This window comes from Haliotis asinina, chromosome 10 (genome assembly GCF_037392515.1).
Source record: "Haliotis asinina isolate JCU_RB_2024 chromosome 10, JCU_Hal_asi_v2, whole genome shotgun sequence".
Classification (NCBI taxonomy): domain Eukaryota; kingdom Metazoa; phylum Mollusca; class Gastropoda; order Lepetellida; family Haliotidae; genus Haliotis; species Haliotis asinina.
Window position 1 is genome coordinate 55,981,354 of NC_090289.1, and position 486,147 is coordinate 56,467,500.

At 41.2% G+C, this 486,147-nt stretch overlaps 7 protein-coding genes, 452 non-coding genes and 2 pseudogenes across 459 annotated transcripts; 4 read left to right on the forward strand and 457 right to left on the reverse strand.

Moving 5' to 3' along the window:
* Window positions 1–46,391: 46,391 nt before the first annotated feature.
* On the forward strand, window positions 46,392–47,548 carry LOC137299072 (uncharacterized). Its single transcript, XM_067831561.1, has 2 exons — window positions 46,392–47,148; window positions 47,409–47,548. Exons 1-2 carry the CDS (start codon window positions 46,392–46,394, stop codon window positions 47,546–47,548), a joined length of 897 nt encoding a protein of 298 aa, XP_067687662.1.
* Window positions 47,549–60,593: 13,045 nt separating this feature from the next.
* On the forward strand, window positions 60,594–61,750 carry LOC137299071 (uncharacterized). The gene is made up of 2 exons (XM_067831560.1): window positions 60,594–61,350; window positions 61,611–61,750. Exons 1-2 carry the CDS (start codon window positions 60,594–60,596, stop codon window positions 61,748–61,750), a joined length of 897 nt encoding a protein of 298 aa, XP_067687661.1.
* A 15,293-nt stretch (window positions 61,751–77,043) lies between these two features.
* LOC137299064 (uncharacterized) lies at window positions 77,044–78,964 on the forward strand. The gene is made up of 2 exons (XM_067831549.1): window positions 77,044–77,833; window positions 78,831–78,964. The coding sequence occupies exons 1-2, from the start codon at window positions 77,044–77,046 to the stop codon at window positions 78,962–78,964; spliced, it is 924 nt and encodes a 307-aa protein (XP_067687650.1).
* A 6,668-nt stretch (window positions 78,965–85,632) lies between these two features.
* LOC137298794 (uncharacterized) lies at window positions 85,633–88,109 on the forward strand. Its single transcript, XM_067831069.1, has 2 exons — window positions 85,633–86,568; window positions 86,931–88,109. The coding sequence occupies exons 1-2, from the start codon at window positions 85,633–85,635 to the stop codon at window positions 88,107–88,109; spliced, it is 2,115 nt and encodes a 704-aa protein (XP_067687170.1).
* Window positions 88,110–97,895: 9,786 nt separating this feature from the next.
* On the reverse strand, window positions 97,896–102,266 carry LOC137299063 (uncharacterized). Its single transcript, XM_067831548.1, has 2 exons — window positions 101,477–102,266; window positions 97,896–98,029 (listed from the first exon to the last, which is right to left on the reverse strand). Exons 1-2 carry the CDS (start codon window positions 102,264–102,266, stop codon window positions 97,896–97,898), a joined length of 924 nt encoding a protein of 307 aa, XP_067687649.1.
* A 7,923-nt stretch (window positions 102,267–110,189) lies between these two features.
* Window positions 110,190–110,979, reverse strand: LOC137298795 (mucin-2-like; annotated as a pseudogene).
* Window positions 110,980–119,437: 8,458 nt separating this feature from the next.
* LOC137298976 (uncharacterized) lies at window positions 119,438–121,808 on the reverse strand. The gene is made up of 3 exons (XM_067831406.1): window positions 121,052–121,808; window positions 120,645–120,786; window positions 119,438–119,709 (listed from the first exon to the last, which is right to left on the reverse strand). The coding sequence occupies exons 1-2, from the start codon at window positions 121,806–121,808 to the stop codon at window positions 120,650–120,652; spliced, it is 894 nt and encodes a 297-aa protein (XP_067687507.1). The 3' UTR covers window positions 119,438–119,709; window positions 120,645–120,649.
* Window positions 121,809–147,712: 25,904 nt separating this feature from the next.
* On the reverse strand, window positions 147,713–147,832 carry LOC137255160 (U5 spliceosomal RNA). The gene has a single exon (XR_010954506.1). It is a non-coding gene; the product is annotated as a U5 spliceosomal RNA (small nuclear RNA).
* A 510-nt stretch (window positions 147,833–148,342) lies between these two features.
* On the reverse strand, window positions 148,343–148,463 carry LOC137255091 (U5 spliceosomal RNA). Its single transcript, XR_010954441.1, has one exon. It is a non-coding gene; the product is annotated as a U5 spliceosomal RNA (small nuclear RNA).
* Window positions 148,464–148,973: 510 nt separating this feature from the next.
* Window positions 148,974–149,094, reverse strand: LOC137255032 (U5 spliceosomal RNA). Its single transcript, XR_010954384.1, has one exon. It is a non-coding gene; the product is annotated as a U5 spliceosomal RNA (small nuclear RNA).
* Window positions 149,095–149,604: 510 nt separating this feature from the next.
* Window positions 149,605–149,725, reverse strand: LOC137255044 (U5 spliceosomal RNA). Its single transcript, XR_010954396.1, has one exon. It is a non-coding gene; the product is annotated as a U5 spliceosomal RNA (small nuclear RNA).
* Window positions 149,726–150,235: 510 nt separating this feature from the next.
* On the reverse strand, window positions 150,236–150,356 carry LOC137255055 (U5 spliceosomal RNA). The gene has a single exon (XR_010954407.1). It is a non-coding gene; the product is annotated as a U5 spliceosomal RNA (small nuclear RNA).
* A 510-nt stretch (window positions 150,357–150,866) lies between these two features.
* On the reverse strand, window positions 150,867–150,987 carry LOC137255066 (U5 spliceosomal RNA). The gene has a single exon (XR_010954418.1). It is a non-coding gene; the product is annotated as a U5 spliceosomal RNA (small nuclear RNA).
* Window positions 150,988–151,497: 510 nt separating this feature from the next.
* On the reverse strand, window positions 151,498–151,618 carry LOC137255092 (U5 spliceosomal RNA). Its single transcript, XR_010954442.1, has one exon. It is a non-coding gene; the product is annotated as a U5 spliceosomal RNA (small nuclear RNA).
* A 510-nt stretch (window positions 151,619–152,128) lies between these two features.
* LOC137255078 (U5 spliceosomal RNA) lies at window positions 152,129–152,249 on the reverse strand. The gene has a single exon (XR_010954429.1). It is a non-coding gene; the product is annotated as a U5 spliceosomal RNA (small nuclear RNA).
* A 510-nt stretch (window positions 152,250–152,759) lies between these two features.
* Window positions 152,760–152,880, reverse strand: LOC137255090 (U5 spliceosomal RNA). Its single transcript, XR_010954440.1, has one exon. It is a non-coding gene; the product is annotated as a U5 spliceosomal RNA (small nuclear RNA).
* Window positions 152,881–153,390: 510 nt separating this feature from the next.
* On the reverse strand, window positions 153,391–153,511 carry LOC137255136 (U5 spliceosomal RNA). The gene has a single exon (XR_010954483.1). It is a non-coding gene; the product is annotated as a U5 spliceosomal RNA (small nuclear RNA).
* Window positions 153,512–154,021: 510 nt separating this feature from the next.
* Window positions 154,022–154,142, reverse strand: LOC137255102 (U5 spliceosomal RNA). Its single transcript, XR_010954451.1, has one exon. It is a non-coding gene; the product is annotated as a U5 spliceosomal RNA (small nuclear RNA).
* Window positions 154,143–154,652: 510 nt separating this feature from the next.
* LOC137255113 (U5 spliceosomal RNA) lies at window positions 154,653–154,773 on the reverse strand. The gene has a single exon (XR_010954462.1). It is a non-coding gene; the product is annotated as a U5 spliceosomal RNA (small nuclear RNA).
* Window positions 154,774–155,283: 510 nt separating this feature from the next.
* Window positions 155,284–155,404, reverse strand: LOC137255125 (U5 spliceosomal RNA). The gene has a single exon (XR_010954473.1). It is a non-coding gene; the product is annotated as a U5 spliceosomal RNA (small nuclear RNA).
* Window positions 155,405–155,914: 510 nt separating this feature from the next.
* LOC137255137 (U5 spliceosomal RNA) lies at window positions 155,915–156,035 on the reverse strand. The gene has a single exon (XR_010954484.1). It is a non-coding gene; the product is annotated as a U5 spliceosomal RNA (small nuclear RNA).
* A 510-nt stretch (window positions 156,036–156,545) lies between these two features.
* Window positions 156,546–156,666, reverse strand: LOC137255149 (U5 spliceosomal RNA). The gene has a single exon (XR_010954495.1). It is a non-coding gene; the product is annotated as a U5 spliceosomal RNA (small nuclear RNA).
* Window positions 156,667–157,176: 510 nt separating this feature from the next.
* On the reverse strand, window positions 157,177–157,297 carry LOC137255161 (U5 spliceosomal RNA). The gene has a single exon (XR_010954507.1). It is a non-coding gene; the product is annotated as a U5 spliceosomal RNA (small nuclear RNA).
* Window positions 157,298–157,807: 510 nt separating this feature from the next.
* On the reverse strand, window positions 157,808–157,928 carry LOC137255170 (U5 spliceosomal RNA). Its single transcript, XR_010954513.1, has one exon. It is a non-coding gene; the product is annotated as a U5 spliceosomal RNA (small nuclear RNA).
* Window positions 157,929–158,438: 510 nt separating this feature from the next.
* Window positions 158,439–158,559, reverse strand: LOC137255171 (U5 spliceosomal RNA). The gene has a single exon (XR_010954514.1). It is a non-coding gene; the product is annotated as a U5 spliceosomal RNA (small nuclear RNA).
* A 510-nt stretch (window positions 158,560–159,069) lies between these two features.
* LOC137255172 (U5 spliceosomal RNA) lies at window positions 159,070–159,190 on the reverse strand. The gene has a single exon (XR_010954515.1). It is a non-coding gene; the product is annotated as a U5 spliceosomal RNA (small nuclear RNA).
* A 510-nt stretch (window positions 159,191–159,700) lies between these two features.
* LOC137255173 (U5 spliceosomal RNA) lies at window positions 159,701–159,821 on the reverse strand. Its single transcript, XR_010954516.1, has one exon. It is a non-coding gene; the product is annotated as a U5 spliceosomal RNA (small nuclear RNA).
* A 510-nt stretch (window positions 159,822–160,331) lies between these two features.
* Window positions 160,332–160,452, reverse strand: LOC137254688 (U5 spliceosomal RNA). Its single transcript, XR_010954058.1, has one exon. It is a non-coding gene; the product is annotated as a U5 spliceosomal RNA (small nuclear RNA).
* A 512-nt stretch (window positions 160,453–160,964) lies between these two features.
* LOC137255151 (U5 spliceosomal RNA) lies at window positions 160,965–161,085 on the reverse strand. The gene has a single exon (XR_010954497.1). It is a non-coding gene; the product is annotated as a U5 spliceosomal RNA (small nuclear RNA).
* Window positions 161,086–161,595: 510 nt separating this feature from the next.
* LOC137254689 (U5 spliceosomal RNA) lies at window positions 161,596–161,716 on the reverse strand. Its single transcript, XR_010954059.1, has one exon. It is a non-coding gene; the product is annotated as a U5 spliceosomal RNA (small nuclear RNA).
* A 510-nt stretch (window positions 161,717–162,226) lies between these two features.
* On the reverse strand, window positions 162,227–162,347 carry LOC137255093 (U5 spliceosomal RNA). Its single transcript, XR_010954443.1, has one exon. It is a non-coding gene; the product is annotated as a U5 spliceosomal RNA (small nuclear RNA).
* A 510-nt stretch (window positions 162,348–162,857) lies between these two features.
* On the reverse strand, window positions 162,858–162,978 carry LOC137255007 (U5 spliceosomal RNA). Its single transcript, XR_010954362.1, has one exon. It is a non-coding gene; the product is annotated as a U5 spliceosomal RNA (small nuclear RNA).
* Window positions 162,979–163,488: 510 nt separating this feature from the next.
* On the reverse strand, window positions 163,489–163,609 carry LOC137254690 (U5 spliceosomal RNA). Its single transcript, XR_010954060.1, has one exon. It is a non-coding gene; the product is annotated as a U5 spliceosomal RNA (small nuclear RNA).
* Window positions 163,610–164,124: 515 nt separating this feature from the next.
* Window positions 164,125–164,245, reverse strand: LOC137254691 (U5 spliceosomal RNA). The gene has a single exon (XR_010954061.1). It is a non-coding gene; the product is annotated as a U5 spliceosomal RNA (small nuclear RNA).
* Window positions 164,246–164,758: 513 nt separating this feature from the next.
* LOC137254692 (U5 spliceosomal RNA) lies at window positions 164,759–164,879 on the reverse strand. The gene has a single exon (XR_010954062.1). It is a non-coding gene; the product is annotated as a U5 spliceosomal RNA (small nuclear RNA).
* Window positions 164,880–165,389: 510 nt separating this feature from the next.
* Window positions 165,390–165,510, reverse strand: LOC137254695 (U5 spliceosomal RNA). Its single transcript, XR_010954064.1, has one exon. It is a non-coding gene; the product is annotated as a U5 spliceosomal RNA (small nuclear RNA).
* A 513-nt stretch (window positions 165,511–166,023) lies between these two features.
* LOC137254696 (U5 spliceosomal RNA) lies at window positions 166,024–166,144 on the reverse strand. The gene has a single exon (XR_010954065.1). It is a non-coding gene; the product is annotated as a U5 spliceosomal RNA (small nuclear RNA).
* A 510-nt stretch (window positions 166,145–166,654) lies between these two features.
* Window positions 166,655–166,775, reverse strand: LOC137254697 (U5 spliceosomal RNA). The gene has a single exon (XR_010954066.1). It is a non-coding gene; the product is annotated as a U5 spliceosomal RNA (small nuclear RNA).
* Window positions 166,776–167,288: 513 nt separating this feature from the next.
* Window positions 167,289–167,409, reverse strand: LOC137254698 (U5 spliceosomal RNA). Its single transcript, XR_010954067.1, has one exon. It is a non-coding gene; the product is annotated as a U5 spliceosomal RNA (small nuclear RNA).
* Window positions 167,410–167,919: 510 nt separating this feature from the next.
* Window positions 167,920–168,040, reverse strand: LOC137254699 (U5 spliceosomal RNA). The gene has a single exon (XR_010954068.1). It is a non-coding gene; the product is annotated as a U5 spliceosomal RNA (small nuclear RNA).
* A 513-nt stretch (window positions 168,041–168,553) lies between these two features.
* On the reverse strand, window positions 168,554–168,674 carry LOC137254700 (U5 spliceosomal RNA). The gene has a single exon (XR_010954069.1). It is a non-coding gene; the product is annotated as a U5 spliceosomal RNA (small nuclear RNA).
* A 513-nt stretch (window positions 168,675–169,187) lies between these two features.
* On the reverse strand, window positions 169,188–169,308 carry LOC137254701 (U5 spliceosomal RNA). The gene has a single exon (XR_010954070.1). It is a non-coding gene; the product is annotated as a U5 spliceosomal RNA (small nuclear RNA).
* A 513-nt stretch (window positions 169,309–169,821) lies between these two features.
* On the reverse strand, window positions 169,822–169,942 carry LOC137254702 (U5 spliceosomal RNA). The gene has a single exon (XR_010954071.1). It is a non-coding gene; the product is annotated as a U5 spliceosomal RNA (small nuclear RNA).
* Window positions 169,943–170,455: 513 nt separating this feature from the next.
* Window positions 170,456–170,576, reverse strand: LOC137255094 (U5 spliceosomal RNA). The gene has a single exon (XR_010954444.1). It is a non-coding gene; the product is annotated as a U5 spliceosomal RNA (small nuclear RNA).
* A 513-nt stretch (window positions 170,577–171,089) lies between these two features.
* Window positions 171,090–171,210, reverse strand: LOC137254703 (U5 spliceosomal RNA). The gene has a single exon (XR_010954072.1). It is a non-coding gene; the product is annotated as a U5 spliceosomal RNA (small nuclear RNA).
* A 513-nt stretch (window positions 171,211–171,723) lies between these two features.
* LOC137254704 (U5 spliceosomal RNA) lies at window positions 171,724–171,844 on the reverse strand. Its single transcript, XR_010954073.1, has one exon. It is a non-coding gene; the product is annotated as a U5 spliceosomal RNA (small nuclear RNA).
* Window positions 171,845–172,354: 510 nt separating this feature from the next.
* LOC137254706 (U5 spliceosomal RNA) lies at window positions 172,355–172,475 on the reverse strand. The gene has a single exon (XR_010954075.1). It is a non-coding gene; the product is annotated as a U5 spliceosomal RNA (small nuclear RNA).
* A 513-nt stretch (window positions 172,476–172,988) lies between these two features.
* On the reverse strand, window positions 172,989–173,109 carry LOC137254707 (U5 spliceosomal RNA). The gene has a single exon (XR_010954076.1). It is a non-coding gene; the product is annotated as a U5 spliceosomal RNA (small nuclear RNA).
* A 513-nt stretch (window positions 173,110–173,622) lies between these two features.
* Window positions 173,623–173,743, reverse strand: LOC137254708 (U5 spliceosomal RNA). Its single transcript, XR_010954077.1, has one exon. It is a non-coding gene; the product is annotated as a U5 spliceosomal RNA (small nuclear RNA).
* Window positions 173,744–174,256: 513 nt separating this feature from the next.
* On the reverse strand, window positions 174,257–174,377 carry LOC137255095 (U5 spliceosomal RNA). Its single transcript, XR_010954445.1, has one exon. It is a non-coding gene; the product is annotated as a U5 spliceosomal RNA (small nuclear RNA).
* A 513-nt stretch (window positions 174,378–174,890) lies between these two features.
* On the reverse strand, window positions 174,891–175,011 carry LOC137254709 (U5 spliceosomal RNA). The gene has a single exon (XR_010954078.1). It is a non-coding gene; the product is annotated as a U5 spliceosomal RNA (small nuclear RNA).
* Window positions 175,012–175,521: 510 nt separating this feature from the next.
* Window positions 175,522–175,642, reverse strand: LOC137254710 (U5 spliceosomal RNA). Its single transcript, XR_010954079.1, has one exon. It is a non-coding gene; the product is annotated as a U5 spliceosomal RNA (small nuclear RNA).
* A 513-nt stretch (window positions 175,643–176,155) lies between these two features.
* Window positions 176,156–176,276, reverse strand: LOC137254711 (U5 spliceosomal RNA). Its single transcript, XR_010954080.1, has one exon. It is a non-coding gene; the product is annotated as a U5 spliceosomal RNA (small nuclear RNA).
* A 510-nt stretch (window positions 176,277–176,786) lies between these two features.
* Window positions 176,787–176,907, reverse strand: LOC137255117 (U5 spliceosomal RNA). The gene has a single exon (XR_010954465.1). It is a non-coding gene; the product is annotated as a U5 spliceosomal RNA (small nuclear RNA).
* A 513-nt stretch (window positions 176,908–177,420) lies between these two features.
* LOC137254712 (U5 spliceosomal RNA) lies at window positions 177,421–177,541 on the reverse strand. The gene has a single exon (XR_010954081.1). It is a non-coding gene; the product is annotated as a U5 spliceosomal RNA (small nuclear RNA).
* A 510-nt stretch (window positions 177,542–178,051) lies between these two features.
* Window positions 178,052–178,172, reverse strand: LOC137254713 (U5 spliceosomal RNA). Its single transcript, XR_010954082.1, has one exon. It is a non-coding gene; the product is annotated as a U5 spliceosomal RNA (small nuclear RNA).
* A 513-nt stretch (window positions 178,173–178,685) lies between these two features.
* On the reverse strand, window positions 178,686–178,806 carry LOC137254714 (U5 spliceosomal RNA). The gene has a single exon (XR_010954083.1). It is a non-coding gene; the product is annotated as a U5 spliceosomal RNA (small nuclear RNA).
* Window positions 178,807–179,319: 513 nt separating this feature from the next.
* On the reverse strand, window positions 179,320–179,440 carry LOC137254715 (U5 spliceosomal RNA). Its single transcript, XR_010954084.1, has one exon. It is a non-coding gene; the product is annotated as a U5 spliceosomal RNA (small nuclear RNA).
* Window positions 179,441–179,953: 513 nt separating this feature from the next.
* LOC137254717 (U5 spliceosomal RNA) lies at window positions 179,954–180,074 on the reverse strand. Its single transcript, XR_010954086.1, has one exon. It is a non-coding gene; the product is annotated as a U5 spliceosomal RNA (small nuclear RNA).
* A 510-nt stretch (window positions 180,075–180,584) lies between these two features.
* LOC137255118 (U5 spliceosomal RNA) lies at window positions 180,585–180,705 on the reverse strand. Its single transcript, XR_010954466.1, has one exon. It is a non-coding gene; the product is annotated as a U5 spliceosomal RNA (small nuclear RNA).
* A 513-nt stretch (window positions 180,706–181,218) lies between these two features.
* On the reverse strand, window positions 181,219–181,339 carry LOC137254718 (U5 spliceosomal RNA). The gene has a single exon (XR_010954087.1). It is a non-coding gene; the product is annotated as a U5 spliceosomal RNA (small nuclear RNA).
* Window positions 181,340–181,852: 513 nt separating this feature from the next.
* On the reverse strand, window positions 181,853–181,973 carry LOC137254719 (U5 spliceosomal RNA). Its single transcript, XR_010954088.1, has one exon. It is a non-coding gene; the product is annotated as a U5 spliceosomal RNA (small nuclear RNA).
* Window positions 181,974–182,483: 510 nt separating this feature from the next.
* Window positions 182,484–182,604, reverse strand: LOC137255119 (U5 spliceosomal RNA). Its single transcript, XR_010954467.1, has one exon. It is a non-coding gene; the product is annotated as a U5 spliceosomal RNA (small nuclear RNA).
* Window positions 182,605–183,117: 513 nt separating this feature from the next.
* On the reverse strand, window positions 183,118–183,238 carry LOC137254720 (U5 spliceosomal RNA). The gene has a single exon (XR_010954089.1). It is a non-coding gene; the product is annotated as a U5 spliceosomal RNA (small nuclear RNA).
* Window positions 183,239–183,748: 510 nt separating this feature from the next.
* Window positions 183,749–183,869, reverse strand: LOC137255120 (U5 spliceosomal RNA). The gene has a single exon (XR_010954468.1). It is a non-coding gene; the product is annotated as a U5 spliceosomal RNA (small nuclear RNA).
* Window positions 183,870–184,382: 513 nt separating this feature from the next.
* On the reverse strand, window positions 184,383–184,503 carry LOC137254721 (U5 spliceosomal RNA). The gene has a single exon (XR_010954090.1). It is a non-coding gene; the product is annotated as a U5 spliceosomal RNA (small nuclear RNA).
* A 513-nt stretch (window positions 184,504–185,016) lies between these two features.
* On the reverse strand, window positions 185,017–185,137 carry LOC137254722 (U5 spliceosomal RNA). Its single transcript, XR_010954091.1, has one exon. It is a non-coding gene; the product is annotated as a U5 spliceosomal RNA (small nuclear RNA).
* A 510-nt stretch (window positions 185,138–185,647) lies between these two features.
* On the reverse strand, window positions 185,648–185,768 carry LOC137255121 (U5 spliceosomal RNA). The gene has a single exon (XR_010954469.1). It is a non-coding gene; the product is annotated as a U5 spliceosomal RNA (small nuclear RNA).
* Window positions 185,769–186,281: 513 nt separating this feature from the next.
* On the reverse strand, window positions 186,282–186,402 carry LOC137254723 (U5 spliceosomal RNA). The gene has a single exon (XR_010954092.1). It is a non-coding gene; the product is annotated as a U5 spliceosomal RNA (small nuclear RNA).
* A 513-nt stretch (window positions 186,403–186,915) lies between these two features.
* Window positions 186,916–187,036, reverse strand: LOC137254724 (U5 spliceosomal RNA). Its single transcript, XR_010954093.1, has one exon. It is a non-coding gene; the product is annotated as a U5 spliceosomal RNA (small nuclear RNA).
* A 510-nt stretch (window positions 187,037–187,546) lies between these two features.
* On the reverse strand, window positions 187,547–187,667 carry LOC137254725 (U5 spliceosomal RNA). Its single transcript, XR_010954094.1, has one exon. It is a non-coding gene; the product is annotated as a U5 spliceosomal RNA (small nuclear RNA).
* Window positions 187,668–188,177: 510 nt separating this feature from the next.
* On the reverse strand, window positions 188,178–188,298 carry LOC137254726 (U5 spliceosomal RNA). Its single transcript, XR_010954095.1, has one exon. It is a non-coding gene; the product is annotated as a U5 spliceosomal RNA (small nuclear RNA).
* Window positions 188,299–188,808: 510 nt separating this feature from the next.
* LOC137254728 (U5 spliceosomal RNA) lies at window positions 188,809–188,929 on the reverse strand. The gene has a single exon (XR_010954097.1). It is a non-coding gene; the product is annotated as a U5 spliceosomal RNA (small nuclear RNA).
* Window positions 188,930–189,439: 510 nt separating this feature from the next.
* Window positions 189,440–189,560, reverse strand: LOC137255122 (U5 spliceosomal RNA). Its single transcript, XR_010954470.1, has one exon. It is a non-coding gene; the product is annotated as a U5 spliceosomal RNA (small nuclear RNA).
* A 513-nt stretch (window positions 189,561–190,073) lies between these two features.
* Window positions 190,074–190,194, reverse strand: LOC137254729 (U5 spliceosomal RNA). Its single transcript, XR_010954098.1, has one exon. It is a non-coding gene; the product is annotated as a U5 spliceosomal RNA (small nuclear RNA).
* A 513-nt stretch (window positions 190,195–190,707) lies between these two features.
* Window positions 190,708–190,828, reverse strand: LOC137254730 (U5 spliceosomal RNA). The gene has a single exon (XR_010954099.1). It is a non-coding gene; the product is annotated as a U5 spliceosomal RNA (small nuclear RNA).
* A 510-nt stretch (window positions 190,829–191,338) lies between these two features.
* Window positions 191,339–191,459, reverse strand: LOC137254802 (U5 spliceosomal RNA). The gene has a single exon (XR_010954168.1). It is a non-coding gene; the product is annotated as a U5 spliceosomal RNA (small nuclear RNA).
* Window positions 191,460–191,972: 513 nt separating this feature from the next.
* On the reverse strand, window positions 191,973–192,093 carry LOC137254919 (U5 spliceosomal RNA). The gene has a single exon (XR_010954279.1). It is a non-coding gene; the product is annotated as a U5 spliceosomal RNA (small nuclear RNA).
* A 510-nt stretch (window positions 192,094–192,603) lies between these two features.
* Window positions 192,604–192,724, reverse strand: LOC137255038 (U5 spliceosomal RNA). Its single transcript, XR_010954390.1, has one exon. It is a non-coding gene; the product is annotated as a U5 spliceosomal RNA (small nuclear RNA).
* A 510-nt stretch (window positions 192,725–193,234) lies between these two features.
* LOC137254731 (U5 spliceosomal RNA) lies at window positions 193,235–193,355 on the reverse strand. Its single transcript, XR_010954100.1, has one exon. It is a non-coding gene; the product is annotated as a U5 spliceosomal RNA (small nuclear RNA).
* Window positions 193,356–193,868: 513 nt separating this feature from the next.
* On the reverse strand, window positions 193,869–193,989 carry LOC137254732 (U5 spliceosomal RNA). Its single transcript, XR_010954101.1, has one exon. It is a non-coding gene; the product is annotated as a U5 spliceosomal RNA (small nuclear RNA).
* A 510-nt stretch (window positions 193,990–194,499) lies between these two features.
* On the reverse strand, window positions 194,500–194,620 carry LOC137255140 (U5 spliceosomal RNA). Its single transcript, XR_010954487.1, has one exon. It is a non-coding gene; the product is annotated as a U5 spliceosomal RNA (small nuclear RNA).
* Window positions 194,621–195,130: 510 nt separating this feature from the next.
* On the reverse strand, window positions 195,131–195,251 carry LOC137255155 (U5 spliceosomal RNA). Its single transcript, XR_010954501.1, has one exon. It is a non-coding gene; the product is annotated as a U5 spliceosomal RNA (small nuclear RNA).
* Window positions 195,252–195,761: 510 nt separating this feature from the next.
* LOC137254733 (U5 spliceosomal RNA) lies at window positions 195,762–195,882 on the reverse strand. The gene has a single exon (XR_010954102.1). It is a non-coding gene; the product is annotated as a U5 spliceosomal RNA (small nuclear RNA).
* A 510-nt stretch (window positions 195,883–196,392) lies between these two features.
* LOC137255141 (U5 spliceosomal RNA) lies at window positions 196,393–196,513 on the reverse strand. The gene has a single exon (XR_010954488.1). It is a non-coding gene; the product is annotated as a U5 spliceosomal RNA (small nuclear RNA).
* Window positions 196,514–197,026: 513 nt separating this feature from the next.
* On the reverse strand, window positions 197,027–197,147 carry LOC137255142 (U5 spliceosomal RNA). Its single transcript, XR_010954489.1, has one exon. It is a non-coding gene; the product is annotated as a U5 spliceosomal RNA (small nuclear RNA).
* Window positions 197,148–197,657: 510 nt separating this feature from the next.
* LOC137255143 (U5 spliceosomal RNA) lies at window positions 197,658–197,778 on the reverse strand. The gene has a single exon (XR_010954490.1). It is a non-coding gene; the product is annotated as a U5 spliceosomal RNA (small nuclear RNA).
* Window positions 197,779–198,291: 513 nt separating this feature from the next.
* On the reverse strand, window positions 198,292–198,412 carry LOC137255144 (U5 spliceosomal RNA). The gene has a single exon (XR_010954491.1). It is a non-coding gene; the product is annotated as a U5 spliceosomal RNA (small nuclear RNA).
* Window positions 198,413–198,922: 510 nt separating this feature from the next.
* Window positions 198,923–199,043, reverse strand: LOC137254693 (U5 spliceosomal RNA). Its single transcript, XR_010954063.1, has one exon. It is a non-coding gene; the product is annotated as a U5 spliceosomal RNA (small nuclear RNA).
* Window positions 199,044–199,553: 510 nt separating this feature from the next.
* LOC137255124 (U5 spliceosomal RNA) lies at window positions 199,554–199,674 on the reverse strand. The gene has a single exon (XR_010954472.1). It is a non-coding gene; the product is annotated as a U5 spliceosomal RNA (small nuclear RNA).
* Window positions 199,675–200,184: 510 nt separating this feature from the next.
* LOC137254705 (U5 spliceosomal RNA) lies at window positions 200,185–200,305 on the reverse strand. The gene has a single exon (XR_010954074.1). It is a non-coding gene; the product is annotated as a U5 spliceosomal RNA (small nuclear RNA).
* A 513-nt stretch (window positions 200,306–200,818) lies between these two features.
* Window positions 200,819–200,939, reverse strand: LOC137254734 (U5 spliceosomal RNA). The gene has a single exon (XR_010954103.1). It is a non-coding gene; the product is annotated as a U5 spliceosomal RNA (small nuclear RNA).
* Window positions 200,940–201,452: 513 nt separating this feature from the next.
* Window positions 201,453–201,573, reverse strand: LOC137254735 (U5 spliceosomal RNA). The gene has a single exon (XR_010954104.1). It is a non-coding gene; the product is annotated as a U5 spliceosomal RNA (small nuclear RNA).
* Window positions 201,574–202,083: 510 nt separating this feature from the next.
* LOC137254736 (U5 spliceosomal RNA) lies at window positions 202,084–202,204 on the reverse strand. Its single transcript, XR_010954105.1, has one exon. It is a non-coding gene; the product is annotated as a U5 spliceosomal RNA (small nuclear RNA).
* A 510-nt stretch (window positions 202,205–202,714) lies between these two features.
* Window positions 202,715–202,835, reverse strand: LOC137254737 (U5 spliceosomal RNA). The gene has a single exon (XR_010954106.1). It is a non-coding gene; the product is annotated as a U5 spliceosomal RNA (small nuclear RNA).
* A 510-nt stretch (window positions 202,836–203,345) lies between these two features.
* On the reverse strand, window positions 203,346–203,466 carry LOC137254716 (U5 spliceosomal RNA). The gene has a single exon (XR_010954085.1). It is a non-coding gene; the product is annotated as a U5 spliceosomal RNA (small nuclear RNA).
* A 510-nt stretch (window positions 203,467–203,976) lies between these two features.
* On the reverse strand, window positions 203,977–204,097 carry LOC137255126 (U5 spliceosomal RNA). Its single transcript, XR_010954474.1, has one exon. It is a non-coding gene; the product is annotated as a U5 spliceosomal RNA (small nuclear RNA).
* Window positions 204,098–204,607: 510 nt separating this feature from the next.
* Window positions 204,608–204,728, reverse strand: LOC137254739 (U5 spliceosomal RNA). The gene has a single exon (XR_010954108.1). It is a non-coding gene; the product is annotated as a U5 spliceosomal RNA (small nuclear RNA).
* A 513-nt stretch (window positions 204,729–205,241) lies between these two features.
* Window positions 205,242–205,362, reverse strand: LOC137254740 (U5 spliceosomal RNA). The gene has a single exon (XR_010954109.1). It is a non-coding gene; the product is annotated as a U5 spliceosomal RNA (small nuclear RNA).
* Window positions 205,363–205,875: 513 nt separating this feature from the next.
* Window positions 205,876–205,996, reverse strand: LOC137254741 (U5 spliceosomal RNA). Its single transcript, XR_010954110.1, has one exon. It is a non-coding gene; the product is annotated as a U5 spliceosomal RNA (small nuclear RNA).
* A 510-nt stretch (window positions 205,997–206,506) lies between these two features.
* On the reverse strand, window positions 206,507–206,627 carry LOC137254742 (U5 spliceosomal RNA). The gene has a single exon (XR_010954111.1). It is a non-coding gene; the product is annotated as a U5 spliceosomal RNA (small nuclear RNA).
* Window positions 206,628–207,137: 510 nt separating this feature from the next.
* Window positions 207,138–207,258, reverse strand: LOC137254743 (U5 spliceosomal RNA). The gene has a single exon (XR_010954112.1). It is a non-coding gene; the product is annotated as a U5 spliceosomal RNA (small nuclear RNA).
* Window positions 207,259–207,768: 510 nt separating this feature from the next.
* LOC137254744 (U5 spliceosomal RNA) lies at window positions 207,769–207,889 on the reverse strand. Its single transcript, XR_010954113.1, has one exon. It is a non-coding gene; the product is annotated as a U5 spliceosomal RNA (small nuclear RNA).
* Window positions 207,890–208,399: 510 nt separating this feature from the next.
* LOC137254746 (U5 spliceosomal RNA) lies at window positions 208,400–208,520 on the reverse strand. Its single transcript, XR_010954114.1, has one exon. It is a non-coding gene; the product is annotated as a U5 spliceosomal RNA (small nuclear RNA).
* Window positions 208,521–209,030: 510 nt separating this feature from the next.
* LOC137254747 (U5 spliceosomal RNA) lies at window positions 209,031–209,151 on the reverse strand. Its single transcript, XR_010954115.1, has one exon. It is a non-coding gene; the product is annotated as a U5 spliceosomal RNA (small nuclear RNA).
* A 510-nt stretch (window positions 209,152–209,661) lies between these two features.
* LOC137255135 (U5 spliceosomal RNA) lies at window positions 209,662–209,782 on the reverse strand. Its single transcript, XR_010954482.1, has one exon. It is a non-coding gene; the product is annotated as a U5 spliceosomal RNA (small nuclear RNA).
* Window positions 209,783–210,292: 510 nt separating this feature from the next.
* LOC137254748 (U5 spliceosomal RNA) lies at window positions 210,293–210,413 on the reverse strand. Its single transcript, XR_010954116.1, has one exon. It is a non-coding gene; the product is annotated as a U5 spliceosomal RNA (small nuclear RNA).
* A 510-nt stretch (window positions 210,414–210,923) lies between these two features.
* Window positions 210,924–211,044, reverse strand: LOC137254749 (U5 spliceosomal RNA). Its single transcript, XR_010954117.1, has one exon. It is a non-coding gene; the product is annotated as a U5 spliceosomal RNA (small nuclear RNA).
* A 510-nt stretch (window positions 211,045–211,554) lies between these two features.
* Window positions 211,555–211,675, reverse strand: LOC137254751 (U5 spliceosomal RNA). Its single transcript, XR_010954119.1, has one exon. It is a non-coding gene; the product is annotated as a U5 spliceosomal RNA (small nuclear RNA).
* A 510-nt stretch (window positions 211,676–212,185) lies between these two features.
* On the reverse strand, window positions 212,186–212,306 carry LOC137255116 (U5 spliceosomal RNA). Its single transcript, XR_010954464.1, has one exon. It is a non-coding gene; the product is annotated as a U5 spliceosomal RNA (small nuclear RNA).
* Window positions 212,307–212,819: 513 nt separating this feature from the next.
* On the reverse strand, window positions 212,820–212,940 carry LOC137254727 (U5 spliceosomal RNA). The gene has a single exon (XR_010954096.1). It is a non-coding gene; the product is annotated as a U5 spliceosomal RNA (small nuclear RNA).
* A 510-nt stretch (window positions 212,941–213,450) lies between these two features.
* Window positions 213,451–213,571, reverse strand: LOC137254752 (U5 spliceosomal RNA). Its single transcript, XR_010954120.1, has one exon. It is a non-coding gene; the product is annotated as a U5 spliceosomal RNA (small nuclear RNA).
* A 510-nt stretch (window positions 213,572–214,081) lies between these two features.
* On the reverse strand, window positions 214,082–214,202 carry LOC137254753 (U5 spliceosomal RNA). The gene has a single exon (XR_010954121.1). It is a non-coding gene; the product is annotated as a U5 spliceosomal RNA (small nuclear RNA).
* Window positions 214,203–214,712: 510 nt separating this feature from the next.
* LOC137254754 (U5 spliceosomal RNA) lies at window positions 214,713–214,833 on the reverse strand. The gene has a single exon (XR_010954122.1). It is a non-coding gene; the product is annotated as a U5 spliceosomal RNA (small nuclear RNA).
* A 510-nt stretch (window positions 214,834–215,343) lies between these two features.
* Window positions 215,344–215,464, reverse strand: LOC137255138 (U5 spliceosomal RNA). Its single transcript, XR_010954485.1, has one exon. It is a non-coding gene; the product is annotated as a U5 spliceosomal RNA (small nuclear RNA).
* Window positions 215,465–215,974: 510 nt separating this feature from the next.
* LOC137255158 (U5 spliceosomal RNA) lies at window positions 215,975–216,095 on the reverse strand. The gene has a single exon (XR_010954504.1). It is a non-coding gene; the product is annotated as a U5 spliceosomal RNA (small nuclear RNA).
* Window positions 216,096–216,605: 510 nt separating this feature from the next.
* LOC137254755 (U5 spliceosomal RNA) lies at window positions 216,606–216,726 on the reverse strand. Its single transcript, XR_010954123.1, has one exon. It is a non-coding gene; the product is annotated as a U5 spliceosomal RNA (small nuclear RNA).
* Window positions 216,727–217,236: 510 nt separating this feature from the next.
* On the reverse strand, window positions 217,237–217,357 carry LOC137255159 (U5 spliceosomal RNA). Its single transcript, XR_010954505.1, has one exon. It is a non-coding gene; the product is annotated as a U5 spliceosomal RNA (small nuclear RNA).
* A 510-nt stretch (window positions 217,358–217,867) lies between these two features.
* On the reverse strand, window positions 217,868–217,988 carry LOC137254756 (U5 spliceosomal RNA). The gene has a single exon (XR_010954124.1). It is a non-coding gene; the product is annotated as a U5 spliceosomal RNA (small nuclear RNA).
* A 510-nt stretch (window positions 217,989–218,498) lies between these two features.
* On the reverse strand, window positions 218,499–218,619 carry LOC137254757 (U5 spliceosomal RNA). The gene has a single exon (XR_010954125.1). It is a non-coding gene; the product is annotated as a U5 spliceosomal RNA (small nuclear RNA).
* A 510-nt stretch (window positions 218,620–219,129) lies between these two features.
* Window positions 219,130–219,250, reverse strand: LOC137254758 (U5 spliceosomal RNA). Its single transcript, XR_010954126.1, has one exon. It is a non-coding gene; the product is annotated as a U5 spliceosomal RNA (small nuclear RNA).
* Window positions 219,251–219,760: 510 nt separating this feature from the next.
* On the reverse strand, window positions 219,761–219,881 carry LOC137254759 (U5 spliceosomal RNA). Its single transcript, XR_010954127.1, has one exon. It is a non-coding gene; the product is annotated as a U5 spliceosomal RNA (small nuclear RNA).
* A 510-nt stretch (window positions 219,882–220,391) lies between these two features.
* LOC137254760 (U5 spliceosomal RNA) lies at window positions 220,392–220,512 on the reverse strand. Its single transcript, XR_010954128.1, has one exon. It is a non-coding gene; the product is annotated as a U5 spliceosomal RNA (small nuclear RNA).
* Window positions 220,513–221,025: 513 nt separating this feature from the next.
* LOC137254738 (U5 spliceosomal RNA) lies at window positions 221,026–221,146 on the reverse strand. Its single transcript, XR_010954107.1, has one exon. It is a non-coding gene; the product is annotated as a U5 spliceosomal RNA (small nuclear RNA).
* A 510-nt stretch (window positions 221,147–221,656) lies between these two features.
* On the reverse strand, window positions 221,657–221,777 carry LOC137254763 (U5 spliceosomal RNA). Its single transcript, XR_010954130.1, has one exon. It is a non-coding gene; the product is annotated as a U5 spliceosomal RNA (small nuclear RNA).
* A 510-nt stretch (window positions 221,778–222,287) lies between these two features.
* On the reverse strand, window positions 222,288–222,408 carry LOC137254764 (U5 spliceosomal RNA). The gene has a single exon (XR_010954131.1). It is a non-coding gene; the product is annotated as a U5 spliceosomal RNA (small nuclear RNA).
* A 510-nt stretch (window positions 222,409–222,918) lies between these two features.
* Window positions 222,919–223,039, reverse strand: LOC137254750 (U5 spliceosomal RNA). The gene has a single exon (XR_010954118.1). It is a non-coding gene; the product is annotated as a U5 spliceosomal RNA (small nuclear RNA).
* Window positions 223,040–223,549: 510 nt separating this feature from the next.
* Window positions 223,550–223,670, reverse strand: LOC137254765 (U5 spliceosomal RNA). The gene has a single exon (XR_010954132.1). It is a non-coding gene; the product is annotated as a U5 spliceosomal RNA (small nuclear RNA).
* Window positions 223,671–224,180: 510 nt separating this feature from the next.
* On the reverse strand, window positions 224,181–224,301 carry LOC137254766 (U5 spliceosomal RNA). Its single transcript, XR_010954133.1, has one exon. It is a non-coding gene; the product is annotated as a U5 spliceosomal RNA (small nuclear RNA).
* Window positions 224,302–224,814: 513 nt separating this feature from the next.
* Window positions 224,815–224,935, reverse strand: LOC137254762 (U5 spliceosomal RNA). Its single transcript, XR_010954129.1, has one exon. It is a non-coding gene; the product is annotated as a U5 spliceosomal RNA (small nuclear RNA).
* A 510-nt stretch (window positions 224,936–225,445) lies between these two features.
* Window positions 225,446–225,566, reverse strand: LOC137254767 (U5 spliceosomal RNA). The gene has a single exon (XR_010954134.1). It is a non-coding gene; the product is annotated as a U5 spliceosomal RNA (small nuclear RNA).
* A 510-nt stretch (window positions 225,567–226,076) lies between these two features.
* Window positions 226,077–226,197, reverse strand: LOC137254768 (U5 spliceosomal RNA). Its single transcript, XR_010954135.1, has one exon. It is a non-coding gene; the product is annotated as a U5 spliceosomal RNA (small nuclear RNA).
* Window positions 226,198–226,710: 513 nt separating this feature from the next.
* On the reverse strand, window positions 226,711–226,831 carry LOC137254769 (U5 spliceosomal RNA). Its single transcript, XR_010954136.1, has one exon. It is a non-coding gene; the product is annotated as a U5 spliceosomal RNA (small nuclear RNA).
* A 510-nt stretch (window positions 226,832–227,341) lies between these two features.
* On the reverse strand, window positions 227,342–227,462 carry LOC137254770 (U5 spliceosomal RNA). Its single transcript, XR_010954137.1, has one exon. It is a non-coding gene; the product is annotated as a U5 spliceosomal RNA (small nuclear RNA).
* Window positions 227,463–227,975: 513 nt separating this feature from the next.
* Window positions 227,976–228,096, reverse strand: LOC137254771 (U5 spliceosomal RNA). Its single transcript, XR_010954138.1, has one exon. It is a non-coding gene; the product is annotated as a U5 spliceosomal RNA (small nuclear RNA).
* Window positions 228,097–228,606: 510 nt separating this feature from the next.
* Window positions 228,607–228,727, reverse strand: LOC137254772 (U5 spliceosomal RNA). The gene has a single exon (XR_010954139.1). It is a non-coding gene; the product is annotated as a U5 spliceosomal RNA (small nuclear RNA).
* A 513-nt stretch (window positions 228,728–229,240) lies between these two features.
* Window positions 229,241–229,361, reverse strand: LOC137254774 (U5 spliceosomal RNA). The gene has a single exon (XR_010954141.1). It is a non-coding gene; the product is annotated as a U5 spliceosomal RNA (small nuclear RNA).
* A 513-nt stretch (window positions 229,362–229,874) lies between these two features.
* On the reverse strand, window positions 229,875–229,995 carry LOC137254775 (U5 spliceosomal RNA). Its single transcript, XR_010954142.1, has one exon. It is a non-coding gene; the product is annotated as a U5 spliceosomal RNA (small nuclear RNA).
* Window positions 229,996–230,505: 510 nt separating this feature from the next.
* Window positions 230,506–230,626, reverse strand: LOC137254776 (U5 spliceosomal RNA). The gene has a single exon (XR_010954143.1). It is a non-coding gene; the product is annotated as a U5 spliceosomal RNA (small nuclear RNA).
* Window positions 230,627–231,136: 510 nt separating this feature from the next.
* Window positions 231,137–231,257, reverse strand: LOC137254778 (U5 spliceosomal RNA). The gene has a single exon (XR_010954144.1). It is a non-coding gene; the product is annotated as a U5 spliceosomal RNA (small nuclear RNA).
* A 510-nt stretch (window positions 231,258–231,767) lies between these two features.
* Window positions 231,768–231,888, reverse strand: LOC137254779 (U5 spliceosomal RNA). The gene has a single exon (XR_010954145.1). It is a non-coding gene; the product is annotated as a U5 spliceosomal RNA (small nuclear RNA).
* Window positions 231,889–232,398: 510 nt separating this feature from the next.
* LOC137254780 (U5 spliceosomal RNA) lies at window positions 232,399–232,519 on the reverse strand. Its single transcript, XR_010954146.1, has one exon. It is a non-coding gene; the product is annotated as a U5 spliceosomal RNA (small nuclear RNA).
* Window positions 232,520–233,029: 510 nt separating this feature from the next.
* On the reverse strand, window positions 233,030–233,150 carry LOC137254781 (U5 spliceosomal RNA). Its single transcript, XR_010954147.1, has one exon. It is a non-coding gene; the product is annotated as a U5 spliceosomal RNA (small nuclear RNA).
* Window positions 233,151–233,663: 513 nt separating this feature from the next.
* Window positions 233,664–233,784, reverse strand: LOC137255130 (U5 spliceosomal RNA). The gene has a single exon (XR_010954478.1). It is a non-coding gene; the product is annotated as a U5 spliceosomal RNA (small nuclear RNA).
* Window positions 233,785–234,294: 510 nt separating this feature from the next.
* Window positions 234,295–234,415, reverse strand: LOC137254782 (U5 spliceosomal RNA). The gene has a single exon (XR_010954148.1). It is a non-coding gene; the product is annotated as a U5 spliceosomal RNA (small nuclear RNA).
* Window positions 234,416–234,928: 513 nt separating this feature from the next.
* LOC137254783 (U5 spliceosomal RNA) lies at window positions 234,929–235,049 on the reverse strand. The gene has a single exon (XR_010954149.1). It is a non-coding gene; the product is annotated as a U5 spliceosomal RNA (small nuclear RNA).
* Window positions 235,050–235,562: 513 nt separating this feature from the next.
* Window positions 235,563–235,683, reverse strand: LOC137254773 (U5 spliceosomal RNA). Its single transcript, XR_010954140.1, has one exon. It is a non-coding gene; the product is annotated as a U5 spliceosomal RNA (small nuclear RNA).
* A 510-nt stretch (window positions 235,684–236,193) lies between these two features.
* LOC137254784 (U5 spliceosomal RNA) lies at window positions 236,194–236,314 on the reverse strand. Its single transcript, XR_010954150.1, has one exon. It is a non-coding gene; the product is annotated as a U5 spliceosomal RNA (small nuclear RNA).
* A 510-nt stretch (window positions 236,315–236,824) lies between these two features.
* LOC137254786 (U5 spliceosomal RNA) lies at window positions 236,825–236,945 on the reverse strand. The gene has a single exon (XR_010954152.1). It is a non-coding gene; the product is annotated as a U5 spliceosomal RNA (small nuclear RNA).
* A 510-nt stretch (window positions 236,946–237,455) lies between these two features.
* Window positions 237,456–237,576, reverse strand: LOC137254787 (U5 spliceosomal RNA). The gene has a single exon (XR_010954153.1). It is a non-coding gene; the product is annotated as a U5 spliceosomal RNA (small nuclear RNA).
* Window positions 237,577–238,086: 510 nt separating this feature from the next.
* LOC137254788 (U5 spliceosomal RNA) lies at window positions 238,087–238,207 on the reverse strand. The gene has a single exon (XR_010954154.1). It is a non-coding gene; the product is annotated as a U5 spliceosomal RNA (small nuclear RNA).
* Window positions 238,208–238,717: 510 nt separating this feature from the next.
* LOC137254789 (U5 spliceosomal RNA) lies at window positions 238,718–238,838 on the reverse strand. Its single transcript, XR_010954155.1, has one exon. It is a non-coding gene; the product is annotated as a U5 spliceosomal RNA (small nuclear RNA).
* Window positions 238,839–239,351: 513 nt separating this feature from the next.
* LOC137254790 (U5 spliceosomal RNA) lies at window positions 239,352–239,472 on the reverse strand. The gene has a single exon (XR_010954156.1). It is a non-coding gene; the product is annotated as a U5 spliceosomal RNA (small nuclear RNA).
* Window positions 239,473–239,982: 510 nt separating this feature from the next.
* On the reverse strand, window positions 239,983–240,103 carry LOC137254791 (U5 spliceosomal RNA). The gene has a single exon (XR_010954157.1). It is a non-coding gene; the product is annotated as a U5 spliceosomal RNA (small nuclear RNA).
* Window positions 240,104–240,613: 510 nt separating this feature from the next.
* On the reverse strand, window positions 240,614–240,734 carry LOC137254792 (U5 spliceosomal RNA). The gene has a single exon (XR_010954158.1). It is a non-coding gene; the product is annotated as a U5 spliceosomal RNA (small nuclear RNA).
* A 510-nt stretch (window positions 240,735–241,244) lies between these two features.
* Window positions 241,245–241,365, reverse strand: LOC137254793 (U5 spliceosomal RNA). Its single transcript, XR_010954159.1, has one exon. It is a non-coding gene; the product is annotated as a U5 spliceosomal RNA (small nuclear RNA).
* A 513-nt stretch (window positions 241,366–241,878) lies between these two features.
* Window positions 241,879–241,999, reverse strand: LOC137254794 (U5 spliceosomal RNA). Its single transcript, XR_010954160.1, has one exon. It is a non-coding gene; the product is annotated as a U5 spliceosomal RNA (small nuclear RNA).
* Window positions 242,000–242,509: 510 nt separating this feature from the next.
* On the reverse strand, window positions 242,510–242,630 carry LOC137254795 (U5 spliceosomal RNA). The gene has a single exon (XR_010954161.1). It is a non-coding gene; the product is annotated as a U5 spliceosomal RNA (small nuclear RNA).
* Window positions 242,631–243,143: 513 nt separating this feature from the next.
* Window positions 243,144–243,264, reverse strand: LOC137254785 (U5 spliceosomal RNA). Its single transcript, XR_010954151.1, has one exon. It is a non-coding gene; the product is annotated as a U5 spliceosomal RNA (small nuclear RNA).
* A 510-nt stretch (window positions 243,265–243,774) lies between these two features.
* On the reverse strand, window positions 243,775–243,895 carry LOC137254797 (U5 spliceosomal RNA). The gene has a single exon (XR_010954163.1). It is a non-coding gene; the product is annotated as a U5 spliceosomal RNA (small nuclear RNA).
* Window positions 243,896–244,408: 513 nt separating this feature from the next.
* Window positions 244,409–244,529, reverse strand: LOC137254796 (U5 spliceosomal RNA). Its single transcript, XR_010954162.1, has one exon. It is a non-coding gene; the product is annotated as a U5 spliceosomal RNA (small nuclear RNA).
* Window positions 244,530–245,039: 510 nt separating this feature from the next.
* On the reverse strand, window positions 245,040–245,160 carry LOC137254798 (U5 spliceosomal RNA). The gene has a single exon (XR_010954164.1). It is a non-coding gene; the product is annotated as a U5 spliceosomal RNA (small nuclear RNA).
* A 510-nt stretch (window positions 245,161–245,670) lies between these two features.
* LOC137255153 (U5 spliceosomal RNA) lies at window positions 245,671–245,791 on the reverse strand. Its single transcript, XR_010954499.1, has one exon. It is a non-coding gene; the product is annotated as a U5 spliceosomal RNA (small nuclear RNA).
* A 510-nt stretch (window positions 245,792–246,301) lies between these two features.
* Window positions 246,302–246,422, reverse strand: LOC137254799 (U5 spliceosomal RNA). Its single transcript, XR_010954165.1, has one exon. It is a non-coding gene; the product is annotated as a U5 spliceosomal RNA (small nuclear RNA).
* Window positions 246,423–246,932: 510 nt separating this feature from the next.
* Window positions 246,933–247,053, reverse strand: LOC137254800 (U5 spliceosomal RNA). Its single transcript, XR_010954166.1, has one exon. It is a non-coding gene; the product is annotated as a U5 spliceosomal RNA (small nuclear RNA).
* Window positions 247,054–247,562: 509 nt separating this feature from the next.
* Window positions 247,563–247,683, reverse strand: LOC137255156 (U5 spliceosomal RNA). The gene has a single exon (XR_010954502.1). It is a non-coding gene; the product is annotated as a U5 spliceosomal RNA (small nuclear RNA).
* Window positions 247,684–248,193: 510 nt separating this feature from the next.
* On the reverse strand, window positions 248,194–248,314 carry LOC137254801 (U5 spliceosomal RNA). Its single transcript, XR_010954167.1, has one exon. It is a non-coding gene; the product is annotated as a U5 spliceosomal RNA (small nuclear RNA).
* A 511-nt stretch (window positions 248,315–248,825) lies between these two features.
* Window positions 248,826–248,946, reverse strand: LOC137254803 (U5 spliceosomal RNA). Its single transcript, XR_010954169.1, has one exon. It is a non-coding gene; the product is annotated as a U5 spliceosomal RNA (small nuclear RNA).
* A 510-nt stretch (window positions 248,947–249,456) lies between these two features.
* Window positions 249,457–249,577, reverse strand: LOC137254804 (U5 spliceosomal RNA). Its single transcript, XR_010954170.1, has one exon. It is a non-coding gene; the product is annotated as a U5 spliceosomal RNA (small nuclear RNA).
* Window positions 249,578–250,088: 511 nt separating this feature from the next.
* On the reverse strand, window positions 250,089–250,209 carry LOC137254805 (U5 spliceosomal RNA). Its single transcript, XR_010954171.1, has one exon. It is a non-coding gene; the product is annotated as a U5 spliceosomal RNA (small nuclear RNA).
* Window positions 250,210–250,719: 510 nt separating this feature from the next.
* LOC137254806 (U5 spliceosomal RNA) lies at window positions 250,720–250,840 on the reverse strand. The gene has a single exon (XR_010954172.1). It is a non-coding gene; the product is annotated as a U5 spliceosomal RNA (small nuclear RNA).
* A 510-nt stretch (window positions 250,841–251,350) lies between these two features.
* On the reverse strand, window positions 251,351–251,471 carry LOC137255096 (U5 spliceosomal RNA). The gene has a single exon (XR_010954446.1). It is a non-coding gene; the product is annotated as a U5 spliceosomal RNA (small nuclear RNA).
* A 513-nt stretch (window positions 251,472–251,984) lies between these two features.
* LOC137254807 (U5 spliceosomal RNA) lies at window positions 251,985–252,105 on the reverse strand. The gene has a single exon (XR_010954173.1). It is a non-coding gene; the product is annotated as a U5 spliceosomal RNA (small nuclear RNA).
* A 512-nt stretch (window positions 252,106–252,617) lies between these two features.
* On the reverse strand, window positions 252,618–252,738 carry LOC137254809 (U5 spliceosomal RNA). Its single transcript, XR_010954175.1, has one exon. It is a non-coding gene; the product is annotated as a U5 spliceosomal RNA (small nuclear RNA).
* Window positions 252,739–253,249: 511 nt separating this feature from the next.
* Window positions 253,250–253,370, reverse strand: LOC137254810 (U5 spliceosomal RNA). The gene has a single exon (XR_010954176.1). It is a non-coding gene; the product is annotated as a U5 spliceosomal RNA (small nuclear RNA).
* Window positions 253,371–253,882: 512 nt separating this feature from the next.
* LOC137254811 (U5 spliceosomal RNA) lies at window positions 253,883–254,003 on the reverse strand. The gene has a single exon (XR_010954177.1). It is a non-coding gene; the product is annotated as a U5 spliceosomal RNA (small nuclear RNA).
* Window positions 254,004–254,513: 510 nt separating this feature from the next.
* Window positions 254,514–254,634, reverse strand: LOC137254812 (U5 spliceosomal RNA). Its single transcript, XR_010954178.1, has one exon. It is a non-coding gene; the product is annotated as a U5 spliceosomal RNA (small nuclear RNA).
* Window positions 254,635–255,147: 513 nt separating this feature from the next.
* LOC137255129 (U5 spliceosomal RNA) lies at window positions 255,148–255,268 on the reverse strand. The gene has a single exon (XR_010954477.1). It is a non-coding gene; the product is annotated as a U5 spliceosomal RNA (small nuclear RNA).
* A 511-nt stretch (window positions 255,269–255,779) lies between these two features.
* LOC137254814 (U5 spliceosomal RNA) lies at window positions 255,780–255,900 on the reverse strand. Its single transcript, XR_010954179.1, has one exon. It is a non-coding gene; the product is annotated as a U5 spliceosomal RNA (small nuclear RNA).
* Window positions 255,901–256,410: 510 nt separating this feature from the next.
* On the reverse strand, window positions 256,411–256,531 carry LOC137255127 (U5 spliceosomal RNA). The gene has a single exon (XR_010954475.1). It is a non-coding gene; the product is annotated as a U5 spliceosomal RNA (small nuclear RNA).
* Window positions 256,532–257,041: 510 nt separating this feature from the next.
* Window positions 257,042–257,162, reverse strand: LOC137254815 (U5 spliceosomal RNA). The gene has a single exon (XR_010954180.1). It is a non-coding gene; the product is annotated as a U5 spliceosomal RNA (small nuclear RNA).
* Window positions 257,163–257,672: 510 nt separating this feature from the next.
* LOC137254808 (U5 spliceosomal RNA) lies at window positions 257,673–257,793 on the reverse strand. The gene has a single exon (XR_010954174.1). It is a non-coding gene; the product is annotated as a U5 spliceosomal RNA (small nuclear RNA).
* A 510-nt stretch (window positions 257,794–258,303) lies between these two features.
* Window positions 258,304–258,424, reverse strand: LOC137255128 (U5 spliceosomal RNA). Its single transcript, XR_010954476.1, has one exon. It is a non-coding gene; the product is annotated as a U5 spliceosomal RNA (small nuclear RNA).
* A 510-nt stretch (window positions 258,425–258,934) lies between these two features.
* On the reverse strand, window positions 258,935–259,055 carry LOC137254816 (U5 spliceosomal RNA). The gene has a single exon (XR_010954181.1). It is a non-coding gene; the product is annotated as a U5 spliceosomal RNA (small nuclear RNA).
* Window positions 259,056–259,565: 510 nt separating this feature from the next.
* On the reverse strand, window positions 259,566–259,686 carry LOC137254820 (U5 spliceosomal RNA). The gene has a single exon (XR_010954185.1). It is a non-coding gene; the product is annotated as a U5 spliceosomal RNA (small nuclear RNA).
* A 510-nt stretch (window positions 259,687–260,196) lies between these two features.
* On the reverse strand, window positions 260,197–260,317 carry LOC137254832 (U5 spliceosomal RNA). Its single transcript, XR_010954196.1, has one exon. It is a non-coding gene; the product is annotated as a U5 spliceosomal RNA (small nuclear RNA).
* Window positions 260,318–260,827: 510 nt separating this feature from the next.
* LOC137254817 (U5 spliceosomal RNA) lies at window positions 260,828–260,948 on the reverse strand. The gene has a single exon (XR_010954182.1). It is a non-coding gene; the product is annotated as a U5 spliceosomal RNA (small nuclear RNA).
* A 512-nt stretch (window positions 260,949–261,460) lies between these two features.
* Window positions 261,461–261,581, reverse strand: LOC137254818 (U5 spliceosomal RNA). The gene has a single exon (XR_010954183.1). It is a non-coding gene; the product is annotated as a U5 spliceosomal RNA (small nuclear RNA).
* A 510-nt stretch (window positions 261,582–262,091) lies between these two features.
* On the reverse strand, window positions 262,092–262,212 carry LOC137254819 (U5 spliceosomal RNA). Its single transcript, XR_010954184.1, has one exon. It is a non-coding gene; the product is annotated as a U5 spliceosomal RNA (small nuclear RNA).
* A 510-nt stretch (window positions 262,213–262,722) lies between these two features.
* LOC137254821 (U5 spliceosomal RNA) lies at window positions 262,723–262,843 on the reverse strand. Its single transcript, XR_010954186.1, has one exon. It is a non-coding gene; the product is annotated as a U5 spliceosomal RNA (small nuclear RNA).
* A 510-nt stretch (window positions 262,844–263,353) lies between these two features.
* Window positions 263,354–263,474, reverse strand: LOC137254822 (U5 spliceosomal RNA). Its single transcript, XR_010954187.1, has one exon. It is a non-coding gene; the product is annotated as a U5 spliceosomal RNA (small nuclear RNA).
* A 510-nt stretch (window positions 263,475–263,984) lies between these two features.
* On the reverse strand, window positions 263,985–264,105 carry LOC137254823 (U5 spliceosomal RNA). The gene has a single exon (XR_010954188.1). It is a non-coding gene; the product is annotated as a U5 spliceosomal RNA (small nuclear RNA).
* A 510-nt stretch (window positions 264,106–264,615) lies between these two features.
* On the reverse strand, window positions 264,616–264,736 carry LOC137254824 (U5 spliceosomal RNA). The gene has a single exon (XR_010954189.1). It is a non-coding gene; the product is annotated as a U5 spliceosomal RNA (small nuclear RNA).
* A 510-nt stretch (window positions 264,737–265,246) lies between these two features.
* Window positions 265,247–265,367, reverse strand: LOC137254843 (U5 spliceosomal RNA). The gene has a single exon (XR_010954207.1). It is a non-coding gene; the product is annotated as a U5 spliceosomal RNA (small nuclear RNA).
* A 510-nt stretch (window positions 265,368–265,877) lies between these two features.
* On the reverse strand, window positions 265,878–265,998 carry LOC137254825 (U5 spliceosomal RNA). The gene has a single exon (XR_010954190.1). It is a non-coding gene; the product is annotated as a U5 spliceosomal RNA (small nuclear RNA).
* A 512-nt stretch (window positions 265,999–266,510) lies between these two features.
* Window positions 266,511–266,631, reverse strand: LOC137254826 (U5 spliceosomal RNA). The gene has a single exon (XR_010954191.1). It is a non-coding gene; the product is annotated as a U5 spliceosomal RNA (small nuclear RNA).
* Window positions 266,632–267,141: 510 nt separating this feature from the next.
* LOC137254827 (U5 spliceosomal RNA) lies at window positions 267,142–267,262 on the reverse strand. The gene has a single exon (XR_010954192.1). It is a non-coding gene; the product is annotated as a U5 spliceosomal RNA (small nuclear RNA).
* A 510-nt stretch (window positions 267,263–267,772) lies between these two features.
* On the reverse strand, window positions 267,773–267,893 carry LOC137254828 (U5 spliceosomal RNA). The gene has a single exon (XR_010954193.1). It is a non-coding gene; the product is annotated as a U5 spliceosomal RNA (small nuclear RNA).
* Window positions 267,894–268,403: 510 nt separating this feature from the next.
* Window positions 268,404–268,524, reverse strand: LOC137254830 (U5 spliceosomal RNA). Its single transcript, XR_010954194.1, has one exon. It is a non-coding gene; the product is annotated as a U5 spliceosomal RNA (small nuclear RNA).
* A 510-nt stretch (window positions 268,525–269,034) lies between these two features.
* Window positions 269,035–269,155, reverse strand: LOC137254831 (U5 spliceosomal RNA). The gene has a single exon (XR_010954195.1). It is a non-coding gene; the product is annotated as a U5 spliceosomal RNA (small nuclear RNA).
* Window positions 269,156–269,665: 510 nt separating this feature from the next.
* Window positions 269,666–269,786, reverse strand: LOC137254833 (U5 spliceosomal RNA). Its single transcript, XR_010954197.1, has one exon. It is a non-coding gene; the product is annotated as a U5 spliceosomal RNA (small nuclear RNA).
* Window positions 269,787–270,296: 510 nt separating this feature from the next.
* Window positions 270,297–270,417, reverse strand: LOC137254834 (U5 spliceosomal RNA). Its single transcript, XR_010954198.1, has one exon. It is a non-coding gene; the product is annotated as a U5 spliceosomal RNA (small nuclear RNA).
* A 510-nt stretch (window positions 270,418–270,927) lies between these two features.
* Window positions 270,928–271,048, reverse strand: LOC137254835 (U5 spliceosomal RNA). The gene has a single exon (XR_010954199.1). It is a non-coding gene; the product is annotated as a U5 spliceosomal RNA (small nuclear RNA).
* Window positions 271,049–271,558: 510 nt separating this feature from the next.
* Window positions 271,559–271,679, reverse strand: LOC137254836 (U5 spliceosomal RNA). Its single transcript, XR_010954200.1, has one exon. It is a non-coding gene; the product is annotated as a U5 spliceosomal RNA (small nuclear RNA).
* Window positions 271,680–272,189: 510 nt separating this feature from the next.
* Window positions 272,190–272,310, reverse strand: LOC137254837 (U5 spliceosomal RNA). The gene has a single exon (XR_010954201.1). It is a non-coding gene; the product is annotated as a U5 spliceosomal RNA (small nuclear RNA).
* A 510-nt stretch (window positions 272,311–272,820) lies between these two features.
* Window positions 272,821–272,941, reverse strand: LOC137254838 (U5 spliceosomal RNA). Its single transcript, XR_010954202.1, has one exon. It is a non-coding gene; the product is annotated as a U5 spliceosomal RNA (small nuclear RNA).
* A 510-nt stretch (window positions 272,942–273,451) lies between these two features.
* Window positions 273,452–273,572, reverse strand: LOC137254839 (U5 spliceosomal RNA). Its single transcript, XR_010954203.1, has one exon. It is a non-coding gene; the product is annotated as a U5 spliceosomal RNA (small nuclear RNA).
* Window positions 273,573–274,082: 510 nt separating this feature from the next.
* LOC137254840 (U5 spliceosomal RNA) lies at window positions 274,083–274,203 on the reverse strand. The gene has a single exon (XR_010954204.1). It is a non-coding gene; the product is annotated as a U5 spliceosomal RNA (small nuclear RNA).
* Window positions 274,204–274,713: 510 nt separating this feature from the next.
* LOC137255097 (U5 spliceosomal RNA) lies at window positions 274,714–274,834 on the reverse strand. The gene has a single exon (XR_010954447.1). It is a non-coding gene; the product is annotated as a U5 spliceosomal RNA (small nuclear RNA).
* A 510-nt stretch (window positions 274,835–275,344) lies between these two features.
* On the reverse strand, window positions 275,345–275,465 carry LOC137254841 (U5 spliceosomal RNA). The gene has a single exon (XR_010954205.1). It is a non-coding gene; the product is annotated as a U5 spliceosomal RNA (small nuclear RNA).
* Window positions 275,466–275,975: 510 nt separating this feature from the next.
* On the reverse strand, window positions 275,976–276,096 carry LOC137254842 (U5 spliceosomal RNA). Its single transcript, XR_010954206.1, has one exon. It is a non-coding gene; the product is annotated as a U5 spliceosomal RNA (small nuclear RNA).
* A 510-nt stretch (window positions 276,097–276,606) lies between these two features.
* Window positions 276,607–276,727, reverse strand: LOC137254844 (U5 spliceosomal RNA). Its single transcript, XR_010954208.1, has one exon. It is a non-coding gene; the product is annotated as a U5 spliceosomal RNA (small nuclear RNA).
* Window positions 276,728–277,237: 510 nt separating this feature from the next.
* On the reverse strand, window positions 277,238–277,358 carry LOC137254846 (U5 spliceosomal RNA). The gene has a single exon (XR_010954209.1). It is a non-coding gene; the product is annotated as a U5 spliceosomal RNA (small nuclear RNA).
* Window positions 277,359–277,871: 513 nt separating this feature from the next.
* LOC137254847 (U5 spliceosomal RNA) lies at window positions 277,872–277,992 on the reverse strand. Its single transcript, XR_010954210.1, has one exon. It is a non-coding gene; the product is annotated as a U5 spliceosomal RNA (small nuclear RNA).
* Window positions 277,993–278,505: 513 nt separating this feature from the next.
* On the reverse strand, window positions 278,506–278,626 carry LOC137254848 (U5 spliceosomal RNA). The gene has a single exon (XR_010954211.1). It is a non-coding gene; the product is annotated as a U5 spliceosomal RNA (small nuclear RNA).
* A 512-nt stretch (window positions 278,627–279,138) lies between these two features.
* Window positions 279,139–279,259, reverse strand: LOC137254849 (U5 spliceosomal RNA). Its single transcript, XR_010954212.1, has one exon. It is a non-coding gene; the product is annotated as a U5 spliceosomal RNA (small nuclear RNA).
* Window positions 279,260–279,769: 510 nt separating this feature from the next.
* On the reverse strand, window positions 279,770–279,890 carry LOC137254850 (U5 spliceosomal RNA). The gene has a single exon (XR_010954213.1). It is a non-coding gene; the product is annotated as a U5 spliceosomal RNA (small nuclear RNA).
* A 513-nt stretch (window positions 279,891–280,403) lies between these two features.
* On the reverse strand, window positions 280,404–280,524 carry LOC137254852 (U5 spliceosomal RNA). The gene has a single exon (XR_010954214.1). It is a non-coding gene; the product is annotated as a U5 spliceosomal RNA (small nuclear RNA).
* Window positions 280,525–281,037: 513 nt separating this feature from the next.
* On the reverse strand, window positions 281,038–281,158 carry LOC137254853 (U5 spliceosomal RNA). Its single transcript, XR_010954215.1, has one exon. It is a non-coding gene; the product is annotated as a U5 spliceosomal RNA (small nuclear RNA).
* Window positions 281,159–281,670: 512 nt separating this feature from the next.
* On the reverse strand, window positions 281,671–281,791 carry LOC137254854 (U5 spliceosomal RNA). Its single transcript, XR_010954216.1, has one exon. It is a non-coding gene; the product is annotated as a U5 spliceosomal RNA (small nuclear RNA).
* Window positions 281,792–282,301: 510 nt separating this feature from the next.
* Window positions 282,302–282,422, reverse strand: LOC137254855 (U5 spliceosomal RNA). Its single transcript, XR_010954217.1, has one exon. It is a non-coding gene; the product is annotated as a U5 spliceosomal RNA (small nuclear RNA).
* A 510-nt stretch (window positions 282,423–282,932) lies between these two features.
* Window positions 282,933–283,053, reverse strand: LOC137254857 (U5 spliceosomal RNA). Its single transcript, XR_010954219.1, has one exon. It is a non-coding gene; the product is annotated as a U5 spliceosomal RNA (small nuclear RNA).
* A 510-nt stretch (window positions 283,054–283,563) lies between these two features.
* LOC137254858 (U5 spliceosomal RNA) lies at window positions 283,564–283,684 on the reverse strand. Its single transcript, XR_010954220.1, has one exon. It is a non-coding gene; the product is annotated as a U5 spliceosomal RNA (small nuclear RNA).
* A 510-nt stretch (window positions 283,685–284,194) lies between these two features.
* LOC137254859 (U5 spliceosomal RNA) lies at window positions 284,195–284,315 on the reverse strand. Its single transcript, XR_010954221.1, has one exon. It is a non-coding gene; the product is annotated as a U5 spliceosomal RNA (small nuclear RNA).
* Window positions 284,316–284,825: 510 nt separating this feature from the next.
* LOC137254860 (U5 spliceosomal RNA) lies at window positions 284,826–284,946 on the reverse strand. The gene has a single exon (XR_010954222.1). It is a non-coding gene; the product is annotated as a U5 spliceosomal RNA (small nuclear RNA).
* A 510-nt stretch (window positions 284,947–285,456) lies between these two features.
* LOC137254861 (U5 spliceosomal RNA) lies at window positions 285,457–285,577 on the reverse strand. The gene has a single exon (XR_010954223.1). It is a non-coding gene; the product is annotated as a U5 spliceosomal RNA (small nuclear RNA).
* A 510-nt stretch (window positions 285,578–286,087) lies between these two features.
* LOC137254863 (U5 spliceosomal RNA) lies at window positions 286,088–286,208 on the reverse strand. The gene has a single exon (XR_010954224.1). It is a non-coding gene; the product is annotated as a U5 spliceosomal RNA (small nuclear RNA).
* A 510-nt stretch (window positions 286,209–286,718) lies between these two features.
* Window positions 286,719–286,839, reverse strand: LOC137254864 (U5 spliceosomal RNA). The gene has a single exon (XR_010954225.1). It is a non-coding gene; the product is annotated as a U5 spliceosomal RNA (small nuclear RNA).
* A 510-nt stretch (window positions 286,840–287,349) lies between these two features.
* LOC137254865 (U5 spliceosomal RNA) lies at window positions 287,350–287,470 on the reverse strand. Its single transcript, XR_010954226.1, has one exon. It is a non-coding gene; the product is annotated as a U5 spliceosomal RNA (small nuclear RNA).
* Window positions 287,471–287,980: 510 nt separating this feature from the next.
* LOC137254866 (U5 spliceosomal RNA) lies at window positions 287,981–288,101 on the reverse strand. Its single transcript, XR_010954227.1, has one exon. It is a non-coding gene; the product is annotated as a U5 spliceosomal RNA (small nuclear RNA).
* A 510-nt stretch (window positions 288,102–288,611) lies between these two features.
* LOC137254867 (U5 spliceosomal RNA) lies at window positions 288,612–288,732 on the reverse strand. The gene has a single exon (XR_010954228.1). It is a non-coding gene; the product is annotated as a U5 spliceosomal RNA (small nuclear RNA).
* A 510-nt stretch (window positions 288,733–289,242) lies between these two features.
* LOC137254869 (U5 spliceosomal RNA) lies at window positions 289,243–289,363 on the reverse strand. The gene has a single exon (XR_010954230.1). It is a non-coding gene; the product is annotated as a U5 spliceosomal RNA (small nuclear RNA).
* A 510-nt stretch (window positions 289,364–289,873) lies between these two features.
* Window positions 289,874–289,994, reverse strand: LOC137254870 (U5 spliceosomal RNA). Its single transcript, XR_010954231.1, has one exon. It is a non-coding gene; the product is annotated as a U5 spliceosomal RNA (small nuclear RNA).
* Window positions 289,995–290,504: 510 nt separating this feature from the next.
* On the reverse strand, window positions 290,505–290,625 carry LOC137255098 (U5 spliceosomal RNA). The gene has a single exon (XR_010954448.1). It is a non-coding gene; the product is annotated as a U5 spliceosomal RNA (small nuclear RNA).
* Window positions 290,626–291,135: 510 nt separating this feature from the next.
* On the reverse strand, window positions 291,136–291,256 carry LOC137254871 (U5 spliceosomal RNA). The gene has a single exon (XR_010954232.1). It is a non-coding gene; the product is annotated as a U5 spliceosomal RNA (small nuclear RNA).
* A 513-nt stretch (window positions 291,257–291,769) lies between these two features.
* On the reverse strand, window positions 291,770–291,890 carry LOC137254872 (U5 spliceosomal RNA). The gene has a single exon (XR_010954233.1). It is a non-coding gene; the product is annotated as a U5 spliceosomal RNA (small nuclear RNA).
* Window positions 291,891–292,403: 513 nt separating this feature from the next.
* On the reverse strand, window positions 292,404–292,524 carry LOC137254873 (U5 spliceosomal RNA). The gene has a single exon (XR_010954234.1). It is a non-coding gene; the product is annotated as a U5 spliceosomal RNA (small nuclear RNA).
* A 510-nt stretch (window positions 292,525–293,034) lies between these two features.
* Window positions 293,035–293,155, reverse strand: LOC137254874 (U5 spliceosomal RNA). The gene has a single exon (XR_010954235.1). It is a non-coding gene; the product is annotated as a U5 spliceosomal RNA (small nuclear RNA).
* A 510-nt stretch (window positions 293,156–293,665) lies between these two features.
* Window positions 293,666–293,786, reverse strand: LOC137254875 (U5 spliceosomal RNA). The gene has a single exon (XR_010954236.1). It is a non-coding gene; the product is annotated as a U5 spliceosomal RNA (small nuclear RNA).
* A 510-nt stretch (window positions 293,787–294,296) lies between these two features.
* On the reverse strand, window positions 294,297–294,417 carry LOC137254876 (U5 spliceosomal RNA). The gene has a single exon (XR_010954237.1). It is a non-coding gene; the product is annotated as a U5 spliceosomal RNA (small nuclear RNA).
* A 510-nt stretch (window positions 294,418–294,927) lies between these two features.
* LOC137254856 (U5 spliceosomal RNA) lies at window positions 294,928–295,048 on the reverse strand. The gene has a single exon (XR_010954218.1). It is a non-coding gene; the product is annotated as a U5 spliceosomal RNA (small nuclear RNA).
* Window positions 295,049–295,558: 510 nt separating this feature from the next.
* Window positions 295,559–295,679, reverse strand: LOC137254877 (U5 spliceosomal RNA). The gene has a single exon (XR_010954238.1). It is a non-coding gene; the product is annotated as a U5 spliceosomal RNA (small nuclear RNA).
* A 510-nt stretch (window positions 295,680–296,189) lies between these two features.
* Window positions 296,190–296,310, reverse strand: LOC137254878 (U5 spliceosomal RNA). The gene has a single exon (XR_010954239.1). It is a non-coding gene; the product is annotated as a U5 spliceosomal RNA (small nuclear RNA).
* A 510-nt stretch (window positions 296,311–296,820) lies between these two features.
* On the reverse strand, window positions 296,821–296,941 carry LOC137254880 (U5 spliceosomal RNA). The gene has a single exon (XR_010954241.1). It is a non-coding gene; the product is annotated as a U5 spliceosomal RNA (small nuclear RNA).
* A 513-nt stretch (window positions 296,942–297,454) lies between these two features.
* On the reverse strand, window positions 297,455–297,575 carry LOC137254881 (U5 spliceosomal RNA). Its single transcript, XR_010954242.1, has one exon. It is a non-coding gene; the product is annotated as a U5 spliceosomal RNA (small nuclear RNA).
* Window positions 297,576–298,085: 510 nt separating this feature from the next.
* Window positions 298,086–298,206, reverse strand: LOC137254882 (U5 spliceosomal RNA). The gene has a single exon (XR_010954243.1). It is a non-coding gene; the product is annotated as a U5 spliceosomal RNA (small nuclear RNA).
* A 510-nt stretch (window positions 298,207–298,716) lies between these two features.
* On the reverse strand, window positions 298,717–298,837 carry LOC137254883 (U5 spliceosomal RNA). Its single transcript, XR_010954244.1, has one exon. It is a non-coding gene; the product is annotated as a U5 spliceosomal RNA (small nuclear RNA).
* Window positions 298,838–299,347: 510 nt separating this feature from the next.
* Window positions 299,348–299,468, reverse strand: LOC137254884 (U5 spliceosomal RNA). Its single transcript, XR_010954245.1, has one exon. It is a non-coding gene; the product is annotated as a U5 spliceosomal RNA (small nuclear RNA).
* Window positions 299,469–299,978: 510 nt separating this feature from the next.
* On the reverse strand, window positions 299,979–300,099 carry LOC137254868 (U5 spliceosomal RNA). The gene has a single exon (XR_010954229.1). It is a non-coding gene; the product is annotated as a U5 spliceosomal RNA (small nuclear RNA).
* A 510-nt stretch (window positions 300,100–300,609) lies between these two features.
* LOC137254885 (U5 spliceosomal RNA) lies at window positions 300,610–300,730 on the reverse strand. Its single transcript, XR_010954246.1, has one exon. It is a non-coding gene; the product is annotated as a U5 spliceosomal RNA (small nuclear RNA).
* A 510-nt stretch (window positions 300,731–301,240) lies between these two features.
* On the reverse strand, window positions 301,241–301,361 carry LOC137254886 (U5 spliceosomal RNA). The gene has a single exon (XR_010954247.1). It is a non-coding gene; the product is annotated as a U5 spliceosomal RNA (small nuclear RNA).
* A 510-nt stretch (window positions 301,362–301,871) lies between these two features.
* On the reverse strand, window positions 301,872–301,992 carry LOC137254887 (U5 spliceosomal RNA). The gene has a single exon (XR_010954248.1). It is a non-coding gene; the product is annotated as a U5 spliceosomal RNA (small nuclear RNA).
* A 510-nt stretch (window positions 301,993–302,502) lies between these two features.
* Window positions 302,503–302,623, reverse strand: LOC137254888 (U5 spliceosomal RNA). Its single transcript, XR_010954249.1, has one exon. It is a non-coding gene; the product is annotated as a U5 spliceosomal RNA (small nuclear RNA).
* Window positions 302,624–303,133: 510 nt separating this feature from the next.
* On the reverse strand, window positions 303,134–303,254 carry LOC137254879 (U5 spliceosomal RNA). The gene has a single exon (XR_010954240.1). It is a non-coding gene; the product is annotated as a U5 spliceosomal RNA (small nuclear RNA).
* A 510-nt stretch (window positions 303,255–303,764) lies between these two features.
* LOC137254890 (U5 spliceosomal RNA) lies at window positions 303,765–303,885 on the reverse strand. The gene has a single exon (XR_010954251.1). It is a non-coding gene; the product is annotated as a U5 spliceosomal RNA (small nuclear RNA).
* Window positions 303,886–304,395: 510 nt separating this feature from the next.
* On the reverse strand, window positions 304,396–304,516 carry LOC137254889 (U5 spliceosomal RNA). Its single transcript, XR_010954250.1, has one exon. It is a non-coding gene; the product is annotated as a U5 spliceosomal RNA (small nuclear RNA).
* Window positions 304,517–305,029: 513 nt separating this feature from the next.
* LOC137254891 (U5 spliceosomal RNA) lies at window positions 305,030–305,150 on the reverse strand. The gene has a single exon (XR_010954252.1). It is a non-coding gene; the product is annotated as a U5 spliceosomal RNA (small nuclear RNA).
* Window positions 305,151–305,660: 510 nt separating this feature from the next.
* Window positions 305,661–305,781, reverse strand: LOC137254901 (U5 spliceosomal RNA). The gene has a single exon (XR_010954262.1). It is a non-coding gene; the product is annotated as a U5 spliceosomal RNA (small nuclear RNA).
* A 510-nt stretch (window positions 305,782–306,291) lies between these two features.
* Window positions 306,292–306,412, reverse strand: LOC137254892 (U5 spliceosomal RNA). Its single transcript, XR_010954253.1, has one exon. It is a non-coding gene; the product is annotated as a U5 spliceosomal RNA (small nuclear RNA).
* Window positions 306,413–306,922: 510 nt separating this feature from the next.
* Window positions 306,923–307,043, reverse strand: LOC137254913 (U5 spliceosomal RNA). Its single transcript, XR_010954273.1, has one exon. It is a non-coding gene; the product is annotated as a U5 spliceosomal RNA (small nuclear RNA).
* A 510-nt stretch (window positions 307,044–307,553) lies between these two features.
* LOC137254893 (U5 spliceosomal RNA) lies at window positions 307,554–307,674 on the reverse strand. Its single transcript, XR_010954254.1, has one exon. It is a non-coding gene; the product is annotated as a U5 spliceosomal RNA (small nuclear RNA).
* Window positions 307,675–308,187: 513 nt separating this feature from the next.
* On the reverse strand, window positions 308,188–308,308 carry LOC137254894 (U5 spliceosomal RNA). Its single transcript, XR_010954255.1, has one exon. It is a non-coding gene; the product is annotated as a U5 spliceosomal RNA (small nuclear RNA).
* A 510-nt stretch (window positions 308,309–308,818) lies between these two features.
* LOC137254925 (U5 spliceosomal RNA) lies at window positions 308,819–308,939 on the reverse strand. The gene has a single exon (XR_010954285.1). It is a non-coding gene; the product is annotated as a U5 spliceosomal RNA (small nuclear RNA).
* Window positions 308,940–309,449: 510 nt separating this feature from the next.
* LOC137254895 (U5 spliceosomal RNA) lies at window positions 309,450–309,570 on the reverse strand. Its single transcript, XR_010954256.1, has one exon. It is a non-coding gene; the product is annotated as a U5 spliceosomal RNA (small nuclear RNA).
* A 510-nt stretch (window positions 309,571–310,080) lies between these two features.
* Window positions 310,081–310,201, reverse strand: LOC137254896 (U5 spliceosomal RNA). The gene has a single exon (XR_010954257.1). It is a non-coding gene; the product is annotated as a U5 spliceosomal RNA (small nuclear RNA).
* Window positions 310,202–310,711: 510 nt separating this feature from the next.
* Window positions 310,712–310,832, reverse strand: LOC137254937 (U5 spliceosomal RNA). Its single transcript, XR_010954296.1, has one exon. It is a non-coding gene; the product is annotated as a U5 spliceosomal RNA (small nuclear RNA).
* Window positions 310,833–311,345: 513 nt separating this feature from the next.
* On the reverse strand, window positions 311,346–311,466 carry LOC137254897 (U5 spliceosomal RNA). The gene has a single exon (XR_010954258.1). It is a non-coding gene; the product is annotated as a U5 spliceosomal RNA (small nuclear RNA).
* A 510-nt stretch (window positions 311,467–311,976) lies between these two features.
* Window positions 311,977–312,097, reverse strand: LOC137254898 (U5 spliceosomal RNA). Its single transcript, XR_010954259.1, has one exon. It is a non-coding gene; the product is annotated as a U5 spliceosomal RNA (small nuclear RNA).
* Window positions 312,098–312,607: 510 nt separating this feature from the next.
* On the reverse strand, window positions 312,608–312,728 carry LOC137254899 (U5 spliceosomal RNA). Its single transcript, XR_010954260.1, has one exon. It is a non-coding gene; the product is annotated as a U5 spliceosomal RNA (small nuclear RNA).
* Window positions 312,729–313,238: 510 nt separating this feature from the next.
* On the reverse strand, window positions 313,239–313,359 carry LOC137254900 (U5 spliceosomal RNA). The gene has a single exon (XR_010954261.1). It is a non-coding gene; the product is annotated as a U5 spliceosomal RNA (small nuclear RNA).
* A 510-nt stretch (window positions 313,360–313,869) lies between these two features.
* On the reverse strand, window positions 313,870–313,990 carry LOC137255123 (U5 spliceosomal RNA). The gene has a single exon (XR_010954471.1). It is a non-coding gene; the product is annotated as a U5 spliceosomal RNA (small nuclear RNA).
* A 513-nt stretch (window positions 313,991–314,503) lies between these two features.
* Window positions 314,504–314,624, reverse strand: LOC137254902 (U5 spliceosomal RNA). The gene has a single exon (XR_010954263.1). It is a non-coding gene; the product is annotated as a U5 spliceosomal RNA (small nuclear RNA).
* Window positions 314,625–315,134: 510 nt separating this feature from the next.
* LOC137254903 (U5 spliceosomal RNA) lies at window positions 315,135–315,255 on the reverse strand. Its single transcript, XR_010954264.1, has one exon. It is a non-coding gene; the product is annotated as a U5 spliceosomal RNA (small nuclear RNA).
* A 510-nt stretch (window positions 315,256–315,765) lies between these two features.
* Window positions 315,766–315,886, reverse strand: LOC137254904 (U5 spliceosomal RNA). Its single transcript, XR_010954265.1, has one exon. It is a non-coding gene; the product is annotated as a U5 spliceosomal RNA (small nuclear RNA).
* Window positions 315,887–316,396: 510 nt separating this feature from the next.
* LOC137254905 (U5 spliceosomal RNA) lies at window positions 316,397–316,517 on the reverse strand. Its single transcript, XR_010954266.1, has one exon. It is a non-coding gene; the product is annotated as a U5 spliceosomal RNA (small nuclear RNA).
* A 510-nt stretch (window positions 316,518–317,027) lies between these two features.
* On the reverse strand, window positions 317,028–317,148 carry LOC137254906 (U5 spliceosomal RNA). The gene has a single exon (XR_010954267.1). It is a non-coding gene; the product is annotated as a U5 spliceosomal RNA (small nuclear RNA).
* A 510-nt stretch (window positions 317,149–317,658) lies between these two features.
* LOC137254907 (U5 spliceosomal RNA) lies at window positions 317,659–317,779 on the reverse strand. Its single transcript, XR_010954268.1, has one exon. It is a non-coding gene; the product is annotated as a U5 spliceosomal RNA (small nuclear RNA).
* Window positions 317,780–318,289: 510 nt separating this feature from the next.
* On the reverse strand, window positions 318,290–318,410 carry LOC137254909 (U5 spliceosomal RNA). The gene has a single exon (XR_010954269.1). It is a non-coding gene; the product is annotated as a U5 spliceosomal RNA (small nuclear RNA).
* Window positions 318,411–318,920: 510 nt separating this feature from the next.
* LOC137254910 (U5 spliceosomal RNA) lies at window positions 318,921–319,041 on the reverse strand. The gene has a single exon (XR_010954270.1). It is a non-coding gene; the product is annotated as a U5 spliceosomal RNA (small nuclear RNA).
* Window positions 319,042–319,551: 510 nt separating this feature from the next.
* Window positions 319,552–319,672, reverse strand: LOC137254911 (U5 spliceosomal RNA). Its single transcript, XR_010954271.1, has one exon. It is a non-coding gene; the product is annotated as a U5 spliceosomal RNA (small nuclear RNA).
* A 510-nt stretch (window positions 319,673–320,182) lies between these two features.
* LOC137254912 (U5 spliceosomal RNA) lies at window positions 320,183–320,303 on the reverse strand. The gene has a single exon (XR_010954272.1). It is a non-coding gene; the product is annotated as a U5 spliceosomal RNA (small nuclear RNA).
* Window positions 320,304–320,813: 510 nt separating this feature from the next.
* On the reverse strand, window positions 320,814–320,934 carry LOC137254914 (U5 spliceosomal RNA). Its single transcript, XR_010954274.1, has one exon. It is a non-coding gene; the product is annotated as a U5 spliceosomal RNA (small nuclear RNA).
* A 510-nt stretch (window positions 320,935–321,444) lies between these two features.
* On the reverse strand, window positions 321,445–321,565 carry LOC137254915 (U5 spliceosomal RNA). The gene has a single exon (XR_010954275.1). It is a non-coding gene; the product is annotated as a U5 spliceosomal RNA (small nuclear RNA).
* A 510-nt stretch (window positions 321,566–322,075) lies between these two features.
* LOC137254916 (U5 spliceosomal RNA) lies at window positions 322,076–322,196 on the reverse strand. The gene has a single exon (XR_010954276.1). It is a non-coding gene; the product is annotated as a U5 spliceosomal RNA (small nuclear RNA).
* Window positions 322,197–322,706: 510 nt separating this feature from the next.
* Window positions 322,707–322,827, reverse strand: LOC137254917 (U5 spliceosomal RNA). Its single transcript, XR_010954277.1, has one exon. It is a non-coding gene; the product is annotated as a U5 spliceosomal RNA (small nuclear RNA).
* Window positions 322,828–323,337: 510 nt separating this feature from the next.
* LOC137254918 (U5 spliceosomal RNA) lies at window positions 323,338–323,458 on the reverse strand. The gene has a single exon (XR_010954278.1). It is a non-coding gene; the product is annotated as a U5 spliceosomal RNA (small nuclear RNA).
* Window positions 323,459–323,968: 510 nt separating this feature from the next.
* Window positions 323,969–324,089, reverse strand: LOC137254920 (U5 spliceosomal RNA). Its single transcript, XR_010954280.1, has one exon. It is a non-coding gene; the product is annotated as a U5 spliceosomal RNA (small nuclear RNA).
* Window positions 324,090–324,599: 510 nt separating this feature from the next.
* LOC137254921 (U5 spliceosomal RNA) lies at window positions 324,600–324,720 on the reverse strand. The gene has a single exon (XR_010954281.1). It is a non-coding gene; the product is annotated as a U5 spliceosomal RNA (small nuclear RNA).
* Window positions 324,721–325,230: 510 nt separating this feature from the next.
* Window positions 325,231–325,351, reverse strand: LOC137254922 (U5 spliceosomal RNA). Its single transcript, XR_010954282.1, has one exon. It is a non-coding gene; the product is annotated as a U5 spliceosomal RNA (small nuclear RNA).
* Window positions 325,352–325,861: 510 nt separating this feature from the next.
* LOC137254923 (U5 spliceosomal RNA) lies at window positions 325,862–325,982 on the reverse strand. Its single transcript, XR_010954283.1, has one exon. It is a non-coding gene; the product is annotated as a U5 spliceosomal RNA (small nuclear RNA).
* Window positions 325,983–326,492: 510 nt separating this feature from the next.
* On the reverse strand, window positions 326,493–326,613 carry LOC137254924 (U5 spliceosomal RNA). The gene has a single exon (XR_010954284.1). It is a non-coding gene; the product is annotated as a U5 spliceosomal RNA (small nuclear RNA).
* Window positions 326,614–327,123: 510 nt separating this feature from the next.
* LOC137254926 (U5 spliceosomal RNA) lies at window positions 327,124–327,244 on the reverse strand. Its single transcript, XR_010954286.1, has one exon. It is a non-coding gene; the product is annotated as a U5 spliceosomal RNA (small nuclear RNA).
* Window positions 327,245–327,754: 510 nt separating this feature from the next.
* Window positions 327,755–327,875, reverse strand: LOC137254927 (U5 spliceosomal RNA). The gene has a single exon (XR_010954287.1). It is a non-coding gene; the product is annotated as a U5 spliceosomal RNA (small nuclear RNA).
* A 510-nt stretch (window positions 327,876–328,385) lies between these two features.
* On the reverse strand, window positions 328,386–328,506 carry LOC137254928 (U5 spliceosomal RNA). The gene has a single exon (XR_010954288.1). It is a non-coding gene; the product is annotated as a U5 spliceosomal RNA (small nuclear RNA).
* Window positions 328,507–329,016: 510 nt separating this feature from the next.
* Window positions 329,017–329,137, reverse strand: LOC137254929 (U5 spliceosomal RNA). The gene has a single exon (XR_010954289.1). It is a non-coding gene; the product is annotated as a U5 spliceosomal RNA (small nuclear RNA).
* Window positions 329,138–329,647: 510 nt separating this feature from the next.
* LOC137254930 (U5 spliceosomal RNA) lies at window positions 329,648–329,768 on the reverse strand. Its single transcript, XR_010954290.1, has one exon. It is a non-coding gene; the product is annotated as a U5 spliceosomal RNA (small nuclear RNA).
* A 510-nt stretch (window positions 329,769–330,278) lies between these two features.
* Window positions 330,279–330,399, reverse strand: LOC137254931 (U5 spliceosomal RNA). The gene has a single exon (XR_010954291.1). It is a non-coding gene; the product is annotated as a U5 spliceosomal RNA (small nuclear RNA).
* Window positions 330,400–330,909: 510 nt separating this feature from the next.
* LOC137254932 (U5 spliceosomal RNA) lies at window positions 330,910–331,030 on the reverse strand. The gene has a single exon (XR_010954292.1). It is a non-coding gene; the product is annotated as a U5 spliceosomal RNA (small nuclear RNA).
* Window positions 331,031–331,540: 510 nt separating this feature from the next.
* On the reverse strand, window positions 331,541–331,661 carry LOC137254933 (U5 spliceosomal RNA). Its single transcript, XR_010954293.1, has one exon. It is a non-coding gene; the product is annotated as a U5 spliceosomal RNA (small nuclear RNA).
* A 510-nt stretch (window positions 331,662–332,171) lies between these two features.
* LOC137254935 (U5 spliceosomal RNA) lies at window positions 332,172–332,292 on the reverse strand. The gene has a single exon (XR_010954294.1). It is a non-coding gene; the product is annotated as a U5 spliceosomal RNA (small nuclear RNA).
* Window positions 332,293–332,802: 510 nt separating this feature from the next.
* On the reverse strand, window positions 332,803–332,923 carry LOC137254936 (U5 spliceosomal RNA). Its single transcript, XR_010954295.1, has one exon. It is a non-coding gene; the product is annotated as a U5 spliceosomal RNA (small nuclear RNA).
* Window positions 332,924–333,433: 510 nt separating this feature from the next.
* On the reverse strand, window positions 333,434–333,554 carry LOC137254938 (U5 spliceosomal RNA). Its single transcript, XR_010954297.1, has one exon. It is a non-coding gene; the product is annotated as a U5 spliceosomal RNA (small nuclear RNA).
* Window positions 333,555–334,067: 513 nt separating this feature from the next.
* Window positions 334,068–334,188, reverse strand: LOC137254939 (U5 spliceosomal RNA). Its single transcript, XR_010954298.1, has one exon. It is a non-coding gene; the product is annotated as a U5 spliceosomal RNA (small nuclear RNA).
* A 510-nt stretch (window positions 334,189–334,698) lies between these two features.
* LOC137254940 (U5 spliceosomal RNA) lies at window positions 334,699–334,819 on the reverse strand. Its single transcript, XR_010954299.1, has one exon. It is a non-coding gene; the product is annotated as a U5 spliceosomal RNA (small nuclear RNA).
* A 510-nt stretch (window positions 334,820–335,329) lies between these two features.
* Window positions 335,330–335,450, reverse strand: LOC137254941 (U5 spliceosomal RNA). Its single transcript, XR_010954300.1, has one exon. It is a non-coding gene; the product is annotated as a U5 spliceosomal RNA (small nuclear RNA).
* Window positions 335,451–335,963: 513 nt separating this feature from the next.
* On the reverse strand, window positions 335,964–336,084 carry LOC137254942 (U5 spliceosomal RNA). Its single transcript, XR_010954301.1, has one exon. It is a non-coding gene; the product is annotated as a U5 spliceosomal RNA (small nuclear RNA).
* Window positions 336,085–336,597: 513 nt separating this feature from the next.
* LOC137254943 (U5 spliceosomal RNA) lies at window positions 336,598–336,718 on the reverse strand. Its single transcript, XR_010954302.1, has one exon. It is a non-coding gene; the product is annotated as a U5 spliceosomal RNA (small nuclear RNA).
* A 510-nt stretch (window positions 336,719–337,228) lies between these two features.
* Window positions 337,229–337,349, reverse strand: LOC137254944 (U5 spliceosomal RNA). The gene has a single exon (XR_010954303.1). It is a non-coding gene; the product is annotated as a U5 spliceosomal RNA (small nuclear RNA).
* A 510-nt stretch (window positions 337,350–337,859) lies between these two features.
* Window positions 337,860–337,980, reverse strand: LOC137254945 (U5 spliceosomal RNA). Its single transcript, XR_010954304.1, has one exon. It is a non-coding gene; the product is annotated as a U5 spliceosomal RNA (small nuclear RNA).
* A 510-nt stretch (window positions 337,981–338,490) lies between these two features.
* Window positions 338,491–338,611, reverse strand: LOC137254946 (U5 spliceosomal RNA). Its single transcript, XR_010954305.1, has one exon. It is a non-coding gene; the product is annotated as a U5 spliceosomal RNA (small nuclear RNA).
* Window positions 338,612–339,121: 510 nt separating this feature from the next.
* On the reverse strand, window positions 339,122–339,242 carry LOC137254947 (U5 spliceosomal RNA). The gene has a single exon (XR_010954306.1). It is a non-coding gene; the product is annotated as a U5 spliceosomal RNA (small nuclear RNA).
* A 513-nt stretch (window positions 339,243–339,755) lies between these two features.
* Window positions 339,756–339,876, reverse strand: LOC137254949 (U5 spliceosomal RNA). Its single transcript, XR_010954308.1, has one exon. It is a non-coding gene; the product is annotated as a U5 spliceosomal RNA (small nuclear RNA).
* A 513-nt stretch (window positions 339,877–340,389) lies between these two features.
* Window positions 340,390–340,510, reverse strand: LOC137254951 (U5 spliceosomal RNA). The gene has a single exon (XR_010954309.1). It is a non-coding gene; the product is annotated as a U5 spliceosomal RNA (small nuclear RNA).
* A 513-nt stretch (window positions 340,511–341,023) lies between these two features.
* On the reverse strand, window positions 341,024–341,144 carry LOC137254952 (U5 spliceosomal RNA). The gene has a single exon (XR_010954310.1). It is a non-coding gene; the product is annotated as a U5 spliceosomal RNA (small nuclear RNA).
* Window positions 341,145–341,657: 513 nt separating this feature from the next.
* On the reverse strand, window positions 341,658–341,778 carry LOC137254953 (U5 spliceosomal RNA). The gene has a single exon (XR_010954311.1). It is a non-coding gene; the product is annotated as a U5 spliceosomal RNA (small nuclear RNA).
* Window positions 341,779–342,291: 513 nt separating this feature from the next.
* LOC137254954 (U5 spliceosomal RNA) lies at window positions 342,292–342,412 on the reverse strand. The gene has a single exon (XR_010954312.1). It is a non-coding gene; the product is annotated as a U5 spliceosomal RNA (small nuclear RNA).
* Window positions 342,413–342,925: 513 nt separating this feature from the next.
* LOC137254955 (U5 spliceosomal RNA) lies at window positions 342,926–343,046 on the reverse strand. Its single transcript, XR_010954313.1, has one exon. It is a non-coding gene; the product is annotated as a U5 spliceosomal RNA (small nuclear RNA).
* A 516-nt stretch (window positions 343,047–343,562) lies between these two features.
* Window positions 343,563–343,683, reverse strand: LOC137254956 (U5 spliceosomal RNA). The gene has a single exon (XR_010954314.1). It is a non-coding gene; the product is annotated as a U5 spliceosomal RNA (small nuclear RNA).
* A 513-nt stretch (window positions 343,684–344,196) lies between these two features.
* On the reverse strand, window positions 344,197–344,317 carry LOC137254957 (U5 spliceosomal RNA). The gene has a single exon (XR_010954315.1). It is a non-coding gene; the product is annotated as a U5 spliceosomal RNA (small nuclear RNA).
* A 513-nt stretch (window positions 344,318–344,830) lies between these two features.
* LOC137254958 (U5 spliceosomal RNA) lies at window positions 344,831–344,951 on the reverse strand. The gene has a single exon (XR_010954316.1). It is a non-coding gene; the product is annotated as a U5 spliceosomal RNA (small nuclear RNA).
* A 510-nt stretch (window positions 344,952–345,461) lies between these two features.
* Window positions 345,462–345,582, reverse strand: LOC137254959 (U5 spliceosomal RNA). Its single transcript, XR_010954317.1, has one exon. It is a non-coding gene; the product is annotated as a U5 spliceosomal RNA (small nuclear RNA).
* A 509-nt stretch (window positions 345,583–346,091) lies between these two features.
* Window positions 346,092–346,212, reverse strand: LOC137254961 (U5 spliceosomal RNA). The gene has a single exon (XR_010954319.1). It is a non-coding gene; the product is annotated as a U5 spliceosomal RNA (small nuclear RNA).
* Window positions 346,213–346,722: 510 nt separating this feature from the next.
* On the reverse strand, window positions 346,723–346,843 carry LOC137255114 (U5 spliceosomal RNA). Its single transcript, XR_010954463.1, has one exon. It is a non-coding gene; the product is annotated as a U5 spliceosomal RNA (small nuclear RNA).
* Window positions 346,844–347,353: 510 nt separating this feature from the next.
* LOC137254962 (U5 spliceosomal RNA) lies at window positions 347,354–347,474 on the reverse strand. Its single transcript, XR_010954320.1, has one exon. It is a non-coding gene; the product is annotated as a U5 spliceosomal RNA (small nuclear RNA).
* A 510-nt stretch (window positions 347,475–347,984) lies between these two features.
* Window positions 347,985–348,105, reverse strand: LOC137254963 (U5 spliceosomal RNA). The gene has a single exon (XR_010954321.1). It is a non-coding gene; the product is annotated as a U5 spliceosomal RNA (small nuclear RNA).
* Window positions 348,106–348,617: 512 nt separating this feature from the next.
* LOC137254964 (U5 spliceosomal RNA) lies at window positions 348,618–348,738 on the reverse strand. Its single transcript, XR_010954322.1, has one exon. It is a non-coding gene; the product is annotated as a U5 spliceosomal RNA (small nuclear RNA).
* A 510-nt stretch (window positions 348,739–349,248) lies between these two features.
* On the reverse strand, window positions 349,249–349,369 carry LOC137254965 (U5 spliceosomal RNA). The gene has a single exon (XR_010954323.1). It is a non-coding gene; the product is annotated as a U5 spliceosomal RNA (small nuclear RNA).
* A 512-nt stretch (window positions 349,370–349,881) lies between these two features.
* On the reverse strand, window positions 349,882–350,002 carry LOC137254967 (U5 spliceosomal RNA). The gene has a single exon (XR_010954324.1). It is a non-coding gene; the product is annotated as a U5 spliceosomal RNA (small nuclear RNA).
* A 509-nt stretch (window positions 350,003–350,511) lies between these two features.
* On the reverse strand, window positions 350,512–350,632 carry LOC137254968 (U5 spliceosomal RNA). The gene has a single exon (XR_010954325.1). It is a non-coding gene; the product is annotated as a U5 spliceosomal RNA (small nuclear RNA).
* A 513-nt stretch (window positions 350,633–351,145) lies between these two features.
* On the reverse strand, window positions 351,146–351,266 carry LOC137255101 (U5 spliceosomal RNA). The gene has a single exon (XR_010954450.1). It is a non-coding gene; the product is annotated as a U5 spliceosomal RNA (small nuclear RNA).
* A 510-nt stretch (window positions 351,267–351,776) lies between these two features.
* LOC137254969 (U5 spliceosomal RNA) lies at window positions 351,777–351,897 on the reverse strand. The gene has a single exon (XR_010954326.1). It is a non-coding gene; the product is annotated as a U5 spliceosomal RNA (small nuclear RNA).
* A 513-nt stretch (window positions 351,898–352,410) lies between these two features.
* Window positions 352,411–352,531, reverse strand: LOC137254970 (U5 spliceosomal RNA). Its single transcript, XR_010954327.1, has one exon. It is a non-coding gene; the product is annotated as a U5 spliceosomal RNA (small nuclear RNA).
* A 510-nt stretch (window positions 352,532–353,041) lies between these two features.
* On the reverse strand, window positions 353,042–353,162 carry LOC137254971 (U5 spliceosomal RNA). Its single transcript, XR_010954328.1, has one exon. It is a non-coding gene; the product is annotated as a U5 spliceosomal RNA (small nuclear RNA).
* A 513-nt stretch (window positions 353,163–353,675) lies between these two features.
* LOC137255103 (U5 spliceosomal RNA) lies at window positions 353,676–353,796 on the reverse strand. Its single transcript, XR_010954452.1, has one exon. It is a non-coding gene; the product is annotated as a U5 spliceosomal RNA (small nuclear RNA).
* Window positions 353,797–354,306: 510 nt separating this feature from the next.
* LOC137254973 (U5 spliceosomal RNA) lies at window positions 354,307–354,427 on the reverse strand. The gene has a single exon (XR_010954330.1). It is a non-coding gene; the product is annotated as a U5 spliceosomal RNA (small nuclear RNA).
* Window positions 354,428–354,940: 513 nt separating this feature from the next.
* LOC137254974 (U5 spliceosomal RNA) lies at window positions 354,941–355,061 on the reverse strand. The gene has a single exon (XR_010954331.1). It is a non-coding gene; the product is annotated as a U5 spliceosomal RNA (small nuclear RNA).
* A 510-nt stretch (window positions 355,062–355,571) lies between these two features.
* On the reverse strand, window positions 355,572–355,692 carry LOC137254975 (U5 spliceosomal RNA). The gene has a single exon (XR_010954332.1). It is a non-coding gene; the product is annotated as a U5 spliceosomal RNA (small nuclear RNA).
* Window positions 355,693–356,202: 510 nt separating this feature from the next.
* Window positions 356,203–356,323, reverse strand: LOC137255104 (U5 spliceosomal RNA). Its single transcript, XR_010954453.1, has one exon. It is a non-coding gene; the product is annotated as a U5 spliceosomal RNA (small nuclear RNA).
* A 510-nt stretch (window positions 356,324–356,833) lies between these two features.
* LOC137254976 (U5 spliceosomal RNA) lies at window positions 356,834–356,954 on the reverse strand. The gene has a single exon (XR_010954333.1). It is a non-coding gene; the product is annotated as a U5 spliceosomal RNA (small nuclear RNA).
* A 510-nt stretch (window positions 356,955–357,464) lies between these two features.
* Window positions 357,465–357,585, reverse strand: LOC137254977 (U5 spliceosomal RNA). Its single transcript, XR_010954334.1, has one exon. It is a non-coding gene; the product is annotated as a U5 spliceosomal RNA (small nuclear RNA).
* A 510-nt stretch (window positions 357,586–358,095) lies between these two features.
* LOC137255105 (U5 spliceosomal RNA) lies at window positions 358,096–358,216 on the reverse strand. The gene has a single exon (XR_010954454.1). It is a non-coding gene; the product is annotated as a U5 spliceosomal RNA (small nuclear RNA).
* A 510-nt stretch (window positions 358,217–358,726) lies between these two features.
* Window positions 358,727–358,847, reverse strand: LOC137254978 (U5 spliceosomal RNA). The gene has a single exon (XR_010954335.1). It is a non-coding gene; the product is annotated as a U5 spliceosomal RNA (small nuclear RNA).
* Window positions 358,848–359,357: 510 nt separating this feature from the next.
* Window positions 359,358–359,478, reverse strand: LOC137254979 (U5 spliceosomal RNA). Its single transcript, XR_010954336.1, has one exon. It is a non-coding gene; the product is annotated as a U5 spliceosomal RNA (small nuclear RNA).
* Window positions 359,479–359,988: 510 nt separating this feature from the next.
* On the reverse strand, window positions 359,989–360,109 carry LOC137254980 (U5 spliceosomal RNA). Its single transcript, XR_010954337.1, has one exon. It is a non-coding gene; the product is annotated as a U5 spliceosomal RNA (small nuclear RNA).
* Window positions 360,110–360,619: 510 nt separating this feature from the next.
* On the reverse strand, window positions 360,620–360,740 carry LOC137254981 (U5 spliceosomal RNA). The gene has a single exon (XR_010954338.1). It is a non-coding gene; the product is annotated as a U5 spliceosomal RNA (small nuclear RNA).
* Window positions 360,741–361,253: 513 nt separating this feature from the next.
* On the reverse strand, window positions 361,254–361,374 carry LOC137254983 (U5 spliceosomal RNA). Its single transcript, XR_010954339.1, has one exon. It is a non-coding gene; the product is annotated as a U5 spliceosomal RNA (small nuclear RNA).
* Window positions 361,375–361,884: 510 nt separating this feature from the next.
* Window positions 361,885–362,005, reverse strand: LOC137254985 (U5 spliceosomal RNA). The gene has a single exon (XR_010954341.1). It is a non-coding gene; the product is annotated as a U5 spliceosomal RNA (small nuclear RNA).
* Window positions 362,006–362,515: 510 nt separating this feature from the next.
* Window positions 362,516–362,636, reverse strand: LOC137255106 (U5 spliceosomal RNA). Its single transcript, XR_010954455.1, has one exon. It is a non-coding gene; the product is annotated as a U5 spliceosomal RNA (small nuclear RNA).
* Window positions 362,637–363,146: 510 nt separating this feature from the next.
* LOC137254986 (U5 spliceosomal RNA) lies at window positions 363,147–363,267 on the reverse strand. Its single transcript, XR_010954342.1, has one exon. It is a non-coding gene; the product is annotated as a U5 spliceosomal RNA (small nuclear RNA).
* Window positions 363,268–363,777: 510 nt separating this feature from the next.
* On the reverse strand, window positions 363,778–363,898 carry LOC137255107 (U5 spliceosomal RNA). Its single transcript, XR_010954456.1, has one exon. It is a non-coding gene; the product is annotated as a U5 spliceosomal RNA (small nuclear RNA).
* A 510-nt stretch (window positions 363,899–364,408) lies between these two features.
* Window positions 364,409–364,529, reverse strand: LOC137254987 (U5 spliceosomal RNA). The gene has a single exon (XR_010954343.1). It is a non-coding gene; the product is annotated as a U5 spliceosomal RNA (small nuclear RNA).
* Window positions 364,530–365,039: 510 nt separating this feature from the next.
* On the reverse strand, window positions 365,040–365,160 carry LOC137254988 (U5 spliceosomal RNA). The gene has a single exon (XR_010954344.1). It is a non-coding gene; the product is annotated as a U5 spliceosomal RNA (small nuclear RNA).
* A 510-nt stretch (window positions 365,161–365,670) lies between these two features.
* LOC137254989 (U5 spliceosomal RNA) lies at window positions 365,671–365,791 on the reverse strand. Its single transcript, XR_010954345.1, has one exon. It is a non-coding gene; the product is annotated as a U5 spliceosomal RNA (small nuclear RNA).
* A 510-nt stretch (window positions 365,792–366,301) lies between these two features.
* Window positions 366,302–366,422, reverse strand: LOC137254990 (U5 spliceosomal RNA). The gene has a single exon (XR_010954346.1). It is a non-coding gene; the product is annotated as a U5 spliceosomal RNA (small nuclear RNA).
* Window positions 366,423–366,932: 510 nt separating this feature from the next.
* LOC137254991 (U5 spliceosomal RNA) lies at window positions 366,933–367,053 on the reverse strand. The gene has a single exon (XR_010954347.1). It is a non-coding gene; the product is annotated as a U5 spliceosomal RNA (small nuclear RNA).
* A 513-nt stretch (window positions 367,054–367,566) lies between these two features.
* Window positions 367,567–367,687, reverse strand: LOC137254992 (U5 spliceosomal RNA). The gene has a single exon (XR_010954348.1). It is a non-coding gene; the product is annotated as a U5 spliceosomal RNA (small nuclear RNA).
* A 510-nt stretch (window positions 367,688–368,197) lies between these two features.
* On the reverse strand, window positions 368,198–368,318 carry LOC137254993 (U5 spliceosomal RNA). Its single transcript, XR_010954349.1, has one exon. It is a non-coding gene; the product is annotated as a U5 spliceosomal RNA (small nuclear RNA).
* A 510-nt stretch (window positions 368,319–368,828) lies between these two features.
* Window positions 368,829–368,949, reverse strand: LOC137254994 (U5 spliceosomal RNA). Its single transcript, XR_010954350.1, has one exon. It is a non-coding gene; the product is annotated as a U5 spliceosomal RNA (small nuclear RNA).
* A 510-nt stretch (window positions 368,950–369,459) lies between these two features.
* LOC137254996 (U5 spliceosomal RNA) lies at window positions 369,460–369,580 on the reverse strand. The gene has a single exon (XR_010954352.1). It is a non-coding gene; the product is annotated as a U5 spliceosomal RNA (small nuclear RNA).
* Window positions 369,581–370,090: 510 nt separating this feature from the next.
* Window positions 370,091–370,211, reverse strand: LOC137254997 (U5 spliceosomal RNA). Its single transcript, XR_010954353.1, has one exon. It is a non-coding gene; the product is annotated as a U5 spliceosomal RNA (small nuclear RNA).
* Window positions 370,212–370,721: 510 nt separating this feature from the next.
* On the reverse strand, window positions 370,722–370,842 carry LOC137254999 (U5 spliceosomal RNA). The gene has a single exon (XR_010954354.1). It is a non-coding gene; the product is annotated as a U5 spliceosomal RNA (small nuclear RNA).
* Window positions 370,843–371,352: 510 nt separating this feature from the next.
* LOC137255000 (U5 spliceosomal RNA) lies at window positions 371,353–371,473 on the reverse strand. The gene has a single exon (XR_010954355.1). It is a non-coding gene; the product is annotated as a U5 spliceosomal RNA (small nuclear RNA).
* Window positions 371,474–371,983: 510 nt separating this feature from the next.
* On the reverse strand, window positions 371,984–372,104 carry LOC137255001 (U5 spliceosomal RNA). The gene has a single exon (XR_010954356.1). It is a non-coding gene; the product is annotated as a U5 spliceosomal RNA (small nuclear RNA).
* Window positions 372,105–372,614: 510 nt separating this feature from the next.
* Window positions 372,615–372,735, reverse strand: LOC137255100 (U5 spliceosomal RNA). Its single transcript, XR_010954449.1, has one exon. It is a non-coding gene; the product is annotated as a U5 spliceosomal RNA (small nuclear RNA).
* Window positions 372,736–373,245: 510 nt separating this feature from the next.
* On the reverse strand, window positions 373,246–373,366 carry LOC137255020 (U5 spliceosomal RNA). The gene has a single exon (XR_010954373.1). It is a non-coding gene; the product is annotated as a U5 spliceosomal RNA (small nuclear RNA).
* A 510-nt stretch (window positions 373,367–373,876) lies between these two features.
* LOC137255002 (U5 spliceosomal RNA) lies at window positions 373,877–373,997 on the reverse strand. Its single transcript, XR_010954357.1, has one exon. It is a non-coding gene; the product is annotated as a U5 spliceosomal RNA (small nuclear RNA).
* A 510-nt stretch (window positions 373,998–374,507) lies between these two features.
* On the reverse strand, window positions 374,508–374,628 carry LOC137255003 (U5 spliceosomal RNA). Its single transcript, XR_010954358.1, has one exon. It is a non-coding gene; the product is annotated as a U5 spliceosomal RNA (small nuclear RNA).
* Window positions 374,629–375,138: 510 nt separating this feature from the next.
* On the reverse strand, window positions 375,139–375,259 carry LOC137255004 (U5 spliceosomal RNA). Its single transcript, XR_010954359.1, has one exon. It is a non-coding gene; the product is annotated as a U5 spliceosomal RNA (small nuclear RNA).
* Window positions 375,260–375,769: 510 nt separating this feature from the next.
* On the reverse strand, window positions 375,770–375,890 carry LOC137255005 (U5 spliceosomal RNA). Its single transcript, XR_010954360.1, has one exon. It is a non-coding gene; the product is annotated as a U5 spliceosomal RNA (small nuclear RNA).
* A 510-nt stretch (window positions 375,891–376,400) lies between these two features.
* On the reverse strand, window positions 376,401–376,521 carry LOC137255006 (U5 spliceosomal RNA). The gene has a single exon (XR_010954361.1). It is a non-coding gene; the product is annotated as a U5 spliceosomal RNA (small nuclear RNA).
* Window positions 376,522–377,034: 513 nt separating this feature from the next.
* On the reverse strand, window positions 377,035–377,155 carry LOC137255008 (U5 spliceosomal RNA). Its single transcript, XR_010954363.1, has one exon. It is a non-coding gene; the product is annotated as a U5 spliceosomal RNA (small nuclear RNA).
* Window positions 377,156–377,666: 511 nt separating this feature from the next.
* On the reverse strand, window positions 377,667–377,787 carry LOC137255010 (U5 spliceosomal RNA). The gene has a single exon (XR_010954364.1). It is a non-coding gene; the product is annotated as a U5 spliceosomal RNA (small nuclear RNA).
* A 513-nt stretch (window positions 377,788–378,300) lies between these two features.
* On the reverse strand, window positions 378,301–378,421 carry LOC137255011 (U5 spliceosomal RNA). The gene has a single exon (XR_010954365.1). It is a non-coding gene; the product is annotated as a U5 spliceosomal RNA (small nuclear RNA).
* A 513-nt stretch (window positions 378,422–378,934) lies between these two features.
* Window positions 378,935–379,055, reverse strand: LOC137255108 (U5 spliceosomal RNA). Its single transcript, XR_010954457.1, has one exon. It is a non-coding gene; the product is annotated as a U5 spliceosomal RNA (small nuclear RNA).
* A 510-nt stretch (window positions 379,056–379,565) lies between these two features.
* On the reverse strand, window positions 379,566–379,686 carry LOC137255109 (U5 spliceosomal RNA). Its single transcript, XR_010954458.1, has one exon. It is a non-coding gene; the product is annotated as a U5 spliceosomal RNA (small nuclear RNA).
* Window positions 379,687–380,196: 510 nt separating this feature from the next.
* On the reverse strand, window positions 380,197–380,317 carry LOC137255012 (U5 spliceosomal RNA). The gene has a single exon (XR_010954366.1). It is a non-coding gene; the product is annotated as a U5 spliceosomal RNA (small nuclear RNA).
* A 511-nt stretch (window positions 380,318–380,828) lies between these two features.
* On the reverse strand, window positions 380,829–380,949 carry LOC137255013 (U5 spliceosomal RNA). Its single transcript, XR_010954367.1, has one exon. It is a non-coding gene; the product is annotated as a U5 spliceosomal RNA (small nuclear RNA).
* Window positions 380,950–381,460: 511 nt separating this feature from the next.
* Window positions 381,461–381,580, reverse strand: LOC137255145 (U5 spliceosomal RNA). The gene has a single exon (XR_010954492.1). It is a non-coding gene; the product is annotated as a U5 spliceosomal RNA (small nuclear RNA).
* A 511-nt stretch (window positions 381,581–382,091) lies between these two features.
* On the reverse strand, window positions 382,092–382,212 carry LOC137255014 (U5 spliceosomal RNA). The gene has a single exon (XR_010954368.1). It is a non-coding gene; the product is annotated as a U5 spliceosomal RNA (small nuclear RNA).
* A 511-nt stretch (window positions 382,213–382,723) lies between these two features.
* On the reverse strand, window positions 382,724–382,844 carry LOC137255016 (U5 spliceosomal RNA). Its single transcript, XR_010954369.1, has one exon. It is a non-coding gene; the product is annotated as a U5 spliceosomal RNA (small nuclear RNA).
* A 511-nt stretch (window positions 382,845–383,355) lies between these two features.
* LOC137255017 (U5 spliceosomal RNA) lies at window positions 383,356–383,476 on the reverse strand. Its single transcript, XR_010954370.1, has one exon. It is a non-coding gene; the product is annotated as a U5 spliceosomal RNA (small nuclear RNA).
* Window positions 383,477–383,987: 511 nt separating this feature from the next.
* On the reverse strand, window positions 383,988–384,108 carry LOC137255018 (U5 spliceosomal RNA). The gene has a single exon (XR_010954371.1). It is a non-coding gene; the product is annotated as a U5 spliceosomal RNA (small nuclear RNA).
* A 510-nt stretch (window positions 384,109–384,618) lies between these two features.
* Window positions 384,619–384,739, reverse strand: LOC137255148 (U5 spliceosomal RNA). Its single transcript, XR_010954494.1, has one exon. It is a non-coding gene; the product is annotated as a U5 spliceosomal RNA (small nuclear RNA).
* Window positions 384,740–385,249: 510 nt separating this feature from the next.
* Window positions 385,250–385,370, reverse strand: LOC137255019 (U5 spliceosomal RNA). The gene has a single exon (XR_010954372.1). It is a non-coding gene; the product is annotated as a U5 spliceosomal RNA (small nuclear RNA).
* A 510-nt stretch (window positions 385,371–385,880) lies between these two features.
* LOC137255021 (U5 spliceosomal RNA) lies at window positions 385,881–386,001 on the reverse strand. The gene has a single exon (XR_010954374.1). It is a non-coding gene; the product is annotated as a U5 spliceosomal RNA (small nuclear RNA).
* A 510-nt stretch (window positions 386,002–386,511) lies between these two features.
* On the reverse strand, window positions 386,512–386,632 carry LOC137255022 (U5 spliceosomal RNA). Its single transcript, XR_010954375.1, has one exon. It is a non-coding gene; the product is annotated as a U5 spliceosomal RNA (small nuclear RNA).
* Window positions 386,633–387,142: 510 nt separating this feature from the next.
* Window positions 387,143–387,263, reverse strand: LOC137255023 (U5 spliceosomal RNA). The gene has a single exon (XR_010954376.1). It is a non-coding gene; the product is annotated as a U5 spliceosomal RNA (small nuclear RNA).
* A 510-nt stretch (window positions 387,264–387,773) lies between these two features.
* LOC137255024 (U5 spliceosomal RNA) lies at window positions 387,774–387,894 on the reverse strand. The gene has a single exon (XR_010954377.1). It is a non-coding gene; the product is annotated as a U5 spliceosomal RNA (small nuclear RNA).
* Window positions 387,895–388,404: 510 nt separating this feature from the next.
* On the reverse strand, window positions 388,405–388,525 carry LOC137255025 (U5 spliceosomal RNA). The gene has a single exon (XR_010954378.1). It is a non-coding gene; the product is annotated as a U5 spliceosomal RNA (small nuclear RNA).
* A 513-nt stretch (window positions 388,526–389,038) lies between these two features.
* On the reverse strand, window positions 389,039–389,159 carry LOC137255110 (U5 spliceosomal RNA). Its single transcript, XR_010954459.1, has one exon. It is a non-coding gene; the product is annotated as a U5 spliceosomal RNA (small nuclear RNA).
* Window positions 389,160–389,669: 510 nt separating this feature from the next.
* On the reverse strand, window positions 389,670–389,790 carry LOC137255026 (U5 spliceosomal RNA). The gene has a single exon (XR_010954379.1). It is a non-coding gene; the product is annotated as a U5 spliceosomal RNA (small nuclear RNA).
* A 510-nt stretch (window positions 389,791–390,300) lies between these two features.
* LOC137255154 (U5 spliceosomal RNA) lies at window positions 390,301–390,421 on the reverse strand. Its single transcript, XR_010954500.1, has one exon. It is a non-coding gene; the product is annotated as a U5 spliceosomal RNA (small nuclear RNA).
* A 510-nt stretch (window positions 390,422–390,931) lies between these two features.
* Window positions 390,932–391,052, reverse strand: LOC137255027 (U5 spliceosomal RNA). Its single transcript, XR_010954380.1, has one exon. It is a non-coding gene; the product is annotated as a U5 spliceosomal RNA (small nuclear RNA).
* A 510-nt stretch (window positions 391,053–391,562) lies between these two features.
* On the reverse strand, window positions 391,563–391,683 carry LOC137255028 (U5 spliceosomal RNA). The gene has a single exon (XR_010954381.1). It is a non-coding gene; the product is annotated as a U5 spliceosomal RNA (small nuclear RNA).
* Window positions 391,684–392,193: 510 nt separating this feature from the next.
* LOC137255029 (U5 spliceosomal RNA) lies at window positions 392,194–392,314 on the reverse strand. The gene has a single exon (XR_010954382.1). It is a non-coding gene; the product is annotated as a U5 spliceosomal RNA (small nuclear RNA).
* A 510-nt stretch (window positions 392,315–392,824) lies between these two features.
* Window positions 392,825–392,945, reverse strand: LOC137255030 (U5 spliceosomal RNA). The gene has a single exon (XR_010954383.1). It is a non-coding gene; the product is annotated as a U5 spliceosomal RNA (small nuclear RNA).
* Window positions 392,946–393,455: 510 nt separating this feature from the next.
* LOC137255033 (U5 spliceosomal RNA) lies at window positions 393,456–393,576 on the reverse strand. Its single transcript, XR_010954385.1, has one exon. It is a non-coding gene; the product is annotated as a U5 spliceosomal RNA (small nuclear RNA).
* A 510-nt stretch (window positions 393,577–394,086) lies between these two features.
* Window positions 394,087–394,207, reverse strand: LOC137255034 (U5 spliceosomal RNA). Its single transcript, XR_010954386.1, has one exon. It is a non-coding gene; the product is annotated as a U5 spliceosomal RNA (small nuclear RNA).
* Window positions 394,208–394,717: 510 nt separating this feature from the next.
* LOC137255035 (U5 spliceosomal RNA) lies at window positions 394,718–394,838 on the reverse strand. Its single transcript, XR_010954387.1, has one exon. It is a non-coding gene; the product is annotated as a U5 spliceosomal RNA (small nuclear RNA).
* A 510-nt stretch (window positions 394,839–395,348) lies between these two features.
* On the reverse strand, window positions 395,349–395,469 carry LOC137255036 (U5 spliceosomal RNA). Its single transcript, XR_010954388.1, has one exon. It is a non-coding gene; the product is annotated as a U5 spliceosomal RNA (small nuclear RNA).
* A 513-nt stretch (window positions 395,470–395,982) lies between these two features.
* On the reverse strand, window positions 395,983–396,103 carry LOC137255111 (U5 spliceosomal RNA). Its single transcript, XR_010954460.1, has one exon. It is a non-coding gene; the product is annotated as a U5 spliceosomal RNA (small nuclear RNA).
* Window positions 396,104–396,613: 510 nt separating this feature from the next.
* On the reverse strand, window positions 396,614–396,734 carry LOC137255112 (U5 spliceosomal RNA). Its single transcript, XR_010954461.1, has one exon. It is a non-coding gene; the product is annotated as a U5 spliceosomal RNA (small nuclear RNA).
* A 511-nt stretch (window positions 396,735–397,245) lies between these two features.
* On the reverse strand, window positions 397,246–397,366 carry LOC137254972 (U5 spliceosomal RNA). Its single transcript, XR_010954329.1, has one exon. It is a non-coding gene; the product is annotated as a U5 spliceosomal RNA (small nuclear RNA).
* Window positions 397,367–397,877: 511 nt separating this feature from the next.
* LOC137254984 (U5 spliceosomal RNA) lies at window positions 397,878–397,998 on the reverse strand. Its single transcript, XR_010954340.1, has one exon. It is a non-coding gene; the product is annotated as a U5 spliceosomal RNA (small nuclear RNA).
* A 511-nt stretch (window positions 397,999–398,509) lies between these two features.
* Window positions 398,510–398,630, reverse strand: LOC137254995 (U5 spliceosomal RNA). Its single transcript, XR_010954351.1, has one exon. It is a non-coding gene; the product is annotated as a U5 spliceosomal RNA (small nuclear RNA).
* A 511-nt stretch (window positions 398,631–399,141) lies between these two features.
* Window positions 399,142–399,262, reverse strand: LOC137255037 (U5 spliceosomal RNA). The gene has a single exon (XR_010954389.1). It is a non-coding gene; the product is annotated as a U5 spliceosomal RNA (small nuclear RNA).
* Window positions 399,263–399,773: 511 nt separating this feature from the next.
* LOC137255039 (U5 spliceosomal RNA) lies at window positions 399,774–399,894 on the reverse strand. The gene has a single exon (XR_010954391.1). It is a non-coding gene; the product is annotated as a U5 spliceosomal RNA (small nuclear RNA).
* A 511-nt stretch (window positions 399,895–400,405) lies between these two features.
* Window positions 400,406–400,526, reverse strand: LOC137255040 (U5 spliceosomal RNA). Its single transcript, XR_010954392.1, has one exon. It is a non-coding gene; the product is annotated as a U5 spliceosomal RNA (small nuclear RNA).
* Window positions 400,527–401,036: 510 nt separating this feature from the next.
* On the reverse strand, window positions 401,037–401,157 carry LOC137255041 (U5 spliceosomal RNA). The gene has a single exon (XR_010954393.1). It is a non-coding gene; the product is annotated as a U5 spliceosomal RNA (small nuclear RNA).
* A 511-nt stretch (window positions 401,158–401,668) lies between these two features.
* Window positions 401,669–401,789, reverse strand: LOC137255042 (U5 spliceosomal RNA). Its single transcript, XR_010954394.1, has one exon. It is a non-coding gene; the product is annotated as a U5 spliceosomal RNA (small nuclear RNA).
* Window positions 401,790–402,300: 511 nt separating this feature from the next.
* LOC137255043 (U5 spliceosomal RNA) lies at window positions 402,301–402,421 on the reverse strand. Its single transcript, XR_010954395.1, has one exon. It is a non-coding gene; the product is annotated as a U5 spliceosomal RNA (small nuclear RNA).
* Window positions 402,422–402,932: 511 nt separating this feature from the next.
* LOC137255139 (U5 spliceosomal RNA) lies at window positions 402,933–403,050 on the reverse strand. Its single transcript, XR_010954486.1, has one exon. It is a non-coding gene; the product is annotated as a U5 spliceosomal RNA (small nuclear RNA).
* A 511-nt stretch (window positions 403,051–403,561) lies between these two features.
* Window positions 403,562–403,682, reverse strand: LOC137255045 (U5 spliceosomal RNA). Its single transcript, XR_010954397.1, has one exon. It is a non-coding gene; the product is annotated as a U5 spliceosomal RNA (small nuclear RNA).
* A 511-nt stretch (window positions 403,683–404,193) lies between these two features.
* Window positions 404,194–404,314, reverse strand: LOC137255046 (U5 spliceosomal RNA). Its single transcript, XR_010954398.1, has one exon. It is a non-coding gene; the product is annotated as a U5 spliceosomal RNA (small nuclear RNA).
* Window positions 404,315–404,825: 511 nt separating this feature from the next.
* On the reverse strand, window positions 404,826–404,946 carry LOC137255047 (U5 spliceosomal RNA). Its single transcript, XR_010954399.1, has one exon. It is a non-coding gene; the product is annotated as a U5 spliceosomal RNA (small nuclear RNA).
* Window positions 404,947–405,457: 511 nt separating this feature from the next.
* Window positions 405,458–405,578, reverse strand: LOC137255048 (U5 spliceosomal RNA). The gene has a single exon (XR_010954400.1). It is a non-coding gene; the product is annotated as a U5 spliceosomal RNA (small nuclear RNA).
* Window positions 405,579–406,088: 510 nt separating this feature from the next.
* On the reverse strand, window positions 406,089–406,209 carry LOC137255049 (U5 spliceosomal RNA). Its single transcript, XR_010954401.1, has one exon. It is a non-coding gene; the product is annotated as a U5 spliceosomal RNA (small nuclear RNA).
* A 511-nt stretch (window positions 406,210–406,720) lies between these two features.
* Window positions 406,721–406,841, reverse strand: LOC137255152 (U5 spliceosomal RNA). The gene has a single exon (XR_010954498.1). It is a non-coding gene; the product is annotated as a U5 spliceosomal RNA (small nuclear RNA).
* A 510-nt stretch (window positions 406,842–407,351) lies between these two features.
* LOC137255050 (U5 spliceosomal RNA) lies at window positions 407,352–407,472 on the reverse strand. The gene has a single exon (XR_010954402.1). It is a non-coding gene; the product is annotated as a U5 spliceosomal RNA (small nuclear RNA).
* Window positions 407,473–407,983: 511 nt separating this feature from the next.
* LOC137255051 (U5 spliceosomal RNA) lies at window positions 407,984–408,104 on the reverse strand. The gene has a single exon (XR_010954403.1). It is a non-coding gene; the product is annotated as a U5 spliceosomal RNA (small nuclear RNA).
* Window positions 408,105–408,614: 510 nt separating this feature from the next.
* On the reverse strand, window positions 408,615–408,735 carry LOC137255052 (U5 spliceosomal RNA). Its single transcript, XR_010954404.1, has one exon. It is a non-coding gene; the product is annotated as a U5 spliceosomal RNA (small nuclear RNA).
* A 511-nt stretch (window positions 408,736–409,246) lies between these two features.
* Window positions 409,247–409,367, reverse strand: LOC137255053 (U5 spliceosomal RNA). The gene has a single exon (XR_010954405.1). It is a non-coding gene; the product is annotated as a U5 spliceosomal RNA (small nuclear RNA).
* A 511-nt stretch (window positions 409,368–409,878) lies between these two features.
* LOC137255133 (U5 spliceosomal RNA) lies at window positions 409,879–409,999 on the reverse strand. Its single transcript, XR_010954480.1, has one exon. It is a non-coding gene; the product is annotated as a U5 spliceosomal RNA (small nuclear RNA).
* Window positions 410,000–410,509: 510 nt separating this feature from the next.
* Window positions 410,510–410,630, reverse strand: LOC137255054 (U5 spliceosomal RNA). Its single transcript, XR_010954406.1, has one exon. It is a non-coding gene; the product is annotated as a U5 spliceosomal RNA (small nuclear RNA).
* Window positions 410,631–411,141: 511 nt separating this feature from the next.
* Window positions 411,142–411,262, reverse strand: LOC137255056 (U5 spliceosomal RNA). Its single transcript, XR_010954408.1, has one exon. It is a non-coding gene; the product is annotated as a U5 spliceosomal RNA (small nuclear RNA).
* Window positions 411,263–411,773: 511 nt separating this feature from the next.
* On the reverse strand, window positions 411,774–411,894 carry LOC137255134 (U5 spliceosomal RNA). The gene has a single exon (XR_010954481.1). It is a non-coding gene; the product is annotated as a U5 spliceosomal RNA (small nuclear RNA).
* A 510-nt stretch (window positions 411,895–412,404) lies between these two features.
* On the reverse strand, window positions 412,405–412,525 carry LOC137255057 (U5 spliceosomal RNA). Its single transcript, XR_010954409.1, has one exon. It is a non-coding gene; the product is annotated as a U5 spliceosomal RNA (small nuclear RNA).
* Window positions 412,526–413,036: 511 nt separating this feature from the next.
* LOC137255058 (U5 spliceosomal RNA) lies at window positions 413,037–413,157 on the reverse strand. The gene has a single exon (XR_010954410.1). It is a non-coding gene; the product is annotated as a U5 spliceosomal RNA (small nuclear RNA).
* Window positions 413,158–413,667: 510 nt separating this feature from the next.
* Window positions 413,668–413,788, reverse strand: LOC137255059 (U5 spliceosomal RNA). Its single transcript, XR_010954411.1, has one exon. It is a non-coding gene; the product is annotated as a U5 spliceosomal RNA (small nuclear RNA).
* A 511-nt stretch (window positions 413,789–414,299) lies between these two features.
* LOC137255060 (U5 spliceosomal RNA) lies at window positions 414,300–414,420 on the reverse strand. Its single transcript, XR_010954412.1, has one exon. It is a non-coding gene; the product is annotated as a U5 spliceosomal RNA (small nuclear RNA).
* Window positions 414,421–414,932: 512 nt separating this feature from the next.
* Window positions 414,933–415,053, reverse strand: LOC137255061 (U5 spliceosomal RNA). The gene has a single exon (XR_010954413.1). It is a non-coding gene; the product is annotated as a U5 spliceosomal RNA (small nuclear RNA).
* A 511-nt stretch (window positions 415,054–415,564) lies between these two features.
* Window positions 415,565–415,685, reverse strand: LOC137255062 (U5 spliceosomal RNA). Its single transcript, XR_010954414.1, has one exon. It is a non-coding gene; the product is annotated as a U5 spliceosomal RNA (small nuclear RNA).
* Window positions 415,686–416,195: 510 nt separating this feature from the next.
* On the reverse strand, window positions 416,196–416,316 carry LOC137255063 (U5 spliceosomal RNA). The gene has a single exon (XR_010954415.1). It is a non-coding gene; the product is annotated as a U5 spliceosomal RNA (small nuclear RNA).
* A 510-nt stretch (window positions 416,317–416,826) lies between these two features.
* On the reverse strand, window positions 416,827–416,947 carry LOC137255064 (U5 spliceosomal RNA). Its single transcript, XR_010954416.1, has one exon. It is a non-coding gene; the product is annotated as a U5 spliceosomal RNA (small nuclear RNA).
* Window positions 416,948–417,458: 511 nt separating this feature from the next.
* LOC137255065 (U5 spliceosomal RNA) lies at window positions 417,459–417,579 on the reverse strand. Its single transcript, XR_010954417.1, has one exon. It is a non-coding gene; the product is annotated as a U5 spliceosomal RNA (small nuclear RNA).
* Window positions 417,580–418,089: 510 nt separating this feature from the next.
* Window positions 418,090–418,210, reverse strand: LOC137255068 (U5 spliceosomal RNA). The gene has a single exon (XR_010954419.1). It is a non-coding gene; the product is annotated as a U5 spliceosomal RNA (small nuclear RNA).
* A 510-nt stretch (window positions 418,211–418,720) lies between these two features.
* Window positions 418,721–418,841, reverse strand: LOC137255069 (U5 spliceosomal RNA). Its single transcript, XR_010954420.1, has one exon. It is a non-coding gene; the product is annotated as a U5 spliceosomal RNA (small nuclear RNA).
* A 510-nt stretch (window positions 418,842–419,351) lies between these two features.
* LOC137255070 (U5 spliceosomal RNA) lies at window positions 419,352–419,472 on the reverse strand. The gene has a single exon (XR_010954421.1). It is a non-coding gene; the product is annotated as a U5 spliceosomal RNA (small nuclear RNA).
* Window positions 419,473–419,982: 510 nt separating this feature from the next.
* Window positions 419,983–420,103, reverse strand: LOC137255071 (U5 spliceosomal RNA). Its single transcript, XR_010954422.1, has one exon. It is a non-coding gene; the product is annotated as a U5 spliceosomal RNA (small nuclear RNA).
* Window positions 420,104–420,614: 511 nt separating this feature from the next.
* LOC137255072 (U5 spliceosomal RNA) lies at window positions 420,615–420,735 on the reverse strand. The gene has a single exon (XR_010954423.1). It is a non-coding gene; the product is annotated as a U5 spliceosomal RNA (small nuclear RNA).
* A 510-nt stretch (window positions 420,736–421,245) lies between these two features.
* LOC137255073 (U5 spliceosomal RNA) lies at window positions 421,246–421,366 on the reverse strand. The gene has a single exon (XR_010954424.1). It is a non-coding gene; the product is annotated as a U5 spliceosomal RNA (small nuclear RNA).
* Window positions 421,367–421,877: 511 nt separating this feature from the next.
* LOC137255074 (U5 spliceosomal RNA) lies at window positions 421,878–421,998 on the reverse strand. The gene has a single exon (XR_010954425.1). It is a non-coding gene; the product is annotated as a U5 spliceosomal RNA (small nuclear RNA).
* Window positions 421,999–422,509: 511 nt separating this feature from the next.
* LOC137255075 (U5 spliceosomal RNA) lies at window positions 422,510–422,630 on the reverse strand. Its single transcript, XR_010954426.1, has one exon. It is a non-coding gene; the product is annotated as a U5 spliceosomal RNA (small nuclear RNA).
* Window positions 422,631–423,140: 510 nt separating this feature from the next.
* LOC137255076 (U5 spliceosomal RNA) lies at window positions 423,141–423,261 on the reverse strand. The gene has a single exon (XR_010954427.1). It is a non-coding gene; the product is annotated as a U5 spliceosomal RNA (small nuclear RNA).
* A 510-nt stretch (window positions 423,262–423,771) lies between these two features.
* LOC137255146 (U5 spliceosomal RNA) lies at window positions 423,772–423,892 on the reverse strand. Its single transcript, XR_010954493.1, has one exon. It is a non-coding gene; the product is annotated as a U5 spliceosomal RNA (small nuclear RNA).
* A 510-nt stretch (window positions 423,893–424,402) lies between these two features.
* Window positions 424,403–424,523, reverse strand: LOC137255077 (U5 spliceosomal RNA). The gene has a single exon (XR_010954428.1). It is a non-coding gene; the product is annotated as a U5 spliceosomal RNA (small nuclear RNA).
* Window positions 424,524–425,033: 510 nt separating this feature from the next.
* Window positions 425,034–425,154, reverse strand: LOC137255079 (U5 spliceosomal RNA). The gene has a single exon (XR_010954430.1). It is a non-coding gene; the product is annotated as a U5 spliceosomal RNA (small nuclear RNA).
* A 510-nt stretch (window positions 425,155–425,664) lies between these two features.
* On the reverse strand, window positions 425,665–425,785 carry LOC137255080 (U5 spliceosomal RNA). Its single transcript, XR_010954431.1, has one exon. It is a non-coding gene; the product is annotated as a U5 spliceosomal RNA (small nuclear RNA).
* Window positions 425,786–426,295: 510 nt separating this feature from the next.
* LOC137255081 (U5 spliceosomal RNA) lies at window positions 426,296–426,416 on the reverse strand. The gene has a single exon (XR_010954432.1). It is a non-coding gene; the product is annotated as a U5 spliceosomal RNA (small nuclear RNA).
* A 510-nt stretch (window positions 426,417–426,926) lies between these two features.
* LOC137255082 (U5 spliceosomal RNA) lies at window positions 426,927–427,047 on the reverse strand. Its single transcript, XR_010954433.1, has one exon. It is a non-coding gene; the product is annotated as a U5 spliceosomal RNA (small nuclear RNA).
* A 510-nt stretch (window positions 427,048–427,557) lies between these two features.
* Window positions 427,558–427,678, reverse strand: LOC137255157 (U5 spliceosomal RNA). Its single transcript, XR_010954503.1, has one exon. It is a non-coding gene; the product is annotated as a U5 spliceosomal RNA (small nuclear RNA).
* A 510-nt stretch (window positions 427,679–428,188) lies between these two features.
* LOC137255089 (U5 spliceosomal RNA) lies at window positions 428,189–428,309 on the reverse strand. Its single transcript, XR_010954439.1, has one exon. It is a non-coding gene; the product is annotated as a U5 spliceosomal RNA (small nuclear RNA).
* Window positions 428,310–443,268: 14,959 nt separating this feature from the next.
* Window positions 443,269–443,391, reverse strand: LOC137255162 (U5 spliceosomal RNA; annotated as a pseudogene).
* A 511-nt stretch (window positions 443,392–443,902) lies between these two features.
* Window positions 443,903–444,023, reverse strand: LOC137255084 (U5 spliceosomal RNA). Its single transcript, XR_010954434.1, has one exon. It is a non-coding gene; the product is annotated as a U5 spliceosomal RNA (small nuclear RNA).
* Window positions 444,024–444,533: 510 nt separating this feature from the next.
* LOC137255085 (U5 spliceosomal RNA) lies at window positions 444,534–444,654 on the reverse strand. Its single transcript, XR_010954435.1, has one exon. It is a non-coding gene; the product is annotated as a U5 spliceosomal RNA (small nuclear RNA).
* Window positions 444,655–445,164: 510 nt separating this feature from the next.
* LOC137255086 (U5 spliceosomal RNA) lies at window positions 445,165–445,285 on the reverse strand. Its single transcript, XR_010954436.1, has one exon. It is a non-coding gene; the product is annotated as a U5 spliceosomal RNA (small nuclear RNA).
* Window positions 445,286–445,795: 510 nt separating this feature from the next.
* On the reverse strand, window positions 445,796–445,916 carry LOC137255087 (U5 spliceosomal RNA). Its single transcript, XR_010954437.1, has one exon. It is a non-coding gene; the product is annotated as a U5 spliceosomal RNA (small nuclear RNA).
* A 512-nt stretch (window positions 445,917–446,428) lies between these two features.
* On the reverse strand, window positions 446,429–446,549 carry LOC137255088 (U5 spliceosomal RNA). Its single transcript, XR_010954438.1, has one exon. It is a non-coding gene; the product is annotated as a U5 spliceosomal RNA (small nuclear RNA).
* Window positions 446,550–447,062: 513 nt separating this feature from the next.
* Window positions 447,063–447,183, reverse strand: LOC137255150 (U5 spliceosomal RNA). The gene has a single exon (XR_010954496.1). It is a non-coding gene; the product is annotated as a U5 spliceosomal RNA (small nuclear RNA).
* Window positions 447,184–447,695: 512 nt separating this feature from the next.
* LOC137255132 (U5 spliceosomal RNA) lies at window positions 447,696–447,816 on the reverse strand. The gene has a single exon (XR_010954479.1). It is a non-coding gene; the product is annotated as a U5 spliceosomal RNA (small nuclear RNA).
* An 8,067-nt stretch (window positions 447,817–455,883) lies between these two features.
* Window positions 455,884–460,681, reverse strand: LOC137298371 (toll-like receptor 4). The gene is made up of 2 exons (XM_067830593.1): window positions 460,593–460,681; window positions 455,884–459,267 (listed from the first exon to the last, which is right to left on the reverse strand). Exon 2 carries the CDS (start codon window positions 459,252–459,254, stop codon window positions 456,990–456,992), a length of 2,265 nt encoding a protein of 754 aa, XP_067686694.1. The 5' UTR covers window positions 459,255–459,267; window positions 460,593–460,681; the 3' UTR covers window positions 455,884–456,989.
* Between the last annotated feature and the right edge of the window lie 25,466 nt (window positions 460,682–486,147).

Below are 486,147 nucleotides of genomic sequence, written 5' to 3' on the forward strand. Positions count from 1 at the left end.
TTTGTGGGCAATTAGATCACGAGGGACGGGAAAGTGTCATCATGCGTGTCAACTGTTAAGCGTGGTACTCAGCAATATTCCAGCTGTGTCACAGAAATCTGTTAATAGTCCAGTCTGGACCAAACAATCCAATGAGTCATATGAAGAGCATCGATCGCCATCATTGACACGATGACATTTCAGATACTGACACAAACATCTGTCTCTGTAAGACTTTTGTAACTGAATGTGAATGTTTTGGGTTTTTAAACGTGTGAATTATGTATCTAATGAGTGCGGTCAGGTCAATCGTCATCTCACAACACCATGCAATAAAGGGGTTATGATGGCACACTTCTCACAACCGATTTGAACAGTTATAAATCCTAAAGCCCCTTGTCGTGAACGTAGCAAAGACACAACAGTTGAGCACATAGAGGAGATTAGAATGGTCTTACACATGACAAACGTTACACAGTGATCGGTTGTTATGTACGGGTTTCATCTGGAGCAACACTCAACAAGAACGTCGCAAGCGCCACTGGAACAAACGAGTTCAAGACACGTTGAGGTGTTTGAACTTAAAACACTTTATCTTACTGTACGTCATTTTTTGGGTGATTTTGCTTAAAAGGCTGGACAAACCTTCGATACTATATTGAGATAAAGCTTTTCAACCTCTCGGCCTAACTCGAAAATATTGGCGTCTGCGCTCCTGACTAGTCTGTCATAATGACCCTGAGCCAAATGTGTCCAAGAAAGCAATTTTGAAGCCTGCGATATCTAGCAAGTCCAGATTTCACCGGTTTTGAAAATACGTCCCTGGGTTCTTTTTCATTATATTTTATGACCGAGTTTTTGTGCGTGTATGAAGTATTTTGAAATTCATTTTGGAGACTAGATGTTAGTTTAAGTGGAAATCACCCCCCAATGGTTGTCATAGGAACTGTAAGCGGTCATAATGTTGACCAATCGAGGCGACTGAGCCACAGTACATAAAGCAAGCAATACGATACTTGGTTGAGTTTAATTCACAGTAATGATCACAGCAAAATGCCGTGACTAGCAACATTTGGAGTAGGGACCCGTGCCTTAAACAGCACATGCGAAATCACGACCAGTATGGTGTAGAGAAGGTCAGCTAGAACTAAAGGTCAACAGCATTGCATATCTTTGTTCCTCCAATGTCAAACGGAGACGTTTAGGTCAAAAAGCGAAACAACAATCTATATCGTAAATCAACTATCCATAAGGGACATGTATATGCATCACGACAAATACTTTCAGTATACTTTCGATATACTTTCGGTATATTTTCTGTATACTCTCGGTATATTTTCTGTATACTTTCGGTATATTGTCTGTATACTTTCGGCATTTTTCGGTATACTTTCGGTATACCTTCAGTATACTTTCGACAAAAAAAATGCATAAACATGTGTCACATTTGTTCATTATGACATTACTCTCTCGTGGAACGGTAGGTCTCTATCTAATCGAGCACTCCCGCAAATATATCGCTCTACTCAACGGTATCAAGTCCGTTTTCTGTGACAATTGACTCGCCTGAAAACCCTTAGCTTTGTGTCTACTTGTTGGGTAACACAATGTGCCCGCTGATTATACGACACTTTAATTTTTTGTTTCTTTTCATTTGACAGGGTAATGCTTATATTTAAAAATGCAGTTCATTTTTCATATATATAAGAATAACTGCCACAAGTCATGTTGAATATCAGTGAAATAACTATCACACAACTTGGTGAATATAAGTAAATTAACTGATTTTCAGGAAAATAGCCCAGGACCAGGAAAATTATTATCCCACTCTGTGTCTTTCTTCTGGGCCAGTGCACAGTTATCCCATCTCATCTGAATATCAGCATGTATAATGACTGAATAAACATCCGATTATGTTAAACTGTTGTCTAACTGGTCCAAATACGGAAATCTTTCTCATATAAAGGTATAGTTACAGAAACAGATAGATGACTGAATAAACATCAGATTATGTTAAACTGTTACCTAACTGATCCAAATACGGAAATCTTTCTCAGATAAAGGTATAATTACAGAAACAGATAGATGACGGGTCTTACTCATACATGAACTCGAAATATTTTACGAAAAAATAAACGGTAAAGTTTCTAGTACTAATAGTCAAAGGGAAGCCACTCTCATTCGAAACAAATATGCTTGACAAGCAAATGTCATTACTATTTCAACGGCGTGTACATATGTCTTAGTTTCTCACCACGAGTCCAAGCACCAGTCCTACTACGGGTGGGAGTAGCACCAGTCCCACCACAGGGCAGGTGAGAGTGCCACCAGTCCCACCACATCCTAGGCGAGAGTGGCTCTGGCCCCACCACATCCTAGGCGAGAGTGGCTCTGGTCCCACCACAGGCCAGGCGAGAGTGACTCTGGCCCCACCACAGGCCAGGCGAGAGTGGCTCTGGTCCCACCACAGGCCAGGCGAGAGTGGCTCTGGTCCCACCACATCCCAGGCGAGAGTGACTCTGGCCCCACCACAGGCCAGGCGAGAGTGGCACTGGTCCCACCACAGCCTCACGAGTGATTCGCACCACACCCAAGGCCGCAGTCGCACCACTCCACAGGCCAAGGTGACAGTCGCTCCACGGGCCAAGGAATGTCACAGATCCACACTGGCGCCAAAATAAAGACTCCTTCAAACAATATCTCTACGAGAATATCACTCTTCCAGTTTGATTCCTAATTATGCACAAGTGTTAATATTTCCATGCTATGTTTGCAACATGCCAGACAATGGATGTAAAACGTATTCACCTTCACTGTATGGCACTGAACCATTCAATGAACATACTGCATAATAGCCACTATAATGGATGATTGTTGTGCCATCGACTGGATTCGATTTGTTGTTAGGTGTGTTAAAATCAGTGTGATATGTGGAGACCATTCGATGTTGAAGTCTGAAATACCACAGCAGACTTGTACTGTCCAGGAGCTGCAAAGCTCCCGAGACAGGAGCAAAAATATTTCAAAACACGGTATCATTTCTTATTAGAGGTCTATGCAGTAAATCTATACTCATTACTCAGTGACTTGTTTGGTTGCTGCACTAGCAGAATTACTATTGGCTGCAGTTGAGTGGAGTTTTCTGTAGTTTCTGGACCCGATGGTGCTCGCTGTAGTTTCTGGACCGGGTGGTGCTGACTGTAGTTTCTGGACCGGGTGGTGCTGACTGTAGTTTGTGGACCGGGTGGTGCTGACTGTAGTTTGTGGACTGGGTGGTGCTGGCTGCAGTTTCTGGACAACGTTTGTGAGCTAGATGTACTGGGGACTAGGTGCCTCACTCTATGAGTAAGAGTTCTTATCCCACATTAAAGATATACGGCAAAAACAAGTACCAGAATCTGGCTCCTTTCTGACAGATATCTTGTATAAAAACCACTCTGTACCTGGAATATTTACACGAGTGCAATCAAAGCTGCCTAATCCTAGTGAACTCATGGGGGGTATTACTGCGTTGTGTGTAATAGTTTGTGAATGTGGAACTGTATAGAAAATGCATGCATTTCAAAAGGTGTCAACAGTTGACTGTCACACTTCAGCTCTGGAATATGTGTTTTACCCATATCCTTATGTTGTTTGTAGTTCAGTAGTGTGTTTTGTACAATATGTCAGCATGGTGAAAGTACGATCCTGCGCAATATTCCACAGCTTTCCTACAACGTGTGAAACTCATTTCAGGTGTTCCCCGCTGGGATATTACTGGAATACGGCTTTCCTAAAGTTAAGTGAACTCATAAGGGAAGGTAACCCAAAACAACAGTGAAGCATGTTTAGATGTAAACTATTGTTTAGAGCTGAAAATTTGTTTCAGTGTAGATTTTATTCACAAATTATGTTACTTTATAACATTCAGTTTTATTAAAAGTTTCTTTAATTATGACATGAGAAGTTATTATGCACACATACTGAAGAGCCACATTACCACCAGGTCGGAGATACATGTATGCAGTTTAGAGTACATTTTGTCAACGTATATTGTAAACCCATGACCGTTAGGTATGCTTCACAGGACGTATGCCCTCTTGACAGCGTGATTACTCTTGATAGCGAATGAATCATGTGATGTCCGTCAGTGGACAGCTTTGGTATGGCCACCATCCATCAGCCCCCATCACATTGATGTCAGATTTGTCATCCAATTGATGTCAAAAAGGGGAGGTATGTTTAAGGACCATGCCCCCAGCAATGTTCTGTGCAATGCAGCACCGGGAACACAGGCGTTATGTCACAGGACGACCTTTGTTCTTTTTGTGGTCTTTTATCAATAATTGCACAACTGTCACGGAGACAACGATTCACATGCCGACATAGACCGATATCCTCCACATGACCCTGACCGTGTATCACCGCACAGTGTTACCCTGACCGTCTATCACCGCATAGTGTTACCTTGACCCTGTATCACCACACAGTGTTACCCTGACCGTGTATCACCGCACAGTGTTACCCTGACCGTCTATCACCGCATAGTGTTACCTTGACCCTGTATCACCACACAGTGTTACCCTGACCGTGTATCACCGCACAGTGTTACCCTGACCGTCTATCACCGCATAGTGTTACCTTGACCCTGTATCACCACACAGTGTTACCCTGACCGTGTATCACCGCACAGTGTTACCCTGACCGTCTATCGTCGCACAGTGTTACCCTGACCGTGTATCACCGCACAGTGCTACCCTGACCGTGTATCGCCGCACAGTGTTACCCTGACCGTGTATCACCGCACAGTGTTACCCTGACCGTGTATCACCACACAGTGTTACCCTGGCCTTGTATCACCACACAGTGTTACCCTGGCCGTCTATCGCCGCACAGTGTTACCCTGGCCTTGTATCACCACACAGTGTTACCCTGACCGTGTATCACCACACAGTGTTACCCTGGCCTTGTATCACCACACAGTGTTACCCTGACCGTGTATCACCACACAGTGTTACCCTGACCGTGTATCACCACACAGTGTTACCCTGGCCTTGTATCACCACACAGTGTTACCCTGGCCGTGTATCACCACACAGTGTTACCCTGGCCTTGTATCACCACACAGTGTTACCCTGACCCTGTATCACCCCACAGTGTTACCCTGGCCGTCTATCGCCGCACAGTGTTACCCTGACCGTGTATCACCACACAGTGTTACCCTGGCCGTCTATCGCCGCACAGTGTTACCTTGACCCTGTATCACCACACAGTGTTACCTTGGCACTGCCTCACTACACAGTGTTACCTTGGGCCTGTATCACCACACGTTGTTACCCTGGCCTTGTATCACCACACAGTGTTACCCTGGCCTTGTATCACCACACAGTGTTACCCTGGCCGTCTATCGCCGCACAGTGTTACCTTGACCCTGTTTCACCACACAGTGTTACCTTGGCACTGCCTCACTACACAGTGTTACCTTGGGCCTGTATCACCACACGTTGTTACCCTGGCCTTGTATCACCACACAGTGTTACCCTGGCCTTGTATCACCACACAGTGTTACCCTGGCCTTGTATCACCCCACAGTGTTACCCTGACCCTGTATCACCCCACAGTGTTACCCTGGCCGTCTATCACCGCACAGTGTTACCTTGACCCTGTATTACCACGCAGTGTTACCTTGGCCCTGCCTCACTACACAGAGTTACGTTGGGCCTGTATCACCACACAGTATTACCCTGGCCGTCTATCAACACACAGTGTTACCTTGACCCTGTATCACCACACTGTGTTACCTTGGCCCTGCCTCACTACACAGGGTTGAACTTGGGCCTGTATCACCACACATTGTTACCCTGGCCGTCTATCACCACATAGTGTTACCTTGGTCCTGCCTCACTACACAGTGTTACCCTGGTCTTGTATCACCACACAGTCTTACCCTGACCCTGCTTCATCACACATTGCTACCGTAGTCCTGTATCACCACACGGTGTTACCTTGGCCCTTCCTCACTGCACAGTGTTACCCGGGTCTTGTATCACCACACATCGTTACCTTGGTCTTGTATCACCACACGGTGTTACCTTGGCCCTGCCTCACTACACCGTGGTACCCTGGTCTTGTATCACCACACATTGTTACCTTGGTCCTGTATCACCACACGGTGTTACCTTGACCCTGCCTCACTACACAGTGTTACCCTGGTCTTGTATCACCACACGGTGTTACCTTGGCCCTGCCTCACGACACAGTGTTACCCTGGTCTTGTATCACCACACATTGTTACCTTGGTCCTGTATCACCACACATTTTTACCTTGGTCCTGTATCACCACACAGTGTTACCCTGGTCGTCTATTAGCACACAGTTGCATTCGTGCGGGGGACTGTTGTGGATGTACAATACTGTCTCCTGATCTGGCCGGCCGACCCTTTCTCACTGACTCCAAGGTTCGGATCTCTCTAAATTAACAACCTAAAATACCAGAGTTCCATTGCAGCTTCATCCAAACACAGTGTGTTTCAACTTTTGAAGAATGAGTGAGTGGGTGAGTTTAGTTTTACGCCGCTTTTAACACCATTCTAGTGATATCAAGGCGAGGGACACCACAGATGGGCTTCACACATTGTACCCATGTGGGGAGTCGAACCCATGTTTTCGGCGTGACGAGCGAGCGCTTTGACCACTAGGCTACCCGACCGCCTCCTGATGAATGAAGAATGAACGAAGCACATCTATGGAGGATATTGATGACATCACTATGACTGTAAACGACATGACGCAGATGACTACACAACACATTATTAGACAGGACTTCCCGGGTTCAAAATCGCAGGTTTTTTTCGTATAATCGGATAATTGAAAGCGCTTACCTTTCACATTTCATTCAGTGATATGACATTCATATATTTATACAGTATCGTGTGACTATAAATTTTAACTCACTAATTCACTGTAAAGAACTGAACGAAGGATAAACCAAAATAATTAGTTGTCTGTCTGAGCTTTCTGCTTCCGGCAGTTTAATGGGCGCGGGACGACACACACCCACCCACACATGGTCCTATCAACCTCAGCTGATATAGATCATTTAGTATCTGCCAGCACGTGAGTGGACCATATATTCATTGCCCGACTCCGTGAATTAAAAGAATGGTAGAACATAGGGACATTAAATACCTGGCTGTTACACCAGCTCATTGTTATGCTGCTGTTTGCTGTTGCAGTGTTATCTTATCAGAGTGATATGTAACATATTCGGTTGAGGGGAAGGTTTATGGGATTAACATGCACGATAGCTCGTTATTAGTCAAAGGATTACGTAGCGTCACAGGTCAGAAAGGTGAGGGTGTAGGTGTACAGTGTGACTAATGTGTTGGTGCCATCTTTAATGAAACCCTTCATTAAATGTGCACAAAAAACCCCCAAAAACATTGTTTATGAAATTCTGTGAGGCGAGAGTTCAGGTCTGTTGTATGATACACATCGCGATAAATCTTGACGTTATTGCACGCTTCTACATGTTTGAAGAACTTCCTACTTGGCAGAAACTTCACATGCCGTCTGTAATAGGATGAGTCATTAGTATATAGTGTAGGTTGTGTCATAAATCACATGTGTGACATCCGTGACATTCCCCCAGGCAAACGCCCGTCCAGTTGGCAACAAAAGACATTGTCACGTTCATCAGGCAGTAGCCTTGACAAGCGGACGTTGTATGTTCGAGACGATGTAGCGAAAGACAAGCAACTTGTTGTCGTCTGAAGGGATATGGCGTATAAGGTTTAGCCCTATCCTTTTTTATGATGGGGCATGTGGGGGGACAGCGGCCCTTTGAACTCAAGTGAAAAGGTTTACGTTGTTTTTGTATTATTATGAATGGCCACACTGAATGCTAATTACTACGTTTCTAAACTGTAAACGCTTTTTTGGCAGTTGAACCCACGTACCTCCGTAGTTACACGGAATCTGACAAATAAAGTAATTGTTGTTTAATGTTAATTGCCACGTTTCTGAATTGTAGACTTTTTTAGATCGATCGATCCTATATGCTTCCACAGTTATACGGAATCCGACATATAATATTTTGTCATAATCTAATTCACTGTAATAATATTTTTATATCTTTTCATAACTGCAGTTAATCGGTTCTGACGAAGAGTTAAACGCTGGGGTGCTTTCATACTTACACCAGTGCTATGGTTGACACAGGAATGCACATTGCATCACATGAATGAATTATTACTGAGCCGATAGTAGGACTAACCAGTGTGCACTGAAGGTCTTCGCCTCTTTCTTGGAATCATGAATGCTTGTAAATTTTAACAGTTCACCCCTGCGACCAGGATGGTACATCACACAAATATGGAATGCAGCGAGGGAGAAAGACGAGCACGCTAAGACGTTAAACATAAGTTACAGAAATGTGTACAAAACACAAAGTGTGTGAAGGAGATATTAATAGCGAAAGAAGGGTTGAATATGCGCACCTAGTGGAATGGTAATTCCGAATACCAAACTGCTGATTCCCCAAGCACCCGAATCCGGGCGACTGCAAAAGCACTCGGACAAACAACTGACACTGTAAAAGTTACATCAAACATAAATCGAAAAATGAAATCGTACTTACCAGTAGATGTCAACGTATAGTTTTTTCTGACGGCGTAAACAAACAATAACATCAAAACCGCCGACACCGCCAGGAGGTACCGAGCCGAAAGCATTAGTCGAGACATGACAGGCTGAAAGTTAGTCCAAAATTGAATGATGGACAATATCTGACCTCTTACTTAGCCAGCCAGTGCACTCACGTGACTCTCATGTGACACATGGCGCCTGCAGCCTCCTTGAGAAAGAATTAATCCATCATTCTGTCATTTGCCGGGCCAGTTTGTTGTTACATGCACATTACTATCATTAACAAGTAAAACTACTCTCATTAACAAGTAAAATTATTGACACTGAGGGGCGGTGGGGTAGCCTAGTGGTTAAAGCGTTCGCTCGTCTCGCAGAAGACCTGCGTTCGATTCCCCACATGTGTACAATCTGTGAAGCCTATTTTCTGGTGTCCCCCGCAGTGATATTGCTGGAATATTGCTAAAAGCAGCGTAAAACTAAACTCACTCACTCACTCACTATTGACATTGAAATAAAATGCAGCTGTCAAACGTTGTAATGCTATAGGTGTTTATGTAAATACAGTCCTTGATATCCATCGAACAGTTTTCAAGGATTATCTGGCGATAACCTTCATACAATGCGTTGTACAAGCTGCATTTAGCGAATCTGAGCTTCGATCTTTTGAAATAGTTCAGCGTTTAGTGCATACTAAAACGCAAGTATGAGGGAATTAGCTTGCGCTGTAAGAGCTACCACTGTGCACAACCAGTTTACGCCACACAATGTCTGAGTAAAGAACCGGTGTATTTTGTGTACAATCATTCAGATAAGGACAAAACTTTATAAACGAGCAACTTCTTTAATCAGTTGGAGCGACGTTTCGATATAGCTTCTTGTATCGTAGTCAAGCAAGTCAGAGGCCTTATCTGATTCACCAACTTCTAAACATGCCTCTTCAAAGAAGTTGCAATCATTCAGTACGGACAATGTTTACAGTGAATGCCTCGCGTATGTTCTGAATCAATCCTACATATACAAATGCATATATGTGAAGAACATGATATAGATACTTTACCTAAGATGCATAATATTTTCAGGTTGGTGAGAATCGAATCGATTTAGCCTATAATACCCGTAAACACGGGAGGAGCACAAAGAAGGTGAAGGCCAGTTATCTGAGCAAGGCGTTTTTGCTCGGTAACGAAAACAGTATATGAAATCTACATCACTGAAACACCCGTTGGGTATATGAATCTTACGTCTATGTGCATTTATTCACGCGAAAGACTTTGGAATGAACCTTTTTATTCAATATCTGTGAAAATCGAATTGATTAACCTGCCATCATCCCAAGCCTATTTCAACACCATTATGGCGGTGATCGGAAAGACAATAACAGACAAAAAGGAAAAAGTCATGATTTGGGCCAGGAAAAAAGTCATAGGAAATAAGTCACAATAACTGTTTATTTCCAGTTTAATATGTTTAATCATGATGATAAATCGCAGGATCAATCAGAGAATCAGTCATATATGATTGTTCTCACAAAGGATCAGTAACAAATGTCTGTTGCAAATGTGAAAGGTCACATATATGCATGCATATACCACGAGCCTTTCGTTTCATGTACAGTATACAGGTAGTTGGAGAAGGAAACAAAATTATCTACCCTTCTTATAGATAGTCTTGCAGAAAAGAAAGATCTAATCTTTAACAAAAAGACAGACAGGAATATTTAGTTAAAAGTGTCACATGATTTATTACAGGTAAACTTAACTAAAACTCATGGGCGCATACAGCTTGTTGAGAACGGGGTGCACTCTTTGGGGAAAAGGTAGGGCATAAACAATGAACTTCATCACCAATATAATCTAAATTGTACAAAGTACACTTTCTATCATTTACTATGATTCGTTGCCCTCTTCCAGGGAAATGACTGGAAGTTCGAAATTCTAACAAGGCATTATAATACAGAAAACTGAGGTATGGTTCAAATTTGAGAGTTGGATTATGAAACTGCTATATATGAAATAGGTCCATGTGAACTGACAATATCAACAATAGTGTCCGCCTGCTTAAATCTCAGATCCAGCAATATGCACAATACTATGTAAAATATGTGAACTAAATTACTGGCGTCAGCCGCAGTGTTATTGCTGGTATATTGCTAAAAGAGACGTAAAATGAAATGCACTCACTCACATAAATATATGCTTACCAGTAAGCAGTTTTCCAGTAAGCAGCGTAGGTAAGCTTACCTGCTTATCAGTTATGATAACTCACGCCGTGAGTTATCATGAAAGTATTAGTTTGCATAATCTCGCAAGCGTTACTACATTTTGCGTGATGTACTCCTTGTCATGTATTCACATATCCGTAACGGGTCCATTTTATTAAAATGCCTTCTGATTTGCCGATGTCGTAATTCTTTATAAAAAATAACATGACCCTCTCACTCCGTTTCAATGGTATTACTTACAGCACTCGACTAGCAAACAAGAAAATTGCTTCATAATCATAGTCCCAGTATTTTAGAAGAAATACAATAACTAGTGTTTTTCGGTTACTGTGCACAATGCATGCTCTACTTCCGAGTGTCAGCGATGTGACAGTAAAGCAACTATTTTATGTTTGTTCATCTGTTGTTCATATAGTTTATGTTTATCTGTTATGTATCTTGTGGGTACAGGTAGATGACATCTTCTTTTGGGATTCCAAATATACAATCGCTTTTAGTGACTAAAGATTTCGTAGAAAACTAAAACATTTGAAACGGACATAAAACATGCAGCATAGTTGTAGTTTCGTTTCACACGAAGGCGTGATAAATGGCTGGTAACACAGCGCCGAAGATTTCATGACTCGTAGGAGCACAATTTTTCGAATCTGTTTGGAATTTATTTTTTAGATAGACTTCTGTAAACGTATATTTCTTTTATATGTTATAATTAAGATATATTTCGAATTTGAACGAAATCGGCGAAGAAATACATATTTCAGAAAATCCTACCGCTACACGCATTACAGAAATGCACAAGGGGTGACATTACCGATCCTAGAAACCTCATCGAAAACCGGTCAGTCCGAATATTTCAACATGCGGTTCAATGAAACCACATATTTTTCAGAAAACATTGTGTTATAAGGTGAAAATTGCAATCGTATACAAGAAACGATTTATACATCTTTCATAGAGATTTGCGGTTAGTTCGACATAGCACCAATGCTATTACTATTGGGTAATATATTAAGGGATGGAAAAGGGAAATAAATGTCGAACAACTGAACAGAACAGATTCGTCAAGTAGCAATTAAATCTGAGTCACTGATTAGAATTAAGGGAGATTTCCAATCACGAGGTACGACATGAGACCAGGGAATGATGTAACTTCTAACGAATCAGAGAGATTGTAGAGGGTCATGTGACAAGGGTGGAGCAGGCTCGAACACCTTAAAAAGATACCGTCAGCACTAAAAAGGTGCGAGGTGCGGTGCGGGTTGAAGAGACAGCAGAACGTTCACATCCCGAGAGCTTGCCCTACCCTGTTCCAGGCCAAGATCAATTGTTATGAAGAGAGGGATCGAGTAAACCGATGTGAGTATAGAAACTTGTGTTGAGTTATTCATTGTATGCCTCAGTGCCAGTACACGAATGATATGCGCTAGTTAGGAATCCCGGTCGTCAGACCACTTAATCCTAGATGTAGCCCCCCGGACAGACCAAGCGAGTATGCCACCAGAGCTGGCAGCACCCCCAATAAGGCAGAACGGTCGTCGTAACAGGTAACTGGTAAGAGGGTTTACTAACACCCAAAACCCAGTTACGACAATTGTATTGAGTATGTAGGTCTGTATTTTACCTTTCTGCTCATCAATTTCAATTTGTCTGCCTGCTTTTCATCGTTGATCATTGACGCTCGCATTAGCACTACCCTCAACACGTCTGGCCGCTCTTCGGTAAACATCGACAGTTTCCGTAGATGTTTTAGTGATTTAGCAACAGAGAATGGCTCATTCTGGTTCCCGGGATCTGTTTCGCTAACGCTTCGACACTGAAAAGGCCATTTATTATCTATATTTGTCTAATGCATGATAAAGAAATAATCTATAAAGCTCAGTCCATTGTTTTCTTAACTGTGATGTGCTTGTAGTATTATCAACCCTCAGTAACATAGCCCAGAAAAATACATTCTTTATAGTGAGTTACTTTGGTATTAAACTTAGGTCCATCCATACACATACTTCTCTCGGAGAATGTTGCCTTGACCGCATGAAAAAGGTCTTCCAAATATTTTTCAGAAATATTAATGATTACAATAAACAGGGTGAATCATAATAATAAGTACACGAAAATACACACAAATATACTGTTCAATAAAACGAATTTGACACACTGTTTTACAAAACTGATACGAGCCACATAAAGAAACTGTGCATTGTCAAAATATTATCCCAGTTGATAAGTACGATAACAATGTCAAAGGTGAATATACATTTTAATGGAGGGATCATGAAGTCGGGAGAATTGACGTTACAATGACAATTCACAATGACGTCAACAAGCGGACGGGAGTCAAACGACCATGTCACAAGCTCAGTGTGAAATGGTCCACCATCGGCGTTGAGAACAGCAGTGCATCGACGACGCACAGAGCCTATCAAACGTGCGAAGAAGGTTTGTGGGATATCACGCCAGGTTCTCTGTTGCAAGGGCAAGGATGTTATCTGGCGATTGAGGATGACGGCGTAAAAGTCCCGTCCAGCTCTGTCGGGGAGAGATCCGGCGAATGTGCAGGCCAAGGCAGTAAGTCAATGTGTGGTGTTGCAAGAAATCCATAGCAACCCTTGCCGTGTGATGGCGGGCATTGTCCTGTTGGAGTGTTAACCCAGGGCCATAACGTTGCAGAAATGGAATTGCCGCACGTCGAAGAATCTGACCCATGTAGCCCACACCAGTTAAGTTGCTCTGGACAATCACCAAAGAAGTTTTTTGGCGTGCTGTTATTCCATCCCAAATCATTACGGAACCATCATCAAAGCGATTCCTCTCCAAGAAACAGACCGGTGCATAACTTTCTCCAACGTTGACGTCCATCACTTTGGGAAAAGTTAAACCTGTAAAAACTGACTCATCTGTATAAACATTGTTTCTCCACCAAAACAAGGGTCTGCGGACATGATCTCGATATCGCATTTGGCGAGCCTGTCGATGACGTTGTGTCAGGATAGGTCGTATGGCCGGACGTCGTGGTCTGATCCCGCAATGACGTAAACGTTGTCGAACTGTGTTGGGGACAATACGGCGAGGTCCTGGGACGGTCCGGGCAGTAATCACTGCAGCCTGAAATCTGTGGCGAAGATGGGTCACCCTTATCCATCTGTCCTGTCATGGCTTTGTTACATATGGACGTCCAGAACAAGGCCGATTGATTACGTCATATGTGTTTTGGTAGCGTCATACCAGTGCAAAATGGAGTTGGAAATGTGCATCCACTTATCTTTGACGCATTCCTCCACGGACCATCCACACAGCGTCATGACGACCGCAAGGTCAAAGGTTGATCTCTCCAAAGTTACAGTACTGTGTGGCATTCAATTGCTCTGTTTCTCTTTCCCAGAATGCACGTGCAACAACGTATCGCACGTCTCAAGGACGAAACTACTGACGTTATGCATGTTGGATACATGTCACTAATCTCTGAGTTTCAGTTCTTACGTGTCTACACAGGTTTGATAAGGTTAGATTTTAAATTTCTGTATGCACAATTTCTTTATGTGCCCAGTAATACAGAACCATAAAACACATACATTACCCATTACATATAAATGGGGGCCACATGTACATTCCACTGTGATTTCTACCAATGAAACCTGTCCCGAGTATTGTAGTTTGTATAACTTAAGTCCAGTATGAAAGTATAGGTTTGCTATACATTGATCATTTTGAGCATGATAAGCCTGGTGATATTTGAATGATGGAGAGATCAACAATTATACAGCCTCATAGCAGCCTGACAGTTTGAATAAATGCTGACTATAGAGTCATTTTGCTTTACTTTATCATACTTTACACCTGCGGATACAAACATAGTTCAACTCAAAATCAGTGATTTTTGCTTTGAAGTTTGGAGGGAAGGCTCTGAATTTGTTGACTAGTTCAGTACCGTGATTATTTTCAATTTAAATTAAATGGTGTGGCTTGACACTATGGCTTTTAAAGGTCACATGCAACGTAAAATTCAACTTGGCAGATTCTGCTACCTTTCGTTTGGCACTTACCGAAACAAATCATTAAAAATGTCAACTCAAACTATAAAGTTGAAAAAGACGCGTGGTGGGAGTTATACCCACAACCTACTTCTGCAGCTGAGGCCTATATCAGGGGGCAAGAGACGTAGGGTGCCGTCACTTAACGGCCGCCTGGGCGCTGACCATGCACGCCCCATTCCTATGTTGCACATCGACGTAAAGCTGGTTTCCAGGGCTATCTGGCGGTGTCATCAGAAATGACCTGTCGTCGACAGGTTCGACGTCGGGACGCTTTTAAGTCCGATGTAACTCAGCTTATTTGATATCAGCTTTTCACGCTGCGGGTACTTGTCATGTTTCGTACATCGACCCCAGGGTTTTGATTTGACTCTGGATCGGAAGCCCTGTGTCTTGGCTTTCACGTCATGTGCGACACATGCGGGTGCAGTCATGTTTTCCCACCCTTAAAGCCACCCAAAGCTAAGCCCCGTGCGCGTAACGGGGGCCAAAACAGCTCAGATTTGATATCACCAGGGTTTGATCTATGCATCCTGCGTTCACTAATTGTCCCATCCCGGGAGAAAGAGACATACTGCACACATATCATACATGAAAATTCGGCCACGTGCATGAAGCACCTGGGGTTATCACGGGGTCGACATGGGGTGCCTGGTTGGGCGTCCACGCCCATTTTCCCATCTGTTATAGACCTGTAATTTTACCAAGACAAAAACCTTACTCGGAGAGCATCTTTTAAACGTCACTCGAACGTTGAATATTCACATCCTATTGACAGGTTTCACATCGACGTGAAGCTGGTCCCCAGGGCTATCTGGTGGTAACATCAGAAGTGACAAATCTTTACCGGGTTCGACGCCGGGGCGCTTTTAAGCCCGATTTATCCCGATTTATGGCAATTTTTTCACGCTGTAGGTACTTATCATGTTTCGTACATCGACCCCAGGGTTTTGTCTTCGACATGGGTCGGAAGCCCTGTGTCTTGACTTTCGCGTCATGTGCGACACGTGTGGCTGCCGTTATGTTTTCCCACCCTTAAAGCCACCCAAAGCCAAAGCCTGTGCGTGCGGCGGGATGCAAAACAGCTTATTTGATATCACGCGAGTGAGTGAGTGAGTGAGTGAGTGAGTGAGTGAGTGAGTGATTAAACATACCTACACATACACTTACGAATTGAAAGCCAGAACTGCCCATTAGCTTTTGGTGTCAGGTGTACGCCATCCTTGGCTAGCAGCGCAGGTCCCATCCTCATGTGCTGGCTGTGTTCCCAAAGGGTGGCATCCAGACGGCGTCGCAACATCTTCTTCAAGCGCCGGTTCGCCTCCTCCACCTTCCGCTTGTAGACAGAGACCGTCATGTTCCTTGGTTTTACCCTCGGAAACAGACTCCCTATCACCGCCCTGGAGCCTGGCCGTTTCCACCGAAGGTAGTCCAGAAGATCCAGCAGGTCTTCGACCAGGTCCCGAGGATCAGTAGAGGCCGACACGTCGTTCTCTCCCACTTGAAAGAACACAATGCCCTGAAAAGCTGCATCAAGGGCATCCACCTCAGCTTTCATCCGAGCGACGGTCGCCCCTCCGATCCCACGCACGGTAGTGAGGATGCCATGTGGAGGGGGACAGACTTGAACAAGTCGCCGCACGAAACTATGTCCCAGGATGGCAAAGTGCAGTGGCTTTGAAACAGGAGCTTCAAAAAGTGCGCAGGCCATGACTTGAATGAAGTTAGTCTTCAAGAACGATTTCTGACAATGAGTTGTGTCAAATAATATCAGCACAAGTGCCGTGATGCTCGTATCTGACTGCTAAGTATATATAGCCTGGGTCATTGATAAGTGTTTGTACTGAGCTCTGCATTGAACTCACGGGATCAATCGTTCATGGATTAAGACCTGTTGTTAGCTTAAGCCTGACACGACTCACTCATCTCGTTCAGTTATGGGATAAAACAACGAGTCAATGATTGGTGTTTTCAGTCGTAATTGCCGCCACTTTGGTTGGCTTCTCACTCAGAAACTCACGGATTAGGCATTACCATCAAAGCATCAGAGCCAAGCTTGTGTGTCCCACCCCGACAAGTGCTTCTGCAAACATGACACCAGTCACGGCACAATTCCAGACAATGTAGTGATGTGATGTGATTGTGTTTGTCTTGTGTGAGGGTGACCTGTAGTAACACTAAGAATCACAAAGGCAGTGTCTTCGCTTTCTCTCCAGCTGGAATTAAAGACAATACCAAGGCTACATTTCCATACAACATCAAACAACTTCCATACAACATCAAACTATCGGGAGTACGGATCACACCAGCTGGAACTAAAGACAATACCAAGGCTACATTTCCATGCAACATCAAACTATCGGCAAACATGGAAACCCGGTATTAAGCATCACACCAGCTGGAATTAAAGACAATGCCAAGGCTACATTTCCATACAACATCAAACAACTTCCATGCAACATCAAACTATCGGCAAACATGGAAACCCGGTATTAAGCATCACACCAGCTGGAATTAAAGACAATTTTTCCGGGCCAGTTTGTAGGCATTGAAAATATGGCAGCTTCACCCGGTAACATATTATCAATGCCTCGGCCGAACGACTGACTTTGTAGACCTTGATGCAAGTATACCATTTCACTTGGGTCAAGGGTTACATCATCTACCGTTTTCCACCTATTTTGTTTATTTCGAGCTTTTAGTTTTTATTAGTGGTGTTAGGTATTTTTGTTTTGAGTTGGTAATGTTTGAGTTTCGTAGTCACCTTCTCTCTCTCTTAGTAATTTTTTCACGTTAATTTAATGTTTTTGTTTTGGGGTTAAGTGGTTTAGGCGGTGTTACTTTTGTCCTTTTAGTTTGGCATTTATCTCCAGTTTTACGTTCTGTCATTGTCAGTGTTTATTATTCAGTTATACGCACCGCGGTATGCATGGTTTTAGCTTTAAATTTATGTCATTTAGGTTTGGGTTAGCGGTTTAGATTTAACATTGGCGGTATTGATGATTTTAGCTTTAAGGTTATGTCATTTAGGTTAATTCGGAATGGGTTAGTGATTTAGTGTAGAGAGAAGGACGTGGACTCTCCGTTTCAATTTTATGTTACTTTGATTGGAGGTTAATGGTTTGGATTAGAAGGGAACAGCGTTAGGTTGTTCTTTTAATTTAGCATGCACCATGATAACCATAGCTCACGAATTATTGAATACCCATACAATTGCCGTACATAATGGACAGATACCTCAAATATGTTAACACAAATGTATCATACAAATCATGAAACGTGGAAGGATACAACTTTCATTCCAAAGTCTGATTGCTGTGAAGGCACACTTGAGTCGACGTAGGAAGGAGGTCGTGGTTCTTCAAGTACTGTTGGCAGTTGAGCTGCTACACGTGAACAACACACACTACGCTTTACATCAACATGCATAACAAAACGTCAATGTCCGTCTGGCATGTCATGCCGTCGCATCTACCCATCAAGTAGATGTCTCACGTAGCTGTAGACACTACAGCAACAGACCGCTCATTTCCCATATGCCACACCTTAGGGAATCGCAAAGATTTGACACGGCAAATCATGAACAACTACCACCAAATCGACCTAGAGTCTCCTGTCAAGACTCGAACGGGTGTGCCTGCGCCAGCTACCGTTTTACCATCATCGGCACTCATCTCGGGATCGTCCCCTCGCCTGCTATGCAACACCAGCATGTCGATCTGCTTCCGACACTATCACCCATCTCTAGGCAAAAGTCAGCAGAGTCTACACTTGCTCACGGGCAAATCAAGACTCGAACGGGTTTGCCTGCGCCAGCTACCGTTTCACCATCATCGCCTCTCGTCTCGAGGTCGCCCCCTCAACCTCTGTGCAACACCAGTGTTTTGCCTGCTTCGTGGCTGAGACATCGCCTGCTTCTAGGTAAAATCACCGGCGTATGCACTTGCTCGCGGGCGAATCAAGACTCGAACCGGTTCGCTGCGCCAGCTACCCTGTCACCATCATCGCCTCTCCTCTCGGGATCGTCCCCTCGCCTGCTATGCAACACCAGCATGTCGATCTGCTTCCGACACTATCACCCATCTCTAGGCAAAAGTCAGCAGAGTCTACACTTGCTCACGGGCAAATCAAGACTCGAACGGGTTTGCCTGCGCCAGCTACCCTGTCACCATCATCGCCTCTCGTCTCGAGGTCGCCCCCTCAACCTCTGTGCAACACCAGTGTTTTGCCTGCTTCGTGGCTGAGACATCGCCTGCTTCTAGGTAAAATCACCGGCGTATGCACTTGCTCACGGGCGAATCAAGACTCGAACCGGTTCGCTGCGCCAGCTACCCTGTCACCATCATCGCTTCTCCTCTCGGGATCGTCCCCTCGCCTGCTATGCAACACCAGCATATCGCTCTGCCTCCGACACTATCACCCATCTCTAGGCAAAAGTCAGCAGAGTCTACACTTGCTCACGGGCAAATCAAGACTCGAACGGGTTTGCCTGCGCCAGCTACCCTGTCACCATCATCGACTCTCCTCTCGGGATCGTCCCCTCGCCTGCTATGCAACACCAGCATGTCGATCTGCTTCCGACACTATCACCCATCTCTAGGCAAAAGTCAGCAGAGTCTACACTTGCTCACGGGCAAATCAAGACTCGAACGGGTTTGCCTGCGCCAGCTACCGTTTCACCATCATCGCCTCTCGTCTCGAGGTCGCCCCCTCAACCTCTGTGCAACACCAGTGTTTTGCCTGCTTCGTGGCTGAGACATCGCCTGCTTCTAGGTAAAATCACCGGCGTATGCACTTGCTCGCGGGCGAATCAAGACTCGAACCGGTTCGCTGCGCCATCTACCCTGTCACCATCATCGCTTCTCCTCTCGGGATCGTCCCCTCGCCTGCTATGCAACACCAGCATATCGCTCTGCCTCCGACACTATCACCCATCTCTAGGCAAAAGTCAGCAGAGTCTACACTTGCTCACGGGCAAATCAAGACTCGAACGGGTTTGCCTGCGCCAGCTACCGTTTTACCATCATCGCCTCTCCTCTCGGGATCGTCCCCTCGCCTGCTATGCAACACCAGCCTTTCGCTCTGCCTCCGACACTATCACCCATCTCTAGGCAAAAGTCAGCAGAGTCTACACTTGCTCACGGGCAAATCAAGACTCGAACGGGTTTGCCTGCGCCAGCTACCCTGTCACCATCATCGCCTCTCGTCTCGAGGTCGCCCCCTCAACCTCTGTGCAACACCAGTGTTTTGCCTGCTTCGTGGCTGAGACATCGCCTGCTTCTAGGTAAAATCACCGGCGTATGCACTTGCTCACGGGCGAATCAAGACTCGAACCGGTTCGCTGCGCCAGCTACCCTGTCACCATCATCGCTTCTCCTCTCGGGATCGTCCCCTCGCCTGCTATGCAACACCAGCATATCGCTCTGCCTCCGACACTATCACCCATCTCTAGGCAAAAGTCAGCAGAGTCTACACTTGCTCACGGGCAAATCAAGACTCGAACGGGTTTGCCTGCGCCAGCTACCGTTTTACCATCATCGCCTCTCCTCTCGGGATCGTCCCCTCGCCTGCTATGCAACACCAGCATATCGTTCTGCTTCTCGCAAACTCGCCATTGAGCCCCCTGTCAAGACTCGATAGTTTTCGGTTTTGCTACACCATGGCCGCTTATAGATCGAGCGTCTTCGGCAGAACGAATGATGAATAGTATGAACAACGTCGCGCGCCGTTACTCACGCTAACCACCAAGTCAACCAAGTGCTTGATCATGGTGGAGGTCGGAATTATCCCCCTATGCACAACCTTGATACTTTCCAACCTCCGTGGGCAGACGTAGAGGGCACCGTCGCAATTTCCGCATCGCCGTTCCGTTCCCGTCCCGTCTACGTTCGTGCCCGGGGAACCTAGGCATTTTCCGAGCAGTGGCCAAGCTGGCTCGGGTACCCCTTGTGTAGAAAAGTACGTAAATACGTTGGATAGTTAAACTTTCACCTGACGATAGTACACATTTTAAAAAGTTTAGATTTACTTTATTTGAAAAGATAGAGCAACGAAATTTTGCATGTACCTCCGCCATTGACATGTGACTTTTAGAAAAGAAGTTACATAGTATTTTTTAAAAAAGTACAGTAAAAAACGACTATTTTTTCGAACAAATTGTGCAATATACTTCAGAATAGATGAAATCTGTTTACACCATTGTTGCCGTCACCAGAAGAGCTTTCTAATGATACCAAAAAATGTATGCTACAGACTAGAGTGCTGCAGTTAGAAGCAAAAAAGACGCAATAAGGCAACACGAGAGCAAATGCGCCATTGAAAGGCCGTAGACGCGAAAGGCGGTGGTATATACGGACGTGTGTAGCCTCTCCAAAAACCATTGTATATGTACATGTGATACGTCGTTAGAAGCAGATTTGAAAGGGCATTCATACGCATTATGGACATTTAGGAACGAGAAAACGATATAAAAATTAGCAACGAAATTAACTTCCGATTACCGATCCGTTGAAACGGAAATAGCATGCGGCATTACATGCGGACAGCTATACACAACATTGCAGACGTGCATGTTATACATCGCTAGAAACCCCATGGAAAGACCTTTCAAATGAATCTAAGATATTAGAAATCCAATGAGGGAAAACGAAATTAGAACGAAAGTCTACTTCCGCTAACGGCGCCGTTGCGACGGAACTAACATGCGGCATTAAATATGGACAGCTATACACAACATTGCAAACGTGCATGTTATACATCGCTAGAAACCCCATGGAAAGACCTTTCAAATGAATCATAGATATAAGAAATCCAATGAGGGATAACGAAATTAGGACGAAAGTCTACTTCCGCTAACGGCGCCGTTGCGACGGAACTAACATGCGGCATTACATACGGACAGCTATACACAACATTGCAGATGTGCATGTTATACATCGCTAGAAACCCCATGGAAAGACCTTTCAAATGAATCATAGATATAAGAAATCCCATGAGGGATAACGAAATTAGAACGAAAGTCTACTTCCGCTACCGGCGCCTTTGCGACGGAACTAACATGCGGCATCAAATCTGGACAGCTATACACAACATTGCAGACGTGCATGTCATACATCGCCAGAAACCCCATGAAGAGACCTTTCAAAGGAATCATAGATATTAGAAATCCAATGAGGGATAACGAAATTGGAACGAAAGTCTACTTCCGCTACCGGCGCCGCTGCGACGGAACGGACAAGCGGCATTACCTACGGACATGCCTAGCATCTTTGCTCAACGTCGCACATGCACATGCCATACACCACCAGAAGCGAATTGAAATGCTCTTTCTAATGAATATAAGATACTGAAAGTCGCATCAGACATGTACACATGATTAACCAAGAAATAACGCACTGATGGTGTTGGCGACGCACGGGACACGCGGCATGACACGCAGACGTATGTAGCTTGCCATGCCAGTGCACATGGGCTTGTCGTACATCGTCTTGAAGCCCATTTGCATGGGCTTTCACATGCACTATAGATGTTAGGGATCTTCGAAAGGAGAGAGATACCATAAGGGGTTATTGGCGGGGTCGACATGAGTCGGCGGCGGAAGTCAAGCCGGATAGAAAAGCGGCACTATATGCAGACGGTTGCAGCTGTGCACAGCATTGCAGACGTGCATGTTATGCATCGCCAGAAACCCCATGAAAAGACCTTTCAAATGAATCATAGATATTAGAAATCCAATGAGGGATAACGAAATTAGAACGAAAGTCTACTTCCGCTACCGGCGCCGTTGCGACGGAACGGACAAGCGGCATTACCTACGGACATGCCTAGCATCTTTGCTCAACGTCGCACATGCACATGCCATACACCACCAGAAGCGAATTGAAATGCTCTTTCTAATGAATATAAGATACTGAAAGTTGCATCAGACATGTACACATGATTAACCAAGAAATCATGCACTGATGGTGTTGGCGACGCACGGGACACGCGGCATGACACGCAGACGTATGTAGCTTGCCATGCCAGTGCACATGGGCTTGTCGTACATCGTCTTGAAGCCCATTTGCATGGGCTTTCACATGCACTATAGATGTTAGGGATCTTCGAAAGGAGAGAGATACCATAAGGGGTTATTGGCGGGGTCGACATGAGTCGGTGGCGGAAGTCAAGCCGGATAGAAAAGCGGCACTATATGCAGACGGTTGCAGCTGTGCACAGCATTGCAGACGTGCATGTTATGCATCGCCAGAAACCCCATGAAAAGACCTTTCAAATGAATCATAGATATTAGAAATCCAATGAGGGATAACGAAATTAGAACGAAAGTCTACTTCCGCTACCGGCGCCGTTGCGACGGAACGGACAAGCGGCATTACCTACGGACATGCCTAGCATCTTTGCTCAACGTCGCACATGCACATGCCATACACCACCAGAAGCGAATTGAAATGCTCTTTCTAATGAATATAAGATACTGAAACTCGCATCAGACATGTACACATGATTAACCATGAAATAACGCACTGATGGTGTTGGCGACGCACGGGACACGCGGCATGACATGCAGACGTATGTAGCTTGCCATGCCAGTGCACATGGGCTTGTCGTACATCGTCTTGAAGCCCATTTGCATGGGCTTTCACATGCACTATAGATGTTAGGGATCTTCGAAAGGAGAGAGATACCATAAGGGGTTATTGGCGGGGTCGACATGAGTCGGTGGCGGAAGTGAAGCCGGATAGAAAAGCGGCACTATATGCAGACGGTTGCAGCTGTGCACAGCATTGCAGACGTGCATGTTATGCATCGCCAGAAACCCCATGAAAAGACCTTTCAAATGAATCATAGATATTAGAAATCCAATGAGGGATAACGAAATTAGAACGAAAGTCTACTTCTGCTACCGGCGCCGTTGCGACGGAACGGACAAGCGGCATTACCTACGGACATGCCTAGCATCTTTGCTAGAAAGAAAATATAGCTGAAAAAGATATACTATGTTAGATATATAAAGAATGGTATGTTTGAACCAAATATATCATGAAATAGACTTTTGCGAAACCACATGAACGAAACATTGCATTGCATTTGAAATGACTTATATAGCGCAGAACGGATATAGAAAAATATATCTGAAAAAGACATAACACATTAGATACATAAAGAATTGTATAACTGAACCAAATACATTATGAGCTATTTGTGTTAACCAGCACTCACCACGTGGAGGTTGCTCATTTAAGAGTGCCATTTTTCTTCTCCTGCACCATTCCCACAACAGCAAGTTCGAACAGCGAACCCCTTTACTACTGCTGTATAAACCTAATGGGTCGAAACTGACATTAGGTTATGGAATTACAGGCTATAACCTACTACTTCTATCCTACGGTTTTGGTTTGATCTACTCTCTGGTCTAGTGTCATGTGGCTTTTCCTGCACCATTCCCACAACAGCAAGTTCGTACAGCGAACCCCTTTACTACTGCTGTATAAACCTAATGGGTTGAAACTGACATAAGGTTATGGAATTACAGGCTATAACCTACTACTTCTATCCTACGGTTTTGGCTTTATCACCTTTCAGGTCTACTTGTTTCTCACCTTTTGGGCTTTATGAGCTTGCCTTTTCCTTTGCTTTTCCCTTTTCCCTTCCCCCTACCTTCAAGGTGTTGGAGCTGGGGCTGGAGCTGGCTGGAGGAATCTGTTGGAACTGACGCCGATGCAGATTCCTCAGCGTTTGATGTACCCGCTGCTTGTTGGATAACATCTTGCACAAAAGCACACTCACTAGCAGCCTGTAAGGGAGTCTTCTTAGCGTAGTACCTACTGACAGTCTTTTGGCCATGTGCAAGATAGTCACTGGCCATCTTACGTTTTGCAGCATCATCGGGATGCTGCCTTGCCGCTTCAGTCTCCAAAGCTTTCCGAACATCCGTGGCCGTAAATGTCCTCCGTTCGTTTTCGAAGTTGGGTTTAAGGAAACCTCTTGTCCTCTGATAGCGGGCCAACTCGAGACACATATTCCCCACTTCAGTGCCGTCCACTCTCCTGAAGAAAGGCGATTTGTCCGGTAGAGCATCTTCAGGCATGTCACCACGTACATATTGACGGTAATCCCTGAACATGTCGTAATCCTCTTTGAACAAGCTTAGGGTGACCAGGAAGCTCATGGACGTCTTGTGGTCCATGAAAGAAAGTTGGTACCTCCCGGCAACACACCGTGCCTTATTGAAATCTGCCAACTTCATACACGACGGCACTGAAGGTCTTTGGGCATGTCCAAGTTGAATTATCCCACAAGACAAGTACCGCATCACCAGGCGCTGATCGTCCTCAGATGGAAGTTGATCTGCCTTGGCCCGGTCCAGGATGTCCCTCACCTCTTGTCTGGTTGCAGGATCGGTGTACCCCTTTTGAACAACGGAAATGGGCGGCGGTTGTTTGGTTTCATCTCTGAATTCTGTAACAGATTTACGGACCTCTTCGCGTTTATACTGGCTAGAGACACCTGTATATGAACAATGCGTAGCACTTGTAAACCTACGCAAATTATCGAAAACCCTTGGGGACATTTGAACGTACGTTTGGCAGTAGCTGAGAAAGGATTTGACAGCTGACATGTAATTTTTAATGCCACCTGCAGATACCCCATTTTGTGAAAGGACCGTGTTAAAATAATGAATTTCATCTACATGCTCAAATATATCAAAGTTGATACAAGCCATATTACTATTTGGGAAAACATGTTTTTGGATATAATAGAAAAACTTAGAAACGCGGCGACACGTGTCACCAGCATTACGCCCTGCTTTTTAAAGAATATTGGTTAAATATTGATAAAACCCTGAAAGTGTCGGCTCACTTTCAGGGAACCTATCGTATAAGCCAGTGTTTGTAAGATTAGCCCTGACTGTGTTTTGTTTGTAATTATACCGAGTACCACTTCTGGTAGACCCAGTTAAACCAGCACTGGTACTCGGCATTGGATTACTAGTTGAAGGAGAGGCTGCAGATGCGTCCTCTCCTTGAATTGTGTGGCCAAAGTGTTTAAGTACCCTGATGTAATCAGGGATTTGATTTTTGTTGACACTGTATGTGCCACAAAATGCCAATAGAGCCGACATTGACACCAGCTGTGTAGCAGTATAGGACTCGCTACGGCGGCGATTTTGGGCGTGTATGGCGTGTAGACCAGGAGTAGAACTACCAGGATAACATTGCTTTGAATGCGCGATGCCTTTGTAATATGTTTTACACTTTTGACAAACGACCGAAATGTTTGTGGAAGGCATACTTGATGATAGTGCTGGGACACTTACTTTCTGGGAATGATTGGTCTGGATGTCACAGTCTTGGACAAATTAAGAAATAAACTGCTTATACGATATGTCTATTTAGGGAATAAACCTAGTAATGTTGAGTATCAGTTTGATAAAGTGAGCAACGTAAATGACTGAAAAATGCAGAAATTAAGAACAAACGAGAAGAAATAAAAATAAAGTTCACTTGCCAATGGTGATTGCCAGCGCTGACTGGTAGTGATCCACTAAGACACTTGGTCTGTGATGATGAAATTGCAGTGAAATGCATTCCCTTATATTACCATGTCGCGGTCAGACAACCAATGGGATGGTTTAGATGAAGTTCACGTGGCCAAGCCGGATGTTTCTACGGGGGAGGAGGAAACTGGAAATTGTCCATCTCCATTCCATGCGTGATGTCCATTTGGAGGGGCAAGAGCATGCCAAAAGGTGTGAATTGCACATGCCAAAGGAATTTTATACGCAAAGTTGAAGTCAGTGGGGCGACGAGGTTTAAAATCACAAAGTAGCGGCATGTCAAAAGGAAGTGACCCAAGCTGAGTGATTATAACCATAAGAGAGCAAGGCAGGTGACGAAATTACAATTGCTGATAAATAGCATCTCCAGGGTACGAAGATGTGAACACAGACGAGTGATATGCAGCTAATCACGTAGTAATTAAGTTTACAGGAAGGTAGAGAAGAACGTGTACTCGTAGTATATACAATCAGTCCATGCGGACAGATCTGAAAGAAGTTATGAAAATAATGATGATAAGGAGTTGCGAACGCAACTCAGTAACTAAGTGGCCAGACAGAGGCGGCCTTTGTGATAAGTTACAGTTGTCAGAGCATGGCGCCATCTTGTCTGTTTGATGCGCGTCGTTACATAAGGGAACGTTTATTCGAATGCACAGTATACCTTGGCACATCCACATTGTCAAGGTATTACCGACCCCTTTTACACCATTGGTTTCTGGTGCTGAAGTAACAGCTGAGGAAAGATGCGCGCCAGATCCCCAATTCTACCAGCCACACGCACAAGTACAGTTACATAATGCCGCGCATTCCTTGATTAAAAGACGTTCCTTGAATGCATATCATAACCTGGCATAGACGCACTTTCAAGGGCTTTCAGGTGCGTTTGAAACATTAAATGTTGGATGATTGATCGTGAAAGTATAGGTGCCGTAACACTGACGGGAGACGTGCGCCAGACCCCCGACTTTACCCGCCATCAGCAGTTGCATAATGACGCGCATGGCTTGACTGTCTGAGGTGACACGAATATACGTCACACCTTGGCACAACCGCACTTTCAAGGGCTTTCCGATGCATTTTAAATCTTTCATTTTGGATGAAGGATAATGAAATAATAGCTGGCGGAAGGTACGCGCCAGATCTCCGTTTTTACCTACCAGTCGCACAAGAACAGTTACGTAATGACGCGCATTGCCTGATTATCTCATGTTCCTCGAACGCCCGTTATAATTTGGCAGAGCCGCACTTTCAAGGGCTTTCAGATGCATGTTAAACATTAAATTTTGGATGGTGGATCGTGAAATTATAGCTGCCGTAACACTGACGGGAGACGAGCGCCGGATCCCCGACTACTTTACCCGCCATTGGCGCAAATGCATTTACATAATGGCGCGCATTGCTTGACTCTCAGACGCGACTCGAATGCACATTACACCTTGGCAGAACCGCACTTTCAAGGGCTTTCCACCACCGTAAAAGTTTATATATTAAGACCACAGGCGTTGCTTCTATGGCTTTATTCCAGTTCGTTGCAACTTTAGCTCTGTCACGTATATTGATTCCTGTGTAGAGCGAATGTCTAATGTTGCACACCAGCATGTTGCACATTTCCAGAATCCCACATGAATCCCCTTGCAAATGCTTTGTAGTTGTAAATATTAACGACGCCGGTATAGCCGGTGAACAGATTCATGTAAATTCCGCCAATCTATATCACCTGCGGTATTTGTTGCATTTCGCACATTAATACCCATGTAGCTCCACCACTAAATGCGCAACGTGTGCGTTTTATACACTGTCTGACACACGCTTTAACTGGCTTTCAAACGCAGTATAGAAATGCATTTGTCTAAGATTAATCGTAAGAGTGGTTGCCATTACATCATGACCGGACTATGGTGGCATGATGACTACTGTGATATAGAAGAATTGAAGTTCAACAAAATTACACAAACCATCATGTCGGAGATTCAATCTGGACTGGTTACCAGGGGCACCATTAGAATCACGTTTGCATTTTTGGAGAGAGCGTTGGATCGGGTTTCCAACCATGTATAACATGCATAGATATCACAAAGTAAAAGGCTTCCAAAATACAATGGCGCGAGCGACTTCCACCGGAGGCTGGGTGGAAGAAAAGTCTTCCACCGAGACTCCTGTGGAAGAAATTCAGAAGGCCTAAAATCACGGAAACCTTAATTGCTGGGCTATAAATTTGCCAAAAAAGAAACGGAAAAATTCTACGTGACGCGCAAGGGTCCCGCTATCCAATGACGTGCAGGATGCGCGTGTAAGGCGGCGAATGCAGCTCCCAAGGGAGCCGTGCTGCAATAGGTGATACAATCTGGGTGGATTCTATGTCGCTTCTCTCGTCTCCACGATACCGCCTCCCGGATACTCAGATACCTGGATTTATTCAATTGTTAAGGAATATAATATGTGATTCCATTGAGGGGGGATTCTTTTTCATTGCTCGATTCAGACATCAACAGTGCAGTTCGACTGCTAACGTCTGTGTTAACAACCACCTTGGTTTGATCATGACTGTGAAATACAAAAACTTAAACTTAAATCACTATAGGAGATATAAATGTGAGGAAAATTTACATGAGTATCTGAGTGTCAAGTTTGACTTTAGGAAGTGTTGCCAAGTTACGAAACAGAAATATAACGAGAAGTTAACGAGATACATTGAAGAAACTTTGAGAATCAAGGATTGCAAACAATTCTGGAAAACAATTGGAATTTCTTGAAGGGTTATACGGGTGTTAGAAATGTAACACCGGGAGCTTGGTTTGAATATTTTAATACATTGCTGAATCCGAAGACAACTGATAATAACAATACTGAATTTGACCATTTTGTACATGATTTTGTAGATAATCATACTTGTGAAACGTGTGATGAAACCCCTTTCCATACAGACTTTCTGTCTGAGGAGATCACAGACGCTGAAGTCATGGACTCTACTAAATATTTGAAAAATGGAAAGGCCCCAGGAGAGGATGGCATTCTTACGGAATTCCTGCAAAGTTGATATTGCATTATTGACAGCGTTTCTCCTACCACTATTTAATAAAGTAATGGATACTGGTAATTTCCCTGAATCATGGGCAGTCGGATTGATAATGCCACTGCATAAATGTGGAAGCAAGGCAGACCCCAGTGTATTTCGTGGTATTTCGCTTTTAAACGTTTTTGGAAAAATATTCACAACAATTTTAGAAAAACGACTACGGACATGGATTGAACCTAATGATCTGCTATTGGAAGCTCAAGCAGGATTCAGAGAAAATTATTCAACAATGGACAATATGTTCGTCCTTCAAGCGTTGTGTACAAAATATCTATCGAGACCAAAGGGGCGATTTTACGCCGCTTTTATTGATTATAAAAAGCATTCGACTTCATTCCAAGAAAGAAATTGCTCTATCTGTTGCTGAAACGTGGCTGTCATGGGAAACTGTACACCATCATCAAGAATATGTATAATCATGTTATATCTTGCATTCAGAATGATGGACAGAAAACTCCTCTTTTCCAAACATCCTCTGGAGTAAGACAGGGGTGTATACTGAGCCCATTGCTATTTATATTTTTATCAACGAATTGGTAAGTGACATGTATTCTTCGATTGGAAAAGGAGCTTTTGTTTCAGCATCAATAGAGGATATTATGTTGACGTTATTTGCCGACGATATTGTTACATTCTCATATATCGTGGTTGGACTACAGAGACAGCTTTGAAATTAACATGGACAAAACTAACATTATCGTTTTTCGGATTGGTGGAATCCTTTCAAGACGCGAATCCTGGACATTATGCGGAAAACCTGTTAAGATTGTGTCTTACTATAAATATCTCGGGTTAGTGTTCTCCTGTGTTTTAAAGTGGACAAAAGCATGTCAAACATTGGCCTCACAAGCGGGAAAGGCTGTTACACCTCTGTATTCAATAAGTGCAAAGACTTATCTTTCTCAACTGCATGTAAACTGTTTGATTCTTAAGTGTCTCCAATACTGCTATACTCGTCGGAGATATGGGGCTCTGTTTACCAGGATTCTATAGAGAAATTACATGCAGCATATTTCAAGCGTTTTATAGGAGTTGGGAAGTTTGCAGCTAATAAAGCCATTCTAGGAGAAACAGGGCGATATCCCATGCATATCGATAGTCAACTAAGAGTGATCAAATATTGGATTCGACTTCTGCGACAAGAACCACAAAGATATCCATATAACTGTTATATGATGTTAAAACAGCTGGATGAGAATGGCAAGTCTACCTGGGTGTCAAATGTACGACATGTGTTGTTTGTAATTGGATTCTCATATGTTTGGATGATACAAGATGTCGGGGACCATAAACCGTTTCTATACACGTTTAAACAACGTTTAATTGATATTTATTTACAAGATTGGCATGACTCCATCAACAACTCAAGTTATCTCGATCATTACAAGCAGGTGAAATTGTCTCTTCTGCAACCTGAGAGATATTTTATATTGCCACTGGATAAAACGTTGAGACGAGCATAATGTAAACTCCGAATATTCCTGCACAATTTTTCTATTAACAAGAAGGGACGAGAAAATGCCCAACTTGACACTGACGCACTATGCCCTCATTGCAGCCTGGGTACGGAAGATGAATTTCACGTATTATTTATTTGTAGTAAATATGAATCTCTCAGGAACAAATTTCTGCTAATTCACCACAATATCAATAACCAATGTGTGATAAATTTGTTAAATAGTGAAAATGTTTCAGTTATTACATCGGTTGCTCTATATCTGAAAAATGTTTCCAATGTAAGGTCAAGCACGTGACCAAAGTTTGTATATTTTCTTGTAATTGTTCAATGGGCCATGTGGGCAAAGTACTGAATAAACCATTTTCCATTTCCATAAATTACGTGATAGATACTTGCATCCTTATTTTTCCATTGTTTCGGAGTAGGACAGTCAGCTTGCATATAAAGTGACACAGTAGGGCAGTCAACTTACATATAAGCTGATACAGTAGGACAGACACCTTACACATGACCTGATATAGGACAGTCACCTCACACATGGCCTGATAAAGTAGGACAGTCACCTTTCATATGAATGATGCAGTTGCACAATCACCTTTCACATGACTATATCACAGTCACCTTACCTGTTTTTTTTGCAGTTGGACATTCGTCATGCCTAACCTCTTTGAGTGGTATTTTTAGGTGGAGAGTCAGATGAGGAACTTCATCCTTGCACGTCCTTCTCCTCCACCAATGCGTTGGGCCGCACAAACTCACCAATATATCACTCACGTTCGTTCTCAAAGCAGGTAGCACAGTGGTCTTCTGCAGATGTGCCCATGGATGAAGCACAGATGACATCATGGCAAGTTGGATTACATCGGCCACTAACAATACACATATCTGCATTCATAAGAGAATCAACAAAATATATAGAGAGACCATGATTATTTACACAAAGATCAGAGACATCACAGGTGGGTATGTACACCTTCGATCCATCATTTCTCCTCACCCGCTGTTGAAGTCAAAACAGATATAACAATATTAATTTTGATACCTATAAATCGGCGCTAAAAGATCATTAAGAAAGGTGAGCAGCATGAACAAGCCGGGTCGAGGTCTCCACAGGTAGGTAGCACAAACACACAGAAAGTCATACGTCTCCTGACCCGCGTCTTGCTTCACGGTGAAAATCCGTTCTGGTTTCACCAAACCACACGCGGTAATCTTCATTGAATGTAATGTTTCAGCAACCCCTATAATGTCTAGATACAATGTGATTATCTTATCAGATGTGTGAAGACCTGCCAACAGCACTACAAAACCCACATCTGACCTATCGAGAATGTTGATGCCTATCGACAATGCTGATGCTGCTGCGATCTCCATCTATTGTCTTGGCTTCTTAATCCCTTATTTTCAGTGGTTTCATCGGACGCCGGTTGGGAGTTTCGCGGGAAGTGAAACAAAAAAGTTTTATTGCGCAAACGCTCCAAACTGTAGACACAAAGACAATATTCTACAAACGACAAAAATGAGATGAGATGAGATGAGATGAGATGAGATGTTTATAGCATAGCATTCCATCAAGAAACAGTAGCAATATTCTATAAACTACAAATATGAACACAATAGTTACATACATATAGAAATATAGGTACCAGTACAGCACATTACAACAGATTATCATATGTAGTATAATCCTATGGAAGCAATATGAAGCAATACACAGGATTCATTTAAACTGTAAATGTCATGACATATTATAGAAATAGTTTTGGGATTTCTGTTTGAAAAAAATGTTAAAACATCAACACGTGGTCCCATGCTCCCGTCACTTCCGGTGTGCGACGCCCAGCTCCATTCTCTGTGTTGTTGTCTGTCGTCTCCGCACTGACCCTGCCGATCTTGTCTCCGGTATTGGGGCCTGTCGCTATCAACATGCTGGATCCAGGCCCAAGAGTCCCCCTACCGGGTTTACCACCATCTTCTTGTTTGACTCTAAAATTCTCTGCTGTTGGGGTTTGATATTGTTAAAAGAACTTCGAAGATATTTTAAGTTTTGTAAATTCTTCTGACTTGCTTTCTAGGGAAAGACTTCCTATGTCATTTGATGCACCGCATTTTGCAATATGGGCCCTGTGTCTGGAACCATAAAAGTCCTTTCTCTTATCACTATCAACTTTACATTCAGTTTGAAGCCATCTTTAATACGACCTTTCATTTTACTGTTTAATTTCATTTGTTGATGGTTGGAGATTGCGAATCACTATGTCGAGATGAATGGAATGAGTACTGTTCGTGTTGGCTGTACTTGCTTGTGAACTGCATGCCTCAGCCTGTCGATCGGGTTATGTGGTGAACCGGCTATTCCTTGGTGTTCCCTCTGACAAGTACGATCCCTTAACATACAGAGGTATTTCACTAACGCATTCGAGTTATAAGTTGTACTGCTCTGTATTTAATTCCAGGTTGTACAAGTTTACAGAAAACAGAGACCTGATAGAAGACGATCAGAACGGGTTTAGAAAAGGAAGGTCGACGGTGCAACACATATCATCTCTCACCTCTATAGTGGAGTCGAGGAAAGCACACAAGAAATCAACTTTTCTAGCCTTTATAGATTTTAAGAAGACCTATGACACCATCGACAGAGCTACTTTATAGAGGAGATTATCACAAGCGGGTGTATATGGACGAATATATGTTGCTGTTCAGTCTCTATACAGAAATGTGAAGTCGTGTATCAGGATAAATGGTAATCTATCACAGTGGTTTCATGTACAGAGTGGTGTGAAGCAGGGATGCCTATTATCTCCTCTACTATTTAACATGTATATAAATGACTTGATAGTGACACTGAAAGCGTTGGATGTTGGTGTACCTATAAATGGGGAGAAAGTATGTGTACTAGCCTATGCAGACGACATAGTGCTCCTTGGAGAGAATGAAGCGGACATAAATATCCTGTTAGACTGTTCAGGTAGCTAGTGTTGTATCAACAAAATGTCTGTAAATCAGGAGAAGTCGAAAGTCATTCACCTTCGAAATATATCGACGCCTAGAACAGATAAGGATTTTTACTGTGGAAAGATGAAGCTTGATATGTCGGACTGCTACAGTTACCTGGGACTCCTTATAACTGAGTTTTTAGACTATTCACGCATGGAGAAAGCTGTCTCAAACTGTGCTACTCGTGCACTTGGTCTACTCATCTCGAAGTTCGAGACGATTGGAGGTATGCATATAAGTACTTATGCAAAGCTGTGTGACACGATGGTTTGGTCGACAATAGAGTATGGATCAGCAATATGGGGAACGAAGAACCCAACTTCAATAAGGGCCGTACAAAACAGGGCGATGAAATATTTTATGGGTTTGAGGAAATCTGCTCCTACCGCCGCAGTTGCTGGACACCACTGTCTGTCAAGCTGTGGGGGAGTGCCATGCGAGTCCACACCAGAGTCAACAGTCTTAGCAGAGATCGCCTAACACACAAGATTTTCCAGTGGACAAAAATATAGCAAGAAGAAATAAAAACAACTGGATTAAAAGTCTTCTAAATAAATTAAATTCTCCCTACCTTTCGGAATTAGGAATTAGAAGTGTCGAACGGGTCCCACATAAAGCAGACTGCCAGTAAAGTGAAACAAGCGGAGTACGACGAGCATGTGCAGGCCTGGAAGCAGACGATAACCTGCACTCGCAGCAAGACAGGCAGGGGAGGCACTAAGTTGCGACACTACGGCACTTTCAAGACAGAGTTCGCCACGGAGCCCTACACCACAGAGGCAATACCCCGACGTCATAGACGTGCACTCTCCATGTTCAGGTGTGGAGTCGCCCCGTTACATTTGGAAACATGCCGTTATAACCACACACCCCTGGAAGAAAGAGTCTGTTTAGCATGTATCGTTATTGAAGATGAGGCACACGTACTTTTACACTGCCCCCTATACAAAAATGCTACAACAATATGCTATATTCCTGTTATAGTTTTAATGTTAGTTTTTACGAAATGTCAACTGCTGGTCAGTTAGCTTTTATTATGTCAAATCCATCTATTTTTAAAATTGTTGCCCAAACCTGCAATGATATCTTAGATGTCAGAAAATCAATTTTATACAAGAATTAATTTGTTTCTATTATTTTTATCTTTCACAAATGTCTTATCTGTGCCATGTATAGTTTATGGAAAAACTTATTTGTCTTTGAGTGTGCAATTTTACAGTCTCTCATAATTCCTTACGGGATGGCTCATCACAAGTTTTTTTAATTCTTAGTTGTATATATTATTTTTTATGTGTATGAAGTGAGACTTGAATACAGTATCTATCTATCTATCTATCTATCTATCTATCTATCTATCTATCTATCTATCTATCTATCTATCTATCTATCTATCTATCTATCTATCTATCTATCTATCTATCTATCTATCTATCATAGGGGGGTTGAGGTCGGCGCATGACCGCCACCGTGACGCTATGGTATTGGGCCGGCGCTTTTCTAAGGTCATATTGTGGAAGTATGAGATCCAGCTGATGCCAAAGTTGGAAAATCTTCGGTATTTACGTGCTTCTTTTGTTCACAATATGGTCCTCTGGGGAGAGCATCAGCATTCTGATTTGACGTACCTGCACGATGAAAACCTTCAGGAGAGTTAGTGTCAAGCATGCGTGACGACCAGTGCCATTGTGATTGCACGTCTGAATGTAAGCCAGGACTTTGTAGTCTGTGTAAATTTTAAATTTACTGTGAGCTAGGTAAGGCCTGAAGGTCCTGATGCCTTGAAGCATTGCAAGACATTCTTGCTCAGTAACTGACCATTTCCTTCCACATGGATGAGACGACCTACCTCCATATGCTATGACATGCTCTTTACCAGCATTAGTCAGCTGACCCAGAACGTAACCAAGAGCTTAACCACTTGCGTCAATGGTTGGTATAGAGAGCTTTGTAAAGTTAGGGTAGGCAAAGTATTGGAGCACTAGTTTAGATGGTCGAATGCTTTCTGTCGTACTTGTGGCTATTCAAATTTTGATTCTTTTTGTAACAGCCGTGTGGGTGGAACAGCAAATATAGAATAATTTTGAACAAACACTTGGCTAATCCAAGAATTGGCGGACTTTTTGCTTGTAATTTGGGCCGGGGAATGATTTGACCTGCTTCAATTCCGTCTCCACCGACATATTCCTTCATCATTTCGTACAAATATTGTATGTATAATTCCCCAGTCGACGCACACCATATACCACGAATTGATAACTGCTGTTAGAATCCGGCTGGAGTTACCTTTTAGCTTACTCACGATATTTAAACCTGGATCCTCAATGGCGCCATCTTGAATGGACAACCTACACATTAAGGAAGAAACAGCGAGATACCACAGACCTAGCAAGTAGATGCGTCCTTTCTACAGAGATCTTTTCTACATAGAATGAAGTCAGAATAGGGATTACGATGAGCTACAGGCTTACGATGAGTACATTCATTCGCCCACTTATTCATTTATTTCGTTCATTCAAATTCGCTCTTTCATCTCTTCTCATTATTGTGCATTTTGTAGGGTGTAACGTTCACGATGAAGTATACCGTTTGGACATTGTCACATGTCATCACGTCATGCTTCATTAGACCCTTGTCCTTAACACCCCATCAGGACTTTCACAAGAGCATCCAGTGCAGGACACCCATTGCCTTTACACTCCACTGGGACTGCCACAAAACACCCATTGCAGGACATCCAACTCTTTCATATCAAACCTGGACTGTCACACACCCCCAATGCAGGACACACGTTTCTTTTAAATTCCACCATAACGTTCAAACAAGCCCACTTGAAATACATCCACCTCCTTCACACCCTAAAAGAACTGTTACACAACCTCCACTGCAAGGCACCCATCACCCATCACACTCCACCAGACCTGTCACACAACACCGAGTGCAGGACTCTCATCTCTTTCACACCCAATCAGGACTGTCACACATCCCCCACTGCAAGACACACACCGTCTTAAAACGGACGTGCGGGCGTGCGAGAGCGAAACAGACGACGTTTTGGCAACATTGAATAGCCCGGTATTATTCAGCCACGTGTTTGTAAAGAATGAGTGTGGTGTTTCGCTTAAGACTAACCACAGGTCTTTCATATGTAATGATTAAAAGAGTAAAAAAATATGAGTTTATTCGTTCTTTAAGGACTAGACTCTGTAGTCTAAGCATCTGTTGATGGTGGTGTATTCTCACGTCATGTATGTGGTATTGCAGTAATTGATCCTTTGTGTCAGTGTGCCAGCTGAATCGCTGGAACAGAAGTTGTTAAAGCACGCATTGTATCAACGTTTGCTGGCAGATTGGCCAGCACTAATTGGGAAGTATATCCCATGGGCACCCGTGACAAAAATCATGGAAAAATCACGGACCTCGTGCAGACGCGAAAGCAGTATGAGGACAAAGTATCATAATTGTTAACTGTCCCTCGCGAGCAGAATGTTCGTGCCCTTGGTATTCCTGGCAATGGGCATTTACTAGCCTAAAATATACTCGAATCATCACATTTATTTGTTTACAGAAGTTTTTTTATTTGAGTGAGTGAGTGAGTGAGTTTAGTTTTACGCCGCACTCAGCAATATTCCAGCTATATGGCGGCGGTCTGTAAATAATCGAGTCTGGACCAGACAATCCAGTTATCAACAACATGAGCATCGATCTGCGCAATTGGGAACCGATGACATGCGTCAACCAAGTCAGCGAGCCTGACCACCCGATCCCGTTAGTCGCCTCTTACGACAAGCTGAGTCGCCTTTTATGGCAAGCATTTTTTTTAATTGATGTACATGTATTTAAGTTCAATCATTCGTTCGTTCATTCATTCGCCCACTTATTCATTTAGTTCATTCATTCAAATTCGTTCGCTCGTTCATCTCTTCTCATTATTTTGCATTTTGTAGGGTGTAACGTTCAGGATGAAGTAGACCCTTTGGACATTGTCACATGTCATCAGGTCATGTTTCATTAGACGTCTTTGTAAATGTCATTGTGTGAGGTTTGACCAGGAAAGCCGAGCTACCTCACATTTGTCACCGGTACACAAAGTAAGCGAGCTCCCGTTGCCTACTCGGGTACTTCGCCTTGTGATCCCTATTTGATTCGTCGCAGTGTGGGTTCGAATCCAAGATGGGACCTAATAAGGACATTTGAGTTTAAATCATTTTTAATCTTGATGTCATTTGAGTTTAAATCATTTTTAGTCTTGATGTCCAATGATGCTGCTACATGTGATTTGTTTCACTTCAGAAAACAAATTCACGCTATCAACAGACTGGCGGTAACTGAATGTTGCTTATCACCCCCTGAATTCAACGTACAGTCGAGCACATTTGAAATATTCTATATCTAATCAATGGTGTGGTTTAATCGCATATTAAAGTCTTAGGTTGGTTCCAGATTTTAGAGTGGAGGTATTTTCGCTCCTCTGTTCAAACTGAACAATATAATGCCTCTTTCTCTTTAAATGTTATGAGTTAAATGTGTGAAAGCACAGAGGTACTCTACAACAAGCAGAATATTTGTTCAACAGTCATTAATGCAGAAGTATATTGCACGACAGCGAAGGTACTTTTATTGTGTCTCAATAAGCGTTGTGAAAAGCTTTGGATATGCTGGCTATAAATAAGTTTGTTTGAGTGAAGAATGGTGTGCACTGGGAATTATACAATGTAATAAAAACTATGTATGATGTTTGATAAAGTTTATAAGGCATAAAAGTGACAAAACCTAATTAGATAGATACTTTTGACGATGAATGCAATGGTATGATGCACCATTACACATTCTTAGTAAAGTCCAATGTCTGGTACACTTTTGCTTGTGTCTCATCAGGGATTCGAACCCGCACCCTAATCGTCAGCACACAAAGTCAGGCGCCTACATAACTCGCTCAGCCACCTGGATGGGCCCCTACCTAAAATGTACTAGAAAGTGTAATCCCAAATATGGCAAAGTGTAATCGTAGCTTTAGGCCGTGGGAGTCGTACCAGTTTACACTTATCAGAAGGGTAGACAAAGTACACGTATCTTTGATGGGCATTCTAGAAGTTGAGTGGATGAAGAATGAGGACTATGATTTACATATATATACAACCAGCAGGTGTATTGTACCACACTGAATGTGACTGCGGCGACACCTATGTTGGTGAAACCCCCAGACCCCGGAAGCACAGACTCAAGGAACACCACACCTCACTTAGAAAACAGGACTCAAATCAGCCATTGCCGACCACATCAGAGACCACCCAGACCACTCCATCAACCGGAACAACATCAAAATCTTAGAAAAGAACCAATCAGGCTACAAAGTCCGCACACTACAAGAGGCACTCCACATCAAGAAGATTGAACCGGCGATCAACAGAGATGGGGGCTACCAAATTCCACTCACATATCATCACTTGTTAAAATAATTCTGTACATCAACCCACTTTGTTGTAACAACATCCTACTGGCTTCCCATCAGTTTGTATACATCAACCCTATCATTGTATAAACAACTCATTTTCTTCTCATTTATTGTAACAACAATTCATGTATATATTCACTCCATAAATATAATACCCTGTACAATTTGCTTGACAAAGTCATTAGTATCTATGTGGAAACGTCGCACTCACTGAATACAAGTTGTATATCCATAAATCATAGTCCTCATTCGACAAAGTACGCAGTCTAGACTACCAGGTGTCCGACGTCCATTTATTGAGGAAGTCGCCGTGGCTGAGCGGGTTAGTCGTCTGACTTTGAGTGCTGGCGGTTTGGTCCCTGACTTTGATGGGGCAGGTACGATTCCCGGATGGGCCTCAACCAAAAAAGGTACTAGCATTTGTACTTTACTATGACAGTGTAATCCCAAATATGACATATATTACATTTCACCACTTTCGAAATAGCATTGTGGTATCATAATATTCTGTACTTGGGTTTAATTCTCGCGAAATAAAGCACCCGGGAGAAAGAACCCAGTCAGAACTGTTGGTTGTGCACGAAGACGATTCATTGGATGGTTCATTTGTCGATACGCTAAGGGATTTTTATGTGTATATAGTGATGATTTGTTTAACTGGCATTTTAGAAGTATGGTGAGTAATAAAAAAGTGAGATGTTTTTTTATTGACAACAACTTCTTTTATTGTATATGATGCGACGTTTTGGTATGGATTCATCTACTGTTGTCAAGCACATCCTTCCAGAACTCTTACACAACCCTCACTGCAGAACACCCAACTCCTTCACACTCCTCCTGGATTGTCACGACACCCATGACGTTTACACTCCACCACGACTGTCACAGCAGGTCAAGGTCAGAGAATAGTGTGGTGGTCTTTCTCATGAGAGCCAATTTTTTTCTGTGAATTTGTGACTTTTAATGCAGTGTAATTGCTCTAAGAAGTGACAGAAGACGGGTGAAACCCCGGAGAAAAGGATCTGCGGAAGATTCTACCCGATAGACTCTTATCTTGAGTGAAAAGTGAGTTTTTATGGATCTACCCGCCTCCCAAGATTTTGTAAACACAGTAATGGCGTCGCCGGTAGCCACCTCGGTCGCTCAGACAAGACTCCGCACTGCTTGTCTCTCAGTCCTAGATGATAAAAAACGTCCCCTGGATGAAGACACGATTCTCATCTCCACCAAGAAACAGAAGGGTGCAACTGATTCTGATGAGAATATTATACATGTGAAGGGTGATAGGTGTGAGCAGGGTGAGTGCACGAAAACTGTGTCAGATGTATTAGATGCCATAAAGGACATGAAAATATACTTCAATGAAAGGTTTGCCTCCATGGAAAAGCGAGTTGAGAACAGGTTTTTCGATATGGAAAAAAAAATGTTTGACAAATTTCAGTCGGTCCTAAAGGAAGAAATAAATTCAGTTAAAGAAGATATAGACTCACGATTCACTGATGTAAACAGTGAAGTAAACCGCTTGAAAGAAAATCATAATGAGCTTGAGCAGAAGGTTGAACGAGAAGTCAGGAATTGTAAGTCCTATGCTGAAGTAGCAGGCTCGCAGTCGATGTGCTATCGTAACATTGTCTTTAGGAATGTGCCTGAATCCAGAAATGAGAATGTGATCAACAAAGTGAACGGTGTGATCAAAGATGGTCTCCGGTTAGGGGAAATTAACATTGAGACAGCTGAAAGGAGGGAATCTCAGGGGTCAAGATATCCAGGGGTTATCGTTGCTACATGCAGGACAGCTGATGACAAAAGGTGTATACTCAGTCATAAGAAGAGACTACGTGACAGTGCCATGTATCACTCTGTTTATATTATGAGCGACAAGCCACTGCAACAGAGGATCATGGAGTCTAATATGAAGGTGATTGCCGAGACGGTTGGAAGAGGCTGCCTTAGGATGAATGGCAGTCGAGTGGAGAGGGTGGAGTTTCAACGCAACGACAGGCGCGGGGATCGTCACAGTCAACGTGACAACGGTCCACTTCGCAGGCAGGACGATCGTGGCTCGCGAACACGAGGAGATCAGCATGCACGTGGCAATGTTGATACACAGATATCACGTGATCACCACCGGGCCAATCAGGACACTGGACATCACTCGGATGAAGGTCATAGGTGGGAGCATGCACGCGGGAGAGCTAGGAGAGCCAATCAACGCCACTCTGACTAGGCCCGTTGCGGGTTCTGGAATGTGACGGGCTGGAGTGTGGACACTACTTCTGAAAACCATACGCTTCGTGAAACATTTGTACAACATCTTGATGTGGACATCCTAGGTTTAGCAGAAACGCACTTAATAAATGATAATAAAATAAAAGTTGATGGCTATACGTATTTTGGACAGAACAGAACACACATGCATCGTAAAGCCCGACGGGGGTCGGGTGGTGTTGGTTTCCTTATTAAGGACTCTTTCATAGATAAATATACAGTGAGTATTTTAGACAGTTCAGTGGAAGGTATTTTGTGGATACAGCTTACGCATAAGACGTTTTCTAACTGTATATCTACGTACTGCGTATGTTATCTTCCTCCTGAAAACTCAACGAGAAATGTGGACTCCTCGACATTTTTTGACTCACTATTAACCCAAGTTTTTAAATATCAAACTCAAAATATTAAATATATATGTGGTGATTTTAATAGCAGGTGTGGTGAAATGTGTGATTTTATAGAAGGGGTGGACATTCTACCCAATAGGCATGTTATAGACACTGTGGTGAATGGTAATGGTCGTTTGTTTATAGACTTTCTCATTAATGCCAATGTTTGTATTGTTAATGGGCGCAACGATTCTGCTACCTCTGATTTTACGTATATCTCCTCTAGTGGTTCGTCTGTGGTCGATTACTGTTTAACTTGTTATGAACAGTTAGATAACATTTCCGATTTTCAAGTAATCAGACCCACGGAGCTGATTGATTGGGCTAAACTGGCCAGTGTTGTGGACACTCAATGTGTGTTGAAATTAGACCACTCAGTATTAGTATGGAAGTCATCGTTACAGGCCTGTTGTGATTACCCCGATACATTCGATCACCTGACGACTGGGGTTGGAACTCTGAAATGTGACACAACGTGTGTGCCTGATAATTTCCTAGCCGGAACCGAGGTGCGACATGCTATCAAAGTTATCGTGGACAAGCTCGAAATGTCAGCCTCTAACCAATGCGACGTGGATGAAGCGTGTACTTCTTTTACAAACTCTGTAATGCAGGAAATGTTTGACAAACTACCTACAAAACGTGTCTGTTTCGACTCTAGGAATGGTAACAAGAAAAGAAGAACTAAAAAGCCTTGGTGGAATGAGGAACTTTCTCAAAAGTGGAATGAGATGTGTGCTGCGGAAAGAGAATGGTGTAAAAATCATGGGTCCAGTAGAAGGAATCTTAAGTGTAATTATGTGATGAAACGTAAAGTGTTTGACGCTGGTGTGAAGAAAGCCAAACGGGCATATACTCGGGAGTCTTTGGCGGAGCTAGAGACAATGTGTGATGCTAACAGTAAAGATTTCTGGAAGAAGATCGGGAAGGTGGGAGTTGGTTTTAATAGGAACAAAACCATTCCAATGGAAGTTAGACTTGACGATGGTTCTGTTTCGAAGGATAGAGCGGTTGTCATGGAAACGTGGAGGAAATCCTACTCAACTCTGTTAAACGTCAATGCAAGTGCCACGCCCACAGAGACACAGCCCGAGAGTGATGACTCCCAAGCTAACGCAATACTTAACACGGATATCACTCTGGAGGAAGTCTACTCTGCTCTCTTACATGCAAAGACTGGGAAGGCTGTTGGCTATGATGGAATACCGGTTGAAGTACTGCGGAACGAGCAAAGTCTATTGTTTTTATATAACCTATTTTATACGTGTTTTAAAACGGCACAGATTCCGAGTGACTGGGGTAAAGGAATTATTAATCCGATACCAAAATCAAGTTCTAATGACCCCCGTGACCCACTATCTTATCGAGGAATAACTATCACTAGCTCCCTTTACAAGCTCTATTGTTATATCTTAAATAATAGACTAAGTTCGTTTGTTGAATCCAGTGACCTGTTGATGGATGAGCAGAACGGGTTCAGGAGGAAGAGGTCTACCACTGAGCACATATATACTCTTACCTCTCTGATAGAAACAAGGAAATCACTTGGGAAACAAACTTTTGTTGCTTTTATTGATTTCAGCAAAGATTATGACAGCATTGACAGAGGTCTACTGTGGAATAGGTTGAAAGACTACAATATCAGCGGTAAAATGTATAATGCTTTAGTCTCACTGTACGAAAATGTGCAATCGTGTGTGCGGATAAATGGTTGTAGCACTGACTGGTTCAATGTCACCTGTGGACTGAGACAGGGCTGTCTTCTTTCTCCCCTACTATTCAACCTCTTTGTGAACAATCTTATCAGTGTTATGAAGGAACTTGGAATCGGCGTTTCCATTGATGGTCAGCAACTTTCTGTTTTAGCCTACGCCGATGACATTGTTCTTTTAGCGGAGACTGAAAGTGATCTCAATGTACTTCTGGATGTACTTGATAAATGGTGTGTGAGGAATAGACTGTCAGTCAATCCAGCTAAATCAAAAGTTGTGCATTTTAGAAGTCAATCTATGGAAAGAAGTGATGTTGTCTTTAGATGTGGTGCCACTGATCTGGAAATTGTAGATTGTTACACTTACCTGGGATTGCTGTTAACGGAGTTTTTAGACTACAATAGGATGGGAAGGGCAGTTACAAGTTCAGCTAGCAGAGCACTCGGACTGTTAATCTCTAAATCTAAAATCTTAGGGGGTATGCTGTATGACACATACACCAAACTGTATGATGCTATGGTCTGGTCAACTATTGACTACGGTTCGGCAATCTGGGGTCCGTATACAATCCCAGGAGTGAATGCTGTTCACAACAGAGCCATGCGGTTTTTCCTTGGAGTGCCTAAGTTCACACCTAACAGTGCGGTAATTGGGGAAATGGGCTGGACCCCTCCGTGTGTTCGCCAATGGTCAAGTGCTACCCGTTTTTATAAACATCTGTGCAATACTTCCCCGGATAGGCTGACACATAGAGTTTTCGAGTGGGCCAATGACAACGCGGGGAAGAAGAAAACGAACTGGAACCTGCGAGTTCAGAAACATTTTAAGAAGTTTGACCTGGAACATTTTATTCCGCCCGACAATAGCTTCCACACAAATTTTATCGTCTCTGAAGTTTCAAAGTGCAACATGAATGTTTTTATAGAGCAATGGAAAGCTGATTTACAACGGCCTACAAGTAAGAGTGGATCAGGGGGTAACAAGCTCAGACTATATCACTCCTTTAAAACAGAGTTCCGAACAGAGTCCTATGTTAAAAGTTCGATGGCTAAGCACCAGAGGAGCGCCCTGGCTAGAATGAGATGTGGTGTAGCCCCTTTAAAGCTAGAGACAGGAAGATACGAAAACCGTCCTCTTGAGATGAGAACATGCTTCCACTGCAACGACACCGTGAAAGATGAGAAGCACGTACTACTTCATTGTCCACTCTATAGTCATCTACAACAAAACCTTTTAACAAAATCTATAGAAACGCATCCTAGTTTTAGTTCTTTAAGCGATAAAGATAAAGATCTTTCATCCTCTCCTGCCCTGATATCATGTTTGTAACTGCCAGAACCTGCTCTATTTTACTCGAAGAGAGAAGAAATTTTATTTATAATAATTAGTCGTTTATGCTTGATGTAATGACGCATGTTATGCTTCTATTCTATGTGTGTTTTGCTTTGTATATTGATATTTTAGTAAGTCTCTCATAACCCTTTTGGGTGGCTCGTATATTTTAATCCTTTTTTTTTAACATTGTAAAATTTATTGTAATATATGAGGTGAGACTGGAATAAACTATCTGTCTGTCTGTCTGTCTGTCTGTCTCAGTGAAGGAGACGCGTGTCCTTAACACCCCATCAGGACTGTCACAAGAGCATCCAGTGCAGGACAGCTCGTTCGCCAGCTCCTCCTTTCATACCAAATGGCAAATCCCCTGCCCCATTACGATCGGTCTCCGTCACCTCACGACTGTTATGATTCAATGAGAGAGACAGCGTATGTTCTAACACAATGCAGCTCCTAATCTACTGTAACTGCAAATCCTTTAACAGATATGCACACTTTTGCTTTATTTGGGACATAGTTGTGGAGGAAGATTGCGTCTGTAGAAAAGTTGTTATGTTGTACATAAGAAAGAGAGGTCATTTTACCCTTGAATTAGTGCCATATAACCAGGCTTGTGTCACATACATTTGGCAAGACTACACACAACGTTTGCAGAGACATTGGCCCCGAATAAGGTATTGCTGAAATATCAATCACTGCCTGTACGTTCCCATGATATCCGTGCCTGAGAGCATGCACATGTAACAAATCACAAATAATGTCCACAATGCACAACAGAGAATAAGGATATAAACTGGACTCACATTTGGTTCTGCATCATGACGTTACATCTTCTGCACAAAGCGATCCATTGTTTCTCTTCTCGTTCATGACGTCAGCAAAGGTATGAACGTGTAATTAACACATAAAGTGGTTCAATTAGCGTCTCCTACTCCCCCTCCCCACCAAATAAAAATAAAAACAAAACTCTTACTCTAGCCTGGCAATGAAAAGCAACATAAATTTAATCTTCTTACGAACGTAACACATTTCATCCTGGCAATTCATGTTGACGTCAATTTTAAAACGAGCTCATGCTGTTTTATATCGTATGACCATCCAGAATTAACATATAATTGTGTAAAATAATCTGAGTTTGTGCCCAGTTACTGCCTACTTCTATGAAGTTATTGTTCACCTTCACTTGTACCAGTGGTGGCCATAAAACAGATTTATTGCAGCAGTGGAGTATATAAGAGATCGTCGACTGAGGCACATCACCACTAGTACTTGTTCCTGACATCCAACATGGCAGCTCTTGCGGTACTTCTCCTGCTATTGGCGTGCTCAGTCCAACTGTCCTCCACCATACAGGTCCCTCGGGAGACGGTCCAACAGCTATACGGGGTAGCCAGCAGGTATCCAGAGTGCACCAGCATCTACTGGAGAAGACCGCGATATGCCAGAGGCATCGTTTTTGTTTTGAGAAGCGCATGCAGAAAGGATGAATACACTTTCCGGTCGGCCATGAACAACCTCCAATGTTCTGACATAACGACTGCCGTTTCTCGGTCCTGTAGTCGAAAGTACAGCAGGTTTTGGGCCACCAATTTGGTATGTCGGTTTGCCAGGAAGGTCAACGAGCGCTGTGAAGACAGAAGCCCTTTCTGTAAACTCGCTATCTCTCGACTATCTCAAACAGGGGCTGGCATAACGTGTGAAGGGTACGAACGCTATTGCAAAAGCTCCAGTTCCCAGATCCGATATTTCTTTAGAAGTGTATGTCGACTGATTGACCAATTCTATTCTCAATGCTGTGGAGACAATCCAATGACCGAACAAACACCTACACCTGCACCAGTGACAACGACATTAGAGGTCTCTACAACTGAGTCGCCGACAACTACTCCAACCACAACCGAAGTTCCAATGACAGACCCAACAACAACTACACCGGAACCGACGACAACGACAACAGAGGTCACTACAACTGAGCAGCCTACAACCCAACCCGCCTCCACTACGCCAGGATCAACCCTGCCAGAAGTGGCGGATAAAACATTCTGTAAGTACTTTGTCAGTTTGCTCTACTTAGAGATTATGTGCGATTCGTCCGATGGATATATGTGTACTCGGTCGTCTATTCATTTTCTAGAATACTCGCATATCAGCTGATTTGCGTGAATTTATTGTACGATAATGTAATTCTGATTTCTGGTAGTATCCAAATTATGTAGCATTGGAGACTGGTCTGTGTTGCATCTGTGAAAGGTAAAACGATGTATAGTCAACACGTAATGTACTTTTTCCCATATGAATCCACAGTAACCGCTTGCCAACAACAATGTGTTCGCAACGATCTGGTTGGTTCCCCGTCCCTGTGTACACAAGGAACTCTCCCCGAGTCCTGTAACAACCTTGAAGCTCCGGCGACTGATGGCTCGTACACCTGCTGCCAAGGTTAACAACGGTGAGCCTTAGAATCAAATGTTATAGGGTTTACATCGCCATCAAACAAAGTTCTTCATGAATCGATTGGAACACGGCCATGCTTCAAGACATTACATAGAAATGTGTATCAGTTCAAACAATCAGAGGACCGGAAAGGTTTCGTTTTTAATCACCAGTTGTGAAGTAGATATATCTTTGTCAATCTACTTAACTCTTGATCCCCGCATATAGTAGGTTTTTCAGTAGAACATGGATATAGCGAAATTTAGATCCCTATTCGCTATACACATTTGTCCTCCATCTTGTAGTGTAGAGATTTAGAGCCATATATACTGAGGACACAAAACGTTTTACTTGTACATTGATATAACATTAAAATTCTGAATTTATCATTCACAGACATTAGCTAGAACATCTTTAACAATCACAACAATCTCAACAATATGTAACTTAAGCACTATTACAATTAAAATCTAAATGACCTACCTTAAATGTCAATTAATTTGCCTTAGTCTGCAAGATGGGACCATTTAAGGGAATGTTCTCACTTGACCATTTGACCATTGGTTGGGATCATCTACATCTTTGTGATTGGCAGCTCTTAACTCTTTTCCGGGCGGGGCCAAAATCAGTAGACACAGATTTTGCAAGAATAGATTCGCGATTCTTAATAATGGAACTGAGAGTGAATAATGGAATGCCAAACTCGAAAGCGATGGTTGTGTCACATTTTACACCTGAATCTATAGCCTGAATTATCTGAAGCTTGGTGTCAAAGATGATAGCTTTACGTTTGCCTGCCATAGTGACGAGAGTGAACCAGTAAAAGTTTTCATCGCGATGTGTTTCGTATGCTGATTAATAAATGACCACCAAACAATCTTGATTCGCCGCCAACAAGGTTGATGTATACTGTAAAGCTTAGGGCAGAGTTGACACTGAGTGAGTCCGCCAATGACGTCGTTAATTGGGTCTTTGGGCAGTAAATCAGTTCGCAACAGCGGTTAATTCGCTACTCACAAGATTGTTTTTCGCGTATAATTTTAATGATGACTGTTGACCGAATAATGTGTTCGCTATATCCGTTTGTACGCTCTATCCTTGTTCTCTATATCCATATTTTACTCTATTTTGTATCTGTTCCAGGGGTTCATGTTGATGCCAAAGCAATATATGCTTCAAATATTTAGTTAGAGAAAGCTGCTATGATACCCGTTAACTAGTCTCATATTTAATACGGATATTGAATATTGTTGATGGCTATAAGCTAGTCAGTTTTCGAGTAAGGTAAGTTTGGGTCAACTTGGAATAATATTTATTCTCTTAGAGCTCTACTCGCTGATTTTCTTGATTTACTGTTGTATATACGTTTGGTAACCATTGGCGCGGATAAATTTACAAATTAGCAGCGGCCGATACAAAACACATTTATTTGACCATTCACTGTCAGCATCGTCACATTGTAAAGATTGTAATGCATATTGTGTCCAGTTTGTGGACTTAGTCCGAGTTCTTTTGTGCGTATGAAAATATATGTACTGTTATTTGTGTCTCTTAGGTTTAAAGATTCACTTTTAGCGAGTGGGTGGGTGTGTTTTTACGCCGTTTTAGCAATAGCCCAGCAATAAAAGAGTAGGGGACACCAGAAATTGGATACACACATTGTACTCATGTGGGAAATTGAATCCCAGTCTTCAAGGCGTGACGAGTGAATGTTTAACCAATAAGCTATTCAACTTCCCCAGATTTACTAAGACGTCCAAGTTATTTTGAAGATAATGAATGCGTTTGTAGCTAGCAAAACCTGGAAGTGAGTTTGTAGTTTAACTGGGTGTCTATATTTCAGTGAAAGTCTTCCCAACTGAACCGAACGATGAACTCTATCCGAATTTCATTTTCAACATTCGGAAAAGTTTTTGAAAAGTAAACCAGCATCCTCTTACGAAGGAGAGTTTCGTCCGTATGCAGACTGATTGTGGACATCAGCACTGTCAGCATTGGCAGAAGCCATGGTCATTACCACAGCACCGTTGCAGGCAAATATCAATGTACATGTACATTTCGACAAGAACTCTTCTCCTTCGCGAAACTTCCAAAATAAATCTTGTAATGCAGCAATTTGTTTTCTGTCTTCACTTCACGTTACATGTCCAGTTACGAACCTGCAAACCAAGTTGGCTTCATACGAGGTCGTAGTGTATATCTGTGATTCCAACTTGTTAATTTGCATATCATTGTGTTCGTATAGTCGTAGGAAACCAGACACTACATTGTGATTAATCAGAAATAATGATCTTAATAGTTATTTAATGTCATCAGTCCCCATGGTCCTTAGCATGGTGATCTACCTTCAGTTGTTGGTGATATGTAGCCCGTATTTTATATTGCTTTGTCCACATAGTGATATTGGTTTTAACTTTCCACCCTAGTTTTAAATTGTAACTGTCATATTCTAGTTCTTTTACTATCCTTTCACGACAGGTCAGGTTTTCATGAAAGACATATATTCCATTTCAGTATTAAATGCTCTCGTCACGATATGGTTGGTATAGAGAGCTTTGTAAAGTTAGGGTAGGCAAAGTATTGGAGCACTAGTTTAGATGGTCGAATGCTTTCTGTCGTACTTGTGGCTATTCAAATTTTGATTCTTTTTGTAACAGCCGTGTGGGTGGAACAGCAAATATAGAATAATTTTGAACAAACACTTGGCTAATCCAAGAATTGGCGGACTTTTTGCTTGTAATTTGGGCCGGGGAATGATTTGACCTGCTTCAATTCCGTCTCCACCGACATATTCCTTCATCATTTCGTACAAATATTGTATGTATAATTCCCCAGTCGACGCACACCATATACCACGAATTGATAACTGCTGTTAGAATCCGGCTGGAGTTACCTTTTAGCTTACTCACGATATTTAAACCTGGATCCTCAATGGCGCCATCTTGAATGGACAACCTACACATTAAGGAAGAAACAGCGAGATACCACAGACCTAGCAAGTAGATGCGTCCTTTCTACAGAGATCTTTTCTACATAGAATGAAGTCAGAATAGGGATTACGATGAGCTACAGGCTTACGATGAGTACATTCATTCGCCCACTTATTCATTTATTTCGTTCATTCAAATTCGCTCTTTCATCTCTTCTCATTATTGTGCATTTTGTAGGGTGTAACGTTCACGATGAAGTATACCGTTTGGACATTGTCACATGTCATCACGTCATGCTTCATTAGACCCTTGTCCTTAACACCCCATCAGGACTTTCACAAGAGCATCCAGTGCAGGACACCCATTGCCTTTACACTCCACTGGGACTGCCACAAAACACCCATTGCAGGACATCCAACTCTTTCATATCAAACCTGGACTGTCACACACCCCCAATGCAGGACACACGTTTCTTTTAAATTCCACCATAACGTTCAAACAAGCCCACTTGAAATACATCCACCTCCTTCACACCCTAAAAGAACTGTTACACAACCTCCACTGCAAGGCACCCATCACCCATCACACTCCACCAGACCTGTCACACAACACCGAGTGCAGGACTCTCATCTCTTTCACACCCAATCAGGACTGTCACACATCCCCCACTGCAAGACACACACCGTCTTAAAACGGACGTGCGGGCGTGCGAGAGCGAAACAGACGACGTTTTGGCAACATTGAATAGCCCGGTATTATTCAGCCACGTGTTTGTAAAGAATGAGTGTGGTGTTTCGCTTAAGACTAACCACAGGTCTTTCATATGTAATGATTAAAAGAGTAAAAAAATATGAGTTTATTCGTTCTTTAAGGACTAGACTCTGTAGTCTAAGCATCTGTTGATGGTGGTGTATTCTCACGTCATGTATGTGGTATTGCAGTAATTGATCCTTTGTGTCAGTGTGCCAGCTGAATCGCTGGAACAGAAGTTGTTAAAGCACGCATTGTATCAACGTTTGCTGGCAGATTGGCCAGCACTAATTGGGAAGTATATCCCATGGGCACCCGTGACAAAAATCATGGAAAAATCACGGACCTCGTGCAGACGCGAAAGCAGTATGAGGACAAAGTATCATAATTGTTAACTGTCCCTCGCGAGCAGAATGTTCGTGCCCTTGGTATTCCTGGCAATGGGCATTTACCAGCCTAAAATATACTCGAATCATCACATTTATTTGTTTACAGAAGTTTTTTTATTTGAGTGAGTGAGTGAGTGAGTTTAGTTTTACGCCGCACTCAGCAATATTCCAGCTATATGGCGGCGGTCTGTAAATAATCGAGTCTGGACCAGACAATCCAGTTATCAACAACATGAGCATCGATCTGCGCAATTGGGAACCGATGACATGCGTCAACCAAGTCAGCGAGCCTGACCACCCGATCCCGTTAGTCGCCTCTTACGACAAGCTGAGTCGCCTTTTATGGCAAGCATTTTTTTTAATTGATGTACATGTATTTAAGTTCAATCATTCGTTCGTTCATTCATTCGCCCACTTATTCATTTAGTTCATTCATTCAAATTCGTTCGCTCGTTCATCTCTTCTCATTATTTTGCATTTTGTAGGGTGTAACGTTCAGGATGAAGTAGACCCTTTGGACATTGTCACATGTCATCAGGTCATGTTTCATTAGACGTCTTTGTAAATGTCATTGTGTGAGGTTTGACCAGGAAAGCCGAGCTACCTCACATTTGTCACCGGTACACAAAGTAAGCGAGCTCCCGTTGCCTACTCGGGTACTTCGCCTTGTGATCCCTATTTGATTCGTCGCAGTGTGGGTTCGAATCCAAGATGGGACCTAATAAGGACATTTGAGTTTAAATCATTTTTAATCTTGATGTCATTTGAGTTTAAATCATTTTTAGTCTTGATGTCCAATGATGCTGCTACATGTGATTTGTTTCACTTCAGAAAACAAATTCACGCTATCAACAGACTGGCGGTAACTGAATGTTGCTTATCACCCCCTGAATTCAACGTACAGTCGAGCACATTTGAAATATTCTATATCTAATCAATGGTGTGGTTTAATCGCATATTAAAGTCTTAGGTTGGTTCCAGATTTTAGAGTGGAGGTATTTTCGCTCCTCTGTTCAAACTGAACAATATAATGCCTCTTTCTCTTTAAATGTTATGAGTTAAATGTGTGAAAGCACAGAGGTACTCTACAACAAGCAGAATATTTGTTCAACAGTCATTAATGCAGAAGTATATTGCACGACAGCGAAGGTACTTTTATTGTGTCTCAATAAGCGTTGTGAAAAGCTTTGGATATGCTGGCTATAAATAAGTTTGTTTGAGTGAAGAATGGTGTGCACTGGGAATTATACAATGTAATAAAAACTATGTATGATGTTTGATAAAGTTTATAAGGCATAAAAGTGACAAAACCTAATTAGATAGATACTTTTGACGATGAATGCAATGGTATGATGCACCATTACACATTCTTAGTAAAGTCCAATGTCTGGTACACTTTTGCTTGTGTCTCATCAGGGATTCGAACCCGCACCCTAATCGTCAGCACACAAAGTCAGGCGCCTACATAACTCGCTCAGCCACCTGGATGGGCCCCTACCTAAAATGTACTAGAAAGTGTAATCCCAAATATGGCAAAGTGTAATCGTAGCTTTAGGCCGTGGGAGTCGTACCAGTTTACACTTATCAGAAGGGTAGACAAAGTACACGTATCTTTGATGGGCATTCTAGAAGTTGAGTGGATGAAGAATGAGGACTATGATTTACATATATATACAACCAGCAGGTGTATTGTACCACACTGAATGTGACTGCGGCGACACCTATGTTGGTGAAACCCCCAGACCCCGGAAGCACAGACTCAAGGAACACCACACCTCACTTAGAAAACAGGACTCAAATCAGCCATTGCCGACCACATCAGAGACCACCCAGACCACTCCATCAACCGGAACAACATCAAAATCTTAGAAAAGAACCAATCAGGCTACAAAGTCCGCACACTACAAGAGGCACTCCACATCAAGAAGATTGAACCGGCGATCAACAGAGATGGGGGCTACCAAATTCCACTCACATATCATCACTTGTTAAAATAATTCTGTACATCAACCCACTTTGTTGTAACAACATCCTACTGGCTTCCCATCAGTTTGTATACATCAACCCTATCATTGTATAAACAACTCATTTTCTTCTCATTTATTGTAACAACAATTCATGTATATATTCACTCCATAAATATAATACCCTGTACAATTTGCTTGACAAAGTCATTAGTATCTATGTGGAAACGTCGCACTCACTGAATACAAGTTGTATATCCATAAATCATAGTCCTCATTCGACAAAGTACGCAGTCTAGACTACCAGGTGTCCGACGTCCATTTATTGAGGAAGTCGCCGTGGCTGAGCGGGTTAGTCGTCTGACTTTGAGTGCTGGCGGTTTGGTCCCTGACTTTGATGGGGCAGGTACGATTCCCGGATGGGCCTCAACCAAAAAAGGTACTAGCATTTGTACTTTACTAAGACAGTGTAATCCCAAATATGACATATATTACATTTCACCACTTTCGAAATAGCATTGTGGTATCATAATATTCTGTACTTGGGTTTAATTCTCGCGAAATAAAGCACCCGGGAGAAAGAACCCAGTCAGAACTGTTGGTTGTGCACGAAGACGATTCATTGGATGGTTCATTTGTCGATACGCTAAGGGATTTTTATGTGTATATAGTGATGATTTGTTTAACTGGCATTTTAGAAGTATGGTGAGTAATAAAAAAGTGAGATGTTTTTTTATTGACAACAACTTCTTTTATTGTATATGATGCGACGTTTTGGTATGGATTCATCTACTGTTGTCAAGCACATCCTTCCAGAACTCTTACACAACCCTCACTGCAGAACACCCAACTCCTTCACACTCCTCCTGGATTGTCACGACACCCATGACGTTTACACTCCACCACGACTGTCACAGCAGGTCAAGGTCAGAGAATAGTGTGGTGGTCTTTCTCATGAGAGCCAATTTTTTTCTGTGAATTTGTGACTTTTAATGCAGTGTAATTGCTCTAAGAAGTGACAGAAGACGGGTGAAACCCCGGAGAAAAGGATCTGCGGAAGATTCTACCCGATAGACTCTTATCTTGAGTGAAAAGTGAGTTTTTATGGATCTACCCGCCTCCCAAGATTTTGTAAACACAGTAATGGCGTCGCCGGTAGCCACCTCGGTCGCTCAGACAAGACTCCGCACTGCTTGTCTCTCAGTCCTAGATGATAAAAAACGTCCCCTGGATGAAGACACGATTCTCATCTCCACCAAGAAACAGAAGGGTGCAACTGATTCTGATGAGAATATTATACATGTGAAGGGTGATAGGTGTGAGCAGGGTGAGTGCACGAAAACTGTGTCAGATGTATTAGATGCCATAAAGGACATGAAAATATACTTCAATGAAAGGTTTGCCTCCATGGAAAAGCGAGTTGAGAACAGGTTTTTCGATATGGAAAAAAAAATGTTTGACAAATTTCAGTCGGTCCTAAAGGAAGAAATAAATTCAGTTAAAGAAGATATAGACTCACGATTCACTGATGTAAACAGTGAAGTAAACCGCTTGAAAGAAAATCATAATGAGCTTGAGCAGAAGGTTGAACGAGAAGTCAGGAATTGTAAGTCCTATGCTGAAGTAGCAGGCTCGCAGTCGATGTGCTATCGTAACATTGTCTTTAGGAATGTGCCTGAATCCAGAAATGAGAATGTGATCAACAAAGTGAACGGTGTGATCAAAGATGGTCTCCGGTTAGGGGAAATTAACATTGAGACAGCTGAAAGGAGGGAATCTCAGGGGTCAAGATATCCAGGGGTTATCGTTGCTACATGCAGGACAGCTGATGACAAAAGGTGTATACTCAGTCATAAGAAGAGACTACGTGACAGTGCCATGTATCACTCTGTTTATATTATGAGCGACAAGCCACTGCAACAGAGGATCATGGAGTCTAATATGAAGGTGATTGCCGAGACGGTTGGAAGAGGCTGCCTTAGGATGAATGGCAGTCGAGTGGAGAGGGTGGAGTTTCAACGCAACGACAGGCGCGGGGATCGTCACAGTCAACGTGACAACGGTCCACTTCGCAGGCAGGACGATCGTGGCTCGCGAACACGAGGAGATCAGCATGCACGTGGCAATGTTGATACACAGATATCACGTGATCACCACCGGGCCAATCAGGACACTGGACATCACTCGGATGAAGGTCATAGGTGGGAGCATGCACGCGGGAGAGCTAGGAGAGCCAATCAACGCCACTCTGACTAGGCCCGTTGCGGGTTCTGGAATGTGACGGGCTGGAGTGTGGACACTACTTCTGAAAACCATACGCTTCGTGAAACATTTGTACAACATCTTGATGTGGACATCCTAGGTTTAGCAGAAACGCACTTAATAAATGATAATAAAATAAAAGTTGATGGCTATACGTATTTTGGACAGAACAGAACACACATGCATCGTAAAGCCCGACGGGGGTCGGGTGGTGTTGGTTTCCTTATTAAGGACTCTTTCATAGATAAATATACAGTGAGTATTTTAGACAGTTCAGTGGAAGGTATTTTGTGGATACAGCTTACGCATAAGACGTTTTCTAACTGTATATCTACGTACTGCGTATGTTATCTTCCTCCTGAAAACTCAACGAGAAATGTGGACTCCTCGACATTTTTTGACTCACTATTAACCCAAGTTTTTAAATATCAAACTCAAAATATTAAATATATATGTGGTGATTTTAATAGCAGGTGTGGTGAAATGTGTGATTTTATAGAACGGGTGGACATTCTACCCAATAGGCATGTTATAGACACTGTGGTGAATGGTAATGGTCGTTTGTTTATAGACTTTCTCATTAATGCCAATGTTTGTATTGTTAATGGGCGCAACGATTCTGCTACCTCTGATTTTACGTATATCTCCTCTAGTGGTTCGTCTGTGGTCGATTACTGTTTAACTTGTTATGAACAGTTAGATAACATTTCCGATTTTCAAGTAATCAGACCCACGGAGCTGATTGATTGGGCTAAACTGGCCAGTGTTGTGGACACTCAATGTGTGTTGAAATTAGACCACTCAGTATTAGTATGGAAGTCATCGTTACAGGCCTGTTGTGATTACCCCGATACATTCGATCACCTGACGACTGGGGTTGGAACTCTGAAATGTGACACAACGTGTGTGCCTGATAATTTCCTAGCCGGAACCGAGGTGCGACATGCTATCAAAGTTATCGTGGACAAGCTCGAAATGTCAGCCTCTAACCAATGCGACGTGGATGAAGCGTGTACTTCTTTTACAAACTCTGTAATGCAGGAAATGTTTGACAAACTACCTACAAAACGTGTCTGTTTCGACTCTAGGAATGGTAACAAGAAAAGAAGAACTAAAAAGCCTTGGTGGAATGAGGAACTTTCTCAAAAGTGGAATGAGATGTGTGCTGCGGAAAGAGAATGGTGTAAAAATCATGGGTCCAGTAGAAGGAATCTTAAGTGTAATTATGTGATGAAACGTAAAGTGTTTGACGCTGGTGTGAAGAAAGCCAAACGGGCATATACTCGGGAGTCTTTGGCGGAGCTAGAGACAATGTGTGATGCTAACAGTAAAGATTTCTGGAAGAAGATCGGGAAGGTGGGAGTTGGTTTTAATAGGAACAAAACCATTCCAATGGAAGTTAGACTTGACGATGGTTCTGTTTCGAAGGATAGAGCGGTTGTCATGGAAACGTGGAGGAAATCCTACTCAACTCTGTTAAACGTCAATGCAAGTGCCACGCCCACAGAGACACAGCCCGAGAGTGATGACTCCCAAGCTAACGCAATACTTAACACGGATATCACTCTGGAGGAAGTCTACTCTGCTCTCTTACATGCAAAGACTGGGAAGGCTGTTGGCTATGATGGAATACCGGTTAAAGTACTGCGGAACGAGCAAAGTCTATTGTTTTTATATAACCTATTTTATACGTGTTTTAAAACGGCACAGATTCCGAGTGACTGGGGTAAAGGAATTATTAATCCGATACCAAAATCAAGTTCTAATGACCCCCGTGACCCACTATCTTATCGAGGAATAACTATCACTAGCTCCCTTTACAAGCTCTATTGTTATATCTTAAATAATAGACTAAGTTCGTTTGTTGAATCCAGTGACCTGTTGATGGATGAGCAGAACGGGTTCAGGAGGAAGAGGTCTACCACTGAGCACATATATACTCTTACCTCTCTGATAGAAACAAGGAAATCACTTGGGAAACAAACTTTTGTTGCTTTTATTGATTTCAGCAAAGATTATGACAGCATTGACAGAGGTCTACTGTGGAATAGGTTGAAAGACTACAATATCAGCGGTAAAATGTATAATGCTTTAGTCTCACTGTACGAAAATGTGCAATCGTGTGTGCGGATAAATGGTTGTAGCACTGACTGGTTCAATGTCACCTGTGGACTGAGACAGGGCTGTCTTCTTTCTCCCCTACTATTCAACCTCTTTGTGAACAATCTTATCAGTGTTATGAAGGAACTTGGAATCGGCGTTTCCATTGATGGTCAGCAACTTTCTGTTTTAGCCTACGCCGATGACATTGTTCTTTTAGCGGAGACTGAAAGTGATCTCAATGTACTTCTGGATGTACTTGATAAATGGTGTGTGAGGAATAGACTGTCAGTCAATCCAGCTAAATCAAAAGTTGTGCATTTTAGAAGTCAATCTATGGAAAGAAGTGATGTTGTCTTTAGATGTGGTGCCACTGATCTGGAAATTGTAGATTGTTACACTTACCTGGGATTGCTGTTAACGGAGTTTTTAGACTACAATAGGATGGGAAGGGCAGTTACAAGTTCAGCTAGCAGAGCACTCGGACTGTTAATCTCTAAATCTAAAATCTTAGGGGGTATGCTGTATGACACATACACCAAACTGTATGATGCTATGGTCTGGTCAACTATTGACTACGGTTCGGCAATCTGGGGTCCGTATACAATCCCAGGAGTGAATGCTGTTCACAACAGAGCCATGCGGTTTTTCCTTGGAGTGCCTAAGTTCACACCTAACAGTGCGGTAATTGGGGAAATGGGCTGGACCCCTCCGTGTGTTCGCCAATGGTCAAGTGCTACCCGTTTTTATAAACATCTGTGCAATACTTCCCCGGATAGGCTGACACATAGAGTTTTCGAGTGGGCCAATGACAACGCGGGGAAGAAGAAAACGAACTGGAACCTGCGAGTTCAGAAACATTTTAAGAAGTTTGACCTGGAACATTTTATTCCGCCCGACAATAGCTTCCACACAAATTTTATCGTCTCTGAAGTTTCAAAGTGCAACATGAATGTTTTTATAGAGCAATGGAAAGCTGATTTACAACGGCCTACAAGTAAGAGTGGATCAGGGGGTAACAAGCTCAGACTATATCACTCCTTTAAAACAGAGTTCCGAACAGAGTCCTATGTTAAAAGTTCGATGGCTAAGCACCAGAGGAGCGCCCTGGCTAGAATGAGATGTGGTGTAGCCCCTTTAAAGCTAGAGACAGGAAGATACGAAAACCGTCCTCTTGAGATGAGAACATGCTTCCACTGCAACGACACCGTGAAAGATGAGAAGCACGTACTACTTCATTGTCCACTCTATAGTCATCTACAACAAAACCTTTTAACAAAATCTATAGAAACGCATCCTAGTTTTAGTTCTTTAAGCGATAAAGATAAAGATCTTTCATCCTCTCCTGCCCTGATATCATGTTTGTAACTGCCAGAACCTGCTCTATTTTACTCGAAGAGAGAAGAAATTTTATTTATAATAATTAGTCGTTTATGCTTGATGTAATGACGCATGTTATGCTTCTATTCTATGTGTGTTTTGCTTTGTATATTGATATTTTAGTAAGTCTCTCATAACCCTTTTGGGTGGCTCGTATATTTTAATCCTTTTTTTTTAACATTGTAAAATTTATTGTAATATATGAGGTGAGACTGGAATAAACTATCTGTCTGTCTGTCTGTCTGTCTGTCTCAGTGAAGGAGACGCGTGTCCTTAACACCCCATCAGGACTGTCACAAGAGCATCCAGTGCAGGACAGCTCGTTCGCCAGCTCCTCCTTTCATACCAAATGGCAAATCCCCTGCCCCATTACGATCGGTCTCCGTCACCTCACGACTGTTATGATTCAATGAGAGAGACAGCGTATGTTCTAACACAATGCAGCTCCTAATCTACTGTAACTGCAAATCCTTTAACAGATATGCACACTTTTGCTTTATTTGGGACATAGTTGTGGAGGAAGATTGCGTCTGTAGAAAAGTTGTTATGTTGTACATAAGAAAGAGAGGTCATTTTACCCTTGAATTAGTGCCATATAACCAGGCTTGTGTCACATACATTTGGCAAGACTACACACAACGTTTGAAGAGACATTGGCCCCGAATAAGGTATTGCTGAAATATCAATCACTGCCTGTACGTTCCCATGATATCCGTGCCTGAGAGCATGCACATGTAACAAATCACAAATAATGTCCACAATGCACAACAGAGAATAAGGATATAAACTGGACTCACATTTGGTTCTGCATCATGACGTTACATCTTCTGCACAAAGCGATCCATTGTTTCTCTTCTCGTTCATGACGTCAGCAAAGGTATGAACGTGTAATTAACACATAAAGTGGTTCAATTAGCGTCTCCTACTCCCCCTCCCCACCAAATAAAAATAAAAACAAAACTCTTACTCTAGCCTGGCAATGAAAAGCAACATAAATTTAATCTTCTTACGAACGTAACACATTTCATCCTGGCAATTCATGTTGACGTCAATTTTAAAACGAGCTCATGCTGTTTTATATCGTATGACCATCCAGAATTAACATATAATTGTGTAAAATAATCTGAGTTTGTGCCCAGTTACTGCCTACTTCTATGAAGTTATTGTTCACCTTCACTTGTACCAGTGGTGGCCATAAAACAGATTTATTGCAGCAGTGGAGTATATAAGAGATCGTCGACTGAGGCACATCACCACTAGTACTTGTTCCTGACATCCAACATGGCAGCTCTTGCGGTACTTCTCCTGCTATTGGCGTGCTCAGTCCAACTGTCCTCCACCATACAGGTCCCTCGGGAGACGGTCCAACAGCTATACGGGGTAGCCAGCAGGTATCCAGAGTGCACCAGCATCTACTGGAGAAGACCGCGATATGCCAGAGGCATCGTTTTTGTTTTGAGAAGCGCATGCAGAAAGGATGAATACACTTTCCGGTCGGCCATGAACAACCTCCAATGTTCTGACATAACGACTGCCGTTTCTCGGTCCTGTAGTCGAAAGTACAGCAGGTTTTGGGCCACCAATTTGGTATGTCGGTTTGCCAGGAAGGTCAACGAGCGCTGTGAAGACAGAAGCCCTTTCTGTAAACTCGCTATCTCTCGACTATCTCAAACAGGGGCTGGCATAACGTGTGAAGGGTACGAACGCTATTGCAAAAGCTCCAGTTCCCAGATCCGATATTTCTTTAGAAGTGTATGTCGACTGATTGACCAATTCTATTCTCAATGCTGTGGAGACAATCCAATGACCGAACAAACACCTACACCTGCACCAGTGACAACGACATTAGAGGTCTCTACAACTGAGTCGCCGACAACTACTCCAACCACAACCGAAGTTCCAATGACAGACCCAACAACAACTACACCGGAACCGACGACAACGACAACAGAGGTCACTACAACTGAGCAGCCTACAACCCAACCCGCCTCCACTACGCCAGGATCAACCCTGCCAGAAGTGGCGGATAAAACATTCTGTAAGTACTTTGTCAGTTTGCTCTACTTAGAGATTATGTGCGATTCGTCCGATGGATATATGTGTACTCGGTCGTCTATTCATTTTCTAGAATACTCGCATATCAGCTGATTTGCGTGAATTTATTGTACGATAATGTAATTCTGATTTCTGGTAGTATCCAAATTATGTAGCATTGGAGACTGGTCTGTGTTGCATCTGTGAAAGGTAAAACGATGTATAGTCAACACGTAATGTACTTTTTCCCATATGAATCCACAGTAACCGCTTGCCAACAACAATGTGTTCGCAACGATCTGGTTGGTTCCCCGTCCCTGTGTACACAAGGAACTCTCCCCGAGTCCTGTAACAACCTTGAAGCTCCGGCGACTGATGGCTCGTACACCTGCTGCCAAGGTTAACAACGGTGAGCCTTAGAATCAAATGTTATAGGGTTTACATCGCCATCAAACAAAGTTCTTCATGAATCGATTGGAACACGGCCATGCTTCAAGACATTACATAGAAATGTGTATCAGTTCAAACAATCAGAGGACCGGAAAGGTTTCGTTTTTAATCACCAGTTGTGAAGTAGATATATCTTTGTCAATCTACTTAACTCTTGATCCCCGCATATAGAAGGTTTTTCAGTAGAACATGGATATAGCGAAATTTAGATCCCTATTCGCTATACACATTTGTCCTCCATCTTGTAGTGTAGAGATTTAGAGCCATATATACTGAGGACACAAAACGTTTTACTTGTACATTGATATAACATTAAAATTCTGAATTTATCATTCACAGACATTAGCTAGAACATCTTTAACAATCACAACAATCTCAACAATATGTAACTTAAGCACTATTACAATTAAAATCTAAATGACCTACCTTAAATGTCAATTAATTTGCCTTAGTCTGCAAGATGGGACCATTTAAGGGAATGTTCTCACTTGACCATTTGACCATTGGTTGGGATCATCTACATCTTTGTGATTGGCAGCTCTTAACTCTTTTCCGGGCGGGGCCAAAATCAGTAGACACAGATTTTGCAAGAATAGATTCGCGATTCTTGATAATGGAACTGAGAGTGAATAATGGAATGCCAAACTCGAAAGCGATGGTTGTGTCACATTTTACACCTGAATCTATAGCCTGAATTATCTGAAGCTTGGTGTCAAAGATGATAGCTTTACGTTTGCCTGCCATAGTGACGAGAGTGAACCAGTAAAAGTTTTCATCGCGATGTGTTTCGTATGCTGATTAATAAATGACCACCAAACAATCTTGATTCGCCGCCAACAAGGTTGATGTATACTGTAAAGCTTAGGGCAGAGTTGACACTGAGTGAGTCCGCCAATGACGTCGTTAATTGGGTCTTTGGGCAGTAAATCAGTTCGCAACAGCGGTTAATTCGCTACTCACAAGATTGTTTTTCGCGTATAATTTTAATGATGACTGTTGACCGAATAATGTGTTCGCTATATCCGTTTGTACGCTCTATCCTTGTTCTCTATATCCATATTTTACTCTATTTTGTATCTGTTCCAGGGGTTCATGTTGATGCCAAAGCAATATATGCTTCAAATATTTAGTTAGAGAAAGCTGCTATGATACCCGTTAACTAGTCTCATATTTAATACGGATATTGAATATTGTTGATGGCTATAAGCTAGTCAGTTTTCGAGTAAGGTAAGTTTGGGTCAACTTGGAATAATATTTATTCTCTTAGAGCTCTACTCGCTGATTTTCTTGATTTACTGTTGTATATACGTTTGGTAACCATTGGCGCGGATAAATTTACAAATTAGCAGCGGCCGATACAAAACACATTTATTTGACCATTCACTGTCAGCATCGTCACATTGTAAAGATTGTAATGCATATTGTGTCCAGTTTGTGGACTTAGTCCGAGTTCTTTTGTGCGTATGAAAATATATGTACTGTTATTTGTGTCTCTTAGGTTTAAAGATTCACTTTTAGCGAGTGGGTGGGTGTGTTTTTACGCCGTTTTAGCAATAGCCCAGCAATAAAAGAGTAGGGGACACCAGAAATTGGATACACACATTGTACTCATGTGGGAAATTGAATCCCAGTCTTCAAGGCGTGACGAGTGAATGTTTAACCAATAAGCTATTCAACTTCCCCAGATTTACTAAGACGTCCAAGTTATTTTGAAGATAATGAATGCGTTTGTAGCTAGCAAAACCTTGAAGTGAGTTTGTAGTTTAACTGGGTGTCTATATTTCAGTGAAAGTCTTCCCAACTGAACCGAACGATGAACTCTATCCGAATTTCATTTTCAACATTCGGAAAAGTTTTTGAAAAGTAAACCAGCATCCTCTTACGAAGGAGAGTTTCGTCCGTATGCAGACTGATTGTGGACATCAGCACTGTCAGCATTGGCAGAAGCCATGGTCATTACCACAGCACCGTTGCAGGCAAATATCAATGTACATGTACATTTCGACAAGAACTCTTCTCCTTCGCGAAACTTCCAAAATAAATCTTGTAATGCAGCAATTTGTTTTCTGTCTTCACTTCACGTTACATGTCCAGTTACGAACCTGCAAACCAAGTTGGCTTCATACGAGGTCGTAGTGTATATCTGTGATTCCAACTTGTTAATTTGCATATCATTGTGTTCGTATAGTCGTAGGAAACCAGACACTACATTGTGATTAATCAGAAATAATGATCTTAATAGTTATTTAATGTCATCAGTCCCCATGGTCCTTAGCATGGTGATCTACCTTCAGTTGTTGGTGATATGTAGCCCGTATTTTATATTGCTTTGTCCACATAGTGATATTGGTTTTAACTTTCCACCCTAGTTTTAAATTGTAACTGTCATATTCTAGTTCTTTTACTATCCTTTCACGACAGGTCAGGTTTTCATGAAAGACATATATTCCATTTCAGTATTAAATGCTCTCGTCACGATATGGCTGAACTATTGCCGATGTGACGTTAAATCTTGACTCACTCACTCACTTTAATGTCATCATCACGTTCAAGATCTACATATTTCAGAATGTGGAATAAAGAACAGAAAGGAATATCTCCACTACTATGGAAATAAGGCTGTCATAATAGCTATCCTTGTTTGATAGATATTGCAGTGTTTTCCTTCCGATCACAAGAGTCAGTTAAGGAGCTGTTACTAATGGGATCAATGGAATCTTCGCGGTTTCAAATGATACCAAAGACCTTTTGATGATATACCTGGGCCCATTTTTAATTTTTCAAGGCATGTGGAATTTTTTATTTGAACGAGAACAGATAACATCTTCTTGTGATTTGTCCTGTGTCGGTATTGTTCCACGAGAGGGTGTCTGACCAGTACCATATATTACATTTCGCGCCGCATATGTATGACAAAATATACTAATATGATTTCTCACGTGAAACCTACGTCACAGATGAAAGGCTGTGACACATGATTGTCATGTCAGTGCATTTTGCTGGTGCACACCTAACACACTGACTGAAATTGCTGATTCACGCAGAGGTGGATCGATCCCGGGCCACTTAAGGATATTATTATTTGGTACATTTTCATAACTTCGCGGGTAATTATGAGGAGGACAAGCCAGAATAAAGAGGCAAGGTGTTGGCCATGTTTAACGACGGCATGTGCTGTCCACCCGGACTGTCGAAAATTGAAATTATATAAATTCGACGTTTCGGGTAATTAGGCGTTAACGTTATGGCGTTCGGCGCTCAGTGAAAATTGATAAAACGTTACAGCAAAACGCAGTTGTTCACAGGGACCATATTTCCACAGGTTTTTCAGCAACTGGATGCATGATCCTCGTGCAATTACTCTGCATAAACTTTGCAGGTGGTGCTCAAGTTAGTGGAGAACTTCATCTTCGACGTAACCATATATATCTACACAGTCAACATATTGTAAGTTCTTAAACTGAGTCTAACTTTTGATGTTGTTGTATGCTTGATACAGTACATTCTTTATTGTGGCTACTTTTTGTTACAATATGCAGGTCACCTGAATCTGCGCACTTCCCATACTGACCTCGTTTGTGTTACTTACCTCCCCCCGCCTAGTTAACGTTTCTCATTTCAACAACAAAAACAGCAACAACAACAACATCATTGAGAAGGAAATGTGACTAATCTAGTTAACTCAATCTCAAACATTGTTCTCATTTCGACAAATATAGTACTCTACGAGGGAGGTAATTAGTGTAGAGTGGATTAGTGCAATCTATAGGTTTATTTCAAAGAGTAGGCAAACTGGGAGTAATCAGCTATACAGGTGCAGTATTTTATGAGTAAAGAGGTGCTGCATTATATGTTTATGGTCAAGAGTATTCAAACTGGGAGTAGTCATACCGCTAAAATATCTGTCAAAGGCAGTGAACACTTCGGGTGTTATTAAATTATTACAGCAGTAACACTGTCACACTCCACTGCTTTTCGACGGTACGTTTGTGTGTATTCGATGAAACTTTCGACAGTACGGTAGTGAACCCGCCTTGTAGTATTCGTAGCGTAGCAATGCAACATAGGTTGTAACCCGGAGTTAGATATTGCAAAATGCAGACACATAGAAACGACTTCAGAGACACAGACAGACAGACAGACAGACAGACAGACAGACAGACAGACAGACCTACGGAGAAGAGAGGGAGAGAGAGGGGGAGGAGCGGCAGTCACCTTACGTCGGTTGTTTCACCTACCCACAGTGAGATACAGTAGTAAGGATGGTCAGGCGGGTTTCCAGAACAATGTCATTTAAAGTTGATATCGAAGTTGAATGAAGACGTGTAGATCCGTGGTGGTGTTTAGCATTTCGTGTCCTAGTTTATGTCAGTTTCAGGTGTTTCTGTTTTTATTGCTTGGTCACCGTGGAGTGTGCGAGAATAAAATGTTATTGTGTTGTTTAGAGTCATAGAGTGCTCTTCTTATGCCGTGAAAATTTATTGGTTGTCCGGGAATCTGTGTTATTTAGCTGTTTAGAGGGCTGGGCGTGTGGGTAAGTGCCCCGAGTTAAAGGATCCGTCTGTGTAAATGCGTCACCAGTTTGGCCAGTATTTGTAACCTAACGTTTTGTTTGTTTATGTGTTTTGGAAGGGAGTCATGTAAATCTACGAAACAAGTAGCTTTGGAAGTACATGAGAAATAACAAAAAGAGTTATAAATGACAGCAATGGAAGCCATTACTTGATCAGCGCTCAGTTGGTAAGGGTGTTGAGAAACGGAAGTCAGGGATTATTAACCAAGGCATCAGTGACGATGCACTTATAATAAAAATGGCATTGTGTAATCATAGCTTTCGTCCTTGGGAGCCTTCCCAATTTACGCTTATCTGATGGGTAGACAAAGTACGCAGTATAGACTTCCAGTTGTCCGACTTTCATTTTCGGTGGCTGCGCTGACTAGGCGGCTGACTTTGTGTGCTGGGGATTAGGTGCCTGAATCTGAGAGTGCAGGTTCGAATCCCGAATGAGACTCAACCACAAAAGTAGTAGAATTTGTGCTTTACTAACAAAGTGTAATCCCAAATGACATATGGCACATCTGACCACTTTCTAAATGGCACTGTGTAATCACATCAGTGACGAGATAACAAGGGTGGCATTCAACAAGGAAGCCTGTAGTTAATGGAGCTGATGGGAAGTGCCATAGATTAGTTGATGACATTGTATCGAAGCAACAAAACACCGACGTGATGTGATACGAAAAGACATTCGTTCAACATTTGTCAAATTACTACGGGACATTCCTCAATGTCCAGGTACAGTAAGACATCCACCAAACATATGTGCTGATACAGTGGTAATAACCAGAGACTGTAGGACAGTCACCTGAGATGTGACCTGAGACAGTATTACAGTCACCTTACAGATGAGTCGAAACAGTATTACAGTCACTTTACATATGACCTGATGCAGTGACATAGTCACCTGACATGTGACCTGATACAGAATTACAGTCACTTTACATATAACCTGATGCAGTGGCATAGTCACTTGACATGTGACCTGATACAGTAGTATAGTCACCTAATAAATAACCTGAGACAGAAAGAGTTTCACCGAACACATGACCGGACGCAAAATTGCAGTCATCCAACAAATGACCTGATACAGCAGGACAGCAAGAACTTTTTTCACCATCATCATTAAAAAGCTATATGCAACATATTTCATACAAACAAACAGCCACTGTTGATTGTGAAAGGGAACAAGTTGGAAACGGAGTCATAACGAACTAATTTCATGGACTCATTTAACCATTACCATGTGAGTGAATTTAGCAGATAATCCTGGAACATATTTGATTCAATCTTTTATCCTTACAACCGTGCCTTGTATCTCAGACGGTCCTTCGTTCGGTCATTGCTTATTCGTTAATTGAGTTCAAATGTCTTAACTGAATATGATGTGACAGCATCTTTTGGTGTTCGGTGCCATGTTAACATGATAGGTGCATATCAGTGTTGAATCTGAAATTTGAGTTTGACTTTGTTGGTGGCAATGTGCTACAGGACGGTACAGTGATGGTAGTATACCAGGTGAAGTTCTTCACCAAGTCTGCCCATAGTGGGTCCTTTTTGAAGGAGCCTCGTGAGACGCTGTTGCATCATGCGTACATGCAGTTCGTGGAACAGAATAGCAATCCTACGGACTCCCTTGCCTGGATGAAGTCGACTGGTCTTAAATGTGAAATTGGCTTTTTGCTGCGCAGGACCAGTCACTTCCCAATCGCAACAGCCTAAATGTGAATTTAAAAGAAAACATTCCCATAAAATGTCGATAATGCAATGAATTCAGAGAGACTGTCCAACACCATGTCAGTGGACGCCCTTCCTTGACACAAACAGCATATCTTAAACGACATGACGAGTCTGATTTTACTACCATATACAGCATGACTGCGGCTTCGACTCCGAGGTCCATGCATGGTACGACCCTGAACATGTGCAGGACATGATCCCGAACATGGAAAATGATGCTTTCAAACTCATAGTCAGCCTTAGAAGAATTCCAACCAACAAACCTCAACTTGCCCTTTTTGATAAAGCCAGTGAATTTATTTATATTGTTGAATTTTCTGTTCCTTTTGACAGCAACGTGATTGGAAACATTCAGGAAAAGCATGCCAAATACAAGTACACTGTCGTCAGGCTTCCCACTGGTTTTGGTGCCCCTGGTTTGGTACCTCCTGATTTCTTAGCGCGGATCCGGAGAGTGTCTTCCTGAGCATACTTTATCAAAATATTCATCAAGGCTTTCAAAATCAGAAAATGGGTACATGTGACAGTGAAACATAAAGAAGTTATTAAACTGCCATTCCTATATTTGTTGAAGATAAACAGGGATATCAGAAAATATTATAGGCACATAAAAACGACTCCACTGTTTACCGACAGCAAACTGATAATCAGTTTGTGAGTGACACATACTGGATATCAAACTGAATAAGGTAAATATCCTGTTTTATCACTACATAGTGCAGAAACGAGGGATCAGGTACTAATGCGGGTAGGCTGCACTGACTTTCTTTCAAGACCTTTTCATGTATCTGCTAGCAGGTTGCTATAAACTTGTGTCTGCTAGCATAATGCTATAAACGTCTAAGAACTGACTTCAACAAGGTCCAAAGTCGTGATGGAAATGAAATAACATTCTAAGCGGCGTTAAGTGAAGGTAGTTGAGTGCAGTCCTGAGTATGCAAAGAACACGTTTTATATGAACATTTATAGACTGAAGGTGTATTTGCTGACGTTGTTCAGCTGCAGAAATCTGTGACTCATATCAGCGAATTTCAATGCAGGGAACAAAATCACTGTAGTGTCCTTTTATTGATAACTATGAGATTTCCTGATGAGTGTATGTCAGAATCTTGAAACATGGCCTGACTTGTTCACACCGTGCAAGCATAGTTCTTAGAACTACAAAATGACACAGATCATTGCCATGTCTCTAATTTGAATAGGCTACACTTTAACGTTCAATTTACATTATTAAAGTGTTAATAATATGGGATGTAGCTGTACTTCGTGCCATGTCTATGTCCATTGCATTTATGAGTCAGATCGTATGTAACTATCTTGATGGTCTGTGTGTGACAAACATCAGATGAAAATATGTAGATATATGTATCTGGACAGTATATATGTCCATATTGTCAAGATCACAATTATTATAATGTATGTTCAGTGTTAACTTTGAAGGGTGACAGGTTTGGAGTAAGGACTTGTGACCGAGGGCAATGATGTGCATTAAGTGGATGAGGCGGTTGATGAAGGTCACAGGAACTCACGCCCAGACTCGGTTATACGTCTCAGAGAGTTCAACTGCAGTTGTTGGGCTTGGTCGCTCTTCATTGAGCCTCCTCTGAATCTCCTCCCACAAGTGTTCTACCGCGTTTAAGTCTGGACTGAGGGCAGACCATAGACGGATTGATGTCGGATTGATGGAGAAAGCCTCTAGCTGCTCTGGCAGTATGGGCACGTGCGTTGTCCTGCTGGAAGACGTGGTTTCCATGACGACCAAAATGTGGCACGACCAAAGGTCTCAGTGCTTGATCAATGTAGCCGGCAGATTCTCTATCAGGACCAATATCATGGAATACCACAAGGACTAGTTTGTAACTGAGAGCAATAACACCCCACACCCTTATGCTCGGATCTTCCAACGACACAACGATCTGCAAAACGCTTCCGTCGATACCCTTGTACAATGCCACCAGCCGTCGACACGCAATGCCTGTTTTCGCTGGACAAGACTACAGATCCACGCTTCAGGTGACGTCAATTCCGATGATGCGTGGCCCACTGGAGACAAGCACGCCGATGTCAAACAGTGAGGATTGGACCCCGGTAAGGCCTGCGACCTCTGGCATCTGCTTCAGTGACTGGTCTCTGGTGATTGTGATTGCCAATGGTTGAACGTGCAGTTTGCAGTAAGGCAGCCCCAGCAAAACGATTTTGCAGGTGATGACGGACAATCTGCCGATGTTGATAATCTGGGTATGTTGCTACTGTGGAAAATCGGATTGTACGGTGCTAATCGCGATGCACGTGCATTGTCAGTTTGCTGAAACACGCACAAACACCTCCTCCCATCATTACTTTAATAACTGCGATTTTCGACAGTAAGACAGATCTATTGCAGACCACGACTATATAGGAGATCGTCGACTGAAGCACATCACCACGTGTTCCAGACATCCAACATGACATCTCTAGTGATTGTTCTCCTTCTATTGGCGTGCTCAGTCCAACTGTCCTCCTCCATAAGGAGTCTGAGGAGTCGGTCCAAGAGCTGTACGGGGTAGCCAGCAGTTATTCAGAGTGCACCATCATCTACTGGAGAAAACTGCGATATGCCATAGGCATCGTTTTGGTTGTGAGAAGATGATGCAGAAAGGATGAGGACACTTATCGGTCGGCCATGAACAACCTCCAATGTTCTGACATAACGACTGCCGTCTCTCGGTACTGTAATCGAAGATATATCAGGTTTTGGGCCACCAATCTGGCGTGTCGGTTTGCCAGGAAAGTCAGTGAGCGCTGTGAAGAAAGCGATGACAGACTACCAAAGGATGAAGATGTAGGGCTATTTACCTATACTTCAAATTATTGAAATGCACGATGCGGGGATGTTAAGCAGGGCTACTTGGCCACAGGCTGACATTCACTAAACCGTCATAAGTCGACTTGTTCAAAACCACCTTCAAACCAATAAGGTTAAGGGCTGACCAAGGCCAGGTCAATCACGAACAGCGTCTCAAGTTGAGGTTCAGAATTTAGCAAGCCTTGTAAGACGGTAGTCGTTCGCTACAAATAGCGTCCTGAAGCACCCATATCTCCCCAACAGATGTCGTCTGTGCAACAAGTTTGTAAAACCCATAAAAAGGCGTCAAGCGTCCAGCCTTGACAATCTTCACAAGAGAGTGCATTTGTTTAACCCGACGTCATTAGACGTTGACATCATGGGGCAATACGCCATGGTCGGATGAGAGTCAGCAATAAATGGAACTGATGGAAACTGGCAATAAACAAATGTTAGCTAGGGATTAAACCAGGCTTAATTAGTGTATTGATGCAATAAAAAACCAAAAATGACAAGTTCCAATAACACCTTCCCTCAGCTTTTCGCAAATTAAATAGGACAGTCACCTTTATTGACATGATATAGTAGCACTGTTACGTAACGGAGACCTGATATAGTAGGATAGTTATTTAGGAAATGACCTGATAAAAAAGGACAGTCACCTTACATGTGATTTGATAAAGTAGGACAGTTACCTAACATGACCTGATAAAGTAGGATAGTCACCTAACTTGATAAGTAGCACAGACACTTAACAAATGACTTGATTTAGTAAGATAGTCACCTTACCTATCACCTGATAATGTAGGACAGTTACCTAACACCTACGATTATCTAGTGGACTGCGTCCAGTGGGAGTTAGCTATGCCCAAACCATGACTGACACCCAACCAAATGGGTTATGTGTGGCCACAGTTACATCTGTGGGTTGCTCTCCATTGAGACGATAAATCACGGACAAATTGAACATTCAATTCAAGCAAAACGAAGATTTTTCAACTTTTAAGAAACATCGTTACCAATTGATTGACCCTCCATTAATTATACTAACGGTGAAAAGTAAATGTGCATATGTTTGTATCAGGAAGGTGTATATGTATGAATGCACCAAATAATTGTGTGCATGACTAAGTGTAAGGCGGTACGCAATAATGTAAAAAGATTTTCTCATAAGATGGTGTTTTTATTATAATTGTAACTTTTTCTTAACACCGTGACGTTTTCCAGTCTAAATTCACTGTTATTCCCAAACTTTTCTGATGACAAACATATCGATCAGACGCACCTAAATAGGGAGACCTGGTAACACGTTCCGTGCGACATCGTGAAAATGAAACTACACTTGCATATCGTGACATCCCGGTAAATGAAAGCTCTAAATGTGATTCCACAAAATGCGTTAGACATAATTGTTTACTGAGTCCTCCTGATTTCATTTTTAATTATTAAAGTGAACTAAAGTGTTTGCTGTATGGAAGCTCTGTGGGTGTGCCGTTTCTCTTGTGGCTAAGTATACATGCATGTGTGCTTGTAAAATTATAGATTAAAACTCCACACCTGTTTCTATGTATGCTGTCAGAACCGTACACACGTGCGCGTGTTTGTATCGATACGTTATCTGTGGAGACTTGTATGTACAAGGGATATGTTTACGGTCTGTTCTAAGACCAATCTGAGCTACTTACGACTACATGACAAATGCCGTAAGAGCTGTTTCATGAGACGGGGAACTTAAATGTTGTCAGCGATTATTCAAAGAGTTGTTATGAGGAACTGATTAATTGTCAATAATACCACAAACCTTTTCGCTGTACATTATAAGTGAGTGTGTGAGTTTAGTTTTACACCGCACTCAGCAATATTCCAGGTATAAGGCGGCGGTCTGTAAATAATCGAATCTAGACCAGACAACCCAGTGATCAACAGCATGAGCATCGATCTGCGCGATTGGGACCCTATGACATGTTGCCAACCAAGTCAGCGAGTCTGACTACCCGACCCCATTAGTCGCCTTTTATGGCAAGCATGGGTTGCTGAAGGCCTATGCTACCCCGGGACCTTCACGGGTCCGGTAGTAATGACAGCTACACACATTGCGATAAGCCTTCAGTGAGGGTTGTGATGGAACGTTTACCTTCCTTTTGTGGAACGTGAATGGAATAAAAAAAAATCGATTACCTTTATTTTATCAGTTATTTACTTGACTTTCAAGTTAAATGTCTGGTAGAAACATTTGTTGACAATACTTCTAATCTTTACTGGCTACGATAGATTTTACACCCCTGCTATCAAGTTATCAGAGTATAGACGACTTTCTGTTGGCGTCTTTGTCAACTAGTCACTGAGTAAAGCTTGTCAGTTGATAAAAACAGACATCGATAATTTTGTGTGTGTCAATTTTACAAAAGATATATTCTCCATTAAAAGAAATAATAATATAAGGGTAACGCTATTTTTAAGGGCATTATCATTTGCAGAAGCCCTCGGTCTTTTCAAGTGCCCGACGAAGGAGGGCAGTTGAAAAGACCGAGGGCTTCTGCAAATAATAATGCCCTGAAAAATAGCGTTACCGTTATTATAGCTAAAATGAATCGAATTTTTAATACAATACAAGAATAAAAACAGCGGCATCGGTTTAGAAGCATTTACTGCCAACAACAAAGCGACGAAGGTCACTAACACACATTTTGCAAATATAGAAACGTCATAGAACAACACAGACGATGTCACTATTGAGAGTGACGACATTCGACCTTGACCTTTGCTCATACTACCAGCCGCCATTGTTTTCAGTCATCAACAACGTTAGACTTCAAGTTGATATTTTCATTGCTGTATGTTGTCATTTGTGATATAATTGTTATGGTTGACACAGGCAGGAAAGTGCATAATGGTACAGGCACATGTGACGAATGTGAGCCAGATATATGGTCAATAATGAACCCAAGTTCAGTCGAGCCGTAGGTGATTGAACTTCAACAGATGAGCTACTCATGACGTCACCTAACATCGGACTTGATAATGACCCATCGTCAAGCATTTTGCGTCCGTTATCAAGTTACAGTGGATCGCTCATTTCTGATAACGTGCGGTCGCTTTCATAATAATTCTATCCATTTTAGCTATAATTTAATTTAATGTTCATACGTACCATCAGCAGGTTCGTCCTATTATAATCATACTAAGTCAAAATGTAACCTTGATCAAGTTCATAACGTTTTAGTGTCTAATCTGGCGCAATTCGCATACATTATTGTGCGGGAAGTTGTACCAAGCCTGACAATTTACAGAGGTGTTTCCTTCATGAGTACTCTTGACACAGTATTTAATACTGTTCTAAATAATCGACTATCAAAATGGGCAAATATGAAAGGTGTTATTCCTGAAACGCAAGCAGTTTTTAGGAATGCTCAACGTCAGATCATATATTTACACTACTTGCCCTATAAGAAGAAACGTTATCTCACCGAAAGCGGAAGTTATATGTTGCCTTTGTCGATTTTCACAAAGCTTTCGATTCTGTTGATCGCTCAAAACTTTGGTACTGATTTAAGTAATACCAGGCTTAAAGGGAAAATATACTTAGTTCTGGAAGCAATGTATGATAATGTGAAAGCATTCGTACGCTGCAGTGATGATTTAAGTACATCTTTTGACTGTCCGATCGGCTTGAAACAAGGTTTTGTTCTCAGTCCCATCCTCTTTTCTCTATTTTTATTAATGAAATATACGAGGAAATCACGGTAAACGGAAAACATTGTGTCCAAATGTTTCCAGATGTTATAGAAATCTTATTACTATTACTTGCCGATGACGTTATTCTTCTATCAGAATCAGTTGTTGGGTGTCAGACACAAATAAATATTTTAGAAAGTTACACAAACACACGACACCTATCCGCTAACCTTGATACAACACATAAACACCCAAATTCAAACGAGCCATAACTGATCGAACATCAACGGCTTAGCTACTTATGACGTCACCAAACAACGGACTTGATAATGGCCCGGCGTCAAGCATTCTGTGGGCATTATCAAGTGACAGTGGCCGCTCTCATTTATGATAACAAACGGGCGTTTTAATGATAACTCTATCCATTTTAGATATACTTAGGAGATAATCATCATGTGTATAGGTATTTACAGAACAGGTAGCCAAGCTGCGGTAAGAGAAAGATGGAGTTTCGATAATGTAACTGTAAGAAATTATAACTGTCAGAAATCAGCACACATATCTTGGTTTTATGTTTAATACAACCATTAATTTGAAAAAAAAATCGGTTGCTGAACTGGCTTTGGGAGCAAAGAAAGGATTAATTAGTTTATTGTCAATCATGTCACTTTGGCGTGTTGACACCCAAAATATTTTTAAGCTATTATGATTCCCAAATACAGCCTATCTTACCCTACGGATCCGACATATGGGGATTCCGATTTTTGAAAGTATTAAAAAATACATCTATTAGTGTGTAAAGTTTCTTGTGTGCAGGGCAGTCAACACCAACATGTATGGTATATGGCGAATGTGGGAGATATCCTTTGGATATCAATTCCTATAGTGGGTTCACAAAATACTGGCTGAAAAGTGTATGTATACACGAAAATAGACTAACTATAAAGGCTTACAATATGCTTGTTTATCTGGATGAGTTGGTTAAAGTACCATGGGCATCTCACATCAGAATTGTCCCTTTTACTCATGCTTATGGTTTCGTGTGGCTAAATCAGTACGTTGATGATTAATGAAGGAATGTGTGCAACGACACATATAAAGGATTTGCCCCTTGTGTAAATTTTCTCATTAAAAAGAAATCCATTTTTTATTTGTCTGTCCATCTTACACAGCAATATATTCCTGAATGTTACCTCCTTAAGTCACTTACTGAAGAATTTAAACAAACCCTGTCTACTTATGACAACTGTATCACCTTAAACCTATCACACTACATCTACCATGCAGCGTGTAAGCGTGATATTCTGTTACAAGCATCTCTGTATTCAAACAGTATGTGAATGTATAATGTATTCTGATGTATTAGTGTATATGGGCCAAGACCTAAAATATAATAAACATCTTTGACTACTGACGGTTTAAAGGTGATTCACAAACAAAAGAGTTCGCATCCAAGACCAAATCTGAAACACACCTGCTAGTCATTGACTGAAATGTTCAAGCAAGTCAATACACATGAAAAAGTTAATTAGGTTAGTTCACGTCAAAACGTTGGGATGAAATATTCTATCCAAAAGCAAATAGTCCACATTTGCCTTCAATGTGAAGCAATAGTTGAGACCAATTTGGCAAGTATATAAAAAGCCATATCAACAGTTCATTCAGCACTTCGTAATCGACAAAAAACTCACTTCAGTGGACATTTCACTATATTCCACGTCTTTTTCGAATGTCCAAAGGGAATCAACGTTCAACATTGTGCACGACAAGTGAGAAGTACAAATCATAATCAAGACGAATCAAGACGATATCATGCACACACATTGTGTTTATCGTATCTATGTCCTGATTTCTGGCCTCATTATAAAGTATGTTTTTCTCAACTCATTCATGTTCACTTAACTTCTGAACATATCTGCATTATGGAAAGGTCATAGGTCCTGTTCGAAACGCCTGTCACAGAAATAGATTCTCGGTAACTCAAACTTGGTCATAACAATCAATTGTTACACATCTATTGAATCCCTGGTCGTGCGTGACCGGAGCAATGGTCGAAACAGATGTTTTCAAAGTGTTTTAATTATTGCCTGTAGTACATACATGATATGGTTCAGGAAACCGTTTAGGCAAAGTCAGTTTGCTACTTTTCCCACACATCTGTACAAAATCATGGAAACACAAACACTTACGTCCAAACAAGGTATTACCCAGTGATTTCAATTTAAGACTGCACACGTTTAAACACCTTTACTACCCATGATAACTAAGAGAAAATGACCACATGTTTCAGTAAGGTGACCGAAGTTCGTGCCCAATTACTGCCCACGTCTGGCATGTTATTGTTCTCCTTCACGTGTAACGTGGCAACAGCAAGACAGATCTATTGCAGACCACGACTATATAAGAGATCGTCGACTAAAGCACATCACCACTTGTTCCAGACAACCAACATGGCATCTCTCGTGTTTGCTCTCCTGCTCTTGGTGTTTTCAATCCAACTGTCCTCCTCCATACAGGTCCCTGAGGAGTCGGTCCAAGAGCTATACGGGGTAGCCAGCAGTTATTCAGAGTGCACCAATATCTACTGGAAAAAACTGCGATATGCCAGAGGCATCGTTTTGGTTGTGAGAAGCGCATGCAGAAAGGATGAGGACACTTATCGGTCAACCATGAACAACCTCCAATGTTCTGACATAACGACTGCCGTCTCTCGGTACTGTAGTCGGAGATATATCAGGTTTTGGGCCACCAATTTGGTGTGTCGGTTTGCCAGGAAAGTCAACGAGCGCTGTGAAGAAAGCGATGACAGAAGCCCTTTGTGTAAACTCGCAATCTCTCGAATGCCTCGACGATGGGCTAGTATAACGTGTGAACGGTACGAAGGCTATTGCAAAAGCTCTAGTTCCCGGCTCCGATATTTTTTTAGATTTATGTGCCGTCTGACTGAACAATTCTTTTCTCAATGCTGTGGAGACGATCCAATGACCGAACCAACAACTACACCTGAACCAGCGACAGCGACAACGACAACAGAGGTCCCAACCACCGAGCCGCCAGCGACTGCATCACCCACTACAGAAGTTCCCCTGACAGAGACAACAGAATTCCCTACAACTCAGCCAACAACTACACCTGAACAGACGACAACGACGACAGAGGTCCCTACAACTGAGCTTACGACCCAACCCGCCACCACTACGCCAGGATCAACCCTGCCAGAAGTGGCGGGTACAACATTCTGTAAGTAATTAACTTTGTGTGTTCGCTCTACTTAGAGATTAGGTTTTATACATTCTGCCAGTCATTCATTGAAATATTCAAGCAAGTCAATACACATGAAAAAGTTAATTTGGTTAGTTCACGTCAAAACGTTGGGATGAAATGTTCTATCCAAAAGCAAGTAGTCCACAATCACTACAGAAGCCTTGATTTGTCAACCCGACATTTGCCTTCAATGTGAAGCAATAGTTGAGACCAATTTGGCAAGTATATAAAAAGCCATATCAACAGTTCATTCAGCACTTCGTAATCGACAAAAAACTCACTTCAGTGGACATTTCACTATATTCCACGTCTTTTTCGAATGTCCAAAGGGAATCAACGTTCAACATTGTGCACGACAAGTGAGAAGTACAAATCATAATCAAGACGAATCAAGACGATATCATGCACACACATTGTGTTTATCGTATCTATGTCCTGATTTCTGGCCTCATTATAAAGTATGTTTTTCTCAACTCAATCATGTTCCCTTAACTTCTGAACATATCTGCATTATGGAAAGGTCATAGGTATTTGATCTAACATCAATGATAAACATCATGTGTCTGCACTCGTTTACATCAAGTACGGGTACAGCAGTGAAGTGTCATCAGCTGGCCGTTTCAGCTGGTTCCCATGGTAGCATCTTGAGCTGCTCTTTTGTGACTTCATTCTAACTTTACGTCACAATGTGATTTGAATGACGTCAGCACTGAGGATGACGCATCAAAACAATTGTTTGCGATACGCAGAGAATGGTCTTACAATGTCCGGGAATCAAATCCCATTTGATCGTGTTTTCAACCAGTCAGATTACAGAACACAGTGACATTTGGTTTAGAATGTACGATAACATCAGATCATTCTGACTTTGGACAATATGCAACTTGTGTATCATTGGAGACTGTTGCTTCTGTGAAAGGAATAAAGCTGTATTGTCAACTGGTGATGTACTATTTTCCATATGTTTTCACAGTAACCGCTTGCCAGCAACAGTGCGTTCGCAACGATCTGGTCGGTTCCCTGTGTACACAAGGAACTCTCCCCGAGTCCTGTAACAACCTTGAACCTCCGGCGACTGATGGCTCGTACACCTGCTGCCAAGGTTAAAAACGGTGAGCCTTAGAATCAAATGTGTAGGGTTTACATAGTCATCAAACAAAGTTCTTCATGAATCAACTGGAACACGGTCATGCTTCTCCAAATGAGTTCAAACAATCAGGCGACTGAAATGGTGTCATGTATCACAATCTATAATGAAGACTAGTGTTCATGTATATCGCTTTGTCGCTCTACTCAACCGTCGATCCCCACATAGAGTAGTTTTTATTTTGTGTTTCGTCCACAAGTGTATCAGCCCTGGTTCAACTACCATAGATTACGTTCAAATTGGAAACAGGTAGTGAGTGAATATTGTTGTTATATAATTCAGCCATATTTCACACAGTCTACGTTGGTTCAGTTTGGAAAACCATTCTTAACCTTATTCTGTTCTGAAGTCTTTGGATCACATGATTAACAGTTACATCCGTAATTAAAAAAAAACCTTACACGTCCTACAAACTGAAAGGTGCAGGTTTCAACTAACCATCTACACTGAGGTTTGGATCTCACTTGTTCTTTCATATTTGGCGAATGAGTATTTAACATCATTAAGGTTTCTATATTGCAGAGGGTGTCTCCACAGTTCCCACGGACACAGAGCAGCCTTCCATCTTTTAAAATTCGAAGTAAAGTGAAATAATTTCCTGGCATGGGGATGAACCAAATACATACGAAAACTGATTGAGGACATCAACTACCGTTGCTGATAGCTAGATAGAGGCTGTGTTGCAACAGTACAGCCACTAGTGGCAGTAAACAAGATAACTGCACGGCCAGGTGGTTGCACAGAATATTCAGCTATAATTTGGATTTGATTTCTCTTCCGTAGCCAGTCTTCCAAACTGAGGAATAAACTAGTAATGCAGCAATTGTTTTATGTCTTATTTCATAGTATATAGTGTCCTGTTTCTGAAGCTGCCAACCAAGAGGACCTTACCCATGTATGTCCAGCATGTTCTCAGTTTGTTTTCGCATATTCAGACGATTGTCATGGGAGACACTAGACACTACATTTAGCGTTTAAAGAATCAATTCAAGTACAATACAAATGTATGGACAATGGGTATATACTATATATTTATAAATATATAAATCTGTATAACTCCATTTACGACTTTCTCCTACAAGAAAATTGTGACCCTACGTCCATGGACTGACAGAACACTTTCACTTCGGCCCTGTTGTCTTTCCATTTCATTTATGTTTTTTCCAACGTTCTTCTACATTAAACACATGTGAATCAAGCACTTGAAAACAGATACATGCGCCATACACCTCATAACCTCATTACAATACTGTGGATCTTGAGATTGTAGTCGTCATCAACGGGAGGCATGTCACAATGAGAATTCATTATACTATATACTGTAACAGTAAGGTCCACAACAGAATATATGTGGCTATCTGAAAGCCTACCAGAATTGAAAAAGATCACTCGTAAAATATATTTACGTTTAAGGGGTAACCCACTTCTAGCATGCAAGAAACGCGTTGATTGAGAAGGCAAATTATGTGTTTTGGTTACGTTACAAAGTCTTCTGACGTCGTAGCCAGCACAAGCTCAATTGCAATTGCTGGAAGTAATTTTTCCTAAAATAATGTATGGTTGTGTAACCGTCAGTACATCGGTCAACGTCCCAACTAGATCCCAAGTTTCCGCAACAGTCTCCGTTCCAGCATGCTGGTGTACAAAGATACGTCTCATTGTAGAATTTCCAGCTTAAAGTCGCCATTATGAAATAAAAGATTCAAAGGCTGAGTTACTGTGATTCGTAGTCTTTGTTTTTGTTTATTAGTGTGTTGCCTATTGGCGCTGATCCCTGTACTGTGAAGGTGTGTCACACAACATGTGTTTGTTTGTTTCTTTCTTTCTTTCCTTGCTTGCTTGCTTGTTTGTTCGTGGTGAACAATTATTTCAAAGAAGAATCCGCCTCGACAGAATACTTTCAGCTTCATAATGAACCACTATATTTGTATCGCTCTCATCTGACAGGAATGCCCTTCAGTCAGGCCACATTCACCTTCACAAATAACCATTATATCACTCTCGTCAGGCAAGAATCCACTTCAACAGGCTAATACATCTCTCGTCTGACAAGAATCCGCTTCAACAGGCCAATAATACATATCTCGTCAGACAAGAATTCGCTTCAAAAGGCTAATACATCTCTCGTGAGACAAGAATCCGCTTCAAAAGGCTAATGCATCTCTCGTCGCACAAGAATCCTCTTTTAGCAGGCTAATGCATCTCTCATCAGACAAGAATCCCCTTTTAGCAGGTTAATGCATCTCTCATCAGACAAGAATCCGGCTCAACAGGTCAACAATACATCTCTCGTCAGACAAGAATCCATTTTGAAAGTGAGTGAGTGAGTGAGTTAATATTTAACGTCACATCGGCAGTATTTCAGCCATATCATGACGAGAACATTTTGATACTAAAATGAAACATGCATACATTATAAACAGCTGTCGTCAAAGGACAGAAAAACAACTAGAATATCACAGTTAAACTAGTGTGGAGAGTTAAAACAAATACCACTATTTGGACAATACAATATAAAATACGGGCTATAGATCGCCAGCAACTGAAGGTAGATCACCATACTAGGGACCATGGGGACTTACAGTACCTTTGCTACCTGCATGGACCCTAGCTGGATTTACACCATCCCTTCAGCTGCTGGCAAGTGTAAGAAATTTTAGCCAAAATTAAAAGAACACAAATACTATGCTTAAAAATCCTGGAAAGTATAAATTTACTTTGAAAATTTTTGGACTTACGTACCCTCTCAGGAGGACAATAATTTTACAATACTCCCTTTGAGGGTACAGCCACCAATGATCAATGTTCCTAATCTATACTACCATCCCTTAAAATACAACTATCTGCAAAACATATCAATTATAATTCAACAAGGAAATCAATTTCTTTCAGAAATCCAATAATTAAATGAGCATTTACTGTGTTAAATAAATGCGTAAGTGTTTTTACATTAAGATATTTATCCCTTATGAAGGAGAATTCAACACAGTCAAGCAGGATATGCTTGACCGTGGTTCTCTCATCACAAGGGATGCAAAATGGAGGTTCTTCACCTTTCAACAGGTATGCATGTGTATACCTTGTGTGACCAATACGACATCGTCGTAATATGACCTCTTCAAATCTGGACTGACAACCCAAGTGGGTATAACCAATGTAGGGTTTTATCTCATGTAATTGATACCAACCTGGGTGTCCCACTTCTTTTGCATCAGATCACGGATATAAGATCTAATGGTGGGTTTGTAATCACTGTAAGGAATAAGAAGTGGTGTCACAGATTTGTTAAGTGCTGCTTTAGCAGCAAGGTCAGCCAATGTGTTACCAGAGATTCCTACATGGCTTGGTAACCAACAGAAGACGACGTCGTATTGTCCAGTAGCAAGATTATTATACAATTCAATAATTTCAATTAAAAGTGGATGTTTACAAGAAATATTTTTAATAGCCTGAAGGCAAAAAAGAGAGTCGGAATAGATTATATACTCTTTATGTTGAGGGTGTCTTTGAATATATTTAAGAGCAGTTAGTATTGCGTTAGCTTCAGCTGTTAAAATAGAACTGTTGTCTGGTAATCTAGAAGATATTGTTCTGGATCCAATGACAGTGGCACAAGCTACAACGCCACCGTCCTTGGACCCATCTGTAAATAAGGATTTATAATTGCTATATTTATGTTTTAATTGATGATATTCTTGTTTGTATTGTAATCCATTTGTTGCTGATTTTTTATATGTGGTCAATGTTAGGTCCACTTGGGGCCTGACCAACTGCCAAGGAGGAGAAGAAAGAAGACGGGAGGGAGCTATGTTTTCCAGCTCAATGCCGGCCGAAGAAAGAAACGGTTTAATTCTGTGTCCTAGAGGCGGGACAAGCGAGGATTTCTTGGTGTATAAATCCTCATGAAGGGGATTGAAAACGCAGTTATAGTCAGGGTTAGATTCATTAGAGTATAACTTAGTAATGTACTGTAAAGCTAACTTTATACGGCGGTGCTCAAGAGATGGTTCATCAGCCTCAACATAGAGACTGTCAATAGGTGAAGTTCTGAAGGACCCAAGACAAAGTCTTAGGCCTTGGTGGTGGACAGTATCAAGAAGTTTAAGATTGCTTTTGCAGGCTCCGCCATATACGCCATTTTGAACGGACCAGTGATCGATATAGGTGTAAGAGGGTCGCTTGATCCCCTCCCCACTTTGAGTTGGAAACAACTTTCAACAAGTCAAGAGCCTTCAGGCATTTAGTTTTAAGGAACTTAATATGAAGCAGAAATGTTAAGTGGGAGTCAAAGATTAGGCCCAAGAACTTGGCCTCCTTAACAACTCTGATGGGAGTGCCATCTAGAGATAGTTCTAGGTACTTATGTGGCTTATATTTTCTACAAAAATGGATACAATTAGTTTTGGATTTAGAAAACTTAAAGCCATTTTCAAGACACCATTTATTTATTTTGTTTAAACACAGCTGCAGTTGCCGTTCAATAGTATGCATAGTTTTCCCACGACAAGAAATATTAAAATCATCCACAAATAACGATCCATCAATTGAATCATTTAAAACTTTTGCTAAACTATTTATCTTTATACTAAAAAGAGTAACAGACAAAATACTGCCTTGTGGAACACCCTGATCCTGATTGTAATGATCAGACAGGGTAGAACCCACTCGGACCTGGAATTATATCTCAACCAATCACGACGTAGATCGTGATCACGTGAGATAGCGATAGCGAATCAGGAGTCAGTGCGATGCGTATCCTCCTGGAGGAAGACACGGGTGATTAAGCTCTGACTATTCAGTGATTTGATCTAAGCCCATTTCACTCAAAGTGCGTATAATTACCGTTTGAGTTTGATCATCCACTCCAAGTGCGTATAATTACCGTTGGAGTGGTCAACAATACGGATACTGGAAGAGCAGCGATTGCAGCGATTCTCAACCATTACCCCTAGGGTGTCAGCCAAGATGGCGGACGACATGGCTTCTGCAGAGTACACGCCCAAAGGCTGTGGGTTGACCGCACCGGACCGACTCCACATAGACCGTACTGACCCTACACCAAACAGTGTCACGGAAGGTGGTAGACAACATCAGGACCCGAATCCTATGGGAGCACCGGCAGATCCTGGACATTATTCTTCACTTTGTGCCATCCTCGCTGAGAACCCTGCGGGGTCCAGCATTGCCGCCATGGGCAGTCCTCTCGAGGCAGGTCCGGACTCGGCCTTGGTACAATTGATGCAGCAGAACTCTGACACTCATCAACTCATGTCGGAAATGAGTCAGTCTATTTCCTCCCTTGGAGCTACTTTGACAGCTCTGTTGTCACCAAAGCGCTTATCTAGCCGGGCTAGTGCTACCATTACCCGCACTCAGCAAGAGGCGGAGAGGGAGGAGGGGGCCAGGGGGCCGAGAGCCGAGCGGTCTGGCGACAATGTCAGCGCGGCCATGGAAGAACTCTTTGATGATGCCGCCTCTAGGGCAGCAGCCACTGACTTGGATCAGGTCGATGAGCCATGTGATTTTTTGGATACCCTTCTGCAGGACTATGGCAACACAGATATCCCAGGACCATCAACACAACCAAGGCTAGCAGAGGCGATGAACAATATGATGTTCAGGAGAATGCCTGAGGAAAAGTTGAGGGAAAAACTTTCCGATTACAAGTCCCCTCAAAATTGTGAACTGCTCAAAGTCAGCAAAGTCAATCCAGAAATCTGGGATAAACTGAAATCACAGGAACGGTCCAATGACCTCAGAATCCAGAAGCTTCAGAACCCTATCATCAGAGCAACAGTGCCCATGCTAAACATAGCCAGTGACATTCTCAAGGTTAAGAACAAGGAGATGTCGGTTCAACAGTTAGACATCAAGGCATTGGCGAAACAGGCGACAGATGCCATCAGTTTGTTAGCTCATGTGAACACTGAGTTAAACTACCGCCGTCGGGACATGCTCCGACCACATCTCAACAAACAGTTCCAGCAACTGTGTTCTCCTCAGACTCCAATGTCTACCATGTTGTTTGGCGATAACTTGTCAGAGACCATTAAGTCGATGAGCATGACCAACCGACTAGCACAACAGGTGACCTACAATCGCCAGCGCCCAGCGCCTTATCACAAGCCACACAGTTCCAACAAAACACCGGCCTACACTAGCGGCCGTCACCAAGGCAACCAGACACGAGGCAAGGGTTTTTTAGACAGAGGTCGACCCTACCACAAGCGGAGGCCCGAGGGGTGGCGACACTAGCAAGTACTGCTGCTCGTTATGCATCCCTAACAATGTGTTTATTGCTGGTAGACTACGTTACCATGTCCGTCACTGGCAACGCCTGTCATCTGATCCCTTCATATTGCAAACCGTTACGGGTTGTTACATCGACTTCGCTTCGCTGCCTGTCCAGTCCAACTTTCCTAAAGAAATAAAATTCTCGGAACAGGAACATTCAATCATTGATGCGGAAATAGTTAAACTCTTAGCAAAAGGTGTGATTATACCTTCCCGTCATGAACAAGATGAATATATATCTAATATCTTCATCAGACTCAAGAAAAATGGATGCTACAGAGTCATTCTAAATTTAAAGCATCTCAACGAAAGTGTCGACTATGTACATTTCAAAATGGAAAGTCTCACATCCGCCCTGTCGCTTGTGCGGAAAGATTGCTTTATGGCCTCGAGAGATCTCAAAGATGCGTATTACACCGTCCCCGTTCACCGAGATCATCAGAAGTACTTGAAATTCTTTTGGATAGGTCAGTTATATCAGTTTACAGTCATGCCCAATGGACTTAGCTGTGCGCCAAGATACTTTACTAAACTCTTACGGGTGCCGTTCTCATATCTCAGATCACGTGGACATACTAACGTTGGATACATCGACGACTCATTTATTGTCGGTGACAGTCAGCGTGAATGTGCGGAGTTTGTGTCGGAAACTGCAGAGTTATTCACCAATCTTGGTTTTGTTCTACACTCCGGAAAATCGGTCCTCATACCGACCCAGGAACTGACATTCCTTGGATTCGTGATAAACTCATCATCGATGACCGTTTCCCCTGCACCATCTAAAGCCCACTCAGTGAAACAGGCCTGCGCGACTTTGCTCAATAAAGATACGTGCTCAATCAGAGACCTAGCGGAGGTTATTGGATATATAGTGGCATGTTTCCCTGGAGTTCAGTACGGTCCCCTGCACTTTCGTCGCCTTGACAAAGGCAAGTCACGATCTCTGCGAATAGCAAACGGTAACTTTGACAGCGTAGTAGTACTCAATGCAGACCAAAGAGCCGACCTTCAGTGGTGGGTTACAAACGTGTGTATTGCCAGTAAACCCATCAGTGTGCAGCCCCCGTCAATCGCCCTCACCTCAGACGCGTCCGAAATTGGCTGGGGTGCTACCCGCGGAACTCAGTCTACCGGCGGCCGATGGTCACGTGACGAAACTGTTCAACACATAAATTACCTTGAACTACTTGCCGCGTTCTTGGCACTGCGCACTTTCTGCTCTACTGAACGCAAATGTCACATTAGAGTTAGGATGGACAATACCACGGCTGTCAGTTACATCTGCAATATGGGTGGTAAGAAACCACAGCTTGACAGGCTTGCTAAAGATATATGGATATGGTGTATACAGCGGGATGTTTGGCTGAGTGCGTGTCACATTCCCGGTAAAGACAATGTGATTGCCGACAGAGAATCAAGACTGGTCAGGGACAATACTGAGTGGTATTTGGTTGAACATGTGTTCCATGACATATGTAGATTGTTGGGTACACCTGAAATTGATCTGTTTGCATCAAGACTGAAAAACAGACTGGCCAGATACGTTTCGTGGAAGCCAGACCCAGATGCATGTGGCATTGATGCATTCACAATTACTTGGAATACTTATTTCTATGCTTTCCCGCCTTTCAGCATACTGAAGACAGTCGTCCAGAAAGTGGAGGAGGACCAGGCCAAAGGACTGCTAGTAGCTCCATTGTGGCCGACTCAGCCATGGTTTCCCCGACTCCTCAGACTACTCACCCAAGTACCAGTCGTCCTTCCGCCAGTATCCCAGATACTCCGCCTTCCTCAAAACGCGTCTACGAGACATCCACTCAACAGAATGAAACTTGCAGTGTTTCCTGTATCAGGCAATCTCTCACACGGAGAGGAGTTTCGGACAGAGCTGCCTGTGTTATCCTACAATCCTGGCGCAAATCCACCACTAACCAGTACTCAACATATATTCGGAGATGGATTGAGTTTTCTAATAAAAGGGAAATTGATACGCTGTGTCCATCTGTGAGTGAGGTGTTGGACTTCCTTGCCGAGCTGTACGAGTTGCATAACCTGGGATACAGTGCTCTAAACACAGCCAGGTCTGCTCTCTCAAGTTTCATTACAATAGACAGTGCAACCCTCGGTTCACATCCACTGATAAACCGATTCATGAAAGGAGTTTTCCAGGCTCGTCCATCACTCCCCAGGAACACTGTGACTTGGGATACAAGCGTGGTTCTCAATTATCTTAAAACACTTGTGCCCCTGAAAGACCTGTCCTTAAAACTTCTCACCCTCAAGGCAGTTGCCCTGGTAGCCCTCTTAACGGGACAAAGACTGCAGACTGTTCATTTGCTAGACATTAGAGATATTAGTTTGTCAGATAGTTGTTGTAGAATTAGAGTTGGCAGTCTTCTGAAGCAATCAAAACCTGGCGTTCACCAGGCAGAGTTAACATTGCCAGCGTATTCGCAGGACAGTAGTTTGTGTATTGTGACTGTGCTACGGGAATACCTCGTTAAGACCGCTCCGCTGCGCGACGGTGCCAATCAGTTGTTTATTAGCTATGCTCGGCCATTCAAGGCTGTGAGTAAAGATACAGTGTCTCGCTGGATTAGGCAGGTGTTGCAGTCGAGTGGTGTGGACATGACTATCTTTACCCCGCACAGTACCAGAATGGCGTCCACAAGTGCAGCCTTGAGAAACTTTGTACCGCTCCATACCATACTGAACACAGCAGGCTGGAGCAGTTCCGCAACTTTTTCCAAGTTCTATGACAAACCTGTGACTGACAGTAGTTTTTCATTAGCCTTACTTAACAACAGCTGAGTTGGTTTCCTGCCTCTCATCACGTGATGCCTTTGATATCCTTGTTTACCACTGCTTTATGTGCTACCTCGAAAAAGTTTATTGATTAAAGACTCTATTCGTTTCTACTTGAGTTCTCTGCCTTACGTTTGAAACCATGTGCTTTGAACATCTCACGTGATCACGATCTACGTCGTGATTGGTTGAGATATAATCGAAGATTAAACGAGACTTACCTGTAAGTTGAAGGTTGATCTAGATTATATGAAACTAATCACAAGTAGGAGGGATCACGTGCCCTCCCGAACTTGACAGTTTCACCCACCCTTCTTGTGGACACGGTTTCAAACTCTTTAAAGTCTGACTCCTGATTCGCTATCGCTATCTCACGTGATCCCTCCTACTTGTGATTAGTTTCATATAATCTAGATCAACCTTCAACTTACAGGTAAGTCTCGTTTAATCTTCGATTGTCTGTCATTTAAAAAGTTGGCTATAAATTGAGGTAAACGACCTCGCAAGCCGAAGTCATGTAAATCTCGTAAAATGCCATGTTTCCAGGTAGTGTCATACGTCTTCTCAAGGTCAAAAAAGATAGAGACAGCGTGTTGTTTTTTGATTAGTGCGTTTTTCACAAATGATTCTAAACGCACTAAGTGATCGACAGTACTTCTATTTTTACGGAAACCACATTGTATATCTGTGATAAGGTTATTTGTTTCCAAGTACCAAACAAGTCGATTATTTATCATGCGTTCCATGGTCTTGCAAACACAGCTAGTTAGTGAAATTGGTCGATAATTGGACGGATCAGTATGATCACGTCAAGGTTTAGGTATTGGTATTACTATGGCGTCACGCCATGAGTGAGGAAAGTTACCCAATGTCCAAATATCATCAAAAATATTTAGAAGAGTTTCTAGGCAGGATTCTGGTAAATGCTTTAGGAGTTGATAATGGATGTTATCGGCTTCTGTAGCAGTATCATGGGCTTGATCAAGAGCAGTATGGAGCTCATGAAGAGAAAAAGCTTCATTATAATCTTCCCCATTATCTGACTGGAAGTTAATAGTTTTCTTTTCTTGTTGTTTTTTATACTGCTGGAATTTAGGTACATAATTAGAAGAGGAAGAGTGTTTAGCAAGGGTTTCGCCCAGTTTATTTGCAATATCTGATTTATCCGTTAGTAATTGATCTCCATGTGTAAGATGATGGACTGTAGATTTAGTACCTTTACCTTTAATTTTCTGGACCATGTTCCATACCTTGGACATGGGTGTCCGAGAATTTATTTTGGATACATAATTGTGCTAAGATTGGCGTTTGTTCTGTTTAAAAGTACCTCGCGCTTTAGCATTTAAAATTTTCAATTTATTTAAGTTATGCACCATAGGATGGCGACGGAAATAATGTTCTGCTTTTTTCCTTGTCTTCCTAGCTTGTTTGCAGTCATCGTTGAACCATGGTTTTCGGATATGTGGAACTGCAGAGGACTTTGGAATACACTCATCAGCAATGTTATTTAGTTCATCAGAAAAGCACTTGATAGCATCAGGAACGTCAATAAAATGTTCAGGTTTAAGTTTGTCAGCACATTGTATAGTATATAAAGGCCAGTTAGCCTTTCTAAAATTCCATCTGGATAATGGAGGAGTATCAGATGGGGTCACACCTTTAAGTATAGTAGGAAAATGGTCACTTCCACAAAGGTCATCGTGGACTGACCATTCAAATTCATTAAGTAAGCTGGAGTCAGTTATTGACAGGTCAAGGGCTGAATATGTTCCTGTTCCAGGATGTAAATATGTATCTGCACCATCATTGTATATACATAAATTATTATTTGAAATAAAATCTTCAATAATTTTACCTTTAGTGTTTGTGGTCGCACTCCCCCAGAGCGGGTTGTGGCCATTCAGATCGCCCATGAGTACACATGGTTTGGGAAGTTCATCATAGAGAGATTGAAGATCAGCCAGAATAAGAGTTGATGATGGCGGAATGTACAATGAACACAGAGTAAGTGTAATGTTCAACGTAAGTCGTACTGCAACTGCCTGAAGGTTTGTTGAACTGAGTAAATCTGTTAAGTGTTTTAAGGGCGGAAAGCAAACTTGTTGATGGCCAATCCTGGCAAAGTCACACCTATGAGAGTGAGCTCTTGCGTTAAACTGGAATGTTTCAAACAGGAACGGTACAAGTTGTTGCAAGGCATTCCGGTGCTCACTGGAACAGCAAGCAATCTCTCACGGAAAGAGTGCAAACAGGCTGGCAACGTCAGTGAACACCCACTCTCTGGATTTCTACAAGTAACTTCACGCTGGGAAGCTAATATCTGTGTGGTTCTTCTACAAATCGTACAAGACAAAACATGGACAGCTCGCAGCGTCCGATGGTTTAGGCCCTATTACTGCAAGAACTGTGAGATTGCGTATCACGTACAATTTCAATGTATGTCCGATTCCGATGACATGTTTGACATGATCAAGACAACATGTTAGATTCAGGGCCTAGTTTTTCGAAGCTCTCTTAACGCTACGCTACGATTGCCGTACAGACTATCTTAGCGCTAAGAAAGCTTTGAAAGTCTAGGCCCAGGCCGCTGAAGCGGAGGTTAGACTTCTCCGCGCAATACTATGATAACGTTAACGTGTAATGGAAGAATGGATGTACATCACTGTTAACTCTTTTGGTCGTTGGAGGTAGCTATAGGTGTGCCACTTTGAGGCGTTACCTGTCCGTGTCTAGAGAGCAAGACAACGTACTCGCATCGGCAGCTTGATAATTCTTGAGTCTGTGACCCATCACACTGCCTGGACCAGGGACCCCTCACACTGCCTGGACCTGTGATCCATCACACTAGTACTGCCTGGACCAGGGACCCCTCACACTGCCTGGACCTGTGATCCATCACACTGCCTGGACCAGGGACCCCTCACACTGCCTGGACCAGGGACCCCTCACACTTGCTGGGCCTGTGATCCATCACACTAGTACTGCCTGGACCAGGGACCCCTCACACTGCCTGGGCCTGTGATCCATCACACTAGTACTGCCTGGACCACGGACCCCTCACACTGCCTGGGCCTGTGATCCATCACACTGCCTGGGCCTGTGATCCATCACACTAGTACTGCCTGGACCACGGACCCCTCACAGTCCATAGGCCTCCTTATAAAACCTAGACCTGGGAATCCTCACAGAATGGCGTTATTTCACATGACTGTGGATAACGCCATTTCTGACAAGAATGGATGATCCTCCAGTGGCCCTATTATCAGCAGGAGAATAATAATGATATGCGCTGAACTCACGAACGTTTAAAGAATCTGTCTGCTTCAGATGCGTTTCTTGTAAGCAAATTGCTGACGGTTGAAGGTCTTGGTCTAATAGATGTAGCTCATGCTAATTGTTTTTAAGGCCTCTGCAGTTCCACTGTAAAATGTTCGAAGAAACTATTTATTTGGGGGGTTTATTGGGGATCTACCCCTTGACTTTCGAGAGGGTGACAGACTATGTGCCCTGTGCTGGAGGTTTTCGGACACGTCCATGGCTTCAAGGGATCCAAACCTATTGTATATCTGGATCTTATCTTCTGCACCTTTAGAGGCTCTGCCACTCTGAGTTTTCTTACAAGTATCATTGTTTGGTTTCACTTTGGTTTTTGAAACCTGTTTCTCATAATTTCCAATAGAGAGTGTTGGGGTAGACTGCGATGATGATTTATCCTTTGACACTGACCGAGATTGAACTTCAATTGTGACTGGTGTTTTTGATTGTGATTCGATGGTTTGTGTTGACTGGTGAGGTGAGTATACCTCAGGTGTATCAGTGTCAACCCATGTCAAATCGGTTTGGCATGATGTGGAAAAGGTGGACATAGGTACAGGTGCTTTTTGACTCGTTCCAGCGGATACTCGAGTAACTGAGGCATATGACTGATTTGGTTCTGGGGTCTGAACAGCAAGCTTTTTGGCATCAGCAAAACTAATATTTCTGGTGAATTTAATTTTGTTTATTTCCATCTGTTGTTTCCATAATGGACAGTCTTTAGAAAAAGCGGAATGAGTGCCAGAGCAGTTTGTACATTTTTTAAAGTTACTATCACAATCTTCAGTCACGTGAGTTTTTTCACCGCAGTGAGCACATGTTATGGAATTTGTGCAGCTATTGACACCATGGCCATACTTTTGACATTTAAAACACCTCAGAGGGTTTGGAATATAAATGTCAACGTTGATATTGCAATATCCTGCTGTAATTGATGCTGGAGCAGTTGGCGAAGAAAAATGGAATAAATAGGTATTTGTTGGTCTATTTTCAGAATTTTTCCGGGTCATGAATCGTTTCACAAAAGTTACTCCTTCGTCCTTCATTTCCGAGGCAATGTCCAGTTCATTCATATCGGCAAACAGTTGGTCCCGGTCTCGCACGATGCCTTTACTTGAGTTCAAAGTTCTATGCGGAGTAACTGATACCGGTATTCCAACGAATAACTCAGTGGACATCAAATTTGTTGCCTGCTGTTTTCTACTACATTCTATGAGCAGAGAGCCTGTGCGTAACCTTTTTATGTTAGAAACTTCACCAGCAATCCCATGCACACCTTTTGATACCGCAAAAGGATTGAGTTTTAGAGGTGATTTGTCAAGTGTCTCGATCACGAGAAATCGTGGCCAATATTCATTTGAGTTTGAAGGTCGTCGATCATCATCATCACTGTCCAATTGACGCTTGTTTCGTTTTAGGGGGGTTTTGTATTCCATAGTAAGTGTATAAGTTTCATCATCCGAGCTCCCCACCCACCACGGAGTATCACAAGGACAATGCTAAAAACAAGCGGGTCTCCAGCTTGCAGCACCAAGAATACCCGGATGATATACTCCAGTAGAAAAATTAAAAGATTAATTATTCCACCAGATTGGCCCATGAGCCACCGCCTTCTGGCGAAAACAGACATTAACTTAGGCATTGAAAAAGTCCAAAAGTTCGCCAAGACTTTAAAACATATCAAAGGATAATTTTCAAACTTTGGTGCAACAGTACAATATGTAGCACAGGGCTTGGCGTGACCAGCCGATTGATTGAATTGAGCCTATTCAACCACCCGTCTAGGTGAAGTTAGGGCCGAAGTGGTGTGTTGGGCAACAGGATCACCTAGTCTTTGTTCCAGTGCCCTCAACCACCAGGATCCCCTCCTCCACCGACACAGGGGCGCAACCCACGGCCAACAGGTTGCCCAATTTGGTCGCCTCTTACGACCAGCAATGGGGTGCTGTGGACACATTCTGTCCCGGGTCCACACGGGAGAAGAGCACTTAGCGTTACCCAGCACCCACCACGAGGAGGTGGCTCTTCATGGGTGCCCCATTTTGAAAGGCTAATCCATATCTCGTCAGACAAGAATCCGCTTCAAAACCTTAGATATGGCCTGATACAGTCAGGTGGAAAGCCACCTTACACATAAACTGACACAGGAGGATAAGCTGACAGAGTAGAAGAGTCACCTTGTATATAAACTGACACAGAAGGACGGCCAATTTATTGAAACAGTAGGACAATCATCTGACATATGATCTGATATAACTGGACAGTCACCTTACGTAGGATCTGATAAAACATGACAGTCACCTTACATATGAGATGATGCAGTAGGACAGTCATCTTACATATGAGATGATGCAGTAGGACAGCATTACCCTGGCCTAACCCCTTTTTGAGTGGCATTTTTTAGTTGGAGGGTCAGATGAGGAACTTCATACTTGAAGTACGCTTCGCTTTCTCGGCCCCAACCATCTTCGTTCACTGCCCCACATGACAAATCAAACACATCCTTTTAGCTGGGAGGTCTCAATACATTTTCTACAAAATTATTAAAAGCATCAGCAATGTAACTTTGCTTTAACTCGGATTGTTCACTAGTAGATGTAAAATTCTCAACTTGGCCAGCACAGTTTACCATGAGAGGAAGTCGATTTTAGCATCTCCTGCATCACACCTATATGTATATGTATCTGTCCGTCTGACTTGGGTTGGGTATCACTAGATGCAGTGTGTAGATTCATTTCCCAGATAAGGAGAGAGTGATCTAACTTGACTGCTACCTCGGCGTGAAACAAGATAACAAGTCCATCTGCCTCCAACAATGAGTGGGGCCGCACAACCCGAATCGCACCACTATATCACCCATGTTTGTCATAGCATGTAGTACAAGACGGGGGACGTCACAAAATGTTTATATTATTTAAACAAAATCTTTAACCCACAAGCAGTACACACACACATATACTTGGTTACTTTATCAGTTAGTCAGTTCTGTCAGTTACGAGTCCTTGAAGCGGGCGTATAATCTTAGTTTGTTACTTCGCCGACCTGCCGCACTCAGGGGCTGTGTTATTGCCACTTTCAAGTTAGAAACTCCGCAATTTCAAATTGTCAAACTCAGTTTGAAATGCGGGTAAAACCTATTTTTCATTTTCGAGAAATCGAGCCAGTATATATGTGTGTGTACTGCTTGTGGGTGCTACCTACCTGTGGATACCTCGACCCGGCTTGGTCATGCTGCTCACCTTTCTTAATGATCTTTTAGCGCCGATTTATAGGTATCAAAATTAATATTGTTATATCTGTTGTGACTTCAACAGCGGGTGGGGAGAAATGATGGACTCTATCGAAGGTGTACATACCCACCTGTGATGTCTCTGAACTTTTTGTAAATAATCATGGTCTCTTTTTATATTTTGTTAATTCTCGTATGAATGCAAATATGTGTATTGTTAGTGGCCGATGTAATTCAACTTGCCGTGATGTCATCTGTGCTTCATCCATGGGCACATCTGCAGTAAACTACTGTGCTACCACAGACCCTCGTGTCATTGCGAGGATTAAAGATTATGTTTAAATAATATAAACATTTTGAGACATCTCCCGACTTGAAACGATCTATTGCATAATATATCTAGATAACAAGCCGAATATATCTAGATATATTGTACTGTGAAGCGTTTCATGTCGGGATCTCATCTCAAAGCTTTCATATATTTTAAACAAAATCTTTAATCCTCGCAATGACACGAGGGCCTGTGGGTACTACACGTTATGACAAACGTCGGTGATAAATTGGTGCGATTCGGGTTGTGTTGCCTCACTCATTGGTGGAGGTAGATGGACTTGTGATCTTGTTTGACGCCAAGGAAGGCGTCAAGTTAGACTGCTCTCTCCTTATCTGGGAGATGAATTTACACACTGCATCTAGTGATACCCAACCCAAGTCAGACGGACAGGTACATATACTTAGCTGTGATGCAGGAGATGCTAACATCGACTTCCTCTCATGGTAAACTGTGCTGGCCAAGTTGAGAATTTTACATCTATTAGTGAACAATCCGAGTGAAAGCAAAGTTACATTGCTGATGCTTTTAATAATTTTGTAGAAAATGTATTGAGACCTCCCAGCTAAAAGGATGTGCGTGAAGATGGTTGGGGTCGAGAAAGCGAAGCGTACTTAAAGTATGAAGTTCCTCATCTGACTCTCCAACTAAAAAAATAAAAAATACCACTCAAAAAGGGGTTAGGCCTGAATAATGCCAAAAAGGTGGCTTTCCGACGGTATCAGGCCATATCTAAGGTTTTGAAGCGGATTCTTGTCTGACGAGATATGGATTAGCCTATTGAAGCGGGTTCTTGTCAGACGAGAGATGTATTAGCCTTTCGAACCGATTTCTTGTCAGACAAGGGATGTATTAGCCATTTGAAGCGGATTCTTGTCTGACGAGGGATGTATTATTGGAATGTTGAAGCGGATTCTTGTCTGACGAGACAAGTATTAGCCTGTTGAAGCAGATTCTTGTCAAACGAGAGATGTATTAGCCTGTTGAAGCGGATTCTTGTCAGACGAGAGATGCATTAGACGTTTGAAGCGGATTCTTGTCTGACAAGAGATGTGTTAGCCCGTCGAAGCTGATTCTTGTCAGACGAGAGTGATATAATAGTTCTTCGTGAAGGTGAATGTGGTCTGACTGAAGCGGATTCTTGTCAGATGAGAGCGGTACGAATATAGTGGTTCATCATGAAGCTGAAAGTATTCTGTCGAGCAAACAAGCTAGCAAGGAAAGAAAGAAAGAAACAAACACCTTCACAGTACAGGGAACATAGATCAGCGTCAATAGGCAGCAAACTAATAAACAAAAACAAAGACTACGAACCACAGTAACTCAGCCTTTGAATCTGTTTTTCTTAATTACTTCCAGTATTGCTATTGAGCTTGTGTTGGCTACGACGTCAGAAGACTTTGTAACGTAACCAAAACACATAATTTGCCTTCTCAATCAACGCTTTTCTTGCATGCTAGAAGTGGGTTACTCCTTAAACGTAAATATATTTTACGAGTGATGTTTTTCAATTCTGGTAGGCTTTCAGATAGCCACATATATTCTGTTGTGGACCTTACTGTTACAGTATATATTATAATGAATTCTCATTGTGACATGCCTCCCGTTGATGACGACTATAATCTCAAGGCCCACCGTATTGTAGTGAGGTTATGAGGTGTATGGCACATGTATCTGTTTTCAAGTGCTTGATTCACATGTGTTTAATATAGAAGAACGTTGGAAAAAACATAAATGAAATGGAAAGACAACAGGGCCGAAGTGAAAGTGTTCTGTCAGTCCATGGACGTAGGGCCACAATTTGCTTCTAGGAGAAAGTCGTAAATGGAGTTATACAGATTTATCCATTTATAAATATATAGTATATACCCATTGTCCATACATTTATATTGTACTTGAACTGATTCTTTAAACGCCAAATGTAGTGTCTAGTGTCTCCCATGACAACCGTCTGAATATGTGAACACAAACTGACAAAATGCTGGACATATACATATACCCTGTAAGGTCCTCTTGGTTGGCAGCTTCAGAAACTGGACACTATGTAATATGAAATAAGACATAAAACAATTGCTGCATTACAAGTTTATTCCTCAGTTTGGAAGACGGGCTACGGAGGAGAAATCAAATCCAAATTATAGCTGAATATTCTGTGCAACCACCTGGCCGTGCAGTTATCTTGTTTACTGCCACTAGTGGCCGTACTGTTGCAACACAGCCTCTATCTAGCTGTCAGCAACGGTAGTTGATGTCCTCAATCAGTTTTCGTATGTATTTGGTTCATCCCCATGCCAGGAAATTATTTCACTTTACTTCGAATTTTAAAGGATGAAGGCTGATCTGTGTCCGTGGGAACTGTGGAGACACCCTCTGCAATATAGAAACCTTAATGATGTTAAATACTCATTCGCCAAATATGAAAGAACAAGTGAGATCCAAACCTCAGTGTAGATGGTTAGTTGAAACCTGCACCTTTCAGTTTGTAGGACGTGTAAGTTTTTTTAATTACGGATGTAACTGTTAATCGTGTAATCCAAAGACTTCAGAACAGAATAAGGTTACGAATGGTTTTCCAAACTGAACCAACGTAGACTGTGTGAAATATGGCTGAATTATATAACAACAATATTCACTCACTACCTGTTTCCAATATGAACGTAATCTATGGTATTTGAACCTGGGCTGATACACTTGTGGACGAAACTACTCTATGTGGGGATCGACGGTTGAGTAGAGCGACAAAGCGATATACATGTACACTAGTCTTCATTATAGATTGTGATACATGACACCATTTCAGTCGCCTGATTGTTTGAACTCATTTGGAGAAGCATGACCGTGTTCCAGTTGATTCATGAAGAACTTTGTTTGATGACTATGTAAACCCTACAACATTTGATTCTAAGGCTCACCGTTTTTAACCTTGGCAGCAGGTGTACGAGCCATCAGTCGCCGGAGGTTCAAGGTTGTTACAGGACTCGGGGAGAGTTCCTTGTGTACACAGGGAACCGACCAGATCGTTGCGAACACACTGTTGCTGGCAAGCGGTTACTGTGAATTCATATGGAAAATAGTACATCACCTGTTGACAATACAGCTTTAGTCTCCAGTGATACACAAGTTGCATTTTGCCCAAAGTCAGAATGACCTGATGTTATCGTACATTGTAAACCAAATGTCACTGTGTTCTGTAATCTGACATTGCAAGACTATTCTCTGCGTATCGACACGTAGAAACATTGCAAACAATTGTTTTGATGCGTCATCCTCAGTGCTGACGTCATTCAAATCATATTGTGACGTAAAGTTAGAATGACGTCACAAAAGAGCAGCTCCAGATGCTACCATGGGAACCAGCTGAAACGGCCAGCTGATGCCACTTCACTTGATGTAAACGAGTGCAGACACATGATGTTTATCATTGATACTCGATCAATTACCTATGACCTTTCCATAATGCAGATATGTTCAGAAGTTAAGGGAACATGAATGAGTTGAGAAAAACATACTTTATAATGAGACCAGAAATCAGGACATAGATACGATAAACACAATGTGTGTGCATGATATCGTCTTGATTCGTCTTGACTATGATTTGTACTTCTCAGTTGTCGTGCACAATGTTGAACGTTGATTCCCTTTGGACATTCGATAAAGACGTGGAATATAGTGAAATGTCCACTGAAGTGAGTTTTTTGTCGATTACGAAGTGCTGAATGAACTGTTGATATGGCTTTTTATATGCTATATCTCAACTATTGCTTCAGAATGAAGGCAAATGTCGGGTTGACAAATCAAGGCTTCTGTAGTGATTGTGGTCTATTTGCCTTTGGATAGAACATTCCGTTCCAACGTTTTGACGTGAACTAACCTAATTAACTTTTTCATGTGTACTGACTTGCTTGAACATTTCAATCAATGACTGGCACATGTGTTTCAGATTTGGTCTTGGATGCGAACTCTTTTGTTTGTGAATCACCTTTAAGGTGATAGATTTAAGTTAATACAGTTGTCATAAATAGACGGGATTTGTTTAAATTCTTCAATATGTGACTTGAGGAGGTAACATTCAGGAATATATTGCTGTGTAAGATGGACAGACAAATGAAAAATGGATTTCTTTTTAATGAGAAAATTTACACAAGGGGCAAATCCGTATACATATGTCGTTGCATATATTCCTTCATTAATCGTCAGCTTACTGATTTAGCCACACGAAACCATAACCATGAATAGAAGGGACATTTCTGATGTGAGATGTCCATGGTACTTTAACCAACTCATCCAGATAAACAAGCATATTGTAAGCCTTTATAGTTAGTCTATTTTCGTGCATACATATCGTTTTCAGGAACTATTTTGTGAACCCACTATAGGAATTGATATCCAAAGGATATCTCCCACATTCGCCATATACCATGCATGTTGGTGTTGACTTCCTGCACACAAGAAACTTTACACACTAATAGATGTATTTTTTAATACTTTCAAAACGCTGACATCCTCATATGTCGTATCCGCAGGGAAGAAAGGCTGTATTTGTGAATCAAAATAGCTTAAAATATTTTGGGTGTCAACACAGCAAAGTGACATGATTGACAATAAACTAATTAATCCTTTCTTTGCTCCCAAAGCCAGTTCAGCAACCGATTTTTCTTTCAAATTAATGGTTGTATTAAACATAAAACCAAGATATGTGTGCTGATTTCTTACAGTTACATTATCGAAACTCCATCTTTCTCTTACCGCAGCTTGGCTACCATTTCTGTAAATACCTATACACATGATGTTTATCTCCTAAGTATATCTAAAATGGTTATCATTAACACGCCCGTTTGTTATCATAAATGAGAGCGGCCACTGTCACTTGATAATGCCCGCAAAATGCTTGTCGATGGGCCATTATCAAGTCCGTTGTTTGGTGACGTCATAAGTTGTTAAGCTGTTGATGTTCGATCAGTTATGGCTCGTTTGAATTCGGGTGTTTATGTGTTTTATGAAGCTTTGCGGATAGGTGTCATGTGTTTGTGTAACTTTCTAAAATTTTTAATTGTGTCTGACACTCAACAACTGATTCTGATAGAAGAATAACATCATCGGCAAATAATAGTAATAAGTTTTCTATAACATCTGGAAACATTTGGACACCATGTTTTACGTTTACCATGATTTCGTCGTATATTTCATTAATAAAAATAGAGAAAAGAGGATGGGACTGAGAACGAAACCTTGTCTCAAGCCGATCGGACAGTCAAAAGAGGATGGGACTGAGAACGAAACCTTGTCTCAAGCCGATCGGTCAGTCAAGAGAGGATGGGACTGAGAACGAAACCTTGTCTCAAGCCGATCGGTCAGTCAAGAGAGGATGGGACTGAGAACGAAACCTTGTCTCAAGCCGATCGGACAGTCAAGAGAGGATGGGACTGAGAACGAAACCTTGTCTCAAGCCGATCGGACAGTCAAGAGAGGATGGGACTGAGAACGAAACCTTGTCTCAAGCCGATCGGTCAGTCAAGAGAGGATGGGACTGAGAACGAAACCTTGTCTCAAGCCGATCGGTCAGTCAAGAGAGGATGGGACTGAGAACGAAACCTTGTCTCAAGCCGATCGGTCAGTCAAGAGAGGATGGGACTGAGAACGAAACCTTGTCTCAAGCCGATCGGTCAGTCAAAAGAGGCAGGGAACTTGGGTTCATTATTGACGATATCTGAATCACATTCGTCAAATGTAAATGTACCGTAATGCACTGCACTTTCTTGCTCGTCCTAACCACAACAAATGTAGTAGAAATTTTAACATACAGCAATGAAAACATCGACTGGAACTCTAACGTTGTTGAGCACTGAAAACAATGGCAGACAGTAGCATTTAATTTGGCAAAAGTCAGAGTCGAATGTCGTCACTCTCAATAGTGACGTCCTACGTGTGCTATGACGTTTTCATATTAAGAAAACGTGTGTCAGTGACCTCCGTCGACGTCGTTGTTGTTGTTATTAATTTCAGCAAATGCTTCAAAGCTGACGTCGTTGTTTTCATTCTTCTTTCATCTAAAATTCTATCCAGGTTAGCTATAATAACGGTAACGCTATTTTTCAAGGCACTATCTTTAGCAGAAGCCCTCCGTCTTTCCAACTGCCCTCCTTCGTCGGACAGTTAATGAAAGACCTCGGACTTCTGCAAATAACAATGCCCCGAAAACTAGCGTTACCCTTATAATAAATTCATGCAAATCAGCTGATATGTGTCAAGAAATGGGCCTGGACCCTTATTCCCGAAACGTTCGTGGCCCTAAGAATTCTTAACTTTGATCGTAGCCAATGTGTTAAGTATGGGTTCAAGAAGTTTCGAACGTTTCGAGAACAGTTAGCCTGTCCTTTGCAGATTCATATATGTTACTAAACAATGAATTGACGACCGACTACACATACACCCACAGAACGTGTTCACGAATGTATAAAACATAAACTCTAAGTACAGCACACAGACAAAGTTACTTACAGAATGTTGTACCCGCCACTTCTGGCAGGGTTGATCCTGGCGTAGTGGTGGCGGGTTCGGTTGTAAGCTCTGTTGTAGGGACCTCTGTAGTCGTTGTCGTCGGTTCAGGTGTAGTTGTTGGCTGAGTTGTAGGGACTTCTGTTGTCTCTGTCAGGGGAACTTCCGTAGTGGGTGATGTAGTCGTTGGCGGCTCGGTGGTTGGGACCTCTGTTGTCGTTGTCGCTGTCGCTGGTTTAGGTGTAGTTGTTGGTTCGGTCATTGGATCGTCTCCACAGCATTGAGAATAGAATTGTTCAGTCAGACGGCACATAAATCTAAAAAAATATCGAAGCCGGGAACTAGAGCTTTTGCAATAGCTGTCGTATCGTTCACACGTTATACTAGCCCACCGTCGAGGCATTCGAGAGATTGCGAGTTTACACAAAGGGCTTCTGTCATCGCTTTCTTCACAGCGCTCATTGACTTTCCTGGCAAACCGACACACCAAATTGGTGGCCCAAAACCTGATATATCTTCCACTACAGTACCGAGAGACGGCAGTCGTTATGTCAGAACATTGGAGGTTGTTGATGGCCGACCGATAAGTGTCCTCATCCTTTCTGCATGCGCTTCTCACAACCAAAACGATGCCTCTGGCATATCGCAGTTTTTTCCAGTAGATGTTGGCGCACTCTGAATAACTGCTGGCTACCCTGTATAGCTCTTGGACCGACTCCTCAGGGACCTGTATGGAGGAGGACAGTTGGACTGAGCACACCAATAGCAGGAGAACAAACACGGGAGATGCCATGTTGGTTGTCTGGAACAAGTGGTGATGTGCTTCAGTCGACGATCTCTTATATAGTCGTGGTCTGCAATAGATCTGTCTTGTTGTCGCCACGTTACACGTGAAGGAGAACAATAACATGCCAGACGTGGGCAGTAATTGGGCACGAACTTCGGTCACCTTACTGAAACATGTGGTCATTTTCTCTTAGTTATCATGGGTAGAAAAGGTGTTTAAACGTGTGCAGTCTTGAATTGAAATCACTGGGTAATACCTTGTTTGGACGTAAGTGTTTGTGCTTCCATGATTTTTACAGATGTGTGGGAAAAGTAGCAAACTGACTTTGCCTAAACGGTTTCCTGAACCATACCATGTATGCACTACAGGCAATAATTAAAAAACACTTTGAAAACATCTGTTCCGACCATTGCTCCGGTCACGCACGGCCAGGGATTCAATAGATGTGTTACAATTGATTGTTATGATCAAGTTTGAGTTACCGAAAATTTATTTCTGTGACAGGCGTTGCGAACAGGACCTATGACCTTTCCATAATGCAGATATGTTCAGAAGTTAAGGGAACATGAATGAGTTGAGAAAAACATACTTTATAATGAGGCCAGAAATCAGGACATAGATACGATAAACACAATGTGTGTGCACGATATCGTCTTGATTCGTCTTGACTATGATTTGTACTTCTTACTTGTCGTGCACAATGTTGAACGTTGATTCCCTTTGGACATTCGATAAAGACATGGAATATAGTGAAATGTCCACTGAAGTGAGTTTTTTGTCGATTACGAAGTGCTGAATGAACTGTTGATATGGCTTTTATATGCTTGCCAAAATGGTCTCAACTATTGCTTCACACTGAAGGCAAATGTCGGGTTGACAAATCAAGGCTTCTGTAGAGATTGTGGCCTATTTGCCTTTGGATAGAACATTTCATTCCAACGTTTTGACGTGAACTAACCTGATTAACTTTTTCATGTGTATTGCCTTGCTTGAACATTTCAATCAATGACTGGCAGATGTGCTTCAGATTTGATCTTCGATGCGAACTCTTTTGTTTGTGAATCACCTTTAAGCCGTCAGTAGTCAAAGATGTGTATTATATTTTAGGCCCTGGCCCAAATACACTAATACATCAGAATACATTATACATTCACATACTGTTTGAATACGGAGATGCTTGTAACAGAATATCACGCTTACACGCTGCATGGTAGATGTAGTGTGATAGGTTTAAGGTAATACAGTTGTCATAAGTAGACAGGATTTGTTTAAATTCTTCAGTAAGTGACTTGAGGAGGTAACATTCAGGAATATAATGCTGTGTAAGATGGACGGAGAAATGAAAAATGGATTTCCTTTTAATGAGAAAATTTACACAAGGGGCAAATCCTTTTATATGTGTCGTTGCACATATTCCTTCATTATCAACATTATCAACATTATCATCAACTTACTGATTTAGCCACACGAAAAGTAACAGTAAAAGGGGCATTTCTGATGTGAGATGTCCATGGTACTTTATCCAACTCATCCAGATAAACAAGCATATTGTCAGCCTTTATAGTTAGTCTATTTTCGTGCACACATATAATTTTCAGCCAGTATTTTGTGAACCCACTATAGGAATTGATATCCATAGGTCATCTTCCACATTCGCCATATATCATACATGTAGGTGTTGACTGCTCTGCACACAAGAAACTTTACACACTAATAGATGTATGTTTTAATACTTTCAAAACGCTGACATCCCCATATGTCGGATCCGTAGGGTAAGATAGGCTGTATTTGTGAATCAAAATAGCTTAAAAATATTTTGGGTGTCAACACAGCAAAGTGACATGATTGACAATAAACTAATTAATCCTTTCTTTGCTCCCAAAGCCAGTTCAGCAACCGATTCTTTTCAATTAATGGTTGTATTAAACATAAAACCAAGATATATGTGCTGATTTCTGACAGTTATAATTTATTACAGTTACATTATCGAAACTCCATCTTTCTCTTACCGCAGCTTGGCTGCCATTTCTGTAAATACCTATGGACATTATGTTTATCTCCTAAGTATATCTAAAATGGATAGAGTTATCATTAAAACGCCCGTTTGTTATCATAAATGAGAGCGGCCACTGTCACTTGATAATGCCCGCAGAATGCTTGACGCCGGGCCATTATCAAGTCCGTTGTTTGGTGACGTCATAAGTAGCTAAGCCGTTGATGTTCGATCAGTTATGGCTCGTTTGAATTCGGGTGTTTATGTGTTTTATGAAGCTTTGCGGATAGGTGTCATGTGTTTGTGTAACTTTCTAAAATTTTTAATTGTGTCTGACACTCAACAACTGATTCTGATAGAAGAATAACATCATCGGCAAATAATAGTAATAAGATTTCTATAACATCTGGAAACATTTGGACACCATGTTTTCCGTTTACCGTGATTTCCTCGTATATTTCATTAATAAAAATAGAGAAAAGAGGATGGGACTGAGAACAAAACCTTGTTTCAAGCCGATCGGACAGTCAAAAGATGTACTTAAATCATCACTGCAGCGTACGAATGCTTTCACATTATCATACATTGCTTCCAGAACTAAGTATATTTTCCCTTTAAGCCTGGTATTACTTAAATCAGTACCAAAGTTTTGAACGATCAACAGAATCGAAAGCTTTGTGAAAATCGACAAAGGCAACATATAACTTCCGCTTTCGGTGAGATAACTTTTCTTCTTATAGGGCAAGTAGTGTAAATATATGATCTGACGTTGAGCATTCCTAAAAACTGCTTTCGATTCAGGAATACTACCTTTCATATTTGCCCATTTTGATAGTCGATTATTTAGAACAGTATTAAATACTTTGTCAAGAGTACTCATGAAGGAAACACCTCTGTAAATTGTCAGGCTTGGTACAACTTCCCGCACAATAATGTATGCGAATCCTTAATTGCGCCAGATTAGACACTAAAACGTTATGAACTTGATCAAGGTTACATTTTGACTTAGTGTGATTATAATAGGACGAACCTGCTGATGGTACGTATGACCATTAAATTAAATTATTATTTCTTTTAGTGGAGAATATATCTTTTGTGAAATTGAGACACACAAAATTATCAATGTCTGTTTTTTATCAACCGATAAGCTTTACTCAGTGACTAGTTGACAAAGACGCCAATAGAAAGTCGTCTATACTCTGATAACTTGATAGCAGGGGTGTAAAATCTATCGTAGCTAGTAAAGATTAGAAGTATTGTCAACAAATCTTTCTACCAGACATTTAAATTGAAAGTCAAGTAAATAACTGATAAAATAAGGGTAACGCTCAAAAAAAAGAGGTAAACGTTCCATCACAACCCTCACTGAAGGCTTATCGCAATGTGTGTAGCTGTCATTACTACCGGACCCGTGAAGGTCCCCAGGGTAGCATGGCCTTCAGCATCCCATGCTTGCCATAAAAGGCGACTGTGCTTGTCGTAAGAGGCGACTAAAGGGGTCGGGTAGTCAGGCTCGCTGACTTGGTTGGCAACATGTCATAGGGTCCCAATCGCGCAGATTGATGCTCATGCTGTCGATCACTGGGTTGTCTGGTCTCGATTCAATTATTTACAGACCGCCACCTTATACTTGGAATACTGCTGAGTGCGGTGTAAAACTACACGCACTCACTCACTATAATGTACAGCGAAAAGGTTTGTGGTATTCTTGACAATTAATCAGTTCCTCACATCACAACAACACTTTGAATTATCGCTGACAACATTTAAGTTCCCCGTCTCATGAAACAGCTCTTACGGCATTTGTCATGTAGTCGTAAGTAGCTCAGATTGGTCTTAGAACAGACCGTAAACATATCCCTTGTACATACAAGTCTCCACAGATAACGTATCGATACAAACAGGCGCACGTGTGTACGGTTCTGACAGCATACATAGAAACAGGTGTGGAGTTTTAATCTATATACAAGCACACATGCATGTATATTTAGCCACAAGAGAAACGGCACACCCACAGAGCTTCCATACAGCAAACACTTTAGTTCACTTTAATAATTAAAAATGAAATCAGAGGACTGAGTTAACAATTATGTCTAACGCATTTTGTGGAATCACATTTAGAGCTTTCATTTACCGGGATGTCACGATATGCAAGTGTAGTTTCATTTTCACGATGTCGCACGGAACGTGTTACCAGGTCTCCCTATTCAGGTGCGTCTGATCGATATGTTTTTTATCAGACAAAAAACCTCTGGTGATTGAGTTTGATAATAACAGTGAATTAAGACCGAAAAACATGTTAAGAAAAATATACAATCATAATAAAAACACCATCTTATGAGAAAATCTTTTTACATTATTGCGTACCGCCTTACACTTAGTCATGCACACAATTATTTGTTGCATTCATACATATACACCTTCCTGATACAAACATATGCACATTTACTTTTCACCGTAAGTATAATTAATGGAGGTCAATCAATTGATAACGCTGTGTCTTAAAATTTGAAAAATCTTCGTTTTGCTTGAATTGAATGTTCAATTTGTCCGTGATTTATCGTCTCAATGGAGAGCAATCCACAGATGTAACTGTGGCCACACATAACCCATTTGGTTGGGTGTCGGTCATGGTTTGGCATGGCTAACTCCCACTGGACGCAGTCCACTAGATAATCGTAGGTGTTGGGTAACTGTCCTACATTATCAGGTGATAGGTAAGGTGACTATCTTACTAAATCAAGTCATTTGTTAAGTGTCTGTGCTACTTATCAAGTTAGGTGACTGTCCTACTTTATCAGGTCATGTTAGGTAACTGTCCTACTTTATCAAATCTCATGTAAGGTGACTGTCCTTTTTTATCAGGTCATTTCCTAAGTAACTATCCTACTGTATCAGGTCTCTGTTAGGTAACTGTGCTACTATATCATGTCAATAAAGGTGACTGTCCTATTTTAATTTGCCAAAAGCTGAGGGAAGGTGTTATCGGAACTTGTCATTTTTGGTTTTTTATTGTATCAATACGCCATTTAAGCCTGGTTTAATCCCTAGATACCATTTGTTTATTGCCATTTTCCATCAGTTCCATTTATTGCTGACTCTCATCCGACCATGCCGTATTGCCCCATGATGTCAACGTCTAATGACATGGGGTAAACACCATTCCAAATGCACTCTCTTGTGAAGATTGTCAAGGTTGAACGCTTGACGCCTTTTTATGGGTTTTTACAGACTTGTTGCACAGACCACGTCTGTTGGGGAGCCATGAGTGCTTCAGGAGGCTACTTGTAGCGAACGACTACCGTCTTACAAGGCTTGCTAAATTCTGAACCTCAACTTGAGACGCCGATCGGGATTGACCTGGCTTGGTCAGTCCTTAACCTTATTGGTTTGAAGGTGGTTTTGAAGAAGTCGACTTATGACGGTTTAGTGAATGTCAGGCTGTGGCCAAGTAGCCCTGCTTAACATCCCCGCATCGTGCATTTCAATAATTTGATGTATAGGTAATTAGCCCTACATCTTCATCCTTTGGTAGTCCCCTTCGAACCATTGTAATAAATACTAATAAAATATAAAACCATTATAAAGTCTTGGCGTTGTATTTATTTATATATTTAGTTAGTTAGCCGCATTTAATTAATAGGGAGAAGTGATAACAACTCATTGTGTTCGACACAAGAGATGCGCAGTACCGTAACAGTATTTATCACAACACGAACATTTTTCTGCTCTTGTTTAAATTGCAAATTTTACATGCCTTGAAAATTTACAAAGGATTCCAGGCGTATCATCAAACGGTCTTTGGCATCATTTGAAACCACCAGGATGTTATTGATCCTGTCGCTAACAGCTTGTTAACTGAAATATGACTGTTGGAAATCACTGCAATGGCTTTAAAACAACAATAGCTACCATGGCAGTCTTATTTCGTTAGTAGCGGAGGTATTCCAAAGTTTATACAGATTCTGAAATGGGCCTGGAACGTGATGATGACATTGAATCACTATTAGAACAGTTATTGCGGATTAATCACAATGTAATGTCTAGTTTACCTTTACTAGATCTAGTCTAGACGGCCTCAGTGACATGTGAGAGTTAACCTGATGCAATCACATATATACACTATAAGGCTACCTTGTTTGCTGCTTTGTCATATGAAATGATGACAAAAAACAAAATTGCGCACTACACGTTTTATTTTCATTATGGAGAGTAAACGAAGGGTTCGTGTCTATAATTACCATGGCTTCTGTCAATGCTGATAGTGCTGCCGAAACTAAACCTGACCTTAACTGTTGGCAACTGATGTCCACAATCACTTTACATACGGCCAAGACTCTGTTCTATAGGAAGATGCTGATTTCGGATGGAGTTTGACATCTGGTTTAGATGTGGACATGTTCACTGAAACAAAGAAACCTAGATGAGGTGTTTTTCTAATCACAAAATCTTCAATGTAGATTGAACCTGGTGTCCCTTACTGTGATATTCCTGGAGTAAAACCCAACCCACTCACTCGCTTAGAATAATTCTACTGAAAATCGTTTCCCTTAAGAGACACAAATCAGCGCGCGTGCAATCCAGTAGGCTCAAAAGTACCGGAGGTATTCCACAAACTGAATCGTTTGAGAATGCTTCACACTGAAGTATACATAATCTCACTGGTCACCCAGGACAGCACACCTGGCAACTAACTGTATGATGTCCGTCATTAGTTAGGCAATAATGAACAACAATCAATCAGTCAAGGCAGTGGCGGTTAATTCTTTGTAGGAAGGATGTTGTTTTTTTACAGGGTGTATTCAGTATAGATTACGTAAATCTACACTCATAAACACCGCCTTTTTGACAAATCCGCTATGGAAGTAATTAATCAATCACTGTGTTATCGGTTAATCCTTTGATCGATGTTTCTTTTTGTAACTCAGTTGATAAACCCTCTTGCATCACTTACATGCACATATTACATAACATGCAATACATTTGCCACTACAGACCTTAATTTATAATGTTGAGTATTTACTCCAGACAGGAGAAATGCCAAATGGGAACCTATGTCGAGTAATTTTAGTGGTGTTACCACTATTTATACCCGTTATAAATTTATTAACTGACCATCAATTGAATGATGACAAATAACACGTGTAGGTTTATACAATCAAACGCGAGTTACAGCAAGGAAGATGTAATCTCTGTGTGGCATTCAGCCTGAAAACACTTATGGGCTGAAACCGATTTGCGGATACCAACGGAACTTCGTTGTTACATAAGAAATAGGTATTTGCTGTGTACTTGGGTAAATGGGTATAATCAGTTTTTTTACGTAAGAAGATTTCCACATTTCTCTACAAATGGCAAAGTCGTTGTTAATAGTTTACGAATTTAGATAAATCAACTGTATGTTTTTATTATCATAGATAATAAACCAGTGTCGTAGCTACTAAAATTTAGTTTGCTATGACAGCTGGGCCAACCCTCAAAACTATCTAAATATAAAGCTTTTCAATCTTTCGGACTTATATGAAACAAATGGCTTGCTAGGTGTATGTAGACATCATATTTTCACATGACATGATTAAATATCCAGGTAAAAACACAGAATTAGGATTGAATCAGTCACTATACCATCCAGGCATCAGAAGAAAATACACTGCTGGGATATTTTGTTACAATCGGATAAGTTATACCATAGATATTTTGAAAAAACGGCATATGATGGGCATCCGGCCTCCTCACATTTTAGGGTGAAGAAATTCAGCTAATGTGGACTGGATCCCTGTCCTTTTGTCTGTCACGGTTGAGGGAGCGGGTGCTGATTAATTTGCTGCTTGATTTCGTAATTAGACCATTGGTGAGAAACATTATTCGCTCCGCGTCAGAGCCCCTTTAAACAATATATAGACGGTCGCCCAGTACACACATGCCCATCTCAAGTGTTAGAGAATGTTGAAAACATAATCTCTAAGTATTGCAAACAGACAGATATACGTACAGAATGTTGTAACCGCCACTTCTGGCAGGGTTGATCCTGGCATTGTGGTGACGGGCTACGTGCTAAGCTCAGTTGTAGTGGACTTTGTTGTCGCTTTCGTCGGTTCAGGTGTAGTTGTTGTCTCTGCCAATGGAACTTCGGTAGTGGGTGGTGTAGTGGTTGGCGGCTCGGTGGTTGGGACCTCTGTTGTCGTTGTCACTGGTTCAGGTGTAGTTGTTGGTTCGGTTATTGGATCGTCTCCACAGCATTGAGAATAGAATTGGCCAGTCACTCGGCACTCAAATCTAAGATGATATGGGATCCGGGAACTAGACCTTTTGCAATAGCTTTCGTACCGTTCACACGTTATACTAGCCCACCGTCGAGGCATTCGAGAGATTGCGAGTTTACACAAAGGGCTTCTGTCACCGCTTTCTTCACAGCGCTCATTGACTTTCCTGGCAAACCGACACACCAGATTGGTGGCCCAAAACCTGATATATCTCCGACTACAGTACCGAGAGACGACAGTCGTTATGTCAGAACATTGGAGGTTGTTCATGGCATGACCTCATTATTTCTGCATGCGCTTCTCACAATCAAACCGATGCCTCTGGCATATCGATGTCTTTTCCAATAGATGTAGCTTCTGGCTACCCCGTATAGCCCTTGGACCGACTCCTCAGGGGTCTTATGGAGGAGGACAGTTGGACTGAGCACGCCAATAGCAGGAGAACAATCACGAGAGATGTCATGTTGGATGTCTGGAACAAGTGGTGATGTGCTTCAGTCGACGATCTCCTATATAGTCGTGGTCTGCGATAGATCTGTCTTGCTGTCGTTAAATCGCAGTTATTAAAATAATGATGGGAGGAGGTTTTAGTGCGTGTTTCAGCAAACTGACAGTGCACGTGCATCGCGAGGTGTCATCCGTATCAGAAGAGCTGATAGAATTAGCACCGAACCATTCGCTGTTCCACAGTGACAACATACCCAGATTATCAACATCGGCAGATTGTCCGTCATCACCTGCAAAATCGTTTCGCTGGGGCTGCCTTACTGCAAACTGCACTTTCAACCATTGGCAATCACAATCACCAGAGACCAGTCACTGAGGCAGATGTCAGAGGTCGCAGGTCTTACCGGGGTCCAATCCTCACTGTTTGACATCGGCGTGCTTGTCTCCAGTGGGCCACGCATCATCGGAAATGACGTCACCTGAAGCGTGGATCTGTAGTCTTGTCTATCGAAAACAGGCATTGCGTGTCGACGGCTGGTGGCATTGTACAAGGGTATCGACGACGCGGGGAGCGTTTTGCAGATCGTTGTGTCGTTGGAAGATCGAGCATAAGGGTGTGGGGTGCTATTGCTCTCAGTTACAAACTAGTCCTTGTGGTATTCCATGATATTGGTCCTGATAGAGAATCTGCCGGCTACATTGATCAAGCACTGAGACCTTTGGTCGTGCCACATTTTGGTCGTCATGGAAACAACGTCTTCCAGCAAGACAATGCACGTGCCCATACTGCCAGAGCAGCTAGAGGCTTTCTCCATCAATCCGACATCAATCCTTCTATGGTCTGCCCTCAGTCCAGACTTAAACGCGGTAGAACACTTGTGGGAGGAGATTCAGAGGAGGCTCAATGAAGAGCGACCAAGCCCAACAACTGCAGTTGAACTCTCTGAGACGTATAACCGAGTCTGGGCGTGGGTTCCTGTGACCTTCTTCAACCACCTCATCCACTTAATGCAGATCATTGCCCTCGGTCACAAGTCCTCACTCCGAACCTGTCACCCTTCAAAGTTAACACTAAACATACATTATAATAATTGTGATCTTGACAATATGGACATATATACTGTCCAGATACATATATCTACACATTTTTATCACTTTTGTCACTCGCAGACCATCAAGATAGTTACATACGATCTGACTCATAAATGCAATGGACATAGACATGGCACGAAGTACAGCTACATCCCATCTTATTAACACATTAATAACGCAAATTGAACGTTAAAGTGTAGCCTATTCAAATTAGAGACATAGCAATCATCTGAGTCATTTTGTACTTGTAAGAAGTATGCTTGCACGCTGTGAACAAGTCAGGCCATGTTTCAATATTCTGCCATACACTCATCAGGAAATCTCATAGTTATCAATAACAGGACACAGCAAATACACCTTCAGTCTATAAATGTTCATATAAAACGTGTTCTTTGCATACTCAGGACTGCACTCAACTGCCTTCACTTAACGCCCCTTAGAATGTTACTTCATTTCCATCACGACTTTGGACCTTGTTTTATAAACCTAATTCTGATCACTGCCTTTAATGGTCATTATCCTTTCTACTTGCACCAATACCCGGTAAGAGGTTTTACTCCCAATGTAAAACCTGGGAATAGGTTTAACTAGATTTAAGTAAAACCTATTCCCAGGTTTTACTAGGAGTAAACCCTCGTCCCGAAAGTACCGGTTTGGAGCGATCAGCCACCGAAATCTGCATTCACAGGAAAGGAAAAACAAAAACTCTGACAACAGTGTTTTAATTGAAATTGAACGTCATTGTAACACTTCCGTGAGCGACAGTTTGTGTTGTACCGGAATCTCCCTCTGAAGTAGGAACCGACACTGTCGCAGACGTCTGAGTTTTCTTTGGAGCTGAACATGAGAGAACATCTGACGCCATTGCTTGTTGTTGATCACTGGTTCTCTTGTAAACCCTCACTGCCTCGCTTTTGTGACCTACAATAAAAGAATTCATCTTGATAAGTCATTGCAAATTGTACATAACCGTTTGAAAAGCAATTTATATGATATTGTAATCGCTTTGCTTGGGGCCATCATTGGGATTCGAACCCGGATCTTGGCATGTTAACCATAACACATGTTGACATCACAAGTTCTAGCATTTAAAATCGCCAAATTGCAATTTGGCCCAGTCACTTCAAGTTTCATTCGTGTTTTGCAGATATTCATTGAGTTACATACCAGTTTGTTCACAAATCTGTTGCTCGCTTATGTTTGCCTCGTAGAGACGGGTAGCAGCAGTGCATCTGAGCGAGTGGTTCGTTTTCCTTCCTTCAATTCCGGCTTCAGCACATATTCTCTTCACCGTTGTCTGGATTGTGTTGTGGCCCATGGGCGACTCTAGGTACCATTTTCCATCCTTAGGTTTCTTCATCGGGGTGAAGTAAAACGCATTTGCTCGAGTTGAAGATGGTAGGCTGGAAAGTTAAATTGTGTTGACATAGAATCAATTAAGTATGAAATGTTTGCATTTGTCATTTATATGCCCCTAAACCAATGCGTGCAATCATCATCAGGGAGTAAAATTATAAGACAATTTACATGCAGTATGGGTCAAGTCACCCGCATGATGTGATTAAATGAGTGGTATATCTAAAGAATGTATAACATGTATCAGAAATGTATCAGAAAACATCTAATACATACCAAAGTGACTTGTACTTCATGAAAAGGCGCACATAACATCGTTCCGGGTTCTTGGTATTTTCATACGCTCGCACCTTTTTCTTCTGCAGTTTCCTGTCTTTCACTCCCCGGGCATTTGTCTTAGAGACGTCTTCCACATACTGCAGGTACCTGCGGCCGTTCTGGTCTGTATGTGGGCCTGTAATCTGAGGTTGTTGGTGTAGTCTTAAACTCCGATGTTCCTTTCCACCTCTCAAGGCGAAGTTAAGTCCTGGAAAATAATATTCCGTACACAATTATATAATGTTTATCTATTTTGGTCTTAACACGGGATTCAAAATATCCATCCAAACTTTGTTTGGTTTGGTTTGCCTCAAAGTGAAGTCGGGCATTTTGTTCCAGTTAATCACATTTATTTTCGATGTGAAGGTTTGATTGTAAATGCCAAAATTGCTAATATCCGACTTTTCGACAGGGAAATCAAATGCAAAATGCAACTCACCAGTTAAGTAGAGGACTGTGTCCAGGAGTTTTTGCGGCGTGCCTTCTCCAAGAGCCCCCTTCTCCCACAGAGTGTTCTCCTCGTCTCGAGTTATCACCTCTGTAGGTTTTCTCACGTCTGCTCCAAGACCAGCTGTGGACCTCTCACGCATGCATGCGTCCAGTGCCTGTCTGCTGTCCTGGAACTCTTCGCCTTCCATCAGATTGTAAGGAGATTTGTTAGCTTTCAAGTGTGACGCTATTGCCGTGAATAGCCCATACACAGTAACAGCTGGGTAGCAAGTCCCGTCCACTTTCCTCGCCTCGAATAGGAAATACTTTAGGGCTGTATTTATATCTTTAGCAGTCATATCCAGCAAGTCTTCAGTCAAGACGGACGACGACAGCGCGATGTTTGCATCCATTGACCTCGTCCGACGCTCTTCTTGCCATCGCCTGAATACTCCTTTCGCCCAATCATTTTTGTACCTTGTCGTTCTTGGAACACATCGAGATAATTTCCTTTCAATATCTTCCTCAGTCAAAGGTGCCGCGAAACGGAACAGAAAATCATCATCATCATCATCATCATCATCATCATCATCATCATCAGCAGCAGCAGCAGCAGCAGCATTGTCATCATCTTTCTTAAACTGCGACTGTGTTAAAAACATTTCGTCTTCGCTCTGGTTTGACATGGTTAGCAATGAGCGGATTCAAGTAACCACGTGGTATATAACTGACTCACTCACAAAAAACACGTGCACTGCGTGAAAATCCCGTGCGTTTTCTAACTTGTGCATTAGAGTTGCGACATTGCTGTCATTCCGAATGTTCGCGGTATAGTGAGGTCCTAATTCCTTATAACGCAATATTTAAAATGACGGTTTATAAGCAAGAGAAAAAACTTCGGAGGCGTTTTTTCTCCTATACGAAACCAGTTCTTAGACGTTCATAGCATTAGGGAAAAACCTGCTAGCAGATACATAAACAGATCTTGAAAGAAAGTCAGTGCAGCCTACCCGCGTTAGTACCTGATCCCTCGTTTCTGCACTACGTAGTGATAAAACAGGATATTTACCTTATTCAGTTTGATATCCAGTATGTGTCACTCACAAACTGATTGTCAGTTTGCTGTCGGTAAACAGTGGAGTCGTTTTTATGTGCCTATAATATTTTCTGATATCCCTTTTTATCTTCAACAAATATTGGAATGGCAGTTTAATAACTTCTTTATGTTTCACTGTCACATGTACCCATTTTCTGATTTTGAAAGCCTTGATGAATATTTTGATAAAGTATATATGCTCAGGAAGACACTCTCCGGATCCGCACTAAGAAATCAGGAGGTACCAAACCAGGGGCACCAAAACCAGTGGGAAGCCTGACGACAGTGTACTTGTATTTGGCATGCTTTTCCTGAATGTTTCCAATCACGTTGCTGTCAAAAGGAACAGAAAATTCAACAATATAAATAAATTCACTGGCTTTATCAAAAAGGGCAAGTTGAGGTTTGTTGGTTGGAATTCTTCTAAGGCTGACTATGAGTTTGAAAGCATCATTGTCCATGTTCAGGATCATGTCCTGCACATGTTCAGGGTCGTACCATGCATGGACCTCTGAGTCGAAGCCGCAATCATGCTGTATATGGTAGTAAAATCAGACTCGTCATGTCGTTTAAGATATGCTGTTTGTGTCAAGGAAGGGCGTCCACTGACAAGGTGTTGGACAGTCTCTGTAAATTCATTGCATTATCGACATTTCATGGGAATGTTTTCTTTTAAATTCACATTTAGGCTGTTGCGATTGGGAAGTGACTGGTCCTGCGCAGCAAAAAGCCAATTTCACATTTAAGACCAGCCGACTTCATCCAGGCAAAGGATTCCGTAGGATTGCTATTCTGTTCCACGCACTGCAAGTACGCATGATGAAAACGCGTCTCACGAGGCTTCTTCAAGAAGGACGGACTCTGGGCAGACTTGGTGTAGAATTTCGCCTGGTATACTACCATCACTGTACCTGCAGCACATTGCCGCCAACAAAGTCAAACTCAAATTTCTGATTCAACACTGACATGCACCTATCATGTTAACATGACACCAAAAGATGATGTCACAATATAACGAACGAAGGATCGTCTGAGATACAAGGCACGGTTGTAAGGATAAAATATTGAATCAAATATGTTCCAGGACTATCTCTAAATTCACTCACGTGGTAACGGTTAATTGAGTTCATGAAATAATTTCGTTATGACTCCGTTTCCAACTTGTTCCCTTGTACAATCAACAGTGGCTGTTATTTGACCTTGATGTTTTTGTATGTTTGTATGAAATATGTTGCATATAGATTTGTAACAATGATGGTGAAAAAAACTTCTTGTTGTCCTGCTGTATCAGGTCATTTGTCGGGTGACTGCAATATTGCGTCCGGTCATGTGTCTTCTGTGAAACTCTTTCTGTCTCAGGTTATTTATTAGCTGACTATGCCACTGCATCAGGTTATATGTAAAGTGACTGCAATTCTGGATCAGGTCATGTGTAAAGTGACTGCAATTCTGGATCAGGTCATATGTAAGGTGACTGAAATACTGTCTCAGGTCACATCTCAGGTGATTGTCCTGCAGTCTCTGGTTATTACGACCGTATCAGCCCATATGTTTGGTGGATGTCTTACTGTACCTGGACTTTGAGGACTGTCCCGTAGTAATTTGACAAATGTTGATCGAATGTCTTTTCGTATCACATCACGTCGGAGAATCGTTGCTTCGATACAATGTCATCAACTAATCTCTGGCACTTCCCATCAGCTCCATTAACTACAGGCTTCCTTGTTGAATGCCATCCTTGTTATCTCGTCACTGATGTGATTACACAGTGCCATTTAGAAAGTGGTCAGACGTGCCATATGTCATTTGGGATTACACTTTCTTAGTAAAGTACAATTTCTACTACTTTTGTGGTTGAGTCCCATCCGGGATTCGAACCCACACTCTCAGATTCAGGCACCTAATCGCTAGCACATAAAGTCAGCCTGTTTCGTAGATTTCCATGACTCCCTTCCAAAACACATAAACAAACAAAACGTTAGGTTACAAATACTGGCCAAACTGGTGACGCATTTACACAGACGGATCCTTTAACTCGGGGCACTTACCCACACGTCCAGCCCTCTAAACAGCTAAATAATACAGATTCCCGAACAACCAATAAATTTTCACGGCATAAGAAGAGCACTCTATGACTCTAAACAACACAATGACATTTTATTTTTGTACACTCCACGGTGACCAAGCAATAAAAACAGAAACACCTAAAACTGACATAAACTAGGACTGGAAATGCCTTCATTCAACTCGATATCAACTTTAAATGACATTGTTCTGGAAACCCACATGACCATCCTTACTACTGTATCTCACTGTGGGTAGGTGAAACGACTGACGTAAGGTGACTGTCCCTCCTCCCCCCTCTCTCTCCCTCTCTTCTCCGTGGGAGTCTGTCTGTCTGTCTGTCTGTCTGTCTGTCTTCTGTCTGTGTCTCTGTAGCCGATTCTATGTCTCTGCATTTTGCAATATTTAACTCCGAGTTAAAACATTGTTACGCTACTAATACTACAAGGCGAGTTCACTACCGTACTGTCGAAAGTTTTATCGAATACACACACCCGTACCGTCGAAAAGCAGTGGACTGTGACAATGCTCAACACTGTTGTAATAATCTAATAACACCCGGAGTGTTGACTGCCTTGGAGAGATATCTTAGCAGTATGACTGCTCCCAGTTTGAATACTCTTGACCATGAACATATAATGCAGCACCTCTTCACTCATAAAATACTGTACCTGTATAGCTGATTTCTCCCAGTTTGCCTACTCTTTGAATTAAACCTAGATTGCACTAATCCGCTCTACTCTAATTACCGAGGGAGGAGACATGAGTACTATATTTGTTGAAATGAGAAAAATGTTTGAGATTGAGTTAAGTAGATTTGTCACATTTCCTTCTCAATGATGTTGTTGTTGCTGTTTTTGTTGTTGTTGAAATGAGAAACGTTAACTAGACGGAGGGAGGTAAGTAACCAAACGAGGTTAGTATGGGAAGTGCGCAGATTCAGATGACCTTCTGCATATTGTAACAAAAAATGGCCACAATAAAGAATGTAATGTATCACGCATACAACATCAAAAGTTAGACTCAGTTAAAGAACTCACAATATGTTGTGTAGATATATATGGTTACATCGAAGATGAAGTTCTCCACTAACTCCACTTATCCAGTTGCTGAAAAACCTGTGGAAATATGGTGCCTGTGAACAACTGCGTTTTGCTGTAACGTTTTATCAATTTTCACTGAGCGCCGAACGCCATAACGTTAACGCCTAATTACCCGAAACGTCGAATTTTATAATTTCAATTTTCGACAGTCCGGGTGGACAGCACATGCTGTCAGTTAAACATGGTCAGTTGACAGTTAAACATGGTCAACACCTTGCCTCTTTATTCTGGTTTGTCCTCCTCATAATTACTCGCGAAGGTATGAAAATGTACCAAATATTAACATCCTTGAGTGGTCCGGGATCGATCCTCCTCTGCGTGGATCACCAGTTTCAGTCAGTGTGTTAGGTGTGCACCAGCGAAATACACTGACATGACAATCATGTGTCACAGCCTTTCATCTGTGACGTAGGTTTCACGTGAGAAATCGTATTAGTATATTTTGTCATACACATGCGGCGTGAAATGTAATATATGGTACTGGTGAGACACCCTCTCGTGGAACAATACCGAAACAGGATAAATCACAAGAAGATGTTTTCTGTTCTCGCTCAAAAGAAAAAAATTCCACATGCCTTGAAAAATTAAAAATGGGCCCAGGTAAGTCATCAAAAGGTCTTTGGTATCATTTGAAACCGCAAAGATTGCATTGATCCCATCAGTAACAGCTCCTTAACTAACTCTTGTGATCGGAAGGAAAACACTGCAATATCTATCAAACAAGGATAGCTGTTATGACAGCCTTATTTCGATAGTAGCGGAGATATTCCTTTCTGTTCTTCATTCCACATTCTGAAATATATAGGCCTTGAACGTGATGATGATGAAATAACTCTTAAGATAATTATTGCTGATTAATCACAATCTAGTGTCTAGTTTCCTATGACTATACGAACACAATGATATGCAAATTAACAAGTTGGAATCACAGATATACACTACGACCTCGTATGAAGCCAACTTGGTTTGCAGGTTCGTAACTGGACATGTAACGTGAAGTGAAGACAGAAAACAAATTGCTGCATTACAAGATTTATTTTGGAAGTTTCGCGAAGGAGAAGAGTTCTTGTCGAAATGTACATGTACATTGATATTTGCCTGCAAAGGTGCTGTGGTAATGACCATGGCTTCTGCCAATGCTGACAGTGCTGATGTCCACAATCAGTCTGCATACGGACGAAACTCTCCTTCGTAAGAGGATGCTGGTTTACTTTTCAAAAACTTTTCCGAATGTTGAAAATGAAATTCGGATAGAGTTCATCGTTCGGTTCAGTTGGGAAGACGTTCACTGAAATATAGACACCCAGTTAAACTGTATACTCACTTCAAGGTTTTGCTAGCTACAAACGCATTCATTACCTTCAAAATAACTTTGACAGTAAATCTGGGGAAGTTGAATAGCGTATTGGTGAACCCTTGTAACAGATACAAAATACAGTAAAATATGGATATAACGAACAAGGATAGAGCGTACAGACGGATATAACGAACAAATTAAAAGTCCGGTCAATAGTCATCTTAAAATTATACGCGAAAAACAATCTTGTGAGTAGCGAATTAACCGCGATTGCGAACTGATTTACTACCCAAAGACCCAATTAACGACGTCAGTGGCGAACTCACTCAGCGAACTCACTCTGCCCTAAGCTTATCCGTATACATCCACCTTGTTGGCGGCGAAGGGACTAGAAGTGAGAACATTCCCTTAAATGGTCCCATGTTGCAGACTAAGGCAAATTAATTGGCATTTAAGGTAGGTCATTTAGATTTTAATTGCAATAGTGCTTAAGTTGCATATTGTTGAGATTGTTGTGATTGTTAAACATGTTCTAGCTAATGTCTGTACATGTGATTGATAAATTCAGAATTTTAATGTTATGTCAATGTACAAGAAAAAGATTTGTGTCCTCAGTATATATGGCTCTACATCTCTACACTACAAGATGGAGGACAAATGTGAATAGCGAATAGTGATCTAAATTTCGCTATATCCATGTTCTATGAAAGCTTACTCTGTGCGGGGATCAAGAGTTAAGTAGATTGACAAAGATATATCTACTTCATAACTGGTTATTAAAACGAACCCTTTTCAGTCGTTTGATTGTTTGAACTAATACATATTTTCTATGCAAAGTCTTGAAGCATGACCGTGTTCCAATCGATTCATGAAGACCTTTGTTTGATGACGATGTAAACCCTAAAACATTTGATTCTAAGGCTCACCGTTGTTAACCTTGGCAGCAGGTGTACGAGCCATCAGTCGCCGGAGGTTCAAGGTTGTTACAGGACACCTGGGGGAGAGTTTCTTGTGTACACAGGGAACCGACCAGATCGTTGCGAACGCACTGTTGCTGGCAAGCGGTTACTGTGAAAACATATGGAAAATAGTACATCACCAGTTGACGATACATCTTTTTACCTTTCACAGATGCAACACAGACCAGCCTCCAATGCTACATAATTTGGATACTACCAGAAATCAGAATTACATCATCGTACAATAAATTCACGCAAATCAGCTGATACGCGAGTATTCTAGAAAATGAATAGACGACCGAGTACACATATATCCATCGCACGAATGCATACAACATAATCTCTAAGTAGAGCAAAACTGACAAAGTACTTACAGAATGTTTTATCCGCCACTTCTGGCAGGGTTGATCCTGGCGTAGTGGAGGCGGGTTGAGTTGTAGGCTGCTCAGTTGTAGTGACCTCTGGTGTCGTTGTCGTCGGTTCCGGTGTAGTTGTTGTTGGGTCTGTCATTGGAACTTCGGTTGTGGTTGGAGTAGTTGTCGGCGGCTCAGTTGTAGAGACCCCTAATGTCGTTGTCACTGGTGCAGGTGTAGTTGTTGGTTCGGTCATTGGATTGTCTCCACAGCATTGAGAATAGAATTGTTCAGTCAGTCGACATACACTTCTGAAGAAATATCGGCTCCGGTAACTGGAGCTTTTGCAATAGCGTTCGTACCCTTCACACGTTATGCCAGCCCCTGTTTGAGATAGTCGAGAGATAGCGAGTTTACAGAAAGGGCTTCTGTCTTCACAGCGCTCGTTGACCTTCCTGGCAAACTGACATACCAAATTGGTGGCCCAAAACCTGCTGTATTTTCGACTACAGTACCGAGAAACGGCAGTCGTTATGTCAGAACATTGGAGGTTGTTCATGGCCGACCGGAAAGTCCCCTCATCCTTTCTGCATGCGCTTCTCAAAACCAAAACGATGCCTCTGGCATATCGCAGTTTTCTCCAGTAGATGTTGGTGCACTCTGGATAGCTGCTGGCTACCCCGTATAGCTCTTGGACCGTCTCCCGAGGGACCTGTGTGGAGGAGGACAGTTGGACTGAGCACGCCAATAGCAGGAGAACAACCGCAAGAGCTGCCATGTTGGATGTCAGGAAGAAGTGGTGATGTGCCTCAGTCGACGATCTCTTATATACTCCACTGCTGCAATAAATCTGTTTTATGGCCACCACTGGTACAAGTGAAGGTGAACAATAACTTCATAGAAGTAGGCAGTAACTGGGCACAAACTCAGATTATTTTACACAATTATATGTTAATTCTGGATGGTCATACGATATAAAACAGCATGAGCTCGTTTTAAAAAATTGACGTCAACATGAATTGCCAGAATGAAATGTGCTAGGTTCGTAAGAAGATTAAATTTATGTTGCTTTTTATTGCCATGCTAGAGTAAGAGTTTTTTTTTGGTTTTTTTTATTTGGTTGGGAGGGGGAGGAGGAGACGCTAACTGAACCACGTTATGTGTTAATTACACTTTCATACCTTTGCTGACATCACGAACGAGAAGAGAAACAATGGATCGCTTTGTGCAGAAGATGTAACGTCATGATGTAGCACCAAATATGAGCCCAGCTTATATCCTTATTCTCTGTTCTGCATTGTGGACATTAGCTGTGATTTGTTACATGTGCACGCTCTCAGGCACGTACATCATGGGAACGTACAGACAGTGATTGATTCGGAGCCAATGTCTCTGCAAACGTTGTATGTAGTCTTGCCAAATGTATGTGACACAATCCTGGTTATACGGCACTAATTCAAGGGTAAAATGACACCTGTTTCTTATGTACAACACTGCTGTAACATAAACAACTTTTCTACAGGCGCACTCTCCCCCAACTATAGCCCAACTAAAGCAAAAGTGTGCATATCTGTTAAAGGATTTGCAGTTACAGTAGATTAGGAGCTGCATTATGTTAGAACGTAACTGAATCATTACAGCCGTGAGGTGACGGAGACCGATCGTAATGGGGCAGAGGGTTTGCCAGTCGTTAATGGAAGGAGGAGGTGGCGAACGAGTTGTGTGAATTTGTAACAGTGTTGGACGTCGAAGGTGAATTTGCACTCGCGGTAGAAGCGCATGTCCTTCTGGGGGATTCATTCGCTGTCCTCGTGGAGTTTAGTTTATATCCTACAGTAGGGGTTGAATCTTTGTCCTGGTGAAGAAGATAGGTGTCCTGCACCGGCTGTTGTGTGACAATAATCGTGGAGTGTGAAAGAGATAGGTGCCCTGCACTGGGAGTGTAACAGTCCTGATTAGATGGTGTGAATTAGATGGATGTATTATAATGGCGTTGTGTACGTGTCCTGGGAGATTATTGCCCTGCATTGGGGGTTGTGTAACAGTCCTTGCAGGTGTGAAGAAGGTGGGTTTCTTGTATTGGATGGTATGTGACAGTCCTGGTGGAATTTGAAGGAAATGGGTGTCCTGCACTTTGGATAGTGTGACAGTCCTGATAGGATGGGAAGAAGTTGAGTTTATTTCAATGGGGTTATGTGACAGTCTTGGGGCAATGTGAAAGAAATGGATGTGCGTTGTGTGACAGTCCTGGTTTCATATAAAAGAGATTAATGTGCTGCAGTGGTGTGACAGTCCTGATGGGGTGTTAAGGAGATATGTGTCTTGCACTGGTTATTGTGTGACGGTCCTGGTGGGGTGTGAAGGAGATGGGTGTCCAGCACTGGATGTTGTGTGACAGGCGAGCTTGAGTTTGAAGGCGATGTGTGTCTTGCAGTGGGGGATGTGTGACAGTCCTGATTGGGTGTGCAAGAGATGAGTGTCCTGCACTCGCGGTGTGGTTCGACAGGTCTGGTGGGGTGTGAAGGCGATGAATGTCTTGCAGTAGGGGTTGTGTAACAGTTCTGGTAGGGTGCGAAGGAGGTGGATGTATTTCAGGTGGAGTTGTTTGAAAGTTTTGGTGGAAACGTGTGTCCTGCATTGGGGGTTGTGTGACAGTCCAGGTGTGATATGAAAGAGTTGGATGTCCTGCACTGGATGCTCTTGTGACAGTCCTGATAGGGTGTTAAGGACACGCGTCTCCTGCACTGCTGACACGTGATGGGTGTCGTGCACTGGGTGTTTTGTGACAATCCAGGAGGAGTGTGAAGGAGTTGGGTGTTCTGCAGTGAGAGTTGTGTAAGGGTTCTGGAAGGATGTGCTTGACAACAGTAGACGAATCCATATCAGAACGTCGCATCATATACAATAAAAGAAGTTGGTGACAAAAAACCATCTCACTTTCTTATTACTCACCATACTAAAATGCCAGTTAAACAAATCATCACTATATACACATAAACATCCCTTAGCGTATCGGCAAATGAACCATCCAATGAAAAGTCTTCGTTACATCTGAGTGCACACCCAACAGTTCTGACTGGGTTCTGTCTCCCGGGTGCTTTATTTCGCGAGAATTAACCCAAGTTCAAAATATGATGATAGCACAATGCTATTTCGAAAGTGGTGAAATGTAACATATGTCATATTTGGGATTACACTGTCTTAATAAAGTATAAATACTAGCACTTTTTTTGGGTGAGGCCCATACGGGAATCGTACCTGCCCCCTCAAAGTCAGGGAACTAATCGCCAGCACTCAAAGTCAGACGCCTAACCCGCTCATCCACGGCGACTTCCTCAATAAATGGAAGTCGGACACCTGGTAGTCTAGACTGCGTACTTTGTCGAATGAGGACTATGATTTATGGATATACAACTTTTATTCAGTGAGTGCGACGTTTCGACATAGATACTAATGACTTTGTCAAGCAAATTGTACAGGGTAATAAATTAATAGAGTGAATATATACATGAATTTGTTACGGCTGCGTGAATTCCACCTCCCGCCCTTAATCACGTGACAGCCTAGTGGCTATCTTCAGTATAGTTAGGGCCGTGTTTGGTGTATGTAAAATTGCTGTCGCTACGGTTAAAATTATATTTCAATATTATGTTATTTTACATCATTCTAGTCCTTATTATGTGTACTTTTTATTGATGTGCGGTTGATACACTTAGCTATTACTATTATGAAAATGTTGGAATTTAAAGTGTACCAACCCAGTATTGTTAGGCAGTTTGAAGTCAGTTAACTGCACTTTACGCTTGATATGTTTTCTTATGTCTATTTTTATGTGCATCATTGTAAAGAGGATGTTGTCAGCTTTATGCACATGTGTACTTTATATATATATTTGTTATCCCATGGCACCCTATTCGGTAATTATCTTAATTTCAAAAGCACACTTCTCGCTTGTAAAGGGTCAATACCAAAAGACCGAAGTCTCGCTAAGGCAGTTCCCCTCCGAGGTCCGCCAGCGGGCTATAAGTAGGGTTAGCCAGAGGTCAGTAACGGGGATCGAGCCCGAGAGCCCGACCAGCTCTCGGGGCCAACATACACACATAGGGGTAGCCGTGACTACCCCACCAAATGTAGAAATGGACTCTGATTCCGAAAATGAGGGAATGCCCAACCCCATCAGAGACAGCTCAGTTCTGAAAAACGAACTTGACCAGGTCCGTCCCGGGAAGACAAAGCTGCACTTCAGCCCAGAAGCTGAGAACCCCAAAAAGAGAAAGTTTGCCACGGCAAACTTCTCATACGCGCAAGCCGCGATGAAATTGCCTCAAGGGGGAATCAGCTTTAGCGGGCTCAGCCTGTCGGAAAGGGAGCAGATAAACGAGCTTTGGATCAGGAACTCTAAGAGATCCAAGGACACTACTAAGCAAACCAAAGCTCCGGCTAAGGTTAACCTTCCAAAACAGCTGGCGTGGGAGAGGCTAGTCTACTGTAAAGACTACAACCTCACCCTCACCAGCAGGGTCTCTGCCCAAGCCCTTAAGGAGGAGCTTAGTAAGTCCATCGCCATCCACAAAATAAACAAAGCAAACAAGGGATACGTTGTTAGCGGCAACAACGTAAATGAATCCTTACGCCTCCCCAAAAAAATCCTTGGCGAAACTGTAATATGGACAGTGCCAGGGTGGGTCTCTCACACCAGATGCGCGGTGCATCTAGATAAAAAGCTTAGCGACCAACAGCTAATCGACCCAACCCAGCGCGATCCTATTATCAGCGACATGTATAGGATTAAAAGCCAAGGGAAAAACACTAGAGTAGTAATACTCACCGTACTAGGCACACAGGTGCCAGAGACGATCAGAGTGGCAGGTAGGGTAGTGGCAACACTACCCTACCTCAAGCGACCCAAGCAGTGCGTGAAGTGCCTCTGCTATGGACATGTGAAGGCAAATTGCCACAATGAGGCAAAATGCAGGACATGCTCCAAGCCCGAGAGTGTCTGCAAGGTCAACTGCTCACCCTATTGCAGGAACTGCAAAGTTCAAGGGCACTCAGCCCTCTCGAACTTCTGCAGGAGCAGGCAGACAAAAAGAAAAAGTCTAAACACGGAGACTTTACAAAAAAAGCACACACAAGCTGCTAAGGAAGCGGTAAGGCGGGAAATGTGGATAAGCCAACCGCCAAGCCACAGAATCGTAACGACACTGCGGCAACCAGTGTCAAGTGTGAGGGTAAAACCAAACCCAAGCTGAGAAGGCCAAGAGGCAAAACGGGCAAAAAAGGCCAAACAAAAGTGGCTCCCAACACTGTTGAGACCACACAAACCGGCGTGAGGCATGCTGTACCAGGTACAGACAGCACCCAAGCAGCCCACAACCAGACAATCCCAGACACACTGGTTGAGTTCGTTTGTGCCGCCTTACTCAAACTAGGCACACGACAGGGCAGCAATGCGGGGTCAAATCTCATTATTCTGTGGGAACTGGCCACCAAATTGCTGTCCTGTGGGCAATCTACAACCTATCTCAAACAGCAGATTAACAAGCTCAATTAAACAGCTTGGGTAAATACTGTCATCATGTACTTGGAAATCCTGCAATGGAATGCCAACGGCCTGAGGTCATACGGCCACGAACTCAAAGCCCTAGTTCAGCAAAAGGCACTGACACCCCATGTTATACTAATTCAAGAAGCGAAACTGGGGAAGAGAACAAACATTAACATGCCTGGCTTCATACAATACCGCAAAGATAGAACGGGGCGGACAGGTGGTGTACATGTTACTTTTGTCGCCGACAATTGTACAACCAGTGTGGTCGTATCAAGGGTGGGAAGCCTTGAAACCCAAGTCATCTCGGTCACGTTTGCAAATAGCAAAGAAATTAAAATCGCAAATGTCTATCACAGGACTGCCGAACCCACCAACATCCATGAGCTTAACAAATTCATCGACCTGGTCGGGCATTCAGGCCTAATCCTCGGCGACTTCAACGCCCACAGCCCGCTGTGGGACGAGGGAGCCAAACACTCAGACTGCTTCGGCAGGATGGTGGAGGACTGGGTAGAGTCACGAGGACTCGTAATTCTGAATGACGGCTCTCCAACCAGACATTGTCCTATCAGGGGCGGATGGACAGACCTAGAACTTGCTATTGTCACAAACGATCTAGCCCACGATTGCCAATGGCAGGTCCATGATGACAGTATGGGAAGTGATCACTATCCGTGCATCACACACCTTGGCACACCTCCTCTATGCGACCACCACGTAAATCCTAGAGAGCGGTGGAACTTCTCCAAAGCAGATTGGTCCCTATTCAGTACGGAATGCAATAAAATCGACCCGTCTGAAATCATCTCTGATGATATTGAAACCTTCTGCCTCAACCTAACGTCAGCTATATAGAAAGCGGCCCGGGCTTCAATACCTCTCACCCAGCCAAAATACGGCTCCCGTGCCGTTCCATGGTGGAAAGAGGAAATAGCCAAAGCTAGACGCATTAGGAAAAAGGCTCTAAACAGGTTACAAACGGACAAATCTGTCGTAGGACAAGTCCGACAAGCCAGGAAAAAAGTTAAAGATCTCATTGATCAGGCCATAGCTGACTCATGGCAAAAGTTCTGTGGATCGCTTAACCACAAAACAAACAGTAAACAAGTCTGGCAAAAGATACATGCTATCAGAGGGAAACGCAAGTCCGCTTGCAATCCCAAGATAACAGGGGCTACATCCATACCGGAAAAAGCCAGTATCTTAGCCACCCACTTTGCCTCTGTCAGTAGCAGCAACAACTTCTCTGAAGAGTTTACAAAGTCAGAGAAGCCACCGCCACGGTCCAAACAGCCCCCAGGCGAACAGCACGCCTATAATCACTGCTTCAGTGTGGAGGAGTTCAGAACTGCCATACACCACAAAAAAGGTACTAGTCCCGGAGAGGACATGGTCAGCTATGAGATGCTAAAAAGGTTGCCTGACAGCGTAGCCAAAGTCGTCGTACAATTGTACAGTCTGATATGGGATAAGGGGGAGGTACCTGCAGCATGGAAACATGCGGCAGTCATACCTCTGCTCAAACCAGGAAAGGAGAAGGCGTCCGCCAACTAATATCGCCCAATATCCCTAACATCAAATCTGTGCAAGAGTATGGAGGCAATGGTGAACATACGCCTAAAGCATCACCTTGAAACAAACGGACACTTATCTCATGACCAAAGCGAGTATAGATCACACCGCTCATGTCTTGACCACATTTTCCGGTTGGAAAATGATATAAGTTTAGCCCAAGTCAAGAAAGAGTACCTAGCTGCTGTCTTCCTAGACTTCAGCAAAGCGTTTGACATGGTATGGCACGATGGACTCCTCATTAAACTAGAGAATGTTGGTGTACGAGGGAAAATGGCAAATTATGTTCAAAGTTTCTTGCAAGAAAGGTCGATATCAATCCTCCTCGGGTACCACCTGTCTGAGCGACACAGGTTAGATAATGGCACGCCGCAAGGAAGCATTATCAGTCCCACGCTATTCAATATCATGATTGATGACCTATTTGAACATGTCCCACGGGACAGCTACACCAACACCTCTAAGTTCGCCGATGACGGGGCTGTATGGGTCAGACATCGAGAGCTATCCAAGATCCAGGCTCAACTCAGGGAAGCTCTCGATGGGGTGGAACAATGGTGCGACAAATGGGGTTTCACTATCTCACCTGAGAAGACAGTAGGAGTGGTTTTCAAGCGTAAGGGTTGCCGTGTAAGCCACACACACTGTCTAAAACTCAAGGGCAAAGAGGTCAAATTTGAGAAATCAGCCAAGTTTCTCGGGGTAACCTTCGATCAACATCTCACCTGGGCCAAACACATAGACAATATCACCCAGAGTTGTCAGAAGGACCTCACGCAATGAGAGCTGTATCCGGCAGCTCATGGGGAGCGAATAGCGAAACACTCTTGACCCTCTATAAGTCCCTAATCAGGAGTAAAATAGACTATGGGTGCGAAGCCTACCACAGCGCTTCCCAATCGGCCCTGAGCCGGCTTGGAAACATTCAATACCAAGCTCTTAAACTGTTCACAGGTGCGGCGACCTGTACCTCCCACCAAGCCCTATTAGTGGAAACTGGGGAGCTACCACTCCATCTCAGGCGAGAGAAACTCACATTGAACTATTGGAGTCGCTGCTCCAATCCACTCGTCACTAGGTTGTGGGAGGAGAAACTCTACTCTGGTAGAACCAAAGCGTGGCTTAAAAAGAGACCCAACACAACGCCAGGGCTCAGGGTCATTCAGCTAAGGCGAGAGCATGGATGCGACCAGGCAGAACCTACAACCCAACCAATGACAGTGCAATGTCCCCCATGGAGACTCCGGTCCCCAAATGTCGACACCACTCTCACAAATGAACCGCCTAAAAGTGAGAATCCAACGCTACTACGTGTCAGAGCGCTCAGTAGGATTGACACGGTTTACAAGGACTCGGCGCACATATATACTGACGGATCAAAAGATCTCGTGAGAAATAGAACCGCCTACGGTATCCTCATCCATACAGCCACCTCCAACCACACAATCTCGGCACGCCTGCCGGACGGTCAATCGGTCTACACTGCAGAGCTGGAAGCCATACACCATGCACTTAGGTATTGTCGCAACCTACATGAGAAAAGAGTGGTTATCCTCTCAGACTCTCTCAGTGCAATCCAGTCACTGGCAACTAAGCACTCCAGTAGTAGACCCGACACCATCCATGAGATCCTGGCTCTCATTCAGAAACTAAGACAGGAAAATGAGAAGGAGGTCACGCTGTGCTGGATACCATCTCACGTTGGTATACCCGGCAGTGAGAGAGCAGACAAACTAGCCAGACAGGCGCTAGAATTGAATGTGTCACTGGAACATCCCTATTCAAAGAGCGAAATCCGAAGTATGATCCAGAATTCAATCACAAGCAAGTGGCAGAGGCTATGGGACACCTCAGACAAAGGCAGATGGTTACATCAACTCCGCCCCAGTGTGAAAGGGAAGCTACTAGGCCCCTCACAAAACAGGCGAGATGATATCATGATCACACGCCTGAGGCTAGGTACCACCAAAACCTCTTATAAAAACTGTCCAACATGCCACACCAAGGCCACTGTCTCTCATATTATGCTGGACTGCCAACGATTTGACACAATCAGGCAGACACTCAAAGAAGAAACCAAGCTAGATACATTGACAGCAAAGCAGTTGCTGGCTCACACGGAGCACCATTCAATGTATAAGCCAATAGCAAACTTTCTTCTGGACAGTGAACTATGTCAGTATATATAAAGAAATTATATCAATCAGCCATTCCTCCGGTTTGTTACATACACAGGGATATTATTGCACCCAAGCTCCCATCCCCAAGGTCTCAACCCAACCGCACCATGGCTGGAAATCTCCCCACCCACACTCTGGGACCATTGCACGTGTGCAACACAACCGTCGGCAGTTAACAACCACATGAGTCCCAAGGAGGGACAAAAACAGCACAAGGTAAGCATAGGTAACTACAATGGAGAGACCATATCCTCCCCAGAAACGGGTATGGGAGGGAGTGGCCGTGTCTACGCCCCGGCAGAAAGCGAGGGGAAGGGCCGTACCCACCCCCAGGGTGAAGTTGGGGAGCAGCCGTGTCTACTCCCCTGCACAGGGGAAGGGAGTGGCCGTGCCCACTCCCGGGGGTGAAGTTGGGGAGTAGCCTTGTCTACTAACCAGCAGATAGCGAGGGGAGCTTCTGTGCCCACTCCCGGGGTGAAGTTGGGGAGTAGCCGGGTCTACTCCCCTGCACAGAGAAGGGAGTGGCCGTGCCCACTCCCAGGGTGAAGTTGGGGGAGTAGCCGTGTCTACTCCCCTTCGGGAAAAAAAAAACAAAAACAAAAAACTATTACACATGCCACTGTGTACCCCACTCCCCCATCAATCCCAAGGCGGGACACGTCCACCTACACCGGCCCATGCGTCCCAAGGCGGGACACCAACAGCCACTGGCAGCCACAACCACGTCCACAACCACGCGTCCCAAAGAGGGACACCCCACGCATCCCAAGGAGGGATAGGTCTGCCGACATGCCAACCGGCGAAGGCGACCTCAAAAGCACCAAACTGAACGAACGAAACGGTCAGTAACAAGAGGGGGGAAAACCGACCGGAACCGGCAATGGATGACTGAGGTGGCTAGCGAAGGATGGACTCTCCGGGTGATATTTGCTAAGTCGGAGTTGGGGTTAGGATTTAGGATAATCCGGTGTAGTTGAGCTTAAGATAGCTTTTTGTGAGTACTGTTTGGTTGAAAACTCGCGCAAAAATCTCCGCTGCATTAATATTTTTGTTACTGTGGTATTCCTTGACACTTTAAGGTATATCCTATAGTCCAGTCCACAAACACACAAACTGATGTACACAAACTGATGGGAAGCCAGTTACAACAAAGTAGGTTGATGTACAGAACTATTTTAACAAGTGATGATATGTTCGTGGAATTTAGTAGCCCTTATCTCTGTTGATCGCTGGTTCAATCTTCTTGATGTGGAATGCCTCTAGTAGTTTGCGGACTTTCTTTTCTAAGATTTTGATGTTGTTCCGGTTGATGGTGTGGTCTGGGTGGTCTCGGCAATAGCTGATTTGAGTCCTGTTTTCTAAGTGAGGTTTGGTGTTCCTTGAGTCTGGGGATGTGGGGTCTGGGGGTTTCGCCAACATAAGTGTCGCCGCAGTCACATTCAGTGTGGTACACTACACCTGCTGGTTGTATATGTATATATATGTAAATCATAGTACTCATTCTTCACCCACTCAACTTCTAGAATGCCCATCAAAGATATGCGCACTTTACTTACCCTTCTGATAAGTGTAAATTGGCACGACTCCCACGGCCAAAAGCTACGATTACACTTTGCCATTTGGAAAGTGGTTAGATGTAACATATGTCATATATGGGATTACACTTTCTAGTACATTTTAGGTAGAGGCCCATCCAGGTGGCTGAGCGATTTATGTAGGCGGCTGACTTTGTGTGCTGGCGATTAGGGTGCGGGTTCGAATCCCAGATGAGACTCAACCAAACGTGTACCAGAAGTTTTACTTTACTAAGAAAGTGTAAAGGTGCATCATACTATTGCATTCATCGTCAAAAGTATCTATCATTTTCTAATTAGGTTTTTGTCACTTTTATGAACTTTATAAATCATCATACATAGTTTGGATTACATTGTATAATTCCCAATGCACACCATTCTTCACTCAAACAAACTTATTTATAGCCAGCATATCCAAAGCTTTTCACAAAGCTTATTGAGACACAATAAAAGTACCTTCGCTGTCGGGCAATATACTTCTGCATTAATGACTGTTGAACAAATATTCTGCGTGTTGTAGAGTACCTCGGTGCTTTTACACATTGAACTTATAACATTTAAAGAGAAAGGGGTATTATATTGTTCAGTTTGAACAGAGGAGCGATAACACCACCACTCTAAAATCTGGGACAACCTAAGACTTTAATATGCGATTAAACCATACCACTGATTACGGAGATATAGAATATTTCAAATGTGCTCGACTGTACGTTGAATTCAGGGGGTGATAAACAAAATTCAGCAACTGCCAGTCTTTGGAAAGCGTGAAATTATTTTATGAAGTGAAACAAATCACATGTAGCAGCCTCATTGGACATCAAGATTAAAAATGATTTAAACTCAAATGTCCTTATTAGGTCCTACCTGGGATTCGACCCCACACTGCGACGAATCAAATAGGAATCACAAAGCGAAGTACCCGAGTAGGCAACGGATCTCGCTTACTTTGTGTACCGGTGACAAATGTGAGGTAGCTCGGCTTTCCTGGTCAAACCTCACACAATGACATTTACAAAGACGTCTAATGAAACATGACGTGATGACATGTGACAATGTCCAAGGGGTCTACTTCATCGCGAACGTTACACCCTACAGAAAGCACAATACTGAGAAGAGATGAAAGAGCGAATTTGAATGAATGAACTAAATGCATAAGTGGGCGAATGAATGAACGAACGAATGATTGAACTTAAATACATCAATTAAAATAACTTCTGTAAAGAAATAAATGTGATGAGTCCAGTATATTTTAGGCTGGTAAATACCCGTTACCAGGAATACCAAGGGCACGAACATTATGCGCGCGAGGGACAGTTAACAACTATGATACTTTGTCCTCATGCTGCTTTCGCGTCTGCACGAGGTCCGTGATTTCTCCATGTTTTTGTCACGGGTGTCCATGGGATATACTTCCCAATTAGTGCTGGCCAATCTGCCAGCAAACGTTGATACAATGCGTGCTTTAACAACTTCTGTTTCAGCGATTCAGCTAGCACACTGACACAAAGGATCAATTACAGCAATACAACATACATGACGTGAGAATACACCACCATCAACAGGTGCTTAGACTACAGAGTCTAGTCCTTAAAGAACGAATAAACTCATATATTTGTACTCTTTTAATCATTACATATGAAAGACCTGTGATTAGTCTTAAGCGAAACACCAAACTCATTCTTTACAAACGCGTGGTTAAATAATGCCGGGCGATTTAATGTTGCCAGAAAGTCGTCTGTTTCGCTCTCGCCCGCCAACACAACCACAGTCGGGTTACGTCACTCTGTCGCCAAAGCCCTGCAGCGACGTCATATGATGAAGGATTTTCAGTAAGTTGTATATAAAGTAAGTAACAAGTTCGTCAATTTGCTGGTTTCTCGACGTCAACAAAGACATGCCGAATAGTTAGATTCCGTGAAATGCTCGTGGGTGTCGGGTGATGGTGTCACCATGCACAGATTTCCACGGGACCCCTCAGTACGTGTTTGTGAGTGCGGAGCGAGCATTGTGGAAGCCTGTACATATTAAATTTGGTGGTTCGACACCTACCTCGCTTCGAAGATAGAAGATGCTATGTAGATTTGTTTTCCTTGAGTGGAAAAAGATCAATACTATTGACTATTTGTAGTAAATGATTGATAACCAAAATGATTTTGCATAACACAACTTGTAACATAACGATTTTGTCTTCGGAAGTGATCGAGCTTGTGGTCGAGGTGACAATAATACTGTAAAGAGTATTATATTGACACCCACCTCACTGTCAAGTCTGAAACTGTATACATAGAATAAATATAGAGGGAATATATATAGAGGGAGAAGAAACTCCTCGAAAAGCCCCTGAACGTATGCCGCGGGTCGTTAGGTAACCAGTGTAGCCAATATGGCGGAAGCGTAGTATTCAAGATTGAGCCCGGTTTATTTTCAGCAGCTGATTAAATTCGCTGAGTGTTGTGACAACTGAAATCCTACATGAAGAAGATAACTTAAGTATTTTGTCACTTCATTTTAAGTCAAATAATTGGTATTGGTTTCAGTATTGGAACAGTAGATTTGTAGTTAAGTTTCAAGTCGGATTGTTATAGCTCACTGGCTTCCATTCTCGATTCACCGCCGAGACAGACTAAGCTTCTTTCACACATTCGTTTAATTTTTAGAAGGGAAACATGCCTTTAGTTGAAAGGTATTTGCAAGTAATAGTGATAGTTTTGTGACTTAAAAATTATTACGGTGTATTTGAGGTGTGTGAAAATAATGACATATCGCCGATCTGTTCGATCCGCGACTGAAATGCTACACGACCTTGTTTAAGTGTTTCTAGTTATTACTTCAAAAACACCTTTCACATACACCTTTAATTCTTATGAGGGGAATATACTATGAGGTGAAGTGTGTTTGCAGGTAATAGTGACAGTTTCATAATGTAAAACAACATGTTATTGTGTATTTGAGGTATGTGAAAAATATGACATACCGCCGATCTGATCTGATCCGCCATTGGTGCTTGTGATGCTTGAGGGTTATAGTTCTGTAACTTCTTTCTTTCTTGTTGATCTTATTATTATAACGCTCTGTGACAGTTTTTTACACTTTCTTTTTTGGAGGGGTGTGTGACAGTGTCAGTTAACATTTTGTTAATGTCCATTCCATTTCCCACATGGAATAAGATATCTGAATTAATTATCAAAGTAAACAAAAAAGTTTCACAGTAGATTTTTTTTTTATAAAGGACAGCTGACGATAACACATGTGTTCTCGCGATACGTAAAATTCCGACTGATACAATTAACGGTTTATACCCGGACTGTCGACAAGAACGAACAGACAGTCCAAATTACTTGACGACGGTCCGGGGAAAGGGAGTTGATGTTCCACATGAGTGGCTTGACGCCCAATGTGCTCGCAATTAACAAACCAATTAAACACACACCGTGATCTAGAGTTACCTGCCCTTGAATACGACGGACGTGTTTCTTGTTCGCTCACAACTGAAGAAAGAAATCTACTAAAATACAAGTCATCCGGCACCCAAGGTACTCAAAAATTGAACTAAGATATGATATAAACTGTGTACTATCCTCCACCTGTCATATGTTAAAGTTAAAAGTGACTTTTAAGTGTGAAATCAGTGTTTCATCTTGAACACTGTAAGTGTGACTGAAAACATGGATCAGCTGAATGACTCCTCACGATAGGTCGAGGTAGTTATGTCTCAACAAAGCCGACACACCCCAGAGCGTTACGATATTCTAGCACAAGAACAGAACGGAGTCCGAAGTAAACACAGCACTCAAGAACATATTTACAGCCTTCACCCAGTTATCGAAAATAGGTAAATATCAAGGAAATCAACATTTGTCTGTTTTATTGATATTTCAAAGGCCTTCGATTCTGTACTTGTGGTACAAACTTACGAAAAATGGAATTAAAGGACATTTTCTTAGAGCTGTGAAGTCTGTGCACGACTCTACGTGTTCCAGGGTCAGTGTTAATAACAGTTTCACAAATGTATTCCCAGTCTATTCTGGTGTACGACAGGGATGTGTGCTCTCATCCACGCTCTTTTCTGTTTATATAAACGACCTTGTAGATGATATTAACCGTCTGAACTGTGGGATTAACATAGGTAACTCTTTACTAAGTGTTTTTTTTTGTATGCAGGCGATATTGCCTTAACTGCACCTGATGAAAGTTGTCTACAAAAATGCTGAATTGTGTTTATACCCGGTGTGCTAAATGGCGTTTATCTGTTAATCTGAAGAAAACACAAGTTGTCCATTTCCGATCAAGTGGTTCCAACCGTTCTGGTGTTAATCTCACTGTCGGTGAAAATGAAGTGTGTTACACTCATGCATACAAATATCTTGGCGTCTGGTTCCATGAACACCTTGATCTCAACTTCACGGCCAAGGAAATTGCTAAGTCAGCACACCGTGCCCTTGGTATAATAGCATGTAAATTTAAAGCCTGTGGGGGTATGGCTTACGAGGTGTTCAACAAGCTGTATGAAAACCTTGTACAGCCGATTCTCTCATATGGCGCTGCGGTGTGGGGCATACGTCAGTTTGGCGGCATAAATGCGGTACAAAACCGCATGCATGTAGGTTCTTTCTCGGGGTGGGCAGTAAGTCACCTAACTTATCAGTTCGAGGAGATATAGGGGTGGACTTCACCTTTTACGAAGCAAAAATTTGAAATGTTACGACTCTGGTATTTCCTACGAAACTGTGACATTAAGCGAGTGAGTTGTAAAGTCAATATGTGGTCGCGACATCTTCGTAAATCATGGGTTAACAAGGTTTTCACACTTATCAGTTCGTGACAGTTGCCTATTTCAGACTTGTTCAAATTAAGACCTTCAGACATAAACTATATTAAGGCCTAGCTTATAATCGACAGCTCACCACGACTGGTTATGCCAGCTGTGGAATGATAGAGGACTCCCCAAAGGCAACAAACTTAGAACATACAGACTTTTTAAGAACTCACTTAACACGAATCATATGTTCAATTCACCATAGACCGATCTTATCGAAGTTCACTCGCCAAACTGCGTACAGGTACTTTATCCCTTGAAGTAGCGACTGGGTGATTCTCACGACAAATTGTCCCTTTGGACGAACGGATTTGTAAAATGTGTGACTCTAAAGTAGTCGAAGATGAAGTTCACTTCCTAACTGTATACAAGTTTTATTCTGATTTAGGATATGATGTGTGGAAACACGTTACCTCCATAGAGCCCTACTTCCCGAATCTTTCTCCACTGCAACAAACTACCTAATGAACACTCCCTGTGTAAATAAATTCCTAACCGCCCTTGTTTACAAAATGTACAGGCGCCGTAAACTTTATGTCAATCGTTAGCTGGCTTCCATCAATGCTATATATTGCTTAACAAGTACGTGGGTGTGTATCGCCCGACATGTCAGCTTATTTTAATATTTACTTTTATTACCTGTACTCAATATTATGCCTAAGCTGTATTTACCATGACTGCAGTATGTAAGTGCGTATGGGTTCGGTGGGTGGCTGGTCCGTGTTGGGTACTTTATACTCTACACTATTGCATGTATGCACGATTGTACGTGTGCGTGTGCTTTGCGCGTTTGTGTGTTGCAAGTCGGGTTGTATGTATGTATGCATGTATGTATGTATGTATGTATGCATGCATGCATGCATGCATGTATGTATGTATGTATGTATGTATGTATGTATGTATGTATGTATGTATGTATGTATGTATGTATGTATGTATGTATGTATGTATGTATGTTATACATGTATGGTATGTAATGTATGTCATACAGGTATAGTATGTACTGCATGTAATGTATACGTGATCCAGTGTCTCATAGGTCAACTGGCCAGGTGCTGTTCTTAATATATATATATATATATGGTAATACGTATATATACTTTGTACCACAGCACGTGACACGTAAATAAGATAATTTTCTTCTTCTTCCTCTGTGATATCAACAGTGCACTATATGTTTATTATACCCCACTAAGTAACGGGGGTATGAAGCGTTCATTCAGACCTTATATATTCGCACAATATGTTTTAATATAGATATTTATTGTATAAGTCAAAACGGTATTAACACTTGATAATTGTGATGATAAAGTCCATTTCAGTAATGTGAATGTTCAGCCAAGATGAAGCTGAAGTCAGTAAGACTGTCGGCAAGAAGGTCGGCCTTCAAGTAAATACGATGGACAGGTGGCATCTGTACATCCCCAGTATGTTTTCTGAGCTCTGTGTCTGTTGACTCTGTACTTGAATCCATTGTGGTAAAGATTCTCACATCCATTAATGATTATCTCACAAATTGTTAAAAAGATTGACTTAATTCAATTACTGACACATTAAAAAGACAAAGTTAATTCATTTCCTTAATACATACCTTAAACACTATCAGTATTATTATGTTTTACAGATGAAGATATATTATTATGTTATTATTGTATGTCATATGCCCTATTAGTACATTATATTGTGCTAAATATAGAAACAAAACCTGTTGTAATCTGTATAACATTATGAGGAAGCTTGTCTTGTTTTTCAAATATTTTGTACGGTAGGGAGTTTGAATCGCAAAGCATCTTTTAACAGCGTGGCCTGGACGACTACATTCCATGTTCACGCAGCCGTAACTATTGCCGGGAGCGCCACATTTCATGTTCACGCAGCCGTAACTATTGCCAGGGGAACCATATTCCATGTTCACGCAACCGTAACTATTGCCCGGGGAACCACATTCCATGTTCACGCAACCGTAACTATTGGCAGGGGAACCACATTCCATGTTCACGTAACCGTAACTATTGCCAGGAGAGCCACATTCCATGTTCACGCAACCGTAACTATTACCAGGGGAACCACATTCCATGTTCACGTAACCGGAACTATTGGCAGGGGAACCAGATTCCATGTTCACGCAACCGTAACTATTGGCAGGGGAACCACATTCCATGTTCACACAGCCGTAACTATTGCCAGGAGAGCCACATTCCATGTTCACGCAACCGTAACTATTGCCAGGGGAACCACATTCCATGTTCACGCAGCCATAACTATTGCCAGGAGAGCCACATTCCATGTTCATTCAGTCGTAACTATTGCCAGGGGAACCACATTCCATGTTCACACAGCCGTAACTATTGCCGGGAGAGACACATTCCATGTTCACGCAACCGTAACTATTGCCGGGAGAACCATATTCCATTTTCACGCAGTCGTAACTATTGCCAGGGGAACCAGATTCCATGTTCACGCAACCGTAACTATTGCCAGGGGAACCACATTCCATGTTCACGCAGCCATAACTATTGCCGGGAGAGCCACATTCCATGTTCATTCAGCCGTAACTATTGCCAGGGTAACCACATTCCATTTTCACGCAGCCGTAACTATTGCCGGGAGAGACACATTCCATGTTCACGCAACCGTAACTATAGCTGGGAGAACCATATTCCATTTTCACGCAGTCGTAACTATTGCCAGGGGAACCAGATTCCATGTTCACGCAACCGTAACTATTGCCAGGGGAACCACATTCCATGTTCACGCAGCCGTAACTATTGCCGGGAGAGCCACGTCAGATGAAATGTCGGAAATGTCGTCTTTCCCGGCCCGTAACCGAAATTTCGTTCGCGGGAGAGAACTGTGTACTGTTGTTGAAAAGGTCGATTTAAGGCAAAGGCTCTAAATGTTTAGTTTCATTTATAAATAAAAGATTTATTTATTTGTATCCCCCTAGAGTATATGTGATCTTGTGCTAAAAGTCACGATTGCTGTGGGAATTCATTCGAATTCACTTTTCATTCTTTGACTTTTTGCCTGATCTGTTTACAATGATCATTTTATTAATCATGATGGCACAACGGCCCTGCTGTTTGGTGATGTGCATGAGCAGCGAACATTGTTTATCAGGCTGTCTTGCCAGATACACTAGAAATAGATAAAGTATTCACTGTGATGGTGGTTGGCAACAGAATCGCACGGTAAATTCTGCATTCAGTGGAGATTTCTGTCTGTTGTAAAAATGTGATAATATAGGATCGTTCCACACGGTGTGAACATTGTGTTGTGATTGTGCTGAACGCCACACTCTAAATATCTTAGTGTTTTGACGGAATCTCTCCTCCTACCTTTTATTCATGTGGTCATGCATCAAAACAATTCAGCAATCCTGACCACCCATTACCTCTCGGGTCCACGTGCAGGAATTACTTCAATGCAACTCGCCCACCTGGCCTGGACTGATGAGAGAAGGAAAGTTTTGAGTGGAATTTTTGTATTTTATGTCCGTTTCAAATGCTTTAGTCTTCTACGAAAACTTTCTTCGCTAATAGGGGTCGTATATTTGGAATCCCAAAAGGAAGGTGTGAAGTATCGCCTACCTGTACCCACAAGGCTGTACGTAACAGATAAACATAAACTATATAGACAACAGAAGGACTAAACATGAAGTCGCTGCTTTACTGTCACATCGCTGACGCTCGGACGTAGAACAGCCCACGTTTCTTCAAAATGTTGGTAACAATATGAAATTCTTGTTTCTTCATTTTATTCCTCAAACATCAAACATTGCCCTTAAATTTACACATCTAGAACATAGTGGCATGTATATTGGACAATGTAAATGCAGGCCCTTAAGTAATTCAAGGAATTACAGCAAATCTGAAAGAATTGCCTCTCCAATGTAAACAAACGCACCCCTCTCGCGGAACTATTTAAGCGATATCGGTAGTTTAGCGGTAACAACATTAACACAACACCCTATCGGAAGCTATGTCGGTAATACTTGAAACACGCTCGGCCATCTTCGGAGATTTCTTTGCACCGTTCCGTGATTTCACGGTCGCGTCCGGAAACTCACACATCAAAACACGGTATCATTGGAAGGTGCACCCATCTCGGTGAGTTTTGCTTTCAGTTCCAACTATTTCATTTTCATAATTACCCATCTTTTACCACCCCTGTTGAATGCTTTTGTGTATGCGGTGTTGTCTTTTTTTAGAACAAGATCGTCACTGCAGTGTCATAAGTCATACCAATAGGAGGCTGCCGATGTTCAGATGAATACAACCAGGGACATTACTTATTACTTTGAAGGAACTTCATCTCAAATGAAAACAAACGCAGGCCCCCCTAAGTAATTGAAGGAATTACAGCAAATTTGAAGGAATTGCATCTCAAATGTAAACAAACGCAGCCCACTCGCGAAACAGTTGCAGCGATATCGGTAGTTTAGCGGTAATAACAGAAATACATCGGCCCTATCGGAAGCAATGTCGGTAATACTGGAAACACGATCGGCCATCTTCGGAGATTTTTCGGCACGACTTCGATGTTCAGATGTAAACAAACTACAGGGGCATGACTTGTGACACTCTCCTAGAGTGACTATCTTTTCCTAAAGACATAAGCTTTTGCCCCGACAACACCTCATACCTAAACGCATTCAACACGAGTGGTCAAAGATGGATAAGTATAAAAATGTAATAGTAGAAACTAAAAACAAATCTCACCGAGACGGGCGCTTCTTCCAACGACGCCATGTTTTGCTGCGTGAGTTTCCGCTCGCGACCGAAAAATCTCCGAAGATGGCCGATCGTGTTTCCAGTATTACCGACATTGCTTCCGATAGGGCCGATGCATTTCTGTTATTACCGCTAAATTACCGATATCGCTGCAATTGTTTCGCGAGTGGGCTGCGTTTGTTTACATTTGAGATGCAATTCCTTCAAATTTGCTGTAATTCCTTCAATTTCTTTGGGGGGCCTGAAACGCGACCCACTCGCGTTTTGCAAGTATTATTATAATGACGTTTTACAGATTAAGATAGATATGCAGCAGAGACGGTTTGGGTGATCCTGGCACAGTCAGGCCGGTAAGGCTCATCATCAGCTCAGGGCCCTCGCCCCCCTCTACACGCAGCCCAGACAGCGAATTGGACTTCTCCCAGGAAACCCACTGGTCGAACTGCTTAGTCCAACCCACCAAGAACATTCAGGAGAATATGGAGGTTCCCCAACACTGCAGCCCAATGCATTACCCAGATTGTCAGAAGGGCTACGCTCCCGGTGGAGAACCCTCCTGATCTGCACCAACAGATCAGGAGGTACCAAACCATGGGCACCGAGAACAATGGGGAGCCTGATGACAGTGTACTTGACGTACAAGCGAGACATTTCAAAAGCGAGCATATTTATCATGCTTTTCCTGAATCTTGCCAATCGCATTGCTGTCAAAGAGGGACAGAAAATTCAATGATATGAATAATTTCATTGGTTTAATCAAAAGGATAAGATCAGGTTTGTTGGCTGGAATTCGTCTCAGGCTGTATATTGGCCTATTCCAGAGAAGTTTAAAAGCATCATTTTCCAGGACGCCCTGGACACGTTCGGGGTCGTAGCATAGATGGTCTTCAAAGCCACAGGCATGACGGAGACGATAGTAAAAGCAGCGAGCCATGTCATCATGTCTTTTAAGATATGCTGTTTGTCCCAAGGAGAGGCATCCATTGACAAGGTGTTATTATGATTATATTTTACAGATTAAGATTGAAATGCAGCAAAGAGGGTTTGGGTGATCCTGGTCCTCTACACGCAGCTCAGACAGCGAATGCGACTTCTCCCAGGAAACACTGCCTAGTCGAACCCACCAAGAACTTTCAGGAGCATATGGAGGCTCTCCAACACTGCACCCTTCTGCATTACCCAGATTGTCAGAAGGGCTGTGGTCCCGGTGCACTCTCCTGATCTGCGCCAACAGATCAGGAGGTACCAAACCATGGGCACCGAGAACAATGGGGAGCCTGATGACAGTGTACTTGGAATGCAAGCGAGACATTTCAAAGGCGAGGTCCGCATATTTATCATGCTTTAAATGGTAGCACAAGCTTGAAAACGTTCACAAATACTATGTGCAAAACCAGTATCTTCAATACATTGAATAAACAACATGCTTAATATCCATATTTCGGTTTAGTCTTATTCGCCTACATCTCAATTCGCCTTCAACCCATATCTCATACAGAAACAATGTAGGCTAACTGGGATTAGAAAATGCACCCCGTACTCTTTATAATGTGCCTGGCTAACTGATCGGGGACATACTAATCATAATCGACTGTTGTTATAAGCATATGCAGTTGAATAGAGATGATTAGATGATTAGGTAAGAAGTTACGACTGACATCCCCACAAGTGAACTTTCTCAATACTAATGTGATATAATGTGATACATTTGCATATGGCAAACAAACGTTTCATTGTGATCAGAAAATGATACGTGATGGTATGTAGTGATATATGATAAACAAATAATCATTTCACTGTGATAAGAAAATGATTTGGGATGGTATGACGTGATATATGATAAACACAAAAATTCAACTACTCTAAGTAGACGAATCCACTCTCAGATCATAGGGGTAACACTAGTTACACATTCAACAGTCAACAGACCATGACATGCCAGGGCCGTGGTTAACTTTTCCTAATACGTAATTGACATGTTATGTCAATACTTATACGAAGCAGAAAAAGGAATCGTAAACAAATGCTCAGGGGGCAGTTGAGTCAACATGTGCAGCAAAAACAACATGGCCATTCTGAACACATCAATTAGAAGTTATCTCCCTTCTTCTTAAGATTGACGTAAAATGAACACCTCTTCAAAAATGAAATGTAGCAGTCAAAACTATGAAACAGACATAAACGTTTTAACCATTACTACCAATTAATATCACAGTATGAAACGTTACAGTTGTGGAAATATTATTAAGTAAATTCTTCACTTCTTTAACCAACTGAGCTATTACACGTGAAATAAATAGAAATCAATATACATGTATTGACCTTTACAGAAGGTGTATGGTACACAGTAAACCACGACTAGTCATTGTAATTGTGCTAAAATATCAAGAAATGTGACGCAGATATTTGTTTGCCAGTCCAGTGCTGTAGGTAAAAGCAGTTGTCTCCGAGTGAGAGGGTCAAGTCATTTTATGAAAAGAATAACGACATCTGTAAATCAGGCTCTGAAGAAGGCGTTCCAGGATAATGGACCTTTTACGCCTATGTCAATTCATGACCTAGTATCACATCAAACTAAGTGTAGTTATACTTGTCAGATAATGCCAAAATAGTTATATCATAACTCATTTGCGTCTGTAAAGCCCTGGTAAAAAGATATGTACATGTACGTAGGTGAGTGAATTCAATTTTGCACCTCTGTTAGCAATATGCTAGCAATAACACATGATGCTATCACCTTTGTAGAGCCATTAAGCAAACCCTTGTTATTATTTTCAGCTGATATAACTTACGATTGTGGAAGGTTTGCATAATGAAGAAATTATCCAAGTAGGTGGAGAACAATCTCAGTACATGTACATACTTCATTTCAAATGCTATTTTAGCAGTTAGGATAAAAGTTTGCGCCCGATCGTAAAACACACGTATTGAACAACTGGTCATGTTTCGTCAACCATTAACAAGATGCTTTCATACAACCATAGCTCTGGTGATTGGACTTGGCGTGACTCATAGCATATGAACAACGTCAAACCATTTCAGTAATTGTAGTTTTGTTCAACCTCAATACTCCATAACAAAATTACTAAAATTATTATAGATGTTCTTGAGTCGATAGAGGGCTATTGCTTAAAAAGAGGCATGTGTGTGGACATATTTGCAGTTAACAGAAAACTTTTTAAATAATCTTTTCTCCCCCATGTGGTGGTTTCAATTAATCAAAACTTACTTCTTTCAGCAACCACTGGGATAAACTTGGAGATGACGGTTAAAGAACTCCCATTTGTACATTATAATACTAGGAAATTAACTAGCAACACATAAAAGGCTTAGCAATGTTTGAAGACTAATCATTAACTGGATTATGTTAGATGTGTTACTGCGCATGCATGCTAGTATGTGACAAAACATACATAAACACTTTCTCTTTAATATCACCTTAGTGAGACGCCTTCTGTCACAGACTCCGCCACTGATCATGAATCATTGCAAGTTCATCATTGTCAAGTCAAAAAGAAGATGTATAAAGAAAGGTCTCCCCTTGTCTGAGTGTATAGAGTGCAATTCCCTTGCAGGTACCATGCCACACATCTTAATACAGAACAAAAGATTATTGCCAAATACAGTCGCTATAACATTTTCATCACAGAACTTGTGGTACCCATGTTTCTAAAAGAGTTGTTAATAGCCAGACATTCATCGAGACTTGATGGGAACATTGATCTCAGAACGGAGAGAATTGTAACACTGGGCCTGGGTTAGTGAAACCAGTCCTGTCTCCCCTGTCTCTTGACGCAAAGGCACGAACAGCAGTTGTGAGTGCCGTAGTGGTGCTGGTTGTCGATGTAGCTGCAGCACGAACAGAGAGCAGTTGTGAGTGCCGTAGTGGTGCTGGTTGTCGATGAAGCTGCAGCACGAACAGAGAGGAGTTGTGAGTGCCCTAGTGACGCCAGTTGTCGACGAAACAGCAACAGCAGCCTCAGCGGAGGATGCAGAGAAACTGGCAGGTGTTTGCAACACGACTGCAGCAGCCATTTGGAGACTGAAAGATTTGGTCACAGTACTTCCACGTAGGACATCCAAGGCAGCAGAGCAAATTGGATTTCTGTTCCATGGTTTTGATCGATTGAGCATAATGATACTGACAATGTTTTAAATAGTGTAGTTCCATGGATACTTTGACAAACTGGGGATATCGCTTACCGGGATCTGATCTGTTGTATATAAATATCTATGACTCATAAATTCCTATGTCCCGGCTCTGGGGGTGGGGGGAAGGTGGGGTCGTTAAAGCACCACATATGCTACCTTCTTACTGATACAACAGAAAAACTATCTTTAACTGAAAGTTTTGGTATTGTTGTTAATGCCACACTCCTGCTTCTTGGTGGCATTCTCTAACCAGGCAATCCTGTTACCGAAGTAAAGTATGTTCTTCATGTCACGCTATAGGTTAAGATCAAGGTTAATTTTTTTTCTGCAGTAACCTATGCTTATCGTAAGAGGCGAGTGGTGAAGCTCTCTCCCTTGGTTGACACACGTCATCGTATTCCAGTTGCGTAGACCAATGCTCATGCTGTTGAACACTGGATTGTCTGGTTCAGACTGGGTTATTTACAGACCGCCATATAGCAGGAATATTGCTCAGTGCCGCATTAAAGAACAACCACACCAAACCAATCCAGTCGTGTCACGCCACCAATAATACATGTCAGAAATAGAAAGAAAATGTTTGTTACGGAAAGACGTGTTTGGATAATGAACTTAGCTCAGACATGATTATTGATGACTTGGTCCTGCATACCATTTTAATTACACACGTTGGTACATCACCGTAAACGCCATGAGACTGCCACTTGTAAGATTCATCGCACACCATCATTCTTTGTGCTGACGGTGTACCGGAAGTGTCTGTGTATCCCTCGCCGCAGTAGTAGCTGATGACGTCAGCGTATCTCATTCCGCTTCCTCGGACGATGCTGTCATCAATGTTGGACCGTGATGTTGGTGTTGGACAGGTGCAGCCTTCAGTAGTTGTGGTGAAATTGATACACGTGCGTATTAAAATTTGAAACGTTACGAGACCACATAAAATATTGCAGTAAGTCCATTATGTGACATTAATTATGAGGATAATCTTTCGATTACTTTGAGCATGTGGCCGTCAAGATAAAAAGGTTGATAGTACGGAACGTTCATGTCACACACACAATTAATCTTTAGCCTTATATAAAGTGACAGGCTATTCAAATCGAGTTGCATCACTACATATGTACGTCTCAGAAAATTTCGAAATGCTTTAACATAGTGTGTCAAATACAGTACTTACGTTCCCAGATGTTGTATGAGTTGTGACAATGCTCTGTCATATACTTTTAGTCGCATTCACACTTGCCACGTTAAACACTCGCAGTACAGCTCCCCCGGAGCGCCTGTTACACCGCTAACACAAGACAAGCGTGTTAACATATAACACTCAGTGAACATATGTGTCAACTTTTGATCATGTGCTAACTGTACTGTGTCAAATCATGATTTCAGAGATTATGTGTAATGAATCTGTGTAGATTGGAGTAAATATGTATATGCCATATATACTTATATGTCATATATATGTATATGTCGTTTTAAAAGTTTCAGTATATTTAATGCGTCAATTCGGAAATATTCGTCAATGTAAAAAACTGTTACGGATCCTTTTGCATGTGTTAATTTTCATGTAATTATTGTATTTTTTTAAGGAAATTGATTTAATTGATTCATTTGATTTATATATTTTGTAGATAGGTGTCTTTTATAATCGGCGCAGTTAGCAACTGACACGTGGTATAGATATGAGGGCCGATGTAGAATTCATCTAAATCTTTAAAGGTCATTTAGAAGTGGAACGCATAAGAAAAGCCAGATTTATGGATGTCAGCTTCTTTATTGTGGAAAACAAAACGTTTCGGAGCGTGTGCTTTCTCCTTCATCAGCTAATGCTTGCTCTATCACCTGATGATTGCTAATTCATCAAGTGATGCTTGCTTCTTCATCACCTGATGAAGAAGCAAGTGTACGCTCCGAAACGTTGTGTTATCCACAATGAAGAACTCTACATTTAAGGTGTAAAATAGTTCGTTTACAACTTTGTATAAACCTGACATCTCACGACAGATACTGGGGGAAAAGAAAGATATATGTTCTCACAATCTACTATCAATTACATGTAGCCACTAAACATTGTCCAAGACCAACCTTTCATATAAAAAATATTGACTCCGTCAATTCAGAGTGTAAAAAAGTAGTCGCTAGTCAACTATGATGTTCCTCTCCACGGAAATCTTTAGTAAAAGGCGAAAGATTTATCCGAATGGATGAAGAGAAACCAGAGTTAACGTTACAGGCTCTTGTCTTCCCCTACTGAAAATATTTCATCACAACATGTAGGTGTCAGGACATGACTTGTAGCATTTAAATCAACTATTTGGCATTATTGTTTCTTTGATATAGAAAGGGTATCGACACAACCCTTCAATTGATATGATAAGGAGATTGAAGTTGAAAAGGGCTACATGCCGCTGTAGCTTGTCAAATAAATACGGACTTTGCGACTCCCGTGCCCGAGGCAGCCATTTTGAACGTTGGTTCCTCGTCATGTATAGTTCGTTATTGTGGTCGACCTCAACATAATATTCAAACCTCCCATTTTCATGCACACGCATTGCAAAGACATCGCTGACGTGGATGACGGCGTCAGCTTGGAAACACTGCTAAACACTTACACTATACTTTTGATCTTGAAAATCACACAAACAACAACAACAGGGTAATGGACGACCGCAGAGAGTAATTAGCTGCCTTCTCTACACATTGTGCAAGTTCTATTTTGTGTATTGGAAATATTAACCCTGTCAATTCAGGGCGTAAGAAATTAGTCATTAGACTCATTGTTATGTTCCTCTCCACGGAAATCTTTAGTAAAAGGCGAAAGATTTATCCGAATGGATGAAGAGAAACCAGAGTTAACGTTACAGGCTCCTGTCTTCCCCTACTGAAAATATTTCATCACAACATGTAGGTGTCAGGACATGACTTGTAGCATTTAAATCAACTATTTGGCATTATTGTTTCTTTGATATAGAAAGGGTATCGACACAACCCTTCAATTGATATGATAAGGAGATTGAAGTTGAAAAGGGCTACATGCCGCTGTAGCTTGTCAAATAAATACGGACTTTGCGACTCCCGTGCCCGAGGCAGCCATTTTGAACGTTGGTTCGTCGTCATGTATAGTTCGTTATTGTGGTCTACCTCAACATAATATTCAAACCTCCCATTTTCATGCACACGCATTGCAAAGACATCGCTGACGTGGATGACGGCGTCAGCTTGGAAACACTGCTAAACACTTACACTATACTTTTGATCTTGAAAATCACACAAACAACAACAACAGGGTAATGGACGACCGCAGAGAGTAATTACCTCCCTTCTCTACACATTGTGCAAGTTCTATTTTGTGTATTGGAAATATTAACCCTGTCAATTCAGGGCGTAAGAAATTAGTCATTAGACTCATTGTGATGTTCCTCTCCACGGAAATCTTTAGTAAAAGGCGAAAGATTTATCCGAATGGATGAAGAGAAACCAGAGTTAACGTTACAGGCTCCTGTCTTCCCCTACTGAAAATATTTCATCACAACATGTAGGTGTCAGGACATGACTTGTAGCATTTAAATCAACTATTTGGCATTATTGTTTCTTTGATGTAGAAAGGGTATCGACACAACCCTTCAATTGATATGATAAGGAGACTGAAGTTGAAAAGGGCTACATGCCGCTGTAGCTTGTCAAATAAATACGGACTTTGCGACTCCCGTGCCCGAGGCAGCCATTTTGAACGTTGGTTCGTCGTCATGTATAGTTTGTTATTGTGGTCGACCTCAACATAATATTCAAACCTCCCATTTTCATGCACACGCATTGCAAAGACATCGCTGACGTGGATGACGGCGTCAGCTTGGAAACACTGCTAAACACTTACACTATACTTTTGATCTTGAAAATCACACCACCAACAACAACAGGGTAATGGACGACCGCAGAGAGTAATTACCTCCCTTCTCTACACATTGTGCAAGTTCTATTTTGTGTATTGGAAATATTAACCCTGTCAATTCAGGGCGTAAGAAATTAGTCATTAGACTCATTGTGATGTTCCTCTCCACGGAAATCTTTAGTAAAAGGCGAAAGATTTATCCGAATGGATGAAGAGAAACCAGAGTTAACGTTACAGGCTCCTGTCTTCCCCTACTGAAAATATTTCATCACAACATGTAGGTGTCAGGACATGACTTGTAGCATTTAAATCAACTATTTGGCATTATTGTTTCTTTGATATAGAAAGGGTATCGACACAACCCTTCAATTGATATGATAAGGAGATTGAAGTTGAAAAGGGCTACATGCCGCTGTAGCTTGTCAAATAAATACGGACTTTGCGACTCCCGTGCCCGAGGCAGCCATTTTGAACGTTGGTTCGTCGTCATGTATAGTTCGTTATTGTGGTCGACCTCAACATAATATTCAAACCTCCCATTTTCATGCACACGCATTGCAAAGACATCGCTGACGTGGATGACGGCGTCAGCTTGGAAACACTGCTAAACACTTACACTATACTTTTGATCTTGAAAATCACACCAACAACAACAACAGGGTAATGGACGACCGCAGAGAGTAATTACCTCCCTTCTCTACACATTGTGCAAGTTCTATTTTGTGTATTGGAAATATTAACCCTGTCAATTCAGGGCGTAAGAAATTAGTCATTAGACTCATTGTGATGTTCCTCTCCACGGAAATCTTTAGTAAAAGGCGAAAGATTTATCCGAATGGATGAAGAGAAACCAGAGTTAACGTTACAGGCTCCTGTCTTCCCCTACTGAAAATATTTCATCACAACATGTAGGTGTCAGGACATGACTTGTAGCATTTAAATCAACTATTTGGCATTATTGTTTCTTTGATATAGAAAGGGTATCGACACAACCCTTCAATTGATATGATAAGGAGATTGAAGTTGAAAAGGGCTACATGCCGCTGTAGCTTGTCAAATAAATACGGACTTTGCGACTCCCGTGCCCGAGGCAGCCATTTTGAACGTTGGTTCGTCGTCATGTATAGTTCGTTATTGTGGTCGACCTCAACATAATATTCAAACCTCCCATTTTCATGCACACGCATTGCAAAGACATCGCTGACGTGGATGACGGCGTCAGCTTGGAAACACTGCTAAACACTTACACTATACTTTTGATCTTGAAAATCACACCAACAACAACAACAGGGTAATGGACGACCGCAGAGAGTAATTACCTCCCTTCTCTACACATTGTGCAAGTTCTATTTTGTGTATTGGAAATATTAACCCTGTCAATTCAGGGCGTAAGAAATTAGTCATTAGACTCATTGTGATGTTCCTCTCCACGGAAATCTTTAGTAAAAGGCGAAAGATTTATCCGAATGGATGAAGAGAAACCAGAGTTAACGTTACAGGCTCCTGTCTTCCCCTACTGAAAATATTTCATCACAACATGTAGGTGTCAGGACATGACTTGTAGCATTTAAATCAACTATTTGGCATTATTGTTTCTTTGATATAGAAAGGGTATCGACACAACCCTTCAATTGATATGATAAGGAGATTGAAGTTGAAAAGGGCTACATGCCGCTGTAGCTTGTCAAATAAATACGGACTTTGCGACTCCCGTGCCCGAGGCAGCCATTTTGAACGTTGGTTCGTCGTCATGTATAGTTCGTTATTGTGGTCGACCTCAACATAATATTCAAACCTCCCATTTTCATGCACACGCATTGCAAAGACATCGCTGACGTGGATGACGGCGTCAGCTTGGAAACACTGCTAAACACTTACACTATACTTTTGATCTTGAAAATCACACAAACAACAACAACAGGGTAATGGACGACCGCAGAGAGTAATTACCTCCCTTCTCTACACATTGTGCAAGTTCTATTTTGTGTATTGGAAATATTAACCCTGTCAATTCAGGGCGTAAGAAATTGGTCATTAGACTCATTGTGATGTTCCTCTCCACGGAAATCTTTAGTAAAAGGCGAAAGATTTATCCGAATGGATGAAGAGAAACCAGAGTTAACGTTACAGGCTCCTGTCTTCCCCTACTGAAAATATTTCATCACAACATGTAGGTGTCAGGACATGACTTGTAGCATTTAAATCAACTATTTGGCATTATTGTTTCTTTGATATAGAAAGGGTATCGACACAACCCTTCAATTGATATGATAAGGAGACTGAAGTTGAAAAGGGCTACATGCCGCTGTAGCTTGTCAAATAAATACGGACTTTGCGACTCCCGTGCCCGAGGCAGCCATTTTGAACGTTGGTTCGTCGTCATGTATAGTTCGTTATTGTGGTCGACCTCAACATAATATTCAAACCTCCCATTTTCATGCACACGCATTGCAAAGACATCGCTGACGTGGATGACGGCGTCAGCTTGGAAACACTGCTAAACACTTACACTATACTTTTGATCTTGAAAATCACACCAACAACAACAACAGGGTAATGGACGACCGCAGAGAGTAATTACCTCCCTTCTCTACACATTGTGCAAGTTCTATTTTGTGTATTGGAAATATTAACCCTGTCAATTCAGGGCGTAAGAAATTAGTCATTAGACTCATTGTGATGTTCCTCTCCACGGAAATCTTTAGTAAAAGGCGAAAGATTTATCCGAATGGATGAAGAGAAACCAGAGTTAACGTTACAGGCTCCTGTCTTCCCCTACTGAAAATATTTCATCACAACATGTAGGTGTCAGGACATGACTTGTAGCATTTAAATCAACTATTTGGCATTATTGTTTCTTTGATATAGAAAGGGTATCGACACAACCCTTCAATTGATATGATAAGGAGATTGAAGTTGAAAAGGGCTACATGCCGCTGTAGCTTGTCAAATAAATACGGACTTTGCGACTCCCGTGCCCGAGGCAGCCATTTTGAACGTTGGTTCGTCGTCATGTATAGTTCGTTATTGTGGTCGACCTCAACATAATATTCAAACCTCCCATTTTCATGCACACGCATTGCAAAGACATCGCTGACGTGGATGACGGCGTCAGCTTGGAAACACTGCTAAACACTTACACTATACATTTGATCTTGAAAATCACACCAACAACAACAACAGGGTAATGGACGACCGCAGAGAGTAATTACCTCCCTTCTCTACACATTGTGCAAGTTCTATTTTGTGTATTGGAAATATTAACCCTGTCAATTCAGGGCGTAAGAAATTAGTCATTAGACTCATTGTGATGTTCCTCTCCACGGAAATCTTTAGTAAAAGGCGAAAGATTTATCCGAATGGATGAAGAGAAACCAGAGTTAACGTTACAGGCTCCTGTCTTCCCCTACTGAAAATATTTCATCACAACATGTAGGTGTCAGGACATGACTTGTAGCATTTAAATCAACTATTTGGCATTATTGTTTCTTTGATATAGAAAGGGTATCGACACAACCCTTCAATTGATATGATAAGGAGATTGAAGTTGAAAAGGGCTACATGCCGCTGTAGCTTGTCAAATAAATACGGACTTTGCGACTCCCGTGCCCGAGGCAGCCATTTTGAACGTTGGTTCGTCGTCATGTATAGTTCGTTATTGTGGTCGACCTCAACATAATATTCAAACCTCCCATTTTCATGCACACGCATTGCAAAGACATCGCTGACGTGGATGACGGCGTCAGCTTGGAAACACTGCTAAACACTTACACTATACTTTTGATCTTGAAAATCACACCAACAACAACAACAGGGTAATGGACGACCGCAGAGAGTAATTACCTCCCTTCTCTACACATTGTGCAAGTTCTATTTTGTGTATTGGAAATATTAACCCTGTCAATTCAGGGCGTAAGGAATTAGTCATTAGACTCATTGTGATGTTCCTCTCCACGGAAATCTTTAGTAAAAGGCGAAAGATTTATCCGAATGGATGAAGAGAAACCAGAGTTAACGTTACAGGCTCCTGTCTTCCCCTACTGAAAATATTTCATCACAACATGTAGGTGTCAGGACATGACTTGTAGCATTTAAATCAACTATTTGGCATTATTGTTTCTTTGATATAGAAAGGGTATCGACACAACCCTTCAATTGATATGATAAGGAGATTGAAGTTGAAAAGGGCTACATGCCGCTGTAGCTTGTCAAATAAATACGGACTTTGCGACTCCCGTGCCCGAGGCAGCCATTTTGAACGTTGGTTCGTCGTCATGTATAGTTCGTTATTGTGGTCGACCTCAACATAATATTCAAACCTCCCATTTTCATGCACACGCATTGCAAAGACATCGCTGACGTGGATGACGGCGTCAGCTTGGAAACACTGCTAAACACTTACACTATACTTTTGATCTTGAAAATCACACCAACAACAACAACAGGGTAATGGACGACCGCAGAGAGTAATTACCTCCCTTCTCTACACATTGTGCAAGTTCTATTTTGTGTATTGGAAATATTAACCCTGTCAATTCAGGGCGTAAGAAATTAGTCATTAGACTCATTGTGATGTTCCTCTCCACGGAAATCTTTAGTAAAAGGCGAAAGATTTATCCGAATGGATGAAGAGAAACCAGAGTTAACGTTACAGGCTCCTGTCTTCCCCTACTGAAAATATTTCATCACAACATGTAGGTGTCAGGACATGACTTGTAGCATTTAAATCAACTATTTGGCATTATTGTTTCTTTGATATAGAAAGGGTATCGACACAACCCTTCAATTGATATGATAAGGAGATTGAAGTTGAAAAGGGCTACATGCCGCTGTAGCTTGTCAAATAAATACGGACTTTGCGACTCCCGTGCCCGAGGCAGCCATTTTGAACGTTGGTTCGTCGTCATGTATAGTTCGTTATTGTGGTCGACCTCAACATAATATTCAAACCTCCCATTTTCATGCACACGCATTGCAAAGACATCGCTGACGTGGATGACGGCGTCAGCTTGGAAACACTGCTAAACACTTACACTATACTTTTGATCTTGAAAATCACACAAACAACAACAACAGGGTAATGGACGACCGCAGAGAGTAATTACCTCCCTTCTCTACACATTGTGCAAGTTCTATTTTGTGTATTGGAAATATTAACCCTGTCAATTCAGGGCGTAAGAAATTAGTCATTAGACTCATTGTGATGTTCCTCTCCACGGAAATCTTTAGTAAAAGGCGAAAGATTTATCCGAATGGATGAAGAGAAACCAGAGTTAACGTTACAGGCTCCTGTCTTCCCCTACTGAAAATATTTCATCACAACATGTAGGTGTCAGGACATGACTTGTAGCATTTAAATCAACTATTTGGCATTATTGTTTCTTTGATATAGAAAGGGTATCGACACAACCCTTCAATTGATATGATAAGGAGATTGAAGTTGAAAAGGGCTACATGCCGCTGTAGCTTGTCAAATAAATACGGACTTTGCGACTCCCGTGCCCGAGGCAGCCATTTTGAACGTTGGTTCGTCGTCATGTATAGTTCGTTATTGTGGTCGACCTCAACATAATATTCAAACCTCCCATTTTCATGCACACGCATTGCAAAGACATCGCTGACGTGGATGACGGCGTCAGCTTGGAAACACTGCTAAACACTTACACTATACTTTTGATCTTGAAAATCACACAAACAACAACAACAGGGTAATGGACGACCGCAGAGAGTAATTACCTCCCTTCTCTACACATTGTGCAAGTTCTATTTTGTGTATTGGAAATATTAACCCTGTCAATTCAGGGCGTAAGAAATTAGTCATTAGACTCATTGTGATGTTCCTCTCCACGGAAATCTTTAGTAAAAGGCGAAAGATTTATCCGAATGGATGAAGAGAAACCAGAGTTAACGTTACAGGCTCCTGTCTTCCCCTACTGAAAATATTTCATCACAACATGTAGGTGTCAGGACATGACTTGTAGCATTTAAATCAACTATTTGGCATTATTGTTTCTTTGATATAGAAAGGGTATCGACACAACCCTTCAATTGATATGATAAGGAGATTGAAGTTGAAAAGGGCTACATGCCGCTGTAGCTTGTCAAATAAATACGGACTTTGCGACTCCCGTGCCCGAGGCAGCCATTTTGAACGTTGGTTCGTCGTCATGTATAGTTCGTTATTGTGGTCGACCTCAACATAATATTCAAACCTCCCATTTTCATGCACACGCATTGCAAAGACATCGCTGACGTGGATGACGGCGTCAGCTTGGAAACACTGCTAAACACTTACACTATACTTTTGATCTTGAAAATCACACAAACAACAACAACAGGGTAATGGACGACCGCAGAGAGTAATTACCTCCCTTCTCTACACATTGTGCAAGTTCTATTTTGTGTATTGGAAATATTAACCCTGTCAATTCAGGGCGTAAGAAATTAGTCATTAGACTCATTGTGATGTTCCTCTCCACGGAAATCTTTAGTAAAAGGCGAAAGATTTATCCGAATGGATGAAGAGAAACCAGAGTTAACGTTACAGGCTCCTGTCTTCCCCTACTGAAAATATTTCATCACAACATGTAGGTGTCAGGACATGACTTGTAGCATTTAAATCAACTATTTGGCATTATTGTTTCTTTGATATAGAAAGGGTATCGACACAACCCTTCAATTGATATGATAAGGAGATTGAAGTTGAAAAGGGCTACATGCCGCTGTAGCTTGTCAAATAAATACGGACTTTGCGACTCCCGTGCCCGAGGCAGCCATTTTGAACGTTGGTTCGTCGTCATGTATAGTTCGTTATTGTGGTCGACCTCAACATAATATTCAAACCTCCCATTTTCATGCACACGCATTGCAAAGACATCGCTGACGTGGATGACGGTGTCAGCTTGGAAACGCTGCTAAACACTTACACTATACTTTTGATCTTGAAAATCACACAAACAACAACAACAGGGTAATGGACGACCGCAGAGAGTAATTACCTCCCTTCTCTACACATTGTGCAAGTTCTATTTTGTGTATTGGAAATATTAACCCTGTCAATTCAGGGCGTAAGAAATTAGTCATTAGACTCATTGTGATGTTCCTCTCCACGGAAATCTTTAGTAAAAGGCGAAAGATTTATCCGAATGGATGAAGAGAAACCAGAGTTAACGTTACAGGCTCCTGTCTTCCCCTACTGAGAATATTTCATCACAACATGTAGGTGTCAGGACATGACTTGTAGCATTTAAATCAACTATTTGGCATTATTGTTTCTTTGATATAGAAAGGGTATCGACACAACCCTTCAATTGATATGATAAGGAGATTGAAGTTGAAAAGGGCTACATGCCGCTGTAGCTTGTCAAATAAATACGGACTTTGCGACTCCCGTGCCCGAGGCAGCCATTTTGAACGTTGGTTCGTCGTCATGTATAGTTCGTTATTGTGGTCGACCTCAACATAATATTCAAACCTCCCATTTTCATGCACACGCATTGCAAAGACATCGCTGACGTGGATGACGGCGTCAGCTTGGAAACACTGCTAAACACTTACACTATACTTTTGATCTTGAAAATCACACAAACAACAACAACAGGGTAATGGACGACCGCAGAGAGTAATTACCTCCCTTCTCTACACATTGTGCAAGTTCTATTTTGTGTATTGGAAATATTAACCCTGTCAATTCAGGGCGTAAGAAATTAGTCATTAGACTCATTGTGATGTTCCTCTCCACGGAAATCTTTAGTAAAAGGCGAAAGATTTATCCGAATGGATGAAGAGAAACCAGAGTTAACGTTACAGGCTCCTGTCTTCCCCTACTGAAAATATTTCATCACAACATGTAGGTGTCAGGACATGACTTGTAGCATTTAAATCAACTATTTGGCATTATTGTTTCTTTGATATAGAAAGGGTATCGACACAACCCTTCAATTGATATGATAAGGAGATTGAAGTTGAAAAGGGCTACATGCCGCTGTAGCTTGTCAAATAAATACGGACTTTGCGACTCCCGTGCCCGAGGCAGCCATTTTGAACGTTGGTTCGTCGTCATGTATAGTTCGTTATTGTGGTCGACCTCAACATAATATTCAAACCTCCCATTTTCATGCACACGCATTGCAAAGACATCGCTGACGTGGATGACGGCGTCAGCTTGGAAACACTGCTAAACACTTACACTATACTTTTGATCTTGAAAATCACACAAACAACAACAACAGGGTAATGGACGACCGCAGAGAGTAATTACCTCCCTTCTCTACACATTGTGCAAGTTCTATTTTGTGTATTGGAAATATTAACCCTGTCAATTCAGGGCGTAAGAAATTAGTCATTAGACTCATTGTGATGTTCCTCTCCACGGAAATCTTTAGTAAAAGGCGAAAGATTTATCCGAATGGATGAAGAGAAACCAGAGTTAACGTTACAGGCTCCTGTCTTCCCCTACTGAAAATATTTCATCACAACATGTAGGTGTCAGGACATGACTTGTAGCATTTAAATCAACTATTTGGCATTATTGTTTCTTTGATATAGAAAGGGTATCGACACAACCCTTCAATTGATATGATAAGGAGATTGAAGTTGAAAAGGGCTACATGCCGCTGTAGCTTGTCAAATAAATACGGACTTTGCGACTCCCGTGCCCGAGGCAGCCATTTTGAACGTTGGTTCGTCGTCATGTATAGTTCGTTATTGTGGTCGACCTCAACATAATATTCAAACCTCCCATTTTCATGCACACGCATTGCAAAGACATCGCTGACGTGGATGACGGCGTCAGCTTGGAAACACTGCTAAACACTTACACTATACTTTTGATCTTGAAAATCACACAAACAACAACAACAGGGTAATGGACGACCGCAGAGAGTAATTACCTCCCTTCTCTACACATTGTGCAAGTTCTATTTTGTGTATTGGAAATATTAACCCTGTCAATTCAGGGCGTAAGAAATTAGTCATTAGACTCATTGTGATGTTCCTCTCCACGGAAATCTTTAGTAAAAGGCGAAAGATTTATCCGAATGGATGAAGAGAAACCAGAGTTAACGTTACAGGCTCCTGTCTTCCCCTACTGAAAATATTTCATCACAACATGTAGGTGTCAGGACATGACTTGTAGCATTTAAATCAACTATTTGGCATTATTGTTTCTTTGATATAGAAAGGGTATCGACACAACCCTTCAATTGATATGATAAGGAGATTGAAGTTGAAAAGGGCTACATGCCGCTGTAGCTTGTCAAATAAATACGGACTTTGCGACTCCCGTGCCCGAGGCAGCCATTTTGAACGTTGGTTCGTCGTCATGTATAGTTCGTTATTGTGGTCGACCTCAACATAATATTCAAACCTCCCATTTTCATGCACACGCATTGCAAAGACATCGCTGACGTGGATGACGGCGTCAGCTTGGAAACACTGCTAAACACTTACACTATACTTTTGATCTTGAAAATCACACAAACAACAACAACAGGGTAATGGACGACCGCAGAGAGTAATTACCTCCCTTCTCTACACATTGTGCAAGTTCTATTTTGTGTATTGGAAATATTAACCCTGTCAATTCAGGGCGTAAGAAATTAGTCATTAGACTCATTGTGATGTTCCTCTCCACGGAAATCTTTAGTAAAAGGCGAAAGATTTATCCGAATGGATGAAGAGAAACCAGAGTTAACGTTACAGGCTCCTGTCTTCCCCTACTGAAAATGTTTCATCACAACATGTAGGTGTCAGGACATGACTTGTAGCATTTAAATCAACTATTTGGCATTATTGTTTCTTTGATATAGAAAGGGTATCGACACAACCCTTCAATTGATATGATAAGGAGATTGAAGTTGAAAAGGGCTACATGCCGCTGTAGCTTGTCAAATAAATACGGACTTTGCGACTCCCGTGCCCGAGGCAGCCATTTTGAACGTTGGTTCGTCGTCATGTATAGTTCGTTATTGTGGTCGACCTCAACATAATATTCAAACCTCCCATTTTCATGCACACGCATTGCAAAGACATCGCTGACGTGGATGACGGCGTCAGCTTGGAAACACTGCTAAACACTTACACTATACTTTTGATCTTGAAAATCACACAAACAACAACAACAGGGTAATGAACGACCGCAGAGAGTAATTACCTCCCTTCTCTACACATTGTGCAAGTTCTATTTTGTGTATTGGAAATATTAACCCTGTCAATTCAGGGCGTAAGAAATTAGTCATTAGACTCATTGTGATGTTCCTCTCCACGGAAATCTTTAGTAAAAGGCGAAAGATTTATCCGAATGGATGAAGAGAAACCAGAGTTAACGTTACAGGCTCCTGTCTTCCCCTACTGAAAATATTTCATCACAACATGTAGGTGTCAGGACATGACTTGTAGCATTTAAATCAACTATTTGGCATTATTGTTTCTTTGATATAGAAAGGGTATCGACACAACCCTTCAATTGATATGATAAGGAGATTGAAGTTGAAAAGGGCTACATGCCGCTGTAGCTTGTCAAATAAATACGGACTTTGCGACTCCCGTGCCCGAGGCAGCCATTTTGAACGTTGGTTCGTCGTCATGTATAGTTCGTTATTGTGGTCGACCTCAACATAATATTCAAACCTCCCATTTTCATGCACACGCATTGCAAAGACATCGCTGACGTGGATGACGGCGTCAGCTTGGAAACACTGCTAAACACTTACACTATACTTTTGATCTTGAAAATCACACAAACAACAACAACAGGGTAATGGACGACCGCAGAGAGTAATTACCTCCCTTCTCTACACATTGTGCAAGTTCTATTTTGTGTATTGGAAATATTAACCCTGTCAATTCAGGGCGTAAGAAATTAGTCATTAGACTCATTGTGATGTTCCTCTCCACGGAAATCTTTAGTAAAAGGCGAAAGATTTATCCGAATGGATGAAGAGAAACCAGAGTTAACGTTACAGGCTCCTGTCTTCCCCTACTGAAAATATTTCATCACAACATGTAGGTGTCAGGACATGACTTGTAGCATTTAAATCAACTATTTGGCATTATTGTTTCTTTGATATAGAAAGGGTATCGACACAACCCTTCAATTGATATGATAAGGAGACTGAAGTTGAAAAGTGCTACATGCCGATGTAGCTTGTCAAATAAATACGGACTTTGCGACTCCCGTGCCCGAGGCAGCCATTTTGAACGTTGGTTCGTCGTCATGTATAGTTCGTTATTGTGGTCGACCTCAACATAATATTCAAACCTCCCATTTTCATGCACACGCATTGCAAAGACATCGCTGACACGTGGATGACGGCGTCAGCTTGGAAACACTGCTAAACACTTACACTATACTTTTGATCTTGAAAATCACACAAACAACAACAACAGGGTAATGGACGACCGCAGAGAGTAATTACCTCCCTTCTCTACACATTGTGCAAGTTCTATTTTGTGTATTGGAAATATTAACCCTTTCAATTCAGGGCGTAAGAAATTAGTCATTAGACTCATCGTGATGTTCCTCTCCACGGAAATCTTTAGTAAAAGGCGAAAGATTTATCCGAATGGATGAAGAGGAACCAGAGTTAACGTTACAGGCTCCTGTCTTCCCCTACTGAAAATATTTCATCACAACATGTAGGTGTCAGGACATGACTTGTAGCATTTAAATCAACTATTTGGCATTATTGTTTCTTTGATATAGAAAGGGTATCGACACAACCCTTCAATTGATATGATAAGGAGATTGAAGTTGAAAAGGGCTACATGCCGCTGTAGCTTGTCAAATAAATACGGACTTTGCGACTCCCGTGCCCGAGGCAGCCATTTTGAACGTTGGTTCGTCGTCATGTATAGTTCGTTATTGTGGTCGACCTCAACATAATATTCAAACCTCCCATTTTCATGCACACGCATTGCAAAGACATCGCTGACGTGGATGACGGCGTCAGCTTGGAAACACTGCTAAACACTTACACTATACTTTTGATCTTGAAAATCACACCAACAACAACAACAGGGTAATGGACGACCGCAGAGAGTAATTACCTCCCTTCTCTACACATTGTGCAAGTTCTATTTTGTGTATTGGAAATATTAACCCTGTCAATTCAGGGCGTAAGAAATTAGTCATTAGACTCATTGTGATGTTCCTCTCCACGGAAATCTTTAGTAAAAGGCGAAAGATTTATCCGAATGGATGAAGAGAAACCAGAGTTAACGTTACAGGCTCCTGTCTTCCCCTACTGAAAATATTTCATCACAACATGTAGGTGTCAGGACATGACTTGTAGCATTTAAATCAACTATTTGGCATTATTGTTTCTTTGATATAGAAAGGGTATCGACACAACCCTTCAATTGATATGATAAGGAGATTGAAGTTGAAAAGGGCTACATGCCGCTGTAGCTTGTCAAATAAATACGGACTTTGCGACTCCCGTGCCCGAGGCAGCCATTTTGAACGTTGGTTCGTCGTCATGTATAGTTCGTTATTGTGGTCGACCTCAACATAATATTCAAACCTCCCATTTTCATGCACACGCATTGCAAAGACATCGCTGACGTGGATGACGGCGTCAGCTTGGAAACACTGCTAAACACTTACACTATACTTTTGATCTTGAAAATCACACAAACAACAACAACAGGGTAATGGACGACCGCAGAGAGTAATTACCTCCCTTCTCTACACATTGTGCAAGTTCTATTTTGTGTATTGGAAATATTAACCCTGTCAATTCAGGGCGTAAGAAATTGGTCATTAGACTCATTGTGATGTTCCTCTCCACGGAAATCTTTAGTAAAAGGCGAAAGATTTATCCGAATGGATGAAGAGAAACCAGAGTTAACGTTACAGGCTCCTGTCTTCCCCTACTGAAAATATTTCATCACAACATGTAGGTGTCAGGACATGACTTGTAGCATTTAAATCAACTATTTGGCATTATTGTTTCTTTGATATAGAAAGGGTATCGACACAACCCTTCAATTGATATGATAAGGAGACTGAAGTTGAAAAGGGCTACATGCCGCTGTAGCTTGTCAAATAAATACGGACTTTGCGACTCCCGTGCCCGAGGCAGCCATTTTGAACGTTGGTTCGTCGTCATGTATAGTTCGTTATTGTGGTCGACCTCAACATAATATTCAAACCTCCCATTTTCATGCACACGCATTGCAAAGACATCGCTGACGTGGATGACGGCGTCAGCTTGGAAACACTGCTAAACACTTACACTATACTTTTGATCTTGAAAATCACACAAACAACAACAACAGGGTAATGGACGACCGCAGAGAGTAATTACCTCCCTTCTCTACACATTGTGCAAGTTCTATTTTGTGTATTGGAAATATTAACCCTGTCAATTCAGGGCGTAAGAAATTAGTCATTAGACTCATTGTGATGTTCCTCTCCACGGAAATCTTTAGTAAAAGGCGAAAGATTTATCCGAATGGATGAAGAGGAACCAGAGTTAACGTTACAGGCTCCTGTCTTCCCCTACTGAAAATATTTCATCACAACATGTAGGTGTCAGGACATGACTTGTAGCATTTAAATCAACTATTTGGCATTATTGTTTCTTTGATATAGAAAGGGTATCGACACAACCCTTCAATTGATATGATAAGGAGATTGAAGTTGAAAAGGGCTACATGCCGCTGTAGCTTGTCAAATAAATACGGACTTTGCGACTCCCGTGCCCGAGGCAGCCATTTTGAACGTTGGTTCGTCGTCATGTATAGTTCGTTATTGTGGTCGACCTCAACATAATATTCAAACCTCCCATTTTCATGCACACGCATTGCAAAGACATCGCTGACGTGGATGACGGCGTCAGCTTGGAAACACTGCTAAACACTTACACTATACTTTTGATCTTGAAAATCACACCAACAACAACAACAGGGTAATGGACGACCGCAGAGAGTAATTACCTCCCTTCTCTACACATTGTGCAAGTTCTATTTTGTGTATTGGAAATATTAACCCTGTCAATTCAGGGCGTAAGAAATTAGTCATTAGACTCATTGTGATGTTCCTCTCCACGGAAATCTTTAGTAAAAGGCGAAAGATTTATCCGAATGGATGAAGAGAAACCAGAGTTAACGTTACAGGCTCCTGTCTTCCCCTACTGAAAATATTTCATCACAACATGTAGGTGTCAGGACATGACTTGTAGCATTTAAATCAACTATTTGGCATTATTGTTTCTTTGATATAGAAAGGGTATCGACACAACCCTTCAATTGATATGATAAGGAGATTGAAGTTGAAAAGGGCTACATGCCGCTGTAGCTTGTCAAATAAATACGGACTTTGCGACTCCCGTGCCCGAGGCAGCCATTTTGAACGTTGGTTCGTCGTCATGTATAGTTCGTTATTGTGGTCGACCTCAACATAATATTCAAACCTCCCATTTTCATGCACACGCATTGCAAAGACATCGCTGACACGTGGATGACGGCGTCAGCTTGGAAACACTGCTAAACACTTACACTATACTTTTGATCTTGAAAATCACACAAACAACAACAACAACAGGGTAATGGACGACCGCAGAGAGTAATTACCTCCCTTCTCTACACATTGTGCAAGTTCTATTTTGTGTATTGGAAATATTAACCCTGTCAATTCAGGGCGTAAGAAATTAGTCATTAGACTCATTGTGATGTTCCTCTCCACGGAAATCTTTAGTAAAAGGCGAAAGATTTATCCGAATGGATGAAGAGAAACCAGAGTTAACGTTACAGGCTCCTGTCTTCCCCTACTGAAAATATTTCATCACAACATGTAGGTGTCAGGACATGACTTGTAGCATTTAAATCAACTATTTGGCATTATTGTTTCTTTGATATAGAAAGGGTATCGACACAACCCTTCAATTGATATGATAAGGAGATTGAAGTTGAAAAGGGCTACATGCCGCTGTAGCTTGTCAAATAAATACGGACTTTGCGACTCCCGTGCCCGAGGCAGCCATTTTGAACGTTGGTTCGTCGTCATGTATAGTTCGTTATTGTGGTCGACCTCAACATAATATTCAAACCTCCCATTTTCATGCACACGCATTGCAAAGACATCGCTGACGTGGATGACGGCGTCAGCTTGGAAACACTGCTAAACACTTACACTATACTTTTGATCTTGAAAATCACACAAAGAACGACAACAACAGGGTAATGGACGACCGCAGAGAGTAATTACCTCCCTTCTCTACACATTGTGCAAGTTCTATTTTGTGTATTGGAAATATTAACCCTGTCAATTCAGGGCGTAAGAAATTAGTCATTAGACTCATTGTGATGTTCCTCTCCACGGAAATCTTTAGTAAAAGGCGAAAGATTTATCCGAATGGATGAAGAGAAACCAGAGTTAACGTTACAGGCTCCTGTCTTCCCCTACTGAAAATATTTCATCACAACATGTAGGTGTCAGGACATGACTTGTAGCATTTAAATCAACTATTTGGCATTATTGTTTCTTTGATATAGAAAGGGTATCGACACAACCCTTCAATTGATATGATAAGGAGATTGAAGTTGAAAAGGGCTACATGCCGCTGTAGCTTGTCAAATAAATACGGACTTTGCGACTCCCGTGCCCGAGGCAGCCATTTTGAACGTTGGTTCGTCGTCATGTATAGTTCGTTATTGTGGTCGACCTCAACATAATATTCAAACCTCCCATTTTCATGCACACGCATTGCAAAGACATCGCTGACGTGGATGACGGCGTCAGCTTGGAAACACTGCTAAACACTTACACTATACTTTTGATCTTGAAAATCACACCAACAACAACAACAGGGTAATGGACGACCGCAGAGAGTAATTACCTCCCTTCTCTACACATTGTGCAAGTTCTATTTTGTGTATTGGAAATATTAACCCTGTCAATTCAGGGCGTAAGAAATTAGTCATTAGACTCATTGTGATGTTCCTCTCCACGGAAATCTTTAGTAAAAGGCGAAAGATTTATCCGAATGGATGAAGAGAAACCAGAGTTAACGTTACAGGCTCCTGTCTTCCCCTACTGAAAATATTTCATCACAACATGTAGGTGTCAGGACATGACTTGTAGCATTTAAATCAACTATTTGGCATTATTGTTTCTTTGATATAGAAAGGGTATCGACACAACCCTTCAATTGATATGATAAGGAGATTGAAGTTGAAAAGGGCTACATGCCGCTGTAGCTTGTCAAATAAATACGGACTTTGCGACTCCCGTGCCCGAGGCAGCCATTTTGAACGTTGGTTCGTCGTCATGTATAGTTCGTTATTGTGGTCGACCTCAACATAATATTCAAACCTCCCATTTTCATGCACACGCATTGCAAAGACATCGCTGACGTGGATGACGGCGTCAGCTTGGAAACACTGCTAAACACTTACACTATACTTTTGATCTTGAAAATCACACAAAGAACAACAACAACAGGGTAATGGACGACCGCAGAGAGTAATTACCTCCCTTCTCTACACATTGTGCAAGTTCTATTTTGTGTATTGGAAATATTAACCCTGTCAATTCAGGGCGTAAGAAATTAGTCATTAGACTCATTGTGATGTTCCTCTCCACGGAAATCTTTAGTAAAAGGCGAAAGATTTATCCGAATGGATGAAGAGAAACCAGAGTTAACGTTACAGGCTCCTGTCTTCCCCTACTGAAAATATTTCATCACAACATGTAGGTGTCAGGACATGACTTGTAGCATTTAAATCAACTATTTGGCATTATTGTTTCTTTGATATAGAAAGGGTATCGACACAACCCTTCAATTGATATGATAAGGAGATTGAAGTTGAAAAGGGCTACATGCCGCTGTAGCTTGTCAAATAAATACGGACTTTGCGACTCCCGTGCCCGAGGCAGCCATTTTGAACGTTGGTTCGTCGTCATGTATAGTTCGTTATTGTGGTCGACCTCAACATAATATTCAAACCTCCCATTTTCATGCACACGCATTGCAAAGACATCGCTGACGTGGATGACGGCGTCAGCTTGGAAACACTGCTAAACACTTACACTATACTTTTGATCTTGAAAATCACACCAACAACAACAACAGGGTAATGGACGACCGCAGAGAGTAATTACCTCCCTTCTCTACACATTGTGCAAGTTCTATTTTGTGTATTGGAAATATTAACCCTGTCAATTCAGGGCGTAAGAAATTAGTCATTAGACTCATTGTGATGTTCCTCTCCACGGAAATCTTTAGTAAAAGGCGAAAGATTTATCCGAATGGATGAAGAGAAACCAGAGTTAACGTTACAGGCTCCTGTCTTCCCCTACTGAAAATATTTCATCACAACATGTAGGTGTCAGGACATGACTTGTAGCATTTAAATCAACTATTTGGCATTATTGTTTCTTTGATATAGAAAGGGTATCGACACAACCCTTCAATTGATATGATAAGGAGATTGAAGTTGAAAAGGGCTACATGCCGCTGTAGCTTGTCAAATAAATACGGACTTTGCGACTCCCGTGCCCGAGGCAGCCATTTTGAACGTTGGTTCGTCGTCATGTATAGTTCGTTATTGTGGTCGACCTCAACATAATATTCAAACCTCCCATTTTCATGCACACGCATTGCAAAGACATCGCTGACGTGGATGACGGCGTCAGCTTGGAAACACTGCTAAACACTTACACTATACTTTTGATCTTGAAAATCACACAAAGAACAACAACAACAGGGTAATGGACGACCGCAGAGAGTAATTACCTCCCTTCTCTACACATTGTGCAAGTTCTATTTTGTGTATTGGAAATATTAACCCTGTCAATTCAGGGCGTAAGAAATTAGTCATTAGACTCATTGTGATGTTCCTCTCCACGGAAATCTTTAGTAAAAGGCGAAAGATTTATCCGAATGGATGAAGAGAAACCAGAGTTAACGTTACAGGCTCCTGTCTTCCCCTACTGAAAATATTTCATCACAACATGTAGGTGTCAGGACATGACTTGTAGCATTTAAATCAACTATTTGGCATTATTGTTTCTTTGATATAGAAAGGGTATCGACACAACCCTTCAATTGATATGATAAGGAGATTGAAGTTGAAAAGGGCTACATGCCGCTGTAGCTTGTCAAATAAATACGGACTTTGCGACTCCCGTGCCCGAGGCAGCCATTTTGAACGTTGGTTCGTCGTCATGTATAGTTCGTTATTGTGGTCGACCTCAACATAATATTCAAACCTCCCATTTTCATGCACACGCATTGCAAAGACATCGCTGACGTGGATGACGGCGTCAGCTTGGAAACACTGCTAAACACTTACACTATACTTTTGATCTTGAAAATCACACCAACAACAACAACAGGGTAATGGACGACCGCAGAGAGTAATTACCTCCCTTCTCTACACATTGTGCAAGTTCTATTTTGTGTATTGGAAATATTAACCCTGTCAATTCAGGGCGTAAGAAATTAGTCATTAGACTCATTGTGATGTTCCTCTCCACGGAAATCTTTAGTAAAAGGCGAAAGATTTATCCGAATGGATGAAGAGAAACCAGAGTTAACGTTACAGGCTCCTGTCTTCCCCTACTGAAAATATTTCATCACAACATGTAGGTGTCAGGACATGACTTGTAGCATTTAAATCAACTATTTGGCATTATTGTTTCTTTGATATAGAAAGGGTATCGACACAACCCTTCAATTGATATGATAAGGAGATTGAAGTTGAAAAGGGCTACATGCCGCTGTAGCTTGTCAAATAAATACGGACTTTGCGACTCCCGTGCCCGAGGCAGCCATTTTGAACGTTGGTTCGTCGTCATGTATAGTTCGTTATTGTGGTCGACCTCAACATAATATTCAAACCTCCCATTTTCATGCACACGCATTGCAAAGACATCGCTGACGTGGATGACGGCGTCAGCTTGGAAACACTGCTAAACACTTACACTATACTTTTGATCTTGAAAATCACACAAAGAACAACAACAACAGGGTAATGGACGACCGCAGAGAGTAATTACCTCCCTTCTCTACACATTGTGCAAGTTCTATTTTGTGTATTGGAAATATTAACCCTGTCAATTCAGGGCGTAAGAAATTAGTCATTAGACTCATTGTGATGTTCCTCTCCACGGAAATCTTTAGTAAAAGGCGAAAGATTTATCCGAATGGATGAAGAGAAACCAGAGTTAACGTTACAGGCTCCTGTCTTCCCCTACTGAAAATATTTCATCACAACATGTAGGTGTCAGGACATGACTTGTAGCATTTAAATCAACTATTTGGCATTATTGTTTCTTTGATATAGAAAGGGTATCGACACAACCCTTCAATTGATATGATAAGGAGATTGAAGTTGAAAAGGGCTACATGCCGCTGTAGCTTGTCAAATAAATACGGACTTTGCGACTCCCGTGCCCGAGGCAGCCATTTTGAACGTTGGTTCGTCGTCATGTATAGTTCGTTATTGTGGTCGACCTCAACATAATATTCAAACCTCCCATTTTCATGCACACGCATTGCAAAGACATCGCTGACGTGGATGACGGCGTCAGCTTGGAAACACTGCTAAACACTTACACTATACTTTTGATCTTGAAAATCACACAAAGAACGACAACAACAGGGTAATGGACGACCGCAGAGAGTAATTACCTCCCTTCTCTACACATTGTGCAAGTTCTATTTTGTGTATTGGAAATATTAACCCTGTCAATTCAGGGCGTAAGAAATTAGTCATTAGACTCATTGTGATGTTCCTCTCCACGGAAATCTTTAGTAAAAGGCGAAAGATTTATCCGAATGGATGAAGAGAAACCAGAGTTAACGTTACAGGCTCCTGTCTTCCCCTACTGAAAATATTTCATCACAACATGTAGGTGTCAGGACATGACTTGTAGCATTTAAATCAACTATTTGGCATTATTGTTTCTTTGATATAGAAAGGGTATCGACACAACCCTTCAATTGATATGATAAGGAGATTGAAGTTGAAAAGGGCTACATGCCGCTGTAGCTTGTCAAATAAATACGGACTTTGCGACTCCCGTGCCCGAGGCAGCCATTTTGAACGTTGGTTCGTCGTCATGTATAGTTCGTTATTGTGGTCGACCTCAACATAATATTCAAACCTCCCATTTTCATGCACACGCATTGCAAAGACATCGCTGACGTGGATGACGGCGTCAGCTTGGAAACACTGCTAAACACTTACACTATACTTTTGATCTTGAAAATCACACAAAGAACGACAACAACAGGGTAATGGACGACCGCAGAGAGTAATTACCTCCCTTCTCTACACATTGTGCAAGTTCTATTTTGTGTATTGGAAATATTAACCCTGTCAATTCAGGGCGTAAGAAATTAGTCATTAGACTCATTGTGATGTTCCTCTCCACGGAAATCTTTAGTAAAAGGCGAAAGATTTATCCGAATGGATGAAGAGAAACCAGAGTTAACGTTACAGGCTCCTGTCTTCCCCTACTGAAAATATTTCATCACAACATGTAGGTGTCAGGACATGACTTGTAGCATTTAAATCAACTATTTGGCATTATTGTTTCTTTGATATAGAAAGGGTATCGACACAACCCTTCAATTGATATGATAAGGAGATTGAAGTTGAAAAGGGCTACATGCCGCTGTAGCTTGTCAAATAAATACGGACTTTGCGACTCCCGTGCCCGAGGCAGCCATTTTGAACGTTGGTTCGTCGTCATGTATAGTTCGTTATTGTGGTCGACCTCAACATAATATTCAAACCTCCCATTTTCATGCACACGCATTGCAAAGACATCGCTGACGTGGATGACGGCGTCAGCTTGGAAACACTGCTAAACACTTACACTATACTTTTGATCTTGAAAATCACACAAAGAACGACAACAACAGGGTAATGGACGACCGCAGAGAGTAATTACCTCCCTTCTCTACACATTGTGCAAGTTCTATTTTGTGTATTGGAAATATTAACCCTGTCAATTCAGGGCGTAAGAAATTAGTCATTAGACTCATTGTGGTGTTCCTCTCCACGGAAATCTTTAGTAAAAGGCGAAAGATTTATCCGAATGGATGAAGAGAAACCAGAGTTAACGTTACAGGCTCCTGTCTTCCCCTACTGAAAATATTTCATCACAACATGTAGGTGTCAGGACATGACTTGTAGCATTTAAATCAACTATTTGGCATTATTGTTTCTTTGATATAGAAAGGGTATCGACACAACCCTTCAATTGATATGATAAGGAGATTGAAGTTGAAAAGGGCTACATGCCGCTGTAGCTTGTCAAATAAATACGGACTTTGCGACTCCCGTGCCCGAGGCAGCCATTTTGAACGTTGGTTCGTCGTCATGTATAGTTCGTTATTGTGGTCGACCTCAACATAATATTCAAACCTCCCATTTTCATGCACACGCATTGCAAAGACATCGCTGACGTGGATGACGGCGTCAGCTTGGAAACACTGCTAAACACTTACACTATACTTTTGATCTTGAAAATCACACAAAGAACGACAACAACAGGGTAATGGACGACCGCAGAGAGTAATTACCTCCCTTCTCTACACATTGTGCAAGTTCTATTTTGTGTATTGGAAATATTAACCCTGTCAATTCAGGGCGTAAGAAATTAGTCATTAGACTCATTGTGATGTTCCTCTCCACGGAAATCTTTAGTAAAAGGCGAAAGATTTATCCGAATGGATGAAGAGAAACCAGAGTTAACGTTACAGGCTCCTGTCTTCCCCTACTGAAAATATTTCATCACAACATGTAGGTGTCAGGACATGACTTGTAGCATTTAAATCAACTATTTGGCATTATTGTTTCTTTGATATAGAAAGGGTATCGACACAACCCTTCAATTGATATGATAAGGAGATTGAAGTTGAAAAGGGCTACATGCCGCTGTAGCTTGTCAAATAAATACGGACTTTGCGACTCCCGTGCCCGAGGCAGCCATTTTGAACGTTGGTTCGTCGTCATGTATAGTTCGTTATTGTGGTCGACCTCAACATAATATTCAAACCTCCCATTTTCATGCACACGCATTGCAAAGACATCGCTGACGTGGATGACGGCGTCAGCTTGGAAACACTGCTAAACACTTACACTATACTTTTGATCTTGAAAATCACACAAAGAACAACAACAACAGGGTAATGGACGACCGCAGAGAGTAATTACCTCCCTTCTCTACACATTGTGCAAGTTCTATTTTGTGTATTGGAAATATTAACCCTGTCAATTCAGGGCGTAAGAAATTAGTCATTAGACTCATTGTGATGTTCCTCTCCACGGAAATCTTTAGTAAAAGGCGAAAGATTTATCCGAATGGATGAAGAGAAACCAGAGTTAACGTTACAGGCTCCTGTCTTCCCCTACTGAAAATATTTCATCACAACATGTAGGTGTCAGGACATGACTTGTAGCATTTAAATCAACTATTTGGCATTATTGTTTCTTTGATATAGAAAGGGTATCGACACAACCCTTCAATTGATATGATAAGGAGATTGAAGTTGAAAAGGGCTACATGCCGCTGTAGCTTGTCAAATAAATACGGACTTTGCGACTCCCGTGCCCGAGGCAGCCATTTTGAACGTTGGTTCGTCGTCATGTATAGTTCGTTATTGTGGTCGACCTCAACATAATATTCAAACCTCCCATTTTCATGCACACGCATTGCAAAGACATCGCTGACGTGGATGACGGCGTCAGCTTGGAAACACTGCTAAACACTTACACTATACTTTTGATCTTGAAAATCACACCAACAACAACAACAGGGTAATGGACGACCGCAGAGAGTAATTACCTCCCTTCTCTACACATTGTGCAAGTTCTATTTTGTGTATTGGAAATATTAACCCTGTCAATTCAGGGCGTAAGAAATTAGTCATTAGACTCATTGTGATGTTCCTCTCCACGGAAATCTTTAGTAAAAGGCGAAAGATTTATCCGAATGGATGAAGAGAAACCAGAGTTAACGTTACAGGCTCCTGTCTTCCCCTACTGAAAATATTTCATCACAACATGTAGGTGTCAGGACATGACTTGTAGCATTTAAATCAACTATTTGGCATTATTGTTTCTTTGATATAGAAAGGGTATCGACACAACCCTTCAATTGATATGATAAGGAGATTGAAGTTGAAAAGGGCTACATGCCGCTGTAGCTTGTCAAATAAATACGGACTTTGCGACTCCCGTGCCCGAGGCAGCCATTTTGAACGTTGGTTCGTCGTCATGTATAGTTCGTTATTGTGGTCGACCTCAACATAATATTCAAACCTCCCATTTTCATGCACACGCATTGCAAAGACATCGCTGACGTGGATGACGGCGTCAGCTTGGAAACACTGCTAAACACTTACACTATACTTTTGATCTTGAAAATCACACAAAGAACAACAACAACAGGGTAATGGACGACCGCAGAGAGTAATTACCTCCCTTCTCTACACATTGTGCAAGTTCTATTTTGTGTATTGGAAATATTAACCCTGTCAATTCAGGGCGTAAGAAATTAGTCATTAGACTCATTGTGATGTTCCTCTCCACGGAAATCTTTAGTAAAAGGCGAAAGATTTATCCGAATGGATGAAGAGAAACCAGAGTTAACGTTACAGGCTCCTGTCTTCCCCTACTGAAAATATTTCATCACAACATGTAGGTGTCAGGACATGACTTGTAGCATTTAAATCAACTATTTGGCATTATTGTTTCTTTGATATAGAAAGGGTATCGACACAACCCTTCAATTGATATGATAAGGAGATTGAAGTTGAAAAGGGCTACATGCCGCTGTAGCTTGTCAAATAAATACGGACTTTGCGACTCCCGTGCCCGAGGCAGCCATTTTGAACGTTGGTTCGTCGTCATGTATAGTTCGTTATTGTGGTCGACCTCAACATAATATTCAAACCTCCCATTTTCATGCACACGCATTGCAAAGACATCGCTGACGTGGATGACGGCGTCAGCTTGGAAACACTGCTAAACACTTACACTATACTTTTGATCTTGAAAATCACACAAAGAACGACAACAACAGGGTAATGGACGACCGCAGAGAGTAATTACCTCCCTTCTCTACACATTGTGCAAGTTCTATTTTGTGTATTGGAAATATTAACCCTGTCAATTCAGGGCGTAAGAAATTAGTCATTAGACTCATTGTGATGTTCCTCTCCACGGAAATCTTTAGTAAAAGGCGAAAGATTTATCCGAATGGATGAAGAGAAACCAGAGTTAACGTTACAGGCTCCTGTCTTCCCCTACTGAAAATATTTCATCACAACATGTAGGTGTCAGGACATGACTTGTAGCATTTAAATCAACTATTTGGCATTATTGTTTCTTTGATATAGAAAGGGTATCGACACAACCCTTCAATTGATATGATAAGGAGATTGAAGTTGAAAAGGGCTACATGCCGCTGTAGCTTGTCAAATAAATACGGACTTTGCGACTCCCGTGCCCGAGGCAGCCATTTTGAACGTTGGTTCGTCGTCATGTATAGTTCGTTATTGTGGTCGACCTCAACATAATATTCAAACCTCCCATTTTCATGCACACGCATTGCAAAGACATCGCTGACGTGGATGACGGCGTCAGCTTGGAAACACTGCTAAACACTTACACTATACTTTTGATCTTGAAAATCACACAAAGAACGACAACAACAGGGTAATGGACGACCGCAGAGAGTAATTACCTCCCTTCTCTACACATTGTGCAAGTTCTATTTTGTGTATTGGAAATATTAACCCTGTCAATTCAGGGCGTAAGAAATTAGTCATTAGACTCATTGTGGTGTTCCTCTCCACGGAAATCTTTAGTAAAAGGCGAAAGATTTATCCGAATGGATGAAGAGAAACCAGAGTTAACGTTACAGGCTCCTGTCTTCCCCTACTGAAAATATTTCATCACAACATGTAGGTGTCAGGACATGACTTGTAGCATTTAAATCAACTATTTGGCATTATTGTTTCTTTGATATAGAAAGGGTATCGACACAACCCTTCAATTGATATGATAAGGAGATTGAAGTTGAAAAGGGCTACATGCCGCTGTAGCTTGTCAAATAAATACGGACTTTGCGACTCCCGTGCCCGAGGCAGCCATTTTGAACGTTGGTTCGTCGTCATGTATAGTTCGTTATTGTGGTCGACCTCAACATAATATTCAAACCTCCCATTTTCATGCACACGCATTGCAAAGACATCGCTGACGTGGATGACGGCGTCAGCTTGGAAACACTGCTAAACACTTACACTATACTTTTGATCTTGAAAATCACACAAAGAACGACAACAACAGGGTAATGGACGACCGCAGAGAGTAATTACCTCCCTTCTCTACACATTGTGCAAGTTCTATTTTGTGTATTGGAAATATTAACCCTGTCAATTCAGGGCGTAAGAAATTAGTCATTAGACTCATTGTGATGTTCCTCTCCACGGAAATCTTTAGTAAAAGGCGAAAGATTTATCCGAATGGATGAAGAGAAACCAGAGTTAACGTTACAGGCTCCTGTCTTCCCCTACTGAAAATATTTCATCACAACATGTAGGTGTCAGGACATGACTTGTAGCATTTAAATCAACTATTTGGCATTATTGTTTCTTTGATATAGAAAGGGTATCGACACAACCCTTCAATTGATATGATAAGGAGATTGAAGTTGAAAAGGGCTACATGCCGCTGTAGCTTGTCAAATAAATACGGACTTTGCGACTCCCGTGCCCGAGGCAGCCATTTTGAACGTTGGTTCGTCGTCATGTATAGTTCGTTATTGTGGTCGACCTCAACATAATATTCAAACCTCCCATTTTCATGCACACGCATTGCAAAGACATCGCTGACGTGGATGACGGCGTCAGCTTGGAAACACTGCTAAACACTTACACTATACTTTTGATCTTGAAAATCACACAAACAACAACAACAGGGTAATGGACGACCGCAGAGAGTAATTACCTCCCTTCTCTACACATTGTGCAAGTTCTATTTTGTGTATTGGAAATATTAACCCTGTCAATTCAGGGCGTAAGAAATTAGTCATTAGACTCATTGTGATGTTCCTCTCCACGGAAATCTTTAGTAAAAGGCGAAAGATTTATCCGAATGGATGAAGAGAAACCAGAGTTAACGTTACAGGCTCCTGTCTTCCCCTACTGAAAATATTTCATCACAACATGTAGGTGTCAGGACATGACTTGTAGCATTTAAATCAACTATTTGGCATTATTGTTTCTTTGATATAGAAAGGGTATCGACACAACCCTTCAATTGATATGATAAGGAGATTGAAGTTGAAAAGGGCTACATGCCGCTGTAGCTTGTCAAATAAATACGGACTTTGCGACTCCCGTGCCCGAGGCAGCCATTTTGAACGTTGGTTCGTCGTCATGTATAGTTCGTTATTGTGGTCGACCTCAACATAATATTCAAACCTCCCATTTTCATGCACACGCATTGCAAAGACATCGCTGACGTGGATGACGGCGTCAGCTTGGAAACACTGCTAAACACTTACACTATACTTTTGATCTTGAAAATCACACAAAGAACGACAACAACAGGGTAATGGACGACCGCAGAGAGTAATTACCTCCCTTCTCTACACATTGTGCAAGTTCTATTTTGTGTATTGGAAATATTAACCCTGTCAATTCAGGGCGTAAGAAATTAGTCATTAGACTCATTGTGATGTTCCTCTCCACGGAAATCTTTAGTAAAAGGCGAAAGATTTATCCGAATGGATGAAGAGAAACCAGAGTTAACGTTACAGGCTCCTGTCTTCCCCTACTGAAAATATTTCATCACAACATGTAGGTGTCAGGACATGACTTGTAGCATTTAAATCAACTATTTGGCATTATTGTTTCTTTGATATAGAAAGGGTATCGACACAACCCTTCAATTGATATGATAAGGAGATTGAAGTTGAAAAGGGCTACATGCCGCTGTAGCTTGTCAAATAAATACGGACTTTGCGACTCCCGTGCCCGAGGCAGCCATTTTGAACGTTGGTTCGTCGTCATGTATAGTTCGTTATTGTGGTCGACCTCAACATAATATTCAAACCTCCCATTTTCATGCACACGCATTGCAAAGACATCGCTGACGTGGATGACGGCGTCAGCTTGGAAACACTGCTAAACACTTACACTATACTTTTGATCTTGAAAATCACACAAACAACAACAACAGGGTAATGGACGACCGCAGAGAGTAATTACCTCCCTTCTCTACACATTGTGCAAGTTCTATTTTGTGTATTGGAAATATTAACCCTGTCAATTCAGGGCGTAAGAAATTAGTCATTAGACTCATTGTGATGTTCCTCTCCACGGAAATCTTTAGTAAAAGGCGAAAGATTTATCCGAATGGATGAAAAGAAACCAGAGTTAACGTTACAGGCTCCTGTCTTCCCCTACTGAAAATATTTCATCACAACATGTAGGTGTCAGGACATGACTTGTAGCATTTAAATCAACTATTTGGCATTATTGTTTCTTTGATATAGAAAGGGTATCGACACAACCCTTCAATTGATATGATAAGGAGATTGAAGTTGAAAAGGGCTACATGCCGCTGTAGCTTGTCAAATAAATACGGACTTTGCGACTCCCGTGCCCGAGGCAGCCATTTTGAACGTTGGTTCGTCGTCATGTATAGTTCGTTATTGTGGTCGACCTCAACATAATATTCAAACCTCCCATTTTCATGCACACGCATTGCAAAGACATCGCTGACGTGGATGACGGCGTCAGCTTGGAAACACTGCTAAACACTTACACTATACTTTTGATCTTGAAAATCACACAAAGAACGACAACAACAGGGTAATGGACGACCGCAGAGAGTAATTACCTCCCTTCACTACACATTGTGCAAGTTCTATTTTGTGTATTGGAAATATTAACCCTGTCAATTCAGGGCGTAAGAAATTAGTCATTAGACTCATTGTGATGTTCCTCTCCACGGAAATCTTTAGTAAAAGGCGAAAGATTTATCCGAATGGATGAAGAGAAACCAGAGTTAACGTTACAGGCTCCTGTCTTCCCCTTCTGAAAATATTTCATCACAACATGTAGGTGTCAGGACATGACTTGTAGCATTTAAATCAACTATTTGGCATTATTGTTTCTTTGATATAGAAAGGGTATCGACACAACCCTTCAATTGATATGATAAGGAGATTGAAGTTGAAAAGGGCTACATGCCGCTGTAGCTTGTCAAATAAATACGGACTTTGCGACTCCCGTGCCCGAGGCAGCCATTTTGAACGTTGGTTCGTCGTCATGTATAGTTCGTTATTGTGGTCGACCTCAACATAATATTCAAACCTCCCATTTTCATGCACACGCATTGCAAAGACATCGCTGACGTGGATGACGGCGTCAGCTTGGAAACACTGCTAAACACTTACACTATACTTTTGATCTTGAAAATCACACAAACAACAACAACAGGGTAATGGACGACCGCAGAGAGTAATTACCTCCCTTCTCTACACATTGTGCAAGTTCTATTTTGTGTATTGGAAATATTAACCCTGTCAATTCAGGGCGTAAGAAATTAGTCATTAGACTCATTGTGATGTTCCTCTCCACGGAAATCTTTAGTAAAAGGCGAAAGATTTATCCGAATGGATGAAGAGAAACCAGAGTTAACGTTACAGGCTCCTGTCTTCCCCTACTGAAAATATTTCATCACAACATGTAGGTGTCAGGACATGACTTGTAGCATTTAAATCAACTATTTGGCATTATTGTTTCTTTGATATAGAAAGGGTATCGACACAACCCTTCAATTGATATGATAAGGAGATTGAAGTTGAAAAGGGCTACATGCCGCTGTAGCTTGTCAAATAAATACGGACTTTGCGACTCCCGTGCCCGAGGCAGCCATTTTGAACGTTGGTTCGTCGTCATGTATAGTTCGTTATTGTGGTCGACCTCAACATAATATTCAAACCTCCCATTTTCATGCACACGCATTGCAAAGACATCGCTGACGTGGATGACGGCGTCAGCTTGGAAACACTGCTAAACACTTACACTATACTTTTGATCTTGAAAATCACACAAAGAACGACAACAACAGGGTAATGGACGACCGCAGAGAGTAATTACCTCCCTTCACTACACATTGTGCAAGTTCTATTTTGTGTATTGGAAATATTAACCCTGTCAATTCAGGGCGTAAGAAATTAGTCATTAGACTCATTGTGATGTTCCTCTCCACGGAAATCTTTAGTAAAAGGCGAAAGATTTATCCGAATGGATGAAGAGAAACCAGAGTTAACGTTACAGGCTCCTGTCTTCCCCTTCTGAAAATATTTCATCACAACATGTAGGTGTCAGGACATGACTTGTAGCATTTAAATCAACTATTTGGCATTATTGTTTCTTTGATATAGAAAGGGTATCGACACAACCCTTCAATTGATATGATAAGGAGATTGAAGTTGAAAAGGGCTACATGCCGCTGTAGCTTGTCAAATAAATACGGACTTTGCGACTCCCGTGCCCGAGGCAGCCATTTTGAACGTTGGTTCGTCGTCATGTATAGTTCGTTATTGTGGTCGACCTCAACATAATATTCAAACCTCCCATTTTCATGCACACGCATTGCAAAGACATCGCTGACGTGGATGACGGCGTCAGCTTGGAAACACTGCTAAACACTTACACTATACTTTTGATCTTGAAAATCACACAAAGAACAACAACAACAGGGTAATGGACGACCGCAGAGAGTAATTACCTCCCTTCTCTACACATTGTGCAAGTTCTATTTTGTGTATTGGAAATATTAACCCTGTCAATTCAGGGCGTAAGAAATTAGTCATTAGACTCATTGTGATGTTCCTCTCCACGGAAATCTTTAGTAAAAGGCGAAAGATTTATCCGAATGGATGAAGAGAAACCAGAGTTAACGTTACAGGCTCCTGTCTTCCCCTACTGAAAATATTTCATCACAACATGTAGGTGTCAGGACATGACTTGTAGCATTTAAATCAACTATTTGGCATTATTGTTTCTTTGATATAGAAAGGGTATCGACACAACCCTTCAATTGATATGATAAGGAGATTGAAGTTGAAAAGGGCTACATGCCGCTGTAGCTTGTCAAATAAATACGGACTTTGCGACTCCCGTGCCCGAGGCAGCCATTTTGAACGTTGGTTCGTCGTCATGTATAGTTCGTTATTGTGGTCGACCTCAACATAATATTCAAACCTCCCATTTTCATGCACACGCATTGCAAAGACATCGCTGACGTGGATGACGGCGTCAGCTTGGAAACACTGCTAAACACTTACACTATACTTTTGATCTTGAAAATCACACAAAGAACGACAACAACAGGGTAATGGACGACCGCAGAGAGTAATTACCTCCCTTCTCTACACATTGTGCAAGTTCTATTTTGTGTATTGGAAATATTAACCCTGTCAATTCAGGGCGTAAGAAATTAGTCATTAGACTCATTGTGATGTTCCTCTCCACGGAAATCTTTAGTAAAAGGCGAAAGATTTATCCGAATGGATGAAGAGAAACCAGAGTTAACGTTACAGGCTCCTGTCTTCCCCTACTGAAAATATTTCATCACAACATGTAGGTGTCAGGACATGACTTGTAGCATTTAAATCAACTATTTGGCATTATTGTTTCTTTGATATAGAAAGGGTATCGACACAACCCTTCAATTGATATGATAAGGAGATTGAAGTTGAAAAGGGCTACATGCCGCTGTAGCTTGTCAAATAAATACGGACTTTGCGACTCCCGTGCCCGAGGCAGCCATTTTGAACGTTGGTTCGTCGTCATGTATAGTTCGTTATTGTGGTCGACCTCAACATAATATTCAAACCTCCCATTTTCATGCACACGCATTGCAAAGACATCGCTGACGTGGATGACGGCGTCAGCTTGGAAACACTGCTAAACACTTACACTATACTTTTGATCTTGAAAATCACACAAACAACAACAACAGGGTAATGGACGACCGCAGAGAGTAATTACCTCCCTTCTCTACACATTGTGCAAGTTCTATTTTGTGTATTGGAAATATTAACCCTGTCAATTCAGGGCGTAAGAAATTAGTCATTAGACTCATTGTGATGTTCCTCTCCACGGAAATCTTTAGTAAAAGGCGAAAGATTTATCCGAATGGATGAAAAGAAACCAGAGTTAACGTTACAGGCTCCTGTCTTCCCCTACTGAAAATATTTCATCACAACATGTAGGTGTCAGGACATGACTTGTAGCATTTAAATCAACTATTTGGCATTATTGTTTCTTTGATATAGAAAGGGTATCGACACAACCCTTCAATTGATATGATAAGGAGATTGAAGTTGAAAAGGGCTACATGCCGCTGTAGCTTGTCAAATAAATACGGACTTTGCGACTCCCGTGCCCGAGGCAGCCATTTTGAACGTTGGTTCGTCGTCATGTATAGTTCGTTATTGTGGTCGACCTCAACATAATATTCAAACCTCCCATTTTCATGCACACGCATTGCAAAGACATCGCTGACGTGGATGACGGCGTCAGCTTGGAAACACTGCTAAACACTTACACTATACTTTTGATCTTGAAAATCACACAAACAACAACAACAACAGGGTAATGGACGACCGCAGAGAGTAATTACCTCCCTTCTCTACACATTGTGCAAGTTCTATTTTGTGTATTGGAAATATTAACCCTGTCAATTCAGGGCGTAAGAAATTAGTCATTAGACTCATTGTGATGTTCCTCTCCACGGAAATCTTTAGTAAAAGGCGAAAGATTTATCCGAATGGATGAAGAGAAACCAGAGTTAACGTTACAGGCTCCTGTCTTCCCCTACTGAAAATATTTCATCACAACATGTAGGTGTCAGGACATGACTTGTAGCATTTAAATCAACTATTTGGCATTATTGTTTCTTTGATATAGAAAGGGTATCGACACAACCCTTCAATTGATATGATAAGGAGATTGAAGTTGAAAAGGGCTACATGCCGCTGTAGCTTGTCAAATAAATACGGACTTTGCGACTCCCGTGCCCGAGGCAGCCATTTTGAACGTTGGTTCGTCGTCATGTATAGTTCGTTATTGTGGTCGACCTCAACATAATATTCAAACCTCCCATTTTCATGCACACGCATTGCAAAGACATCGCTGACGTGGATGACGGCGTCAGCTTGGAAACACTGCTAAACACTTACACTATACTTTTGATCTTGAAAATCACACAAAGAACGACAACAACAGGGTAATGGACGACCGCAGAGAGTAATTACCTCCCTTCTCTACACATTGTGCAAGTTCTATTTTGTGTATTGGAAATATTAACCCTGTCAATTCAGGGCGTAAGAAATTAGTCATTAGACTCATTGTGATGTTCCTCTCCACGGAAATCTTTAGTAAAAGGCGAAAGATTTATCCGAATGGATGAAGAGAAACCAGAGTTAACGTTACAGGCTCCTGTCTTCCCCTACTGAAAATATTTCATCACAACATGTAGGTGTCAGGACATGACTTGTAGCATTTAAATCAACTATTTGGCATTATTGTTTCTTTGATATAGAAAGGGTATCGACACAACCCTTCAATTGATATGATAAGGAGATTGAAGTTGAAAAGGGCTACATGCCGCTGTAGCTTGTCAAATAAATACGGACTTTGCGACTCCCGTGCCCGAGGCAGCCATTTTGAACGTTGGTTCGTCGTCATGTATAGTTCGTTATTGTGGTCGACCTCAACATAATATTCAAACCTCCCATTTTCATGCACACGCATTGCAAAGACATCGCTGACGTGGATGACGGCGTCAGCTTGGAAACACTGCTAAACACTTACACTATACTTTTGATCTTGAAAATCACACAAACAACAACAACAGGGTAATGGACGACCGCAGAGAGTAATTACCTCCCTTCTCTACACATTGTGCAAGTTCTATTTTGTGTATTGGAAATATTAACCCTGTCAATTCAGGGCGTAAGAAATTAGTCATTAGACTCATTGTGATGTTCCTCTCCACGGAAATCTTTAGTAAAAGGCGAAAGATTTATCCGAATGGATGAAAAGAAACCAGAGTTAACGTTACAGGCTCCTGTCTTCCCCTACTGAAAATATTTCATCACAACATGTAGGTGTCAGGACATGACTTGTAGCATTTAAATCAACTATTTGGCATTATTGTTTCTTTGATATAGAAAGGGTATCGACACAACCCTTCAATTGATATGATAAGGAGATTGAAGTTGAAAAGGGCTACATGCCGCTGTAGCTTGTCAAATAAATACGGACTTTGCGACTCCCGTGCCCGAGGCAGCCATTTTGAACGTTGGTTCGTCGTCATGTATAGTTCGTTATTGTGGTCGACCTCAACATAATATTCAAACCTCCCATTTTCATGCACACGCATTGCAAAGACATCGCTGACGTGGATGACGGCGTCAGCTTGGAAACACTGCTAAACACTTACACTATACTTTTGATCTTGAAAATCACACAAAGAACGACAACAACAGGGTAATGGACGACCGCAGAGAGTAATTACCTCCCTTCTCTACACATTGTGCAAGTTCTATTTTGTGTATTGGAAATATTAACCCTGTCAATTCAGGGCGTAAGAAATTAGTCATTAGACTCATTGTGATGTTCCTCTCCACGGAAATCTTTAGTAAAAGGCGAAAGATTTATCCGAATGGATGAAGAGAAACCAGAGTTAACGTTACAGGCTCCTGTCTTCCCCTACTGAAAATATTTCATCACAACATGTAGGTGTCAGGACATGACTTGTAGCATTTAAATCAACTATTTGGCATTATTGTTTCTTTGATATAGAAAGGGTATCGACACAACCCTTCAATTGATATGATAAGGAGATTGAAGTTGAAAAGGGCTACATGCCGCTGTAGCTTGTCAAATAAATACGGACTTTGCGACTCCCGTGCCCGAGGCAGCCATTTTGAACGTTGGTTCGTCGTCATGTATAGTTCGTTATTGTGGTCGACCTCAACATAATATTCAAACCTCCCATTTTCATGCACACGCATTGCAAAGACATCGCTGACGTGGATGACGGCGTCAGCTTGGAAACACTGCTAAACACTTACACTATACTTTTGATCTTGAAAATCACACAAACAACAACAACAGGGTAATGGACGACCGCAGAGAGTAATTACCTCCCTTCTCTACACATTGTGCAAGTTCTATTTTGTGTATTGGAAATATTAACCCTGTCAATTCAGGGCGTAAGAAATTAGTCATTAGACTCATTGTGATGTTCCTCTCCACGGAAATCTTTAGTAAAAGGCGAAAGATTTATCCGAATGGATGAAAAGAAACCAGAGTTAACGTTACAGGCTCCTGTCTTCCCCTACTGAAAATATTTCATCACAACATGTAGGTGTCAGGACATGACTTGTAGCATTTAAATCAACTATTTGGCATTATTGTTTCTTTGATATAGAAAGGGTATCGACACAACCCTTCAATTGATATGATAAGGAGATTGAAGTTGAAAAGGGCTACATGCCGCTGTAGCTTGTCAAATAAATACGGACTTTGCGACTCCCGTGCCCGAGGCAGCCATTTTGAACGTTGGTTCGTCGTCATGTATAGTTCGTTATTGTGGTCGACCTCAACATAATATTCAAACCTCCCATTTTCATGCACACGCATTGCAAAGACATCGCTGACGTGGATGACGGCGTCAGCTTGGAAACACTGCTAAACACTTACACTATACTTTTGATCTTGAAAATCACACAAAGAACGACAACAACAGGGTAATGGACGACCGCAGAGAGTAATTACCTCCCTTCTCTACACATTGTGCAAGTTCTATTTTGTGTATTGGAAATATTAACCCTGTCAATTCAGGGCGTAAGAAATTAGTCATTAGACTCATTGTGATGTTCCTCTCCACGGAAATCTTTAGTAAAAGGCGAAAGATTTATCCGAATGGATGAAGAGAAACCAGAGTTAACGTTACAGGCTCCTGTCTTCCCCTTCTGAAAATATTTCATCACAACATGTAGGTGTCAGGACATGACTTGTAGCATTTAAATCAACTATTTGGCATTATTGTTTCTTTGATATAGAAAGGGTATCGACACAACCCTTCAATTGATATGATAAGGAGATTGAAGTTGAAAAGGGCTACATGCCGCTGTAGCTTGTCAAATAAATACGGACTTTGCGACTCCCGTGCCCGAGGCAGCCATTTTGAACGTTGGTTCGTCGTCATGTATAGTTTGTTATTGTGGTCGACCTCAACATAATATTCAAACCTCCCATTTTCATGCACACGCATTGCAAAGACATCGCTGACGTGGATGACGGCGTCAGCTTGGAAACACTGCTAAACACTTACACTATACTTTTGATCTTGAAAATCACACAAAGAACAACAACAACAGGGTAATGGACGACCGCAGAGAGTAATTACCTCCCTTCTCTACACATTGTGCAAGTTCTATTTTGTGTATTGGAAATATTAACCCTGTCAATTCAGGGCGTAAGAAATTAGTCATTAGACTCATTGTGATGTTCCTCTCCACGGAAATCTTTAGTAAAAGGCGAAAGATTTATCCGAATGGATGAAGAGAAACCAGAGTTAACGTTACAGGCTCCTGTCTTCCCCTACTGAAAATATTTCATCACAACATGTAGGTGTCAGGACATGACTTGTAGCATTTAAATCAACTATTTGGCATTATTGTTTCTTTGATATAGAAAGGGTATCGACACAACCCTTCAATTGATATGATAAGGAGATTGAAGTTGAAAAGGGCTACATGCCGCTGTAGCTTGTCAAATAAATACGGACTTTGCGACTCCCGTGCCCGAGGCAGCCATTTTGAACGTTGGTTCGTCGTCATGTATAGTTCGTTATTGTGGTCGACCTCAACATAATATTCAAACCTCCCATTTTCATGCACACGCATTGCAAAGACATCGCTGACGTGGATGACGGCGTCAGCTTGGAAACACTGCTAAACACTTACACTATACTTTTGATCTTGAAAATCACACAAACAACAACAACAGGGTAATGGACGACCGCAGAGAGTAATTACCTCCCTTCTCTACACATTGTGCAAGTTCTATTTTGTGTATTGGAAATATTAACCCTGTCAATTCAGGGCGTAAGAAATTAGTCATTAGACTCATTGTGATGTTCCTCTCCACGGAAATCTTTAGTAAAAGGCGAAAGATTTATCCGAATGGATGAAAAGAAACCAGAGTTAACGTTACAGGCTCCTGTCTTCCCCTACTGAAAATATTTCATCACAACATGTAGGTGTCAGGACATGACTTGTAGCATTTAAATCAACTATTTGGCATTATTGTTTCTTTGATATAGAAAGGGTATCGACACAACCCTTCAATTGATATGATAAGGAGATTGAAGTTGAAAAGGGCTACATGCCGCTGTAGCTTGTCAAATAAATACGGACTTTGCGACTCCCGTGCCCGAGGCAGCCATTTTGAACGTTGGTTCGTCGTCATGTATAGTTCGTTATTGTGGTCGACCTCAACATAATATTCAAACCTCCCATTTTCATGCACACGCATTGCAAAGACATCGCTGACGTGGATGACGGCGTCAGCTTGGAAACACTGCTAAACACTTACACTATACTTTTGATCTTGAAAATCACACAAAGAACGACAACAACAGGGTAATGGACGACCGCAGAGAGTAATTACCTCCCTTCTCTACACATTGTGCAAGTTCTATTTTGTGTATTGGAAATATTAACCCTGTCAATTCAGGGCGTAAGAAATTAGTCATTAGACTCATTGTGATGTTCCTCTCCACGGAAATCTTTAGTAAAAGGCGAAAGATTTATCCGAATGGATGAAGAGAAACCAGAGTTAACGTTACAGGCTCCTGTCTTCCCCTTCTGAAAATATTTCATCACAACATGTAGGTGTCAGGACATGACTTGTAGCATTTAAATCAACTATTTGGCATTATTGTTTCTTTGATATAGAAAGGGTATCGACACAACCCTTCAATTGATATGATAAGGAGATTGAAGTTGAAAAGGGCTACATGCCGCTGTAGCTTGTCAAATAAATACGGACTTTGCGACTCCCGTGCCCGAGGCAGCCATTTTGAACGTTGGTTCGTCGTCATGTATAGTTTGTTATTGTGGTCGACCTCAACATAATATTCAAACCTCCCATTTTCATGCACACGCATTGCAAAGACATCGCTGACGTGGATGACGGCGTCAGCTTGGAAACACTGCTAAACACTTACACTATACTTTTGATCTTGAAAATCACACAAAGAACAACAACAACAGGGTAATGGACGACCGCAGAGAGTAATTACCTCCCTTCTCTACACATTGTGCAAGTTCTATTTTGTGTATTGGAAATATTAACCCTGTCAATTCAGGGCGTAAGAAATTAGTCATTAGACTCATTGTGATGTTCCTCTCCACGGAAATCTTTAGTAAAAGGCGAAAGATTTATCCGAATGGATGAAGAGAAACCAGAGTTAACGTTACAGGCTCCTGTCTTCCCCTACTGAAAATATTTCATCACAACATGTAGGTGTCAGGACATGACTTGTAGCATTTAAATCAACTATTTGGCATTATTGTTTCTTTGATATAGAAAGGGTATCGACACAACCCTTCAATTGATATGATAAGGAGATTGAAGTTGAAAAGGGCTACATGCCGCTGTAGCTTGTCAAATAAATACGGACTTTGCGACTCCCGTGCCCGAGGCAGCCATTTTGAACGTTGGTTCGTCGTCATGTATAGTTCGTTATTGTGGTCGACCTCAACATAATATTCAAACCTCCCATTTTCATGCACACGCATTGCAAAGACATCGCTGACGTGGATGACGGCGTCAGCTTGGAAACACTGCTAAACACTTACACTATACTTTTGATCTTGAAAATCACACAAACAACAACAACAGGGTAATGGACGACCGCAGAGAGTAATTACCTCCCTTCTCTACACATTGTGCAAGTTCTATTTTGTGTATTGGAAATATTAACCCTGTCAATTCAGGGCGTAAGAAATTAGTCATTAGACTCATTGTGATGTTCCTCTCCACGGAAATCTTTAGTAAAAGGCGAAAGATTTATCCGAATGGATGAAGAGAAACCAGAGTTAACGTTACAGGCTCCTGTCTTCCCCTACTGAAAATATTTCATCACAACATGTAGGTGTCAGGACATGACTTGTAGCATTTAAATCAACTATTTGGCATTATTGTTTCTTTGATATAGAAAGGGTATCGACACAACCCTTCAATTGATATGATAAGGAGATTGAAGTTGAAAAGGGCTACATGCCGCTGTAGCTTGTCAAATAAATACGGACTTTGCGACTCCCGTGCCCGAGGCAGCCATTTTGAACGTTGGTTCGTCGTCATGTATAGTTCGTTATTGTGGTCGACCTCAACATAATATTCAAACCTCCCATTTTCATGCACACGCATTGCAAAGACATCGCTGACGTGGATGACGGCGTCAGCTTGGAAACACTGCTAAACACTTACACTATACTTTTGATCTTGAAAATCACACAAACAACAACAACAGGGTAATGGACGACCGCAGAGAGTAATTACCTCCCTTCTCTACACATTGTGCAAGTTCTATTTTGTGTATTGGAAATATTAACCCTGTCAATTCAGGGCGTAAGAAATTAGTCATTAGACTCATTGTGATGTTCCTCTCCACGGAAATCTTTAGTAAAAGGCGAAAGATTTATCCGAATGGATGAAGAGAAACCAGAGTTAACGTTACAGGCTCCTGTCTTCCCCTACTGAAAATATTTCATCACAACATGTAGGTGTCAGGACATGACTTGTAGCATTTAAATCAACTATTTGGCATTATTGTTTCTTTGATATAGAAAGGGTATCGACACAACCCTTCAATTGATATGATAAGGAGATTGAAGTTGAAAAGGGCTACATGCCGCTGTAGCTTGTCAAATAAATACGGACTTTGCGACTCCCGTGCCCGAGGCAGCCATTTTGAACGTTGGTTCGTCGTCATGTATAGTTCGTTATTGTGGTCGACCTCAACATAATATTCAAACCTCCCATTTTCATGCACACGCATTGCAAAGACATCGCTGACGTGGATGACGGCGTCAGCTTGGAAACACTGCTAAACACTTACACTATACTTTTGATCTTGAAAATCACACAAACAACAACAACAGGGTAATGGACGACCGCAGAGAGTAATTACCTCCCTTCTCTACACATTGTGCAAGTTCTATTTTGTGTATTGGAAATATTAACCCTGTCAATTCAGGGCGTAAGAAATTAGTCATTAGACTCATTGTGATGTTCCTCTCCACGGAAATCTTTAGTAAAAGGCGAAAGATTTATCCGAATGGATGAAGAGAAACCAGAGTTAACGTTACAGGCTCCTGTCTTCCCCTACTGAAAATATTTCATCACAACATGTAGGTGTCAGGACATGACTTGTAGCATTTAAATCAACTATTTGGCATTATTGTTTCTTTGATATAGAAAGGGTATCGACACAACCCTTCAATTGATATGATAAGGAGATTGAAGTTGAAAAGGGCTACATGCCGCTGTAGCTTGTCAAATAAATACGGACTTTGCGACTCCCGTGCCCGAGGCAGCCATTTTGAACGTTGGTTCGTCGTCATGTATAGTTCGTTATTGTGGTCGACCTCAACATAATATTCAAACCTCCCATTTTCATGCACACGCATTGCAAAGACATCGCTGACGTGGATGACGGCGTCAGCTTGGAAACACTGCTAAACACTTACACTATACTTTTGATCTTGAAAATCACACAAACAACAACAACAGGGTAATGGACGACCGCAGAGAGTAATTACCTCCCTTCTCTACACATTGTGCAAGTTCTATTTTGTGTATTGGAAATATTAACCCTGTCAATTCAGGGCGTAAGAAATTAGTCATTAGACTCATTGTGATGTTCCTCTCCACGGAAATCTTTAGTAAAAGGCGAAAGATTTATCCGAATGGATGAAAAGAAACCAGAGTTAACGTTACAGGCTCCTGTCTTCCCCTACTGAAAATATTTCATCACAACATGTAGGTGTCAGGACATGACTTGTAGCATTTAAATCAACTATTTGGCATTATTGTTTCTTTGATATAGAAAGGGTATCGACACAACCCTTCAATTGATATGATAAGGAGATTGAAGTTGAAAAGGGCTACATGCCGCTGTAGCTTGTCAAATAAATACGGACTTTGCGACTCCCGTGCCCGAGGCAGCCATTTTGAACGTTGGTTCGTCGTCATGTATAGTTCGTTATTGTGGTCGACCTCAACATAATATTCAAACCTCCCATTTTCATGCACACGCATTGCAAAGACATCGCTGACGTGGATGACGGCGTCAGCTTGGAAACACTGCTAAACACTTACACTATACTTTTGATCTTGAAAATCACACAAACAACAACAACAACAGGGTAATGGACGACCGCAGAGAGTAATTACCTCCCTTCTCTACACATTGTGCAAGTTCTATTTTGTGTATTGGAAATATTAACCCTGTCAATTCAGGGCGTAAGAAATTAGTCATTAGACTCATTGTGATGTTCCTCTCCACGGAAATCTTTAGTAAAAGGCGAAAGATTTATCCGAATGGATGAAGAGAAACCAGAGTTAACGTTACAGGCTCCTGTCTTCCCCTACTGAAAATATTTCATCACAACATGTAGGTGTCAGGACATGACTTGTAGCATTTAAATCAACTATTTGGCATTATTGTTTCTTTGATATAGAAAGGGTATCGACACAACCCTTCAATTGATATGATAAGGAGATTGAAGTTGAAAAGGGCTACATGCCGCTGTAGCTTGTCAAATAAATACGGACTTTGCGACTCCCGTGCCCGAGGCAGCCATTTTGAACGTTGGTTCGTCGTCATGTATAGTTCGTTATTGTGGTCGACCTCAACATAATATTCAAACCTCCCATTTTCATGCACACGCATTGCAAAGACATCGCTGACGTGGATGACGGCGTCAGCTTGGAAACACTGCTAAACACTTACACTATACTTTTGATCTTGAAAATCACACAAACAACAACAACAACAGGGTAATGGACGACCGCAGAGAGTAATTACCTCCCTTCTCTACACATTGTGCAAGTTCTATTTTGTGTATTGGAAATATTAACCCTGTCAATTCAGGGCGTAAGAAATTAGTCATTAGACTCATTGTGATGTTCCTCTCCACGGAAATCTTTAGTAAAAGGCGAAAGATTTATCCGAATGGATGAAGAGAAACCAGAGTTAACGTTACAGGCTCCTGTCTTCCCCTACTGAAAATATTTCATCACAACATGTAGGTGTCAGGACATGACTTGTAGCATTTAAATCAACTATTTGGCATTATTGTTTCTTTGATATAGAAAGGGTATCGACACAACCCTTCAATTGATATGATAAGGAGATTGAAGTTGAAAAGGGCTACATGCCGCTGTAGCTTGTCAAATAAATACGGACTTTGCGACTCCCGTGCCCGAGGCAGCCATTTTGAACGTTGGTTCGTCGTCATGTATAGTTCGTTATTGTGGTCGACCTCAACATAATATTCAAACCTCCCATTTTCATGCACACGCATTGCAAAGACATCGCTGACGTGGATGACGGCGTCAGCTTGGAAACACTGCTAAACACTTACACTATACTTTTGATCTTGAAAATCACACAAACAACAACAACAGGGTAATGGACGACCGCAGAGAGTAATTACCTCCCTTCTCTACACATTGTGCAAGTTCTATTTTGTGTATTGGAAATATTAGCCCTGTCAATTCAGGGCGTAAGAAATTAGTCATTAGACTCATTGTGATGTTCCTCTCCACGGAAATCTTTAGTAAAAGGCGAAAGATTTATCCGAATGGATGAAGAGAAACCAGAGTTAACGTTACAGGCTCCTGTCTTCCCCTACTGAAAATATTTCATCACAACATGTAGGTGTCAGGACATGACTTGTAGCATTTAAATCAACTATTTGGCATTATTGTTTCTTTGATATAGAAAGGGTATCGACACAACCCTTCAATTGATATGATAAGGAGATTGAAGTTGAAAAGGGCTACATGCCGCTGTAGCTTGTCAAATAAATACGGACTTTGCGACTCCCGTGCCCGAGGCAGCCATTTTGAACGTTGGTTCGTCGTCATGTATAGTTCGTTATTGTGGTCGACCTCAACATAATATTCAAACCTCCCATTTTCATGCACACGCATTGCAAAGACATCGCTGACGTGGATGACGGCGTCAGCTTGGAAACACTGCTAAACACTTACACTATACTTTTGATCTTGAAAATCACACAAAGAACGACAACAACAGGGTAATGGACGACCGCAGAGAGTAATTACCTCCCTTCTCTACACATTGTGCAAGTTCTATTTTGTGTATTGGAAATATTAGCCCTGTCAATTCAGGGCGTAAGAAATTAGTCATTAGACTCATTGTGATGTTCCTCTCCACGGAAATCTTTAGTAAAAGGCGAAAGATTTATCCGAATGGATGAAGAGAAACCAGAGTTAACGTTACAGGCTCCTGTCTTCCCCTACTGAAAATATTTCATCACAACATGTAGGTGTCAGGACATGACTTGTAGCATTTAAATCAACTATTTGGCATTATTGTTTCTTTGATATAGAAAGGGTATCGACACAACCCTTCAATTGATATGATAAGGAGATTGAAGTTGAAAAGGGCTACATGCCGCTGTAGCTTGTCAAATAAATACGGACTTTGCGACTCCCGTGCCCGAGGCAGCCATTTTGAACGTTGGTTCGTCGTCATGTATAGTTCGTTATTGTGGTCGACCTCAACATAATATTCAAACCTCCCATTTTCATGCACACGCATTGCAAAGACATCGCTGACGTGGATGACGGCGTCAGCTTGGAAACACTGCTAAACACTTACACTATACTTTTGATCTTGAAAATCACACAAACAACAACAACAGGGTAATGGACGACCGCAGAGAGTAATTACCTCCCTTCTCTACACATTGTGCAAGTTCTATTTTGTGTATTGGAAATATTAGCCCTGTCAATTCAGGGCGTAAGAAATTAGTCATTAGACTCATTGTGATGTTCCTCTCCACGGAAATCTTTAGTAAAAGGCGAAAGATTTATCCGAATGGATGAAGAGAAACCAGAGTTAACGTTACAGGCTCCTGTCTTCCCCTACTGAAAATATTTCATCACAACATGTAGGTGTCAGGACATGACTTGTAGCATTTAAATCAACTATTTGGCATTATTGTTTCTTTGATATAGAAAGGGTATCGACACAACCCTTCAATTGATATGATAAGGAGATTGAAGTTGAAAAGGGCTACATGCCGCTGTAGCTTGTCAAATAAATACGGACTTTGCGACTCCCGTGCCCGAGGCAGCCATTTTGAACGTTGGTTCGTCGTCATGTATAGTTCGTTATTGTGGTCGACCTCAACATAATATTCAAACCTCCCATTTTCATGCACACGCATTGCAAAGACATCGCTGACGTGGATGACGGCGTCAGCTTGGAAACACTGCTAAACACTTACACTATACTTTTGATCTTGAAAATCACACCAACAACAACAACAGGGTAATGGACGACCGCAGAGAGTAATTACCTCCCTTCTCTACACATTGTGCAAGTTCTATTTTGTGTATTGGAAATATTAACCCTGTCAATTCAGGGCGTAAGAAATTAGTCATTAGACTCATTGTGATGTTCCTCTCCACGGAAATCTTTAGTAAAAGGCGAAAGATTTATCCGAATGGATGAAGAGAAACCAGAGTTAACGTTACAGGCTCCTGTCTTCCCCTACTGAAAATATTTCATCACAACATGTAGGTGTCAGGACATGACTTGTAGCATTTAAATCAACTATTTGGCATTATTGTTTCTTTGATATAGAAAGGGTATCGACACAACCCTTCAATTGATATGATAAGGAGATTGAAGTTGAAAAGGGCTACATGCCGCTGTAGCTTGTCAAATAAATACGGACTTTGCGACTCCCGTGCCCGAGGCAGCCATTTTGAACGTTGGTTCGTCGTCATGTATAGTTCGTTATTGTGGTCGACCTCAACATAATATTCAAACCTCCCATTTTCATGCACACGCATTGCAAAGACATCGCTGACGTGGATGACGGCGTCAGCTTGGAAACACTGCTAAACACTTACACTATACTTTTGATCTTGAAAATCACACAAACAACAACAACAACAGGGTAATGGACGACCGCAGAGAGTAATTACCTCCCTTCTCTACACATTGTGCAAGTTCTATTTTGTGTATTGGAAATATTAACCCTGTCAATTCAGGGCGTAAGAAATTAGTCATTAGACTCATTGTGATGTTCCTCTCCACGGAAATCTTTAGTAAAAGGCGAAAGATTTATCCGAATGGATGAAGAGAAACCAGAGTTAACGTTACAGGCTCCTGTCTTCCCCTACTGAAAATATTTCATCACAACATGTAGGTGTCAGGACATGACTTGTAGCATTTAAATCAACTATTTGGCATTATTGTTTCTTTGATATAGAAAGGGTATCGACACAACCCTTCAATTGATATGATAAGGAGATTGAAGTTGAAAAGGGCTACATGCCGCTGTAGCTTGTCAAATAAATACGGACTTTGCGACTCCCGTGCCCGAGGCAGCCATTTTGAACGTTGGTTCGTCGTCATGTATAGTTCGTTATTGTGGTCGACCTCAACATAATATTCAAACCTCCCATTTTCATGCACACGCATTGCAAAGACATCGCTGACGTGGATGACGGCGTCAGCTTGGAAACACTGCTAAACACTTACACTATACTTTTGATCTTGAAAATCACACAAACAACAACAACAGGGTAATGGACGACCGCAGAGAGTAATTACCTCCCTTCTCTACACATTGTGCAAGTTCTATTTTGTGTATTGGAAATATTAACCCTGTCAATTCAGGGCGTAAGAAATTAGTCATTAGACTCATTGTGATGTTCCTCTCCACGGAAATCTCTAGTAAAAGGCGAAAGATTTATCCGAATGGATGAAGAGAAACCAGAGTTAACGTTACAGGCTCCTGTCTTCCCCTACTGAAAATATTTCATCACAACATGTAGGTGTCAGGACATGACTTGTAGCATTTAAATCAACTATTTGGCATTATTGTTTCTTTGATATAGAAAGGGTATCGACACAACCCTTCAATTGATATGATAAGGAGATTGAAGTTGAAAAGGGCTACATGCCGCTGTAGCTTGTCAAATAAATACGGACTTTGCGACTCCCGTGCCCGAGGCAGCCATTTTGAACGTTGGTTCGTCGTCATGTATAGTTCGTTATTGTGGTCGACCTCAACATAATATTCAAACCTCCCATTTTCATGCACACGCATTGCAAAGACATCGCTGACGTGGATGACGGCGTCAGCTTGGAAACACTGCTAAACACTTACACTATACTTTTGATCTTGAAAATCACACAAACAACAACAACAGGGTAATGGACGACCGCAGAGAGTAATTACCTCCCTTCTCTACACATTGTGCAAGTTCTATTTTGTGTATTGGAAATATTAGCCCTGTCAATTCAGGGCGTAAGAAATTAGTCATTAGACTCATTGTGATGTTCCTCTCCACGGAAATCTTTAGTAAAAGGCGAAAGATTTATCCGAATGGATGAAGAGAAACCAGAGTTAACGTTACAGGCTCCTGTCTTCCCCTACTGAAAATATTTCATCACAACATGTAGGTGTCAGGACATGACTTGTAGCATTTAAATCAACTATTTGGCATTATTGTTTCTTTGATATAGAAAGGGTATCGACACAACCCTTCAATTGATATGATAAGGAGATTGAAGTTGAAAAGGGCTACATGCCGCTGTAGCTTGTCAAATAAATACGGACTTTGCGACTCCCGTGCCCGAGGCAGCCATTTTGAACGTTGGTTCGTCGTCATGTATAGTTCGTTATTGTGGTCGACCTCAACATAATATTCAAACCTCCCATTTTCATGCACACGCATTGCAAAGACATCGCTGACGTGGATGACGGCGTCAGCTTGGAAACACTGCTAAACACTTACACTATACTTTTGATCTTGAAAATCACACAAACAACAACAACAGGGTAATGGACGACCGCAGAGAGTAATTACCTCCCTTCTCTACACATTGTGCAAGTTCTATTTTGTGTATTGGAAATATTAACCCTGTCAATTCAGGGCGTAAGAAATTAGTCATTAGACTCATTGTGATGTTCCTCTCCACGGAAATCTTTAGTAAAAGGCGAAAGATTTATCCGAATGGATGAAGAGAAACCAGAGTTAACGTTACAGGCTCCTGTCTTCCCCTACTGAAAATATTTCATCACAACATGTAGGTGTCAGGACATGACTTGTAGCATTTAAATCAACTATTTGGCATTATTGTTTCTTTGATATAGAAAGGGTATCGACACAACCCTTCAATTGATATGATAAGGAGATTGAAGTTGAAAAGGGCTACATGCCGCTGTAGCTTGTCAAATAAATACGGACTTTGCGACTCCCGTGCCCGAGGCAGCCATTTTGAACGTTGGTTCGTCGTCATGTATAGTTCGTTATTGTGGTCGACCTCAACATAATATTCAAACCTCCCATTTTCATGCACACGCATTGCAAAGACATCGCTGACGTGGATGACGGCGTCAGCTTGGAAACACTGCTAAACACTTACACTATACTTTTGATCTTGAAAATCACACAAACAACAACAACAGGGTAATGGACGACCGCAGAGAGTAATTACCTCCCTTCTCTACACATTGTGCAAGTTCTATTTTGTGTATTGGAAATATTAACCCTGTCAATTCAGGGCGTAAGAAATTAGTCATTAGACTCATTGTGATGTTCCTCTCCACGGAAATCTCTAGTAAAAGGCGAAAGATTTATCCGAATGGATGAAGAGAAACCAGAGTTAACGTTACAGGCTCCTGTCTTCCCCTACTGAAAATATTTCATCACAACATGTAGGTGTCAGGACATGACTTGTAGCATTTAAATCAACTATTTGGCATTATTGTTTCTTTGATATAGAAAGGGTATCGACACAACCCTTCAATTGATATGATAAGGAGATTGAAGTTGAAAAGGGCTACATGCCGCTGTAGCTTGTCAAATAAATACGGACTTTGCGACTCCCGTGCCCGAGGCAGCCATTTTGAACGTTGGTTCGTCGTCATGTATAGTTCGTTATTGTGGTCGACCTCAACATAATATTCAAACCTCCCATTTTCATGCACACGCATTGCAAAGACATCGCTGACGTGGATGACGGCGTCAGCTTGGAAACACTGCTAAACACTTACACTATACTTTTGATCTTGAAAATCACACAAACAACAACAACAACAGGGTAATGGACGACCGCAGAGAGTAATTACCTCCCTTCTCTACACATTGTGCAAGTTCTATTTTGTGTATTGGAAATATTAACCCTGTCAATTCAGGGCGTAAGAAATTAGTCATTAGACTCATTGTGATGTTCCTCTCCACGGAAATCTCTAGTAAAAGGCGAAAGATTTATCCGAATGGATGAAGAGAAACCAGAGTTAACGTTACAGGCTCCTGTCTTCCCCTACTGAAAATATTTCATCACAACATGTAGGTGTCAGGACATGACTTGTAGCATTTAAATCAACTATTTGGCATTATTGTTTCTTTGATATAGAAAGGGTATCGACACAACCCTTCAATTGATATGATAAGGAGATTGAAGTTGAAAAGGGCTACATGCCGCTGTAGCTTGTCAAATAAATACGGACTTTGCGACTCCCGTGCCCGAGGCAGCCATTTTGAACGTTGGTTCGTCGTCATGTATAGTTCGTTATTGTGGTCGACCTCAACATAATATTCAAACCTCCCATTTTCATGCACACGCATTGCAAAGACATCGCTGACGTGGATGACGGCGTCAGCTTGGAAACACTGCTAAACACTTACACTATACTTTTGATCTTGAAAATCACACAAACAACAACAACAGGGTAATGGACGACCGCAGAGAGTAATTACCTCCCTTCTCTACACATTGTGCAAGTTCTATTTTGTGTATTGGAAATATTAACCCTGTCAATTCAGGGCGTAAGAAATTAGTCATTAGACTCATTGTGATGTTCCTCTCCACGGAAATCTCTAGTAAAAGGCGAAAGATTTATCCGAATGGATGAAGAGAAACCAGAGTTAACGTTACAGGCTCCTGTCTTCCCCTACTGAAAATATTTCATCACAACATGTAGGTGTCAGGACATGACTTGTAGCATTTAAATCAACTATTTGGCATTATTGTTTCTTTGATATAGAAAGGGTATCGACACAACCCTTCAATTGATATGATAAGGAGATTGAAGTTGAAAAGGGCTACATGCCGCTGTAGCTTGTCAAATAAATACGGACTTTGCGACTCCCGTGCCCGAGGCAGCCATTTTGAACGTTGGTTCGTCGTCATGTATAGTTCGTTATTGTGGTCGACCTCAACATAATATTCAAACCTCCCATTTTCATGCACACGCATTGCAAAGACATCGCTGACGTGGATGACGGCGTCAGCTTGGAAACACTGCTAAACACTTACACTATACTTTTGATCTTGAAAATCACACAAACAACAACAACAACAGGGTAATGGACGACCGCAGAGAGTAATTACCTCCCTTCTCTACACATTGTGCAAGTTCTATTTTGTGTATTGGAAATATTAACCCTGTCAATTCAGGGCGTAAGAAATTAGTCATTAGACTCATTGTGATGTTCCTCTCCACGGAAATCTCTAGTAAAAGGCGAAAGATTTATCCGAATGGATGAAGAGAAACCAGAGTTAACGTTACAGGCTCCTGTCTTCCCCTACTGAAAATATTTCATCACAACATGTAGGTGTCAGGACATGACTTGTAGCATTTAAATCAACTATTTGGCATTATTGTTTCTTTGATACAGAAAGGGTATCGACACAACCCTTCAATTGATATGATAAGGAGATTGAAGTTGAAAAGGGCTACATGCCGCTGTAGCTTGTCAAATAAATACGGACTTTGCGACTCCCGTGCCCGAGGCAGCCATTTTGAACGTTGGTTCGTCGTCATGTATAGTTCGTTATTGTGGTCGACCTCAACATAATATTCAAACCTCCCATTTTCATGCACACGCATTGCAAAGACATCGCTGACGTGGATGACGGCGTCAGCTTGGAAACACTGCTAAACACTTACACTATACTTTTGATCTTGAAAATCACACAAACAACAACAACAGGGTAATGGACGACCGCAGAGAGTAATTACCTCCCTTCTCTACACATTGTGCAAGTTCTATTTTGTGTATTGGAAATATTAGCCCTGTCAATTCAGGGCGTAAGAAATTAGTCATTAGACTCATTGTGATGTTCCTCTCCACGGAAATCTTTAGTAAAAGGCGAAAGATTTATCCGAATGGATGAAGAGAAACCAGAGTTAACGTTACAGGCTCCTGTCTTCCCCTACTGAAAATATTTCATCACAACATGTAGGTGTCAGGACATGACTTGTAGCATTTAAATCAACTATTTGGCATTATTGTTTCTTTGATATAGAAAGGGTATCGACACAACCCTTCAATTGATATGATAAGGAGATTGAAGTTGAAAAGGGCTACATGCCGCTGTAGCTTGTCAAATAAATACGGACTTTGCGACTCCCGTGCCCGAGGCAGCCATTTTGAACGTTGGTTCGTCGTCATGTATAGTTCGTTATTGTGGTCGACCTCAACATAATATTCAAACCTCCCATTTTCATGCACACGCATTGCAAAGACATCGCTGACGTGGATGACGGCGTCAGCTTGGAAACACTGCTAAACACTTACACTATACTTTTGATCTTGAAAATCACACAAACAACAACAACAGGGTAATGGACGACCGCAGAGAGTAATTACCTCCCTTCTCTACACATTGTGCAAGTTCTATTTTGTGTATTGGAAATATTAGCCCTGTCAATTCAGGGCGTAAGAAATTAGTCATTAGACTCATTGTGATGTTCCTCTCCACGGAAATCTCTAGTAAAAGGCGAAAGATTTATCCGAATGGATGAAGAGAAACCAGAGTTAACGTTACAGGCTCCTGTCTTCCCCTACTGAAAATATTTCATCACAACATGTAGGTGTCAGGACATGACTTGTAGCATTTAAATCAACTATTTGGCATTATTGTTTCTTTGATATAGAAAGGGTATCGACACAACCCTTCAATTGATATGATAAGGAGATTGAAGTTGAAAAGGGCTACATGCCGCTGTAGCTTGTCAAATAAATACGGACTTTGCGACTCCCGTGCCCGAGGCAGCCATTTTGAACGTTGGTTCGTCGTCATGTATAGTTCGTTATTGTGGTCGACCTCAACATAATATTCAAACCTCCCATTTTCATGCACACGCATTGCAAAGACATCGCTGACGTGGATGACGGCGTCAGCTTGGAAACACTGCTAAACACTTACACTATACTTTTGATCTTGAAAATCACACAAACAACAACAACAGGGTAATGGACGACCGCAGAGAGTAATTACCTCCCTTCTCTACACATTGTGCAAGTTCTATTTTGTGTATTGGAAATATTAGCCCTGTCAATTCAGGGCGTAAGAAATTAGTCATTAGACTCATTGTGATGTTCCTCTCCACGGAAATCTTTAGTAAAAGGCGAAAGATTTATCCGAATGGATGAAGAGAAACCAGAGTTAACGTTACAGGCTCCTGTCTTCCCCTACTGAAAATATTTCATCACAACATGTAGGTGTCAGGACATGACTTGTAGCATTTAAATCAACTATTTGGCATTATTGTTTCTTTGATATAGAAAGGGTATCGACACAACCCTTCAATTGATATGATAAGGAGATTGAAGTTGAAAAGGGCTACATGCCGCTGTAGCTTGTCAAATAAATACGGACTTTGCGACTCCCGTGCCCGAGGCAGCCATTTTGAACGTTGGTTCGTCGTCATGTATAGTTCGTTATTGTGGTCGACCTCAACATAATATTCAAACCTCCCATTTTCATGCACACGCATTGCAAAGACATCGCTGACGTGGATGACGGCGTCAGCTTGGAAACACTGCTAAACACTTACACTATACTTTTGATCTTGAAAATCACACAAACAACAACAACAACAGGGTAATGGACGACCGCAGAGAGTAATTACCTCCCTTCTCTACACATTGTGCAAGTTCTATTTTGTGTATTGGAAATATTAACCCTGTCAATTCAGGGCGTAAGAAATTAGTCATTAGACTCATTGTGATGTTCCTCTCCACGGAAATCTTTAGTAAAAGGCGAAAGATTTATCCGAATGGATGAAGAGAAACCAGAGTTAACGTTACAGGCTCCTGTCTTCCCCTACTGAAAATATTTCATCACAACATGTAGGTGTCAGGACATGACTTGTAGCATTTAAATCAACTATTTGGCATTATTGTTTCTTTGATATAGAAAGGGTATCGACACAACCCTTCAATTGATATGATAAGGAGATTGAAGTTGAAAAGGGCTACATGCCGCTGTAGCTTGTCAAATAAATACGGACTTTGCGACTCCCGTGCCCGAGGCAGCCATTTTGAACGTTGGTTCGTCGTCATGTATAGTTCGTTATTGTGGTCGACCTCAACATAATATTCAAACCTCCCATTTTCATGCACACGCATTGCAAAGACATCGCTGACGTGGATGACGGCGTCAGCTTGGAAACACTGCTAAACACTTACACTATACTTTTGATCTTGAAAATCACACAAACAACAACAACAACAGGGTAATGGACGACCGCAGAGAGTAATTACCTCCCTTCTCTACACATTGTGCAAGTTCTATTTTGTGTATTGGAAATATTAACCCTGTCAATTCAGGGCGTAAGAAATTAGTCATTAGACTCATTGTGATGTTCCTCTCCACGGAAATCTTTAGTAAAAGGCGAAAGATTTATCCGAATGGATGAAGAGAAACCAGAGTTAACGTTACAGGCTCCTGTCTTCCCCTACTGAAAATATTTCATCACAACATGTAGGTGTCAGGACATGACTTGTAGCATTTAAATCAACTATTTGGCATTATTGTTTCTTTGATATAGAAAGGGTATCGACACAACCCTTCAATTGATATGATAAGGAGATTGAAGTTGAAAAGGGCTACATGCCGCTGTAGCTTGTCAAATAAATACGGACTTTGCGACTCCCGTGCCCGAGGCAGCCATTTTGAACGTTGGTTCGTCGTCATGTATAGTTCGTTATTGTGGTCGACCTCAACATAATATTCAAACCTCCCATTTTCATGCACACGCATTGCAAAGACATCGCTGACGTGGATGACGGCGTCAGCTTGGAAACACTGCTAAACACTTACACTATACTTCTGATCTTGAAAATCACACAAACAACAACAACAGGGTAATGGACGACCGCAGAGAGTAATTACCTCCCTTCTCTACACATTGTGCAAGTTCTATTTTGTGTATTGGAAATATTAACCCTGTCAATTCAGGGCGTAAGAAATTAGTCATTAGACTCATTGTGATGTTCCTCTCCACGGAAATCTTTAGTAAAAGGCGAAAGATTTATCCGAATGGATGAAGAGAAACCAGAGTTAACGTTACAGGCTCCTGTCTTCCCCTACTGAAAATATTTCATCACAACATGTAGGTGTCAGGACATGACTTGTAGCATTTAAATCAACTATTTGGCATTATTGTTTCTTTGATATAGAAAGGGTATCGACACAACCCTTCAATTGATATGATAAGGAGATTGAAGTTGAAAAGGGCTACATGCCGCTGTAGCTTGTCAAATAAATACGGACTTTGCGACTCCCGTGCCCGAGGCAGCCATTTTGAACGTTGGTTCGTCGTCATGTATAGTTCGTTATTGTGGTCGACCTCAACATAATATTCAAACCTCCCATTTTCATGCACACGCATTGCAAAGACATCGCTGACGTGGATGACGGCGTCAGCTTGGAAACACTGCTAAACACTTACACTATACTTCTGATCTTGAAAATCACACAAACAACAACAACAGGGTAATGGACGACCGCAGAGAGTAATTACCTCCCTTCTCTACACATTGTGCAAGTTCTATTTTGTGTATTGGAAATATTAACCCTGTCAATTCAGGGCGTAAGAAATTAGTCATTAGACTCATTGTGATGTTCCTCTCCACGGAAATCTTTAGTAAAAGGCGAAAGATTTATCCGAATGGATGAAGAGAAACCAGAGTTAACGTTACAGGCTCCTGTCTTCCCCTACTGAAAATATTTCATCACAACATGTAGGTGTCAGGACATGACTTGTAGCATTTAAATCAACTATTTGGCATTATTGTTTCTTTGATATAGAAAGGGTATCGACACAACCCTTCAATTGATATGATAAGGAGATTGAAGTTGAAAAGGGCTACATGCCGCTGTAGCTTGTCAAATAAATACGGACTTTGCGACTCCCGTGCCCGAGGCAGCCATTTTGAACGTTGGTTCGTCGTCATGTATAGTTCGTTATTGTGGTCGACCTCAACATAATATTCAAACCTCCCATTTTCATGCACACGCATTGCAAAGACATCGCTGACGTGGATGACGGCGTCAGCTTGGAAACACTGCTAAACACTTACACTATACTTTTGATCTTGAAAATCACACAAACAACAACAACAGGGTAATGGACGACCGCAGAGAGTAATTACCTCCCTTCTCTACACATTGTGCAAGTTCTATTTTGTGTATTGGAAATATTAGCCCTGTCAATTCAGGGCGTAAGAAATTAGTCATTAGACTCATTGTGATGTTCCTCTCCACGGAAATCTTTAGTAAAAGGCGAAAGATTTATCCGAATGGATGAAGAGAAACCAGAGTTAACGTTACAGGCTCCTGTCTTCCCCTACTGAAAATATTTCATCACAACATGTAGGTGTCAGGACATGACTTGTAGCATTTAAATCAACTATTTGGCATTATTGTTTCTTTGATATAGAAAGGGTATCGACACAACCCTTCAATTGATATGATAAGGAGATTGAAGTTGAAAAGGGCTACATGCCGCTGTAGCTTGTCAAATAAATACGGACTTTGCGACTCCCGTGCCCGAGGCAGCCATTTTGAACGTTGGTTCGTCGTCATGTATAGTTCGTTATTGTGGTCGACCTCAACATAATATTCAAACCTCCCATTTTCATGCACACGCATTGCAAAGACATCGCTGACGTGGATGACGGCGTCAGCTTGGAAACACTGCTAAACACTTACACTATACTTTTGATCTTGAAAATCACACAAACAACAACAACAGGGTAATGGACGACCGCAGAGAGTAATTACCTCCCTTCTCTACACATTGTGCAAGTTCTATTTTGTGTATTGGAAATATTAGCCCTGTCAATTCAGGGCGTAAGAAATTAGTCATTAGACTCATTGTGATGTTCCTCTCCACGGAAATCTCTAGTAAAAGGCGAAAGATTTATCCGAATGGATGAAGAGAAACCAGAGTTAACGTTACAGGCTCCTGTCTTCCCCTACTGAAAATATTTCATCACAACATGTAGGTGTCAGGACATGACTTGTAGCATTTAAATCAACTATTTGGCATTATTGTTTCTTTGATATAGAAAGGGTATCGACACAACCCTTCAATTGATATGATAAGGAGATTGAAGTTGAAAAGGGCTACATGCCGCTGTAGCTTGTCAAATAAATACGGACTTTGCGACTCCCGTGCCCGAGGCAGCCATTTTGAACGTTGGTTCGTCGTCATGTATAGTTCGTTATTGTGGTCGACCTCAACATAATATTCAAACCTCCCATTTTCATGCACACGCATTGCAAAGACATCGCTGACGTGGATGACGGCGTCAGCTTGGAAACACTGCTAAACACTTACACTATACTTTTGATCTTGAAAATCACACAAACAACAACAACAGGGTAATGGACGACCGCAGAGAGTAATTACCTCCCTTCTCTACACATTGTGCAAGTTCTATTTTGTGTATTGGAAATATTAACCCTGTCAATTCAGGGCGTAAGAAATTAGTCATTAGACTCATTGTGATGTTCCTCTCCACGGAAATCTTTAGTAAAAGGCGAAAGATTTATCCGAATGGATGAAGAGAAACCAGAGTTAACGTTACAGGCTCCTGTCTTCCCCTACTGAAAATATTTCATCACAACATGTAGGTGTCAGGACATGACTTGTAGCATTTAAATCAACTATTTGGCATTATTGTTTCTTTGATATAGAAAGGGTATCGACACAACCCTTCAATTGATATGATAAGGAGATTGAAGTTGAAAAGGGCTACATGCCGCTGTAGCTTGTCAAATAAATACGGACTTTGCGACTCCCGTGCCCGAGGCAGCCATTTTGAACGTTGGTTCGTCGTCATGTATAGTTCGTTATTGTGGTCGACCTCAACATAATATTCAAACCTCCCATTTTCATGCACACGCATTGCAAAGACATCGCTGACGTGGATGACGGCGTCAGCTTGGAAACACTGCTAAACACTTACACTATACTTTTGATCTTGAAAATCACACAAACAACAACAACAACAGGGTAATGGACGACCGCAGAGAGTAATTACCTCCCTTCTCTACACATTGTGCAAGTTCTATTTTGTGTATTGGAAATATTAACCCTGTCAATTCAGGGCGTAAGAAATTAGTCATTAGACTCATTGTGATGTTCCTCTCCACGGAAATCTTTAGTAAAAGGCGAAAGATTTATCCGAATGGATGAAGAGAAACCAGAGTTAACGTTACAGGCTCCTGTCTTCCCCTACTGAAAATATTTCATCACAACATGTAGGTGTCAGGACATGACTTGTAGCATTTAAATCAACTATTTGGCATTATTGTTTCTTTGATATAGAAAGGGTATCGACACAACCCTTCAATTGATATGATAAGGAGATTGAAGTTGAAAAGGGCTACATGCCGCTGTAGCTTGTCAAATAAATACGGACTTTGCGACTCCCGTGCCCGAGGCAGCCATTTTGAACGTTGGTTCGTCGTCATGTATAGTTCGTTATTGTGGTCGACCTCAACATAATATTCAAACCTCCCATTTTCATGCACACGCATTGCAAAGACATCGCTGACGTGGATGACGGCGTCAGCTTGGAAACACTGCTAAACACTTACACTATACTTTTGATCTTGAAAATCACACAAACAACAACAACAACAGGGTAATGGACGACCGCAGAGAGTAATTACCTCCCTTCTCTACACATTGTGCAAGTTCTATTTTGTGTATTGGAAATATTAACCCTGTCAATTCAGGGCGTAAGAAATTAGTCATTAGACTCATTGTGATGTTCCTCTCCACGGAAATCTTTAGTAAAAGGCGAAAGATTTATCCGAATGGATGAAGAGAAACCAGAGTTAACGTTACAGGCTCCTGTCTTCCCCTACTGAAAATATTTCATCACAACATGTAGGTGTCAGGACATGACTTGTAGCATTTAAATCAACTATTTGGCATTATTGTTTCTTTGATATAGAAAGGGTATCGACACAACCCTTCAATTGATATGATAAGGAGATTGAAGTTGAAAAGGGCTACATGCCGCTGTAGCTTGTCAAATAAATACGGACTTTGCGACTCCCGTGCCCGAGGCAGCCATTTTGAACGTTGGTTCGTCGTCATGTATAGTTCGTTATTGTGGTCGACCTCAACATAATATTCAAACCTCCCATTTTCATGCACACGCATTGCAAAGACATCGCTGACGTGGATGACGGCGTCAGCTTGGAAACACTGCTAAACACTTACACTATACTTCTGATCTTGAAAATCACACAAACAACAACAACAGGGTAATGGACGACCGCAGAGAGTAATTACCTCCCTTCTCTACACATTGTGCAAGTTCTATTTTGTGTATTGGAAATATTAACCCTGTCAATTCAGGGCGTAAGAAATTAGTCATTAGACTCATTGTGATGTTCCTCTCCACGGAAATCTTTAGTAAAAGGCGAAAGATTTATCCGAATGGATGAAGAGAAACCAGAGTTAACGTTACAGGCTCCTGTCTTCCCCTACTGAAAATATTTCATCACAACATGTAGGTGTCAGGACATGACTTGTAGCATTTAAATCAACTATTTGGCATTATTGTTTCTTTGATATAGAAAGGGTATCGACACAACCCTTCAATTGATATGATAAGGAGATTGAAGTTGAAAAGGGCTACATGCCGCTGTAGCTTGTCAAATAAATACGGACTTTGCGACTCCCGTGCCCGAGGCAGCCATTTTGAACGTTGGTTCGTCGTCATGTATAGTTCGTTATTGTGGTCGACCTCAACATAATATTCAAACCTCCCATTTTCATGCACACGCATTGCAAAGACATCGCTGACGTGGATGACGGCGTCAGCTTGGAAACACTGCTAAACACTTACACTATACTTCTGATCTTGAAAATCACACAAACAACAACAACAGGGTAATGGACGACCGCAGAGAGTAATTACCTCCCTTCTCTACACATTGTGCAAGTTCTATTTTGTGTATTGGAAATATTAACCCTGTCAATTCAGGGCGTAAGAAATTAGTCATTAGACTCATTGTGATGTTCCTCTCCACGGAAATCTTTAGTAAAAGGCGAAAGATTTATCCGAATGGATGAAGAGAAACCAGAGTTAACGTTACAGGCTCCTGTCTTCCCCTACTGAAAATATTTCATCACAACATGTAGGTGTCAGGACATGACTTGTAGCATTTAAATCAACTATTTGGCATTATTGTTTCTTTGATATAGAAAGGGTATCGACACAACCCTTCAATTGATATGATAAGGAGATTGAAGTTGAAAAGGGCTACATGCCGCTGTAGCTTGTCAAATAAATACGGACTTTGCGACTCCCGTGCCCGAGGCAGCCATTTTGAACGTTGGTTCGTCGTCATGTATAGTTCGTTATTGTGGTCGACCTCAACATAATATTCAAACCTCCCATTTTCATGCACACGCATTGCAAAGACATCGCTGACGTGGATGACGGCGTCAGCTTGGAAACACTGCTAAACACTTACACTATACTTTTGATCTTGAAAATCACACAAACAACAACAACAGGGTAATGGACGACCGCAGAGAGTAATTACCTCCCTTCTCTACACATTGTGCAAGTTCTATTTTGTGTATTGGAAATATTAACCCTGTCAATTCAGGGCGTAAGAAATTAGTCATTAGACTCATTGTGATGTTCCTCTCCACGGAAATCTTTAGTAAAAGGCGAAAGATTTATCCGAATGGATGAAGAGAAACCAGAGTTAACGTTACAGGCTCCTGTCTTCCCCTACTGAAAATATTTCATCACAACATGTAGGTGTCAGGACATGACTTGTAGCATTTAAATCAACTATTTGGCATTATTGTTTCTTTGATATAGAAAGGGTATCGACACAACCCTTCAATTGATATGATAAGGAGATTGAAGTTGAAAAGGGCTACATGCCGCTGTAGCTTGTCAAATAAATACGGACTTTGCGACTCCCGTGCCCGAGGCAGCCATTTTGAACGTTGGTTCGTCGTCATGTATAGTTCGTTATTGTGGTCGACCTCAACATAATATTCAAACCTCCCATTTTCATGCACACGCATTGCAAAGACATCGCTGACGTGGATGACGGCGTCAGCTTGGAAACACTGCTAAACACTTACACTATACTTTTGATCTTGAAAATCACACAAACAACAACAACAGGGTAATGGACGACCGCAGAGAGTAATTACCTCCCTTCTCTACACATTGTGCAAGTTCTATTTTGTGTATTGGAAATATTAACCCTGTCAATTCAGGGCGTAAGAAATTAGTCATTAGACTCATTGTGATGTTCCTCTCCACGGAAATCTTTAGTAAAAGGCGAAAGATTTATCCGAATGGATGAAGAGAAACCAGAGTTAACGTTACAGGCTCCTGTCTTCCCCTACTGAAAATATTTCATCACAACATGTAGGTGTCAGGACATGACTTGTAGCATTTAAATCAACTATTTGGCATTATTGTTTCTTTGATATAGAAAGGGTATCGACACAACCCTTCAATTGATATGATAAGGAGATTGAAGTTGAAAAGGGCTACATGCCGCTGTAGCTTGTCAAATAAATACGGACTTTGCGACTCCCGTGCCCGAGGCAGCCATTTTGAACGTTGGTTCGTCGTCATGTATAGTTCGTTATTGTGGTCGACCTCAACATAATATTCAAACCTCCCATTTTCATGCACACGCATTGCAAAGACATCGCTGACGTGGATGACGGCGTCAGCTTGGAAACACTGCTAAACACTTACACTATACTTTTGATCTTGAAAATCACACAAACAACAACAACAGGGTAATGGACGACCGCAGAGAGTAATTACCTCCCTTCTCTACACATTGTGCAAGTTCTATTTTGTGTATTGGAAATATTAACCCTGTCAATTCAGGGCGTAAGAAATTAGTCATTAGACTCATTGTGATGTTCCTCTCCACGGAAATCTTTAGTAAAAGGCGAAAGATTTATCCGAATGGATGAAGAGAAACCAGAGTTAACGTTACAGGCTCCTGTCTTCCCCTACTGAAAATATTTCATCACAACATGTAGGTGTCAGGACATGACTTGTAGCATTTAAATCAACTATTTGGCATTATTGTTTCTTTGATATAGAAAGGGTATCGACACAACCCTTCAATTGATATGATAAGGAGATTGAAGTTGAAAAGGGCTACATGCCGCTGTAGCTTGTCAAATAAATACGGACTTTGCGACTCCCGTGCCCGAGGCAGCCATTTTGAACGTTGGTTCGTCGTCATGTATAGTTCGTTATTGTGGTCGACCTCAACATAATATTCAAACCTCCCATTTTCATGCACACGCATTGCAAAGACATCGCTGACGTGGATGACGGCGTCAGCTTGGAAACACTGCTAAACACTTACACTATACTTTTGATCTTGAAAATCACACAAACAACAACAACAGGGTAATGGACGACCGCAGAGAGTAATTACCTCCCTTCTCTACACATTGTGCAAGTTCTATTTTGTGTATTGGAAATATTAACCCTGTCAATTCAGGGCGTAAGAAATTAGTCATTAGACTCATTGTGATGTTCCTCTCCACGGAAATCTTTAGTAAAAGGCGAAAGATTTATCTGAATGGATGAAGAGAAACCAGAGTTAACGTTACAGGCTCCTGTCTTCCCCTACTGAAAATATTTCATCACAACATGTAGGTGTCAGGACATGACTTGTAGCATTTAAATCAACTATTTGGCATTATTGTTTCTTTGATATAGAAAGGGTATCGACACAACCCTTCAATTGATATGATAAGGAGATTGAAGTTGAAAAGGGCTACATGCCGCTGTAGCTTGTCAAATAAATACGGACTTTGCGACTCCCGTGCCCGAGGCAGCCATTTTGAACGTTGGTTCGTCGTCATGTATAGTTCGTTATTGTGGTCGACCTCAACATAATATTCAAACCTCCCATTTTCATGCACACGCATTGCAAAGACATCGCTGACGTGGATGACGGCGTCAGCTTGGAAACACTGCTAAACACTTACACTATACTTTTGATCTTGAAAATCACACAAACAACAACAACAGGGTAATGGACGACCGCAGAGAGTAATTACCTCCCTTCTCTACACATTGTGCAAGTTCTATTTTGTGTATTGGAAATATTAACCCTGTCAATTCAGGGCGTAAGAAATTAGTCATTAGACTCATTGTGATGTTCCTCTCCACGGAAATCTTTAGTAAAAGGCGAAAGATTTATCCGAATGGATGAAGAGAAACCAGAGTTAACGTTACAGGCTCCTGTCTTCCCCTACTGAAAATATTTCATCACAACATGTAGGTGTCAGGACATGACTTGTAGCATTTAAATCAACTATTTGGCATTATTGTTTCTTTGATATAGAAAGGGTATCGACACAACCCTTCAATTGATATGATAAGGAGATTGAAGTTGAAAAGGGCTACATGCCGCTGTAGCTTGTCAAATAAATACGGACTTTGCGACTCCCGTGCCCGAGGCAGCCATTTTGAACGTTGGTTCGTCGTCATGTATAGTTCGTTATTGTGGTCGACCTCAACATAATATTCAAACCTCCCATTTTCATGCACACGCATTGCAAAGACATCGCTGACGTGGATGACGGCGTCAGCTTGGAAACACTGCTAAACACTTACACTATACTTTTGATCTTGAAAATCACACAAACAACAACAACAGGGTAATGGACGACCGCAGAGAGTAATTACCTCCCTTCTCTACACATTGTGCAAGTTCTATTTTGTGTATTGGAAATATTAACCCTGTCAATTCAGGGCGTAAGAAATTAGTCATTAGACTCATTGTGATGTTCCTCTCCACGGAAATCTTTAGTAAAAGGCGAAAGATTTATCCGAATGGATGAAGAGAAACCAGAGTTAACGTTACAGGCTCCTGTCTTCCCCTACTGAAAATATTTCATCACAACATGTAGGTGTCAGGACATGACTTGTAGCATTTAAATCAACTATTTGGCATTATTGTTTCTTTGATATAGAAAGGGTATCGACACAACCCTTCAATTGATATGATAAGGAGATTGAAGTTGAAAAGGGCTACATGCCGCTGTAGCTTGTCAAATAAATACGGACTTTGCGACTCCCGTGCCCGAGGCAGCCATTTTGAACGTTGGTTCGTCGTCATGTATAGTTCGTTATTGTGGTCGACCTCAACATAATATTCAAACCTCCCATTTTCATGCACACGCATTGCAAAGACATCGCTGACGTGGATGACGGCGTCAGCTTGGAAACACTGCTAAACACTTACACTATACTTTTGATCTTGAAAATCACACAAACAACAACAACAGGGTAATGGACGACCGCAGAGAGTAATTACCTCCCTTCTCTACACATTGTGCAAGTTCTATTTTGTGTATTGGAAATATTAACCCTGTCAATTCAGGGCGTAAGAAATTAGTCATTAGACTCATTGTGATGTTCCTCTCCACGGAAATCTTTAGTAAAAGGCGAAAGATTTATCCGAATGGATGAAGAGAAACCAGAGTTAACGTTACAGGCTCCTGTCTTCCCCTACTGAAAATATTTCATCACAACATGTAGGTGTCAGGACATGACTTGTAGCATTTAAATCAACTATTTGGCATTATTGTTTCTTTGATATAGAAAGGGTATCGACACAACCCTTCAATTGATATGATAAGGAGATTGAAGTTGAAAAGGGCTACATGCCGCTGTAGCTTGTCAAATAAATACGGACTTTGCGACTCCCGTGCCCGAGGCAGCCATTTTGAACGTTGGTTCGTCGTCATGTATAGTTCGTTATTGTGGTCGACCTCAACATAATATTCAAACCTCCCATTTTCATGCACACGCATTGCAAAGACATCGCTGACGTGGATGACGGCGTCAGCTTGGAAACACTGCTAAACACTTACACTATACTTTTGATCTTGAAAATCACACAAACAACAACAACAGGGTAATGGACGACCGCAGAGAGTAATTACCTCCCTTCTCTACACATTGTGCAAGTTCTATTTTGTGTATTGGAAATATTAACCCTGTCAATTCAGGGCGTAAGAAACTAGTCATTAGACTCATTGTGATGTTCCTCTCCACGGAAATCTTTAGTAAAAGGCGAAAGATTTATCCGAATGGATGAAGAGAAACCAGAGTTAACGTTACAGGCTCCTGTCTTCCCCTACTGAAAATATTTCATCACAACATGTAGGTGTCAGGACATGACTTGTAGCATTTAAATCAACTATTTGGCATTATTGTTTCTTTGATATAGAAAGGGTATCGACACAACCCTTCAATTGATATGATAAGGAGATTGAAGTTGAAAAGGGCTACATGCCGCTGTAGCTTGTCAAATAAATACGGACTTTGCGACTCCCGTGCCCGAGGCAGCCATTTTGAACGTTGGTTCGTCGTCATGTATAGTTCGTTATTGTGGTCGACCTCAACATAATATTCAAACCTCCCATTTTCATGCACACGCATTGCAAAGACATCGCTGACGTGGATGACGGCGTCAGCTTGGAAACACTGCTAAACACTTACACTATACTTTTGATCTTGAAAATCACACAAACAACAACAACAACAGGGTAATGGACGACCGCAGAGAGTAATTACCTCCCTTCTCTACACATTGTGCAAGTTCTATTTTGTGTATTGGAAATATTAGCCCTGTCAATTCAGGGCGTAAGAAATTAGTCATTAGACTCATTGTGATGTTCCTCTCCACGGAAATCTTTAGTAAAAGGCGAAAGATTTATCCGAATGGATGAAGAGAAACCAGAGTTAACGTTACAGGCTCCTGTCTTCCCCTACTGAAAATATTTCATCACAACATGTAGGTGTCAGGACATGACTTGTAGCATTTAAATCAACTATTTGGCATTATTGTTTCTTTGATATAGAAAGGGTATCGACACAACCCTTCAATTGATATGATAAGGAGATTGAAGTTGAAAAGGGCTACATGCCGCTGTAGCTTGTCAAATAAATACGGACTTTGCGACTCCCGTGCCCGAGGCAGCCATTTTGAACGTTGGTTCGTCGTCATGTATAGTTCGTTATTGTGGTCGACCTCAACATAATATTCAAACCTCCCATTTTCATGCACACGCATTGCAAAGACATCGCTGACGTGGATGACGGCGTCAGCTTGGAAACACTGCTAAACACTTACACTATACTTTTGATCTTGAAAATCACACAAACAACAACAACAGGGTAATGGACGACCGCAGAGAGTAATTACCTCCCTTCTCTACACATTGTGCAAGTTCTATTTTGTGTATTGGAAATATTAACCCTGTCAATTCAGGGCGTAAGAAATTAGTCATTAGACTCATTGTGATGTTCCTCTCCACGGAAATCTTTAGTAAAAGGCGAAAGATTTATCCGAATGGATGAAGAGAAACCAGAGTTAACGTTACAGGCTCCTGTCTTCCCCTACTGAAAATATTTCATCACAACATGTAGGTGTCAGGACATGACTTGTAGCATTTAAATCAACTATTTGGCATTATTGTTTCTTTGATATAGAAAGGGTATCGACACAACCCTTCAATTGATATGATAAGGAGATTGAAGTTGAAAAGGGCTACATGCCGCTGTAGCTTGTCAAATAAATACGGACTTTGCGACTCCCGTGCCCGAGGCAGCCATTTTGAACGTTGGTTCGTCGTCATGTATAGTTCGTTATTGTGGTCGACCTCAACATAATATTCAAACCTCCCATTTTCATGCACACGCATTGCAAAGACATCGCTGACGTGGATGACGGCGTCAGCTTGGAAACACTGCTAAACACTTACACTATACTTTTGATCTTGAAAATCACACAAACAACAACAACAGGGTAATGGACGACCGCAGAGAGTAATTACCTCCCTTCTCTACACATTGTGCAAGTTCTATTTTGTGTATTGGAAATATTAACCCTGTCAATTCAGGGCGTAAGAAATTAGTCATTAGACTCATTGTGATGTTCCTCTCCACGGAAATCTTTAGTAAAAGGCGAAAGATTTATCCGAATGGATGAAGAGAAACCAGAGTTAACGTTACAGGCTCCTGTCTTCCCCTACTGAAAATATTTCATCACAACATGTAGGTGTCAGGACATGACTTGTAGCATTTAAATCAACTATTTGGCATTATTGTTTCTTTGATATAGAAAGGGTATCGACACAACCCTTCAATTGATATGATAAGGAGATTGAAGTTGAAAAGGGCTACATGCCGCTGTAGCTTGTCAAATAAATACGGACTTTGCGACTCCCGTGCCCGAGGCAGCCATTTTGAACGTTGGTTCGTCGTCATGTATAGTTCGTTATTGTGGTCGACCTCAACATAATATTCAAACCTCCCATTTTCATGCACACGCATTGCAAAGACATCGCTGACGTGGATGACGGCGTCAGCTTGGAAACACTGCTAAACACTTACACTATACTTTTGATCTTGAAAATCACACAAACAACAACAACAGGGTAATGGACGACCGCAGAGAGTAATTACCTCCCTTCTCTACACATTGTGCAAGTTCTATTTTGTGTATTGGAAATATTAACCCTGTCAATTCAGGGCGTAAGAAATTAGTCATTAGACTCATTGTGATGTTCCTCTCCACGGAAATCTTTAGTAAAAGGCGAAAGATTTATCCGAATGGATGAAGAGAAACCAGAGTTAACGTTACAGGCTCCTGTCTTCCCCTACTGAAAATATTTCATCACAACATGTAGGTGTCAGGACATGACTTGTAGCATTTAAATCAACTATTTGGCATTATTGTTTCTTTGATATAGAAAGGGTATCGACACAACCCTTCAATTGATATGATAAGGAGATTGAAGTTGAAAAGGGCTACATGCCGCTGTAGCTTGTCAAATAAATACGGACTTTGCGACTCCCGTGCCCGAGGCAGCCATTTTGAACGTTGGTTCGTCGTCATGTATAGTTCGTTATTGTGGTCGACCTCAACATAATATTCAAACCTCCCATTTTCATGCACACGCATTGCAAAGACATCGCTGACGTGGATGACGGCGTCAGCTTGGAAACACTGCTAAACACTTACACTATACTTTTGATCTTGAAAATCACACAAACAACAACAACAGGGTAATGGACGACCGCAGAGAGTAATTACCTCCCTTCTCTACACATTGTGCAAGTTCTATTTTGTGTATTGGAAATATTAAGCCTGTCAATTCAGGGCGTAAGAAATTAGTCATTAGACTCATTGTGATGTTCCTCTCCACGGAAATCTTTAGTAAAAGGCGAAAGATTTATCCGAATGGATGAAGAGAAACCAGAGTTAACGTTACAGGCTCCTGTCTTCCCCTACTGAAAATATTTCATCACAACATGTAGGTGTCAGGACATGACTTGTAGCATTTAAATCAACTATTTGGCATTATTGTTTCTTTGATATAGAAAGGGTATCGACACAACCCTTCAATTGATATGATAAGGAGATTGAAGTTGAAAAGGGCTACATGCCGCTGTAGCTTGTCAAATAAATACGGACTTTGCGACTCCCGTGCCCGAGGCAGCCATTTTGAACGTTGGTTCGTCGTCATGTATAGTTCGTTCTTGTGGTCGACCTCAACATAATATTCAAACCTCCCATTTTCATGCACACGCATTGCAAAGACATCGCTGACGTGGATGACGGCGTCAGCTTGGAAACACTGCTAAACACTTACACTATACTTTTGATCTTGAAAATCACACAAACAACAACAACAGGGTAATGGACGACCGCAGAGAGTAATTACCTCCCTTCTCTACACATTGTGCAAGTTCTATTTTGTGTATTGGAAATATTAACCCTGTCAATTCAGGGCGTAAGAAATTAGTCATTAGACTCATTGTGATGTTCATCTCCACGGAAATCTTTAGTAAAAGGCGAAAGATTTATCCGAATGGATGAAGAGAAACCAGAGTTAACGTTACAGGCTCCTGTCTTCCCCTACTGAAAATATTTCATCACAACATGTAGGTGTCAGGACATGACTTGTAGCATTTAAATCAACTATTTGGCATTATTGTTTCTTTGATATAGAAAGGGTATCGACACAACCCTTCAATTGATATGATAAGGAGATTGAAGTTGAAAAGGGCTACATGCCGCTGTAGCTTGTCAAATAAATACGGACTTTGCGACTCCCGTGCCCGAGGCAGCCATTTTGAACGTTGGTTCGTCGTCATGTATAGTTCGTTATTGTGGTCGACCTCAACATAATATTCAAACCTCCCATTTTCATGCACACGCATTGCAAAGACATCGCTGACGTGGATGACGGCGTCAGCTTGGAAACACTGCTAAACACTTACACTATACTTTTGATCTTGAAAATCACACAAACAACAACAACAGGGTAATGGACGACCGCAGAGAGTAATTACCTCCCTTCTCTACACATTGTGCAAGTTCTATTTTGTGTATTGGAAATATTAACCCTGTCAATTCAGGGCGTAAGAAATTAGTCATTAGACTCATTGTGATGTTCCTCTCCACGGAAATCTTTAGTAAAAGGCGAAAGATTTATCCGAATGGATGAAGAGAAACCAGAGTTAACGTTACAGGCTCCTGTCTTCCCCTACTGAAAATATTTCATCACAACATGTAGGTGTCAGGACATGACTTGTAGCATTTAAATCAACTATTTGGCATTATTGTTTCTTTGATATAGAAAGGGTATCGACACAACCCTTCAATTGATATGATAAGGAGATTGAAGTTGAAAAGGGCTACATGCCGCTGTAGCTTGTCAAATAAATACGGACTTTGCGACTCCCGTGCCCGAGGCAGCCATTTTGAACGTTGGTTCGTCGTCATGTATAGTTCGTTCTTGTGGTCGACCTCAACATAATATTCAAACCTCCCATTTTCATGCACACGCATTGCAAAGACATCGCTGACGTGGATGACGGCGTCAGCTTGGAAACACTGCTAAACACTTACACTATACTTTTGATCTTGAAAATCACACAAACAACAACAACAGGGTAATGGACGACCGCAGAGAGTAATTACCTCCCTTCTCTACACATTGTGCAAGTTCTATTTTGTGTATTGGAAATATTAACCCTGTCAATTCAGGGCGTAAGAAATTAGTCATTAGACTCATTGTGATGTTCATCTCCACGGAAATCTTTAGTAAAAGGCGAAAGATTTATCCGAATGGATGAAGAGAAACCAGAGTTAACGTTACAGGCTCCTGTCTTCCCCTACTGAAAATATTTCATCACAACATGTAGGTGTCAGGACATGACTTGTAGCATTTAAATCAACTATTTGGCATTATTGTTTCTTTGATATAGAAAGGGTATCGACACAACCCTTCAATTGATATGATAAGGAGATTGAAGTTGAAAAGGGCTACATGCCGCTGTAGCTTGTCAAATAAATACGGACTTTGCGACTCCCGTGCCCGAGGCAGCCATTTTGAACGTTGGTTCGTCGTCATGTATAGTTCGTTATTGTGGTCGACCTCAACATAATATTCAAACCTCCCATTTTCATGCACACGCATTGCAAAGACATCGCTGACGTGGATGACGGCGTCAGCTTGGAAACACTGCTAAACACTTACACTATACTTTTGATCTTGAAAATCACACAAACAACAACAACAGGGTAATGGACGACCGCAGAGAGTAATTACCTCCCTTCTCTACACATTGTGCAAGTTCTATTTTGTGTATTGGAAATATTAACCCTGTCAATTCAGGGCGTAAGAAATTAGTCATTAGACTCATTGTGATGTTCCTCTCCACGGAAATCTTTAGTAAAAGGCGAAAGATTTATCCGAATGGATGAAGAGAAACCAGAGTTAACGTTACAGGCTCCTGTCTTCCCCTACTGAAAATATTTCATCACAACATGTAGGTGTCAGGACATGACTTGTAGCATTTAAATCAACTATTTGGCATTATTGTTTCTTTGATATAGAAAGGGTATCGACACAACCCTTCAATTGATATGATAAGGAGATTGAAGTTGAAAAGGGCTACATGCCGCTGTAGCTTGTCAAATAAATACGGACTTTGCGACTCCCGTGCCCGAGGCAGCCATTTTGAACGTTGGTTCGTCGTCATGTATAGTTCGTTATTGTGGTCGACCTCAACATAATATTCAAACCTCCCATTTTCATGCACACGCATTGCAAAGACATCGCTGACGTGGATGACGGCGTCAGCTTGGAAACACTGCTAAACACTTACACTATACTTTTGATCTTGAAAATCACACAAACAACAACAACAGGGTAATGGACGACCGCAGAGAGTAATTACCTCCCTTCTCTACACATTGTGCAAGTTCTATTTTGTGTATTGGAAATATTAACCCTGTCAATTCAGGGCGTAAGAAATTAGTCATTAGACTCATTGTGATGTTCCTCTCCACGGAAATCTTTAGTAAAAGGCGAAAGATTTATCCGAATGGATGAAGAGAAACCAGAGTTAACGTTACAGGCTCCTGTCTTCCCCTACTGAAAATATTTCATCACAACATGTAGGTGTCAGGACATGACTTGTAGCATTTAAATCAACTATTTGGCATTATTGTTTCTTTGATATAGAAAGGGTATCGACACAACCCTTCAATTGATATGATAAGGAGATTGAAGTTGAAAAGGGCTACATGCCGCTGTAGCTTGTCAAATAAATACGGACTTTGCGACTCCCGTGCCCGAGGCAGCCATTTTGAACGTTGGTTCGTCGTCATGTATAGTTCGTTATTGTGGTCGACCTCAACATAATATTCAAACCTCCCATTTTCATGCACACGCATTGCAAAGACATCGCTGACGTGGATGACGGCGTCAGCTTGGAAACACTGCTAAACACTTACACTATACTTTTGATCTTGAAAATCACACAAACAACAACAACAGGGTAATGGACGACCGCAGAGAGTAATTACCTCCCTTCTCTACACATTGTGCAAGTTCTATTTTGTGTATTGGAAATATTAACCCTGTCAATTCAGGGCGTAAGAAATTAGTCATTAGACTCATTGTGATGTTCCTCTCCACGGAAATCTTTAGTAAAAGGCGAAAGATTTATCCGAATGGATGAAGAGAAACCAGAGTTAACGTTACAGGCTCCTGTCTTCCCCTACTGAAAATATTTCATCACAACATGTAGGTGTCAGGACATGACTTGTAGCATTTAAATCAACTATTTGGCATTATTGTTTCTTTGATATAGAAAGGGTATCGACACAACCCTTCAATTGATATGATAAGGAGATTGAAGTTGAAAAGGGCTACATGCCGCTGTAGCTTGTCAAATAAATACGGACTTTGCGACTCCCGTGCCCGAGGCAGCCATTTTGAACGTTGGTTCGTCGTCATGTATAGTTCGTTCTTGTGGTCGACCTCAACATAATATTCAAACCTCCCATTTTCATGCACACGCATTGCAAAGACATCGCTGACGTGGATGACGGCGTCAGCTTGGAAACACTGCTAAACACTTACACTATACTTTTGATCTTGAAAATCACACAAACAACAACAACAGGGTAATGGACGACCGCAGAGAGTAATTACCTCCCTTCTCTACACATTGTGCAAGTTCTATTTTGTGTATTGGAAATATTAACCCTGTCAATTCAGGGCGTAAGAAATTAGTCATTAGACTCATTGTGATGTTCCTCTCCACGGAAATCTTTAGTAAAAGGCGAAAGATTTATCCGAATGGATGAAGAGAAACCAGAGTTAACGTTACAGGCTCCTGTCTTCCCCTACTGAAAATATTTCATCACAACATGTAGGTGTCAGGACATGACTTGTAGCATTTAAATCAACTATTTGGCATTATTGTTTCTTTGATATAGAAAGGGTATCGACACAACCCTTCAATTGATATGATAAGGAGATTGAAGTTGAAAAGGGCTACATGCCGCTGTAGCTTGTCAAATAAATACGGACTTTGCGACTCCCGTGCCCGAGGCAGCCATTTTGAACGTTGGTTCGTCGTCATGTATAGTTCGTTCTTGTGGTCGACCTCAACATAATATTCAAACCTCCCATTTTCATGCACACGCATTGCAAAGACATCGCTGACGTGGATGACGGCGTCAGCTTGGAAACACTGCTAAACACTTACACTATACTTTTGATCTTGAAAATCACACAAACAACAACAACAGGGTAATGGACGACCGCAGAGAGTAATTACCTCCCTTCTCTACACATTGTGCAAGTTCTATTTTGTGTATTGGAAATATTAACCCTGTCAATTCAGGGCGTAAGAAATTAGTCATTAGACTCATTGTGATGTTCCTCTCCACGGAAATCTTTAGTAAAAGGCGAAAGATTTATCCGAATGGATGAAGAGAAACCAGAGTTAACGTTACAGGCTCCTGTCTTCCCCTACTGAAAATATTTCATCACAACATGTAGGTGTCAGGACATGACTTGTAGCATTTAAATCAACTATTTGGCATTATTGTTTCTTTGATATAGAAAGGGTATCGACACAACCCTTCAATTGATATGATAAGGAGATTGAAGTTGAAAAGGGCTACATGTCGCTGTAGCTTGTCAAATAAATACGGACTTTGCGACTCCCGTGCCCGAGGCAGCCATTTTGAACGTTGGTTCGTCGTCATGTATAGTTCGTTATTGTGGTCGACCTCAACATAATATTCAAACCTCCCATTTTCATGCACACGCATTGCAAAGACATCGCTGACGTGGATGACGGCGTCAGCTTGGAAACACTGCTAAACACTTACACTATACTTTTGATCTTGAAAATCACACAAACAACAACAACAACAGGGTAATGGACGACCGCAGAGAGTAATTACCTCCCTTCTCTACACATTGTGCAAGTTCTATTTTGTGTATTGGAAATATTAGCCCTGTCAATTCAGGGCGTAAGAAATTAGTCATTAGACTCATTGTGATGTTCCTCTCCACGGAAATCTTTAGTAAAAGGCGAAAGATTTATCCGAATGGATGAAGAGAAACCAGAGTTAACGTTACAGGCTCCTGTCTTCCCCTACTGAAAATATTTCATCACAACATGTAGGTGTCAGGACATGACTTGTAGCATTTAAATCAACTATTTGGCATTATTGTTTCTTTGATATAGAAAGGGTATCGACACAACCCTTCAATTGATATGATAAGGAGATTGAAGTTGAAAAGGGCTACATGCCGCTGTAGCTTGTCAAATAAATACGGACTTTGCGACTCCCGTGCCCGAGGCAGCCATTTTGAACGTTGGTTCGTCGTCATGTATAGTTCGTTATTGTGGTCGACCTCAACATAATATTCAAACCTCCCATTTTCATGCACACGCATTGCAAAGACATCGCTGACGTGGATGACGGCGTCAGCTTGGAAACACTGCTAAACACTTACACTATACTTTTGATCTTGAAAATCACACAAACAACAACAACAGGGTAATGGACGACCGCAGAGAGTAATTACCTCCCTTCTCTACACATTGTGCAAGTTCTATTTTGTGTATTGGAAATATTAACCCTGTCAATTCAGGGCGTAAGAAATTAGTCATTAGACTCATTGTGATGTTCCTCTCCACGGAAATCTTTAGTAAAAGGCGAAAGATTTATCCGAATGGATGAAGAGAAACCAGAGTTAAAGTTACAGGCTCCTGTCTTCCCCTACTGAAAATATTTCATCACAACATGTAGGTGTCAGGACATGACTTGTAGCATTTAAATCAACTATTTGGCATTATTGTTTCTTTGATATAGAAAGGGTATCGACACAACCCTTCCATTGATATGATAAGGAGATTGAAGTTGAAAAGGGCTACATGCCGCTGTAGCTTGTCAAATAAATACGGACTTTGCGACTCCCGTGCCCGAGGCAGCCATTTTGAACGTTGGTTCGTCGTCATGTATAGTTCGTTATTGTGGTCGACCTCAACATAATATTCAAACCTCCCATTTTCATGCACACGCATTGCAAAGACATCGCTGACGTGGATGACGGCGTCAGCTTGGAAACACTGCTAAACACTTACACTATACTTTTGATCTTGAAAATCACACAAACAACAACAACAGGGTAATGGACGACCGCAGAGAGTAATTACCTCCCTTCTCTACACATTGTGCAAGTTCTATTTTGTGTATTGGAAATATTAACCCTGTCAATTCAGGGCGTAAGAAATTAGTCATTAGACTCATTGTGATGTTCCTCTCCACGGAAATCTTTAGTAAAAGGCGAAAGATTTATCCGAATGGATGAAGAGAAACCAGAGTTAACGTTACAGGCTCCTGTCTTCCCCTACTGAAAATATTTCATCACAACATGTAGGTGTCAGGACATGACTTGTAGCATTTAAATCAACTATTTGGCATTATTGTTTCTTTGATATAGAAAGGGTATCGACACAACCCTTCAATTGATATGATAAGGAGATTGAAGTTGAAAAGGGCTACATGCCGCTGTAGCTTGTCAAATAAATACGGACTTTGCGACTCCCGTGCCCGAGGTAGCCATTTTGAACGTTGGTTCGTCGTCATGTATAGTTCGTTATTGTGGTCGACCTCAACATAATATTCAAACCTCCCATTTTCATGCACACGCATTGCAAAGACATCGCTGACGTGGATGACGGCGTCAGCTTGGAAACACTGCTAAACACTTACACTATACTTTTGATCTTGAAAATCACACAAACAACAACAACAGGGTAATGGACGACCGCAGAGAGTAATTACCTCCCTTCTCTACACATTGTGCAAGTTCTATTTTGTGTATTGGAAATATTAGCCCTGTCAATTCAGGGCGTAAGAAATTAGTCATTAGACTCATTGTGATGTTCCTCTCCACGGAAATCTTTAGTAAAAGGCGAAAGATTTATCCGAATGGATGAAGAGAAACCAGAGTTAACGTTACAGGCTCCTGTCTTCCCCTACTGAAAATATTTCATCACAACATGTAGGTGTCAGGACATGACTTGTAGCATTTAAATCAACTATTTGGCATTATTGTTTCTTTGATATAGAAAGGGTATCGACACAACCCTTCAGTTGATATGATAAGGAGATTGAAGTTGAAAAGGGCTACATGCCGCTGTAGCTTGTCAAATAAATACGGACTTTGCGACTCCCGTGCCCGAGGCAGCCATTTTGAACGTTGGTTCGTCGTCATGTATAGTTCGTTATTGTGGTCGACCTCAACATAATATTCAAACCTCCCATTTTCATGCACACGCATTGCAAAGACATCGCTGACGTGGATGACGGCGTCAGCTTGGAAACACTGCTAAACACTTACACTATACTTTTGATCTTGAAAATCACACAAACAACAACAACAGGGTAATGGACGACCGCAGAGAGTAATTACCTCCCTTCTCTACACATTGTGCAAGTTCTATTTTGTGTATTGGAAATATTAACCCTGTCAATTCAGGGCGTAAGAAATTAGTCATTAGACTCATTGTGATGTTCCTCTCCACGGAAATCTTTAGTAAAAGGCGAAAGATTTATCCGAATGGATGAAGAGAAACCAGAGTTAACGTTACAGGCTCCTGTCTTCCCCTACTGAAAATATTTCATCACAACATGTAGGTGTCAGGACATGACTTGTAGCATTTAAATCAACTATTTGGCATTATTGTTTCTTTGATATAGAAAGGGTATCGACACAACCCTTCAATTGATATGATAAGGAGATTGAAGTTGAAAAGGGCTACATGCCGCTGTAGCTTGTCAAATAAATACGGACTTTGCGACTCCCGTGCCCGAGGCAGCCATTTTGAACGTTGGTTCGTCGTCATGTATAGTTCGTTATTGTGGTCGACCTCAACATAATATTCAGACCTCCCATTTTCATGCACACGCATTGCAAAGACATCGCTGACGTGGATGACGGCGTCAGCTTGGAAACACTGCTAAACACTTACACTATACTTTTGATCTTGAAAATCACACAAACAACAACAACAGGGTAATGGACGACCGCAGAGAGTAACGACCTCCCTTCTCTACACATTGTGCAAGTTCTATTTTGTGTATTGGAAATATTAACCCTGTCAATTCAGGGCGTAAGAAATTAGTCATTAGACTCATTGTGATGTTCCTCTCCACGGAAATCTTTAGTAAAAGGCGAAAGATTTATCCGAATGGATGAAGAGAAACCAGAGTTAACGTTACAGGCTCCTGTCTTCCCCTACTGAAAATATTTCATCACAACATGTAGGTGTCAGGACATGACTTGTAGCATTTAAATCAACTATTTGGCATTATTGTTTCTTTGATATAGAAAGGGTATCGACACAACCCTTCAATTGATATGATAAGGAGATTGAAGTTGAAAAGGGCTACATGCCGCTGTAGCTTGTCAAATAAATACGGACTTTGCGACTCCCGTGCCCGAGGCAGCCATTTTGAACGTTGGTTCGTCGTCATGTATAGTTCGTTATTGTGGTCGACCTCAACATAATATTCAAACCTCCCATTTTCATGCACACGCATTGCAAAGACATCGCTGACGTGGATGACGGCGTCAGCTTGGAAACACTGCTAAACACTTACACTATACTTTTGATCTTGAAAATCACACAAACAACAACAACAACAGGGTAATGGACGACCGCAGAGAGTAATTACCTCCCTTCTCTACACATTGTGCAAGTTCTATTTTGTGTATTGGAAATATTAGCCCTGTCAATTCAGGGCGTAAGAAATTAGTCATTAGACTCATTGTGATGTTCCTCTCCACGGAAATCTTTAGTAAAAGGCGAAAGATTTATCCGAATGGATGAAGAGAAACCAGAGTTAACGTTACAGGCTCCTGTCTTCCCCTACTGAAAATATTTCATCACAACATGTAGGTGTCAGGACATGACTTGTAGCATTTAAATCAACTATTTGGCATTATTGTTTCTTTGATATAGAAAGGGTATCGACACAACCCTTCAATTGATATGATAAGGAGATTGAAGTTGAAAAGGGCTACATGCCGCTGTAGCTTGTCAAATAAATACGGACTTTGCGACTCCCGTGCCCGAGGCAGCCATTTTGAACGTTGGTTCGTCGTCATGTATAGTTCGTTATTGTGGTCGACCTCAACATAATATTCAAACCTCCCATTTTCATGCACACGCATTGCAAAGACATCGCTGACGTGGATGACGGCGTCAGCTTGGAAACACTGCTAAACACTTACACTATACTTTTGATCTTGAAAATCACACAAACAACAACAACAGGGTAATGGACGACCGCAGAGAGTAATTACCTCCCTTCTCTACACATTGTGCAAGTTCTATTTTGTGTATTGGAAATATTAACCCTGTCAATTCAGGGCGTAAGAAATTAGTCATTAGACTCATTGTGATGTTCCTCTCCACGGAAATCTTTAGTAAAAGGCGAAAGATTTATCCGAATGGATGAAGAGAAACCAGAGTTAACGTTACAGGCTCCTGTCTTCCCCTACTGAAAATATTTCATCACAACATGTAGGTGTCAGGACATGACTTGTAGCATTTAAATCAACTATTTGGCATTATTGTTTCTTTGATATAGAAAGGGTATCGACACAACCCTTCAATTGATATGATAAGGAGATTGAAGTTGAAAAGGGCTACATGCCGCTGTAGCTTGTCAAATAAATACGGACTTTGCGACTCCCGTGCCCGAGGCAGCCATTTTGAACGTTGGTTCGTCGTCATGTATAGTTCGTTATTGTGGTCGACCTCAACATAATATTCAAACCTCCCATTTTCATGCACACGCATTGCAAAGACATCGCTGACGTGGATGACGGCGTCAGCTTGGAAACACTGCTAAACACTTACACTATACTTTTGATCTTGAAAATCACACAAACAACAACAACAGGGTAATGGACGACCGCAGAGAGTAATTACCTCCCTTCTCTACACATTGTGCAAGTTCTATTTTGTGTATTGGAAATATTAACCCTGTCAATTCAGGGCGTAAGAAATTAGTCATTAGACTCATTGTGATGTTCCTCTCCACGGAAATCTTTAGTAAAAGGCGAAAGATTTATCCGAATGGATGAAGAGAAACCAGAGTTAACGTTACAGGCTCCTGTCTTCCCCTACTGAAAATATTTCATCACAACATGTAGGTGTCAGGACATGACTTGTAGCATTTAAATCAACTATTTGGCATTATTGTTTCTTTGATATAGAAAGGGTATCGACACAACCCTTCAATTGATATGATAAGGAGATTGAAGTTGAAAAGGGCTACATGCCGCTGTAGCTTGTCAAATAAATACGGACTTTGCGACTCCCGTGCCCGAGGCAGCCATTTTGAACGTTGGTTCGTCGTCATGTATAGTTCGTTATTGTGGTCGACCTCAACATAATATTCAAACCTCCCATTTTCATGCACACGCATTGCAAAGACATCGCTGACGTGGATGACGGCGTCAGCTTGGAAACACTGCTAAACACTTACACTATACTTTTGATCTTGAAAATCACACAAACAACAACAACAACAGGGTAATGGACGACCGCAGAGAGTAATTACCTCCCTTCTCTACACATTGTGCAAGTTCTATTTTGTGTATTGGAAATATTAACCCTGTCAATTCAGGGCGTAAGAAATTAGTCATTAGACTCATTGTGATGTTCCTCTCCACGGAAATCTTTAGTAAAAGGCGAAAGATTTATCCGAATGGATGAAGAGAAACCAGAGTTAACGTTACAGGCTCCTGTCTTCCCCTACTGAAAATATTTCATCACAACATGTAGGTGTCAGGACATGACTTGTAGCATTTAAATCAACTATTTGGCATTATTGTTTCTTTGATATAGAAAGGGTATCGACACAACCCTTCAATTGATATGATAAGGAGATTGAAGTTGAAAAGGGCTACATGCCGCTGTAGCTTGTCAAATAAATACGGACTTTGCGACTCCCGTGCCCGAGGCAGCCATTTTGAACGTTGGTTCGTCGTCATGTATAGTTCGTTATTGTGGTCGACCTCAACATAATATTCAAACCTCCCATTTTCATGCACACGCATTGCAAAGACATCGCTGACGTGGATGACGGCGTCAGCTTGGAAACACTGCTAAACACTTACACTATACTTTTGATCTTGAAAATCACACAAACAACAACAACAGGGTAATGGACGACCGCAGAGAGTAATTACCTCCCTTCTCTACACATTGTGCAAGTTCTATTTTGTGTATTGGAAATATTAACCCTGTCAATTCAGGGCGTAAGAAATTAGTCATTAGACTCATTGTGATGTTCCTCTCCACGGAAATCTTTAGTAAAAGGCGAAAGATTTATCCGAATGGATGAAGAGAAACCAGAGTTAACGTTACAGGCTCCTGTCTTCCCCTACTGAAAATATTTCATCACAACATGTAGGTGTCAGGACATGACTTGTAGCATTTAAATCAACTATTTGGCATTATTGTTTCTTTGATATAGAAAGGGTATCGACACAACCCTTCAATTGATATGATAAGGAGATTGAAGTTGAAAAGGGCTACATGCCGCTGTAGCTTGTCAAATAAATACGGACTTTGCGACTCCCGTGCCCGAGGCAGCCATTTTGAACGTTGGTTCGTCGTCATGTATAGTTCGTTATTGTGGTCGACCTCAACATAATATTCAAACCTCCCATTTTCATGCACACGCATTGCAAAGACATCGCTGACGTGGATGACGGCGTCAGCTTGGAAACACTGCTAAACACTTACACTATACTTTTGATCTTGAAAATCACACAAACAACAACAACAACAGGGTAATGGACGACCGCAGAGAGTAATTACCTCCCTTCTCTACACATTGTGCAAGTTCTATTTTGTGTATTGGAAATATTAACCCTGTCAATTCAGGGCGTAAGAAATTAGTCATTAGACTCATTGTGATGTTCCTCTCCACGGAAATCTTTAGTAAAAGGCGAAAGATTTATCCGAATGGATGAAGAGAAACCAGAGTTAACGTTACAGGCTCCTGTCTTCCCCTACTGAAAATATTTCATCACAACATGTAGGTGTCAGGACATGACTTGTAGCATTTAAATCAACTATTTGGCATTATTGTTTCTTTGATATAGAAAGGGTATCGACACAACCCTTCAATTGATATGATAAGGAGATTGAAGTTGAAAAGGGCTACATGCCGCTGTAGCTTGTCAAATAAATACGGACTTTGCGACTCCCGTGCCCGAGGCAGCCATTTTGAACGTTGGTTCGTCGTCATGTATAGTTCGTTATTGTGGTCGACCTCAACATAATATTCAAACCTCCCATTTTCATGCACACGCATTGCAAAGACATCGCTGACGTGGATGACGGCGTCAGCTTGGAAACACTGCTAAACACTTACACTATACTTTTGATCTTGAAAATCACACAAACAACAACAACAGGGTAATGGACGACCGCAGAGAGTAATTACCTCCCTTCTCTACACATTGTGCAAGTTCTATTTTGTGTATTGGAAATATTAACCCTGTCAATTCAGGGCGTAAGAAATTAGTCATTAGACTCATTGTGATGTTCCTCTCCACGGAAATCTTTAGTAAAAGGCGAAAGATTTATCCGAATGGATGAAGAGAAACCAGAGTTAACGTTACAGGCTCCTGTCTTCCCCTACTGAAAATATTTCATCACAACATGTAGGTGTCAGGACATGACTTGTAGCATTTAAATCAACTATTTGGCATTATTGTTTCTTTGATATAGAAAGGGTATCGACACAACCCTTCAATTGATATGATAAGGAGATTGAAGTTGAAAAGGGCTACATGCCGCTGTAGCTTGTCAAATAAATACGGACTTTGCGACTCCCGTGCCCGAGGCAGCCATTTTGAACGTTGGTTCGTCGTCATGTATAGTTCGTTATTGTGGTCGACCTCAACATAATATTCAAACCTCCCATTTTCATGCACACGCATTGCAAAGACATCGCTGACGTGGATGACGGCGTCAGCTTGGAAACACTGCTAAACACTTACACTATACTTTTGATCTTGAAAATCACACAAACAACAACAACAACAGGGTAATGGACGACCGCAGAGAGTAATTACCTCCCTTCTCTACACATTGTGCAAGTTCTATTTTGTGTATTGGAAATATTAACCCTGTCAATTCAGGGCGTAAGAAATTAGTCATTAGACTCATTGTGATGTTCCTCTCCACGGAAATCTTTAGTAAAAGGCGAAAGATTTATCCGAATGGATGAAGAGAAACCAGAGTTAACGTTACAGGCTCCTGTCTTCCCCTACTGAAAATATTTCATCACAACATGTAGGTGTCAGGACATGACTTGTAGCATTTAAATCAACTATTTGGCATTATTGTTTCTTTGATATAGAAAGGGTATCGACACAACCCTTCAATTGATATGATAAGGAGATTGAAGTTGAAAAGGGCTACATGCCGCTGTAGCTTGTCAAATAAATACGGACTTTGCGACTCCCGTGCCCGAGGCAGCCATTTTGAACGTTGGTTCGTCGTCATGTATAGTTCGTTATTGTGGTCGACCTCAACATAATATTCAAACCTCCCATTTTCATGCACACGCATTGCAAAGACATCGCTGACGTGGATGACGGCGTCAGCTTGGAAACACTGCTAAACACTTACACTATACTTTTGATCTTGAAAATCACACAAACAACAACAACAACAGGGTAATGGACGACCGCAGAGAGTAATTACCTCCCTTCTCTACACATTGTGCAAGTTCTATTTTGTGTATTGGAAATATTAACCCTGTCAATTCAGGGCGTAAGAAATTAGTCATTAGACTCATTGTGATGTTCCTCTCCACGGAAATCTTTAGTAAAAGGCGAAAGATTTATCCGAATGGATGAAGAGAAACCAGAGTTAACGTTACAGGCTCCTGTCTTCCCCTACTGAAAATATTTCATCACAACATGTAGGTGTCAGGACATGACTTGTAGCATTTAAATCAACTATTTGGCATTATTGTTTCTTTGATATAGAAAGGGTATCGACACAACCCTTCAATTGATATGATAAGGAGATTGAAGTTGAAAAGGGCTACATGCCGCTGTAGCTTGTCAAATAAATACGGACTTTGCGACTCCCGTGCCCGAGGCAGCCATTTTGAACGTTGGTTCGTCGTCATGTATAGTTCGTTATTGTGGTCGACCTCAACATAATATTCAAACCTCCCATTTTCATGCACACGCATTGCAAAGACATCGCTGACGTGGATGACGGCGTCAGCTTGGAAACACTGCTAAACACTTACACTATACTTTTGATCTTGAAAATCACACAAACAACAACAACAGGGTAATGGACGACCGCAGAGAGTAATTACCTCCCTTCTCTACACATTGTGCAAGTTCTATTTTGTGTATTGGAAATATTAACCCTGTCAATTCAGGGCGTAAGAAATTAGTCATTAGACTCATTGTGATGTTCCTCTCCACGGAAATCTTTAGTAAAAGGCGAAAGATTTATCCGAATGGATGAAGAGAAACCAGAGTTAACGTTACAGGCTCCTGTCTTCCCCTACTGAAAATATTTCATCACAACATGTAGGTGTCAGGACATGACTTGTAGCATTTAAATCAACTATTTGGCATTATTGTTTCTTTGATATAGAAAGGGTATCGACACAACCCTTCAATTGATATGATAAGGAGATTGAAGTTGAAAAGGGCTACATGCCGCTGTAGCTTGTCAAATAAATACGGACTTTGCGACTCCCGTGCCCGAGGCAGCCATTTTGAACGTTGGTTCGTCGTCATGTATAGTTCGTTATTGTGGTCGACCTCAACATAATATTCAAACCTCCCATTTTCATGCACACGCATTGCAAAGACATCGCTGACGTGGATGACGGCGTCAGCTTGGAAACACTGCTAAACACTTACACTATACTTTTGATCTTGAAAATCACACAAACAACAACAACAGGGTAATGGACGACCGCAGAGAGTAATTACCTCCCTTCTCTACACATTGTGCAAGTTCTATTTTGTGTATTGGAAATATTAACCCTGTCAATTCAGGGCGTAAGAAATTAGTCATTAGACTCATTGTGATGTTCCTCTCCACGGAAATCTTTAGTAAAAGGCGAAAGATTTATCCGAATGGATGAAGAGAAACCAGAGTTAAAGTTACAGGCTCCTGTCTTCCCCTACTGAAAATATTTCATCACAACATGTAGGTGTCAGGACATGACTTGTAGCATTTAAATCAACTATTTGGCATTATTGTTTCTTTGATATAGAAAGGGTATCGACACAACCCTTCCATTGATATGATAAGGAGATTGAAGTTGAAAAGGGCTACATGCCGCTGTAGCTTGTCAAATAAATACGGACTTTGCGACTCCCGTGCCCGAGGCAGCCATTTTGAACGTTGGTTCGTCGTCATGTATAGTTCGTTATTGTGGTCGACCTCAACATAATATTCAAACCTCCCATTTTCATGCACACGCATTGCAAAGACATCGCTGACGTGGATGACGGCGTCAGCTTGGAAACACTGCTAAACACTTACACTATACTTTTGATCTTGAAAATCACACAAACAACAACAACAGGGTAATGGACGACCGCAGAGAGTAATTACCTCCCTTCTCTACACATTGTGCAAGTTCTATTTTGTGTATTGGAAATATTAACCCTGTCAATTCAGGGCGTAAGAAATTAGTCATTAGACTCATTGTGATGTTCCTCTCCACGGAAATCTTTAGTAAAAGGCGAAAGATTTATCCGAATGGATGAAGAGAAACCAGAGTTAACGTTACAGGCTCCTGTCTTCCCCTACTGAAAATATTTCATCACAACATGTAGGTGTCAGGACATGACTTGTAGCATTTAAATCAACTATTTGGCATTATTGTTTCTTTGATATAGAAAGGGTATCGACACAACCCTTCAATTGATATGATAAGGAGATTGAAGTTGAAAAGGGCTACATGCCGCTGTAGCTTGTCAAATAAATACGGACTTTGCGACTCCCGTGCCCGAGGCAGCCATTTTGAACGTTGGTTCGTCGTCATGTATAGTTCGTTATTGTGGTCGACCTCAACATAATATTCAAACCTCCCATTTTCATGCACACGCATTGCAAAGACATCGCTGACGTGGATGACGGCGTCAGCTTGGAAACACTGCTAAACACTTACACTATACTTTTGATCTTGAAAATCACACAAACAACAACAACAGGGTAATGGACGACCGCAGAGAGTAATTACCTCCCTTCTCTACACATTGTGCAAGTTCTATTTTGTGTATTGGAAATATTAACCCTGTCAATTCAGGGCGTAAGAAATTAGTCATTAGACTCATTGTGATGTTCCTCTCCACGGAAATCTTTAGTAAAAGGCGAAAGATTTATCCGAATGGATGAAGAGAAACCAGAGTTAGCGTTACAGGCTCCTATCTTCCCCTACTGAAAATATTTCATCACAACATGTAGGTGTCAGGACATGACTTGTAGCATTTAAATCAACTATTTGGCATTATTGTTTCTTTGATATAGAAAGGGTATCGACACAACCCTTCCATTGATATGATAAGGAGATTGAAGTTGAAAAGGGCTACATGCCGCTGTAGCTTGTCAAATAAATACGGACTTTGCGACTCCCGTGCCCGAGGCAGCCATTTTGAACGTTGGTTCGTCGTCATGTATAGTTCGTTATTGTGGTCGACCTCAACATAATATTCAAACCTCCCATTTTCATGCACACGCATTGCAAAGACATCGCTGACGTGGATGACGGCGTCAGCTTGGAAACACTGCTAAACACTTACACTATACTTTTGATCTTGAAAATCACACAAACAACAACAACAGGGTAATGGACGACCGCAGAGAGTAATTACCTCCCTTCTCTACACATTGTGCAAGTTCTATTTTGTGTATTGGAAATATTAACCCTGTCAATTCAGGGCGTAAGAAATTAGTCATTAGACTCATTGTGATGTTCCTCTCCACGGAAATCTTTAGTAAAAGGCGAAAGATTTATCCGAATGGATGAAGAGAAACCAGAGTTAACGTTACAGGCTCCTGTCTTCCCCTACTGAAAATATTTCATCACAACATGTAGGTGTCAGGACATGACTTGTAGCATTTAAATCAACTATTTGGCATTATTGTTTCTTTGATATAGAAAGGGTATCGACACAACCCTTCAATTGATATGATAAGGAGATTGAAGTTGAAAAGGGCTACATGCCGCTGTAGCTTGTCAAATAAATACGGACTTTGCGACTCCCGTGCCCGAGGCAGCCATTTTGAACGTTGGTTCGTCGTCATGTATAGTTCGTTATTGTGGTCGACCTCAACATAATATTCAAACCTCCCATTTTCATGCACACGCATTGCAAAGACATCGCTGACGTGGATGACGGCGTCAGCTTGGAAACACTGCTAAACACTTACACTATACTTTTGATCTTGAAAATCACACAAACAACAACAACAACAGGGTAATGGACGACCGCAGAGAGTAATTACCTCCCTTCTCTACACATTGTGCAAGTTCTATTTTGTGTATTGGAAATATTAGCCCTGTCAATTCAGGGCGTAAGAAATTAGTCATTAGACTCATTGTGATGTTCCTCTCCACGGAAATCTTTAGTAAAAGGCGAAAGATTTATCCGAATGGATGAAGAGAAACCAGTGTTAACGTTACAGGCTCCTGTCTTCCCCTACTGAAAATATTTCATCACAACATGTAGGTGTCAGGACATGACTTGTAGCATTTAAATCAACTATTTGGCATTATTGTTTCTTTGATATAGAAAGGGTATCGACACAACCCTTCAATTGATATGATAAGGAGATTGAAGTTGAAAAGGGCTACATGCCGCTGTAGCTTGTCAAATAAATACGGACTTTGCGACTCCCGTGCCCGAGGCAGCCATTTTGAACGTTGGTTCGTCGTCATGTATAGTTCGTTATTGTGGTCGACCTCAACATAATATTCAAACCTCCCATTTTCATGCACACGCATTGCAAAGACATCGCTGACGTGGATGACGGCGTCAGCTTGGAAACACTGCTAAACACTTACACTATACTTTTGATCTTGAAAATCACACAAACAACAACAACAGGGTAATGGACGACCGCAGAGAGTAATTACCTCCCTTCTCTACACATTGTGCAAGTTCTATTTTGTGTATTGGAAATATTAACCCTGTCAATTCAGGGCGTAAGAAATTAGTCATTAGACTCATTGTGATGTTCCTCTCCACGGAAATCTTTAGTAAAAGGCGAAAGATTTATCCGAATGGATGAAGAGAAACCAGAGTTAACGTTACAGGCTCCTGTCTTCCCCTACTGAAAATATTTCATCACAACATGTAGGTGTCAGGACATGACTTGTAGCATTTAAATCAACTATTTGGCATTATTGTTTCTTTGATATAGAAAGGGTATCGACACAACCCTTCAATTGATATGATAAGGAGATTGAAGTTGAAAAGGGCTACATGCCGCTGTAGCTTGTCAAATAAATACGGACTTTGCGACTCCCGTGCCCGAGGCAGCCATTTTGAACGTTGGTTCGTCGTCATGTATAGTTCGTTATTGTGGTCGACCTCAACATAATATTCAAACCTCCCATTTTCATGCACACGCATTGCAAAGACATCGCTGACGTGGATGACGGCGTCAGCTTGGAAACACTGCTAAACACTTACACTATACTTTTGATCTTGAAAATCACACAAACAACAACAACAACAGGGTAATGGACGACCGCAGAGAGTAATTACCTCCCTTCTCTACACATTGTGCAAGTTCTATTTTGTGTATTGGAAATATTAACCCTGTCAATTCAGGGCGTAAGAAATTAGTCATTAGACTCATTGTGATGTTCCTCTCCACGGAAATCTTTAGTAAAAGGCGAAAGATTTATCCGAATGGATGAAGAGAAACCAGAGTTAACGTTACAGGCTCCTGTCTTCCCCTACTGAAAATATTTCATCACAACATGTAGGTGTCAGGACATGACTTGTAGCATTTAAATCAACTATTTGGCATTATTGTTTCTTTGATATAGAAAGGGTATCGACACAACCCTTCAATTGATATGATAAGGAGATTGAAGTTGAAAAGGGCTACATGCCGCTGTAGCTTGTCAAATAAATACGGACTTTGCGACTCCCGTGCCCGAGGCAGCCATTTTGAACGTTGGTTCGTCGTCATGTATAGTTCGTTATTGTGGTCGACCTCAACATAATATTCAAACCTCCCATTTTCATGCACACGCATTGCAAAGACATCGCTGACGTGGATGACGGCGTCAGCTTGGAAACACTGCTAAACACTTACACTATACTTTTGATCTTGAAAATCACACAAACAACAACAACAACAGGGTAATGGACGACCGCAGAGAGTAATTACCTCCCTTCTCTACACATTGTGCAAGTTCTATTTTGTGTATTGGAAATATTAGCCCTGTCAATTCAGGGCGTAAGAAATTAGTCATTAGACTCATTGTGATGTTCCTCTCCACGGAAATCTTTAGTAAAAGGCGAAAGATTTATCCGAATGGATGAAGAGAAACCAGAGTTAACGTTACAGGCTCCTGTCTTCCCCTACTGAAAATATTTCATCACAACATGTAGGTGTCAGGACATGACTTGTAGCATTTAAATCAACTATTTGGCATTATTGTTTCTTTGATATAGAAAGGGTATCGACACAACCCTTCAATTGATATGATAAGGAGATTGAAGTTGAAAAGGGCTACATGCCGCTGTAGCTTGTCAAATAAATACGGACTTTGCGACTCCCGTGCCCGAGGCAGCCATTTTGAACGTTGGTTCGTCGTCATGTATAGTTCGTTATTGTGGTCGACCTCAACATAATATTCAAACCTCCCATTTTCATGCACACGCATTGCAAAGACATCGCTGACGTGGATGACGGCGTCAGCTTGGAAACACTGCTAAACACTTACACTATACTTTTGATCTTGAAAATCACACAAACAACAACAACAGGGTAATGGACGACCGCAGAGAGTAATTACCTCCCTTCTCTACACATTGTGCAAGTTCTATTTTGTGTATTGGAAATATTAACCCTGTCAATTCAGGGCGTAAGAAATTAGTCATTAGACTCATTGTGATGTTCCTCTCCACGGAAATCTTTAGTAAAAGGCGAAAGATTTATCCGAATGGATGAAGAGAAACCAGAGTTAAAGTTACAGGCTCCTGTCTTCCCCTACTGAAAATATTTCATCACAACATGTAGGTGTCAGGACATGACTTGTAGCATTTAAATCAACTATTTGGCATTATTGTTTCTTTGATATAGAAAGGGTATCGACACAACCCTTCAATTGATATGATAAGGAGAATGAAGTTGAAAAGGGCTACATGCCGCTGTAGCTTGTCAAATAAATACGGACTTTGCGACTCCCGTGCCCGAGGCAGCCATTTTGAACGTTGGTTCGTCGTCATGTATAGTTCGTTATTGTGGTCGACCTCAACATAATATTCAAACCTCCCATTTTCATGCACACGCATTGCAAAGACATCGCTGACGTGGATGACGGCGTCAGCTTGGAAACACTGCTAAACACTTACACTATACTTTTGATCTTGAAAATCACACAAACAACAACAACAGGGTAATGGACGACCGCAGAGAGTAATTACCTCCCTTCTCTACACATTGTGCAAGTTCTATTTTGTGTATTGGAAATATTAACCCTGTCAATTCAGGGCGTAAGAAATTAGTCATTAGACTCATTGTGATGTTCCTCTCCACGGAAATCTTTAGTAAAAGGCGAAAGATTTATCCGAATGGATGAAGAGAAACCAGAGTTAAAGTTACAGGCTCCTGTCTTCCCCTACTGAAAATATTTCATCACAACATGTAGGTGTCAGGACATGACTTGTAGCATTTAAATCAACTATTTGGCATTATTGTTTCTTTGATATAGAAAGGGTATCGACACAACCCTTCAATTGATATGATAAGGAGAATGAAGTTGAAAAGGGCTACATGCCGCTGTAGCTTGTCAAATAAATACGGACTTTGCGACTCCCGTGCCCGAGGCAGCCATTTTGAACGTTGGTTCGTCGTCATGTATAGTTCGTTATTGTGGTCGACCTCAACATAATATTCAAACCTCCCATTTTCATGCACACGCATTGCAAAGACATCGCTGACGTGGATGACGGCGTCAGCTTGGAAACACTGCTAAACACTTACACTATACTTTTGATCTTGAAAATCACACAAACAACAACAACAGGGTAATGGACGACCGAAGAGAGTAATTACCTCCCTTCTCTACACATTGTGCAAGTTCTATTTTGTGTATTGGAAATATTAACCCTGTCAATTCAGGGCGTAAGAAATTAGTCATTAGACTCATTGTGATGTTCCTCTCCACGGAAATCTTTAGTAAAAGGCGAAAGATTTATCCGAATGGATGAAGAGAAACCAGAGTTAACGTTACAGGCTCCTGTCTTCCCCTACTGAAAATATTTCATCACAACATGTAGGTGTCAGGACATGACTTGTAGCATTTAAATCAACTATTTGGCATTATTGTTTCTTTGATATAGAAAGGGTATCGACACAACCCTTCAATTGATATGATAAGGAGATTGAAGTTGAAAAGGGCTACATGCCGCTGTAGCTTGTCAAATAAATACGGACTTTGCGACTCCCGTGCCCGAGGCAGCCATTTTGAACGTTGGTTCGTCGTCATGTATAGTTCGTTATTGTGGTCGACCTCAACATAATATTCAAACCTCCCATTTTCATGCACACGCATTGCAAAGACATCGCTGACGTGGATGACGGCGTCAGCTTGGAAACACTGCTAAACACTTACACTATACTTTTGATCTTGAAAATCACACAAACAACAACAACAGGGTAATGGACGACCGCAGAGAGTAATTACCTCCCTTCTCTACACATTGTGCAAGTTCTATTTTGTGTATTGGAAATATTAACCCTGTCAATTCAGGGCGTAAGAAATTAGTCATTAGACTCATTGTGATGTTCCTCTCCACGGAAATCTTTAGTAAAAGGCGAAAGATTTATCCGAATGGATGAAGAGAAACCAGAGTTAAAGTTACAGGCTCCTGTCTTCCCCTACTGAAAATATTTCATCACAACATGTAGGTGTCAGGACATGACTTGTAGCATTTAAATCAACTATTTGGCATTATTGTTTCTTTGATATAGAAAGGGTATCGACACAACCCTTCAATTGATATGATAAGGAGAATGAAGTTGAAAAGGGCTACATGCCGCTGTAGCTTGTCAAATAAATACGGACTTTGCGACTCCCGTGCCCGAGGCAGCCATTTTGAACGTTGGTTCGTCGTCATGTATAGTTCGTTATTGTGGTCGACCTCAACATAATATTCAAACCTCCCATTTTCATGCACACGCATTGCAAAGACATCGCTGACGTGGATGACGGCGTCAGCTTGGAAACACTGCTAAACACTTACACTATACTTTTGATCTTGAAAATCACACAAACAACAACAACAGGGTAATGGACGACCGAAGAGAGTAATTACCTCCCTTCTCTACACATTGTGCAAGTTCTATTTTGTGTATTGGAAATATTAACCCTGTCAATTCAGGGCGTAAGAAATTAGTCATTAGACTCATTGTGATGTTCCTCTCCACGGAAATCTTTAGTAAAAGGCGAAAGATTTATCCGAATGGATGAAGAGAAACCAGAGTTAACGTTACAGGCTCCTGTCTTCCCCTACTGAAAATATTTCATCACAACATGTAGGTGTCAGGACATGACTTGTAGCATTTAAATCAACTATTTGGCATTATTGTTTCTTTGATATAGAAAGGGTATCGACACAACCCTTCAATTGATATGATAAGGAGATTGAAGTTGAAAAGGGCTACATGCCGCTGTAGCTTGTCAAATAAATACGGACTTTGCGACTCCCGTGCCCGAGGCAGCCATTTTGAACGTTGGTTCGTCGTCATGTATAGTTCGTTATTGTGGTCGACCTCAACATAATATTCAAACCTCCCATTTTCATGCACACGCATTGCAAAGACATCGCTGACGTGGATGACGGCGTCAGCTTGGAAACACTGCTAAACACTTACACTATACTTTTGATCTTGAAAATCACACAAACAACAACAATAACAGGGTAATGGACGACCGCAGAGAGTAATTACCTCCCTTCTCTACACATTGTGCAAGTTCTATTTTGTGTATTGGAAATATTAACCCTGTCAATTCAGGGCGTAAGAAATTAGTCATTAGACTCATTGTGATGTTCCTCTCCACGGAAATCTTTAGTAAAAGGCGAAAGATTTATCCGAATGGATGAAGAGAAACCAGAGTTAACGTTACAGGCTCCTGTCTTCCCCTACTGAAAATATTTCATCACAACATGTAGGTGTCAGGACATGACTTGTAGCATTTAAATCAACTATTTGGCATTATTGTTTCTTTGATATAGAAAGGGTATCGACACAACCCTTCAATTGATATGATAAGGAGATTGAAGTTGAAAAGGGCTACATGCCGCTGTAGCTTGTCAAATAAATACGGACTTTGCGACTCCCGTGCCCGAGGCAGCCATTTTGAACGTTGGTTCGTCGTCATGTATAGTTCGTTATTGTGGTCGACCTCAACATAATATTCAAACCTCCCATTTTCATGCACACGCATTGCAAAGACATCGCTGACGTGGATGACGGCGTCAGCTTGGAAACACTGCTAAACACTTACACTATACTTTTGATCTTGAAAATCACACAAACAACAACAACAGGGTAATGGACGACCGCAGAGAGTAATTACCTCCCTTCTCTACACATTGTGCAAGTTCTATTTTGTGTATTGGAAATATTAACCCTGTCAATTCAGGGCGTAAGAAATTAGTCATTAGACTCATTGTGATGTTCCTCTCCACGGAAATCTTTAGTAAAAGGCGAAAGATTTATCCGAATGGATGAAGAGAAACCAGAGTTAAAGTTACAGGCTCCTGTCTTCCCCTACTGAAAATATTTCATCACAACATGTAGGTGTCAGGACATGACTTGTAGCATTTAAATCAACTATTTGGCATTATTGTTTCTTTGATATAGAAAGGGTATCGACACAACCCTTCAATTGATATGATAAGGAGAATGAAGTTGAAAAGGGCTACATGCCGCTGTAGCTTGTCAAATAAATACGGACTTTGCGACTCCCGTGCCCGAGGCAGCCATTTTGAACGTTGGTTCGTCGTCATGTATAGTTCGTTATTGTGGTCGACCTCAACATAATATTCAAACCTCCCATTTTCATGCACACGCATTGCAAAGACATCGCTGACGTGGATGACGGCGTCAGCTTGGAAACACTGCTAAACACTTACACTATACTTTTGATCTTGAAAATCACACAAACAACAACAACAGGGTAATGGACGACCGCAGAGAGTAATTACCTCCCTTCTCTACACATTGTGCAAGTTCTATTTTGTGTATTGGAAATATTAACCCTGTCAATTCAGGGCGTAAGAAATTAGTCATTAGACTCATTGTGATGTTCCTCTCCACGGAAATCTTTAGTAAAAGGCGAAAGATTTATCCGAATGGATGAAGAGAAACCAGAGTTAAAGTTACAGGCTCCTGTCTTCCCCTACTGAAAATATTTCATCACAACATGTAGGTGTCAGGACATGACTTGTAGCATTTAAATCAACTATTTGGCATTATTGTTTCTTTGATATAGAAAGGGTATCGACACAACCCTTCAATTGATATGATAAGGAGAATGAAGTTGAAAAGGGCTACATGCCGCTGTAGCTTGTCAAATAAATACGGACTTTGCGACTCCCGTGCCCGAGGCAGCCATTTTGAACGTTGGTTCGTCGTCATGTATAGTTCGTTATTGTGGTCGACCTCAACATAATATTCAAACCTCCCATTTTCATGCACACGCATTGCAAAGACATCGCTGACGTGGATGACGGCGTCAGCTTGGAAACACTGCTAAACACTTACACTATACTTTTGATCTTGAAAATCACACAAACAACAACAACAGGGTAATGGACGACCGAAGAGAGTAATTACCTCCCTTCTCTACACATTGTGCAAGTTCTATTTTGTGTATTGGAAATATTAACCCTGTCAATTCAGGGCGTAAGAAATTAGTCATTAGACTCATTGTGATGTTCCTCTCCACGGAAATCTTTAGTAAAAGGCGAAAGATTTATCCGAATGGATGAAGAGAAACCAGAGTTAACGTTACAGGCTCCTGTCTTCCCCTACTGAAAATATTTCATCACAACATGTAGGTGTCAGGACATGACTTGTAGCATTTAAATCAACTATTTGGCATTATTGTTTCTTTGATATAGAAAGGGTATCGACACAACCCTTCAATTGATATGATAAGGAGATTGAAGTTGAAAAGGGCTACATGCCGCTGTAGCTTGTCAAATAAATACGGACTTTGCGACTCCCGTGCCCGAGGCAGCCATTTTGAACGTTGGTTCGTCGTCATGTATAGTTCGTTATTGTGGTCGACCTCAACATAATATTCAAACCTCCCATTTTCATGCACACGCATTGCAAAGACATCGCTGACGTGGATGACGGCGTCAGCTTGGAAACACTGCTAAACACTTACACTATACTTTTGATCTTGAAAATCACACAAACAACAACAATAACAGGGTAATGGACGACCGCAGAGAGTAATTACCTCCCTTCTCTACACATTGTGCAAGTTCTATTTTGTGTATTGGAAATATTAACCCTGTCAATTCAGGGCGTAAGAAATTAGTCATTAGACTCATTGTGATGTTCCTCTCCACGGAAATCTTTAGTAAAAGGCGAAAGATTTATCCGAATGGATGAAGAGAAACCAGAGTTAACGTTACAGGCTCCTGTCTTCCCCTACTGAAAATATTTCATCACAACATGTAGGTGTCAGGACATGACTTGTAGCATTTAAATCAACTATTTGGCATTATTGTTTCTTTGATATAGAAAGGGTATCGACACAACCCTTCAATTGATATGATAAGGAGATTGAAGTTGAAAAGGGCTACATGCCGCTGTAGCTTGTCAAATAAATACGGACTTTGCGACTCCCGTGCCCGAGGCAGCCATTTTGAACGTTGGTTCGTCGTCATGTATAGTTCGTTATTGTGGTCGACCTCAACATAATATTCAAACCTCCCATTTTCATGCACACGCATTGCAAAGACATCGCTGACGTGGATGACGGCGTCAGCTTGGAAACACTGCTAAACACTTACACGATACTTTTGATCTTGAAAATCACACAAACAACAACAACAGGGTAATGGACGACCGCAGAGAGTAATTACCTCCCTTCTCTACACATTGTGCAAGTTCTATTTTGTGTATTGGAAATATTAACCCTGTCAATTCAGGGCGTAAGAAATTAGTCATTAGACTCATTGTGATGTTCCTCTCCACGGAAATCTTTAGTAAAAGGCGAAAGATTTATCCGAATGGATGAAGAGAAACCAGAGTTAACGTTACAGGCTCCTGTCTTCCCCTACTGAAAATATTTCATCACAACATGTAGGTGTCAGGACATGACTTGTAGCATTTAAATCAACTATTTGGCATTATTGTTTCTTTGATATAGAAAGGGTATCGACACAACCCTTCAATTGATATGATAAGGAGATTGAAGTTGAAAAGGGCTACATGCCGCTGTAGCTTGTCAAATAAATACGGACTTTGCGACTCCCGTGCCCGAGGCAGCCATTTTGAACGTTGGTTCGTCGTCATGTATAGTTCGTTATTGTGGTCGACCTCAACATAATATTCAAACCTCCCATTTTCATGCACACGCATTGCAAAGACATCGCTGACGTGGATGACGGCGTCAGCTTGGAAACACTGCTAAACACTTACACTATACTTTTGATCTTGAAAATCACACAAACAACAACAACAACAGGGTAATGGACGACCGCAGAGAGTAATTACCTCCCTTCTCTACACATTGTGCAAGTTCTATTTTGTGTATTGGAAATATTAGCCCTGTCAATTCAGGGCGTAAGAAATTAGTCATTAGACTCATTGTGATGTTCCTCTCCACGGAAATCTTTAGTAAAAGGCGAAAGATTTATCCGAATGGATGAAGAGAAACCAGAGTTAACGTTACAGGCTCCTGTCTTCCCCTACTGAAAATATTTCATCACAACATGTAGGTGTCAGGACATGACTTGTAGCATTTAAATCAACTATTTGGCATTATTGTTTCTTTGATATAGAAAGGGTATCGACACAACCCTTCAATTGATATGATAAGGAGATTGAAGTTGAAAAGGGCTACATGCCGCTGTAGCTTGTCAAATAAATACGGACTTTGCGACTCCCGTGCCCGAGGCAGCCATTTTGAACGTTGGTTCGTCGTCATGTATAGTTCGTTATTGTGGTCGACCTCAACATAATATTCAAACCTCCCATTTTCATGCACACGCATTGCAAAGACATCGCTGACGTGGATGACGGCGTCAGCTTGGAAACACTGCTAAACACTTACACTATACTTTTGATCTTGAAAATCACACAAACAACAACAACAGGGTAATGGACGACCGCAGAGAGTAATTACCTCCCTTCTCTACACATTGTGCAAGTTCTATTTTGTGTATTGGAAATATTAACCCTGTCAATTCAGGGCGTAAGAAATTAGTCATTAGACTCATTGTGATGTTCCTCTCCACGGAAATCTTTAGTAAAAGGCGAAAGATTTATCCGAATGGATGAAGAGAAACCAGAGTTAAAGTTACAGGCTCCTGTCTTCCCCTACTGAAAATATTTCATCACAACATGTAGGTGTCAGGACATGACTTGTAGCATTTAAATCAACTATTTGGCATTATTGTTTCTTTGATATAGAAAGGGTATCGACACAACCCTTCCATTGATATGATAAGGAGATTGAAGTTGAAAAGGGCTACATGCCGCTGTAGCTTGTCAAATAAATACGGACTTTGCGACTCCCGTGCCCGAGGCAGCCATTTTGAACGTTGGTTCGTCGTCATGTATAGTTCGTTATTGTGGTCGACCTCAACATAATATTCAAACCTCCCATTTTCATGCACACGCATTGCAAAGACATCGCTGACGTGGATGACGGCGTCAGCTTGGAAACACTGCTAAACACTTACACTATACTTTTGATCTTGAAAATCACACAAACAACAACAACAACAGGGTAATGGACGACCGCAGAGAGTAATTACCTCCCTTCTCTACACATTGTGCAAGTTCTATTTTGTGTATTGGAAATATTAGCCCTGTCAATTCAGGGCGTAAGAAATTAGTCATTAGACTCATTGTGATGTTCCTCTCCACGGAAATCTTTAGTAAAAGGCGAAAGATTTATCCGAATGGATGAAGAGAAACCAGAGTTAACGTTACAGGCTCCTGTCTTCCCCTACTGAAAATATTTCATCACAACATGTAGGTGTCAGGACATGACTTGTAGCATTTAAATCAACTATTTGGCATTATTGTTTCTTTGATATAGAAAGGGTATCGACACAACCCTTCAATTGATATGATAAGGAGATTGAAGTTGAAAAGGGCTACATGCCGCTGTAGCTTGTCAAATAAATACGGACTTTGCGACTCCCGTGCCCGAGGCAGCCATTTTGAACGTTGGTTCGTCGTCATGTATAGTTCGTTATTGTGGTCGACCTCAACATAATATTCAAACCTCCCATTTTCATGCACACGCATTGCAAAGACATCGCTGACGTGGATGACGGCGTCAGCTTGGAAACACTGCTAAACACTTACACTATACTTTTGATCTTGAAAATCACACAAACAACAACAACAGGGTAATGGACGACCGCAGAGAGTAATTACCTCCCTTCTCTACACATTGTGCAAGTTCTATTTTGTGTATTGGAAATATTAACCCTGTCAATTCAGGGCGTAAGAAATTAGTCATTAGACTCATTGTGATGTTCCTCTCCACGGAAATCTTTAGTAAAAGGCGAAAGATTTATCCGAATGGATGAAGAGAAACCAGAGTTAAAGTTACAGGCTCCTGTCTTCCCCTACTGAAAATATTTCATCACAACATGTAGGTGTCAGGACATGACTTGTAGCATTTAAATCAACTATTTGGCATTATTGTTTCTTTGATATAGAAAGGGTATCGACACAACCCTTCCATTGATATGATAAGGAGATTGAAGTTGAAAAGGGCTACATGCCGCTGTAGCTTGTCAAATAAATACGGACTTTGCGACTCCCGTGCCCGAGGCAGCCATTTTGAACGTTGGTTCGTCGTCATGTATAGTTCGTTATTGTGGTCGACCTCAACATAATATTCAAACCTCCCATTTTCATGCACACGCATTGCAAAGACATCGCTGACGTGGATGACGGCGTCAGCTTGGAAACACTGCTAAACACTTACACTATACTTTTGATCTTGAAAATCACACAAACAACAACAACAGGGTAATGGACGACCGCAGAGAGTAATTACCTCCCTTCTCTACACATTGTGCAAGTTCTATTTTGTGTATTGGAAATATTAACCCTGTCAATTCAGGGCGTAAGAAATTAGTCATTAGACTCATTGTGATGTTCCTCTCCACGGAAATCTTTAGTAAAAGGCGAAAGATGTATCCGAATGGATGAAGAGAAACCAGAGTTAACGTTACAGGCTCCTGTCTTCCCCTACTGAAAATATTTCATCACAACATGTAGGTGTCAGGACATGACTTGTAGCATTTAAATCAACTATTTGGCATTATTGTTTCTTTGATATAGAAAGGGTATCGACACAACCCTTCAATTGATATGATAAGGAGATTGAAGTTGAAAAGGGCTACATGCCGCTGTAGCTTGTAAAATAAATACGGACTTTGCGACTCCCGTGCCCGAGGCAGCCATTTTGAACGTTGGTTCGTCGACATGTATAGTTCGTTATTGTGGTCGACCTCAACATAATATTCAAACCTCCCATTTTCATGCACACGCATTGCAAAGACATCGCTGACGTGGATGACGGCGTCAGCTTGGAAACACTGCTAAACACTTACACTATACTTTTGATCTTGAAAATCACACAAACAACAACAACAGGGTAATGGACGACCGCAGAGAGTAATTACCTCCCTTCTCTACACATTGTGCAAGTTCTATTTTGTGTATTGGAAATATTAACCCTGTCAATTCAGGGCGTAAGAAATTAGTCATTAGACTCATTGTGATGTTCCTCTCCACGGAAATCTTTAGTAAAAGGCGAAAGATTTATCCGAATGGATGAAGAGAAACCAGAGTTAGCGTTACAGGCTCCTATCTTCCCCTACTGAAAATATTTCATCACAACATGTAGGTGTCAGGACATGACTTGTAGCATTTAAATCAACTATTTGGCATTATTGTTTCTTTGATATAGAAAGGGTATCGACACAACCCTTCCATTGATATGATAAGGAGATTGAAGTTGAAAAGGGCTACATGCCGCTGTAGCTTGTCAAATAAATACGGACTTTGCGACTCCCGTGCCCGAGGCAGCCATTTTGAACGTTGGTTCGTCGTCATGTATAGTTCGTTATTGTGGTGGACCTCAACATAATATTCAAACCTCCCATTTTCATGCACACGCATTGCAAAGACATCGCTGACGTGGATGACGGCGTCAGCTTGGAAACACTGCTAAACACTTACACTATACTTTTGATCTTGAAAATCACACAAACAACAACAACAGGGTAATGGACGACCGCAGAGAGTAATTACCTCCCTTCTCTACACATTGTGCAAGTTCTATTTTGTGTATTGGAAATATTAACCCTGTCAATTCAGGGCGTAAGAAATTAGTCATTAGACTCATTGTGATGTTCCTCTCCACGGAAATCTTTAGTAAAAGGCGAAAGATTTATCCGAATGGATGAAGAGAAACCAGAGTTAAAGTTACAGGCTCCCGTCTTCCCCTACTGAAAATATTTCATCACAACATGTAGGTGTCAGGACATGACTTGTAGCATTTAAATCAACTATTTGGCATTATTGTTTCTTTGATATAGAAAGGGTATCGACACAACCCTTCAATTGATATGATAAGGAGATTGAAGTTGAAAGGGCTACATGCCGCTGTAGCTTGTCAAATAAATACGGACTTTGCGACTCCCGTGCCCGAGGCAGCCATTTTGAACGTTGGTTCGTCGTCATGTATAGTTCGTTATTGTGGTGGACCTCAACATAATATTCAAACCTCCCATTTTCATGCACACGCATTGCAAAGACATCGCTGACGTGGATGACGGCGTCAGCTTGGAAACACTGCTAAACACTTACACTATACTTTTCATCTTGAAAATCACACAAACAACAACAACAGGGTAATGGACGACCGCAGAGAGTAATTACCTCCCTTCTCTACACATTGTGCAAGTTCTATTTTGTGTATTGGAAATATTAACCCTGTCAATTCAGGGCGTAAGAAATTAGTCATTAGACTCATTGTGATGTTCCTCTCCACGGAAATCTTTAGTAAAAGGCGAAAGATTTATCCGAATGGATGAAGAGAAACCAGACTTAGCGTTACAGGCTCCTATCTTCCCCTACTGAAAATATTTCATCACAACATGTAGGTGTCAGGACATGACTTGTAGCATTTAAATCAACTATTTGGCATTATTGTTTCTTTGATATAGAAAGGGTATCGACACAACCCTTCCATTGATATGATAAGGAGATTGAAGTTGAAAAGGGCTACATGCCGCTGTAGCTTGTCAAATAAATACGGACTTTGCGACTCCCGTGCCCGAGGCAGCCATTTTGAACGTTGGTTCGTCGTCATGTATAGTTCGTTATTGTGGTGGACCTCAACATAATATTCAAACCTCCCATTTTCATGCACACGCATTGCAAAGACATCGCTGACGTGGATGACGGCGTCAGCTTGGAAACACTGCTAAACACTTACACTATACTTTTGATCTTGAAAATCACACAAACAACAACAACAGGGTAATGGACGACCGCAGAGAGTAATTACCTCCCTTCTCTACACATTGTGCAAGTTCTATTTTGTGTATTGGAAATATTAACCCTGTCAATTCAGGGCGTAAGAAATTAGTCATTAGACTCATTGTGATGTTCCTCTCCACGGAAATCTTTAGTAAAAGGCGAAAGATTTATCCGAATGGATGAAGAGAAACCAGAGTTAAAGTTACAGGCTCCCGTCTTCCCCTACTGAAAATATTTCATCACAACATGTAGGTGTCAGGACATGACTTGTAGCATTTAAATCAACTATTTGGCATTATTGTTTCTTTGATATAGAAAGGGTATCGACACAACCCTTCAATTGATATGATAAGGAGATTGAAGTTGAAAGGGCTACATGCCGCTGTAGCTTGTCAAATAAATACGGACTTTGCGACTCCCGTGCCCGAGGCAGCCATTTTGAACGTTGGTTCGTCGTCATGTATAGTTCGTTATTGTGGTCGACCTCAACATAATATTCAAACCTTCCATTTTCATGCACACGCATTGCAAAGACATCGCTGACACGTGGATGACGGCGTCAGCTTGGAAACACTGCTAAACACTTACACTATACTTTTGATCTTGAAAATCACACCAACAGCAACAACAGGGTAATGGACGACCGAAGAGAGTAATTACCTCCCTTCTCTACACATTGTGCAAGTTCTATTTTGTGTATTGGAAATATTAACCCTGTCAATTCAGGGCGTAAGAAATTAGTCATTAGACTCATTGTGATGTTCCTCTCCACGGAAATCTTTAGTAAAAGGCGAAAGATTTATCCGAATGGATGAAGAGAAACCAGAGTTAACGTTACAGGCTCCTGTCTTCCCCTACTGAAAATATTTCATCACAACATGTAGGTGTCAGGACATGACTTGTAGCATTTAAATCAACTATTTGGCATTATTGTTTCTTTGATATAGAAAGGGTATCGACACAACCCTTCAATTGATATGATAAGGAGATTGAAGTTGAAAAGGGCTACATGCCGCTGTAGCTTGTCAAATAAATACGGACTTTGCGACTCCCGTGCCCGAGGCAGCCATTTTGAACGTTGGTTCGTCGTCATGTATAGTTCGTTATTGTGGTGGACCTCAACATAATATTCAAACCTCCCATTTTCATGCACACGCATTGCAAAGACATCGCTGACGTGGATGACGGCGTCAGCTTGGAAACACTGCTAAACACTTACACTATACTTTTGATCTTGAAAATCACACAAACAACAACAACAGGGTAATGGACGACCGCAGAGAGTAATTACCTCCCTTCTCTACACATTGTGCAAGTTCTATTTTGTGTATTGGAAATATTAACCCTGTCAATTCAGGGCGTAAGAAATTAGTCATTAGACTCATTGTGATGTTCCTCTCCACGGAAATCTTTAGTAAAAGGCGAAAGATTTATCCGAATGGATGAAGAGAAACCAGAGTTAAAGTTACAGGCTCCCGTCTTCCCCTACTGAAAATATTTCATCACAACATGTAGGTGTCAGGACATGACTTGTAGCATTTAAATCAACTATTTGGCATTATTGTTTCTTTGATATAGAAAGGGTATCGACACAACCCTTCAATTGATATGATAAGGAGATTGAAGTTGAAAGGGCTACATGCCGCTGTAGCTTGTCAAATAAATACGGACTTTGCGACTCCCGTGCCCGAGGCAGCCATTTTGAACGTTGGTTCGTCGTCATGTATAGTTCGTTATTGTGGTCGACCTCAACATAATATTCAAACCTTCCATTTTCATGCACACGCATTGCAAAGACATCGCTGACACGTGGATGACGGCGTCAGCTTGGAAACACTGCTAAACACTTACACTATACTTTTGATCTTGAAAATCACACCAACAGCAACAACAGGGTAATGGACGACCGAAGAAAGTAATTACCTCCCTTCTCTACACATTGTGCAAGTTCTATTTTGTGTATTGGAAATATTAACCCTGTCAATTCAGGGCGTAAGAAATTAGTCATTAGACTCATTGTGATGTTCCTCTCCACGGAAATCTTTAGTAAAAGGCGAAAGATTTATCCGAATGGATGAAGAGAAACCAGAGTTAACGTTACAGGCTCCCGTCTTCCCCTACTGAAAATATTTCATCACAACATGTAGGTGTCAGGACATGACTTGTAGCATTTAAATCAACTATTTGGCATTATTGTTTCTTTGATATAGAAAGGGTATCGACACAACCCTTCAATTGATATGATAAGGAGATTGAAGTTGAAAAGGGCTACATGCCGCTGTAGCTTGTCAAATAAATACGGACTTTGCGACTCCCGTGCCCGAGGCAGCCATTTTGAACGTTGGTTCGTCGTCATGTATAGTTCGTTATTGTGGTCGACATCAACATAATATTCAAACCTCCCATTTTCATGCACACGCATTGCAAAGACATCGCTGACGTGGATGACGGCGTCAGCTTGGAAACACTGCTAAACACTTACACTATACTTTTGATCTTGAAAATCACACAAACAACAACAACAGGGTAATGGACGACCGCAGAGAGTAATTACCTCCCTTCTCTACACATTGTGCAAGTTCTATTTTGTGTATTGGAAATATTAACCCTGTCAATTCAGGGCGTAAGAAATTAGTCATTAGACTCATTGTGATGTTCCTCTCCACGGAAATCTTTAGTAAAAGGCGAAAGATTTATCCGAATGGATGAAGAGAAACCAGAGTTAACGTTACAGGCTCCTGTCTTCCCCTACTGAAAATATTTCATCACAACATGTAGGTGTCAGGACATGACTTGTAGCATTTAAATCAACTATTTGGCATTATTGTTTCTTTGATATAGAAAGGGTATCGACACAACCCTTCAATTGATATGATAAGGAGATTGAAGTTGAAAAGGGCTACATGCCGCTGTAGCTTGTCAAATAAATACGGACTTTGCGACTCCCGTGCCCGAGGCAGCCATTTTGAACGTTGGTTCGTCGTCATGTATAGTTCGTTATTGTGGTCGACCTCAACATAATATTCAAACCTCCCATTTTCATGCACACGCATTGCAAAGACATCGCTGACGTGGATGACGGCGTCAGCTTGGAAACACTGCTAAACACTTACACTATACTTTTGATCTTGAAAATCACACAAACAACAACAACAGGGTAATGGACGACCGCAGAGAGTAATTACCTCCCTTCTCTACACATTGTGCAAGTTCTATTTTGTGTATTGGAAATATTAACCCTGTCAATTCAGGGCGTAAGAAATTAGTCATTGGACTCATTGTGATGTTCCTCTCCACGGAAATCTTTAGTAAAAGGCGAAAGATTTATCCGAATGGATGAAGAGAAACCAGAGTTAACGTTACAGGCTCCTGTCTTCCCCTACTGAAAATATTTCATCACAACATGTAGGTGTCAGGACATGACTTGTAGCATTTAAATCAACTATTTGGCATTATTGTTTCTTTGATATAGAAAGGGTATCGACACAACCCTTCAATTGATATGATAAGGAGATTGAAGTTGAAAAGGGCTACATGCCGCTGTAGCTTGTCAAATAAATACGGACTTTGCGACTCCCGTGCCCGAGGCAGCCATTTTGAACGTTGGTTCGTCGTCATGTATAGTTCGTTATTGTGGTCGACCTCAACATAATATTCAAACCTCCCATTTTCATGCACACGCATTGCAAAGACATCGCTGACGTGGATGACGGCGTCAGCTTGGAAACACTGCTAAACACTTACACTATACTTTTGATCTTGAAAATCACACAAAGAACAACAACAACAGGGTAATGGACGACCGCAGAGAGTAATTACCTCCCTTCTCTACACATTGTGCAAGTTCTATTTTGTGTATTGGAAATATTAACCCTGTCAATTCAGGGCGTAAGAAATTAGTCATTAGACTCATTGTGATGTTCCTCTCCACGGAAATCTTTAGTAAAAGGCGAAAGATTTATCCGAATGGATGAAGAGAAACCAGAGTTAACGTTACAGGCTCCTGTCTTCCCCTACTGAAAATATTTCATCACAACATGTAGGTGTCAGGACATGACTTGTAGCATTTAAATCAACTATTTGGCATTATTGTTTCTTTGATATAGAAAGGGTATCGACACAACCCTTCAATTGATATGATAAGGAGATTGAAGTTGAAAAGGGCTACATGCCGCTGTAGCTTGTCAAATAAATACGGACTTTGCGACTCCCGTGCCCGAGGCAGCCATTTTGAACGTTGGTTCGTCGTCATGTATAGTTCGTTATTGTGGTCGACCTCAACATAATATTCAAACCTTCCATTTTCATGCACACGCATTGCAAAGACATCGCTGACACGTGGATGACGGCGTCAGCTTGGAAACACTGCTAAACACTTACACTATACTTTTGATCTTGAAAATCACACCAACAGCAACAACAGGGTAATGGACGACCGAAGAGAGTAATTACCTCCCTTCTCTACACATTGTGCAAGTTCTATTTTGTGTATTGGAAATATTAACCCTGTCAATTCAGGGCGTAAGAAATTAGTCATTAGACTCATTGTGATGTTCCTCTCCACGGAAATCTTTAGTAAAAGGCGAAAGATTTATCCGAATGGATGAAGAGAAACCAGAGTTAACGTTACAGGCTCCTATCTTCCCCTACTGAAAATATTTCATCACAACATGTAGGTGTCAGGACATGACTTGTAGCATTTAAATCAACTATTTGGCATTATTGTTTTTTTTTATACAGAAAGGGTATCGACACAACCCTTCAATTGATATGATAAGGAGATTGAAGTTGAAAAGGGCTACATGCCGCTGTAGCTTGTCAAATAAATACGGACTTTGCGACTCCCGTGCCCGAGGCAGCCATTTTGAACGTTGGTTCGTCGTCATGTATAGTTCGTTATTGTGGTCGACCTCAACATAATATTCAAACCTCCCATTTTCATGCACACGCATTGCAAAGACATCGCTGACGTGGATGACGGCGTCAGCTTGGAAACACTGCTAAACACTTACACGATACTTTTGATCTTGAAAATCACACAAACAACAACAACAGGGTAATGGACGACCGCAGAGAGTAATTACCTCCCTTCTCTACACATTGTGCAAGTTCTATTTTGTGTATTGGAAATATTAACCCTGTCAATTCAGGGCGTAAGAAATTAGTCATTAGACTCATTGTGATGTTCCTCTCCACGGAAATCTTTAGTAAAAGGCGAAAGATTTATCCGAATGGATGAAGAGAAACCAGAGTTAACGTTACAGGCTCCTGTCTTCCCCTACTGAAAATATTTCATCACAACATGTAGGTGTCAGGACATGACTTGTAGCATTTAAATCAACTATTTGGCATTATTGTTTCTTTGATATAGAAAGGGTATCGACACAACCCTTCAATTGATATGATAAGGAGATTGAAGTTGAAAAGGGCTACATGCCGCTGTAGCTTGTCAAATAAATACGGACTTTGCGACTCCCGTGCCCGAGGCAGCCATTTTGAACGTTGGTTCGTCGTCATGTATAGTTCGTTATTGTGGTCGACCTCAACATAATATTCAAACCTCCCATTTTCATGCACACGCATTGCAAAGACATCGCTGACACGTGGATGACGGCGTCAGCTTGGAAACACTGCTAAACACTTACACTATACTTTTGATCTTGAAAATCACACCAACAGCAACAACAGCGTAATGGACGACCGAAGAGAGTAATTACCTCCCTTCTCTACACATTGTGCAAGTTCTATTTTGTGTATTGGAAATATTAACCCTGTCAATTCAGGGCGTAAGAAATTAGTCATTAGACTCATTGTGATGTTCCTCTCCACGGAAATCTTTAGTAAAAGGCGAAAGATTTATCCGAATGGATGAAGAGAAACCAGAGTTAACGTTACAGGCTCCTGTCTTCCCCTACTGAAAATATTTCATCACAACATGTAGGTGTCAGGACATGACTTGTAGCATTTAAATCAACTATTTGGCATTATTGTTTCTTTGATATAGAAAGGGTATCGACACAACCCTTCAATTGATATGATAAGGAGATTGAAGTTGAAAAGGGCTACATGCCGCTGTAGCTTGTCAAATAAATACGGACTTTGCGACTCCCGTGCCCGAGGCAGCCATTTTGAACGTTGGTTCGTCGTCATGTATAGTTCGTTATTGTGGTCGACCTCAACATAATATTCAAACCTCCCATTTTCATGCACACGCATTGCAAAGACATCGCTGACGTGGATGACGGCGTCAGCTTGGAAACACTGCTAAACACTTACACTATACTTTTGATCTTGAAAATCACACAAACAACAACAACAGGGTAATGGACGACCGCAGAGAGTAATTACCTCCCTTCTCTACACATTGTGCAAGTTCTATTTTGTGTATTGGAAATATTAACCCTGTCAATTCAGGGCGTAAGAAATTAGTCATTAGACTCATTGTGATGTTCCTCTCCACGGAAATCTTTAGTAAAAGGCGAAAGATTTATCCGAATGGATGAAGAGAAACCAGAGTTAACGTTACAGGCTCCTGTCTTCCCCTACTGAAAATATTTCATCACAACATGTAGGTGTCAGGACATGACTTGTAGCATTTAAATCAACTATTTGGCATTATTGTTTCTTTGATATAGAAAGGGTATCGACACAACCCTTCAATTGATATGATAAGGAGATTGAAGTTGAAAAGGGCTACATGCCGCTGTAGCTTGTCAAATAAATACGGACTTTGCGACTCCCGTGCCCGAGGCAGCCATTTTGAACGTTGGTTCGTCGTCATGTATAGTTCGTTATTGTGGTCGACCTCAACATAATATTCAAACCTCCCATTTTCATGCACACGCATTGCAAAGACATCGCTGACGTGGATGACGGCGTCAGCTTGGAAACACTGCTAAACACTTACACTATACTTTTGATCTTGAAAATCACACAAAGAACAACAACAACAGGGTAATGGACGACCGCAGAGAGTAATTACCTCCCTTCTCTACACATTGTGCAAGTTCTATTTTGTGTATTGGAAATATTAACCCTGTCAATTCAGGGCGTAAGAAATTAGTCATTAGACTCATTGTGATGTTCCTCTCCACGGAAATCTTTAGTAAAAGGCGAAAGATTTATCCGAATGGATGAAGAGAAAGCAGAGTTAACGTTACAGGCTCCTATCTTCCCCTACTGAAAATATTTCATCACAACATGTAGGTGTCAGGACATGACTTGTAGCATTTAAATCAACTATTTGGCATTATTGTTTTTTTTTATATAGAAAGGGTATCGACACAACCCTTCAATTGATATGATAAGGAGATTGAAGTTGAAAAGGGCTACATGCCGCTGTAGCTTGTCAAATAAATACGGACTTTGCGACTCCCGTGCCCGAGGCAGCCATTTTGAACGTTGGTTCGTCGTCATGTATAGTTCGTTATTGTGGTCGACCTCAACATAATATTCAAACCTCCCATTTTCATGCACACGCATTGCAAAGACATCGCTGACGTGGATGACGGCGTCAGCTTGGAAACACTGCTAAACACTTACACGATACTTTTGATCTTGAAAATCACACAAACAACAACAACAGGGTAATGGACGACCGCAGAGAGTAATTACCTCCCTTCTCTACACATTGTGCAAGTTCTATTTTGTGTATTGGAAATATTAACCCTGTCAATTCAGGGCGTAAGAAATTAGTCATTAGACTCATTGTGATGTTCCTCTCCACGGAAATCTTTAGTAAAAGGCGAAAGATTTATCCGAATGGATGAAGAGAAACCAGAGTTAACGTTACAGGCTCCTGTCTTCCCCTACTGAAAATATTTCATCACAACATGTAGGTGTCAGGACATGACTTGTAGCATTTAAATCAACTATTTGGCATTATTGTTTCTTTGATATAGAAAGGGTATCGACACAACCCTTCAATTGATATGATAAGGAGATTGAAGTTGAAAAGGGCTACATGCCGCTGTAGCTTGTCAAATAAATACGGACTTTGCGACTCCCGTGCCCGAGGCAGCCATTTTGAACGTTGGTTCGTCGTCATGTATAGTTCGTTATTGTGGTCGACCTCAACATAATATTCAAACCTCCCATTTTCATGCACACGCATTGCAAAGACATCGCTGACGTGGATGACGGCGTCAGCTTGGAAACACTGCTAAACACTTACACGATACTTTTGATCTTGAAAATCACACAAACAACAACAACAGGGTAATGGACGACCGCAGAGAGTAATTACCTCCCTTCTCTACACATTGTGCAAGTTCTATTTTGTGTATTGGAAATATTAACCCTGTCAATTCAGGGCGTAAGAAATTAGTCATTAGACTCATTGTGATATTCCTCTCCACGGAAATCTTTAGTAAAAGGCGAAAGATTTATCCGAATGGATGAAGAGAAACCAGAGTTAACGTTACAGGCTCCTGTCTTCCCCTACTGAAAATATTTCATCACAACATGTAGGTGTCAGGACATGACTTGTAGCATTTAAATCAACTATTTGGCATTATTGTTTCTTTGATATAGAAAGGGTATCGACACAACCCTTCAATTGATATGATAAGGAGATTGAAGTTGAAAAGGGCTACATGCCGCTGTAGCTTGTCAAATAAATACGGACTTTGCGACTCCCGTGCCCGAGGCAGCCATTTTGAACGTTGGTTCGTCGTCATGTATAGTTCGTTATTGTGGTCGACCTCAACATAATATTCAAACCTCCCATTTTCATGCACACGCATTGCAAAGACATCGCTGACGTGGATGACGGCGTCAGCTTGGAAACACTGCTAAACACTTACACTATACTTTTGATCTTGAAAATCACACAAACAACAACAACAGGGTAATGGACGACCGCAGAGAGTAATTACCTCCCTTCTCTACACATTGTGCAAGTTCTATTTTGTGTATTGGAAATATTAACCCTGTCAATTCAGGGCGTAAGAAATTAGTCATTAGACTCATTGTGATGTTCCTCTCCACGGAAATCTTTAGTAAAAGGCGAAAGATTTATCCGAATGGATGAAGAGAAACCAGAGTTAACGTTACAGGCTCCTGTCTTCCCCTACTGAAAATATTTCATCACAACATGTAGGTGTCAGGACATGACTTGTAGCATTTAAATCAACTATTTGGCATTATTGTTTCTTTGATATAGAAAGGGTATCGACACAACCCTTCAATTGATATGATAAGGAGATTGAAGTTGAAAAGGGCTACATGCCGCTGTAGCTTGTCAAATAAATACGGACTTTGCGACTCCCGTGCCCGAGGCAGCCATTTTGAACGTTGGTTCGTCGTCATGTATAGTTCGTTATTGTGGTCGACCTCAACATAATATTCAAACCTCCCATTTTCATGCACACGCATTGCAAAGACATCGCTGACGTGGATGACGGCGTCAGCTTGGAAACACTGCTAAACACTTACACTATACTTTTGATCTTGAAAATCACACAAACAACAACAACAGGGTAATGGACGACCGAAGAGAGTAATTACCTCCCTTCTCTACACATTGTGCAAGTTCTATTTTGTGTATTGGAAATATTAGCCCTGTCAATTCAGGGCGTAAGAAATTAGTCATTAGACTCATTGTGATGTTCCTCTCCACGGAAATCTTTAGTAAAAGGCGAAAGATTTATCCGAATGGATGAAGAGAAACCAGAGTTAACGTTACAGGCTCCTGTCTTCCCCTACTGAAAATATTTCATCACAACATGTAGGTGTCAGGACATGACTTGTAGCATTTAAATCAACTATTTGGCATTATTGTTTCTTTGATATAGAAAGGGTATCGACACAACCCTTCAATTGATATGATAAGGAGATTGAAGTTGAAAAGGGCTACATGCCGCTGTAGCTTGTCAAATAAATACGGACTTTGCGACTCCCGTGCCCGAGGCAGCCATTTTGAACGTTGGTTCGTCGTCATGTATAGTTCGTTATTGTGGTCGACCTCAACATAATATTCAAACCTCCCATTTTCATGCACACGCATTGCAAAGACATCGCTGACGTGGATGACGGCGTCAGCTTGGAAACACTGCTAAACACTTACACGATACTTTTGATCTTGAAAATCACACAAACAACAACAACAGGGTAATGGACGACCGCAGAGAGTAATTACCTCCCTTCTCTACACATTGTGCAAGTTCTATTTTGTGTATTGGAAATATTAACCCTGTCAATTCAGGGCGTAAGAAATTAGTCATTAGACTCATTGTGATATTCCTCTCCACGGAAATCTTTAGTAAAAGGCGAAAGATTTATCCGAATGGATGAAGAGAAACCAGAGTTAACGTTACAGGCTCCTGTCTTCCCCTACTGAAAATATTTCATCACAACATGTAGGTGTCAGGACATGACTTGTAGCATTTAAATCAACTATTTGGCATTATTGTTTCTTTGATATAGAAAGGGTATCGACACAACCCTTCAATTGATATGATAAGGAGATTGAAGTTGAAAAGGGCTACATGCCGCTGTAGCTTGTCAAATAAATACGGACTTTGCGACTCCCGTGCCCGAGGCAGCCATTTTGAACGTTGGTTCGTCGTCATGTATAGTTCGTTATTGTGGTCGACCTCAACATAATATTCAAACCTCCCATTTTCATGCACACGCATTGCAAAGACATCGCTGACGTGGATGACGGCGTCAGCTTGGAAACACTGCTAAACACTTACACTATACTTTTGATCTTGAAAATCACACAAACAACAACAACAGGGTAATGGACGACCGCAGAGAGTAATTACCTCCCTTCTCTACACATTGTGCAAGTTCTATTTTGTGTATTGGAAATATTAACCCTGTCAATTCAGGGCGTAAGAAATTAGTCATTAGACTCATTGTGATGTTCCTCTCCACGGAAATCTTTAGTAAAAGGCGAAAGATTTATCCGAATGGATGAAGAGAAACCAGAGTTAACGTTACAGGCTCCTGTCTTCCCCTACTGAAAATATTTCATCACAACATGTAGGTGTCAGGACATGACTTGTAGCATTTAAATCAACTATTTGGCATTATTGTTTCTTTGATATAGAAAGGGTATCGACACAACCCTTCAATTGATATGATAAGGAGATTGAAGTTGAAAAGGGCTACATGCCGCTGTAGCTTGTCAAATAAATACGGACTTTGCGACTCCCGTGCCCGAGGCAGCCATTTTGAACGTTGGTTCGTCGTCATGTATAGTTCGTTATTGTGGTCGACCTCAACATAATATTCAAACCTCCCATTTTCATGCACACGCATTGCAAAGACATCGCTGACGTGGATGACGGCGTCAGCTTGGAAACACTGCTAAACACTTACACTATACTTTTGATCTTGAAAATCACACAAACAACAACAACAGGGTAATGGACGACCGAAGAGAGTAATTACCTCCCTTCTCTACACATTGTGCAAGTTCTATTTTGTGTATTGGAAATATTAGCCCTGTCAATTCAGGGCGTAAGAAATTAGTCATTAGACTCATTGTGATGTTCCTCTCCACGGAAATCTTTAGTAAAAGGCGAAAGATTTATCCGAATGGATGAAGAGAAACCAGAGTTAACGTTACAGGCTCCTGTCTTCCCCTACTGAAAATATTTCATCACAACATGTAGGTGTCAGGACATGACTTGTAGCATTTAAATCAACTATTTGGCATTATTGTTTCTTTGATATAGAAAGGGTATCGACACAACCCTTCAATTGATATGATAAGGAGATTGAAGTTGAAAAGGGCTACATGCCGCTGTAGCTTGTCAAATAAATACGGACTTTGCGACTCCCGTGCCCGAGGCAGCCATTTTGAACGTTGGTTCGTCGTCATGTATAGTTCGTTATTGTGGTCGACCTCAACATAATATTCAAACCTCCCATTTTGATGCACACGCATTGCAAAGACATCGCTGACGTGGATGACGGCGTCAGCTTGGAAACACTGCTAAACACTTACACTATACTTTTGATCTTGAAAATCACACAAACAACAACAACAGGGTAATGGACGACCGCAGAGAGTAATTACCTCCCTTCTCTACACATTGTGCAAGTTCTATTTTGTGTATTTGAAATATTAGCCCTGTCAATTCAGGGCGTAAGAAATTAGTCATTAGACTCATTGTGATGTTCCTCTCCACGGAAATCTTTAGTAAAAGGCGAAAGATTTATCCGAATGGATGAAGAGAAACCAGAGTTAACGTTACAGGCTCCTGTCTTCCCCTACTGAAAATATTTCATCACAACATGTAGGTGTCAGGACATGACTTGTAGCATTTAAATCAACTATTTGGCATTATTGTTTCTTTGATATAGAAAGGGTATCGACACAACCCTTCAATTGATATGATAAGGAGATTGAAGTTGAAAAGGGCTACATGCCGCTGTAGCTTGTCAAATAAATACGGACTTTGCGACTCCCGTGCCCGAGGCAGCCATTTTGAACGTTGGTTCGTCGTCATGTATAGTTCGTTATTGTGGTCGACCTCAACATAATATTCAAACCTCCCATTTTCATGCACACGCATTGCAAAGACATCGCTGACGTGGATGACGGCGTCAGCTTGGAAACACTGCTAAACACTTACACTATACTTTTGATCTTGAAAATCACACCAACAACAACAACAGGGTAATGGACGACCGAAGAGAGTAATTACCTCCCTTCTCTACACATTGTGCAAGTTCTATTTTGTGTATTGGAAATATTAACCCTGTCAATTCAGGGCGTAAGAAATTAGTCATTAGACTCATTGTGATGTTCCTCTCCACGGAAATCTTTAGTAAAAGGCGAAAGATTTATCCGAATGGATGAAGAGAAACCAGAGTTAACGTTACAGGCTCCTGTCTTCCCCTACTGAAAATATTTCATCACAACATGTAGGTGTCAGGACATGACTTGTAGCATTTAAATCAACTATTTGGCATTATTGTTTCTTTGATATAGAAAGGGTATCGACACAACCCTTCAATTGATATGATAAGGAGATTGAAGTTGAAAAGGGCTACATGCCGCTGTAGCTTGTCAAATAAATACGGACTTTGCGACTCCCGTGCCCGAGGCAGCCATTTTGAACGTTGGTTCGTCGTCATGTATAGTTCGTTATTGTGGTCGACCTCAACATAATATTCAAACCTCCCATTTTCATGCACACGCATTGCAAAGACATCGCTGACACGTGGATGGCGGCGTCAGCTTGGAAACACTGCTAAACACTTACACTATACTTTTGATCTTGAAAATCACACCAACAGCAACAACAGGGTAATGGACGACCGCAGAGAGTAATTACCTCCCTTCTCTACACATTGTGCAAGTTCTATTTTGTGTATTGGAAATATTAACCCTGTCAATTCAGGGCGTAAGAAATTAGTCATTAGACTCATTGTGATGTTCCTCTCCACGGAAATCTTTAGTAAAAGGCGAAAGATTTATCCGAATGGATGAAGAGAAACCAGAGTTAACGTTACAGGCTCCTGTCTTCCCCTACTGAAAATGTTTCATCACAACATGTAGGTGTCAGGACATGACTTGTAGCATTTAAATCAACTATTTGGCATTATTGTTTCTTTGATATAGAAAGGGTATCGACACAACCCTTCAATTGATATGATAAGGAGATTGAAGTTGAAAAGGGCTACATGCCGCTGTAGCTTGTCAAATAAATACGGACTTTGCGACTCCCGTGCCCGAGGCAGCCATTTTGAACGTTGGTTCGTCGTCATGTATAGTTCGTTATTGTGGTGGACCTCAACATAATATTCAAACCTCCCATTTTCATGCACACGCATTGCAAAGACATCGCTGACGTGGATGACGGCGTCAGCTTGGAAACACTGCTAAACACTTACACGATACTTTTGATCTTGAAAATCACACAAACAACAACAACAGGGTAATGGACGACCGCAGAGAGTAATTACCTCCCTTCTCTACACATTGTGCAAGTTCTATTTTGTCTATTGGAAATATTAACCCTGTCAATTCAGGGCGTAAGAAATTAGTCATTAGACTCATTGTGATGTTCCTCTCCACGGAAATCTTTAGTAAAAGGCGAAAGATTTATCCGAATGGATGAAGAGAAACCAGAGTTAACGTTACAGGCTCCTGTCTTCCCCTACTGAAAATGTTTCATCACAACACGTAGGTGTCAGGACATGACTTGTAGCATTTAAATCAACTATTTGGCATTATTGTTTCTTTGATATAGAAAGGGTATCGACACAACCCTTCAATTGATATGATAAGGAGATTGAAGTTGAAAAGGGCTACATGCCGCTGTAGCTTGTCAAATAAATACGGACTTTGCGACTCCCGTGCCCGAGGCAGCCATTTTGAACGTTGGTTCGTCGTCATGTATAGTTCGTTATTGTGGTGGACCTCAACATAATATTCAAACCTCCCATTTTCATGCACACGCATTGCAAAGACATCGCTGACGTGGATGACGGCGTCAGCTTGGAAACACTGCTAAACACTTACACGATACTTTTGATCTTGAAAATCACACAAACAACAACAACAGGGTAATGGACGACCGCAGAGAGTAATTACCTCCCTTCTCTACACATTGTGCAAGTTCTATTTTGTGTATTGGAAATATTAACCCTGTCAATTCAGGGCGTAAGAAATTAGTCATTAGACTCATTGTGATGTTCCTCTCCACGGAAATCTTTAGTAAAAGGCGAAAGATTTATCCGAATGGATGAAGAGAAACCAGAGTTAACGTTACAGGCTCCTGTCTTCCCCTACTGAAAATATTTCATCACAACATGTAGGTGTCAGGACATGACTTGTAGCATTTAAATCAACTATTTGGCATTATTGTTTCTTTGATATAGAAAGGGTATCGACACAACCCTTCAATTGATATGATAAGGAGATTGAAGTTGAAAAGGGCTACATGCCGCTGTAGCTTGTCAAATAAATACGGACTTTGCGACTCCCGTGCCCGAGGCAGCCATTTTGAACGTTGGTTCGTCGTCATGTATAGTTCGTTATTGTGGTCGACCTCAACATAATATTCAAACCTCCCATTTTCATGCACACGCATTGCAAAGACATCGCTGACGTGGATGACGGCGTCAGCTTGGAAACACTGCTAAACACTTACACGATACTTTTGATCTTGAAAATCACACAAACAACAACAACAGGGTAATGGACGACCGCAGAGAGTAATTACCTCCCTTCTCTACACATTGTGCAAGTTCTATTTTGTGTATTGGAAATATTAACCCTGTCAATTCAGGGCGTAAGAAATTAGTCATTAGACTCATTGTGATGTTCCTCTCCACGGAAATCTTTAGTAAAAGGCGAAAGATTTATCCGAATGGATGAAGAGAAACCAGAGTTAAAGTTACAGGCTCCTGTCTTCCCCTACTGAAAATATTTCATCACAACATGTAGGTGTCAGGACATGACTTGTAGCATTTAAATCAACTATTTGGCATTATTGTTTCTTTGATATAGAAAGGGTATCGACACAACCCTTCCATTGATATGATAAGGAGATTGAAGTTGAAAAGGGCTACATGCCGCTGTAGCTTGTCAAATAAATACGGACTTTGCGACTCCCGTGCCCGAGGCAGCCATTTTGAACGTTGGTTCGTCGTCATGTATAGTTCGTTATTGTGGTGGACGTCAACATAATATTCAAACCTCCCATTTTCATGCACACGCATTGCAAAGACATCGCTGACGTGGATGACGGCGTCAGCTTGGAAACACTGCTAAACACTTACACGATACTTTTGATCTTGAAAATCACACAAACAACAACAACAGGGTAATGGACGACCGCAGAGAGTAATTACCTCCCTTCTCTACACATTGTGCAAGTTCTATTTTGTGTATTGGAAATATTAACCCTGTCAATTCAGGGCGTAAGAAATTAGTCATTAGACTCATTGTGATGTTCCTCTCCACGGAAATCTTTAGTAAAAGGCGAAAGATTTATCCGAATGGATGAAGAGAAACCAGAGTTAACGTTACAGGCTCCTGTCTTCCCCTACTGAAAATATTTCATCACAACATGTAGGTGTCAGGACATGACTTGTAGCATTTAAATCAACTATTTGGCATTATTGTTTCTTTGATATAGAAAGGGTATCGACACAACCCTTCAATTGATATGATAAGGAGATTGAAGTTGAAAAGGGCTACATGCCGCTGTAGCTTGTCAAATAAATACGGACTTTGCGACTCCCGTGCCCGAGGCAGCCATTTTGAACGTTGGTTCGTCGTCATGTATAGTTCGTTATTGTGGTCGACCTCAACATAATATTCAAACCTCCCATTTTCATGCACACGCATTGCAAAGACATCGCTGACGTGGATGACGGCGTCAGCTTGGAAACACTGCTAAACACTTACACTATACTTTTGATCTTGAAAATCACACAAACAACAACAACAGGGTAATGGACGACCGAAGAGAGTAATTACCTCCCTTCTCTACACATTGTGCAAGTTCTATTTTGTGTATTGGAAATATTAACCCTGTCAATTCAGGGCGTAAGAAATTAGTCATTAGACTCATTGTGATGTTCCTCTCCACGGAAATCTTTAGTAAAAGGCGAAAGATTTATCCGAATGGATGAAGAGAAACCAGAGTTAACGTTACAGGCTCCTGTCTTCCCCTACTGAAAATATTTCATCACAACATGTAGGTGTCAGGACATGACTTGTAGCATTTAAATCAACTATTTGGCATTATTGTTTCTTTGATATAGAAAGGGTATCGACACAACCCTTCAATTGATATGATAAGGAGATTGAAGTTGAAAAGGGCTACATGCCGCTGTAGCTTGTCAAATAAATACGGACTTTGCGACTCCCGTGCCCGAGGCAGCCATTTTGAACGTTGGTTCGTCGTCATGTATAGTTCGTTATTGTGGTCGACCTCAACATAATATTCAAACCTCCCATTTTGATGCACACGCATTGCAAAGACATCGCTGACGTGGATGACGGCGTCAGCTTGGAAACACTGCTAAACACTTACACTATACTTTTGATCTTGAAAATCACACAAACAACAACAACAGGGTAATGGACGACCGCAGAGAGTAATTACCTCCCTTCTCTACACATTGTGCAAGTTCTATTTTGTGTATTGGAAATATTAGCCCTGTCAATTCAGGGCGTAAGAAATTAGTCATTAGACTCATTGTGATGTTCCTCTCCACGGAAATCTTTAGTAAAAGGCGAAAGATTTATCCGAATGGATGAAGAGAAACCAGAGTTAACGTTACAGGCTCCTGTCTTCCCCTACTGAAAATATTTCATCACAACATGTAGGTGTCAGGACATGACTTGTAGCATTTAAATCAACTATTTGGCATTATTGTTTCTTTGATATAGAAAGGGTATCGACACAACCCTTCAATTGATATGATAAGGAGATTGAAGTTGAAAAGGGCTACATGCCGCTGTAGCTTGTCAAATAAATACGGACTTTGCGACTCCCGTGCCCGAGGCAGCCATTTTGAACGTTGGTTCGTCGTCATGTATAGTTCGTTATTGTGGTCGACCTCAACATAATATTCAAACCTCCCATTTTCATGCACACGCATTGCAAATACATCGCTGACGTGGATGACGGCGTCAGCTTGGAAACACTGCTAAACACTTACACTATACTTTTGATCTTGAAAATCACACCAACAACAACAACAGGGTAATGGACGACCGAAGAGAGTAATTACCTCCCTTCTCTACACATTGTGCAAGTTCTATTTTGTGTATTGGAAATATTAACCCTGTCAATTCAGGGCGTAAGAAATTAGTCATTAGACTCATTGTGATGTTCCTCTCCACGGAAATCTTTAGTAAAAGGCGAAAGATTTATCCGAATGGATGAAGAGAAACCAGAGTTAACGTTACAGGCTCCTGTCTTCCCCTACTGAAAATATTTCATCACAACATGTAGGTGTCAGGACATGACTTGTAGCATTTAAATCAACTATTTGGCATTATTGTTTCTTTGATATAGAAAGGGTATCGACACAACCCTTCAATTGATATGATAAGGAGATTGAAGTTGAAAAGGGCTACATGCCGCTGTAGCTTGTCAAATAAATACGGACTTTGCGACTCCCGTGCCCGAGGCAGCCATTTTGAACGTTGGTTCGTCGTCATGTATAGTTCGTTATTGTGGTCGACCTCAACATAATATTCAAACCTCCCATTTTCATGCACACGCATTGCAAAGACATCGCTGACACGTGGATGGCGGCGTCAGCTTGGAAACACTGCTAAACACTTACACTATACTTTTGATCTTGAAAATCACACCAACAGCAACAACAGGGTAATGGACGACCGCAGAGAGTAATTACCTCCCTTCTCTACACATTGTGCAAGTTCTATTTTGTGTATTGGAAATATTAACCCTGTCAATTCAGGGCGTAAGAAATTAGTCATTAGACTCATTGTGATGTTCCTCTCCACGGAAATCTTTAGTAAAAGGCGAAAGATTTATCCGAATGGATGAAGAGAAACCAGAGTTAACGTTACAGGCTCCTGTCTTCCCCTACTGAAAATGTTTCATCACAACATGTAGGTGTCAGGACATGACTTGTAGCATTTAAATCAACTATTTGGCATTATTGTTTCTTTGATATAGAAAGGGTATCGACACAACCCTTCAATTGATATGATAAGGAGATTGAAGTTGAAAAGGGCTACATGCCGCTGTAGCTTGTCAAATAAATACGGACTTTGCGACTCCCGTGCCCGAGGCAGCCATTTTGAACGTTGGTTCGTCGTCATGTATAGTTCGTTATTGTGGTGGACCTCAAGATAATATTCAAACCTCCCATTTTCATGCACACGCATTGCAAAGACATCGCTGACGTGGATGACGGCGTCAGCTTGGAAACACTGCTAAACACTTACACGATACTTTTGATCTTGAAAATCACACAAACAACAACAACAGGGTAATGGACGACCGCAGAGAGTAATTACCTCCCTTCTCTACACATTGTGCAAGTTCTATTTTGTGTATTGGAAATATTAACCCTGTCAATTCAGGGCGTAAGAAATTAGTCATTAGACTCATTGTGATGTTCCTCTCCACGGAAATCTTTAGTAAAAGGCGAAAGATTTATCCGAATGGATGAAGAGAAACCAGAGTTAACGTTACAGGCTCCTGTCTTCCCCTACTGAAAATATTTCATCACAACATGTAGGTGTCAGGACATGACTTGTAGCATTTAAATCAACTATTTGGCATTATTGTTTCTTTGATATAGAAAGGGTATCGACACAACCCTTCAATTGATATGATAAGGAGATTGAAGTTGAAAAGGGCTACATGCCGCTGTAGCTTGTCAAATAAATACGGACTTTGCGACTCCCGTGCCCGAGGCAGCCATTTTGAACGTTGGTTCGTCGTCATGTATAGTTCGTTATTGTGGTCGACCTCAACATAATATTCAAACCTCCCATTTTCATGCACACGCATTGCAAAGACATCGCTGACGTGGATGACGGCGTCAGCTTGGAAACACTGCTAAACACTTACACGATACTTTTGATCTTGAAAATCACACAAACAACAACAACAGGGTAATGGACGACCGCAGAGAGTAATTACCTCCCTTCTCTACACATTGTCCAAGTTCTATTTTGTGTATTGGAAATATTAACCCTGTCAATTCAGGGCGTAAGAAATTAGTCATTAGACTCATTGTGATGTTCCTCTCCACGGAAATCTTTAGTAAAAGGCGAAAGATTTATCCGAATGGATGAAGAGAAACCAGAGTTAACGTTACAGGCTCCTGTCTTCCCCTACTGAAAATATTTCATCACAACATGTAGGTGTCAGGACATGACTTGTAGCATTTAAATCAACTATTTGGCATTATTGTTTCTTTGATATAGAAAGGGTATCGACACAACCCTTCAATTGATATGATAAGGAGATTGAAGTTGAAAAGGGCTACATGCCGCTGTAGCTTGTCAAATAAATACGGACTTTGCGACTCCCGTGCCCGAGGCAGCCATTTTGAACGTTGGTTCGTCGTCATGTATAGTTCGTTATTGTGGTCGACCTCAACATAATATTCAAACCTCCCATTTTCATGCACACGCATTGCAAAGACATCGCTGACGTGGATGACGGCGTCAGCTTGGAAACACTGCTAAACACTTACACGATACTTTTGATCTTGAAAATCACACCAACAACAACAACAGGGTAATGGACGACCGCAGAGAGTAATTACCTCCCTTCTCTACACATTGTGCAAGTTCTATTTTGTGTATTGGAAATATTAACCCTGTCAATTCAGGGCGTAAGAAATTAGTCATTAGACTCATTGTGATGTTCCTCTCCACGGAAATCTTTAGTAAAAGGCGAAAGATTTATCCGAATGGATGAAGAGAAACCAGAGTTAACGTTACAGGCTCCTGTCTTCCCCTACTGAAAATATTTCATCACAACATGTAGGTGTCAGGACATGACTTGTAGCATTTAAATCAACTATTTGGCATTATTGTTTCTTTGATATAGAAAGGGTATCGACACAACCCTTCAATTGATATGATAAGGAGATTGAAGTTGAAAAGGGCTACATGCCGCTGTAGCTTGTCAAATAAATACGGACTTTGCGACTCCCGTGCCCGAGGCAGCCATTTTGAACGTTGGTTCGTCGTCATGTATAGTTCGTTATTGTGGTCGACCTCAACATAATATTCAAACCTCCCATTTTCATGCACACGCATTGCAAAGACATCGCTGACGTGGATGACGGCGTCAGCTTGGAAACACTGCTAAACACTTACACTATACTTTTGATCTTGAAAATCACACAAACAACAACAACAGGGTAATGGACGACCGCAGAGAGTAATTACCTCCCTTCTCTACACATTGTGCAAGTTCTATTTTGTGTATTGGAAATATTAACCCTGTCAATTCAGGGCGTAAGAAATTAGTCATTAGACTCATTGTGATGTTCCTCTCCACGGAAATCTTTAGTAAAAGGCGAAAGATTTATCCGAATGGATGAAGAGAAACCAGAGTTAACGTTACAGGCTCCTGTCTTCCCCTACTGAAAATATTTCATCACAACATGTAGGTGTCAGGACATGACTTGTAGCATTTAAATCAACTATTTGGCATTATTGTTTCTTTGATATAGAAAGGGTATCGACACAACCCTTCAATTGATATGATAAGGAGATTGAAGTTGAAAAGGGCTACATGCCGCTGTAGCTTGTCAAATAAATACGGACTTTGCGACTCCCGTGCCCGAGGCAGCCATTTTGAACGTTGGTTCGTCGTCATGTATAGTTCGTTATTGTGGTCGACCTCAACATAATATTCAAACCTCCCATTTTCATGCACACGCATTGCAAAGACATCGCTGACGTGGATGACGGCGTCAGCTTGGAAACACTGCTAAACACTTACACGATACTTTTGATCTTGAAAATCACACAAACAACAACAACAGGGTAATGGACGACCGCAGAGAGTAATTACCTCCCTTCTCTACACATTGTGCAAGTTCTATTTTGTGTATTGGAAATATTAACCCTGTCAATTCAGGGCGTAAGAAATTAGTCATTAGACTCATTGTGATGTTCCTCTCCACGGAAATCTTTAGTAAAAGGCGAAAGATTTATCCGAATGGATGAAGAGAAACCAGAGTTAACGTTACAGGCTCCTGTCTTCCCCTACTGAAAATATTTCATCACAACATGTAGGTGTCAGGACATGACTTGTAGCATTTAAATCAACTATTTGGCATTATTGTTTCTTTGATATAGAAAGGGTATCGACACAACCCTTCAATTGATATGATAAGGAGATTGAAGTTGAAAAGGGCTACATGCCGCTGTAGCTTGTCAAATAAATACGGACTTTGCGACTCCCGTGCCCGAGGCAGCCATTTTGAACGTTGGTTCGTCGTCATGTATAGTTCGTTATTGTGGTGGACCTCAACATAATATTCAAACCTCCCATTTTCATGCACACGCATTGCAAAGACATCGCTGACGTGGATGACGGCGTCAGCTTGGAAACACTGCTAAACACTTACACGATACTTTTGATCTTGAAAATCACACAAACAATAACAACAGGGTAATGGACGACCGCAGAGAGTAATTACCTCCCTTCTCTACACATTGTGCAAGTTCTATTTTGTGTATTGGAAATATTAACCCTGTCAATTCAGGGCGTAAGAAATTAGTCATTAGACTCATTGTGATGTTCCTCTCCACGGAAATCTTTAGTAAAAGGCGAAAGATTTATCCGAATGGATGAAGAGAAACCAGAGTTAACGTTACAGGCTCCTGTCTTCCCCTACTGAAAATGTTTCATCACAACATGTAGGTGTCAGGACATGACTTGTAGCATTTAAATCAACTATTTGGCATTATTGTTTCTTTGATATAGAAAGGGTATCGACACAACCCTTCAATTGATATGATAAGGAGATTGAAGTTGAAAAGGGCTACATGCCGCTGTAGCTTGTCAAATAAATACGGACTTTGCGACTCCCGTGCCCGAGGCAGCCATTTTGAACGTTGGTTCGTCGTCATGTATAGTTCGTTATTGTGGTCGACCTCAACATAATATTCAAACCTCCCATTTTCATGCACACGCATTGCAAAGACATCGCTGACGTGGATGACGGCGTCAGCTTGGAAACACTGCTAAACACTTACACGATACTTTTGATCTTGAAAATCACACAAACAACAACAACAGGGTAATGGACGACCGCAGAGAGTAATTACCTCCCTTCTCTACACATTGTCCAAGTTCTATTTTGTGTATTGGAAATATTAACCCTGTCAATTCAGGGCGTAAGAAATTAGTCATTAGACTCATTGTGATGTTCCTCTCCACGGAAATCTTTAGTAAAAGGCGAAAGATTTATCCGAATGGATGAAGAGAAACCAGAGTTAACGTTACAGGCTCCTGTCTTCCCCTACTGAAAATATTTCATCACAACATGTAGGTGTCAGGACATGACTTGTAGCATTTAAATCAACTATTTGGCATTATTGTTTCTTTGATATAGAAAGGGTATCGACACAACCCTTCAATTGATATGATAAGGAGATTGAAGTTGAAAAGGGCTACATGCCACTGTAGCTTGTCAAATAAATACGGACTTTGCGACTCCCGTGCCCGAGGCAGCCATTTTGAACGTTGGTTCGTCGTCATGTATAGTTCGTTATTGTGGTCGACCTCAACATAATATTCAAACCTCCCATTTTCATGCACACGCATTGCAAAGACATCGCTGACGTGGATGACGGCGTCAGCTTGGAAACACTGCTAAACACTTACACTATACTTTTGATCTTGAAAATCACACCAACAACAACAACAGGGTAATGGACGACCGCAGAGAGTAATTACCTCCCTTCTCTACACATTGTGCAAGTTCTATTTTGTGTATTGGAAATATTAACCCTGTCAATTCAGGGCGTAAGAAATTAGTCATTAGACTCATTGTGATGTTCCTCTCCACGGAAATCTTTAGTAAAAGGCGAAAGATTTATCCGAATGGATGAAGAGAAACCAGAGTTAACGTTACAGGCTCCTGTCTTCCCCTACTGAAAATATTTCATCACAACATGTAGGTGTCAGGACATGACTTGTAGCATTTAAATCAACTATTTGGCATTATTGTTTCTTTGATATAGAAAGGGTATCGACACAACCCTTCAATTGATATGATAAGGAGATTGAAGTTGAAAAGGGCTACATGCCGCTGTAGCTTGTCAAATAAATACGGACTTTGCGACTCCCGTGCCCGAGGCAGCCATTTTGAACGTTGGTTCGTCGTCATGTATAGTTCGTTATTGTGGTCGACCTCAACATAATATTCAAACCTCCCATTTTCATGCACACGCATTGCAAAGACATCGCTGACGTGGATGACGGCGTCAGCTTGGAAACACTGCTAAACACTTACACTATACTTTTGATCTTGAAAATCACACAAACAACAACAACAGGGTAATGGACGACCGCAGAGAGTAATTACCTCCCTTCTCTACACATTGTGCAAGTTCTATTTTGTGTATTGGAAATATTAACCCTGTCAATTCAGGGCGTAAGAAATTAGTCATTAGACTCATTGTGATGTTCCTCTCCACGGAAATCTTTAGTAAAAGGCGAAAGATTTATCCGAATGGATGAAGAGAAACCAGAGTTAACGTTACAGGCTCCTGTCTTCCCCTACTGAAAATATTTCATCACAACATGTAGGTGTCAGGACATGACTTGTAGCATTTAAATCAACTATTTGGCATTATTGTTTCTTTGATATAGAAAGGGTATCGACACAACCCTTCAATTGATATGATAAGGAGATTGAAGTTGAAAAGGGCTACATGCCGCTGTAGCTTGTCAAATAAATACGGACTTTGCGACTCCCGTGCCCGAGGCAGCCATTTTGAACGTTGGTTCGTCGTCATGTATAGTTCGTTATTGTGGTCGACCTCAACATAATATTCAAACCTCCCATTTTCATGCACACGCATTGCAAAGACATCGCTGACGTGGATGACGGCGTCAGCTTGGAAACACTGCTAAACACTTACACTATACTTTTGATCTTGAAAATCACACAAACAACAACAACAGGGTAATGGACGACCGCAGAGAGTAATTACCTCCCTTCTCTACACATTGTGCAAGTTCTATTTTGTGTATTGGAAATATTAACCCTGTCAATTCAGGGCGTAAGAAATTAGTCATTAGACTCATTGTGATGTTCCTCTCCACGGAAATCTTTAGTAAAAGGCGAAAGATTTATCCGAATGGATGAAGAGAAACCAGAGTTAACGTTACAGGCTCCTGTCTTCCCCTACTGAAAATATTTCATCACAACATGTAGGTGTCAGGACATGACTTGTAGCATTTAAATCAACTATTTGGCATTATTGTTTCTTTGATATAGAAAGGGTATCGACACAACCCTTCAATTGATATGATAAGGAGATTGAAGTTGAAAAGGGCTACATGCCGCTGTAGCTTGTCAAATAAATACGGACTTTGCGACTCCCGTGCCCGAGGCAGCCATTTTGAACGTTGGTTCGTCGTCATGTATAGTTCGTTATTGTGGTCGACCTCAACATAATATTCAAACCTCCCATTTTCATGCACACGCATTGCAAAGACATCGCTGACGTGGATGACGGCGTCAGCTTGGAAACACTGCTAAACACTTACACTATACTTTTGATCTTGAAAATCACACAAACAACAACAACAGGGTAATGGACGACCGAAGAGAGTAATTACCTCCCTTCTCTACACATTGTGCAAGTTCTATTTTGTGTATTGGAAATATTAACCCTGTCAATTCAGGGCGTAAGAAATTAGTCATTAGACTCATTGTGATGTTCCTCTCCACGGAAATCTTTAGTAAAAGGCGAAAGATTTATCCGAATGGATGAAGAGAAACCAGAGTTAAAGTTACAGGCTCCTGTCTTCCCCTACTGAAAATATTTCATCACAACATGTAGGTGTCAGGACATGACTTGTAGCATTTAAATCAACTATTTGGCATTATTGTTTCTTTGATATAGAAAGGGTATCGACACAACCCTTCAATTGATATGATAAGGAGATTGAAGTTGAAAAGGGCTACATGCCGCTGTAGCTTGTCAAATAAATACGGACTTTGCGACTCCCGTGCCCGAGGCAGCCATTTTGAACGTTGGTTCGTCGTCATGTATAGTTCGTTATTGTGGTCGACCTCAACATAATATTCAAACCTCCCATTTTGATGCACACGCATTGCAAAGACATCGCTGACGTGGATGACGGCGTCAGCTTGGAAACACTGCTAAACACTTACACGATACTTTTGATCTTGAAAATCACACAAACAACAACAACAGGGTAATGGACGACCGCAGAGAGTAATTACCTCCCTTCTCTACACATTGTGCAAGTTCTATTTTGTGTATTGGAAATATTAACCCTGTCAATTCAGGGCGTAAGAAATTAGTCATTAGACTCATTGTGATGTTCCTCTCCACGGAAATCTTTAGTAAAAGGCGAAAGATTTATCCGAATGGATGAAGAGAAACCAGAGTTAAAGTTACAGGCTCCTGTCTTCCCCTACTGAAAATATTTCATCACAACATGTAGGTGTCAGGACATGACTTGTAGCATTTAAATCAACTATTTGGCATTATTGTTTCTTTGATATAGAAAGGGTATCGACACAGCCCTTCAATTGATATGATAAGGAGATTGAAGTTGAAAAGGGCTACATGCCGCTGTAGCTTGTCAAATAAATACGGACTTTGCGACTCCCGTGCCCGAGGCAGCCATTTTGAACGTTGGTTCGTCGTCATGTATAGTTCGTTATTGTGGTCGACCTCAACATAATATTCAAACCTCCCATTTTCATGCACACGCATTGCAAAGACATCGCTGACGTGGATGACGGCGTCAGCTTGGAAACACTGCTAAACACTTACACTATACTTTTGATCTTGAAAATCACACAAACAACAACAACAGGGTAATGGACGACCGAAGAGAGTAATTACCTCCCTTCTCTACACATTGTGCAAGTTCTATTTTGTGTATTGGAAATATTAACCCTGTCAATTCAGGGCGTAAGAAATTAGTCATTGGACTCATTGTGATGTTCCTCTCCACGGAAATCTTTAGTAAAAGGCGAAAGATTTATCCGAATGGATGAAGAGAAACCAGAGTTAAAGTTACAGGCTCCTGTCTTCCCCTACTGAAAATATTTCATCACAACATGTAGGTGTCAGGACATGACTTGTAGCATTTAAATCAACTATTTGGCATTATTGTTTCTTTGATATAGAAAGGGTATCGACACAACCCTTCAATTGATATGATAAGGAGATTGAAGTTGAAAAGGGCTACATGCCGCTGTAGCTTGTCAAATAAATACGGACTTTGCGACTCCCGTGCCCGAGGCAGCCATTTTGAACGTTGGTTCGTCGTCATGTATAGTTCGTTATTGTGGTCGACCTCAACATAATATTCAAACCTCCCATTTTCATGCACACGCATTGCAAAGACATCGCTGACGTGGATGACGGCGTCAGCTTGGAAACACTGCTAAACACTTACACTATACTTTTGATCTTGAAAATCACACCAACAACAACAACAGGGTAATGGACGACCGCAGAGAGTAATTACCTCCCTTCTCTACACATTGTGCAAGTTCTATTTTGTGTATTGGAAATATTAACCCTGTCAATTCAGGGCGTAAGAAATTAGTCATTAGACTCATTGTGATGTTCCTCTCCACGGAAATCTTTAGTAAAAGGCGAAAGATTTATCCGAATGGATGAAGAGAAACCAGAGTTAACGTTACAGGCTCCTGTCTTCCCCTACTGAAAATATTTCATCACAACATGTAGGTGTCAGGACATGACTTGTAGCATTTAAATCAACTATTTGGCATTATTGTTTCTTTGATATAGAAAGGGTATCGACACAACCCTTCAATTGATATGATAAGGAGATTGAAGTTGAAAAGGGCTACATGCCGCTGTAGCTTGTCAAATAAATACGGACTTTGCGACTCCCGTGCCCGAGGCAGCCATTTTGAACGTTGGTTCGTCGTCATGTATAGTTCGTTATTGTGGTCGACCTCAACATAATATTCAAACCTCCCATTTTCATGCACACGCATTGCAAAGACATCGCTGACGTGGATGACGGCGTCAGCTTGGAAACACTGCTAAACACTTACACTATACTTTTGATCTTGAAAATCACACAAACAACAACAACAGGGTAATGGACGACCGAAGAGAGTAATTACCTCCCTTCTCTACACATTGTGCAAGTTCTATTTTGTGTATTGGAAATATTAACCCTGTCAATTCAGGGCGTAAGAAATTAGTCATTAGACTCATTGTGATGTTCCTCTCCACGGAAATCTTTAGTAAAAGGCGAAAGATTTATCCGAATGGATGAAGAGAAACCAGAGTTAAAGTTACAGGCTCCTGTCTTCCCCTACTGAAAATATTTCATCACAACATGTAGGTGTCAGGACATGACTTGTAGCATTTAAATCAACTATTTGGCATTATTGTTTCTTTGATATAGAAAGGGTATCGACACAACCCTTCAATTGATATGATAAGGAGATTGAAGTTGAAAAGGGCTACATGCCGCTGTAGCTTGTCAAATAAATACGGACTTTGCGACTCCCGTGCCCGAGGCAGCCATTTTGAACGTTGGTTCGTCGTCATGTATAGTTCGTTATTGTGGTCGACCTCAACATAATATTCAAACCTCCCATTTTGATGCACACGCATTGCAAAGACATCGCTGACGTGGATGACGGCGTCAGCTTGGAAACACTGCTAAACACTTACACTATACTTTTGATCTTGAAAATCACACAAACAACAACAACAGGGTAATGGACGACCGCAGAGAGTAATTACCTCCCTTCTCTACACATTGTGCAAGTTCTATTTTGTGTATTGGAAATATTAACCCTGTCAATTCAGGGCGTAAGAAATTAGTCATTAGACTCATTGTGATGTTCCTCTCCACGGAAATCTTTAGTAAAAGGCGAAAGATTTATCCGAATGGATGAAGAGAAACCAGAGTTAAAGTTACAGGCTCCTGTCTTCCCCTACTGAAAATATTTCATCACAACATGTAGGTGTCAGGACATGACTTGTAGCATTTAAATCAACTATTTGGCATTATTGTTTCTTTGATATAGAAAGGGTATCGACACAGCCCTTCAATTGATATGATAAGGAGATTGAAGTTGAAAAGGGCTACATGCCGCTGTAGCTTGTCAAATAAATACGGACTTTGCGACTCCCGTGCCCGAGGCAGCCATTTTGAACGTTGGTTCGTCGTCATGTATAGTTCGTTATTGTGGTCGACCTCAACATAATATTCAAACCTCCCATTTTCATGCACACGCATTGCAAAGACATCGCTGACGTGGATGACGGCGTCAGCTTGGAAACACTGCTAAACACTTACACTATACTTTTGATCTTGAAAATCACACAAACAACAACAACAGGGTAATGGACGACCGAAGAGAGTAATTACCTCCCTTCTCTACACATTGTGCAAGTTCTATTTTGTGTATTGGAAATATTAACCCTGTCAATTCAGGGCGTAAGAAATTAGTCATTAGACTCATTGTGATGTTCCTCTCCACGGAAATCTTTAGTAAAAGGCGAAAGATTTATCCGAATGGATGAAGAGAAACCAGAGTTAAAGTTACAGGCTCCTGTCTTCCCCTACTGAAAATATTTCATCACAACATGTAGGTGTCAGGACATGACTTGTAGCATTTAAATCAACTATTTGGCATTATTGTTTCTTTGATATAGAAAGGGTATCGACACAACCCTTCAATTGATATGATAAGGAGATTGAAGTTGAAAAGGGCTACATGCCGCTGTAGCTTGTCAAATAAATACGGACTTTGCGACTCCCGTGCCCGAGGCAGCCATTTTGAACGTTGGTTCGTCGTCATGTATAGTTCGTTATTGTGGTCGACCTCAACATAATATTCAAACCTCCCATTTTCATGCACACGCATTGCAAAGACATCGCTGACGTGGATGACGGCGTCAGCTTGGAAACACTGCTAAACACTTACACGATACTTTTGATCTTGAAAATCACACAAACAACAACAACAACAGGGTAATGGACGACCGCAGAGAGTAATTACCTCCCTTCTCTACACATTGTGCAAGTTCTATTTTGTGTATTGGAAATATTAACCCTGTCAATTCAGGGCGTAAGAAATTAGTCATTAGACTCATTGTGATGTTCCTCTCCACGGAAATCTTTAGTAAAAGGCGAAAGATTTATCCGAATGGATGAAGAGAAACCAGAGTTAACGTTACAGGCTCCTGTCTTCCCCTACTGAAAATATTTCATCACAACATGTAGGTGTCAGGACATGACTTGTAGCATTTAAATCAACTATTTGGCATTATTGTTTCTTTGATATAGAAAGGGTATCGACACAACCCTTCAATTGATATGATAAGGAGATTGAAGTTGAAAAGGGCTACATGCCGCTGTAGCTTGTCAAATAAATACGGACTTTGCGACTCCCGTGCCCGAGGCAGCCATTTTGAACGTTGGTTCGTCGTCATGTATAGTTCGTTATTGTGGTCGACCTCAACATAATATTCAAACCTCCCATTTTGATGCACACGCATTGCAAAGACATCGCTGACGTGGATGACGGCGTCAGCTTGGAAACACTGCTAAACACTTACACGATACTTTTGATCTTGAAAATCACACAAACAACAACAACAACAGGGTAATGGACGACCGCAGAGAGTAATTACCTCCCTTCTCTAAACATTGTGCAAGTTCTATTTTGTGTATTGGAAATATTAACCCTGTCAATTCAGGGCGTAAGAAATTAGTCATTAGACTCATTGTGATGTTCCTCTCCACGGAAATCTTTAGTAAAAGGCGAAAGATTTATCCGAATGGATGAAGAGAAACCAGAGTTAAAGTTACAGGCTCCTGTCTTCCCCTACTGAAAATATTTCATCACAACATGTAGGTGTCAGGACATGACTTGTAGCATTTAAATCAACTATTTGGCATTATTGTTTCTTTGATATAGAAAGGGTATCGACACAACCCTTCAATTGATATGATAAGGAGATTGAAGTTGAAAAGGGCTACATGCCGCTGTAGCTTGTCAAATAAATACGGACTTTGCGACTCCCGTGCCCGAGGCAGCCATTTTGAACGTTGGTTCGTCGTCATGTATAGTTCGTTATTGTGGTCGACCTCAACATAATATTCAAACCTCCCATTTTCATGCACACGCATTGCAAAGACATCGCTGACACGTGGATGGCGGCGTCAGGTTGGAAACACTGCTAAACACTTACACTATACTTTTGATCTTGAAAATCACACCAACAGCAACAACAGGGTAATGGACGACCGCAGAGAGTAATTACCTCCCTTCTCTACACATTGTGCAAGTTCTATTTTGTGTATTGGAAATATTAACCCTGTCAATTCAGGGCGTAAGAAATTAGTCATTAGACTCATTGTGATGTTCCTCTCCACGGAAATCTTTAGTAAAAGGCGAAAGATTTATCCGAATGGATGAAGAGAAACCAGAGTTAACGTTACAGGCTCCTGTCTTCCCCTACTGAAAATGTTTCATCACAACATGTAGGTGTCAGGACATGACTTGTAGCATTTAAATCAACTATTTGGCATTATTGTTTCTTTGATATAGAAAGGGTATCGACACAACCCTTCAATTGATATGATAAGGAGATTGAAGTTGAAAAGGGCTACATGCCGCTGTAGCTTGTCAAATAAATACGGACTTTGCGACTCCCGTGCCCGAGGCAGCCATTTTGAACGTTGGTTCGTCGTCATGTATAGTTCGTTATTGTGGTCGACCTCAACATAATATTCAAACCTCCCATTTTCATGCACACGCATTGCAAAGACATCGCTGACGTGGATGACGGCGTCAGCTTGGAAACACTGCTAAACACTTACACTATACTTTTGATCTTGAAAATCACACAAACAACAACAACAGGGTAATGGACGACCGAAGAGAGTAATTACCTCCCTTCTCTACACATTGTGCAAGTTCTATTTTGTGTATTGGAAATATTAACCCTGTCAATTCAGGGCGTAAGAAATTAGTCATTAGACTCATTGTGATGTTCCTCTCCACGGAAATCTTTAGTAAAAGGCGAAAGATTTATCCGAATGGATGAAGAGAAACCAGAGTTAAAGTTACAGGCTCCTGTCTTCCCCTACTGAAAATATTTCATCACAACATGTAGGTGTCAGGACATGACTTGTAGCATTTAAATCAACTATTTGGCATTATTGTTTCTTTGATATAGAAAGGGTATCGACACAACCCTTCAATTGATATGATAAGGAGATTGAAGTTGAAAAGGGCTACATGCCGCTGTAGCTTGTCAAATAAATACGGACTTTGCGACTCCCGTGCCCGAGGCAGCCATTTTGAACGTTGGTTCGTCGTCATGTATAGTTCGTTATTGTGGTCGACCTCAACATAATATTCAAACCTCCCATTTTGATGCACACGCATTGCAAAGACATCGCTGACGTGGATGACGGCGTCAGCTTGGAAACACTGCTAAACACTTACACGATACTTTTGATCTTGAAAATCACACAAACAACAACAACAACAGGGTAATGGACGACCGCAGAGAGTAATTACCTCCCTTCTCTACACATTGTGCAAGTTCTATTTTGTGTATTGGAAATATTAACCCTGTCAATTCAGGGCGTAAGAAATTAGTCATTAGACTCATTGTGATGTTCCTCTCCACGGAAATCTTTAGTAAAAGGCGAAAGATTTATCCGAATGGATGAAGAGAAACCAGAGTTAACGTTACAGGCTCCTGTCTTCCCCTACTGAAAATATTTCATCACAACATGTAGGTGTCAGGACATGACTTGTAGCATTTAAATCAACTATTTGGCATTATTGTTTCTTTGATATAGAAAGGGTATCGACACAACCCTTCAATTGATATGATAAGGAGATTGAAGTTGAAAAGGGCTACATGCCGCTGTAGCTTGTCAAATAAATACGGACTTTGCGACTCCCGTGCCCGAGGCAGCCATTTTGAACGTTGGTTCGTCGTCATGTATAGTTCGTTATTGTGGTCGACCTCAACATAATATTCAAACCTCCCATTTTGATGCACACGCATTGCAAAGACATCGCTGACGTGGATGACGGCGTCAGCTTGGAAACACTGCTAAACACTTACACGATACTTTTGATCTTGAAAATCACACAAACAACAACAACAACAGGGTAATGGACGACCGCAGAGAGTAATTACCTCCCTTCTCTACACATTGTGCAAGTTCTATTTTGTGTATTGGAAATATTAACCCTGTCAATTCAGGGCGTAAGAAATTAGTCATTAGACTCATTGTGATGTTCCTCTCCACGGAAATCTTTAGTAAAAGGCGAAAGATTTATCCGAATGGATGAAGAGAAACCAGAGTTAAAGTTACAGGCTCCTGTCTTCCCCTACTGAAAATATTTCATCACAACATGTAGGTGTCAGGACATGACTTGTAGCATTTAAATCAACTATTTGGCATTATTGTTTCTTTGATATAGAAAGGGTATCGACACAACCCTTCAATTGATATGATAAGGAGATTGAAGTTGAAAAGGGCTACATGCCGCTGTAGCTTGTCAAATAAATACGGACTTTGCGACTCCCGTGCCCGAGGCAGCCATTTTGAACGTTGGTTCGTCGTCATGTATAGTTCGTTATTGTGGTCGACCTCAACATAATATTCAAACCTCCCATTTTCATGCACACGCATTGCAAAGACATCGCTGACACGTGGATGGCGGCGTCAGGTTGGAAACACTGCTAAACACTTACACTATACTTTTGATCTTGAAAATCACACCAACAGCAACAACAGGGTAATGGACGACCGCAGAGAGTAATTACCTCCCTTCTCTACACATTGTGCAAGTTCTATTTTGTGTATTGGAAATATTAACCCTGTCAATTCAGGGCGTAAGAAATTAGTCATTAGACTCATTGTGATGTTCCTCTCCACGGAAATCTTTAGTAAAAGGCGAAAGATTTATCCGAATGGATGAAGAGAAACCAGAGTTAACGTTACAGGCTCCTGTCTTCCCCTACTGAAAATGTTTCATCACAACATGTAGGTGTCAGGACATGACTTGTAGCATTTAAATCAACTATTTGGCATTATTGTTTCTTTGATATAGAAAGGGTATCGACACAACCCTTCAATTGATATGATAAGGAGATTGAAGTTGAAAAGGGCTACATGCCGCTGTAGCTTGTCAAATAAATACGGACTTTGCGACTCCCGTGCCCGAGGCAGCCATTTTGAACGTTGGTTCGTCGTCATGTATAGTTCGTTATTGTGGTCGACCTCAACATAATATTCAAACCTCCCATTTTCATGCACACGCATTGCAAAGACATCGCTGACGTGGATGACGGCGTCAGCTTGGAAACACTGCTAAACACTTACACGATACTTTTGATCTTGAAAATCACACAAACAACAACAACAGGGTAATGGACGACCGCAGAGAGTAATTACCTCCCTTCTCTACACATTGTGCAAGTTCTATTTTGTGTATTGGAAATATTAACCCTGTCAATTCAGGGCGTAAGAAATTAGTCATTAGACTCATTGTGATGTTCCTCTCCACGGAAATCTTTAGTAAAAGGCGAAAGATTTATCCGAATGGATGAAGAGAAACCAGAGTTAACGTTACAGGCTCCTGTCTTCCCCTACTGAAAATGTTTCATCACAACATGTAGGTGTCAGGACATGACTTGTAGCATTTAAATCAACTATTTGGCATTATTGTTTCTTTGATATAGAAAGGGTATCGACACAACCCTTCAATTGATATGATAAGGAGATTGAAGTTGAAAAGGGCTACATGCCGCTGTAGCTTGTCAAATAAATACGGACTTTGCGACTCCCGTGCCCGAGGCAGCCATTTTGAACGTTGGTTCGTCGTCATGTATAGTTCGTTATTGTGGTGGACCTCAACATAATATTCAAACCTCCCATTTTCATGCACACGCATTGCAAAGACATCGCTGACGTGGATGACGGCGTCAGCTTGGAAACACTGCTAAACACTTACACGATACTTTTGATCTTGAAAATCACACAAACAACAACAACAGGGTAATGGACGACCGCAGAGAGTAATTACCTCCCTTCTCTACACATTGTGCAAGTTCTATTTTGTGTATTGGAAATATTAACCCTGTCAATTCAGGGCGTAAGAAATTAGTCATTAGACTCATTGTGATGTTCCTCTCCACGGAAATCTTTAGTAAAAGGCGAAAGATTTATCCGAATGGATGAAGAGAAACCAGAGTTAACGTTACAGGCTCCTGTCTTCCCCTACTGAAAATATTTCATCACAACATGTAGGTGTCAGGACATGACTTGTAGCATTTAAATCAACTATTTGGCATTATTGTTTCTTTGATATAGAAAGGGTATCGACACAACCCTTCAATTGATATGATAAGGAGATTGAAGTTGAAAAGGGCTACATGCCGCTGTAGCTTGTCAAATAAATACGGACTTTGCGACTCCCGTGCCCGAGGCAGCCATTTTGAACGTTGGTTCGTCGTCATGTATAGTTCGTTATTGTGGTCGACCTCAACATAATATTCAAACCTCCCATTTTCATGCACACGCATTGCAAAGACATCGCTGACGTGGATGACGGCGTCAGCTTGGAAACACTGCTAAACACTTACACGATACTTTTGATCTTGAAAATCACACAAACAATAACAACAGGGTAATGGACGACCGCAGAGAGTAATTACCTCCCTTCTCTACACATTGTGCAAGTTCTATTTTGTGTATTGGAAATATTAACCCTGTCAATTCAGGGCGTAAGAAATTAGTCATTAGACTCATTGTGATGTTCCTCTCCACGGAAATCTTTAGTAAAAGGCGAAAGATTTATCCGAATGGATGAAGAGAAACCAGAGTTAACGTTACAGGCTCCTGTCTTCCCCTACTGAAAATGTTTCATCACAACATGTAGGTGTCAGGACATGACTTGTAGCATTTAAATCAACTATTTGGCATTATTGTTTCTTTGATATAGAAAGGGTATCGACACAACCCTTCAATTGATATGATAAGGAGATTGAAGTTGAAAAGGGCTACATGCCGCTGTAGCTTGTCAAATAAATACGGACTTTGCGACTCCCGTGCCCGAGGCAGCCATTTTGAACGTTGGTTCGTCGTCATGTATAGTTCGTTATTGTGGTGGACCTCAACATAATATTCAAACCTCCCATTTTCATGCACACGCATTGCAAAGACATCGCTGACGTGGATGACGGCGTCAGCTTGGAAACACTGCTAAACACTTACACGATACTTTTGATCTTGAAAATCACACAAACAACAACAACAAGGTAATGGACGACCGCAGAGAGTAATTACCTCCCTTCTCTACACATTGTGCAAGTTCTATTTTGTGTATTGGAAATATTAACCCTGTCAATTCAGGGCGTAAGAAATTAGTCATTAGACTCATTGTGATGTTCCTCTCCACGGAAATCTTTAGTAAAAGGCGAAAGATTTATCCGAATGGATGAAGAGAAACCAGAGTTAACGTTACAGGCTCCTGTCTTCCCCTACTGAAAATATTTCATCACAACATGTAGGTGTCAGGACATGACTTGTAGCATTTAAATCAACTATTTGGCATTATTGTTTCTTTGATATAGAAAGGGTATCGACACAACCCTTCAATTGATATGATAAGGAGATTGAAGTTGAAAAGGGCTACATGCCGCTGTAGCTTGTCAAATAAATACAGACTTTGCGACTCCCGTGCCCGAGGCAGCCATTTTGAACGTTGGTTCGTCGTCATGTATAGTTCGTTATTGTGGTCGACCTCAACATAATATTCAAACCTCCCATTTTCATGCACACGCATTGCAAAGACATCGCTGACGTGGATGACGGCGTCAGCTTGGAAACACTGCTAAACACTTACACGATACTTTTGATCTTGAAAATCACACAAACAATAACAACAGGGTAATGGACGACCGCAGAGAGTAATTACCTCCCTTCTCTACACATTGTGCAAGTTCTATTTTGTGTATTGGAAATATTAACCCTGTCAATTCAGGGCGTAAGAAATTAGTCATTAGACTCATTGTGATGTTCCTCTCCACGGAAATCTTTAGTAAAAGGCGAAAGATTTATCCGAATGGATGAAGAGAAACCAGAGTTAACGTTACAGGCTCCTGTCTTCCCCTACTGAAAATGTTTCATCACAACATGTAGGTGTCAGGACATGACTTGTAGCATTTAAATCAACTATTTGGCATTATTGTTTCTTTGATATAGAAAGGGTATCGACACAACCCTTCAATTGATATGATAAGGAGATTGAAGTTGAAAAGGGCTACATGCCGCTGTAGCTTGTCAAATAAATACGGACTTTGCGACTCCCGTGCCCGAGGCAGCCATTTTGAACGTTGGTTCGTCGTCATGTATAGTTCGTTATTGTGGTCGACCTCAACATAATATTCAAACCTCCCATTTTCATGCACACGCATTGCAAAGACATCGCTGACGTGGATGACGGCGTCAGCTTGGAAACACTGCTAAACACTTACACGATACTTTTGATCTTGAAAATCACACAAACAACAACAACAGGGTAATGGACGACCGCAGAGAGTAATTACCTCCCTTCTCTACACATTGTGCAAGTTCTATTTTGTGTATTGGAAATATTAACCCTGTCAATTCAGGGCGTAAGAAATTAGTCATTAGACTCATTGTGATGTTCCTCTCCACGGAAATCTTTAGTAAAAGGCGAAAGATTTATCCGAATGGATGAAGAGAAACCAGAGTTAACGTTACAGGCTCCTGTCTTCCCCTACTGAAAATATTTCATCACAACATGTAGGTGTCAGGACATGACTTGTAGCATTTAAATCAACTATTTGGCATTATTGTTTCTTTGATATAGAAAGGGTATCGACACAACCCTTCAATTGATATGATAAGGAGATTGAAGTTGAAAAGGGCTACATGCCGCTGTAGCTTGTCAAATAAATACGGACTTTGCGACTCCCGTGCCCGAGGCAGCCATTTTGAACGTTGGTTCGTCGTCATGTATAGTTCGTTATTGTGGTCGACCTCAACATAATATTCAAACCTCCCATTTTCATGCACACGCATTGCAAAGACATCGCTGACGTGGATGACGGCGTCAGCTTGGAAACACTGCTAAACACTTACACGATACTTTTGATCTTGAAAATCACACAAACAATAACAACAGGGTAATGGACGACCGCAGAGAGTAATTACCTCCCTTCTCTACACATTGTGCAAGTTCTATTTTGTGTATTGGAAATATTAACCCTGTCAATTCAGGGCGTAAGAAATTAGTCATTAGACTCATTGTGATGTTCCTCTCCACGGAAATCTTTAGTAAAAGGCGAAAGATTTATCCGAATGGATGAAGAGAAACCAGAGTTAACGTTACAGGCTCCTGTCTTCCCCTACTGAAAATGTTTCATCACAACATGTAGGTGTCAGGACATGACTTGTAGCATTTAAATCAACTATTTGGCATTATTGTTTCTTTGATATAGAAAGGGTATCGACACAACCCTTCAATTGATATGATAAGGAGATTGAAGTTGAAAAGGGCTACATGCCGCTGTAGCTTGTCAAATAAATACGGACTTTGCGACTCCCGTGCCCGAGGCAGCCATTTTGAACGTTGGTTCGTCGTCATGTATAGTTCGTTATTGTGGTCGACCTCAACATAATATTCAAACCTCCCATTTTCATGCACACGCATTGCAAAGACATCGCTGACGTGGATGACGGCGTCAGCTTGGAAACACTGCTAAACACTTACACGATACTTTTGATCTTGAAAATCACACAAACAACAACAACAGGGTAATGGACGACCGCAGAGAGTAATTACCTCCCTTCTCTACACATTGTGCAAGTTCTATTTTGTGTATTGGAAATATTAACCCTGTCAATTCAGGGCGTAAGAAATTAGTCATTAGACTCATTGTGATGTTCCTCTCCACGGAAATCTTTAGTAAAAGGCGAAAGATTTATCCGAATGGATGAAGAGAAACCAGAGTTAACGTTACAGGCTCCTGTCTTCCCCTACTGAAAATATTTCATCACAACATGTAGGTGTCAGGACATGACTTGTAGCATTTAAATCAACTATTTGGCATTATTGTTTCTTTGATATAGAAAGGGTATCGACACAACCCTTCAATTGATATGATAAGGAGATTGAAGTTGAAAAGGGCTACATGCCGCTGTAGCTTGTCAAATAAATACGGACTTTGCGACTCCCGTGCCCGAGGCAGCCATTTTGAACGTTGGTTCGTCGTCATGTATAGTTCGTTATTGTGGTCGACCTCAACATAATATTCAAACCTCCCATTTTCATGCACACGCATTGCAAAGACATCGCTGACGTGGATGACGGCGTCAGCTTGGAAACACTGCTAAACACTTACACGATACTTTTGATCTTGAAAATCACACAAACAACAACAACAGGGTAATGGACGACCGCAGAGAGTAATTACCTCCCTTCTCTACACATTGTGCAAGTTCTATTTTGTGTATTGGAAATATTAACCCTGTCAATTCAGGGCGTAAGAAATTAGTCATTAGACTCATTGTGATGTTCCTCTCCACGGAAATCTTTAGTAAAAGGCGAAAGATTTATCCGAATGGATGAAGAGAAACCAGAGTTAACGTTACAGGCTCCTGTCTTCCCCTACTGAAAATGTTTCATCACAACATGTAGGTGTCAGGACATGACTTGTAGCATTTAAATCAACTATTTGGCATTATTGTTTCTTTGATATAGAAAGGGTATCGACACAACCCTTCAATTGATATGATAAGGAGATTGAAGTTGAAAAGGGCTACATGCCGCTGTAGCTTGTCAAATAAATACGGACTTTGCGACTCCCGTGCCCGAGGCAGCCATTTTGAACGTTGGTTCGTCGTCATGTATAGTTCGTTATTGTGGTGGACCTCAACATAATATTCAAACCTCCCATTTTCATGCACACGCATTGCAAAGACATCGCTGACGTGGATGACGGCGTCAGCTTGGAAACACTGCTAAACACTTACACGATACTTTTGATCTTGAAAATCACACAAACAACAACAACAGGGTAATGGACGACCGCAGAGAGTAATTACCTCCCTTCTCTACACATTGTGCAAGTTCTATTTTGTGTATTGGAAATATTAACCCTGTCAATTCAGGGCGTAAGAAATTAGTCATTAGACTCATTGTGATGTTCCTCTCCACGGAAATCTTTAGTAAAAGGCGAAAGATTTATCCGAATGGATGAAGAGAAACCAGAGTTAACGTTACAGGCTCCTGTCTTCCCCTACTGAAAATATTTCATCACAACATGTAGGTGTCAGGACATGACTTGTAGCATTTAAATCAACTATTTGGCATTATTGTTTCTTTGATATAGAAAGGGTATCGACACAACCCTTCAATTGATATGATAAGGAGATTGAAGTTGAAAAGGGCTACATGCCGCTGTAGCTTGTCAAATAAATACGGACTTTGCGACTCCCGTGCCCGAGGCAGCCATTTTGAACGTTGGTTCGTCGTCATGTATAGTTCGTTATTGTGGTCGACCTCAACATAATATTCAAACCTCCCATTTTCATGCACACGCATTGCAAAGACATCGCTGACGTGGATGACGGCGTCAGCTTGGAAACACTGCTAAACACTTACACTATACTTTTGATCTTGAAAATCACACAAACAACAACAACAGGGTAATGGACGACCGCAGAGAGTAATTACCTCCCTTCTCTACACATTGTGCAAGTTCTATTTTGTGTATTGGAAATATTAACCCTGTCAATTCAGGGCGTAAGAAATTAGTCATTAGACTCATTGTGATGTTCCTCTCCACGGAAATCTTTAGTAAAAGGCGAAAGATTTATCCGAATGGATGAAGAGAAACCAGAGTTAACGTTACAGGCTCCTGTCTTCCCCTACTGAAAATGTTTCATCACAACATGTAGGTGTCAGGACATGACTTGTAGCATTTAAATCAACTATTTGGCATTATTGTTTCTTTGATATAGAAAGGGTATCGACACAACCCTTCAATTGATATGATAAGGAGATTGAAGTTGAAAAGGGCTACATGCCGCTGTAGCTTGTCAAATAAATACGGACTTTGCGACTCCCGTGCCCGAGGCAGCCATTTTGAACGTTGGTTCGTCGTCATGTATAGTTCGTTATTGTGGTCGACCTCAACATAATATTCAAACCTCCCATTTTCATGCACACGCATTGCAAAGACATCGCTGACGTGGATGACGGCGTCAGCTTGGAAACACTGCTAAACACTTACACTATACTTTTGATCTTGAAAATCACACAAACAACAACAACAGGGTAATGGACGACCGCAGAGAGTAATTACCTCCCTTCTCTACACATTGTGCAAGTTCTATTTTGTGTATTGGAAATATTAACCCTGTCAATTCAGGGCGTAAGAAATTAGTCATTAGACTCATTGTGATGTTCCTCTCCACGGAAATCTTTAGTAAAAGGCGAAAGATTTATCCGAATGGATGAAGAGAAACCAGAGTTAACGTTACAGGCTCCTGTCTTCCCCTACTGAAAATGTTTCATCACAACATGTAGGTGTCAGGACATGACTTGTAGCATTTAAATCAACTATTTGGCATTATTGTTTCTTTGATATAGAAAGGGTATCGACACAACCCTTCAATTGATATGATAAGGAGATTGAAGTTGAAAAGGGCTACATGCCGCTGTAGCTTGTCAAATAAATACGGACTTTGCGACTCCCGTGCCCGAGGCAGCCATTTTGAACGTTGGTTCGTCGTCATGTATAGTTCGTTATTGTGGTCGACCTCAACATAATATTCAAACCTCCCATTTTCATGCACACGCATTGCAAAGACATCGCTGACGTGGATGACGGCGTCAGCTTGGAAACACTGCTAAACACTTACACTATACTTTTGATCTTGAAAATCACACAAACAACAACAACAGGGTAATGGACGACCGCAGAGAGTAATTACCTCCCTTCTCTACACATTGTGCAAGTTCTATTTTGTGTATTGGAAATATTAACCCTGTCAATTCAGGGCGTAAGAAATTAGTCATTAGACTCATTGTGATGTTCCTCTCCACGGAAATCTTTAGTAAAAGGCGAAAGATTTATCCGAATGGATGAAGAGAAACCAGAGTTAACGTTACAGGCTCCTGTCTTCCCCTACTGAAAATATTTCATCACAACATGTAGGTGTCAGGACATGACTTGTAGCATTTAAATCAACTATTTGGCATTATTGTTTCTTCGATATAGAAAGGGTATCGACACAACCCTTCAATTGATATGATAAGGAGATTGAAGTTGAAAAGGGCTACATGCCGCTGTAGCTTGTCAAATAAATACGGACTTTGCGACTCCTGTGCCCGAGGCAGCCATTTTGAACGTTGGTTCGTCGTCATGTATAGTTCGTTATTGTGGTCGACCTCAACATAATATTCAAACCTCCCATTTTCATGCACACGCATTGCAAAGACATCGCTGACGTGGATGACGGCGTCAGCTTGGAAACACTGCTAAACACTTACACTATACTTTTGATCTTGAAAATCACACAAACAACAACAACAGGGTAATGGACGACCGCAGAGAGTAATTACCTCCCTTCTCTACACATTGTGCAAGTTCTATTTTGTGTATTGGAAATATTAACCCTGTCAATTCAGGGCGTAAGAAATTAGTCATTGGACTCATTGTGATGTTCCTCTCCACGGAAATCTTTAGTAAAAGGCGAAAGATTTATCCGAATGGATGAAGAGAAACCAGAGTTAACGTTACAGGCTCCTGTCTTCCCCTACTGAAAATATATCATCACAACATGTAGGTGTCAGGACATGACTTGTAGCATTTAAATCAACTATTTGGCATTATTGTTTCTTTGATATAGAAAGGGTATCGACACAACCCTTCAATTGATATGATAAGGAGATTGAAGTTGAAAAGGGCTACATGCCGCTGTAGCTTGTCAAATAAATACGGACTTTGCGACTCCCGTGCCCGAGGCAGCCATTTTGAACGTTGGTTCGTCGTCATGTATAGTTCGTTATTGTGGTCGACCTCAACATAATATTCAAACCTCCCATTTTCATGCACACGCATTGCAAAGACATCGCTGACGTGGATGACGGCGTCAGCTTGGAAACACTGCTAAACACTTACACTATACTTTTGATCTTGAAAATCACACAAACAACAACAACAGGGTAATGGACGACCGCAGAGAGTAATTACCTCCCTTCTCTACACATTGTGCAAGTTCTATTTTGTGTATTGGAAATATTAACCCTGTCAATTCAGGGCGTAAGAAATTAGTCATTAGACTCATTGTGATGTTCCTCTCCACGGAAATCTTTAGTAAAAGGCGAAAGATTTATCCGAATGGATGAAGAGAAACCAGAGTTAACGTTACAGGCTCCTGTCTTCCCCTACTGAAAATATTTCATCACAACATGTAGGTGTCAGGACATGACTTGTAGCATTTAAATCAACTATTTGGCATTATTGTTTCTTTGATATAGAAAGGGTATCGACACAACCCTTCAATTGATATGATAAGGAGATTGAAGTTGAAAAGGGCTACATGCCGCTGTAGCTTGTCAAATAAATACGGACTTTGCGACTCCCGTGCCCGAGGCAGCCATTTTGAACGTTGGTTCGTCGTCATGTATAGTTCGTTATTGTGGTCGACCTCAACATAATATTCAAACCTCCCATTTTCATGCACACGCATTGCAAAGACATCGCTGACGTGGATGACGGCGTCAGCTTGGAAACACTGCTAAACACTTACACTATACTTTTGATCTTGAAAATCACACAAAGAACGACAACAACAGGGTAATGGACGACCGCAGAGAGTAATTACCTCCCTTCTCTACACATTGTGCAAGTTCTATTTTGTGTATTGGAAATATTAACCCTGTCAATTCAGGGCGTAAGAAATTAGTCATTAGACTCATTGTGATGTTCCTCTCCACGGAAATCTTTAGTAAAAGGCGAAAGATTTATCCGAATGGATGAAGAGAAACCAGAGTTAACGTTACAGGCTCCTGTCTTCCCCTACTGAAAATATTTCATCACAACATGTAGGTGTCAGGACATGACTTGTAGCATTTAAATCAACTATTTGGCATTATTGTTTCTTTGATATAGAAAGGGTATCGACACAACCCTTCAATTGATATGATAAGGAGATTGAAGTTGAAAAGGGCTACATGCCGCTGTAGCTTGTCAAATAAATACGGACTTTGCGACTCCCGTGCCCGAGGCAGCCATTTTGAACGTTGGTTCGTCGTCATGTATAGTTCGTTATTGTGGTCGACCTCAACATAATATTCAAACCTCCCATTTTCATGCACACGCATTGCAAAGACATCGCTGACGTGGATGACGGCGTCAGCTTGGAAACACTGCTAAACACTTACACTATACTTTTGATCTTGAAAATCACACAAAGAACGACAACAACAGGGTAATGGACGACCGCAGAGAGTAATTACCTCCCTTCTCTACACATTGTGCAAGTTCTATTTTGTGTATTGGAAATATTAACCCTGTCAATTCAGGGCGTAAGAAATTAGTCATTAGACTCATTGTGATGTTCCTCTCCACGGAAATCTTTAGTAAAAGGCGAAAGATTTATCCGAATGGATGAAGAGAAACCAGAGTTAACGTTACAGGCTCCTGTCTTCCCCTACTGAAAATATTTCATCACAACATGTAGGTGTCAGGACATGACTTGTAGCATTTAAATCAACTATTTGGCATTATTGTTTCTTTGATATAGAAAGGGTATCGACACAACCCTTCAATTGATATGATAAGGAGATTGAAGTTGAAAAGGGCTACATGCCGCTGTAGCTTGTCAAATAAATACGGACTTTGCGACTCCCGTGCCCGAGGCAGCCATTTTGAACGTTGGTTCGTCGTCATGTATAGTTCGTTATTGTGGTCGACCTCAACATAATATTCAAACCTCCCATTTTCATGCACACGCATTGCAAAGACATCGCTGACGTGGATGACGGCGTCAGCTTGGAAACACTGCTAAACACTTACACTATACTTTTGATCTTGAAAATCACACAAACAACAACAACAGGGTAATGGACGACCGAAGAGAGTAATTACCTCCCTTCTCTACACATTGTGCAAGTTCTATTTTGTGTATTGGAAATATTAACCCTGTCAATTCAGGGCGTAAGAAATTAGTCATTAGACTCATTGTGATGTTCCTCTCCACGGAAATCTTTAGTAAAAGGCGAAAGATTTATCCGAATGGATGAAGAGAAACCAGAGTTAACGTTACAGGCTCCTGTCTTCCCCTACTGAAAATATTTCATCACAACATGTAGGTGTCAGGACATGACTTGTAGCATTTAAATCAACTATTTGGCATTATTGTTTCTTTGATATAGAAAGGGTATCGACACAACCCTTCAATTGATATGATAAGGAGATTGAAGTTGAAAAGGGCTACATGCCGCTGTAGCTTGTCAAATAAATACGGACTTTGCGACTCCCGTGCCCGAGGCAGCCATTTTGAACGTTGGTTCGTCGTCATGTATAGTTCGTTATTGTGGTCGACCTCAACATAATATTCAAACCTCCCATTTTCATGCACACGCATTGCAAAGACATCGCTGACGTGGATGACGGCGTCAGCTTGGAAACACTGCTAAACACTTACACTATACTTTTGATCTTGAAAATCACACAAACAACAACAACAGGGTAATGGACGACCGCAGAGAGTAATTACCTCCCTTCTCTACACATTGTGCAAGTTCTATTTTGTGTATTGGAAATATTAACCCTGTCAATTCAGGGCGTAAGAAATTAGTCATTAGACTCATTGTGATGTTCCTCTCCACGGAAATCTTTAGTAAAAGGCGAAAGATTTATCCGAATGGATGAAGAGAAACCAGAGTTAACGTTACAGGCTCCTGTCTTCCCCTACTGAAAATATTTCATCACAACATGTAGGTGTCAGGACATGACTTGTAGCATTTAAATCAACTATTTGGCATTATTGTTTCTTTGATATAGAAAGGGTATCGACACAACCCTTCAATTGATATGATAAGGAGATTGAAGTTGAAAAGGGCTACATGCCGCTGTAGCTTGTCAAATAAATACGGACTTTGCGACTCCCGTGCCCGAGGCAGCCATTTTGAACGTTGGTTCGTCGTCATGTATAGTTCGTTATTGTGGTCGACCTCAACATAATATTCAAACCTCCCATTTTCATGCACACGCATTGCAAAGACATCGCTGACGTGGATGACGGCGTCAGCTTGGAAACACTGCTAAACACTTACACTATACTTTTGATCTTGAAAATCACACAAACAACAACAACAGGGTAATGGACGACCGAAGAGAGTAATTACCTCCCTTCTCTACACATTGTGCAAGTTCTATTTTGTGTATTGGAAATATTAACCCTGTCAATTCAGGGCGTAAGAAATTAGTCATTAGACTCATTGTGATGTTCCTCTCCACGGAAATCTTTAGTAAAAGGCGAAAGATTTATCCGAATGGATGAAGAGAAACCAGAGTTAACGTTACAGGCTCCTGTCTTCCCCTACTGAAAATATTTCATCACAACATGTAGGTGTCAGGACATGACTTGTAGCATTTAAATCAACTATTTGGCATTATTGTTTCTTTGATATAGAAAGGGTATCGACACAACCCTTCAATTGATATGATAAGGAGATTGAAGTTGAAAAAGGCTACATGCCGCTGTAGCTTGTCAAATAAATACGGACTTTGCGACTCCCGTGCCCGAGGCAGCCATTTTGAACGTTGGTTCGTCGTCATGTATAGTTCGTTATTGTGGTCGACCTCAACATAATATTCAAACCTCCCATTTTCATGCACACGCATTGCAAAGACATCGCTGACGTGGATGACGGCGTCAGCTTGGAAACACTGCTAAACACTTACACTATACTTTTGATCTTGAAAATCACACAAACAACAACAACAGGGTAATGGACGACCGCAGAGAGTAATTACCTCCCTTCTCTACACATTGTGCAAGTTCTATTTTGTGTATTGGAAATATTAGCCCTGTCAATTCAGGGCGTAAGAAATTAGTCATTAGACTCATTGTGATGTTCCTCTCCACGGAAATCTTTAGTAAAAGGCGAAAGATTTATCCGAATGGATGAAGAGAAACCAGAGTTAACGTTACAGGCTCCTGTCTTCCCCTACTGAAAATATTTCATCACAACATGTAGGTGTCAGGACATGACTTGTAGCATTTAAATCAACTATTTGGCATTATTGTTTCTTTGATATAGAAAGGGTATCGACACAACCCTTCAATTGATATGATAAGGAGATTGAAGTTGAAAAGGGCTACATGCCGCTGTAGCTTGTCAAATAAATACGGACTTTGCGACTCCCGTGCCCGAGGCAGCCATTTTGAACGTTGGTTCGTCGTCATGTATAGTTCGTTATTGTGGTCGACCTCAACATAATATTCAAACCTCCCATTTTCATGCACACGCATTGCAAAGACATCGCTGACGTGGATGACGGCGTCAGCTTGGAAACACTGCTAAACACTTACACTATACTTTTGATCTTGAAAATCACACAAACAACAACAACAGGGTAATGGACGACCGCAGAGAGTAATTACCTCCCTTCTCTACACATTGTGCAAGTTCTATTTTGTGTATTGGAAATATTAACCCTGTCAATTCAGGGCGTAAGAAATTAGTCATTAGACTCATTGTGATGTTCCTCTCCACGGAAATCTTTAGTAAAAGGCGAAAGATTTATCCGAATGGATGAAGAGAAACCAGAGTTAACGTTACAGGCTCCTGTCTTCCCCTACTGAAAATATTTCATCACAACATGTAGGTGTCAGGACATGACTTGTAGCATTTAAATCAACTATTTGGCATTATTGTTTCTTTGATATAGAAAGGGTATCGACACAACCCTTCAATTGATATGATAAGGAGATTGAAGTTGAAAAGGGCTACATGCCGCTGTAGCTTGTCAAATAAATACGGACTTTGCGACTCCCGTGCCCGAGGCAGCCATTTTGAACGTTGGTTCGTCGTCATGTATAGTTCGTTATTGTGGTCGACCTCAACATAATATTCAAACCTCCCATTTTCATGCACACGCATTGCAAAGACATCGCTGACGTGGATGACGGCGTCAGCTTGGAAACACTGCTAAACACTTACACTATACTTTTGATCTTGAAAATCACACAAACAACAACAACAGGGTAATGGACGACCGCAGAGAGTAATTACCTCCCTTCTCTACACATTGTGCAAGTTCTATTTTGTGTATTGGAAATATTAACCCTGTCAATTCAGGGCGTAAGAAATTAGTCATTAGACTCATTGTGATGTTCCTCTCCACGGAAATCTTTAGTAAAAGGCGAAAGATTTATCCGAATGGATGAAGAGAAACCAGAGTTAACGTTACAGGCTCCTGTCTTCCCCTACTGAAAATATTTCATCACAACATGTAGGTGTCAGGACATGACTTGTAGCATTTAAATCAACTATTTGGCATTATTGTTTCTTTGATATAGAAAGGGTATCGACACAACCCTTCAATTGATATGATAAGGAGATTGAAGTTGAAAAGGGCTACATGCCGCTGTAGCTTGTCAAATAAATACGGACTTTGCGACTCCCGTGCCCGAGGCAGCCATTTTGAACGTTGGTTCGTCGTCATGTATAGTTCGTTATTGTGGTCGACCTCAACATAATATTCAAACCTCCCATTTTCATGCACACGCATTGCAAAGACATCGCTGACGTGGATGACGGCGTCAGCTTGGAAACACTGCTAAACACTTACACTATACTTTTGATCTTGAAAATCACACAAACAACAACAACAGGGTAATGGACGACCGCAGAGAGTAATTACCTCCCTTCTCTACACATTGTGCAAGTTCTATTTTGTGTATTGGAAATATTAACCCTGTCAATTCAGGGCGTAAGAAATTAGTCATTAGACTCATTGTGATGTTCCTCTCCACGGAAATCTTTAGTAAAAGGCGAAAGATTTATCCGAATGGATGAAGAGAAACCAGAGTTAACGTTACAGGCTCCTGTCTTCCCCTACTGAAAATATTTCATCACAACATGTAGGTGTCAGGACATGACTTGTAGCATTTAAATCAACTATTTGGCATTATTGTTTCTTTGATATAGAAAGGGTATCGACACAACCCTTCAATTGATATGATAAGGAGATTGAAGTTGAAAAGGGCTACATGCCGCTGTAGCTTGTCAAATAAATACGGACTTTGCGACTCCCGTGCCCGAGGCAGCCATTTTGAACGTTGGTTCGTCGTCATGTATAGTTCGTTATTGTGGTCGACCTCAACATAATATTCAAACCTCCCATTTTCATGCACACGCATTGCAAAGACATCGCTGACGTGGATGACGGCGTCAGCTTGGAAACACTGCTAAACACTTACACTATACTTTTGATCTTGAAAATCACACAAAGAACGACAACAACAGGGTAATGGACGACCGCAGAGAGTAATTACCTCCCTTCTCTACACATTGTGCAAGTTCTATTTTGCGTATTGGAAATATTAACCCTGTCAATTCAGGGCGTAAGAAATTAGTCATTAGACTCATTGTGATGTTCCTCTCCACGGAAATCTTTAGTAAAAGGCGAAAGATTTATCCGAATGGATGAAGAGAAACCAGAGTTAACGTTACAGGCTCCTGTCTTCCCCTACTGAAAATATTTCATCACAACATGTAGGTGTCAGGACATGACTTGTAGCATTTAAATCAACTATTTGGCATTATTGTTTCTTTGATATAGAAAGGGTATCGACACAACCCTTCAATTGATATGATAAGGAGATTGAAGTTGAAAAGGGCTACATGCCGCTGTAGCTTGTCAAATAAATACGGACTTTGCGACTCCCGTGCCCGAGGCAGCCATTTTGAACGTTGGTTCGTCGTCATGTATAGTTCGTTATTGTGGTCGACCTCAACATAATATTCAAACCTCCCATTTTCATGCACACGCATTGCAAAGACATCGCTGACGTGGATGACGGCGTCAGCTTGGAAACACTGCTAAACACTTACACTATACTTTTGATCTTGAAAATCACACAAACAACAACAACAGGGTAATGGACGACCGAAGAGAGTAATTACCTCCCTTCTCTACACATTGTGCAAGTTCTATTTTGTGTATTGGAAATATTAACCCTGTCAATTCAGGGCGTAAGAAATTAGTCATTAGACTCATTGTGATGTTCCTCTCCACGGAAATCTTTAGTAAAAGGCGAAAGATTTATCCGAATGGATGAAGAGAAACCAGAGTTAACGTTACAGGCTCCTGTCTTCCCCTACTGAAAATATTTCATCACAACATGTAGGTGTCAGGACATGACTTGTAGCATTTAAATCAACTATTTGGCATTATTGTTTCTTTGATATAGAAAGGGTATCGACACAACCCTTCAATTGATATGATAAGGAGATTGAAGTTGAAAAGGGCTACATGCCGCTGTAGCTTGTCAAATAAATACGGACTTTGCGACTCCCGTGCCCGAGGCAGCCATTTTGAACGTTGGTTCGTCGTCATGTATAGTTCGTTATTGTGGTCGACCTCAACATAATATTCAAACCTCCCATTTTCATGCACACGCATTGCAAAGACATCGCTGACGTGGATGACGGCGTCAGCTTGGAAACACTGCTAAACACTTACACTATACTTTTGATCTTGAAAATCACACAAACAACAACAACAGGGTAATGGACGACCGCAGAGAGTAATTACCTCCCTTCTCTACACATTGTGCAAGTTCTATTTTGTGTATTGGAAATATTAACCCTGTCAATTCAGGGCGTAAGAAATTAGTCATTAGACTCATTGTGATGTTCCTCTCCACGGAAATCTTTAGTAAAAGGCGAAAGATTTATCCGAATGGATGAAGAGAAACCAGAGTTAACGTTACAGGCTCCTGTCTTCCCCTACTGAAAATATTTCATCACAACATGTAGGTGTCAGGACATGACTTGTAGCATTTAAATCAACTATTTGGCATTATTGTTTCTTTGATATAGAAAGGGTATCGACACAACCCTTCAATTGATATGATAAGGAGATTGAAGTTGAAAAGGGCTACATGCCGCTGTAGCTTGTCAAATAAATACGGACTTTGCGACTCCCGTGCCCGAGGCAGCCATTTTGAACGTTGGTTCGTCGTCATGTATAGTTCGTTATTGTGGTCGACCTCAACATAATATTCAAACCTCCCATTTTCATGCACACGCATTGCAAAGACATCGCTGACGTGGATGACGGCGTCAGCTTGGAAACACTGCTAAACACTTACACTATACTTTTGATCTTGAAAATCACACAAACAACAACAACAGGGTAATGGACGACCGAAGAGAGTAATTACCTCCCTTCTCTACACATTGTGCAAGTTCTATTTTGTGTATTGGAAATATTAACCCTGTCAATTCAGGGCGTAAGAAATTAGTCATTAGACTCATTGTGATGTTCCTCTCCACGGAAATCTTTAGTAAAAGGCGAAAGATTTATCCGAATGGATGAAGAGAAACCAGAGTTAACGTTACAGGCTCCTGTCTTCCCCTACTGAAAATATTTCATCACAACATGTAGGTGTCAGGACATGACTTGTAGCATTTAAATCAACTATTTGGCATTATTGTTTCTTTGATATAGAAAGGGTATCGACACAACCCTTCAATTGATATGATAAGGAGATTGAAGTTGAAAAAGGCTACATGCCGCTGTAGCTTGTCAAATAAATACGGACTTTGAGACTCCCGTGCCCGAGGCAGCCATTTTGAACGTTGGTTCGTCGTCATGTATAGTTCGTTATTGTGGTCGACCTCAACATAATATTCAAACCTCCCATTTTCATGCACACGCATTGCAAAGACATCGCTGACGTGGATGACGGCGTCAGCTTGGAAACACTGCTAAACACTTACACTATACTTTTGATCTTGAAAATCACACAAACAACAACAACAGGGTAATGGACGACCGCAGAGAGTAATTACCTCCCTTCTCTACACATTGTGCAAGTTCTATTTTGTGTATTGGAAATATTAGCCCTGTCAATTCAGGGCGTAAGAAATTAGTCATTAGACTCATTGTGATGTTCCTCTCCACGGAAATCTTTAGTAAAAGGCGAAAGATTTATCCGAATGGATGAAGAGAAACCAGAGTTAACGTTACAGGCTCCTGTCTTCCCCTACTGAAAATATTTCATCACAACATGTAGGTGTCAGGACATGACTTGTAGCATTTAAATCAACTATTTGGCATTATTGTTTCTTTGATATAGAAAGGGTATCGACACAACCCTTCAATTGATATGATAAGGAGATTGAAGTTGAAAAGGGCTACATGCCGCTGTAGCTTGTCAAATAAATACGGACTTTGCGACTCCCGTGCCCGAGGCAGCCATTTTGAACGTTGGTTCGTCGTCATGTATAGTTCGTTATTGTGGTCGACCTCAACATAATATTCAAACCTCCCATTTTCATGCACACGCATTGCAAAGACATCGCTGACGTGGATGACGGCGTCAGCTTGGAAACACTGCTAAACACTTACACTATACTTTTGATCTTGAAAATCACACAAACAACAACAACAGGGTAATGGACGACCGCAGAGAGTAATTACCTCCCTTCTCTACACATTGTGCAAGTTCTATTTTGTGTATTGGAAATATTAACCCTGTCAATTCAGGGCGTAAGAAATTAGTCATTAGACTCATTGTGATGTTCCTCTCCACGGAAATCTTTAGTAAAAGGCGAAAGATTTATCCGAATGGATGAAGAGAAACCAGAGTTAACGTTACAGGCTCCTGTCTTCCCCTACTGAAAATATTTCATCACAACATGTAGGTGTCAGGACATGACTTGTAGCATTTAAATCAACTATTTGGCATTATTGTTTCTTTGATATAGAAAGGGTATCGACACAACCCTTCAATTGATATGATAAGGAGATTGAAGTTGAAAAGGGCTACATGCCGCTGTAGCTTGTCAAATAAATACGGACTTTGCGACTCCCGTGCCCGAGGCAGCCATTTTGAACGTTGGTTCGTCGTCATGTATAGTTCGTTATTGTGGTCGACCTCAACATAATATTCAAACCTCCCATTTTCATGCACACGCATTGCAAAGACATCGCTGACGTGGATGACGGCGTCAGCTTGGAAACACTGCTAAACACTTACACTATACTTTTGATCTTGAAAATCACACAAACAACAACAACAGGGTAATGGACGACCGCAGAGAGTAATTACCTCCCTTCTCTACACATTGTGCAAGTTCTATTTTGTGTATTGGAAATATTAACCCTGTCAATTCAGGGCGTAAGAAATTAGTCATTAGACTCATTGTGATGTTCCTCTCCACGGAAATCTTTAGTAAAAGGCGAAAGATTTATCCGAATGGATGAAGAGAAACCAGAGTTAACGTTACAGGCTCCTGTCTTCCCCTACTGAAAATATTTCATCACAACATGTAGGTGTCAGGACATGACTTGTAGCATTTAAATCAACTATTTGGCATTATTGTTTCTTTGATATAGAAAGGGTATCGACACAACCCTTCAATTGATATGATAAGGAGATTGAAGTTGAAAAGGGCTACATGCCGCTGTAGCTTGTCAAATAAATACGGACTTTGCGACTCCCGTGCCCGAGGCAGCCATTTTGAACGTTGGTTCGTCGTCATGTATAGTTCGTTATTGTGGTCGACCTCAACATAATATTCAAACCTCCCATTTTCATGCACACGCATTGCAAAGACATCGCTGACGTGGATGACGGCGTCAGCTTGGAAACACTGCTAAACACTTACACTATACTTTTGATCTTGAAAATCACACAAACAACAACAACAGGGTAATGGACGACCGCAGAGAGTAATTACCTCCCTTCTCTACACATTGTGCAAGTTCTATTTTGTGTATTGGAAATATTAACCCTGTCAATTCAGGGCGTAAGAAATTAGTCATTAGACTCATTGTGATGTTCCTCTCCACGGAAATCTTTAGTAAAAGGCGAAAGATTTATCCGAATGGATGAAGAGAAACCAGAGTTAACGTTACAGGCTCCTGTCTTCCCCTACTGAAAATATTTCATCACAACATGTAGGTGTCAGGACATGACTTGTAGCATTTAAATCAACTATTTGGCATTATTGTTTCTTTGATATAGAAAGGGTATCGACACAACCCTTCAATTGATATGATAAGGAGATTGAAGTTGAAAAGGGCTACATGCCGCTGTAGCTTGTCAAATAAATACGGACTTTGCGACTCCCGTGCCCGAGGCAGCCATTTTGAACGTTGGTTCGTCGTCATGTATAGTTCGTTATTGTGGTCGACCTCAACATAATATTCAAACCTCCCATTTTCATGCACACGCATTGCAAAGACATCGCTGACGTGGATGACGGCGTCAGCTTGGAAACACTGCTAAACACTTACACTATACTTTTGATCTTGAAAATCACACAAACAACAACAACAGGGTAATGGACGACCGCAGAGAGTAATTACCTCCCTTCTCTACACATTGTGCAAGTTCTATTTTGCGTATTGGAAATATTAACCCTGTCAATTCAGGGCGTAAGAAATTAGTCATTAGACTCATTGTGATGTTCCTCTCCACGGAAATCTTTAGTAAAAGGCGAAAGATTTATCCGAATGGATGAAGAGAAACCAGAGTTAACGTTACAGGCTCCTGTCTTCCCCTACTGAAAATATTTCATCACAACATGTAGGTGTCAGGACATGACTTGTAGCATTTAAATCAACTATTTGGCATTATTGTTTCTTTGATATAGAAAGGGTATCGACACAACCCTTCAATTGATATGATAAGGAGATTGAAGTTGAAAAGGGCTACATGCCGCTGTAGCTTGTCAAATAAATACGGACTTTGCGACTCCCGTGCCCGAGGCAGCCATTTTGAACGTTGGTTCGTCGTCATGTATAGTTCGTTATTGTGGTCGACCTCAACATAATATTCAAACCTCCCATTTTCATGCACACGCATTGCAAAGACATCGCTGACGTGGATGACGGCGTCAGCTTGGAAACACTGCTAAACACTTACACTATACTTTTGATCTTGAAAATCACACAAACAACAACAACAGGGTAATGGACGACCGCAGAGAGTAATTACCTCCCTTCTCTACACATTGTGCAAGTTCTATTTTGTGTATTGGAAATATTAGCCCTGTCAATTCAGGGCGTAAGAAATTAGTCATTAGACTCATTGTGATGTTCCTCTCCACGGAAATCTTTAGTAAAAGGCGAAAGATTTATCCGAATGGATGAAGAGAAACCAGAGTTAACGTTACAGGCTCCTGTCTTCCCCTACTGAAAATATTTCATCACAACATGTAGGTGTCAGGACATGACTTGTAGCATTTAAATCAACTATTTGGCATTATTGTTTCTTTGATATAGAAAGGGTATCGACACAACCCTTCAATTGATATGATAAGGAGATTGAAGTTGAAAAGGGCTACATGCCGCTGTAGCTTGTCAAATAAATACGGACTTTGCGACTCCCGTGCCCGAGGCAGCCATTTTGAACGTTGGTTCGTCGTCATGTATAGTTCGTTATTGTGGTCGACCTCAACATAATATTCAAACCTCCCATTTTCATGCACACGCATTGCAAAGACATCGCTGACGTGGATGACGGCGTCAGCTTGGAAACACTGCTAAACACTTACACTATACTTTTGATCTTGAAAATCACACAAACAACAACAACAGGGTAATGGACGACCGCAGAGAGTAATTACCTCCCTTCTCTACACATTGTGCAAGTTCTATTTTGTGTATTGGAAATATTAGCCCTGTCAATTCAGGGCGTAAGAAATTAGTCATTAGACTCATTGTGATGTTCCTCTCCACGGAAATCTTTAGTAAAAGGCGAAAGATTTATCCGAATGGATGAAGAGAAACCAGAGTTAACGTTACAGGCTCCTGTCTTCCCCTACTGAAAATATTTCATCACAACATGTAGGTGTCAGGACATGACTTGTAGCATTTAAATCAACTATTTGGCATTATTGTTTCTTTGATATAGAAAGGGTATCGACACAACCCTTCAATTGATATGATAAGGAGATTGAAGTTGAAAAGGGCTACATGCCGCTGTAGCTTGTCAAATAAATACGGACTTTGCGACTCCCGTGCCCGAGGCAGCCATTTTGAACGTTGGTTCGTCGTCATGTATAGTTCGTTATTGTGGTCGACCTCAACATAATATTCAAACCTCCCATTTTCATGCACACGCATTGCAAAGACATCGCTGACGTGGATGACGGCGTCAGCTTGGAAACACTGCTAAACACTTACACTATACTTTTGATCTTGAAAATCACACAAACAACAACAACAGGGTAATGGACGACCGAAGAGAGTAATTACCTCCCTTCTCTACACATTGTGCAAGTTCTATTTTGTGTATTGGAAATATTAACCCTGTCAATTCAGGGCGTAAGAAATTAGTCATTAGACTCATTGTGATGTTCCTCTCCACGGAAATCTTTAGTAAAAGGCGAAAGATTTATCCGAATGGATGAAGAGAAACCAGAGTTAACGTTACAGGCTCCTGTCTTCCCCTACTGAAAATATTTCATCACAACATGTAGGTGTCAGGACATGACTTGTAGCATTTAAATCAACTATTTGGCATTATTGTTTCTTTGATATAGAAAGGGTATCGACACAACCCTTCAATTGATATGATAAGGAGATTGAAGTTGAAAAGGGCTACATGCCGCTGTAGCTTGTCAAATAAATACGGACTTTGCGACTCCCGTGCCCGAGGCAGCCATTTTGAACGTTGGTTCGTCGTCATGTATAGTTCGTTATTGTGGTCGACCTCAACATAATATTCAAACCTCCCATTTTCATGCACACGCATTGCAAAGACATCGCTGACGTGGATGACGGCGTCAGCTTGGAAACACTGCTAAACACTTACACTATACTTTTGATCTTGAAAATCACACAAACAACAACAACAACAGGGTAATGGACGACCGCAGAGAGTAATTACCTCCCTTCTCTACACATTGTGCAGGTTCTATTTTGTGTATTGGAAATATTAACCCTGTCAATTCAGGGCGTAAGAAATTAGTCATTAGACTCATTGTGATGTTCCTCTCCACGGAAATCTTTAGTAAAAGGCGAAAGATTTATCCGAATGGATGAAGAGAAACCAGAGTTAACGTTACAGGCTCCTGTCTTCCCCTACTGAAAATATTTCATCACAACATGTAGGTGTCAGGACATGACTTGTAGCATTTAAATCAACTATTTGGCATTATTGTTTCTTTGATATAGAAAGGGTATCGACACAACCCTTCAATTGATATGATAAGGAGATTGAAGTTGAAAAGGGCTACATGCCGCTGTAGCTTGTCAAATAAATACGGACTTTGCGACTCCCGTGCCCGAGGCAGCCATTTTGAACGTTGGTTCGTCGTCATGTATAGTTCGTTATTGTGGTCGACCTCAACATAATATTCAAACCTCCCATTTTCATGCACACGCATTGCAAAGACATCGCTGACGTGGATGACGGCGTCAGCTTGGAAACACTGCTAAACACTTACACTATACTTTTGATCTTGAAAATCACACAAACAACAACAACAGGGTAATGGACGACCGCAGAGAGTAATTACCTCCCTTCTCTACACATTGTGCAAGTTCTATTTTGTGTATTGGAAATATTAGCCCTGTCAATTCAGGGCGTAAGAAATTAGTCATTAGACTCATTGTGATGTTCCTCTCCACGGAAATCTTTAGTAAAAGGCGAAAGATTTATCCGAATGGATGAAGAGAAACCAGAGTTAACGTTACAGGCTCCTGTCTTCCCCTACTGAAAATATTTCATCACAACATGTAGGTGTCAGGACATGACTTGTAGCATTTAAATCAACTATTTGGCATTATTGTTTCTTTGATATAGAAAGGGTATCGACACAACCCTTCAATTGATATGATAAGGAGATTGAAGTTGAAAAGGGCTACATGCCGCTGTAGCTTGTCAAATAAATACGGACTTTGCGACTCCCGTGCCCGAGGCAGCCATTTTGAACGTTGGTTCGTCGTCATGTATAGTTCGTTATTGTGGTGGACCTCAACATAATATTCAAACCTCCCATTTTCATGCACACGCATTGCAAAGACATCGCTGACGTGGATGACGGCGTCAGCTTGGAAACACTGCTAAACACTTACACTATACTTTTGATCTTGAAAATCACACAAACAACAACAACAGGGTAATGGACGACCGCAGAGAGTAATTACCTCCCTTCTCTACACATTGTGCAAGTTCTATTTTGTGTATTGGAAATATTAACCCTGTCAATTCAGGGCGTAAGAAATTAGTCATTAGACTCATTGTGATGTTCCTCTCCACGGAAATCTTTAGTAAAAGGCGAAAGATTTATCCGAATGGATGAAGAGAAACCAGAGTTAACGTTACAGGCTCCTGTCTTCCCCTACTGAAAATATTTCATCACAACATGTAGGTGTCAGGACATGACTTGTAGCATTTAAATCAACTATTTGGCATTATTGTTTCTTTGATATAGAAAGGGTATCGACACAACCCTTCAATTGATATGATAAGGAGATTGAAGTTGAAAAGGGCTACATGCCGCTGTAGCTTGTCAAATAAATACGGACTTTGCGACTCCCGTGCCCGAGGCAGCCATTTTGAACGTTGGTTCGTCGTCATGTATAGTTCGTTATTGTGGTCGACCTCAACATAATATTCAAACCTCCCATTTTCATGCACACGCATTGCAAAGACATCGCTGACGTGGATGACGGCGTCAGCTTGGAAACACTGCTAAACACTTACACTATACTTTTGATCTTGAAAATCACACAAACAACAACAACAGGGTAATGGACGACCGCAGAGAGTAATTACCTCCCTTCTCTACACATTGTGCAAGTTCTATTTTGTGTATTGGAAATATTAGCCCTGTCAATTCAGGGCGTAAGAAATTAGTCATTAGACTCATTGTGATGTTCCTCTCCACGGAAATCTTTAGTAAAAGGCGAAAGATTTATCCGAATGGATGAAGAGAAACCAGAGTTAACGTTACAGGCTCCTGTCTTCCCCTACTGAAAATATTTCATCACAACATGTAGGTGTCAGGACATGACTTGTAGCATTTAAATCAACTATTTGGCATTATTGTTTCTTTGATATAGAAAGGGTATCGACACAACCCTTCAATTGATATGATAAGGAGATTGAAGTTGAAAAGGGCTACATGCCGCTGTAGCTTGTCAAATAAATACGGACTTTGCGACTCCCGTGCCCGAGGCAGCCATTTTGAACGTTGGTTCGTCGTCATGTATAGTTCGTTATTGTGGTCGACCTCAACATAATATTCAAACCTCCCATTTTCATGCACACGCATTGCAAAGACATCGCTGACGTGGATGACGGCGTCAGCTTGGAAACACTGCTAAACACTTACACTATACTTTTGATCTTGAAAATCACACAAACAACAACAACAGGGTAATGGACGACCGAAGAGAGTAATTACCTCCCTTCTCTACACATTGTGCAAGTTCTATTTTGTGTATTGGAAATATTAACCCTGTCAATTCAGGGCGTAAGAAATTAGTCATTAGACTCATTGTGATGTTCCTCTCCACGGAAATCTTTAGTAAAAGGCGAAAGATTTATCCGAATGGATGAAGAGAAACCAGAGTTAACGTTACAGGCTCCTGTCTTCCCCTACTGAAAATATTTCATCACAACATGTAGGTGTCAGGACATGACTTGTAGCATTTAAATCAACTATTTGGCATTATTGTTTCTTTGATATAGAAAGGGTATCGACACAACCCTTCAATTGATATGATAAGGAGATTGAAGTTGAAAAGGGCTACATGCCGCTGTAGCTTGTCAAATAAATACGGACTTTGCGACTCCCGTGCCCGAGGCAGCCATTTTGAACGTTGGTTCGTCGTCATGTATAGTTCGTTATTGTGGTCGACCTCAACATAATATTCAAACCTCCCATTTTCATGCACACGCATTGCAAAGACATCGCTGACGTGGATGACGGCGTCAGCTTGGAAACACTGCTAAACACTTACACTATACTTTTGATCTTGAAAATCACACAAACAACAACAACAACAGGGTAATGGACGACCGCAGAGAGTAATTACCTCCCTTCTCTACACATTGTGCAAGTTCTATTTTGTGTATTGGAAATATTAACCCTGTCAATTCAGGGCGTAAGAAATTAGTCATTAGACTCATTGTGATGTTCCTCTCCACGGAAATCTTTAGTAAAAGGCGAAAGATTTATCCGAATGGATGAAGAGAAACCAGAGTTAACGTTACAGGCTCCTGTCTTCCCCTACTGAAAATATTTCATCACAACATGTAGGTGTCAGGACATGACTTGTAGCATTTAAATCAACTATTTGGCATTATTGTTTCTTTGATATAGAAAGGGTATCGACACAACCCTTCAATTGATATGATAAGGAGATTGAAGTTGAAAAGGGCTACATGCCGCTGTAGCTTGTCAAATAAATACGGACTTTGCGACTCCCGTGCCCGAGGCAGCCATTTTGAACGTTGGTTCGTCGTCATGTATAGTTCGTTATTGTGGTCGACCTCAACATAATATTCAAACCTCCCATTTTCATGCACACGCATTGCAAAGACATCGCTGACGTGGATGACGGCGTCAGCTTGGAAACACTGCTAAACACTTACACTATACTTTTGATCTTGAAAATCACACAAACAACAACAACAGGGTAATGGACGACCGCAGAGAGTAATTACCTCCCTTCTCTACACATTGTGCAAGTTCTATTTTGTGTATTGGAAATATTAGCCCTGTCAATTCAGGGCGTAAGAAATTAGTCATTAGACTCATTGTGATGTTCCTCTCCACGGAAATCTTTAGTAAAAGGCGAAAGATTTATCCGAATGGATGAAGAGAAACCAGAGTTAACGTTACAGGCTCCTGTCTTCCCCTACTGAAAATATTTCATCACAACATGTAGGTGTCAGGACATGACTTGTAGCATTTAAATCAACTATTTGGCATTATTGTTTCTTTGATATAGAAAGGGTATCGACACAACCCTTCAATTGATATGATAAGGAGATTGAAGTTGAAAAGGGCTACATGCCGCTGTAGCTTGTCAAATAAATACGGACTTTGCGACTCCCGTGCCCGAGGCAGCCATTTTGAACGTTGGTTCGTCGTCATGTATAGTTCGTTATTGTGGTCGACCTCAACATAATATTCAAACCTCCCATTTTCATGCACACGCATTGCAAAGACATCGCTGACGTGGATGACGGCGTCAGCTTGGAAACACTGCTAAACACTTACACTATACTTTTGATCTTGAAAATCACACAAACAACAACAACAGGGTAATGGACGACCGCAGAGAGTAATTACCTCCCTTCTCTACACATTGTGCAAGTTCTATTTTGTGTATTGGAAATATTAACCCTGTCAATTCAGGGCGTAAGAAATTAGTCATTAGACTCATTGTGATGTTCCTCTCCACGGAAATCTTTAGTAAAAGGCGAAAGATTTATCCGAATGGATGAAGAGAAACCAGAGTTAACGTTACAGGCTCCTGTCTTCCCCTACTGAAAATATTTCATCACAACATGTAGGTGTCAGGACATGACTTGTAGCATTTAAATCAACTATTTGGCATTATTGTTTCTTTGATATAGAAAGGGTATCGACACAACCCTTCAATTGATATGATAAGGAGATTGAAGTTGAAAAGGGCTACATGCCGCTGTAGCTTGTCAAATAAATACGGACTTTGCGACTCCCGTGCCCGAGGCAGCCATTTTGAACGTTGGTTCGTCGTCATGTATAGTTCGTTATTGTGGTCGACCTCAACATAATATTCAAACCTCCCATTTTCATGCACACGCATTGCAAAGACATCGCTGACGTGGATGACGGCGTCAGCTTGGAAACACTGCTAAACACTTACACTATACTTTTGATCTTGAAAATCACACAAACAACAACAACAGGGTAATGGACGACCGCAGAGAGTAATTACCTCCCTTCTCTACACATTGTGCAAGTTCTATTTTGTGTATTGGAAATATTAACCCTGTCAATTCAGGGCGTAAGAAATTAGTCATTAGACTCATTGTGATGTTCCTCTCCACGGAAATCTTTAGTAAAAGGCGAAAGATTTATCCGAATGGATGAAGAGAAACCAGAGTTAACGTTACAGGCTCCTGTCTTCCCCTACTGAAAATATTTCATCACAACATGTAGGTGTCAGGACATGACTTGTAGCATTTAAATCAACTATTTGGCATTATTGTTTCTTTGATATAGAAAGGGTATCGACACAACCCTTCAATTGATATGATAAGGAGATTGAAGTTGAAAAGGGCTACATGCCGCTGTAGCTTGTCAAATAAATACGGACTTTGCGACTCCCGTGCCCGAGGCAGCCATTTTGAACGTTGGTTCGTCGTCATGTATAGTTCGTTATTGTGGTCGACCTCAACATAATATTCAAACCTCCCATTTTCATGCACACGCATTGCAAAGACATCGCTGACGTGGATGACGGCGTCAGCTTGGAAACACTGCTAAACACTTACACTATACTTTTGATCTTGAAAATCACACAAACAACAACAACAGGGTAATGGACGACCGCAGAGAGTAATTACCTCCCTTCTCTACACATTGTGCAAGTTCTATTTTGTGTATTGGAAATATTAGCCCTGTCAATTCAGGGCGTAAGAAATTAGTCATTAGACTCATTGTGATGTTCCTCTCCACGGAAATCTTTAGTAAAAGGCGAAAGATTTATCCGAATGGATGAAGAGAAACCAGAGTTAACGATACAGGCTCCTGTCTTCCCCTACTGAAAATATTTCATCACAACATGTAGGTGTCAGGACATGACTTGTAGCATTTAAATCAACTATTTGGCATTATTGTTTCTTTGATATAGAAAGGGTATCGACACAACCCTTCAATTGATATGATAAGGAGATTGAAGTTGAAAAGGGCTACATGCCGCTGTAGCTTGTCAAATAAATACGGACTTTGCGACTCCCGTGCCCGAGGCAGCCATTTTGAACGTTGGTTCGTCGTCATGTATAGTTCGTTATTGTGGTCGACCTCAACATAATATTCAAACCTCCCATTTTCATGCACACGCATTGCAAAGACATCGCTGACGTGGATGACGGCGTCAGCTTGGAAACACTGCTAAACACTTACACTATACTTTTGATCTTGAAAATCACACAAACAACAACAACAACAGGGTAATGGACGACCGCAGAGAGTAATTACCTCCCTTCTCTACACATTGTGCAAGTTCTATTTTGTGTATTGGAAATATTAACCCTGTCAATTCAGGGCGTAAGAAATTAGTCATTAGACTCATTGTGATGTTCCTCTCCACGGAAATCTTTAGTAAAAGGCGAAAGATTTATCCGAATGGATGAAGAGAAACCAGAGTTAACGTTACAGGCTCCTGTCTTCCCCTACTGAAAATATTTCATCACAACATGTAGGTGTCAGGACATGACTTGTAGCATTTAAATCAACTATTTGGCATTATTGTTTCTTTGATATAGAAAGGGTATCGACACAACCCTTCAATTGATATGATAAGGAGATTGAAGTTGAAAAGGGCTACATGCCGCTGTAGCTTGTCAAATAAATACGGACTTTGCGACTCCCGTGCCCGAGGCAGCCATTTTGAACGTTGGTTCGTCGTCATGTATAGTTCGTTATTGTGGTCGACCTCAACATAATATTCAAACCTCCCATTTTCATGCACACGCATTGCAAAGACATCGCTGACGTGGATGACGGCGTCAGCTTGGAAACACTGCTAAACACTTACACTATACTTTTGATCTTGAAAATCACACAAACAACAACAACAGGGTAATGGACGACCGCAGAGAGTAATTACCTCCCTTCTCTACACATTGTGCAAGTTCTATTTTGTGTATTGGAAATATTAACCCTGTCAATTCAGGGCGTAAGAAATTAGTCATTAGACTCATTGTGATGTTCCTCTCCACGGAAATCTTTAGTAAAAGGCGAAAGATTTATCCGAATGGATGAAGAGAAACCAGAGTTAACGTTACAGGCTCCTGTCTTCCCCTACTGAAAATATTTCATCACAACATGTAGGTGTCAGGACATGACTTGTAGCATTTAAATCAACTATTTGGCATTATTGTTTCTTTGATATAGAAAGGGTATCGACACAACCCTTCAATTGATATGATAAGGAGATTGAAGTTGAAAAGGGCTACATGCCGCTGTAGCTTGTCAAATAAATACGGACTTTGCGACTCCCGTGCCCGAGGCAGCCATTTTGAACGTTGGTTCGTCGTCATGTATAGTTCGTTATTGTGGTCGACCTCAACATAATATTCAAACCTCCCATTTTCATGCACACGCATTGCAAAGACATCGCTGACGTGGATGACGGCGTCAGCTTGGAAACACTGCTAAACACTTACACTATACTTTTGATCTTGAAAATCACACAAACAACAACAACAGGGTAATGGACGACCGCAGAGAGTAATTACCTCCCTTCTCTACACATTGTGCAAGTTCTATTTTGTGTATTGGAAATATTAACCCTGTCAATTCAGGGCGTAAGAAATTAGTCATTAGACTCATTGTGATGTTCCTCTCCACGGAAATCTTTAGTAAAAGGCGAAAGATTTATCCGAATGGATGAAGAGAAACCAGAGTTAACGTTACAGGCTCCTGTCTTCCCCTACTGAAAATATTTCATCACAACATGTAGGTGTCAGGACATGACTTGTAGCATTTAAATCAACTATTTGGCATTATTGTTTCTTTGATATAGAAAGGGTATCGACACAACCCTTCAATTGATATGATAAGGAGATTGAAGTTGAAAAGGGCTACATGCCGCTGTAGCTTGTCAAATAAATACGGACTTTGCGACTCCCGTGCCCGAGGCAGCCATTTTGAACGTTGGTTCGTCGTCATGTATAGTTCGTTATTGTGGTCGACCTCAACATAATATTCAAACCTCCCATTTTCATGCACACGCATTGCAAAGACATCGCTGACGTGGATGACGGCGTCAGCTTGGAAACACTGCTAAACACTTACACTATACTTTTGATCTTGAAAATCACACAAACAACAACAACAGGGTAATGGACGACCGCAGAGAGTAATTACCTCCCTTCTCTACACATTGTGCAAGTTCTATTTTGTGTATTGGAAATATTAACCCTGTCAATTCAGGGCGTAAGAAATTAGTCATTAGACTCATTGTGATGTTCCTCTCCACGGAAATCTTTAGTAAAAGGCGAAAGATTTATCCGAATGGATGAAGAGAAACCAGAGTTAACGTTACAGGCTCCTGTCTTCCCCTACTGAAAATATTTCATCACAACATGTAGGTGTCAGGACATGACTTGTAGCATTTAAATCAACTATTTGGCATTATTGTTTCTTTGATATAGAAAGGGTATCGACACAACCCTTCAATTGATATGATAAGGAGATTGAAGTTGAAAAGGGCTACATGCCGCTGTAGCTTGTCAAATAAATACGGACTTTGCGACTCCCGTGCCCGAGGCAGCCATTTTGAACGTTGGTTCGTCGTCATGTATAGTTCGTTATTGTGGTCGACCTCAACATAATATTCAAACCTCCCATTTTCATGCACACGCATTGCAAAGACATCGCTGACGTGGATGACGGCGTCAGCTTGGAAACACTGCTAAACACTTACACTATACTTTTGATCTTGAAAATCACACAAACAACAACAACAGGGTAATGGACGACCGCAGAGAGTAATTACCTCCCTTCTCTACACATTGTGCAAGTTCTATTTTGTGTATTGGAAATATTAACCCTGTCAATTCAGGGCGTAAGAAATTAGTCATTAGACTCATTGTGATGTTCCTCTCCACGGAAATCTTTAGTAAAAGGCGAAAGATTTATCCGAATGGATGAAAAGAAACCAGAGTTAACGTTACAGGCTCCTGTCTTCCCCTACTGAAAATATTTCATCACAACATGTAGGTGTCAGGACATGACTTGTAGCATTTAAATCAACTATTTGGCATTATTGTTTCTTTGATATAGAAAGGGTATCGACACAACCCTTCAATTGATATGATAAGGAGATTGAAGTTGAAAAGGGCTACATGCCGCTGTAGCTTGTCAAATAAATACGGACTTTGCGACTCCCGTGCCCGAGGCAGCCATTTTGAACGTTGGTTCGTCGTCATGTATAGTTCGTTATTGTGGTCGACCTCAACATAATATTCAAACCTCCCATTTTCATGCACACGCATTGCAAAGACATCGCTGACGTGGATGACGGCGTCAGCTTGGAAACACTGCTAAACACTTACACTATACTTTTGATCTTGAAAATCACACAAAGAACGACAACAACAGGGTAATGGACGACCGCAGAGAGTAATTACCTCCCTTCTCTACACATTGTGCAAGTTCTATTTTGTGTATTGGAAATATTAACCCTGTCAATTCAGGGCGTAAGAAATTAGTCATTAGACTCATTGTGATGTTCCTCTCCACGGAAATCTTTAGTAAAAGGCGAAAGATTTATCCGAATGGATGAAGAGAAACCAGAGTTAACGTTACAGGCTCCTGTCTTCCCCTACTGAAAATATTTCATCACAACATGTAGGTGTCAGGACATGACTTGTAGCATTTAAATCAACTATTTGGCATTATTGTTTCTTTGATATAGAAAGGGTATCGACACAACCCTTCAATTGATATGATAAGGAGATTGAAGTTGAAAAGGGCTACATGCCGCTGTAGCTTGTCAAATAAATACGGACTTTGCGACTCCCGTGCCCGAGGCAGCCATTTTGAACGTTGGTTCGTCGTCATGTATAGTTCGTTATTGTGGTCGACCTCAACATAATATTCAAACCTCCCATTTTCATGCACACGCATTGCAAAGACATCGCTGACGTGGATGACGGCGTCAGCTTGGAAACACTGCTAAACACTTACACTATACTTTTGATCTTGAAAATCACACCAACAACAACAACAGGGTAATGGACGACCGCAGAGAGTAATTACCTCCCTTCTCTACACATTGTGCAAGTTCTATTTTGTGTATTGGAAATATTAACCCTGTCAATTCAGGGCGTAAGAAATTAGTCATTAGACTCATTGTGATGTTCCTCTCCACGGAAATCTTTAGTAAAAGGCGAAAGATTTATCCGAATGGATGAAGAGAAACCAGAGTTAACGTTACAGGCTCCTGTCTTCCCCTACTGAAAATATTTCATCACAACATGTAGGTGTCAGGACATGACTTGTAGCATTTAAATCAACTATTTGGCATTATTGTTTCTTTGATATAGAAAGGGTATCGACACAACCCTTCAATTGATATGATAAGGAGATTGAAGTTGAAAAGGGCTACATGCTGCTGTAGCTTGTCAAATAAATACGGACTTTGCGACTCCCGTGCCCGAGGCAGCCATTTTGAACGTTGGTTCGTCGTCATGTATAGTTCGTTATTGTGGTCGACCTCAACATAATATTCAAACCTCCCATTTTCATGCACATGCATTGCAAAGACATCGCTGACGTGGATGACGGCGTCAGCTTGGAAACACTGCTAAACACTTACACTATACTTTTGATCTTGAAAATCACACAAACAACAACAACAGGGTAATGGACGACCGCAGAGAGTAATTACCTCCCTTCTCTACACATTGTGCAAGTTCTATTTTGTGTATTGGAAATATTAACCCTGTCAATTCAGGGCGTAAGAAATTAGTCATTAGACTCATTGTGATGTTCCTCTCCACGGAAATCTTTAGTAAAAGGCGAAAGATTTATCCGAATGGATGAAGAGAAACCAGAGTTAACGATACAGGCTCCTGTCTTCCCCTACTGAAAATATTTCATCACAACATGTAGGTGTCAGGACATGACTTGTAGCATTTAAATCAACTATTTGGCATTATTGTTTCTTTGATATAGAAAGGGTATCGACACAACCCTTCAATTGATATGATAAGGAGATTGAAGTTGAAAAGGGCTACATGCCGCTGTAGCTTGTCAAATAAATACGGACTTTGCGACTCCCGTGCCCGAGGCAGCCATTTTGAACGTTGGTTCGTCGTCATGTATAGTTCGTTATTGTGGTCGACCTCAACATAATATTCAAACCTCCCATTTTCATGCACACGCATTGCAAAGACATCGCTGACGTGGATGACGGCGTCAGCTTGGAAACACTGCTAAACACTTACACTATACTTTTGATCTTGAAAATCACACAAACAACAACAACAGGGTAATGGACGACCGCAGAGAGTAATTACCTCCCTTCTCTACACATTGTGCAAGTTCTATTTTGTGTATTGGAAATATTAACCCTGTCAATTCAGGGCGTAAGAAATTAGTCATTAGACTCATTGTGATGTTCCTCTCCACGGAAATCTTTAGTAAAAGGCGAAAGATTTATCCGAATGGATGAAGAGAAACCAGAGTTAACGTTACAGGCTCCTGTCTTCCCCTACTGAAAATATTTCATCACAACATGTAGGTGTCAGGACATGACTTGTAGCATTTAAATCAACTATTTGGCATTATTGTTTCTTTGATATAGAAAGGGTATCGACACAACCCTTCAATTGATATGATAAGGAGATTGAAGTTGAAAAGGGCTACATGCCGCTGTAGCTTGTCAAATAAATACGGACTTTGCGACTCCCGTGCCCGAGGCAGCCATTTTGAACGTTGGTTCGTCGTCATGTATAGTTCGTTATTGTGGTCGACCTCAACATAATATTCAAACCTCCCATTTTCATGCACACGCATTGCAAAGACATCGCTGACGTGGATGACGGCGTCAGCTTGGAAACACTGCTAAACACTTACACTATACTTTTGATCTTGAAAATCACACAAACAACAACAACAGGGTAATGGACGACCGCAGAGAGTAATTACCTCCCTTCTCTACACATTGTGCAAGTTCTATTTTGTGTATTGGAAATATTAACCCTGTCAATTCAGGGCGTAAGAAATTAGTCATTAGACTCATTGTGATGTTCCTCTCCACGGAAATCTTTAGTAAAAGGCGAAAGATTTATCCGAATGGATGAAGAGAAACCAGAGTTAACGTTACAGGCTCCTGTCTTCCCCTACTGAAAATATTTCATCACAACATGTAGGTGTCAGGACATGACTTGTAGCATTTAAATCAACTATTTGGCATTATTGTTTCTTTGATATAGAAAGGGTATCGACACAACCCTTCAATTGATATGATAAGGAGATTGAAGTTGAAAAGGGCTACATGCCGCTGTAGCTTGTCAAATAAATACGGACTTTGCGACTCCCGTGCCCGAGGCAGCCATTTTGAACGTTGGTTCGTCGTCATGTATAGTTCGTTATTGTGGTCGACCTCAACATAATATTCAAACCTCCCATTTTCATGCACACGCATTGCAAAGACATCGCTGACGTGGATGACGGCGTCAGCTTGGAAACACTGCTAAACACTTACACTATACTTTTGATCTTGAAAATCACACAAACAACAACAACAGGGTAATGGACGACCGCAGAGAGTAATTACCTCCCTTCTCTACACATTGTGCAAGTTCTATTTTGTGTATTGGAAATATTAACCCTGTCAATTCAGGGCGTAAGAAATTAGTCATTAGACTCATTGTGATGTTCCTCTCCACGGAAATCTTTAGTAAAAGGCGAAAGATTTATCCGAATGGATGAAGAGAAACCAGAGTTAACGTTACAGGCTCCTGTCTTCCCCTACTGAAAATATTTCATCACAACATGTAGGTGTCAGGACATGACTTGTAGCATTTAAATCAACTATTTGGCATTATTGTTTCTTTGATATAGAAAGGGTATCGACACAACCCTTCAATTGATATGATAAGGAGATTGAAGTTGAAAAGGGCTACATGCCGCTGTAGCTTGTCAAATAAATACGGACTTTGCGACTCCCGTGCCCGAGGCAGCCATTTTGAACGTTGGTTCGTCGTCATGTATAGTTCGTTATTGTGGTCGACCTCAACATAATATTCAAACCTCCCATTTTCATGCACACGCATTGCAAAGACATCGCTGACGTGGATGACGGCGTCAGCTTGGAAACACTGCTAAACACTTACACTATACTTTTGATCTTGAAAATCACACAAACAACAACAACAGGGTAATGGACGACCGCAGAGAGTAATTACCTCCCTTCTCTACACATTGTGCAAGTTCTATTTTGTGTATTGGAAATATTAACCCTGTCAATTCAGGGCGTAAGAAATTAGTCATTAGACTCATTGTGATGTTCCTCTCCACGGAAATCTTTAGTAAAAGGCGAAAGATTTATCCGAATGGATGAAGAGAAACCAGAGTTAACGTTACAGGCTCCTGTCTTCCCCTACTGAAAATATTTCATCACAACATGTAGGTGTCAGGACATGACTTGTAGCATTTAAATCAACTATTTGGCATTATTGTTTCTTTGATATAGAAAGGGTATCGACACAACCCTTCAATTGATATGATAAGGAGATTGAAGTTGAAAAGGGCTACATGCCGCTGTAGCTTGTCAAATAAATACGCACTTTGCGACTCCCGTGCCCGAGGCAGCCATTTTGAACGTTGGTTCGTCGTCATGTATAGTTCGTTATTGTGGTCGACCTCAACATAATATTCAAACCTCCCATTTTCATGCACACGCATTGCAAAGACATCGCTGACGTGGATGACGGCGTCAGCTTGGAAACACTGCTAAACACTTACACGATACTTTTGATCTTGAAAATCACACAAACAACAACAACAGGGTAATGGACGACCGCAGAGAGTAATTACCTCCCTTCTCTACACATTGTGCAAGTTCTATTTTGTGTATTGGAAATATTAACCCTGTCAATTCAGGGCGTAAGAAATTAGTCATTAGACTCATTGTGATGTTCCTCTCCACGGAAATCTTTAGTAAAAGGCGAAAGATTTATCCGAATGGATGAAGAGAAACCAGAGTTAACGTTACAGGCTCCTGTCTTCCCCTACTGAAAATATTTCATCACAACATGTAGGTGTCAGGACATGACTTGTAGCATTTAAATCAACTATTTGGCATTATTGTTTCTTTGATATAGAAAGGGTATCGACACAACCCTTCAATTGATATGATAAGGAGATTGAAGTTGAAAAGGGCTACATGCCGCTGTAGCTTGTCAAATAAATACGGACTTTGCGACTCCCGTGCCCGAGGCAGCCATTTTGAACGTTGGTTCGTCGTCATGTATAGTTCGTTATTGTGGTCGACCTCAACATAATATTCAAACCTCCCATTTTCATGCACACGCATTGCAAAGACATCGCTGACGTGGATGACGGCGTCAGCTTGGAAACACTGCTAAACACTTACACTATACTTTTGATCTTGAAAATCACACAAACAACAACAACAGGGTAATGGACGACCGCAGAGAGTAATTACCTCCCTTCTCTACACATTGTGCAAGTTCTATTTTGTGTATTGGAAATATTAACCCTGTCAATTCAGGGCGTAAGAAATTAGTCATTAGACTCATTGTGATGTTCCTCTCCACGGAAATCTTTAGTAAAAGGCGAAAGATTTATCCGAATGGATGAAGAGAAACCAGAGTTAACGTTACAGGCTCCTGTCTTCCCCTACTGAAAATATTTCATCACAACATGTAGGTGTCAGGACATGACTTGTAGCATTTAAATCAACTATTTGGCATTATTGTTTCTTTGATATAGAAAGGATATCGACACAACCCTTCAATTGATATGATAAGGAGATTGAAGTTGAAAAGGGCTACATGCCGCTGTAGCTTGTCAAATAAATACGGACTTTGCGACTCCCGTGCCCGAGGCAGCCATTTTAAACGTTGGTTCGTCGTCATGTATAGTTCGTTATTGTGGTCGACCTCAACATAATATTCAAACCTCCCATTTTCATGCACACGCATTGCAAAGACATCGCTGACGTGGATGACGGCGTCAGCTTGGAAACACTGCTAAACACTTACACTATACTTTTGATCTTGAAAATCACACAAACAACAACAACAGGGTAATGGACGACCGCAGAGAGTAATTACCTCCCTTCTCTACACATTGTGCAAGTTCTATTTTGTGTATTGGAAATATTAACCCTGTCAATTCAGGGCGTAAGAAATTAGTCATTAGACTCATTGTGATGTTCCTCTCCACGGAAATCTTTAGTAAAAGGCGAAAGATTTATCCGAATGGATGAAGAGAAACCAGAGTTAACGTTACAGGCTCCTGTCTTCCCCTACTGAAAATATTTCATCACAACATGTAGGTGTCAGGACATGACTTGTAGCATTTAAATCAACTATTTGGCATTATTGTTTCTTTGATATAGAAAGGGTATCGACACAACCCTTCAATTGATATGATAAGGAGATTGAAGTTGAAAAGGGCTACATGCCGCTGTAGCTTGTCAAATAAATACGCACTTTGCGACTCCCGTGCCCGAGGCAGCCATTTTGAACGTTGGTTCGTCGTCATGTATAGTTCGTTATTGTGGTCGACCTCAACATAATATTCAAACCTCCCATTTTCATGCACACGCATTGCAAAGACATCGCTGACGTGGATGACGGCGTCAGCTTGGAAACACTGCTAAACACTTACACTATACTTTTGATCTTGAAAATCACACAAACAACAACAACAGGGTAATGGACGACCGCAGAGAGTAATTACCTCCCTTCTCTACACATTGTGCAAGTTCTATTTTGTGTATTGGAAATATTAACCCTGTCAATTCAGGGCGTAAGAAATTAGTCATTAGACTCATTGTGATGTTCCTCTCCACGGAAATCTTTAGTAAAAGGCGAAAGATTTATCCGAATGGATGAAGAGAAACCAGAGTTAACGTTACAGGCTCCTGTCTTCCCCTACTGAAAATATTTCATCACAACATGTAGGTGTCAGGACATGACTTGTAGCATTTAAATCAACTATTTGGCATTATTGTTTCTTTGATATAGAAAGGGTATCGACACAACCCTTCAATTGATATGATAAGGAGATTGAAGTTGAAAAGGGCTACATGCCGCTGTAGCTTGTCAAATAAATACGGACTTTGCGACTCCCGTGCCCGAGGCAGCCATTTTAAACGTTGGTTCGTCGTCATGTATAGTTCGTTATTGTGGTCGACCTCAACATAATATTCAAACCTCCCATTTTCATGCACACGCATTGCAAAGACATCGCTGACGTGGATGACGGCGTCAGCTTGGAAACACTGCTAAACACTTACACTATACTTTTGATCTTGAAAATCACACAAACAACAACAACAGGGTAATGGACGACCGCAGAGAGTAATTACCTCCCTTCTCTACACATTGTGCAAGTTCTATTTTGTGTATTGGAAATATTAACCCTGTCAATTCAGGGCGTAAGAAATTAGTCATTAGACTCATTGTGATGTTCCTCTCCACGGAAATCTTTAGTAAAAGGCGAAAGATTTATCCGAATGGATGAAGAGAAACCAGAGTTAACGTTACAGGCTCCTGTCTTCCCCTACTGAAAATATTTCATCACAACATGTAGGTGTCAGGACATGACTTGTAGCATTTAAATCAACTATTTGGCATTATTGTTTCTTTGATATAGAAAGGGTATCGACACAACCCTTCAATTGATATGATAAGGAGATTGAAGTTGAAAAGGGCTACATGCCGCTGTAGCTTGTCAAATAAATACGGACTTTGCGACTCCCGTGCCGGAGGCAGCCATTTTGAACGTTGGTTCGTCGTCATGTATAGTTCGTTATTGTGGTCGACCTCAACATAATATTCAAACCTCCCATTTTCATGCACACGCATTGCAAAGACATCGCTGACGTGGATGACGGCGTCAGCTTGGAAACACTGCTAAACACTTACACTATACTTTTGATCTTGAAAATCACACAAACAACAACAACAGGGTAATGGACGACCGAAGAGAGTAATTACCTCCCTTCTCTACACATTGTGCAAGTTCTATTTTGTGTATTGGAAATATTAACCCTGTCAATTCAGGGCGTAAGAAATTAGTCATTAGACTCATTGTGATGTTCCTCTCCACGGAAATCTTTAGTAAAAGGCGAAAGATTTATCCGAATGGATGAAGAGAAACCAGAGTTAACGTTACAGGCTCCTGTCTTCCCCTACTGAAAATATTTCATCACAACATGTAGGTGTCAGGACATGACTTGTAGCATTTAAATCAACTATTTGGCATTATTGTTTCTTTGATATAGAAAGGGTATCGACACAACCCTTCAATTGATATGATAAGGAGATTGAAGTTGAAAAGGGCTACATGCCGCTGTAGCTTGTCAAATAAATACGGACTTTGCGACTCCCGTGCCCGAGGCAGCCATTTTGAACGTTGGTTCGTCGTCATGTATAGTTCGTTATTGTGGTCGACCTCAACATAATATTCAAACCTCCCATTTTCATGCACACGCATTGCAAAGACATCGCTGACGTGGATGACGGCGTCAGCTTGGAAACACTGCTAAACACTTACACTATACTTTTGATCTTGAAAATCACACAAACAACAACAACAGGGTAATGGACGACCGCAGAGAGTAATTACCTCCCTTCTCTACACATTGTGCAAGTTCTATTTTGTGTATTGGAAATATTAACCCTGTCAATTCAGGGCGTAAGAAATTAGTCATTAGACTCATTGTGATGTTCCTCTCCACGGAAATCTTTAGTAAAAGGCGAAAGATTTATCCGAATGGATGAAGAGAAACCAGAGTTAACGTTACAGGCTCCTGTCTTCCCCTACTGAAAATATTTCATCACAACATGTAGGTGTCAGGACATGACTTGTAGCATTTAAATCAACTATTTGGCATTATTGTTTCTTTGATATAGAAAGGGTATCGACACAACCCTTCAATTGATATGATAAGGAGATTGAAGTTGAAAAGGGCTACATGCCGCTGTAGCTTGTCAAATAAATACGGACTTTGCGACTCCCGTGCCCGAGGCAGCCATTTTGAACGTTGGTTCGTCGTCATGTATAGTTCGTTATTGTGGTCGACCTCAACATAATATTCAAACCTCCCATTTTCATGCACACGCATTGCAAAGACATCGCTGACGTGGATGACGGCGTCAGCTTGGAAACACTGCTAAACACTTACACTATACTTTTGATCTTGAAAATCACACAAACAACAACAACAGGGTAATGGACGACCGCAGAGAGTAATTACCTCCCTTCTCTACACATTGTGCAAGTTCTATTTTGTGTATTGGAAATATTAACCCTGTCAATTCAGGGCGTAAGAAATTAGTCATTAGACTCATTGTGATGTTCCTCTCCACGGAAATCTTTAGTAAAAGGCGAAAGATTTATCCGAATGGATGAAGAGAAACCAGAGTTAACGTTACAGGCTCCTGTCTTCCCCTACTGAAAATATTTCATCACAACATGTAGGTGTCAGGACATGACTTGTAGCATTTAAATCAACTATTTGGCATTATTGTTTCTTTGATATAGAAAGGGTATCGACACAACCCTTCAATTGATATGATAAGGAGATTGAAGTTGAAAAGGGCTACATGCCGCTGTAGCTTGTCAAATAAATACGGACTTTGCGACTCCCGTGCCCGAGGCAGCCATTTTGAACGTTGGTTCGTCGTCATGTATAGTTCGTTATTGTGGTCGACCTCAACATAATATTCAAACCTCCCATTTTCATGCACACGCATTGCAAAGACATCGCTGACGTGGATGACGGCGTCAGCTTGGAAACACTGCTAAACACTTACACTATACTTTTGATCTTGAAAATCACACAAACAACAACAACAGGGTAATGGACGACCGCAGAGAGTAATTACCTCCCTTCTCTACACATTGTGCAAGTTCTATTTTGTGTATTGGAAATATTAACCCTGTCAATTCAGGGCGTAAGAAATTAGTCATTAGACTCATTGTGATGTTCCTCTCCACGGAAATCTTTAGTAAAAGGCGAAAGATTTATCCGAATGGATGAAGAGAAACCAGAGTTAACGTTACAGGCTCCTGTCTTCCCCTACTGAAAATGTTTCATCACAACATGTAGGTGTCAGGACATGACTTGTAGCATTTAAATCAACTATTTGGCATTATTGTTTCTTTGATATAGAAAGGGTATCGACACAACCCTTCAATTGATATGATAAGGAGATTGAAGTTGAAAAGGGCTACATGCCGCTGTAGCTTGTCAAATAAATACGGACTTTGCGACTCCCGTGCCCGAGGCAGCCATTTTGAACGTTGGTTCGTCGTCATGTATAGTTCGTTATTGTGGTCGACCTCAACATAATATTCAAACCTCCCATTTTCATGCACACGCATTGCAAAGACATCGCTGACGTGGATGACGGCGTCAGCTTGGAAACACTGCTAAACACTTACACTATACTTTTGATCTTGAAAATCACACAAACAACAACAACAGGGTAATGGACGACCGCAGAGAGTAATTACCTCCCTTCTCTACACATTGTGCAAGTTCTATTTTGTGTATTGGAAATATTAACCCTGTCAATTCAGGGCGTAAGAAATTAGTCATTAGACTCATTGTGATGTTCCTCTCCACGGAAATCTTTAGTAAAAGGCGAAAGATTTATCCGAATGGATGAAGAGAAACCAGAGTTAACGTTACAGGCTCCTGTCTTCCCCTACTGAAAATATTTCATCACAACATGTAGGTGTCAGGACATGACTTGTAGCATTTAAATCAACTATTTGGCATTATTGTTTCTTTGATATAGAAAGGGTATCGACACAACCCTTCAATTGATATGATAAGGAGATTGAAGTTGAAAAGGGCTACATGCCGCTGTAGCTTGTCAAATAAATACGGACTTTGCGACTCCCGTGCCCGAGGCAGCCATTTTGAACGTTGGTTCGTCGTCATGTATAGTTCGTTATTGTGGTCGACCTCAACATAATATTCAAACCTCCCATTTTCATGCACACGCATTGCAAAGACATCGCTGACGTGGATGACGGCGTCAGCTTGGAAACACTGCTAAACACTTACACTATACTTTTGATCTTGAAAATCACACAAACAACAACAACAGGGTAATGGACGACCGCAGAGAGTAATTACCTCCCTTCTCTACACATTGTGCAAGTTCTATTTTGTGTATTGGAAATATTAACCCTGTCAATTCAGGGCGTAAGAAATTAGTCATTAGACTCATTGTGATGTTCCTCTCCACGGAAATCTTTAGTAAAAGGCGAAAGATTTATCCGAATGGATGAAGAGAAACCAGAGTTAACGTTACAGGCTCCTGTCTTCCCCTACTGAAAATATTTCATCACAACATGTAGGTGTCAGGACATGACTTGTAGCATTTAAATCAACTATTTGGCATTATTGTTTCTTTGATATAGAAAGGGTATCGACACAACCCTTCAATTGATATGATAAGGAGATTGAAGTTGAAAAGGGCTACATGCCGCTGTAGCTTGTCAAATAAATACGGACTTTGCGACTCCCGTGCCCGAGGCAGCCATTTTGAACGTTGGTTCGTCGTCATGTATAGTTCGTTATTGTGGTCGACCTCAACATAATATTCAAACCTCCCATTTTCATGCACACGCATTGCAAAGACATCGCTGACGTGGATGACGGCGTCAGCTTGGAAACACTGCTAAACACTTACACGATACTTTTGATCTTGAAAATCACACAAACAACAACAACAGGGTAATGGACGACCGCAGAGAGTAACTACCTCCCTTCTCTACACATTGTGCAAGTTCTATTTTGTGTATTGGAAATATTAACCCTGTCAATTCAGGGCGTAAGAAATTAGTCATTAGACTCATTGTGATGTTCCTCTCCACGGAAATCTTTAGTAAAAGGCGAAAGATTTATCCGAATGGATGAAGAGAAACCAGAGTTAACGTTACAGGCTCCTGTCTTCCCCTACTGAAAATGTTTCATCACAACATGTAGGTGTCAGGACATGACTTGTAGCATTTAAATCAACTATTTGGCATTATTGTTTCTTTGATATAGAAAGGGTATCGACACAACCCTTCAATTGATATGATAAGGAGATTGAAGTTGAAAAGGGCTACATGCCGCTGTAGCTTGTCAAATAAATACGGACTTTGCGACTCCCGTGCCCGAGGCAGCCATTTTGAACGTTGGTTCGTCGTCATGTATAGTTCGTTATTGTGGTCGACCTCAACATAATATTCAAACCTCCCATTTTGATGCACACGCATTGCAAAGACATCGCTGACGTGGATGACGGCGTCAGCTTGGAAACACTGCTAAACACTTACACTATACTTTTGATCTTGAAAATCACACAAACAACAACAACAGGGTAATGGACGACCGCAGAGAGTAATTACCTCCCTTCTCTACACATTGTGCAAGTTCTATTTTGTGTATTGGAAATATTAACCCTGTCAATTCAGGGCGTAAGAAATTAGTCATTAGACTCATTGTGATGTTCCTCTCCACGGAAATCTTTAGTAAAAGGCGAAAGATTTATCCGAATGGATGAAGAGAAACCAGAGTTAACGTTACAGGCTCCTGTCTTCCCCTACTGAAAATATTTCATCACAACATGTAGGTGTCAGGACATGACTTGTAGCATTTAAATCAACTATTTGGCATTATTGTTTCTTTGATATAGAAAGGGTATCGACACAACCCTTCAATTGATATGATAAGGAGATTGAAGTTGAAAAGGGCTACATGCCGCTGTAGCTTGTCAAATAAATACGGACTTTGCGACTCCCGTGCCCGAGGCAGCCATTTTGAACGTTGGTTCGTCGTCATGTATAGTTCGTTATTGTGGTCGACCTCAACATAATATTCAAACCTCCCATTTTCATGCACACGCATTGCAAAGACATCGCTGACGTGGATGACGGCGTCAGCTTGGAAACACTGCTAAACACTTACACTATACTTTTGATCTTGAAAATCACACAAACAACAACAACAGGGTAATGGACGACCGCAGAGAGTAATTACCTCCCTTCTCTACACATTGTGCAAGTTCTATTTTGTGTATTGGAAATATTAACCCTGTCAATTCAGGGCGTAAGAAATTAGTCATTAGACTCATTGTGATGTTCCTCTCCACGGAAATCTTTAGTAAAAGGCGAAAGATTTATCCGAATGGATGAAGAGAAACCAGAGTTAACGTTACAGGCTCCTGTCTTCCCCTACTGAAAATATTTCATCACAACATGTAGGTGTCAGGACATGACTTGTAGCATTTAAATCAACTATTTGGCATTATTGTTTCTTTGATATAGAAAGGGTATCGACACAACCCTTCAATTGATATGATAAGGAGATTGAAGTTGAAAAGGGCTACATGCCGCTGTAGCTTGTCAAATAAATACGGACTTTGCGACTCCCGTGCCCGAGGCAGCCATTTTGAACGTTGGTTCGTCGTCATGTATAGTTCGTTATTGTGGTCGACCTCAACATAATATTCAAACCTCCCATTTTCATGCACACGCATTGCAAAGACATCGCTGACGTGGATGACGGCGTCAGCTTGGAAACACTGCTAAACACTTACACGATACTTTTGATCTTGAAAATCACACAAACAACAACAACAGGGTAATGGACGACCGCAGAGAGTAACTACCTCCCTTCTCTACACATTGTGCAAGTTCTATTTTGTGTATTGGAAATATTAACCCTGTCAATTCAGGGCGTAAGAAATTAGTCATTAGACTCATTGTGATGTTCCTCTCCACGGAAATCTTTAGTAAAAGGCGAAAGATTTATCCGAATGGATGAAGAGAAACCAGAGTTAACGTTACAGGCTCCTGTCTTCCCCTACTGAAAATGTTTCATCACAACATGTAGGTGTCAGGACATGACTTGTAGCATTTAAATCAACTATTTGGCATTATTGTTTCTTTGATATAGAAAGGGTATCGACACAACCCTTCAATTGATATGATAAGGAGATTGAAGTTGAAAAGGGCTACATGCCGCTGTAGCTTGTCAAATAAATACGGACTTTGCGACTCCCGTGCCCGAGGCAGCCATTTTGAACGTTGGTTCGTCGTCATGTATAGTTCGTTATTGTGGTCGACCTCAACATAATATTCAAACCTCCCATTTTCATGCACACGCATTGCAAAGACATCGCTGACGTGGATGACGGCGTCAGCTTGGAAACACTGCTAAACACTTACACTATACTTTTGATCTTGAAAATCACACAAACAACAACAACAGGGTAATGGACGACCGCAGAGAGTAATTACCTCCCTTCTCTACACATTGTGCAAGTTCTATTTTGTGTATTGGAAATATTAACCCTGTCAATTCAGGGCGTAAGAAATTAGTCATTAGACTCATTGTGATGTTCCTCTCCACGGAAATCTTTAGTAAAAGGCGAAAGATTTATCCGAATGGATGAAGAGAAACCAGAGTTAACGTTACAGGCTCCTGTCTTCCCCTACTGAAAATGTTTCATCACAACATGTAGGTGTCAGGACATGACTTGTAGCATTTAAATCAACTATTTGGCATTATTGTTTCTTTGATATAGAAAGGGTATCGACACAACCCTTCAATTGATATGATAAGGAGATTGAAGTTGAAAAGGGCTACATGCCGCTGTAGCTTGTCAAATAAATACGGACTTTGCGACTCCCGTGCCCGAGGCAGCCATTTTGAACGTTGGTTCGTCGTCATGTATAGTTCGTTATTGTGGTCGACCTCAACATAATATTCAAACCTCCCATTTTGATGCACACGCATTGCAAAGACATCGCTGACGTGGATGACGGCGTCAGCTTGGAAACACTGCTAAACACTTACACTATACTTTTGATCTTGAAAATCACACAAACAACAACAACAGGGTAATGGACGACCGCAGAGAGTAATTACCTCCCTTCTCTACACATTGTGCAAGTTCTATTTTGTGTATTGGAAATATTAACCCTGTCAATTCAGGGCGTAAGAAATTAGTCATTAGACTCATTGTGATGTTCCTCTCCACGGAAATCTTTAGTAAAAGGCGAAAGATTTATCCGAATGGATGAAGAGAAACCAGAGTTAACGTTACAGGCTCCTGTCTTCCCCTACTGAAAATATTTCATCACAACATGTAGGTGTCAGGACATGACTTGTAGCATTTAAATCAACTATTTGGCATTATTGTTTCTTTGATATAGAAAGGGTATCGACACAACCCTTCAATTGATATGATAAGGAGATTGAAGTTGAAAAGGGCTACATGCCGCTGTAGCTTGTCAAATAAATACGGACTTTGCGACTCCCGTGCCCGAGGCAGCCATTTTGAACGTTGGTTCGTCGTCATGTATAGTTCGTTATTGTGGTCGACCTCAACATAATATTCAAACCTCCCATTTTCATGCACACGCATTGCAAAGACATCGCTGACGTGGATGACGGCGTCAGCTTGGAAACACTGCTAAACACTTACACTATACTTTTGATCTTGAAAATCACACAAACAACAACAACAGGGTAATGGACGACCGCAGAGAGTAATTACCTCCCTTCTCTACACATTGTGCAAGTTCTATTTTGTGTATTGGAAATATTAACCCTGTCAATTCAGGGCGTAAGAAATTAGTCATTAGACTCATTGTGATGTTCCTCTCCACGGAAATCTTTAGTAAAAGGCGAAAGATTTATCCGAATGGATGAAGAGAAACCAGAGTTAACGTTACAGGCTCCTGTCTTCCCCTACTGAAAATATTTCATCACAACATGTAGGTGTCAGGACATGACTTGTAGCATTTAAATCAACTATTTGGCATTATTGTTTCTTTGATATAGAAAGGGTATCGACACAACCCTTCAATTGATATGATAAGGAGATTGAAGTTGAAAAGGGCTACATGCCGCTGTAGCTTGTCAAATAAATACGGACTTTGCGACTCCCGTGCCCGAGGCAGCCATTTTGAACGTTGGTTCGTCGTCATGTATAGTTCGTTATTGTGGTCGACCTCAACATAATATTCAAACCTCCCATTTTCATGCACACGCATTGCAAAGACATCGCTGACGTGGATGACGGCGTCAGCTTGGAAACACTGCTAAACACTTACACGATACTTTTGATCTTGAAAATCACACAAACAACAACAACAGGGTAATGGACGACCGCAGAGAGTAACTACCTCCCTTCTCTACACATTGTGCAAGTTCTATTTTGTGTATTGGAAATATTAACCCTGTCAATTCAGGGCGTAAGAAATTAGTCATTAGACTCATTGTGATGTTCCTCTCCACGGAAATCTTTAGTAAAAGGCGAAAGATTTATCCGAATGGATGAAGAGAAACCAGAGTTAACGTTACAGGCTCCTGTCTTCCCCTACTGAAAATGTTTCATCACAACATGTAGGTGTCAGGACATGACTTGTAGCATTTAAATCAACTATTTGGCATTATTGTTTCTTTGATATAGAAAGGGTATCGACACAACCCTTCAATTGATATGATAAGGAGATTGAAGTTGAAAAGGGCTACATGCCGCTGTAGCTTGTCAAATAAATACGGACTTTGCGACTCCCGTGCCCGAGGCAGCCATTTTGAACGTTGGTTCGTCGTCATGTATAGTTCGTTATTGTGGTCGACCTCAACATAATATTCAAACCTCCCATTTTGATGCACACGCATTGCAAAGACATCGCTGACGTGGATGACGGCGTCAGCTTGGAAACACTGCTAAACACTTACACTATACTTTTGATCTTGAAAATCACACAAACAACAACAACAGGGTAATGGACGACCGCAGAGAGTAATTACCTCCCTTCTCTACACATTGTGCAAGTTCTATTTTGTGTATTGGAAATATTAACCCTGTCAATTCAGGGCGTAAGAAATTAGTCATTAGACTCATTGTGATGTTCCTCTCCACGGAAATCTTTAGTAAAAGGCGAAAGATTTATCCGAATGGATGAAGAGAAACCAGAGTTAACGTTACAGGCTCCTGTCTTCCCCTACTGAAAATATTTCATCACAACATGTAGGTGTCAGGACATGACTTGTAGCATTTAAATCAACTATTTGGCATTATTGTTTCTTTGATATAGAAAGGGTATCGACACAACCCTTCAATTGATATGATAAGGAGATTGAAGTTGAAAAGGGCTACATGCCGCTGTAGCTTGTCAAATAAATACGGACTTTGCGACTCCCGTGCCCGAGGCAGCCATTTTGAACGTTGGTTCGTCGTCATGTATAGTTCGTTATTGTGGTCGACCTCAACATAATATTCAAACCTCCCATTTTCATGCACACGCATTGCAAAGACATCGCTGACGTGGATGACGGCGTCAGCTTGGAAACACTGCTAAACACTTACACGATACTTTTGATCTTGAAAATCACACAAACAACAACAACAGGGTAATGGACGACCGCAGAGAGTAATTACCTCCCTTCTCTACACATTGTGCAAGTTCTATTTTGTGTATTGGAAATATTAACCCTGTCAATTCAGGGCGTAAGAAATTAGTCATTAGACTCATTGTGATGTTCCTCTCCACGGAAATCTTTAGTAAAAGGCGAAAGATTTATCCGAATGGATGAAGAGAAACCAGAGTTAACGTTACAGGCTCCTGTCTTCCCCTACTGAAAATATTTCATCACAACATGTAGGTGTCAGGACATGACTTGTAGCATTTAAATCAACTATTTGGCATTATTGTTTCTTTGATATAGAAAGGGTATCGACACAACCCTTCAATTGATATGATAAGGAGATTGAAGTTGAAAAGGGCTACATGCCGCTGTAGCTTGTCAAATAAATACGGACTTTGCGACTCCCGTGCCCGAGGCAGCCATTTTGAACGTTGGTTCGTCGTCATGTATAGTTCGTTATTGTGGTCGACCTCAACATAATATTCAAACCTCCCATTTTCATGCACACGCATTGCAAAGACATCGCTGACGTGGATGACGGCGTCAGCTTGGAAACACTGCTAAACACTTACACTATACTTTTGATCTTGAAAATCACACAAACAACAACAACAGGGTAATGGACGACCGCAGAGAGTAATTACCTCCCTTCTCTACACATTGTGCAAGTTCTATTTTGTGTATTGGAAATATTAACCCTGTCAATTCAGGGCGTAAGAAATTAGTCATTAGACTCATTGTGATGTTCCTCTCCACGGAAATCTTTAGTAAAAGGCGAAAGATTTATCCGAATGGATGAAGAGAAACCAGAGTTAACGTTACAGGCTCCTGTCTTCCCCTACTGAAAATATTTCATCACAACATGTAGGTGTCAGGACATGACTTGTAGCATTTAAATCAACTATTTGGCATTATTGTTTCTTTGATATAGAAAGGGTATCGACACAACCCTTCAATTGATATGATAAGGAGATTGAAGTTGAAAAGGGCTACATGCCGCTGTAGCTTGTCAAATAAATACGGACTTTGCGACTCCCGTGCCCGAGGCAGCCATTTTGAACGTTGGTTCGTCGTCATGTATAGTTCGTTATTGTGGTCGACCTCAACATAATATTCAAACCTCCCATTTTCATGCACACGCATTGCAAAGACATCGCTGACGTGGATGACGGCGTCAGCTTGGAAACACTGCTAAACACTTACACGATACTTTTGATCTTGAAAATCACACAAACAACAACAACAGGGTAATGGACGACCGCAGAGAGTAACTACCTCCCTTCTCTACACATTGTGCAAGTTCTATTTTGTGTATTGGAAATATTAACCCTGTCAATTCAGGGCGTAAGAAATTAGTCATTAGACTCATTGTGATGTTCCTCTCCACGGAAATCTTTAGTAAAAGGCGAAAGATTTATCCGAATGGATGAAGAGAAACCAGAGTTAACGTTACAGGCTCCTGTCTTCCCCTACTGAAAATATTTCATCACAACATGTAGGTGTCAGGACATGACTTGTAGCATTTAAATCAACTATTTGGCATTATTGTTTCTTTGATATAGAAAGGGTATCGACACAACCCTTCAATTGATATGATAAGGAGATTGAAGTTGAAAAGGGCTACATGCCGCTGTAGCTTGTCAAATAAATACGCACTTTGCGACTCCCGTGCCCGAGGCAGCCATTTTGAACGTTGGTTCGTCGTCATGTATAGTTCGTTATTGTGGTCGACCTCAACATAATATTAAAACCTCCCATTTTCATGCACACGCATTGCAAAGACATCGCTGACGTGGATGACGGCGTCAGCTTGGAAACACTGCTAAACACTTACACTATACTTTTGATCTTGAAAATCACACAAACAACAACAACAGGGTAATGGACGACCGCAGAGAGTAATTACCTCCCTTCTCTACACATTGTGCAAGTTCTATTTTGTGTATTGGAAATATTAACCCTGTCAATTCAGGGCGTAAGAAATTAGTCATTAGACTCATTGTGATGTTCCTCTCCACGGAAATCTTTAGTAAAAGGCGAAAGATTTATCCGAATGGATGAAGAGAAACCAGAGTTAACGTTACAGGCTCCTGTCTTCCCCTACTGAAAATATTTCATCACAACATGTAGGTGTCAGGACATGACTTGTAGCATTTAAATCAACTATTTGGCATTATTGTTTCTTTGATATAGAAAGGGTATCGACACAACCCTTCAATTGATATGATAAGGAGATTGAAGTTGAAAAGGGCTACATGCCGCTGTAGCTTGTCAAATAAATACGGACTTTGCGACTCCCGTGCCCGAGGCAGCCATTTTGAACGTTGGTTCGTCGTCATGTATAGTTCGTTATTGTGGTCGACCTCAACATAATATTCAAACCTCCCATTTTCATGCACACGCATTGCAAAGACATCGCTGACGTGGATGACGGCGTCAGCTTGGAAACACTGCTAAACACTTACACTATACTTTTGATCTTGAAAATCACACAAAGAACGACAACAACAGGGTAATGGACGACCGCAGAGAGTAATTACCTCCCTTCTCTACACATTGTGCAAGTTCTATTTTGTGTATTGGAAATATTAACCCTGTCAATTCAGGGCGTAAGAAATTAGTCATTAGACTCATTGTGATGTTCCTCTCCACGGAAATCTTTAGTAAAAGGCGAAAGATTTATCCGAATGGATGAAGAGAAACCAGAGTTAACGTTACAGGCTCCTGTCTTCCCCTACTGAAAATATTTCATCACAACATGTAGGTGTCAGGACATGACTTGTAGCATTTAAATCAACTATTTGGCATTATTGTTTCTTTGATATAGAAAGGGTATCGACACAACCCTTCAATTGATATGATAAGGAGATTGAAGTTGAAAAGGGCTACATGCCGCTGTAGCTTGTCAAATAAATACGGACTTTGCGACTCCCGTGCCCGAGGCAGCCATTTTGAACGTTGGTTCGTCGTCATGTATAGTTCGTTATTGTGGTCGACCTCAACATAATATTCAAACCTCCCATTTTCATGCACACGCATTGCAAAGACATCGCTGACGTGGATGACGGCGTCAGCTTGGAAACACTGCTAAACACTTACACGATACTTTTGATCTTGAAAATCACACAAACAACAACAACAGGGTAATGGACGACCGCAGAGAGTAACTACCTCCCTTCTCTACACATTGTGCAAGTTCTATTTTGTGTATTGGAAATATTAACCCTGTCAATTCAGGGCGTAAGAAATTAGTCATTAGACTCATTGTGATGTTCCTCTCCACGGAAATCTTTAGTAAAAGGCGAAAGATTTATCCGAATGGATGAAGAGAAACCAGAGTTAACGTTACAGGCTCCTGTCTTCCCCTACTGAAAATATTTCATCACAACATGTAGGTGTCAGGACATGACTTGTAGCATTTAAATCAACTATTTGGCATTATTGTTTCTTTGATATAGAAAGGGTATCGACACAACCCTTCAATTGATATGATAAGGAGATTGAAGTTGAAAAGGGCTACATGCCGCTGTAGCTTGTCAAATAAATACGCACTTTGCGACTCCCGTGCCCGAGGCAGCCATTTTGAACGTTGGTTCGTCGTCATGTATAGTTCGTTATTGTGGTCGACCTCAACATAATATTCAAACCTCCCATTTTCATGCACACGCATTGCAAAGACATCGCTGACGTGGATGACGGCGTCAGCTTGGAAACACTGCTAAACACTTACACTATACTTTTGATCTTGAAAATCACACAAACAACAACAACAGGGTAATGGACGACCGCAGAGAGTAATTACCTCCCTTCTCTACACATTGTGCAAGTTCTATTTTGTGTATTGGAAATATTAACCCTGTCAATTCAGGGCGTAAGAAATTAGTCATTAGACTCATTGTGATGTTCCTCTCCACGGAAATCTTTAGTAAAAGGCGAAAGATTTATCCGAATGGATGAAGAGAAACCAGAGTTAACGTTACAGGCTCCTGTCTTCCCCTACTGAAAATATTTCATCACAACATGTAGGTGTCAGGACATGACTTGTAGCATTTAAATCAACTATTTGGCATTATTGTTTCTTTGATATAGAAAGGGTATCGACACAACCCTTCAATTGATATGATAAGGAGATTGAAGTTGAAAAGGGCTACATGCCGCTGTAGCTTGTCAAATAAATACGGACTTTGCGACTCCCGTGCCCGAGGCAGCCATTTTGAACGTTGGTTCGTCGTCATGTATAGTTCGTTATTGTGGTCGACCTCAACATAATATTCAAACCTCCCATTTTCATGCACACGCATTGCAAAGACATCGCTGACGTGGATGACGGCGTCAGCTTGGAAACACTGCTAAACACTTACACTATACTTTTGATCTTGAAAATCACACAAAGAACGACAACAACAGGGTAATGGACGACCGCAGAGAGTAATTACCTCCCTTCTCTACACATTGTGCAAGTTCTATTTTGTGTATTGGAAATATTAACCCTGTCAATTCAGGGCGTAAGAAATTAGTCATTAGACTCATTGTGATGTTCCTCTCCACGGAAATCTTTAGTAAAAGGCGAAAGATTTATCCGAATGGATGAAGAGAAACCAGAGTTAACGTTACAGGCTCCTGTCTTCCCCTACTGAAAATATTTCATCACAACATGTAGGTGTCAGGACATGACTTGTAGCATTTAAATCAACTATTTGGCATTATTGTTTCTTTGATATAGAAAGGGTATCGACACAACCCTTCAATTGATATGATAAGGAGATTGAAGTTGAAAAGGGCTACATGCCGCTGTAGCTTGTCAAATAAATACGGACTTTGCGACTCCCGTGCCCGAGGCAGCCATTTTGAACGTTGGTTCGTCGTCATGTATAGTTCGTTATTGTGGTCGACCTCAACATAATATTCAAACCTCCCATTTTCATGCACACGCATTGCAAAGACATCGCTGACGTGGATGACGGCGTCAGCTTGGAAACACTGCTAAACACTTACACTATACTTTTGATCTTGAAAATCACACAAAGAACGACAACAACAGGGTAATGGACGACCGCAGAGAGTAATTACCTCCCTTCTCTACACATTGTGCAAGTTCTATTTTGTGTATTGGAAATATTAACCCTGTCAATTCAGGGCGTAAGAAATTAGTCATTAGACTCATTGTGATGTTCCTCTCCACGGAAATCTTTAGTAAAAGGCGAAAGATTTATCCGAATGGATGAAGAGAAACCAGAGTTAACGTTACAGGCTCCTGTCTTCCCCTTCTGAAAATATTTCATCACAACATGTAGGTGTCAGGACATGACTTGTAGCATTTAAATCAACTATTTGGCATTATTGTTTCTTTGATATAGAAAGGGTATAGACACAACCCTTCAATTGATATGATAAGGAGATTGAAGTTGAAAAGGGCTACATGCCGCTGTAGCTTGTCAAATAAATACGGACTTTGCGACTCCCGTGCCCGAGGCAGCCATTTTGAACGTTGGTTCGTCGTCATGTATAGTTCGTTATTGTGGTCGACCTCAACATAATATTCAAACCTCCCATTTTCATGCACACGCATTGCAAAGACATCGCTGACGTGGATGACGGCGTCAGCTTGGAAACACTGCTAAACACTTACACTATACTTTTGATCTTGAAAATCACACAAACAACAACAACAGGGTAATGGACGACCGCAGAGAGTAATTACCTCCCTTCTCTACACATTGTGCAAGTTCTATTTTGTGTATTGGAAATATTAACCCTGTCAATTCAGGGCGTAAGAAATTAGTCATTAGACTCATTGTGATGTTCCTCTCCACGGAAATCTTTAGTAAAAGGCGAAAGATTTATCCGAATGGATGAAGAGAAACCAGAGTTAACGTTACAGGCTCCTGTCTTCCCCTACTGAAAATATTTCATCACAACATGTAGGTGTCAGGACATGACTTGTAGCATTTAAATCAACTATTTGGCATTATTGTTTCTTTGATATAGAAAGGGTATCGACACAACCCTTCAATTGATATGATAAGGAGATTGAAGTTGAAAAGGGCTACATGCCGCTGTAGCTTGTCAAATAAATACGGACTTTGCGACTCCCGTGCCCGAGGCAGCCATTTTGAACGTTGGTTCGTCGTCATGTATAGTTCGTTATTGTGGTCGACCTCAACATAATATTCAAACCTCCCATTTTCATGCACACGCATTGCAAAGACATCGCTGACGTGGATGACGGCGTCAGCTTGGAAACACTGCTAAACACTTACACTATACTTTTGATCTTGAAAATCACACAAACAACAACAACAGGGTAATGGACGACCGCAGAGAGTAATTACCTCCCTTCTCTACACATTGTGCAAGTTCTATTTTGTGTATTGGAAATATTAACCCTGTCAATTCAGGGCGTAAGAAATTAGTCATTAGACTCATTGTGATGTTCCTCTCCACGGAAATCTTTAGTAAAAGGCGAAAGATTTATCCGAATGGATGAAGAGAAACCAGAGTTAACGTTACAGGCTCCTGTCTTCCCCTACTGAAAATATTTCATCACAACATGTAGGTGTCAGGACATGACTTGTAGCATTTAAATCAACTATTTGGCATTATTGTTTCTTTGATATAGAAAGGGTATCGACACAACCCTTCAATTGATATGATAAGGAGATTGAAGTTGAAAAGGGCTACATGCCGCTGTAGCTTGTCAAATAAATACGGACTTTGCGACTCCCGTGCCCGAGGCAGCCATTTTGAACGTTGGTTCGTCGTCATGTATAGTTCGTTATTGTGGTCGACCTCAACATAATATTCAAACCTCCCATTTTCATGCACACGCATTGCAAAGACATCGCTGACGTGGATGACGGCGTCAGCTTGGAAACACTGCTAAACACTTACACTATACTTTTGATCTTGAAAATCACACAAACAACAACAACAGGGTAATGGACGACCGCAGAGAGTAATTACCTCCCTTCTCTACACATTGTGCAAGTTCTATTTTGTGTATTGGAAATATTAACCCTGTCAATTCAGGGCGTAAGAAATTAGTCATTAGACTCATTGTGATGTTCCTCTCCACGGAAATCTTTAGTAAAAGGCGAAAGATTTATCCGAATGGATGAAGAGAAACCAGAGTTAACGTTACAGGCTCCTGTCTTCCCCTACTGAAAATATTTCATCACAACATGTAGGTGTCAGGACATGACTTGTAGCATTTAAATCAACTATTTGGCATTATTGTTTCTTTGATATAGAAAGGGTATCGACACAACCCTTCAATTGATATGATAAGGAGATTGAAGTTGAAAAGGGCTACATGCCGCTGTAGCTTGTCAAATAAATACGCACTTTGCGACTCCCGTGCCCGAGGCAGCCATTTTGAACGTTGGTTCGTCGTCATGTATAGTTCGTTATTGTGGTCGACCTCAACATAATATTCAAACCTCCCATTTTCATGCACACGCATTGCAAAGACATCGCTGACGTGGATGACGGCGTCAGCTTGGAAACACTGCTAAACACTTACACTATACTTTTGATCTTGAAAATCACACAAACAACAACAACAGGGTAATGGACGACCGCAGAGAGTAATTACCTCCCTTCTCTACACATTGTGCAAGTTCTATTTTGTGTATTGGAAATATTAACCCTGTCAATTCAGGGCGTAAGAAATTAGTCATTAGACTCATTGTGATGTTCCTCTCCACGGAAATCTTTAGTAAAAGGCGAAAGATTTATCCGAATGGATGAAGAGAAACCAGAGTTAACGTTACAGGCTCCTGTCTTCCCCTACTGAAAATATTTCATCACAACATGTAGGTGTCAGGACATGACTTGTAGCATTTAAATCAACTATTTGGCATTATTGTTTCTTTGATATAGAAAGGGTATCGACACAACCCTTCAATTGATATGATAAGGAGATTGAAGTTGAAAAGGGCTACATGCCGCTGTAGCTTGTCAAATAAATACGGACTTTGCGACTCCCGTGCCCGAGGCAGCCATTTTGAACGTTGGTTCGTCGTCATGTATAGTTCGTTATTGTGGTCGACCTCAACATAATATTCAAACCTCCCATTTTCATGCACACGCATTGCAAAGACATCGCTGACGTGGATGACGGCGTCAGCTTGGAAACACTGCTAAACACTTACACTATACTTTTGATCTTGAAAATCACACAAAGAACGACAACAACAGGGTAATGGACGACCGCAGAGAGTAATTACCTCCCTTCTCTACACATTGTGCAAGTTCTATTTTGTGTATTGGAAATATTAACCCTGTCAATTCAGGGCGTAAGAAATTAGTCATTAGACTCATTGTGATGTTCCTCTCCACGGAAATCTTTAGTAAAAGGCGAAAGATTTATCCGAATGGATGAAGAGAAACCAGAGTTAACGTTACAGGCTCCTGTCTTCCCCTACTGAAAATATTTCATCACAACATGTAGGTGTCAGGACATGACTTGTAGCATTTAAATCAACTATTTGGCATTATTGTTTCTTTGATATAGAAAGGGTATCGACACAACCCTTCAATTGATATGATAAGGAGATTGAAGTTGAAAAGGGCTACATGCCGCTGTAGCTTGTCAAATAAATACGGACTTTGCGACTCCCGTGCCCGAGGCAGCCATTTTGAACGTTGGTTCGTCGTCATGTATAGTTCGTTATTGTGGTCGACCTCAACATAATATTCAAACCTCCCATTTTCATGCACACGCATTGCAAAGACATCGCTGACGTGGATGACGGCGTCAGCTTGGAAACACTGCTAAACACTTACACTATACTTTTGATCTTGAAAATCACACAAAGAACGACAACAACAGGGTAATGGACGACCGCAGAGAGTAATTACCTCCCTTCTCTACACATTGTGCAAGTTCTATTTTGTGTATTGGAAATATTAACCCTGTCAATTCAGGGCGTAAGAAATTAGTCATTAGACTCATTGTGATGTTCCTCTCCACGGAAATCTTTAGTAAAAGGCGAAAGATTTATCCGAATGGATGAAGAGAAACCAGAGTTAACGTTACAGGCTCCTGTCTTCCCCTACTGAAAATATTTCATCACAACATGTAGGTGTCAGGACATGACTTGTAGCATTTAAATCAACTATTTGGCATTATTGTTTCTTTGATATAGAAAGGGTATCGACACAACCCTTCAATTGATATGATAAGGAGATTGAAGTTGAAAAGGGCTACATGCCGCTGTAGCTTGTCAAATAAATACGGACTTTGCGACTCCCGTGCCCGAGGCAGCCATTTTGAACGTTGGTTCGTCGTCATGTATAGTTCGTTATTGTGGTCGACCTCAACATAATATTCAAACCTCCCATTTTCATGCACACGCATTGCAAGGACATCGCTGACGTGGATGACGGCGTCAGCTTGGAAACACTGCTAAACACTTACACTATACTTTTGATCTTGAAAATCACACAAAGAACGACAACAACAGGGTAATGGACGACCGCAGAGAGTAATTACCTCCCTTCTCTACACATTGTGCAAGTTCTATTTTGTGTATTGGAAATATTAACCCTGTCAATTCAGGGCGTAAGAAATTAGTCATTAGACTCATTGTGATGTTCCTCTCCACGGAAATCTTTAGTAAAAGGCGAAAGATTTATCCGAATGGATGAAGAGAAACCAGAGTTAACGTTACAGGCTCCTGTCTTCCCCTACTGAAAATATTTCATCACAACATGTAGGTGTCAGGACATGACTTGTAGCATTTAAATCAACTATTTGGCATTATTGTTTCTTTGATATAGAAAGGGTATCGACACAACCCTTCAATTGATATGATAAGGAGATTGAAGTTGAAAAGGGCTACATGCCGCTGTAGCTTGTCAAATAAATACGGACTTTGCGACTCCCGTGCCCGAGGCAGCCATTTTGAACGTTGGTTCGTCGTCATGTATAGTTCGTTATTGTGGTCGACCTCAACATAATATTCAAACCTCCCATTTTCATGCACACGCATTGCAAAGACATCGCTGACGTGGATGACGGCGTCAGCTTGGAAACACTGCTAAACACTTACACTATACTTTTGATCTTGAAAATCACACAAAGAACAACAACAACAGGGTAATGGACGACCGCAGAGAGTAATTACCTCCCTTCTCTACACATTGTGCAAGTTCTATTTTGTGTATTGGAAATATTAACCCTGTCAATTCAGGGCGTAAGAAATTAGTCATTAGACTCATTGTGATGTTCCTCTCCACGGAAATCTTTAGTAAAAGGCGAAAGATTTATCCGAATGGATGAAGAGAAACCAGAGTTAACGTTACAGGCTCCTGTCTTCCCCTACTGAAAATATTTCATCACAACATGTAGGTGTCAGGACATGACTTGTAGCATTTAAATCAACTATTTGGCATTATTGTTTCTTTGATATAGAAAGGGTATCGACACAACCCTTCAATTGATATGATAAGGAGATTGAAGTTGAAAAGGGCTACATGCCGCTGTAGCTTGTCAAATAAATACGGACTTTGCGACTCCCGTGCCCGAGGCAGCCATTTTGAACGTTGGTTCGTCGTCATGTATAGTTCGTTATTGTGGTCGACCTCAACATAATATTCAAACCTCCCATTTTCATGCACACGCATTGCAAAGACATCGCTGACGTGGATGACGGCGTCAGCTTGGAAACACTGCTAAACACTTACACTATACTTTTGATCTTGAAAATCACACAAAGAACGACAACAACAGGGTAATGGACGACCGCAGAGAGTAATTACCTCCCTTCTCTACACATTGTGCAAGTTCTATTTTGTGTATTGGAAATATTAACCCTGTCAATTCAGGGCGTAAGAAATTAGTCATTAGACTCATTGTGATGTTCCTCTCCACGGAAATCTTTAGTAAAAGGCGAAAGATTTATCCGAATGGATGAAGAGAAACCAGAGTTAACGTTACAGGCTCCTGTCTTCCCCTACTGAAAATATTTCATCACAACATGTAGGTGTCAGGACATGACTTGTAGCATTTAAATCAACTATTTGGCATTATTGTTTCTTTGATATAGAAAGGGTATCGACACAACCCTTCAATTGATATGATAAGGAGATTGAAGTTGAAAAGGGCTACATGCCGCTGTAGCTTGTCAAATAAATACGGACTTTGCGACTCCCGTGCCCGAGGCAGCCATTTTGAACGTTGGTTCGTCGTCATGTATAGTTCGTTATTGTGGTCGACCTCAACATAATATTCAAACCTCCCATTTTCATGCACACGCATTGCAAAGACATCGCTGACGTGGATGACGGCGTCAGCTTGGAAACACTGCTAAACACTTACACTATACTTTTGATCTTGAAAATCACACAAAGAACAACAACAACAGGGTAATGGACGACCGCAGAGAGTAATTACCTCCCTTCTCTACACATTGTGCAAGTTCTATTTTGTGTATTGGAAATATTAACCCTGTCAATTCAGGGCGTAAGAAATTAGTCATTAGACTCATTGTGATGTTCCTCTCCACGGAAATCTTTAGTAAAAGGCGAAAGATTTATCCGAATGGATGAAGAGAAACCAGAGTTAACGTTACAGGCTCCTGTCTTCCCCTACTGAAAATATTTCATCACAACATGTAGGTGTCAGGACATGACTTGTAGCATTTAAATCAACTATTTGGCATTATTGTTTCTTTGATATAGAAAGGGTATCGACACAACCCTTCAATTGATATGATAAGGAGATTGAAGTTGAAAAGGGCTACATGCCGCTGTAGCTTGTCAAATAAATACGGACTTTGCGACTCCCGTGCCCGAGGCAGCCATTTTGAACGTTGGTTCGTCGTCATGTATAGTTCGTTATTGTGGTCGACCTCAACATAATATTCAAACCTCCCATTTTCATGCACACGCATTGCAAAGACATCGCTGACGTGGATGACGGCGTCAGCTTGGAAACACTGCTAAACACTTACACTATACTTTTGATCTTGAAAATCACACAAAGAACGACAACAACAACAGGGTAATGGACGACCGCAGAGAGTAATTACCTCCCTTCTCTACACATTGTGCAAGTTCTATTTTGTGTATTGGAAATATTAACCCTGTCAATTCAGGGCGTAAGAAATTAGTCATTAGACTCATTGTGATGTTCCTCTCCACGGAAATCTTTAGTAAAAGGCGAAAGATTTATCCGAATGGATGAAGAGAAACCAGAGTTAACGTTACAGGCTCCTGTCGTCCCCTACTGAAAATATTTCATCACAACATGTAGGTGTCAGGACATGACTTGTAGCATTTAAATCAACTATTTGGCATTATTGTTTCTTTGATATAGAAAGGGTATCGACACAACCCTTCAATTGATATGATAAGGAGATTGAAGTTGAAAAGGGCTACATGCCGCTGTAGCTTGTCAAATAAATACGGACTTTGCGACTCCCGTGCCCGAGGCAGCCATTTTGAACGTTGGTTCGTCGTCATGTATAGTTCGTTATTGTGGTCGACCTCAACATAATATTCAAACCTCCCATTTTCATGCACACGCATTGCAAGGACATCGCTGACGTGGATGACGGCGTCAGCTTGGAAACACTGCTAAACACTTACACTATACTTTTGATCTTGAAAATCACACAAAGAACGACAACAACAGGGTAATGGACGACCGCAGAGAGTAATTACCTCCCTTCTCTACACATTGTGCAAGTTCTATTTTGTGTATTGGAAATATTAACCCTGTCAATTCAGGGCGTAAGAAATTAGTCATTAGACTCATTGTGATGTTCCTCTCCACGGAAATCTTTAGTAAAAGGCGAAAGATTTATCCGAATGGATGAAGAGAAACCAGAGTTAACGTTACACGCTCCTGTCTTCCCCTTCTGAAAATATTTCATCACAACATGTAGGTGTCAGGACATGACTTGTAGCATTTAAATCAACTATTTGGCATTATTGTTTCTTTGATATAGAAAGGGTATCGACACAACCCTTCAATTGATATGATAAGGAGATTGAAGTTGAAAAGGGCTACATGCCGCTGTAGCTTGTCAAATAAATACGGACTTTGCGACTCCCGTGCCCGAGGCAGCCATTTTGAACGTTGGTTCGTCGTCATGTATAGTTCGTTATTGTGGTCGACCTCAACATAATATTCAAACCTCCCATTTTCATGCACACGCATTGCAAAGACATCGCTGACGTGGATGACGGCGTCAGCTTGGAAACACTGCTAAACACTTACACTATACTTTTGATCTTGAAAATCACACAAAGAACAACAACAACAGGGTAATGGACGACCGCAGAGAGTAATTACCTCCCTTCTCTACACATTGTGCAAGTTCTATTTTGTGTATTGGAAATATTAACCCTGTCAATTCAGGGCGTAAGAAATTAGTCATTAGACTCATTGTGATGTTCCTCTCCACGGAAATCTTTAGTAAAAGGCGAAAGATTTATCCGAATGGATGAAGAGAAACCAGAGTTAACGTTACAGGCTCCTGTCTTCCCCTACTGAAAATATTTCATCACAACATGTAGGTGTCAGGACATGACTTGTAGCATTTAAATCAACTATTTGGCATTATTGTTTCTTTGATATAGAAAGGGTATCGACACAACCCTTCAATTGATATGATAAGGAGATTGAAGTTGAAAAGGGCTACATGCCGCTGTAGCTTGTCAAATAAATACGGACTTTGCGACTCCCGTGCCCGAGGCAGCCATTTTGAACGTTGGTTCGTCGTCATGTATAGTTCGTTATTGTGGTCGACCTCAACATAATATTCAAACCTCCCATTTTCATGCACACGCATTGCAAAGACATCGCTGACGTGGATGACGGCGTCAGCTTGGAAACACTGCTAAACACTTACACTATACTTTTGATCTTGAAAATCACACAAACAACAACAACAGGGTAATGGACGACCGCAGAGAGTAATTACCTCCCTTCTCTACACATTGTGCAAGTTCTATTTTGTGTATTGGAAATATTAACCCTGTCAATTCAGGGCGTAAGAAATTAGTCATTAGACTCATTGTGATGTTCCTCTCCACGGAAATCTTTAGTAAAAGGCGAAAGATTTATCCGAATGGATGAAGAGAAACCAGAGTTAACGTTACAGGCTCCTATCTTCCCCTACTGAAAATATTTCATCACAACATGTAGGTGTCAGGACATGACTTGTAGCATTTAAATCAACTATTTGGCATTATTTTTTTTTTATATAGAAAGGGTATCGACACAACCCTTCAATTGATATGATAAGGAGATTGAAGTTGAAAAGGGCTACATGCCGCTGTAGCTTGTCAAATAAATACGGACTTTGCGACTCCCGTGCCCGAGGCAGCCATTTTGAACGTTGGTTCGTCGTCATGTATAGTTCGTTATTGTGGTGGACCTCAACATAATATTCAAACCTCCCATTTTCATGCACACGCATTGCAAGGACATCGCTGACGTGGATGACGGCGTCAGCTTGGAAACACTGCTAAACACTTACACTATACTTTTGATCTTGAAAATCACACAAACAACAACAACAGGGTAATGGACGACCGCAGAGAGTAATTACCTCCCTTCTCTACACATTGTGCAAGTTCTATTTTGTGTATTGGAAATATTAACCCTGTCAATTCAGGGCGTAAGAAATTAGTCATTAGACTCATTGTGATGTTCCTCTCCACGGAAATCTTTAGTAAAAGGCGAAAGATTTATCCGAATGGATGAAGAGAAACCAGAGTTAACGTTACAGGCTCCTGTCTTCCCCTACTGAAAATATTTCATCACAACATGTAGGTGTCAGGACATGACTTGTAGCATTTAAATCAACTATTTGGCATTATTGTTTCTTTGATATAGAAAGGGTATCGACACAACCCTTCAATTGATATGATAAGGAGATTGAAGTTGAAAAGGGCTACATGCCGCTGTAGCTTGTCAAATAAATACGGACTTTGCGACTCCCGTGCCCGAGGCAGCCATTTTGAACGTTGGTTCGTCGTCATGTATAGTTCGTTATTGTGGTCGACCTCAACATAATATTCAAACCTCCCATTTTCATACACACGCATTGCAAGGACATCGCTGACGTGGATGACGGCGTCAGCTTGGAAACACTGCTAAACACTTACACTATACTTTTGATCTTGAAAATCACACCAACAGCAACAACAGGGTAATGGACGACCGAAGAGAGTAATTACCTCCCTTCTCTACACATTGTGCAAGTTCTATTTTGTGTATTGGAAATATTAACCCTGTCAATTCAGGGCGTAAGAAATTAGTCATTAGACTCATTGTGATGTTCCTCTCCACGGAAATCTTTAGTAAAAGGCGAAAGATTTATCCGAATGGATGAAGAGAAACCGGAGTTAACGTTACAGGCTCCTGTCTTCCCCTACTGAAAATATTTCATCACAACATGTAGGTGTCAGGACATGACTTGTAGCATTTAAATCAACTATTTGGCATTATTGTTTCTTTGATATAGAAAGGGTATCGACACAACCCTTCAATTGATATGATAAGGAGATTGAAGTTGAAAAGGGCTACATGCCGCTGTAGCTTGTCAAATAAATACGGACTTTGCGACTCCCGTGCCCGAGGCAGCCATTTTGAACGTTGGTTCGTCGTCATGTATAGTTCGTTATTGTGGTCGACCTCAACATAATATTCAAACCTCCCATTTTCATGCACACGCATTTCAAGGACATCGCTGACGTGGATGACGGCGTCAGCTTGGAAACACTGCTAAACACTTACACTATACTTTTGATCTTGAAAATCACACAAACAACAACAACAGGGTAATGGACGACCGCAGAGAGTAATTACCTCCCTTCTCTACACATTGTGCAAGTTCTATTTTGTGTATTGGAAATATTAACCCTGTCAATTCAGGGCGTAAGAAATTAGTCATTAGACTCATTGTGATGTTCCTCTCCACGGAAATCTTTAGTAAAAGGCGAAAGATTTATCCGAATGGATGAAGAGAAACCAGAGTTAACGTTACAGGCTCCTGTCTTCCCCTACTGAAAATATTTCATCACAACATGTAGGTGTCAGGACATGACTTGTAGCATTTAAATCAACTATTTGGCATTATTGTTTCTTTGATATAGAAAGGGTATCGACACAACCCTTCAATTGATATGATAAGGAGATTGAAGTTGAAAAGGGCTACATGCCGCTGTAGCTTGTCAAATAAATACGGACTTTGCGACTCCCGTGCCCGAGGCAGCCATTTTGAACGTTGGTTCGTAGTCATGTATAGTTCGTTATTGTGGTGGACCTCAACATAATATTCAAACCTCCCATTTTCATGCACACGCATTGCAAAGACATCGCTGACGTGGATGACGGCGTCAGCTTGGAAACACTGCTAAACACTTACACTATACTTTTGATCTTGAAAATCACACAAACAACAACAACAGGGTAATGGACGACCGCAGAGAGTAATTACCTCCCTTCTCTACACATTGTGCAAGTATTATTTTGTGTATTGGAAATATTAACCCTGTCAATTCAGGGCGTAAGAAATTAGTCATTAGACTCATTGTGATGTTCCTCTCCACGGAAATCTTTAGTAAAAGGCGAAAGATTTATCCGAATGGATGAAGAGAAACCAGAGTTAACGTTACAGGCTCCTGTCTTCCCCTACTGAAAATATTTCATCACAACATGTAGGTGTCAGGACATGACTTGTAGCATTTAAATCAACTATTTGGCATTATTGTTTCTTTGATATAGAAAGGGTATCGACACAACCCTTCAATTGATATGATAAGGAGATTGAAGTTGAAAAGGGCTACATGCCGCTGTAGCTTGTCAAATAAATACGGACTTTGCGACTCCCGTGCCCGAGGCAGCCATTTTGAACGTTGGTTCGTCGTCATGTATAGTTCGTTATTGTGGTCGACCTCAACATAATATTCAAACCTCCCATTTTCATGCACACGCATTGCAAAGACATCGCTGACATATGGATGACGGCGTCAGCTTGGAAACACTGCTAAACACTTACACTATACTTTTGATCTTGAAAATCACACAAACAACAACAACAGGGTAATGGACGACCGAAGAGAGTAATTACCTCCCTTCTCTACACATTGTGCAAGTTCTATTTTGTGTATTGGAAATATTAACCCTGTCAATTCAGGGCGTAAGAAATTAGTCATTAGACTCATTGTGATGTTCCTCTCCACGGAAATCTTTAGTAAAAGGCGAAAGATTTATCCGAATGGATGAAGAGAAACCAGAGTTAACGTTACAGGCTCCTGTCTTCCCCTACTGAAAATATTTCATCACAACATGTAGGTGTCAGGACATGACTTGTAGCATTTAAATCAACTATTTGGCATTATTGTTTCTTTGATATAGAAAGGGTATCGACACAACCCTTCAATTGATATGATAAGGAGATTGAAGTTGAAAAGGGCTACATGCCGCTGTAGCTTGTCAAATAAATACGGACTTTGCGACTCCCGTGCCCGAGGCAGCCATTTTGAACGTTGGTTCGTCGTCATGTATAGTTCGTTATTGTGGTCGACCTCAACATAATATTCAAACCTCCCATTTTCATGCACACGCATTGCAAAGACATCGCTGACGTGGATGACGGCGTCAGCTTGGAAACACTGCTAAACACTTACACTATACTTTTGATCTTGAAAATCACACAAACAACAACAACAGGGTAATGGACGACCGCAGAGAGTAATTACCTCCCTTCTCTACACATTGTGCAAGTTCTATTTTGTGTATTGGAAATATTAACCCTGTCAATTCAGGGCGTAAGAAATTAGTCATTAGACTCATTGTGATGTTCCTCTCCACGGAAATCTTTAGTAAAAGGCGAAAGATTTATCCGAATGGATGAAGAGAAACCAGAGTTAACGTTACAGGCTCCTGTCTTCCCCTACTGAAAATATTTCATCACAACATGTAGGTGTCAGGACATGACTTGTAGCATTTAAATCAACTATTTGGCATTATTGTTTCTTTGATATAGAAAGGGTATCGACACAACCCTTCAATTGATATGATAAGGAGATTGAAGTTGAAAAGGGCTACATGCCGCTGTAGCTTGTCAAATAAATACGGACTTTGCGACTCCCGTGCCCGAGGCAGCCATTTTGAACGTTGGTTCGTCGTCATGTATAGTTCGTTATTGTGGTCGACCTCAACATAATATTCAAACCTCCCATTTTCATGCACACGCATTGCAAAGACATCGCTGACATATGGATGACGGCGTCAGCTTGGAAACACTGCTAAACACTTACACTATACTTTTGATCTTGAAAATCACACAAACAACAACAACAGGGTAATGGACGACCGCAGAGAGTAATTACCTCCCTTCTCTACACATTGTGCAAGTTCTATTTTGTGTATTGGAAATATTAACCCTGTCAATTCAGGGCGTAAGAAATTAGTCATTAGACTCATTGTGATGTTCCTCTCCACGGAAATCTTTAGTAAAAGGCGAAAGATTTATCCGAATGGATGAAGAGAAACCAGAGTTAACGTTACAGGCTCCTGTCTTCCCTACTGAAAATATTTCATCACAACATGTAGTTGTCAGGACATGACTTGTAGCATTTAAATCAACTATTTGGCATTATTGTTTCTTTGATATAGAAAGGGTATCGACACAACCCTTCAATTGATATGATAAGGAGATTGAAGTTGAAAAGGGCTACATGCCGCTGTAGCTTGTCAAATAAATACGGACTTTGCGACTCCCGTGCCCGAGGCAGCCATTTTGAACGTTGGTTCGTCGTCATGTATAGTTCGTTATTGTGGTCGACCTCAACATAATATTCAAACCTCCCATTCTCATGCACACGCATTGCAAAGACATCGCTGACGTGGATGACGGCGTCAGCTTGGAAACACTGCTAAACACTTACACTATACTTTTGATCTTGAAAATCACACAAACAACAACAACAGGGTAATGGACGACCGAAGAGAGTAATTACCTCCCTTCTCTACACATTGTGCAAGTTCTATTTTGTGTATTGGAAATATTAACCCTGTCAATTCAGGGCGTAAGAAATTAGTCATTAGACTCATTGTGATGTTCCTCTCCACGGAAATCTTTAGTAAAAGGCGAAAGATTTATCCGAATGGATGAAGAGAAACCAGAGTTAACGTTACAGGCTCCTGTCTTCCCCTACTGAAAATATTTCATCACAACATGTAGGTGTCAGGACATGACTTGTAGCATTTAAATCAACTATTTGGCATTATTGTTTCTTTGATATAGAAAGGGTATCGACACAACCCTTCAATTGATATGATAAGGAGATTGAAGTTGAAAAGGGCTACATGCCGCTGTAGCTTGTCAAATAAATACGGACTTTGCGACTCCCGTGCCCGAGGCAGCCATTTTGAACGTTGGTTCGTCGTCATGTATAGTTCGTTATTGTGGTCGACCTCAACATAATATTCAAACCTCCCATTTTCATGCACACGCATTGCAAAGACATCGCTGACGTGGATGACGGCGTCAGCTTGGAAACACTGCTAAACACTTACACTATACTTTTGATCTTGAAAATCACACAAACAACAACAACAACAGGGTAATGGACGACCGCAGAGAGTAATTACCTCCCTTCTCTACACATTGTGCAAGTTCTATTTTGTGTATTGGAAATATTAACCCTGTCAATTCAGGGCGTAAGAAATTAGTCATTAGACTCATTGTGATGTTCCTCTCCACGGAAATCTTTAGTAAAAGGCGAAAGATTTATCCGAGTGGATGAAGAGAAACCAGAGTTAACGTTACAGGCTCCTGTCTTCCCCTACTGAAAATATTTCATCACAACATGTAGGTGTCAGGACATGACTTGTAGCATTTAAATCAACTATTTGGCATTATTGTTTCTTTGATATAGAAAGGGTATCGACACAACCCTTCAATTGATATGATAAGGAGATTGAAGTTGAAAAGGGCTACATGCCGCTGTAGCTTGTCAAATAAATACGGACTTTGCGACTCCCGTGCCCGAGGCAGCCATTTTGAACGTTGGTTCGTCGTCATGTATAGTTCGTTATTGTGGTCGACCTCAACATAATATTCAAACCTCCCATTCTCATGCACACGCATTGCAAAGACATCGCTGACGTGGATGACGGCGTCAGCTTGGAAACACTGCTAAACACTTACACTATACTTTTGATCTTGAAAATCACACAAACAACAACAACAGGGTAATGGACGACCGAAGAGAGTAATTACCTCCCTTCTCTACACATTGTGCAAGTTCTATTTTGTGTATTGGAAATATTAACCCTGTCAATTCAGGGCGTAAGAAATTAGTCATTAGACTCATTGTGATGTTCCTCTCCACGGAAATCTTTAGTAAAAGGCGAAAGATTTATCCGAATGGATGAAGAGAAACCAGAGTTAACGTTACAGGCTCCTGTCTTCCCCTACTGAAAATATTTCATCACAACATGTAGGTGTCAGGACATGACTTGTAGCATTTAAATCAACTATTTGGCATTATTGTTTCTTTGATATAGAAAGGGTATCGACACAACCCTTCAATTGATATGATAAGGAGATTGAAGTTGAAAAGGGCTACATGCCGCTGTAGCTTGTCAAATAAATACGGACTTTGCGACTCCCGTGCCCGAGGCAGCCATTTTGAACGTTGGTTCGTCGTCATGTATAGTTCGTTATTGTGGTCGACCTCAACATAATATTCAAACCTCCCATTTTCATGCACACGCATTGCAAAGACATCGCTGACGTGGATGACGGCGTCAGCTTGGAAACACTGCTAAACACTTACACTATACTTTTGATCTTGAAAATCACACAAACAACAACAACAACAGGGTAATGGACGACCGCAGAGAGTAACTACCTCCCTTCTCTACACATTGTGCAAGTTCTATTTTGTGTATTGGAAATATTAACCCTGTCAATTCAGGGCGTAAGAAATTAGTCATTAGACTCATTGTGATGTTCCTCTCCACGGAAATCTTTAGTAAAAGGCGAAAGATTTATCCGAATGGATGAAGAGAAACCAGAGTTAACGTTACAGGCTCCTGTCTTCCCCTACTGAAAATATTTCATCACAACATGTAGGTGTCAGGACATGACTTGTAGCATTTAAATAAACTATTTGGCATTATTGTTTCTTTGATATAGAAAGGGTATCGACACAACCCTTCAATTGATATGATAAGGAGATTGAAGTTGAAAAGGGCTACATGCCGCTGTAGCTTGTCAAATAAATACGGACTTTGCGACTCCCGTGCCCGAGGCAGCCATTTTGAACGTTGGTTCGTCGTCATGTATAGTTCGTTATTGTGGTCGACCTCAACATAATATTCAAACCTCCCATTCTCATGCACACGCATTGCAAAGACATCGCTGACGTGGATGACGGCGTCAGCTTGGAAACACTGCTAAACACTTACACTATACTTTTGATCTTGAAAATCACACAAACAACAACAACAGGGTAATGGACGACCGAAGAGAGTAATTACCTCCCTTCTCTACACATTGTGCAAGTTCTATTTTGTGTATTGGAAATATTAACCCTGTCAATTCAGGGCGTAAGAAATTAGTCATTAGACTCATTGTGATGTTCCTCTCCACGGAAATCTTTAGTAAAAGGCGAAAGATTTATCCGAATGGATGAAGAGAAACCAGAGTTAACGTTACAGGCTCCTGTCTTCCCCTACTGAAAATATTTCATCACAACATGTAGGTGTCAGGACATGACTTGTAGCATTTAAATCAACTATTTGGCATTATTGTTTCTTTGATATAGAAAGGGTATCGACACAACCCTTCAATTGATATGATAAGGAGATTGAAGTTGAAAAGGGCTACATGCCGCTGTAGCTTGTCAAATAAATACGGACTTTGCGACTCCCGTGCCCGAGGCAGCCATTTTGAACGTTGGTTCGTCGTCATGTATAGTTCGTTATTGTGGTCGACCTCAACATAATATTCAAACCTCCCATTTTCATGCACACGCATTGCAAAGACATCGCTGACGTGGATGACGGCGTCAGCTTGGAAACACTGCTAAACACTTACACTATACTTTTGATCTTGAAAATCACACAAACAACAACAACAACAGGGTAATGGACGACCGCAGAGAGTAATTACCTCCCTTCTCTACACATTGTGCAAGTTCTATTTTGTGTATTGGAAATATTAACCCTGTCAATTCAGGGCGTAAGAAATTAGTCATTAGACTCATTGTGATGTTCCTCTCCACGGAAATCTTTAGTAAAAGGCGAAAGATTTATCCGAGTGGATGAAGAGAAACCAGAGTTAACGTTACAGGCTCCTGTCTTCCCCTACTGAAAATATTTCATCACAACATGTAGGTGTCAGGACATGACTTGTAGCATTTAAATCAACTATTTGGCATTATTGTTTCTTTGATATAGAAAGGGTATCGACACAACCCTTCAATTGATATGATAAGGAGATTGAAGTTGAAAAGGGCTACATGCCGCTGTAGCTTGTCAAATAAATACGGACTTTGCGACTCCCGTGCCCGAGGCAGCCATTTTGAACGTTGGTTCGTCGTCATGTATAGTTCGTTATTGTGGTCGACCTCAACATAATATTCAAACCTCCCATTCTCATGCACACGCATTGCAAAGACATCGCTGACGTGGATGACGGCGTCAGCTTGGAAACACTGCTAAACACTTACACTATACTTTTGATCTTGAAAATCACACAAACAACAACAACAGGGTAATGGACGACCGAAGAGAGTAATTACCTCCCTTCTCTACACATTGTGCAAGTTCTATTTTGTGTATTGGAAATATTAACCCTGTCAATTCAGGGCGTAAGAAATTAGTCATTAGACTCATTGTGATGTTCCTCTCCACGGAAATCTTTAGTAAAAGGCGAAAGATTTATCCGAATGGATGAAGAGAAACCAGAGTTAACGTTACAGGCTCCTGTCTTCCCCTACTGAAAATATTTCATCACAACATGTAGGTGTCAGGACATGACTTGTAGCATTTAAATCAACTATTTGGCATTATTGTTTCTTTGATATAGAAAGGGTATCGACACAACCCTTCAATTGATATGATAAGGAGATTGAAGTTGAAAAGGGCTACATGCCGCTGTAGCTTGTCAAATAAATACGGACTTTGCGACTCCCGTGCCCGAGGCAGCCATTTTGAACGTTGGTTCGTCGTCATGTATAGTTCGTTATTGTGGTCGACCTCAACATAATATTCAAACCTCCCATTTTCATGCACACGCATTGCAAAGACATCGCTGACGTGGATGACGGCGTCAGCTTGGAAACACTGCTAAACACTTACACTATACTTTTGATCTTGAAAATCACACAAACAACAACAACAACAGGGTAATGGACGACCGCAGAGAGTAATTACCTCCCTTCTCTACACATTGTGCAAGTTCTATTTTGTGTATTGGAAATATTAACCCTGTCAATTCAGGGCGTAAGAAATTAGTCATTAGACTCATTGTGATGTTCCTCTCCACGGAAATCTTTAGTAAAAGGCGAAAGATTTATCCGAATGGATGAAGAGAAACCAGAGTTAACGTTACAGGCTCCTGTCTTCCCCTACTGAAAATATTTCATCACAACATGTAGGTGTCAGGACATGACTTGTAGCATTTAAATCAACTATTTGGCATTATTGTTTCTTTGATATAGAAAGGGTATCGACACAACCCTTCAATTGATATGATAAGGAGATTGAAGTTGAAAAGGGCTACATGCCGCTGTAGCTTGTCAAATAAATACGGACTTTGCGACTCCTGTGCCCGAGGCAGCCATTTTAAACGTTGGTTCGTCGTCATGTATAGTTCGTTATTGTGGTCGACCTCAACATAATATTCAAACCTCCCATTCTCATGCACACGCATTGCAAAGACATCGCTGACGTGGATGACGGCGTCAGCTTGGAAACACTGCTAAACACTTACACTATACTTTTGATCTTGAAAATCACACAAACAACAACAACAGGGTAATGGACGACCGAAGAGAGTAATTACCTCCCTTCTCTACACATTGTGCAAGTTCTATTTTGTGTATTGGAAATATTAACCCTGTCAATTCAGGGCGTAAGAAATTAGTCATTAGACTCATTGTGATGTTCCTCTCCACGGAAATCTTTAGTAAAAGGCGAAAGATTTATCCGAATGGATGAAGAGAAACCAGAGTTAACGTTACAGGCTCCTGTCTTCCCCTACTGAAAATATTTCATCACAACATGTAGGTGTCAGGACATGACTTGTAGCATTTAAATAAACTATTTGGCATTATTGTTTCTTTGATATAGAAAGGGTATCGACACAACCCTTCAATTGATATGATAAGGAGATTGAAGTTGAAAAGGGCTACATGCCGCTGTAGCTTGTCAAATAAATACGGACTTTGCGACTCCCGTGCCCGAGGCAGCCATTTTGAACGTTGGTTCGTCGTCATGTATAGTTCGTTATTGTGGTCGACCTCAACATAATATTCAAACCTCCCATTCTCATGCACACGCATTGCAAAGACATCGCTGACGTGGATGACGGCGTCAGCTTGGAAACACTGCTAAACACTTACACTATACTTTTGATCTTGAAAATCACACAAACAACAACAACAGGGTAATGGACGACCGAAGAGAGTAATTACCTCCCTTCTCTACACATTGTGCAAGTTCTATTTTGTGTATTGGAAATATTAACCCTGTCAATTCAGGGCGTAAGAAATTAGTCATTAGACTCATTGTGATGTTCCTCTCCACGGAAATCTTTAGTAAAAGGCGAAAGATTTATCCGAGTGGATGAAGAGAAACCAGAGTTAACGTTACAGGCTCCTGTCTTCCCCTACTGAAAATATTTCATCACAACATGTAGGTGTCAGGACATGACTTGTAGCATTTAAATCAACTATTTGGCATTATTGTTTCTTTGATATAGAAAGGGTATCGACACAACCCTTCAATTGATATGATAAGGAGATTGAAGTTGAAAAGGGCTACATGCCGCTGTAGCTTGTCAAATAAATACGGACTTTGCGACTCCCGTGCCCGAGGCAGCCATTTTGAACGTTGGTTCGTCGTCATGTATAGTTCGTTATTGTGGTCGACCTCAACATAATATTCAAACCTCCCATTCTCATGCACACGCATTGCAAAGACATCGCTGACGTGGATGACGGCGTCAGCTTGGAAACACTGCTAAACACTTACACTATACTTTTGATCTTGAAAATCACACAAACAACAACAACAGGGTAATGGACGACCGAAGAGAGTAATTACCTCCCTTCTCTACACATTGTGCAAGTTCTATTTTGTGTATTGGAAATATTAACCCTGTCAATTCAGGGCGTAAGAAATTAGTCATTAGACTCATTGTGATGTTCCTCTCCACGGAAATCTTTAGTAAAAGGCGAAAGATTTATCCGAATGGATGAAGAGAAACCAGAGTTAACGTTACAGGCTCCTGTCTTCCCCTACTGAAAATATTTCATCACAACATGTAGGTGTCAGGACATGACTTGTAGCATTTAAATCAACTATTTGGCATTATTGTTTCTTTGATATAGAAAGGGTATCGACACAACCCTTCAATTGATATGATAAGGAGATTGAAGTTGAAAAGGGCTACATGCCGCTGTAGCTTGTCAAATAAATACGGACTTTGCGACTCCTGTGCCCGAGGCAGCCATTTTAAACGTTGGTTCGTCGTCATGTATAGTTCGTTATTGTGGTCGACCTCAACATAATATTCAAACCTCCCATTCTCATGCACACGCATTGCAAAGACATCGCTGACGTGGATGACGGCGTCAGCTTGGAAACACTGCTAAACACTTACACTATACTTTTGATCTTGAAAATCACACAAACAACAACAACAGGGTAATGGACGACCGAAGAGAGTAATTACCTCCCTTCTCTACACATTGTGCAAGTTCTATTTTGTGTATTGGAAATATTAACCCTGTCAATTCAGGGCGTAAGAAATTAGTCATTAGACTCATTGTGATGTTCCTCTCCACGGAAATCTTTAGTAAAAGGCGAAAGATTTATCCGAATGGATGAAGAGAAACCAGAGTTAACGTTACAGGCTCCTGTCTTCCCCTACTGAAAATATTTCATCACAACATGTAGGTGTCAGGACATGACTTGTAGCATTTAAATAAACTATTTGGCATTATTGTTTCTTTGATATAGAAAGGGTATCGACACAACCCTTCAATTGATATGATAAGGAGATTGAAGTTGAAAAGGGCTACATGCCGCTGTAGCTTGTCAAATAAATACGGACTTTGCGACTCCCGTGCCCGAGGCAGCCATTTTGAACGTTGGTTCGTCGTCATGTATAGTTCGTTATTGTGGTCGACCTCAACATAATATTCAAACCTCCCATTCTCATGCACACGCATTGCAAAGACATCGCTGACGTGGATGACGGCGTCAGCTTGGAAACACTGCTAAACACTTACACTATACTTTTGATCTTGAAAATCACACAAACAACAACAACAGGGTAATGGACGACCGAAGAGAGTAATTACCTCCCTTCTCTACACATTGTGCAAGTTCTATTTTGTGTATTGGAAATATTAACCCTGTCAATTCAGGGCGTAAGAAATTAGTCATTAGACTCATTGTGATGTTCCTCTCCACGGAAATCTTTAGTAAAAGGCGAAAGATTTATCCGAGTGGATGAAGAGAAACCAGAGTTAACGTTACAGGCTCCTGTCTTCCCCTACTGAAAATATTTCATCACAACATGTAGGTGTCAGGACATGACTTGTAGCATTTAAATCAACTATTTGGCATTATTGTTTCTTTGATATAGAAAGGGTATCGACACAACCCTTCAATTGATATGATAAGGAGATTGAAGTTGAAAAGGGCTACATGCCGCTGTAGCTTGTCAAATAAATACGGACTTTGCGACTCCCGTGCCCGAGGCAGCCATTTTGAACGTTGGTTCGTCGTCATGTATAGTTCGTTATTGTGGTCGACCTCAACATAATATTCAAACCTCCCATTCTCATGCACACGCATTGCAAAGACATCGCTGACGTGGATGACGGCGTCAGCTTGGAAACACTGCTAAACACTTACACTATACTTTTGATCTTGAAAATCACACAAACAACAACAACAGGGTAATGGACGACCGAAGAGAGTAATTACCTCCCTTCTCTACACATTGTGCAAGTTCTATTTTGTGTATTGGAAATATTAACCCTGTCAATTCAGGGCGTAAGAAATTAGTCATTAGACTCATTGTGATGTTCCTCTCCACGGAAATCTTTAGTAAAAGGCGAAAGATTTATCCGAATGGATGAAGAGAAACCAGAGTTAACGTTACAGGCTCCTGTCTTCCCCTACTGAAAATATTTCATCACAACATGTAGGTGTCAGGACATGACTTGTAGCATTTAAATAAACTATTTGGCATTATTGTTTCTTTGATATAGAAAGGGTATCGACACAACCCTTCAATTGATATGATAAGGAGATTGAAGTTGAAAAGGGCTACATGCCGCTGTAGCTTGTCAAATAAATACGGACTTTGCGACTCCCGTGCCCGAGGCAGCCATTTTGAACGTTGGTTCGTCGTCATGTATAGTTCGTTATTGTGGTCGACCTCAACATAATATTCAAACCTCCCATTCTCATGCACACGCATTGCAAAGACATCGTTGACGTGGATGACGGCGTCAGCTTGGAAACACTGCTAAACACTTACACTATACTTTTGATCTTGAAAATCACACAAACAACAACAACAGGGTAATGGACGACCGAAGAGAGTAATTACCTCCCTTCTCTACACATTGTGCAAGTTCTATTTTGTGTATTGGAAATATTAACCCTGTCAATTCAGGGCGTAAGAAATTAGTCATTAGACTCATTGTGATGTTCCTCTCCACGGAAATCTTTAGTAAAAGGCGAAAGATTTATCCGAATGGATGAAGAGAAACCAGAGTTAACGTTACAGGCTCCTGTCTTCCCCTACTGAAAATATTTCATCACAACATGTAGGTGTCAGGACATGACTTGTAGCATTTAAATCAACTATTTGGCATTATTGTTTCTTTGATATAGAAAGGGTATCGACACAACCCTTCAATTGATATGATAAGGAGATTGAAGTTGAAAAGGGCTACATGCCGCTGTAGCTTGTCAAATAAATACGGACTTTGCGACTCCCGTGCCCGAGGCAGCCATTTTGAACGTTGGTTCGTCGTCATGTATAGTTCGTTATTGTGGTCGACCTCAACATAATATTCAAACCTCCCATTCTCATGCACACGCATTGCAAAGACATCGCTGACGTGGATGACGGCGTCAGCTTGGAAACACTGCTAAACACTTACACTATACTTTTGATCTTGAAAATCACACAAACAACAACAACAGGGTAATGGACGACCGAAGAGAGTAATTACCTCCCTTCTCTACACATTGTGCAAGTTCTATTTTGTGTATTGGAAATATTAACCCTGTCAATTCAGGGCGTAAGAAATTAGTCATTAGACTCATTGTGATGTTCCTCTCCACGGAAATCTTTAGTAAAAGGCGAAAGATTTATCCGAATGGATGAAGAGAAACCAGAGTTAACGTTACAGGCTCCTGTCTTCCCCTACTGAAAATATTTCATCACAACATGTAGGTGTCAGGACATGACTTGTAGCATTTAAATCAACTATTTGGCATTATTGTTTCTTTGATATAGAAAGGGTATCGACACAACCCTTCAATTGATATGATAAGGAGATTGAAGTTGAAAAGGGCTACATGCCGCTGTAGCTTGTCAAATAAATACGGACTTTGCGACTCCCGTGCCCGAGGCAGCCATTTTGAACGTTGGTTCGTCGTCATGTATAGTTCGTTATTGTGGTCGACCTCAACATAATATTCAAACCTCCCATTCTCATGCACACGCATTGCAAAGACATCGCTGACGTGGATGACGGCGTCAGCTTGGAAACACTGCTAAACACTTACACTATACTTTTGATCTTGAAAATCACACAAACAACAACAACAGGGTAATGGACGACCGAAGAGAGTAATTACCTCCCTTCTCTACACATTGTGCAAGTTCTATTTTGTGTATTGGAAATATTAACCCTGTCAATTCAGGGCGTAAGAAATTAGTCATTAGACTCATTGTGATGTTCCTCTCCACGGAAATCTTTAGTAAAAGGCGAAAGATTTATCCGAATGGATGAAGAGAAACCAGAGTTAACGTTACAGGCTCCTGTCTTCCCCTACTGAAAATATTTCATCACAACATGTAGGTGTCAGGACATGACTTGTAGCATTTAAATCAACTATTTGGCATTATTGTTTCTTTGATATAGAAAGGGTATCGACACAACCCTTCAATTGATATGATAAGGAGATTGAAGTTGAAAAGGGCTACATGCCGCTGTAGCTTGTCAAATAAATACGGACTTTGCGACTCCCGTGCCCGAGGCAGCCATTTTGAACGTTGGTTCGTCGTCATGTATAGTTCGTTATTGTGGTCGACCTCAACATAATATTCAAACCTCCCATTTTCATGCACACGCATTGCAAAGACATCGCTGACGTGGATGACGGCGTCAGCTTGGAAACACTGCTAAACACTTACACTATACTTTTGATCTTGAAAATCACACAAACAACAACAACAACAGGGTAATGGACGACCGCAGAGAGTAATTACCTCCCTTCTCTACACATTGTGCAAGTTCTATTTTGTGTATTGGAAATATTAACCCTGTCAATTCAGGGCGTAAGAAATTAGTCATTAGACTCATTGTGATGTTCCTCTCCACGGAAATCTTTAGTAAAAGGCGAAAGATTTATCCGAATGGATGAAGAGAAACCAGAGTTAACGTTACAGGCTCCTGTCTTCCCCTACTGAAAATATTTCATCACAACATGTAGGTGTCAGGACATGACTTGTAGCATTTAAATCAACTATTTGGCATTATTGTTTCTTTGATATAGAAAGGGTATCGACACAACCCTTCAATTGATATGATAAGGAGATTGAAGTTGAAAAGGGCTACATGCCGCTGTAGCTTGTCAAATAAATACGGACTTTGCGACTCCCGTGCCCGAGGCAGCCATTTTGAACGTTGGTTCGTCGTCATGTATAGTTCGTTATTGTGGTCGACCTCAACATAATATTCAAACCTCCCATTCTCATGCACACGCATTGCAAAGACATCGCTGACGTGGATGACGGCGTCAGCTTGGAAACACTGCTAAACACTTACACTATACTTTTGATCTTGAAAATCACACAAACAACAACAACAGGGTAATGGACGACCGAAGAGAGTAATTACCTCCCTTCTCTACACATTGTGCAAGTTCTATTTTGTGTATTGGAAATATTAACCCTGTCAATTCAGGGCGTAAGAAATTAGTCATTAGACTCATTGTGATGTTCCTCTCCACGGAAATCTTTAGTAAAAGGCGAAAGATTTATCCGAATGGATGAAGAGAAACCAGAGTTAACGTTACAGGCTCCTGTCTTCCCCTACTGAAAATATTTCATCACAACATGTAGGTGTCAGGACATGACTTGTAGCATTTAAATCAACTATTTGGCATTATTGTTTCTTTGATATAGAAAGGGTATCGACACAACCCTTCAATTGATATGATAAGGAGATTGAAGTTGAAAAGGGCTACATGCCGCTGTAGCTTGTCAAATAAATACGGACTTTGCGACTCCCGTGCCCGAGGCAGCCATTTTGAACGTTGGTTCGTCGTCATGTATAGTTCGTTATTGTGGTCGACCTCAACATAATATTCAAACCTCCCATTCTCATGCACACGCATTGCAAAGACATCGCTGACGTGGATGACGGCGTCAGCTTGGAAACACTGCTAAACACTTACACTATACTTTTGATCTTGAAAATCACACAAACAACAACAACAGGGTAATGGACGACCGAAGAGAGTAATTACCTCCCTTCTCTACACATTGTGCAAGTTCTATTTTGTGTATTGGAAATATTAACCCTGTCAATTCAGGGCGTAAGAAATTAGTCATTAGACTCATTGTGATGTTCCTCTCCACGGAAATCTTTAGTAAAAGGCGAAAGATTTATCCGAGTGGATGAAGAGAAACCAGAGTTAACGTTACAGGCTCCTGTCTTCCCCTACTGAAAATATTTCATCACAACATGTAGGTGTCAGGACATGACTTGTAGCATTTAAATCAACTATTTGGCATTATTGTTTCTTTGATATAGAAAGGGTATCGACACAACCCTTCAATTGATATGATAAGGAGATTGAAGTTGAAAAGGGCTACATGCCGCTGTAGCTTGTCAAATAAATACGGACTTTGCGACTCCCGTGCCCGAGGCAGCCATTTTGAACGTTGGTTCGTCGTCATGTATAGTTCGTTATTGTGGTCGACCTCAACATAATATTCAAACCTCCCATTCTCATGCACACGCATTGCAAAGACATCGCTGACGTGGATGACGGCGTCAGCTTGGAAACACTGCTAAACACTTACACTATACTTTTGATCTTGAAAATCACACAAACAACAACAACAGGGTAATGGACGACCGAAGAGAGTAATTACCTCCCTTCTCTACACATTGTGCAAGTTCTATTTTGTGTATTGGAAATATTAACCCTGTCAATTCAGGGCGTAAGAAATTAGTCATTAGACTCATTGTGATGTTCCTCTCCACGGAAATCTTTAGTAAAAGGCGAAAGATTTATCCGAATGGATGAAGAGAAACCAGAGTTAACGTTACAGGCTCCTGTCTTCCCCTACTGAAAATATTTCATCACAACATGTAGGTGTCAGGACATGACTTGTAGCATTTAAATCAACTATTTGGCATTATTGTTTCTTTGATATAGAAAGGGTATCGACACAACCCTTCAATTGATATGATAAGGAGATTGAAGTTGAAAAGGGCTACATGCCGCTGTAGCTTGTCAAATAAATACGGACTTTGCGACTCCCGTGCCCGAGGCAGCCATTTTGAACGTTGGTTCGTCGTCATGTATAGTTCGTTATTGTGGTCGACCTCAACATAATATTCAAACCTCCCATTCTCATGCACACGCATTGCAAAGACATCGCTGACGTGGATGACGGCGTCAGCTTGGAAACACTGCTAAACACTTACACTATACTTTTGATCTTGAAAATCACACAAACAACAACAACAGGGTAATGGACGACCGAAGAGAGTAATTACCTCCCTTCTCTACACATTGTGCAAGTTCTATTTTGTGTATTGGAAATATTAACCCTGTCAATTCAGGGCGTAAGAAATTAGTCATTAGACTCATTGTGATGTTCCTCTCCACGGAAATCTTTAGTAAAAGGCGAAAGATTTATCCGAGTGGATGAAGAGAAACCAGAGTTAACGTTACAGGCTCCTGTCTTCCCCTACTGAAAATATTTCATCACAACATGTAGGTGTCAGGACATGACTTGTAGCATTTAAATCAACTATTTGGCATTATTGTTTCTTTGATATAGAAAGGGTATCGACACAACCCTTCAATTGATATGATAAGGAGATTGAAGTTGAAAAGGGCTACATGCCGCTGTAGCTTGTCAAATAAATACGGACTTTGCGACTCCCGTGCCCGAGGCAGCCATTTTGAACGTTGGTTCGTCGTCATGTATAGTTCGTTATTGTGGTCGACCTCAACATAATATTCAAACCTCCCATTCTCATGCACACGCATTGCAAAGACATCGCTGACGTGGATGACGGCGTCAGCTTGGAAACACTGCTAAACACTTACACTATACTTTTGATCTTGAAAATCACACAAACAACAACAACAGGGTAATGGACGACCGAAGAGAGTAATTACCTCCCTTCTCTACACATTGTGCAAGTTCTATTTTGTGTATTGGAAATATTAACCCTGTCAATTCAGGGCGTAAGAAATTAGTCATTAGACTCATTGTGATGTTCCTCTCCACGGAAATCTTTAGTAAAAGGCGAAAGATTTATCCGAATGGATGAAGAGAAACCAGAGTTAACGTTACAGGCTCCTGTCTTCCCCTACTGAAAATATTTCATCACAACATGTAGGTGTCAGGACATGACTTGTAGCATTTAAATCAACTATTTGGCATTATTGTTTCTTTGATATAGAAAGGGTATCGACACAACCCTTCAATTGATATGATAAGGAGATTGAAGTTGAAAAGGGCTACATGCCGCTGTAGCTTGTCAAATAAATACGGACTTTGCGACTCCCGTGCCCGAGGCAGCCATTTTGAACGTTGGTTCGTCGTCATGTATAGTTCGTTATTGTGGTCGACCTCAACATAATATTCAAACCTCCCATTCTCATGCACACGCATTGCAAAGACATCGCTGACGTGGATGACGGCGTCAGCTTGGAAACACTGCTAAACACTTACACTATACTTTTGATCTTGAAAATCACACAAACAACAACAACAGGGTAATGGACGACCGAAGAGAGTAATTACCTCCCTTCTCTACACATTGTGCAAGTTCTATTTTGTGTATTGGAAATATTAACCCTGTCAATTCAGGGCGTAAGAAATTAGTCATTAGACTCATTGTGATGTTCCTCTCCACGGAAATCTTTAGTAAAAGGCGAAAGATTTATCCGAATGGATGAAGAGAAACCAGAGTTAACGTTACAGGCTCCTGTCTTCCCCTACTGAAAATATTTCATCACAACATGTAGGTGTCAGGACATGACTTGTAGCATTTAAATCAACTATTTGGCATTATTGTTTCTTTGATATAGAAAGGGTATCGACACAACCCTTCAATTGATATGATAAGGAGATTGAAGTTGAAAAGGGCTACATGCCGCTGTAGCTTGTCAAATAAATACGGACTTTGCGACTCCCGTGCCCGAGGCAGCCATTTTGAACGTTGGTTCGTCGTCATGTATAGTTCGTTATTGTGGTCGACCTCAACATAATATTCAAACCTCCCATTCTCATGCACACGCATTGCAAAGACATCGCTGACGTGGATGACGGCGTCAGCTTGGAAACACTGCTAAACACTTGCACTATACTTTTGATCTTGAAAATCACACAAACAACAACAACAGGGTAATGGACGACCGAAGAGAGTAATTACCTCCCTTCTCTACACATTGTGCAAGTTCTATTTTGTGTATTGGAAATATTAACCCTGTCAATTCAGGGCGTAAGAAATTAGTCATTAGACTCATTGTGATGTTCCTCTCCACGGAAATCTTTAGTAAAAGGCGAAAGATTTATCCGAATGGATGAAGAGAAACCAGAGTTAACGTTACAGGCTCCTATCTTCCCCTACTGAAAATATTTCATCACAACATGTAGGTGTCAGGACATGACTTGTAGCATTTAAATCAACTATTTGGCATTATTGTTTCTTTGATATAGAAAGGGTATCGACACAACCCTTCAATTGATATGATAAGGAGATTGAAGTTGAAAAGGGCTACATGCCGCTGTAGCTTGTCAAATAAATACGGACTTTGCGACTCCCGTGCCCGAGGCAGCCATTTTGAACGTTGGTTCGTCGTCATGTATAGTTCGTTATTGTGGTCGACCTCAACATAATATTCAAACCTCCCATTTTCATACACACACATTGCAAGGACATCGCTGACGTGGATGACGGCGACAGCTTGGAAACACTGCTAAACACTTACACTATACTTTTGATCTTGAAAATCACACAAACAACAACAACAGGGTAATGGACGACCGAAGAGAGTAATTACCTCCCTTCTCTACACATTGTGCAAGTTCTATTTTGTGTATTGGAAATATTAACCCTGTCAATTCAGGGCGTAAGAAATTAGTCATTAGACTCATTGTGATGTTCCTCTCCACGGAAATCTTTAGTAAAAGGCGAAAGATTTATCCGAATGGATGAAGAGAAACCAGAGTTAACGTTACAGGCTCCTGTCTTCCCCTACTGAAAATATTTCATCACAACATGTAGGTGTCAGGACATGACTTGTAGCATTTAAATCAACTATTTGGCATTATTGTTTCTTTGATATAGAAAGGGTATCGACACAACCCTTCAATTGATATGATAAGGAGATTGAAGTTGAAAAGGGCTACATGCCGCTGTAGCTTGTCAAATAAATACGGACTTTGCGACTCCCGTGCCCGAGGCAGCCATTTTGAACGTTGGTTCGTCGTCATGTATAGTTCGTTATTGTGGTCGACCTCAACATAATATTCAAACCTCCCATTTTCATGCACACGCATTGCAAAGACATCGCTGACGTGGATGACGGCGTCAGCTTGGAAACACTGCTAAACACTTACACTATACTTTTGATCTTGAAAATCACACAAACAACAACAACAGGGTAATGGACGACCGCAGAGAGTAATTACCTCCCTTCTCTACACATTGTGCAAGTTCTATTTTGTGTATTGGAAATATTAACCCTGTCAATTCAGGGCGTAAGAAATTAGTCATTAGACTCATTGTGATGTTCCTCTCCACGGAAATCTTTAGTAAAAGGCGAAAGATTTATCCGAATGGATGAAGAGAAACCAGAGTTAACGTTACAGGCTCCTGTCTTCCCCTACTGAAAATATTTCATCACAACATGTAGGTGTCAGGACATGACTTGTAGCATTTAAATCAACTATTTGGCATTATTGTTTCCTTGATATAGAAAGGGTATCGACACAACCCTTCAATTGATATGATAAGGAGATTGAAGTTGAAAAGGGCTACATGCCGCTGTAGCTTGTCAAATAAATACGGACTTTGCGACTCCCGTGCCCGAGGCAGCCATTTTGAACGTTGGTTCGTCGTCATGTATAGTTCGTTATTGTGGTCGACCTCAACATAATATTCAAACCTCCCATTCTCATGCACACGCATTGCAAAGACATCGCTGACGTGGATGACGGCGTCAGCTTGGAAACACTGCTAAACACTTACACTATACTTTTGATCTTGAAAATCACACAAACAACAACAACAACAGGGTAATGGACGACCGAAGAGAGTAATTACCTCCCTTCTCTACACATTGTGCAAGTTCTATTTTGTGTATTGGAAATATTAACCCTGTCAATTCAGGGCGTAAGAAATTAGTCATTAGACTCATTGTGATGTTCCTCTCCACGGAAATCTTTAGTAAAAGGCGAAAGATTTATCCGAATGGATGAAGAGAAACCAGAGTTAACGTTACAGGCTCCTGTCTTCCCCTACTGAAAATATTTCATCACAACATGTAGGTGTCAGGACATGACTTGTAGCATTTAAATCAACTATTTGGCATTATTGTTTCTTTGATATAGAAAGGGTATCGACACAACCCTTCAATTGATATGATAAGGAGATTGAAGTTGAAAAGGGCTACATGCCGCTGTAGCTTGTCAAATAAATACGGACTTTGCGACTCCCGTGCCCGAGGCAGCCATTTTGAACGTTGGTTCGTCGTCATGTATAGTTCGTTATTGTGGTCGACCTCAACATAATATTCAAACCTCCCATTCTCATGCACACGCATTGCAAAGACATCGCTGACGTGGATGACGGCGTCAGCTTGGAAACACTGCTAAACACTTACACTATACTTTTGATCTTGAAAATCACACAAACAACAACAACAGGGTAATGGACGACCGAAGAGAGTAATTACCTCCCTTCTCTACACATTGTGCAAGTTCTATTTTGTGTATTGGAAATATTAACCCTGTCAATTCAGGGCGTAAGAAATTAGTCATTAGACTCATTGTGATGTTCCTCTCCACGGAAATCTTTAGTAAAAGGCGAAAGATTTATCCGAATGGATGAAGAGAAACCAGAGTTAACGTTACAGGCTCCTGTCTTCCCCTACTGAAAATATTTCATCACAACATGTAGGTGTCAGGACATGACTTGTAGCATTTAAATCAACTATTTGGCATTATTGTTTCTTTGATATAGAAAGGGTATCGACACAACCCTTCAATTGATATGATAAGGAGATTGAAGTTGAAAAGGGCTACATGCCGCTGTAGCTTGTCAAATAAATATGGACTTTGCGACTCCCGTGCCCGAGGCAGCCATTTTGAACGTTGGTTCGTCGTCATGTATAGTTCGTTATTGTGGTCGACCTCAACATAATATTCAAACCTCCCATTCTCATGCACACGCATTGCAAAGACATCGCTGACGTGGATGACGGCGTCAGCTTGGAAACACTGCTAAACACTTACACTATACTTTTGATCTTGAAAATCACACAAACAACAACAACAGGGTAATGGACGACCGAAGAGAGTAATTACCTCCCTTCTCTACACATTGTGCAAGTTCTATTTTGTGTATTGGAAATATTAACCCTGTCAATTCAGGGCGTAAGAAATTAGTCATTAGACTCATTGTGATGTTCCTCTCCACGGAAATCTTTAGTAAAAGGCGAAAGATTTATCCGAATGGATGAAGAGAAACCAGAGTTAACGTTACAGGCTCCTGTCTTCCCCTACTGAAAATATTTCATCACAACATGTAGGTGTCAGGACATGACTTGTAGCATTTAAATCAACTATTTGGCATTATTGTTTCTTTGATATAGAAAGGGTATCGACACAACCCTTCAATTGATATGATAAGGAGATTGAAGTTGAAAAGGGCTACATGCCGCTGTAGCTTGTCAAATAAATACGGACTTTGCGACTCCCGTGCCCGAGGCAGCCATTTTGAACGTTGGTTCGTCGTCATGTATAGTTCGTTATTGTGGTCGACCTCAACATAATATTCAAACCTCCCATTTTCATGCACACGCATTGCAAAGACATCGCTGACGTGGATGACGGCGTCAGCTTGGAAACACTGCTAAACACTTACACTATACTTTTGATCTTGAAAATCACACAAACAACAACAACAGGGTAATGGACGACCGCAGAGAGTAATTACCTCCCTTCTCTACGCATTGTGCAAGTTCTATTTTGTGTATTGGAAATATTAACCCTGTCAATTCAGGGCGTAAGAAATTAGTCATTAGACTCATTGTGATGTTCCTCTCCACGGAAATCTTTAGTAAAAGGCGAAAGATTTATCCGAATGGATGAAGAGAAACCAGAGTTAACGTTACAGGCTCCTGTCTTCCCCTACTGAAAATATTTCATCACAACATGTAGGTGTCAGGACATGACTTGTAGCATTTAAATCAACTATTTGGCATTATTGTTTCTTTGATATAGAAAGGGTATCGACACAACCCTTCAATTGATATGATAAGGAGATTGAAGTTGAAAAGGGCTACATGCCGCTGTAGCTTGTCAAATAAATACGGACTTTGCGACTCCCGTGCCCGAGGCAGCCATTTTGAACGTTGGTTCGTCGTCATGTATAGTTCGTTATTGTGGTCGACCTCAACATAATATTCAAACCTCCCATTTTCATGCACACGCATTGCAAAGACATCGCTGACGTGGATGACGGCGTCAGCTTGGAAACACTGCTAAACACTTACACTATACTTTTGATCTTGAAAATCACACAAACAACAACAACAGGGTAATGGACGACCGCAGAGAGTAATTACCTCCCTTCTCTACGCATTGTGCAAGTTCTATTTTGTGTATTGGAAATATTAACCCTGTCAATTCAGGGCGTAAGAAATTAGTCATTAGACTCATTGTGATGTTCCTCTCCACGGAAATCTTTAGTAAAAGGCGAAAGATTTATCCGAATGGATGAAGAGAAACCAGAGTTAACGTTACAGGCTCCTGTCTTCCCCTACTGAAAATGTTTCATCACAACATGTAGGTGTCAGGACATGACTTGTAGCATTTAAATCAACTATTTGGCATTATTGTTTCTTTGATATAGAAAGGGTATCGACACAACCCTTCAATTGATATGATAAGGAGATTGAAGTTGAAAAGGGCTACATGCCGCTGTAGCTTGTCAAATAAATACGGACTTTGCGACTCCCGTGCCCGAGGCAGCCATTTTGAACGTTGGTTCGTCGTCATGTATAGTTCGTTATTGTGGTCGACCTCAACATAATATTCAAACCTCCCATTTTCATGCACACGCATTGCAAAGACATCGCTGACGTGGATGACGGCGTCAGCTTGGAAACACTGCTAAACACTTACACTATACTTTTGATCTTGAAAATCACACAAACAACAACAACAGGGTAATGGACGACCGCAGAGAGTAATTACCTCCCTTCTCTACACATTGTGCAAGTTCTATTTTGTGTATTGGAAATATTAACCCTGTCAATTCAGGGCGTAAGAAATTAGTCATTAGACTCATTGTGATGTTCCTCTCCACGGAAATCTTTAGTAAAAGGCGAAAGATTTATCCGAATGGATGAAGAGAAACCAGAGTTAACGTTACAGGCTCCTGTCTTCCCCTACTGAAAATATTTCATCACAACATGTAGGTGTCAGGACATGACTTGTAGCATTTAAATCAACTATTTGGCATTATTGTTTCTTTGATATAGAAAGGGTATCGACACAACCCTTCAATTGATATGATAAGGAGATTGAAGTTGAAAAGGGCTACATGCCGCTGTAGCTTGTCAAATAAATACGGACTTTGCGACTCCCGTGCCCGAGGCAGCCATTTTGAACGTTGGTTCGTCGTCATGTATAGTTCGTTATTGTGGTCGACCTCAACATAATATTCAAACCTCCCATTTTCATGCACACGCATTGCAAAGACATCGCTGACGTGGATGACGGCGTCAGCTTGGAAACACTGCTAAACACTTACACTATACTTTTGATCTTGAAAATCACACAAACAACAACAACAGGGTAATGGACGACCGCAGAGAGTAATTACCTCCCTTCTCTACACATTGTGCAAGTTCTATTTTGTGTATTGGAAATATTAACCCTGTCAATTCAGGGCGTAAGAAATTAGTCATTAGACTCATTGTGATGTTCCTCTCCACGGAAATCTTTAGTAAAAGGCGAAAGATTTATCCGAATGGATGAAGAGAAACCAGAGTTAACGTTACAGGCTCCTGTCTTCCCCTACTGAAAATGTTTCATCACAACATGTAGGTGTCAGGACATGACTTGTAGCATTTAAATCAACTATTTGGCATTATTGTTTCTTTGATATAGAAAGGGTATCGACACAACCCTTCAATTGATATGATAAGGAGATTGAAGTTGAAAAGGGCTACATGCCGCTGTAGCTTGTCAAATAAATACGGACTTTGCGACTCCCGTGCCCGAGGCAGCCATTTTGAACGTTGGTTCGTCGTCATGTATAGTTCGTTATTGTGGTCGACCTCAACATAATATTCAAACCTCCCATTTTCATGCACACACATTGCAAGGACATCGCTGACGTGGATGACGGCGTCAGCTTGGAAACACTGCTAAACACTTACACGATACTTTTGATCTTGAAAATCACACAAACAACAACAACAGGGTAATGGACGACCGCAGAGAGTAATTACCTCCCTTCTCTACACATTGTGCAAGTTCTATTTTGTGTATTGGAAATATTAACCCTGTCAATTCAGGGCGTAAGAAATTAGTCATTAGACTCATTGTGATGTTCCTCTCCACGGAAATCTTTAGTAAAAGGCGAAAGATTTATCCGAATGGATGAAGAGAAACCAGAGTTAACGTTACAGGCTCCTGTCTTCCCCTACTGAAAATATTTCATCACAACATGTAGGTGTCAGGACATGACTTGTAGCATTTAAATCAACTATTTGGCATTGTTGTTTCTTTGATATAGGAAGGGTATCGACACAACCCTTCAATTGATATGATAAGGAGATTGAAGTTGAAAAGGGCTACATGCCGCTGTAGCTTGTCAAATAAATACGGACTTTGCGACTCCCGTGCCCGAGGCAGCCATTTTGAACGTTGGTTCGTCGTCATGTATAGTTCGTTATTGTGGTCGACCTCAACATAATATTCAAACCTCCCATTTTCATGCACACGCATTTCAAGGACATCGCTGACGTGGATGACGGCGTCAGCTTGGAAACACTGCTAAACACTTACACTATACTTTTGATCTTGAAAATCACACCAACAGCAACAACAGGGTAATGGACGACCGAAGAGAGTAATTACCTCCCTTCTCTACACATTGTGCAAGTTCTATTTTGTGTATTGGAAATATTAACCCTGTCAATTCAGGGCGTAAGAAATTAGTCATTAGACTCATTGTGATGTTCCTCTCCACGGAAATCTTTAGTAAAAGGCGAAAGATTTATCCGAATGGATGAAGAGAAACCAGAGTTGACGTTACAGGCTCCTGTCTTCCCCTACTGAAAATATTTCATCACAACATGTAGGTGTCAGGACATGACTTGTAGCATTTAAATCAACTATTTGGCATTATTGTTTCTTTGATATAGAAAGGGTATCGACACAACCCTTCAATTGATATGATAAGGAGATTGAAGTTGAGAAGGGCTACATGTTGCTGTAGCTTGTCAAATAAATACGGACTTTGCGACTCCCGTGCCCGAGGCAGCCATTTTGAACGTTGGTTCGTCGTCATGTATAGTTCGTTATTGTGGTGGACCTCAACATAATATTCAAACCTCCCATTTTCATGCACACGCATTGCAAGGACATCGCTGACGTGGATGACGGCGTCAGCTTGGAAACACTGCTAAACACTTACACTATACTTTTGATCTTGAAAATCACACAAACAACAACAACAGGGTAATGGACGACCGAAGAGAGTAATTACCTCCCTTCTCTACACATTGTGCAAGTTCTATTTTGTGTATTGGAAATATTAACCCTGTCAATTCAGGGCATAAGAAATTAGTCATTAGACTCATTGTGATGTTCCTCTCCACGGAAATCTTTAGTAAAAGGCGAAAGATTTATCCGAATGGATGAAGAGAAACCAGAGTTAACGTTACAGGCTCCTGTCTTCCCCTACTGAAAATATTTCATCACAACATGTAGGTGTCAGGACATGACTTGTAGCATTTAAATCAACTATTTGGCATTATTGTTTCTTTGATATAGAAAGGGTATCGACACAACCCTTCAATTGATATGATAAGGAGATTGAAGTTGAAAAGGGCTACATGCCGCTGTAGCTTGTCAAATAAATACGGACTTTGCGACTCCCGTGCCCGAGGCAGCCATTTTGAACGTTGGTTCGTCGTCATGTATAGTTCGTTATTGTGGTCGACCTCAACATAATATTCAAACCTCCCATTTTCATGCACACGCATTTCAAGGACATCGCTGACGTGGATGACGGCGTCAGCTTGGAAACACTGCTAAACACTTACACTATACTTTTGATCTTGAAAATCACACCAACAGCAACAACAGGGTAATGGACGACCGAAGAGAGTAATTACCTCCCTTCTCTACACATTGTGCAAGTTCTATTTTGTGTATTGGAAATATTAACCCTGTCAATTCAGGGCGTAAGAAATTAGTCATTAGACTCATTGTGATGTTCCTCTCCACGGAAATCTTTAGTAAAAGGCGAAAGATTTATCCGAATGGATGAAGAGAAACCAGAGTTAACGTTACAGGCTCCTGTCTTCCCCTACTGAAAATATTTCATCACAACATGTAAGTGTCAGGACATGACTTGTAGCATTTAAATCAACTATTTGGCATTATTGTTTCTTTGATATAGAAAGGGTATCGACACAACCCTTCAATTGATATGATAAGGAGATTGAAGTTGAAAAGGGCTACATGCCGCTGTAGCTTGTCAAATAAATACGGACTTTGCGACTCCCGTGCCCGAGGCAGCCATTTTGAACGTTGGTTCGTCGTCATGTATAGTTCGTTATTGTGGTCGACCTCAACATAATATTCAAACCTCCCATTTTCATGCACACGCATTGCAAGGACATCGCTGACGTGGATGACGGCGTCAGCTTGGAAACACTGCTAAACACTTACACTATACTTTTGATCTTGAAAATCACACAAACAACAACAACAGGGTAATGGACGACCGAAGAGAGTAATTACCTCCCTTCTCTACACATTGTGCAAGTTCTATTTTGTGTATTGGAAATATTAACCCTGTCAATTCAGGGCGTAAGAAATTAGTCATTAGACTCATTGTGATGTTCCTCTCCACGGAAATCTTTAGTAAAAGGCGAAAGATTTATCCGAATGGATGAAGAGAAACCAGAGTTAACGTTACAGGCTCCTGTCTTCCCCTACTGAAAATATTTCATCACAACATGTAGGTGTCAGGACATGACTTGTAGCATTTAAATCAACTATTTGGCATTATTGTTTCTTTGATATAGAAAGGGTATCGACACAACCCTTCAATTGATATGATAAGGAGATTGAAGTTGAAAAGGGCTACATGCCGCTGTAGCTTGTCAAATAAATACGGACTTTGCGACTCCCGTGCCCGAGGCAGCCATTTTGAACGTTGGTTCGTCGTCATGTATAGTTCGTTATTGTGGTCGACCTCAACATAATATTCAAACCTCCCATTTTCATGCACACGCATTGCAAAGACATCGCTGACGTGGATGACGGCGTCAGCTTGGAAACACTGCTAAACACTTACACTATACTTTTGATCTTGAAAATCACACAAACAACAACAACAGGGTAATGGACGACCGAAGAGAGTAATTACCTCCCTTCTCTACACATTGTGCAAGTTCTATTTTGTGTATTGGAAATATTAACCCTGTCAATTCAGGGCGTAAGAAATTAGTCATTAGACTCATTGTGATGTTCCTCTCCACGGAAATCTTTAGTAAAAGGCGAAAGATTTATCCGAATGGATGAAGAGAAACCAGAGTTAACGTTACAGGCTCCTGTCTTCCCCTACTGAAAATATTTCATCACAACATGTAAGTGTCAGGACATGACTTGTAGCATTTAAATCAACTATTTGGCATTATTGTTTCTTTGATATAGAAAGGGTATCGACACAACCCTTCAATTGATATGATAAGGAGATTGAAGTTGAAAAGGGCTACATGCCGCTGTAGCTTGTCAAATAAATACGGACTTTGCGACTCCCGTGCCCGAGGCAGCCATTTTGAACGTTGGTTCGTCGTCATGTATAGTTCGTTATTGTGGTCGACCTCAACATAATATTCAAACCTCCCATTTTCATGCACACGCATTGCAAGGACATCGCTGACGTGGATGACGGCGTCAGCTTGGAAACACTGCTAAACACTTACACTATACTTTTGATCTTGAAAATCACACCAACAGCAACAACAGGGTAATGGACGACCGAAGAGAGTAATTACCTCCCTTCTCTACACATTGTGCAAGTTCTATTTTGTGTATTGGAAATATTAACCCTGTCAATTCAGGGCGTAAGAAATTAGTCATTAGACTCATTGTGATGTTCCTCTCCACGGAAATCTTTAGTAAAAGGCGAAAGATTTATCCGAATGGATGAAGAGAAACCAGAGTTAACGTTACAGGCTCCTGTCTTCCCCTACTGAAAATATTTCATCACAACATGTAAGTGTCAGGACATGACTTGTAGCATTTAAATCAACTATTTGGCATTATTGTTTCTTTGATATAGAAAGGGTATCGACACAACCCTTCAATTGATATGATAAGGAGATTGAAGTTGAAAAGGGCTACATGCCGCTGTAGCTTGTCAAATAAATACGGACTTTGCGACTCCCGTGCCCGAGGCAGCCATTTTGAACGTTGGTTCGTCGTCATGTATAGTTCGTTATTGTGGTCGACCTCAACATAATATTCAAACCTCCCATTTTCATGCACACGCATTTCAAGGACATCGCTGACGTGGATGACGGCGTCAGCTTGGAAACACTGCTAAACACTTACACTATACTTTTGATCTTGAAAATCACACCAACAGCAACAACAGGGTAATGGACGACCGAAGAGAGTAATTACCTCCCTTCTCTACACATTGTGCAAGTTCTATTTTGTGTATTGGAAATATTAACCCTGTCAATTCAGGGCGTAAGAAATTAGTCATTAGACTCATTGTGATGTTCCTCTCCACGGAAATCTTTAGTAAAAGGCGAAAGATTTATCCGAATGGATGAAGAGAAACCAGAGTTAACGTTACAGGCTCCTGTCTTCCCCTACTGAAAATATTTCATCACAACATGTAGGTGTCAGGACATGACTTGTAGCATTTAAATCAACTATTTGGCATTATTGTTTCTTTGATATAGAAAGGGTATCGACACAACCCTTCAATTGATATGATAAGGAGATTGAAGTTGAAAAGGGCTACATGCCGCTGTAGCTTGTCAAATAAATACGGACTTTGCGACTCCCGTGCCCGAGGCAGCCATTTTGAACGTTGGTTCGTCGTCATGTATAGTTCGTTATTGTGGTCGACCTCAACATAATATTCAAACCTCCCATTTTCATGCACACGCATTGCAAAGACATCGCTGACGTGGATGACGGCGTCAGCTTGGAAACACTGCTAAACACTTACACTATACTTTTGATCTTGAAAATCACACAAACAACAACAACAACAGGGTAATGCACGACCGAAGAGAGTACTTACCTCCCTTCTCTACACATTGTGCAAGTTCTATTTTGTGTATTGGAAATATTAACCCTGTCAATTCAGGGCGTAAGAAATTAGTCATTAGACTCATTGTGATGTTCCTCTCCACGGAAATCTTTAGTAAAAGGCGAAAGATTTATCCGAATGGATGAAGAGAAACCAGAGTTAACGTTACAGGCTCCTATCTTCCCCTACTGAAAATATTTCATCACAACATGTAGGTGTCAGGACATGACTTGTAGCATTTAAATCAACTATTTGGCATTATTGTTTTTTTTGATATAGAAAGGGTATCGACACAACCCTTCAATTGATATGATAAGGAGATTGAAGTTGAAAAGGGCTACATGCCGCTGTAGCTTGTCAAATAAATACGGACTTTGCGACTCCCGTGCCCGAGGCAGCCATTTTGAACGTTGGTTCGTCGTCATGTATAGTTCGTTATTGTGGTCGACCTCAACATAATATTCAAACCTTCCATTTTCATGCACACGCATTGCAAGGACATCGCTGACGTGGATGACGGCGTCAGCTTGGAAACACTGCTAAACACTTACACTATACTTTTGATCTTGAAAATCACACCAACAGCAACAACAGGGTAATGGACGACCGAAGAGAGTAATTACCTCCCTTCTCTACACATTGTGCAAGTTCTATTTTGTGTATTGGAAATATTAACCCTGTCAATTCAGGGCGTAAGAAATTAGTCATTAGACTCATTGTGATGTTCCTCTCCACGGAAATCTTTAGTAAAAGGCGAAAGATTTATCCGAATGGATGAAGAGAAACCAGAGTTAACGTTACAGGCTCCTATCTTCCCCTACTGAAAATATTTCATCACAACATGTAGGTGTCAGGACATGACTTGTAGCATTTAAATCAACTATTTGGCATTATTGTTTTTTTTTTTATATAGAAAGGGTATCGACACAACCCTTCAATTGATATGATAAGGAGATTGAAGTTGAAAAGGGCTACATGCCGCTGTAGCTTGTCAAATAAATACGGACTTTGCGACTCCCGTGCCCGAGGCAGCCATTTTGAACGTTGGTTCGTCGTCATGTATAGTTCGTTATTGTGGTCGACCTCAACATAATATTCAAACCTTCCATTTTCATGCACACGCATTGCAAGGACATCGCTGACGTGGATGACGGCGTCAGCTTGGAAACACTGCTAAACACTTACACTATACTTTTGATCTTGAAAATCACACCAACAGCAACAACAGGGTAATGCACGACCGCAGAGAGTACTTACCTCCCTTCTCTACACATTGTGCAAGTTCTATTTTGTGTATTGGAAATATTAACCCTGTCAATTCAGGGCGTAAGAAATTAGTCATTAGACTCATTGTGATGTTCCTCTCCACGGAAATCTTTAGTAAAAGGCGAAAGATTTATCCGAATGGATGAAGAGAAACCAGAGTTAACGTTACAGGCTCCTGTCTTCCCCTACTGAAAATATTTCATCACAACATGTAGGTGTCAGGACATGACTTGTAGCATTTAAATCAACTATTTGGCATTATTGTTTCTTTGATATAGAAAGGGTATCGACACAACCCTTCAATTGATATGATAAGGAGATTGATGTTGAAAAGGGCTACATGCCGCTGTAGCTTGTCAAATAAATACGGACTTTGCGACTCCCGTGCCCGAGGCAGCCATTTTGAACGTTGGTTCGTCGTCATGTATAGTTCGTTATTGTGGTCGACCTCAACATAATATTCAAACCTCCCATTTTCATGCACACGCATTGCAAAGACATCGCTGACGTGGATGACGGCGTCAGCTTGGAAACACTGCTAAACACTTACACTATACTTTTGATCTTGAAAATCACACAAACAACAACAACAACAGGGTAATGGACGACCGCAGAGAGTAATTACCTCCCTTCTCTACACATTGTGCAAGTTCTATTTTGTGTATTGGAAATATTAACCCTGTCAATTCAGGGCGTAAGAAATTAGTCATTAGACTCATTGTGATGTTCCTCTCCACGGAAATCTTTAGTAAAAGGCGAAAGATTTATCCGAGTGGATGAAGAGAAACCAGAGTTAACGTTACAGGCTCCTGTCTTCCCCTACTGAAAATATTTCATCACAACATGTAGGTGTCAGGACATGACTTGTAGCATTTAAATCAACTATTTGGCATTATTGTTTCTTTGATATAGAAAGGGTATCGACACAACCCTTCAATTGATATGATAAGGAGATTGAAGTTGAAAAGGGCTACATGCCGCTGTAGCTTGTCAAATAAATACGGACTTTGCGACTCCCGTGCCCGAGGCAGCCATTTTGAACGTTGGTTCGTCGTCATGTATAGTTCGTTATTGTGGTCGACCTCAACATAATATTCAAACCTCCCATTTTGATGCACACGCATTGCAAAGACATCGCTGACGTGGATGACGGCGTCAGCTTGGAAACACTGCTAAACACTTACACTATACTTTTGATCTTGAAAATCACACCAACAGCAACAACAGGGTAATGCACGACCGAAGAGAGTACTTACCTCCCTTCTCTACACATTGTGCAAGTTCTATTTTGTGTATTGGAAATATTAACCCTGTCAATTCAGGGCGTAAGAAATTAGTCATTAGACTCATTGTGATGTTCCTCTCCACGGAAATCTTTAGTAAAAGGCGAAAGATTTATCCGAGTGGATGAAGAGAAACCAGAGTTAACGTTACAGGCTCCTGTCTTCCCCTACTGAAAATATTTCATCACAACATGTAGGTGTCAGGACATGACTTGTAGCATTTAAATCAACTATTTGGCATTATTGTTTCTTTGATATAGAAAGGGTATCGACACAACCCTTCAATTGATATGATAAGGAGATTGAAGTTGAAAAGGGCTACATGCCGCTGTAGCTTGTCAAATAAATACGGACTTTGCGACTCCCGTGCCCGAGGCAGCCATTTTTAACGTTGGTTCGTCGTCATGTATAGTTCGTTATTGTGGTGGACCTCAACATAATATTCAAACCTCCCATTTTCATGCACACGCATTGCAAAGACATCGCTGACGTGGATGACGGCGTCAGCTTGGAAACACTGCTAAACACTTACACTATACTTTTGATCTTGAAAATCACACCAACAGCAACAACAGGGTAATGGACGACCGAAGAGAGTAATTACCTCCCTTCTCTACACATTGTGCAAGATCTATTTTGTGTATTGGAAATATTAACCCTGTCAATTCAGGGCGTAAGAAATTAGTCATTAGACTCATTGTGATGTTCCTCTCCACGGAAATCTTTAGTAAAAGGCGAAAGATTTATCCGAATGGATGAAGAGAAACCAGAGTTAACGTTACAGGCTCCTATCTTCCCCTACTGAAAATATTTCATCACAACATGTAGGTGTCAGGACATGACTTGTAGCATTTAAATCAACTATTTGGCATTATTGTTTTTTTTTATATAGAAAGGGTATCGACACAACCCTTCAATTGATATGATAAGGAGATTGAAGTTGAAAAGGGCTACATGCCGCTGTAGCTTGTCAAATAAATACGGACTTTGCGACTCCCGTGCCCGAGGCAGCCATTTTGAACGTTGGTTCGTCGTCATGTATAGTTCGTTATTGTGGTCGACCTCAACATAATATTCAAACCTCCCATTTTCATGCACACGCATTGCAAAGACATCGCTGACGTGGATGACGGCGTCAGCTTGGAAACACTGCTAAACACTTACACTATACTTTTGATCTTGAAAATCACACAAACAACAACAACAGGGTAATGGACGACCGAAGAGAGTAATTACCTCCCTTCTCTACACATTGTGCAAGATCTATTTTGTGTATTGGAAATATTAACCCTGTCAATTCAGGGCGTAAGAAATTAGTCATTAGACTCATTGTGATGTTCCTCTCCACGGAAATCTTTAGTAAAAGGCGAAAGATTTATCCGAATGGATGAAGAGAAACCAGAGTTAACGTTACAGGCTCCTATCTTCCCCTACTGAAAATATTTCATCACAACATGTAGGTGTCAGGACATGACTTGTAGCATTTAAATCAACTATTTGGCATTATTGTTTTTTTTTATATAGAAAGGGTATCGACACAACCCTTCAATTGATATGATAAGGAGATTGAAGTTGAAAAGGGCTACATGCCGCTGTAGCTTGTCAAATAAATACGGACTTTGCGACTCCCGTGCCCGAGGCAGCCATTTTGAACGTTGGTTCGTCGTCATGTATAGTTCGTTATTGTGGTCGACCTCAACATAATATTCAAACCTTCCATTTTCATGCACACGCATTGCAAGGACATCGCTGACGTGGATGACGGCGTCAGCTTGGAAACACTGCTAAACACTTACACTATACTTTTGATCTTGAAAATCACACCAACAGCAACAACAGGGTAATGCACGACCGAAGAGGGTACTTACCTCCCTTCTCTACACATTGTGCAAGTTCTATTTTGTGTATTGGAAATATTAACCCTGTCAATTCAGGGCGTAAGAAATTAGTCATAGGCTCATTGTGATGTTCCTCTCCACGGAAATCTTTAGTAAAAGGCGAAAGATTTATCCGAATGGATGAAGAGAAACCAAAGTTAACGTTACAGGCTCCTATCTTCCCCTACTGAAAATATTTCATCACAACATGTAGGTGTCAGGACATGACTTGTAGCATTTAAATCAACTATTTGGCATTATTGTTTTTTTTTATATAGAAAGGGTATCGACACAACCCTTCAATTGATATGATAAGGAGATTGAAGTTGAAAAGGGCTACATGCCGCTGTAGCTTGTCAAATAAATACGGACTTTGCGACTCCCGTGCCCGAGGCAGCCATTTTGAACGTTGGTTCGTCGTCATGTATAGTTCGTTATTGTGGTGGACCTCAACATAATATTCAAACCTCCCATTTTCATGCACACGCATTGCAAAGACATCGCTGACGTGGATGACGGCGTCAGCTTGGAAACACTGCTAAACACTTACACTATACTTTTGATCTTGAAAATCACACCAACAGCAACAACAGGGTAATGGACGACCGAAGAGAGTAATTACCTCCCTTCTCTACACATTGTGCAAGATCTATTTTGTGTATTGGAAATATTAACCCTGTCAATTCAGGGCGTAAGAAATTAGTCATTAGACTCATTGTGATGTTCCTCTCCACGGAAATCTTTAGTAAAAGGCGAAAGATTTATCCGAATGGATGAAGAGAAACCAGAGTTAACGTTACAGGCTCCTATCTTCCCCTACTGAAAATATTTCATCACAACATGTAGGTGTCAGGACATGACTTGTAGCATTTAAATCAACTATTTGGCATTATTGTTTTTTTTTATATAGAAAGGGTATCGACACAACCCTTCAATTGATATGATAAGGAGATTGAAGTTGAAAAGGGCTACATGCCGCTGTAGCTTGTCAAATAAATACGGACTTTGCGACTCCCGTGCCCGAGGCAGCCATTTTTAACGTTGGTTCGTCGTCATGTATAGTTCGTTATTGTGGTGGACCTCAACATAATATTCAAACCTCCCATTTTCATGCACACGCATTGCAAAGACATCGCTGACGTGGATGACGGCGTCAGCTTGGAAACACTGCTAAACACTTACACTATACTTTTGATCTTGAAAATCACACAAACAACAACAACAGGGTAATGGACGACCGAAGAGAGTAATTACCTCCCTTCTCTACACATTGTGCAAGATCTATTTTGTGTATTGGAAATATTAACCCTGTCAATTCAGGGCGTAAGAAATTAGTCATTAGACTCATTGTGATGTTCCTCTCCACGGAAATCTTTAGTAAAAGGCGAAAGATTTATCCGAATGGATGAAGAGAAACCAGAGTTAACGTTACAGGCTCCTATCTTCCCCTACTGAAAATATTTCATCACAACATGTAGGTGTCAGGACATGACTTGTAGCATTTAAATCAACTATTTGGCATTATTGTTTTTTTTGATATAGAAAGGGTATCGACACAACCCTTCAATTGATATGATAAGGAGATTGAAGTTGAAAAGGGCTACATGCCGCTGTAGCTTGTCAAATAAATACGGACTTTGCGACTCCCGTGCCCGAGGCAGCCATTTTGAACGTTGGTTCGTCGTCATGTATAGTTCGTTATTGTGGTCGACCTCAACATAATATTCAAACCTTCCATTTTCATGCACACGCATTGCAAGGACATCGCTGACGTGGATGACGGCGTCAGCTTGGAAACACTGCTAAACACTTACACTATACTTTTGATCTTGAAAATCACACCAACAGCAACAACAGGGTAATGCACGACCGAAGAGGGTACTTACCTCCCTTCTCTACACATTGTGCAAGTTCTATTTTGTGTATTGGAAATATTAACCCTGTCAATTCAGGGCGTAAGAAATTAGTCATTAGACTCATTGTGATGTTCCTCTCCACGGAAATCTTTAGTAAAAGGCGAAAGATTTATCCGAATGGATGAAGAGAAACCAGAGTTAACGTTACAGGCTCCTATCTTCCCCTACTGAAAATATTTCATCACAACATGTAGGTGTCAGGACATGACTTGTAGCATTTAAATCAACTATTTGGCATTATTGTTTTTTTTGATATAGAAAGGGTATCGACACAACCCTTCAATTGATATGATAAGGAGATTGAAGTTGAAAAGGGCTACATGCCGCTGTAGCTTGTCAAATAAATACGGACTTTGCGACTCCCGTGCCCGAGGCAGCCATTTTGAACGTTGGTTCGTCGTCATGTATAGTTCGTTATTGTGGTCGACCTCAACATAATATTCAAACCTTCCATTTTCATGCACACGCATTGCAAGGACATCGCTGACGTGGATGACGGCGTCAGCTTGGAAACACTGCTAAACACTTACACTATACTTTTGATCTTGAAAATCACACCAACAGCAACAACAGGGTAATGGACGACCGCAGAGAGTAATTACCTCCCTTCTCTACACATTGTGCAAGTTCTATTTTGTGTATTGGAAATATTAACCCTGTCAATTCAGGGCGTAAGAAATTAGTCATTAGACTCATTGTGATGTTCCTCTCCACGGAAATCTTTAGTAAAAGGCGAAAGATTTATCCGAATGGATGAAGAGAAACCAGAGTTAACGTTACAGGCTCCTGTCTTCCCCTACTGAAAATATTTCATCACAACATGTAAGTGTCAGGACATGACTTGTAGCATTTAAATCAACTATTTGGCATTATTGTTTCTTTGATATAGAAAGGGTATCGACACAACCCTTCAATTGATATGATAAGGAGATTGAAGTTGAAAAGGGCTACATGCCGCTGTAGCTTGTCAAATAAATACGGACTTTGCGACTCCCGTGCCCGAGGCAGCCATTTTGAACGTTGGTTCGTCGTCATGTATAGTTCGTTATTGTGGTCGACCTCAACATAATATTCAAACCTCCCATTTTCATGCACACACATTGCAAGGACATCGCTGACGTGGATGACGGCGTCAGCTTGGAAACACTGCTAAACACTTACACGATACTTTTGATCTTGAAAATCACACAAACAACAACAACAGGGTAATGGACGACCGAAGAGAGTAATTACCTCCCTTCTCTACACATTGTGCAAGTTCTATTTTGTGTATTGGAAATATTAACCCTGTCAATTCAGGGCGTAAGAAATTAGTCATTAGACTCATTGTGATGTTCCTCTCCATGGAAATCTTTAGTAAAAGGCGAAAGATTTATCCGAATGGATGAAGAGAAACCAGAGTTAACGTTACAGGCTCCTGTCTTCCCCTACTGAAAATGTTTCATCACAGCATGTAGGTGTCAGGACATGACTTGTAGCATTTAAATCAACTATTTGGCATTATTGTTTCTTTGATATAGAAAGGGTATCGACACAACCCTTCAATTGATATGATAAGGAGATTGAAGTTGAAAAGGGCTACATGCCGCTGTAGCTTGTCAAATAAATACGGACTTTGCGACTCCCGTGCCCGAGGCAGCCATTTTGAACGTTGGTTCGTCGTCATGTATAGTTCGTTATTGTGGTCGACCTCAACATAATATTCAAACCTCCCATTTTCATGCACACGCATTGCAAAGACATCGCTGACGTGGATGACGGCGTCAGCTTGGAAACACTGCTAAACACTTACACTATACTTTTGATCTTGAAAATCACACAAACAACAACAACAGGGTAATGGACGACCGAAGAGAGTAATTACCTCCCTTCTCTACACATTGTGCAAGTTCTATTTTGTGTATTGGAAATATTAACCCTGTCAATTCAGGGCGTAAGAAATTAGTCATTAGACTCATTGTGATGTTCCTCTCCACGGAAATCTTTAGTAAAAGGCGAAAGATTTATCCGAATGGATGAAGAGAAACCAGAGTTAACGTTACAGGCTCCTGTCTTCCCCTACTGAAAATATTTCATCACAACATGTAAGTGTCAGGACATGACTTGTAGCATTTAAATCAACTATTTGGCATTATTGTTTCTTTGATATAGAAAGGGTATCGACACAACCCTTCAATTGATATGATAAGGAGATTGAAGTTGAAAAGGGCTACATGCCGCTGTAGCTTGTCAAATAAATACGGACTTTGCGACTCCCGTGCCCGAGGCAGCCATTTTGAACGTTGGTTCGTCGTCATGTATAGTTCGTTATTGTGGTCGACCTCAACATAATATTCAAACCTCCCATTTTCATGCACACACATTGCAAGGACATCGCTGACGTGGATGACGGCGTCAGCTTGGAAACACTGCTAAACACTTACACGATACTTTTGATCTTGAAAATCACACAAACAACAACAACAGGGTAATGGACGACCGAAGAGAGTAATTACCTCCCTTCTCTACACATTGTGCAAGTTCTATTTTGTGTATTGGAAATATTAACCCTGTCAATTCAGGGCGTAAGAAATTAGTCATTAGACTCATTGTGATGTTCCTCTCCACGGAAATCTTTAGTAAAAGGCGAAAGATTTATCCGAATGGATGAAGAGAAACCAGAGTTAACGTTACAGGCTCCTGTCTTCCCCTACTGAAAATGTTTCATCACAACATGTAGGTGTCAGGACATGACTTGTAGCATTTAAATCAACTATTTGGCATTATTGTTTCTTTGATATAGAAAGGGTATCGACACAACCCTTCAATTGATATGATAAGGAGATTGAAGTTGAAAAGGGCTACATGCCGCTGTAGCTTGTCAAATAAATACGGACTTTGCGACTCCCGTGCCCGAGGGAACCATTTTGAACGTTGGTTCGTCGTCATGTATAGTTCGTTATTGTGGTCGACCTCAACATAATATTCAAACCTCCCATTTTCATGCACACGCATTGCAAAGACATCGCTGACGTGGATGACGGCGTCAGCTTGGAAACACTGCTAAACACTTACACTATACTTTTGATCTTGAAAATCACACAAACAACAACAACAGGGTAATGGACGACCGAAGAGAGTAATTACCTCCCTTCTCTACACATTGTGCAAGTTCTATTTTGTGTATTGGAAATATTAACCCTGTCAATTCAGGGCGTAAGAAATTAGTCATTAGACTCATTGTGATGTTCCTCTCCACGGAAATCTTTAGTAAAAGGCGAAAGATTTATCCGAATGGATGAAGAGAAACCAGAGTTAACGTTACAGGCTCCTATCTTCCCCTACTGAAAATATTTCATCACAACATGTAAGTGTCAGGACATGACTTGTAGCATTTAAATCAACTATTTGGCATTATTGTTTCTTTGATATAGAAAGGGTATCGACACAACCCTTCAATTGATATGATAAGGAGATTGAAGTTGAAAAGGGCTACATGCCGCTGTAGCTTGTCAAATAAATACGGACTTTGCGACTCCCGTGCCCGAGGCAGCCATTTTGAACGTTGGTTCGTCGTCATGTATAGTTCGTTATTGTGGTCGACCTCAACATAATATTCAAACCTCCCATTTTCATGCACACGCATTGCAAGGACATCGCTGACGTGGATGACGGCGTCAGCTTGGAAACACTGCTAAACACTTACACTATACTTTTGATCTTGAAAATCACACAAACAACAACAACAGGGTAATGGACGACCGAAGAGAGTAATTACCTCCCTTCTCTACACATTGTGCAAGTTCTATTTTGTGTATTGGAAATATTAACCCTGTCAATTCAGGGCGTAAGAAATTAGTCATTAGACTCATTGTGATGTTCCTCTCCACGGAAATCTTTAGTAAAAGGCGAAAGATTTATCCGAATGGATGAAGAGAAACCAGAGTTAACGTTACAGGCTCCTGTCTTCCCCTACTGAAAATATTTCATCACAACATGTAGGTGTCAGGACATGACTTGTAGCATTTAAATCAACTATTTGGCATTATTGTTTCTTTGATATAGAAAGGGTATCGACACAACCCTTCAATTGATATGATAAGGAGATTGAAGTTGAAAAGGGCTACATGCCGCTGTAGCTTGTCAAATAAATACGGACTTTGCGACTCCCGTGCCCGAGGCAGCCATTTTGAACGTTGGTTCGTCGTCATGTATAGTTCGTTATTGTGGTCGACCTCAACATAATATTCAAACCTCCCATTTTCATGCACACGCATTGCAAAGACATCGCTGACGTGGATGACGGCGTCAGCTTGGAAACACTGCTAAACACTTACACTATACTTTTGATCTTGAAAATCACACAAACAACAACAACAGGGTAATGGACGACCGAAGAGAGTAATTACCTCCCTTCTCTACACATTGTGCAAGTTCTATTTTGTGTATTGGAAATATTAACCCTGTCAATTCAGGGCGTAAGAAATTAGTCATTAGACTCATTGTGATGTTCCTCTCCACGGAAATCTTTAGTAAAAGGCGAAAGATTTATCCGAATGGATGAAGAGAAACCAGAGTTAACGTTACAGGCTCCTGTCTTCCCCTACTGAAAATATTTCATCACAACATGTAGGTGTCAGGACATGACTTGTAGCATTTAAATCAACTATTTGGCATTATTGTTTCTTTGATATAGAAAGGGTATCGACACAACCCTTCAATTGATATGATAAGGAGATTGAAGTTGAAAAGGGCTACATGCCGCTGTAGCTTGTCAAATAAATACGGACTTTGCGACTCCCGTGCCCGAGGCAGCCATTTTGAACGTTGGTTCGTCGTCATGTATAGTTCGTTATTGTGGTCGACCTCAACATAATATTCAAACCTCCCATTTTCATGCACACGCATTTCAAGGACATCGCTGACGTGGATGACGGCGTCAGCTTGGAAACACTGCTAAACACTTACACTATACTTTTGATCTTGAAAATCACACCAACAGCAACAACAGGGTAATGGACGACCGAAGAGAGTAATTACCTCCCTTCTCTACACATTGTGCAAGTTCTATTTTGTGTATTGGAAATATTAACCCTGTCAATTCAGGGCGTAAGAAATTAGTCATTAGACTCATTGTGATGTTCCTCTCCACGGAAATCTTTAGTAAAAGGCGAAAGATTTATCCGAATGGATGAAGAGAAACCAGAGTTAACGTTACAGGCTCCTGTCTTCCCCTACTGAAAATATTTCATCACAACATGTAGGTGTCAGGACATGACTTGTAGCATTTAAATCAACTATTTGGCATTATTGTTTCTTTGATATAGAAAGGGTATCGACACAACCCTTCAATTGATATGATAAGGAGATTGAAGTTGAAAAGGGCTACATGCCGCTGTAGCTTGTCAAATAAATACGGACTTTGCGACTCCCGTGCCCGAGGCAGCCATTTTGAACGTTGGTTCGTCGTCATGTATAGTTCGTTATTGTGGTCGACCTCAACATAATATTCAAACCTCCCATTTTCATGCACACGCATTGCAAAGACATCGCTGACGTGGATGACGGCGTCAGCTTGGAAACACTGCTAAACACTTACACTATACTTTTGATCTTGAAAATCACACAAACAACAACAACAACAGGGTAATGGACGACCGCAGAGAGTAATTACCTCCCTTCTCTACACATTGTGCAAGTTCTATTTTGTGTATTGGAAATATTAACCCTGTCAATTCAGGGCGTAAGAAATTAGTCATTAGACTCATTGTGATGTTCCTCTCCACGGAAATCTTTAGTAAAAGGCGAAAGATTTATCCGAGTGGATGAAGAGAAACCAGAGTTAACGTTACAGGCTCCTGTCTTCCCCTACTGAAAATATTTCATCACAACATGTAGGTGTCAGGACATGACTTGTAGCATTTAAATCAACTATTTGGCATTATTGTTTCTTTGATATAGAAAGGGTATCGACACAACCCTTCAATTGATATGATAAGGAGATTGAAGTTGAAAAGGGCTACATGCCGCTGTAGCTTGTCAAATAAATACGGACTTTGCGACTCCCGTGCCCGAGGCAGCCATTTTGAACGTTGGTTCGTCGTCATGTATAGTTCGTTATTGTGGTCGACCTCAACATAATATTCAAACCTCCCATTTTCATGCACACGCATTGCAAAGACATCGCTGACGTGGATGACGGCGTCAGCTTGGAAACACTGCTAAACACTTACACTATACTTTTGATCTTGAAAATCACACCAACAGCAACAACAGGGTAATGCACGACCGAAGAGAGTACTTACCTCCCTTCTCTACACATTGTGCAAGTTCTATTTTGTGTATTGGAAATATTAACCCTGTCAATTCAGGGCGTAAGAAATTAGTCATTAGACTCATTGTGATGTTCCTCTCCACGGAAATCTTTAGTAAAAGGCGAAAGATTTATCCGAATGGATGAAGAGAAACCAGAGTTAACGTTACAGGCTCCTGTCTTCCCCTACTGAAAATGTTTCATCACAACATGTAGGTGTCAGGACATGACTTGTAGCATTTAAATCAACTATTTGGCATTATTGTTTCTTTGATATAGAAAGGGTATCGACACAACCCTTCAATTGATATGATAAGGAGATTGAAGTTGAAAAGGGCTACATGCCGCTGTAGCTTGTCAAATAAATACGGACTTTGCGACTCCCGTGCCCGAGGCAGCCATTTTGAACGTTGGTTCGTCGTCATGTATAGTTCGTTATTGTGGTCGACCTCAACATAATATTCAAACCTCCCATTTTCATGCACACGCATTGCAAAGACATCGCTGACGTGGATGACGGCGTCAGCTTGGAAACACTGCTAAACACTTACACTATACTTTTGATCTTGAAAATCACACAAACAACAACAACAGGGTAATGGACGACCGAAGAGAGTAATTACCTCCCTTCTCTACACATTGTGCAAGTTCTATTTTGTGTATTGGAAATATTAACCCTGTCAATTCAGGGCGTAAGAAATTAGTCATTAGACTCATTGTGATGTTCCTCTCCACGGAAATCTTTAGTAAAAGGGGAAAGATTTATCCGAATGGATGAAGAGAAACCAGAGTTAACGTTACAGGCTCCTATCTTCCCCTACTGAAAATATTTCATCACAACATGTAAGTGTCAGGACATGACTTGTAGCATTTAAATCAACTATTTGACATTATTGTTTCTTTGATATAGAAAGGGTATCGACACAACCCTTCAATTGATATGATAAGGAGATTGAAGTTGAAAAGGGCTACATGCCGCTGTAGCTTGTCAAATAAATACGGACTTTGCGACTCCCGTGCCCGAGGCAGCCATTTTGAACGTTGGTTCGTCGTCATGTATAGTTCGTTATTGTGGTCGACCTCAACATAATATTCAAACCTCCCATTTTCATGCACACGCATTGCAAGGACATCGCTGACGTGGATGACGGCGTCAGCTTGGAAACACTGCTAAACACTTACACTATACTTTTGATCTTGAAAATCACACAAACAACAACAACAGGGTAATGGACGACCGAAGAGAGTAATTACCTCCCTTCTCTACACATTGTGCAAGTTCTATTTTGTGTATTGGAAATATTAACCCTGTCAATTCAGGGCGTAAGAAATTAGTCATTAGACTCATTGTGATGTTCCTCTCCACGGAAATCTTTAGTAAAAGGCGAAAGATTTATCCGAATGGATGAAGAGAAACCAGAGTTAACGTTACAGGCTCCTGTCTTCCCCTACTGAAAATATTTCATCACAACATGTAGGTGTCAGGACATGACTTGTAGCATTTAAATCAACTATTTGGCATTATTGTTTCTTTGATATAGAAAGGGTATCGACACAACCCTTCAATTGATATGATAAGGAGATTGAAGTTGAAAAGGGCTACATGCCGCTGTAGCTTGTCAAATAAATACGGACTTTGCGACTCCCGTGCCCGAGGCAGCCATTTTGAACGTTGGTTCGTCGTCATGTATAGTTCGTTATTGTGGTCGACCTCAACATAATATTCAAACCTCCCATTTTCATGCACACGCATTGCAAAGACATCGCTGACGTGGATGACGGCGTCAGCTTGGAAACACTGCTAAACACTTACACTATACTTTTGATCTTGAAAATCACACCAACAGCAACAACAGGGTAATGGACGACCGAAGAGAGTAATTACCTCCCTTCTCTACACATTGTGCAAGTTCTATTTTGTGTATTGGAAATATTAACCCTGTCAATTCAGGGCGTAAGAAATTAGTCATTAGACTCATTGTGATGTTCCTCTCCACGGAAATCTTTAGTAAAAGGCGAAAGATTTATCCGAATGGATGAAGAGAAACCAGAGTTAACGTTACAGGCTCCTGTCTTCCCCTACTGAAAATATTTCATCACAACATGTAGGTGTCAGAACATGACTTGTAGCATTTAAATCAACTATTTGGCATTATTGTTTCTTTGATATAGAAAGGGTATCGACACAACCCTTCAATTGATATGATAAGGAGATTGAAGTTGAAAAGGGCTACATGCCGCTGTAGCTTGTCAAATAAATACGGACTTTGCGACTCCCGTGCCCGAGGCAGCCATTTTGAACGTTGGTTCGTCGTCATGTATAGTTCGTTATTGTGGTCGACCTCAACATAATATTCAAACCTCCCATTTTCATGCACACGCATTGCAAAGACATCGCTGACGTGGATGACGGCGTCAGCTTGGAAACACTGCTAAACACTTACACTATACTTTTGATCTTGAAAATCACACCAACAGCAACAACAGGGTAATGCACGACCGAAGAGAGTACTTACCTCCCTTCTCTACACATTGTGCAAGTTCTATTTTGTGTATTGGAAATATTAACCCTGTCAATTCAGGGCGTAAGAAATTAGTCATTAGACTCATTGTGATGTTCCTCTCCACGGAAATCTTTAGTAAAAGGCGAAAGATTTATCCGAATGGATGAAGAGAAACCAGAGTTAACGTTACAGGCTCCTGTCTTCCCCTACTGAAAATGTTTCATCACAACATGTAGGTGTCAGGACATGACTTGTAGCATTTAAATCAACTATTTGGCATTATTGTTTCTTTGATATAGAAAGGGTATCGACACAACCCTTCAATTGATATGATAAGGAGATTGAAGTTGAAAAGGGCTACATGCCGCTGTAGCTTGTCAAATAAATACGGACTTTGCGACTCCCGTGCCCGAGGCAGCCATTTTGAACGTTGGTTCGTCGTCATGTATAGTTCGTTATTGTGGTCGACCTCAACATAATATTCAAACCTCCCATTTTCATGCACACGCATTGCAAAGACATCGCTGACGTGGATGACGGCGTCAGCTTGGAAACACTGCTAAACACTTACACTATACTTTTGATCTTGAAAATCACACAAACAACAACAACAGGGTAATGGACGACCGAAGAGAGTAATTACCTCCCTTCTCTACACATTGTGCAAGTTCTATTTTGTGTATTGGAAATATTAACCCTGTCAATTCAGGGCGTAAGAAATTAGTCATTAGACTCATTGTGATGTTCCTCTCCACGGAAATCTTTAGTAAAAGGCGAAAGATTTATCCGAATGGATGAAGAGAAACCAGAGTTAACGTTACAGGCTCCTATCTTCCCCTACTGAAAATATTTCATCACAACATGTAAGTGTCAGGACATGACTTGTAGCATTTAAATCAACTATTTGACATTATTGTTTCTTTGATATAGAAAGGGTATCGACACAACCCTTCAATTGATATGATAAGGAGATTGAAGTTGAAAAGGGCTACATGCCGCTGTAGCTTGTCAAATAAATACGGACTTTGCGACTCCCGTGCCCGAGGCAGCCATTTTGAACGTTGGTTCGTCGTCATGTATAGTTCGTTATTGTGGTCGACCTCAACATAATATTCAAACCTCCCATTTTCATGCACACGCATTGCAAGGACATCGCTGACGTGGATGACGGCGTCAGCTTGGAAACACTGCTAAACACTTACACTATACTTTTGATCTTGAAAATCACACAAACAACAACAACAGGGTAATGGACGACCGAAGAGAGTAATTACCTCCCTTCTCTACACATTGTGCAAGTTCTATTTTGTGTATTGGAAATATTAACCCTGTCAATTCAGGGCGTAAGAAATTAGTCATTAGACTCATTGTGATGTTCCTCTCCACGGAAATCTTTAGTAAAAGGCGAAAGATTTATCCGAATGGATGAAGAGAAACCAGAGTTAACGTTACAGGCTCCTGTCTTCCCCTACTGAAAATATTTCATCACAACATGTAGGTGTCAGGACATGACTTGTAGCATTTAAATCAACTATTTGGCATTATTGTTTCTTTGATATAGAAAGGGTATCGACACAACCCTTCAATTGATATGATAAGGAGATTGAAGTTGAAAAGGGCTACATGCCGCTGTAGCTTGTCAAATAAATACGGACTTTGCGACTCCCGTGCCCGAGGCAGCCATTTTGAACGTTGGTTCGTCGTCATGTATAGTTCGTTATTGTGGTCGACCTCAACATAATATTCAAACCTCCCATTTTCATGCACACGCATTGCAAGGACATCGCTGACGTGGATGACGGCGTCAGCTTGGAAACACTGCTAAACACTTACACTATACTTTTGATCTTGAAAATCACACCAACAGCAACAACAGGGTAATGGACGACCGAAGAGAGTAATTACCTCCCTTCTCTACACATTGTGCAAGTTCTATTTTGTGTATTGGAAATATTAACCCTGTCAATTCAGGGCGTAAGAAATTAGTCATTAGACTCATTGTGATGTTCCTCTCCACGGAAATCTTTAGTAAAAGGCGAAAGATTTATCCGAATGGATGAAGAGAAACCAGAGTTAACGTTACAGGCTCCTGTCTTCCCCTACTGAAAATATTTCATCACAACATGTAGGTGTCAGAACATGACTTGTAGCATTTAAATCAACTATTTGGCATTATTGTTTCTTTGATATAGAAAGGGTATCGACACAACCCTTCAATTGATATGATAAGGAGATTGAAGTTGAAAAGGGCTACATGCCGCTGTAGCTTGTCAAATAAATACGGACTTTGCGACTCCCGTGCCCGAGGCAGCCATTTTGAACGTTGGTTCGTCGTCATGTATAGTTCGTTATTGTGGTCGACCTCAACATAATATTCAAACCTCCCATTTTCATGCACACGCATTGCAAAGACATCGCTGACGTGGATGACGGCGTCAGCTTGGAAACACTGCTAAACACTTACACTATACTTTTGATCTTGAAAATCACACCAACAACAACAACAGGGTAATGGACGACCGAAGAGAGTAATTACCTCCCTTCTCTACACATTGTGCAAGTTCTATTTTGTGTATTGGAAATATTAACCCTGTCAATTCAGGGCGTAAGAAATTAGTCATTAGACTCATTGTGATGTTCCTCTCCACGGAAATCTTTAGTAAAAGGCGAAAGATTTATCCGAATGGATGAAGAGAAACCAGAGTTAACGTTACAGGCTCCTGTCTTCCCCTACTGAAAATATTTCATCACAACATGTAGGTGTCAGGACATGACTTGTAGCATTTAAATCAACTATTTGGCATTATTGTTTCTTTGATATAGAAAGGGTATCGACACAACCCTTCAATTGATATGATAAGGAGATTGAAGTTGAAAAGGGCTACATGCCGCTGTAGCTTGTCAAATAAATACGCACTTTGCGACTCCCGTGCCCGAGGCAGCCATTTTGAACGTTGGTTCGTCGTCATGTATAGTTCGTTATTGTGGTCGACCTCAACATAATATTCAAACCTCCCATTTTCATGCACACGCATTGCAAGGACATCGCTGACGTGGATGACGGCGTCAGCTTGGAAACACTGCTAAACACTTACACTATACTTTTGATCTTGAAAATCACACCAACAGCAACAACAGGGTAATGGACGACCGAAGAGAGTAATTACCTCCCTTCTCTACACATTGTGCAAGTTCTATTTTGTGTATTGGAAATATTAACCCTGTCAATTCAGGGCGTAAGAAATTAGTCATTAGACTCATTGTGATGTTCCTCTCCACGGAAATCTTTAGTAAAAGGCGAAAGATTTATCCGAATGGATGAAGAGAAACCAGAGTTAACGTTACAGGCTCCTGTCTTCCCCTACTGAAAATATTTCATCACAACATGTAGGTGTCAGGACATGACTTGTAGCATTTAAATCAACTATTTGGCATTATTGTTTCTTTGATATAGAAAGGGTATCGACACAACCCTTCAATTGATATGATAAGGAGATTGAAGTTGAAAAGGGCTACATGCCGCTGTAGCTTGTCAAATAAATACGGACTTTGCGACTCCCGTGCCCGAGGCAGCCATTTTGAACGTTGGTTCGTCGTCATGTATAGTTCGTTATTGTGGTCGACCTCAACATAATATTCAAACCTCCCATTTTCATGCACACGCATTGCAAAGACATCGCTGACGTGGATGACGGCGTCAGCTTGGAAACACTGCTAAACACTTACACTATACTTTTGATCTTGAAAATCACACAAACAACAACAACAACAGGGTAATGGACGACCGCAGAGAGTAATTACCTCCCTTCTCTACACATTGTGCAAGTTCTATTTTGTGTATTGGAAATATTAACCCTGTCAATTCAGGGCGTAAGAAATTAGTCATTAGACTCATTGTGATGTTCCTCTCCACGGAAATCTTTAGTAAAAGGCGAAAGATTTATCCGAGTGGATGAAGAGAAACCAGAGTTAACGTTACAGGCTCCTGTCTTCCCCTACTGAAAATATTTCATCACAACATGTAGGTGTCAGGACATGACTTGTAGCATTTAAATCAACTATTTGGCATTATTGTTTCTTTGATATAGAAAGGGTATCGACACAACCCTTCAATTGATATGATAAGGAGATTGAAGTTGAAAAGGGCTACATGCCGCTGTAGCTTGTCAAATAAATACGGACTTTGCGACTCCCGTGCCCGAGGCAGCCATTTTGAACGTTGGTTCGTCGTCATGTATAGTTCGTTATTGTGGTCGACCTCAACATAATATTCAAACCTCCCATTTTGATGCACACGCATTGCAAAGACATCGCTGACGTGGATGACGGCGTCAGCTTGGAAACACTGCTAAACACTTACACTATACTTTTGATCTTGAAAATCACACCAACAGCAACAACAGGGTAATGCACGACCGAAGAGAGTACTTACCTCCCTTCTCTACACATTGTGCAAGTTCTATTTTGTGTATTGGAAATATTAACCCTGTCAATTCAGGGCGTAAGAAATTAGTCATTAGACTCATTGTGATGTTCCTCTCCACGGAAATCTTTAGTAAAAGGCGAAAGATTTATCCGAGTGGATGAAGAGAAACCAGAGTTAACGTTACAGGCTCCTGTCTTCCCCTACTGAAAATATTTCATCACAACATGTAGGTGTCAGGACATGACTTGTAGCATTTAAATCAACTATTTGGCATTATTGTTTTTTTTTATATAGAAAGGGTATCGACACAACCCTTCAATTGATATGATAAGGAGATTGAAGTTGAAAAGGGCTACATGCCGCTGTAGCTTGTCAAATAAATACGGACTTTGCGACTCCCGTGCCCGAGGCAGCCATTTTTAACGTTGGTTCGCCGTCATGTATAGTTCGTTATTGTGGTGGACCTCAACATAATATTCAAACCTCCCATTTTCATGCACACGCATTGCAAAGACATCGCTGACGTGGATGACGGCGTCAGCTTGGAAACACTGCTAAACACTTACACTATACTTTTGATCTTGAAAATCACACAAACAACAACAACAGGGTAATGGACGACCGAAGAGAGTAATTACCTCCCTTCTCTACACATTGTGCAAGATCTATTTTGTGTATTGGAAATATTAACCCTGTCAATTCAGGGCGTAAGAAATTAGTCATTAGACTCATTGTGTTGTTCCTCTCCACGGAAATCTTTAGTAAAAGGCGAAAGATTTATCCGAATGGATGAAGAGAAACCAGAGTTAACGTTACAGGCTCCTATCTTCCCCTACTGAAAATATTTCATCACAACATGTAGGTGTCAGGACATGACTTGTAGCATTTAAATCAACTATTTGGCATTATTGTTTTTTTTGATATAGAAAGGGTATCGACACAACCCTTCAATTGATATGATAAGGAGATTGAAGTTGAAAAGGGCTACATGCCGCTGTAGCTTGTCAAATAAATACGGACTTTGCGACTCCCGTGCCCGAGGCAGCCATTTTGAACGTTGGTTCGTCGTCATGTATAGTTCGTTATTGTGGTCGACCTCAACATAATATTCAAACCTTCCATTTTCATGCACACGCATTGCAAGGACATCGCTGACGTGGATGACGGCGTCAGCTTGGAAACACTGCTAAACACTTACACTATACTTTTGATCTTGAAAATCACACCAACAGCAACAACAGGGTAATGCACGACCGAAGAGGGTAATTACCTCCCTTCTCTACACATTGTGCAAGTTCTATTTTGTGTATTGGAAATATTAACCCTGTCAATTCAGGGCGTAAGAAATTAGTCATTAGACTCATTGTGTTGTTCCTCTCCACGGAAATCTTTAGTAAAAGGCGAAAGATTTATCCGAATGGATGAAGAGAAACCAGAGTTAACGTTACAGGCTCCTATCTTCCCCTACTGAAAATATTTCATCACAACATGTAGGTGTCAGGACATGACTTGTAGCATTTAAATCAACTATTTGGCATTTTTGTTTTTTTTTATATAGAAAGGGTATCGACACAACCCTTCAATTGATATGATAAGGAGATTGAAGTTGAAAAGGGCTACATGCCGCTGTAGCTTGTCAAATAAATACGGACTTTGCGACTCCCGTGCCCGAGGCAGCCATTTTGAACGTTGGTTCGTCGTCATGTATAGTTCGTTATTGTGGTCGACCTCAACATAATATTCAAACCTTCCATTTTCATGCACACGCATTGCAAGGACATCGCTGACGTGGATGACGGCGTCAGCTTGGAAACACTGCTAAACACTTACACTATACTTTTGATCTTGAAAATCACACCAACAGCAACAACAGGGTAATGCACGACCGCAGAGAGTACTTACCTCCCTTCTCTACACATTGTGCAAGTTCTATTTTGTGTATTGGAAATATTAACCCTGTCAATTCAGGGCGTAAGAAATTAGTCATTAGACTCATTGTGTTGTTCCTCTCCACGGAAATCTTTAGTAAAAGGCGAAAGATTTATCCGAATGGATGAAGAGAAACCAGAGTTAACGTTACAGGCTCCTATCTTCCCCTACTGAAAATATTTCATCACAACATGTAGGTGTCAGGACATGACTTGTAGCATTTAAATCAACTATTTGGCATTATTGTTTTTTTTGATATAGAAAGGGTATCGACACAACCCTTCAATTGATATGATAAGGAGATTGAAGTTGAAAAGGGCTACATGCCGCTGTAGCTTGTCAAATAAATACGGACTTTGCGACTCCCGTGCCCGAGGCAGCCATTTTGAACGTTGGTTCGTCGTCATGTATAGTTCGTTATTGTGGTCGACCTCAACATAATATTCAAACCTTCCATTTTCATGCACACGCATTGCAAGGACATCGCTGACGTGGATGACGGCGTCAGCTTGGAAACACTGCTAAACACTTACACTATACTTTTGATCTTGAAAATCACACCAACAGCAACAACAGGGTAATGCACGACCGAAGAGGGTAATTACCTCCCTTCTCTACACATTGTGCAAGTTCTATTTTGTGTATTGGAAATATTAACCCTGTCAATTCAGGGCGTAAGAAATTAGTCATTAGACTCATTGTGATGTTCCTCTCCACGGAAATCTTTAGTAAAAGGCGAAAGATTTATCCGAATGGATGAAGAGAAACCAGAGTTAACGTTACAGGCTCCTATCTTCCCCTACTGAAAATATTTCATCACAACATGTAGGTGTCAGGACATGACTTGTAGCATTTGAATCAACTATTTGGCATTATTGTTTTTTTTGATATAGAAAGGGTATCGACACAACCCTTCAATTGATATGATAAGGAGATTGAAGTTGAAAAGGGCTACATGCCGCTGTAGCTTGTCAAATAAATACGGACTTTGCGACTCCCGTGCCCGAGGCAGCCATTTTGAACGTTGGTTCGTCGTCATGTATAGTTCGTTATTGTGGTCGACCTCAACATAATATTCAAACCTTCCATTTTCATGCACACGCATTGCAAGGACATCGCTGACGTGGATGACGGCGTCAGCTTGGAAACACTGCTAAACACTTACACTATACTTTTGATCTTGAAAATCACACCAACAGCAACAACAGGGTAATGCACGACCGAAGAGGGTAATTACCTCCCTTCTCTACACATTGTGCAAGTTCTATTTTGTGTATTGGAAATATTAACCCTGTCAATTCAGGGCGTAAGAAATTAGTCATTAGACTCATTGTGATGTTCCTCTCCACGGAAATCTTTAGTAAAAGGCGAAAGATTTATCCGAATGGATGAAGAGAAACCAGAGTTAACGTTACAGGCTCCTATCTTCCCCTACTGAAAATATTTCATCACAACATGTAGGTGTCAGGACATGACTTGTAGCATTTAAATCAACTATTTGGCATTATTGTTTTTTTTTATATAGAAAGGGTATCGACACAACCCTTCAATTGATATGATAAGGAGATTGAAGTTGAAAAGGGCTACATGCCGCTGTAGCTTGTCAAATAAATACGGACTTTGCGACTCCCGTGCCCGAGGCAGCCATTTTGAACGTTGGTTCGTCGTCATGTATAGTTCGTTATTGTGGTCGACCTCAACATAATATTCAAACCTTCCATTTTCATGCACACGCATTGCAAGGACATCGCTGACGTGGATGACGGCGTCAGCTTGGAAACACTGCTAAACACTTACACTATACTTTTGATCTTGAAAATCACACCAACAGCAACAACAGGGTAATGCACGACCGCAGAGAGTACTTACCTCCCTTCTCTACACATTGTGCAAGTTCTATTTTGTGTATTGGAAATATTAACCCTGTCAATTCAGGGCGTAAGAAATTAGTCATTAGACTCATTGTGATGTTCCTCTCCACGGAAATCTTTAGTAAAAGGCGAAAGATTTATCCGAATGGATGAAGAGAAACCAGAGTTAACGTTACAGGCTCCTGTCTTCCCCTACTGAAAATATTTCATCACAACATGTAGGTGTCAGGACATGACTTGTAGCATTTAAATCAACTATTTGGCATTATTGTTTCTTTGATATAGAAAGGGTATCGACACAACCCTTCAATTGATATGATAAGGAGATTGAAGTTGAAAAGGGCTACATGCCGCTGTAGCTTGTCAAATAAATACGGACTTTGCGACTCCCGTGCCCGAGGCAGCCATTTTTAACGTTGGTTCGTCGTCATGTATAGTTCGTTATTGTGGTGGACCTCAACATAATATTCAAACCTCCCATTTTCATGCACACGCATTGCAAAGACATCGCTGACGTGGATGACGGCGTCAGCTTGGAAACACTGCTAAACACTTACACTATACTTTTGATCTTGAAAATCACACAAACAACAACAACAGGGTAATGGACGACCGAAGAGAGTAATTACCTCCCTTCTCTACACATTGTGCAAGATCTATTTTGTGTATTGGAAATATTAACCCTGTCAATTCAGGGCGTAAGAAATTAGTCATTAGACTCATTGTGATGTTCCTCTCCACGGAAATCTTTAGTAAAAGGCGAAAGATTTATCCGAATGGATGAAGAGAAACCAGAGTTAACGTTACAGGCTCCTATCTTCCCCTACTGAAAATATTTCATCACAACATGTAGGTGTCAGGACATGACTTGTAGCATTTAAATCAACTATTTGGCATTATTGTTTTTTTTTATATAGAAAGGGTATCGACACAACCCTTCAATTGATATGATAAGGAGATTGAAGTTGAAAAGGGCTACATGCCGCTGTAGCTTGTCAAATAAATACGGACTTTGCGACTCCCGTGCCCGAGGCAGCCATTTTGAACGTTGGTTCGTCGTCATGTATAGTTCGTTATTGTGGTCGACCTCAACATAATATTCAAACCTTCCATTTTCATGCACACGCATTGCAAGGACATCGCTGACGTGGATGACGGCGTCAGCTTGGAAACACTGCTAAACACTTACACTATACTTTTGATCTTGAAAATCACACCAACAGCAACAACAGGGTAATGCACGACCGAAGAGGGTAATTACCTCCCTTCTCTACACATTGTGCAAGTTCTATTTTGTGTATTGGAAATATTAACCCTGTCAATTCAGGGCGTAAGAAATTAGTCATTAGACTCATTGTGATGTTCCTCTCCACGGAAATCTTTAGTAAAAGGCGAAAGATTTATCCGAATGGATGAAGAGAAACCAGAGTTAACGTTACAGGCTCCTATCTTCCCCTACTGAAAATATTTCATCACAACATGTAGGTGTCAGGACATGACTTGTAGCATTTAAATCAACTATTTGGCATTATTGTTTTTTTTTATATAGAAAGGGTATCGACACAACCCTTCAATTGATATGATAAGGAGATTGAAGTTGAAAAGGGCTACATGCCGCTGTAGCTTGTCAAATAAATACGGACTTTGCGACTCCCGTGCCCGAGGCAGCCATTTTGAACGTTGGTTCGTCGTCATGTATAGTTCGTTATTGTGGTGGACCTCAACATAATATTCAAACCTCCCATTTTCATGCACACGCATTGCAAAGACATCGCTGACGTGGATGACGGCGTCAGCTTGGAAACACTGCTAAACACTTACACTATACTTTTGATCTTGAAAATCACACAAACAACAACAACAGGGTAATGGACGACCGAAGAGAGTAATTACCTCCCTTCTCTACACATTGTGCAAGATCTATTTTGTGTATTGGAAATATTAACCCTGTCAATTCAGGGCGTAAGAAATTAGTCATTAGACTCATTGTGATGTTCCTCTCCACGGAAATCTTTAGTAAAAGGCGAAAGATTTATCCGAATGGATGAAGAGAAACCAGAGTTAACGTTACAGGCTCCTATCTTCCCCTACTGAAAATATTTCATCACAACATGTAGGTGTCAGGACATGACTTGTAGCATTTAAATCAACTATTTGGCATTATTGTTTTTTTTTATATAGAAAGGGTATCGACACAACCCTTCAATTGATATGATAAGGAGATTGAAGTTGAAAAGGGCTACATGCCGCTGTAGCTTGTCAAATAAATACGGACTTTGCGACTCCCGTGCCCGAGGCAGCCATTTTGAACGTTGGTTCGTCGTCATGTATAGTTCGTTATTGTGGTCGACCTCAACATAATATTCAAACCTTCCATTTTCATGCACACGCATTGCAAGGACATCGCTGACGTGGATGACGGCGTCAGCTTGGAAACACTGCTAAACACTTACACTATACTTTTGATCTTGAAAATCACACCAACAGCAACAACAGGGTAATGCACGACCGAAGAGGGTAATTACCTCCCTTCTCTACACATTGTGCAAGTTCTATTTTGTGTATTGGAAATATTAACCCTGTCAATTCAGGGCGTAAGAAATTAGTCAGACTCATTCTGATGTTCCTCTCCACGGAAATCTTTAGTAAAAGGCGAAAGATTTATCCGAATGGATGAAGAGAAACCAGAGTTAACGTTACAGGCTCCTATCTTCCCCTACTGAAAATATTTCATCACAACATGTAGGTGTCAGGACATGACTTGTAGCATTTAAATCAACTATTTGGCATTATTGTTTTTTTTTATATAGAAAGGGTATCGACACAACCCTTCAATTGATATGATAAGGAGATTGAAGTTGAAAAGGGCTACATGCCGCTGTAGCTTGTCAAATAAATACGGACTTTGCGACTCCCGTGCCCGAGGCAGCCATTTTGAACGTTGGTTCGTCGTCATGTATAGTTCGTTATTGTGGTGGACCTCAACATAATATTCAAACCTCCCATTTTCATGCACACGCATTGCAAAGACATCGCTGACGTGGATGACGGCGTCAGCTTGGAAACACTGCTAAACACTTACACTATACTTTTGATCTTGAAAATCACACAAACAACAACAACAGGGTAATGGACGACCGAAGAGAGTAATTACCTCCCTTCTCTACACATTGTGCAAGATCTATTTTGTGTATTGGAAATATTAACCCTGTCAATTCAGGGCGTAAGAAATTAGTCATTAGACTCATTGTGATGTTCCTCTCCACGGAAATCTTTAGTAAAAGGCGAAAGATTTATCCGAATGGATGAAGAGAAACCAGAGTTAACGTTACAGGCTCCTATCTTCCCCTACTGAAAATATTTCATCACAACATGTAGGTGTCAGGACATGACTTGTAGCATTTAAATCAACTATTTGGCATTATTGTTTTTTTTTATATAGAAAGGGTATCGACACAACCCTTCAATTGATATGATAAGGAGATTGAAGTTGAAAAGGGCTACATGCCGCTGTAGCTTGTCAAATAAATACGGACTTTGCGACTCCCGTGCCCGAGGCAGCCATTTTGAACGTTGGTTCGTCGTCATGTATAGTTCGTTATTGTGGTCGACCTCAACATAATATTCAAACCTTCCATTTTCATGCACACGCATTGCAAGGACATCGCTGACGTGGATGACGGCGTCAGCTTGGAAACACTGCTAAACACTTACACTATACTTTTGATCTTGAAAATCACACCAACAGCAACAACAGGGTAATGCACGACCGAAGAGGGTAATTACCTCCCTTCTCTACACATTGTGCAAGTTCTATTTTGTGTATTGGAAATATTAACCCTGTCAATTCAGGGCGTAAGAAATTAGTCATTAGACTCATTGTGATGTTCCTCTCCACGGAAATCTTTAGTAAAAGGCGAAAGATTTATCCGAATGGATGAAGAGAAACCAGAGTTAACGTTACAGGCTCCTATCTTCCCCTACTGAAAATATTTCATCACAACATGTAGGTGTCAGGACATGACTTGTAGCATTTAAATCAACTATTTGGCATTATTGTTTTTTTTTATATAGAAAGGGTATCGACACAACCCTTCAATTGATATGATAAGGAGATTGAAGTTGAAAAGGGCTACATGCCGCTGTAGCTTGTCAAATAAATACGGACTTTGCGACTCCCGTGCCCGAGGCAGCCATTTTGAACGTTGGTTCGTCGTCATGTATAGTTCGTTATTGTGGTCGACCTCAACATAATATTCAAACCTTCCATTTTCATGCACACGCATTGCAAGGACATCGCTGACGTGGATGACGGCGTCAGCTTGGAAACACTGCTAAACACTTACACTATACTTTTGATCTTGAAAATCACACCAACAGCAACAACAGGGTAATGCACGACCGAAGAGGGTAATTACCTCCCTTCTCTACACATTGTGCAAGTTCTATTTTGTGTATTGGAAATATTAACCCTGTCAATTCAGGGCGTAAGAAATTAGTCATTAGACTCATTGTGATGTTCCTCTCCACGGAAATCTTTAGTAAAAGGCGAAAGATTTATCCGAATGGATGAAGAGAAACCAGAGTTAACGTTACAGGCTCCTATCTTCCCCTACTGAAAATATTTCATCACAACATGTAGGTGTCAGGACATGACTTGTAGCATTTAAATCAACTATTTGGCATTATTGTTTTTTTTTATATAGAAAGGGTATCGACACAACCCTTCAATTGATATGATAAGGAGATTGAAGTTGAAAAGGGCTACATGCCGCTGTAGCTTGTCAAATAAATACGGACTTTGCGACTCCCGTGCCCGAGGCAGCCATTTTGAACGTTGGTTCGTCGTCATGTATAGTTCGTTATTGTGGTCGACCTCAACATAATATTCAAACCTTCCATTTTCATGCACACGCATTGCAAGGACATCGCTGACGTGGATGACGGCGTCAGCTTGGAAACACTGCTAAACACTTACACTATACTTTTGATCTTGAAAATCACACCAACAGCAACAACAGGGTAATGCACGACCGCAGAGAGTACTTACCTCCCTTCTCTACACATTGTGCAAGTTCTATTTTGTGTATTGGAAATATTAACCCTGTCAATTCAGGGCGTAAGAAATTAGTCATTAGACTCATTGTGATGTTCCTCTCCACGGAAATCTTTAGTAAAAGGCGAAAGATTTATCCGAATGGATGAAGAGAAACCAGAGTTAACGTTACAGGCTCCTGTCTTCCCCTACTGAAAATATTTCATCACAACATGTAGGTGTCAGGACATGACTTGTAGCATTTAAATCAACTATTTGACATTATTGTTTCTTTGATATAGAAAGGGTATCGACACAACCCTTCAATTGATATGATAAGGAGATTGAAGTTGAAAAGGGCTACATGCCGCTGTAGCTTGTCAAATAAATACGGACTTTGCGACTCCCGTGCCCGAGGCAGCCATTTTTAACGTTGGTTCGTCGTCATGTATAGTTCGTTATTGTGGTCGACCTCAACATAATATTCAAACCTCCCATTTTCATGCACACGCATTGCAAAGACATCGCTGACGTGGATGACGGCGTCAGCTTGGAAACACTGCTAAACACTTACACTATACTTTTGATCTTGAAAATCACACCAACAGCAACAACAGGGTAATGGACGACCGAAGAGAGTAATTACCTCCCTTCTCTACACATTGTGCAAGATCTATTTTGTGTATTGGAAATATTAACCCTGTCAATTCAGGGCGTAAGAAATTAGTCATTAGACTCATTGTGATGTTCCTCTCCACGGAAATCTTTAGTAAAAGGCGAAAGATTTATCCGAATGGATGAAGAGAAACCAGAGTTAACGTTACAGGCTCCTATCTTCCCCTACTGAAAATATTTCATCACAACATGTAGGTGTCAGGACATGACTTGTAACATTTAAATCAACTATTTGGCACTATTGTTTTTTTTTATATAGAAAGGGTATCGACACAACCCTTCAATTGATATGATAAGGAGATTGAAGTTGAAAAGGGCTACATGCCGCTGTAGCTTGTCAAATAAATACGGACTTTGCGACTCCCGTGCCCGAGGCAGCCATTTTGAACGTTGGTTCGTCGTCATGTATAGTTCGTTATTGTGGTCGACCTCAACATAATATTCAAACCTTCCATTTTCATGCACACGCATTGCAAGGACATCGCTGACGTGGATGACGGCGTCAGCTTGGAAACACTGCTAAACACTTACACTATACTTTTGATCTTGAAAATCACACCAACAGCAACAACAGGGTAATGCACGACCGCAGAGAGTACTTACCTCCCTTCTCTACACATTGTGCAAGTTCTATTTTGTGTATTGGAAATATTAACCCTGTCAATTCAGGGCGTAAGAAATTAGTCATTAGACTCATTGTGATGCTCCTCTCCACGGAAATCTTTAGTAAAAGGCGAAAGATTCATCCGAATGGATGAAGAGAAACCAGAGTTAACGTTACAGGCTCCTGTCTTCCCCTACTGAAAATATTTCATCACAACATGTAGGTGTCAGGACATGACTTGTAGCATTTAAATCAACTATTTGGCATTATTGTTTCTTTGATATAGAAAGGGTATCGACACAACCCTTCAATTGATATGATAAGGAGATTGAAGTTGAAAAGGGCTACATGCCGCTGTAGCTTGTCAAATAAATACGGACTTTGCGACTCCCGTGCCCGAGGCAGCCATTTTGAACGTTGGTTCGTCGTCATGTATAGTTCGTTATTGTGGTCGACCTCAACATAATATTCAAACCTCCCATTTTCATGCACACGCATTGCAAAGACATCGCTGACGTGGATGACGGCGTCAGCTTGGAAACACTGCTAAACACTTACACTATACTTTTGATCTTGAAAATCACACAAACAACAACAACAGGGTAATGGACGACCGAAGAGAGTAATTACCTCCCTTCTCTACACATTGTGCAAGATCTATTTTGTGTATTGGAAATATTAACCCTGTCAATTCAGGGCGTAAGAAATTAGTCATTAGACTCATTGTGATGTTCCTCTCCACGGAAATCTTTAGTAAAAGGCGAAAGATTTATCCGAATGGATGAAGAGAAACCAGAGTTAACGTTACAGGCTCCTATCTTCCCCTACTGAAAATATTTCATCACAACATGTAGGTGTCAGGACATGACTTGTAGCATTTGAATCAACTATTTGGCATTATTGTTTTTTTTTATATAGAAAGGGTATCGACACAACCCTTCAATTGATATGATAAGGAGATTGAAGTTGAAAAGGGCTACATGCCGCTGTAGCTTGTCAAATAAATACGGACTTTGCGACTCCCGTGCCCGAGGCAGCCATTTTGAACGTTGGTTCGTCGTCATGTATAGTTCGTTATTGTGGTCGACCTCAACATAATATTCAAACCTTCCATTTTCATGCACACGCATTGCAAGGACATCGCTGACGTGGATGACGGCGTCAGCTTGGAAACACTGCTAAACACTTACACTATACTTTTGATCTTGAAAATCACACCAACAGCAACAACAGGGTAATGCACGACCGAAGAGAGTACTTACCTCCCTTCTCTACACATTGTGCAAGTTCTATTTTGTGTATTGGAAATATTAACCCTGTCAATTCAGGGCGTAAGAAATTAGTCATTAGACTCATTGTGATGTTCCTCTCCACGGAAATCTTTAGTAAAAGGCGAAAGATTTATCCGAATGGATGAAGAGAAACCAGAGTTAACGTTACAGGCTCCTGTCTTCCCCTACTGAAAATATTTCATCACAACATGTAGGTGTCAGGACATGACTTGTAGCATTTAAATCAACTATTTGGCATTATTGTTTCTTTGATATAGAAAGGGTATCGACACAACCCTTCAATTGATATGATAAGGAGATTGAAGTTGAAAAGGGCTACATGCCGCTGTAGCTTGTCAAATAAATACGGACTTTGCGACTCCCGTGCCCGAGGCAGCCATTTTTAACGTTGGTTCGTCGTCATGTATAGTTCGTTATTGTGGTGGACCTCAACATAATATTCAAACCTCCCATTTTCATGCACACGCATTGCAAAGACATCGCTGACGTGGATGACGGCGTCAGCTTGGAAACACTGCTAAACACTTACACTATACTTTTGATCTTGAAAATCACACAAACAACAACAACAGGGTAATGGACGACCGAAGAGAGTAATTACCTCCCTTCTCTACACATTGTGCAAGATCTATTTTGTGTATTGGAAATATTAACCCTGTCAATTCAGGGCGTAAGAAATTAGTCATTAGACTCATTGTGATGTTCCTCTCCACGGAAATCTTTAGTAAAAGGCGAAAGATTTATCCGAATGGATGAAGAGAAACCAGAGTTAACGTTACAGGCTCCTATCTTCTCCTACTGAAAATATTTCATCACAACATGTAGGTGTCAGGACATGACTTGTAGCATTTAAATCAACTATTTGGCATTATTGTTTTTTTTTATATAGAAAGGGTATCGACACAACCCTTCAATTGATATGATAAGGAGATTGAAGTTGAAAAGGGCTACATGCCGCTGTAGCTTGTCAAATAAATACGGACTTTGCGACTCCCGTGCCCGAGGCAGCCATTTTTAACGTTGGTTCGTCGTCATGTATAGTTCGTTATTGTGGTCGACCTCAACATAATATTCAAACCTTCCATTTTCATGCACACGCATTGCAAGGACATTGCTGACGTGGATGACGGCGTCAGCTTGGAAACACTGCTAAACACTTACACTATACTTTTGATCTTGAAAATCACACCAACACCAACAACAGGGTAATGGACGACCGAAGAGAGTAATTACCTCCCTTCTCTACACATTGTGCAAGATCTATTTTGTGTATTGGAAATATTAACCCTGTCAATTCAGGGCGTAAGAAATTAGTCATTAGACTCATTGTGATGTTCCTCTCCACGGAAATCTTTAGTAAAAGGCGAAAGATTTATCCGAATGGATGAAGAGAAACCAGAGTTAACGTTACAGGCTCCTATCTTCCCCTACTGAAAATATTTCATCACAACATGTAGGTGTCAGGACATGACTTGTAGCATTTAAATCAACTATTTGGCACTATTGTTTTTTTTTATATAGAAAGGGTATCGACACAACCCTTCAATTGATATGATAAGGAGATTGAAGTTGAAAAGGGCTACATGCCGCTGTAGCTTGTCAAATAAATACGGACTTTGCGACTCCCGTGCCCGAGGCAGCCATTTTGAACGTTGGTTCGTCGTCATGTATAGTTCGTTATTGTGGTCGACCTCAACATAATATTCAAACCTTCCATTTTCATGCACACGCATTGCAAGGACATCGCTGACGTGGATGACGGCGTCAGCTTGGAAACACTGCTAAACACTTACACTATACTTTTGATCTTGAAAATCACACCAACAGCAACAACAGGGTAATGCACGACCGCAGAGAGTACTTACCTCCCTTCTCTACACATTGTGCAAGTTCTATTTTGTGTATTGGAAATATTAACCCTGTCAATTCAGGGCGTAAGAAATTAGTCATTAGACTCATTGTGATGTTCCTCTCCACGGAAATCTTTAGTAAAAGGCGAAAGATTCATCCGAATGGATGAAGAGAAACCAGAGTTAACGTTACAGGCTCCTGTCTTCCCCTACTGAAAATATTTCATCACAACATGTAGGTGTCAGGACATGACTTGTAGCATTTAAATCAACTATTTGGCATTATTGTTTCTTTGATATAGAAAGGGTATCGACACAACCCTTCAATTGATATGATAAGGAGATTGAAGTTGAAAAGGGCTACATGCCGCTGTAGCTTGTCAAATAAATACGGACTTTGCGACTCCCGTGCCCGAGGCAGCCATTTTTAACGTTGGTTCGTCGTCATGTATAGTTCGTTATTGTGGTGGACCTCAACATAATATTCAAACCTCCCATTTTCATGCACACGCATTGCAAAGACATCGCTGACGTGGATGACGGCGTCAGCTTGGAAACACTGCTAAACACTTACACTATACTTTTGATCTTGAAAATCACACAAACAACAACAACAGGGTAATGGACGACCGAAGAGAGTAATTACCTCCCTTCTCTACACATTGTGCAAGATCTATTTTGTGTATTGGAAATATTAACCCTGTCAATTCAGGGCGTAAGAAATTAGTCATTAGACTCATTGTGATGTTCCTCTCCACGGAAATCTTTAGTAAAAGGCGAAAGATTTATCCGAATGGATGAAGAGAAACCAGAGTTAACGTTACAGGCTCCTATCTTCTCCTACTGAAAATATTTCATCACAACATGTAGGTGTCAGGACATGACTTGTAGCATTTAAATCAACTATTTGGCATTATTGTTTTTTTTTATATAGAAAGGGTATCGACACAACCCTTCAATTGATATGATAAGGAGATTGAAGTTGAAAAGGGCTACATGCCGCTGTAGCTTGTCAAATAAATACGGACTTTGCGACTCCCGTGCCCGAGGCAGCCATTTTTAACGTTGGTTCGTCGTCATGTATAGTTCGTTATTGTGGTCGACCTCAACATAATATTCAAACCTTCCATTTTCATGCACACGCATTGCAAGGACATTGCTGACGTGGATGACGGCGTCAGCTTGGAAACACTGCTAAACACTTACACTATACTTTTGATCTTGAAAATCACACCAACACCAACAACAGGGTAATGGACGACCGAAGAGAGTAATTACCTCCCTTCTCTACACATTGTGCAAGATCTATTTTGTGTATTGGAAATATTAACCCTGTCAATTCAGGGCGTAAGAAATTAGTCATTAGACTCATTGTGATGTTCCTCTCCACGGAAATCTTTAGTAAAAGGCGAAAGATTTATCCGAATGGATGAAGAGAAACCAGAGTTAACGTTACAGGCTCCTATCTTCCCCTACTGAAAATATTTCATCACAACATGTAGGTGTCAGGACATGACTTGTAGCATTTAAATCAACTATTTGGCACTATTGTTTTTTTTTATATAGAAAGGGTATCGACACAACCCTTCAATTGATATGATAAGGAGATTGAAGTTGAAAAGGGCTACATGCCGCTGTAGCTTGTCAAATAAATACGGACTTTGCGACTCCCGTGCCCGAGGCAGCCATTTTGAACGTTGGTTCGTCGTCATGTATAGTTCGTTATTGTGGTCGACCTCAACATAATATTCAAACCTTCCATTTTCATGCACACGCATTGCAAGGACATCGCTGACGTGGATGACGGCGTCAGCTTGGAAACACTGCTAAACACTTACACTATACTTTTGATCTTGAAAATCACACCAACAGCAACAACAGGGTAATGCACGACCGCAGAGAGTACTTACCTCCCTTCTCTACACATTGTGCAAGTTCTATTTTGTGTATTGGAAATATTAACCCTGTCAATTCAGGGCGTAAGAAATTAGTCATTAGACTCATTGTGATGTTCCTCTCCACGGAAATCTTTAGTAAAAGGCGAAAGATTCATCCGAATGGATGAAGAGAAACCAGAGTTAACGTTACAGGCTCCTGTCTTCCCCTACTGAAAATATTTCATCACAACATGTAGGTGTCAGGACATGACTTGTAGCATTTAAATCAACTATTTGGCATTATTGTTTCTTTGATATAGAAAGGGTATCGACACAACCCTTCAATTGATATGATAAGGAGATTGAAGTTGAAAAGGGCTACATGCCGCTGTAGCTTGTCAAATAAATACGGACTTTGCGACTCCCGTGCCCGAGGCAGCCATTTTGAACGTTGGTTCGTCGTCATGTATAGTTCGTTATTGTGGTCGACCTCAACATAATATTCAAACCTCCCATTTTCATGCACACGCATTGCAAAGACATCGCTGACGTGGATGACGGCGTCAGCTTGGAAACACTGCTAAACACTTACACTATACTTTTGATCTTGAAAATCACACAAACAACAACAACAGGGTAATGGACGACCGAAGAGAGTAATTACCTCCCTTCTCTACACATTGTGCAAGATCTATTTTGTGTATTGGAAATATTAACCCTGTCAATTCAGGGCGTAAGAAATTAGTCATTAGACTCATTGTGATGTTCCTCTCCACGGAAATCTTTAGTAAAAGGCGAAAGATTTATCCGAATGGATGAAGAGAAACCAGAGTTAACGTTACAGGCTCCTATCTTCCCCTACTGAAAATATTTCATCACAACATGTAGGTGTCAGGACATGACTTGTAGCATTTGAATCAACTATTTGGCATTATTGTTTTTTTTGATATAGAAAGGGTATCGACACAACCCTTCAATTGATATGATAAGGAGATTGAAGTTGAAAAGGGCTACATGCCGCTGTAGCTTGTCAAATAAATACGGACTTTGCGACTCCCGTGCCCGAGGCAGCCATTTTGAACGTTGGTTCGTCGTCATGTATAGTTCGTTATTGTGGTCGACCTCAACATAATATTCAAACCTTCCATTTTCATGCACACGCATTGCAAGGACATCGCTGACGTGGATGACGGCGTCAGCTTGGAAACACTGCTAAACACTTACACTATACTTTTGATCTTGAAAATCACACCAACAGCAACAACAGGGTAATGCACGACCGAAGAGAGTACTTACCTCCCTTCTCTACACATTGTGCAAGTTCTATTTTGTGTATTGGAAATATTAACCCTGTCAATTCAGGGCGTAAGAAATTAGTCATTAGACTCATTGTGATGTTCCTCTCCACGGAAATCTTTAGTAAAAGGCGAAAGATTTATCCGAATGGATGAAGAGAAACCAGAGTTAACGTTACAGGCTCCTGTCTTCCCCTACTGAAAATATTTCATCACAACATGTAGGTGTCAGGACATGACTTGTAGCATTTAAATCAACTATTTGGCATTATTGTTTCTTTGATATAGAAAGGGTATCGACACAACCCTTCAATTGATATGATAAGGAGATTGAAGTTGAAAAGGGCTACATGCCGCTGTAGCTTGTCAAATAAATACGGACTTTGCGACTCCCGTGCCCGAGGCAGCCATTTTTAACGTTGGTTCGTCGTCATGTATAGTTCGTTATTGTGGTCGACCTCAACATAATATTCAAACCTCCCATTTTCATGCACACGCATTGCAAAGACATCGCTGACGTGGATGACGGCGTCAGCTTGGAAACACTGCTAAACACTTACACTATACTTTTGATCTTGAAAATCACACAAACAACAACAACAGGGTAATGGACGACCGAAGAGAGTAATTACCTCCCTTCTCTACACATTGTGCAAGATCTATTTTGTGTATTGGAAATATTAACCCTGTCAATTCAGGGCGTAAGAAATTAGTCATTAGACTCATTGTGATGTTCCTCTCCACGGAAATCTTTAGTAAAAGGCGAAAGATTTATCCGAATGGATGAAGAGAAACCAGAGTTAACGTTACAGGCTCCTATCTTCCCCTACTGAAAATATTTCATCACAACATGTAGGTGTCAGGACATGACTTGTAGCATTTAAATCAACTATTTGGCATTATTGTTTTTTTTTATATAGAAAGGGTATCGACACAAACCTTCAATTGATATGATAAGGAGATTGAAGTTGAAAAGGGCTACATGCCGCTGTAGCTTGTCAAATAAATACGGACTTTGCGACTCCCGTGCCCGAGGCAGCCATTTTGAACGTTGGTTCGTCGTCATGTATAGTTCGTTATTGTGGTCGACCTCAACATAATATTCAAACCTTCCATTTTCATGCACACGCATTGCAAGGACATTGCTGACGTGGATGACGGCGTCAGCTTGGAAACACTGCTAAACACTTACACTATACTTTTGATCTTGAAAATCACACCAACAGCAACAACAGGGTAATGCACGACCGCAGAGAGTAATTACCTCCCTTCTCTACACATTGTGCAAGTTCTATTTTGTGTATTGGAAATATTAACCCTGTCAATTCAGGGCGTAAGAAATTAGTCATTAGACTCATTGTGATGTTCCTCTCCACGGAAATCTTTAGTAAAAGGCGAAAGATTTATCCGAATGGATGAAGAGAAACCAGAGTTAACGTTACAGGCTCCTGTCTTCCCCTACTGAAAATATTTCATCACAACATGTAGGTGTCAGGACATGACTTGTAGCATTTAAATCAACTATTTGGCATTATTGTTTTTTTTTTATATAGAAAGGGTATCGACACAACCCTTCAATTGATATGATAAGGAGATTGAAGTTGAAAAGGGCTACATGCCGCTGTAGCTTGTCAAATAAATACGGACTTTGCGACTCCCGTGCCCGAGGCAGCCATTTTGAACGTTGGTTCGTCGTCATGTATAGTTCGTTATTGTGGTCGACCTCAACATAATATTCAAACCTCCCATTTTCATGCACACGCATTGCAAAGACATCGCTGACGTGGATGACGGCGTCAGCTTGGAAACACTGCTAAACACTTACACTATACTTTTGATCTTGAAAATCACACAAACAACAACAACAGGGTAATGGACGACCGAAGAGAGTAATTACCTCCCTTCTCTACACATTGTGCAAGATCTATTTTGTGTATTGGAAATATTAACCCTGTCAATTCAGGGCGTAAGAAATTAGTCATTAGACTCATTGTGATGTTCCTCTCCACGGAAATCTTTAGTAAAAGGCGAAAGATTTATCCGAATGGATGAAGAGAAACCAGAGTTAACGTTACAGGCTCCTATCTTCCCCTACTGAAAATATTTCATCACAACATGTAGGTGTCAGGACATGACTTGTAGCATTTGAATCAACTATTTGGCATTATTGTTTTTTTTTATATAGAAAGGGTATCGACACAACCCTTCAATTGATATGATAAGGAGATTGAAGTTGAAAAGGGCTACATGCCGCTGTAGCTTGTCAAATAAATACGGACTTTGCGACTCCCGTGCCCGAGGCAGCCATTTTGAACGTTGGTTCGTCGTCATGTATAGTTCGTTATTGTGGTCGACCTCAACATAATATTCAAACCTTCCATTTTCATGCACACGCATTGCAAGGACATCGCTGACGTGGATGACGGCGTCAGCTTGGAAACACTGCTAAACACTTACACTATACTTTTGATCTTGAAAATCACACCAACAGCAACAACAGGGTAATGCACGACCGAAGAGAGTACTTACCTCCCTTCTCTACACATTGTGCAAGTTCTATTTTGTGTATTGGAAATATTAACCCTGTCAATTCAGGGCGTAAGAAATTAGTCATTAGACTCATTGTGATGTTCCTCTCCACGGAAATCTTTAGTAAAAGGCGAAAGATTTATCCGAATGGATGAAGAGAAACCAGAGTTAACGTTACAGGCTCCTATCTTCCCCTACTGAAAATATTTCATCACAACATGTAGGTGTCAGGACATGACTTGTAGCATTTAAATCAACTATTTGGCATTATTGTTTCTTTGATATAGAAAGGGTATCGACACAACCCTTCAATTGATATGATAAGGAGATTGAAGTTGAAAAGGGCTACATGCCGCTGTAGCTTGTCAAATAAATACGGACTTTGCGACTCCCGTGCCCGAGGCAGCCATTTTGAACGTTGGTTCGTCGTCATGTATAGTTCGTTATTGTGGTCGACCTCAACATAATATTCAAACCTTCCATTTTCATGCACACGCATTGCAAGGACATCGCTGACGTGGATGACGGCGTCAGCTTGGAAACACTGCTAAACACTTACACTATACTTTTGATCTTGAAAATCACACCAACAGCAACAACAGGGTAATGCACGACCGAAGAGAGTACTTACCTCCCTTCTCTACACATTGTGCAAGTTCTATTTTGTGTATTGGAAATATTAACCCTGTCAATTCAGGGCGTAAGAAATTAGTCATTAGACTCATTGTGATGTTCCTCTCCACGGAAATCTTTAGTAAAAGGCGAAAGATTTATCCGAATGGATGAAGAGAAACCAGAGTTAACGTTACAGGCTCCTGTCTTCCCCTACTGAAAATATTTCATCACAACATGTAGGTGTCAGGACATGACTTGTAGCATTTAAATCAACTATTTGGCATTATTGTTTCTTTGATATAGAAAGGGTATCGACACAACCCTTCAATTGATATGATAAGGAGATTGAAGTTGAAAAGGGCTACATGCCGCTGTAGCTTGTCAAATAAATACGGACTTTGCGACTCCCGTGCCCGAGGCAGCCATTTTTAACGTTGGTTCGTCGTCATGTATAGTTCGTTATTGTGGTCGACCTCAACATAATATTCAAACCTCCCATTTTCATGCACACGCATTGCAAAGACATCGCTGACGTGGATGACGGCGTCAGCTTGGAAACACTGCTAAACACTTACACTATACTTTTGATCTTGAAAATCACACAAACAACAACAACAGGGTAATGGACGACCGAAGAGAGTAATTACCTCCCTTCTCTACACATTGTGCAAGATCTATTTTGTGTATTGGAAATATTAACCCTGTCAATTCAGGGCGTAAGAAATTAGTCATTAGACTCATTGTGATGTTCCTCTCCACGGAAATCTTTAGTAAAAGGCGAAAGATTTATCCGAATGGATGAAGAGAAACCAGAGTTAACGTTACAGGCTCCTATCTTCCCCTACTGAAAATATTTCATCACAACATGTAGGTGTCAGGACATGACTTGTAGCATTTAAATCAACTATTTGGCATTATTGTTTTTTTTTATATAGAAAGGGTATCGACACAAACCTTCAATTGATATGATAAGGAGATTGAAGTTGAAAAGGGCTACATGCCGCTGTAGCTTGTCAAATAAATACGGACTTTGCGACTCCCGTGCCCGAGGCAGCCATTTTGAACGTTGGTTCGTCGTCATGTATAGTTCGTTATTGTGGTCGACCTCAACATAATATTCAAACCTTCCATTTTCATGCACACGCATTGCAAGGACATTGCTGACGTGGATGACGGCGTCAGCTTGGAAACACTGCTAAACACTTACACTATACTTTTGATCTTGAAAATCACACCAACAGCAACAACAGGGTAATGCACGACCGCAGAGAGTAATTACCTCCCTTCTCTACACATTGTGCAAGTTCTATTTTGTGTATTGGAAATATTAACCCTGTCAATTCAGGGCGTAAGAAATTAGTCATTAGACTCATTGTGATGTTCCTCTCCACGGAAATCTTTAGTAAAAGGCGAAAGATTTATCCGAATGGATGAAGAGAAACCAGAGTTAACGTTACAGGCTCCTGTCTTCCCCTACTGAAAATATTTCATCACAACATGTAGGTGTCAGGACATGACTTGTAGCATTTAAATCAACTATTTGGCATTATTGTTTCTTTGATATAGAAAGGGTATCGACACAACCCTTCAATTGATATGATAAGGAGATTGAAGTTGAAAAGGGCTACATGCCGCTGTAGCTTGTCAAATAAATACGGACTTTGCGACTCCCGTGCCCGAGGCAGCCATTTTGAACGTTGGTTCGTCGTCATGTATAGTTCGTTATTGTGGTGGACCTCAACATAATATTCAAACCTCCCATTTTCATGCACACGCATTGCAAAGACATCGCTGACGTGGATGACGGCGTCAGCTTGGAAACACTGCTAAACACTTACACTATACTTTTGATCTTGAAAATCACACAAACAACAACAACAGGGTAATGGACGACCGAAGAGAGTAATTACCTCCCTTCTCTACACATTGTGCAAGTTCTATTTTGTGTATTGGAAATATTAACCCTGTCAATTCAGGGCGTAAGAAATTAGTCATTAGACTCATTGTGATGTTCCTCTCCACGGAAATCTTTAGTAAAAGGCGAAAGATTTATCCGAATGGATGAAGAGAAACCAGAGTTAACGTTACAGGCTCCTGTCTTCCCCTACTGAAAATATTTCATCACAACATGTAGGTGTCAGGACATGACTTGTAGCATTTAAATCAACTATTTGGCATTATTGTTTCTTTGATATAGAAAGGGTATCGACACAACCCTTCAATTGATATGATAAGGAGATTGAAGTTGAAAAGGGCTACATGCCGCTGTAGCTTGTCAAATAAATACGGACTTTGCGACTCCCGTGCCCGGGGCAGTCACTTTGAACGTTGGTTCGTCGTCATGTATAGTTCGTTATTGTGGTCGACCTCAACATAATATTCAAACCTCCCATTTTCATGCACACGCATTGCAAGGACATCGCTGACGTGGATGACGGCGTCAGCTTGGAAACACTGCTAAACACTTACACTATACTTTTGATCTTGAAAATCACACCAACAGCAACAACAGGGTAATGGACGACCGAAGAGAGTAATTACCTCCCTTCTCTACACATTGTGCAAGTTCTATTTTGTGTATTGGAAATATTAACCCTGTCAATTCAGGGCGTAAGAAATTAGTCATTAGACTCATTGTGATGTTCCTCTCCACGGAAATCTTTAGTAAAAGGCGAAAGATTTATCCGAATGGATGAAGAGAAACCAGAGTTAACGTTACAGGCTCCTGTCTTCCCCTACTGAAAATATTTCATCACAACATGTAGGTGTCAGGACATGACTTGTAGCATTTAAATCAACTATTTGGCATTATTGTTTCTTTGATATAGAAAGGGTATCGACACAACCCTTCAATTGATATGATAAGGAGATTGAAGTTGAAAAGGGCTACATGCCGCTGTAGCTTGTCAAATAAATACGGACTTTGCGACTCCCGTGCCCGAGGCAGCCATTTTGAACGTTGGTTCGTCGTCATGTATAGTTCGTTATTGTGGTGGACCTCAACATAATATTCAAACCTCCCATTTTCATGCACACGCATTGCAAAGACATCGCTGACGTGGATGACGGCGTCAGCTTGGAAACACTGCTAAACACTTACACTATACTTTTGATCTTGAAAATCACACAAACAACAACAACAGGGTAATGGACGACCGCAGAGAATAATTACCTCCCTTCTCTACACATTGTGCAAGTTCTATTTTGTGTATTGGAAATATTAACCCTGTCAATTCAGGGCGTAAGAAATTAGTCATTAGACTCATTGTGATGTTCCTCTCCACGGAAATCTTTAGTAAAAGGCGAAAGATTTATCCGAATGGATGAAGAGAAACCAGAGTTAACGTTACAGGCTCCTGTCTTCCCCTACTGAAAATATTTCATCACAACATGTAGGTGTCAGGACATGACTTGTAGCATTTAAATCAACTATTTGGCATTATTGTTTCTTTGATATAGAAAGGGTATCGACACAACCCTTCAATTGATATGATAAGGAGATTGAAGTTGAAAAGGGCTACATGCCGCTGTAGCTTGTCAAATAAATACGGACTTTGCGACTCCCGTGCCCGGGGCAGTCACTTTGAACGTTGGTTCGTCGTCATGTATAGTTCGTTATTGTGGTCGACCTCAACATAATATTCAAACCTCCCATTTTCATGCACACGCATTGCAAGGACATCGCTGACGTGGATGACGGCGTCAGCTTGGAAACACTGCTAAACACTTACACTATACTTTTGATCTTGAAAATCACACCAACAGCAACAACAGGGTAATGGACGACCGAAGAGAGTAATTACCTCCCTTCTCTACACATTGTGCAAGTTCTATTTTGTGTATTGGAAATATTAACCCTGTCAATTCAGGGCGTAAGAAATTAGTCATTAGACTCATTGTGATGTTCCTCTCCACGGAAATCTTTAGTAAAAGGCGAAAGATTTATCCGAATGGATGAAGAGAAACCAGAGTTAACGTTACAGGCTCCTATCTTCCCCTACTGAAAATATTTCATCACAACATGTAGGTGTCAGGACATGACTTGTAGCATTTAAATCAACTATTTGGCATTATTGTTTTTTTTGATATAGAAAGGGTATCGACACAACCCTTCAATTGATATGATAAGGAGATTGAAGTTGAAAAGGGCTACATGCCGCTGTAGCTTGTCAAATAAATACGGACTTTGCGACTCCCGTGCCCGAGGCAGCCATTTTGAACGTTGGTTCGTCGTCATGTATAGTTCGTTATTGTGGTCGACCTCAACATAATATTCAAACCTCCCATTTTCATGCACACGCATTGCAAGGACATCGCTGACGTGGATGACGGCGTCAGCTTGGAAACACTGCTAAACACTTACACTATACTTTTGATCTTGAAAATCACACCAACAGCAACAACAGGGTAATGGACGACCGAAGAGAGTAATTACCTCCCTTCTCTACACATTGTGCAAGTTCTATTTTGTGTATTGGAAATATTAACCCTGTCAATTCAGGGCGTAAGAAATTAGTCATTAGACTCATTGTGATGTTCCTCTCCACGGAAATCTTTAGTAAAAGGCGAAAGATTTATCCGAATGGATGAAGAGAAACCAGAGTTAACGTTACAGGCTCCTGTCTTCCCCTACTGAAAATATTTCATCACAACATGTAGGTGTCAGGACATGACTTGTAGCATTTAAATCAACTATTTGGCATTATTGTTTCTTTGATATAGAAAGGGTATCGACACAACCCTTCAATTGATATGATAAGGAGATTGAAGTTGAAAAGGGCTACATGCCGCTGTAGCTTGTCAAATAAATACGGACTTTGCGACTCCCGTGCCCGAGGCAGTCACTTTGAACGTTGGTTCGTCGTCATGTATAGTTCGTTATTGTGGTCGACCTCAACATAATATTCAAACCTCCCATTTTCATGCACACGCATTGCAAGGACATCGCTGACGTGGATGACGGCGTCAGCTTGGAAACACTGCTAAACACTTACACTATACTTTTGATCTTGAAAATCACACCAACAGCAACAACAGGGTAATGGACGACCGAAGAGAGTAATTACCTCCCTTCTCTACACATTGTGCAAGTTCTATTTTGTGTATTGGAAATATTAACCCTGTCAATTCAGGGCGTAAGAAATTAGTCATTAGACTCATTGTGATGTTCCTCTCCACGGAAATCTTTAGTAAAAGGCGAAAGATTTATCCGAATGGATGAAGAGAAACCAGAGTTAACGTTACAGGCTCCTATCTTCCCCTACTGAAAATATTTCATCACAACATGTAGGTGTCAGGACATGACTTGTAGCATTTAAATCAGCTATTTGGCATTATTGTTTTTTTTTATATAGAAAGGGTATCGACACAACCCTTCAATTGATATGATAAGGAGATTGAAGTTGAAAAGGGCTACATGCCGCTGTAGCTTGTCAAATAAATACGGACTTTGCGACTCCCGTGCCCGAGGCAGCCATTTTGAACGTTGGCTCGTCGTCATGTATAGTTCGTTATTGTGGTGGACCTCAACATAATATTCAAACCTCCCATTTTCATGCACACGCATTGCAAGGACATCGCTGACGTGGATGACGGCGTCAGCTTGGAAACACTGCTAAACACTTACACTATACTTTTGATCTTGAAAATCACACCAACAGCAACAACAGGGTAATGGACGACCGAAGAGAGTAATTACCTCCCTTCTCTACACATTGTGCAAGTTCTATTTTGTGTATTGGAAATATTAACCCTGTCAATTCAGGGCGTAAGAAATTAGTCATTAGACTCATTGTGATGTTCCTCTCCACGGAAATCTTTAGTAAAAGGCGAAAGATTTATCCGAATGGATGAAGAGAAACCAGAGTTAACGTTACAGGCTCCTATCTTCCCCTACTGAAAATATTTCATCACAACATGTAGGTGTCAGGACATGACTTGTAGCATTTAAATCAACTATTTGGCATTATTGTTTTTTTTGATATAGAAAGGGTATCGACACAACCCTTCAATTGATATGATAAGGAGATTGAAGTTGAAAAGGGCTACATGCCGCTGTAGCTTGTCAAATAAATACGGACTTTGCGACTCCCGTGCCCGAGGCAGCCATTTTGAACGTTGGTTCGTCGTCATGTATAGTTCGTTATTGTGGTCGACCTCAACATAATATTCAAACCTTCCATTTTCATGCACACGCATTGCAAGGACATCGCTGACGTGGATGACGGCGTCAGCTTGGAAACACTGCTAAACACTTACACTATACTTTTGATCTTGAAAATCACACCAACAGCAACAACAGGGTAATGCACGACCGCAGAGAGTACTTGCCTCCCTTCTCTACACATTGTGCAAGTTCTATTTTGTGTATTGGAAATATTAACCCTGTCAATTCAGGGCGTAAGAAATTAGTCATTAGACTCATTGTGATGTTCCTCTCCACGGAAATCTTTAGTAAAAGGCGAAAGATTTATCCGAATGGATGAAGAGAAACCAGAGTTAACGTTACAGGCTCCTGTCTTCCCCTACTGAAAATATTTCATCACAACATGTAGGTGTCAGGACATGACTTGTAGCATTTAAATCAACTATTTGGCATTATTGTTTCTTTGATATAGAAAGGGTATCGACACAACCCTTCAATTGATATGATAAGGAGATTGAAGTTGAAAGGGGCTACATGCCGCTGTAGCTTGTCAAATAAATACGGACTTTGCGACTCCCGTGCCCGAGGCAGCCACTTTGAACGTTGGTTCGTCGTCATGTATAGTTCGTTATTGTGGTCGACCTCAACATAATATTCAAACCTTCCATTTTCATGCACACGCATTGCAAGGACATCGCTGACGTGGATGACGGCGTCAGCTTGGAAACACTGCTAAACACTTACACTATACTTTTGATCTTGAAAATCACACCAACAGCAACAACAGGGTAATGCACGACCGAAGAGAGTACTTACCTCCCTTCTCTACACATTGTGCAAGTTCTATTTTGTGTATTGGAAATATTAACCCTGTCAATTCAGGGCGTAAGAAATTAGTCATTAGACTCATTGTGATGTTCCTCTCCACGGAAATCTTTAGTAAAAGGCGAAAGATTTATCCGAATGGATGAAGAGAAACCAGAGTTAACGTTACAGGCTCCTGTCTTCCCCTACTGAAAATATTTCATCACAACATGTAGGTGTCAGGACATGACTTGTAGCATTTAAATCAACTATTTGGCATTATTGTTTCTTTGATATAGAAAGGGTATCGACACAACCCTTCAATTGATATGATAAGGAGATTGAAGTTGAAAGGGGCTACATGCCGCTGTAGCTTGTCAAATAAATACGGACTTTGCGACTCCCGTGCCCGAGGCAGCCACTTTGAACGTTGGTTCGTCGTCATGTATAGTTCGTTATTGTGGTCGACCTCAACATAATATTCAAACCTTCCATTTTCATGCACACGCATTGCAAGGACATCGCTGACGTGGATGACGGCGTCAGCTTGGAAACACTGCTAAACACTTACACTATACTTTTGATCTTGAAAATCACACCAACAGCAACAACAGGGTAATGCACGACCGAAGAGAGTACTTACCTCCCTTCTCTACACATTGTGCAAGTTCTATTTTGTGTATTGGAAATATTAACCCTGTCAATTCAGGGCGTAAGAAATTAGTCATTAGACTCATTGTGATGTTCCTCTCCACGGAAATATTTAGTAAAAGGCGAAAGATTTATCCGAATGGATGAAGAGAAACCAGAGTTAACGTTACAGGCTCCTGTCTTCCCCTACTGACAATATTTCATCACAACATGTAGGTGTCAGGACATGACTTGTAGCATTTAAATCAACTATTTGGCATTATTGTTTCTTTGATATAGAAAGGGTATCGACACAACCCTTCAATTGATATGATAAGGAGATTGAAGTTGAAAAGGGCTACATGCCGCTGTAGCTTGTCAAATAAATACGGACTTTGCGACTCCCGTGCCCGAGGCAGCCACTTTGAACGTTGGTTCGTCGTCATGTATAGTTCGTTATTGTGGTCGACCTCAACATAATATTCAAACCTCCCATTTTCATGCACACGCATTGCAAGGACATCGCTGACGTGGATGACGGCGTCAGCTTGGAAACACTGCTAAACACTTACACTATACTTTTGATCTTGAAAATCACACCAACAGCAACAACAGGGTAATGCACGACCGAAGAGAGTACTTGCCTCCCTTCTCTACACATTGTGCAAGTTCTATTTTGTGTATTGGAAATATTAACCCTGTCAATTCAGGGCGTAAGAAATTAGTCATTAGACTCATTGTGATGTTCCTCTCCACGGAAATCTTTAGTAAAAGGCGAAAGATTTATCCGAATGGATGAAGAGAAACCAGAGTTAACGTTACAGGCTCCTGTCTTCCCCTACTGAAAATATTTCATCACAACATGTAGGTGTCAGGACATGACTTGTAGCATTTAAATCAACTATTTGGCATTATTGTTTCTTTGATATAGAAAGGGTATCGACACAACCCTTCAATTGATATGATAAGGAGATTGAAGTTGAAAAGGGCTACATGCCGCTGTAGCTTGTCAAATAAATACGGACTTTGCGACTCCCGTGCCCGAGGCAGCCACTTTGAACGTTGGTTCGTCGTCATGTATAGTTCGTTATTGTGGTCGACCTCAACATAATATTCAAACCTCCCATTTTCATGCACACGCATTGCAAGGACATCGCTGACGTGGATGACGGCGTCAGCTTGGAAACACTGCTAAACACTTACACTATACTTTTGATCTTGAAAATCACACCAACAGCAACAACAGGGTAATGCACGACCGAAGAGAGTACTTGCCTCCCTTCTCTACACATTGTGCAAGTTCTATTTTGTGTATTGGAAATATTAACCCTGTCAATTCAGGGCGTAAGAAATTAGTCATTAGACTCATTGTGATGTTCCTCTCCACGGAAATCTTTAGTAAAAGGCGAAAGATTTATCCGAATGGATGAAGAGAAACCAGAGTTAACGTTACAGGCTCCTATCTTCCCCTACTGAAAATATTTCATCACAACATGTAGGTGTCAGGACATGACTTGTAGCATTTAAATCAACTATTTGGCATTATTGTTTCTTTGATATAGAAAGGGTATCGACACAACCCTTCAATTGATATGATAAGGAGATTGAAGTTGAAAAGGGCTACATGCCGCTGTAGCTTGTCAAATAAATACGGACTTTGCGACTCCCGTGCCCGAGGCAGCCACTTTGAACGTTGGTTCGTCGTCATGTATAGTTCGTTATTGTGGTCGACCTCAACATAATATTCAAACCTCCCATTTTCATGCACACGCATTGCAAGGACATCGCTGACGTGGATGACGGCGTCAGCTTGGAAACACTGCTAAACACTTACACTATACTTTTGATCTTGAAAATCACACCAACAGCAACAACAGGGTAATGGACGACCGAAGAGAGTAATTACCTCCCTTCTCTACACATTGTGCAAGTTCTATTTTGTGTATTGGAAATATTAACCCTGTCAATTCAGGGCGTAAGAAATTAGTCATTAGACTCATTGTGATGTTCCTCTCCACGGAAATCTTTAGTAAAAGGCGAAAGATTTATCCGAATGGATGAAGAGAAACCAGAGTTAACGTTACAGGCTCCTGTCTTCCCCTACTGAAAATATTTCATCACAACATGTAGGTGTCAGGACATGACTTGTAGCATTTAAATCAACTATTTGGCATTATTGTTTCTTTGATATAGAAAGGGTATCGACACAACCCTTCAATTGATATGATAAGGAGATTGAAGTTGAAAAGGGCTACATGCCGCTGTAGCTTGTCAAATAAATACGGACTTTGCGACTCCCGTGCCCGAGGCAGCCACTTTGAACGTTGGTTCGTCGTCATGTATAGTTCGTTATTGTGGTCGACCTCAACATAATATTCAAACCTCCCATTTTCATGCACACGCATTGCAAGGACATCGCTGACGTGGATGACGGCGTCAGCTTGGAAACACTGCTAAACACTTACACTATACTTTTGATCTTGAAAATCACACCAACAGCAACAACAGGGTAATGCACGACCGAAGAGAGTACTTGCCTCCCTTCTCTACACATTGTGCAAGTTCTATTTTGTGTATTGGAAATATTAACCCTGTCAATTCAGGGCGTAAGAAATTAGTCATTAGACTCATTGTGATGTTCCTCTCCACGGAAATCTTTAGTAAAAGGCGAAAGATTTATCCGAATGGATGAAGAGAAACCAGAGTTAACGTTACAGGCTCCTATCTTCCCCTACTGAAAATATTTCATCACAACATGTAGGTGTCAGGACATGACTTGTAGCATTTAAATCAACTATTTGGCATTATTGTTTCTTTGATATAGAAAGGGTATCGACACAACCCTTCAATTGATATGATAAGGAGATTGAAGTTGAAAAGGGCTACATGCCGCTGTAGCTTGTCAAATAAATACGGACTTTGCGACTCCCGTGCCCGAGGCAGCCACTTTGAACGTTGGTTCGTCGTCATGTATAGTTCGTTATTGTGGTCGACCTCAACATAATATTCAAACCTCCCATTTTCATGCACACGCATTGCAAGGACATCGCTGACGTGGATGACGGCGTCAGCTTGGAAACACTGCTAAACACTTACACTATACTTTTGATCTTGAAAATCACACCAACAGCAACAACAGGGTAATGCACGACCGAAGAGAGTACTTGCCTCCCTTCTCTACACATTGTGCAAGTTCTATTTTGTGTATTGGAAATATTAACCCTGTCAATTCAGGGCGTAAGAAATTAGTCATTAGACTCATTGTGATGTTCCTCTCCACGGAAATCTTTAGTAAAAGGCGAAAGATTTATCCGAATGGATGAAGAGAAACCAGAGTTAACGTTACAGGCTCCTATCTTCCCCTACTGAAAATATTTCATCACAACATGTAGGTGTCAGGACATGACTTGTAGCATTTAAATCAACTATTTGGCATTATTGTTTCTTTGATATAGAAAGGGTATCGACACAACCCTTCAATTGATATGATAAGGAGATTGAAGTTGAAAAGGGCTACATGCCGCTGTAGCTTGTCAAATAAATACGGACTTTGCGACTCCCGTGCCCGAGGCAGCCACTTTGAACGTTGGTTCGTCGTCATGTATAGTTCGTTATTGTGGTCGACCTCAACATAATATTCAAACCTCCCATTTTCATGCACACGCATTGCAAGGACATCGCTGACGTGGATGACGGCGTCAGCTTGGAAACGCTGCTAAACACTTACACTATACTTTTGATCTTGAAAATCACACCAACAGCAACAACAGGGTAATGGACGACCGAAGAGAGTAATTACCTCCCTTCTCTACACATTGTGCAAGTTCTATTTTGTGTATTGGAAATATTAACCCTGTCAATTCAGGGCGTAAGAAATTAGTCATTAGACTCATTGTGATGTTCCTCTCCACGGAAATCTTTAGTAAAAGGCGAAAGATTTATCCGAATGGATGAAGAGAAACCACAGTTAACGTTACAGGCTCCTGTCTTCCCCTACTGAAAATATTTCATCACAACATGTAGGTGTCAGGACATGACTTGTAGCATTTAAATCAACTATTTGGCATTATTGTTTCTTTGATATAGAAAGGGTATCGACACAACCCTTCAATTGATATGATAAGGAGATTGAAGTTGAAAAGGGCTACATGCCGCTGTAGCTTGTCAAATAAATACGGACTTTGCGACTCCCGTGCCCGAGGCAGCCACTTTGAATGTTGGTTCGTCGTCATGTATAGTTCGTTATTGTGGTCGACCTCAACATAATATTCAAACCTCCCATTTTCATGCACACGCATTGCAAGGACATCGCTGACGTGGATGACGGCGTCAGCTTGGAAACACTGCTAAACACTTACACTATACTTTTGATCTTGAAAATCACACCAACAGCAACAACAGGGTAATGGACGACCGAAGAGAGTAATTACCTCCCTTCTCTACACATTGTGCAAGTTCTATTTTGTGTATTGGAAATATTAACCCTGTCAATTCAGGGCGTAAGAAATTAGTCATTAGACTCATTGTGATGTTCCTCTCCACGGAAATCTTTAGTAAAAGGCAAAAGATTTATCCGAATGGATGAAGAGAAACCAGAGTTAACGTTACAGGCTCCTATCTTCCCCTACTGAAAATATTTCATCACAACATGTAGGTGTCAGGACATGACTTGTAGCATTTAAATCAACTATTTGGCATTATTGTTTTTTTTTATATAGAAAGGGTATCGACACAACCCTTCAATTGATATGATAAGGAGATTGAAGTTGAAAAGGGCTACATGCCGCTGTAGCTTGTCAAATAAATACGGACTTTGCGACTCCCGTGCCCGAGGCAGCCATTTTGAACGTTGGTTCGTCGTCATGTATAGTTCGTTATTGTGGTCGACCTCAACATAATATTCAAACCTTCCATTTTCATGCACACGCATTGCAAGGACATCGCTGACGTGGATGACGGCGTCAGCTTGGAAACACTGCTAAACACTTACACTATACTTTTGATCTTGAAAATCACACCAACAGCAACAACAGGGTAATGCACGACCGAAGAGAGTACTTACCTCCCTTCTCTACACATTGTGCAAGTTCTATTTTGTGTATTGGAAATATTAACCCTGTCAATTCAGGGCGTAAGAAATTAGTCATTAGAGTAGTATATACAATGGGGGTTCTGGACCACTTTCAAGAAAAGTCTCTACAAAGCCTTATTTACTAAATACGGCTTTGGTTTTGCCCTTCGCTATTGCTACTATTACCCCTACTACAAAAAAGTTGGCGGTAATTACTGTGCCTATGTCACGTTTACCGTGTGTTGGTAGGAGGTAACACTGTGCCGTACGGTGCGATCAATAATTCTTCTCTTACAAACCCCCTACCCGGCCCATCCCTCAAGTAGTACAAGTTAGGTTCGTCGGCTTTCATATCCACTTTATCTATGTTGTAAGTTTTGACTGACCATATAGGATCGGTGGCCCGCTTACGGCTATCACCCTCGTGTTCCCCCGGCTGGTATAGATACCTCACTAGGGCCCTATCTGGATCCCACTTTTTTTTAAAAAAAGTCTCTACAACACCTTATTTACTAACTAAGGCTTTGGTTGGGCCCTTAGCTCTTGCTACTATTACCCCTACTATAAAAGTTGGCGGCCTATGTCATGTTTATATCGATGAAACAGTTTAATGTGAACCGCCTACGATCACTTTGGTGTTCATAATAAAAGCTTGCTGGGCTTTTTGTATCCCCTGTTCTATGTACTTTTTTTTCTCGTCCTCGCTGATAGCAGACTTACGAGACTTGGACCGAATATCTTGTTTCATTCCATTATATTTTGTGAGTTCAGAGAGGATTGAACGAAACTCCTCTTCTGAGATCTTACTATCAGAGAGTGCCGTGGAAATACGCTCACTCACTGTGTTGAGCTTTGCTTCGGCCAGAACCCTGATCTCGTCGTGTTTCAATGCCTTCTGATGCAGTCTGCGTGATACTAACTTAAGCGCCAACCCTGCCAACCCTGCCACCCCAGCTGTTATTTCAGTTCCTAGCACTATAGGTGCGGCCACGATGGTAGCCAACAACCCAACACCTGCCGCCCCTAGTCCCATGCTGGTTGCCATAAGGGTAGTGTCAGCCCCGTCCACGATATTGAAAGCTCTATTATACTTTTTACATAGTGCTTTCCGCGTGTCACGGTCTTGTTCTAGTTGACGTTTCACATCACATAACTGCCTCAAGCGGAACCCATCTACGGTTTCCAGCGTCTTCGCTACTTCCTCTACGACTGGGTACAGACCCATCCTATAATGTATATTTTGAAAGATATTTTAATTGGGTTTCAGTTAAAAGTCTATCAATGAATTTGAAGTCTACAAGTTCTAGACTACTAGTCAGGGCAATAGGTGAGAGGCTAATAGAATTTCCTGTTGTAATAGAAACCCCACGGAGGCTTATTAAGTGGTTTATAGGACCCGTGGTATCCCGTTGTATAACAATACGACAATATTGGTCTATGTAAGACCAGCGTATTGACACCTCGGGTAAAATTTGGTGTACTATTGGGGGGGGTTCCATGGAATAAAGACGTAAAGAAGACTTCTATGATGAGGGTGAAAGGGGAGGATATTCTATCAAGATTACTGCTAAATGTTAATTTATTGTTTGGATAAGCACTTAACCCCTTTTTTTCGTAACCAGTAGATGCTATGTGTACTAATGCCCTCTCCGGAATGAAATCCCCGGCCCAGATACCGTTGTTCTTAATCTTAGAGACAACCCCATTATTTAATGTGATATATAGGGTGAGGTGAATGTTAAGTTGATCAGCCATTTAGGTTCTTTTAAATCTGGTAACGGCACCCGTCTGTACACGTTGTCTTTGAAGTGTAGGATGTATAATTCATCTTCCTCACCAGGCTGATCGAATCCCTCCGTATCTCCTAGGTCGTTAAGCGTAGTGTTGGGATGACTGGTCATTATTATACTATTACGATATAATTTCCAACTGGTTTTTTGATAATAATTCAGGGGTGAACTTCATACCCATGAAGTGTATGTTGTCAGGCAGGAAGATCTTGGTTAGTGATATCTTGTTTTCCACGATCACGTTGACCCCCTCCAGACTGGTGTCGGCTCCAACACCCACCCGCACGTAAACGTTGCAAACTTGATACTGGTGTCGTTTCACCCACCCGAGTTTGATTCCATTCACGATCTCGACATCATTCCCCGATGGTTCCCTAGGTAGACTTTGATGATCAGTGTTGAGTTTGCCGGTAGACTCTCTAGTATCTTGACCACTCCTTCGAATTCAGACACCAACTGCAATGTCACGTTTTGTATGGTCAGTTTACTCGTTAGCATGTGGGCTGCCATAGTGTTGAATGGGCTGACGACTACGCTACGTCTCTGAGTTGGGACGTCAGCCACGAGCAGGGTTCCATTGTTCACGACTTTGTTTAGGTGGTTGTCTTTGTTATCCGTGAACACGTAGGGAGAGACGAGTCTAATATTGAGAAACCAGTCGTCGTTATCGGGTAACAACACCCACTTGTCATCTTCGGTGAAGACGAGCATATATGGTTTGTTTCGGGCGAAGGTAGTGCTCTCAACATCGTCTAAGTCGAACAGTTTACCCCCGAACGATGGGTATATTATCCAATTATTATTACCGGTGTTGACAAGGGCGTACTTAGTGTTGACTGTTGCTCTTGTGGTATCTACTATATCACTTAGGGTTCCATCGGAGGGGATTTCAACGCGTTTGTAAATGTTGTTTTTCAGTTGCAAGGCGTACGATTTACCATCTACTCCGGGAGCGTCGAAACCGCGCGTGTCTCCAAGGTCGGAGAGTCCGATATTGACGCATTTTTTCACTCCGGGCCCTTGTGCGCTGGTCATTTTACATGAAGCGTTAAGCTGAGGTATCCTATATTTACAGGATTATGATTTATATCTAACACCGATATTATCAGCTCAGATATGTTGCCCTGGGTTAATCTCTTATACTGCCGTGGTGAAAACGACTCGGTTCTACCGTCGTTGTATTTCTCAGTTTTCACCGGCACTGCTCTCAGTATAGTGGAAGGGTGACCTCCTTGAATGTTGTACGTTGTGCTCACCTGACCGAGATGAATGTACAGCTCTCGGTACGGTACTAGGTCGGGTAACTTCGTGCCTGTGACGGTTGTTGTTGGTTTTATCTCGTCAGGAGACATACCGAGTATCCTCGCTAATGGTCGGCCGAGCCTCAAGGAGGTTCTTCCGTTGTTGATTAACACCACTGTACCGTTTGAGTCGTTCATCTTGAGTTCGGCTCCAAGGGGTTTGAAGACCTCGTCGTTTAGAGAGCACACGCTGTAGTAGCCGTCAGTTATCTGACTGCGAGTTCCACTGACAAACAGCTTATTGTTGCTGGCGTTGATGTTAGTCCATTGCGGTAGGTAGGTGATATCGCAGAGTGCGACTTCGAGTTGACCTGACGTGTTATCGATCGCGTGCGTCAGCTGAACGGCCTCACCGCTCGTTATTCCTGGAAGTGTTATGTACATATTATAATATATAATTTATATATTATAATATGGATTTAGCACACTTGAAAATCGTGGTGGAAGGTAGTACGGGGTTTAAAACAACCTTTATTAATATCTTTGAAAACTATATCGTGTCCGTTAATAACGCGCAGGCGGTGGTAAACTGGAATCAAAACCCAATGCAGTTTTGGCAGAACCAACTCAACTTTGCTGTGTGGTGTGCGACGACAGGGTCGGGTGTGACACCAGACTACGGTGTAGACGAACTGAGTAAGGCAGTCACTTTGTTTCATATTTATTATCAAACGAGACGAATATTGAAGGAAATAAGTGCTCCTCTTCCCCAAGATAAAGCGTGGAGTATGACGAATAACCCCTATGATAGACGCGCTTATGAACGTGTTTGTGGGGAGTTTGAGATTCCAACGAATAAAGACTTTCGCCTTCCTGGTGTGAACCATGGTCTCGGTATAGTTCTCGTGTACTTCTACAGGTCCGGAACATATTATGCCGGTTCTAAAGATGGTTCATACAACCCAAACCGTCATACATTTACAGGCCCCACAACGAATGAAAAGATCCATGTCAGCTGTATAAAGCAAACCAATCCTGATGCAGCCACAGCCTGGACTAAAATGATCTCAAAAACATCGAAAGAATTCACTCGTGCTGGTACAATACGCTTGAACGACTCGATTCGAACGTACGTGTGGGCGCTGTTGGGTGCGCAGTCGATGACGCGTTCCAACATCCTCGGTAAGGGAACTGCTTACGACGCTCAGAAACAGTTCGTTTCCAACGTTGAGGATGCTATAAATTCTCCAGTTGATCTCCCGCGGGCCATCGACCGTTACCAAAACGTGTTAGAATACGCCAGATGGAAAGTCAATTACGTGTTTGGCGTGGGGCTGTACATGGCTCCGAGTGATATGCAACTGAGAGTAAAAAAAGTGGTGGGTTATAACAACAAAATAGTCATAGCCACGGCGGATCAAAAGTTGGGTATCAACCCCGATATTAACACCCCCTATATCCCACACATCCCACCACGTGAAACGGGTATAGTGGCGCCACCCCCGGAGTCTAAAGTTCATGTGCCCCCCACACAGCATATTGATAATAAAACGGCCCTGGTGGTTGGTGGGGTAACTTTGGGACCTATTTGGTTAAAGATTTCTTAGCCGCTACGTACACCAGACCCGCCACGGCGACGATGGCTGCCCACATGTTTTGACTGAGCCACATGGCAGTTTTAGCCAGAGCGCCCAACAACCACGAGACGATGCTACCCAGTATGCCGGGAAGGGCTTCGGCGGCTTTACCAGCCAGTTTAGCTAGGCCTTCCCCGAGTTTTTTTATCAAGTCTTTAACACCACCGCCGGCAGGTGTGGGAGTTCCCCCGCCGCCGGCAGGCCCCACAGTACCCCCTGTCAGTGACACCACCAAGGTTGATATGATGAAACCCAATGCAGTCAGAATGCTGGCGATGGTGATCCCTTGCTCCCGGAACAATATCCGAATCCTGTCTGCTAACGTGGTGTCTCGGTAGAGGACTTGATTGATGGTTTCCCGTATACGGTTGACCTGGGATCGAAGCTTTTCTTTGAAGGAGGATGCTGTCTCCAGCCACGTCTGCCTTTCCTCTTCCAAATTACGTATTCGTTCCTCTATGGTGGCTTTCATAGACTCGTCCTCAGTTTCACCGAGTTTTTCCTTTTCATAGGCGATGTGGTCGTCTATCACGCTAATTTTGGCCGTGCTTTTCGCGAGATGTCCGCGAATGGTTTGCATCGTCAGATCCAACCCCCGCAGTTCCCGAACGGTAAATTCGAGCCCCGGGAAGGGCTTGTTCTCGTAGTCGGCCAACACCTTTTTAATATCATAAGTCATGTTTTGATCTGATGTGGCGTCCCTGATGCCTTCCAGACTTTGAACTAACTTCGGAGGATACTGCTTAGGTCGCGCGCCACCGTAATCTATGAAGCCTAGTTCATCGCGGATAAAGTCATTCCCATGTTTACTACCCAATGTTGATAAGGCAAGCGGTTCTCTAGTGCGTTTATTCATGAGATCGATCTCCGGGCGAGACTTCAAACGCAGCGTGCCATTGCTATCGAGGGTAAACCTGGAATAGTTCCTTCCCAACGGCTTGAGTTTGGATTTATTTTCAACTGCGTTGTAATAATCATCGACAGCCGACTGTAGAAGGCCAGTACTGAATGAGGTCTCCTGGTCATCATCGAATGCCTGGGCACTATCGCCCCGCATATCATCCATAGGTATGTCTTCATCCATTAGTATTAAAAATATATTTCCTTTATATAACAATGTACGGCAGAAAATTAGATCCTTTCAGAAGATTGAGAGAGCCATTAGGCGCCAGAGCCGTGCGCCAGTCGGTGACCATCAGCAACAATCCCAGCAAGATAGACCAGAATCAAACTTTGCTGGTTAGATTTCCAAACCTTGGTGAGAATGACCTCATTGTACCAGGCACTGTTCGACTGGCGTTCAACATCACGTTGACCTCCGACAACGACAAACGCGAGCTAGTGCGTAACGTGGGTCGAGCTATCATCAAGAAAACGACCGTCAAGATCAGCGGTAACGAGGTGCTGAGCATCGACGACAGCGACGTGTTTCACTGCTACAGGGATCTCTGGAAAAGCGAGGGAGAACGAGTCAATGATGTGTACCAGGGTATCAGCAAATCAACCCGGGCGCGCATAGGGTATGTCTTCACGCAAGACCAGCAAGACAAGCTATCGGACGGTGAAAAGGCCATCGCTCGAGCATACGGGAATCGATTCTGCGTGCCGCTCGACTTCGAGTTGCTCACGGGACACGCGCCGTTTTACCAGGCCGCGCTGGGTGATATCCTCGAATACGAGCTCACGTTTAACGACTATAGCAAAGTAGTGCGTACGCCGAACGGTGATGAGGCCAGTTATGCCATAGACAACATCTCTCTGGAGTTCGACATGGTCACTAGCCCGGAGCTGGCCAGGCAGGTTCGAAGCCAGTACTCTGGGAAGATGGCTATCCTGTACGATCGCGTACTGAGGCATAGATCAGTCGTGCGAGATAAGAGCGACACTGTGTGGAATATCAACCTGAACGTGCCGGCGCGATCGATGAAAGGTATCCTGGTCGTCCCCGTGGAGTATTACGATCCATTCCGGAGGGACAGCGAGAAGTTTTTCAACCCCGAGATTGAAAAGGTGGAAGTGACCATCGAGGGCGTGCCCAACCAGCTGTTCAGTCATGGTATGAGACCACACCAGCAGTGGGATGAGATAAAAAGGCTACCAGTGGGGATTATATAACAAAGGACCTGGACCTAGGCTCCGTGCAGATCGGTGAATACCTGACCACCAAGTACGCCCTATGGTTGGACATGCGATCCACGGATGATGATAAACTGCACGGTAGCGAAGGGATACCCATCCAGATTACTAAGAAGGCTCAACCCGCTGGTAAGTTGAAATTATATCTGTACGTTATTATGGACGCGCAACTTAATATAGACAATGGGAGATTCGTGCAAGCCATCTACTAGTGGGGGAGACCCCCACACCCCCCAGGGGTACCCACAACTCCCCACTGACCCACACTGCGCCATAGTGTGCGGGCAGACTGGCTGTGGGAAGACCGTTTTCGTGTTGGATATGTTGGAGGGTTACTACAAGAATGTGTTCGATAACATCGTTATCATGTGCCCTACTCTGAGCATGAATAAAACGTACGCGCGACCTTGGGTGATGACGGACCCGGACGTACACAAAATCGACCCTGGAACACGCCTGCAGGACTGGTTGAAAGCTCTTCACGAGAAATTTAAAGGGGAACCGACGCTGTTCATACTGGACGACTGCAGCGCTAATCGCGAGATAACAAAAAAGAGAGACATGCTATCGTACCTGGCCTTCTCCGGCCGGCATGCAAATCACAGCGTCTGGGTGCTAACGCAGAAGTTCAACTCGGTGTTGAAAGACCTCAGGGAGCAGACGCGATGGGTGGCCTTATTTCACTGCAAGGACAGGGATTCGTTCGAGGAGTGTTTGAGAGAGAACGATGTGATGAGCAAATTAGAATGGGAACGGGTGAAGAAACAGCTCGCTGAAACTAAACACGCTAAGCTCGTGCTCAAGACCGACCAACCAGTAGCATATATAGTACGCTAAGCAAAGCTAAGTAAAGCTAAGCAAAGCTAAGCAAATGCTAAGCAAATGCTAAGTATAGCTATGATATTTGAAGTGTTTGTCGTGTGCAACTTAACCTTCATTTCTCTGTGTTTTGTCTGCATCGGGTATTATATAGTTAAAACTAAATCTTACTTGTTATGTTATAAGATGGAGTGTGAGGAATTGCTCGAACAGTTGGGGGTCTCCCCCACGCCGCCGGCAGGCCCCACTGATGATAAGTGAGAGAAACTGGTGGCGTTGGCTGTTGGCGGCAAAGCCAAACATTACTTTGGAGACTACACTCCGGATAAAATTCACAAAATGTCAGCCGAAGAAGTCAATAAGCTGTACGCTAGATACGAGTCCCGGCTCGGAGCAGAAATGACAAAGACAATAGGATCGGCTATGACCCAGATATACACCGGTATTGTGTCATACTTCCTTCCCATTCCACCAGAGCGCCGACTTTACCTGTGGGAGGACCTCGAGAAAGACCCTTTTATCGAACACGCCGTGAGCTCTATCAGCTGCGGGCTGTACCACAAATATGGTATGTTGTTGGCTCCAGTGACGGCGGCGATTATCACGGCAAAGCATTGTCAATTTGAGAGAAAGAATAATAATAATAGTATAGATGGATACCAGGGAGGAGGAAACCCCAGTGGTGGTACCCCCCACAGTGAGGGAAACTCCACTGGAGGAAACCCCCACAGTGAGGGAAGTGACCCCTTCACAGGAACCCCCAACAGTAACCAGACAGAAGAATCCTAAGAGAGTAGCTGCCGGTAAAAAAACGGTGGTGTAACCAACATAAAATTATTACAGTGACCAACCCCCGACTGTTGTTGGTTGTAGGCGTAACTGCTGTCTTGGCTATCTCGTGGTTATATACACGTGAGGGACGTGAGGTAAACGTGGGGGTACCCCCCAACAGTGAGGTGGTAACCCCCACTGTAGACCCGCATATCATGTTATAATTTAAATATTTTTATATATGCATAATGTCTGAGGAGAAAACGTTCGTCAACGACGCATACCACGCCACAGTGGTCGCCAGTCTAGCCGTAGGGTACGCTCGGTTGACTAAAATGGTGCTTAAACAACCAACTATCAAGCTAGATTTCAACCTGCAGGATATGGGTATGCTCATAATGAACCTTGGTATGGCGATGGCCACAAAAGACATCCTAGTAAAACAAGGGATAATACCTGATAATATAATGAAATAAATATAGGGATGGCCACGATAGCTATGATGGTCGGTGGGGCGTTAGTGAATGCCCTGGCATTTTCCGGGAGTAATTTCCTCTTCTCGAAACTACGAGATGATCACGCGGCTGAAATACAGGAAGAAAGGAAGCGGCACGATCTCGCTACTGAGAACTTACAAAAGGCACAGGCCGAGTACCCTAAAAAACGCCTCCAGAGGATCGATTTTATTAACGAACAACTCCAGCGTGAAAACCATGCCGTTCAAACATTCAACGATGTCGATGAAGCAATGAAAGAATACTACCTACTAACTGGTAAACGATTGGAACCGCTCAATAAACCCACACTCGCTCAGTACTACACACCATCCAAGGGACAAATGAATCGTGAACTGGGCTTCATAGTGTTGGGTATAGCAGCTACTGCATTGGTTGCGAAGCAATTAAATTAAATACCTATATAAGTAAACATGAGACCCGCTCCATACCGATGCGAATACATACTTATGGGGAAGACCGAGGCCTGTGGTAGGAAATGCAGGAATCAGGGGTTCTGCTGTTTCCATATGGGAAGTCCTAACTACACGTGTTCTGTGTGTGGTATCGGGGTTAAAGGACACTACTGTCTATGTAAAGCTCACGGAGCGAACGTAGTCAGACATCAACTCATCTACGAGAATAAAAAAGGCTACATAAAAGAACGTAGGCGACTGCTCAAGATAGACTCCAAACTGAATACCAAACAAATGTTTTACTCATATACAGGAATACATGCACAAGGAACACTATATCCAACAGTGCGTGAAACAGACACTTAAGGGTTACCTCCCTTTACTGTGAACCAATTAGACATTGGTTCTCTTAGGTGTAAACACTATGACTACTGTGCGCGAGCTCAAGCGGGTCGCAAAACAGAGAGGTGTGATCGGGTATTCTCGAATGCGGAAGTCAGCATTGTTGAGATTACTAGGTTTAGAAGCCCCTCCTACGGTAACACAATTAAAAGCTCAAGCAAAACAGCTTGGATACACGGGTTATTCAAACCTGGGGAGAGCCGGGTTAACAGCATTCTTATCACATGCCCCCGTAGCACGTCCCACTGTAAAACAACTGAAAGCCGAGGCACACGATTTGGGTTTAGGCGGGTATTCCCGTATGAGAAAACCACAGCTTGTAGAATTATTACAACAGAATAGAGCTATTGACCTACAGTTCGTGCGCACTGAGCGCGCTGTAGGCAACTATTTGAGAGGTTGGCGCATGCACGTTGATAGAAACATAGACATTACAGATATCAAGCCTCTGATAGCTGATAAGGTCAACCAGGAACTAAATAACCTAGGAAGTATCAAGTTTCAGATCACAGTGAAAATGTCGCTCGATAAGCAGGTTGGGAGTACCACTGAATATGTTCAGCCTTACTTCCGAGGTAAACAAGAGGTTGTCACACATACAGAGACCATTGACGCATCAATCGATACCAGTTTTCAGCAGATACGAGAATACCTAGAACGCTACACACACTTGGGGTCCGGGTGGGCTGTAGATAAAATCGATAATGTCTATCTAGACATAGCTAACTACGTGCCGTTCAGAGGCGGGTCATACCTAGCCTTGCCTCCCTACTATAGGAACAAACATGCCATAGTAAACGTTAAGAATAGAGGAAACGATTGCCTGAGGTTAGCTATCAGGTCAGCCTTATTTCCAGCTGAAACTCATTCAGATAGGCTTTCTAGCTATCCCCAAGACGATGGGCTCAACTGGGATGGTATAGATGAACCCACCCCCATATCCCAGATCACTAAAGTAGAAAAACAGAATAATCTGGCTATAAATGTCTTTGGGCACGAAGACACAACAATAGTACACAGGGTCAGCGAAGTGAAGGATCTCCAAGTTATCAATATATTCATGATCCAGCGAGGTGACAAGTATCACTACACATGGATAAAACACTTTAGCAGGCTGTTGTATGACCAATCGGCACACAGAGAAAAGACCCACTTCTGTGAACGATGCCTACATGGTTTCACACGAGCTGATTTATTAGAATCCCACCGGGATGATTGTCAAGGTGTGGGGCAGACGGCCATACGAGTCGACATGCCTAAGGAAGGTGATAATATCCTAAAATTCAGTAACCACAAGAACCAAATGTCTGTGCCTTATATCATATACGCCGACTTCAAAGCCTTAGTTGTGGGTGGGGATTCCCCCAGTGGTGCCGCCGGTAGCTTTACCCACAAAACACACGAGCATAAAGCCTGTTCGTTTGGATACATTGTCGTCCGTTGTGACGGGGAAACGAAAGCTCCGGTAGTGTATAGGGGCCCTGACGCGGCTGAAAGGTTTCTAAAGTGTTTGCAGGAGGAAGAAAAAATTATTAGGAATACATTGTATAGAATCGCTCCCATGCGTATGACCCGAGTCGACAGGCTAGCTCACGCTAGTAGCACTAACTGTCACGTGTGTGACTCACCACTTAACGGTGATTCGGTGAGAGATCACTGCCACATAACTGGTAAGTATAGAGGCGCCGCTCACAGCGCGTGCAACCTCAAGCTTAAAATCAACCCTAAGACAATAAACATCCCCGTTGTCTTTCACAACTTGAGAGGGTACGACTCACACTTGATCATGCAGGCCATCGCGAAAATCGATGGTAATATAACGTGCATCCCCAACAACATGGAGAGATACATCTCCTTCAGCTTAAACGGACTTAGTTTCATTGACTCGTTTCAGTTCCTCCTGTCGTCACTCGACAGTCTGGTCAAGGCCAACAATACCTTCCCTATCACCGATCGATACACAGACGCCGAGACTAGACCCCTGCTTATGAGGAAGGGTGTGTACCCCTATGAGTACATGGATAGTTGGGTCAAGTTCACCGAGACCAGACTACCCCCTATTGACTGCTTTTATAGCAAGCTGAATGAGGCGTCCGTCTCACGAGATGATTACTCGCACGCGACTAACGTATGGAATAAACTGGGTTGTAAGAACCTGGGTGATTATCACGACCTGTACTTGAGGACAGATGTACTGCTGTTAGCCGACGTGTTTGAGACGTTTAGGCGAACGTGTTTCAAGCAGAATAAACTCGACCCCGCATGGTATTACACCAGCCCAGGTCTGTCGTGGGACGCCTTGCTTAAAAAGACCGGAGTTAATTTGGAATTGCTCACAGATTACGACATACACCTATTCATTGAGAAAGGCTTGCGAGGTGGGATTTCCATGGCATCCAAACGATACGCGAAAGCAAATAATCAATACGTGAAAGGTTACGATCCTAACAAGCCAACCAATCACATTCTCTACCTCGACGCAAACAACCTGTACGGCTGGGCCATGAGCCAGTATCTACCTACAGGGGGATTCGAATGGGTACCCCACGTTGATGTTATGGGGGTTGCACCAGATTCGAACAAAGGTTATATCCTCGAGGTTGACTTAGAGTATACCAAGGAATTACACACATCGCACAACAGCTACCCCCTGGCCCCCAAACGTATGAGAGTTAACCCAGACTGGATGTCTGAGTACCAACATAACTTGTTAGGTGGGCGTGTGACAGATGTTGAAAAACTCGTGCCTAACTTAATGAATAAGACCAAGTACATCGTTCACTATCGCAACCTACAGCTGTACCTGTCGTTGGGTATGAGGCTGACCAAAATACACAGGGTGCTCATGTTCGACCAGAGCCCATGGATGGAGCCCTACATCAGAATGAACACAGACCTACGAAAAAAAGCCACCAGTGATTTTGAGAAAAATCTCTACAAGCTCATGAACAACTCGGTGTTTGGTAAGACTATGGAGAACCTGAGGAAACGCGTGACCGTGAAGCTGGTTCGGTCGAGTGAGGAAGACAAGCTCAGGAGATTGATAGCCAGTCCGGCATTCAACCGTAGTAAGATATTCACAGACAACCTGGTTGCCCTACACATGAAGAAAAGCCACATAAAATTCAACCGGCCTGTTTACGTGGGGATGAGCATCCTCGATTTATCCAAACACCTGATGTACAACTTTTACTACAACGAGCTCAAGAAACAGTACGGCGACAGGTGTGAAGTGCTGTACACTGACACGGATTCCCTGCTGATGGAGATTCGAACCGAGGACGTGTACGAGGACATGAAAAAACACCTCGATTTATACGACACCAGCGACTACCCTAAGACCCATGCCATACACAGTACGGTAAATAAAAAGGTCCTAGGTAAGATGAAGGACTAGTGTGCTGGCATGCCCATAGCCGAGTACATAGGTTTGAGACCTAAGATGTACTCCATACTGAAAGCCAACAATAGTGAGATCCGGAAGGCTAAGGGGGTTAAGAAGTATGTGGTGAAACAACACATCAAACACGCCAGATTCAAGGAAGCCCTGTTCAAGACCCGTACCTTTAGGCATAAAATGAACACACTTAGAAGTGATGGACATAAGATATACGGACTGACTATAAACAAGACGTCCCTGTCGCCTATGGACACTAAACGTTGGATAGCTATTGATGGGATAAACACATACGCGTATGGACATGAAAAAATTTGAGGCTATTTACTACAGCCCGCGTGGGTACTGGAAAGGAGCTAGCGCAGTAGATAAGCTAGCTAAAATAGCGCAAGTACCCCCGGAGGAAGCCAAAGCGTGGCTTGAAAAACAAGCCCTGTGGCAGATCTATTTGCCGGCACCACGCTACGTGCCTAGAAGGAGGTTCGGTATTAACATACCTAATAGCGTTCACCAGGCAGACTTACTGTTCCTACCCCACGACAAGAGGTACAAGTATGCCTTAACCGTAGTGGACGTAGCCAGTCGTTACAAGGAAGCCGAACCCTTGACCATGAAAGATTCGGCCCAGGTAGCCAGAGGATTCGAACGCATATACAAACGCAGTCCGCTGACGTGGCCAACAGAGCTGCAAGTTGACCCCGGACGGGAGTTCATGGGTGCCGTGTCACAACTGCTAGCCAAACACGATACAAAGGTCAGGCGTGGCACGGCCGGAGCCCATCGCAGCCAAGCCATAGTTGAGAGATTTAATAGGACTTTGGCTGAGCGCTTGTTCGGCCATCAGTATGCTAGGGAGATGGCCACCCCTGGAAAACGATCGACTGAATGGGTCACGAGGTTACCCAAGGTGGTGTCGGCAATCAACCATGAAGTCACCCGTCTCACCGGTAAGAAACCGGCAGACGCTATCAAACTAAAATCAATAGTTGCAGAGTCGGCCGCTCCATTGCGTGGGAAGGAGAAACAGATACCAGATAGGTCCCTAGTGAGGTATCTATACCAGCCGGGGGAACACGAGGGTGATAGCCGTAAGCGGGCCACCGATCCTATATGGTCAGTCAAAACTTACAACATAGATAAAGTGGATATGAAAGCCGACGAACCTAACTTGCACTACTTGAGGGATGGGCCGGGTAGGGGGTTTGTAAGAGAAGAATTATTGATCGCACCGTACGGAACAGTGTTACCTCCTACCAACACACGGTAAACGTGACAGAGGCACAGTAATCACCGCCAACTTTTTTGTAGTAGGGGTAATAGTAGCAATAGCTAAGGGCCCAACCAAAGCCGTATTTAGTAAATAAGGCTTTGTAGAGACTTTTCTTGAAAGTGGTCCAGAACCCCCATTGTATATACTACTCATTAGACTCATTGTGATGTTCCTCTCCACGGAAATCTTTAGTAAAAGGCGAAAGATTTATCCGAATGGATGAAGAGAAACCAGAGTTAACGTTACAGGCTCCTGTCTTCCCCTACTGAAAATATTTCATCACAACATGTAGGTGTCAGGACATGACTTGTAGCATTTAAATCAACTATTTGGCATTATTGTTTTTTTTGATATAGAAAGGGTATCGACACAACCCTTCAATTGATATGATAAGGAGATTGAAGTTGAAAAGGGCTACATGCCGCTGTAGCTTGTCAAATAAATACGGACTTTGCGACTCCCGTGCCCGAGGCAGCCATTTTGAACGTTGGTTCGTCGTCATGTATAGTTCGTTATTGTGGTCGACCTCAACATAATATTCAAACCTCCCATTTTCATGCACACGCATTGCAAGGACATCGCTGACGTGGATGACGGCGTCAGCTTGGAAACACTGCTAAACACTTACACTATACTTTTGATCTTGAAAATCACACCAACAGCAACAACAGGGTAATGGACGACCGAAGAGAGTAATTACCGCCCTTCTCTACACATTGTGCAAGTTCTATTTTGTGTATTGGAAATATTAACCCTGTCAATTCAGGGCGTAAGAAATTAGTCATTAGACTCATTGTGATGTTCCTCTCCACGGAAATCTTTAGTAAAAGGCGAAAGATTTATCCGAATGGATGAAGAGAAACCAGAGTTAACGTTACAGGCTCCTGTCTTCCCCTACTGAAAATATTTCATCACAACATGTAGGTGTCAGGACATGACTTGTAGCATTTAAATCAACTATTTGGCATTACTGTTTCTTTGATATAGAAAGGGTATCGACACAACCCTTCAATTGATATGATAAGGAGATTGAAGTTGAAAAGGGCTACATGCCGCTGTAGCTTGTCAAATAAATACGGACTTTGCGACTCCCGTGCCCGAGGCAGCCATTTTGAACGTTGGTTCGTCGTCATGTATAGTTCGTTATTGTGGTCGACCTCAACATAATATTCAAACCTCCCATTTTCATGCACACGCATTGCAAGGACATCGCTGACGTGGATGACGGCGTCAGCTTGGAAACACTGCTAAACACTTACACTATACTTTTGATCTTGAAAATCACACCAACAGCAACAACAGGGTAATGGACGACCGAAGAGAGTAATTACCGCCCTTCTCTACACATTGTGCAAGTTCTATTTTGTGTATTGGAAATATTAACCCTGTCAATTCAGGGCGTAAGAAATTAGTCATTAGACTCATTGTGATGTTCCTCTCCACGGAAATCTTTAGTAAAAGGCGAAAGATTTATCCGAATGGATGAAGAGAAACCAGAGTTAACGTTACAGGCTCCTGTCTTCCCCTACTGAAAATATTTCATCACAACATGTAGGTGTCAGGACATGACTTGTAGCATTTAAATCAACTATTTGGCATTACTGTTTCTTTGATATAGAAAGGGTATCGACACAACCCTTCAATTGATATGATAAGGAGATTGAAGTTGAAAAGGGCTACATGCCGCTGTAGCTTGTCAAATAAATACGGACTTTGCGACTCCCGTGCCCGAGGCAGCCATTTTGAACGTTGGTTCGTCGTCATGTATAGTTCGTTATTGTGGTCGACCTCAACATAATATTCAAACCTCCCATTTTCATGCACACGCATTGCAAGGACATCGCTGACGTGGATGACGGCGTCAGCTTGGAAACACTGCTAAACACTTACACTATACTTTTGATCTTGAAAATCACACCAACAGCAACAACAGGGTAATGGACGACCGAAGAGAGTAATTACCGCCCTTCTCTACACATTGTGCAAGTTCTATTTTGTGTATTGGAAATATTAACCCTGTCAATTCAGGGCGTAAGAAATTAGTCATTAGACTCATTGTGATGTTCCTCTCCACGGAAATCTTTAGTAAAAGGCGAAAGATTTATCCGAATGGATGAAGAGAAACCAGAGTTAACGTTACAGGCTCCTGTCTTCCCCTACTGAAAATATTTCATCACAACATGTAGGTGTCAGGACATGACTTGTAGCATTTAAATCAACTATTTGGCATTACTCTTTCTTTGATATAGAAAGGGTATCGACACAACCCTTCAATTGATATGATAAGGAGATTGAAGTTGAAAAGGGCTACATGCCGCTGTAGCTTGTCAAATAAATACGGACTTTGCGACTCCCGTGCCCGAGGCAGCCATTTTGAACGTTGGTTCGTCGTCATGTATAGTTCGTTATTGTGGTCGACCTCAACATAATATTCAAACCTTCCATTTTCATGCACACGCATTGATAGGACATCGCTGACGTGGATGACGGCGTCAGCTTGGAAACACTGCTAAACACTTACACTATACTTTTGATCTTGAAAATCACACCAACAGCAACAACAGGGTAATGGACGACCGAAGAGAGTAATTACCTCCCTTCTCTACACATTGTGCAAGTTCTATTTTGTGTATTGGAAATATTAACCCTGTCAATTCAGGGCGTAAGAAATTAGTCATTAGACTCATTGTGATGTTCCTCTCCACGGAAATCTTTAGTAAAAGGCGAAAGATTTATCCGAATGGATGAAGAGAAACCAGAGTTAACGTTACAGGCTCCTGTCTTCCCCTACTGAAAATATTTCATCACAACATGTAGGTGTCAGGACATGACTTGTAGCATTTAAATCAACTATTTGGCATTATTGTTTTTTTTTTTATATAGAAAGGGTATCGACACAACCCTTCAATTGATATGATAAGGAGATTGAAGTTGAAAAGGGCTACATGCCACTGTAGCTTGTCAAATAAATATGGACTTTTCGACTCCCGTGCCCGAGGCAGCCATTTTGAACGTTGGTTCGTCGTCATGTATAGTTCGTTATTGTGGTGGACCTCAACATAATATTCAAACCTCCCATTTTCATGCACACGCATTGCAAAGACATCGCTGACATATGGATGACGGCGTCAGCTTGGAAACACTGCTAAACACTTACACTATACTTTTCATCTTGAAAATCACACCACCAACAACAGGGTAATGGACGACCGAAGAGAGTAATTACCTCCCTTCTCTACACATTGTGCAAGTTCTATTTTGTGTATTGGAAATATTAACCCTGTCAATTCAGGGCGTAAGAAATTAGTCATTAGACTCATTGTGATGTTCCTCTCCACGGAAATCTTTAGTAAAAGGCGAAAGATTTATCCGAATGGATGAAGAGAAACCAGAGTTAACGTTACAGGCTCCTGTCTTCCCCTACTGAAAATATTTCATCACAACATGTAGGTGTCAGGACATGACTTGTAGCATTTAAATCAACTATTTGGCATTATTGTTTCTTTGATATAGAAAGGGTATTGACACAACCCTTCAATTGATATGATAAAGAAATTGAAGTTGAAAAGGGCTACATGCCGCTGTAGCTTGTCAAATAAATACGGACTTTGCGATTCCCGTTCCCGAGGCAGCCATTTTGAACGTTGGTTCGTCGTCATGTATAGTTCGTTATTGTGGTCGACCTCAACATAATATTCAAACCTCCCATTTTCATGTACACGCATTGCAAAGACATCGCTGACATGTGGATGGTGGCGTCAGCTTGGAAACACTGCTAAACACTTACACTACACACTTGATCTTGAAAATCACACCAACAGCAACAACAGGGTAATGGACGACCGAAGAGAGTAATTACCTCCATTCTCTAACACATTGTGCAAGTTCTATTTTGTGTATTGGAAATATTAACCCTGTCAATTCAGGGCTTAAGAACTTAGTCATTAGACTCATTGTGATGTTCCTCTCCACGGAAATCTTTAGTAAAAGGCGAAAGATTTATCCGAATGGATGAAGAGAAACCAAAGTTAACGTTACAGGCTCCTGTCTTCCCCTACTGAAAATATTTCATCACAACATGTAGGTGTCAGGACATGACTTGTAGCATTTAAATCAACTATTTGGCATTATTGTTTCTTTGATATAGAAAGGGTATCGACACAACCCTTCAATTGATATGATAAAGAGATTGAAGTTGAAAAGGGCTACATGCCGCTGTAGCTTGTCAAATAAATACGGACTTTGCGACTCCCGTGCCCGATGCAGCCATTTTGAACGTTGGTTCGTCGTCATGTATAGTTCGTTATTGTGGTGGACCTCAACATAATATTCAAACCTCCCATTTTCATGCACACGCATTGCAAAGACATCGCTGACATGTGGATGGCGGCGTCAGCTTGGAAACACTGCTAAACACTTACACTATACACTTGATCTTGAAAATCACACCAACAGCAACAACAGGGTAATGGACGACCGAAGAGAGTAATTACCTCCCTTCTCTACACATTGTGCAAGTTCTATTTTGTGTATTGGAAATATTAACCCTGTCAATTCAGGGCGTAAGAAATTAGTCATTAGACTCATTGTGATGTTCCTCTCCACGGAAATCTTTAGTAAAAGGCGAAAGATTTATCCGAATGGATGAAGAAAAACCAGAGTTAACGTTACAGGCTCCTGTCTTCCCCTACTGAAAATATTTTATCAGATCACGTATGGACATGACCTGAAAACAAGGCGATGGACCACTGAAGCTACTACTTACCTCCATGTACTAAACTTAAGAGATTTTATAGTTGCAAAGAGAAGTGTTGTAAACCCACTGGTGTATCTTTTAGCTATTTTGAGTTTCAGCTAAGGTGGGTAGTACAGTGGTGACAGATGTATGGGCAACAACTAAAATAAAAGACGTTGTTATCTATGTTTTTGTCATGTGAACCTACTATCAGATTAAGTTTGTTGTTTGTTGGTAAACGCCGTACTCAGAAATATTTCAGCTATAAAACGATGGTTTGATTGTCATGCCTGTTCATACCACACTGACCATGACTGTAGCGGTCCATTCTGCCTTCTGAAGTCTCTGTAAAAGGTAATACTACCAACACAATAATTCCTACGATTACAGATTGGTATTATTTGATAATAATTCGACAGACGTTTGTCCCTTTAGAATTCCACCATTTGCTGCAGCTTGTCCAAAACATTTTATGATCGCTTCACTGGATTGGACATCATTATATCCCTTTGATCATGGAGGTCAGACAAATTCCAGTGCACACATACATGCCGGTTACATTGGTTGTTAAATACTGTATTCAACAACATTCGAGTTACACAGCGGTGCTTGTAAGAATGTGTATGTAAAGACAGGGAAGTACAATACATCAGACTGGAAGATTCTCGACAAGAAAGTTGTAATCTCTTAACTCGTTTTCATGTTGGTGAATTGCACAGTCGAGCAAGGTTCACTCTATGTTTGACCTGCGCGAGCACCTGTTAACAGACGTCGACTGTTTTGTCTTCAATTACGCACTTTCAGTCATTGCAAATGCATTCATGCAATATGATGTTTATTGATTGTGTATTTATTGCTGGAAGTTATTCCGACACAAGTCTACTTCAAGTCTATAGCAGCACACCTACGACCTCTCGGGCCTATCCTACAAAACTAATAACTGGCTTACATTTGTCACTTCCAGCCGTCAGTATCTTCAGCTGCTCACTGCAGCCCACGCAAGTTCCCGGCTGTGATAGTGCCCTTCCGTGTGACTGTCGAGGATGTGTTAAAAGCGAGATGATTGTGAGATACGCGTGAAGTATAGGCCTTTGTCTTTATTTTCCCACTTGAATGATATTTTCTTTTCTCACACTCTCTACGCTCTTGCGGCTCATTTGTTTTGAATTGTGGAGTGTCTGACATGTACCACGAGGGCTTGTGCGGTCACGTTGGTGGTCATGTATGTGACACGTGACTTGCCGACTGCCTTGGCTGGTCCTACGGCACGTGCATTTCATCATGTTTTCCATCGCTTCAGGGTCAGAGGTCGATTCCCCGCATGACCATATATAAGTGACCTGACTTTCAGTGTCGGGTTTTTTTTGCGGTCATCCGAGCAGGTACCATTCTAGGGTCGGTCCCGAGGTCTTGTTATCAAGACTCCGTACCTTTTGATTAAGATCATTTGTAGCGAGTAGGCTGGGGAATACTAGTATGTACAGCGTTTGCTTGTTAGGTTGGGAAGGGGGACAATTAGTGTAGGACTAAACAGGATAGGAGTTAGGGATTAAAGGGGGCAGATTAGGATTAGGAATTACGAGAGGTTTGGTCGGGAGGATGAACACAGAAGTTAATAAAGTAGGTTAGGTGCGACTGAGTACGAATGCTATTTTGATACGTTTTTCTTTTGTTTCAATAAACTCTTCTCCTTCTGTCAAGATTTTAGTGCTGTTTTCCATGTGTTTATAGTCCAGTAAGCTGGATTACATACGATGGAGACGCACAACAAAATGTACATAATCAAACAAAATTACACAACGCAAAGTCGAGAGCAGTTTGTTGTCATCTTCCCATACGGGTTAAAACAGTAATTCACCTGTCACTAGACGCTCCCAGGAGAGTGCATATTACACACTGTTTCACTGTCACACATACGGAAACGAACTAACACGAAAAACTGATGTATTTCTCACCAGACGATTGCATAAAAAATGTAAAGTCTTTAGATTGTCCTGATCACTTTGGCGGGAACTCGTTGATGTTAAGAGATATACTAACGTTTAGTCTCTTATTTTATTTGGATTGCAACAAAATAAACCCATGTAAGTTGAAAATGGAGCCCCAGGGAGACAGATTATTCAAAACCTGGTGAAAGCTTCATCTAGAGCTTTAATATTGCTGTGAGGACTAGGCTGTAGGGAATATCAAGTGGTTCAGGGACTGTTAGACAGACCAGTTAAGGGATTGCGTCCAACATTGGCACCCTGTTTATTTTGGTGGGGCTTCATAAACATACGTGACAGTGAAACGGCGATGTTGCTGGTTAAGTCCACTACACACGTTTCGTCTGCGGCGCATTGACGCATTATGATGACCCGAGGAAAACAGGGAAAATGAAACATTCAAACATCCCTTTCAAAGTAAAGCTGTCGTCGCTCTACACGATACAACTTTGGGGAAGACGAAATGAGAGTTAACAGTACATTAGATCTACAAGGACACTGAGAAAGAAACAAGGAAGTTTATCCTACCTCCACGCATAAATTGCGTTTTCTGATTGGCTGTTATTTCAATCAGGACGACGCAATGAAGGGGAGCAGTCACTCCTCGAAAAGCTCCTTAATGCCGCGGATCGTTCCGTCACCAGTGGAGCCTTACGGCGACAGCTAAACAATTAAGATTCAGTCCTGTTTATTTTCAACTGCTAATTAAATTCGCTCATTGGTGTGACTACTGAAAACCAACTTGTAGAAGATAAGTTCAAATGTAGTCCCTGTGAATGTTAAGAAGAGGAATTACTCAGACAATCCCTTCGGGAAAAACAGCAAGATGTAATATTCGAATCGTTTGATTCACACAGGTTGGCTGAAGTGTACGATCCGACACCCATGCTTCAAACAGTCCGAAATTAACATTGAGGTATTCGATAATATAAACACGTTGTTCACTGGTCCCTCGGGCTCAAGGAACATAAACAGACATCGAAGGTACATCAACCCGTGCCCATCTCGTGACCAGTGACAACAACGTATTATGTACACAAGGGTCCTGCTATTGCATTATCACGAGGACAATCAGAATGTTCAAAAGATTTTCCTTTGTATCGGTGCGTAAATGATAGTTACTCAGGCGAAATATATCATGTGAGCACAGCTTCAGATTTCCCATTGTCTTAAGCAAGCACTGCTTTTATATCAACTGAGGAATGCATGTCAGGAATGCATATTCTACACCGGTTGAACCACACACCCACCGTAGCTATCTAACCTTTCAACACACCCACTCCACCACATCTAACCTTAAGCGATGTTGCTCTCTGGCGTTACTTTATTACTCTGACGGAATTGCATTTTCAAAGCTGCTACTAAGCGTTAAGGGCGACCGTGTAGGTCCGTCCATACGCTTTTCAGGCACCCATTCTAAACAGCTCTGTGGACTGAGTTTAATGTGGACGAAGTGCCTTGCCAAGGGAGACAACACAGTGTGAGACCCGGGTCACATATTTTGGTGTCTCCAACGGGATTCGAACGCTTGCCTTTGAAATGACACGTCACGTAATATCTGTATAACCACAACAAGGTTCGATAATTGCATTTAACCAAGTCCCAGAGCACATTTAATAACTTCCTTACTATAGCAGAAACTGCACACTTCCTTCAAGCGTTCATGAAGTTGTCGTAATCGTGTTTTCGATTAAATCAATTGTTTTGCTTGTAACAAAAGAAACCATTCAAGTAGCCCGGTGGCGACATTTGATCCTCTGACAGGTGGGGTGAGGATAACAAAATTTTCACAGTCTCTAGAAGAGATAAATGTCTGCATGCGCCTTTTATATGGTTGCTGGAAGAAGTCGCCATGGGGTTAAACGAAGGAGCATATATTTTAAACCAGACTTTTTGCGACTGACGAGTCAATAAGACTTCTGAGCTTAACTTTCAGCTCATACGAACAATGAGTTTCTTGAGGTAAAGACCAGTACCCATCCTCCAGTTCACACAAATCCCGTTCTCTTATCACAGCTCACGTTATGTACTTATGTGTCAACGACAAACTGGCAGATAGGGTAGCTTTGTAGTAGGCATTAAGAGTTCACTCAACCCGTCGAAGACCCGGATTCGATTTCTCAAACGGGTACCATGTGTAAAGGGCATTCCTGAAGTCTCAGGAAAAGATATTGTTGCAATATTGTTGTAACGAGGTATAACACGAGGTATAACAATACTTTGTATTCGTACAAAGGAAAACAAATTATCGTTCTAAGATGATGACAAGAATACAACAAGTTGAAATTCATTATTCACGAAACGTATCAAGTCTCTCTGATGTCGGTAGATGGCGTCAGTATTTCTGCTGATGTTCTGTCAAAGTAATATTCTCCTTTAACGTTAGTTGCTAACCGATGAGTTGGTTGCGGTTGTCATGGTGTCAATACAAGCCTAAGGAGACCAGACATTTTGTGATTCTGAGCAGGAATTATTTTCTGATTGGGAATTTGCTACTTTCTGGAAAGAGTCAGACATGTTAAGATTTTCCATGCTGAATACATTGGGTTACTTCTGCGGAAACGTCGTGACTAGCGTCACAAAATGGACGATGCAAGACTCGATTTACACAAGAACATGCATCAAATCTGTTGGCATGCATATAGCGCTGTTGATATCAACTAACGGTTACTTATGATTGTGTCCAATGGTTAAGCGTGCACCCAAAACGCTCCAAACGCAATTCCATATCCCACAGACGCAGTTCGACATCCTACATCGTGTAATTTCCTGGGGACCCTTTCTCCTGATGCACGCCTGGATATTGCTGACATATTGCTGAACAGGGTAAAACGGTGTCACTGTCCGAGGCACGTGGTGTTTATAAGATGATAACAATGGAAATGTGTCAGAATACCACATGCATGCGATTAACACCGAATAACCACACAGAAAAATATCCGTGAACAGTTCATATAATGCACTGACACCACAGGGTCACTACCAGCGAGTCACTAAGAAAACACATTGTGTCAGCGAGCCACTAAGGCTCCATATTGTGTCAACGAGTCACTAGGACTGCCCATTGTGTGAGCGAGTGACTACGGCTGCCCATTGTGTCAGCGAGTAACTAAGGCTCCACATTGTGTCAACGAGTCACTACAACTGTCCATTGTGTCAGCGAGTCACTGAGGCTCCCCATTGTCTCAACGAGTCACTAAGGCTCCACATTGTGTCAGGACGTCACTACAACTGTCCATTGTGTCAGCGAGTGACAACGGCTGCCCAATGTGTCAGCAAGTCACTAAGGCTGTCCATTGTGTCAGTGAGTAACTAAGGCTGCCTAATATCTCAGCGAGTCACAATGGCTGCCCATTGTTTCAGCAAGTCACTACAACTGTCTGTTGTGTCAGCGAGTCACTGAGGCTGCCCATTGTGTCAGCGAGTAACTAAGGCTCCACATTGTGTCAGTACGTCACTACAACTGTCCATTGTGTCAGCGAGTCACTACGGTTGCCCAAAGTGTCAGCGAGTCACTAAGGCTGTCCGTTGTGTCAGCGAGTGACAACGGCTGCCCATTGTGTCAGTGAGTCACTAAGGCTACCCATTGTGTCAGCGAGTGACAACGGCTACCCATTGTTTCAGCGAGTCACTACGGCTGTCCATTGTGTCAGAGAGTGATAACGGCTGCCCATGGTATCAACGAGTCACTAAGAATGCTCATTGTATCAGCGAGTCACTGAGGCTGCCCATTGTATCAACGAGTCATTAAGACTGCACATTGTGTCAGCGAGTCACTAAGGCTACCCATTGTGTCAGCAAGGCACTACACCTGTCCATTGTGTCAGCGAGTCACTACAGTTGCCGAATGTGTCAGCTAGTGACCACGGTTGCCCATTGTGTCAGCGAGTCGCTACGCCTGTCCACTGAGTCAGCAAGTCACTACACCTGCCCATTGTATCAGCGAGTAACTAAGGCTCCATATTGTGTCAACGAGTCACTAAGACTACCCATTGTATCAGCGAGTCACTACACCTGTCCACTGTGTCAGCGAATCACTACGACTGTCAATAGTTTCAGTGTCACTAAGGCTGCCCATTGTGTCACCGAGTCTTTGAGGCTGCTCATTGTATGTTTCGGTGATTGCTGAGCGTTCATGTTTCGAGTATGCGACTGCCCGTTGCGCATGTGTTTCCACAATGTTCTGAGATATGTCCACACTAACTCAAAGAGTTAAGGTTTCTTTTCGTGTCCTATATTTACAACTGATGTTCAATTTTAAACACACGCCATCCTGTTCATTACAGCATCAAATCTGTCATAAGCCAACCATAATAACAAGAGGTTATTCTTAAAAATAACTTGATTAAACTGAAATACAGTATTGCGTTCGCACGCCCGTGCACAACATATACACGATTTCCTTCTTAGCAAACCATGGACAATATCTTCTATGACGAACAGACTCGTGTGACATGACTGTATTATTACAACAAGCGGGTGACTTCATGTGATGAAATGGCACACTACACAGACATGTCTTACAAAGCATATAATCGATCTAACACATGGTTACACAATAATGTGAAATCTCACAAGCACCATTGGTCAGTAAGTCAGTCAGTGGATCTGAAGGTAATTTTCTATCATTTATTATTACCATTTGACGATGTGTACGGATACATATTGATCTAGAAGGTAATGTGAGCCCATGTCTTCTCTCTTCCGTGAGTGCCACAGTCACTTGCATGAAATACTGAGGTTTTTTTCCGTTCCTCGTCTGGGGAGGTTATGGCATGTGGGCATAGAGAGTTTTAATTTTCCTCCATTCACCTTTTTACTTCCTGGAAGCACCAGTAACTCTGCATATCGAATTACTATTTAAAATGAGACTGATATATTTCGAAATATTTTTACACAATATCAATGACAAGGTAATGCCATCTGATCCTCAGCGAAGTTTGAATCACCTGATGTGACTTATGAATCATACCAGTCATCATCTTGTCAAACATACATTCTGTCCAAACATCGGATGCGTTACAGATTCGCGTGACTAGTATGTGCTAAAGGCGTTGCACGTTGCTGTGCCCGCAACTAGGTGTTTCATGTTACCACCACCTGGTCATCTACCAAAGGATTTGTGGGTTCTTTCAAGTGCACAGGGTTTTGTACTGTACACAAGTGGGTGTGAAAACACAAAGTTTGCTCCAAGGTTATTACACCTGGTCACATGAGGGGTCTGGATCTCTAGCTTGACACCTCGCCCACTCGCGGAATCATATCCACAAAGAAGACGAACCTGGGTCGCGATCCACAAAGCGTTCGCAGACTTGTGACTTTCGTACGCCTATGATAAACTATAGAGTTACGACATGTCGCAACGTTCCGAACTCTTTATGGATCACGACGCGGATTTCTTAGAGGGACAATTATTGCACAGTGTGACACGCAGAGCTGGAGTTGACGGACATTCATTCCAACAACCAATCGCAATTGTCAAAATGAACACAAGTGATTTTCCATTGTGTTCTAGTTCCATTACACCTGTCAGCTGAAATAGATTGTCACTGGCAGTATCAAATTGTGTCACTGGTATTATGTTGAATAATAGACCATTCAGGTCATTTATCAATCACCCCAACAACAGTCCTATTCATATTAACGAACTGACAATACAGGTCAAGTAACGTGAATAGTGTTGAACAATGGTGCATGAGTTCATTGGTATTAACATGTGTCTGTCTACATTCCATGATACATTGTTAACTGGACTTGTATTTTATTTTAAATACATATCAATCGTTAAATTAGACGGTTTAACATTTTTCACAGGTCATGTGATATGGAAGTATGGTTGAAATTGTAACACCATCAACACCCAACCATCCCCCACCTCCACACCACGTGTATTCATCTGTGGAACATGCACAGATCAAAACGACTGAGCACTGAGTAGCTCCACGTCAGCAGCAGACATCGTCGTCCCAATTCTGTTGTCATTATGTTAATTGTGAACACAAACACCAATCTGCAAAAAGAATTCGTTTTATTTCCAAGCGTATAAACTACAAGCAGTGAGTCGAATACAGTAAACTACCTGCAAAACAAGGAGTTGAAACAAAGCGCACAGGAACACAACAGAAATAAGATAAAGACTGTCACACCTTGGCGTTTTCTATCAATCAGATGGGAAGTTCAGCTTTCAGGTTCTTGGAACTCACATGTCAGGAACTATAGTTATATAAATACTATTTGTAATAGTAAAAGTATTCTATAAAAAAAATAATTTGCATTTCAGTATAAATATCCAATATTCCAGTGACCCAAGACGCCTACCAGTTGTAAGGTTTAGACGTTCCTTCACGTTTTCTTGGTTAATGAACCGAACCTTATTTCAAGTCGTCATCTTACACACACATTTCTTTTGTCAGGGACCAGGTGACTAGTGATTGATTTCCTTACTGTATATTCGTATCCTTCCTGCTTCATCGCCATCACAGCAAAGCATATTTTACATGCGTGTATGTGTGTATGTGTGCCTGTGTGTGCGTGCTCGTGCGTGTATGTGGATATGCAGATAATTCTAGGTATGTATCTATGCAGGTTGGTGTGTTTGTGAGTGTGAGTGTTAGAGTGTGTATGAATGTCGTGCAATGTGTACTATGCACAAATATAGAGGGTAATTTGCTTTGAGGTGAAACAGGAACATGAAAATGAAAATGAGTGATTTGTGTGACACGAGCTGTACCAAATATTTCTCGGCCTGAAATATAAAAATGTGTTAGCCATTAAGCACATTACGTGTGACAGCCGGACTGACCATTGTCACTGACCTGGTTTTAACCAGTCACATATTGTTTTTATAGAAGAAAAAATAGAGAAAAATAAAAAACCCAAAACAAAAACCAACCAAACAATCAAACAAAAACCACAAACAAAAACACGACGACAACAACAACAACAACAAAAAAAACACACTTAAATCCTACGAAAAGCTTAACACATCTGCACACTGAGACAGCGAACATGCATCAGTCATGGGCATCGTCTAAACATGTATGTAGATATTAAAGCAGTTTAAGGCCTTGGGTATAAGTCTATGCAATGTCGAATCATGTTAACATATATGGTTCTTTTACTTATTCAGTGATTCAATTAGAGTTCGCCAGAAGATGTCTGTGTGCCCATCACGAGGGTACTCGATGTAGGAGTCAGTCTGGATGTGATACAAGATTTCAGCAGGAATGTCTTTTATTGGTATTTGTTCATACATGATGATCAACAGCACATCACGACCGGTGGTAATACTTTCCATGTTGGCCATTTGAAGTTCATAGATACACCAGTAGCTTTTCAAAGATTCCCGAGATAACACAAGCAATGTTCTTTTGCTTCTTTTCACGGCTTCAAGGATGTTGGCAGCAATCTGACGCCCCGGCGTGAAGTTTCTCTGGTGTATGTTCAGCCTTAAGCCTGCCTCTACTTCCAGCTTTTGAATGAGATCATTCACCACAAAATCGCGATCTTCATCATCGAAGGACACAAATGCATCAAAATCAAATAATGGATCGTTTCCCGAATCAGTTGTGTTGCTGTAGCGCAGTCTTGCAGCATAATACCAGTATCGCAGCTTCCATCGGTAACGATATCCAACACCGCATACAATCATGGGCACAAGCAGCATAAACAACGACACAACACCAAGGTAAATACCATAATGATTATGACATGACCTTTCTAAATCGCCGTAGATGGACTCCAAGTCTTCAAAAGTATGCTTTTCTCCACTACTGAAGAGGCAATAATAATTACTCAGGTTACCAAAGTTGATAACCTCTGCTGTTCGGATCCAGTTGAGAAAGGCAAGGTTGTAGCATGTACATGATAATGGATTCTGGGACAAATCTACCTCTAATCTCTGTGTACTTCGAGCTATCTTGTCCAGAGATTTTCTTATTGACAGGCCAAGCCATCGTATTTGATTTAATCTGAGTACAAGACTCTGAAGTTTGCTCATGTGTTCGAGTTCTATTTCGAGATCCGGATGTATGATATTACTTTTTAAGTCTAGCACTTGGATTGATACGAGATTTTTAAATACATTTTTCTCGAGATGTGAAATAAAATTTGATGTGAGGTCCAATTTTTCCAGTCTCATTTGGTTCTGGAAAACAGTGCCGTTATTGTCTTTGTAAAGCACGTTGCCCAAGAAGTTATAGGAAACATTGAGAGTCCGAAGATTGGGGAATGTATGAAAGAATGCTGGAGATATTACTTTTGCCACATTGTTACTAAGATCCAAGAATGTGATATTCTCTAGCCCAATAACAGGACCAGACCAAGTTGATAAGATGTTGCTGGAAAAATCTACGTGTGCCAATACGTTATGGGAAAATGTGATATTACCAATGTGGTAGGCCAACTGAGAATAAGCATAAACAAATTTCGTTAGTTTTGGAGGAACAGGAATGTTATTGATAGTTTTCCACTCACCCATGGACAAAGAGTGGTGAGATAATATGTCGGCATAGTTAGACGCAGCAATGATTGGGTTGAAGTCACAAACATTGTCAGAGCCACAGTCTTCAAATGTAGTTGTCAACCATTCGTGATCATGTGTAGATGGTAATTCGTGAGCATGGTTTAACCCACTTAAGTCAACTTCCTCTAGCCCTGTCAGACTTTTAATATCTAACAAATACCTTCCAAAGGTAAGTTTGTTATCCCGTAGGGATACTTTTCGAAGAGATTTCGGAAAATACCCCAAGGCCTCGCTCCCAAATGTTTGGATGGAGTTGTGGTCAGCGTGGAATTCTTCCAGACACGTATCTTTCAGATTTTGTATAAATGTATTTTTCATGATTATGCACACTGCATATTTTTTGACAACGCAATTCATGAATAGTTTCCTTAAAGGCAGATTCCGGAGACCTGAAGTGATGTTTCCAATACCGTCTAGTCCAATGTCTGTGTTGTTTGAAATGTCTAGGACCTTGAGATTACTCAAAGGTGCAAATGTGTCTGGTGCAATGCTTTTGATATCGTTCTGTGTCAGGTTTAATTCAAATAAATTCCCGAGACCAAGGAATGCATTGGACGATACATTTTCCAGTTTGTTTAAGGAAATTGTGAGCACCTGTAACTGTGCAAAGCGGGAGAACATTCCCTCTGTGAGCACGCTTAAATTGTTGCTGATAAGGATGAGACGGGTAGTTGTGTTAGGAATATTCGTAAGTGTGGGATCCAACGACACGTTGGCACAAGTAGCCTTCACCCCAGCACTGATATTCTGGCATATGCAAGGACTGCAGTCGAGTGTGACTTGCTCAGCACGTGACATCCCGTTAGTGGTGAACGCAGTCCACCACATCAGGACGAAGTATAATGACAAGAGTCCCATTGTTTTCCTGAAACTGAAAAGTGACATATGAATATTTGATACGTCACTAACCAGCCTTAAATGAGTTTTATGTTAGTTGTTTTTCAAAAGACGTTATATCTGTAATTACGCACGTTTGTACATGTACATGTGTGTCTACCTGTGTGCACGTGTGTGTTTAGGTGTGTGTTTGAGTAAGTGTCAGTCTCTGCTCATATTCTCACACATGATGAAGCCGAGACATGAGTTTAAGTGTTCTTCAACACTTGAAACGGAAGAAGTTATAAAAAGTACACACGACAAATGGAGACATTCAAAATTATACATTCTCACGTGTATAATGTTTGAATAAGGAAACAATAAACTCCATATCATGTCATTAAATTTTCCGATCCTCACTGCACTACATTATGTTACTTAATATACAAAGTCCTACGTAGGAAATACAAAGTCGTAGGTAGGAGATAGTAAGTCCTACGTAGGAAAAGAGAGAGAGAGAGAGAGGAGAGAGAAAGAGAGAGAGAGAGAGAGAGAGAGAGAGAGAGAGAGAGAGAGAGTCCCTTTTGTTGATGAACGTGTGAAACATACATTCTAATACTAGTGTTTAGACCTGTATAGCTCGATCGCACCACTGTTGGTTACTGTAGACTTGAAAGTGATGCTTATTCTTCAATGCTATTGTTGTAAAATGTTTGCATTATATGTTGTTAAGCTGGTGTTACAGCGTGCGTATATAGATATTGTTGTGCTGATGGTAGCGCGTGTGCGATAGTCATGTATGTATATAGAGACATCGTAACGACGTTTCGCATTACGATGTATCTCATTTCAGTACCTGGCACACTAAATGATCAAAACAACCAAAAATATTATACAGCTCGTCATCCAAACATTAAATGCAGCATTGTCAAGAAAATTACAGTGGCCCACAAAGAGCCCCGATTTGAAACCCATCGAGAGGGTGACCAGAACGACATGGGTATGCTACAGTATTCGAGCGGCTGCTACACCAGGTACTAATGTGATGGTTTATACAATCACAACCATCTTTATTTGAGACCTGTGTAAACATGAGACTGGTGGCATTTCGTACTTTTATATAAGTACCGATCATGTCGTAGAAGATCCGTCATTTGCGACAAGCTTGCGTGGTTATTTCAAGTTCGTATTAGCTTCTAGTATCCATCTATACTTAACAACATTTCATACGCGATGTATAATTTCTTGATATGACTATGAGCTATTAGCCTAACAGTAGTTTTGATTACACTGAGTCAAGGAAGAACAAATTGAAATTACAAGCACGCGCTTAAATCTTATGGAGTCTTATCCTTTTGATGAAGAAACCCCATTACCTACCTTGGGTTTTGCACGATCACTGTTCGCCTCCAAATGACTGTCGTGTCACCACTACATAGCCATAATCACAAGTCATATGACAAACCAGGAAATATTTGTCCGCTTGATGACAAAATTAATCCCAGTTTAGCTGTATGTGCCTTAACAACGGTCTCAGATAAAGTAATTATATCAAATATGCCACTCCTGTCCTCTGTTAGTCCTTCAGGACATGCTACTAACCGTGGGGGCACTTTTCAAGTGAACACGGGTTTGTTGTCTGGTGCACGGGGAACTGATATAACAGCTAGGTCTTTTCTATTACGGAAGTAGATATGCGGTGAAAGGGGATGATGGTAGCTGGCCTTTGAAAGCAGGAAGAACAAAGAAACAATTGACGTGACAATGCATGAACAGATTATTGACCGAGAGTCTAACAGACTCAAAGTTTCATTTCACTTTCTGATAACGATCAACAATTTCGTTTTGTTTTGATACTAAGGTTTGACGACTATAACGACCAGTAACGTATTTAATTTTAGCTTCAGACAGTAACTATCTAGGTTGACTCAATGACCTCGAAAAATTAATAATTTCTCAGTTGTATCAGAAACCGTGCAAAAATGCACTATTGTGTTGAAAGCAATATTAGCTTAGGAACATACGAATTAATGTGACGTAGTTTGGGTGATCCGATTTTACTGGGTCAGTGATTATCATTTCAAACCAAAATTGGTGCCGAACATATCTATATGTACAAAGCCACCTGTCCTATTAAGTGATATAATTAGATAATCTCTGTCAAGATCAACGGAAAACTAAGCAAATATCAATATATAGCGAGGCTTTCAAACAACAAGTGTGTCATAAGGGATTCAATTTCTCATTACTACATCTTGTATAATGAGCAATTCGAGAGGCTTATTGTAGCCCGGCTGCTTGAACGCAGTTAAGTGGCGTGTGCACGGTTCCTAAACGTCCCTCTTTATAACGCAGGCGGTCTCTCGGGACGGAAACCGATTCATTACGGATCAGATGAAGCTAATATTTAAAGTGATTGCAATGCAGACCCGGGAACTTATGAGAGGGCTAATGTAAGGAGATTAATGGGCCTACCACATGGTGATCTTCAGTGTTCTATCATTTAAACGTGAGATATATTAAGAAGTTTAAGCACAACGTTTCATCAAAAGGCTTACATCTGCTGAGTAGCGGGCTTTCAAGCTGTTACTGAAATAAGGCATGTTTCAGTATGTAGGATCATTTCGATTGCTTGTAAGACAAACAAGTGCACGTTGCTAATGGGCGTATGATCTGAAATACCATAATTTAATTAAAGCTATTATGTCAGCGCTTATGAAGAGGAGAAACACGTGAGTGTGTCATGCTTCATGTAGTCTCCTGTCGTTCATTATGGTTATCAGTGACCACTCTTAACTGCGAAGGCAGACGATAGAACGGTTTTCTTTCTGTGTACGGGTTCATTCTTATATATTTGCAATATTTTTGGATTAACCTGACACAATATTCTTTTAGGTCCTGATAATGCAATGTCTGACTGAAATGTTTTTCAATCTTCTTTTAGGTCCTGATAATGCAATGTCTGACTGAAATGTTTTTGGTCTCATATGAACGGATATGCAACCCTTTAAAACACCTTGGGATAAACTACCACAAGCTAACGTTCTTTCATCAGACATATCTATAATGGATTTTTACAGACAATAAATGCATGCATAGGAACTGTACTGGAATCAGAACTGAAAATGATAGCATATTTTTTAGATCAGTTTCACGCTTGAAACAGTACTATATTCACAGCATGGTGTGATAGTGTCATGTTGGAGGAAAACCCTACTGTTTTGTGCAGGTGTGAATCAAGCATGTACACACCTCCTCGTCTGCAAGTTGAACAGTTGTCGCATTCAAATGTTCAAGCGATTTATGACTGGCCTCAGTATACGGACACGGCTATACGAAATAGATCATGGAAATATGCTGATGAAAACGGCGAACTTGGAACACAAGTTCCAAAAGGTTTCAAGGGAATCAAGTTGGCGGGAATTTAGATCTACCACTGAGACAGCAATTACGTGCTTTACAGGAAATAGAAGGTGTATTACTTTCCAAATATTTCAAACAAACATTGATTTGCTTATCCGATATGACATAACAATTGAACGTAAAGTAAAACACTGGAGATAAACGGGCATGTTTTGCTGTGATGCTACAGTCCATGTGAATATGGAGATGTTGGGACTCCCTCTTTATATGTGTGAGACAGAATCTCTCTTCTTACTGTTTGCATAATTATATTGTGTTCTTTAATTCATACCGGATAGCCGCAAATACAGATCAAGAAACATATGGGCTGTTATGTGATTTACCATAAAACATTAACACTTTTTCATGTTGAGTTGATTCACGAATCTTCGATATATACTAAGTCTTTATTTAGCTTATGCACATCTGTGACGTCACCATGTCATACAGCAGAAAATATTAGCATGGCAGTTGCTCGAGTGATGTGGGGTGGCAAACAAAATCTTTCAGCGTAACGGTCACTGATGATTATTGTTTGCACATTGATATAATGGTTAAATTACGTTTGCGTCAGTTTAAATGATGAAAAGTCCGTCCTCGTGATACACTTATGAGGGTGGATTCTCGTCCCATGACTCTACAGTAGTATTTCCAGGGGTTTAAAAATCCCATTGTGGCCCTGACATGTCAGTTTTCATTTCCGGAGATCGTTGATATCTTACTTGTCCGTGGACTACTATATAATTTCTGCTTACGGTTTCAAACTGCAAATAAACTTGGGTTTAATTTCGTGTCCGCTCAGAATATAGCAATTAAATTTCGCAATGATAATAACGCAGCGTTATCTTTCTATCTAGGCTATTTATAACTTTTCGATGAATAGTCCAGTAAATATTGACATGAAATACCAGGTTGAGTTACTCTTTCACAATTTCATCATTATCTTAATGTCATAACAATCAGGGCAGGTTCAAAATTAGTCAGGACAAGTTAATTCCTTAAAGTCACTAGCCCTGTGGCAAGTGGATTTTTAACATACACAATTTCATGTAGAATTGCTATGCGTTAACCATGTGGAATACTTAATATATATCCTATTGCAGGGGAATGTCTTTCTTCAGATGGGATGTTTTGAACCGATATGCCGACATCAGATTTGCCAATAGTTATCACTGCCTGGGGTTTGGTAGAAGTCGACACCGAGTAATGATGTTGGCAAATTTGTTTTCATCGTATCCCGATTGCGAGGTCATTGTTCTCTCTACTGTCCTTTTGAGGTTTGGGGGAACTTCATCACTTCCCCCCAGCCGTGATACGACCTTATGTCTGACCACAACAACTCCCAAGGAATAGCTCAATTGGTAATCATGTCTTTTAATGAATATTACTATGCTTCATGAGAGCATTCACAGTCATTCAAACGGCCAAAATAATGTACCAGCAATAGGGGGAGAACAGGTCTGTCTCATCGTGGTGCCGATTTCTTGACTGAATGGTGTTATTACTGATGTCCATATTGATCTTTTCTTTCTATGAAAAAGTGGAACATTCCATCGAATTATTTTCTCAGGAAACCCCAGATGTATGATGAGAAACTGTCCTCACACTTGAACATAACTATACAACAAGATCTATGGTCCCAGGCTATACCGGTATGTAGGAGGAGATATACCATTTATGACAGAGGAACATTTGTTGCACCATGTAAGCCTTCTCTTGTTATGCGTATTTGTGTAGATATCTGGAAAGGCATTGCAGAAATGACTTGGATCCATATTTTGGCCCACGTCAAGAGAGCAAACATGCTTCTGTTCGTAACTTTCCAGCTTTGAGACGTCCTTATGTAAGCCATTACATCTTGGATACAGTTACATACATGTTCCAAACAAGATGCACGTCGATATTAAGCAATTGGTGTTGAATACGATATATCTGTTTGAATGCTACTTTACGTTAAGGCATCAAAATTCAAATTCTAAATTTCAAAAAGAAAATCTTGTCTCTAAAGTACACTAAGTCTTTGATATTGTGTACACTTGTCAGTCAGAAATCAAACCCACACGAAACCTTTTCCTACAGCGGCTTCTCCACCGATATGGTTCAGTGTGGTCATTTGACAATACTGTATGTTTCTGGTAAATTCATCAGGTTTTAGAACTATACTATTTCTGAGAGGGATGTAGGCAAGGAATGATCATGTCTGAACTTTGGAGATACAGCGTTTCCTGAGAACAATACCATCACTATTGTTATAGAGTGTGCTTTCCGTGGACTATAATTAATTGAAGAAGTATATGAAGAATCATAAGGATCGGATTGTTGCTAACAAGCTCATGGGACATTCTCCTGCTTCACTGTTTGATGGATGTACATAATGCACATCCACCGGACCAGCTACTAGGCCTGGAAAGATGGTCAAACAAGCTCGTGAGAATCATAACTATAAAGGGTAATTTAACATAACTATAAAGTGGAGATTTGGTATAACTATGAAGGGAGATTTGGTAAAATTAATGGCAGAAGATTTGGTATAACTATAAAGTGGAGATTTGGTATAATTATGACAGAAGATTTGGTATAATTATGACAGAAGATTTGGCATAACTATGAAGGGAGATCTGGTATAACATACTAATTTTAGTTGAATTATTTTGTACGTTGTTTTTCCATGATTATATATCCCTTATTATATGATTATATTACACTCTCAACAGGTTTGACACTAACAGATAAACACTACGCCAATGACATGTAACAACGAGAATCTTCTGCATCTCAAACACATCTCCAACACAGAAAATAGGTTTCAGGAGTATTTTGTTCCGAATTTCTAATTCAGCTAACAAATAAACACTGGCGTGTTAATGCATGCAATAACGAAAAATGTTACCGCTCGCCTACATAGAATATAGTGTATGGAAAAAAACGCTGTTGGGGTGATTTGTCAATTTTGGAAACAAATTCGAACAGATATTTATAAATGTTGATTATTTCTTCTTAAAATATTCTAGTGACGAAATGATCAACTAACAAGTAACACCATTTTAATAGCGTGCACGTATGAAAAGATATTCGCACACTGAAACACAAAAGACAAAGACGTCTCAAAGATAGCTCTATCATAGGTATAGTTATAATCATCAGGAGTGGATAGCCCAAAAACAGCCAAGAGTGGCTCACTCAAACACAGCCAAGAGTGGCTCACTCAAACACAGCCAAGAGTGGCTCACTCAAACACAGCCAAGAGCGGCTCACTCAAACACAGCCAAGAGTGGCTCGCTCAAACATAGCCAAGGGTGGCCCACTCAAACACAGCCAAGAACGGCTCACTCAAACACAGCCAAGAACGGCTCACTCAAACACAGCCAAGTGCGGCCAAGAGTGGCTCACTCAAACACAGCCAAGAGCTCTTACGAGGTCGTTCATAAAAATTAATACTCACGGGTATTGACCCGGTTGTCATACGACGTGGTATATTTGCGCTCATTTCCCCGGATACCCAAGCAGACACTTAGGCGCTAGAATGTTATAGTCACAAGACTTATCCAACCGGGTACCCATTTTCTGCTGGGTGAACAGAGGCAAAATTGAACAATCTCGCTTGCCTAATATAAGACCACATATGTCAGTAATGCCAGAAACTCTCAAAAGTGAAAAGGTCAAACACGGCAAGCAATCCAAGGGCTCTCCGCGTCCAACCTACGTAACTTAAACTGATTTATGATTTAGACGTGTGTACATACTGTGGTGAAATGATTAAGCAAAACACTGTGGTGGTGTTCGTAACCAGTTGTTGGAACAATACTGTCTTGTTCAACGACAACGCCAGTCCTTACACTCACATGATACAATCAAGAAACAGTATCTTCAGTTTATCGCAAAAGCAATGGATATTCCTTACGCATTTGCTTGAATCTTTTGAGGTTGTTTTGTTTTGTGTTTATGTGTTTATTCAACTGACAAGGTGTACATGGATCACGCTCGAATTCATGGGAAACAAAAGAAAGAATAATTATTAGATACAAAATTAGAATGAAGGCATAACAGGTTCAATTTGAAAATTTGTCTTCTTGATCAAATGTCCTTCGACGTTATCGAAACAGATATGCTACCCATCAAAAGCGTAGGCTCACGAGAGTAAATGTAGCAACTTACTTCAGTCTAGGCAAAATACCCATCATACCGATAAAGGTACTGTTCACACGTGAATTGATGTATTGTTAAACAAGCTCGTAAGGATAAAAAAGATTAATGTCATGAGTCCCCCAAATTATGAAACTCGGTGAAAATTGGAAATTAGAACAAAACTTTACACCCAATCCCAACTGTTCACATGCACAATATTTGCACGTGCTGTTCAGCAATCGTGCAATTCATCTACCTAAGGTTTGAAGTTGTATCCTCATGTTAGTGAAGAAATTCTTATTCGATGTAAACAGTCGATAAATCTGAAGACGCAGCTGAACAAACGAGATGGATTATGTACTTCCTGTCCTGTTATCTGACACACGAACGAATATATAATTATGTTAAGCCTATCCTGGTTTAGGGAGTCTGACTTTTAGCACATTTTAAGGAAGACGTTAACTTATAAATATACTTGACGCAGTGTAACTCTTATCTACTTTTGACTTTCACCTCTGCGTGGAGGGGGGTGTAGGGAAGGGTGGGTGTTGTCAAGGAGGAGCGGGATCTCTTTAGCTGTGCAGATATGATATCACAAACAACGATGATAATACCGAAACGGCCGCTGTGCCTTAGACAGGTGTATGTGTGCGCAGAGATTACACCAAGTACAGCTCCCTGATTTTCACACGTTTCTTATGGCAGCGCGTCAGGATAGACATTCGGTTTTTTTTATTTTCAAACAGTTGTGATGCGTGAACATTCAGCACAACGTGCATGGGCGCTGGGCGCAGGGCGAGGGGAACATAAACAAACCTCCAGGGTACATGAGCCCATGGCCTCCTCGTGACCAGTGAACACCGTATTTATCCTACCGAACACCTGAATTTAAAGTTTGAACGGTTTGAAGCACTTCTGCTGAATGCGAGGCGAATCGCCATTTTGCAGATGACACAAGGTAAACAGATTTATCTCCCTTCCATCGATTTTCAGTGGCAAAACATCGGTAATTTCCGTGCTTCATGTGTGATTGAATGCTATTCGAGATCAAAAGGTACTACCATAAGCACCAGAAGCGGTCGGAATTCCCAGCGGTGTACATTGAAAATAACACATCGCCTGTAAGCGGGGTACATTAAAAATAGAATGGCGCTTAGCCAACCAGAGAGCGACATTCATGTGTGAGGTAAGATAATGCCTCTTGTACATGACACTGAAGTGAGTGAGTGAGTGAGTGAGTGAGTGAGTGAGTGAGTGAGTGAGCATAGGCAATATTTCAGTCATATCGTGACGAGAACAAATATGATTATATAAAATGTGTAAATGTTATAATACCCGTCGTCAAAGTACGGTAAAATAACTAGAGCGTTACAATTCGAATGTAAAACTAGCATATGAAGTTAAAACTAACTGCACAATTTGGACAATATACACATTAAAATAGGCTATAGATCACCAACAACAAAAGGTAGATCACCATACAACGGACCCATGACACTGAAGTATCATTCCCTCCTGTACATGACACTGTAAGGAAGGCATTCCGTCCTTCACATGTTACTGAAGGAATACATAGCCTCCTGTACCTGGTACCGAACTAATATGTTGCCTTTTGTACATGACAGTGAAGGAATATATTACGTCCTTCACGTGGCACTGAATCCATACGCTGCCTCCTGCGCATGCCACTGAAAAAATGTAACCCGTCACTGGCATGACACTGAAGGAATACATTGCCTTCCCTACTTGGCACTGAAGGAATATTTTGCATCATGTACATGGCGCTGGAAGGATACATTGTCATGTGATCAGTGTGTAACTTTAATGGAAAATTACAAAGGGCGAGGTCATGAGAACTAATGGCGCTTGTGTCCAGTGTTACATCTGTAATGCCAATGCTTAAGAATGATCGCAACTGACTGTGTGAGAGTCTACAGGTGTCCAAATGGAGACATCATAAGTGTAGACTGTGCGGCAGGTACGTCGCTTGTCGATGTAACGTATGTATGTTCAGTGGTTCATGAAGTGTTTATCGTTTGTAGGCAAAATAGTGAACGAATATGTTGGTCCACACATTTATAAATTACAGGTGTTTGAAATATACATTAAAAGAATCGACAACATTTGCAAATTCTTTACACCCAGTTACAAATAACATTTCTGATATGACACATGTTCTGCACCTTTGTAACAATGGGCCCTCAACACACGAATGGTTGGGGTTGTGTGGGTGTAGTTTGTCATACGTCATTGAAATGGAGTAATTCGATGGTTGTTTGATCATTTTATGAACGCTTCGATTAGACGAGTTTACATCAAATCTAAATGCCAAACCTGATTTTAAATATGTCCTCTTTCATGGACTCACTGGCCTCACTCTGAACCTTTCATGCTTTCCCGTCGGGCATGGATTATGTTGTTTGCAAAATAAACCATATCAATTAGAACTGGGAACAATAATAATAGTGGAAGCTGGTTCACACTAATTAAGAACGAAAGTTCTGAAGATGTCTACCTTGATACATTTGGCATTAAAAGAGATTTCAACAGCAAAAAGTTTGCTCGGAACAAATTGTTTCAAATTCGATGGTATGTTCATCTTACTGGCATCCATGTAGAGAGCACACGGTCAATAGACGTTTCCTATCGGCGATTTTAGGGAGTGTACAACCCAATCTGTTTGAGTTGTTGAGTTTTGTTTTCTCACTATTTTCTTATCACCCCGGCATCTTTCGTTTCTGGGTAAAGATATGCACAGTGCGGTCACGATCACGTGCATGGCGTGCTTTTTAGCATGGCTAAGAAGAGACTGTCGGAAAGCATCTATCATAAGCTTGACATGTACACAGTGACGTGATATGCCCTCGATTTAGTTTAAATGTGACAGATATTCTATTTTTTTCAAATTACCGTGAGCCAAGTAGGTCTCATCAACCCGTTTTCCTGTACGAATGCGTGTTGGGAAATGCGAAACTGCTTACTGAATGACACCACGACATACTCACAGCCGATATACGGAGCCATGGAAAATGGCAGTGGTTGCTGCCCGGCTCCTTACACAGGGGTACAAGAATATCCTAGAGGTTACAGGGTTCACACTTGCTACAAAGGGATCTTTCGTCGTCTACATGATCATAGTGGTGCATTGTGAAAGACTGAGGCCTTGCAACTGGACTCCGCTAAGTAGAGTCAGCACTTTTTTTCACATTTCTGTCACATCCAGGTACACTGATGCCACATATTGTCAGCTTGCTGTTACATACTGTTTCCCATTGTGTTTGGGGGCCATGGTCATAATCGAAATTCATCTTTGATCAACATCACATTCTCCGGACATGCAATAAGGAAGAGAAAGAATGATGATCTTGATGTTCTGATCGTTACACATACCTCAAGTACATGACACTGAAGGAATGCATTGCCTCTTGCACATGGCAATGAAGGTATACATTGCGTCATGTACATGACACTGAACGAATACATTGTCTCCGGCACGTGGTACTGAAGGAATACATTTTGCGTCATGTACAGGACGCCGGGGGAATAGATCGCCTCCTGTACATGATACTTAAGGAATACATGGTCCCCACATGATACTGAAGGAATACATTGTCTCCTCCACATGGCACTGAAGGAATACATTGCCTCCTGTACATGAGACAGGAGCAATAGATCTCCTCCTGTACATGATACTGAAGGAATACATTGCCTTCAGCACATGGCACCGACGGAATACGTTGCCTCTTGCACATGGCACTGAAGGAATGCATCGCTTCCTGCAAGTGACACTGAAGGAATACCAAGCTGCAGAACATGCGCGATATTATATGTTGCCGGTTGAAAGAAATTGCAAATGCTGTTGATTCTTTTAGAATATATTTCAAATACCTGTTATTTCCGAAAGTGTGTAACAACAAACAACCTTGAGGAGGTTAAGGCATGGTAATTGTCATGCACGGTGAGCCTAAAAACCTCTTTAAGGAAGGAAAAGAGCTGATTATTCCTTCACTGTTTTGTCGACAAACGATAAACACTTCATGAACCACTGAACATACATACGTTACATCGACAAGCGACGTACCTGCCGCACAGTCTACACTTGTGACGTCTGCATTTTAACACCTGTAGACTCTCACACAGTCAATTACGATCATTCTTAAGTATTGGCATTATAGATGTAACACTAGACACAAGCGCCATTAGTTCTCATGACCTCGCCCTTTGTAATTTTCCATTAAAGTTACAAACCGATTACATGTCTATTTGTGTCCGTGAAAGGTACATTAATGTGTTCCGTCTAACAGTACATATCTGCATAGTAGCGGCTTTTCGTCAAATGCCACCAACAGCCCTGTTGCTATCAATTTAACTATCAGTTAAAATCATCGTGATACCTCGTTCCTGTAAAGCGACATTCTACAGAATGTGGTTTCAGACGTTCACCGCTCGCACCTGCCGTGACAGGGAGTCACTCTTCGGGAGCTTAGATATCGACATGCGCTAACTGGGACCAGTCCTGGAAGACAAAAGTCAGCGTAAATTTTGCACCTTCATAGGTTATAATTTCAGTGATTCAATTATATGTACAAAACGCAATGTATTGCTTCAGTGTGGTGTGCAGAAGACAACATATATATTCCTTCCGTGTCGTGCACATGACGTACATTATTACTTCTGTGTTATTTACATGAGGCAATGTGTTCCTCCAGTATAATGTGCAGGAGGCAATGTTTTGCTCCAGTGTCTTGTACCTTTTAAGAGGTAAAAGGCACATACCTTCCTATTTTACAATTTGTCATTCATAAAAAAAAATCTATAGTTTTTTTGTCATTTTCGGTTGTTTTGTTAGATATGACCAATGCTCAAATGGATAATCAGTTTTGATTCTAATTCAGACTGCTCTCGAGGTCACCATCGCAGCGTGCACGTGGCAGTCCTCCACACTTTTCTGGTATTACCTTGCAGTTAAGAATGCTCGGAATAATTAAACAAAAAGACGAAACAGCCAGTATTAACGCAGCAATTCATAACATTCGTGTATCGCTTACATAACAAGCCTGATACAGGCAATTCGTGTCAGGAGTTGGGCAATCTTCCGTAACGAGATAAATTATTAGATAATGGTGTTCAAAGCCTACAGAAATAGAAGCTCAAAAGATCCACCAGCAACCTAAATCGATGCTTCCAGCCACATATGTGCCATCAGGGATTTAATTATCCAACACTTCTGAGTGTATCATGAACGTATCTGGAGGCTAAGTGTGCTACTTGAGGGATCGCCACGGCCTGCACAGAGAAACGTCTAAGGTTGTCTCATCCATCAGTGATCAAACGTCGGGGCTGCTTGGTGTTATTTGTGTTTTAATACGATGTGTGTAATTCGCGTTGTGAGCCACGTGAAACGAAGGCAGTTTGTAGATAGTATAAGGGAGTCTCTAATACGCCAACTCGAAGGGATGCTTTGCCATCGAGATTGAATTCGTTCAACACCTTCATGCTTATACATATGGTCAGCAACAAGAAAGACTGGATTTGCTGAAGTAGTTGTAAATGTGAATTTGAGACAGTATGGCGACACAGTGCCACACCCTCAGTGTAATGGTAAGGTGGTACCGCATTTAGTTATCTGATGGAAACTATCTGATTTGGAGTACATGCCTGCATAATTGTATAGTATGTACAGTTCGCAAAGAGAGTTTGGGGAAACCAATGCATAAGAATTAAAAGATAATTTCATAGGAATAATCATGATGAAAATGTGAAGTGGAAGTAATGATTTTAATTATGCAACTAATGCAGTTTCGCCCGATCAAAAATTCCTAAATGGATGCTGTTGAGATTGAACCAGTATTGCTACACTACATCATTACATTGCTTCACTAACATGGCGCATACTCACTGCCTTGAAGACAGTGCCAAACGGAACTATATGATAAAACACGAGGAAATGGTTGGCTTGAGCACAGACGAACATGTAGCAAAGATAATGAGAAATTTTAACATGGACCCATACATAGATTCAGTTAGTCTGAAGTTAAATAAAGTGGATCGTTAGAGGTCGTGTGTGCCACAGATAGGGCAACATACATGCTGTGAAGCAGAGGGTAGCGTTTGATATGCATACCTACAATGTTACAGACTACTTATATTTAATGCTGGATACTTGTCGACATTTCCAATAACCATTTTAAGAACAGCAAACTGTTTTCATTGAATATATAGTGAAAAAATTGCCGAAACCGCCCCAAACGGCCCTTTAAAATAAAAGGCTTTCATATCATTCAGAGTATAACATGTTAAGTCTTAGTGTCATCGTGTTAACTTTCTTCACGAAAATATCCTCTAAATCAATGATGAAGTTAAAACGTTGCCGGCACTGCATCAGTCAAGTTTAACATGTCTCCTTGACAGTTAATTTCATTTACAAGAAATATGCATTTTAAAAGCCTTTCATTATTCATCATGTAGGCATTTTTTGCTGTCTGGGGGATTTAAGAGTTTCAAATGATATCAGGGGTTCCTGTCAGTTCGGCTAACATGGCCTTAAACGATATCAGTTTCCTTTTTTTGTCCTCGGACAGCACGTACACATACTTATGTTTGATGAGAATATTACAAAATGGATAACCCCGATGGACCATCTGTGTTGCCAAAAGCCTGTATCGAAGTAACACTGACTGAGATCATACTATGTTTGACGAGAGCCGTCTAGTTCGTCACTATCACTTTGGTTTACCACCAAGAAGCCTCGTGGGGAGATCATAACGATGCTTATTGGTGTAGCTGTCTCCGGCACGAATACCAGCTTCTCGACGAATGAGAACAGTTGCACCATATGGACGAGTGCGCTAGCTTTACGGCTTGTGTTATCAATGTTTGTACAAGTTGAACTAACGTATCGCTTATGCTTACCCTCATCTTAAGCGTTAGATCTCCTATCTAAACGGACAGATCATGTGCCCGGCCCAACGCGCCCATCGACGAAGCGGTGCATTGCCAGTAAGCAATAAATCAGACATTAATCTTCGAATGCATTTGTTTCCATGGCAGTACACCACTCCGCGGTTGTCCTCGTTATCCTCGTGATGTAAATCTAAATTGCCCTCTACTTATTCCAGTTACGAAATATTCTTTAGCTTATGTTTGATAATCACCTTAAAACACGGTTTCGACCATTCCTGACAAAGCTAGTAACTTCAGCTGATTTCAGTATTAAATCCTAGTAATAGTCTCCAGTTCATTCTGCATTACAACAGACAATAACCCTGCATTGTTAGAATCTACACTCATTTTGGTTTCCAGGGCGCATTTACTTTTAATGCCAGTACATTGGAAAGGTGTGACAGCTGTCTCGATAATGTAATCAAATCCTGAAGTATCCACACTGGACTTTGGAAGGACGATTTGCTTAATGCCTCACTCATCCTGCACACCAGTTAAGTGACACAAGGTGAGCTCATTTCGTGAGGCAGTTCATCTCAATTGGCTGCGAACTGATAGCACTTTTTTATGGCACGGTACAAGATCTTATCAGTAATAGTTTTGTAAATACGACCCACAATCCATATCTATCTTATCATGTTTTATACATTCACAGTAATTTACAGACCAGCATGAGTTCACGCCGAATGATATAGGAATCAAGAAAAAGGAATAATATAAACCAAATTGTTGTGAAGTAATTGAGGTTCATTAGGATAGGGTTAATGATTTGGCTCACTGGATCAACTGTCCTAGTGCTTTAGGTAACTGTGGAGTTCGGGTTGTATCGTACAACTGATTAATATAATTAAACAGCTCCATGTGAACCTTCATATAATTAACACTAAGTGATGCAGGTCATTGTCTGGGGTTACCCAGTTTTACTTTCATCTTCATAAATGAGGAGAAACTTGACTCAAAGTTGTAACATAAGTGATTGTGTGGCAAAGATGCAAGAAACAACTGTTGCGGTAAAGCCGTCTGAAACGTGCTGAAACATGCTAGCAAACTGCCCAATGTCAGCGTCCTAGAGTTTGATAGTTTCCATTGCTCTCTGGCTCCTCAGTGGAATGTGATAATGTTGGTATCAGTGTGGATGTCAGTTTAATCTATACTAGCTCTGTCCGATCCTACGTGATATCTACATGAAATACATTATGATATCACAGCAAGGCAATAATAGAACAATAATAGCATATCCGTAGCAGCAGTTGTCCGTTCAAAGTAAAGATATCAGTAAGCTCCTTGTTGCCAAACAATTATTACAGAAATTATTCCAGCGTGGAATGTTAGAGAGCGTAGCGCTTACAGTATTATACATTAACGTCTAAAGGCATTTTGGATGTGTATGCTTGATGAATACACCTGTTATTCTGATTCTAGGTATTCCAATACTAGATTTAAATTTCTAATATATGTAAGTTGTATTTACATGTACAATATAAAATCGCTAACGTTTTCATACTAAAGGAGTTTAAATATTAAGTGGTTGATACAACTTCTGTGTGTGAATATATCGTGCGAAATTAGTTTATCGCAAAGTATAAAATTTAAAACTCACGTATGTAAAACGACCAGGATACAAATCAGCTATTTGACTAAGCGGAGAGAACGATTATTGAAACAAACCAATTTGCAAACAGAACGAGAATGAAGGGACCAAATGTTCTGCTTGCGCCCTCTTGAATAACAAAATTCCTAAAATTAACAATTTTAAATTGAAATGGATTACATTGATCGTGGTAACAATGAAGCAAGCAAGTTCGCTCAAAGGGATCAGTACTGATAATATGATGGAAAGAGTTCGTGCGATCATACAATTCGGATAGAATGTTCAAAACTTACAACGTATATCAAAAGATGTCTAGATATTCAGTAAAGAAATGTAATGTCTAATATAATATCAGGGTTTAATTAAAACTGAGATCTGAAAGGCAAGAATTTATTTTTGGATTTCACCTTTTTTTATTGTGAAGAGTCACGACGTTTCGAAGTATGTTCTTATTTCTTCATCATCACCTGATGAACATACTTCAAAACGTCGTGACTCTTCACAATAAAAGAAGCTGTCATCCACAAAAAACTCTTGTCTTTATGTGTATCACTTCTAAAAGTCCCTCGAAGACTCTAACTGAGATCTTGTGATTCCCTTACCCTGTGATGTTAGCTTTTGAATAAATACATAAAAACAAATGAACAAATAAATAACAAAAAAGCCACCATGCTTAGTTGCTGTCCTGTATGTGGTACGCAGTGGTGCAGAATGTGTAGTCTCTGTAATACAACCTTACTCTCAAGATAGTGCAAGTCCAGATTTATGTGTCTCCTTCCACATAAATATGGTCCAGTAAACGAGGTTTCCGGACATTCGGGGTCGGGATTAGAGGGTTCCACTGTTCGTTACTCACCCATATTATACCAGTGGAATGTGATGTATGTTGTGAAAGTTTTACGTCATAGACAGTCGTTGTACACGAACATGTTCGTGTATCGATTTATGTTGACTGAATTACAACAGACCTTCCGGCGACTGACCGAATCTTGAAAATTGTGCATTGTCATATTTGTAGATGTTGTATTTAAAAATACCAACCACTTTAGGCGTATTGCCGACCTGTTAATGCTTCCATAAACTAACCGGGCAGATGCGATCTTTTGGGGATTCAAAACTTAATTATCACCAACAGAACATTTACTCAGAAAACGTACAAGAGCAGAAGAGAAATGAGGTACGATACAAGCTTGAGGAGTAATTGTTGGAGTTTAAATTGTGAACTTTTCCCGCTCTGACACTGATTGTAATAAAGCAGTTATGAAAGTTAAGGCATATTCAGTTAACCAACATATACCGCTCTGTCTATCAACAGTTGTGATTACATGGATGACCAGTCTGAAGACAATTAGTTGGAATGAGATCAGAGATAAAGGTAGTGATCAACATACAGTCGATACAGCATAACTTGGCATTTACATAAAACTCGCAAAAATGATGAAACTATAGGCAAGATATGCACATCATATAGAGTGAGGATCATCCATAATCGTTTGTTATTTTAGCATTTGAATAAACAAGTTTTTGCGAGGGATACTTCATCCTCGACACAATGGTGTCTGGGTAGAACTTTCGGTGCCCCCTCTACGATATCACTGGGATGTTGCGTAAACTATACTCACTCATTCCCCCACGACCACAACGGTGTCAAAATGTCTAAATGCTTTCAACTATCATATGCACAAGGGGCAGTTTAATAAAAGAGCTCAAAGTGCCGGATTGAAATTCACCTCAAAGTTGAGGAAAGCGCCACTCCACATTTCTCTGGGGGCAGCTGCTGACAAATTGCCATCGTACCTTGACAACGCCATCCAGCCTCCCTATGCTCATTCAGCGAAACATTGTCTGACGTTTATAGAGAACACGTGTTGACAATATCAAGATGCAGTTTTATTGCATGGATATTTTTCTGGTGCAATATCGTTATTTGTGTTGGCGTATACTTATTCATCCCTCGACAGTTACTGAGCACAACTGACACAATATTAAACTTATTCCTCTTTACAATGAACGCTCTTGGGGAATACAGTACCAACATGATCTAGTTCATGTCCCGGATGTCTTTTTAAATGTGACGTGCAATTACTGATGTGGATATTGTGTCATCTCGGGGGTACCCACCTGGTTCTGTAAGATGAAAGGCAAAACAGGCACAATTTACTTCCACCATTTATTGCTCAAACGCTCGGAATGTCTGTTCTGGAATATAGCTTGACAAAAGTGTTCTCATTGCTAGAGCTTTGTGCAGCATACTTTCATCTTTACATCTATTTTTCTAAGCCAAATTGCAGATGTGGATATAAGCTGTTGTTGCAGAACTTAATTGCAGCACGTACAAGACATCTATGTTCAAGATGATGTTTTCCTCTTAAAACACAACCTGAACAAGATAGTGTTATTAGACATATCATGGGGCTTTCTCTCTGCCTAGCCATTACATTTGTTACGAGAGTGTATTTTCTCTAATTTGTGTTGTCGTTGACTGAGTGATAGTATTACTGGATGAAACTTTCAGTGATTTGTGTGTAGATTGTGGGTCGCTTTTTATATGATATATGTTCAATAGCAATAGTACTTTTAGCGGCATGCCTTCTTAATAGCGTTCCAGTTGTCTGACCTTGGCTATCCATTTTTTACTTTCATGTTTGAGAAGTTTTGTGTGAATGACGATATGGCTACGGTTGGCTGGAAATGTTCTCGACTGTGTGTGGTACATATTAGGGCTGGTTGTTGGATTGAGGGACACACAAGTTATAAACGCAAGTTTATGAGTTATGCTGGGATTGTGTGCCACTGCCTATCATCAACTGTTTGTCAACAACATTATATACATTCAACATTTAAGAGTGGCACTTCACGCCTGACTGCCCACTCTGGAAAGTACATTCAGTTAGTACATCTGCTCTCTCAGTCATACCAAGATTCTGGTGAGTTAACATTTTATATTTGTGTCCCATTACCTCAGACCTGACACTCTATAGTATTGTACTAGAAACCTGTATTAGTGATTCATTGTAATTTGCTCGTTGTTTGCTCAATACATTATTGAATATTTTAGACTTGTCGGTATTATACTTTGCTGCTTGAAAGGGGCTTTCGTATTCCCTTTGTCACGGCAGTTAATTAACCGTAACACATTAAAGTGTAACGATACCAGTGATAGTGTGATCGTCACGAAACTGCTGGTCTTCTTTCCATGTAACAAGCAATTTGAGATAACTGAATGAAAATAGAAACAGAGTAGCATAACTGTTCCAGAACTCTACATAATATTCTGAGTAAAGCCGTGCTTGTTCTCGTACAATCCAGAATTCTCAGTCACAATACAGCACAACTTTAAATACTGCGCATCTCTACCCTATGCTGAATGTCAACGAAAACAATGTAATGCACATTAAGCACTATTCCAAACTGAATAGACATGTCACATAACATGGCACATGCGCTACAGGATGGTGGGGATCAGTTGGGCTGGCGCTGGTAATGTGAACAGGCCTGTGACCCATTCTAGGCATGTTCAGTAGTTCGAACAAGGGTCCGCAGGAAACCGACATATGTGTTTAGTTTACAACAACAAAATCGGTCTTCTGTAAGTCGAGGGTTTCGTCATGTTAGGATCTATTTAGCATGACGTTTGTACTGCTTGTCACAATAATCTAATGTGACACAAATGTCTCAACTAGGAGGAATCCCATGCACTTCTCTCTGACCAATTTACAGCTGTTCAGCTTTCACAGTTTTACAGTGACAAAGCAGGTGAGATAAACCCAAAACTGAAAACGATACGAAAAGTGTAAATTTAAAAAAAACATATTAACAGTGTATAAACAGCATTCGTATAGGGCCTTCTGGCAGTTCTACCATTGACATGAGAACGACTTGCGGACATTCCTCTCACTGCCCACTGGGAAGGTGTCAAACAGGTATCAAATAACCTGTTTCGTTAAGGTTGTTTAATTGGTTGTGATTGGTCAATGGACGCCAATGGTGGCAGTCATGGAAACTTCAGAAATCGTAAGCGCTTTTAGTATAATTTGGACGCTTCATTTAATTTTGTAGTTTGATATCTCTGCGGGGAGCTTGAGAATGTCAGCGAGGATCAATATCGAATATGATCCATTTCTTCCCGACGGTGTAGTCAGCATGAACTGGCCCTATTAGATGTAATCATATCAGCCTCAATGGTCTTGTTCTGAGAACAATGGAAAGGGTGTATTCGCCATTTGAAGTGCATCGCTAACAGCCAACCTTATGCCTTACGCTTATGCCTTATTCCCAAGTAGACAGTTAACAGCCAACCTGAGTCAAGTTATGCCTTATTCCCAAGTCGACAGTTAACAGCCAACCAGAATCAGGTTATGCCTTATTCCCAAGTCGACAGTCAACATCCAACCTGAGTCATGTTATGCCTTATTCCGAAGTCGACATTTAACAGCCAACCTGAGTCATGTTATGCCTTATTCCGAAGTCGACATTTAACAGCCAACCTGAGTCATGTTATGCCTTATTCCGAAGTCGACATTTAACAGCCAACCTGAGTCATGTTATGCCTTATTTGGAAGTCGACATTCAACAGCCAACCTGAGTCATGATTACACGATGCCATTTAGAAAGTGTATTCGCTATTTGAAGTGCATCGCTAACAGCCAACCTTATGCCTTACGGTTATGCCTTATTCCCAAGTCGACATTTAACAGCCAACCTGAATCAGCTTATGCCTTATTCCCAAGTCAACAGTTAACAGCCAGCCTGAGTCATGATTACACGATGCCATTTAGAAAGTGGTCAAATGCAACATATGTCATATTTGGGATTTCACTTTCTCAGTAAAGTACAAAGTCTAGTACTTTTTTTGGTTCAGTCCTATCCGGGATTCGAACCCTGAGGGTGAACGCTGAGGGTGCGGGTTCGAATCCCGGATGGGACTCAACCAAAAAAGTACTAGAATTTGCACTTTACTGAGAAAGCGAAATCTCAAATATGACATATGTTGAACCTGAGTCATGCTATGGCTTATTCCCAAGTCGAGAGTTAACCGCCAGTATGAGTCATGTTATGCCTTATTCCCAAGTCGACAGTTCGTGCATGCAATAATCTGCATATCATCCGTGTTAATCAGTGTTAATAGACCGTGTGGAAATTGTGCTACTGTTTTTGTGTTCATTAACATACATAAATCTAAAATAATAATGATCACAATTGCATTTCGAATTCAAACGACATATTCTACTTGAGCCTATTGTTACACAGTGCTTTTTGAAGGTAGAAACATGTGCTCGAACTTCATATGGTAGCATTGGTGGCGACTTTGTTTGAGGAAGGAGTGTCAGAATAATCATATACATGTGAAGAAATGGAAATCGCACTTATGATTCGTATGTTGCTTCAGTGCGTTGCCGTCTTCACGTAATCCTCTCATATACAGCTGTTATACATCGCAACAGCGTTTGACTCGTTCATTTAATTTACAACGGACGAATCATCTCATAAACAGGCTAAGTGGAGGGAATCAATGTTAGTTATTTGTTGGTTAATGGAGCTGTAAACAGATCAAAGGAGATGCTTATTTTCTAATTACATCCGAAGTTCCGCACTAATTTTCACTTTGAATACACACAGCCACCTAGTAAATGGTCAAACACATGCTGTATTTAAATATAGCACTAAACCTGCTGAATATGTCCGTTGGACCTATTCTGTGATGCATGTCGACGACAATCACATGTCGGTGTTAATAAGATGGACATACATCCAGATAACTACTGAAGGAGAAACTGATTGCATGTATTCCCTGTTTCTAGTTCAGTACATGTTCATAACATTGTATTTTTCACTATCTGTTTTCCGGGAGTATATTGCAACCAACTCCATACAGTGTAGTAGAACAGTTAGAACAGTTACAGACTTATCCCGAATAGAGGAAATGATTCCCAAATAATTTATTTTATTAATTGACACGCATCTCCCCTATTATCTCAATTTACATAACAAAATGTGGTTATCTTGACAACAGGTGTTGGTAAGGGAGTATTGTCGACTCCTGTATTATTGCTATTACCACTACAGCATTTTATCTAGCCACTAAATCTGAACACTAGATTTTGTATTCCGACTCTGTTGAGTACTGCCGCTAGACGCGCTTTGCAGTAACGTACATTTGTAATCTTAGTCAACTTTAAAATACTTGTAAAATTAAAAAAAATACTAAGTAATTTGTTGGTTTAAATTCTTTGATAATATATATATGGATTTCCTCCTTGTTCAGTGTGAAAAAAAACGTAACAGTTAAATCATTAAGCTATCTAGTTTCTGCTCTGTGTTTTTCTGAGAACACACATACCAGCAGATAAGGGCTACTGTCTATATGGAGGCACACTTACCCACTTGTATATGTGCCAGTTTAGACTGATGCTGGGTTAGTGCTTTACGCTTGCCAAGTGAAAAAAAACAACAACATCGTGCTTCAGTTTCGTCTCCCTTTCAAGCTTCTGCGAGCATATATATATTTGAGAAAGACAATAATCAGATAATTCATCATTCCCAATGATATCACGTTCCTGGACAGGTTGCCCTTTTTAAAAATAGTCGCGGGCACAAGCCGCAGACTAATTCATTAACCACAATTGAACTTTTTTATGTTCCATAAGAAACAGAGACGCTGGGGAGTTATGAGCCTCAAAAGACAGCACTTCCACATAACGGCTATGGCTTCCGTTCTGTGTGGCATACACACGGGGGACACTCTTGGTGTTATCGGTATTTATTTACCCTCGTTGTATGGGAATATATAGTCAGGAATCACAGCGCCACCATAAACAAAATGTCGGGAAGGAAACCCGCAAGTGTGACCAGTTCCATCGAAGCACATTCCTTTGGGCATAAAACGCGAATCAGCTGAATGGACCACAGAAATCAACCGTGACAGATTATTCGCAAGACAGGTTATGAATATCTTACTCTCCCGGTATCACGTTTGCTTGTTGGTTATCACGTGATATATGTCAACCAAGTCTTCGAGTCTGCCCACCTGATACCCATAGTCGCCCTTGTTGACATGTATCCTTTTAGCTGAAACACGTTTTCATAGACCTTACAATCGTGATCATAGAACGCCTTTCAATTGAGTTTTATTTTATTTTCTGACAATACAGCATATAGAAATATAAATGAATCACCACTTTCATGCAATATAATCATTGTTACTATGTCTCAGAATTATAGCATGGACTACCGAAGGTACATCTGTGATTGCAAATCGTTGCTGCCACTGCCCAACCCATTACAGAACTTCGTCATGAAAACTGAGGTATAGCATGGACTACCGAAGGTACATGTGTGATTGCAAATCGTTGCTCCCACTGCCCAACCCATTACAGAACTTCGTCATGAAAACTGAGGAATAATTGTTCGTTATCCTGACAATGAAACCAACAATAGAAATAAATGTAACAGGCAGTTCTGGTTTGAACCTGACTCTTCACATTGGCTCAAACTACTTGCCCAGCATAACAAAGTCACATCAACCTAGTTTACATTTCACGTGTTATTTGATTTTTGTAATATACACGTGCAAGACAAGAAATAGTTAAAGGAGACGGGTTAACATATACAAAGTCAAACTTAGTGGACAATATAATTCGTCATCATTGATCCCACGGAATGCATACTGTAACCGACGTGGTACAATGATATTGAATTGCATTTCTCTTGAAGCGAAAATATAGAACAGCTGGTCATTTTCTTACTATTCAAGTGGCATTATTATTAATTTCGCTCAATATTTGATACTTTTGATCTATATCTGATCAAATTCCACAGAAAAGTAGTCACGCGTTATGTACATGGAACAGACGTGGTTAACAGTCTGAACAACCGTGTTCAGTTGATGTTCAGAGGTAGTCCACCAGGAGTCCAACCCGTTGGGCAGACGTGGAATCTCGCTGGAATATAGAAAATGTATAGAACCCAATGTATTTTAACTCATCTCATGGAACACAAACTGAATACACTGATTATGAAACTTATTGTACCAGCAGGATTGGGTGTCCTTTAAAGAAAATAAGTCCAGAAAGGCGGACATTCACGCGCGAGGTATTGTCCATAGCTGCGTGAAATAATTTATTTTACAACAAATGCCACAATCATTAAACTGTGGAATGATGCATGGAAGCCTGATTGATTCAATAAATTTACGAAAACCATATCCGGATAGAATACGCACTTGAATGAGAAAGTATCATACGGCAATTGTATGGTGAAGCTGATACGTTTGATAATTCAATAGTCAAATGCAGTAGAAGTGTTGAACGAGCAATGAGAAGAACGTGTGTAAATATTTACATCAACACAAGTAACGCTCAGATGGTCCTGCTGGTCGATATTTTGTCTTGATTGTATCGACGTTGCATCGTAGACTTGTTCGACGTCTTGTGAAACATTTCTATGGTCGTTATTACAGGACAGCCAGAAAAGCGGAATAATAGATGAAATAATTAGCTGCAGGGTGAAACCAATTACAGCCACAAAACAAGCATCTCTATTTAACTGAAGTATCAAATTGGAACAAATACGTCATAATAACTCATCAGTTTCATCAGTGCATGCTTGTTGATTTATTTCACGGTAAAATTCAGCAGTGGGTAAATACTGTACAATACAATTCGTTTCAGACCAGATGCCTGAATAGAAATAAAACAGTGTACATTCTCAGAGGATACCTGACATGATGTTGGCAATGCAACAGTCATCATAGCGATTTCAAAAACATGCTGCAAACGATAAATCGACAAATACACCACTGATGATTGCCATGAACATATATGTTCCTCTTCACATTTGGTGTTCCCAACCATTTCTACACATTTGATTTCCATACCAACTGGATTTGACCACAATGCAATGCTGGGGTAAACGTGTTACTAGTAAACTTCAATGATAGTAACACAATTTTGAGAACACGCTGTTGTCATCTTTAAACGTAGTGAAGAAGTGTGAATGATGAATATGATGTCAAATTTCATGCAGGAATGACGAGAATCCATGAATGATATAACCATGTGATTTGGTTGCTATATCATTTAAATCCATTGGATCCCTAGAAATACACTCATGCTCTGAAGGAATCACAGAAACAATTGCGCTGCTGTGTGTCATGCTATCATACTGACTGGCATCTCATGAACTATAATTGTCAGTGTTAAATCTTTTTGCCTGGTCAGTCACCGTCAAAGGAAAGCAACACACTGGCCAGAAGATGTCATCATTGTTGTGACAATTGATTAGTTCCTTTCTCAAACAAATGATACGTGTGTCTGATACAACATGAAGTCAGGGGTATGATAAACCTGAGCAATTTCTTAACAGAAATAAAAGCCTTGCGTTCAACCGTCCGTCATGGGAGTCCTCAGAGTATGTACACCATCAGAGGTCCCTACCGTTCTGGCGATATGACGTGTACCTATGGTGTGTGGTTCAGTGATATAGAGGCAGGATGAGCTGCCTGAAGCGGCTAAGTTTCAAATACAGAGTGGACCTAGAAGAGCATTTTAATGGTATTGGTTGTATTTTTCGTTTTAACGACAAGTCATTTAGTTTTTCACTGGCGTTGTCGCATGACGCAACCGTCCCAACCGGCAGTACAGTAACTCTGCACTTGTCGACGTCATCACGTACTATACTGGCTTTGACTGGTTATTTCGGAAACGAGGTAATCTGCTGCTAGTATCATAAAATGATTAGAGCTTACATTTCGAAGGAAATTAGAGGAATAAGTAATTTACAATAATTATTGCAGTTCTAATTAAAGTGACGGTAGAAATTTAACAATTACAGTAGCCATATTGAATACATTGACAGTGGTGAATGCAATACGATCACCAGAACTGATATTCGTATAGGAACAATAGTGGCCAAGGTTACAAGTGGATTAGGCAGGATATCTATTTTGACACTATCAGTCAGGCACACGCTTACGCCCTTGTGTAGCCCAAAATTCTTCCAGAAATGTCCATACTATGACGGGTATGTCTAAATTGTTCCACAAGCTTCATGGTAACACGTTACTCTAAGTAAGGCAATTACAACGGCTCTGGCCTGAAATTCAACTGATACATTGCAATACAAATAAACCAACTGCTTTACAATGATCGCGACTGACACGTTATAAATTAATTGTATAAGTTCGAATGCGGTGCATTATCCGTCGAGAACCTTGCAGATACATCTTTATAGATTTCCAGTATAAAAACCTAACTTTAAACAAAGTTCCGGGACAAATGGGTTTTCAGAATAATTCTGGGTTACGTGTGCGTGGAATGAAAATTGATTATGAAACTATAACAGCAGCGCCTCTGGACCGCAAACCTGGCGCGCTTGTTCAACTGAACAGTGTTTCATGGAGATATATGTCCAGCATCGATAAAGCGGGTGTGTGTGCAGTGTTCAATAAACGCCACATTCTGAACACAAGTTCAACACTGCAGACACATTAATCTGTATATCTGAATCTGTATATCTCTCAAACCGGAATGTGACGCTGGCTTGTGGGTAGTGTTTAGCAAATGAAATATAACACCGTCTTATGATATCGGCTGAAACACAGTCAGAAAAAAAGATGCATCTCAGCTATTGATTTAGCTTTATGGGTATGCGTTTTACATGTCCACACCATAAGAAACATAATTATCTGCCAGAATCATGCTCCTACGCAGGGAAGTGAATAACACGGCACGTATCTACATCCTGGGGTCGCTACTGCAGTAACTATCGTGCTTCATGCACAATTATTCCGCACTCAGTTGATACCAGCCATTATTCACGGGGTTATCCGGCAGTCATAACTGTGTCATGAACTAATTGGCATGCCACTATGGAGTC

Excerpts from the sequence above, each read along its gene's own strand:
- LOC137299072 (XM_067831561.1), top strand. The coding sequence starts at position 46,392 with ATGGCAGCTCTTGCGGTACTTCTCCTGCTATTGGCGTGCTCAGTCCAA. Across the intron at positions 47,149-47,408 it reads AGTGGCGGATAAAACATTCT|TAACCGCTTGCCAACAACAA; the intron begins GTAAGTACTTTG and ends ATGAATCCACAG.
- LOC137299071 (XM_067831560.1), top strand. The coding sequence starts at position 60,594 with ATGGCAGCTCTTGCGGTACTTCTCCTGCTATTGGCGTGCTCAGTCCAA. Across the intron at positions 61,351-61,610 it reads AGTGGCGGATAAAACATTCT|TAACCGCTTGCCAACAACAA; the intron begins GTAAGTACTTTG and ends ATGAATCCACAG.
- LOC137299064 (XM_067831549.1), top strand. The coding sequence starts at position 77,044 with ATGGCATCTCTCGTGTTTGCTCTCCTGCTCTTGGTGTTTTCAATCCAA. Across the intron at positions 77,834-78,830 it reads AGTGGCGGGTACAACATTCT|TAACCGCTTGCCAGCAACAG; the intron begins GTAAGTAATTAA and ends ATGTTTTCACAG.
- LOC137298794 (XM_067831069.1), top strand. The coding sequence starts at position 85,633 with ATGGAAAGTCTCACATCCGCCCTGTCGCTTGTGCGGAAAGATTGCTTT. Across the intron at positions 86,569-86,930 it reads GGATGGACAATACCACGGCT|CATACTGAAGACAGTCGTCC; the intron begins GTCAGTTACATC and ends CCCGCCTTTCAG.
- LOC137299063 (XM_067831548.1), bottom strand. The coding sequence starts at position 102,266 with ATGGCATCTCCCGTGTTTGTTCTCCTGCTATTGGTGTGCTCAGTCCAA. Across the intron at positions 98,030-101,476 it reads AGTGGCGGGTACAACATTCT|TAACCGCTTGCCAGCAACAG; the intron begins GTAAGTAACTTT and ends ATGAATTCACAG.
- LOC137298976 (XM_067831406.1), bottom strand. The coding sequence starts at position 121,808 with ATGGCAGCTCTTGCGGTTGTTCTCCTGCTATTGGCGTGCTCAGTCCAA. Across the intron at positions 120,787-121,051 it reads AGTGGCGGATAAAACATTCT|TAACCGCTTGCCAGCAACAG; the intron begins GTAAGTACTTTG and ends ATGTTTTCACAG.
- LOC137298371 (XM_067830593.1), bottom strand. The coding sequence starts at position 459,254 with ATGGGACTCTTGTCATTATACTTCGTCCTGATGTGGTGGACTGCGTTC.